Source organism: Carcharodon carcharias, chromosome 2, assembly GCF_017639515.1.
Source record: "Carcharodon carcharias isolate sCarCar2 chromosome 2, sCarCar2.pri, whole genome shotgun sequence".
In the NCBI taxonomy this organism is placed as follows: Eukaryota; Metazoa; Chordata; class Chondrichthyes; order Lamniformes; family Lamnidae; genus Carcharodon; species Carcharodon carcharias.
Genome location: NC_054468.1, coordinates 27,008,981 through 27,585,696, shown reverse-complemented (window position 1 = coordinate 27,585,696; position 576,716 = coordinate 27,008,981). Strand labels below are relative to the sequence as shown.

The 576,716-nt window shown below is 42.5% G+C and overlaps 5 protein-coding genes across 19 annotated transcripts; 2 read left to right on the top strand and 3 right to left on the bottom strand.

Annotated features, from left to right (window-relative positions):
• Positions 1-59,856: 59,856 nt before the first annotated feature.
• On the bottom strand, positions 59,857-64,053 carry zbtb38 (zinc finger and BTB domain containing 38). Its single transcript, XM_041204665.1, has 2 exons — positions 63,667-64,053; positions 59,857-63,618 (listed from the first exon to the last, which is right to left on the bottom strand). The coding sequence occupies exons 1-2, from the start codon at positions 64,051-64,053 to the stop codon at positions 59,857-59,859; spliced, it is 4,149 nt and encodes a 1,382-aa protein (XP_041060599.1).
• Positions 64,054-197,707: 133,654 nt separating this feature from the next.
• Positions 197,708-209,552, bottom strand: LOC121275287 (odorant receptor 131-2-like). Its single transcript, XM_041182731.1, has 2 exons — positions 209,440-209,552; positions 197,708-198,868 (listed from the first exon to the last, which is right to left on the bottom strand). The coding sequence occupies exon 2, from the start codon at positions 198,725-198,727 to the stop codon at positions 197,768-197,770; it is 960 nt and encodes a 319-aa protein (XP_041038665.1). The 5' UTR covers positions 198,728-198,868; positions 209,440-209,552; the 3' UTR covers positions 197,708-197,767.
• Positions 209,553-274,778: 65,226 nt separating this feature from the next.
• LOC121287103 (monocarboxylate transporter 14-like) lies at positions 274,779-324,164 on the top strand. The gene is made up of 5 exons (XM_041204651.1): positions 274,779-275,040; positions 299,100-299,243; positions 299,910-300,923; positions 323,670-323,837; positions 324,106-324,164. Exons 1-5 carry the CDS (start codon positions 274,779-274,781, stop codon positions 324,162-324,164), a joined length of 1,647 nt encoding a protein of 548 aa, XP_041060585.1.
• Positions 324,165-336,651: 12,487 nt separating this feature from the next.
• On the bottom strand, positions 336,652-407,861 carry LOC121292218 (F-box only protein 36-like). Of its 6 annotated transcripts, XM_041213935.1 has the most exons (5): positions 407,758-407,861; positions 374,041-374,086; positions 356,100-356,208; positions 347,442-347,614; positions 336,652-339,581 (listed from the first exon to the last, which is right to left on the bottom strand). In XM_041213935.1, the coding sequence occupies exons 1-5, from the start codon at positions 407,793-407,795 to the stop codon at positions 339,390-339,392; spliced, it is 558 nt and encodes a 185-aa protein (XP_041069869.1). In that variant the 5' UTR covers positions 407,796-407,861; the 3' UTR covers positions 336,652-339,389. The 6 variants fall into 6 exon arrangements, with proteins under 6 accessions (XP_041069869.1, XP_041069877.1, XP_041069862.1 ...); XM_041213943.1 differs by lacking the exon at positions 374,041-374,086 and having other exon boundaries at positions 356,096-356,208; XM_041213928.1 differs by lacking the exons at positions 374,041-374,086; positions 407,758-407,861 and adding an exon at positions 405,206-405,550.
• Positions 405,598-555,997, top strand: trip12 (thyroid hormone receptor interactor 12). Of its 10 annotated transcripts, none has more exons than XM_041213852.1 (43): positions 405,598-405,616; positions 409,063-409,139; positions 447,736-447,882; positions 449,717-449,830; positions 451,417-452,240; positions 453,587-453,692; positions 465,309-465,442; positions 469,265-469,348; positions 470,144-470,239; positions 474,207-474,358; positions 475,825-475,860; positions 475,948-476,043; positions 479,267-479,359; positions 481,837-481,998; positions 488,326-488,394; positions 495,952-496,117; positions 498,212-498,329; positions 498,774-498,930; positions 499,781-499,934; positions 502,621-502,849; positions 503,954-504,072; positions 504,267-504,465; positions 508,688-508,788; positions 509,826-510,000; positions 514,390-514,531; positions 516,439-516,630; positions 519,767-519,918; positions 520,662-520,849; positions 524,259-524,332; positions 527,416-527,615; positions 528,266-528,393; positions 531,291-531,442; positions 534,570-534,712; positions 535,933-536,089; positions 537,367-537,465; positions 537,596-537,710; positions 539,010-539,164; positions 542,944-543,108; positions 544,541-544,705; positions 546,474-546,587; positions 550,134-550,228; positions 552,228-552,331; positions 553,427-555,997. In XM_041213852.1, exons 3-43 carry the CDS (start codon positions 447,785-447,787, stop codon positions 553,621-553,623), a joined length of 6,219 nt encoding a protein of 2,072 aa, XP_041069786.1. In that variant the 5' UTR covers positions 405,598-405,616; positions 409,063-409,139; positions 447,736-447,784; the 3' UTR covers positions 553,624-555,997. The 10 variants fall into 10 exon arrangements, with proteins under 10 accessions (XP_041069786.1, XP_041069778.1, XP_041069804.1 ...); XM_041213844.1 differs by lacking the exon at positions 405,598-405,616 and adding an exon at positions 405,899-406,013; XM_041213905.1 differs by lacking the exon at positions 405,598-405,616 and adding an exon at positions 406,715-406,960 and having other exon boundaries at positions 499,865-499,934.
• The last annotated feature ends 20,719 nt before the right edge of the window (positions 555,998-576,716 follow it).

Below are 576,716 nucleotides of genomic sequence, written 5' to 3'. Positions count from 1 at the left end.
GGAGAAGCAAATGCTGGAGCCCGACAGCTACTGGACCCTGGAGGAACATGTACATCACATGCTGGGTGGATTCTCATGGATATGGCTCTGCCACAAAGCAGCCCTTGGAAGGTCTCCATTGATGCCTAGGAACATCATGGTCCCGGCCATGGGCTGCTATGGATGATCGGTGAAGTGGAGGAAGAGTAAGATCTAGCTGTGAGTGGGGGAGGAAGGTGGACCAATGCGAGGGGGTGGGGGGGTTGGTGGTGAGGATGGGAGGGGGTAGGGGGAACAAAGGTGTCAGGGGGATGATGTTGGGAGGGGAGGACCAAGATGTCAGGGGGTGAGGCTGGGAGGGGGGCAACTAAGGTTGTGAGGTTAGGAGGGGGAATACGGGGGGGAGGAAGGTGTAATGGGGGAGAATATAGCAAGTAGGGAGGTGTCTAAGGGGGAGGAAGGTGTAAGGGAGGGAGTTTGAAGGAGGGAAGGTGTCTGGAAGAGGATGGAGTAAGGGTGAAGGAGGGAGTAAGAGTGGAGGAAGGAGCAAGGTGGGGGGGAATGTCCAAGTGAACATGCAAGGGAGGGGTCTGTGGAATCAATGACTGCCTTTGGGGAGCGAACTGAGGGTAGGCATGGTAGGAGGGAATGGTGAGTGTTTGAGAGGGGGCAGAGGGAGTTGGTAGGGTGGGAAGGTGAGAATGTATCGGTAGCAGTGGAAGGGACGGTGAGTGGTGGGAACTCGGATGCAGACACGGACTTTGGAGGTGGGAAGTTGGGAGGTCTTTCTGGGTGGGGGTTGAATTCCCAGGAAAGTAGGGAATGTGCACGTTCACCTGGACATCCTAGAACAACAAGGGTTCAAGGTGACAGTGGGGAGGTGGAAGGTGAAGCCAGGGTGGCGGTGGTGGGGGTGGTCAACAGTGATAGGAGAAAGGATAAGGGTGCCTGGGGGAGAGGAAAGGACGGGGGAGCTGATCAAAATCCTCACTATAACCATAGTTGTCGAAATCAAAAGTGAGCGGAGCCTCATGTCGGATGGGCACATGTGTTGCATGGGAGAACAGTCAGTGGGTGGGTGGAGATGCAGGTCAGCTCAGATCAACAGCTGAAAGAGAAACCCAGCAGGCAGCATTGAAAATGCTTGAGACAGTAAGATGAGCCTGATGGATGAAGGCTCCGCATGTGTGGAAGAGTGCTTGCATGAGGCTCTGAAAGGCTCTGCCACATACATACCTCTTCCTCCAGAATCACTCATGGTTCAGCTGCGTGAAGCCGAACTGCTAATGGGGGGATGCAGTAGGAGGACTCAGGAAGTCTGTCAATGATGCTGAAAGATAACATCACACATTATTCAGTGAAAATGAATATATTCTCAGGTAGTAACGTGACAAAATGTGTTCACCTATGCAACTACTTGCGATAAGAATTTCTTAACTTTTCTAGGGCTACCACTTCATTTGGGTGCTGTCCTGACATCCAGCTCAGTTGTGGAGACAGCCTGTGCAATGGTTTGCCCTGTTGCCTTGAGTAACCACCTTGCATTGTCCTGTGGGCCAGCTGCTCCCTCTGAAATGTTAAGGGGACTCGGAGGGAGCAAATAGCCTGAGTGGATGACCCAGGGGTGTCCAGCTGCTGGTCCTCCTCACTTCGGGTGCCTGAGGGCCATGGCCTGACTCCTTGAGGGGAAGAAGCACCTCGAGGGACAGCAAGGTGCCCCATTTCACCCTCGCATTGCAATTGCAGTAACTCACCCATGACAACCTTGATGGAGCGCATCTCCACATTCTGCTGGACCAGAGTCTCCATAGCACCAGCCATCCTTCGCATGGAGACCTCCATGTATGCATATGTAGGCGCCACTTCATCAGAAAGCAGGCAGATGCATTCCTCTGACTCGTGTGCCACTCTGTTGAGGGCTTCCAACAGCTCTGGGTGATGCTCCCCCACCTTCTGCTGATTCTCGATGATGAGTTGGAAGGCCGAATCCAGAGATTCATCATCTAACTCCTACCACATAGATGCCACTTCCCGAGCAGTCCTCTGAGTGCTGGGGGTGCTTGGCTGAATGCCTACCTCCTGCTGCAGTGACCACCAGATTCTGAACCCAAGCCTGATCTGCATAGAGTTCCCACCGAGTTGTGTGTTTCTGCTCTGGTGGGGGGTGTGGGTAAGCGCTGTGACAGCTCTTCCAGGCTGCTTATTTCCAGCTCTTCAATGGACGAGGAGTCCTCTTGGCTGGAGGTGAGGACATGGATGGAGCTGATGGACTGGTTGGCTGAGGGTGTCGGTCGCTTGGCAGAACTCCCTGTGAACCAAAGTAGAGATAATTTGTGCACGGCAGCAAAGCCAAAAACAGGAGAAAGAGCACTCACAGTTGCGTTGGGAGAGGGATGATGTGGTGCAGGATCCTCACGAGGGTGTTCACTGCCAAACTCACCACTGCCACAGGCATGGTCCATGTCCTCACCAGTCAGCCCAGCGGCACACTCCTCAAAGTAAGTGAAGGGCCCAATGTGGGCCATTCACCAACCCCACTCACATCCCCCGCTCCTCAGTCTGGGACTGTTCCCTGCAGTTGTGAGCCAGCTTCTCCTGCTTGAAAATAGATGGAGGGAGTGTGAGCAGGATGCATGGCACTGCATGGAGTGTTTGTGTGGTGAGTGGAGCCATGGACGGGATGGGGATGCGAGATCCAGAGGGTAAGACCCTGATGGAGATGTGAGGGTGTGTGTTGTTATCCCTTGAGGTGTGAGATCCCTGTGAACGTGTGATGGGTTTGTGAGTGTGTGAGTTGAAAAGGTGGTTGACTTATCCTGGCGGAACAGATGAAATCATCCATCTTCTTCCTGCACTGGATGGCTGAATGCCTCTGTGCTCCGGTGGTGCTGACCGCCGCTGCTACCGCCTCCCAGTTTGATCTCCTGTGGCCAAAATGGGGGCAGGAGACATTGCAACAGCCTTCCACTGCATCCAGCATGCGCCCCAGAGGGGCATCACTAAATTGGGGGCTGCCGTCTTCTTTGCTTTTGAGGCCATTGTCACCTGGAACTGTCCTGGTCTGTAGACATGAAGTAGGCTGCGTTTTAAATATGGCACCAGGAGCGAGGAGGCGCTGAGGTCACGGCATGGCGGGTAAATCCAAGCCTGCCCACAGGCGATCCGGCGTGTTTCCCATGAATGCATTATTAATGAGGCGGGACTTGTCGGGAAGCTGATGATACAGCGCAAAAACCCACCATTGCGGCCGGCAGGTAAAGCGACTTTTTTTTAACGTCTGCTACCACGCTTAGTGCAAATCTGGAACGATCCTGCCAATAGTATATCCGTACTTTCAGAAAATCTTTAATAGGGTCCCATGCGAGGTACAACTAATAAAATTAAGAACAATGAGAATCTAAGGTGGAGCATAGGACTGAATCAGAAATTGGATAAAAGACAAATAAATCACAGAAAGTAATCGTGAGAGGTGTCATACCAGACTGAGGGGTAGAGAGCTGCAAGACTTAATCCTTGCATCCCTCTTGACCTTGTGCCAAAATAGAAGGTATGGTAGAGTACTAGTTATGTTACTGGATTAGTAATTCAGTTGCCTGGACCACTAATCAAGGTGAGTTCACATCCCACTAATTTGACAATCTGAGTTCAGTTTTCTTAAAAAGCTGGCTATGGGTGCATGCATGGGCCCCAGTTATGCCTGTCTTTTTGTGGATATGTGGAACATTCCTTGTTCCAGTCCAACTCAGGCTCCCTCCCACAACTCTTTATTTGGTACATTGATGACTATTGGTGCTGCCTCATGCTCTTGTCTGGACCTGGAAAAATTTATCAATTTTGCCCCCAATTTCTACCCCTTTCTCACCTTTGCATGGTCCACCTCTAACACATCCTTTCCTTGACCTCTCTGTCTCCATTTCTGGTGTTAGACTGTCTACCAATATTCTACAAGGCACCAATGCCCACAGCTACCTTAACTAGTTCTTCACATACTGCTTCTTGTCAGGACTCCATCCCATTGTCCCAGTCCCTCCACCTCCGTTGCATCTGTTCTGATTATGCTTCCTTCCAAAACAGCATTTCTGACATATCTTTCCTTCTCCTTAAGCAAGGGAATCCCCCCACTGTTGTTGACAGGGCCCTCAACCGTATCTGACCCATCTTCCATATCTCTGCCCTCACCCTTTCCCCTCCCTCCCAGAACCATGATAGCGTCTCCTTTGTCCTTACTTTTCACCCCACTATTCTCCACGTTCAAAGAATCATCCTGTGCCATTTCTCCCAACTCCAGCATGATACCACCACCAAACACATCTTTCTTTCACCCACCCCTGTCAGTAATCTGTAGGGACTGTTCCCTCTGTGACACTCTGGTCACCTCCTCCATCACATCCAAATCTTCATCCCCTTCCCAAGGTACCTTCCAATGCAATTGCAGAAGGTGAGATTTTACCTCCTCCCCGTCCAAGCCCCAAACACCCCTTTCAGGTGAAGCAGCACTTCTCTTGCACCTCCTTCAATTTGGCCTACTGTATTCGCTGCTCCCAATGCGGTCTCCTCTACATTGGGGAGATTAAACGCAGATTGGATAACCGCTTTGCAGAACTCCTTCACTCAGTCTACATGCATGACCCAGACCTTCCTATCATTTGCCATTTCAACACACCATCTTTCTTTCATGCCCACATGTCCATCCTTGGCCTGTTGCAATGTTCCAGTAAAGCCCAACACAACATGGAGGAACAGCACCTCATCTTCTGATTAGGCACTTTACAGCCTTCTGGTCTTAAGATTGGGTTCAACAACCTCAGACCATGAACCCTCTCTTCCATCTTTACCCCTTTTTTAATCCAATTATTTATTTACGTATTCATTAATTTATTTTTTAAATACTTTTTCCCCAATACCGCCCCACCCCTACCTCAATCTGTCACTTGTTTTATGTTTTGCTTTCACAAAACGCTGATTCTTGTTCTGCTATAAACACATTCTGCTTTATTACATTTATGCCACTATCAACACCTTATTCAGTCTTTAACACTACTATTAACACTCCCTTTGTTCAGTGTCCGTGACATCTTTGTCAAATTTCTCCTTACCTCCCACTTATCTCTGACCTTCTCTTTTGCTTCATCTGCTCCACCCTCTTTTGAAAATTCATCACATTTCTACTTTGCTTTAGTTCTGAAGAAGAGTCAAAGAGACTCAAAACGTTAACTCTGTTTCTCTCTCCACAGATGCTGCCAGACCTGCTGAGTCTTTTTCCAGCAGTTACTGTTTTTAGTACAAAAAAAAATAACAAGATGGTTGTTCAAGAAGATGGTTCTCCAGTCGCTTCCCTGGGCAGCATTAAATGCTGGTCTTACCAGCAGCTTTCACGTGCCAAAATCAAAATCCAACACGGACAAATATAATATTCAATAGTGTGCAAAATGGTATACAATGCAAATAGAATTTTCATAAGGAGAAACCTGGATGTAATAGTGGAGTTGTCACATCGAATGTCGGGGCAAGACAGGAAATAGTTGAAAAAGCATATAGAGTGTGAATACGGTTATGACCCATGGCCAGACCCTGGGACATGGTGGGAGGTCTAGTTCGGGACCAGTAACGTTTTGTTTAAAGTAGTTAAAGGTTGAGATTCAAGACAACTGCTTTTGGAATAAAATTCCACAGGTTTGAACAAACAAAACTGAAATTTACTGTGCAAGTTTGGAAAGATAAAACACTTTACAGGATCTATTTTATACTCTAACATTCAGGATAAGTATGAGGTACATGTGAATTAACAGGCAAACTGTGGTCAAACACATGACACTACAGAGTAAATGACAGATGCAAACAAGGACACAGTCTATGGAATTCTCAAGAAATCACCCAAATGTTATTCCCACTGTGAGCCAACCAATTTTACTGAAACTCCGTCTTTCTCATGAGGTTTCTCCACCTTTGAAGATCCTGCCTTGGAATTCTCTCCAAATCTCTCTCCCACTCGGACTGCTTTTAACAATGGCCACCTCACAGGGTTTCAATCTCGCCTTCTCCCTGGATTCCCGAGTGACTCAACACTAGCTCACAAGCACATTTCAGACCTTTGGTCGTGTCAAGCAGAACACCACTGCTGCAAAGGGATACCTTTGCCGCAGTGGCCCACAGTATGGAGTCAGTCCGCTAACTGCAACTCGTTCTTTAATTTGGAGCCTATTTCTTTGCTCCCATCTTTTAACTTATCTAACAGGGCCTATTCCTGTCCCTGCGTCTGTGACTCTTCTTGGCTAGCAGACTCCCTCAAACTGACTCCCTGAGATTAGTTGTTCACTGACCCTTGAACTGATCTGGGCGACCTATCAAAATATTCTCAGAGGGTCCCACCCTTGTTTCTAAGCCAGAACCACTGTAACAGCGTTGGAACATCCTGTACCCTTAAATGTTACCATGTCCATAGACTGTGAATTTAACACACACAGACATAATTATTTGAACTTATAACAGTAAGCAGAGCCAGAACATGGGGCAGAATTTTGCCCTAGTTGGGCGGGCATGGCGGAGGAGGTCGGGTAGCCGACCACTGCCCGTGATCGGGGCTCGACGGCAATTTCATGCTGGCGGGCCAATTAAGGCCCACCCAGCGTGAAATACGATCGGCAGTACTCAGCACTGCCTGTGCGTGTGGATGAGGAGGGCGAGCACGAACTTTGCCCCTGTGCGCAGGTGTGCACTTGAAAATCTCCCTTGGGGCACAGAGCTGCCTCAGGGAAATGAACAGTTTTCAAATAAAAACAGATTTAAAAAATGTTATAAAACATGCCCCCGAGCAGGAACATGTTATAAATCAAATGTAAAATGTTTTATTTTAATTTTATTTGTTGTTGGAAACCTCATCTTGCCCTTGGGTGAGGTTTCCTAAAAAGTCCAATGACAGCTTGTCCTTTTTGCCTGCCCGCCAACCGTAATGTTGGACGGCAGTAAAAAATTTAAGTTAATTATCTTTTTAATGGCCTTACTAGGTCTTTTAATTGTCGGGGGGGCGCGTGCTGCCAATTCCCGCACACGCCCGCTGACTGAAATATCATGCAACTGTGCGTTGACATCAGGAAGCTCGCCTGACGTCAACACGCATCATTTTATGCTCGAGCAGGTTGGGCATGCACCCACCCACCGCGGTAAAAATTCTGCCCATGGAGTATAAATCTACAGAAGTAATGTTTTCGCGCAGGTAATTGCCAAAACTGAACCAAGGCTATTGTGAAAACAAGTTCTTTTCTGAACCAAGGACAAAGGACTGAACTGAAAGGAAGCATCTTTGTTTATTTTCTAGATCATTGATGACTAATATTTAAATAACTACCATTTGGAACTGGTGTATCTTGACACAGCACTGATCAATGTTAGCCAGACTTTTCTTAATGCCAGCTGGTTTTCTCACAGTAGCAGCTGGTGTTGAAAATTGTTTCTTGATACTAAGTGAATTTATGGTTCCAGTGCGGAAAATGGAAGGGGATGGTCAGGGCCAACCATTCCCAGTCAAGACAAATAACAGACCAAAGGCAGTGCCAATGTGTGCAACTTTTTAGAGGGGCTGTTGACATGGCAGGGGAATGATTCTGAGAGAGTGGGGTAATCAAATATTTGGATGTTGGAGAATTCCCTTATACATCTGGGGGTCCCAGCATGTTTCAGTTTGAGTCACTTGGTAGTGCTATTACCTTTAGGCCAGAAAGATGTGGGTACAAGCGCCGTATCAGTGTTTGAGACTGTATATGAGAATGACAATCCATTCCAGGACTGAAGAATGTTGCATTATCAGAGATACTGTCCATTGACTAAGATGCTGACCTGAGATTCTGCCCACCTGCTGGACATCAAATATATCATTTGAAGAAGAACCCAACATTTTTTTTTCATTCAATTACACCAAAAACAGAGCAACTGGTCATTCATCTCAGTCATTGTGCAAGATATTATTGATGCTGAATGGTTGCCATGTTTATGTCATGGACAAAAGTAACTACTTTGCAAAAGTGATTGTTTGCTTTGACAGGTGTAGGCATAATGGTGCACTCTATAGTCGAAAGCATTGTTTACTTATGCAACATGAAAACCAAAAACAACGGTGACGTGGTTCCGCATCATATTTGGCTAACTAGGAACAGTAGCACTAATAATAATCATTAACAGGGAAGTCCTGCACAGGTTTTGTGCAGCATATGGTTCCTGTTGACAACTCTTTTCATGTAAAAGGAAATATTAAAGGCAAAAGAAGAAAGAGACTTAAACAAAAATAAACATGACTTAACCAGACTAATAACCAGAAATTAGGCTTGGTATTCAATTTGGGGCAGGGAACCTGACGCCCAGCTAATTTCTGTATCCTGAAACTGTGCCACCTCTGCGTCACTCAGATTTAAAAAATGTATTCATTGATGGGATGTGGGCTTCACTGGCTAGGCCAACATTTATTGCCCATCCCTAATTGCCCTTGAGAAGGTGGTGGCGAGCTGCCTTGTTGAACTACTGTTGTCCCTGTGGTGTAGGGACACCCACAGTGCTGTTCGGGAGAATGTTATGATGTGGTAGATGATGTGTGCCAGGCAGATCAGATCCATGAGGGAAACTTGATCACGTGGTCACAACTGTTTAACAATTTGTATTTTATTTCGAGATGTGTGCTCTGAATTCAGAAGTAATAAGACTACAACGACTTTAGAGGTTTTCTTTAGAAAACTAAATTAAACATTTATGAACAAAAGAAAAGATTTTAAGCACATACACAGGTCTACAGATTACTACTCTAATAACTCCTAGAAGCCCTAATTAATCTGGCTCCCAGTTACACCTCCATTAAGGCAACAGTAAAAACAAATAGATTTAAACAGATCCAGGTAAAGCAATACAATACCTGGATAGGAGAATTCAACATGAGTTTTCTCAGCTTCTGTTCCTATAGACAGCAGCTTGATGAACAGAGGCTGGAGACTTTTCACACTAGTTTAGGTATTAGAATTCCTTCTCCCTTCTGACACATAGCCTCATCTCCTTTAAACATGTTTCTCCCATATTGATGTAAATTCCATAGTTTATGTTTACGCAACTTTACTTTTCTCATAATATAAATCTCTATAGTACTAATTTTATCAGTAACCTTTGGGAAAAATAAACACACTGTTTGGCTTAGCTTCTTCTGGCTAGGTGTAATATCTTATCATCTCTTTGAAATTCAAACGAACTGAATATATCTAAAAATACAAGTGTCCCTTACACCACACATTCTAAAACTTCAGCCATGTTTGTGCATTTAGCATTTCAAACCTAGCTTCTTTTTTGATGACTCAAAGCCTCCAGCCCAGTTGTCTCCAATTCAATAACATCCCATGCACACACACATATGCAAAGAGAATCTACCCAAACCCCACTATTAACCTTCCTTTATAATAAATCACAGTAATATTATGAGAATTATTATGTTTTCATGACAAAGGATGGAGGCAATTGTCCAACGCAGATGCTCTAATAGGGCTGGCAGCAAGCTCAGCACCCAATTATAGGTGCTAAACATTACCAGGAGGCAGGAGCTGCCTGCAGAGCACAAGTGGTAAAGGCAGATGGCACCCATGATGAGGCCTGCTGCTGCCTTGCAGAAGAGAGGAGGCAGAACCTTGGAGGGCCAGCAGCCTCACTGCTTAGAGAATTGGTCAACTGGCCAACTGCAAGGTATTGCACTTGATCTCACACAAAAACCCATAGTGATCAAAAAAGTTACTTAAATTCTCTCCACATTGAACTGGCAGCTGCGCACTAACATGCATTAGACTGGTCAGGTTCGGTGATTTACAATTTGAAAATCACCTTTGCGCCCTCCCCAGCATGTTAACAAGCTCCCCAGTGAGTTTAACCAGCTGTTAATTGGTGGTGAGTGTGTTTCCGATTTGCTCCCCCACCATCCCCACTCTGACTGCGAAAACTCCAATGCATCCCAGAGGAGTCGGGACACTGACATGCCATCTGGTAATGCTATATTTAAAGCATCACTTGGCAGTACAGAACTCGAGTATTGCTGAAAAAAGAGACATGCTATTGAAGCTTTTCATCTTGCACTCATCAGGACAGATGCAAGAATACTAAATCTCAAAGGGAACAACAATTTATATTGCATGAAAGGAGAGTGCTACTTGGTTGACAAATGTACTTTGGTAGAGGCAGTGCCATGGAGAATGCACCAGGGAATAGTTAACCGCCAAGCTTTTGTTTAAATTTAAAACAGGCAAGTTGACTCTGATTGGTCAGGGCATTGCAATGGAGAATGAACCAGGGAATGGCTGTCCCCCAAGCTTTTGTTTAATTGGAAAAGTCATAATGTGTAGACATATTCTTTTTGTTTGCAAAGGACAGGGCCCTTTGTGTGACAATATGTAGCTTCTAGCATGCGTAAGTGAGTCATACCGTGAGCCCAACTGATAATCTAAAATTGGTTGTTTGTGTAATACTTAGCACAGTCAGGTTTCTTTATTAAGTGTTGTCCAATCACAGAATCACATCTAATGTTGGATTCTATGTTTTGACTTTTGCAAGTATGGGCTGGTTAAGTATGGTCAGTACGTAGCTCGTTGTCTGAAGGGATGTGCTATTTGATACGACCGACCAGTCTTTGGGATGTATGGCCTACATACCTGACATCAAACTGGCACTGAAAGCCATATAAAACATTACTCATTTGTGTGGTAGGCAGAACATCTTTTTGACTTGGAGGTACCATCCTGTTAGTGGAGAATATTACTCGTGTTGCTACTACTTTATAGCAGCATGAAACAGCTAGCTTCACCAGTTGCTCATGTTTTTGAGATACCAACGTAATCTGAGGTAGACTGGGCACATTTCAAGACCAAAAGTGGTGGCTTTAGGCCCATTTATGAATTTTCATGACATACAGCAAGCAATGATCTGATCAGAATAACCATTATCCTGCAGGACAGCTTTGATGTGCCCTATTTTGGCATTTGACAATCTGCCTACCACACAATTGAACAATATGGTTGATGAATTTCAGTGCCAGTGTGATACCGGATATGTCGACCGTACCCTTGCAAAACTCAAAATGTAGTGTCCATCATTAGGCATTATTCCTGCTCCTGTTCCAGCCCCCAAGAGCAACTGAAAATCCTGGCCAAGAATTCAAAAACCACTGGATTAACAGAAAGCAAATGCCTTGTTGCAACAAAACATAAGAATAATTATATAGTGGCCCGGAACCAAACCGCAGACATAGTCCAGGAAAAAAGAGTCACATTTAGTGCCAATCTGGTATTGTAAAATCACTAATTGTAGGAATTCTTAAAGAAGCCCACACTGCAAAATTAAGCTCCTTAGCTCTGTTGGTGCAGGCGCTATGAAAACCCCCGCGGTCAGAAAATAGTGCACACTGTTCTTTTGGCCACTTCTGGGAAGGACTCTAGCATGGGTGTGCTGCATGGAAGGGAAGCTTTTGACATGGGGAGATTGTGAAGTCAAATAGCTGTTCCTGCTGAATTACTGCTTTTGAAACTTGGACATGTTGGTCACTGAATGCCTTTGTTAATCCCTCTCAGCTGAACAAGCAATCAACTATATGAGGGATACCCCTGCGAGTGCTGTTTAAAAGGTCAGTCAACCAATTTGCAGGTGAGGTGCTTTTGATTTACTTCAGCTATGTAAAGTTTGTGAAAATACTGTAGGTGTTGTGGTGAGTTGTTGGATTTGGCAGGGAGCATTGCTACATCCTCACAGGAGGCAGAGTATTTGGTGATCTGTCTACATGAAGGCTGCAACAGTTACGGGGGCTGTGGTTGCAGTGCCTCTGGGTCTGCAACGCTGCAGAGAAATGGAACAGAGGCTGTAGAGTGTGAAGCTCTGTGCAGAGGGAGGAGGAGGAGGATTCTCCACAGAAGGCTCTACCCCACGGTTTTTCAGAGAGCATTTCTCCTACCTCTACCTTAGCAAGGAGCAACATCTGAGGCACCTATGATTCACCAAGGAGGTGGGTACAGAACTGTGTCAACTCCTTTACCTGGACCTGCAGCCTCACATCTTGGAGAAGATGGTGTTGCCAGTGACCATCAAGGGCACCTTTATTCTATACTTATACGTGACTGGATCATTCCAGATGGGAGCACGCAACATTCTGAAGAGAGGCGTGTTTATCATTTTCTCTGTATGAAAACAGTGGCTTTATCAGGGTAGCAGGACTCCCAATGTTTCAGGAGACATCATCTGCATTCATGTGGCTCCGTGGGTCCCATATCTCAATTAGAGAGCTACAGGAACTATAAGGGGTATATAACCATGCCCAAACCATCATGTTGATGAATACCCATTATCCTGGCAGCAACAATGATGCTTTGCCCTTGAGGCAGTCTCCCATTTCAGCTGCCTTCATATACCACAAAGAACCGGAGGCTGGCTGTTTGAAGACAAGGGATGCCCCCTTTAAGCAAAGTTGTTGACACCCCCATCCACCACCTGCCCACACATCAACGTGTAGAATGAAAGCCAAGCTAGGAATATTGTGCAACACATATTGACATTCTTAAGCATTGGTTCCTGGAATACTCAAGGAGGTGGGTGGAGTGGGGGGGGCATTGGGGGGGTGAGCTGTATAATATTCTCCAGAGCATGTTTCCAAGTTTGTTGCAGTCTGCTGTGTCCACCACAACCTTGCCATTATGAGGTTGCAGCCATTGCCTCCAAACATCTGAAGGACACCTTGGGAGAAACAGAAAGAGGAGAAGGCAGGGATGGGGAATCCAGGACCCCTATGCTCTGGATGGGTGGTCTGAGAAAGTCTATTCAAACATTGCTTGCCTTAGGATGTCATCTCTTCACCACCATTCCTCCACTAAAGAGCCCGGATGCACCAATTCCCCATGGGCAACAGCAGTCTAGTCTGGCTCGCTAAGAAGCGCCAAGAAAGGGCACAGGTGGAGTTGCAGTGGTAGGAGCATAAACACTGTAATTCTGAGGGAGGACAGCAGTTTCATGCACCACAGAGCCAATGCCACACCCCTGGAGCAGCATCTCAGCCTTCCTTGTAATCTATTGGATGACAGATTGTTGGACTGCAGTGTGAGCCTGCAAGCCTCTCTGAGCACTAAGATCCACAGCCATGAGGGCAGCAATCTGAGCCTGCATGGTACCAAGCTGGCCTGCATGGCAGCAAGCAGGGTCTCATGATCAAAGTCTGAGCTTCCACTGCAGGACTGAGAGGTTGTGTGGCTTCCACCTGTGCTGCAGTGGAAGTTGAGACAGCTGGATCACGGCTGGATTTACAAGTGGTATCATGGAATTGGCCATCACTTACATGGTGGAAAGGATGGACTCCACGCTCTGCATGATGCCCTCTGTCACGTGGAAGCCAGACTCCTCCATGCTCCCTGGCAATGACAAGCAGCTGTCTTGCAGGCCTGCCAATGTACCAAGCATCTCAGTGTGCTTATTAATCAGTGTTCTCCTATAGGCATCTCCTTTGAAGTCTTCATCTGAGTCCCCTGTAGCAGAACTCATGAGTGACTTTGTTCTCTGATTCATCATGTGCTGACCCCAATTCTATACTATCCTCTAAAGTACAAGCAGTGCCAGTGAATGTCAGATCAAGTGACAGTATTTCTTCAAATCTTGCCCTTCTTCCTGAAGTTGCTGTGGCTGGGCAGCTCTTGGGTGTCTGAAAGTAGAAAATCAGAAGAGGAGGGTTGGGGTGAGGCAAGGGAGTTGGGGTGGAAGAACAAGAGGTTCATAGTCATATCATCTTCATCTTGCACTTTATACCAGATAGCAGAATGAGGGTGAGGTGGATTGAGAAGGTCAAGGCAGGAACATGCTGTCATCATCAATGGTCTCGGGTGTCACTGGATCCAATGGGCTCTATCACGTTCAGCTGCATGATACAGAACATCACGTCCTATGTGGTCCTCGGGAGTTACAGGTGCACTTGTTCCCAGCTTGGCTTGCTTTACTCCCTCCAGTTGTGTGCAATCTTGTCCTACAAGACATAGGGGAGAATGTTAGTGATTCTATGGCACTATGTTTGGGTGATGTGCCTGTCGTACTTGAATTGATGGATTTAAGTGTAGGCTGAGAAAGGTAGTTGTGAGGTCCATACTATTTGGAAGGTGTGTGAGGTTAATGTGGAGCATCTGAATGTTATGCCTGAGTCCTGACTGCTGATGGGTGAGTGATGGAGGAATGGTGCATTGAGCAGCATGAGAGGGCACACTTTGTGGGTTATTTTATAGGAAACCACCTGGCCCACTCAGATATCAGAATCATTACTTGAGAATGACAAAGAAATGCTCAATGGGGGCTCTATTTAACCCATGCATCTTACTGCAGTGCAATTCTGCAACCAAGCATGGGTTCTTGCGAGAAGTCACCAGCCAAGTTTGCAGAGGATAGCCCTTTCCCCAAGCAGCCCTCATTTGCTATCCAGGGACAAAGGATGGGGAGATAGATGAATCACTGCAATAAATGCATCATAGAAACAATGAAACACTTTTGTTTATTTGGCATCTTGCACAACCATAAAACATTGCAAAGCACTTTACAAAGAAATGACTTACTTTGAAGTGTAGTCACTATTGTAATGTAGGGAATGGGGTAAACCAATCTGCACACAGCAAGCTCCCACAAACACCAATGTGATAATGACCAGATAGTTTGTTTTTGTGAGGTTGATTGAAGGATAAATATTAGCCCAGACACCAGAGATAACTCTCCTGCTCTTCTTTGTAATACTACTGTGGAACCTTCCACATCCATCTGAGAGAGTAGGGGGGCCTCGCTTTTATTTTTATTCGTTCAAGGGATGTGGGCTTTGCTGGCTGGGCCAGCATTTATTGCCATCCCTAATTGCCCTTGAGAAGGTGATGGTGAGCTGCCTTCTTGAACCTCTGCTGTCCATGTGGTGTAGGTATGCCCACAGTGCTGCAGAAAGGGATTTCCAGGATTTTGACCCAGTGACAGTGAAGGAATGGCAATATATTTCCAAATCAGGACAGTGAGAGACTTGGAGGTGGTGGTGGTTTTCCCATGTATCTGCTGCCCTTGTCCTTCTAGATGGTAGAGTCATGGGTTTGGAAGGTGCTATCTAAGGAGCCTTGGTGAATTCCTGCAGTGCATCTTGTAGATGGTACACACTGCTGCTACTGTGCTTCGGTGATGGAGGGAATGGATATTTGATGATATGGTGCCAATCAAGTGGGCTGCTTTGCCCTGAATGGTGTCAAGCTTCTTGAGTATTGTTGGAGCTGCACTCATCTAGGCAAGTGGGGAGTATTCTATTGTACTCCTGCCTTGTGCCTTTTAGATGATTGACAGGCTTTGGGGAGTCAGAAGGTGAGTTAGTTATCACAGGATTCCTAGCCTCTGACCTTCTCTTGTAGCCATACTATTTATATGGCTAGTCTTGTTCAGTTTCTGGTCAATGGTAACCCCCAGGATGTTGGTGTTGGGGATTCAGTGATGGTAATGCCATTGAACGTCAAGGGGCCATGGTTGGATTCTCTCTTGTTGGAGATGGTTATTGCCTGGCACTTGTGTGGTACGAAAGTTACTTGTCACTTGTCAATCCAAGCCTGTTGTCCAGGTCTTGCTGCATTTGGACATGGGCTGCTTCAGTATCTGAGGAGTCGTGAATGGTGCTGAACATTGTGCAATCATCAGCGAACATCCCCACTTCAGACCTTGTGATGGAAGGAAGGTCATTGATAAAGCAGCTGAAGAAGGTTGGGCTGAGAACACTACCTTGAGGAACTCCTTCAGTGATGTCATGGAGCTGAGATGACTGACCTCCAAAAACCACAATCAGTGTTAGGCATGACTCCAGTGAAGAGATTCCCCCCTGATTCCCATGTGTCCAGTTTTGTTAGGGCTCCTTGATGCCACACTCAGTCAAATGCGACCTTGATGTCAAGGGCAGTCACTCTCACCTCACCTCAGGAGTTCTGTCTTTTTTTCATTTTTGATCCAAGGCTGCAATGAGGTAAGGAGTTGAGTGGCCCTGGCGAAACCCAAACTGGGTATCAGTTATTGCTAAGCAAGTGCTGCTTGGTAGCACCTTCTGTTACTTTACTGATGACCGAGACTAGACTGATGGGGTGGTAATTGGTCAGGTTAGATTTGTCCTGGATTTTGTGTACAGGTCATACCTGGGTAATTTTCCACATAGCCAGGTAGATGCCAGTGTTGTAGTTGTACTGGAACAGCTTGGCTAGGGGCATGGCAAGTTCTGGAGCACAAGTCTTCAGGACTAGTGCTGGAATATTGTCAGGGCCCATAGCCTTTGCACTATCCAGTGTCTTCAAACAATTCTTGATATCACATGGAGCAAATCGAATTGGCTGAAGACTGGCATCTGTGATGCTGGGGACCCCCGGAGGAGGCCGAGATGGATTATCCACTCAGCACTTCTAGCTGAAGATTGTAGCAAATGTTTCAGCCTTATATTTTGTACTGATGTGCTGAGCTTCCCCATCATTGAGGATGGGAATATTTGTGGAGCCTCCTCCTCCAGTGAGTTGTTTAATTGTCCACCACCATTCACAACTGGATGTGGCAGGGCTGCAGAGCTTAGATCTGATCCATTGGTTGTGGGATTAGCCCTGTCTATCACTTGCTGCTTATGTTGTTTGGCATGCAAGTACTCCTGTGTTGTAGCTTCACCAGGTTGACACCTCATTGTTAAGTATGCCTGGTGCTGCTCCTGGCATGTCCTCCTGTACTCTTCATTGAACCAGGGTTGATCCACTGGCTTGATGGTAATGTTAGAGTGGGGGGTATGCTGGACCATGAGGTTACAGATTGTGTTTGAGTATAATTGTGTTGCTGCTGATGGCCCACAGCACCTCATGGATGCCCCAGTGTTGTGTTGCTAGATCTGTTCGAAACCTATCCCATTTAGCACAGTAGTGCCACACAGCACGATGGAGGGTATCCTCTTTGTGAAGGTGGATCGTCGTCTCCACCACGACTGTGCGGTGGTCACTCCTACCGATACTGACATGGACAGATGCACCTGCGGCAGGCAGGTTGGTGAGGATGAGGTCAAGTATGTTTTTTTCCTCTTGTTGGTTCCCTCACCACCTGCCACAGACCCAGTCTAGCCACTATGTCCTTTAGGGCTCAGCCAGTTCTGTCATTTGTGGTGCTACCGAGTTACTCTTGGTGATGGACATTGAAGTCCCCCACCCAGAGTACATTCTGATCTAGCCTTGCCACCATCAGTGCTTCCTCCAACTGGTGTTCAACATGGAGGAACACTGATTCATCAGGTGATGGGGTGAGGTGGGGGGTTGGTGGCGGTATGTGGTAATCAGCAAGAGGTTTCCATGCCCATGTTTAACCTGATGCTATGAGGCTTCATGAGGTCTGGAGTTGATGTTCAGGATTCCCAGGGCAACTCCCTGCCGATCGTATACCACTGTGCTGCCACATCTGCTGAGCCTGTCCTGCCGGTGGGACAGTGATTATTATGAGGATGACTGTGTCAGGCTGTTTCTCGACTAGACAAGTATGAGGAGACAAGAGTCAAGATAAAGCTCTCCCAAGATACAGCTTCCCAGATGTTAGTAAGGGGGACTTTACGGGGTCAACAGGATTGAGTTTGCTGTTGTCTTTTCTGGTACCTAGGTCGGTTTCATTCCTTTTTTGTGACTAATAGTTTGATACAACTGAATGGCTTGCTAGGCCATTTCAGAGGGTATTGAAAAGCGAACCGCATTGCTGTGGGTCTGGGGTCACATGTAGGCCAGATTTCTTTCCCTAAAGGGCATTTGTGAACCAGATGGTCATCATTAGACTTTTAATTCCATATTCTTTTATTGAATTCAAATTCCACCACCTTCGGGATTTGAACCTGGGTCCCTAGAGCATTACCCTGGGCCTCTGGATCATTAGTCCAGTGACAATACCAATATGCTATCGCCTCCCCACATGTCACCTGAAAGATGGCAGCACCTCCAACAGTGCAGCACTTGCTTATTACTGCACTGGACTATCTGACTGGAGTTGAACCCACATCCTTCTGACTCAGAGTCGAGTGTGCTTTCAAATGAGCTACGGCTGACAGATAGCAGCTGTGAGGAAAACAAGCACAGACTTGCAAGATGTGTTGCTGATAATCACATATTATTTGCACATTAATGGAATGAAGCCCTTGGGCCTCATGAGTGTAAGGAAATAACGTAAAGGAGCCTGCAGGGTATCCTGGATGTAGACATTTACGCGCAGACTTGGTGAATCCAACAATCTGCGTGAACACCAAATCCTTATCCTGTTGCTTCCAGTTGTTCTAACAAACAAAGCATATAACCATTTAACCATTCTTGTTTACAAGAATGGTTCCAGGGATGAGGAACTTCAGATACAAAGATAGATAGGAGAGGTTGGAAGTGTTCTCTTGGAGAGAAGACAGCTAAGAGGAAATTTGAAAGAGATGTTCAAAATCATGAGGGTGCAGGACAAAGTAGATAGGAAGAAGATGTTCCTGCTTGTAAAAGGGTCGAGAACAAAAGGGCACAGATTTAAAGTGATTTGCAAACGAAGCAAATGTGATGTGAGATAAAACTTCGTTTTGGTTCTGGAATGCACTGACTGAAAGTGTGGTGGAGGCAGGTTCAATCGAGGCATTCAAGAGGGCATTAGATGATTATTTGAATAGAAACAATGTGCAGGTGCATGGGGAAAAGGCAGGGCAATGGCTCTAGGTCATAATGCTCATTTGGAGAGCCAGTGTAGACACGATGGGCTGAATGGTCTCCTTCTGTGCCATTAAATTTCTGTGATTCTCAATGCAAATATAGATTGCAGACTGACTGATCGTACTGATATCACTAGTGGAAGCTTGGAAGGAGCTAGCAGCAAATATGTTCAGGGCTGCAGTAATTCTGACTGCAACAGTGCTGTGCCAGAGGTGGTTATTGGTCATAGGAGGCAGCACACTGTATCATAGCCTCCCTGGAGAAGTGCAGCATCATTACACACTTTTCCTTTGAGAACTACAGATGTGCTGTCCTGTGCCTATAAATTCTGTGGTGAGTGTAAGGACTCGTGTGAACATATCTCTTTTTTATTTGTCTTCCCTCCAATTGTAGCTCTGTTCCCTCCATTCTTCTGCAGCTGCTGCTCCTCATCCTCCCATTCTTAGCACAGTGAAATTTATCTCCACGGAGAAATAATTTCAATACCTGGAGCTGCTTAAAAGTTCAGAACATTCTACAGCAATTAAAGGACTTTGTGCTTTTCTTTTATAAATGAGACAATTTCAATGTAATGCAAGAAAAATGTTTTCCATAGCTTTCTACATGAATATTGGGAAGACTGATGCCACTTTCTTTGTTCCCCATCTCAATTCCATGCCCTGACCACCATTTCCATCTGAGACAACTGTCTTAAACTGTGTAAGACTGTTTGCAACCTTGATGTTCTGTTTGACCCTTAGATGGGTTTCCAGCTTCATATCTGCACCATTACAAAGCCTGCCTATGTTCACCTATCTAACATCACTCAATGCTGACCCTGTCTCAGCTCATTGCTGCTGAAATCCTCAACATGCCTTTGTTACCTGCAGATGTGACTATTCCAGTACACTCCTGGCCTCCCATGATAAATACATTTATGCTTATCCAAAACTCAGATGTCTGTACCTTATCTCACTGCAAATTGCATTCACCCACCACCCCGTGCTTGATGATCATCACTGGCTCCCAGTCTGGCAGCTCCTCAATTTAAAAATCCTTATCCAAATCCCTTCATGACTTTGCATCTCGCTATCTTTCTATCAAACCTACTCCAGCCCTAGAAGCCTTTGAGATCGCTTTACACTTCTAATTCTAGCCTCGTCCACATTTTTGATTTTAATTGCTCCATTTTTGGTGATGTGCTTTCAGCTGCCTTGGATCTACGCTCTGGAACATTTTCCTTAAATGTCTCTGCCTCTCTGCCAATCTCTGCTTTTTTAAGATGCTCCTTTGATCAAGTTTTTGGTCATCTCTCCTGATATCTCCTTATTATGTGGCTCAATTGTTTTTATTCACTATTATTATTATTAGTCATAATAATAGTAAGTGCCTTGGAATGTTTTACAGCATTAAATACACTATATAAATTTTAAGTGTTTTCTTATCTGAGAGCAGCTAAGGTTCCTTTAGATGTACCACACATGGTTTGCAGTTGGGGGAAGGAACTGGCAGTCACGTCATGGCAGAGATGAAAATGGCATTGGGGTCAGACTACAGTATTTGATCCCAATTGCTGTATAACAATGGGCAGAATTTTCGGGTCGGCAAGCAGGGGCGGGGCCTGCTCGCCGACGTGTAAAATGACGTGCGGTGACGTTGGGCGTGTGTCCTGATGTCATCGCGCATCATTTAGATTTCCAGTTTGGCGCAGCCGACTCAGTTCACGCCCACCAAACCGTCAAAGGCCTATTAAGGCCTGTTAAAAACAAATTACATTAATTAAGTGAGCTGCCCGTCCAACCTTAAGGTTGGTGAAGGGGCAGGCGAAGATTCCAGGCGGCCTTCGCATTTTTCATGGAACCTCATCCATGGGTGGGATGAGATTTCATGAAGTTCATATAAATTAAATAAAGTTTTTCATTAATGTTCCTTGACAGGTCCCAGCTCATGTGACACTGTCACAAGTCTTAAAATACTTCCTTTCCTTTATTTAGCCTCTAGAAAACTTTAACTGATCTGCCTCTGTGCCTCAGGAAGATTTCTGTGCTTTTTTGCGTGCATGTATGCGAAAGACGATAGGCCCCGACCCAGGGAATCCCCCCCCCCCGCCCCCCCCGCAACCCCCCACCCCCCTACCCCCCACCCCCCTACCCCCCGGCCCACACAGGGAACACACAGTGTTTCTGGGTGTGCGTCATGCTCGGCGGGCCTTGATTAGCCCGCCCACGTAAAATGGCAGCGTGGACCTGATCGGTGGCGCCTGCTCCCGCCTGCCCCTACACAACCCCCTCCCCAACGGGGGGGTGGAAATTCTGCCCAATAAGCTTCCCATCTGTTTTCAGTGGGGGCTCTGCCCATGTCGATCAATATCCATTTAATAACTGGAAGAGGAACATTGGCTATTCTCTTCCACATGTTATTTAGGTCACATTACTGTCCCATTTTTAAGCAGAATGAGGTAGGAGAGAAACAAAAATGCCCCCAGTATCACTATAATCAATTTATCACAATTTTTAGCACAAGAGTACTTGAATGAATGGACCCAGGGGAAAGATGGCTGTTAAAAACAATATTTATACAATTAGTCAGGTCCAATGCCATAATGTGTGTGCAATTAGTCTTGTCCTTCTGATACATAAGTATCGCATCCAAAGGATGTTCATTATAGCTCCTTCACACTTGTTCTAAGCTGTAAAACTCAGACCAGTAAAAAGCTAGCTGAAACTTGTGAAAAAGCAATGCCTAAGCCTACAAAACTGAGTCAGCACAATTATATGAGAAATAGAAAAGCAAAGATCATTTAACAAACCACCAGCCCATCTGCCTAATTTACTGATTCCAAATATGAGTTGCACATTTAGCATGAGTATCTCTGATATTGCACATCAAAGTACCAAAAATAGAGCAGAAGGAGAAGAAAGTTAGTCATTTTATGCTGGTTTCTTCTGATCTTGAGCCAGGAATTTATGAGCTACTGTCAATCTACAGACTTTCCTCACTAATTCTAATTAACTTATAATTGACTTCGGGATATGTCCATTTACAGCAATTACATTTTGGAACATTAATAGGATAAGCCAAGGTTAAATACAACCCTTCTTAAGCAACAGAATGAAATGGAGTGTCACATGATCCTATATAATGCCTCTGTCATTAAAGGAACAGCATACTAATCAAGCCAAAACTGCCATTCATCATCTCTATTTTCAATAGGCGGAATTGTACAATTCCGTTTCGGTGGAAGCGGGGCCGGAAAATGAGGTGAGCCATTCAAAAATTCATTGACTTCAGCGGGACCATAAAATCTTGCCGGCGTAAAATTCCTTTATGGAATCATAAAATTTAACTGTATAGAAGGAGACCATTCAGGTCATTGTACCTCTTTGAGAGAGCTACCCAATTAGTTTCACTCCCTTGCACTTGGCCAATTGCCATATAATTTTCTTCCCTTCAATTATTTATCCAATTCCTTTTTGAGAGTTGCTACCAAATCAGCTTTCACTACCCTTTCAGGCAGTACATTTTAGACCATAATAATTTGCTGCGTCAAAAAAATTCTCATCTCAGTCTCTGTTTTTTTTAGTTACCTTAATTATGTATCCTTCAGTTATTAACTCTTCTGCCATTAGAAATAATTTTTCCTTATATACCTTATCAAAACCCTTCCGGATTTTCACCCCATGCCCCATTTTATTTCCCTTCCCAACTCTCTTTAGTCATGAATGGGACCGTGAAAACCCGGCCCAAGATTGACAAGTTCAGAATGTTATATCTATAACAAATGGAGGAACAGAGGAACAATATCTAAGGAGATTGACTCTCTGGAGAGCATCAACCATTGAAGTCTGTCAAATGATAACAGATGTCTGAGATGTGTGTCCTCTGTGAACAGACCTGCTCTGCCAGTAGCTGAGAGGGGCACAGGATCCTTAACTACAGCGCCACTGGAGCTCTACCACCAGGGGAATAAATATTTCTCAAATGTTCAATGCGTTCAAGAAGTATACTTAAAAGATGGCTATTTGGTGGGGTTGGTGGCGGGGGGGTGGTGGGGGTGGTGGAGAGGGCACAGACTTAGCCATTCTACAAATATAACAGATCGGCAGGTGGGCCGGCTAACAGTTTAATTTCATTGTTAATTTCCAGAATTCATCCATGTGATTGGTCACACTCAGATAAAGATAAGGTCAATCCGCAGAGGTTTCAATTTTCTTAATTTGCAATGCACAATCACTAAAAGTGGGCAGAAGTTAATGGAGCCAGAGCAGAAATGATGGCGGGGGCAGGGGGGAGGGGCGTGCTGGGGCAGGAGAATCGGGTGGGAGTACCTGCATCCAACTCCAGGCAGTGGGAAAACTGTCCCAAATTTAGTGGGGGTCGGGGGTGGAGGCATGGGGGGCAGGCCCTGATGCTCGAATCCTGCCCACTAGCAACAGGATGTCAATTAGGATCATGAATTAGTCACTTAAACCCAAATATCCCTCAGGCCACTGGGATTTAATGGTGGGGCAGGGATTCAACAGGACTCACGTCTCCCTTACCTCCTGAAGGCGGTCCAGCAACACTCCCAGAGGTGTCCTTATTGAGGGACCTGGCATCAGGAAGGGGGAACAAAAACAGAATTACCTGGAAAAATCTGTGGAAGGGTCATGAGGACTCGAAACGTCAACTCTTTTCTTCTCCGCCGATGCTGCCAGACCTGCTGAGTTTTTCCAGGTAATTCTGTTTTTGTTTTGGATTTCCAGCATCCGCAGTTTTTTGTTTTTATCAGGAAGGGGGAGGCTGCTGAAAGCCAATACCCTGACCTTTCATTCAGCACCACCACCCCCCCCACCACCCCCATTCCCCCCTCGCCAGCGGCCCCTTCCCTGCGACTCCCATCCCATCCCACTCACCAGCAATGATCCCTGGTGGAGATCTCAGAGCATGATCGGCAATTGAGAAAGGCAGCAACTCTCAGGGGCGTGCTTTCCACCTTACTAGGGTCTTGATTGCATGGGAGGCCTGACTCTGCCTGGGTAAGTTTGTCTGATCACAGAAATAATGTTGGGTCTCCCGAACTAGTTCTCCATCTGGCCAGGGTAGTGAGGGGGATCCCGGCCGCATGAACTAAATTCTGCCCATTGTATACAAATCCATAGCACGTGAGATAAATGTATAATTCCATTTTCCTCTGGTAGCTGTCTTTGATTGTTCCAAATCGGCTTTTGCATTCCTCTACCAAAATCCTTCACTATTTCAGAATCATCATGCAAAGTAAAAATAACCTGGTTTCTTTTCTCCTTGATGAACAGTCTCCATTGACAGCCTCTCCTCTGGCTCTTTACTCTCACCTCCAACAGCAAGTGTTAGGAGCTTATGTTACTAAGATTGTGATCATCCATTCAGCTGTATCTCCCCCATTTCCTTTTTCTTCAAACCAAATCCCCTTCAAAGATTGTCCATGCCATAACAGTGATCTCACATCTTTCTCTCTTTTCTCTTCCATCTCCTCTCATGCCATCTCTGAGCTCATGTGGTCTATGAGACCCATTTCCTGTTGTCTTGACCTGATGACTCAACTTTCCTTCTGGTCACCATGCTAACTCATTGTAGCTGGCTCCTTCTTCTCACATACAGGCACGCTCCTTCAAAGTTGGTATAATCATCCCACTCTTTAAAAATCCACCCATAACCCCTTTGTCCTTGCAAACTACCATCCCATCGCCAAACTCCTTTTCCTTTCCAAGATCCTTGAGTGTGTTGTTATCTCCCAAATCCATACATATCTTTCCCTAAACTCTGTGTTTATACCTCTCTAATCAGGTTTCCATGGCTGCTGCAGTACTGGTGTCACTTATCAAAGTTGCAAATAAGATACTATGTGATAGGTGGTGCACTATCTCTGCTCATCCATCTCAGCCTGGCTGCAGCCTTTGACATCGTTAACCATATCATCTTTCTCCAATGCCTCTACTCCTGTTGCCATTGCCTGGTTCCAAACTCATAGCGAAAGAATCTCTTGCTATGTCTTCTCCCCTCTCTCCCACAGATTTTTTGTTGGAGGGACTGTAAAGTTATCTTCTCAGTTGAATGATTGTGACTTCTCCCCTCTCTCCCACAGATTTTTTGTTGGAGGGACTGTAAAGTTATCTCCTCAGTTGAATGATTGTGACTTTAAATATTATGATTTGTGGATTTACTATTAAAACTGTCATCTTAAAAAGTATCTTTGCTAAGCTTATTTAAATTTTTCTACAAGTAACTGGAGTTAACATTTAATGCTTTGTAACAGGGTACTCAGAAGTCAATAGGCCTCACAGTTAGTGACTGGAATGGCAAAAATAATGTTCTCATGCATTATTCTGTGAAAATTTCCAGTAGCACTTACTTCATGTTGACATTGACCTCAATGGTGCTAGAGTGCTCCAAAAATACAAAAAATAGAGTTTACCTATTTGCAGAACTAGTTCTAAAAGAAACATTGATCACTTTTAATATAGTGGTAAAAGCTGCCAATGAATAATGAGAATCCAAGAGAATGAGAATGTGTCCTCTCAAAAGAGGTTAGCAGCCAAGATTATGCTGAAAATCATAGTGAGAGATTATCAGTCGACAAATTCTGGTATTTTTGTAGCCTTAAAGGTGATAACTATTACATTACAATTGCCAAGCTAGAAGTACAGTCAAGGAATCAATCAACTACGTTGACACGCAAGCAGCAGGCTACAGCTGCCTTGCTGAAGACAGAGGATTCTTTGGACTAAGCAACAAGTACTAAAAGCTCATCGACAGTTTGATGCCGTTGTTGAGCTTCAGAGTATTATGCCATCAGCTACACATCTTTCGAAGAAAACCTACTGCATACCTCGGAACTTGCACTTTGTAAACCTAAGTAATGAGTAATGAAAAGAAAATCATCATTCATGTATCTAAGTTACCGAAAGTCTAGGTATGACTTCATTCTGTCTTATTTTTCTCTTCTCAGATTATTGAGATGAATAAAGGCTTAGGGATTCATTTGTAGAAGAGAAAGAAGCCACATATGTATAGTGTCTTATTATATCCTCAGAGTAGCCCAAACTACTTTGCAGCCAACAGATCAATTTTGATATGCAGTCATTGCTGTTATGTGGGCTACTGCAACAGCCAATTTAGTGAGTGAATATCTGATAATCTGTTTTTTGATGGTGTTGGTTGAGGGAACGATATTAGTCAAGGAACTAGAAGAACTCCTATTCTTCTTCAAATGGTACCATTGGATCTTTTACATTCACTTTAGATGGCAGACACACTTTAGTAAAATGTCCTCAAAGTCCATCAATGCATAGATTACAAGAACGCACAGATTTTTTGTACAGCTGATGAACAACAGCTTTTTATATATGCATTTTTATAGCATCTTTCACGTGATAAAATGATCCATGGCACTTCATAAGAGCATTATAAAACAAAATATGACACCGAGCCACATAAAGTGACAATACAAAAAGCTTGGTCAAAGAGGTAGGTTTTAAGGAATGTCTTAGAGGATGAAAGTGAGGTAGAGAAGCAGAGAGATTTATGGAGTGTATGCTAGAGTTTAGGGTCTAGGTAGTTCAAGGCATGGCCACCAAAGGAGGAGAGAATAAAATCATAGATGCTCAAGAGGCCAGAATTAGAGGAACACAGGCATCATGGAGGAGATGCAGGAGACTACAGAAATAGGGAGCAGCCAGGCCATAGAGGGATTTGAAAACAAGGATGAGAATTTTAAAATTGAGGCATTGTTTAACTGGGGGCCAGTGTAGGTCAGCGAGCACAGACGTGATAGGTGAACTGTGTTTGATGTGAATTAGGACATGTAGAGTTTTGCATGATCTCAAGCTGACAGAGGGTAGAACGTTGGAAGCTAGCCAGAAGTGCATTAAAATAATCAAGTCTGGAGCTAACAGAGGATGAATGAGGTTTTCAGCAGGAGAAGAGCTGAAGTGTGGAAGAGACAGATGATGTTATGGAGGTGAAAATAGATGGACTTAGTCAAGGACAGGTATGTGGCTCATCGCAGGGTCAATTATGACATGGATATGAAGTTGCAAGCAATCTAGCTCAGCCTCAGGCAATTGCCATGGTGAGGAATGGAATTTGTGGCGAGGGAGCTGAGTTTGTAGTGGGATCAAAGACAATGGCTTCAGTCTTCCCAATAGTTAGTTGGAAGAAATTTCAGGCCATCTAGTAATGAATGTTGGACAAGCAGTCTGGCAACTTAGAGACAATGGAAATCGAGAGAAATGGTTGTGAGGTAGAGCTGGGTATCGTTAACATACGTGTGAAAACTGATGTTGTGTTTTTGGATGATGTTGCCAAAGGGCAGAATGTGGATAAGAAATAGAAGGGGACCCGGGGGACACCAGAGGTGACGGTGCAGGAATGGGAAGAGAAGCCATTGATGCCTATTCTCTAGTTACGATTAGATAGATAAGAATGGAACCAGGCAAGTGCAGTCCCATGCAGCTGGATGGCGGTGGAGAGGTGTTTTAGGAGGATGGTGCAATTGACTGCATCAAATGCTGTAGCCAGCTTGAGAAGAAAGAGGAGGGATAGTTTAGCTTTCTCACAGCATGTCACTTGTGACTTTGATAAGAGCTGCTTTGGCAGGGGTAAAACCTGATTGCAGGGATTCAAATGTGGAGTTCCATGTAGGATGGGAATAGATTTGGGAGGTGACAAGATGTTCCAGGACTTTGGAGAGGAAATGGAGGTTGGAGATGGGGTGTGAGGCTGGAGTTGGGGGGCTCAAGAGTTGATTTTTTTGAGAAGAGCGATGACAGTAGATTTGAAGGAGAGAGGATTGCTAACAATGTCAGCTTACATGGGAGCCAGGAAGGGAAACTGAATGGTCAGTGGTTTAGTGAGAGTAGGATTGAGAGAACAGGAGGTCGGTCTCATGGACAAGATGAGCTCAAGTGGGCATGGCAGGAGAGGAAACTAGAGAAGGAAAGAAGTTCTGACTTAGGCAGGAAGGAACCTTAAAGGAAGGATGGCCTGGTGGGATGGGAGAAGGGAGGGAAGTGACAGAGGCCACTGATCAGATGGCATTAGTCTTGGTGACAAAGAAAGCCATGAGCTCCTCGCACTTGTCATTGGAGGTGAGCGGGGAGAAGACATGGGGGAGAATTTAAGAAGATTGCTTGCAGTGGAGAGAAGAAGCTGGGGGTTATCTTTGCATTCCAGATTGATCCTGGAATAGTGAGCAGTATTAGCAGACAAGAGCATTACCCAATAATGCTTTATGTGGTCCAGTCAGATCCAACAGTGAATGGCTAAACCAGTTGTTTGTCATATCCGCTTACGTCTACATCGCTTGGATGTAAGAAAGCATGATGAGAGCCATACCAGGGGAATCGGCCAGAGTGAGAGAGAGAGAGAGAGAGAGTGATGATTTTAACGGGCATCAAGGGACACATCTTTGATATGTCCTTGAGCAAGTCTCTAAATTGTTTTGTGCAATATGTTGCATGGAAAATATATCGTACATTTTGTCAAGTGAGGTCAATGAGCAATGGGAACCTAGCACTTTAAATTGGGAATGAGTTGTATGCTGAAATGGTAAGAAATAGTTGAATCCTGTCATGAGACTGGTGGATCTGTCTTGATGCTCACTTGACAGGAAACCTCTTTTTAAAAACATCACAAATCAGTATCGGGATGAATTGTGAGTGTAGTGCACATAAATATCTTTCTAATGCAACTGAGAATTCAGTTGAATATTGATAAGGATCAGAAGAGCAAAGCTTCTCAAAAATATGAAAATGTTTGCGTACATGGCACTTACTTTATAGCATGTGACCCCTCTGAAGACTGGAAATCATTAAAATTATTAACAGGAATCTTGAGTTGAGTTCTGAAGGAAACAAAGGAAAAATGTTACAAAAAATAATTTGAATCAAAGAGTAATGATCAAAAAAAATTATTGCTTTGGGCACTAAAATGTCAATGTTTGGTTTACAACTGACTGGATGGCACAAACCATGAAACAGTGCATAGACAGCTCAAGATATGTGAGCCAGTTAGTGCCTCATAAAGTAACTTAAAAATTCTTTCAGAGTGGGAGCTGGGCAGAGAGGAATGTCTAATCTAAAATAATTTTTGTTAAGGCTGACTGTCACATTTTTGATTTTTTTCTCAAAATAAAAAGTTTGTCTTCAAATTGGGGGAAATGGTTTTAGGTGTTTGGTAGTTAGCCCTCTTTATAGAACCCAGATAACATTATTCTAATTTGGAATTAAAAATAAGGTGTGTTCTATAAAGAGTGGGGAATCTGTTCCAACACATTACCAAATAGGAGGTAAAGGCAAAAATTTACTCTGTTGTGTTTTAAAGCGTAGTATATGATAGGTGATTAAAAAATATATGGGTTAGCTTTGATATCATGTTTCCCTTGGATTGTAAATGATAAGCATTTCATTACCCTAGTTCAGCAATTGATAACCACATCTCACCCATTGTTTCAGGAAATCACTCAACCCATTTGCTGGGGACAGAAGGAGATTAATAAAACCAGAGATGAAGAAGTAGTTGGTTTAAAAAAGATGAAATGCTGCTAAAACTGTTAGATGCAGAAAAGGCGGTGACAAGGCTACAATGCAGGATATTAATTGGAAGTTGTTTTGTTCAAGTTAAGGAAGAATACATACCAATGTGGGAAAATGTGGCGTGTTCATTATATCTATTGTTTTTTTAAAAAATGTTGGACTGATTAAACCAAGTGAATTTGATCATGTCTGCTTTTTTATTTCTTCACTTCCTACGATTCATATCATTCCTTATCTCACTAAGAGTTTTCTCAGTTTGTCTCAGAGATTGAAACAACTATGCAAACACAATATCAAGTTCAGATCAGATACAGCCCTCTGTTATGCCAGCATTCAGATATTGGGTTGCACAGGCACAGTTCTAAACATAAGGCATTCAGACTATTTACAGTGACAAGCACCACTATATTCACAAAGCTAGTTAAGGCAAGATCCAAAACTTACAACAAAGGCTGGTCAATGAACCAAAATTCTATCATTTGTTCCAGGTTATTTTGCACATTTCTGTACAACTACTGCCATTTACTCTCCATCTGAGTTAGATGAATCTGTATAGCATCCTGCATTTATTCTTGCCAGCCTGCATTGTACTGTGCATATCTGCAGATCAGAATGTACCTCATTAATTACTTTGTTCCCTACCTTTTTCAGTTTCCACAATTCCTTTGGGAACCCACATCAACTAACAGCACAGATTGCTGATATGGAATTGTTGTTACTTACAGAATCCTGCAACTGATAGTTTTAGTAATAGAGTGTTTAGGGCTTAAAGAGTTAATATGTGGGACTGGGAAACAGTACCGCCATAAGATGACCTAAGAGAGAATCACATGACCAGGAGCTGAGAAGGAGAAAGCTCATGGCTTCGACTGAGAATACATGGTCTATTTGTAATATAAGTTATATTCATCCAATAAACAGTTATTGTTCAGACATATCTATAGGCAGAATATTACGCTCGTTGGGCAGGCACGTACCCGGCTGAACGAGTGCAAAATGACACGCGATGATGTTGGGCGAGTGTACCGATGTCATCGAGCACTCACGCGGTATTTTGCTTTGGGCGCATGCGGGAGTCAGCAGTGAGCCTGCCAACAATTAACAGGTCTATTAAGGCCGTCAAAGATCTAATTAAATGAAATTTTTCACTGCCTGTCCAACCCTACAGTTGGCGGGCAGGCGAAAAGGACAAGTGGCTTTTGGATTTTTTTGTGAAACCTCATCTACAGGCGGGATCAGATGAGATTTCGATCAGTCATTAAAAAAAAATTGAAATTTTTCAAACTAATTTCTAAAATATCCCTGCCCATGTGACATGTTGTTAACATTTTTTAAACCTTTCTTTTTTATTTTCAAAAATCTTTATCTTCCTGTGCTGTGCACACCCGCAAACATCTGTGCTGGCTCTTCTCCACCACCCCTCCCCCCCACCCCCCAAACACAGGAGTGCTGAGCACCGCAGCGCGTGTTTCATGCTGGGCTGGCCTTGATTGACCCGCCAGCTTGAAACTGCAGTCGGGCTCCGATCACGGGCGGCGATCGCTTTCATGACCGCTCCTGGGCCCACCTGCTGCGCCCGCCCAATGAGGGCAAAATTCTGGAACCCGTTCCTTAGCCAGTCAAAACCAACATGATGACAGCAGTGAAGAACCCCGACATCTCTGAAAATCAACCTTAAAAAAGTTTTGCAAGTCCGACCTGATAAAAGGTGCCAAAACTGAAGGCTTCGGTAAGACAGTGAAAAAATCTCCAAAAGAGCTCCATAGAAGATGTGGAGGCTGAGAGGCAGAGAATAAATCAACTGTCCAACTTACTAAGGACTAGACCATAGCATATGGAAAATCCCGATCCAGCTGCAGAGTCAAAGAACCTGGCGATGATCGAGGAAGGGTGAGCAAACCTTGAAAAAAGGCTTTAAAGCTTCAAAGTTATGGTGCAGTAAGCAGGCAGCATGGGGAGAAATTCAATTTTAACAAGTGTGGGTCAACACACTCTGCAGCCGGTTCCAAGGTCAGTGCCATTGCCCATGGCGACCGTGTGGCAGCAATTGAAAAAAAAAATTGGCTGCTCAAAATGATTCCCCAAAGGGAGGAAAGCAGTAAACTGGCCTTAACTGCTTCCCGCGATTATTTGGAAATACCACGAAGATTTGGAACGACTCCTAAAAAAAGGTCAGCAACTGCAGTGGGTATCAGTAAAAGCTTGAACAGTGCAGGAACACTCCATTACTGCAACAGAAGTTTAAAAATTCCAGGCAAACCTCCCAAGAGCTTAAAACAGCTATGGATTCTAAATTCACCTTGCCATGTCAATTTGAACATATGGAAGGTCCAAATCTGATACAGAATTAGGCGTTATGGAGGAAGAGGTTTTTAACATTTTAAATTGCATGCATATTAAAAGATAAGTTAGAGGCTGAACGAGTCAATACATTGATGTAAAAAATAAAAACAAAAAAACTGCGGATGCTGGAAATCCAAAACAAAAACAGAATTACCTGGAAAAACTCAGCAGGTCTGGCAGCATCGGCAGAGAAGAAAAGAGTTGACGTTTCGAGTCCTCATGACCCTTCGACAGAACTAGTTCTGTCGAAGGGTCATGAGGACTCGAAACGTCAACTCTTTTCTTCTCCGCCGATGCTGCCAGACCTGCTGAGTTTTTCCAGGTAATTCTGTTTTTGTTTTCAATACATTGATGTACTCTATTGGAGCAATTGCTGATGATGCGATAGCAAGACAAAGCATAACTGAAACATCAGATAAATTCAAAGAGGTCTTAAAAGCTTTTGATAATTATTTTAACCTATGGAGTGACAAGATATTAGAAAGGACCAAGTTTACCAAAAGGGGAAACCTCATGAACCTGTCAATATCTTTACTAATGACCTGTATTGACTGGCTGAAGTTTGTGAATATGGTGAGCTTAAATCTGGGCTGACATGAGACTGCATCATCATCAGGGTAACTGATGGCACTCTTTCTGACCTATTGGAATACAAAGAAGACTTAACTTTGGAGAAGTTAGTCAGACAATCAGAGGTCTGTCAGCAAAATAGAGCCATTCTAAGATGGGGAGATAAACCATGGTTCAGAAAGCCCCCAGTGACGTTACGGCTTATTAACCAAAAAAATGCCAAAGGCACTCCTGGGAAAAAAAGACCTTATGGAACAAAAGCTCCAGATGCTAGTAATCCATGTCAGCACTGTGAAACCAAAAAGCCTCACAGGCACAAACAGAGTTCTGCAAGTACTGTGGAATGCTTTCATTGTAAAAGCTTGGGACATTTTAGAAAGATGTGCAGAACTACAACCTCTACACACACAGAAGATCACAAGAGAATCTTCGCACACAAAGCCTTCAATTAATTAGAGGATCCTCACCAAAAAGAGGAACAACAATGCTTCCTAGGCAAGATCAAAGATTCAAGAAATACCTTTTGATATTTGTGTCAATGTACACATCACTAATTTCAAGTTGGATACAGGAGCAAACGTAACAGTCCTGTGCGATTAAAAAACCCATTGTAAGAAATTGGGGTCTTGAATAAATTAAAAAATAACTCTCATCTAAGTGGGTATCTTCTGCATTTTATAGTATTTTCTAAGCAGCATTGATTGCCTCTTTTTCAAAACACTTAGACCGCTGAATAGCCTTGGTTCAGGCTGCTGTTGACATTCCTGTGCTGTTAGATGGCATCCTGTGCATCCTGTTATTTCCCAAGTGTTTAGAAAAGACCAAGCTATGACCCTCAGCAGCTTGTAAACAGAAAAGCGTACCTCGGCATAACAAGTGAAGGGTGGCAACCAGCCTGTCAGTCTGAGTACCTGCCCCATATCCTTTGGTCTGAAGGTTGAGATAGAGGATTGACACTGGGTAAGCTATCAGCCCCCAGAGAAAGGGTATATCAATGGGTGCACGGGAGGAAAGGGAAATTATCTCATGTATGGGAGAAGACCAAGAGCCTCCTGACGTCTCAGCCAAACCAAGGGAAAGGCAAACAAGGAAAGAAAGGAAGACTGCCGTCTGCATTCAGTGAAGAACTATGACCCCCACCACCTGGTGCTGCAGAGATTGCTGCAGCCACTTCTCCATCCTCCGGCACCAGTAAACTGTCACGGGTCATCTAATCTGTCTAATTAATTAATTCATCATATCTGAACTGTTGATCCTTAGTCAACTTAATAAACCATCTTAAAATTACTTATGATTATTCGACTGCCTCCTTAGGTATCTGTGACCCCCGGACCCCCCAGAATCTTACAATTGGTGTCAGAAGTGAGATACACAGAAGTCGAGGTTGGCTTGGAATTTAATAGGCAACAGTTTTAGATTGAATGGTGTCAGGAAGATATAACACTGTTATTGGAATTAATTGTAGTGTGTGTGTGTGTGTGTGTGTGTGTTGGCCTGAAGGCATCGATGTAAACATGGTAATAATGGGGGAAGTTTAGAATGTAAGGAGTAAAAGGACATTTGCATTTTTAAATAAGCCAGACTTGATTCCTAGCCACCTTGAGTCCAGAAACAGTGGGCAGAAGTTTCCCCCCATTGGGGGGGAGGTTTAGGAGCGGGCTCGAGGTGGTGTGCTCATTTACACAAATTTTCCACTTTGAATGCAAATTCCCATGTTTCACTATGTCTTTGGACCTTACCTTTCTGATAAGAAAAAATTCTCATAGTACAATCGGGGGCGCGCCGTCATTTTATGTAGGCGGGCCAATTAAGGCCCGCTTAGTGAGATGTCCACAAGGAAGTGCTATGCGTCCCTGTGTGGACGGGGGATGGGGGGTGGGGAAATTCCCTGAGCCGAGAGTGCGCTCTTTCGCGCATATGCTAAGTGCTGCCTCAGAGTGGTTGGCTCCTGTCTGAAAAATGTTTAAAAATAGAAGAGATAAATTTCCCTGACATGTCCCCTCATTTGACACTATCACGTGAGTTGGGACTTGTCCATCACTTTCATTGACACTTTTATTAAAAATTTTAAAGCCTACATGAAACCTCATCCCACCCATGGATGAAGTTTCATGCTTTATCTAATGCCCACCAGGCTCCCGGCCTGCCCGCCAACCTTAAGGTTGGACGGGCAGGTCCATTAATTACTTTAACTACTTTGTCAATGGCCTCAATTGGCCACTGACAGGTTGGCGGGCGCACAGCTGATTCTGCTGAGCCCCCGCCGACCTGAAAATTGAAATGAGGCGGGGTGACATCGGGAGTTCCGCCCGACATCATCCCGCGTCATTTTATGCATCAGCGAGCGAGCCCTACCCCCTGCTGGCCGACCAGGAAATCCAGGCCAGTTTATTCTTCCCAAAGATTTCTGGTAAAAGATAGCACTATGAGAATGTTTTCTTATCAGAAAGGTAAGGTCCAAAGACTTAGTGAAACACGGGAATTTGCATTCAAAGTGGAAAATTTGTGTAAATGAGCAAAGGCTGTGTGTAAGGGTAGGCACTTTAGGATCTAACAAGTGTGAAAAGCCTTCACCATCTATACCTCAATCTGCTGCCTCCAAAGAGCTTAAGTTAAGAAAACTTACTTTGAATTTGACTGGCTCAGGGTTTTGTGTCTCGTCTTGTCCGGGTCTTTTTAAATCCGTGTTGCCTTAATGAAAGTGTAACTGGGAGTCAGATTAATTAGGGGATTTAGAAGTTATCATAGAAGTAATTTGTAGATCGATATATGTGCTTTAAAATAATTTCTCTTATTAATAAATGCTTAATCTAGTTTTGTAAAAACCTATAAAACTTGGTGGTCTTACTACTACTACTGAATTCACATACACATTGCAAAACAAGTTATGGCAGTTGTTTCAAGTTTCCCTTTGGGATTTGGCATTTACCATCAGCTGTGCCATTACGTAGTTGGGGGCTAGTCCAGGATATATTTGAAATTTCTTGATTGGGTTGGAGTTGGTGAACCTTAAGGTTATGAGTATGAGAAGCACTTTGAAATCAGGAGTTGGTGTGAGGTTTTTTTGGATTGGTGAGACTGCAATATGGCATTGGCAGTTGCTCAGACTTGTTTGGGAGTTGAAGTTATAACTTGGGCTGGTTTATAAAAGATAACTAAAGTTAAGTAAATGGAATTGGTGGATGCATTACAATTGGAGTTACCTGTAGGCACAAAGAAAGCAGATATAATTGAAGGTATAGAACAGCATTTAAAGTTGGAAGTGATACATGCAAATAGTGAGTCACATCTGGGGGTAGTGAGACTTCAGTTAGAAATGAAGAAGCTTGAACTTGAACAAGCAAAGTACATGAAAAAACTTAAGCAGCAGAAAAGGAAAGGGCAGAAAAAGAAAAAGAAAGAACATTTCAAAGGGAGCAAGCGGTAAGGCAGGAGAAAGAAAGGAAGCTGGAACTGGAATTCCAGGCAAGAGAGAAGGATAAAGAAAGAGAGGCAAGGGAAAGAGAGAAAGAAAGAGAAAGGGAATACCAGCTTAAAAGGCTGGTGGTTAAGAAAGAGATCTCAAATTCTGAGGCAAGTTCTGATGAGGAAAAAACCTTTAACCTGAAAGCCAGTGGGGAGATGTTTAGATTTGTACAAGCTCTTCTAAAGTTTGAGGAAAGAGATGCTGAAGCATTCTTTATTCCATCTGAGAAGATAGCTAAACAGATGAAATGACTGATGGGTAGAGCACATAAGGTTTATGCTTTACCGTCAGAAGAAATGTCGGTGAACTATGATGTGGTAAAGAAAAGTCTATTTTGAGTGCATATGATCTGGTTCCTGAGGCATACAGGCAGAAATTTAGGAATATGAGAAAACAGCCTGGGCAAACTTATATTGAGTTTGAAAGAGTAAAACAAAATAATTTGACCGGAGGATACAGGAATTAAAGATAGAAACAACATATGCAGCTCTTAGAGAAGTAATTCTTTTGGAAGAATTTAAAGATTCAATCCCTTCAGTAGTGAGAACTCATGTGGAGGAACAGAGGGTTCAAATAGTAAGAAAAGTAGCAGAGATAGCTGATGATTACGAATTAGTTCAAAAGTGTTTTTTGTCACCTTTTAAATCACAAAAGGATAGGAAGTGTGAAATTGAAAGGAAGGTGGGTAGTCAGGGAAGAGGAGCAATAGATGGAAATTTGCAGTAAGTTTTTTTCTCAGAATAAAAAAGAAGGTGCTAAGAGTAGAAGTGACGTTCAAAAATTGTGGTGTTTTCTTTGTAATAAAGTTGGACATAAGAAATTTGTGTGCTGCAAATTGCAGAGAAAATATATTGGAATTATAGGGGTGCAGAAAAGTTCTGGAAGTAAAAGCACTGTGGATTCTGATGTTCAGGTACAGGAAAAACCAATGGTTTGTGTATAGGTAAAACAGGGAGAATCAGTGATAGGTAAAGAGGTGGGAATTTGTTCACAATTTACGCAAGAGAATTCGGAGGAGCAGGTGGCAGAAATGTTTAAAGATTTTGTGTGTGAAGGGAAAGTCTTTCTATGTGTACAGGGTAGAGTAGGTAACAATGTTAAAATTTTAAGAGATAGTGGGGCTAGTCAACCCTCAGTGGCATTTGTTGTTCAGAGGGAGTATTGCAGGAACAGGTGGTAATAAGTGGGTTTCATGGAGATTCTAAACCTATTCCATTGTGGAAGATAAATTTAAAGAGTAAGTGGAAAACAGGTGAGGTTATTGTTGGAGTAGTGGGAAAATTGTCCATTGCAGGGGCTCAATTTATTCAAGTAATTATATAGCTGAATCACAAATGTGGGTGATGCCTAGGGTAGTTGAGCAGCTTGTAGAAGTGTTTTCAACAGAAGTGTTGCCGAGAGAGCATCCCGGATTGTTTCCAGATTGTGTGATAACAAGATCACAGGCTCATAGATTGAAACAAGAAGAACAGGAAGTTCAAAGGTAGGGAGATGGTGTGGAAATCCAATTAGCTGACACTTTTTGATAAGGTTATTCAGGAAGGAAGACTGGAAGACAATTCAACTGATGTGTTTAACTCAAGAAGGTTAGTGGAGTTACAGAAAAGATTCACAAATAAAACATTTATATCAGACAGCTTACTCAGAAACAGGCAAAATGTATTGCAGAATGTTATTACATTAAGGGTAATGTTTTAATGGGAAAATGGAGGGCTTATCATGCTTCAGCAAATAGAAGCTGGAGGGAAGCGCATCAGATTGTGCTATTAGTTAGATATAGAAATGAGATTCTGAGGACAGCTCATGAAATTCCAATGTGGGGCAATGTAGGAATTAAAAAGACACAGGGGCAGATACAAAAACATTTTTATTGGCCTGGATTGCATATGGATGTAGTTAAATTCTACATGTAGAACATGTCACACATATCAGGTGATAGGGAAACCACAAGCAGTGATTGAGCCACTACGTTTAATTCCAATTCCAGCATTTGAAGAACCTTTAACTAGGGTCATGATATTTTGTATAGCACACCTCCCTAAGACTAAAAGTACTTACTGTCAATAATGGATGTCTTTGAAAAATATTACAACAAAGAAAATTGTGGAAGATTAACTAAATCTTTTACAAGATATGGTTTATCGAAAGAAATACAATCAGATCAGGCTTCAAATTTCATGTCACAGCTGTTTAAGGAAATAATGAACACTGTGGGAATAGAACAGTTGAAATCAACAGCTTATCATCCTGAGTCACAAGGGGCTTTGGAAAGATAGCATCAAACTCTAAAAACTATGATGAGAGCGTATCATCAGAATTATCCACAGGATTGGGATAGGGAAATTCCATTCTTGTTATTTGCTATTAGGGGTGCTTCTAATGCAGCGACTGATTTCAGTCCTTCTGAACTAGTTTATGATCATGAGGTGAGGGGGCCACTGAAATTGATTCATGAGAAATTGGTGGGTCAAAATTCAGAAACTATTCCCCTTGGTTATGTATCAAATTTCAGAGATAAAGGGAACATTTAAAGATATCACAGCAAGCGATGGACCAGAATTTTTCCCTTGTTGGGGAAGAGCGGTCGGGAAGCCGACTGCTGCCCATGATCACATCCGCACCGCGATTTTACAGTGTAAGATGTGACAGTGCCAACAGCGAGAAGGGGTGGGTGGGGGCGGGAGCTCAATGTCCACTGGGTCCAATGGCGACCCAGTGGCTGATTCAAAAGTGGCCGCGGAAGCCGTTCGAAGGCTGCCAGTGAAGCACTTGTACCTCGTGATGGAGATTGTAGTGGGTGGACACGGCAGGCGGGAGGGCAGGTTAGTGGGGCAGTTGGCCCTGCATTTTTCTGATGGGTGTCTTGCTGCCCTCCTGGAGGAGGTGGCAGCACAGAGAGAGAGATCCTTGTCCCCAGGGACGGGAGGAGGAGGCCCACCCACCTCACCAAAAATGCCTGGGAGGAGGTGGCATCCAGGGTCAGCTCCCATGATGTGGTGAGGCGCACATGGGTGCAGTGCCATAAGCGCATCAATAACCTCCTGCGATCGGGCAGGCTGAGTATCGTGTTGGCATGGGTCACTTAGCACAGCAGTTAGGAGCTGCCCACCCCCCAACTTGGACCCCAGAGGTCTTAGAATGTGAGTGGCAAATGTCAATGAGGCAGCATCTGGACAAGGGGGATGAGCCCTGTCTGCCTGGAATGAGTGTCTTGCGTCTCCAGGGTCATGAACTGGCTGAGCCCTGTGAGGTATTCCTCAGGTGGGGTTGGCCAGGCTGTAATGGCAATGCAGGTACAGGGTGGGCTAATCAATGCTCCTCTGTCCTTTCAGGAGAAGACAGCCCTTAATAATGCCGAGAGGTTGCAGACTGGTGGTGGAGCACCCCACCTATTCATCCCAACTTGATATGAGCAGAAGGCCCTGGAGCTGGAGCCTGGCGCATGGTGCCTAGATCAACTGGCCACTGTGAGGTTGGAGTGCTACAGGGAGGTAAGAGTGCAGTGCAGACTGAGGTCAGAATGTTTGTAATTGCATCCACCTTTGTAATTCCGCTGTAGTCTCTACATTGATGTGAGTCTCGAACATGGAATCCCCATTGATAATGGAAAGACGAGGGTATGCTGATCTGGGTGCCAGGCATGCACAGTAACAGTGTAACGACTTCAACTAATGACATGCCCATGTTATTCCTTTCAAGCTCACCAGCAGCCCATTGAGATGAGGAACCTGAAGACCCACAACTGACCCCAGAGGGCAACAACCAACACAGCGCCCCTGCATCACACCCTCTCAGCCAAGCAGGCACCAGCGCAGATACCAGCACCTCGATGGGCATTTCATCGCCAGTTGTATCTTGGTGCACAGCGGTGAGGGCACTTCACACTCGCTTGAGGTGCAGGTGGAGGCAGAGAATGTGCAGGGCGCTGGCAGTCAGAGGACTGCTGGGCACCAGGGACATGTTCAGTCGGTGGCTGATGATGTGCCTCTGGAGTTGTCCCTGAGGAAGCAGATGCTAGAAGCCTAGCAGGGTGTGCAGGAGGATCTGGCGGAGATAATTCAGGGAATGAGTGCCATGGTCTCCGTTGTGGAGGAGTCCATGCAGCGTGTGAGCAATGTAATGACCCTCATGGCTGAGCGCACTGCCTCCTCCATGGAGAGAGTGGCGACTCTCATGGAGAGGCTCCTCCAGGAGCTGAATCAGGGGTTCCTGGGAATGTGTTCAGACATGCAAGCCCTCACACCAGCAATGACCTCAGGTGGTCACTGTCAGTGTGGGAGGTGGATTGGGCACTCAGTATCCCAGCTAGGTGCCCGTCAATCAATGGTCAGCAGGGAGGTCCAAGGCGACCTCATGTTGGCGCTTGAGCTGCCTGTCGTCTCTGCAGCCTCCTCTCAGGCTGCCCCTCTGCCAGTGACCATGGGATCCGATAAGTCTGCGGCAACTGGGGAGATGCCAGCTGTGGCACTGGCTGTTCCCTCCCATGCGGGGCCAGCACAGGCTCCATGAGCCAAAGGACACTCGTCAAGGTCATCAAGGCCAACAGGACAGCAGAGTGAGCAGGCTGTCTCCGATGCCAGTGCCAGCGAGAGGGGAGCACCTAGGTGTAGCACATGCAAGCGAAAACTTAAAGCAGCTTATGTACAACATGGACTTATCACTGGTGATATTTTTCCCCCACTTTACATTAATTATTATTTGGTGTGATGGATAACGCCTTTCAATTTCATTTGTATTATGTATGCCACACACCACATCATTATATGTGTTTCTGTTCAACAAGCCCCTGGGTGCGTCATTTGTTCTGCAGGTGCAGGGTAACAACGCAGGATGTTATGAGTGACTTGTTTGTCATTGAACTTTATTGAAATGGTTCATAGTGCATGCTGTTCACCAAGCAAATGTTCCTGTCAGCTATCAAGTATGGAGCCTGCAGCCCTGGCATGTGGTGGTTGTTCTTATTTGATAATCTGGCTGAAGGAGCATTGGATCAAAGCATCCCAGGTGTCCCTGCCTCCCTGGAGGTTTCCCTGGTCAGCGTCTATCCCCTCAGCTTTCTCCTGACGGTGCTTGTCCTCGGACTCACTTCTGGACTCATCATCTGTTGCCAGAGCATCTGCATCAACATCTTCCTCCACTGCGTCCCCCCTTTCTAGAGCCAGATTATGCAGCATGCAACCACTATCAGTTACACATGATCGGGGGGGGGGGGTATTGGAGTGCGCTTCCTGAATGATCCAGGCATCGGAAGCGCATCTTGAGAAGCCCTATAGCTTTCTCTACCACCACTGTTGTGGAGGTGTGGCTCCTATTATACTGCTGCTCGGCCTCTGTTCTTGGATGGTGGAGAGGCGTCATGAGCCACCTTTTGAGGGGTTAGCCCTTGTCACCCAGCAGCCATCCATCCTGTCGGGCTGGAGCACTGAAGAGTCTTGGCACCTGGGAGTGTCTGAGGAAGTAAGTGTCATGGGAGCTGCCTGCAGAATCTGCATCCTGTGGTCACACACGATCTACATGTTCAAGGAGTGGAAGCCCTTCCTGTTGACGAAGGTACCCAGCTCAGCCGTTGGCGCCTTGATGGCCACGTGTGTGCAATTGATTGCACCCTGGATGCGGGGGAACCCAGCAATCGCAGCAAAGCCTCTGACTCACTCTGCCTGGCTGTCTTCGTCTGTGTGGTAGTGGATGAAAGTCAATGCACATCTGAACAGAGCATCTGTCACCAGCTTGACACAACTGTGGACAGCTGACTGGGAGACTCCACAAAGATCACCCACCAACCCCTGGAAAGAGCCAGAGGCACAGAAGTTGAGGGCCACAATGACCTTCAGCACCACTGGCATGGGGTGCCTACCCACACAGTCAGAGCTGACCTCAGGGCCGATCATCTGACAGATGGAGGTCAATGTCTCCCTTGAGAGACGGACCTTCCTTTGGCATTGCACCTCGGACATATTGAGGTAGCTGCATCACCGCCTGTATACCCTGGCAGTAGGATAGTGGTGTCTTTTGCGGCCCCTTCCACCTTGGACTTCCTGTTGGCCATGCGCCCCTTGTGCCTGTGCCTCTCCTCCCACAGGTCGCTCCCCTGGAGGCTGAATAGGGACACCTGGCCCCCTTCCCCTTCTGGCCCTCTCTTCCTCTGAAGAGGAGGTGCCTCCAGTGGAGACCACAATCCCCATTCCCAGGGAAAGGGAAGGCTGTCTGATACCTGGAGGGAGCCAAGTGGTATGACTCCTCCAGAGTCCTGAACCGATGCCTCTTATTTCTTTCAAAGCAGCTCTGAAGCGAAATGAAGATGTCCTGTTCACACAAGCAAGCAGCAGCAACTTATAAGCTATTAGCAAGCCCACTCAGCCCACCTGTGGATGAGGTTTTTGAAAATGAGGCCTATCCACCTGCCTGTTGCGCCCACGCGACGCCCTGAAAATCGCATGGGCTACGTAAACTCCGTGACAACTGGTGTCTCAAGGGCCTTAACTGGCCCGTTAATTAATGACAGGCGCGCCTCTGTCTTCATCGCGTGCTGGCCTAGCGAAATACCACGAGGCTGCGCGGTGACGTTGGGACGCATACCCGACATCATTGTGCATCACTTTACGCTCGGGCCTGTAGGGCACTCGCCCGCATGCCAAATATAAAATTCTGGCCATGAAAATGAAAGCAGACAGGAAACCTACAGCTCGAAGTTTTGTTGCTGGGGAGAAAGTATTAGTTCTGTTACCAATACTGGGTGACTCATTAAAGGCAAGATTTAGTGGGCCTTACAGGATTAAAAATAAATTGAGTGAAGTAAGTTATTTAATAAATATTCCAGATAGAAGAAAGAAGCAGAAAGTGTGTCATGTAAGTATCCTGAAAAAGCACTTTGACAGGGAAGAGGACCAAAAGGAGGTGTTAGTGGTAGTAGATAATGAGAAAGAAGAAGAAATGCATGATTCTGAACTTGATTTTCCTCTATTCAAACTGGATAATGAGGGGGCACTTGAAAATTTAAATATAAAATCGAATTACCTTCTACACAAGTGTCAAAGTAATCTGGAAAAGCTGTTGCGGTCACCCTGATATTTGTGGAAATAAATTGGGAAGGACAAATTTAGCTATACATGATGTACGTGTAGAAGTCCACAAATATCCCCATCCTGAATGATGGAGGAGTCCAGCACGACAGTGCAAAATATAAGTCTGAAGCATTTGCTCCATTCTTCAGCTAGAAGTACCGAGTGGATGATCCGTCTCGGCCTCCTCCGGAGGTCTCCAGCATCACAGATGTCAGTCTTCAACCAATTCGATTCACTCCATGTGATATCATGAAACGGCTGAAGGCATTGGATACTGCAAAGTCTATGGGCCCTGACAATATTCCGGCTATAGTACTGAAGACTTGTGCTCCAGAACTTGCCGCACACCTAGCCAAGCTGTTCCAGCACAGCTACAACACTGGCATCTACCCAGCTATGTGGAAAATTGCCCAGGTATGTCCTGTACACAAAAAGCAGGACAAATCCAATCTGGCCAATTACAGTCTACTCTCGATCATCAGTTAAGTAATGGAAGGGATCATCAATAGTGCTATCAAGCAGCACTTGCTTAGCAATAACCTGCTCACAGGTGTCCAGTTTGGATTCCATCAGGGCTACTCAGCTCCTGACCTCATTACAGCCTTGGTTCAAACATGGGCAAAAAAGCTGAACTCCCAAGGTGAGGTGAGAGTGACTGCCCTTGACATCAAGGCCGCATTTGACCCAGTGTGGCATCAAGGAGCCCGAGCAAAACTGGAGTCAATGGGAATCAGGGGGAAAACACTCCGCTGGTTGGAGTCATACCTTGCACATAGGAAGGCGGTTCTGTTTGTTGGGGGTCAATCATCTCAGTTCCAGGACATCACTGCAGGAGTTCCTCAGGGTAGTGTCCTCAGCCCAACCATCTACTGCTGCTTCATCAATAACCTTCCACCCATTATAAGGTCGGAAGTGGGGATGTTCGCTGATGGTTACACAATGTTCAGCACCATTCGCGATTCCTCAGATACTGAAGCAGTCTGTGTCCAAATGCAGTAAGATCTGGGCAATATCCATGTTTGGGCTGACAAGTGGCAAGTGACATTTGCACTACACAAAAAGTGCCTGGCAATGACCATCTCCAACAAGAGAGGATCCAACCATCGCCCTTTGATGTTCAATGGCATTACCATCACTGAATCCCCCATTATCAACATTCTGAGGGTTCCAATTGACCAGAAACTGAACTGGACTAGCCATATAAATACCGTGGCTACAAGAGCAGGTCAGAGGCTGGGAATAGTGCGAGAAGTAACCCACCTCCTGACACCCCAAAGCCTGCCCACCATCTACAAGGCACAAGTCAGGAGTGTGATGGAATACTCCACACTTGTCCAGATGAGTGCAGTTCCCACAACACTCATGAAGCTTGACACCATCCAGGACAAAGCATCCCACTTGATTGGCACCACATCCACAAGCATTCATTCCCTCCACCACCGACGCACAGTAGCAGCAATGTGCACCATCTACAAGATGCACTGCAGGAATTCACCAAGGCTCCTTTGACAGCGCCTTCCAAACCCACGACCACTACCATCTAGAAGGACAAGGGCAGCAGATAGATGGGAACACCACAACCTAGAAGTTCCGCTCCAAGTCAGTCACCATCCTGACTTGGAAATATATTGCCATTCTTTCATTGTTGCTGGATCAAAATCCTGGAACTCCCTTCCTAACAACATTGCGGGTGTACCCACACCACATGGGCTGCAGCAGTTCAAGAAGGCAGCTCACTACCACCTTCTCAAGGGCAACTAGGGATGGGCAATAAATGCTGGCCAGCCAGCAATGTCCACATCCCATGAATGAATTTTAAAAAAGGTTTCATCTTTGCTAAGGCAACATCTTTATAGATTAAATCTGAATTTATCACAAGTACAGAAAGAAATCTAATTCAGGATTAAATTGATATAATTGAGTCTAGTTGCAGTAACTGGAGCTCACCTACTGTGCTGATACCGAAACCAGATGGAACACAGAGACTGTGTGTGGACTATCGAAAAATGAATGTGGTGACAAAAGCGGATTCATATCCTATACCATGGTTGGAAGATTGTATTGAGAAAGTCGGAAAATCAAAATTTATCACAAAGATTGACTTTCTAAAAGGATATTGGCAAGTAGTGTTATCGGAGAGAGCAAAGGAGATGTCGGCTTTTGTGATGCCAAATGGACTATGTCAGGTTAAAGTCATGCCTTTTGGTACAAAAATGAACCTGCAATGTTTCAAAGACTGACAAGAAAATTAATTGCAGGTCTGAGCAATTGTGCTGTTTATATTGATGACTTTGTAGTTTTCAATCAGAGGAGAGCATTTACAGCATCTGGAAGAATTGTTTAAGGATGTTGCCTTAGCAAAGATGAAGCTGATTTTAAAATTCGTTCATGGGATATAGGCTTTGCTGGCGGGCCAGCATTTATTGCCCATTCCTATTTATTTGGTGATGAACTTGGCTAAGTGAATTTGCAAAAGCACAAGTTGAGTATCTAGGCCATACCAATGGACATGGTAAAGTGGCTCCAAGAGATGTGAAAGTCCAGTCTATCATGGATTTCCCTTGCCTACAACAAAACAAGGAGTTTTGAGATTTCTGGGCAGAAGTGGTTTTATTGGAAATTTGTACCAAATTTTAGTAGTTTGGTTCCTCCACTGACTGAACTATTAATAAAGAACAAGAAGCTTCACTGGACACAGGAGTGTTAGAAGACATTTGACAGTTTGAAAACTGTACTAACTATGACACCAGTTTTGGCAGTACCCAATAATGGCAAAACAAAAACAGAATTACCTGGAAAAACTCAGCAGGTCTGGCAGCATCGGCGGAGAAGAAAAGAGTTGACGTTTCGAGTCCTCATGACCCTTCAACAGAACATGCTGGCAGACTCCAGTTGACCGATCAGAACTGGGTATTCACCTTGTGGGGGTGGGTGATGGTTGTCGGGTATATTTTTTGGAGGGAGGAATAGCAATTTGAGAATTTTTTTTCTTGTGGAGTAAGATATGGGATGTAAATAAAGTTAATGCAGCTGCTGAGTTTTTCCAGGTAATTCTGTTTTTGTTTTGGATTTCCAGCATTTGCAGTTTTTTGTTTTTATCCCAATAATGGCAAGCAAATTAAGTTGGCCGTTGACGCAAGTGATATCGGCATTGGGGCTGTACTGTTACAAGAAGATGACCAAGGAATTGAAAAACCAATAGGATAATTTTCATGGAAGATGAATGTACAACAGAGAAGATATTCAATGATTGAAAAAGAGACTTTGGGTTTGGTGTAAACAATCTTGAGATTTATGTTGTAAACAATTAACCAGAAACAATTGCTAATACAGACCATAATCCTTTAAAGTTTCTGGACAAATTTTGAGACAGAAGTGCAAGGTTATTCAGATGGAGTTTATTAGTACAATCATTTAATCTACAGTAAATACATGTAGCGGGACAAGAAAATCTGATTGCAGATGCATCATCAAGAGTTGAAGCTTAAAGGGAAAATTGGACATTTAAAACCTAGACACTGAACTGACATTATTTCTTTTGATACAAAGAATTTTTGTATATATTATGTTAATACATGCATCTGGTAATGTAATAGTGTAAGTAAATAGATAAGTATAGGAGATAGTATAAGAATAAAAATGAAGCTGTGTTTTTAAATTATGATGTTCATTTTTTAATAAGCAGGGGATGTCAGGAAGATATAATAATGTTATTTGAATTTATTGTAAAAAAGTGGTGTCTGTGCATGCGTGTGTGTGTCTGTGTGTGTGTGAGTGCGTGCATGTGAGGTTTAATTGGATTAAAAGCAGTTGGTCTGAAAGCTTTGATGTAAATATGGTAAACATAGGGGAAGTTTAGAATGTAAGGTGTAAAAAGACATTTGCATTTTTAAATAAATCAGACTAGATTGTTTTCAAAGGAAGGGTGAAATGTGTCACCTAGCCAGGTTGAGCTCGGAAACAGTGGCCAGAATTTTTCCAGATTTGCACAAAGTGCGGTAATGGGCGGATAAAATGGAGTCCTACCCACCGACGAAATTGGCAGGTTTTTGCACTGTATTGTCCTGAGCCTGCCTAATTATTTATTCGCTCCTGCGAAATATGCCATTTCCATGGTCGGCGGGCTCTCATTTGCCCACCCGCCATCACTCCACTGTTGCATCATGCCAGCCGCCATCTTTAAAAGGCAGCTGGCAGCAAAGTGCTTATTGCCACCAGCTCACCACTACTGCCCAGGAGACAGCAAAGGAACAAAGACTGCAGCCCCCAGCTTCAACAACGCCTCCCTCGAGCGACTGCTGCATGCTGTGGAGGCCCGCAGGAATGTGCTCTACCCCTCGCTCTGGCCACAGCAGGGGCAGCAAAGCCACCAACCTGGCTTGGGAGGCAGTGGCAGCGACGGTCAGCACAAACACCCTGTGGAGGAGGGCAGCCACCCTGTACCACAAAAAGATGAATGATCTCCTCCATTCTGCCCGGGTAAGTCACTCTTTTCATCACTCCCAACTCACACACTCACAAACCCATCACACATCCAGAAGGCCCTCACTCACTACCAGTGCAAGGGATATCACCATTCACTCTCTCACACACACCGTCATTGTCTTCATCCCATCCATGGGATTACTCATCACCCACACAGGCCAGGCATACTTATCATCTGGCCCGGCAGGCATCCTGATAAACTCCCCCCATCTCTATCCATGCAGGACAAACTGGCAAACAACAGGAGGGAAAGGCCACAGACAGGTGGAGGGATGTTGGAGATTAAATTTCCGGCAGAATTCGAAAACAGAGCCATCCAGCTGGCTGGCGATGACCAGGACCGGTCCTCTGCTGACGATGAGGTCAGCACTGCTATACCAAGTGAGGATCCATCTCAACGATGCCGTGAGTGAGGTGTCCTCTGTCACAAGCCACTGCCATGCACTAATTATCTTCCCTTGTTTTCACAGGCACATCTGCCAAACAGCCGACAGAGCCCATGACCCAAGACCTCCAATCAAGCCCGAAGAAACCTCTGAAGAGGAATCTGGAGGCAACCTCCCTGAAACCCACACCCTTCACCAGCGCACAGACACACACCTCAGTGGGACCTAGCTTTAGAGTAGCCTTGGGATCACAATCTGGTGAACACATTCTCTGATCCACAGCAGGCGGAGGCAAGGGCTTCCCAGGTTCCCGGCACTTAGAGGATTGCTGGAGGCCAGAACGTTGCTGAGTCTGAGTCAAATGATAAGCCTCTAGACTTGGTCATGTCACAGTTGCTGGAGTTGCAAAGACAAGCTCGGGAACATCAGGAAGGCATGCCCGCAGCACTCCTCAGATTGCAAGGAACGATGGTGGAATCAATCCTTCTTCAGGTTGAGGTGATAGCATCGGCATTGCAGTGCACTGAGGTCAACACTGGCAGACTGCTGGCCGCCATGGAGATTTTGGTCTAGGAGGTCACTCCTCCGTGGGCTTAACTCCATCGCTGTCATCATCCTCCACAAATCTGGCAGCTATGAGGGCTTCCTGAGCGCGCCTGCCACATCTAGCCAGTGTGAGAGCCTCATCCACATCATCATCAACACTGAGGATGCCCTCACCCTCACCACTGAGGACCCCCTCACCCTCACCCTCCTTGGCATCCTCTTCATCTGAGGAGACGTCCAGCTCCCCCATTTCCTCCCCAGCCAGTTTCTTTCCCCGTTGGATCGCCAGGTTGTAAAGGGCACAGCAGATGATGAGGATGTATGACACCCTCTGCGGACTGTATTGCAGGGCTCCACCAGACCGGTCCAGGCACCGGAACCGCATCCTCAGCATCCTGATGATCTGCTCCACCGAGTTATGAGCTGCTGCATGAGCCTCATTGTAGCGCTGCTCTTCTGCAATCTGAGGCCACCACACGGGTGTCATCAGCCATGGCCTCTGTGGGCAGTCCTTGTCCCCAAGGAGCCAACCCTGCGGCCTCTGTGGACCCTGGAAGACTGCAGGGATCTCAGAATGTAGGCGCGTGAACGGTCCCTGGAAACTGTGCGCATACCTGTAGGATGCATTTCTGGTGGTCGCATACCAGCTGCACATTCAGCGAGTGGAAGCACTAGCGGTTCTTGAAGTCCACCGACTGAGACCTGAGCACCACATGAGTGCAGTCAATGGGAATCCCGAGATCAGGGCAAATCCAATGGCCCTTGCATCCTGGCTGTCCTGGTCCTGGGTGAAATGCACAAAGTTGTGTGTCGTGCCTTCATGGGTGCATTTGTGGGTGGTGGATTGTGAAATCCCACAGAGGTCACCTGTGGAGGCCTGAAAGGAGCAGCTGGCATAGAAATTGAGTGCTGCAGTCACTTTCACAGCCACTGGCAGTGGATGCTCTCCATGTCCCCTTGGCGCCAACTACTGTAGTAAGTGGCAGATGTGAGCCACCAGGTCCATAGACATGCACAGTTGTTGGTGACATTGGTTCTCAGTCACCTGCAGGAATGGCAGGCAGCGTCTCTCGACCCTGGGTGTTGCTAGGTGCCGAACAGCCACCGTTTGCTCCTGGGTAGCATGTGCGGGAGCTCCTGCTGCCCCTTCTACATGAGGTTGCTGCTCCTGCCTTTGCACAGCCAGGAGCTTCAGTCGCTCTCTCCTCCATTTTCCATGGTCTCTGTAGGCCATGGCCATGAGGCATACAGCTAGGTCACCAGAATCCATTATCCTGACATGGCCCTCCTGCAGCATGAAAGAGAGAGACATGTTTAATTCGGCTGTACTTAGCACCTTTGACCGCCACTTAATGCTTCCCGGAGAGTGCTGGTCACCCCTCGGATGGCCAAAGATGAGTGTGCTGCATGGCTGCCCTGTCAACCTGTGACATGGGGGACACTGGCCAAACTGGGATGCTGAGATTGCAAGGGGCTGTGAGCACCTCCAGCAGTGACTGCTACATGGCCAGCTTTGGCAAGGAGATTGTACAACCTGTGCAGTCCAACTGCTCCGTGGTCCAATAAAGTGGTGGAGTACTCGAAGTCTGAGCCGAGGGGTGGGGTGGGGGGGGGGTGGTGCGGGAGGTTAAGATATGGAGCGCTCATTGGCCCTTTGGTGCTTCCACGTTGCTTGCATGGGCTGGCAAGCTAGGAGCCCGACCCCAATCATCTCATTGTGGCTGCGCCTGATCTGTCTCAGTTGCAGAGGCGTGGTCAGTTTATACAGGTGTCCTGAATGCGTGGCCACTTCCATCACTTTCCCTGCCCCCCACCTCGATTACCTGTGTGTGTGGTGCAGTGTCAAGGCAGCACTTGATCCCCCCTCCCTCCCCACCGATAACGCTCGCCAAAAGGGGCTAGCCAACACTTGCTTCCGGACACCCGAAGGCACTGGCCAGTGTCCCTGAGGCCTGTAAACAATGGGTGAGTTGTGGAGAACGCTGCTGCTCACTCACTTCAGTTCCCCCAAAGTGAAGGCTGCCAAGCGCACGTCACCTGCGTGCTGTTGTGAAACATGTCGACATGCTTTCCCACTGACGTGGATGGATGATATCGGATGGCTCCAAGAGCCTGACCGGATGGCCTTTCAGTTATATGCTAATGTATTACAATTAGCTCCCTGCCGACTGATGGCAGGAAATGCAGCCTGAGCGGACGATCGCAACCAACATTCACATTGTCATGAAGGTCGTGCCATATTTTCCACACACGCCACCTATCACGCCCGTTGCCTGTGGGCTCAGAAAATTCTGCCCAGTGTGTTTATTCTTCCCAAAGATTACTGGTAAAACTTAGTACTATGAAAAATTTTTATTATCAGAAAGGTAAGGTCCAAAGACATAGTGAAACATGGGAATTTGCATTCAAGGGGGAAAATATATGTAAAGGAGTGAAGGTTGAGTGTAAGGGTAGGCATTTTAGGATCTAACAAGTGTGAAAAGCTTTCAACATCTATGCCTCAAGCTGCTGCCTCCAAAGAGCTGAAGTTGAATTTGACTGGTTCAGGGTTTTGTGTCTCATCTTGTCTGGGTCCTTTTAAATGTGTGTATCTTACTGTTACCTTAACAAAAGTGTAACTGGAAATCAAATTAATTAAAGGATTTAGAAGCTATCATAGCAGTAATTTATAGGTCTATGTACGTGCTTTAAAATCATCTCTCTTATTAATAAATGTTTAATCTAGTTTTTCCAAAACTTATTACTACTGCATTCAAGGCATGCATCTCGAAATTTATACAAATTGCAAAACAAGTAGTTACCATGGTGTTAACATTTGGTTCAACAGTGCGTAAGCTATCAACCCCCTAATTTCTTTACCTCTATGTGCGAAATACTTTTTGTACAATCGATGGTAAACCCTTACTACATACCAGTTTGTTCTGGATCCTCTATGCAGCCTTAAGGGGCTGTATGGAGCCTGTTTATGTGGGCAAAGTGAGGACCCATTCCCACGTCATAGAATCCCCAGTCAAAGGCAACTCCACGGCATCCGCCATAAAAGCTCCCATGTGGATAAAACCGCCAGAGCCTGTCCCACTACCTATATCGGCGATCGGTCCAGTTATGTGGCCTGTAAGAAAGCGAGGTCACTATGAACCAAGAGGGGCAGCCCCTGCTGGCCCTGACACTTTGGGCTCAGCTCACACCCATCTATCAGGCGGAATCCGGCATGTCAACCCCCACCCTCATGTATGATGGTTTCCCTGGGTCCTCGATTACTTCTGTCTCCCCAATCGTGAGAGATGAATTGTTCAAATTGTTACATACCCACCCCACTGGAGGGCACTATTCAGCAAAGGTCACTCTGGAGAAGCTCTCTACCATGTCCTGGTACCCAGGCTGTGAAACAGACTTTGGGGCCAAGACTTGGAGGTGTGTTCCCTACCTTCAGAATAACCCAAACAACAATGCCAACTGGGCATTGTTACAGAGGCCGCCCCCGCCAGATGGACCTTGGAAACACATTTATTGGGCTCCTTGACACAGCACACTCAGGCTATAAACATTGCCTAGTCTTACTAGACAAATGCACCATATGGATAGAGGCCTTTTCTTGTAAAAAGTGCACAGCCTTCACCGCAGCCAACTTATTAGTGTGAGGTGATCTGCAGGTGGGGATTCCCACTTCAGGTTGACAGCCACCACTGGAAAGGTTTTTTCAGAACTCCAGCGCCTCATGAAAATTGACCATAAGCAACATGTGGCGTATCACCCACAGTCATCAGGGACACTGGAGAGGGGTAACTGAACCCTCAAAACAATGCTAAAAAAAGGTTTGAGAGTATTACCATACATAATGCGTTGACATGTTACCCATGTGCCTGATTGTCATATGAGCAACACCACAGAGCACCATGGGTATTTCCCCCTGTCAAACTGTGACAGGCTGGTTAATGAGGACACACACCCACCTACTCAGTCCCCCACTCAGCCCCCTTCCATAGGGGATAAGTTAACCAGAAATAGCTAGAGTCCATGGTACAGCATATTAAAAAAAATGAATTTGATGGGAAAAAGTCAGCAACAAATAAAAAAATATTTCGACAAAGGGGTTAGGACTTTTGAGTACAAAGTGGGTGAACTGGCTATGGTCCAAAACTACTTAAGGAAAGAACATGTTTTTGAACCCAGATGGGTGGGACCCTATCCAATAATTGACACGTCAAGTCCTGCAGTGTACCTAGTCCAGATTTCAAATAAAGCCAGGAAAAAGAGACCCAAGAGGCTCCATATCAATCAGTTAAAAACTGCAAAAGAGTAAATACTACACAATTTCTGTTCCCGGGTCAAATGGAAGATGTCTCCATCCAGATTCATACCAGAACTGTTGATACATCCAGATACTTACCAATGCCATTCAGACAATGAGCATTGTTGTCACTGTGACACTGCACAGAAACAGTGGTACACAGGACCCTCAGATTGAGGATAAACAACGAGGCTTTCACGCAGAACATGGGTATGATATGACAATTTGTGATCAGTGTAGGTGGGATTGATGAACCATTCACGGTATGAGCACAAGAGTTAAAAAGTGGTGTGTCAGTGTGCAAACAGGGGCATAAAGGTAACACCAACGTTCCAATTTATTGGAGAGATCCGGGGTTTGGCTTCATGAACAAAAACGGAATTACCTGGAAAAACTCAGCAGGTCTGGCAGCATCGGCGGAGAAGAAAAGAGTTGACGTTTCGAGTCCTCATGACCCTTCCACAGAACACAGGGTCATGAGGACTCGAAACGTCAACTCTTTTCTTCTCCGCCGATGCTGCCAGACCTGCTGAGTTTTTCCAGGTAATTCTGTTTTTGTTTTGGATTTCCAGCATCAGCAGTTTTTTGTTTTTATCTTTGGCTTCATGAACTTCACCATGATCACCCTGAAAAGTGTAAGGGCCCCATACCTTGGACAAGACCAGGAAACACTGAATTGGCCAAAAATGAGCCAAAGACACCAGGGTGTGATAGGATGTTTCAATGCAGAACTGGGGTAATGCAGGGAAAAATCCAACAAGTTGATGTAAGGAAAAAGGAAAGCAAAAACCAGGGAGACCAGTGGGGAATAAAGACAACATAGGAAGGTGTTCACCATCCGAGATAGGCCCAGCAAACAGGTGAATAGTCATCCACACCCACAAACGATTATATACCAATGTGAGGTATGAGATTGTACCGGTTATACTACACTTTGGGAATATTCCACTCTCTCAAGGGCTATGCCCACCAGAATACCAAACATACTGTGATCAGTGACTAGGAAAAGTGGTAAGGGATTTCTTGGCAGGGAACCGGGAACAGGATAACTGGGGAGCCTGGAACAAAAAGGACAGGCCAAGTGAGGTAGGCGTGATGAAAGACGGAAGGAACCAAAGGGAAAAAAAGGGAGTTGGGAGAATGGATTGGGATAGGACCATCTGCAGGGCCTGCTACCTGGAATTGGGCAGATGCAGGAAACATGTGGGAGCACAATGAGGTGATGAAGAAACAACTGAAAGGTATTTTATTCGGAACAAATCAAGAGGCAAGGGATGTCATCCTGGAATTGTCTCGAGGACTATTAATGGTTACAGATGAGGTGAGAATATTCCCAGAGATTCAAGAAACAATGAGATCGTTAAAGAAAAGGGTGAGGCAGAAAAAAAATATATCAAAGGCCATCGCTTGCTCCATCTATGGGAGTTAAGTGCTTGATCAAGTCATGGCCGGACTCAATGCCATAAAGAACAATTGGATTCCATCCTTTGTAAATGATAGCATGATCAGTGAATGGCTCACAGATTATAGTGACACAAAAAGAGTCAGACAGAATGGGTTATCCTACTTGGTAAGAGGGAATCATGATGAGGGACATATAATACCAGTAGTCTTATGTCTATCATGTCTCCAAGTGGAGGATGAATGGGAAATATTTAAAGTGGAGTCCATAGGGACCATAGACCATCATACACAGCTCCACTCCCAATCCTGATAAACCAGAATCAGACTTGGGACAGTCTGAGCACTGAGCATTCGTCAGAGGGAGGAGGAGATTACCAGTGCTGTTGTGATGTCAGAAATCCAGGGAAGCTGGTCTGTGACTTCACCCTGGATTCAGAATCACCTGCCTGTGACGTAAATGTCCAGAAGCTGGGGGGGAGAATGATGTGGAGTATGTGTATCTCCAGATGGGGCCTTAATGTGCCATGACTAATGCCAGAATGATGAAACATGGGGATAAAGGGTGTCCCATTTTGAAGCCCACCTTCTGCTTCAAATCCACCGAAGTAACTATGATAGAAAGTCACTTCCTGGTCCCCGTATCCATACATAATGTACGGAAGTAAGAATAAGCATATCTATGCAAAACGAGGCCCTTAAGGCTGTTTCCCAGTTTGGACACCCAATTCCCCCATTGTTGCTAAACTCAAATCAATCTTAAAATAGGGCCAGCACATTGGAAAAGCATCTGGTTAAAATGGTCCAGAGGAATAAAGAAATACAACAAGAAATCCAGAAGTTAGGAGAATGTGCCTGGTATGAATTGGTGTAAAATGTCAGTCAATCTCCCTGGTTGAGGATGCTAGCTCCATGTTTGGTAATTGTCCAGAACTTGATAGTAACAGTTCTAAAAGCTTTAGTTTGTTATCTATGGTGCATAATGAGATTAGGGAGCCACACCTGCACTTAAGAAATAACTAGATTAGCTGGGAATTAGCTGTGAGAAGTCAATAAGGATATTTCCTTCTCAAAGTGGGGAGCTGTAACAAATTGGGGTCTTGAATGAATAAAAAATAACTCATCTAAGTGGGTATCTTATGCATTTTATAGGATTTTCTAAGCAGCATTGATTGCCTCTCTTTCTAAACACTTTGATCTCTGAACAGTTCAGGCTGCCATGTTGATGTTCCTGAGTTGTTAGATGGTGTATCCCCTTATTTTCCAAGTGTTTAGAAGAGACCAAAATATGACACTCAGCAGGATGTAAAGAGAAAAGTGGACCTCGGCAGAAAGATGAACAGGGGAAGGGTGGCAACCAACCTGCCCCATATCCATTGGTCTGTAGGGTTGACATAGGGGATTGACACTGGGAAGGCTACCAGCCCCCAGAGATAGGATATATCAATAGGTGCATAGGAGAGTGTGCCTGGTAGGAATTGGTATAGAATATCAGTCAAACTCCCTGGTTGAGGATGCTAGCTCCATATTTGGTAATTGCCCAGAACTTGATATTAACAGTTCTAAAAGCTTTAGTTTGTTATCTATGATGCAAAATTAAGAGATTAGGGAGCCACACCTGCACTTAAAATGGAAAACACAGGAGGAAAGGGAACTGAACTACTGCCTGGGAGAAGACCAAAAGCCTCCTGAAGTCTCAGCCAAACTGAGGCAAAGCGCTTCCCATTGGGCAGGCCGCTGGGTGGGCCTTAATTGGCCCACCCACTCAAAATGGCAGCAGGCCCCATTTCGGTGGCAGGGGTCGGCTGTCCACCTGCTGCCGAGCTGGTGGGGCCCGCACACCATCCGAGGGCAAAATTCTGCCCTATGTCTCTACAACTGTTCCTTAGCCAGTGAAAACCAATGTACAACCTTTGTGAAAGTATGAAATAATTTTGAAAAATTAATTCTCTGGGTTTTAAGTGTCAGTTGACCTGGAGAACCAATAGGGCTTCCTTTGCTTGAATTAGATTTATTGGAATACTACTGTCTATATTCAATGTACGTAAACAGGTACAAAAACCCTATTTCAAAGAGGCCAGTGACATTGCGTATTTTCTTTACAACATCCAGCTGTTAAACCTGCTTAGCTGGGAGGATACGTAAGCACCGACTGTTTTGCAGACCAAAATGTCTTCTCTGCTATAAACTTGCATAAAATGCATATTTCATGCATATGAATTGCATCATTACACTGCACGGATGGATTTTAATCTCATTAAATTTGGCTAAAAAAAAACTTTAAATAAAAAAAATTAGCCACAATTTCAAAGTCAAGCAGGAAACACTAACATGAAGACCAGCATTACATGCATCATTCTTCAATTACAAACCAAGAGGCACAAGCTAGAAATAAAGAAAAGAATCACCATCATGGGCTATCTAAAAGTACAATTAATACATTACAGGGCATCATTCAAAAACTCATTTGAGTACTTATACTCATTAACCATTAAATCCCTTGCCACTAATTCCATCCCTCTCCATGGTACCTGTCTGACTCTGCTGCCTTGGTGTCCAATTTGACACTGAGATGAACTTTCAACACGTATCTACATCTTCACGAAGACTGCCCATTTTTACCTCTGCAACACCAGCTGATCCGACCCATCTTGGCTCTTCTGCTGCTGAAAATCTCATCAGTGTCTTTGTTTCCTCTAAACATGGCTATACCAATGCACTCCTGGCCGGCCTTCCATGTTCTAACCTTGTGTAAACTTCATATCATCCAAAATATTGCTGCTCAGGGCCTAACATAAATTCTAGTTCACCTTCACTCCTGTGTTCTGTGACCAATACTGGTTCCCGTTAAGCAACACCTCAATTTTAAAATTCTCAATTCTTTTTTTCAATTTCCTCCATGGCCTCATCCCTCCCTATTTCTGCAATCTCCTTCAGTGCTACAACCCTCCAATATATCTGCACTCTTCCAATTCCAGCCTCTTGAGCATTTCTAGTTTTAGTCACTTCACCATTGGTGGCCATGCCTTCAGCTGCATGGGCACTAAGCTCTGGTCTTCCCTTCTAAACCTCTCCACTTCTCTTTCCTCCTATAGGAAGCTCCTTAAATTCTCTCTTTTTAAAGATTGGTCAAGAGATGCTTTGGCCATCTGCCTGAATATCTCCTTGTGGTGCAGTGTCATATTTTGTTTTATAATGTCCCTGGGAAACATCTTGTAATGTTTTATTACATTAAAAATGCAATATAAGTACAAGTTATTGCTGTTTGTTCAGATTTCCACTAGAACTAAATAGGTTAAGTTACTAAAGTCAACACCAGTCAAATCCAAGGTTCCACTAAATTGAAGGTGATGAAACTGTAGCTTAAAAGCAATCTTTTACAATAAATGGCTACAAATAAAATCAATGTTAATCCTATGAGCTAGGCACTTTTTGCAAGGGTGGATTATTATCAAGATAGTGTGTTTCTGGACATAGGATACCAGTTCCACTTAGTGGGCTGTTCTGGAAATTAGAAAATTCCAGGTATTAAAATTATTTTCCACCAATAATTACTGTCTATTTATACTGGAAGTTGACTATATAAACTGTTTATGCTGTAATGGCACACTAATTCCAAGTGCCACTGACAGAAAAGTCCAATTACGGTGTGGCATGTTTGTAAAAGCAGATTCTATTGTATATGTAGAATTCCTTCCCTAACCCGCTCTGCCTCTTTACCTCTCTCCTTTAAGATACTCCCCAAAACCTAACTGTGATTAAGCTTTTGGTCACTTGTCCTAATATCTATCTGGCTCGACATCAAATTTTGTTTAATAATGCTCCTGTGAAGCACTTTGGTATATGTTAAAAGCGCTTTATAGATTTGCATTTATATAGTACTTTTCACAGTTTTGCAACCAATGAAATACTGCTTTAAAGTGTGGCCATTGTTGTAATGCAGGAAACACGGCAGGCACAGCATTACGTGCACAGCAAACTCCCACAGACAGCAAGGTGATAATGACCAGATACACTATTTTTTGAGATGTTGATTGAGGGATAAACATTTGCTAGATTAACAGGGATACCCCAGTTCTTCTTTGAAATAGTGCCATGGGATCTTTGACATCCATCCGGGTTGGCCGACGGACCTCGGTTTAGCATCTCATCTGACAGTGCAGTGCTCCCTCAGTACTGCACTGGAGTGTCAGCCAAGATTTTTGTACTCAATCAAATGCAAGTTATTGTTATTGTGGACATAGAAACATATAATGAAAATATAAAACTAAGAGTAGAATACATTATTTGAACATAGGCATTCTCATCCTGGCCTCTAACCTCACATAAAACTTGCAAACAAGATTTGGTCTTGGCTCCTCATGCGGAGTTCTATGGGTAATCTACTAGTTATATTTTGATAGCCAACTTCCAGAGCAATCTGCTATACCACTTCAGGCTGTTGGAATTATGTCTGGTTTGTGATATTACTCGCAAGCGATATGGAGTTCTACGCCTCTTTCCTCACTTTTAATCTCAAGATAGAACCAGACTTCCTTCGTCTTACCATTGGTGGCCATGCCTTAGCTGGTCAAGGCTCCAAGCTCTGAGAGCCCCAAACTTCCCCCTTTGATCAAGTTTTTGGTCATCCGTCTGAATTCTCCCTTTTCTTTTTGGCTCAAGTATTAGTTTTCTGATTACGTTCCTGTGAAGCACCTTGAAATTTTTACTACATTAAATACACTGAATAAATGCAAACTATTGTTGAAAGGGTAAATAAAAGATAAATTTTAAAAATGGATGAAACAAAAATACTTCCAACATAAATTATACACTCCCCTACCTTGCATAGAAATCCTGGAAGATTATCAAAATAATTCAAGGACATCAATATTAAAATGGACTAGATTTTCTGTGAACAGCTGTCATGAAAGTTGAGACAGCACTATATGTCATGAAGATTTACCAGCTGTCATCCAAATCGTGCTTAAAAATATATTAAAGATAAAATAGATTATGGAAAATGAATCAGAATGTCACACATTTTTCAACAAGGCAAAACTAAAAATTTATATTGTTTAATTTGCTTTATTACATAAAATTAATTCCATCATCAATGTCATCTATTCTGTTCACATCCTTTTAACAGAAGGTACCTTTCCCCTTCCACACCACCCTCCGCTCCAAAAAAAAACCCTTGGATTGACAAATTGCTTTACACTTCGTTACATGGAACATCAATCCAACAACAGTCACAAGTTTATAGGATGGAATTTCAAGTTATTGCCAATATGTACAACAGGAAAACTCCTTAAATGTTTCCAACACACTTTTCTGGGCAAAAAGAATACAAAAAAAATACAAAAAATACAATGTATTTTTGTAACAGAGCATGTTACACTCTGGGAAAGAGCAAACTGACAACAGTTTTTTTTACTCAACGATCAAGATACAAATAAGTGTCACTTTGTAGGAGAGAGAGAAAAAATGGTTTAGCTAAATTAATTCTTAAAAAGAACACAAATTTTCAACAGGCCTTTACTTGTGGGCACGGTGTACATCACATATCTATAGTTGTATCTTACTGTAATAAAAGGGACAGATATATATACACAAATATACATGTATGTATCTGTACACACAAGATTGCTATGAGAGTTGTCATGATGTTTTTGCAATACAGTCTGGTATTTTAGAAGTCAAATCTCTCAGACAATTGTTGCTTTACATTATTCCTTTGAAAATAAGTTTAATTTGCTACTTCTTAAACCAAAACAGTAAAAAACTTAATTGCCTTTTTTTGTTTCAAAATAATTGCATTTAAAGGAAGGGACCAAATTTTAGGAACTGAGAGATCAGGGATTTAGGAGAAAATGTGATATCTATTTCCTTCAAGGAAAAAAAGCTAGAAAACAAGAGAATTTGTCTTCTTTCCCAGTTTCCCTTGAAAATTTGACCTTTAACACCTTCATGATCTCTTGCTACACAATTCCTTAAACACAATACTGTGCTTTTAATTTAAACATTTTGGGTCTCAAGTAATATTCTACCCCACTCTGTAGCCCAAGAAATCACTAAGTCCTCAGGACTGAGCCTTTTCACATTGCTTTGTAGACCATCCCGTCTCCCTGATAAAACATTTTAGAAGAATGCTGATAGAAAGCAAGACTGCCATCATCTCTGTTGCTACTCTCACACTGATAAGAAACATTTGTGCAAAGAGGCAGATTAATGTCTAGATTTTGCTGGTGAACCTGCCAAATGTTCTCACCATTCTGTGGTAGTGCTCTCTGTAAAAGGTCTGGATCCTCATCATGAGCATTCGACCATGGGTATTTTGCACTGTTAGCCGTCTGTAGTACGGTTGGCAAATCACGTTGATTGCAATCAGGGCTGAACTCTGTGTCGAGTGAACAGTGAATCTGTTCAACATTACCTGAAGTAGTTGGCAATTTTGATTTGCTCTCTGCCTCAGCTCTATTATTGAGCTTGGATTCAGTTACAGTTGGACAAGTCATCACATTTGCATGGATATCATTTTGGTAGTTCAACGATACTTCCTCATCTTCACAAACAGAACGCTTTATTAAGTGTTTTCTTTGGTGCATACCAAGTGCAGCTGCTGTTTTGCATACCTTAAAACATTGGAAACAAGTATGTTCCTTTCCTTCCTGCAGAGCACGCTTTCTTTCCAAGTGTCTCTGTTCATGATTCTTCTTAGTTGTCAAGTAAAGGAAACGCTGAGAGCAGAAGTGACAACGGTACCGCTTCTCCCCAGTGTGGATCCTTTCATGTTTCTTGAGAGTTTCACTCAAAGTGAAGGCCTTGTTGCAGTAGAGGCACACAAACTCTTTAACACCCAAATGAATGCGTTCATGTTTGTGGAGATTTCCTAGGACTGAAAACCGTCGTCCGCAAGTTTTGCAGGAGAAAGGTTGCTCACCGGTATGACACCTTATGTGCATCTTCAAGGTAGAAGAGTTTCGAAATAACTTTGTGCAGATAGTACATGAATAAGGCTTTGTAGTTGAGTGGCATTTTAGTTGTCTTTCCATTTCTTCTTCGGTATATTTTATTTTATCACCAAGTGTACAGCTTAACTCTTGAGATACATCACTAACCTCTTTATTTATAGAAATTCCTTCTAGGATGTCAAAATCCTGTCCTTCTCTGGTAGTAGAAATTGGAACTGAGTGGCTCACAACCTTGCGTCCACTTTTCTTCGTCCATCTAGATTTCCTCAATTTATGAAATCCTTTGGCTCTCTTTTTTGGTTTATATGTATAGTAAGGCCGCCAAAGTTTGTCATTTGAATCATGGTCACTCATTTCATCACACGTTTCAATGCCTCCAGCAGGATCTGCAATACTTCCAACTGGATCTGTGAGACTAGGTGACTTGGTAATGTGTTCTTCATTTTCTTCCATTTTAATATCCTGGACCATCTTTTCTTCATTTAGAATCATCCATTTAGGCTTTCTACCTTTTTTACGGAACTGTTTGGACCCAGTCATCTGTCTTTGCACAACTGCTTTATCCCCAATCTTCACTGTGATTTGGCAAAGAGGAGCTACCTGACTGTCTGTGGAGGTTCCAGGGAAGGCAGGTTTTGCAATATAGGTTTCTGTTCGGCTTCCTCCAGAAAAGGTACTTGAATGATTCTTTTGTGTAGTCCCTTGTCCAGTGACTTGTCCACTTCCCTTTGTCATTTCTGCTGCCTTCTTATATGCACCTTTATTCTGCAATTTAACACAATCTTTAGAAATATTTTTCCTTGGATTTGTGTCTGAGGAATCATTGCTCAGATTGGTCTGTAGAAGTGGCTGATAAGCATCATTACCAGACTGTACTCCAGTGCTGTATGTAATGACAGAAGAAAATGCATTCCCATGCTTTATAACAGATGAAACCCTATTGCTGTGCATTATTACAGAGGGAACTTTGTGCCCATAGTTAATAACAGAAAGACTTGCACTTTGCACATTAGTGGCCAAGCCTTGTTGCCCGTTATCAGCAATACCTTTATCATTATTGTAGGTTTCATTTCTTGTTGAAGTGCAAGAAAGCAAGGGGTCATTAAGATGGCAGCTAGTGGAAAGACTGCCGTCTTCACATTCGACTGAGAGGCATGTTTCTCTTGCACCTCCTTCAGCCAATTCATCCTGAGCTGTAATGAGGGACACCGATGTACAAAGGGAAGACTGCTGTGAAGGAATAGTTTCTGAAGAAAGCAACTTGTCCTGCAAATGCTCTGATGTAGATGATAGGTTACTGATGGAAAAGTGACCGACATCAAGAGAACTCATATTTTCATCAGCTGAAGAAACTCCAATTACTTGATTATCGTTGCGATTATCTGGACAAGATCGAGTGTAAGTTTTGTAAGGTCTTTTTTGTAGCTTCATAGGTAGAAGCCTATAGAGTTTAAATGGATACATCTTGGCCCTGTATCCACCACTTACTGCTTTCTTGTTTGTGGGAAGACCTGGGTCAATGCCATGAAAAGATTTCTGATGGGTTTTCAAAGTATAGTAGGTCATAAAGGTCTCCAAGCAAAAGATGCATTGATATCGTCTTTCTCCAGTGTGCCATATTTCATGTTTAGTACGATATTCGGCTAATGCAAATACCTTATTGCAATAATGGCAGGGATAAGTTCTCCGCCAAGAATGAACATTGGCGTGTCTCTTTAAGCTGGACAGAGTTACATAGGAACGCTTGCAAACACTACAAAAATACAAAATGTGTCCCTCAACAACTTTTACAAAGTGTTCTGGTTCTGGTGAGCTGCTGCCTCTCCTTGACCGCACCAAATTCACTGAGTGCTTGTTGGGATTTTCTACTTCTAAAGGATGGGAAATTGAATTTGGATCTTCTTCACTACTGGCAACTTCATTGTCGCTGGAAAAATTCTCTATTTGCTCATCAGTTGATTCATGATCAGACACAGCTGTTCCTGGTCCTCTGCAAAGATGCTCATGAGTCTGCAGTCTCTTCAGATGAACAAATGGTCTACCACAGTGCCTGCAAGATAAGGGCTTTTCTAAAAGCGTTGTGTGGATCTGAGAATGAACATTCAATGATACTCGAGTGCTAAAAGACCGTGGGCAATATTTACAGTTGTAAGCAGTTTGGGGTGAGACTGCTGGCACAGTTTCAGACCAAACAGCATTAGGTACTGATTTGCTCACGTTTGCCATAGGAGGAGAATCTTTCTCTGCATCATTGCCTCCACTTATAGTTTCCTCAGTATTCACATTAGGTCCATTTAATGGGCAAGTAACTGGCACAAAATTTACTGGGCTACTATCACTTGCAGTTTGTAATGCGTTCAAGTTAAATCGTAGAACCTTAAAGCCAGTTGTGCTGGCAATGTTCAATGGCTGGGGGGCTTTGCAGATTTGGTCTTTCAACTGCATCTCCTGTACAGCGCCAGAATTAAAAGTATTGCTATTAAGGTTACATAAAGGCTTTTCGTTTTCTTCCATAGGTTCCTGTACTTGAAGATCATAAGAAGGATCAATATTTTGCTGATCTTTTCTATTAGAAGAAACAGCATAGGAATGTTCAGCAAAAGTATGAGCAGGTGTCTGCTGTACGCCATTTGCATCCTGGCCACCACATACCATGGACAGCTTTTCAGTTTCTATTGCTTTTTTGTTGACATTAGTTGTTAAGTCAACTGGAAAATACATGTCAGAGCCAGCCTGCATGTCGAAAATTGAAAATGCATTTGTGATTCGGGGTCCATTTACAAAATGGAAATCTTCACTGCCTTTGTCACTCACAGAATTGCAGACCTCTGCTTTGAGATTTTGAAGGCTTGTTGGCATGGAGAGGGAAGAAGCAGGAGAAACTGACTGAGAAGAATTAGGTGAACAGCTGTAGAGGGCATCTACAGATCCAACATGTTGCTGAGGGATGGGCGTCAGATTTTCCAAAAATGATATCCCTAATCTTTTCCCAGCATCAACAAGGTCTTTAACTCTCTCAGACCCTTTGACAATCACTTTTGCACTGTAGATGAAATGCAGTATTTCTGCAAACACATCTGCCTTGAAGTCAGGCAGTTCCAGGATATGGCCAACCAACCACAGCTCCTGGCTTGAAAAGAGGTTCTTAAAGTAAACACTGGATGCTGCCAAGACATTTTTGTGGGCTTTAAACTTGGCATCTTCCACAACAATGGTAACATCACAGAAGACACCTTTGGTGCGCTGTTCGTTTAAGCAACAAAGAACAGTCTGGCTGTGGGAATTGTCCATCATATCTGTACTTGAAGGCATGACAATCATCTGGAAAGAAAATAAATGAATTCAAGTCAGCGCTAGAAATTGAATCAATTCTGACTAAACGTACATCAAGGATTTATCTGGATCTTATATCTATAGCTATACATTAAAAAATACGTATAAACACATTTGAAGCTTTATTCTAAGTTTTTTGACGTTAATGTGAAGAAGCTGCTGTTATGCTGTCATTACATGGTACAAAAAAGTTTTCCTAAAATGACTTAAGTAAAGTTGCTTCCTTCACATTGCACACAAGCTTATAGAGTCTAAAAATTCACATGCAAAGGCCCCTGGCAAAAGAAAATCTGCTAATATTTTGTGTGGAATCATCCTGGCGTTTGGTGGTGGTGGTGGTGGTGGTGGGGTAGTATCGCAAAAGCCCGTTGGGATGTTTTCCCGACACAGTCCCGCCCCGGGGGTGGGCTGCCAGCCACGCGGCTGAATGGCCAAGCGGCTCCAAGTCCAGGGAACCGTTATTCCCACCGAGCTGAAAGGGACTTTCTTGGTGTCAGACGGAGGCGCCATCGGGGCCTCCCCCGCCCCAAACAAACTCCTCCCGCTGATTGAGCCCGCAATTAAGTCACACTCGTTCCTGTTCCCCGCGCCGCACTGGTGACCCCCCAACAAACACCTGTGAGCTTTCGGCTCTCAAACATCTCCCCGCGGCCTCCCCGAGCGGCTCTCTATTTGAGGTCCCTGTGCTTAGTGTTCATCTCCCTCTGCAGCAGGGCCTAGGTAGGGCCTGCTGGCCGGTGTCCAGGCTGCAGAGTGACCGACTCTCTCTCGTTGGGCCTCCCACATCAACAGCAAGAAAAGGTAAAGGTAGAGTAGGCCGCATCCTCTCTCCATTATTTCCCATGTCGGCAAGTGAATCCACCCTTTGTTCCTCTCTGCTATATTTCTATATCTATCAAAAAAAAAATATATATATATATATATATACACACACACAGAAATATATATAAATATATATATAAAAAAACATTTAAACAGTGTTGAGGTGCACTTGGTCTATGTAAATATTTAAACAGTGTTGAGGTGCACTTGGTCTATGTAAACATTTGAACAGTGTTGAGGTGAACTTGGTCTATGTAAACATTTAAACAGTGTAGAGGTGAACTTGGGCATGGTGGGATGTAAAATTTTCTTTTACAAGGTGCGTTGGTGGCCAGGCTAGCATCTGTTGCCCATCCCTGAAGGAGGGTTAACCCTGGTCGATATCTGTCCCTCAATCAACATCACAAAACAAAAAGATCATCTTGTCATTATCACATTGTCAATCACAAGTGTTGGTGGAATATAGATGTCAGTGATGCCAACACAACCAAAGCAGAAGGTGGTAGTGAATTGGCAGAATTGCCTTTGCTACCCTTTTGCCCAAGTTACCTCTACTAAAATTGATGGAACTGAATATAGGATGAGGCATATGATAAATGGTCAATGTGATAAAGCCAACTTTGCATCACCACCCATGTTCAATTTCACCCCCAAGAGCTGTTAATATAAATAATTTGAGGTTACAGTTTGAACACGGTTTTCCATTAATATTTGATTCAATACAAGTGTTGTTGAGAGTAATTTAGGTAATCAGCAGTACTGGTAGAGGGTTGGCAGCCATTATGTGAACCACAGCAATAGTTCTAAAAATCAGTTGTTACAATCCCCTTGGAGATCAATAACTTTAGAAAAGGAAGTTCAAACTTCCAGTTGATAGCTGAAAGGATAACATGACAAGATTTCATGTTTTCTTAAATTCATGCATGGGATGTGGGTGTCACTAGCTAGGCCAGCATTATTGAACCGTTGCAGTCCATGTGGTATAGGTACACCCACAGTGTTTTAGGGAGGGAGTTCGAGGATTTTGACCCATTGACAGTGAAGGAACAGCGATATTGATCCAAGTCACATGGTGTGTGGCTTGGAGGAGCACTTACAGGTGGTGGTGTTCCCGTGCATCTGCTGCTCTTCTCCTAGGTGACAGAGGTGGTGTGTTTGGAAAGTGCTGTTGAAAGAGCCTTAGTGAGTTGCTGTGGTGCATCTTGTTCATAGTACACACTGCTGCCACTATATGCCAGTGGTGGAGGCAGTGAATATTTGGATGGGGTGCCAATCGAGTGGGCTGCTTATCATGGATGGTGTCAAACTCCTTGAGTGTTCTTGGAGCTGCACTCATCCAGGCAAGTGGAGATGATTCCATCACATTCCTGACTTATGCCTTCTGGATGGTGGACAGGTTTTGGGGAGTCAGGAGGTGAGTTAGTCGCCACCAAATTCCCAGCCTCTGACCTACTCTTGTAGCCACAGTATTTATATGGCTAGTCCAGTTCAATTTCTGGTTGATGATAAGCCCCAGGATGTTGATAGAAGGGGTTTCAGCGATGATAATGCCATTGAATGTCAAGGGGTGATGGTTAGATTCTCTCTTGTTGGAGATGATCATTGTCTGACTTGTGTGGTGCAAATGTTACTTGCCACTTGTCAGCCTAAGCCTGAATATTGTCCAGGTCTTGCTGCATTTGGACATGAACTGCTTCTGTATCTGAGGAGTTGCGAATGGTGTTGAACATTGTGTAATCATCAGCGAATATCCCCACTTCTGATCTTATGATGGAAGGAAAGTCATTGATGAAGCAGCTGAAGTTGTTTGGGCCTAGGATACTACAGCAGTGATATCCTGGAACTGAGATGATTGACTTCCAACAACCACAACCATCTTGTTTTGTGCTAGGTATGATCCCAACCAACAGAAAGTTTTTCCCGATTCCCATTGACTCCAGTTTTCTCGGGCTCCTTGATGTCATATTCGGTCAAATTCTGCTTTGATGTCAAGGGCAGTCACTCTCAGCTCACCTTGGGAGTTCAGCTCTTTTGCCCAGGTTTGAACCAAGGCTGAAATGAGGTCAGGAGCTGAGTGATCCTGACAGAACCCAAACTGAGTGCCAGTGAGCAGGTTGTTGCTAAGCAAGTGCCGCTTGATAGAACTATTGATGACCCCCTTCCATCACTTGACTGATGGAACACTTGAGAGTTGACTGATGATCGAGAACTGACTGATGGGGCGGGAATTGGCCAGGTTGGATTTGTTCTGCCGTTTGTGTACTGGACATACCTGAGCAATTTTCCACATTGCTGGCTAGATGCCAGTGTTGTAGCTGTACTGGAACAGCTTGGCTAGGGGCGCAGCAAGTTCTGGAGCACAAGTCTTCAGTACCATTGCTGGAATATTGTCAGGGCCCTTTGCCTTTGCAGTATCCAGTGCCTTCAGCTGTTTCTTGATAACATGTGGAGTGAATTGAATTCGCTGAAGACTGACATCTGTGATGCTGGAGACCTCCTGAGGAGGCCGAGATGGATCATCCACTCGGCACTTCTGGCTGGAGATTGTTGGAAATGCTTCAGCCTTATCTTTTGCACTGATGTACTGGGCTCCCCCATCATTCAGGTTGGGGATATTTGCAGAGCCTCATCCTCCAGAGAGTTGTTTAATTGTCCACAACCATGGATGTGGCAGGACTGCCAAGCTTAGATCTGATCCATTGGTTGTGGAATTGCTTAGCTCTGTGTAACTCATGCTGCTTACACTGTTTGGCATGCAATTAGTCCTGTGCTGTAGCTTCACCAGGTTGACACCTCATTTTTAGGTATGCCTAGTGCTGGTCCTGGCATGCCCTCCTGCACTCTTCATTGAACAAGGGTTGATCCCCTGGCTTGGTGGTAATGTAAGAGTGGGGGATATGCTGGGCCATGAGGTTACAGATTGTGTTTGAGTATAATTCTGCTGTTGCTAATGGCTCAGAGCACCTCATGGTTACCCAGTCTTGAGTTGCTAGATCTGTTTAAAATCTATCCCATTTAGCAGAGTGGTAGTGCCACACAACAGGATGGAAGGTATCCTCAATGTGAAGACAGGACTTTGCCTCTGCAAGGACTAAGTGGTGGTTACGTCCTACCGATACTGTCACAGACTGATGCCTCTGCGGCAGGTAGATCGGTGAGGATGAGGTCAACTATGTTTTTCCCTCACCACCTCCCTCAGGCCAAATCTAGCAGCTATGTCCTTTAAGACTTGGCCAACTCGGTCAGTAGTGGTGCTATCCAGCCATTCTTAGTAATGGAGATTGAAGTCCCCCTCACCAGAATATATTCTGCACCCTTGGCACTTTCAGTGCATCCTCCAAGTGGTATTGAACATGGAGGAGTACAGATTCATCAGCTGAGATGGGGGGGAGGGGGGGGTGGTGGGTAGGGAGAGGAAAGGAGGGGTGTTGTTGCGGTACGTGTCCCTTGTCCACATTTGACCTGATGCTATGAGACTTCATGGGGTCCAGAGTCGATGTTGAGGACTCCCAGGGCAACTCCCTCCTGACTGTATACCACTGTGCTGCCACCTCTGCAGTGGGAAAGGACTTACCGAGGAATGGTGATGGTGGTGTCTGGGACATGATCTCTTAGGTATAATTCTGAGTGTATGACTAGTCTGAGATACAGCTCTGGCACAATCCACCAGATGTTAGTAAGGAGGACTTTGCAGGGTCGACAGGGCTGTGTTTGCCTGTCATTTCTGGTACCTAATATTCAATGACTCCACCTCTACTGCCTTCTGAGGCAGAGAGTTCCAAAGTTGCACAACTCTCAGAAGAAATTCTCAATTCTATCCTAAAAGGGCAACCCCTAGTTCTGGACTCGTCCACTAGAGGAAACATCCTTTCCATGTCCACCCAGTTAAGACTGTTCAGGATCTTATACTTCAATCAAGTCACCCCTCACTCTTCTAAACTGCAATGGAAACAAGCCCAGTATGTCCAAACCTTCCTCATAAGACAACCCAGTCATTCCAGGTATCAATCTAGTAAACCTCCTCTGAAGCGCCTCCAACGCACTTACATCCTTCCTTAAATAAGGAGGCCAAAACTGCACACAGTATTCAAGATGTGATCTCACCAATGCCCTGTATAACTGAAACAAAATCCTTACTTTTCTGTTCAATTTCTCTCATAATAAACGATGGCATTCCATTGCTTAATTACTTGCTATGGATTTCTTTCCGTTCCTTTCCCAGCCTGGTAATTTTTAAACCCAGAACTATCTTTCACGATGAGGTGCTTTTCTGGCAATTCTCCTTCTAGCACAAGCTAGGCAAATCTTCCAGCCTTATTTATTATCCTCATGAATTTGGTCTTTTCAATCTGAGCGTGAGTTCCCACCTGCATGCCTGCCTGGTAAACCATAGACACTTTCGGCATCCAGCTGTTTACTCTCTCTCGGATCCTGTCAGACTCCTGTGTAAGTGTGTTTCAGGGATATCTTAGAAATCATCCCTTCCCCTCTCAAAACCCATCTCCACGGCAGTATGAATCACAGGGGCCTTGTTTCCATGTAGAAATGCTGATTGGCCATCCTCAAGACCCAACTCTTCTTCATCTTGGAAGTTAATGGACAGTTTAAAAGCACAACTGTTTACAACTTGACATTCTCAATACCTTAACAAAAACAGAATTACCTGGAAAAACTCAGCAGGTCTGGCAGCATCAGTGGAGAAGATAAGAGTTGACGTTGAGTCCTCATGACCCTTCAGCAGAACATCAGTTCTCCCACAGCTACCTTGACTACAGCTCCTCACATCCCGCTTCCTGTAAGGACTCCATCCCATTCTCTCAGTTCCTTCGCCTCCGTCGCATCTGTTTTGATGCCACTTTCAAAAACAGTTCCTCTGACATGTCTTCCTTCTTCCTTAACTGAGGTTTTCCATCCACGGTGGTTGACAGGGCCCTCAACCGTATCCGGCCCATCTCCCACGCATCCGCCCTCACACCTTCCTCTCCCTCCCAGAACCACGATAGGGTCCTTCTTGTCCTCACTTATCACCCCACCAGCCTCCGCATTCAAAGGATCATCCTCCGCAATTTCTGCCATCTCCATCATCATACCACCATCAAACACATCTTCCTTCACCCCCCCAGAGGCATTCCACAGGGATCGTTACCTCTGGGACACCCTGGTCCACTCCTCCATCACCCCCTACACCTCAACCCCCTCCCACGGCACCTCCCTATGCAACTGCAGAATGTGCAACACCTCCCCCTTTACTTCCCCTCTCCTCACCGTCCAAGGGCCCAAACACTCCTTTCAAGTGAGGCAGCATTTCACTTGCACTTCCCTCAATTTAGTCTAATGCATTTGATGCTCCCAATGAGGTTTCCTTTATATTGGAGACACCAAATGCAGAGTGGGTGACTGCTTTGCGGAACATCTTCGGTCTGTCTGCAAGTATGACCCAGACCTCCCTGTCGCTTGCCATTTCAACACTCCACCCTGCTCTCGTGCCCAGATGTCCGTCCTTGGCCTGCTGCAATGTTCCAGTGAAGCTCAACGCAAACTGGAGGAACAGAATTTCATCTTCTGACTAGGCACTTTACAGCCTTCTGGATTGAATATTGAGTTCAACAATTTTAGATCATGAACTCTCTCCTCCATCCCCATCCTCTTTCTGATCCCCCTTTTTTCCAATAATTTATATAGATTTTTCTTTTCCCACCTATTTCCATTATTTTTAAATGTATTTCCATCCATTGTTTTATCTCTACCTTTTAGACTATTTTGATCCCCCCACCCCACCCCCACTAGGGCTATCTGTATCTTGCTTGTCCTGCTTTCTACCCTTAATGTCACCTATTAGCACATTTCTTAGCTAATATCACCACTGTCAACACCTCTTTGTCCTTTTGTCTATGACATCTTTTGGCAATCTCCACCTATCACTGGCCCTCTATCCAGCTCTACTTGTCCCACCCCCACCTTAAACCAGCTTATATTTCACCTCTCTATTTTTCCTTAGTTCTGTTGAAGAGTCATACGGACTCAAAAAGTTAACTGTGTTCCTCTCTGCAGATGCTGTCAGACCTGCTGAGTTTTTCCAGGTATTTTGTTTTTGTTTTGCAATTATAAACTTGGTGCACATTTTTGAGAGTGATGCCCCTACTGGAAATGCCCCACTTTAGGAACTCAGTGCTGAGGTCCAGTTCTCAGGGTGCATACCAGGCATCATTTTGAATGCCAATTGTTTGACTTAATTTTAAAATCCAGCTAGTTTGATTAACATCACCCTTAAAAATAAATATTTATCAAAGTTTCCAACTGGCCAGTATCCAATCATAAGTGTCACTCCTAACATTTTACTGATGATGGCAGCACTGGGCCAAATGCTGCTCCAACCTTGCATCATATAAGAAATAGGGACAGGACTAGGCCATTTGGCCTTTCAAGCCTGCTCCGTCATTCAATAAAATCATGGCTGAGATCAGCCTCCACTACTCTCAGTGGAAGAGAAGAAATTTCACATCTCCACCTTAAGTGGGAGACTCCTTATTTTTAAAACTGAGCCTCCTAGTCCTGGGTTCTCCCACAAGGAGAAACATTCTCTCAGCAATCACCTTGTCATGCCCTCTCAGAATCTTAAGATTGCCTCTCATTCTTCTGAACTGTAATGAGCATAGGCTCAACCTTTCCTCAGAAGAAAGCACCTTCATCCCAGGAATCAGCCTAGTGAACTTTCTCAGAACTGCTTCCAATGAAAGATATCCCTCCTTTAAATGAGGAAACCAAAACTATACACATTACTCCAGGTGCAGTCTCACCAGTGCACTGCATAGTTGTATGAAAGTAAGGAAGTCTTCCTTCTCCATTCCCCTTGCAACAAAGGCCAACATTCCATTTGCCTTCCTAATTACATTCTGTAACTACAGGCTAACTTTTTGTGATTCATGTACACGAACACTCAGATCCCTCTGTACTGCAGCATTCTGCAGCCTCTCTCCATCTAAATAATATTCTGTGACATCCTTGACCCTGGCACCAGGGAGGTAACATACCATCCTTGAATCACGTCCACGGCCACAGAAATGCCTGTCTGTTCCCCTAACGAATGAATCCCCTATCACTATTGCTCTTCCTTTCTTCTTCTTCCCCTCCTGTACAGCTGGGCCGCTCGTGGTACCACAAGCTTGGCTCTGACTGCATTCCCCTGAAGAACTCGCACTCTCAGCAGCTTCCAAAACGGAAAACCGATTGGTGAGCGGGACTCCTGCACTCCCTGCCTACTTCTCTTGGACTGCCCGGTGTTCACCCATTCCCTCTCTGTCTCCAGGCTCTTAAGCTGCCTGGAAAATCCAGGCAAATGGAGAGGATTTCATCACACTATTGACTTGTGTCTTGTAGATGGTAGGCAGGCTTTGGGAAGTCAGGAGGTGAGTTGCCAGGGGAGTTACTGGGAATTACATAATTCCTAGCCTCTGACCAGCCCAGTCACATAGATAAGGTACCAGGACTGGATGAGATGCATCCAAGGGTACTGAGGAAAGTGAGAGTCAAAATTGCAGAGGCACTAGTGATAATCTTCCAGTCTTCCAATAGACAAAGGCGTGGTGCCATAGGACTGCAGAACTGAGAATGTTACACCCTTGTTCAAAAAGGGGTGCAAGGATAAAACTGGCAACTGCAGGCCAGTCAGTTTGACCTCAGTGGTAGGGAAAATTCTGGAAACTAGTACAGGATAAAATCAACAATCATTTAGACCAACTGTAGGACAATTAAGGAAAACCAGCATGGAATCATCAAGGGAAAATCATATTTAACCAACTTGCTGAAGTTTTTCGAGGAGGTGACAGAGAAGGATGATAAAGGAAACACTGTTGATGTGGTGCATATGGATTTTCAAAAGGCATTTGACACAGTGCCGCACAACAGACATGAGAGCAAAATTCTAGGTCACGGGATAAAAGGGAAAGTAGGCACTTGGATAAGAAATTTACTGAGTGACAAGAAACAGAGTAATGATAAATGGTTAAAGTAAAAGCAAAATACTGCCAATGCTGGAAATCTGGAACAAAAACAGAAAATGCTGGAAGAACTCAGCAGGTCTGACAGCATCTGTGGAAAGAGAAACAAGGTTGATGTTTCAAGTCCATATGACTCTTCTTCAGATAATGATAAATGGTTGTTTTTCAGATTGGAGGAAGGTTTGTAGTGGGGAGTTCCTCAGAAGTCAGTGTTAGGACCTTTGCTCTTCCTGATATATATTAAATGACCTAGACTGTGGTGTGTACATCATGATTTCAAAATTTACAAATATGAAATGAAGATTGGAAATGTCAGCTGTGATGGAGAAGTCTTGAACTTCAAAAGGACAATGGTGGATTGGGCAGACAAGTGGCAGGTGAAGTTCAATGCGGAGAAGAGTGAGGTGATTCATTTTGGCAGGAAAGATATGGTGAGAGGGTGTAAAATAAAGGGGGAACCTCTAAAAGAGGTGCAGGAACAGGGGGACCTCAACGTATATGTAAAATGTAATTGAAGATGGCAGGGCATGTTGAGAGAGCAGTTAAGCAAGCATATAGTGTGTTATGTTTTATTAATAGGGGTATTGAGAATAAGGAAGTCATGTTGAACTTGTATAAGACATTAGTTAGACCTCATCTGGAGTACTGCATCAAGTACTGGGTGCCATACTTGAGGAAGGATGTGAAGGCATTGGAGGTGATACGGAGGAGATTCACCAGAATGATTCCCAGGATGAAGAACTGTAGCTATGAGGTTAGATTGGAGAGGTTGGGATTGTTTTCCTTGGAGAAAAGAAAGCTGAGAGGAGACTTGATAGGGATGTTCAAGATCCTGAGGGGTATGGACAGGGTAATTGCGAAAAATTATTTCCACTTAAGAGAGCATCAAGAACTAGAGGGCACAGATTCAAAATAATTGGCAAAAGGAGTAAATGTAATCTGAGGAAAATATTTTTCACCCGGAGGGTGGTTGGAGACTGGAACAAGCTTCTTGAAAGGGTGGAGGAGGCAGGTTCGATTGAGGTATTCAAAAGGGAATTGGATTGCCACCTGAAAAAAAGAGAATGTGCAAGATTACGGGGATAAGGCAGAACAGTGGGTCTAGGTGGCATGCTCTTTCAGAGAGCCAGTGTAGACTCGATGGGCCAAATGGCCTCCTCCTGCACTCTAAGAATACTGTGATACTGTACTTATATGGCTGGTCCAGTTCACATTCTGATCAATGGTAACTCCCATACTGATAGTGGGGGATTCAGCAATGGGAATGCCATTGAATGTCAAGGGGAGATGGTTAGATTCTCTCTTGTTGAAGATGGTCTTTGCCTGGCATGTTACTTGCCACTTATCAGCCCAAGCCTGAATATTGTCCAGATCTTGTTGCAAATGGAGACTGATTGCTTCAGTAATTGAGGAGTTACAAACGGTACCAAATATTGTGCAATCAGCAACAAACATCCCCACTTCTGAACATATGATGGAGGGAAGGCCATTGATGAAGCAGCTGACTGGTTGAGCTGAGGGCAATAACCTAAGGAACTTCTGCAGCGATGTCCTGGGACTGAGATGAATGACCTCCAGCAACCACAAAACGGTCTTCCTTTGTGATAGGTATGACTCCAACCTGTGGAGCATTGTCCCCCCTGATTCCCATAGACTTCAGTTTTGCTCAGGCTCCTTAATGCCACAGTTGGTCAAATGTTGCTTTGATATCAAGGGGTGTGACTCTCACCTCAGCTCAAGTTCAACTCTTTTGTCCATGTTGGGACTAAGGCTGTAATGAGGTCAGGAGCCTGGTGGAACTCAAACTGAGCATCAGTGAGCAGGTTATTGTTGTGTAAGTACCGCTTGATAGCACAGTCGATGATGACACCTTCCTGATGATCAAGAGTAGATTGATGAGGTGTTAATTGGTCAGGTTAGATTTGTCCTGCTTTTTGTGGACAGGACATACCTGGGCAATTTTCCACACTGTCAGGTAGATGCCAGTGTTGCAGCTGCACCGGAATAGCTTGGCTAGATGCGCAGTTAGTTCTGGAGCACAAATCTTCAGCACTGCTGCCAGAATATTGTCAGGGCCCATGCCTTGTTGCAATATCCAGTGCCTTTCGCTGTTTCTTGATATCACATGGAGCGAATCGAATTGACTGGCATCTGTGAAGCTGGGGACCTCTGGAGGAGGCTGAGATGGATCATCCACTCGGCACTTCTGGTTGAAGATTGTTGCAAATGCTTCAGCCTTGTCTTTTGCACTGATGTGCTGGGCTCCCCTATCTTTGAGGATGGGGATATTTATGAAGCCTGCTCCTCTGTCACTTGTTTAATTGTCCACTACCATTCATGACTGGATGTGGCAGAACTGTGGAGCTTAGATCTGATCCGTTGGTTATGGGATCACTTAGCTCTGTCTATCGCATGCTACCTCTACTGTTTGGCATGCAAGTAGACCTGTGCTGTAGCTTCAGTCGGCTAACACTTCATTTTTGGGTATGCCTGGTACTGCTCCTGGAGTGTGACTGCATTAATATTGAAATCTGACCTATTGTGAAATCAAAATAGAGCCTCAAGATGAATGGACCTAAATTAATTGATAAAATTATGTTTATAAAAATTGATTAAAGCATGTGCATCTATCATTGAATCTCCATTTTGTATAGTCTGATTGACAATCTGTGGTAAACATGTAACTAGTCACTTTGCTTTTGTTTTTATTTCAGATTTCCAGCATCCACAGAATTTTGCTTTTACTTGTTCCTTCCCCTTTGTTTCATGATCTTCCAAAGTCACTTGTTAGCTTTTGACTCCATCACCTCTTCACCCCCTGCAAAAATCTATTCTTCTTTAGCCTCTTATTAGTTTTCTGAATAACAGTTTTGACCTATGCTGACTTTTCCAGCACATATTTTAGAGTGGTGCGTAGAGTCCTCCACAAAGCTCTCTTTTTAACTTCACCATTTGAAAAAAGAAACCTGAATATATGAGAGATGAAGTGAAAGAAACATTACAGAAACCGTGAAGCCAAGGCTGCTTGAGACCATGAATTTGATGGCTACAGGCAGGAGATAAGGGTTACTTGAGCCTGGGAGCTTCAAATTGGGGGTTGAAAAAGCAAGACTGTTGGCCTACAGTTGAGAAGAGAAACTGTAGTGCTGAGATTGGTTGTCAGCGGATTTAGTGATGGGCCTATGAGTGCGACAATGCAGTGTTCCCCAAAACAGCACATTAGTCAGAACTATCCTGGATTGAAATTCTCTAACAGAAACACCAATATTTATGGTTTAGTAGCATGGCTAGAGTGATCTGGGTAAGGAGAGAAGGGTTTTCAAAAAAGATGTCCAAGAGAAGGTTCTCCAGCCTCAAAGTGCTAAACAATTAATTTAAGAATAATTGATGAACAACAGCATCACATAGCATGGCCTTCACATAAAATTATTAGAGGGGAGAATTTCGATGTTATTTTGAGATGACTTTATACCAGTCCTCAAAGCCTGCGTAGTGAATTCTCAATCCCATTCCTTCATATAAAATGAACACACCAACCAGAATCAGACAAGTACTTAAATTTTAAAGTAATTATTAGAGAGGCTTAAGACACATGTGATTATTAAATATATGATGTTTCTCAGAAAGAAATGAGAGGGTGGGGTGCGAGTGAGAAGAATTACTTTGCTCATCATCTGTGGTGACAATGAAAATTAGGGACCAAAGTAATTCTTGCCACAAAGGCAAAGTATTGGTACAAAAACATGTCTTTAACACAGCAAACTGTGTTTGACTGTGGTGTTTTACAATCCTAACTCCGTACTGGGAGCTATTGAGATCAGGCATATACCTCAATTAATTTTCCTCAACTTCAGTCAGAGGGAACTAGACTCAAGGACACCTAATTGGGCCCCCTAAATCCAACTTGCTCCCCACACAAAGGAAGAAGAGTTTCTAAGATAAAGTCAAGAGTTTTACCCTCTTTCCAATAGTCCAAATTTCAATTTTCCTGGATACAAGGGTCTGGGTAAACAACTCCTTAGTAGATATTCCCCCACCAACAAAGGAATAGGAGTTGGGTTCACTCAGTGTTTTATATGGAAGACTAGGTGAGACAATTTAAGTTTCTACAATACACATATTTATTATAACATGAAAGCAGCAATCTGGTGGTTATATAAAGAGCATAGTTTGCAAAGCTAAATAAATCCTGAAAAGAAAGGATAACTAGTTCTTATTTCTATAAGAGAATCCAAAATTCAAAGATAAGATTTCCGGGAGAAAGTAAGGATATCCATCAAATATTAAAAAAAGTGATATTATCTTATTTCCCGACTATGAGAGATTCGCTATGTTCAAAACTGGTCTTGAAGTCAATCTACGAGAATCTAATGAACCTGAAGAGTTGAGTTCAGGTTGATGAATTTTAGGGTTATATCATTAATGGTTACATGGAAGATGTTCATTTGATCAATAATAGACCACCTCCTATTAGTATCCTATATTTAGTGAAGGGACCACCTATTACAACAATTCCTAGATGATGTTATTTTGAATTTATTCCTGAAAACTGGATTTTGTGAGACAGTCATGTTGGTCAAGGTTGCTTAGTCAAGGTACTGCATCCAGTAAGATACTTGAACTTGAGGCCTAGCATTTCGTTTTACCTGTTTTGTGGTTTTACTTACCAGAGCCCGTACTGTAGCTTACATGCTGCTGTCATAGCAAGAATCCCCAAGGTAGTGCTTTTTAGAAACGTAGAAAATAGGAGCAGGAGTAAGTCATTCGGCCCTTCGAGCCTGCCCTGATATTCAATATGATCATGGCTGATCCTCAGTGTCAAATTCCCGTGCTCTCCCCATACCCCTTGATGACTTTAGAACCTAGAAATTACGGCTTGCCCAGCGTGAAACGCGACTCCTGAGAACAGCAGGAGGGGGCGGGCAGCAGCGGGACTGCAATGTCTGCCGGGTCCAATGGTGACCCGGCGGCCTGTTTAAAGAGCGCTCAGGCAGCCTTACGAAGGCTGTCAACCATGGCCAGCAGAAGGGCTTCCAAAGCGCTGCTGGTGAGCAGGCCAGGCAGGTTAGCGTGGCACTGTGCCCCTTGCTTCTCGGACGAGTGCCTTGCTGCGCTCCTCGAGGAGGTGGCAGCATGGTGTGAAATCCTCGTTCCATGGGATGGAAGGAGGAGGCCCCCACATATGACCAAATATGTCTGGGAGGAGGCGGCAGAGATTTTGAGTTCGCACAATGTGGTGTGACGCACCTGGGTTCAGTGCCACAAGCATTTCAACAACCTTTTGCACTCGGGAAGGACAAGTACCGTCACTTAACACAGCAGTTAGGTTCCCCCCGGGCCCAAACTCTGAATCTAGTAGCTGCATTGAATCATTCATGGCACATGATCTTCATTGGGTGGGCCAGCATTTATTGCCCATGCCTAGTTCACCCTAAGGGGTTTGTGCTGAGCTGGATGTGGTAGACTGACACCTACAATACTGTTTTGGGGGCTACCTCAAGGATCTGCACCTAGGCACAGTGCTGAAACTCCGAAACATGTCAAAGTCAGGCTGCTGACATACGGTGGAGAACTTCCAGGTGGTGGGACACCTATCCATCTGCTGCCCTTGGCGTTCCATGTGCTTGTGTGTCCTTGCTTTGGAAGGTTATACTGTGTGGGTGGCAAATGTGATGGAGGCAGAAAGTTGGCAGGGGGGCGGGGGTCAGCCCTGGCTGCTTGGTGTGAGCGTGGGGCTGCTCCAGGGTCACGATTCACTGGAGCCCTGCAATGTTTCACTCAGGTGGAAGTGGCAGAGTTGCAATGGTAATCCAGGTACAGGTTGGACTAATCAAGGTTCCTCTCTCCTTTTCAGGAGAAGTCTGCACACAATAACACAGAGCGGATGCGGACTGGCGGAGGCCAGGTACAGTTGGCCATTATAACCAGATACAAGCAGGAGGCGATGGAGCTGGAGAGGTGCCATGTGCCCAGGTCCACCAGTGGCGATGAGGCTGGGCGCCTGGGGTAGGTAAGAGTGCCATGCACTGAGGTTGCCATGTGTGTCCCAGCAGCCATTCCACTGTTGACTGTTTAGTGATTTAAGCTTCCAGCATGGGTTTCCTATTGATTATGGAAGGAGGAATGCATACTGATCCAGGGTCCAGGCATGCACATTGACATTGTCTTGAACTAACCAAATGTCCTTGTTCTTCCTTTCAGCATCACCGGAGCAGGGCCAGGACAAGGAGCTGCCACTAACACTTGAGGGCCCAGAAAAATTACAAGCACTAGCGTCACACCATCTCTGCCCGGCAGGCACCAGCGCAGATACAGTCAACTCGGTGGGAACTGGATCATCGGCTAGTGTCCCGGGGCACAACGGTGAGGGTACTTCACACTCGCTTGAGGTGCAGGAGGAGACAGAGAGTGCCCATGGCGCCAGCAGACAGAGGACTGCAGGGGACCAGGAACATGCTTAGTTGGTGGCTGATAATGTGCCGATGGAGTCATCCCTGAGGCAGCAGATACTGGAAGTTCAGCAGGGTGTGCGGGAGGATCTGGCGAAGATACATGAGGCTTTGCATGGCATGGTCTCCATGATGAAGGAGTCCATGCAGAAAATTAGCAATGCATTGCCCCTCATGGCTGAGCACAATGCTTCCTCCATGGAGAGAATGGCAACTTTTGTGAAGAGGCTCCTCCAGGAGAACAATCAGAGCTTCCTGGTGTTGCACTCGGACCCGCACAGCGGCACTGACCTCAGCTGGTCAGTGTCAGTGTGGGAAATGGATTGGGCACCAAGTATCCCAGCTAGGTGTCCATCGATCAATGGTGAGCAGGGTGGTCCGAAGCAACCTCACGTCGGCACAGCAGCTGCCTGTTGTCTCTGCGGGCTCCTCTCAGGATGCTCCGGATGAGGGCAGCAGCTCCTCCGCCCCTCTGCCAGTGACCGTGGGATCCGGTGAGGCTGCAGCAATCGGGGAGATGCCAGCCGTGGAACTGGCTGCTCCCTCCCGGACAGGACTGTCAAAAGGTTCCAAGGCCATAGGACGCCTGCCAAGGTCATCAAGGCCAACAGGATAGCAGAGTGAGCAGGCTGTCTGCAATGCCAGAGCTAGCGAGGGGGGAGCATCTAGATGTAGCACCCAAAAACGTAAACTTAAGGCATCTTAGGCACACCACGGGCTTCTCACTGGTAGTTTTATGTTGCCCCGCTATTAGCTGATTATTATTTGATATGCAGCTCAACACCTTTGAATTAAGTCTCTTTTCTGTTTTATTTATTACATTCATTAAATACTTCATTAGTGAACATGGCTCAGGGTGACTCCTTACTTCTGCAGGTGGATGGGAACCCATGATGTTATCAGTGACTTGTCCGTCATTGAGCTTTATTGAGAAGGCACATAGTTAATGTTCCTAACCAGGCAGACGTTGCTCTCAGGTATCGGCTATGGAGCTTGTAGCCCTGGCGTGTGTTGGAGGTCCAACTGTGGTGGGCTAGCTGAAGGCTCATTGGATTAAGCCTCCCAGGTGCCCCTGCCTCCCCGGAGGTTGCCCGGGTCAGCGTCTATCCCCTCAGTGTTCTCCGATGCGTGCTTATCCTCGGACTCACTACTGGACTCATCTTGTGCAGTCAGAGCATCTGTGTCTAAATCTTCTTCCTCCACTGTGTCCCCCCTTTCTGGTGCCAGATTGTGGAGAGTGCATCATGCAACCATTATCAGTGACACATGATCTTGTCGGGGGAGGGGGGGGGTGGTATTGCAGTCCGCCCCCTGAAAGGTCCAGGCATTGGAAGTGCATCTTGAGAAGACTGATGGAGGCCACACCTTGTGGAGGTGTGGCTCCTTTTGTACCACTGCTCAGCCTCTATTCTTGAATGGCGGAGGGGCATCATGAGCCACCTTTTGAGGAGATAGCCCTGATCACCCAGCAGCCAATCATCCAGGCGGGCTGGAGCACTGAAGAGCCTCAGCACCTGGAAGTGTCTCAGGATGTAAGTGTCATGGGAGCTGCCTAGGTACCTTGCACAGACCTGCAGAATCTGCATCCTATGGTCACACACTATCTGCACATTCAAGGTGTTGACATAGGCACCCAGACTCACTCGCTGGTGCCTTGGTGGCCACATGCGTGCAGTCGATTGCACCCTGGACATAGGGGAACCCAGCAATCGCTCTGGCTCGCTTGGTCTAGCTGGCCTTGTCCCAGGGGTAGTGAATGAAAGTCAATGCACACCTGAACAGAGCGTCGGTCACGTGCTTGACACAAGTGTGGACAGTTGACTGGGACTCTGCAAAGATCACACACTGATCCCTGGAAAGAGCTGGAGGCATAGAAGTTGAGGGCAGCAGTGACTTTCAATGCCACTGGCATGCAGTGCCCACCCACACAATTGGCGCAGATCTCAGGTCCTATCATCTGACAGACGGAGGTCACTGTCTCCCTTGAGAAATGGAACATCCTTCGCCATTGCACCTCAGACATATTGAGGTAGCTGCTTTGCCGCCTGTAAACCCTGGCAGCAGGATAGTGGCGCATTCTGCGGCCCCTTCCACCTTGCACTTCATGTTGGTCCTGCGCCTGTCTTCTCAAAGGTCGCTCCCCTGGAGGCGGAGTATGCACTCCTGGCCTCCTCCCCCTTCTGGCCCTCCCTTTCCCCTCAGAGGAGATGCCTTCACTGGAGAGTACTACTTCCTTTCCCAGGGTAAGGGAAGGCTTCCTGAAGCCAGCAAGGCCCCAAGAATGATGTTTACTGTAGAGTTCTGACCTGAAGCCTGTCCAAGCAGCTGTGAAGAGATTTGAAGTTGTCCTGCTCACACAGGCAAGTTTCAGTAAGCTCAAACATTAAATGTCTACCAAAGACCACTTGCGACCCCACTCGCTCCTCTTATCCCACCTGTGGATGAGCTTTTTAAAAACGTGGCCTACTCGCCTACCCGTTGTGCAGATCTGAAAAGTGCACGGGCCCTGAAAAATCGCCATCCATTAGTGGCTCAAGGGCCTTAACTGGCCCGTTAATTAATGGTGGGCGCACATCGGAGATTATTGCACGCCCGCCCACCGAAATATCACGCTGGCATGTGGTGATGTCGGGATGCTCGCCCGATGTCACCACACATCATGTTACGCATGGGGCCATCCCCGCACGGTGACGAGAAAATTCTGCCCCATAGGTTCACCATCCTTTGTGTGAATAAATTACTCCTCATCTCAGTCCTAAATGGCCTACCCCCTATTCGAAGACTGTGACCCCTTGTTCTAAACCCCCCCCAGCCAGAGGAAACATCATCCCTGCATCCAGTTTGTCCAGCCCAGTCAGAATTTTATATGTTTCAATGAGATCCCCTCGCATTCTTCTAAGCTCCAGTGAATACTAGTTGACCCATTTTCTCCTCATTGGACAATCTTGCCATCCCAGGAATCAGTCAGGTGAACCTTCGTTGCGCTCCCTCTATGGCACCTGTATCCCTTCTTAGCTAAGGAGGCCAAAACTGCACACAATATTCCAGGTGTGGTCTCACCAAGGCCCTGTACAGCTACAGTAAGACCATCCTTGCTCCTGTACTTGAGCCCTCTCACAATGAAGGCCAACATACCATTTGCCTTCTTAACTGCATGCTTGCTTTCAGTGATTGGTGTACAAGGGCACCCAGGTCCCTTTGTACATCAACATTTCCCAATCTATCACCATTTAAATAATACTCTGCCTTTCTGTTTTTCCTACCAAAGTGGATAACTTCACACATCCACGTTTAGGTGTGTTTAATTCTTATCAGCAACTTCACCTCATTGTGAAGAGTATTAACCTAGCTCTTTTTGCAAACTAGATTTGACCACTGTTAAAATATGTTTTACTGTGAATTTACCCAAAGTAACTTTTAAACCTAAATTCCTGTATTACTTCCATATTTTTTGAACCTTGTTCCTTCAAATGACCTGTTGGCATCTGAATCGTAGCTATGTCATCAGGAAGATGTTTAGAGCACCTGTCCACACAAGAATAGAAACAGGCTGTCATCATATTTATTGAACTGTTACAAAACACAAATGGAGATGGCCTTGCAGAAGATAAAGTGACTTACTTCTCCCTGGTAAGACATGGTCTGTATGTAGTGGGTTGCACGGTAGGAGGGAAGGGCAAAAGATGGACAACAGAAAAGATAAATATCTGGGAGACAACTGTTGCTGTTGTTCATCTTTCTTGCATATTTCAATTTCAATTCAAATTCAGTCTCATTCACTTTTCTGAAACAACTATTCAGCTTCAAAAAAAAAAGGGACTGTTCAATCTGTTCTCCCAATGCCACATTACTATGAATGAGGGTATGATTAAGGGTTTAGATAATAGTGGGAAGGATGTGTCAAACTATTTGTCTGATATTTAAAAATATGAATAGACATTCCATCCCACGTCACTGTCTGAATAGTTCACTGCTTGCACAATGGAGTCCTGTTCTTTTCCAAATCTCTTGTTTTGATGGCCATACATGTTCTGTCTAGTTATAAGTTCAATTCCAGCTAAACCAATAGCATCACTCTGTTGTTTCTCAACTTCCTGATCCAGTCAAGGTTATGACCAGAGCCACTGCTTTATTGTTACTTATAATTCAATATCGGCTTCTATTACAGAAGTTTCCAGGATTATTAAACAGCATTTTGTGGATCACATTCTATGACTTTCCCCTTCTTTTCTATAAAAATCACAAATTAATAGCCTTGGGTAAAGCACTGTAGGGTTTTCTGCAAATACTCTTCAGTTCTAATTGCTCCAATTCAAACCTATCTTTCTGCTCAAACACACTTTTCATATCATCACTTCCTGGAACAAATGGTGCATCCAAACTGAGCTGCTCTCTTTTCAATTACTTGCAATCAATTATACTGAAAGTGTCCAACATAAATAGCAAAGATCATATAACTAAACATTGTACAGCTACTTCATTAAGGACACTTCCCACTAACGAAAGGTGAACAGCTTCCTCACGCATTGACCTTCATTTCACATTCACTTTGATGGCCTCTGAGATTCAGTTTTTTTGCCATCCCAGATCCTAGTGGCAACACCATCCAGGATGTCATGGCACACACAGCTTAATATATTTCAGTCTTCCTTCATATCATTTGTGTTTAGATCAGGCATTTCCTATTCCCAAGTCCCACAGCAGTACTGCCCTCTGCTGCCAGATACACAAACTGTTCAAAGGCCTCAACTAAATACTGTTCAACACCTGGCCTCTCGAAAGTAGCAAGTTGACTTGGGATGAACAATTTTGCTTCCCGTTTGTTGGGAATGCTTCGGCTTCTAGCTACTATTCATTATACCCTGAGGATGGTCCAAAAGGGAAAGTCAATGAGGAAATTCCAGGCACAGTTATGTTGTGTCAGCTCTGAAGAAGAGTCATACAGACTTGAAACTCACTCCACAGATGCTGTCAAACCTGAGCTTTCCCAGGATTTTTTGTTTCTGTTTCAGATTTGCAGCATCCACGGTATTTTGCCTTTATCTATGTTGTGTCATTCTTTTGGCAAGTGTCAGCATTAAGCTCATGTGCCAATGCATCAGGCGACCTCAAAACTAAACTGAAAAGGTCACAACTCACTAACATTTTGTTTTGAATGGCTATCTAAAAATATAAACTGCGAATCTCCTTCAGACTGAAGCTTAACAGGCCATTCAAATATTAGATATTATAATCAAGCACTACCATAATTGAAAAGAAAATGAACTTTTATTAAAATCCAGTGTTTGTGACACTTCATAACTTGCCAGTAACAATTATATTGAGCTTCATCAGTTCTGGACTGCAGCATTTAGTGGTCCATTCAGCAGTCCATTGAGTTATTTTAAAAAACAACAACATTCAGCTGAGATACATTACTCAGCACAACGAACAGAGTTCATATCAGTGGTTTGACCTATAATCCATATAGAGGATCATGTAATTGGACTGAAAAAATGCACATAACATGAAAAATTTAAAAAAAAATTCAAGCTTAAGTAGTTTTTCTTAAACTCTTAACATTTTTGCACCATAATCACCTGACTGGAAGGAAATGAAAATATTTTCAGCATAATATTTAGTACTGAATATTGACAATTGTAAAATATTGGTTTCACTGGTTTATTTGCTTAGGGTGTTAATATTAACTATTATATACATTTTTTGGCATTATCATTGAGCGTAGAGTTGACACTAATCTTAATCTACTTATGTTGCTCGGGAAGCTATTTAAAATTGCAATTTGTAGGCCAAAGTGTAGCCTGTCATTAATTAATAGTATTTACAGAGAGAGCACTTGTGAAAAGCAGCAGGGCGGGCCATTTACAGAGAGAGCGCTTGAGAAAAGCAGTGGGCCCATTTACAGAAAGAGCGCACTTGTGAAAAGCAGCGGGGCCATTTACAGCGAGTGTGTGAGAGAGATGCAGGGGGGCCGTTAACAGTGAGAGAGAGAGAGAAGTGTGACCTTTAACAGTGAGAGAATGAGTAGTGTGACCTTTAACAGAGAGAGAATGAGGAGTGTGACCTTTAACAGAGAGAGAATGAGGAGTGTGACCTTTACCCCCTTTGGGGCCTCAGCCCCTGCAACTGTCCAACAGTTACGAGGTTCTGGCAAGCCGTGTGGACGAGAGTGGGGACTGCAAGGAAGATGAGTGAACTGAGCATGGCATCGCGGTACAGGGAGCCACTCATGTGGGGGGAGAAAATAGGAACATAGTAGTGGTAGGGACAGTATAACTAGGGGGATAGATGCTGTCCTCTGCAGCCATTAACGTGAGTCCCAAAGGCTGTGTTGCCTGCCCAGTGCCAAGTTAAGGACATCACCTCAGGGCTGGAGATGAACTTGGACTGGGGAGGGATTCAGTTGTCGTCATCCACGCTAATTCCAACGACATTTATAGGACAAGAAAGGAGGTTCTGCTCAAAGAATTTGAACAGTTAGGAGCTAAACTAAAAGGCAGAACCTCCAAGGTAATGATCTCGGGATTACTACCTGCGCTACGGGCAAAACTGGCATAGGGTGAATAAAGTCAAGGAGTTAAATGCATGGCTCAAAGATTGCTGTGGAAGGAATGGGGCACTGGCATCAGTACTGAGGTAGAAGGGAGCTGTTCCGGTGAGACGGGCTTCACTTGAACGGTGCTGGGACCAATATCCAGGCGAACTGAATAACCAGGGCTGTAGAGAGGGCTTTAAACTAAATGGTGGGGGGGGGGGGGGGGTTCCGGAAAGGGGGTATGTCGGCTTACAATGCAAAAGGATATGGCAGCCTTGCAGGGCAGCTATTTAGATAATGATACCCAGAGTGTGACAGGAAGGGGCAGAATGTACAAACATAAAAAAAAAGCAACAAATAGGGTCAAAGGGGGAAAAATGGTAAAAAGGCAAAATTAATGACTCTTCCCTTAAATGCACATAGTATTTGGGACAAAATAAATGAATTAACAGCACAAATAAAGGTTATAAGACCAAAAAGATGTAGGAGCAGAAGTAGGCTATTTGGCCCATCGAGTCTGCTCCTCCATTCAATGAGATCATGGCTGATCTGATAATGGGTTAACGGTTGTGATCTTATAGCCATTATGGAGATGTGGTTACAAGGAAATCAAAGCTGGGAACTAAATATTCAGGGGTATGTGCCTTTTTGAAAGGACAGGCAGGAAGGAAAGTGTGGTGGGGTAGCTTTGTTAATAAGTGATTAAGTATGATAGCAAAAAAGGATCTTGGATCTGAAGATGTAGAATCGATATGGGTGGAGGTAAGAAATAACAAGGGGAAGATGACTGGTGGATGTAGTCTATAGGCCCCTGAACAGTAGCTATACTGTAGGACAGAGAATAAATCAGGAGATAATGTAAAAAAGGCAGTACGTTAATCATGGGTGACTTCAATCTTCACTTCGATCTACATATGGATTGGGAAAATCAAATTGGCAGAGGTAGCCACGAGCAAGAATTCATAGAGTGTACTTGGGACATTTTCCTAGAACAATATGTTGTAGATTCAACAAGGGATCAGGCTATTTTGGATCTGGTAATGTGTAATCAGGCAGGATTAATATATGATCTCAGAGTAAAAGATCCCCTAGGAAACAGTGACCATAATATGGTAAAATTTAGCATTCAGTTTGAGACTGAGAAACCTGGGTCAGAAACAACTGTGCTAAACTTAAACAAAGGAATGAGGGCAGTGTTGGCAGGAGTGGACTGGGATAGGATTTTAGCAGAAAATACAGTTGATGGCCAACGGCAGATCTTTAACAAAATAGTTCATGACTCACAACAAAGATATATCCCAGTAAGGCAGAAGGATTTAAAAGGAAGGGGATAAACCAACCATGGTTAACCAAGAAGTTAAGGATAGTATCAAATTAAAAGAAAAAAAAACATACAATGTGGAAAAGATTAGTGGTAAGCCAGAGGATTGGGCAAGTTTTAAAAACCCCAACAAAAGATGACCAAAAAATAAGAGGGAGAAAATAAACTTTGAGGGTAAATTAGAAAGTAGTATAAAAATGGACAGTACGAGCTTCTTTAAATATATAAAAAAGAAAGAGAGACCAAAGTGAACATGGGCCCCATACAGAATGAGGCTATGGAAATAATAATGGGAAACCGGGAAGTGGCAGAGCAGTTGAATAAATACTTTGCTTCAGTCTTAACGGTAGAAGACACTAATAGCATTCCAATGCTAAATAATCAAGGAGCAAAAGAGGGGGAGGAAATAAATACAATAACTCTCACTTGAGCAAAAGTACTAGGAAAACTAATGGGCCTAAAGGCTGATAAGTCACTTGGACCTGATGGGTTGCATCCTAGGATATTAAAGGAAATAGCTGCAGAGATAGTGGATGCACTGGTAATAATCTTCGAAGAGACCTTAGATCCTGGAAAAGTCCCAGAGGATTGGAAAACTGTCAATGTAACACCCTTATTCAAAAAGTGAGGGAGACAAAAAACAGGTAACTATAGGCCAGTTAGCTTAACATCCGTCATTGGGAAAATGTTGGAGTCTATTATAAAGGATGTAATAGCAGAGCATTTAGAATGACATAATTGAATCAAGCAGCGTCAACATGGCTTCATGAAGGGGAAATCATGCCTAATAAATGTATTAGAATTCTTTGAGGTGGTAACAAGCAGGATAGATAAAGGGGAACCAGTAGATGTAACATATTTGGATTTCCAAAAGGCTTTCGATAAGGTACCGCACTTTAGGCTACTTAAGATAGGAGCCCATGGTGTTGGGGATAGTATATTAGCACAGATAGAGGATTGGCTAACTGTGATAGAAGACAGAGTTGGGATAAGGGGGGCATTTTCAGAATGGCAACCTGTAACTAGTGGAGTGCCACAGAGATCAGTGCTGGGGCATCAATGACTTAGATGAGGGAAGTGAATGTACAATTGCCAAATCTGCAGATGATACAAAAGTAGGTGGGAAGGCAAGTGGTGAGGATGATACAAGGAGTCTACAGAGGGATATGGACAGGTTAAGTGTTTCAGTGGACAAAAAAATGGCAGATGGAATATAATGTGGGAAAATGTGAGGTTATGCACTTTGACAGGAAGAATAGAGGAGCTGAATATTATTTAAATGGAGAAAGACTGCAGAAGGCTGACCGAGTGTTGCAGACTGGCATATTCCAAAGTTCAGGACTACTTACTGAGGGGCGCTCTAAAGCTTGGGGCAGCTGCTGCAAAGGCGCAATGGGGAAGGGTCGCTGCCTAAGATCTTTCTGCCACAGTGCACCGAGGGACTGGGAACTGTGTAGAGCCCCTTGGGCTGTACAGCTCAAAATGAATGTCTGCCAATGATTGTAATATTCATTGTTTGTACTGATGCACCTTGTGATTCATGTTGTAAAAGTTGAACCTGATTGTACTTTTGTAATGGTGATTTTGAAATGGTTTGGAATGTTGTTGAAGGTGTTTTATGAATAAAGTATATTTTTGCAAAAAAAAGTAACTGCAGCCCAGAGGGCTTTGGGAGTGCTTGTGCGTGAATCCCAAAAAGCTAATATAAGTTCAACAGGTAATAGAGAGAACAAATGGAATGTTGGCCTTTATTTCAAAGGGAATGGAGTATAAAAATAGGGAAGTCTTGCTAAAACTATACAATGCTTTATTTAGATCACACCTAGAATACTGTGAACAGTTTTGGTCCCCTTATCTAAGGAAAGATATACTGGCATTTGAGGCAGTCCAGAGAAGGTTCACTAGGTTGATTCAGGGTGTTGAGGAATTTTCTTATGAGGAGAGTTTGAGTAGGTTGGGTGCGTACTCATTGGAGTTTAGAAGAATGAGAGGTGACCTTATTGAAACATCAAAAATTATTGGGGGCTTGACAGGGTGGATGCCGGCAGGTTGTTTCCTCTTGTGGGAGAGTGAGGACCAGAGGGTATAATTTCAGAGTAAGGTTTCGCCCATTTAAAACAGAAATGAGGAGGTATTTCTTCCCGCAGAGGGTAGTTAATCTGTGGAATTCTTTACCGCAGAGGGCTGTAGAAGCTGGGTCATTAAGTATATTCAAGGCTGAGGTAGACAGGTTTTTAAATCAGTAAGGAAATCAAGGTTTATGGGATGAAGGCAGAATAGTGGCGTTGAGGATTATCAGATCAGCCATGATCTCATTGAATGGTGGAGCAGACTCGATGGGCTGAATGGCTTACTTCTACTCCTATTTCTTATGGTCTTATTAGGGGAGGTGGTGGCATAGTGCTGTTGTCACTGGACTGGTAATTCAGAGACCCAGGGTAATGCTCTGGGGATCCAGGCTTGAATAGGAATTTTTTAAAAATTACTGTTTGTTGGAAAAACCCATCTAGTTCACTAATGTCACTTAGGGTAGGAAACCTGCCATCCTTACCTGGTCTGGCCTATATCTGACTCCAGACTCACAGCAGTGTTGTTCACTCTTAAATGCTCTCTGAAATTAGGGATGGGCAATAAATGCTGGCTTAGCCACATCCCATGAAGGAGTAAAACAAAAATTTGTAAATTAATCAGGTTTAATACGGTTACAATAAACATCGCGATTAAAGGATATTGCCATAAAAGGGAAACAAGTAAATGAGTGAGTAAGTCCCATGTAGGTGTATACGGAACCAGGCAATGACAATCTGTTGCCATGATGATTTTGATAACAGTCTAAGTGTTCCACTATCCTAGTAAACTGATGTTTGAATTACAGCATAAGAGATGGACATCAGGTTATCTGAGAAGTGAAGGAACGGGAAGTAAAATTGTAATCTTGACTGGATCATAGAAGTCATTAAAAGAAAGTTATACAGAAAATGGCAATATGGCCCATGAGTGTGCCAGTGCTGGCCCACTAACCAGAGACATTTTGCTGTACTGGCATCTTCCTGAATTTTCCCTGTATCCCAATATTTTTCTTCAAGCTTTTATCTAGTTCTCCTTTAAATAACATGGGTGACATGGTTTCAATAATCAAGTGGAGCAAAATATTCCACATCCTAGATGCTCTGTTCTGGGAATATACTTACAGGAGAATTTGGGTATAGTGGTAATGAATAATAACCCATGCAGCAATCTGGAAAGTACTGCGCAGGCCACTCGCAAATCATTTCAAGATACCAAATGTGTACTGCTACTCAAAACAGAAGATACCACGCATTGTAATGGTCAGACCATGCACAGCAAAGACAATTTAGAGGAACATTGCTAGCCAACATATTTAATTTTCCATCCATTAATGGATGTTACCACTTAATATGCATTCCCATCAAGAAAAGGTCTATAGGGTGCACCAGCTTGTAAAACTTCACTACATTTTGTCACGTCACAATAATTTGGAATTCTACTGCTCAGGTACAAAATAGAAGATAATTTTAAATCATGAAGTATACAACTGAAGTGGTCTTGCCAGAAATAGCTCTACCTCATTTCCAGAGAAAAAAAAATTCTATCAGTGATTCCCAACCTGAAGTATTAGTTAAACTGGCTTCAAGTCAAATGCATGATTTAATTCTAGCATCAGGTCAAACCAATTTATACAAATTCATATGATGACCAATTTATTCAGCACACCTTGACATCAGTTTTCTTGAAGAAATCTAAAAGCAAATCTGAAATATTGTAAAACAGTGGCATTTACACACAAGTACATTAAAAAAATTGGGAGTAAACCCAGAAGATTCAAATATATTTCACCATTAAACACTTTTAAACAGCTCTTTCCCCACAAGGTGGTGCTGGGACTCTGCATTATGAGAGTTACTATATTTCGTACTTTCCACAATAAAAGCAAATAAAATCAATAAAAGCACGATGCTCTCCGTATACATTTTGAGCAACAAATGGTGCACTTGATAGTGCTGTAAGATCACCTTCCCTCCCCGGCTCCCCTTGAAGGCAAGGTACATTTATTTTCTCTTAAAACCATTAGGAAAATTTGCTGAAATATAAACAAACAATGTCTTTTGTAGTAAATACCCTGTCCCTGTTGGCAACACAACAGGGCTTCAGTGCAGGCAGTTCACAGCTCAAACCTACAAATCCCTCAATTACAACATAGTCCTTGAAAGTAACAGGTTGCTAAGGTCACTTGCTGCATCGCAACATTGACCAGTCAGATTAAAACAATAAAAAATGGGAGCGGCTGGTTTAAAGAAACATAGAAAATCTCAGTGGTGGAAGAGTCCACACATCCATTTAATCTCCTGTCTTTTTGACCTAGCAGTTGTAACCAATTTTTGTCTCTGTTTTTCTTAAAGTTACTTGTCAATTTGACTTTGAAGAGATCCATACAGCTAGTCTCCACAACCTTCCTTGCTGAACTATTTCAAAAACTAACCATCCTTTCAGTGAACTCATACATTGTTGCACCTTCCTGGAATCTATTCTTTTTCATCTTAAAATCATGGTCCCATTTTCAATCGTCCCATATCAAAGGGGATATCTCCAATCGATCCTCTGTTGCTCAGTCTTGTTGATTCATATATCTCCACCACATCACTCCCTGTTTTTGTCTGGCCATTGAATTTTAAGTTCTGAGAGTCTTTGTTTCATTTTGTGGGCGGGGTCCAGACAGATGTGGCGGATTGTCTATTCCCAAAGTTTGCTGCTCGAGTCTCTAGTTTCTCAAAACAATTACTCTTTATTTACAGCAAGTATTTACAAATTTGGACCTCCAGATAAGGTTGCAGCTTCTCTTCCTTCCAGATCTCTCTTGCTTCTCAGTGATGTGATCTGACATCATTACATCATCATGATGTATTCTGGTGTTAACCCTTTACTACTCTACATCTCCATTCTCCCCACCCCCCACCACCCAAGCCTTTATCTCTATCATATTTACATCCTCCTACATTTGCCCCAAAGTCTCAGACTTCATAGGGTTAGTCTCTGAGGTGCCTTGACCAATCTCCCTGATCATTCTGATCTCCTTTTGAGGTAGAGGACATTCCGTATTCTCCCTTTTGTTGGTGTGAGTGATCTTCTCCTGGGTGGCTCTAGCACTTGTAGCAAGTCTTTCTTCTTCATCAGGATCAGAGTGGTAAGCCCAAGATATTGGCTTTTGCTCCAGGGGTATTAAAGGGCTGGGGTTTCTCCTTATGATACCCTGGCCTGTCTCAATCCTGTACGATCTTGTTTGTGGAGTTTTTTTTCAATGATTGTGCCTTCCTTCTGTTGGTCTCAGACCCATATTCTCTCCCTGGGCTTCAGCACTGGTTAGTCATGTTCTATATGCCTGTGATTAAAGTTCTGAGTCTGACTGCTGCCCTGTTCCTTCCTCATGCTGTTTTACTCTCTTGTTTGTGGTGATATTGGGTTTGAGTTTTTGTTGTGGAAGTGGAAGCTGTGTTCTCAATCTTTTACCCATTTGTAACTGTGATGGTGAGAAGCCTTTGTGTAGTGGTGAGATTTGATAACTCAGAAGAACTAGATTAGGATCTTTGTTTCTCTTTTAAATCTTTTGACAGTTCATACCCCTCTCTTAGCTTCTCCATTCACTTGAGGATGGTGAGGCGGACTGGTTACATGAATGAAGCTATATTCGTTTGCAAAATTGTGGAATAGCTCATTCACAAATTGCGGCCCATTGTTGGACACTACAGTGTCTGGGATGCTGTTTGTTGTGTAAATTCTCTTGAGGGATTGGATGACTGCTTCTGCTGTGATACTTTGCAATCTGTTTACTTCAATCCACCGAGTAGTTATCAATGACAATAAGGAAGATTTTCCCCCTAAATTCAAATGAGTCCATTTCCAGGTGTTCCCACAGCCTTGATGGAAAAGTAGGAGGTAATCGTCATTCTTCTTGTTCTTGGCTGTTTACAGCACAAGAAAGACAGAAATCATTTCTTCTATATAGAGAGTAATGCCTGGCCACCAGACTGACTGCTGTGCTCTCGCATGAGATTTTGCTATTTCTGGATGATATTCCTCAAAGAATTTCCCAGGGTCAAGCCAATGTGCTCTCAGTATGATTATTCTCTTGTTGAAGACTAGTAAGTTGTTGAGGTGCTTGCATTGTTCAAATTACTGCCATAGTACTAGATTAGTGGAGATATAGTCTGGCCATCCTTCCTGACAATATTTTCGGATTTGGAGACATTCTTCATCCCTTTGCTGGGCTTGTTTTATTTCCTGCGACCTTTTTGCAATAGCTGATAAGTGCTGAATGATTAAGGATGAATATTCTTCAATCTCCTCAAAGTGCAAATCCTCCTGTTTGGTTCCTTCTGATGATATTTGTGACACTATGTATGCCATTGTTTGGTACTTTCCTTCCCTGTGATTGAGTCATATCTCAATCTTAGTCTGATCCGCTGGATTTTGGTCTGCATCTTCACAAGTTCTTTCGTGTTGAGAAGGGTGACTAGTAACATGATCTTTTTCAATTTTGAAACACAATTCAGTAACAATCTGAAATTTTTTCACACACCCATGTTGCTGCCGATGCTTCTTTTTTTATTGTGGCGTATTGTTATTCTGTTTCTGTTGGTGACCTAGAAGTGTTGAAGACCGGTCTACCTTTGCATTTGAAATAAAACTGACTCAAATGTGTAGGCGATACATCTGCTGCCACTGTGATCAGTAATTCTGGGTCATAATGTGCCAAGATTTCAGGAGTGATTAAAAGTTGTCTAATCCTTTTGAAAGCATTTTGCTGGTCCACATTCCAGCACTACTATTGACCCCGTCTCAACAGCTGTCTCAAGGGCTTGTTGACCTCTGCTAAATTTGGCAGGAACTTGCCCACTTGGTTGATCAGCCCAAGGAATCTTTGAAGCTCAGTTATGTCCCTGGTTTGTGGAAATTTTCAGATTACTTTCCTTTTTAAGAGGATCAATTGTGAGTCCATTCAGTGGTAGGCCTGCATCTTGTAAGACACTCAGAACCGCTCTGACTCTGTTACCATGCTCTTCTTTCAAGGAGCTAAGTATGTCATCCAAATGGTATATTACTCCTTCCATGTCTTCTAGAAGGTGGAATATTGTTCTCTTGAAAATTTCTGGGAGGACACTATTTCAAAGGGCAATCTATTGAAACAGTAACGACCGAATGGTGTTATAAATGAGGTCAGAAACCTGGATTCATTGTCCAGAGGCAACTGCCAAAATCTACTGTTTCTATTCAGTTTGGTAAATAAAGTACTCTTGTTTAGTTTGGCAAGGCTTTCATCCACTAAGTCCATAGGGTCACTCTTATGTTCCACTGATTTGTTTAGTTGAGTTAAATCCACATTGATTTTTAAGACTTGTTTGACTTTGGCACTATAACCATTCCTGAAAGCCATTTTGTTGGCATGGTGACCGGTGAGATAACCCTTTGCTGCTGTATCTTTTCAATTTCACCCTTGACTTTATCCAAGAGTGGGTGAGGGACTTTCCTCGGTGTAAAGAGGACAATTGGTTTAGCATCAACTCGTAGGGTGACATGGCACTCTGTCTTTAACTTCCCTAGCCCTGTAAACAATTTTGGAAATTCATTTCTAAATATACTACTGTAGTTCTCATCAGCAACTTCATCCACTTTATAATTTCTGTTTTACGCAATCCTTTCTGATTAGTAGAGAGCACTCTATTTTGAATGACAGCTCTTTATATTTCAGCTTTGCCACAAGTTGAACTTTGACTTTTAAACCTGTCCCACCAGGACCTTGCAATTTGATAGATGAGGGTTGCAATGTAATCTGTCTAAGCCATATGACTTCATCTGATAAAACAGAAACCCCAGCTCCTGTATCTCGTCTAAGCACTGTGGGGTGTCGATCCACTTCAAGTTTAATACTCCAATACTTGTCTTCAATATCATTTAACCCTCCCCCAGGAATCTTAGTTCCTTTGCTCTTGCTTCTTCCGCTTCTTGTATGTAGCTCTGTTTTAAAGTTTCCTCCATCTTTTTCTAGGTTGTGAGCGTTTGAGCAACAATTTTGAAATGACCTCTTTCTCCCCCACAGTTGTGGCACTCTGTCCCCTGCTTTTGGACATTCTTCTCACTTGTGCCATTTATTCCCCCCAGACTGAAGTTGTTTCAAAATGGCAGTTTTTCTCTGTTTTGGTGGGCTTTAGGCTTTGGCGCTTTTAGGACCTACAAACTGAATGGTCTCACTCAATCTTCTCCACGGGACACCTCATCCCCCACGAGCAAACACCCGATTCCATTTCCTGAGTTCCATTTGCCCCGCAATCTGCTGTGTGTTAAATCGTCTCTTGTCTGCAAGAAATCTGATGACACTTTGTCTAGGACCCTGACTGCGATCCTGTCGCTAATCAGCTCATCCTTTAAGATTCCATAATCACAGCCTACAGAGATTGTTGATGAATGAACCCATGCTTTCGCCTGGTCTTTCTTTCTTTTATTAAATTTAACGCCCTCTATCATTAAATTCCGATGGATGTTGAAACAAGAGTCGAAAGTTTGCACGAGTTCTCCATAGGAATGTGAAGTCTCATCTACCCCCTAGCGTTTATTTTATTATTCATTCATGGGATGTGGGTGTCACTGGTTGGACCAGCACTTATTGCCCATCCCCAATTGCCCAGTGCTGCCTTCTTGAACTGCTGCAGTCCATGTCTTGTAGGAACACTAACGGTGCTGTTAGGAAGAAGTTCCAAGCTTTTGACCCAGCGACAGCGAAGGAACTGACCTAGTCTTTTGATTTTTTTTGTGTGTAACCCTGAAGCTGGTCTCTACCTTGTGAACTTTTTTCTCCAGTTGTCCCAGTTCTCACTTGTTGCAAGCCTTCTGCACTCTGACATGGTTCTGGGAGTGGAAGTGTGGATTCCATGCTTCTGAGCCTGTTTCTGCACTGCTGTTTGCAGCTTCAGCCTATGCTCGCTGCTGTCGGTCTCCAGGTCCATGCCGCAGCTTGCATCTCTTTTCCCCACGATGTTCCGTCATCTTGGTGAGCCTTAATTTTTTTTCTTTTGTACTTGCTTCGAGGATCTCTTTTCTCTCCAGCCCTGTATCTTCTTTTTAAGGTTGGTTGGGTCTTCCAGTTGCTGCCACCATGTTCAATTGTATGGTTGGGGTCTGAATGGGATTTTGGGAATTATCTATTCTTCCAAAGTAAGCTGCTCGAGTCTGTAGTTTCTCAAAGCCATTACTCCTTATTTATACCAAGTATTTAGACATTTGGACCTCTACACGAGGTTGGAACTTCTCCTCCTTCCAGATCTCTCTTACTTCTCAGTCATGTGTTCTGCCACTGTATCAGCATCATGTATTTTTCTGATATTAACCCTTGACTCTGCAATTTTAATTCCTGCTGTCTGGTTGAAATGGGATGTTAGGAGAGTTCAAGTAGAGGTGGCAGCCTTATCCATTCCAATGTCACTCTACTGCCATTGTTTCGAGTGGCTGAATTAGGCTGGAGCCTCAAATTCATAAAATTGGGGTCCTGTAATGGACAAAAGCCATTTTGGTGCCTATTGGGTAGCCAATCCTGAGTGGACACTTATCTTAATAAAATCTGGTGGTATCGCAGAAGAGGCTCAAAAAGGTGTACGCTAATATTTATTTTTGTGGGACTAGTCTTCCAGGCTCTGCATGAGTAGTATGGGCCACTGTCACTCTGGTCTCCCACACAATATTACTCTGGCTTAGAGCCTGCAAGATGCATTGCTGGTTTGGTACCTGCAGCATATATGTTAATGAGGCTGGGCCTTTAAACTACCCTGGCCTCCATTTTGCACAGCTGCTGCCTGATGAGTTCTGTTGATCAGCTGCCCAAAAATTAAAAACCATCCCAATGTTTTTTTTGTATCCACTCTGCAGAATTAAGATTTCAACATTTTTTTCTCCAAGTTATACTTTCAAGAGGCATATTCAGCTTTTCCCAACTCTTAACAGTTCAGACTCTATTATCTCTGGTGCATCAGTAACAGTAAAAATGTATTTTCTTTTTAAACATTTCATTGTTCTGATGAAAGGTCACAGACCTGAACTGTTAACTCGGTTTTTCTCTCCACAGATGCTGCCAGACCTGCTGAGTATGTCCAGCATTTTCTGCTTTTATTTTAGATTATATTGGTGCTTCAATTACCTTCATTGTTGGATGTCCCACGATTCAAGGATGACATATATTCAGGGTCGCGGGTTTCTGCCATGAATCTTCACGTGACTGAGCTGGCCGATTCTCAATCCACAGATCTTTGGGCACATGGGGCAGGGCATCCCATAGGGTAGGGATGCCCTGCCCGGAGGGAGGAGCACCGGAGTGGTGAGTATAAATCTACCTTACCTCGGGGATTCGCGGCCTTGTCTCCAGGGAGCAGACTCGGAGGGAGGAGCACCGGAGCGGTGACCTCAGGGCACAGAGTAACTGAAGCCAAAACTGAAAATGTGATGTCACAGGAAAGCTGTGACCTGATTGGTTGGTAGGAAATCTGCACCAAATTTGAAAAAAGATCACTGCAAAGCTAATTAATAAATTAATTAAGTCGAGATAGCTGGGCAGGTGATGAACTGTAGCTGTATGATGTGGGAGCTGCAGATCCAGTTACGAGCCGCAGTGACCACATCCGCAGCAAGTGTTGGTAGTTGGAGGAACTCTGGCTCAGAATTGATGAGCTGGAGTCCGAGCTCCAGACTGCAGCACATCCAGGAGAGGGAGAGTTACCTGGACGCTTTGTTTCAGGAAGCGGTCACACCCGGTAGATTAAGTACCTCAAATTTAGTCAGTGGTTAGGGTCAGCAGGGTATGACTGCAAGTGAGGCAGGTAGAGGGATTCTGTGTTCAGGGACAGAGGAGCTTCAGCTCTTGACCTTGTCCAACAAGTACGAGGTACTTGCTCCCTGTGTGGATGAGGAACAGGGCTGTAGGGAGGATGAGCCAGCTGACCACAGCACCGTGGCACAGGAGGCCATTCAAGAGGGGGGAGCAAAAAGACAAGTGGTAGTTGTAGGGGATTCTATAATTAGGGGAATTGATAGCTTCCTTTGTAAGCAGGATCGAGAGTCCCGCATGGTATGTTGCCTGGCCGGTGCCAGGGTGAGGGACATCTCTGACCAGCTTGAAAGGATATTGGAGAGGGAGGGGGAGGGTCCAGTTGTTGTGGTCCATGTCGGGACAAATAACATAGGTAAGACTAGGAAAGAGAACCTGTTTGGGGATTATCAGGAACTAGGAACTAAATTAAAGAACAGGTCCTCAAGGGTTATAATCTCTGGATTACTACCCAAACCATGTGCAAATTGGCATAGGGACGCGAGAATAAGGGAAGTAAACACATGGCTAAAGGAGTGGTGCGGGAAAGAGGGGTTCCATTTCATGGGGCACTGGCATCAGTATTGGAACAGGAGGGATCTGTACCATTTGGACGGTCTCCACCTGAACCGATCTGGGAATAATGTTCTAGCGAAACGGGTAAATAGGGTGGTCAACAGGACTTTAAACTAGAAAGTGGGGGGGAAGGGAAGGGTAAAACTCCAAGAAGTACGACTAATGGGAAACAAAGCAGCAGGTTAGCATTTGGGGGGTTGGGGGGTGGGTGGTGGATTCAACTTCATGGAAAATTATGAATAAACTGAAAAGGAGGGGCTATTAAAGTCTCCAGAACGCAAGATAGGACAGAGCGTTTGGAAAGGACTCGGAACCTAACTTCAAGCACATCAGATAAAGAGACGACAATGAGAAGGGGACGGGAAATATAGGACTGAAGGTGTTGTATCTGAATGCACGCAATATATGAAATAAGGTAAATGAGCTTGTGGAGCAGATTGAAATTGGCAGGTATGATGTGGTGGGCATCACGGAGACATGGCTGCAAGGGGATCAGGACTGGGAGCTAAATATCCAAGGATATATATCCTATCAAAAAGATAGGGTGGCAGAGGGGGTGGGGTTGCTTTGATAGCAAGAAACAACGTAGGGTCAGATGATGTAGAATCTGTGTGGGTAGAGTTGAGGAACTGCAAAGGTGAAAAAACCATAATGGGAGTTATGTACAGGCCTCCGAACAGTAGTCAGGATGTGGGGCACAAGATACAGCAGGAGACAGAAAAGGCGTGTAAGAAAGGCAAGGTTACAGTGATCATGGGGGATTTCAATATGCAGGTAGACTGGGAAAATCAGGTTGGTAGTGGATCCCAAGAAAAAGAATTTGTGGAATGTCTACGAAATGGCTTTTGGAGCAGCTTGTGGTGGAGCCCACCAGGGAACAGGCAATTCTAGATTTATTAATGTGTAATGAGGCAGATTTGATAAGGGAGCTTAAGGTGAAGGAACCCTTAGGAGGAAGTGACGATAATATGATAGAATTTGCACTGCAATTTGAGAAGAAAAAGCTGGAATCAGATGTAACGGTATTAGAGTTGAATAAAGGCAACTACAGAGGCATGAGGGAGGAGCTGACCAGAATTGACTGGGAGATGAGCCTAGCAGGAAAGACAGTGGAACAGCAATGGCAGGAGTTTCTGGGAGTAATTTAGGAGACACAGCAAAAATTCATCCCTAGGAAGAAGAAGCATACTAAAGGGAGGATGAAGCAACCATGGCTGACAAGGGAAGTCAGGGACAGCATAAAAGCTAAAGAGAAAGCATACAATGTGGCGAAGAGCAGGGTGAAGCCAGGGGATTGGGAAGCCTACAAAGACCAACAGAGGACAAATAAAAAAATAAGGAGGGAGAAGATTAAATATGAGGGTAAACTAGCCAGTAATATAAAAGAAGATTGCAAGAGTTTTTTTAGATATATAAAGGGTAAGAGAGAGGCAAAGGTGGACATTTGGGCCACTGGAAAATGATGCTGGAGAAGTAGTAGTGGGGAACAAAGAAATGTTGGAGGAACTGAATAGGTACTTTGCATCAGTCTTCACGGTGGAAGACACGAGTAACATCCACAAAGTTCAAGAGTCGGGGCGGCAGAGGTGATTATGGTGGCCATTACCAAGGAGAAGGTGCTAGGAAAACTGAAAGGTCTGAAGGTGGATAAATCACCTGGACCAGATGGATTACACCCCAGAGTTCTGAAGGAAATAGCTGAAGAGATAGTGGAGGTGTTAGTGGTGATCTTTCAGGAATCACTGGAGTCAGGAAGGGTCCCAGAGGACTGGAAAATCGCTAATGTAACCCCCCTGTTTAAGAAGGGAGTGAGGCAAAAGACGGGAAATTACAGGCCAATTAGCCTGACCTTGGTTGTTGGTAAGATTTTAGAGTCCATTATTAAGGATGAGATTTCAGAATACTTGGAAGTGCATGGTAAAATAAGGCAAAGTCAGCATGGTTTCATCAAGGGGAGGTCATGCCTGACAAATCTGTTAGAATTCTTTGAGAATGTAACAAGTAGGTTAGATAAAGGAGAGCCAATGGATGTTATCTACTTGGACTTCCAGAAAGCCTTTGACAAGGTGCCGCACAGGAGGCTGCTCAGTAAGATAAGAGCCCATGGTGTTAGAGGCAAGGTACTAGCATGGATAGACGATTGGCTGTCTGGCAGGAGGCAGAGAGTGGGGATAAGGGGTCCTTCTCAGGATGGCGGCCAGTGGCTAGTGGAGTTCTGCAGGGGTCAGTATTGGGACCTCAACTTTTCACTTTATACATTAATGATCTAGATGAAGGAACTGAGGGCATCCTGGCTAAGTTTGCAGATGATACAAAGATAGGTGCAAGGACAGGTGGTATTGAGAAGGCAGGGAGGCTGCAGAAGGATTTGGACAGGTTAGGAGAATGGGCAAAGAAGTGTCAGATGGAATACAACTTGGGGAAGTGTAAGGTCATGCACTTTGGTAGGAAGAAGAGGCATAGACTATTTTCTAAATGGGGAGAGAATTCAGAAATCTGGAGTGCAAAGGGACTTGGGAGTCCTAGTCCAGGATTCTCTTAAGGTTAACTTGCAGGTTGAGTCAGTAGTTAGGAAGGCAAATGCAATGTTGGCATTTATTTCGAGAGGACTAGAATATAAAAGCAGCGATGTGCTGCTGAGGCTTTATAAGGCTCTGGTCAGACCACATTTAGAATATTGTGAGCAATTTTGGGCCCTGTATCTCAGGAAGGATGTTCTGGCCCCGGAGAGGGTCCAAAGGAGGTTCACAAGAACAATCCCAGGAATGAAAGGCTTAACATATGAGGAACGTTTGAGGACTCTGGATCTATACTCGATGGAGTTTAGAAGGATGAGGGGGGATCTGATTGAAACTTACAGAATACTGAAAGGCCTGGATAGAGTGGACATGGAGGAAGATGTTTCCATTTGTTGGAGAGACTAGGACCTGAGGGCACAGCCTCAGAGTAAAGGGAAGACCTTTTAGAGCATAGATGAGGAGAAACTTCTTTAGTCGGAGCGTGGTGAATCTATGGAATTCATTGCCACAGAAGGCTGTGGAGGCCAGGTCATTGAGTGTATTTAAGACCGAGATAGATAGGTTCTTGATTGGTAAGGGGATCCAAGGTTACGGGGAGAATGGGGTTGAGAAACTTATCAGCCATGGCGGAACAGACTCGATGGGCCAAATGGCCTAATTTCTGCTCCTATGTCTTATGGTAGTGGGATCAGGGGTGCAGGATTTGCTTCCTTATCTTTCCTTCTCTGCCACCGCTCTGCCTCACTATTAAGGCATTTGGACTCAAAGCATGATGCAGCTTGGTGGACAAGTTGTCACCATTTAGAATGATTGGAAGCTCCTCCCCGTCATTAATGTCAATATTGCTGCACTTCAAGGAGAGCTTCAGAGTGTCTTTGAAGTGTTTTCTTTATCCTCCCCTGCAGCACTGGCCTTGAGAGTTGAGAAAACAGAACTTGGCAGGGGAGACATTTTTCAGCCATCCTGACAGTGTCCAGTCCATCGTGGTTGATTTGGCAGGAGTTTTGCCTGAATGCTGTGGAGCTGGCTTCAAGAAGGACACTGGCATTTGTTCGACGGTCCTCCCCTTGAATCCAGAGGATGCGCAGAGGCATTGCTGATAGAATTTCTCTGGTATTCTTATGTGTCACTGATACACAGTCCAGGTCCCACTGCAGTACAGAGGAAGTGTGGTTACAAAAAATGCTCCATAGACGAGGACTTTTATTCACTTGCGGAGGTCTTTGTTGTCAAACACTCGCTGCTGTAATTTTTAGTAGGCTGAGCTGACATAGCTGATTTGGTGTTGGATCTCCTGGTCAATGGTGGCCTTTTGAGAGAGGTAGCTGCCATGGAATGGAAAGTGCTCAACAGATTCTAGCGTCTACCAACCCCCTATTAGTTACATATAATCTGAATGAAGGAGTTATACCTTCTTGTCAATGATGAAAGAGGAAATCAAACTATGGGTTAAGAACTAATATTTCTTTATTACCACCCATAGGATAACATGATTGGAATTATTAAATTGTTAAATACTGAGGTTCACAAACTGTTTAGGTGCATATTGTTACCTGGCAGATATGGAGATACAGTAGGCTATTCCCTTCCCTGGATCAGCTACTTAACTTTTCTGGTTCGGAGGTCTACTCTGGATATCAATAACTTAATGTACACTTTACTTGTGTTACAAGCAACACTTATCAACCTAAATTCCTTAGCACATAAATAGATATCAATGTAAAAATACTGACAATATCTGATGACGTATACACTCAATTGGTTGCTTGGTTTCTTGAGAGACAGGCAAGATCAGGTGTTTGAACCATCATGTTCTGTAACTCACATTGATAGCTGACCAGGCAATCCTTTGTGGCTATAACGACAAGTTTCCTGCACATGTGGCTCTTAAACCCTTCTGTCGGACCTGCAAACTACATTTGTAGTGATGTTGCTTTCTCACTGGCACAGTGCTTTTAGCTTCAAGTTGCCCCCCCAGTGAGATGATGGGTCCCTGGGGTCATCACAACTGCCCATAGCATGATTGCAGCACTCAAACCATGCTGGGCCTCTGTTCCAGGGTTATGTGTGTGTAGGTGCAGTTTGACTCGTTTCTGCTTACATGTGCGGGCATGTTCTCTCTTCTGGTCATTGTCCGTCCATAACCTAACCTTCCTCCCATCAGCTCTTGGTCCACCTAACATCAATTTCGTGTTATACTGAAAAGTACATTGTTTAATCTCTAATACTGCGTTTCATATGACTTCTACAAAGAAAACCAGTACATAAATCATTTCAAAAATGTTGGTCAAAGAAATAAACTACAAAAATATCAATATCTAAAATATCAACATCTGTAATAGCAAATGTTGGGCAAGTTCCATCCTGACAATTTCATTGAGATCTTGTTCTCTCTATATATGTATTGCAAAAGTCAGTGGTTAAGTTACAGATGTTATTTTCTTCATTTACTGACAACTAAACCACACTATCTGTTGTTTAACAACAATGCATAGGCTGCTGTTGCCAGGCTTATAAACTCATCATGCCCACAATACAAACAAAGGCAGTTTAAATATCATCCAGGCACCAAATATCAGCTGGGCTTTACCGATTACAAGTTGAATACAACAAGCTCAATGTCCAAGATTGAAGTAAAATTAGCACGATTAGTTTATGAATAGATTCCTTATATAGTTGCAAAGTAACAGCTATAGATAGCGAGTCCATTTGGTACTTTAAAATTCTAATTAGTTCAGCTTATAACTGAAGTGTTAAAAGAACCTCATCTTTGAGTCAGCAGAGTAGATTTGATTGCCTCACCTTCTCTGGGCTGCTAATAGGATGTCAGATGTGGTACCCATTCCCATTTGAATCATCCGTTTCCTGGGTAGATCCACCTTTCATATCAGTAGATATATTTGGACTAATGCTATGTCAAATCTTGCTTCCCTTATTCTCAGGGAAATGTATCATTTATCCAAGCGATACACTTAAAATATCTGCATGTCTTCTTGTTTGTCTAGCCTCTCAATTTCAATTTGTAATTTTTATTTCTCTCAGTACCTTATATCCATCTTTCCTTGGGCTTCTTGGCTGACCTATTCAATGAGTCTTTGCTCTGCCCGCACTTTCCCACACTTTGCCCACTTTTGTGTCAAAAAACACTGTACCATTGATCTCAAACAACCTTCAATGTCCTTCTAGAATTCACTTAAGTTGTTGATCATTTTAAACAAACACCCCCCCAAGAAATTGTAATCTTCATGCTTAGTGAAGAATCTTAAATTTAGAATCAAAAAACCACACATTAAGTAGTGAGTTTACTTCCTTAACTTCTCAGTCTTCAAAAATAAATGAACTGAACAACTCCTGACAAAGTGATAGCTGTTTTTTTTTAAAAGATTCCCAGCTTGCTATTTCAGTTATGACCTTGACAGCTTGGTTGGGGTCTGCTGCTTCTGTGCTCACCCGCTTGTGGATTTTCAACTATTAAAAATGTGACTGTGTGGAAGTCATGGGCCCTCACATCCAGCAATATTGTGAAAATTCCTCATTTCATGCAGGCATCCATGATTGCAGTATTAACTATTTTTGTTTCCCTAGGGAGTCAGGTTCTTAAAAACACCATTTTGAGGACACATTTAAGGCAGCTTGTTAGGGTGTTTCCCCATTAGCTATAATGGCAGTTATCAAAGGGTGACTGAAATTACTCAATGAGTAATTAGTATTGTTCTCGTCATTCAGCTAAGTCAGGGCTAAAACCTTCATCCCGAAACCTAGGCACTTTATTTTTTTTAAAATTGAGAAACCAAGATGCAGGACACCAAGGGTTCAGAATTGCAAAAGGGGGTTCATCAGCAAGTGGTGATTAAGAGCCTGAAAGTGGAGGCAGGAAACAGGTTTCCTGCCAAGGAATGAGCTAAGTGGCGTGACACATTTGTGAAAAGTAATGAGGAATAATATTGCCAGCTCTGAGCTAGCTGGTCTGCTCTCAAGCACACATGTTTAAATCCTGTACAAAGCTCTGTTAATTCAATTTTGAACACTGGTGAAAAGCCGACTGTCGCATATGCTAATGACAAACATTAGAAACCGGGCACACAATCACCTGGGGTATTTAAAAACAGCATCACACTGACAGTAGTTCTACTGCAGTTGGTGTGAAGCCCAGGTAGTGAGACACTATGACCGCCAGACCCCCAATCCTGCTCCTTGGTCTGGTGTCCTCACAAGACTTCCCAGAATTTGAAATACAATCAGACCAACAAATTTGCTCCCAATTAGTTATAGTTGGTACATTAACAAACTGGTAGAAGACTGCAGTATAGCTGGCCCATTATCATCACAAGATACTTAGAGTAGCATTCCAAATCATTTACTACCTTAGACCCCAAAATCTGCAGTTTCCTTCCCAAACTTCTCCGCCTCCTCTCTCTGTTCCTCTTTTAAGACTCGTTAAAAACTATTGCTTTGCTGAAGCTTTTACTCTCCCCTTATATTATAGCAAAAAACTGGTTGAATGTATAAGAATTTTGTCAGGACGTTTTGTTTGCTTAACTATCCTTCTATCGGTTTAACTGTTGTTTCAAATTTGAGAAGAAGCTAACAATGGAATGTTATGATCCTTATAGAGACTGGTAACTTTTAAAAAGAAATTCAAACTTCCAGTTAATAGCTGAAAGACGATGTGTCAATATTTCATGTTTTAAAACTTTTACTGTAACAAATGACTAATAATTTTTTACTAAATACTATTTTCTTTTTGTAGCCAATTTACACTTTAAGCTACAGAACATGACATCCACTTTTATACTCATCACACTCTATGCAGAATTACAGTCCTTTTAGGAAACAGCTCAGAGTCGATCCCAGCTTCCAATAACTTGAAGTGACCATCTTCAAGCACTTTCCTCAGTCTTCAGAGTTTCTGAAATCCACCACCAGCAGAAAAACCTGTTCCAATGATCCTCTTTCCTCCCAGGACAAATCTTTCAAATTCCTTAGATGGCTACAGGATGCATCTCTTCGACTAGAAACCATCTCCCTTCCGCATCTGACTGTGGTAGTTTGCAAAGCCAAGCAGCCTCTTCTTTCTGCTGACCACTCAATCTCTCCTGTCTGTCTGTGATATTCACTGATTTGTAGGAAAGCCTGTAACCTGATCTCAAAAATGGCTTCCTCTGCCCTCTTCCTCTTGGTGACATGAAAGATATTGGCATTTCTATCTTGATGCAAAGTTAATTAGCTATCCTTGATTCCCAGTCCCTTTCATGTTTGAAGTAAATGGACAGTTTATGGCACAACTGTTTGCAACCAGATACAAACAATACCGCTCAGACTTTGGGAGACTCAGTCTATTCATTGTAAACTCAGAGATTTCTACCATTGTCTCTAAGTGAAAATACCTTGCACCTTCTTTTCAGTAAAACGATCTAAGCCTTCTTTGATCTCCATCAAACCACCCACACTTACTGTCAGCCAGACTGCACAACAGGTCACACAAGCTCTTCATTTACCTTAAATTTAAAAGCTACAGTTCCAAAATATAATAACCTTATAAACCTCAATTGTAACATGAATGCAAATTGTATTGTAATTACAGCATCATTTACACAGTTTTTAAGGGATCAGTCTATTTATGTAATTTGCTTCGTTATAGTATACACATTACATCACAGGAAATTTTAAAAAGCAGGTTCATTAGATTTAAAAAAAAACCTTGTGATACTGCACAGTACTGACTGGTTAATTTATCTTTTAAAAAACACAGCTTTAATGCTTGTTTTTTTTAATTGAAGACATCAGATGAACTGGGTAAGTTCTAGGCATTGCAACTTGAGCATTAGCGCCTTATGAAATGGTTTCGCAGTGAAACAAGCATTGTCACTGATTGTCAAAAGTACTCGACACCCAAGCTCCTGAAAAAATATTCTGAAACAGTACTGAAATGGTTATTAGGTAATTCTCCCATCTTAACAAAAATGCTTTTGAAATGAGTTCAACATATGGATTTAAGCGAGACAGTACAGCACTTAAATGAACAAATTCAAATTTCTGCAATTCATTCAAATGTATTATTCATCTATCAGGGGAAGCTGTCCTTGGAAAAAATAGAAAAAGTATTTGTGCATGGAAATTTTATTCTCAATTTAATCTTTGATCAGTTATTCATGTAAGTAGGGTTGAATGTAACTCCTTTGACTCAGTGTTGGTTTTTGTCTGATAATGCAGCTGTGGATTGTCCAGGGATTGTGTTGAAAGCACTATATGAATGCAAGTTGTTCTGGTTGTTTTTGTGCATCTCTATAGAGATCTCTGCTGCAAAATTCAGATTGGCAGTGCCTGTGGTTTGGGTGCTACCCGAGGTCTAAAATGACATCCAAAAGACGTGTGCAGACTTGTGGGGCGATTTGCGCTGGATGCACTGTTGTGTTAGTATTTACACATTGTAATTCACACACTTCCAGCAGGTGTTCAAAGTCAAATTGGCTTGCAATGCTGATTTGACGCCAGTGATGCCAGTTTGGAACCTTAAATGCTCCAGCTAATGCCGTCTCTTAAAACGCACTTGGCTGATGCTTTCAGCAGCAGGATGGACCCCCCCTACCAGCACTATCTAAACTAAAATCATCAACTACCTACAGATCTGTTTCTTTCTTTCTGGTGTCCCGATTCTGTGTGTTTGGTGTTTTCTATAGTTGTTTTAAGTTGAAAAAGACTATAGGGAGTGGTGCGACAAGAAGATCTTTTTACTGATTTCAGACTTCTGTACAAACCAGTTGTTTCCAGACATGCGTGCACTGATACCATCTCCCTTCAAAAACAACATGTCTTGGAGAATGAGGAGAGGACAGGTAGAGGTGGATAAATTGCTGGAAGAGAGGGGAGGAGTCGGAGAAGGGCTCCAAGTAGGCTGCCATATCTGCACAGTGTTTAGGAGGCAATTTTCCCTAAATCTCAACAAGGTGAGATGTTATTTATCTATTATTTGAGTGTTTAATTGCATTCATACAGTGGGCATTAACTGGGGATTCATTAATGCTCCTATATACAGGAACAGATTGAAACTATGGTTGCTGAGCTTGGAGGTGTATGTTTGTAATGTGTCTCTCCATAAATAAGTGTAAAGATCAGGCTCCAGTTCTATTCTTCACTAGCTGGCTATCTGAATTGTGACATATGAGATACCTACTCTTACATAAAAGGACATTGTCACTGAAATCTGCCACCTGCTGCAACCACAACTGGAACCTCAGAGCAGGGCAAGGACAGCATTGCTAGTGGCTGTCAACTTGACTGTGGTGGTGAACATTTATGAATCTGGCTTCTTCGAGGCTGGAGCATCTTGCAATTTGCTGTCCACTGTTGCATAAGGGAAATTACGGAGGCTCTTTATTCATTGAAAACTAACTACATTTCATTCGTTCTTGCGAGAGAAAAGCAGGTGGAGTGAGCTGGTGGCTTTGCTAGTATTACAGACTTTCCCATGGCACAGGGCACCATTAACTACATGCATATCACTTTGAAGTCACAGCATGTCAACTTGGCCATATATTGAAACCAAAAGGAATTCCACTCCTTTACTGTCCAGCTGGTGTGCAACCATGCACAGTGAACCATGCAAGTCAATGTCCAGTATCCTAGCAGCAGTCATGATATCTTCGCTCTGAAGCATTCTGCTATGCCAGCAGCATTTGAGCCACAATGGCAAACCAAAAGGTGGTTTCTGGGTGGCAAGTTCTATCTGTTGATGACATAACTGATCCGGTGCACAACCCACACAATGAAAGACAAGCTGCCATATGAATTGTGACAGAGCTGAGTATTGGCGTGCTTCCACTGTCTGATGTGCTCTGGAGGCATCCTGCAGTATTCGGCAGATGTGTCAAGATTTGTCGTGATCTGCTGTGTACTGCGGGACCTCAGGCATGCCTGTCTCCCTCTCATTAGATTCTGTTGCCTCCAGTTATGCACCACCTTGTCCCATAATCTGTTTGGATGATATGACTGTGAAAGAGAAAGGTTGGAAGTGTGGATGTCCAAAGGAACATGTTCATGAGTCACTAAAAGCAAGCATGCAGGTGCAGCAAGCAATTAGGAAGGCAAATGGTATGTTGTCCTTCATTGCAAGGGGATTTGAATGCAGGAGTAAAGATGTCTTGCGGCAACTGTATAGAGCCTTGGGGAGACCCCACCTCAAGTACTGTGTGCAGTTTTGGTCTCCTTATCCAAAAAGAGATGTACTTGCCATAGAGGGTGAACTTTCACCAGACTAATCCCAAGGATTGTGGTCCAATGCGGTCTCCTCTACATTGGAGAGACCAAATGTAAACTGGGCGACCGCTTTGCAGAATACCTGCGGTCTGTCCACAAGAATGACTCAAACCTCCCTGTCGCTTGCCATTTTAACACTCCACCCTGTTCCCTTGCCCACGTCTGTCCTTGGCTTGCTGCATTGTTCCAGTGAAGCCCAACGCAAACTGGAGGAGCAGCACCTCATCTTCCGACTAGGCACTTTACAGCCTTCTGGACTGAATATTGAATTCATCAACTTTAGATCTTGAACTCCCTCCTCCATCCCCACCCCCTTTCTGTTTCTTCTCCCTTCCTTTTGTTTTTTTCCAATAATTTATATAGATTTTTCTTTTCCCACCTATTTCCATTATTTTTAAATCTTTTATGCCCCCCACCCCCACTAGAGCTATACCTTGAGTGCCCTACCATCCATTCTTAATTAGCACATTCATTTAGATAATATCACCAACTTCAACACCTCTATGTTCTTTTGTCTGTGACATCTTTTGATTATCTGCTCCTATCACTGCTTGCTTGTCCATACAACCACACCACCCCCCTCCACTTCTCTCCCCCCACCCAACCCACCCTCCCCCCCCACCTTAAACCAGATTATATTTCACCCCTCTCCTTGGATTCACCCAATTCTGCTGAAGGGTCATGAGGACTCGAAACGTCAACTGTTTTCTTCTCCGCCGATGCTGCCAGACCTGAGTTTTTCCAGGTAATTCTGTTTTTGTTTTGGATTTCCAGTATCCACAGTTTTTTGTTTTTATCCCAAGGATGGTGGGATTGTCCTTAAGTGAAAGATTGGCCCATATTCTCTAGAGTTTCAAGGAACAAAGATCTCATTGAAACTTACAAAATTCTCACAGGGTGTGACAAGGTAAATGTGGATAGGATAATTCCCCTGGCTGGTGAGTCTAGAACCTGGGGACACAATCTCAGAATAAAGGGGCATGCCATTTAAGACTGAAGTGAAGAGAAATTTCTTCACTCAGAGGGTAGTGAATCTTTAGCATTCTCTACCTCAAAGGGCTGTGGAAGCTCAATCATTAATTATGTTCAAGACAGAAATCGATAGATTTCTGGATACTAATGACATCAAGTGATATGGCAATAGTGGGGAAAAATGGCAGAGGTAGATGATCAGCCATGATCTGTTTCAATGGCAGAGCAAGCTTGATGGGCTGAATGGCCTGCTTCTACTTCCTATGTTCCTATGATGTTGAATAGTTGTCAGCATGGACAAGCTGTGAGATCCAAGAGTGAGGTTTACAGCAGTGTGAGGGTGCAGTGGAGCATATGAATGTCAGGTATGAGTCCTGATAGAGATGGTTGGCATGTGAGTGATGGTGGTGGGGTGAAATGAGTAGTGCTTGAGGCTGGTGCTGCACTTTATAGACATGTCATTTGGAGATGGATTCATTGACCTTGACCACTTGTTTGAAGTCACTGAACTTTTTGCAGCACTGCATTCAGGTCCTTGGATGGATGGGTGAGCAAAGATTGACTTCCATGGCTACCTGCTCCCATTGCCTTTTGAGTATGTGGTTGAAAGGCCTCCAGGACCATACAGGACATCTCTCCTCCCTTGCATCTCCTCCCTTGCATCTCCTCCACCAAGGCCTTTAATAGGACATCCAAAAGCCTTGCAACCTGCTTTCTCGAAACGTCAACTCTTTTCTTGTCCGCCAATGCTACCAGACCTGCTGAGTTTTTCCAGGTAATTCTGTTTTTTGTTTTGCTTTCTCCCATGTTGGGCCATTTCTCCATCTTTCCCAGATCAGAATGAATTGTAAAATGCCTTACGACACCTGTTCCAGTCACAGTGCACCACCCCTTGAAGAGCTGCAGACTCGTTTTAAGTAGTGTGGGCTATGTAACTGGTGCTAGCCTCTAATGATTTTGGGTCCCCTGCTGAAGTGAGCAGGCACTCAGTGTGGCTAGTGCTGGCTGTGTGTTACAATCCTGATAATAAGGAGTCAACGTAACATTGGTATGTTGCCTGCATCACGTTGAACGGGCACAAATAATTAGCACAACGTGATACCTGCGCCTTTTTTGGCATTATTGAATTTAGCCACCCCTCCTCACCTCTCAGGTATCCTCCTTTCCAGACCATAAAGCACAATTTTAGCCCAAGTTGCAGGTGAACCAGGAAACCAGGTGAGCTGGTAGTTAAAATTGCCTTTGGGACTCACCTGCTGGTATCTCACACCGATTCCAGATTGTAACCTGCTTTCCTGAACAGGCGTGAGTCAATTCCTGTAAACCAGCAGGGTTGTTCATTAAGTATGCATTTCAAGCTATGTTAATGTCATCATGACTGCTGTTTTAACACTAGATCTGACACTAGGTGCTGTGGAAAAGGGGTGTGAGTCAGAAGGAGCCAAAGAGCAAAGTTTCTTTTCTTTTTGTCTTTCCTTGTGGGACTAGGGGTAGAAGTGCTTCTCTGGACCTCACAAAAAAGGCTTAGACTTCCCCTGTCCCAGGGAATTCCTGCCCCACTCGACTTGACCAGAGAGTCTTTAAATTTTCTTTGGATCCTGACAGTAACCTCCTGATATTCTGTTCTTGTCCACCATCCAGCTGAGCTGCCACTTTCTAGAAAAATGAATGGGTGGTTTGGGGATACAAGGGGCCAGATGAGGCCCAGGTGTGCAAGCTACTCATGTTTCAAGCTGCCAAGGTTTGGACTCTTGGCTGCCCACCTCAATGCAATTCCAGTTTAAAAATAAATTGGGACTCAAGTCTCTAATCTTTGCTCACAACCTAGACACCTGACTTTAGGGTTCCACTTTGTGGCTCTCCTCTATGTTGTCTCCAATATTTCTGTCTCACTGTGCAGAACTGGATGCGGTATTCAAGGTGCATTCTGACTACAGCACTGCACAGTTTGATCACAACTTCCTCTTATATTCTACTGTTTTCACTCTAGCTTCATTGACTATTAATTGCTGCTCTCCAGCAGATATTGAGTTGTTAATGATTCTAATCATCTAATATGCTAATTACATACTGTGTACATCACAGGAAGTAATGCAACATCACATGATTAGGTCTCTCATACATCCTCGTGGAAGATTAAACCAGCAGCAAAATGTATTCCAACAAAATACCAAGAGTATTATATGGTGGCAGCGCATGAATGTCTATAGCATAGAAGGAGACCATTCAGCCCATCATGTCCACGCCAGTCAACAAAGATCTGACTACACTAATCCCATTTTCCAGTGCTTGGCCCAAAGCCCTGGAGGCTATGGCAATGCAAGTGAATATCTAAATACTTCTTAAATGTTATGAGAGCTTCTGACTCAACCACCCTTTCAGGCAGGGCTTCCAGACTCTCGCCATCTTATGGGTGAAAAAAATTCTCTTCAACTCCCCTCTTGACCTTCTACCTCTTACCCTGGTTTTTGACCCCTCTACTAATGGAAAAAGTGCCTTCCTATCCACCCTATCTATGTCCCTCATAATCTTATGCACCTCTATCAGGTCCCATCTCAACCTTCGTTGCTCCAAGGAAAACAATCCCAGCCTATCCAACCCTTCCTCATAGCTCAGACTCTTCAGGGATCTATGGATATGTACACCAAGGTCTCTCTGATCTTCAATACTTTCCAGGGTCCTACCATAAATAGTGTAATCCCTTGCCTTGTTAGCCCTCTCCATGTGCATTACCTCTTACTTTTCTAGGTTGTATTCCATTTGCCACTGCTTTGCCCACCTGACCAGTCCATTGATATCCTCCTGTAGTTTACGGCTATCCTCCTCACTATTTACCACCCTACCAGTTTTCATGTCAACGATCTTCTTGATCATACCCCCTACACCATTTACATTTATGTACACCACAAACAGCAAGGACACCAGCATCAAGCCCTGCGGAACCCTACTAGAAACAAACTTCTAGTCACAGAAACATCGCTCTACCATCATCACGCTCTGCTTCCTGCCTCTCAGACAATTTTGGATCTAATGTGCCACTTTGCCTTGGATCCATGACCAGTCTGCCATGAGGGACCTTATCAAAAACCTTACTAAAGTCCACGTAGACCACATCAAATGCATTACCCTGGTTACCTCCTCAAAAAATTCGATCAAATTTGTCAAACATGACCTTTCCTTAACAAATCCATGCTGACTATTCTTAATTAGTCCGTTTCTCTCCAGATGCAGATTTATTCTGTCTCTTAGAATTCTATCTAGTAATTTTCCCACCACTGAGGTTAGACTGACTGGCCTGTAATTTCCTGGTCTATCACTTCCTCCCTTTTTTAATAAGAGAACAATGTTAATAATCCTCCAGTACCTCACCTACGGCTAGAGAGGATTTGAAAATTACTGCCAGGGCCCTTAATGTCTCTTCCCTCGCCTCCCTCAACAGCCTGGGATACATCGCATCTGGACCTGCGGATTTATCCACTTTTAAGGCCGGTAAACCCGCTAGTACCTCCTCTCTATGTTCATTGCCTCTAATATTTCACAATCCTCCACCCTGATGGAGTGTGATAGTGAAGTCTCTACTATTGCCAGAAAACCTTGAAAAGGTTGCAGGTCCCAAGCATAAAACATGGCCAAAATGGCATCAGAGACATGCCAGATATTGCACTGCACCAGGCCTCACTGCAAAGATGAATAGAGAGATCAGTACGCTGTTATATGTGATGGATGACTGTGCAGATGATATCCTCATCGCACAGGGTTTGATTGAGGAGATAAAGTAATCAAAGCATGTGATACATACTTCAATCTGAGAAAGAATATCATTGTTAAGCAGACTAAATTTAATATATGTAAAGGGGAAAGTGTCGATGCATTCAGAAGTGACCTGTGTAGCCTTGCAGAGGACTGAGTATTGCAGCTTTAAAGATGAACTGCTCAGAGACAAAATTGTCATGGGAGTGTTGGATGACACATTGTCTGACCACTTGCAGTCAAGAGATGATCTAACCTTAGCAATAGCAATCTAACTGAGCAGACTAGCTGAGATCAGGAAACAGAATCGAAGTGACAGGGACAACCCTATCTCAAAGGTAGTTGAGTCAGTAGAGTATGTCAAATATAAAGAAAGGAAAAGCTGTAATAAAAATGCAGGGGATACAGGGAGACCATCTATCAACAGCCCAAGCTGATTATAATTGGTGACAGGGAAAAACACAGGCATGAGAACTGCCCTGCCAAAGTGTCTGAATGCCATTTATGAAAAAAGATGGGCCACTTCCAGGCTGTGCGCTGTAGTAAGAAACCTGTACAGAATACACACACACACATACACACAAACACACACACACACACAAAGGGAATCCTTCGAAAGGTGGCAAGATCCATGAAGTAGGTGCTATCCATGATATTGAGATGCCTTTCCTTGGTTTCCAGGAACCAAGCAAATGCCACTAGTGTGCTGATATCCTAGATGAGAGAAACAAGACACACTTTCAGTTAGACACAGCTGCAGCACTTTCAGTTCTTTCTGATGCTAAACCTTGGTTGGAGAGAAGCTCTCTTCAGCCATCATGCAAAAACCATACGGATCAGGAGGGATAGAACTTCAGGTCCTATAACTGAAGGCAGCCCTCAAACACCGAGAGAAAGAAATCGCAGAAACATTGTATGTAATTCAGAACCAGAGTAGCTCATTTATGAGCATCAAGGCCTGCACTGACTTGCATCTGATTTACAGAATAGAGAAACTGGAAAGCAGCAAAGATCAACCCAAAAACATCAGAGTTGAATTCCCACAGCTGTTCGCAGGACGAGGAAAGCCAAAGACAGCATAACACATTACTTCACATCCAGCAACAAAGCCAGTGTGTCTGCTTACACTCAGAAAAGCTCCTCATCCACTCCTGCCAAAAGTAAAGAAGGAAATCGACTATGTTGAAACAGAATGTTATTTCCCCTGTAACAGAACCATCAAGCAAGTGCTTCGGGAATGGATATATCAAAATTTGCATAGATCTTACACAGGTGAACAAGCAGATGAATGTGAAGTTCATCCTATGTCATCTGTGGACAAAAGCATTGCTAAAATTGGGAGATAGTTCAATCTATGCATATAGTGGTTTTTGGCAACTACTCCTTGAACCTTCATTACACCGTTTGGGAGGTTTTGCTTCAATAGGTTATCCTTCAGCATCTCATCAGTGCCAGAAACCTTTCAGAGGACAATGTCAAGCATTCTAGGAGGACTGGATGGAGTCGTCTATCACATGGATGATGTCCCGATCTATGGATCCACTCAGACAGAACATGACAATAGAATGCTACAATGCCTACAAAAAGCAGGACTTACACTCAACAAGTATGAATTCTCATCGTCGACTATCAAGTTCCTTGGACATATTGTGAGTGTATCTGGTATCGGCATTGATCCATTGAAGTCGAGGGCAATCAAGGAATTTCCAGCTCTTTGGAACGTGACTGAGCTCCAGAGATTAATGAATATGGTAAACCAAGTCAGAAAGTTCCTGCCCAACCTAGCTGTCGATAATGAGTCACCACATCAGCTGTTGCAACAGGACAGTATGGTGCTGGGAGAAGCACAATAGGTCCTTTGAGAAAATCAAAGATGCCACCTGTAAATAGGGGAATATTGATAGGTTAGACACTGCATCAAAAGGATCTGGCCCCATCGTGGTGAGAAAGCATTAATTTTATCCTTATCTCCTATCTTATTCACTTTCAGCCAAATGTGAAACTTTTGTTTGTAATTACATCAGTCCTCAATGTTCAGGTTGAATTCCCCCATTGTCCCCAAATATGTCTTCAGTTCTATTTTTTTTCCATTCAATCACGTACTGTGTTGACTCATTGCATACTTGAATACAATGTGCACACGGAACAATTTTTCAAACTCCTCAAACTTCATCAAAATCAACTTTAGGAGTTCCAAAAGGTGTCACAATCAATCCTTAATTTCTCAAATGGAACATAAAAAGGAATTCCATCCCCTCCTCGTCATCTTTCTGTTGTGCATTGCACTGAGAAAAGGCTCACCCCGTGGATTCACTGTAAGCAGCCATTATTTTTAAATTTTATTTCCACCTCCTCAACAGAAAGAGGGCTGCAGAGAGATAGCTGTTCTGCACTACTAACCATCGTGCTCTGCAGGCTGTGATGCCTGTTTGGTGAATTTCAAATGGCTAACTTTTGACCATGACTAACCCTTGTTACACTCAGAGACAAAGCAGCTGTTTGAACAAAAAGTGGAATGATAATTCAACGATAGCGATAAAACTAGGACAATGATGAGATAGCCAGACACGTGTTGTCAGACAAAGTGACCACCTCAAAACGCAATCTTGCAAAATGTCTTGTGGATCGGTGAGTAATGTTAAAACAAATTGACCATCCTGAATTCATTGCAAAGCAAGTCATTAATCTATAAGGGTTTTGTGAATAACAGCTCCATGAGGTTCCTTGATCAGTGGGGACATAAAAACTCAGTAGCACAGCACGGACACAATTTTAACTCACAAAAATAGGTGGGTTGGAGTCATGCCAGGGTGCAAGAAATCTGAAATAGGATCCTAACCTGCCTTGAATCTGCTCACTTCCAGTTTTGATGAAGGCAGGATGAGGGGTGGGTGACCAATTCACTTGAGAAGTGTATTGGTTATTTAAATATTATGATGAGGCCCTACCTTCATTTAACAGATATTCTATTTTTAACCACAAGCTGTTGGGTTTCCTAGGCCTCAGGAAGGCAAGAAAGCTGAATCCATGAGGTATGTGCCTCAACAACACCCCCAACCCTGCCCCCCCACCACCCCCCACCCCATCCAACCTCTTCTACTCTGTGTTCAGGATCCCATTCGATCAGCATCCAATCACCTCCACTTCTCCATGTCCAGGGTCCCTCCAATTACCCCTTCCAATTTGGTCTTTTGCTGGAGTTCTTGACCTTACAATAACATACCTCCAACACCATCCCCCGCCATACAGAACTCTCCTCCACGTTAATCTAGGCCAGTGGTACAAATGATCTTATTCTGCACTTCCAAATTTATCTGTTTCTATGCAGCAACACATCCCAGAGCATCCCTGTGAAAGCTACATAGGAATTCCCTGGATCAGATAAAATGTACCTCTACAAAACAGAGGTATCACATTAATAATCAAAAACTGCAAGTTATTACTCACTAACTGGACTGCAAGACATAAACCAACATACTGAACCACAGAATTAATGTGGTGTAACAAAATAGTAAGTTGTGAATTTTAGAGTATGTGCGCAACTGCCAATATAAGAAAGCCCGCTGAAGCCGGTGTGATATGTTAAAATGGTTTCTACCCTGATATACATGTCTAATATGCAATGTGGCAGTTGAACTGGATTGGGCTGCAGTAAATTTACACTTTTTCAAATTACACTGTGTGCACACCATTCATCATATTTACCATTTTTCAAATCTAGTGAATTTACACATGGTGTTCTTTACATGTAGACATTATGCAGTGGAGGGCAGGATATAAAAAAATAAAGTACTATCCTTAAAATGCAGTACTGAAAGGTCACATTTTCTATAACTGAATACTTCAGAAGTACTTCATTGGTTGTAAAACACTTTGGATTGTCCTGAAGACTTGAAAGGTGCTATAGAACTGCAAGCCTTTCCTTCTTTGATGCTGCTACTGCAACATGCAAACTATCTAAATGTCCTTACCAATAAAGTCAGTGCATTTATGTGCTGAAACAATCTAAAACAGCTAATGCAATACTGCTGGATTCAACATTGTAGATTATACCAAAAACTGAATCACAAATCACCCTACATCCACAACCAGGAATACTGAGAAAGGTTTGCAGGGGTATTCACAAGATTGAATATATCTGAACGTAAGGAATGCGGCTACAAGTTTTTTTTTTACACTTCACAATAGTTATGATCTTTACTCATCCTTTGGAGCATTAATGAACAATCATTAGAGGCCCAGAAATTCTGGGGCTTTGCTGCTAAAACAATGCAGTTTTGAAGGTATGCTTGCTAAATTTACTGATGACACAAAGGTAGGTAAGATAGTAAGATGTGAAGAGGGCACAAGGAGGCTACAAAGGGATATAGATAGGTTAAGTGAGTGAGCAAAGACCTGTGAAATGGAGTAATGTGGGAAAATGTGAAATGGTCCATTTTGGCAGGAAAAATAAAAAAGCATATTATCTAAATGGTGAGAGATTGCAGAGCTGATATGCAGAAGAATCCGAATGTCCCTAGTGCATGAATCACAGAAGGCTAGTATGCAGGTACAACAAGTAATTAGGAAAGCTAATAGAATGTTAGCATTTATTGCAAGGGGAATTGATTACAAAAGTAGGGAGGTTAACCTTCAGTTACACAGGGCATTGGTGATCACATCTGGAGTACTGTGTGCTGTATTGGTCTCCTTATTTAAGGAAATATGTAAATATGTGTTGGAAGCAGTTCAGAGAAGGCTTACTAAACTAATACCTGGATTGGGCAGGTTGTCATAAGAGGAAAGCTTGGACAGGCTAAGCTTGTATCTGCTGGAGTTTAGAAGAATAAGAGGCAACTTGATTGAAACTTATAAGATCCTGAGGGGTCTTGACAGGGTTGATGTGGAGAGGATGTTTCCTCTTGTGGGAGAGTCCACTGCCACTGTTTAAAAATAAGGGGTCACCAATCTAAGACAGATGAGGAGAATTTTTTTTTCACTCAGAGGGTTGAGTGTCTTTGGAACTCTCCTCCTCAAAAGGTATTTTTAAGGTAGAAGTAGATGGATTCTTGATAAGAAAGGGGTTGAAAGGTTGTCAGGGGTAAGTGGAAATGTGGAGTTGAGTTACAATCAGATCAGCCATGATTCTCATTGAGTGGCAGAGCAAGCTTGAAGGGCCAAGTGGCCTACTCCTGCTCCTAATTTGTATGTTCGTAATGCAACAGATTCAACAACCACGCAGCAACCTTGGCTGTACTCTTTCCCAGCTGAAAGGGTAATGTCCTGGTTCACCAATTTTAGTAACGTTTGTTTAATATTGTAACAGTACAAGGGTGGGACAATTCAGTTGTAGAACTACTAAAAAATGACTACACTGTCTCGATTATTCATCCTCCTCATCTCCTTTCTTCTGAATCTCAAAAAACTGAAGACTTGCCACTGATCTGTAGTTCTATGTATCAGTGCACTAGTTTATATTTTATACATGTTCAAGAACTGGTTCAATCCAATATTTCAGCTACTATACAAATCATCTATAATAAGGGCACATACAAAGGAAAGGATTATGAAAGTGGGAGTTATTACAAGTATTAGATTTTTCTTTCTGGTTCACACCTGAAATAAAGATGAAAACATATCCCATGGAATTTTGGGCTTTATAAGTAGAGACGCACAGAGTGCAAAAATAAAGAGTTAGTGCTAAAACAAAAACAAATGGTTAGGCCAGGGTTAGAATGCTGTATTCAGTTTTGGATACTCAACCTTAAAGAGGATGTTAAGTCTGTGGAGAGAGTACAGAAGAAGAGATTCATTAGTAAGATGATACCAGAGGCTTTAGCCATGAAAAACGACGAGATTTTGGGGCTCTTTTCACTAGAATAGAAAAAGGTTGAAAATGCTAAACATGTTTAAAATTATGAGTCTTTTTGATAAGGCAAATAGCAAAAAATTAGCTCCATGCACTGGCTGCCAAATCGGTAACTAGTGTAATTGGAGTTCACCACAAAAAGAATGAAGAAAAAGGTATGACTTTTGGTTTTTTTTAAGCACATGCAGGACATGCATTCTAGAAACAGCGGTGGAAGCAGAATCCATAATAGTTTATAAAAAAGTAGATAATTTAAAAAAACAATTAAGGGGAATGGGGAAAGATCAGGACAATGTGATTGAGTGGATAGCTCCTTCTTGACAGTCGACATAGATAAGACAGCGAGATGGCCTCCTCCTACATGGTACAATATATCGTATCTTGAATTTTTTCCTATGAATGCAGAAATTGAAACAGTCAATCATCTGCAGCATCAGCATTGCTGGAACATGTATTATTCTTGAGGAAGGTTCTAGACTTACACTAGCTGGGTACAAATTTGCTCAGCATTTTATACTCTCAGTGACCACTGGAGTTAATTTTGAGATATCTTTCTTCATTTTAGTTGCTCCAGTATGGGCCATTTAATATATTTTACACCAACACATCTTTCCAATTAAGTTCACTCCATAACAGTAATGTTCTTTAACTTAAAGGATGGTGTACAGCAGCTACTTAATGAAGCAGCTGCTATAATTAAGTATGCAAATTAGGATCTGACAAAATTTCATAATATTCGCATCATTGACACTCATGGATTATGTTCACTCAGTAGCTCATTATTTTGTCAAACAACAATCCTATCTCTACAAATAAATGCAATAATATAATTTTCTAATTCTATAAATTGGTAATTTGCACCCCACACACTGCAGCATGCAATTTATAATTTCCCAATACTTCTAAACTTGTTATGAACAAGAGGCCAGTAAAAAAAAATCCCACCTCCTTAAGTAGGGGCCCTCGATCACTTCCCTACTACAGCTTCTAGGTAAATCACACTTTCACAGTATCAGCTGTGAATTAACCATGTCTCACCCACAGAAGTTTGCTTATCTGTTTGTACATATTTATCGTTGTGATGTTACATTTAAAAATTGGTGAATTTTATCCAGATAATCAAAAGAATTATAAATTGATTCAATCGCCACATCTCTATCACGTGGGGTCCAAAGCAAAAAATATTTTGTGGAAATGTCATTGTAGTGCAGCTTCTGGTGGTTGTGTTTTCACTTTACATCCAAGTTAACTTATATATGCTTTGGTGGTAATTTTTAACTTTGAGCAGGATCAAATTATCCACTCATCATATACACCAGACCTAATTCTAGCTTCTATTAAATGGAATACAAGATTTGGTAGAATATATAATGGATGGCCAATTACACATTACCACCCTAAGTTAAAATTACCCCAGCCAATTTTTACCCACCACATCTTGTCAAAAGGAGCCTTAATTGTCACAGACCATGGATCAGTAGCGAAACCAAAATAGGTCAAAACCTTTAATCAAACTTTGACAACCAATTTAACAACTTATTCTTGAGTGGCAAATCATTTTTAAAAATGGAAAATGCCAAAGATCATATTCCAACTATAGGAACAATGTTATGGTGAAGCATTCTAACTGAAAAAAGAAATTTGTTCCTTCCTCAGCTCAAAGATAATTGGACGTACATCTTCTGTAAGTTTTGTAGTAATTCAAGGGAGTGATGTTGGGTGGAACTTCAGAATTTTTGCTGAAAAAGAGACATTTTTTGTCGAAGCTTTTCATCTTGCACTCATCAGGACAATTTGCAAAAAAAAAGTCAGGGGAAACATCATATTTATACTGTATGAGAAGAGAGTACTGATTGCCAATGGCTGTCACATTGTTTGTTTTGCTTAGAGCATTGGGACTCTTACAGTTTCACACACTACAAGATTGGCCGTATTGGCAATCTCATAAAAAGGGCCCAAACCATTTGCTCATCATGCAAGCTCAATGCTGAAATAGGATGCATCAAAGACATCCTGCAGGATAACGGCTACCGTGATCAGATCATTCCATGCTGTATCTCTTTCGAGTACAAACCCGTTTCCATCTGTTTCAGATGAAGTTACATAGTTTCGCACTAACGCATGAAAGGGCCCATGGCCATCACTTTTGGCCTGGAAAAGTGCCGCGTCTACCTCAGATTACCCTGGAAGAGAAAGGTATCTCAAAAATTTGAGCTAGCTCTTTTATGCTGCTATTATGCAGTAGCAACATGAGCGGTATTTACCACTAACAGCTGCCGTCAAGCCAAAAAGGCTATCTACCTTTCACACAAATGAGTAACTTGGTGTATGAATTTCAGTGCCAGTGTGATACTAGATACGTAAACTGTGACTGGCGAATCGTAACAAACAGCATATCCCTTGTGCTGTTCTCAACAGGCAATGTACGGACCATACCCAACCAGTCCATGCTTGCAAAACTCAAAACAGTGTCCAACATTAGATGTGATTCCGCAATTGGACATTTACTAAATAATCCTCAATGTGCTAAGAATTACACTGACAATCAATTTAAGATCATCAGTCAGGCTTGCAGTGTGGCAAGTACTGAAGCTACATATATTAACTCACAGAGCCCTGTTCTTTGCAGACAAAGAACCTGTACACACATCTCGCCTGTTTCAGCTAAACAAAATAAGAGACAGTCATTCACTGGTTCATTCCCCAGGGCAGTATCTTGACCCAGAGTCAAGCTGCCTGGTTTAAATTTCAAACAATGGTTGGCAGTTAACTGTCAGTCACAATCAACTGTGCGTTGTCCATTGCAATACCTCTACCAATCAGAGTCCACTTACTAACCAATCAGTACATTCTTCTCATACAGTATAAATAAGTTGTTTGACTGACATTGATATTTTCTTGTGAATTGTCCTGATGAGTGCAAGACAAAAAGCTTCAACAAGAAAAATGTCTTTTATCAGCAATATTCAAGGTCTGTACTACCAAACGACTATTTGAACTTCAGAATGTTAAATTCTAGCGTGTTGAGTTAATTAGATTTTAGCTATTTTTCTTTAAGTATTGCAGAATGAATGCCCCTTATTTCTCTTAATTATAACCAATATTATCTAAAATAATAATTACAAGACAAGAAATATTAGGTTTTATACATGAGCTGAGATCCACATACACCTTTCTTGTTGCTCTGTGGGAATGTGATATTAAAAAGACTGCTGCAATAATCAACGAATTATCAAAAATCCCTACTTATTATGTTTTATGCCATTTTTCCTACATTAAAGTTGTACTTCTATTTAGAAGTAGCACACAGATGTGCAGCCCCGGAAAATAGATGGATGTTGGACCCCCTGAACCCCTTCCTTTCCAACCTCAACTTCAGCCACTTGGTGTTGAGAACTACTTTTGTTCAACATTTCTGCAACAAAACACTTCCATATGGAAGACTTGGGATCCAAGATGCTCCTGTGGACCTCCCATTGGTGGGTCCAAAGTAACACAGATAAAAAGATCACCCCATCTTCCACCTCAGACAAAATCTGCGTGTGGTATGGGTGATTACTAGAGTAAAAGAGATTGCTTGAATTTACCTTTGTTATTAAAAAAAAGTGTTCCATTTATGTACATACATCTTTGAAATCAACACCAACTTTTCCCACTAGTGCTGAGTCATATAGTGTCAACCAAGATTCATATCTGACTGCTGTGGAACAATAGATAATTAACCCATACAAAAGAAACATTTCAGTCTTTTATACAAAAGACTATGTGCACAGGTCAAACCATGTGAGGTTGACATATGACTTTGTATTAGTTCCCATTGTGGTCTAAATGTGAAATGCTATTGAAAGTGCTGAATGGTGTAACTGCAAGTGTTTCTGCTCAGCACAACATTGCAACAAACAGTCATGCACGCGTGACCTAGTTCCACAGTACAAGCTGCAGAGCTATTAATTCAGTATTTGTATCAGTGTCCAAACACTGCTTATACATTGTTTGCGTTTGTAAGCTAAGGCTACTATGAAGTCTGCTCATCATGGTCACTTACTTGTCCCCACCAGCTCGCCTTCGAGCAAATTTACTTTCAAATATTGAAGTCAACTGTATTGTACCAGCATATTTTTTAATGCTGAAGTGACTGCAAAGCACCAGCAAGGACACTTTAAAAAGGTAGTGTCCAAAAATTGAATAGGTCACTCAGCTATATGGTCATAAGGACAGATGCAATCTAATCAGCTTTTCCTTTGCATTTCATTTGAGGTACAGTTCAACTCTATTACAATTATCAGTACTGTCCCATACCTGTATGAAGTAAACAGTTAAATAATTTAGCATGTCTGACAACACCATTATCGTGCCACCATTCTGTTAAAGGTCTGCAGTCATTTCCTAATCTTTGAAGCAAGTCATTTCAATTATTCAATTATAATAACCATGCAAATTAAATGCAACATACAGTGCTGCCTGATATACATCTAGGAATTAGAATATAATCACTGGTGCCATGGTTTACCACTTTAAAAAAATGCCATTTTTACAGTTGTGTTACTTTCTGTGAACGGCAGCAAAGCCTACTTCTTGCAGCATATCACAATGCTATTCTGCAAGGCTGTGAACACTTAACCACAGCAGAAAACAGCCATTTTGAAACCAACAGCAGAAAACCAGAATTGTATAATTATAAAATGGCTGCTGCTGAAAGCCTAGCAATTCAGAGCACTGATACCAATGAACTGCACCACTCTAAATTTGTGGATATCTTCAAAAGTGAAATGGAGCAATTTTTATTTCAGTAAATTGCACACTGATCAACATTAGAGGAGACTTTTTTTTTACATTAAACTGTACTTGCAAATATTTAGCACTATAATTGGATTGCACCCAGAAGGCTGGTAGTTTGACAGATCAACGGTATTGCATTGGATACTAACAAACATTAACATTGTACATTTAAAAAAGAAAAATCAATTTAAAACAGAATTGAAGGTGTTCTCTTCTTGTTTACTTCACATTATATAATGCATTTAATACCATGCAAAGCGTAAATCCCTGAAGTTCAATTTCATTCTAAATGGGGGAAGCCTTTTATTCTCTCCCATTGCGTCAAACTCTAATACCAATTTACAGTAATGCACCATTTCTTCTGTTGCAATGCCAAGTCCATGATGAACATAAACACAAATGTTGCTAATTGAATAAAGTCAAACCATTAAAGAAATGTAGGTAGTGAAACACATGTGGATGAAGGTGAAATCCCAGGCTTGGGATGCCAATGCTGGTTTTAGCTGCTCGTGCTGACAGGATGTGGTTGTCAAAGAAACATGTTGTTACGCAGTAGTTATTGGGAAGCAAATAGTATTTTCAGCACTTGCAGTGGCTAATCGCCAAGCAATTGATTTAAAACAAACTATATGTGCTGCATTGTAGGTTAGAAGCCATCAAATTAGAAAATGGGGCGGCTTTAATTGACAATCATTTGGTGCCTCTATTTTTAGTATAACTTCCACTTCTTTATCCTTGTATTTAGTAGTTGAAGAACAGCAGGCCGGTTAGAATACGCAGAATGGGAAGATGTACAATAACACAACTAGTAAAATATGCACTCAATTCTGATTATGAATTTACTATTAAATACAGCGCCATGATCTTTTCCAGAGCTATTGAGAACTAAAAAGAAAGAGAGTAAATGGCAGTGCTTCACAGATGCGCTTGTATCTTGGAAATGCAACATTCCTATAAAGCAATTTTTCTGATGAAAATCAGCCAGTTATGTTTTACACAAAAGTGGAAAACTGCCTTTCCAGTGCTTTCCTCTTTTAGCATGATCCACTGCAGCATTTTTTTTTTTAAGTGGGCACTTCAAAAGATTTGTGATAAAGATGCTGTGCCAAAATCCTCCAGATCAGCAAACACAACGAAATACTCAGTATTATATATTACCTTACCTGCTGCTTGTTGTTACTGTTAAGTGTAATAACCCTCCCTGCCCCCAATCTCCCCAAGCCCTACATACATCCGTCTAGAATGAATAACTGTGCATTCTGACAAACAATCAAACTCTTTCAATAAACATCCTTAACCAAGGACACAAAAGACTTTTTTTTTTAAATCCAGCTGTACATAAATATCAAACAGGAAAATATTATGCGCCATGCATGCTAAAACCTATCTGCGGTGAGGAAAAAAAACTAACGCATTCATAAATATTTTTACGATTTTCATGCTAAAAATCAAAAGGAGACTAATAAAGCTCTGGACATCTGTCATAATTACCTTTTGGGAAAAAAAAATCAAAATTCTCCAGTTCTCAGGAAACTGTTGTCGCACTTGTGCTACTTCTCGAAGAAACGGTGTTCCTGAAGATTCTGCTCGTCAACAAGATTGCTCTGTAAAAATTCCCCGTCTGCAAACCTGTGAAAGCTGTTGCGCGAAGACCATTTCTCCTAGGGCTCAGAGCCCGAAGCTGACTACTGCAAAGGCCACTTGTCACACTAGGTGAGAATCAACCCATGATATCACTGTCGAAAATACCAGTCAGAAACATACAAGCGGTGGTACACAATGTGCACTACTGCTAAAAATAGATTTGTTGCATCTGCTATCTGCATCATAAACATGGATCTAGAAATTAAAATCTGAACTCTGGTGAAAACCCAAAGAAACGATATTTGGACAGTCGTCCAGCAATACCAATTGGCATGATAATGCAAGAAATTATTTTTAAAAACAATCTTAGTGCAAACAGCCTCAATAAGGTACTTGTATGGTATTTAAGTAATCTATTACTTTGAGCTATATGAAGCAATTTTTTTTAAAATAAAAGGATTATCTACTTTATGTTGCAATGCAGTCCTAACTATACTCACCGGTGCTGTCAAGGCAACGTACGCACAATATTTACATACTCACATTTGAAACACAAGGCATCGGACACAGTTATCAATACATGGCACGTTCGGAAAAGAAGCAGTATTAAACCTGCCTGCCATTTTTGGTTTGCAGTAGTAAGCTTAGTCCTGCTGTATACTGCACCATAGGGAGGGGGAGGGGCAGCTCACCTTAAATTCAGTAGCTGTCAACTACATGGTGCTGATTCAAATGAATAGGAGGCAACAGTAAAACGTTGTCGTGCACTGATGATGCAAGATGAGCCCCGATCACTAAATTAAAAATAAAAGGCAGCGCAACCAAATTCTGCTGTGATGGGAAAACAGGCACATCACACACTTGAAGCTGACTGCTTCCTGTCCAGTCAGTCTGCTTTACAGCTCAGTTTGAAAAACCCAGTACTTCATCGCAAATGCAGTGCAAAAATAAAAGGATGGCAGGAGCATCACCATTAGGTGGAAGTATTTGACAGAAACAGGCAATACTGGGTTGTGTTCGCCAAAATGCAATTTAATACAGATTTTGTATCTCTCACTGAATCCTGAGGCAAATGTTTGAACATTTAAATTCTCCTTGAAAAGCAAAAATTTTTAAAACCTTCAGTTCCTCTCGTTCTCTGCTCCAATGCTGTAATTAATCGGTCTATTTCTGCACCAACAATCAGAGACAGAATCTCATGTCACATGAGCAGTCATTGGTGTTTACAGAACATATTTAATGTGGAAACAGAAGCATTGCAAATTTCTGTAGGGTTGCACTGCCACATAACACCAGGGTGCATTGTGCAATTCTACTTCCTTTAGATTCTTCTGAAAGGATTAGATTTTTTTTAAGAAAACCTAAATATAAATTGAAGATTTCACTGACATCACAGTTGCTTTACTCCTTGTCTCTTGAGCATGAAGGTAATTACCGTGTAGTTGCGAAAACTATTTAAAATATTGTGACCTAAATAGCCACTGGGAGTTTAAGCAACATACAGCGAGTAAGGAAGCTTGTAAAAATGGAAGAATATGTTGCTAAGCTAGTTCTCAAGTGCCACATTATTACTGCTGTAATCTCCTTTGGGTTACCTTCATTAATGCCCTCATGGAAGGAGGGAGAGTCTCACACCGACATCATCAAAGCCTGCGGTGCTGCAACTGAGCATTTAATTAACTAAATGTTGTCAGGAAGGGAGAATATGCATATCAACATCATCTACTGATAACACATTGAAAAAGCTGACATTTCCACAGACCTGATCTAAATCTGCATATCAGAAGGTCCAAGCCTTTTCATGAGGGAAACAGAGTTGCCCACAAGGGAGTACATTGGCTACATATCAAGAGCTGCCTACTACTGCGACCTCCGTCACTTTTCGTCACCTCTTGCCTCTCTAGTTTTGCACAGGCACATTGCTGTTCTTAACATGAATCTCAGCTCTACTTCTCCCAGTACTGTGTACTGTTGTTTATTGTCCCTTAAATAAATGCTGCTGCATACTAGACGTGCAAAATTATTGATATTGCAAGAATTCCTGCTAACAGCCCTGCAGTGTAGCAACAGTGGGTGATGAGGATAGGGAGCTTGGATACAGCCTAGATAACCTGATGTTAATGCTAACCAGATTGAAAACATGGACCTAAATTTAGGCACCACTGTCCTGTTTGAGCCAGCTTATTGGCTAATAGAAATTATACAATCCTTCAAGGACAATCTTATTGGCCAATAGTACTCATGTGATAACTGATTGACATGTCTCTGGGCCAATAGCAGTAAAGGCAGGTTAGGTGACAGTTTCAACATAGTTCCATTCATTTAACAGTGACAGCAACTAACATAAACACTCAAATGCAAAGCCTTCTTTCTACTCATTAGGCTTAGATCCAGACTGAGCTGGAGAATTAATACAAAACCTTTTTCCCAACGAGAAGTCCCTATCATTTGAAGGCAGTTTGCCTTGAGTATTTATAGCAAAATAGCAACTGCAGCATCATTACTGCTTACACCTTCCTTTCGATTATGTTGTTGTAGAACACATGCTGGTGGCTTTCACAAGTTACATGATCAAAAGGGACAAAGACAAAGCAGTAGGGTACATTAGGAGAGTTGGATACAGTGCAGGCCCAGACATGGAGACTATATTATTGTAATATCAGCTTCTGGCATCCTGTTCCTGGAGGCACCTCATGCACCCCTCTTCTGCTTTTAGGCTGTGTGCCCCACAGGAATCTGTTTTTTAGACATAATGCTGGATGCTATGCAGAGACCCAGAATGCAAACATGTGGGATAGGCCTCCTTCATTCACTTCACCGAAACCAGAGCTTCAACATTTGGAGACCTACATTTTTGGGAGTTACAGAGTTCCCGAAACCATAGCTTGCTTGCAATTACGAGTGCAGCTAATGGAGTGAGAACTGTCTGTCTATCTCTAACGTAAAAGCACCTTGAAAGGAAAGTAGAAGGGTAAGGGTTCCTGACCTCAGCTTCAAACCTATAATCAGCAACACCAGAGATGCAGTGATTGTATTCAATGAAGTGTAGATAATACCAATCTACCACAGTATATCTGATCAATTTCAGAGTAAGTGGTTCGGTGTAAGTGTTATGTTGTTATTCATAAAGAAAAGGAACTAATTGTTATGAGCATGTACATCTGGGGTGCGCACATTTTACTGCTGCACTGGAGTTAAGAGCAGCAAGGAATATACACAATGAGTAATTTTGAATCTAAAGTATGATTATTTCTAACTTATGGGAATTGGAAGACATCATATGGTGACAGTGGGTGTCAGTATAACATGGTGGCAATGGGTGTAAAAAAAAACATTTTAAACAAACTTAATGCTGAATTAGTTTGAAAAATCAATCCAAATTAGTGCCAGAGAGAAAAACTGAGCGAATTGTGCAAAATGGCCACCTCAGCAATAAACACCAAAGCTCCAGCCCATGATGAATTGGGAGGCTGATGATAGGCATTTGACAAGTTTAAACAAAAGTGCGGACTGACATTCAGTAACTTTCCAAAAGGCCACAGGAAAAGGATCATGCAGTTAAATCGCTCAGTGGGCAGGAGAGAGAAAAAGAGTCAAATTTGTTCAATAGCTGGGAGCTGAGTGAAGAGGACAGCAGAAACCCAGACAAAAGAAACAAACAACTGCATGACGTGGATGGATGTGACTGTTCCCAGAGAAAAAAATTCACACAACCATTTGGATCAGGTACAGGGGGAGAAATAAGCCCACAACCATAAATCTGAAGGTTGATACCAGAGCACAGAGTAATACTAACCTGCTCAGACTGTACCAGAAGATCTTTCCTGGTTATTTTAAAGAAAATGGTCATCTAAGGGAAGGTACTCAAAACCAAGCAATGTCATGATAATGGCACATGGGGCCAGGAACAACCCAAATCAAAGAGACACGTTTATGACCATGCAGTTGGTAAAGTGGAGTTATTTAAAAATCCCAGAGGGAAACTTTAAACAACTGTCATAACCAATAATTTTAAGTGTTATGCTTGAGATATGACTCTAAACTTAGAAATCAGGCCACTAGTTCTTGAGGCTTTGCATTAACTAACTGAAACATTTTATTAATTTACACAGCATATGACTACAAATTACTACTTTCATAACTTTTAACAAATTCCCAAACTAATCTCCATTAAAGTAACAACAACCCATAGACTTAACCAAAACACCAGGCAAAGCATTTCCACCTTACGAATTCAAAATTAGGTTCTTTCCACTATGGAGCCAGTTGGAGCTTACGTTGCCTCTGTCTGCACACCTGAAAATTACCGAAGTTATACCTACCACCACTGATTGTCTCACCAGCCTCTTTAAACTTTATCTTTTAACAATGAAACCCCTTTCATTGTACCAATTTTATTAGTAATATTAACATATTGCTTGGTAGCTGCTGGAAAAGTGTCAAGTTTTCATCCCACTTCTTGAATGCTCTATTCAAAAAAATGCAAATGCACGCTATTTCTCTTACATATCAAAGCACCCAGACTATCTGGCTTTAATCCAGTTAAGACATACCCACAGACTAACCCCTATTTTAAAAGAAAAATATTTTCCAAAATGTTATGTACATTAATAACTTCATGACAGACACAACTGAAAAGATGCTAACTGTATGTTACATGCCATTGAAATAGTTGGTCCTGCTATCCTGGGGTTGAGCAGTTGTGAAGAGCTGCAGCTACTCTCCGTAAACCAGGAGGTGGAGAAGGCAGCACTGAGGATTAAAGATAGTACATCCATTCAAAAGTGCCCTCTAATCAGAAGCAGTCTGGCCTGGTACAAAAGTATCCAGACTGTTTCAGTGAGATGGTTGGATGTTTTAAAGATTTTGAGCATCACATTATTATTGATCTATTGATGAAACCAGTGATTCATCCCCCACATAAGGTATCAAAGGAAAGCTTGAAAGTGAGCTTTAAGCGATAGAAGAACTTGGACTCGAACTCAAGTTCTGTCAAAGGGTCATGAGGACTCGAAACGTCAACTCTTTTCTTCTCCGCTGATGCTGCCAGACCTGCTGAGTTTTTCCAGGTAATTCTGTTTTTGTGTTGAAGAAAATAAAGTGATTGCCAGCATTTCAGAGCCTACAGATTGGATAAATGCCAGTTTTGAGAGAGAGAGAAGCCAAATGGACTACTAAGAATTTGCCTGGATTCCAAAGATGTTAGTCAAGCAATAAAGAGAAATCACTACACTATTCCAACACTGGAAGAGATCACACCAGCACTGACAAGGGCAAAAGTTTTCAGCAAGCATGATGCTAGAAATGGGTATTGGAATGTGAAGTTTGGCAAAGAATCTACACTGTTGACAACATTCAACACGCCCTTTGGCCAGTACAAATTCTACCTTTTGGCCTTAAAGTGAGTAAGAATGTGTTCTAACAGAAATTAGTCGAGACATACTGTGTTGTAAAGGAGCAGTCGGCATAGCTGATGGTACCAGATATAAGGTGTAGATGAAAGAGATCATGACCACCATTTACATGAAGCCATGGAGGGAACTGGAAAGCTGGGACCAAGCTAAATGCAAACAAATGTATTGTGAAGTTAACAGAATGCCAGTTCTTCAGAATGGAATCACACCAAGTCCTGAAAAGTCACAGCTATCTGAGATGGAAGCTCCAAAGGGCAAGAGTTAAGAAGTTTTGTTGATTTGATCCAGTGCATGAGTTCTTTCATACCTCATGTCAGAACACACAGCAAACTTACAGGAGCCGAGAAAAAAGATGTTGAGTGTCAGTGGTCAGAGTCACAAGAGAGGAGTTTCAATAAACTCCAAGAAGTAGTATGCAAGGAGACAGGTCTATCATGCTACAACAGAAAGAAACCTGTCACTCTACGTAGATGCTTCTACAGAAGGATTGGGAGCAGCCCTGGTACAAGAGGGAGAACCAATAGCATTCACCTCCAAAGCTCTAATATTAGTCGAGGCTAAATGTGCCAACATTGAAAGAGAGATTTTGACAGTCATGTATGGATGTGAGAAATTCCAATGCCTATCTCTATTGGAAAAGGTTCATAGTGTCATGAAGATGTGATTAATGCCAAACAATAATTTTTAATCTACCAGCTGTAGACCTGAATTATACTTTTAAAAACAGAGTTTTTAGAAAGAGACTAAAGTGACTTGAACTCAGCCCAAAATGGATAACCTACTTTGCGTTCCTATATATTCCAATTCATTGAATTTTTAAAAATTTGTTCATGGGATCTTGGCATCACTGAATAGACCAGCATTTGTTACCCATCCCTAATTTCCTTTGAGAAGGTGGTGGTGAGCTGCATTCTTGAACTGTTGCAGTCAAAGGAGCCTTGGTGAGTTGCTGCAGTGCCACTGGGCCTCAGCGATGGAGGGATTGAACGTTGAAGGTGGCAGATGGGGTGCCAATCAAGCAGGCTGCTTTGTCTTGGATGGTGTCAAGCTTCTTAATTGTTGTCGGAGTTACACTCATCCAGGCAAGAGAAGAGTATTCCATCACACTCCTGACTTGTGCCTTGTAGATGGTGTACAGGTTTTGCAGAGTCTGGAGGTGAGTTACCCTCTGCAGAATTGCCAGTCTCTGATCTGCTCTTGTAGCCACAGTATTTATATGGCTGGTCCAGTTCAGATTCTGGTCAATGGTAAGCCACAGGATTTTGATAGTCAGGGATCCAGCGATGGTAACGCCGCTGAATATAAAGGGGAGATGGTCATTGTCTGGCACTTATGTGGCATGAATATTACTTGCCACTTAGCATCTCAAGCCTGAATATTGTCCAAATCTTGCTGCATATGGATACTGATTGTTTTAGTGGAGTGGTCAGCCTGTCTGCAAAACCCATCAAAGGCAATGACTTCAGGGGAATATGAAGAATTTGTCTCGTGTCTCATTAGCAAGGCATCTCTGGCAATCACCTGAGGTATTCAACTATTGGAGATGGCCCATTAAGACTAATCACTTGGACAATGGGACACTTTCTAAGTTAGCTTCCAAACATGAGCTAATCATGTCACCTTTGGGATACATGGACAATGTATTTTTTGAATCCCCCTGGCTGAGAAGGAAGGTCACAAGACAAACCGAACCATTGTATGTTTTAAGCTCATGTTTTCTCAGCAGAACTGAAGACAAGTGCCTGAGGGAGAAGACCTAATGGAGGTCCCTCCTGCCACCTTTTTTCTCCCACCCAATTGGTAAGTTTCAAACCCTATTTTCTGAATGTGATCATCCAGGGATGCCCTGTTGCAGAGAGAGATTTCTTAAAAGAATCCAAACCAGCACCCGAAGAACAACCAATTCAGTTGTCTACATCTTTCATTTGGAAGATTCAGGACCATTGAATTCAGTCTGAAGCTGTCTGAGCCACCAAACTACAGACTACATACTCTCAGTTTTTTTTAAAAAATGAATTCTAATTTGGCCAACCTCACGCTGTAATCCATATTTGTATGCGTGTGTGAACTTCGAGTCTGTGTACGTTTGCAAAAATCAGTGTGTATTTTATTATTTTACTTTGATTAGTTTAAGTATAATAAAGCTAACCTCTCTTTGTTAAACTCAAGAAAGCCTGCCCTATTGATTCTTTTATGATTACAGCATGTAAACATTAATTACTCACTGAATTGGCAAGTATATCCTTTTCAAACAAAAAAAACACCCATTGCAGTCAAATGAGGAGAGGGCAAAGAGGGGAGCCATTCAACCCCTGCTCATCTGGTCGTAACAATAGTGGAGAGTGATCATCGTCTACTGGAGCAGATGTGTGAAAAAAATCTTTGTAAAGCACCAGCAACACTGCAGAGGTTACTTTTGAGGTTTCAGAGTTACGATTTCGCACTGAAATATAAGCCAGGAAGTGAGATGATACTAACACATGCCCTATCTCAATTAGCGCTATAGGAGAAACATCTAGGATCTAGGTATACAGATTCATCATCTAGTAAACGTAACACAACTGAAACAGAGTCAAATTAAAGATTATGTCAGCAAAGATGGAGAATAGATGCTACTTCAGCAAGTGATTCTGAGATGGCCTGTCAAGATATAACAAGCATAGCCAGCAACGTGGCAGTATTGGTCTGTCAGAGATGACATCTCACTAGAAGATGATGTTCTTCTAGCAAGATCCAGAATAATCATATCCAAAACAACATAGGAAAAGCTTCCCCAGAAGTTACATGAAGGCCACATAGGAATGGAGAAATGCAAGTTCATACAGATCACGTGTGGATAGACATCTACAAAGACACAAAGAATGACATTTACATGCAACGTACACCAGAAGTACAGGAATACACAGCAGAAAGAAGAGATGCTAGCTACTGAAGTACCAGCCAGACATTGGCATACTGTGGGAGCTGATTTATTCATCCACAATCAAGAACAGTGTCTCATCATTGCAGACTACTAGGCCCACAAACCAGGTTCAGCAGAAACTTCCCCAGATGGCCGGATTTTCACTCCGGGGTGGGGAGGGAGTGTTGGGGAGCGGAGTGGATGCTAACTGGAGGCAGGGCCGCCACATCCAAAAACAGTCCGAGTGTGCTGAGGCAGCCACACGGCTGCCAAGTGTCGAGGCAAGCTGGTTAAAAGGCCCGCCTCAGCACTCTGGGACTACATTCACGCTTTAATAAAAACTGTAAGGCCTTTAGCCCTCATACCTCAACCCCCATGCACTCCCCACGACAACTCATGTCCCCTCCCATCCCCAATGGCCCCTCATAACATCTATGCCAATCTATGTCCCTCTACTGACCCACATGGCTGCTCATACTCTCCATGCCAACCTATGCCCCTCTACCCATCCCCATGGCCCCTTATAGCCCCTTGTGCAAACTTAGTGCCAACACATGCCAATCCATGGCCCCCAACCACCACCCTTTGCCTTTACACTCTCCACAGAAATTCACCCAGTATCCACCATAGGCAGACCTCAGGAGCAATGTTGAGATGAAATAAAAACCATTCTAAATATCTATTATTGACTTCTCTATGTTAAAAAAATACACGTCAATGAAAGCCCATGCAATACATTTAAATCCCTTAAAGTGCCAAATCCTGTAAACAACCATTTGTAGTCATAGCCAAAGCAAAGACAGCTAATCCCTTTATAACCACATGGAGTTGTCAATGAAACTGTGATCTTACAAACCCAACCCTCCCACCCCCAACTGTGATCATGATAGGTTTGGAAGCAGTCAAGCAGTAATAATACTATAATGATAGTAGCTCTCAGGCTTATGTCAACAAGCCTGACAGCATGTCAGCTTTAGAAATTAAAGCACTGATTTTTTTCAACTGAGACACACAGCAGGCTGTTTTATCCAAAATTTAAAGAGCAGTATATTTAAATAACTTGACAGCTCCACAGATCTTATCCACCTTTTGCGCACATTAACATCTACTGTTAACAATCTCAAAGGGGTACCTGACCTCTCCAAAGAACTCTGGTAGGTTTAGACCTTTTCGTCAAATTCATGTTTCAGAAACCTTGGTGATGAAAATTGTTTGAGTAAAGGCAGCTGCACTTTAAATGTGCTACTGGCTCTGTGAACCCCACATGTGAAATATGCTCCGCCCCTATTCCCCTGCCCCCTCCCCTACTGGTGAAAATGGTGGGTGCCAAATACGTGGACAGGATTTCCAGATTCAGGGCTCTGGTGCCATTTTGGCTAAGGCATGGAACCTTTTCATCTATGTGAAAACTCAGGCCCGAGTCAAAGTTCCCTTTTATCCAAAAGATGAAAGATTTGAGAGCTACAATAATCATCTCAGCTGTACGAGTTCTGTTTACTGAGCAAGGAATTCCTGGAAGACTATGTAAGAACAGAATCCAATTCATCTCCAGAGAATTTAAGAAATTCGCTGAACAATAAGGGTTCAGCATCATCACCTTGTCACCACATTAACCAAGGGAGCACAGATTTGCAGAAAGACCCATCCAGAAAATCAAGAGATCTCTCACAAAATGCAAGATACAAGGGAAGACCCAAACCTTGCCTTATCGTCACTCCAATCTATGCCTCAAGGCTGATGTGAAATTGCCTTCAGTGCTAATGAACAGAAGAAAATATAAGACAACTCTGCCAAGCAAGACACTCCTTCCAAGTGACCAGGACGAAGTAAGACAACTCACTGATGACAGGTAAAAGGAGGTCAACACTTCAAAAAGCATGCCAAATCACTACCGGAGTTGTTGAAAGGACAGACTGTACATTTATAGGATCCAATAATGAAAACCTGAAACTCAGCAAAAGTTGGTGAAGCTGAAACTCCAAGGTCATAGACCACAGACCAAAACTGGTCAGCAAATGGGAAGGAACAGGGTCCCTATTCAGCGTACACCTGAGCTGAAAAACAGAAAAGATCATCAACAACACCAGCAACATCATTAACCAGTGAGGCAACACCAGCAGTGCGACATCAACAACATCACCAGTAAGTGACATAACATAGCAACATCAAGTATGACTCCAATAAACACCAGGAACAACATGCACAACATCGCCTGTGCAGCATGCCAAGTCACCCATTGAGAGCGATTGATGCCAAATCTACAGAATGGAGGCACTATATCTTATCACCTAAGCAATACTGTGAATTAGACTTATAGAAAAGAAAACAATCTATAAAAGACCCTTTAAGTGTTCAGTTTATTTATAAAAGTTAATTGTTCATTTTCTTTAATTTAGAAAAAAGTTAATGGTTGGAACAGTTATGGAGGCATTACATTTTTTGTTTAAAAAGAGGGATGCTGTATTATATTATTTGTAAAGAGCTAGGAGCTAATCGTTCTGAGAATGTACATCCAGGGGGTCACATTTTACTGCTGCACGGGAGTCAAACACCAAGCAACAACGTCAGTCTTATCAATCCACCAGCCACATGGAGAACAGCAAGAAGTACACTCTATGAAGCTCCATTTTGAATCTAAAGTGTGATTATTTCTAAACTTAAGGGAACCAAAAGACATAACAGTAAGCATTCATTTCACTCAGCTTAAAAATATTAATTACGCGCAACATCTAGTAGAACGAGAAATTGAGCCAGAGGAACAATCGATGGACCACATCACACCTTAATCCTCTTCATACATCTAACAGGAAACACGAGGACCTGACTTTCTTCTGCCCTGCTCCCAAAATATGCTTAAAAAAAGCTGCAATATGAAGGCAAATATCAGCACAAATCCTTTGTTCATAATCTGCACCTAAAAACAAATATCATTGGTGAATCTTTTGCAGCTGAAGAGCAAACAGGAGCTGTGAGCTTTGTGCAAATGAATGTCAGAAACTCCGGCACTCAAATTTCCTCCAAAAGATGCAGAGGGCAGATTGCTCACGGACCCAGTGCTACGGATTACTCTGCTATTGTCTTCAGTCTAGTGTCAAACTGGTATTGCCTAGAAAGGCCTTTCTTTTAAAAAAAAGGCCTAATTAAAAATAAAAGTGTCTGTAGCTTCAGGACTTGTTGCAGAATATGGATAACCTTTTACACTTAGGAGGTGGTGTTCAGTACTGTCCTACCCCTTACCACTCTTGCATTTGGAGGCAAATACAAGGACAAACATCCACAAATCCCCTTAGCAGCAGATGTTATTAACTTGGCCTCTCCCGAGTTACCAAATTGCTGATTCCCTACAACAAAGTAGAAATTCCCTCCTCTACCTGACCACGCAACAGTTCCACATCACAGGAAATATAAAAGAAAAACCTTTTAAAAAGTATCTACTTTTATCCCCATGCTGTCACTTTTCAGGCTGGGGTTTCAACTATGACTGCTCCTTTAATGGTGTTGGTTTCTTTAAGGCTGAGGAACTACCCAAATTTCCTCTTGCAGCCAGTAATGTACCCTGATGCGTGTCCTCTTGGTGCTTCTTTTATTTTACTTTGACCCATGAGCAAGCTTGGGGTCTGGGCTCCTAGGCTGTGCCAGAATACACTGTTCATGTGCTTTGCACTAATTTCTCTCAGACAGCATCAGAAGGGGAAGAGTGACCTTCAGAGCACAACAGCAGACATCAAAATAATATCAACACTATTTTAATTAAAATAATTGAGTGCTTAAAAAATGACTGAAAATTAAAAACACCAAGAAATGAAGAGCAGCAGAAAAATTAATCTTACTTAACTCTTTCACACTTACTGTATCCCTCTGGGAGTCTATCTATTTAGCTTTTTGTAACGGTATTTCCACAATGGTGTACGACTTGTCACTGAGAAAGAGGACAGGCGCGTCTTCCTCAGTTTGAATATGCAACTCCATTTGAGCTGAGCTAACTGAATTCAAAGCACAAGCCAGTCAGAATCGATCTTCTGACAATCATAGTTTCTTAACAGTAACAAGTGAGAATAGGAATAAAATGTCACCCCATAGCAATGCTTTAACAACAGGGCAAGGCTTTGTAAATGCAAGCTTTTGTGTCTACTGCTGTCATTAGAGAAAACGAGATTTATCAGGGTTACTGGTCAGCATTGAAGTCAGTAACAGGCTCCACATCTTTAGAAATTTATGATTCACAGCACCACCATGATGGCCTGGTTAGTCTCGATTCTAGAACTTCATGCAAACTATTCACAAAAGTAACCGGGTGGCACAATACATTAAAGCATTGTAAGCTGCAGGTTTCCTATAAAATAATGTTTCCCAACAAGGTGAGTTGGGGCAAAAACGATCAGAGGGAGAATCAGTCTGGGTGCTCCTCACACGTCAGTCACAAGTGACTGATCACTAAGCAGAATCGAAATTAGCTTTGGATGCCTAGGATCTGGGGTGGAGCTAGTTACACTGAGATTCTTCACATTTGCACTGACCTTTGAAATTCCAGGGGGAGGGGAAAGAGCAGATAGTCCATCAGGCTTTGCCATCCCCCATCACGAGGCTATGTCTAGGTACTTCTTGGGCCTTCTGGAAATGCAGTTGACAGACTTCAGCAGCACTCACTGCTGATGCAAACCCCAACTCAGGGGAATGGCAATCAATCACAGCGAGGATCCATTACCTTCCCCAAGAATTTCCAACATGCAACTAGTAACGTTACCAGCAACGTAGCAGATGTGAAGAGCAGAAGTTTCATTCGGTCCTGCCAGACATCCTCTTCACTGGAGAACTATGGACTGCTCCAACATTCCAGTGGCATTTCAAGGTAGGTGACACAAGCAGTCTTGCGTGCACAATGTTCCCACTACCACAATACAAACTACCCTGCATTTAAGATTTGAGCCCCCACTAAGGAATATTGGGGTGGACTGCAGATTTACCAGTTTTTGGCATAATTTTCCCCAGAGTTTGACCATTTTGGAACTGTTCTCAGACTGATTGAATTTCAGTCCTTCACTATCTGTACTATCAACCTAGACTCCAACTCCATGCCCTGGCTGCACTTTAGATTTGATTTGATTTATTTTCTATATCAGTGCTGCTCGAGGTGCTTGTTGCAACGTTCCTTGCTTGGTGACTTTGGGGCCGCATCGTGTCATCTTTATTGGTCCATCACAAAAGGTCCAAAGTGGAAGCTCACTTCATCCCCTCATGGATGACAGTTTGCTCCCTCCAAACCACAACTTCGTCATGCTGTAGTTCATTATTCTGGAATTTCTATCTTCCCTCACTTTAAATAACTGATACAAATTTAAACAAATATGCAGTGTGTGGCTTTTGAAATTTTTGGGATGAAATTTATTTCCCTGTTTAATGAAGCTCAGACACTGTTGGTGAGACTTTGTACTTTTAGCTTTGTTCTTAAGTTCCTTCAAATTCTTTGCGCTTTCAAGTTAATGGGGTTTTCACTAGATTTTCCTCAGCTTGTCAGCAAAAGGTAATGCTAGACTCAAATCATGTGGTCCTTTTCTAGTTTCGCCAAATAATCTGCCTGATTTCAGTTTACCACTGATCAGATCACTGAAATTTATAGTTCCTTAATCTAAAAAGCAGGGAACAAACCATTAAGAGTTTGATCCCATTTACTTTTCCCACACTGCAAAATCTAGCCCTTAACAAAAAAAAAAGTTTTAACTGAGCCAAACCCCCTAAATTCTTTAAAAAAAAAGCCAGAATTTTCCATTCTGGGACTATGCCCCGTGATGGGGGCGGGAACCGGGAGTGTTTTCTGCCATGGAGGCTGGTGGGAATTTGCACCGAACCCCGCAATGCTGGCCTAATTAGTTATGCAGTGAGGGGTTTCCTGATATTTTGCGTGGCGGGACAGGCTGGATGGTGCTTGCCCTGCCATCATATCCGTGCACCATATTTAAAAGGCACCCGGACATCAACTTACCCACCATTGAAGGAGGAGATGGTCCGCTGATCCCCCCCATGCTCTGGCCCCCAAATTCAGTGATTATCCCTCGAAGTGCTGCTCAATGCAGTGGAAGCCAGGAGGGGCGTCCTCTACCATTAGACCAACACTGCATGGGAGGAAGTCTCCAGGGTGGTCAGTGCCCAGGTCCTTCACCAGAGGACTGCCCTGTGATACCAGAAATGGATGAATGACCTCATCCATGCTGCCAGGACAAGTGGACCCTCAACTGCTTACACTCACCTCACTGAATGGCACAGGCCTCAGTGGCAAGGGCGCCATCCATGTGGCTCATGCATAAAAGAGCTACTCAATGTGATAAGATGCCTCATAGCCCCACTGCAGTCTAGTCTGCAGGCAGAGAGACCATTCAGAGAGATCAGATGCAGACTGGGAGTGGTGGGGGGGGGTGGTGGGGGTTTAGGCATTGAGGGCACCAGCATGCACTGCTAATGACATGCAGCTGTGAGCCTTATCCTTCTATCTGCATGGGTTCACCGCACTGGAGGGTTCTGCCCCAGATCCCTTGGGAATAACCTTAAGTACATCAATCACATGGCACACAATCCAATGGGTTATATGTAAGAGTGAAAGCATGAGAAAGATGAGGCACAACAGGAGGAGAGAGAGAGAGAGAAAAAGAGAGAGACAGAAGTCGGGGGAGGGCCAGCCTGAGCTCAAGAGCCTCACTGAGTTTGAGGAATGGGCAGCCCAGCAGGCAGGAGTGGAACCAGACCGAATCACCGCAGTTGGAGAGGTCAGCGCATGGCCTCCATCCAGTAAGGATCCATGCATTATGTTGGAGGCAGCTCATGCAGTGACTCGCTCTCTCCTCTCTCTCACAGGTGCCAGCAGGAAGAGGGCAAGGGAACAAGAGAAAGCCCTGTCCAGACTACAGAGGACTGGGGAGGGGGGAGGAAGAAAGTGCACCTGTGGAGGCGTCACAGCAGCCACCTTCCATCGATGCAAAGACACACACCTCAGTGGGTACTAGATGTTGTTCAGGCAGAGTCTCACATTCTGACTGTCACCGTACAGACATGTGTCCTCAGCAGGAGGAGGCAGGTTCAGCCAAGCTCACTGGCACTCGGAGGACTGCTGGGGAAGAGACATCTGTGACATCCAGCCTCTGGGATGGGCCCTGCATGAGATGCTGGGGAAGCTGCAAGAGGTGGGGGAGCATCAGGCAGAGGTGTCAGAGACCCTCAATGGAGTGGCATGTTAAGCAGAGGAGTCCATCCACCTGGTCTCTGATGAAGTGGTGTCAACATGTGTCTGCACTGAGGTCTCCACAGGGAGGGTGGCAGACACCATGGAGAACCCAGTCCAGTAGAACGCCCAGTTTCTGCCAGAGATGCGCACAGACCTGCACTCCATTGCTGTAGCCATGGATGAGCCTTTGCAGTGGCTACGCGAGAGGGAGTCGGCTACCCATCCCCTGCTGTGGATGTCAGGGGAGCATCGAGGCGAAGTGGTAGGGCAAGCAAGATTAAGAAGTTTTGTTTTCATATGCGATTGCATGGATGCACTGCGATTGTTAATGTTATGGCACTTTTTAACGTGCAAGTGTACTCTAGTTACATGATGTCTGATGTGGTTTATTTGCGATCCGTAGTTCTTAAGCCTGTGTGCCCTCACTGCCCCCCTGCCCCCACAAACCATCTTCAGAGGGACTCCCCAGGCTGGGTCCATGTTCCCCGGAATCTTGCATGTGCAGGGAGGGAAAGATCTTTGCCAGGGCTCTTGTAAGCAACGTACAAGAAGTCTCCCGCGCATGCTGAGCCTTTGCTCATCTGTTCCAATGCCCTAGCATTGTAAATACACATGCTGGGGTTCCCCTTCAGTTGTCCAGTTGAGATGACCTGCATCTCTGCCCACCCCCGATGTCCCAAACCCCCATGCGGTCCCTTGAGATCTCCACCACGAGGCTTTGCATAGTTGCAAGCAGCCATTCGACGTGCAGCCCAATACCTTTACCCCTGCCCCCATGACCCACACCCTCCTTCCCCCATAACCATTTATCTCCCAGGTGTAACATTTGACCTTCCCACAACTACCCTTCAACCTGCCCCCACATTACCCTCCGTCCCATGGAGGCTGGATCACTGAATATTTTTAAGACAGAAGTAGACAGATTCTTGTTAGGCAGGGGAATCAAAGGTTATCAGGGGTAGATGAGAATGTGAAGCTTGAGACACAAACAGGTCAGCCATAATCTTATTGAATGGTGGAGCAGGCTCGAGTAGCTGAATGGCCCACTTCTGCTCCTATTTCGTATGTTCTTATGAATTTCCAAGTCCCCTACCTTACCAAGGGGTCCACCCCAATTACAATAGATATGCCCCCCCCACCCCATCCTGCCTAACCCCAGAATCCACATGTACTTCCATATCCCCTCCAACAACCCTCAGTGTCCTTCACCCATCATCACCAAATGCTCACCCTACCAGCTCCCACTTCCCCCTTTAACCCTCAACATCTTTCTATCACCAATTAACTCAGTATGCCCCCCAAGACTCATCAGTTGACACCGTGGACTCCTCCCTCTGAACCCCTTTCCCCTCTTTTCCCCTATGCCCATTCACACCTGCACAGCCCCCCATGCCCATTTACACCTGCACAACCTCCCCCCCACCCATCTGCCTGCACTCTACCACAGCCCTTCCCACCCTCCTGCTCCATACCAACTCACCCATTCCACGACCCCCGCAACACCCCTCTCTTTCCCCTACCACCCCCAACCTCCCCGCCCTCCTAAGGCCTCCATACCCACTCCATCTCTTCATTCCTTTCCCCCCCCACCATCTAATTCCCCCTAGCACAGACCACCACCGTCCAACAATACCTCATGCAACTGTCTATATGCAGCTAGAAGATCCACCTCCTGGAAGCTCCTGTGGCTAGAAGATCCACGTGGTTGATGCTCCACCCACTCACTGCTGCACGTGACGTTCCAGGGTCCATGGTCGCTGAAGGCCTCCATCTTCTGATCTCTGCGGGCCGCCCCAGACCTACTTATCCATGCCACGTTGGTCCAGATGTTGTTCTGGACCGGTGTGCTATCTCACTGGTGGCGCAGATGATTGGACGGGGTGAAGGGGAACAATTCTGCTTGGGCCTTCATCTGCAGCTCATTAACAGGATGCAAAATGGCCTCACGCTGAACACTGGAATGGCGACCTGCCATGATGGGCTGGAGCGCATCATTTCACGTTCCCGCCACATTGTCCCACCCATCGGCCTGCCATTAAGCCCACCGTGGGGGGCACTGGAAAATTCCGCTCAAAGTTTTTTGTTCAATTAGTATTGGAGGGAGGGTGGTATTTAAGGGGACATAATCCCAATTGCAAACTCAAAACATTTAAAAACCTTAAATGCAGGCCACAGCAGTGATTCTGTCGGATGTCGCAATTCCTGAAGAAACTCAAGTGGTCAGTTGGTTGCATTAACAAAAACACAATTAATATCTCCTAATCAGTGACTGGCAAATAATATTAGGTGCATTTCATTTATTTTGCAACCTTGGCCACCTGTAAAGATATCAGATAACAGAATTTTCTTCTTAATTAAGAATTGGTTGATTTCAGCACCAGCTTCAAATAGAAACAATGATCCAAAGTATTTCTTCACAATTAAATGGGTTTTGGAATGGAAATCAACAGGGCAAAGCTTTATTAAATCAAGCATTCAACATAATGCTCTGAGCATTGGTGAAACAAGGTTGAAGCCTGCGTTATATTCTTTCATGAGATACAGAACACACAAGTTAATAGTGCTTTAGTATAAACAGCGGTAAACAATTCCCAACAAAAAGTCACACAGATGAATAGAATTGAAGCACATCTCACCAGTGGGAACGCCATCTCTGGCATTATTGGAGAACTACACCTAACCAGGATCAAGAAGCACTTGACCCATTTACAACACAGCCGATTAGGTCACAGCATGTCTAGGGTAAGTTTAGCTATGCCAACATTTACTGCCAGCCAGATTCAAGTGGAGCTCAACAGTTGCTGTTCCTCCAAATTGATTCATGTGGGTATTTCCTGTCTTTGTAATAACTGAATTCTCCAAACAAAAAGCTTTTTAAGTCATTCGCTATTAGTTTGCCACGATGCAGTATGCACAACTGCAAAATAATTGCTTTCATTTTTGTTATTTGCTGCCTTCATTGCAAAATAGTTTTTGCATTTTTTGGCCTTTTTCAAGTCCTTTTACTTGAAGTAAAGCCAATCAAAAGGACCCAATATGGATATGAGATGATTTACATCATGCCAGTACTGCAACAACTATTGCCAAATGCTGAAAAGAGAATTCCAAATATTTCATAACAGTAAACCAAGCTGAAATTGTTTTTAAACTCTAATTAAACTGAAAGCCAACACAGTGAAGACTAGGCAGGTCAATCACCCCATCCAGCTAATCCTTCCATTGAAACCCATGCTTCTATAGCACACAACTACCACTTGAATGATGCCAGTGTTTTTGCAACCATTAATTTACTTGGGAGGCCATTCCAACTCAATCCCTATATGCACCGAAATGCTTCCTGACCTCAAGCTTGAACTTGCCCATTGCTAATATTATGATCCCAGCTGATGTTATGACTGGACAAATCAGATCCCAGGGTGGAACCCAGCTTGATAAATCCTGACTTTTATTTTCTGTTTGGAAACGTGGAGGGCGGCTACTGAACAGAGCCATAGGAGGTGATGAACTTTTAAAGAAAGAATAAAAAGTTTATTAAACAAGAAAAGACTAACACTATTACAATACTCCTTCACATAACAATACCTTTACAGCTGTATACAGATTCGTAAGGATAACACAAGTTACAAAAGCTATCATATTCTAATGTTCACAATAATTACACAGTCCATGTAAACCATTAGGAGACTTGTGGTCAGACAACCACACTCTGAAACCAAGTGTCAGGTGCCACCTCAAACAGAAGCTATGGATTTCTCCTCAACTCCCGCAAACGCTTGTTACACCGTGAGCCAACTTATCTCACTGAACTCTGTCTTTCACATGGGAGTTTCCAATCTCCACACTCTAAGAACTTGCTTTGGATTCTTCTCCCAAATGATGCTGTGTCTCGGATGCCTTCCACAAGGGCCCATCTCCAAGGTTCCAATCTCTCCTTCCAATGCTCCTCTCCTCTGGATTGCCACGTGCATTCAAGCTTTGCCTTCCACGCATACTCCTTCAGATACTCAGCCATGAACGCCAGAGAGCACCATGGCTTCACATGCCCATAGTAAGGAGTCACCAACCTTTGGCTGTCTCCTTCGATCTTCTGGCTTTTCACAAGCCCACAGTGCCTTGATTCTGCTCCCCTCAGCTTCCTCTTTTTAATTCGGAGGCTTTTCTCTGCTCCTTAATTTAACTTCACCGAACAGGATCTGTTCTAGATTCCCTGTCCCTGTGCCTTGACTTAGCTATCATTTTGGGACCTTTTCCTGTCCCTACTCCCTGAGTTTGGGACTTTTCTTCTGTTCTTCTGGGAAATCTGCTCTCTGCAGTTCACATCTGGAGAAAGGCGCTTCTCTTCTGGGTCACCCGATCTTTTTACTCCTTTTCACTTTTGCTTTTGTTCCTTCTTCTGCACAGGTGCAGGGCTCCCTTTAAATAAAAAAAATAACAAAAAGGAACAAACTGCGCATGTGCGCAGGGCTGCCTACTGGCCTGAAAACATGAACGCGACCAACTGCACTTATGCGGTCATTCCCTGGCCGACACGTGCTAACCCAAAGATCATTTAAAAAAATGGTCTGCGCCTGTGCAGCCATTCCAGGGCCGGTGCATGTGCAGAAGCCACTGAGGCCCGTTGGGAGCTTTAATTCCCAACCCCCAGGGACCGACCTTCACTTTTTAAAAGATAAGTTTTTCACTTCTTTTCTCGGGCTTGCAACAATAGTTTGTACCTATATTCCCTTGTCCTACAGGCATGGTTTAATTTGAAATAATGTTCAGGATTAATCTTTTCTATTCCGCTTAGTATCTTGTGTTTATTTAGTTCCTTGCATTTGGCTCATTTCTTAGATTTTTTAATCTTTTCTCATAATTCAGTTCTTTGTTTCTAGAACTGCCTCTGCACCACTTAGATGTTTCCATTGTACCTTGGTGACCAGAATGGAACACATTACTCAAAGTACAGCCTGAACAAAGTAGCTTGGCAGCCTCAGAATTATGTTAACATAAGAAATAGGAGTAGACCATACAGCCTCTCAAGCTTGCTCCACCATTCAATAAAATTATGACAAATCTTCTATCTCAAATTCACTTGCCCAACCTATCCCTATATCCCTTGATTTCTTTGGTACCTAAAAACTCTATTAATCTCAATCTTGAATATACTCAATGACTGATCATCCACAGCTCTCTGTAGTAGAGAGTTCCAAAGATTCACAACCACTGAGCAAAGAAATAGCTCCTTATTTCAGTCCTAAACTGCTAACCATTTAGACTATGGGCCAGATTTTAACAGCATCATAAAGACTCTGTAGACCTTTAAAAATGGCGGACAGAACATGGATGTGTTAGACCTGTCCCCATTGAATCACACAGATCCAATTTTTGTCTGTAGGGGAAAGGAAAGGGCACCCGCCATGATTCACATAGGAGGAAAACTCAAACTCAGGAGGGCAATTTGAATTCTGTGCTAAATTCAAACAGACCCCATTTTGGCTGTTGCAATGGCCTTAACCCATGGTGTGGGAGTCATGAATTGATGGAGAAGACATAAGTGCCCTTGAAGAGTGGATAAGGTCTGTGAAACAGTCACGGTCCAAAGTTTTTTTTTTAAGTCCCATGATCTTTCAACTTAGAAAGAGGCTGCAGCTATCACAGAGTTTAAAAAAATCTTTTGATGGACTGCTTTGATTGACAGGCCACCTGCTGTATGTTAAAAAAAAATCTGGTTATGCAGTTTCACTAGAGTTTTTGTTGACATTTCCCCACAGGTTATTATTGTTGTCATTGTGACTGCTTGGCTGAGTTTCAAAAGCCACACTGAGACACATACCCAGCCCTTGTTGATGACTCACCTTCCCCCCACAATACCCATTGTGAGACCCTCCTTCCTGCCAGTATGCACCTGTGGTCTGGGTCCCTCAGTGATCCTGGGTGTCTGATGGATGCGTTACTGTCAGCAGCTATTCCCTCCCCGCCACCCCCCCCCACCCCCACCCCCAGTGGTGCTGCTGAGTAAGCACAACTGTCGGTCTCTGATTGGCCAGCAGCTCTTGGGAGGTTAGATTTTCACCCAATGGTATCATTGATCCCAGGGGAGGCCTGCCACTGCCCCATTAAGTATCTGAATCCAAATTGAATTTCATGCGGCAGAGCTCTGGCAATTTTGCAAGTTTCACCTAGATCTTTCCAGACTTCCATTGTTGACCTTCATCAACCTTGAATACCCTTCCTAATTTGATATCATCCATCAATTTCCATAATGCTTTTGGATTCAGGTTACTGATATAGATTAGAAATAGTGGATGCCTTAGCATTAGTTGATCTTCCTAGTCTGACATCTCTATATCCTAGATTATTTCTCCATAACTTCTTTAAGCTCGTTCCCGTTGGTAAATTCCAGCTTGTTCCTGCTGGTAAATTCCATTATTTGCCTAATTATTGATTAAAGACTAATAAAGTCTTCCAAATGATAATTACCCACATTCGTTTTATGCCTTTTTTTTTTAAAAACTGGTTTCATCCAACTGCAGTGGATTATAGCCTTAACCCTTTATGGAGCTATTCCAGATCAGGAGCACTCCCTTGATAATCTCCTTCACTTGAGTTCAAAGTAACCACCTCCTGCAGACTCTTGTTTGGGTCTGAGTAAATAAACTACTTCTTCCTCATGGAAGATAATCATCAAGAAATATTACCTTCTTCCAGTTGGCCTTTTTTAAATAATTATCAGCTAGGTTATAATTACTTGGATATTATAAGGGTCCAGGAGTCTTTCTTTAAAACTGTACCTCCCCACTTAGGAGTATACAGAGAGTGGTTCTATCAAGTTGTATGCAGAATAGTACGTGAGATGTTACATTTTACTAACTCATTTACAAATTTATTGAAGAACTGAAACATGCAAGACACTTTAAGCAGCTTAGTGCATCACAATGTTAAATATTATAAAAAGAACATAATCTTAGTTCTAATATAGAATCCAAAAGTTAAAAAACCTCTTACAATGCTAGTGTCAAAAATATCTTAGAATATCCATAAAACATCTAAAGTGTTACCTTAAATCCCCAAGCAGTAAGCTGTCTGACTAGTAGGACACCAATTTTCTCAATTAAGATTAAAGGTGTCCAGCTACTCAGCCAGCCTTAGTGAGAAGCATTGGTTTGAGGTTTTTCAATACTTCTGAGTTCCAATGGTAAATCTCCTATCTTTATACTATATTGAATTGCATTGCATCATCTTTAGCAATTGTGGCTGTTACTCCTTTGTTTAAGCTCATTCCTCTTTGATCATCCTTTTAAAGGTTTCTATCATTCACTATTATTGATAATTTTTCAATTGTGGAGGATTGCCTTATTATGTGAACTTTGTGAGCTTTTATCCGGTCAATGAATGTTTGTAATATGTTCTAATAGCAACCCTGATTAATTTCACTTGTTTCTGTACTTTCGTGAAAATAATTTTTAAACTTTAACACAGAATAGTCATTTTAGAATTGTTTTTACTTTAGGTCATTCAAAGGCCACATTCAGTCTCTGTCCTTTGTAAATATCTCTGATAATGTTCAATTCTTACTGTTGAAGTGGGGCTTTCGAGCCGTACAGAAATTATGGAGTTAAAATGTTCTCGAATGCGAAGCTTATTAGGTGCAAAAGCGACAAAGCAACTTGATTGCAGATGTGAGAGTGTCACAGCTTGTTTCGATAACCAATATCACAAACACATCCCAAGGACATCCTGCTGGATGATTGGTCTTTAGCTCCCACTTCGATCCTGCAAGTCTGTCCTGAACAGACACTAGTGCTGATGTTATTTCTGCAACTGAAAACAATGGAACCTACCCAAGGTGAGCTGTCCTGGCTCTAAGGCTGATCTTTGTGTGGAGGATTTTGCTCCTTCCACGACAGGGGTTAATGAGCGTTGTCCGGGGCTATTTGGTTGTGACAGTTGCCTCCTCCGTTTCTTAATTAGATTACATGATGATGGTTACCCTGTGTCATTGTTGTGATGTCCTAAATTCCAGTCCTTTTAACAGTATCAATTCTGTTGTAGGCAGCACTGAGATTGTAACGCAATTAGAATAGTATACTAAACTGCTTGAAACTCTGCATTGTTAGAGAAGTCTCCTGGTTTACCAGTAGAGATGGTCTCCTCGCCAGTGTAAAAAATAAAGGTTGCTTGACGTTTGAACGAAAGACCCTGTGTCGAGTGTTGGTTTAAAATACTCCACAACACTGTTATGAGTCCACTAGTCTTGAATTATAACCTGGACCAGATTTTAAGAACTCTTTATTAAAAGGTAATGACCTGGTGTCATTACCTACTGTTAATGGATGTTATTACCCTTTTAGCAATCATTTGCCAAGGAATAAAACATCTAAAATTGTGAAATTTTTCTGTTTTTCTTGAGATAATCTAAATCTGATATCTGCGTCAGAAAAAAGGCTTTTTTAAAATTCCAGTGGGTTATAAGTAATGTTCATCAGCCTTAAATTAAATTCAGAGCTGTCCCTGTGTGTGCAAAGGGCTCTGGGTAAAAGCTTTTAGTCCTTTACTGCCTATTAACAAAGAGGAACCATTTATTCAATTCTAAAGTGTAATGTCATAATTATGAATGAATTCTACCCGATAACTATATTCTACCTAACTACCTCTATACTCCATGACACACCAGTTTTCATCACCAAACACAGATACTGGTTTTGGCGCTAAGTGAGGCTAGAAGCGAAGCCAACAAATTGTTTAAAAACCTATTTTTTCATCTCATATTGTCTTTTTAATTCAGTTAGGGAAGAAATGCCCAAGCTTTTATACCTTGTGGATTACTTATGTACAAATGATGGAGCCTCACAGGCCACATGTAAATCAATGGTCACTTTCATTTGAAAATGCCCCAAGCTGTTGCTACCAACCAATCTTGGTGTGTGGCTTTATTCGCCAGCTTTATTTGCCAATGAGGCAACCATGCTAAGATCAGTTCTTCACAAATTTCCAAGCTCGTATATGGTACAAAATTAGCTCCATCTCAGTTATTAAATAGGGCAGACGGTGGCATAGTAGTATTGTCACTGGACTAGTGTTCCAGAGACGCAGGGTAATGCTCCGGGTTTGAATCCCACCACGGCAGATGGTGAAATTTGAACTCAATAAAAAAAAGATCTGGAATTAAAAGTCTGATGATGACCACAAAATCATTGCTGATTTTCGTAAAAACACATCTGGTTCACTGATGTCCCTTAGGGAAGGAAATCTGTTGTCCATACCTGGTCTGGCCTACATGTGACTCCAGACCCACAGCAATGTGCTTGACTCTTAAATGCTCTCTGAACAAGGACAATTAGGGATGGGCAATAAATGCTGGACTAGCCAGTGACACCCACATCCCATGAATGAATAAAAAGTTAAGACAGACACTCTTCCAGGAAGTAGATTAGGTCAATAGTCTTACCTTAAGGCGAGTACAGAACTGAGCCCGGCCAATGGTTTTGGGTCAGTTCTGTGCAGCGACAGTACTAGATGAGTCTCTTTCTGGTTGTTAGCTTGGTTTGACAATCCAATTATAAAGGCCTATTCTTGGTGTCTGGAGGCTGTACATTTAATACAGCCATTGTGGTCTTAAGAATAATCTGGCAACATTTCATTCTTGTGTGCCTGTCTGGAAAGGATTGGCAGACTTCTTTACAGTCCTTGAAGTTACTCCTGATAAGAAGAAGAAGAATGACTGTCAGCAAAGAAAGACTCCACAGTAGAACATTTAAAACTTTAAACCATGGTGTTATAAAGCTTGAAGGGTCTTTAATTCAACCAAAATACAGTTGTAACTAAAAATACACAATATTATGTCGACAGAAACGGAACAAGGCCGAATTTATGACCCAACAGAAACTGACACGAGCATCAATGAGTAGCTCAGAAATATTACTGCTGATGATGATAGGAGTAAAAGAGGACACCTGTGCCTGCAGTATTGCACTATGTGGGGCTGGGGAGATTTGCAGTTTTGAAAGTAATGTTGGCCCTAATCCTTGGTAATAGGATAATAATTATTTGGGATAATCCTCAGGCAAATGGAAAACAAGGAAATGAGGAGGAACATTTGATGTAAAGAATAGATATACTTGCTGGAAAAGTTAGAATAGTGTTGCTTAATTAATGTGACTCCCAGAGCATTGGACAGAATTGTTTTTGCTTAAAAATTGTTTGACAACTTGCAGAGAAAGCTGATTTCCTTTACAACATGAACATTAGGCCAGACCATTAATCCTCTAAACCAGTACAACAAAGGTAGCCAAGATTAAAGTTACAGCTCCACGGAACATCAGTATTAATGCAAACATTTCACACCAAATACTTGCACCATTTGAAACAAACAAAAAAATGCTCTAAAATCTCAGCAGGTCTGACAGCATCTGTAGAAAGAAAGACATAGTTAACGTTACAAGCCCGTATGACTCTTCTTCAGAGCCATGACTTTTCAAGTCATACGGACTCGAAACGTTAACTCTCTCTTTCTCTCCACAGATGCTGTCAGGCCTGCTGAGTTTTTCCAGCATTTTTTTGTTTTTGTTTCAGATTTCCAGCATCCGCAGTATTTTGCCTTTAACTTGCACCTTTTGTCCTTGCTGTGTAGCTCTCTCCTGGAAATTTGTCCTGTGTTGTAGAATGTTAAGTCATGGTTAATCAGTAACTTGTCCCCAGCAGTCACCGAGCTGAACTCCGGGAGCTTGACCTGTCATAGGCCACCACACCCTGTTCTTGAGCTACTTAATGCATGAATTTGAGCCCCACTAAAAATGATTCCAAACTTGCCACTCCACCAAGTGGCCAGTCGTAGGAATAGCTTCTCATTGTCCTAAGTGTTGCGTTTTAAGGATGCAGACAATTTTAAATTAAGCAATTTTTAAAAATTGTTACAGAATTGGTACAGAATCCAAGTTTAAAAAAAGTGTATAACAATAAGTCAAAGAGCTGGGCAATATAGAAGGCAATAGATTGTAGACATACTAACCTAACTTTACCTGCAATGTAGAAAAACACCCGAAAGGTGCTTCAAAGGGGCAAGAGGAAAGATAGAGGAGTGACCAAAAGCTTGGTCAAAGGTATGGCTTAAAGGAAGAGCGGGAGCTGAAGGAACAGGGGAGTTTAGGGAGAGAATTCTAGATTTCTTGAAAGCTTGAATGAGAACAGAAAGCAAGGGGAGGGAAAATATGCAAAAGACACCAGCGTCAAAGTAACCAAGAGCTTGGAAGGGTTATAGTGTTAGAGGTCAATGTCAACTTAATGTTTTTCTAATCGAACTTTAAATAATTATCAAAGCAATCAACTTTGCACAACTCACTGAGGGGGTGGGAAGGTACTGACGGTGAATGTATAATATGTATAATCATCTATAGAATATAATGTAACTTTAAGGCATAAAAAAAAGCATCACTGAAAGGAACTGATCAACAAAGTTAAATTTCTGCTCCCACTGTCATCAATGACAGGATCACATGACCACAATCTAGATTATGTGTAAATTTTTAAACACTGGAACAATATTTGACTCTCCCTCTTTGACAAAACCAAAAACACTGGGCCATTGTTACATCCTTTGCAACTGTTGGAGTGCAAGTGTATGCATAATTGCTGCACACAGAATTCAGTTGAGCTGGTGTTCAGGTTATGTAGTTTGTGAATCAGAAATAAAGTAGTAGCTGGGTGGTCTAGAAAGAGGAATATTAAAGGGTATGAGGACTGAACAGAGAATGGGTTTAGAATAGATGACTCATATGGAAAAAAAAATACAATGACAGTGTTGATGGGTCAAATGGTCTGTTTCTGTGCTGCAGTATTTTGAAAGTGCACATCATTCATGAGGGATCTGGTCAATTGTTTCACTGATAGCCTTTCAACTACATACTTTAATTCAGGTGTGGAAATGAAGTCTAATTTCTGATTCAACTCAGCATTGAGTCCCTCAATCATGTTTATTCATTTATTTTGTTGGGTTATATTTCCATTTTCATTTAGTTTTTTAGTGAAAGTATGAAACCCACCATTAGGGTGAGCCTGTGCCCTGCTCTCAGCCCTCTACCTTCATTAGTAGATAGAAGGTAACAGCAGTCCATGACTAATCTTCCTCAGAATCATTGGCCTCCACTTACCATTTCCCTATGAGCAGGGGGGAAGCAATGCAGTGCATCTTAAAATCAAGAATTCAAAGACCCTTCATTGCATTAAGTCTCTGGCCCTGTATCAACAGCTGGATAGATTTCCCAAACTACTGGCCCGTTGGTGTAAGTACCAATCTGTTTCTTTGTTTTATGGGCCCTGATAAAGGATACCTTTTGCCACTTAACTGCCTTATAACTAACAATCTTTCAAAATAACACGATACAGCACCTTCAGCTCAATATCAGGTCCCAAGTTATCGTGACTGAATAACACAACATTTTACTCCATACTCTACCATGTGAAATCTGAGGCTGGAACAAAGTCATTTTTGTCCAGTCACTTAAAGCAAGTTGAGTTATTGATATTTATAAATGGAACCAGTTGGCAATGCCATTTTTGACACGTGTTGTTAACATTCCCTCCTCCCCTATTTTGATCTAATTCCTGGCTTGCATTCAGTACAAGTTACAGAGCCCTTTTCTGTTTCCAATGCCCCTGATTGCAGGCTGACATGTCCATTCTCTGGAACCATTCGAATTCATTGTGAGAATCTTCTGAAGGGATTAAAACAAGAGTGAAAAGTTTGTATTGTTTGATGGAAGAAATCAGATCCAATGATTAAAACGTGGATTTGTTTTTTTCCCCCACACACACCTTTCATTAAAAAGTTAGTCTTTCTCATCACAGAGGTTAAAAAAAGTAATAAACAAAGGTTGACTAAGAACACAGATTACCTACATTCAATAAAGGTTTCTAAAATTTGACAATACTCATCACCTCCAAATGCTAAGCTGCCACCCTCCCTTATTTTACACAACTCTTTATTGACCTAGAGGTGTGGGACTCGACCTTTTAGTCACTTAAATAGTAGTGCCCCTTCAAGGAAAAACAGCTCTTGTGGGATGACATTTAAAAAAGCTATAGTTATACAAAAACCAGCACCTCCTCAATGCTTGGTATTGTAAAAGGCAGACCTTCTGCTTCTAAAACGAATCGCATTCCCAGGAAACATAAAAATATAAAGAGGAAAAGACCATTCACCTAAACAAGCTTGTCCCTTTCATAGGCCATATATCCTCCACTTCAACAGAATTCTGCTCAACCCACTTAATCTCCTGAGAAAAATGAATGAAAAAAAGCAAACCTTGCTGCATTTACCATAATAGAACAGTTTCCATTAAAGACAACATCCATTGCCAGGCTGATTTTATAGCCTTTGTTAGTAACAACCAATTGCACGCCCATTCTGGTTAGGCTGATTGTTGAGTTCATTAGTGCTCCCAATTTAAATCCGTTTCCTTGTTCACATTGTTGATTTTTTAAAAAATTAACATACCCTGAACCTGGCTGTGATCCTGTTATTATTTAGTTGCTCTAATCCCCTTAATTATGTAATTTATGCTTTTCAGAATGCATGTCACACGCGCATTAAGATTACTGGTAATTTCTCTAACTCATGATCTACTATTCCAAACAAGGAGGAACACACACTCCTTGTCAATACGATGATTAATCTGGATAGCTGCTAAATGGTTGAAGACATTGATCAGTGATGCCAAGGTTAGCTTCTCATATTATCAACGATTTCATTTTAAAAACACAATCCTCAATGACAAACTCTAATTCGTTACTGCTGGGGTTACCCAATAATCAGTAGAAATAGTAAATGGTAAAATATAAGTATAACACAGAGATTGTTTCACAATTCCTTGATGGAACAATGTAGGAATTAATCTGAAAGAAGAAAGTAGCTTGATTTTTGAACAGTTAGTGAAAATAGACAATGCTGTTTGGTGCAGTTTGATTAGGAAAGATGTGTATCATGACAATTGAATCCAGTTCTGTGCAGCCATCTTCATGGTAATATGTTTGATGTTTAAAGCTAACTTGTGAGATATAAAGCAATATGAAGCTGCAGTTTGCACTGTTACAATTATGAGGTTTGTAAGATTACTATATTTTGGGACTGCAGCATCATATTTCGGGTGGGGGGGGTCATGTGACCTGCTGCAGTCTGCCTGATCGTAAACTTGGATGGTTTGGTTGTTAGGGATTAGAGGAGAGATCACATTGTTTTACTGTGAAGAAGGTACATTGGGCCGAATTTTGCCGTCGGCGAGCAGGGGGCCGGTGCCCACACGCCGATGCGCAGAATGACGCGGGATGGAGTCAGGGGGACCACCCCCCCCCCCACATTGTCATCCTGCCCCATTTAAATTTTCAGGAAGGTGGGGGCACAGCAAAATCAGCTGCGGGCCTGCCGACCTGTCAATGGCCAAATGAGGCCATTGACAGGATCATTAAAACAATTAAAAGACCTGCCCGGCCAACCTTAAGGTTGGTGGGCAGGCCAGGAGCCCCAGTGACAAATAGAGAAAACATCAAACCTCATCCACCGGCGGGATGAGGTTTCATGTAGGGTTTAAAAAAGTTGAATAAATTTTTAGTGAAATTTATTAACATGTCCCATCTTGTGTGACATTGTCACATGAAGGGGACATGTTAAGGATTTTTCTTTTCTATTTTTGATGTTTGTACAACTTTCAGCGATCTCCCTGAGGCAGCACTCTCGCATTTGGGGAATTTCGCCCCCACCCTCACAGGAAGGGCATAGCGCTTCCCGCCGGGCGTCACGTTGGGCAGGCCTTAATTGGCCCGCCCACTTAAAATGGCGGCATGGCCTGCTTCTCTGGTGGGAATCGGCTCCCCGCCCGCCAGAGATTGGGTCGGGCCCGCCCACCCAGTAGGCAGAAAATTCTGCCCATAGTATCTAAGCTTGGAGACAATGGTGGCAGTCTTTGGATTTGCAACAAGTGGAGTCTGAGTCTGCCAAAGTCCCAGAAAGGGCACTGAAGGTACTGGGTTATAAGCAGTTGTGTTGTAAACTGCCCATTTACTTCTAAGATGTAAGGGAGTTGGGATCGAGGATAGCTAATTAGTATTTCTATCTTTATATAAGGCTAATGTGTTTCACGTTGCCATGGGGGAGAATGCAGCTGAAGCCATTTTTGAGATCAGCATACAGGCTTCCCGACAAATCAATGAATATAGCAGACAGTTGTGTTCTATGTGGTTAGCAGAGAGAAAAGGCTGCTTGACTTTGTGAGCTACAATAGCCAGATATGGGAGAGAAATGGCCTCTAATCGAAGAGACGCATTCTGCAGCCATCTAAGGATTCTGGGTGATTCACCTTGGCATAGCCAGGGGGAAGAAGAATCATCAGAACAGGCTTTGATGCTGGTGGTGAAAAAACAGAGGAAAATGCCGAGAGATGGTCACTTGAACTTATTACTCAGTTAAATGGGGATAAAGGAACTCATTGGAAACCTGGAGCAACTGTGGACTGTTTGTAATAGGACTCTAATTTTGTGGAGAGTGTAATGGGTGGTAAATATAAAAGGAGAATGTCCCTCTCTATAGTTTGAAGCATAAGTTGCCTACAAAAAGAAAATTGTGTTCAGTCAATAGTGCTTTCAGACAATTGTTACACTAAAAGTTTTAAAATGTGAAATCTTGTCATTCTTTCAGCCATTAACTGGAAGTTCGAATTTCTTTTTAAACACTATCAGTGTCTAAGGGGATTGTAACTAAATTTTGACTTTTGTAGTACTTTCAAACTTAGCTAGTTATTAAAACAGCCATTGATTTCCTTTGTTAATTCTTGCTAGCAGAATTGTGAAGGTATTGTAAAAGCCATTTTGTTGTGGTGAGGTCAGCTTTGAGAATGTAACACCTTCCCACATGCAGCATCTAGTAACATTGCTAAGCAGGTCAAAAATAAAATGGATTAGCTGCTGGAAAAATCTGTCTCTGCTTTGCCAAAATTCACCCGTGTCATTTCCATCTCTCTCACTTGCAATTCTTGTGTACTTTCTAGAATGAAAAAAAAAAGACTTGCACTTACACAGTGCCTTTTACAACCTCAAAATATCTCAAAGCACTTTACAACCAATGAAGTACTTTCGAAGGGTAGTCATTGTTGTAAACTAGAAAAAGGCGGGAGCCAATTTGTGCACAGCAAGATCCCACAAACAGCAACATGTTAATAATCAGATTTTTTTTTAGTGATCTTGATTGAGGGATAAATATTGACCAGGAGATTGGGAACAACCCCCATGGTCTTCTCCAAAACGGTGCCATGGATCTTTTATGTCCACCTGAGGGAGCAGATAGGGCCTTTGTTTAATGTCTCATCAAAAGACAGCGTCTCTGAGACTACAGCACTTCCTCAGTACTGCACTGGACAATCTAATGTTTATTAGTGCAATATCATGGACAGTTTGAGCTGAGAACTCATCCATTAAAAACTGTGTTGAGATGACAACTGTACAGCCCTCCAGGGACTCTGTGATCCTTCACTTCTCACCTCTTCGCCCCACTGTTGGTAGCCAGGTCTTCAATCGCTTAGACCATGAGCTCTGGAATTCCCTCCCTAAATCTCTCTGCCACTCCACCTCTCTATCCTCTTTTAAGAATACTCTTAAAACCTACCCCTGTAACGAAGGTTTTAGTCACTAGTCATGATGTCTCCTTCTTTGGGTCAGTATCATTTATTTTTGTCCAATTACACTCTTGGGGAACATTTTGGGATGTTTTAATTTTGTTGAAGGCATTACATAAATGAAAGATTTTATTGCTGAGACTAGCCAGTGATGCATTTGATAAAAAGAAATATTACTGCATTTCTAATCCATACCTGATTTGGGAGAGTTTGATGATAACAGTGGATGCCAAAAATGTTCCATTACGTACCACTAACATTACTGGAACCGAAGTGCTTCCCTGGCATATTTAGGTAAAACAATCTATTTTACATGCAGCTTTTGCTTATATCACATCCATGATTATGCACAATAATAACATGTCTTGTTTCAAACACAGAGGGCAGAATTAATTGCCCTCCCTGAAGTGGTTTGGAGCTGGGGCGCATTTAATCGGGCTAGAGGGTGTGGGCTGGGGAAGTCTTGGGGTGCAGTGATAGCATCTCTACCTCTGAGCCAGGAGCTCCAGGTTTGAGTCCCACTCCAGAACCAAATGGCCCTGCAAATCCTTCCAATATGCCAATGGCTGTCGGTAAGAGCGGGGATGTCTCCTGGTCAGCCAGAAAACAATTGCAAATCACTGCAGGATCTTGCCAAGCATAACCATGGAACAACACATGGAAGTCCATGGTCACCAATGCCCTCTTACTGAAGGGAGAATGAAAGAGAGAATGTGGGCTGGGACCCTGCCGACTCCTTGCCCCTGTCCCAGTTAGGTCTGGGGCAGGATGGTCTTCCTGCTCTGACACTAATTGAAGTCCTTAAGTGAACAATTAATGTCCACTTATGGGCCTCATCTTGCCTCCACTTGTACTCAACCAGCGACTAGAAGGGCAGTCACCACAACAGGGGCCCAAAGAGCAAAACCCTGCAGTTGGGTGGGCAGGGGGGGTTGGTCCCTCTTAATCAGACTCAGTGCCTGATTGAGGGTCCTGGCATTAGGAAAGGGTGGGGACACCACTGAGAGGCAGCCCCTGCCCTTTCTACTGAACCATCCCGCAACCCCCAACCAGCAATCCAGTCCCCATGACCCCCATCCTGCCCTTCCTCATCTGTGGCCTGGGTCCTATGCTGATCCTGAATTTCTGCCCCTGGGGTCTTAGACTCTGGGGAAGGCCAGCCGCTCACCATTTAAGTGCTGACTAGCACTTACTATGGTGGGCCTTCCCCAAAGGAGACAATGGGAGCTCTCGCCAGCTCCCTAGTCTGTGGGCAAGACCCCTGTTGTCTGAATTAAATTCTGCCTATTATTTGACATGTCCATAGTGACTACATATAAGTATGTTTGCAATAGTCGTTGAAGCAAGATTCAGTTCAGAAATGATTCAACAATGACTTCGCCCTTTTTCAATTTCAAATAGTCAGTGGAAAATTGAGAATTTCCGTTTACCCTGGTCACCTTTTAGGAAGTTGTATCGGACCGACTGAGTGAAGATAAACATTGCAGGTACTTTCCACTGCCAATAGAGGGCAAACAGGCACCACACCACCAGTCACTCTGACTGCAGCAAATGTTCTTGCAACATTGCAACACGTGACTGCTTTGCATGAAATAATTGCACAAATTAATCATTGTTAGCCAAAATATGAAACAAGATTGCAATAAACAATGTAGCATCTGCTTGTTATGCAACATAAAATCTGTTGACTTCCGTGACTAAAGACATTACTTCCCTGATGCGTTTTGTGATGAGCTAGTATTATATGGGTTCAAATCTACAATTGGTGGCCAATTAATAGGCCACCTTGAGGAAGATTGGCCACGTGGGTGGGACTCAGACTATCAGGGTGGGATCTTCAGTTGAAGTTTACCCTCAAAGGTGGTAAGATTCTGCCCTCTGTCTCTGACATCCAAACCAATTTTCTACCCATGTCCTAAGGTTACCTCAAATTCCATCTTTGAGAGGAATATTGTGTTGAACTTTATCAAATGCATTCTGTAAGTCCATATAGATGACATCCATAGACAATTCCCTGTCCACCTTGTTTGTGACCTCATAAAAAAACTTAAATTGACCTGTCAAACATAAGAACATAGGAAATAGGAGCAGGAGTAGGCCATTTGGCCCCTTGAGCCTGCTCTGCCATTAAACTAGATCATGGCTGATTTTCTACCTCAATTCCATTTTCCCGCACCATTCCTATATCCCTTAATAACTTTAGTATCTCGAAATCTATCAATCTCTTGTCTTGAACATACTCAATGATTAAGCCTCCACAGCCGTCTGGGGGAGAGAATTCCAATGATCTACCACCCTCTGAGTGAAGAAATTCCTCCTTATCTCAGTTCTAAGTGGCCTACCCCTTATTCTGAGACCGTGGGTGGAATTTTCCCAGAATTGCACTAAGTGCGATGGGCGGGGTAAAATGGATTCCTACCCGCCAATTTTTCACGCCATATCTTCCCAAGCCCTCCTCATGATATATTCACTCCTGCTATCATTCGCCCACTCGCCATCACCCCGCTGTTGCATCATGCCGGCCGCCATCTTTGAAAGGTAGCTGTCAGCAAACCGCTCATCACCGCCAGTTCACCACCGCTGCCCGGGAGACATGGCCAGGAACAGCAAAAGGACTGCAGCCCCCCGTTACGAGCAAATGCTGGATGCCCTGAAGGCCCACTGGGATGTGCTCTACCCCTGCTCTGGCCGCAGGATGGGTAGTAATGTCACCAACCCGGCTTGGGAGGTGGTGGCAGCGATGGTCAGCACGAATGCCCTGCAGAGGAGGACAGCCACCCAGTGCTGCAAAAGGATGAATGATCTCCTCTGTTCCATCGGGGTAAGTCACTCTTTTCATCACTCACAACTCACACATTCGCAAACCCATCACACATCCAGAGGGCCCTCACTCACTGCCAGCGCAAGGGACATCACCATTCACTCTTTCACGCACACTGTCAAGGTCCTCATCCCGCCCATGGGACTACTCACCACCCACACAGGCCAGGCATACTTATCATCTGGCCTGGCAGGCATCCTGATACACTCCCCATCTCTATCCATGCAGGACAAACAAGCTCACAACAGGAGGGAAAGGTCACAGACAGGTTGAAGGAGCCGGAAATCAAAGTTCTGACAGAATTCGAAAACAGAGCCATCCAGCTGGCCAGTGATGACTGGGACGGGTCCTGTGCCGATGGTGAGGTTGGCGGTGCTCAGCCAAGTGAGGATCCAGGAGTGCAACATCCATCAGACAACCATGCTGTGACTGATGTGTCCTCTTTCACAGGCCACTGCCATCCACTAATTATCTCCCATTGCTTTCACAGGCACAACTGCCAAAGAGCGGATAGAGTCCATTACCCAGGGCCTCTAATCAAGCCCCGAAGAAACCTCTGAAGAGGAATCTGAAGGCACCGTCCCTGAAGTCCTGTCACAGTGCTCTACCAGCGCAGAGACATACATCTCGGAGGACCTAGCTTTAGAGTAGCCTCGGGATCATAATCTGGTGAGCACATTGCACTTTCTGATCCACAGCAGGCAGAGGCAGGGACTTCCCAGGTCCCTGGCATTTGGAGGACTGCGGATGACGAGCCTCTGGACTCGGTCGTGTCATTGTTGCTGGAGCTGCAAAGGAAAACATAGAAACATAGAAAATAGGAGCAAGAGTAGGCCATTCGGCCCTTCAAGCCTGCTCTGCTATTCATTATGATCATGACTCATCATCCAACTCAATAGCCTGCTCCCGCTTTCTCCCCATATCCTTTGATCCCTTTCGCCCCAAGAGCAATATCTAACTCCTTCTTGAAAACATACAATGTTTTGGCCTCAACTACTTTCTGTGGTAGTGAATTCCACAGGCTCACCACTCTCTGGGTAAGAAATTTCTCCTCATCTCAGTCTTAAATGGCCTACCCCATATCCTCAGACTGTGACCCCTGGTTCTGGACTCCCTCACCATTGGGAACATCCTTCCTGCATCTACGCTGTCTAGTCCTGTTAAAATTTTATAGGTTTCTATGAAATCCCCCCTCATTCTTCTGAACTCCAGTGAATATAATCCTAACTGACTCAATCTCTCCTCATATGTCAGACCCGCCATCCCAGGAATCAGTCTGGTAAACCTTCCCTGCACTCTCTCTATAGCAAGAACACCCTTCCTCAGATAAGGGGACCAAAATTGCGCACAATATTCCAGGTGTGGTCTCATCAAGGCCTTGTACAATTGCATCAAGACATACCTGCTCTTGTACTCGAATCCTCTCACTATGAAGGCCAACATACCATTTGCCTTCTTTACCACCTGCATGCTTACCTTCAGCGACTGGTGTACGAGGACACCCAGGTCTTGTTGCACATTCCCCTCTCTCAATTTATAGCCATTCAGATAATAATCTGCCTTCCTGTTTTTGCTAACAAAGTGGAGAACCTCACATTTATCCACATTATACTGCATCTGCCATGCATTTGCCCACTCACTCAGCTTGTCCAAATCACAATGAAGTATCTCTGCATCCTCCTCACAGCTCACCCTCCCACCCAGCTTTGTGTCATCTGCAAATTTGGAGATATTATATTTAGGTCCCTCATCTAAATAATTAATATATATTGTGAATAGCTGGTGTCCCAGCACCAATCCCTGCGGTACCCCACTAGTCACTGCCTGCCAATCGGAAAATGATCTGTTTATTCCTACTCTTTGTTTCCTGTCTGCCATCCAGTTTTCTATCCATCTCAGTACACTATCCCCAATCCCATGCGCTTTAATTTTACATGCTAATCTCTTATGTGGGACTTTGTCGAAAGCATCCACTGGCTCCCCCTCATCAACTCTACTAGCTACACCCTGAAAAAATTCCAGTAGATTTGTCAAGCATGATTTCCCTTTTGTAAATCCATGCTGACTCTGTCCGATTCTGCCACTGTCTTCCAAGTGCTCAGCTATTAAATCTTTTATAATGGACTCTAGAATTTTGCCCACCACTGACATCAGGCTGACTGGTTTATGATTCCCTAGTTTCTCTCTATCTCCCTTTTTAAATAGTGGGGTTACATTAGCTACCCTCCAATCTGTAGGAACTGTTCCAGAGTCTATAGAATCTCGGAAGATGACCACCAATGCATCCACTATTTCTAGGGCCACTTCCTTAAGTACTCTGGGATGTAGATTATCAGGCCCTGGGGATTTATCGGCCTTCAATCCCATCAATTTCTCCAACACAATTTCCCTACTAATACTGATTTCTTTCAGTTCCTCCCTCTTACTAAACCCTTTATTCCCCAACATTTCTGGTATGTTATTAGTGTCCTCCTTTGTGAAGACAGAACCAAAGTATGTATTTAGTTGGTCAGCCATTTCTTTGTTCTGCATTATAAATGCTCCTGTTTCTGACTGTAAGGGACCTACATTTGTCTTCACCAATCTTCTTCTCTTCACATACCTAAAGAAATTTCTACAGTCAATTTTTATGTTCCCTTCAAGCTTACTCTCGTACTCTATTTTCCTCTTCTTAATTAATCCCTTGGTCCTCCTTTGCTGAATTCTAAAGTGCTCCCAATCCTAAGGTCTGTTGTTTTTTCTGGCCAATATGTATGTCTCATCCTTGGATCTAATACTATCTCTAATTTCCCTTGGAAGCCATAGTTTGGCCACCTTTCCTATTTTACTTCTGTACTAGACAGAAATAAACAATTATTGCAGTTCACCCATGTGCTCTTTGAATGTTTGCCATTGCCTGTCCACCGTCATCCCTTTAAGTAAAGTTTCCCAATCCATCATAACCAACTCGCGCCTCATACCATCTTAGTTTCCTTTATTAAGATTCAGGACCCTAGTCTCAGAATCAACTACGTCACTCTCCATCTTGATGAAGAATTCTATCATATTATGGTCACAAGCTAGAGAATAACAGGAAGGGATGTCTACTGCACTTCTCAGATTGCAAGGCACGATGGAGGAGTCTGTCTGTCTTCTGGCTGAGGTGATAGTGCCGGCATTGCAATGCACCAAGGCCAACATCAGCAGGATGGCGGCTGCCATGGAGACCTTGGTCCAGGACGTCACTCCTGCACTGCTGCGCACTTAACTCCATCACTGCTGCCATAGCTGGCCTCCAACAGTGTGTACACGAGAAGGATGCTGGGCAGCTCGATCTCACTCCAGCTACCTCTTCCGTTCACGGAGTCAGCCAGCGGCCCTTGGGCACCCACAGGGAGAAGGATCAGGAGATGCACACTCCGGGGCCATCCACCCAGGTGACTCTGGGAGTGACCGGCCCATCTGATTCCTCTCTTCCTGTGACCTCCGCAGATCCAGCTTCACAGGCCAAGAGGGTGACACTGCCACACAGCAGGACCCCGAAAGCAGGCCGGGGCCCTCCAAGTCTTGGCCTCCAGTGGGTGCCTGCCAAAGTCATCACAGACAGGGCGTCACAGTCAGCAGGCTGCCTCCACCTCTGCAGTAGATGTCCGGGGAGCACCAAGACGTAGCGGCAGGGTTAGGAAAAAGTAGTTGCACAGCCTGGCCACAGGTGTTGGTCACTTGTACATATTGTTCACTGTTGTCAATAAACTCCTAAGAATGTCACCTTGCCTGTGTCTCCTTGTTCTGATGAGCAGTGTTCTTGTCACTCAAATATGAAACCTTTCTGCACAAGATAAAAGGCAGGTATCTCAGTCCAGGGCCTCTTCCCTGTGCTCTGTGCAGCCTTCAGACCACAGTGATGGTCCAGCCTCACACTCACAGGAAACATTACTGATGCCTCCAACTCAGCAGCGTTGGTCATTGCTGCCAGAATGTAGTGGGCAGGCACCACAGAGTTCTCTTATACTCTCTGTGTGCTCTCAGGTGGGGCTAGTCCCCATCACACCAGCATCTGCGACCAGTGATGCTGGGCCCCAGCTACTCAAGGGCTGAGGTGCTGAAGGCGGACACAGCATCAGATGTGTCTAAAGTTTCATGCCTGTGTCTCTGAGATGGCCCTGATCATGGAGCGCAAGTGAGCTGCCCTCGGCCAGACAGGAGTCAGACATTCTGAGAAGCCATGTGAAGATCTATGGAGTGTCCTCACTGCATGTTGTCATTATCTTCCTGTGATTCAGCAACTATTAGGGCCTCCACCTCATCTCCATGACAGGAGCATTCTCATAGAGGGTATTGGCTCTGCGATAAGCCAGACTGGAGTCAAACATTCACAGCTGCGATGTGAGGATCTACGGGGACACCTCACTGCATGTCGCCATCATCCTCCATAAATCTGGCAGCTATGAGGTCACCTGCCTTGTCTAGCCAGTGCGAGAGCCTCATCCACGTCGTCATCACCACCAAGAACCCTCTCACCCACATCCCCGTCGGCGTCCTCCTCATCAGAGGAGACGTGCAGCTCGTCCATCTCCTCCTCAGCCAGCTCCTCACCCTGTTGCAGAAAAGGGAGCAGCAAACGACGATGATGTGTGACACCCTCTGTGGACTGTATTGCAGGGCTCCACCAGACCGGTACAGGCACTGGAACCTCATCTTCAGCATCCCAATGGTCTGCTCCACCAAGCTGCGAGCTGCTGAAAGAGGCTCATTACAGTGTCGCTCAGCTGCAGTCTGAGGCTACCACATGAGTGTCATCAGCCATGGCCTCTGTGGGTAGTCCTTGCCCTCAGCAGCCTCTGTGGACCCTGGAAGACTGCAGGGATCTGCGAGTGACTCAGGATGTAGGCATCGTGCACACTGACTGGAAACCGTGCGCACACCTGCAGGATGCGTTTCTGGTGGTTGCATAACAGCTGCACGTTCAGTGAGTGGAAGCCCTTGCAGTTGATGAATTCCATCGACTGTAGTGACGGAGACCTGAGCGCTACATGAGTGCAGTCAATCGTACCCTGCACCTGTGGGAATCCCGAGATCTGGGCGAATCCAATGGCCCTTGCATTCTGGCTGTCCTGGTCCCGAGTGAAATGCACAAAGTTGTGTGCCATGGAGAAGATGGCATCTGCGGTCACATGAATGCATTTGTGAGTGACGGATTGTGAAATCCCACAGAGGTCACCTGTGGAGCCCTGAAAGGAGCCATTGGCATAGAAATTGAGCGCCGCAATCACTTTCACAGCCACTGGCAGTGGATGCCCTCCATGTCCCTTTGGTGCCAAGCCCTACAGTAAGTGGCAGATGTGAGCGACCAGGTCCCTAGACATGCACAGCTGTCAGCGACGCTGGTTCTCAGTCATCTGCAGGAATGGCAGGCGGCGTCTATGGACCCTGGGTGTCGCTGGGCACCGACCAGCCACAGCTCACTGTCGCTCCTGGGCAGCGTGTGCAGGAGCCACTGCTGCCCCTTCTTCATGAGGTTGCTGCTCCTGCCTTTGTGCAGCCACGTGCCTCAGTCCCTGTGTCCTCTATCTTCTACAAGGTACGGAGCGCTTGGTGGCCCTTTGGTGCCTCTGTGTTGCTTGTATGGGTGGGCAGGCTAGGAGCCTGACCCCAATCATATCACTGCAGCTGCGCCTGATGTGTCTTAGTTGCAGAGGCCTGGTCAGTTTATACAGGTGTCCCTAAAGCATGGCCACTTCCCTCGCTTACCCTGCCCCCCACCTTGATTGCCTGTGCACAGGATGCAGCACCAGGGCAGCACTTGACCAACCCTCCCCCCGACCCACCCTTCCTCAGCAGTCACCCCTGAGGCTGGCCAGCATGCCCCCAGATCCACCCCTCCTCAGCAATTGCCTCCGAGGCTTGCCACACTTGCCCCAAGACACCCCCCCCACCCCTCAGCAGTCGTCTGCAGGGCCAGGCATCAGTTTCCCCCCGCCCCTGGCACCCCTGAGGCCTGTAAACAATGGGTGAGCTGTGGAGAACGCTGCTGCTCACTCACCTCAGTTCCCCCAAAGTGAAGGCCGCCAAGTGCATGTTGCCTGCGTGCCATTCCCTGGTTGATTCCTTAACTTGACCATTCAAAGCTGACCTGCCTGGTTTGAATTTAAAGCAGTATTAGCAAAAAATGTAGTACTGGAGAAGTTAATGGGACTGAAAATTGATAAATCCCTTGGACCTGATGATCTGCATCCCAGAGCATTGAAAGAGGTGGCTGTTGAGATAGTGGATGCGTTGGTTCCTGAAGATTGGAAGGTAGCAAATGTCAACCCAGAATTTAAGAAAGGAAGAAGAGAAAAAACAGGGAACTACAGAACTGTTAGTCTTAGATCAGTCACGGGCAAAATGCAATAATCTATTATAAAGGATGTGATAACTGGACACTTAGAAAATAATGGTGGGATTGAGAAAAGTCAAGATGGATTGAGTCTGACTGATAATCAGTCAAGACGCTGCGAGTCTGACTGATAATCTTAAATTGGTTTTCAGTATAATTCTTGACACAAACAGGATTGTTTAGCAAGTGTTGTCCAAATGCAGCATCACATCTAATGTTGGACACTATGTATTGCATTTTGCAAAGCAGGCTGGTTGGGTATGGTCTGTACTTTGCTTGTTATGAAAAAACTAAACAATCCTGATTGTGCTAAGAAATGAAAACCAATTTAATATTATCAATTGGGCTGCTTGGTTTGAATTTGAACAAAAGCTTGGCAGTTAACTGTTTCCTGGTCCATTCTCCATGGCAACACCTCTACCAGTCAGAGTCCACTTGCCAACCAATCAGCACTCTCTTCTCATGCAGTATGAATTGTTGTTCCTGGTGGAACCATGGGCAGGATTTTCCCTTTGTTGGACGGGTGCAGCAGGCGGGCGCAGGTGTGGCCGTGAAACGGACTGCCGCCTGCGATTTCACAGTGGGCAGGCCTTAAGGGATCTGCTCTGGCTGGGAAGGGCCGAGCAGGGACGTGGCCTGTCAGCCGCTTGGTCCAACGGTGACCCTGTGGCCACTTTAAAAGCAGCCCAGGCAGCCTCTGGAAGGTTGCCATGGAGGGCGTTCCCTGAGCCAACACTATGGACCTAAGTGCAGCTGGACACAGCAGGTGCGAGGGCAGGTCAGGTGGGCACTACCCCCCCCCCCCCCAACACACACACACTTCTCTGATGAGTGTCTCACCATCCTCACTGGGTGCCTCATCCATCTCCCACACTGAGTATCCTCTGTGTTCAAATGAAAGGGTCCTTTCAGACATCTGGGATGGAGGCAGCAGCCCTGGCTTGCATTTGAAGCTGATCTTTGGGAGCCTAGCTGAAGGAGCATGGGATCAAGGTATCCCTGATGTCCTCGCCTACCTGGAAGTTATTGAGGTCTGGCTCCATGCCCTCAGCGTTCTCCTCATTGTGCTCATCTTCCGACTCACTACTGGACTCATCATCTGTGGCCTATGGAGCTGCCTCAAGATCCCCCTCCTCCAGTGGTTACCTTCTTGCCAGTGCTAGATTGTGGAGAGTGCAGCACGCAACCACGATCAATGAGACCCGGTCTTGGGGGGTATTGTAGTGCACTCCCTGAATGGTCTGGGCAACGGAAGTACATCTTCAGAAGACCTATTGTCTTCTCTACCACTGCCTGTGTGGAGCCATGCCTCGTACTGTAATGTTTCTCTGCCTCTGTTCTGGGATGGTGGAGAAACATCATGAGACATCTTTTCAACGGATAGCCCTTGTCACCCAGCAGCCATCCATCCAGCCAGGCTGGAACACCAAAGAGCCTGGGCACCTGGGATTGCCTCAGGATGTATGCATCATGGGAGCTGCCAGGGTACCTTGCACAGACTTGCAGAATCAGCATCCTATGGTCACACACTATCTGCACCCTTTGTGCCTGTGCCTCTCCTTCCAGAGGTCCTTCCCCTGGAAGCTGCATAGGGACACATGGCCTCCTCTCCCTTCTGCTCCTCTCTTGCACCTCAGAGGAGGTGCCTCAAGCTGAGATCACAATCCCCATTACCAGGTAAGGGAAGGCTGTCTGATCCTGGAAGGGTCCACATGGTCTGAATCCTCCGGGGACCTGGCAGACAGCAATGAGTCCTGAAACAATGCCTGGAAGTGCTAAGAGTGAAGCCCTGAATAGAGATGAATGCGCCAAATACCAATAAGCAACCAGCAGCAAACTATACCCAAAACTGCTCACTACTCAGACTGGTAATGCTACTGACCCTTTTTATCACCCCCTTGGATGGGATTTGAGGAAATGTCAGCTGGCTGCCTGCCCATTTTGCCCATGCGACGAGCTGAAATCGCCTGGGCAACGAACAATCTCAGACAAATGCATTGTTAAGGGCGTTAAGTGGCCTGTTAATTAATGGCGGGTACCACTCGGCACCCGCGTGCACCCGCCAAGTGAAAGATTGTGAGAGTGCGTGATGACGTCGGGATGCTCACCTGACATCAATCACACAATATTTTACTCTTGTTCGGGTTGGGCATGTGCCTGCCCGACAAGGGAAAAATTCGGTCCACTGTCTCTTAACTTCTCCTGGCTAGGTGTCATATTTCACTCCCTCTTTTGATTTCTATCTCGTCTGGTTTATTTAAAAATGCAATTGTTCCCTTTACACCTTACATCCCAAAACTTCCCCCATTTTTACCTACTTACCATTTCAAATCTCGCTTCTCTGCTGTTACATAATAGTCCTCAGCTACCCTTAATTCAATTAAGTCACACACACGCACACACACACACACACACACACACACACACACATATACACACCCTACGATTCCTCTACTTTATAATAAATAGCAATAATATTATGAAAATTATTATACCTTTCTGACTCCCCCCTCCTTATTAAAAAATGAACCATCAAAATTTAAAAAGTTGGCTTCATTTTCTGAACACATCTTACATTACCTCCTATACTTATTACACTATTACATTACTAGACACATGCATTAACATAACAATATATATACAAATCCGTGGTATCAACAGAAATCATTCCAGTCCAGTGTTCAGGTTTTAAAAGTCCAATTTTTCCTTTAAGCTTCAAACCTTTGAAAATGCATCTGCCATCAGATTTTCTCATCCTGCCTTATGTATAATCTGTAAATTAAATGGTTGCAGTAATAAATTCCATCTGAATAGCCTTGCACTTCTGTCTCAAAATTTGTCCATAAACTTGAAAGGATTGTGGTCAGTATAAACAATTGTTTCTGATGAATTGTTGGCATCGTAAATTTCAATATACTGCAATGCTAAAACCAACCCCAAAGTCTCCTTTTCGATCATTGAATACCTTCTCTGTTGTACAGACTTGTGAGAAAAGTTATTGCTCATGGAATAAAAGGGACAGTAGCAACGTGGATACAAAATTGGCTGAAAAATAGGAAGCAGAGAATAATGGTCAATGGATATTTTTCAGGCTGGAGGAATGTTTGTAGTGGAGTTCCCCAGGGGTTGGGAATGGGACCCTTGCTTTTCCTGATATATATTAATGATCTAGATCTTGGTGTACAGGGTACAATTTCAAAGTTTGACGATGATACAAAGCTTGCGAGTGTTGTGAACTGCAAGGAGGAGACTATGGAACTTCAAGAGGACATAGACAAGTTGGTGGATTGGGCAGATAGGTGGCAGATGACGTTCAATGTGGAGATGTGTGAGGTGATGCATTTTGGTAGGAAGAACATGGACAGACAATATAAAATAAGGGGTGAAATTTTGAAGGGGATGCAGGAGCAGAAAAACTTGTGTGTATATGCGCATAGATCATTGAAAGTGGCAGGACAGGTGGTGAGAGCAGTTAATAAAGCATATAATATCCTGGGCTTTATTAATAGGGGCTTAGAGTAAAAGAGCAGGGAGGTTATGCTAAATTTATAAAAGACACTCATTAGACCTCAGCTGGAAAATTGTGTACAGTTCTGGGTGCCATATTATAGGAAGGATGTGAACACATTGGAGACAGTGCAGAAGAGGTTTACAAGAATGGTTCCAGGGATGAGAAACTTCAGTGATGAAGATAGATTGTAGAGGTTCGGACTGTTCTCCTTGGAGAGAAGAGGGCTGAGAGGAGATTTGTTAGAGATGTTCAAAACCATGGGATGGCTGGACAGGGCAGATAGGGAGAAGCTGTTCCTGCTTGTAAAAGGATCAAGAGCTAGATGACACAGATTTAAAGTGATTTGCAAAAGAAGCAAATGTGATGTGAGAAAAAACTTTTTCACACAACAAGTGGTTCAAGTCTGGAATGCACAGCCTGGAAGTGTAGTGGAGGCAGGTTCAAGCAAGGCATTCAAGAGGGCATTAGATGATTATTTGAATAGAAACAATGTGCAAAAGTATTGGGAAAAGGCAGGGCAATGCCAATAGTCCATAATGCTCATTTGGAGAGCTGGTGCAGAAATGATGGGCTGAAGGGCCTCCATCCGTGCCGTTAAAATTCTGTGACTCTGTACTTTCAAATTCCATGAAAAATACCGTATTGGTTTTTTAATTCCAGTATCATCTTCTTGTAACAGTACGGCCTCAATGTCTAAATCGCTTGCGTCAGCGGCCAACTTAAATTGCTTGGCATAATTGGGTACTGACAAAACTGGTGTTGTAGTCAATACAGTTTTCAAACTGTCAAATGCCTTCTGACACTCCAATGTCCATTGAAACTTCTTGTTCTTTTTTAATAGTTCGGTCAATGGAGCAACCACACTGCTAAAATTTGGTACAAATTTCTAATAAAACCCACTCATGCCCAAAAATCTTAGAACGTCTCGTTTTGTTGTAGGCATGGGGAAATCCATGATAGCTTTAACTTTCACATCTCTTGGAGCCGCTTTACCATGTCCAATGGTATGGCCTAGGTATGGAACTTGCACTTTTGCAAATTCACTTTTAGCCAAGTTCACCACTAAATTAGCTTCTTGTAATCGAGTAAATAATTCTTCCTGATGTTGTAAATGCTCCTCCCATGTCTGACTGAAAACTATCAAGTCGTCAATGTAAACAGCACAATTGCTCAGACCTGCAATTACTTTGTTTGTCAGTCTTTGAAATGTTGCAGGTGCATTTTTCATACCAAATGGCATGACTGTAAACTGATATAGTCCATCTGGCATCACAAAAGCCAATATCTCCTTTGCTCTCTATGATAATGGTACTTGCCAATATCTTCATAGCAAGTAAAACTTTGTGACAAATTTTGATTGTCCCACTTTCTCAATACAATCTTCCAACTATGGTAAAGGATATGAATCTGCTTTTGTCTGCTTTCAATAGTCCACGCACACTCTTTGTGTTCCATCTGGTTTTGCTACCAGCACAATAGGGTAACTCCAGATACTGCAACTAGACTTGATGATATCATTTTGAGCATGAATTCACATTTATTTCTGTACTTGTGATAAATTTGCTAGATTTAATCTATAAGGATGTGGCCTTATCTAAGATGAAACTTGTAAACATTTATAGCTAAATTTGTCCTTCCTGGCTTATTCCCACAAATATCTTTGTGTGACTGCAATAGCTTCTCCAAATCACTTTAACACTTGTCTGGAAGGTAACTCAATATTACATTTAAATTTTCAGATACCCCCTCATTATCTAATTTGATTAGAAGAAAATCAATTTCAGAATCCTGCATTTCTACCTCTTTCTCATTATCTACCACCACTAATACCTCCTTTTGGTCTTCTTCCTTGTCAAAATACTTTTTAAGCATATTTACATGACACGCCCTCTGCTTCTTTCTTCTATCTGGAGTATTTGTTAAATAATTTACTTCACTCAATTCCTTTTCAATCCTGTTGCATTTAATAAGTCAACCAGTACTGTTAACAGAACTAGCACTTTCTCCCCAGCAACAAAACTACAAGCTGTAACTTTTCTGTCTGCCTTCCCTTTCATCACTTGCTGTGATATCTTTAAATGTTCTCCAGCCAACTCACATGCGCTGTTCAACTCTCTCTGAAATTTGATGCATAATCTAGGAGAGTAGTTTCTGAATTTTGACCCACCAATTTCTCATGAATCAATTTCAGTGGTCCTCTTACTTCATTACCATAAACTAGTTCAAAAGGACTAAAACCAGTTGATGCATTGGGAGCATCCCTAATAGCAAATAATAAGAATGGAATTCCTCATCCCAATCCTGTGGATAATCCTGACTATACGCCTTCATCATAGTTTTTAAAGTTTGATGCCATCTTTCCAAAGCCCCTTGTGATTCAGAATAGTGAACTGTTGACTTAAATTATTTTATTCCCAAGCCGTTCATTACTTCCTTGAGTAACTGTGAAATGAAATTTGAACCCTGCTCTGATTATATTTCCTTAGGTAAACCACATCTTGTAAAAAACGGAGTTAATTCTTCCACGATTTTCTTTGTCGTAATATCTTTTAAAGGTATTGTCAGTAAGTACTGATTTCCACTTTCAGTCTTAGGAAGAGGTCCTACACAATCAATCATGACCCTAGTAAGCGGTTCTTCAAATGCTGGAATAGGAATAAAAGGTGTCGGCTTAATCATTGCCTGTAGTTTTCCTATCACCTGACCTGTATGACATGTTCTACAGAATTTGACTACATCCCTATGCAATCCAGACCAATAAAAATATTTTTGCATTTTCACCTGTGCTTTCTGATTCCTAAATGTACCCCCATTGGAATTTCATAAGCTATGCTCAGAATCTCATTTCTATATCCAAATGGTAATACAATCTGAGCACCTCCCTCCAGCTTTCATTTGCTGAGGCATGATAAAGCCTCCATTTTCCAATTAAAACATTACCCTTAAGGTAATAACATTCTGGAATACATTTTGCCTCTGTTTCTGAATAATCTGTCTGATATAACTGTCTTAGTTGTGAATCCTTTTCCTGTAGTTCCACTAACTGCCTTGAGTTAAGCATTTCAACTGAATTGTCTTCCAGTTTTCCTTCCTGAACAGCTTTATCAAACACAGTGTCAGCTAATTGGATTTCCACGCCTTCTCTCTGCCTTTGAACTCCCTATTCTTCTTGTTTCAATTTATGAGCCTGTACTCTTGTTATCACATAATCTGGAAACAATCCAGGATGCTATCTCTGCAACACTTTTGTTGAAAACACTTCTACGGGCTGCTCAACTGCCACAGGCATCACCTACATCTGTGATCCAGCTATATCATTATGCAAAATAAATTGAACATCTGCAATGGGCATTTTTTTCACTACTCCAGCAATCACCTCACCTGTTTTCCAGTTACTCTTTAAATTTACCTTCCACAATGGAATAGGTTTAGCATCTCCATGAACCCCACCTATTATCACCTGTTTCTGCAATACTCCCTCTGAACAACAAATATCACTATCCCATAACATGAAGGATTGACTTATCCCTGTGTATCTTAAAATTTACCTACTCCACCCTGTACACATGGAAAGACTTTTCCTTCACTCACAATAACTTTAAACATTTCCGCAACCTGCTCCTCAGAATTCTCTTGTAAATTGAGAACACATTCCCACTTTTTTACCTATCACTGATCCTTCCTGTTTTACCTGCACACAAACCACTGTTTCTTCCTGTACCTGAACCTCAGAACCCAAAGTAGTTTTAGTTCCAGAACTTTTCTGTACCCCAATAATTCTAACAGATTTTCCTTGCAATTTCCAACATACTGACTTTGTGTGTCCAACATCATTACAATGAAAACACCTCAATTTTTGAGTATTACTTCTATCTTCAGTATCTTCGTTTTTATTTTGAGAAAAAAATTCCTGGGAATTTCCACCTACTCCTACCCTTCCCTGACTACCCACCTTCCTTTCACCTTTCCACTTTCAGTCTTTCTCTGATTTAAAAGGGTGTTTAAAAAAATGTTTAGCTCTATGAGCTAATTCATAATCATCAGCTATCTCTGCTGCTTGTCTTACCATTTTGAACCCTCTGTTCCTCCACATATGTTCTCACTACTGAAGGGATTGAATCTTTAAATTTTTCCAAAAGAATTACCTCTCTAAGAGCTGCATATCTCATCTCTATCTTTAATGCCCATATCCACCAGTCAAAATAATTTTGTTTTACTCTTTCAAACTCAATATAAGTTTGCCCAGGCTATTTTCTCATATTCTTAAATTTCTGCCTGTATACCTCAGGAACCAACTCATATGCACTCAAAATACACATTTTTTTAACCACATCATAGTTCACTGACATTCTTCTGACAGTGAAGCATAAACCTCACATGTTCTACCCACCAACCTGGATTGCAACAACAATGTACAGTTTTCCTGTGGCCAGTTCACCTGTTTAGCTATCTTCTCAAATGAAATAAAGAAAGCTTCAACATCTCTTCCTCAAACTTTGGAAGAGCTTGTACAAATTTAAACATCTCGCTACTGGCTTTCAGGTTAAAGATTTTTTTCATAATCAGAACCTTCCTCAGAATCTGTGATCCCTTTTTAAACTACCAGCCTTTTAAGCTGGTATTCTTTCTCTTTCCTTCTCTCCTTCCTTTGCCTCTCTTTCTCTATTCTTCCCTTTTGCCTCGCATTCCAGTTCTAACTTCCTTTCTTTCTCCTGCCTTTCTGCTTGCTCCCTTTGAAATGTCCTTTCATTTTCTTTTTCTGTGGCCTCTAGTTCCAATTTTTTCATTTCCTTCGCTTGTTCGAGTTCAAGCTTCTTCATTTCAAACTGAAGTCTCACTATTTCCAGCTGTGACTCACTAGTATCAGGTATCACTTCCAAATTTAAATGCTGTGCTGTACCTTCAATTATGTGTGCTTTTTTTGCCCCTGCAGGTAATCCCAATTGTAACTTATCCGCCAATTCCATTTACTTAACTTTATTTACCTTTTGTAAACCAGCCAAAGTCATAACTTCAACTCCCAGACAATTCTTGGCAACTGCCAAAACCATATTGCAGTCTCACCACTTAAAATCCCTCACACCAACTCCAGATTTCAAAGTGCTTCTCGTATTCATAGTCTTATGATTCACCAACTCCAAACCATTCAAGGAATTTCAAATATATCCCACAAAAAGCCCCCAATTTCTGTTACGGCAGACAGATGGTAAATACCAAATTGGTCAAATCCCAGAGGGAAACTTGAAGCAGCTGCCGCAACTATTTTTGCAATTTGTGCTTATTTCAAGATGCAGGCTGTGAATTCAGTAAAAGAAGGCCACCAAGTCTTATAGGTTTCTTACAGAACTAAATTCAACCTTTATTAATAGAAAAAAATGATTTCAATCACATACATAGATCTACAAATTATCACTATGATAACTTCTACATCCCCTAATTAGTCTAAACCCCAGTTACACCTCCGTTAAGGCAACAGTGAGACACCATAGCTTTAAAAAGTCCCAGGCAAAGTAACACACAATACCCTGGACAGTCAAATTCAAAGTGAGTTTTCTTAACTTCAATTCTCTGTGGACAGCAGCGTGAGGCTTAGATGTTGAAGGCTTTTCACACTTGTGTTATGTCTTAGCATGCCTGCCCTTACATACAACCTTCGCTCCTTTATACATATTTTCCCCTTTGAATGCAAATTCCTATTGTTTCACTATGACTTTGGACTTTTACCTCTCTAATGATAAAATCTATCATAGTACCAATTTTTACCAGTAATCTTTGGAGAAAATAAACACACTGGGCTGAATTTTCTGGCTGGTGGGTGGGTGGGGGGTGGGGAGGGGGGGTGGTTGGTGGGGGGGTGGTGGTGGGGGCGCGTGTGGACGCAGCAGGGAGTGGGAGCGGGCGGGCCAATTAAGACTCACCCAGCGTACTTCATGACTCCCGTGCACAGCGGGAGTGGGTGGGCACGCTCAGCCCGCCAGGTCCAATGGCGACCCGGTGGCCTGGATAAAGGAAGACACAGCAGCCTTGGAAAGGCTGAGTGCAATGGCTTGGTGAAGGGCTCTGCAGAGGGGCAAAGGAGGTTATGCAAGTCCAGAGGGTAGGCCATTGGGGCAGGCCAGGCCGGAGGGTAGGGCGGGGGGCCAGTGTGCTCCTCGTTTCTCAGAGACTGCCTTGCTGCCCTCCTTGAGGAGGTGGCAGCACGGCGGGAGGTGCTGGTTCCCCAGGAGGGGAGGAGGAGGCCCCCCCCCACATGACGAAACGTACCTGGGAGGAGGTGGTGAGCTCCCTCAATGTGGTGCGGCACATCTGGTTCCATTGTTGCAAGTGCTTCAATAACTTGTTGCACTCTAGAAGGATGAGGACAATATTGCCATTGGTCACTTAACCCAGCAGGTTGGCTTTCCCTCCTGCTGCAACACCTTCCCCCCTCCCCCCAATGTCTGAGTGTAGTGACTGTTTTGATGGCATGTGTCCTTTGCTGGGTGGGCCAGCAGACATTGCCCATGCCGAGGTCAGCCTGAGAGGGTGGTGAAGAGTTGGGTTCTGCACCCACAGCATGCGGTACACTGAGGCCCACGTGATTGTTTTGGGCAACCTGGAGAAGCTGCATCTAGGCACCTCAGCGCTGTGTTTGAACTGCAGGACATGTCCAATGGCGACCCAGCGGCCTGGATAAAGGAAGACCCAGCAGCCTTGGAAACGCTGCGTGCAATGGCTTGGCGAAGGGCTCTGCAGAGGGGCAAAGGAGGTTATGCAAGTCCAGAGGGTAGGCCATCGGGGCAGGTCAGGCCGGAAGGTAGGGCGGGGGGCCAGTGTGCTCCCACTATTACTCTACGATAAATTCCAATAACGTTATGAAAATTATTTTATCTTCCTGACAGTGTATGCTGGGAAATTTTAAGAGGGTTACAATTCCAGATTACAAATTATGTGTTAACCAGTTTTTGCAATTTGTTTTGAAAAAAAAAAACTTTTGTTTTGTAATAAATCAAGCATTCTGAGTTTATTGAAAGAAATCTGGTTAAAGTCTCTTATATCCTGGGCCTAACAGTAGTGAAGGTAAATAATTGGCCATTTTGGTGAGTGAAGTAAACTTTTAAACTTCTATGGAGCAGTGGGGCTAGATAAACTGTACACTCCTCCCATTCCGGTCATAACATTTCTTTTACTTTTGGTATTCTTGCAAACTGTCCTTTTGAATTAAAGTGAACCACTAACATATTTGGGGTGGTGGGGGGGCAGCTGTAATAGGTGAGTAATGATTCAGCCTACAGTTTAAATGACATGTAAGTAGCTTCTAATTAGTAACCCTATTGAGCACCCTTCCACCCATTGTAATCCTGGCCCCTTTTTGGGACCATCCATCAGGCTTAGTTCTCAGATGAGCACTCTCAATTTAAGATTAAGAAAGTCGAATCCTAAAGACACCGAATGGGTCTGAAGGTCGGATCTTACTCTCCCCAAAGGAAAGAAACCAGCTGAGAATATTACCATCGTCCAGATGGCATTTTTAATAAATTTCAGCCAGATTATAATATCCCAGATATTGTAAGGGTCTGGGGATCTCTCCTGAGTAATATACCTCGCCATCAAAAAGTGTATGGGGTTCATGAGTTAGTGATACAAAAGTCTATGTGAGACAATATAAATTCTAAGCTACGTAGAAGTTAATTAAAAAATCGAACACGCAGTTCACAATTTGGTTAGGCAGTAAATCGCAACATTATTAGTTCTAGGAAGAGATAGAAAACACAATCCTATTTCCAGCAGAGAATCCAATTTTTAAATCCAAATATTGGGCTAGATTTTACAGTTTTCAGCAGGGTGAGGGAGGTGGAATGGAAAGTGAGTGATCTGCTCGCTCCCGCCCCTGCTCTCTCAGCTCAGCAGATCAAGCATCGGACAGCCAATTAGCAGCTGCCTGGCAGGAAGGTGGCCAGTTAGCATTGCGAAGGGGGACTCCTGCCCCAATTGGGAGTCTAGGCTGAGATGTCACGCAGCAGGGAGGTGATGCCGGGAACAGTAAGTCAGTCACAGCTACAGATTTAAAGGCCCTCTGCTCTCTCTGTCTTCCTTTTTTTCTTATGTTAGGCTCTAAACAGTTAATAAATGAATTCAAACACATGCAGAAGCTGTCACCTGCTCTGACAGACTCTGCTGTTGCATGCAGCCATGGTCCCGACGGCAGGCCATACTTCCAACCTTGCAACCTCCTCAGACCTGCCGTAAAGAACTCACAAACCTTTTCCTGTCCAACGCCTGAAGAACGCAGCAGGCAACGAGAAATTGCACGCAAGCGGCTTTTTAACAAGTGAAATAGTTTGTTAATTAGTTATTTTAAAATGTTTGGCAGACTTCCAATTTCCGTGCCTACTCGCCTTTTGTAATACCTGAGGCTGCGTGATGACATTGTTTTGCTGTCCTCCTTTAGTTCCCAAATAAGGTTGTATTTCCAGGTAAGATCTGGCCTTCTTTGATTTCTAGGAAAGCCAGCATTGAAGCAGGCTGGAAGGCTCATGATGGTCAAATTTTCATGTTTCATCTAACGATATTTGAAGATGAGGGAGCTAGTTATAATTCAGTTTAGGTTTGTTTAGCTTTGTTAAAAATTCAGTTGACCACGGTTTAGTGCTAGGTGCAGAAAGTCAGCTTATTAAATGTTACATTGTGAAACCTTTGGTGGCAGTTTGCAAAACTATTTTAGCAATGTTTTACCCTAAGGTAAGCTTTGTGACTCCAGGAGTAAAGCCATCTTACCAAGGGTTACCTTTATGGTTTTAAGATGAGGTAAGCTTTTTCACACAGGTGCTCTTGACCATTCAGTATTGGCGAGATGAAATTTTGTTACCTTTTAGAAAAATTAACTATTTTAAAATTTTAACCCCTCTTATGGTTAGATTCTTTCAAACCCTAAATGTGATATTTGATTGTGATAGATTATTTATTCATGATTTTCTCTTTTCATTGTAAATTATCTAAAAGCTTTTGTATGTCGAAACTTCGGAACAGGAGCAACTTGGAATCCATGAAATCTCACAAGGAATGATTAGGAAATGAACAGTTGAAAGCCAGAAAGATCTTACTTCTCTCCCTTGTTGGGAGGAGCGGGGGGTGGGGTGGGGGTTAGAATCATGATGAGGTGTTGGGGGTCTCGCCTACTGGCTCGAGAGCCACTGAGGGACTCATGATGTCTCTTTTCGGGAAGGCCCACCGAACCACACATCAATCAGGCAGTGGTGAGGCCAGCGGCAGGCCTTCCCCTGGAATCAAAACCCTGGGGGTGGAAGTCATGCCTCCCAAGAGCTGCAGCGAATCAGATGCTGGCAGCGCTTGAGCTCAGCAGTGCCACTGGGGAGGCCATAGCAGCTGCCAGAAGAACAGGCACTGAATCGCAGGATCACGGAGCAATCTAAGCCACAGGTGAGTAATGTGTGGCGGAGGTAGTTTTGCGGGGGTGTCGGTCGCGGGGCACAGGGGGCTGGCAGCAAAGGCAGGTGTTGGCACTCAGTGGGCCACCCAACTCCCGATGTCCAGTCCCTCAATAATCAAGGGGGTCCCCCCCTTCCCTGGAGGTGACAAGCCGGCTTCACAGTTTCACCTGTTGTGTGTGCCGCAACCCCGCCTTCAGCTAGGTTAATACCAGCAACAGCGGGATGAGGCCCTTAAGTAGTCATTAATTGGTTACCTAAAGGCTTCACCTGGGGGCAGGCAAGTAGGTCGGCCATGGGCCTTCACGTCCAGAACTTAATTCTGGCAATGACGGGACGACAGCAGGGTTCCAGTACAGCACCACCCTTCCTAAGTAAATGCCCCTGCCATCTCCAAGCTCAACACCAGCAAGAGAAGGTGATTCTGGCCTTGGAGTAGGAATCTGTAGCTGCAGCAGTGTGATAAGAACTGTAAAATTGTTTTTCTAATGCCTTGTTGGGAGAGATTTTCTGCTATCTTAATTTCTGCACCAAGGAACACACAACTCTGTCTAGTAGAGAGGCAACTGTTACAAAGGGAGACAAATCTGTTGACTGCTTAATAAGGGGTAGGAGGTACAAAACACCCAGGTATAGAATTAATTAATATTAGTCGAGCTGTCATTTACCTATACATTCAGTTATAATTGAATCACCATTGGTTTCAGACTACATACAAGAATTAGCACCTGGTGTTTCTTTGGAAATGACCAATTTATTATCTGTCGTACATCACCCGTTTTAGAGGAAGATTGTATGACCTGGCAGGAGTCACTACTGATGGTAAAGAAAGCACTTAAACCCACTTACTGCCAAACATAGAATCCAGGCAAAAGTTCTGCACCTCACAGTGACCAATCGTTGTTTGGACCACAAGTGGCAGATATTGAAACTTTTCAAAAATGAAACCTAAATAATCTTATCGAGATCATTGAGGTGGTTACCTTCTGGTTCTCCCTGTCATCAGAGAGACTTACTGTAAGGTCACTCCAACTTGGCTGCGACTTAATTTTCATCGTTGCCAGAGCAACATGTGGTCAGTGTCATCGTCAATGAGAACATTAAGCATTATTCATGATGATAGGCATAAAATTCATCAACATAAAAATGAAAAATGGAGGCAGGCATAAAATATACTCCGTATTGCATCACCCCTCCCCTTCCTGAGAATAATTGGAACAGTCTCCAGCCAAGTGTTCAAACAGTTGGTGCAGAGAAATAATTGTCTCCATTTGTTTTTCTCAAGCTAACCAACATTTAGCCATAAACCCAGAATTCCGATCCCCATATTTCAAATAATCTAACAAAGGGCTGCCTCCTATTAACACTGGGCAAATATATATTTTTTCCCATCAACTGTAAGGAAAGAACTTGCATTTATATAGTGCCTTTCATATCCCCAGACACTCCCTTCTGCTTCACAGCTTTTGCAATAACATTGTTATGTTGGTAAATGTAGAAGCCAATTTGTCTACAGCAAGAGCCCACAAACAACAAAATGAAATAAATTTCCCGTTGTTGATTTTGATGATGTTGGTTGTCGGTGGGTGGAGGGTGGGTGTTGGTGGGTGGGTGGGGGGGGGGGGGGGGGGGGTGAGGTTGGCCAGAACGCGAGGAGAGTTGCTCTTCATTGAATGGCAACACAGATCTTTTGCATTCACCTGAAAAGGCAGAGAGAGCTTTGGCTTAACGTCTCACCTGAATGACGGAATGTCTGACGGTGCAGCACTCACTCACTCACCACTACACTCAAGTGTCATGTAGGGGGTGATGGTGTGTGTCAGCTTCACCTCTGACTTCTGAGCAGTCCGAATCGTTCCCACTCCCTGGGTTCTAGACCTTGGACTTATTTGGGGGTTGTGACAAATTGCAACAGACAACTGGTTTTGGTGCAAAGAAAAAAAAACTGGCTTCATTGAATTCACAAATGAACTTATAACATTAGAATTAAACTGAGATTATACAGACCTAGAAGGTACACTTGGTTAAGAATGGGGAACACACGGCATAACGAGGGAAAATCACGCTAATAATTCCCTTACCGTTGTCCCACCCCCAAAACCTAACTATATTGAACTAGGAGAGGTCAGGGATCATGCTCACCAACCAGGGTTCCTTGACAGTTCGAAATCCAGCCAGGTAAGTTGGTTGCAGTTTTGGGGTACACTCTTTGTGTCCTCTGGGGCCTGCCGTCCCCACGTGGTCCTGGTCTGTGGAATCTGCGAAGGCTCTTCAGTTGGGTGGAGGGCGTGGTTGTGAGTGGTCGATCTTTGTGGAAGGCTGCGGTTGCGGCCTTGTCTTCGGTTGAGCCTGCCACCCCGTGCCCCTCGCCGTGATGTTGCCTGTGGGCCTGCAAACCTCTAGATCTCCTCCCTGCTTAAACTCTGCTTCAACCGCTCCAAAAACTGCTCACCCTCCTGTCTCCACTTTACCTTTGTAACTGGTGGCCCAGTTATACTGTTTTTTTGAATTTCTTATCTTAATCCAAATCAAGGTTAGTTCTTTGTCTGATTTTGGTGGGCTTCCCCAGGTGATTGTTGTTTTGTTGTTTTTCATGGGCTCGCATGATGTTTATCGTTGTCTTCCTGTCCCCATAACTAGTCTTGATCTGAAAGCCATTGTATATGTGGAGTATTGATAGGTTCGCATAATTGCATTGATTGCTGCCTTCCTGCCTTAGTAGTTAGAAGCGATTATTTATGCCAGATTTTGATGGGCTTTAGTTTCATGCAAGATGAAGTCTTTCTCTGGGTCGATTGTTTTAAAGGGAAGAATGCGTATTCTGTCTCCTCTCGTTGTCTGGTTACAGGCAACAATCCACACTGCACTCACCAAGCCCGGGCATGTCCAATCCCAGGCCTTCATGGGCTGCCTCCTGTCTGCAGGGTTCTACACTTAACTCAGCAGTTGGGTCCTCTGCCATAAAAATCCAAAAGTCATATCCTTGTTGATAATATGAAAAATGTGGGAATTTTGAGAACCCTTCATTCAGCCTAGATTAAGTGCTCAAGCCCTGGGAGTCAAACCTGATGCCGGAACCTTCTCACTCTGATTTCTATAATTAAGCCAAGCTGACATGTGAAGGCATTAATGCAGCTTATTTCTCTGCTGTGACTTCTGTTGGGATTTGGACTCTAAACCCCAAAGTAAGAAAATTCTTATTGAGGAATTACCATATTGATAAAAAGGGCAATCACTAACTTAGGATGCAAATTAACAAGGTTTGTTGGACAATAAAGATTGATGCTTAACATTTCATTAATCCGGGCATGGCACGATATACAAGTGCAACGTGTGTTGGTCTGTCTTTCCCATGGATCCTGGGACTTATGGGGTCTTCTGTTCTTGGTTCCTTGAACCTGGTTTCTTGACTCATTACATCCTTGAAATTTTAGTGTAGCCAACTTAAGTCTAACATGTATACAAATCCCTCATACAGCCTTAAGACTTCAGCTCTAGAGGATCCTTTTCCAACCCACAGCTTTCAGTCCATCTTAACTGCTGAAGGTAGACACTTCAAAGCTGCCTGCCGAGTGTTCTCTCCCTGTGTCTCTCTCTGTCTCTCTCTCTCTCCCTCTGGTGGAAACAGATTTTTAACAAAGACTGTGGCTTTCCCAAAATGATTAAGACTGTACTTTACTGCTGATTCTGCCAAGCTAGACTTTAACTGACTGAACAATTCCTTGGCAGCTATGTAGTTATATGGTTTCTATTCACCGTCTCTTAAGGCAATTATTTTAGCCCTGGCAACCCTGTCTGTACTGGATCCACTGATCTCTAATACTGGCTTCTTATGACAATCCTCAGCCCTTTACTTTAGTTACTTTAGTCACTAATTAAGCCTAATTCTGGGTTGCTAGGACAACCCCTCAGGCCGTGACAAATACCCATTGACTGGCAATGTCCTACACAAGTGCTAACTTCCTGGCAAGCGCCCTACTCCTGGCAAGTGCTCTCCCAGCAAGTGCTCTACTCCTAACTCTCTCTCCTGACAAATGCCCCCACCCTCCCCACCTTAGCAAATGTCCTGTGACAAATGCTAACCCTTGACAAGTGCTAAGAAGACCTCAGTGAAGCACTTCTATTTTTATATTCTTTTTACAAGCAGCTTTGCAACATTTAGCTGAAGCATGTGCACCTGGATCAACACAACTAACAACTTCTAACCCAATATTTTCAACTCATGACCATTGGGAAGAGTGTTGATGGCATTCCCCACAGCAATCTAACCTTAATTTGTATCTCTAACTGGAAGTCCTTGGAACATTCTAGGCCAGAACCATTCTTCTGGCCAATCAGATTTGCAGCCATGGAGTCCTTCCTTACTGCTAAATTATGACTTGTATCTTTGACTGGAAACCCTGGAACATCTAGTCCTCAAGTTACATTCCTGCCAATCAGCATTGTAGCTTTGGCTTCTCTCTTTACTTCTAAGCTAGACATGAAAGAGCCCCGATGTGCAAATGTGTCCTAATTATAACTTCAGTTCACTCCCAAAGAACTCATGTGCTCTTTCTTAAAGCTACATCATAATATTTGGCACTTAAAGAGATGCCAACTTTAACACTTTCTTAACAGCATACCCTAAAATTCATGAATCATCCCAATAATACATCTAAATTAAAACTTTTCATCATTAAACATACTGTATAATATGGTCATTTAAGCTTTATTAATTACACAAATATGCCAATGAAGTGGGAACAGAGGTTGAGGAGGAGGGGAGGGGCTGGGAGGGGCTAAGGGTTAGAAGGAGGGGAAGGGGTTCAGTAAGGAGGAGGGGTGGAGGGTGAGAAGGAGGAGGGTCAGGGTGGGGTTGAGGAGGAAGGGAGGGGTCAGAGTGAGGAGGAGGTGAGGGGGTGGGTAATGAGGAGGAGGAGGGGAAGGGATAGTGGGGTGAGGAGGAAGGAAAGGGTGAGGTAAGCAGGCAATCTCAAGGAAACATGTTTTCCTGGGACCATAAAAATAAAACCCAAAGATTTCCAGTGTAGTTTGTTGCACTGTCTCCAATGGTAATATCGGAGCTAAAAGAGTTAAATTAAGAAGACAGGTTGCACAGACCAGGCTTGTTTTCTCTTGAGTAAAGAAGATTAAGGGGATATTTAATTGAGGTGTTTCAGATTGATTAACTGATTCCTGGGTTGAAGGGGTTTTCTTATGAGGAACGGTTGGACATTAGAGTATAGAAGAATGAGAGGTGATCTTATCGAAACATACAAGATCCTGAGGGGACTCAATGGAGGAGATGCTGAGAGGATGTTTCCCTTTATGAGAGAGACTAGGACTAGCGGAACAGTTTAAAAATAAGGGGTGTCCCATTTAAGACGGAGATGAGGAGAATTTTTTTCTTTCAGATGGTCATTGGTCTGTGGAATTCTCTTCCCCAGAGAGCAGTGGAGGCAGGGTCATTTAATATTTTTATGGCTGGGTTAGATAAATCCTTGATTGACAAGAGAGTCAAAGGTTATATGAGGTAGACAGGAAAGTAGAGTTGAGGCCACAGTCAGATCAGCTATGATCTCCTTAAATGATGGAACAGACTTCAGGGCCAACTTGATCTATTCCTGCTCCTAGTTCATATCCTCGTATGTATGATTAAAGTATTTGATAGGGAAGAAAGGGAGAAACAATTTAGATACAGGGGGCATAATCTTAAAATTAAATAGGCTGTTCCAAGGTGATGTCAGGAAGATTGTCTCCACTAAAAGGATAATGGAAATTTGGAACTCTTTCTCCCGAAGTGATATTGAGGTTGGGTCAATTGAAAGTTTCAAAATTGAGATTATTAAATTTTTGTTGGGCAAGGATATTAAGGTTGTGGAGTGCAGGCAGGTTGATGGAGTCAAGATACAGATCAGCCATGATCCAACTGCTTGGCAGAACTGTCTCAAGGGTTTAAATGGCCCACTCCTGTTCCTCTGTTCCCTTGTTCCCTTGTATTGTTGATTAGGCTCTTACAGGCAAGCTCCACTCATTTGTACCAGTTTTTTGCATCTGGGGTCCTGCAATCGAAGCTGCTGTTCAGTTTGATGGCCTGGATAACAAAAAGCCAATATAGGGGTTGGCACAATTCCAGCTTGTTTCATTTTGTGTCCAGCAAATCACAGTGCACAATTTGAGGTCTTCCATCTATTTTATACAGAATATGAGTTGAATTTCTACCTCAATTCTTCCTTCTCTAACAACCTTTTCAATACTTCCCAACAGAGGAAAGAAAATAATTATTTGAAACTAAGTGAAGTTGAGGTGAGTGAAGCATAGCCATCTGACAGCACCTGATTATAGAGAGAGAAGTTGATCTGTAAAGATCTTTGAGGCTCTTGTGTGTCCAATTTACTGTATCAACCTCACACAAGTCTTCTTTTGTCTTCACCTTTGAGACTTTTAATTAAATTCACAACTTGCTTAATTGTTACCAGATAATAATAGCACACTTGTTTCACAGGACAAGCCAAACACAAAGCTTTAATAATGCAATGATGTATTTTTTTCAGACATATTATTCCTTCATTTGCCTGATTGCACAGTACAGCATACAAAACATTCAGCTGATACAACTTAGAGTAACCTGTCTGGATATGATTCATTTTCTTTAATTAAGCATTGACAAACATCAAATGAAAGTTACAAAGAAATTCATAGGGTGCAGTGTTTGGTGCTAATTCTAACTCTTAGTAACAAATGCTGTACTCCGTAGCAATGTGTGCTCTGCAAGCATTTTTAAAACGCATATATTTTTTCCTCCTCTGTTGCATGTGTCATATCCAATCTGCAAAAATGAACAGGTGGCTTAGGTTAATGTTCATCCACAATGTCTGCTTGTATATAAGGATGCACCTGGTGGCTCTCCTTCATCCATTCACTCTTTCAGGGGGTGCCTTATTTATGCTCAGATGGGCCAGCTGAGATCAGAAACCAGCTAATGCGAGAAACTCTGATAATAAGCCATGCCATATCTACCAGAATAAAACAATGAAAGCAAGATATTGCTGTTTTCAAATAATTTGTTCTAGCCTTTGGGCTAAAATTAACAATAGCTTCCAACTCCTTGGTTTCCATAACATGGGTCAAGCTCAATACCAATAAAGTTTGCACATCTGGTCACTTATGCTACCACTCTCCAGCTTTGGTGAGGGTAAGAAAAAGACTTAGCACCATGTGCATAATGCCTATGCATTGATTCCCCAACCTCCTCCTCATATCTTCATTTTTCAACTTCATCTGATGCCTTGGGCTTAGTTTTCCAGCAGATGTCTGGACCCTCATGTTGGACACCTAAGGGGGCCCTGAGCCCATCCATGTTGTCAGCACACCTGCCAGCACAAACATCCAGGAGGCAACCCCCTAATTAGTTGCCTCCACATTTGCTGTCCTATCAAGGATGGCAGGCAGATTACTAAGGCTGGAGGCCCAAACAGCGGGCCCAGAGCAATATCAGGCTGGCAGCTCCACCGAGGAATGCTCAGCATTCAATCCCATATTCTCTCCATCAATAAGACGGCCTACAGACCAAGATGGGAAGAGTGTGCAATTAATTCTAGCCCCGTTTCTCCACAGGTCATAACAATAGTTTAAATGTTTAATTCACCAGCAAAACTGGCCAACTGTTTACCTTTAAATTCCCAGCATTAAAAGACTCTAACCAGGCTTCTTTCAGTAAACACAAACATTTAATTTATTATAAAACAAACTACTTTAAAAAAACAAGTTAATAAACTGGTTAACATACAAGTTGAAGTTTAGAAGTGTAATGATTTTCCTCTTGTTTTAAAAAAAAACAGATATTCGAATCCCCACACAGACACACACAATCACACAAACAGGACAAAACAAACACAGTCCCCTGCAGGGGCTGGAATATGGGAATGTTTCTTTTAAAAGGATAAAATGCGAAGAGATCTCAAAGCTGTTGATCTAACAGAATTCTGGTCACAATAGGTCTGGAAGTTGTTTCAGACAGATTTGTTGGTGAAACTGTCCTTGATAACTCTTACTTATCATAACTTTGCAAAGTCTCAAAAAAACAGATGAGTTATCCTGATGAGACATTTCTGAGGAAAGTTTAACACAAAAGTGGGCTAGAAGAGGAGGGAAATAGAGAGTATTTTCCTTGCAGCTTGCTTCTAAGGCACCTCCAGACTCTCTGCCTGAGAGTTTTAAAGACTAAGATGTTCAAAGAATACCTCTGTTAGGCCAGGTGTTTTAACCAATCAGCAAGAGTCTTTAGTCTGGCAACAACAGTTCCTTGTTAACTTAGATATACAAAGTATCTGTTCCCTCAGTAGGTGTTCCTCCCTGGACATCTTTGTTGACCCGTGGTTTCTTAAAGAATGGCATATTCACAGCCCAAATTAATATTGCAAACTTTTAAAAAATAACTCAGGAAGGAGAATGTCTAAAATTCAATGTCCTTCAATTTACCGAAAACAGATTCCTCAGTAATATAACTCATTTCCACACCTGCCTCAGCCCATCTGCTGCTGAAAACATCATTCATGCTTTTGTTACCTCCAAACTTGACTATTCCAACTGACCGCTCATCTTCCACCATCTATAAACTTCAGTTCATCCAAAACTCTGCTGCCCATATCCTAACTCACACCAAGTCCTGTTCACCCATCATCCCTGTGGTCCCTGATCTACATTGACTCTGAGTCCAGTAAAACCACCAAGTTAAATCCTTTTTTTCGAATCCCTACATGGTGTAGGGAATTCCTCCCTATTCCTGCAATATTTTCCTGCCTGCAACCTTCCAAGATCTCTGTGTTGCTCTGTGCCTCTTTTGCATTCCCAATTTCCATCATCCTGCCATCTGAATAGACTAACCTTTGGAATTCCCTCCCCAAACCTCTCCATCTCTCTCTCTTCTCCTTTAAGATGCTTCTTAAATCCTATATCTTTGACCAAGCTTTTGATCACCTGTCCTAATATCCCATCATGCAGCTCGGTGTCAAAATTTGTCTCATAACGCTCCTGTGAAGTACATTGGAATACTTTACTTTACGAATGATGCTACATAAATGCCAGTTTTTTGTTATTGTTTAGAGGTTGCAAGTGTATGCTGAAGATGTGGAAACCAGCAGGTCCAAATTTATTAGCTGCCACAGCATTTAATACTACAAAACATTTGGTAAGGTTACCTGCTTTGTTGTGTTGGTAGCTAAACAATCAGCAGGAAATATTTTATTTGACTGATCCTAACCATTTAAAACAGATTGTGACTGGCAAAAATGTAGATTCCTGAACATCGTACCTGTGATCTGGTTCTCAAAGTTTGGAAATTTTGTTGTGCATTGATAAAATTCCAATTGGGAACATGATGAAAGACTAGATGTCATTAGCTGGAAAAGGCCATTGGTATATATTTTCAATTTGCTACACTTGCCTAAAACTGACACAGCAGATCAACTCTCTACAATAGAACAGAAAATGCTGGAAAAACTCAGCAGGTCTAAAAGCATCTGTGGAGAGAAAAACAGAGTTAATGTTTCGAGTCCGTATGACTTTTCTTCAGAGCCCTGAAGAGTCACATGGACTCAAAACATTGACTCTTTTTCTCTCCACAGATGCTGTTAGACCTGCTGAGTTTTTCCAGTATTTTCTGTTTTTGTTTCAGATTTCCAGCATCCGCAGCATTTTGCTTTTACCCTACAATAGAAACTTCAATGGAAATTAAACCAGGGCAGTTACTTTAATGGGCAGTCAATTCACAAGCTACTTTTATGCATGGGTGATGAGTTGAAAAGCTACTTCATTGATCAATCTGAAAGTACTTGTAGATCTCTAACCTCTAACTGGTCTAATGATATGCGGAAATGGGCAGATAAACGAGGGTGAGAGGAGCTAAATCAAGCATAAACACTGACATAGACCAATCGGGTCACATAATTATTTCTGTGCTGTAAATTCTGTGTGATAAAGGCAATCGTCTTAAGGCATAATTCTGGTATTGTTAATATTGACAATTCAATGCACTATGATACATGAATATGCTTACATGTGTTTGCAGTATTTTTCACATTAGTACAATTTTTGCCATTCTCATTTACCATCACTGCCGTCAGGCACTGTCTGAAATACTGGGAGAAGGGTTAATGATCGATATTTCCAAGAAAACAATACCTATTCGAACATCATGGTTCTTTCTAAGTCTATGGGCAGAAACTTTCGCAGCAGGTGGGCGTGCGTCTGACCCACTCGAGCGTGAAATGATGCGTGTTGATGTCAGCAGGGGCACGCCGGAATCAGCAGCATTGTCCAACCTAATGGTTGGTGGGCAGGCAAAAAGGCCAAGTGGCCTTTGCATTGTTTTGTCAACCTCATCCAAGGGTGAGATGAGGTTTCCAAAAGCAAATAAAAGTGAAATAAATGTTTTGCAATTGAATTAATAACATGTTCGTGCTCATGTGATAGAGTCACATGAGGGGACGTGTTTTTATTTTATTTATTTTCTTTTTTCGACAATGCTTCATCTCCCTGAGGCAGCTCTGTGCCTCAGGGAGATTATGAAGTGCTCACTTGTGCACATGCGTGAAGTTTGCACTCGCCCCACTCACATTCCTCTCCCCCTCCACAAAGGCAGCGCTGAGCACTGCCACTTGTACTTTACGCTGGGCAGGCCTTAATTGGCCTGTCAGTGTGAAATTGCAGTCCGATGCCAATCGCGGAAGGCGGTCAACTTCCTGACCGCCCTCGCTGAGCCCGCATGCCAAGGGCAAAATTCTGTCCTATACTATACCGAAAATTAAGTATAATTTCACTTGTCCAAATTATGTGAAACTACCATATTCAGTTAATAATAAGAGGACTTAGGGGGAAAGGGAGATTCATTTTTGTTCTGTAAAATTTGTAGCATCCTGTCTCTTGTCCCCTTGTAACTTGGTGAGATTATTCAGGATAGAGTCGAGTTTAGACCGTGGTTTGTATGAAGCAACTTATGTCAGTTGGTGTGACAGTGGAAGGGGAACTACCTGAGGGTACTCAGTGCCCAGGAAGGGATCAAAGTTTTCTGGGATAGAAGAAAATTAGCAAATGGAGGGAAAAAAGAACCACATGGACTCTGTAAGACTGCCGCCAAGTTATTTTATGACATCAATTAGCATCAAATTACATGAGTAATTTTGCAATGTGGACTCTCATTCATTAGAACTTGGATTCAGGGTGGCCTCCAGCCATCAGAAATAAACTGGGCTGGACTTGAATCCCAGGTTTCTTTTGGTAACATAATGACAGCTTCCAAGGTGGTATCATGTAGATGCTTAACCTCAACCCATCTGGAGTAATATTCAACAACTATGAGGAATATCTTCCCTTTGAGCTCAAAAAGATCCATTACCAGACCCTCCCACAGTCTGGAAGGAAATGATGGTACCAAGAGTGGTTCTCTTTGCTCCTGGCAATGCATCACACAGGTGATGCAGTTTGAAGTAATTTCTTCTAATGACTTTGAGGTCATTGGCCGCCAAACAGAATTTCACATTCAAACACAACACTTTGCCAAGCCCAGGTGTATTCTCTTAAAGATCTCGAGTCTCAGGACAAAAGATATGACCAATCTTTCATCTTAAATCGGTAAGTCATCCACGACACTGAGATGTCTTTGTTGCTTGAAGTATTGCTTCAGGATGAGATTATTTGGAACGTATTCTGCCCACCCTTTTATGCAGTATTCCCAAGGTTTACCACCTTCTTCATCTGCTTTTTGTGCCTTTCACATTTCACTTAGCCTCTGTGCTGTTGCTGATAGAAATTTTGTGGCCAATGAGTTATAGGACTCCACATCTTCAACAAAATTTTTGTCCTCTTGTTCAGGCTTTTCTCTCTTGTTCTTGTGCTCAGGTTTGTCCATTCATTTCTTGCTTGATGCAAACTGCCCTTCCCAGTAATGAACTCGTGATTCTGCCTGGTTTTCTCAAGGTTTTCACTTGATTCTACTAGGTCCTGGTGCTCCTGATTCAGAACCATTTGTTTCAGTTTTCTCAAGACCTATAAATATATTTGGAAATTCTGACCTGAATTCTTTCAGGTTACCTTGGCTTCCCAATTTGCCTGCTTTATAGATGAGTTGTAGGTCTGTGCAAGCTTTTTGGCTTAATAGTGAACACTTGGTTTTTGATCATGTACAAGGTTTCTGTAATTTCTCTTTCTTTGTACTGAAGTGTAGCAGTCAACTATCCCTTGACAATGGAGTTGTATGGTTGCTGGCTGGAGGGAGTCTTGGTCTGTGTCTGAAATGATGGAAACTCATGCTCCAGCATCTAATTTAAAGTTTGTTTATGCCCATTGACCATAATGTCTGCGTTTCAATGGTTCCCATTAGATCTTTTAATTTCTCCCAAGAATGACACTTATTGTCTTTTACATCTTCAATTTCTTGAATGTTACACGCTTTAATTGGTTCCTCCTTAAATCTCTGTTACGAGTTTTTTGTTGTGGCATACAGCTTTAAAATATTCCTTACAGGAATGGCACTTTGCATTTTTGGAGCGACATTCTTTGTGCCAATGCAGCCTTTTCCCGTGACAGCGAAAACACTGAGTGGCTATCAAACACTCTTCGCTCTTCCCCTGTTTTCCCTTAACAGTGCACTGCTACTACTATGTCCTACAAACTGCACTGTGTCAGCCGTTTCTCTTCACAAAATCTCCCTGTCACCTCAAATAAATACGCAATTTTGCTGTCTCACTTCTTGCTTCTGCCTTCCTTGTTAACAACATAGCCTTAGATAGATTAAATCCCTCAACTGTAGAAAATCTGATAACATCTCCTCTAAGACATCTACAACAATGCAATCCCAAATTAATTCATCTTTCAGCGCTCCATTTTTGCAATCCTCATCTAGTCAATATAAATCATTAATGAAGGAATCTACGCTCTCTCCCAGTCTTTGGGTATGTCTAATGAACTTCATCCTTTCTATGATTGTGTTCCTTTAAAGTCTGAAATATGTATTGAAAGATTTTATATCATCTTTGGATGAAACTGTTTCTTCATTTATGCCCTGTCTGACCATCATGCCATCTGCACTACTTCCTATGGTATTGACTTGTTCCTTGATAGGCTTCTCTGCCAGTCCCGTAGTGGTTCTGTACCTGGTAAACCCTCAACGTCAGTTCTGCCACTTCTCTGCTTGATCAGGCCTTCCACATGTTTGAAGCACTCTGGTAAGGGTAAGATTTTCTCCATGGCTTTTCCTCACTTGAGCCTTCTTCACATTCTGTTGGCATTTGTTCCCACACAGTCCTTTCCATGCAGTCATTTTGCTTGCTGCATTTTTCAGTTGCCGGGCCATTCACTCAGTGTTTTTTCCATTCTCTTTACTCCTGCCAGCATCTGTTATCACCATTGTGAGTCTTAGCTTAAGCTGGCCTTGGTTAGGATCAGTAGAGATGACTGGAGGCAAAACTGTTGGTGAACTTTAACTGTTATTAAACTTTCTCCTAACTATGTACTGAATAAAGCTTAGCATGAGGCTTCACATAGAACTATGAATCAGTACCATGTGATCTTACATCACTAATGATATAGCCTGTTTACCTACATTTTTTACATAACAATTTGCAGAGGCAAAAATGACTGCACTCCATAAGCTAGTGCTATAATTCTAACCATGGTCAAATATTCAGTGCTATAATTCTAACCATGGTCAAATATTCAGATGGTATCAGTTTTGTCTCGTTGGTGAATGATGTCTATCAGGAATTATTATAAGCAAAGGCTTTTATGACAAAAGCTTGGTTTCACTAATCACTAGTCACTACTTCATGAGTTACCTCATCTTCTGACCTACCCTTTTCAACTTTGAGGGGATCCTGCATTGGGCATTTCAACCCTTCATCGAAATGCTCAAATGGCACTGTGTAATGATATTTTGTCAAAATATTAGATGTGCTTTTGGCAATCATGGCTACAATATTTCTCAAGTCCAATGCTGACTTTGTTATCAAACCTGCCGACAAGGGTGGTGCTGTTGTTGTCTGGCGCACTGACCTCTACCTTGCAGAGGCTGAGCGTCAACTCTCAGACATTCCTTCCTACCTCCCCCTGGACCATGAACTGACCACTGAATATCAAGCCGTTGTTTCCAGGACTATCACTGACCTTGTCTCCTCTGGAGACCTTCCCTCCACAGCTTCCAATCTCATATTCTCCCAACCCTGCATAGCCTGCTTCTAACTCCTTCCCAAAATCCTCAAACAGGACTGTCATATCAGGCAGTTCCTGCCCCACGAAACTCGTTTCTTCCTACCTTGGCTCCATTCTTTCTCCCCTTTTCCAGTCTCTTCCCACCTACATTTGTGAATCCTCTGATGCCCTATGTCGTCAACCATTTCCAGTTTCCTGGCCCTCACTGCCTCCTCTTCATTATGGATGTCCAATCCCTTTACACCTCCATTCCCCCACCAGGAGGGTCTGAGGGCTCTCTGCTTCTTCCTTGAACAGAGGCCCAAACAATCTCCATCCACCACCACTCTTCTCCGTCTGGCTGAGCTTGTTCTCCCGCTTAACAATTTCTCCTTTAACTAGTCTCACTTCTCCAAATAAAAGATGTGGCTATGGTACCCGTATGGTCCCCATTTATGCCTGTCTATTTGTGGGGTATGTGGAACATTCTTTGTTCCAGTCCTACTCAGGCCCCCTCCCACAACTCTTTTTCCGCTATTCGATGACTGTATTGGTGCCGCTTCATGCTCTCATCTGGACCTGGAAAAATGTATCAGCGCTTCCAATTTCAACCCGTCTCTCACCTGCACATGGTCCACCTCCGACACTTTCCTGCCCTTCCTTGACCTCTCTGTCCCCATTTCTGGTGATAGACTCTCTATCAATATTCATTGCAAGCCACTGATTTCCGCAGCTACTTGACTACAACTCCTCACTCCCTGCCTCCTGTGTCTCCATCCCATTCTCCCAGTTCCACCGCCTCCAATCTGTTCCAACGACATTACCTTCCAAAATGCACAAACGACGCTTCTGACATGACTTCCTTTTTCCTTAACCGAGGGTTCCCCCCGCTCTGTGGTTGACAGGGCCCTCAACCCTGTCCAACCCATCTCCTGCACCTCCGCCCTCATCCCTTCCCCTCCCTCCCAAAATGATGATAGGGTCCCCCTTGTCCTCACTTTTCACCCTACCAACTGCTGCATTCAAAGAATCATCCTCTGCCATTTCCGCCAACTCCAGCATGATGTCACCGTCAAACACACCTTCCCCTCACCCCCCCCAACTTCTGTCAGCATTCTGTAGGGACTATTCCCTCTGTGACACCCTGGCTCACTCCTCCATCACCCCCAACTCCTCACCTGCTTCCCAAGGTACCTTCCCATGTAATCACAGAAGGCACAAAACCTGCCCCTTTACCTCCTCCCTCCTCACCATCCAAGGCCCCAAACACTCCTTTCAGGTGAAGCAGCACTTCACTTGCACCTCCTTCAATTTGGTCTACTGTATTCACTGCACCAAATGCAGTCTCCTCCACATTAGGGAGACTAAATATAGACTGGATGACCACATTGCGCAACACCTTTGCTCAGTCTGCAAGCATGACCCAGATATTCCTGTCACTTGACATTTCAACTCACCATTTTGGTCTCATGCCCACATCTACCCTTGGCCTGCTGCAATGTTCCAGTGAAGCCCAAACTGGCACTTTATAGCCCTCCTGACTTTACACTGAGTTCAACAACTTCAAGCCATGAACTCTCTACTCCATCTTTAGCCTCTTTTTAATAATTCTTTAAAATTTTATATTTATTTTTACATTTTTTCCCCAAATCGCACCCCCCCACCCCACATGGCCACCTGTCACTTGTTCTTACGTTTTGTTTTTACAGAGCGCTGACTCCTGTTCTGCTATTAACACACTCTGCCATCTTACCTTTATGTCACTATCAGCACCTTCTTTAGTCTTTAACATTACCATTAGCACTCCCTTTATCCTGTGTCCATGAAATCTTTGTGAAATTTCTCCCAAATTCCCTCCTATCCCTGACCTTCTATTTTGCTCCACCTGCTCTGCCTCCTCTTAAACACCATAAAATCCATCATATTTCTACCTCTCTTTAGCTCTGAAGAATCATATGGACTCGAAATGTTAACTCTGTATCTCTCTCCACAGATGCTGCCAGACTACCATTTTCTGTTTTTATTACAATATTTTTAACTCTGTTTTGAAGTCAACCCAATCTAAGTTAAGCAGATACAACTGCAATTGGTGTGAAGTTTGTAAAAATTCCAAAGGATCATTTGTTAATACTTTTAAATGTTTGTATTTTAATTAAGCTGAAAGCCAGCATTCAGATTCCAATGAACACAGTTTCCGTTTTTCCAAACCGAAGGTTACTGCAAAGCTTGCAATACATGAAATTCAGTTCTGTCAACTCCCACGGCGCTAAAAGCAGGTAGTAGTTTTGACCTGGTAACCACTGTATAACAGCAGTTGAAGTTTAATTAGTATTTCCAAATTTTAGATGCATTTCTGTAAAATTGTTTAAATACATATATCTAGATTATTAATATAGCTATAACTTGTACATATATATAACAATAGCATATTTTCAACAGCCTGAAACATTAATCTATTCCCTAACTCTATTTTACCAATATTGGAGGGAGATTTTGCAGGGCTATAGGGAAGGGCAAGATTCTAATTGGATCGCTCTTTCAAAGAGTTAGTGGGCAGAATTTTATGTCCCATGGCCTAACTCGTTTGGGCATAAAATTGCATGAGAAGACGTTGGGCGAGTGTCCCAACGTCATTGTGCACTTGCACGATATTTCGCTCAGCGAGCGGGTGCAAAAGTCGGAAGAGCGCCCGCTGATAACTAAGAGGGCAATTAAGCCCATTAATGGCGCAAGTGCCTCCGATTTTTAGCGCCCCATCCAACATTACGGTTGGCGAACGGGTAACTCGGCCAGGTGGCCTTTGTATTTTTCATCAAACTTCATCTAAGGCAAGGCTATGGAAAAAGAACACGGCTGTGGAACTAATTGACCAGCTCTTTCAAAGAGTCAGCACAGTCAGAATGGGTTGAATAGTCTCTTTTTATTCATCATTTTGTTAAACACTATTATTGCAAGACTGGTAAAAATAGTGATGCAATTGTCAGGGATTGCAGACTTGATTGCCCTGGGTATCAGTCACAGTATCAGCAGCAAGGCTTACATTCAGCTGAAAAATACCATAATTTCTCTTCCCATTTTTCAAAGTACAGCAGCAGAATTTGGTTTTAGTTAACTTATTTCGAAGCTCTTTACATCTGAGACCATAGACCACAGGACTAAGACACTGAGCCACAGAGAAAATGATAGTATTGATCAGATACAACAATGTCAGTTTAGGCTTTTTACCGAGTCCTATTGTGATCAAAACGGGAACAATGAAAAAGCTTAATTGCACACCATGAATAAAAATAGTCTTCCTTGCATGAACATTTGAGGTGACAAAATGTCCAGCCCTTTTTCCTTCTCTGTATATGAAACCGTAGCACAACACAATCAAGATGAAACACAGGAGGATAAATGCAATCCCAATGTGTCTTGAAGCAAAGCCGTTCATTGGATTAGGACAGCTATTGTCTTTTTCAGTAATGTATTCCAAAGAGACGTTCAGACTTTGATATATCATTGACCACAATGGATTCTGCACTGCCAACATCCACATTATTACAGTTATTTTCTTTTTTGCTGAATCAATAAGTGAATTATATCGCAAAGGCCAACAGATAGCTATATAAGCGTTCAAGGACATTAAGGTTAAAGTTAGCATAATGCATTGTGCGAATGTTACTTGCAATGTGAACAGGATCCAGCAAAGAATCCTGGGCAAGTTGATACTGAAGAGTTGAAAACCATTTGTCAGAGTGCCCAAGGCAAAGTATATAGAAGCATAGATGAGATGTTGGCACAGGAGGATGTATCTGGTCTCATGCTTTAATTCCAACTCTTGCTGCACTGTACTTATTATTACATGACTGCATGTACCAGTGACAATAAAATCAATTAGATAAATTGAAGTCTTCACTGCACTAAAAATGTAATCAGAAGTTTCGTTAGAGCTGTTCATGACTCCATTTAATGTTCTTCTTTGTAAACGAATTGAACAAATTGTGCAAAGCTATTCCTCCATCGGCTGTAAAGGGCATCTTGTCATTTTGGTTTATGTGCTTCACCGTGTATTGATCAGTATCTGTCTGTAACTGCAATTCTATAAAAGTCAAAAAGATAGAAAATAATCAACTCAACTTAAGAGAATCAACTTTATCAATACAAACACTGAAACAGGTAACAACCAAAGTTCCCCCTGAGCTGTATGACCTTGCAGAAATAGCCAATGTGTCATGCAGGAACAAATAGGCCACACACAAGCAATGTTCCCTTTAAGATGCACATATGTGCACCCACATATCAATTTTAAGGGCACCGTGCAGCACACAAAATGTTTCATGTACAGCAAATAGAAGTTAGAGGGAAGATTAATGGCAACATGTTTTAAGGTCACTGTAAGAGCTGGTGTTTGAACTCATTTTACTGAAGAGGATACATGGACTAATATCACACCCTCCCAACGATGCTTATAAAGGAGGTTATAACAGATTTTTTTTCATGTTACTGTAAGAAATTCTAGAACCTCAGGAAGGAATGGCAGTGATCGATTTATGTTTAGTCAGCTTCCTCACCATTGATTTTATTGAACAGAAGTGGCTATCCATTGGCCATAAGCAACCTTTGTCTCAAGAACCTCACATACTTCAGCACTTATGAGGGAATAAGCTGGAACTTTTGCATTTGGTCAGCAACAGTGACTAAAATAAGGTGCTGCAAATGTTGGTATAAAGCTTCTTCAGAGGGGACAATTAACATATTAGTTGTCTCGGTAGGGAGGGGGAGGTAATGGTTCAAAAATTCAACATCCAAAGTCATTAGAAATGAATGATAATGAGTAAACTGATAATTTGTACAGCCAGATGAAATAGGGCTTCCTGTTCCCTCATGTGCACAATTCAGTGTGTACACACATACACAAAGGTAGTGATATGCCTTTGACTGTGTAAGCATAAACTTTGCTTATATTAGTATAGCACGAAAAAACATCATTGTTTAATGCATCTCATTTGCCAAGAAGCAGATGAGGGGTAAATGAGTCCACTTTTTTATGCTTAAAGATAGTGTTGCACTTGGCTGTAAACTTGAGGATTAACATTAAGCTAAGTGAACAGCTCTCATCATGTCTTAATACAAAGAAAGCCTTGCCTGATCAGTTTCCTTGATTTCATTTTACAAATGAGACCTCAAATTGACTGTGGAGACTGATAATGTTCAGTGTTCCCTCTGAGCTGCTTGGCAATTTGGCCCAGCATATCAGTAGACGACTGAAAAAGGGCTATCCAGCCTAAACCCATGATCCAGTTCTTAGTCCGCTTGCTTGTAGATGACAGCACTTGAAGTGCATATCCAAGTTAGTTTTCAATGTGTTGAGGGTTTTTGCCTCTACTAACCTTTCAGGCAATGAGTTCCAGATTCTCACCACCCTCTGGGTGATAGAAAGTTTTCTTCAACTCGCATCTAATCCTTCTGCCAATTACTTTAAACCTATGCTCCTGGTTATTGTCCTCTCTGTAAGGGTAATAGGGTCTTTTCAGTGACTCTGTCTAGGTGTCACATAATGTTATACGCCTCAATTAAATCTCTCCTCGGCCCCATCTGTTCCAAATAAAACTACTCCATTCTATCCAGTCTTTCCACATAGATAAAATTCTCCATTTCTGGCAATATCCTTGTAAATTGCCTCCATAGCCTTTCTTATGCAATCACATCCTTCCTGCCTTGTAGTGACCAGAATTTTCCTCCATCATAGTGTCAGAACTGGGGATGTTTGCTGATGATTGCACAACATTCAGCGCTATTTGTGACTCTTCAGATGCTGAAGCAGACCATGTCCATATGCATCAAGACCTGGACTATATACAGGCTTGGGCTGATAAGTGGTAAGTGACCATTTGCATCATACAAGTGCCAGGCAATGACCAGCTGTAACAAGAGAGAATCCAACCATCTCCCGTTGACATTCAATGGCATCACTATCGCTGAATCCCAACTTTCTACATCCTGGAGGTTACCATTGACCATAAACTGAACTGGACCAGCTGTATAAATACTGTGGCTACAAGAGTAGGTCAGAGGCTAGGAATCCTGCAGCAAGTAACTCACCTCCTGACTCCCCAAAGCACGCCCACTATCTACAAAGCACAAGTCAGGAGTGTGATGGAATACTCTCCACTTGCTTGGATGAGTGCAGCTCCAACAGCACTCAAGAAGCTCGACAAAGCAGCTCGCTTGACTGGTACATCATCCATCATCTTCAAAATTCACTCCCTCCACCACTGATGCACAATGGAGCAGTGTGTACCATTTACAAGATGCACTGCAGCAACTCACCAAGGCTCCTTCAACAGCGCCTTCCAAACCTGTGACCTCTACCATCTTGAAGGACAAGGGCAGCAGATGCATGGGGACACTACCACCTGAAAGTTCCCCCCCAAGCCACACACCACCCTCACTTGGAACTATACCGCTGTCTCTTCACTGTTGTTGGGTCAAAATCGTGGAACTCCCTTCCTAACAGCACTGTGAGTGTACCTGCACCACATGGACTGCAGTGGTTCAAGAAGGTGGTTCACCACTACCTTTTCAAGGGCAATTAGGGATGGGCAATAACTCCTGGCCTATCCAGTGACTCCCACATCCTGTGAAAAAATGAAAAAAAGAGCTGTATGCAGTACACTAGCTATGGCCTAACTAGTATTTCATACCGTTCTAGCATAACCTCCTTGCCCTTTTTCTATGATTCTATACCTCAGCTAATAAAGAAAAGTATCCCATATGTCTTCTTAACCACCTGCCTGTCCTCCAACCTTTAGGAATCTGAGGACATGCACTCCAAGGTCTCTGTATTCCTCTGCACTTCTCAATATCCTACCATTTATCATGCATTACCTTACCTTGTTTGCCCTCCCTAAATGGTTTATTTCACAGTTCTCTGGACTGAATTCCATTTGTCATTTCTCTATCCATCTGACCAATCCATTGATATATTCCTGCAGTCTACAGTTTTCTTCAGTGTCAACCAGATGACCAAATTTTGCATCATTTGCAAACATCTTAATCATGACCCTTAAAACGAAGTCTAAATGATTGAGATATACCACGATAGGCAAGAGATCTTGAACTGAGCCTTGTGGAACCCCACTGGAAACAGTCTTCCAGCCACTAAAACACCTGATGACCATTACGATTTGCTTTCTGCCACTGAGACAATGTTGGATTCAACTTGTCATTTGGTCTTGGATCCAATGGGCACTTAATTTTCTGACCAGTCTGCCATGTCGGACCTTGTCAAGTCTACGTAGACCACATTAAACATGCTATCCTCACCATCTTACCTCCTCAAAAATTTCGATCAAGTTGGTCAGGCACAGCCTTCTAAATGATGATTAATCCTGTCCCTCAGAATTTTTTCCAATAATCTGCCCACCTGCACAGTTAGGCTGACTGGTCTGTAATTATTTGGTCTATCCTTTCCTCCTTTTTTAAACAATGATACAATGTTAGCAGTTCTCCAGTCCTCTGGCACCCTATAGTCAGAGAGGCTTGGAAAATGACGGGGTGGAATTTTACGGTCTTGTTGTGGCAGGGGCAGGGCCAGAAAATGCGGCGAGCCGTTCAAAACTCCATTGTCTTCAGTGGGACCTGAAGATCCCCCGATCGGGAGGGGCCATAAAATTCTACCCATGGTCAGATCCTTCACCATTTCCTCCCCTACTTCTCTTAACATCATTTATATCATCCAATATTTCACACATCTCCTCCATAACTACAACATCTCCATTATCCTGATCTTATGTGAAGGCAGACGCAAAGCATTCAATAAGAACCATGCCCATATCTTCCACTTCTGTGCACAAGCTAACCTTCTGCTCTCTTGCTTATTATGTAATTATAAAACATCTGTAGGGTTTCCTTGATCTTACCTGTCAAAATTTTTTCAGGTCCTCTCTTTGTTTTCCCACTTTCCTTGTTAATTTCACCCTGCAGTTTCTATACTTCTCTAGGCTTTTTGCAGTGTTGAGCTCCCAGTATCTGACACAAGCTTCCCTTTTTTGCTTTGTTCTACTTTGGGTGCTCTTTGACATCCAGGAGAGTCTAGATTTAGGAGCTCCACACTTTTTCCTTGTGGAAACATATTTGTTCAGAACCCTTTCTTTCTCTCCTCCTTGAATGCCTTCCACTGCTGTTAAGAAACTGTTTCCAGTCCACTCTTGCTAAATTACATCTCAGCTGAGTGAAATTGGCATTCCCAATTTAAAATTTTTAAAAAATATTCTCTTGTTCTATCTTTGTCCTTGTTCCCTGAAACTAGACCCATAACTGCCGCTTCTTTTGTTGGACATGCTACATGCTGGCTAAAAAAGGTTTTCTTGAATGCTTTTTAAGAATTCTGCACTCTCTATGCTTTTTAAACTGATTTTATCCCAGGGAAATTCCCTACTAACAAAAACAGAATTACCTGGACAAACTCAGCAGGTCTGGCAGCATCGGCGGAGAAGAAAAGAGTTGACGTTTCGAGTCCTCATGACCCTTCAACAGAACTGTTTGTCCAGGTAATTCTGTTTTTGTTTTGGATTTCCAGCATCTGCAGTTTTTTGTTTTTAATTCCCTACTATCATTGCTCTGGTGTTTCTATACTTCTCAGTAAATTACATATTTGCTGTTCTATTTCCCTCTGATTGCTTGGAAGTCCAAATTACACTCCCTGCAATGTGATTGCCCCTTGTTTGATTCCCAGTTCTACTCATATGCTTGATGATTCTTTTAGCATGTCATCCCTCCTCACAGCTGTGGTTGTGTCTTTAACCAATGTATTGTGACCCTCCCTCCTTTTTTATCCCCTCCTTAAACCCATCTGCAAATCCTGTAACGGGGAATATTGAGTGCTATTCCTGGTCTTCTTTAAGCCGTGTTTCAGTACTAGCTACGATATCATATTCCCAAGACCAGGAATTTTTCCTATGGCAGGCGGACTGGGCGGAAGCAGACGAGAGCGGGTGCAGAGCCAATCGCCGCTCGCTATCAATTAAGCCTTATTAAAGCCCGCCCAGCATAAATCGCAGCTTCCGAGATCAGCGGGGAGGGGCAGGCAATGGCAGGAGGCCAGTGACTGCCGGTTCCAATGGCGACCCGGCGGCCTATTCAAAAATGGCACAGGCAGCCCTCCTAAGGCTGCCGCTGATGTTGGTCAGGGGCACGATGGATAAGGTCGTCGGAGAGCAGGCCAGGAGGGAAGGCAGGTCGGCGGGGCAGTCAGCCCCGAGGTTCTCGGATGAATGCCTCACCGCTCTCCTCGAGGAGGTAGCAACACGCCGCGAGATCCTGGTGCCAAGGGACAGGAGAAGGAGCCACCCCACCACCCCCCCCCTCCCCCCACCCCCAATGACCAATGAGCAATGCAATGACCCTCATGGCCAAGCACAATGCCACAATGGAGAGAGTGGCGACTCTCATGGAGAGGCTCCTCCAGGAGAACAATCAGGGCTTCCTGGGGATGCACTAGGATCTGCAAGCCCTCACAGTGGCACTGATCTCAGGTGGTCAGTGTCAGTGTGGGAGATGGATTGGGCACTCAGTATCCCAGCTAGGTGCCCATTCATCAATGGTGAGCAGGGAGGTCCAAAGTGACCTCAAGTTGGCGCACAAGTGCCTGTCATCTCTGCAGGCTCCTCTCAGGGTGCTCCTCCGCCCCTCTGCCAGTGACTGTGGCATCTGATGAGGCTGCGGTGACTGGGGAGATGCCAGCCATGGCACTGGCTGCTCCCTCTCAGTCAGGGTCAGCACAGGCTCCACAGCCGGCCAAGGTCATCAAGGCCAACAGGACAGCAGAGTGAGCAGGCTGTCTCCAATGCCGGTGCCAGCGAGGGGGGAGGACCAAGACGTTCCACCTGCAAGCGTAAGCTTAAATCATCTTAGGCACAACACAGGCTTCTCACTGGTGGTTTTCTTTTGCCCCACTTTTAAGTATCTCTTAAGTTGGTGTGCCCTTCAACACCTTTTAATGTACTTTGATTTCTGTATGCCAAATTGCCAATAATTAAATGTTTTAGTTCTGAACAAGCCTCTGGGTGCTTCATTAGTTCTGCAGGTGAATGGGAACCCATGATGTTATGAGTGACTTGTTTGTCATTGAGCTTTATTGACAAGGCACATAGTTAATGTTCCTGAGCAGGCAGATGTTGCTCTCAGGTATCGAGTATGGAGCCTGAAGCCCTGGCATGTGTTGGTGGTTCATCTTTGGTAGGTTAGCTGAAGGAGCATCGGATCAAAGCCTCCGGGGTGTCCCTGCCTTCCTGGAGGTTGCCCAGGTTGGCGTCTATCCCCTCAGCATTCTCCTAAGCATTCTCATCCTTGGACTTGCTGCTAGACTCATCGTCTGCAGCCAAAGTATCTGTGTCTACATCTTTTTCGTCCACTGGGTCCCCCCTTTCCAGCACCAGATTGTGGAGAGCACAGCATGCAACCACTATCAGTGACACATGATCTGGGGGGTATTGGAGTGCGCCCCCTGGACAGTCCAGGCATTGGAAGTACATCTTGAGAAGGCTGATGGTGCTCTCTACCACAGCCCTTGTGGAGGCGTGGCTCCTATTATACCGCTGCTCGGCCTCTGTTCTTGGATTGTGGAGAGGCGTCATGAGCCACCATAGCCCTTGTCACCCGGCAGCCATCCATCAAGCCGGGCTGGAGCATTGAAGAACCTCGGCACCTGGGAGTGTCTCAGGATGTATGTGCCATGGGAGCTGCCTGGGTATCTTGCACAGATGTACAGAATCTACATCCTATGGTCACATACAATCTGCACGTTCATGGAGTGGAAGCCCTTCCTGTTGACAAAGGCTCCTGGCTCACCCACTGGCTCTTTGATGGCCACATGTGTGAAATTGATTGCACCCTGGACACGGGGGAACCCAGCAATCAAGGCAAAGCCTCTGGCTCATTCTGCCTGGCTGGCTTCATCCAAGCAGTAGTGAATGAAAGTCAATGCATGCCTGAACAGATCGTCTGTCACCAGCTTGACACAACTGTGGACAGCTGATTGGGAGACTCCACAACGATCACCCACCGACCCCTGGAAAGAGCCAGAGGCATTGAATTTGAGAGGAACCGTGACCTTCAGCGCCACTGGCATGGGATGCGCACCAACATATTTGCAGCTGATCTCAGGGCCGATCATCTGACAGATGGAGGTCACTCTCCCCCTTGAGAGACGGAGCCTCCTTCGGACTGCACCTCAGATATATTGAGGTAGCTGCATTGCCGCCTGTAAACCCTGGCAACAGGATAGTGGCCCTTTCCGCCTTGGACTTTCTGTTGGCCCTGCGCCCCTTGTGCCTGCGCCTGTCCTTCCACAGGTGGCTCCCCTGGAGGCTGAATATGGACTCCTGGGCTCCTCCCCCTTCTGGCCCTCTCTTCCCCCTCAGAGGAGGTGCCTCCAGCGGAGACCACAATCCCAATTCCCAGGGTAAGAGAAGGCTGTCTGGTACCTGGAAGGCCCCAAGTGTTATGATTCCTCCAGCATCCTGAACTGAAGCCTATTCTTTTTGTCAAAGCAGCTCTGAAGTGAAATAAAGTTATCCTGTTTGCTCAAGCAAGTAGCAGTAAGTAATAAAGTTCTAACAACTTCATTAGCGAGCCCACTCATCCCTCTTATCCCGCCTGTGGATGAGGTTTTTAAAAATGTGGCCTACCTGCCTGCCCATTGCGCTCATGCGACACACTGAAAATCGCATAGGCTGTGAAAAATCATCTTCAGCTGGTGCCTCAAGGGCCTTAGCTGACCCGTTAATTAATGGCGGGCGTGCCTTGGAACTCATAGCGCACCTGCCTTCCGAAATATCGCGATGGCATACGGTGACATTGGGGTGCATGCCCAACATCATCATGGGTCATTTTAGGCGTCAGCGTGTTGGGCCCGCCCCTGCAAGCTGAACGGAAAATTCTGCCCCAAGTGTCTACCTGTGTCCTCAGCTAATTTGCCTTATTCACGACACTCCTTGCAATGAAGTATGTAGCATTAATCACTGAACAACTCATTAGTTGTCTATTTTCTAGCCTTTGTTCCTGCACCTCCCATACTATCTTACTGATTTTATGCTTTCCATTTCCAGCTTTGCTTCTCTCTCTTCTGAACGTTTGCCCAAGCTAGCTTAAACCCTCTCCAACAGCAAATCCCCCTGCCACACTTTTGGTCCCAGCCTTGGTGGCAGTGCAGGTCCATTCTTCCCGAGGACCGACACCAATGCAACAGGAATCTAAAGCTCTCCCTCCTGTACCATCACTCTTGGTACACATTCAGAATTGCTGAAAGGTCAACCTGAAACATTAACTCTGTTTCCCTCCACAGATGCAGGCTGACTTGCTGATTATTTCCAGCATTTTGTTTTTACTTCAGATCTCCAGCATCTGCTGTAGTTTGCTTTTGTAATTAAATCTTAACATAATTTCTGGTAAGTTTATCTGCTTGTATAATAAATAGAGGCATGGCAGAGCACTTCAGTTTCATTGAATGCACATCCTGTGCCATCAGTGAACGCCAGGATGCTGCTTGTGTTCCAGACAACCGCATGTACAGAAAGTGTCAGCAGATGGACAAGCTCAAGCTCCAGAATTTGCATCACTGTGGTATATCCATTTGGATGAGAGTGACATGGATAGTATGTTCCAGGAGGTGGTCACTCTACAGTTAAGAGTGTGCAGGCAGAGATGGAATGGAGGGCCACCCATTGGCAGATGTGGAGGATCAGGCAGGTAGTGTAGGATCCCCGGAGTGTATCTCGCTCTGTAACTGGTAGTCAGTTCTGAATGCTGGTGAGGGTGATAGTACAGCCATAGCCAAGTCCACCTCACCATTGGTGGCTCAGCTGTGCAGGCGGAGGGGAGGAAGGAGAAAGGTAAGAAAAGCCATGGGGGAATTCAATAGTTAGGGGAACAGACAGGTGTTTCTGTTGCCGCAGATGTGATTCCAGGATGGAATGTTGCCCCCCTAGTGACAGGGTCAAGAAAGACACTGAGCAGGTGCAAAACATTCTGAGCTGGGAGAGTGAACAGATTGACATCCATCTGGTATCATTGGCCTAGGCAGAAGGAGGGATGAAGTCTGGCAGGCAATTTTTAGGGAGCTAGGAAAGAAAATAAAAAGTAGACTCTCAAAGATAGTACTCTCTGGGTTACTCCTGGTGCCATATACTAGTAAAATTTTAATTGCTTAATCTAGTTCAAGTTATAGGTACATAACATTCAGCAGTGTTAAAGCTAGGTTATGTTCCACAGGTTTAATGTTAGCACTCAATAACAGAGACAGGTGAAGGTTTATCTTCCGTAACAAATTAATATAAAGTTAAGATAATTAGCCATAACTTTAGAATAGGGTTAAAATTAATAAAAGCAAGGTCAAAGTTATATCTGACATCAGAGGAAGATTAAAGCTATCTGTAAAAATAAAAGGATTAAATCCAGTCCTAATACCACAATATTTTATGTCTAGTGCATGAGCTGAATTGTTTTAATTAAATTGGCTGCTCATAAAACTGCTAGTTAATGGCCTTAAAGTACTTTTCTGGATGAGTGCAGCTTCAACAACAGACAAGAAGCTCGAAACCACCGAGGGCAAAGCAGCCTGCTTGTTTGCCATCCCATTCACAAACATTCACCCCCTCCACTGCTGACGCACAATGGCAGCAGTGTGTACCATCTACAAGATACACTGCAGGAACTCACCAAGCCTCCTTCGACAGCACCTTCCAAACCCAGGACTGCTACCATCCAAAAGGACAAGTGCAGCAGACACATGGGAACACCACCACTTGGAAGTTCCCCTCTAAGCCACACACCATCCTGACTTGGAAATATATCACTGTTCCTGCACTGCTGCTGGGTCAAAATCCTGGAACTCCCTCCCTAACAGCACTGTAGGTGTACCTTCACCATATGGACTGCAGCAGTCCAAGAAGGCAGCTCACCACCACCTTCTCTAGGGAAATTAGGATGGGCAATAAATGCTGACCTAGCCAGCGATGCCCACATCCCATGAATGATTTTTTTTAAAAATTGACTAGGAAATGACCACTAGAACCCAAGTAATTACCATTTCATGGTTGCTAATCAAATGTAATATAGCATCTGCTTTTTTACTGTTTTAAGAATCTTTAACTGATTACCTCAAGGAATTCTTTGACTTGTCAATAATTATATGTTGACAACTTGCAACCTTTATTAATTGCCCACATAATATTAGCTGGTTATTTGTGTCTTTTATCCATTAATTTATCCAAAACAACCCTTTCTCTTGTTGGATACCTTAGGAGGGTAGGTGTGCAAGTTCCCTTCCTTGCAACCAGCACCTTAAGCTGCAATGAACTACCACTCTAACCAGAAACAACATTGCTGTAACCATTGTTAAGAGACAAAGATTATTTGGAAACAATAATTACTTTCCAGGTGGCTAACAGTTTACAGAACATTTGAAACATAATAAAAGTGTTCTTTTTATAGATAGTGTCTCAATTCTCCATCAGTACTTTCCAAATATCAAGACAGATGCTTCCCTTTTAATAGTTCCTATTATTAACCATTTTAACATATAACCATCAATAACCAAATTAAACAATTTCATAAGTCATCTCACTAAGTATTATTTCTTCTCTTTTTTAACCCAACCATATAATTTACCTTATTTTTCCAGTATCTTCCATGCGACCTTTTACACATATTGCTTATTCTAATGTTCTTCCTTGAAGCATGTTTTTATGATAACTATTTTCAAAAATGCATTTTACTGGATTGTAAAATGCTTGTAGCCCAAAGGGAGTCTGTGAAAATTGCCGAACCACAAGCTGCTGAATGCTGTTTCAGGCTGGTTTCACTGCTAAACTAATGAGGAACCAATCAGAAGATTTAAAGGAAGATTTATGCTCTGACTCAGGAAGTAATATCCGCCTACTCTGCTGCCCTATGATACGCTGACCTCTAAAACCACTCATTTAAATTCTTGCAAATAAACAATAGCTAAATGGTGAACATGCTGTCTGAAGTTTAGTTATTTATTTATATATACGTTTAATTATATAAAACGCCTACAATATCAATCTAAAATTATATCAATGTGCAGTGTCCAAAAGTGGATTTTCACAATTTTGTACTACAAATACTCACCCAACTACAGCAACAGTTACCTGGTACTACCACCTTCCTACACATTCTTTAGTCATGCCAGATAGATGAAAGATAAACTCAGAGTCTTCTCCAATATAGTCACTTCTTTTCTTAATTAAAGTTAGCATAGTCACACAGAGTGGAACTCAGTTTACCTCGAATTTTCTGGTGCAATTTGTGTTCAGGCAGATTTAATAGCAGTGGGAAAATTTGAGTACTCCTGGCCATCAGGAAACCAAATAAAAATTCACTTTGCTGGCATCTTCTGGCACTGTTCTGTCTGACAGTGTAACCCGCACTGCTCCATTGCTTAGGCCCAAGGTTAAAATGCCAAATTGGCTACTGAGGTCCTCATCAGAGTCTGACCTGCGTATTGAAAGAGGACCCCATCAGATTGGGACAGTTGTCCTGTGGCCTGTGGTTTAAAATTGGAGTCAGGCACATCGGGGCAAGAAAGAATTGTGGAAGTTTCCCCTGCATCACTTTAATTTCCCAACACCCTACATTCTGCCTACCAACTACCATGTGGGGGAATGAAAATCAGGGCCACTGTTTTAAAAAAAACAAGTTGACCAGTGCAGTGACCCCACAAGTCAGCTTATTGAGTAATATAAGAATGTTGAGATTTGGGTCATTCATGGCGTGTCTGGATCTGATTACCTCACTCTGACACTATCTTCATTACAGTTGTAGCTAAAATTTTCTTTTGCTTTCCTACGTTACATTGGAATAATGACATAAAAGATAACATTGAAGAAATTTGGGATTTTCCACTGCTTTTACAATAAAGTTTCCAGAAAGTTTCTACCACAAAAATAGGTCAATGTGAAATCATGATTCTTTTCCAAAGTACAATGTGTGCTGATTCACTCTGGCAGATTCAAATCTTCAGCCACTGCTCCAGCTGACAGTCTGTGGAGTGACTCAGACTGTGTGTAAATCAGACTGGCCTGAATTTTACTCTTGGTGAGTGCACACGGTCAGCGGGCCCGCAACCATTCGGGAAACGGGCTACCACCTGCGATCAGCCCCCGACCACGATTTCATGCCGGCTGGTCAATTAAGGCCGGCCCAGCGTGAAATGTATCTTGATAATGGTTGGGAAGCGTGGGCGGGGGCTTGTTGACCACTGGGTCCAATGGCGATCTAGTGGGCGGTTTAAAAGCGGCACAGGCAGTTCCTTGAAGACTGCCAGGGTAGAACATATCTTCTGCGTTCTGAAGGCCAAAGTCATGGCTTCAAATGCAGCTGGAGACGCCAGCAGGTCAGTTGGGCACTTGCCAACCCCACCACCCTCCTTCCCCGCACTGGTTTTTGGACGAGTGCCTTGCGGTCTTCCTGGAGGAGGTGACTGCCAGGAGGGACACCCTCATCCCCAGAGATGGAAGGAGGAGGCCATCGCACCTGACAAAAAGAACTTTGGAGGAGGTGGCAGCGCAGGTCAGCAGGCACGACATTCTGCGGCGCACTTGGGTGCAGTGCCATAAATGACTTGCTGCGCTCAGCAAGGGTGATTACTGTGTTGGCTTGGATCAGTGTGTTGAAGTGTTAAGGTCTGGCTGTCTTCCAGTGCAGCTCATGGTTGTTAGACTCTGAGTGCCAAACGTCAATGACACTGGAGCTGGCCAAGGGGGTGAGCTGTAATTTCTTTATTGGTGGGGCCTCAAAACTGGAGTTCCCATTGATCATTGAAAGATGATAGCACCATGATGCAGAACTCCATTGTGTCACCAGGGTGCCTGGCATGTATAGTGACAGTGTGATGACTTTAATTAATGACGTGTCGTTGTCCTCGATTAGATTGACCAGCACGGACTCAATCGCAGGACCCTGAAGAGCCACCCCCGATGCCAGAAGACCATCAGCTTTTACATGCACCTCCGACATATCCGATCTCTGAACCAGGCACCAGTGCTGATACCAGCACCTCGGTGGGCATTAGATCTTTGTCTAGAATGTTGGAGTGCAGCAGTGAGGGCACTTCACACTCACTTGAGGAGCAGGCAGAGGCAGGGAGTGCCCAGGACGCCACCATGTCGGAGGACTGCTGGAAACCAGGTTCGATGCTGAGTCAAAGGCAGATGATGTGCTTCTGGAGTCATCCATTAGGCAGCAGATGCTGGACATCCAGTGTGAAGTCCGGGAGGATCTGGCGGAGATCCATGAGGGTATGCGTGCCACGGTCTCTGTTGTGGAGGAGTCCATGCGGAGCATAAGCACTGTGTTGACCCTCGTGGCTGAGCGCACTGCCCCCTCCATTGACAGTGGCGATACTCATGGAGAGGCAGTTGCAGGGACAGAATCAGGGGTTCCTGGGGTTGTGCTTAGACCTGCAAACCCTCACACAGGCAATGACCTCAGGCGGTCAATGTCAATGTGGGAGATGGATGAGACACCCAGTATCCCAGCTAGGTACTCATCCATCAATGGTGAGCAGAGATGTCCAGCGTGACCTCACATTGGCACACGAGCTGTCTGTCGTCTCTGCGGACTCCTCTTAGAATGCTCTGGATGAAGGCAGCAGCTCTTCTGCCCCTCTGCCAGTGACAGTGGCATCAGAAGAGGCTGCGATGACTGGAGAGATGCCAGCCATGCCACTGGCTGCTCCCTCCCAGGCGGGGCCAGCACAGGCTCCACTGGCCAGAGGACGACCGCCAAGGTCATCAAAGCCAACAGGACAGCAGGCTGCCTTCAATTCACTGCCAGCGAGTGGAGGGGGGCAACAAGACGTAGCACTTGCAAATGTAAGTTTAAGGCACCATGAGCACAAGAGGGATTGGTCACAGGTGATCTTCTGTTCTGTAATGTTTTGTTTATGTTTACCGGTCTGGGATTGAAGACCGGAGAAGGTTATGTTAATTTGTTTGGATTGTCAAAATGCAATAAATTTTGTTTTTGCCGTAATGGCCTGAGTATGCTTCACCTTTGTATTTTTTTGGTGCAGGGTACACCGGTATGTAATGCTGGACGTGAAAGGCTGTAAACTTTATTGCACAGACACTGAGTGGACTTTGGGTTCAAATGAAAGGGTCATTTCAGACAACCTGGATGGAGGTGGCAGAGCTGGCATGAGGTGGAAGCAGATCTTTGGCAGCTGAAGGGGCGTTGGATCAAGGCGTCCCTGGTGTCCCTGCCTCCCTGGAGGTTATGGGGTCTGCCTCTTTGCCCTCAACGTTCTCCTCACCATGCTCCGCTTCTGGCTCCCTACTGGCACTCTCCAGATGCCACAGTCACTGGCAGAGGGGCAGAGGAGCTGCTGCCTTCATCCAGAGCACCCTAAGAGGAGCCCGCAGAGATCAAAGGAAATAAACGGCCAAATAAAGCATTTTTATAATAGGGTGTAAAAAGTAACAACAATTTACAACCTCAATGTTAAAATTAAATTCTAGTTATATTTTTCTAGCAATCTGATGCAATGTTTAAGCCAATAAGAAAATAGTTGTGTGTTAACAAAGCAGTTCATGTCATGCAATAGTCACTAGCTGAAGGGGCGTTGGATCAAGGCGTCCTTCGGGTCCCTGCCTCCCTGGAGGTTACCAGATCTGCCTGCACACCCTCAGCTTTCTCACCGTGCTCCTCTTCTGACTCACTACTGGATTCATCATCTGTGGACTATGGGGCTGTGAAAACATCCTCTTCCTCCAGTGGGTGCCCCCTTGCCAGTGCCAGATTGTGGAGAGCGCAGCATGTAACCACTATCAGTGACACCCATTTTGGGGAGTATTGTAGTGCACCCCCTGAACAATCCAGGCATCTGAAGCACATCTTCAGAAGACCTATTTTCCTCTCTATCACCACCCTTGTGGAGGCATGACTCCTATTATAACACTGCCCTACCTCTGTTCTTGGGTCATGGAGAGGCATCATAAGCCATCTTTTCAATGGATAGCCCTTGTAATCCAGCAGCCATTTATCCAGTCGAGCTGGGGTAATGAACAGCTTTGGCACCTGTGATTGTCTGAGGTTGTAAGCATCATGAGAGCTGCCAGGGTGCTGTGCACAGTCTTGCAAAATCTGCATCCTGTGGTCACAAACTGTCTGGATGTTCGAGTGGAACCCCTTCCTGTTGATGAAGGCTCCCTGACCTGCTGGTGCCTTGATGGCAGTCAATTGCATCCTGGATGCGGGAGAACCCAGCGTTCGCTGCAAAGCCTCTGGCTCACTTAGTCTGGCTGGCCTTGTTGGTATGGAAATGAATAAATGTCATTAACCGCCAGAACAGTGCTTCTGTCACCAGCTTGACACAACTGTGGACAGCTGATTGGGACACTCCACACAGATTCCTCACTGATTCCCTGGAAGGAGCTGGAGACATAGATGTTAAGGGCCACTGTGACCTTCAGAATGACTGGCATGGTGTTTCCACCCACACAGTTGGAGCTGATCTCAAGCCCAATCATCTGACAAATGGAGGTCACGGTCTCCCTGGAGAGGCGGAGCCTCCTTCGGTATTGTACCTCGGACACAACGAGGTAGCTGCATCGCCATCTGTAAACCCTGGCAGCAGGATAGTGGCGTCTTCTCTGGCCCCTTCGCCTTGGACTTCCTTCTGGCGCCCCTTGTGCCTGTGCCTGTCCTCCCACAGATGGCTCCCTTGGAGGCTGAATATGGACTTCCGGCATCCTCCCCTTTCTGGCCCTCTCTTCCTCCTCAGAGGAGGTGCCTCTAGTGGAGAACACAATCCCCATTGCCAGGGTAACAAAAGTGTCTGGGAGTGTCCACACTGTCAAAATCCTCACACCAATGAGTCATGGAAAGAAGCCTAGAAATGCTAAGAGTGAAGCTGAAAACAGAGATGAAGCTGTCAAGTTCAAATAAGCGACCAGCAGCAAATTTCCTCCTCTACTCATACTAGCAATTCTGCTGACCCTTTATATCCCGCCCTTGGATGAAGTTTTGCAAAATGTGGGCTGGCTGCCTGTCTGTTTTGACCATGCGACGAGTGCGAATTCACTTGGGCAACACAAAATCTGGTTCACTTGGGCTTTTAATGGCCTTAAGTGGCCTTTTAATTGATAGTGGGTGCGGCTCCAACACCCATGTATGCTTACCGACATGAAGATTGCGCACATGCAGGATGACATTGGGGCGCCCGCCTGACATCTTCTCACGTTATTTTACACCAGATCTGGTCGGGCAGGCGCCCACCTGTGAGGCATAAAATTCTGCCCACTGTGTATAAATCGGACTGGGGGGGGGGGTAAATCGGACTGGGGGTAAATCGGACTGTGTGGCCTGAATTTTTGGGATGGCGGGGCTTCTTTTCCCGCATCCGAATGCCCCAAATGCTCAAATCAGCATCAATTGGCTGCAGGTGGGACAATGCCCCTCACTCGGGGGAAGTCCTGCCTTAGAGAGTGGGCTGACAGCTCTCCAGTCCCTGCAGTGACAAAAGCTGAACTGGACTGAAGAGGAACTCCAGGAAGAAGTCTTATCCTAAGTCCTGGGACTGGAGGACAAGGTAAGTTTAAGGGATCCCAGGGTGGGATGGGGTAGGGAAGGCCTGGGGGAACTCAAAGGGGGCGATTGGGGTATCAGGAAAGAGGTTGGGGGAGGGATGTCCAGTTGTCACTGGGCCTTAAGGGGTCAGTGCCCACAGTCAGAAGGCCCGCCCCCCAACTTTCCACCCAAGATTGAAGCCAGGTAAGTCCTCATGCCAGCCTAAAAACTGAGGCTGGGTGGAGAACAGCCCTTAAGTAATCAATAATTGGCCACTTGAGGACCTCAACTAGGGCAAGGGTGGGCATCGCATTTAAGGCCTTGCCGCCCCAGCGTAAAATTGTTGCGAGGTCAGGGCGGGCAGGAACCCAGTGTGGATCCCATTCCTTCAATTTCACACTCACTGCGCCCACCCCCACCTGTGGAGAGCGCAGCATACAACTGCTATCAGTGACACCTGCTCTGGGGGGTATTGTAGTGCTCCCTGAACGATCCAGGCATCAGAAGCTCATCTTCAGAAGACCTATGGTCCTCTCTATCACCACCATTGTGGAGGCATGAATCCTATTATAACACTGCCAAGGACAGACATGTGGGAAAGAAAGCAGGGTGGAGTGTTAAAATGGCAAGCAACAGGGAGGTCTGGGTGATGCTTGTGGACAGACCGAAGGTGTTCTGCAAAGCGGTCACCCAGTTTACGTTTGGTCTCTCCAATGTAGAGGAAACCGCATTGGGAGCAACGAATGCAGTAGACTATGTTGGGGGAAATGCAAGTGAAATGCTGCTTCACTTGAAAAGAATGTTTGGGCCCTTGGACAGTGAGGAGAGAGGAAGTGAAGGGGCAGGTGTTGCATATTCTGCGTTTGCATGGGGAGGTGCCGCAGGAGAGGGTTGAGGAGTAGGGGGTGATGGAGGAGTGGACCAGGGTGTCACGGAGGGAACGATCCCTACGGAATGCCGCCGGGGGTGTGAAGGGAAGATGTGTTTGGTGGTGGCATCATGCTGGAGTTGGCGGAAATGGCGGAGGATGATCCCTTGAATGCGGAGGCTGGTGGGGTGATAAGTGAGGACAAGGAGGACCCTATCATGTTTCTGGGAGGGAGGAGAAGGCGTGAGGGCAGATGCACGGGAGATGGGCCGGACACGGTTGAGGGCCCTGTCACCCACCGTGGGTGGAAAATCTCGGTTAAGGAAGAAGGAGGACATGTCAGAGGAACTGTTTTTGAAGGTAGCATCATCAGAACAGATGTGACAGAGGTGAAGGAACTGAGAGAATGGGATGGAGTCCTTACAGGAAGCGGGGTGTGAGGAGCTGTAGTCAAGGTAGCTGTGGGAGTTGGTAGGCTTGTAATGAATATTGGTGCACAGTCTATCACCAGAAATTGAGACAGAGAGGTCAAGGAAGGGAAGGGAAGTGTCAGAGATGGACCATGTGAAAATGATGGAGGGGTGGTGATTGGAAGCAAAATTAATCAATTTTTCCAAGTCCCGACGAGAGCAAGAAGCAGCACCGAAGTAATCATTGATGTACTGGAGAAAGAGTTGTGGGAGGGGGCCGGAGTAAGACTGGAACAAGGAATGTTCCACATACCCCATAAAGAGACAGGCATAGCTGGGGCCCATGTGGGTACCCATAGCCACACCTTTTATTTGGAGGAAGTGAGAGGAGTTAAAGGAGGAATTGTTCAGTGTGAGAACAAGTTCAGCCAGACGGAGGAGAATAGTGGTGGATGGGGATAATTCGGGTCTCTGTTCGATGAAGAAGCGGAGAGCCCTCAGAGCCCTCAGGGGATGGAGGTGTAGAGGGATTGGATATCCATGATGAAGAGGAGGTGGTTGGGGTCAGGGAACTGGAAATTGTTGATGTGATGTAAGGTGCTGCCAGACCTGCTGAGTTTTTCCAGGTATTTCTGTTTTTGTTTTGGATTTCCCACATCCGCAGTTTTTTGTTTTTAATCTCACTTAGAATTTGTAAGGTGAAATTGCTTTGCCTGGTGTTTGGTTAAGTCTATGGGTGGCTGTTGCCTTGATGGAGATTAGTTTGGGAATTAAAAGTTATGATAGTAGTACTTTGTAAGCCACATATATATTTTTTAACCTACGTAACTTAATGAAATGTTTCAATTAGTTTAATGTAAAACCTCAAGAACTGATGGTCTATTCCTGAATTTAGAGGCACATTTCAAACATAACACTTAAAATTATAGGTTATGACAGTTGTTTGAAGTTTCCCTCTGGGATTTTTAAATAATTCTGCTTTACCAACTGCATCGGTCATAACACCCGAGGAATAATATGGGCCAAGGTTGGGGCTGTGGGAGAGACAGCAGAGCTGGGCCCTGGACGACACACAAAATAAGGTATTTAGATATAGCCCTTCTCATAGTGAATACACTCTCTGGTGCACACCAATGCCTTAACCATGCTCGTACTGCCTGCATGATGAGGTGCAAAGAAGAGTGATCATCTATCCACTGGCCATTGCAAAACCAAACAACCCCATTATTGCACTCCCTCTCATGCTAATGTCCATTGTGCCCAGTGAAGTGACAGCATGACCTCTACCAATACCACCATGTGCCAAGGCAATATCAACTCTTCCTTTATCACCATCATCGTCACCAACAGCCAGCAGCTCCTGCAACCTGGCAAACTCCATAGCTACCTACTCCACTGGGTGCATGGACCACAGGTAGGCTCTCCCAACCCCACTCCAGACCATCTGTTTTGCGTCCTTTGCCTTTTTGTTTTACACTCACACCTGAATTTATGTCACCCTCACATATAGCACATGCAGAGATATTGTTCTTCAGTGCATCTGTGCATCATACTGCCTATTCACATCTGTTTGTGCACAGCTAAATGAGCTGCTTACATGTATTTCTCTGCTTCAGCATTGGAGTCTTGTATGTGCCAGGACTCTCATTTTATCTGCAGCATGCAGGTGTGACCCTTCCTTGGACCTCTGTCTCTATGAGCCATGCTACTCACCTTGCAAGAATGCAACAGGTCACTGAACCTTTGCAGCACTAGATCCATGAACTCTGATAGCCTCTGGTGGTGCTCATCACTGTCATAATCTGAACCCAGGCTTCTTGGTTGTAGCAGGCATTTTGCATTGGCCAGCTGGGTAGATGATGAATCTTCTCATTTGTACTTCATCTACCAGGGCCTCCAGGTCCCAGTGGGAAAAGCATGGGGCAGCTGCCTTCATTCCTTCCGATGTGGCTGCTCTGTGCGACATTCTATTATAAAATGTAAGGAGAAAAGTAGCAACTCAGGATACGTTGCTATAATCACTTTTGTGTGCTTACATGCAGTAACAATTCGCATCATGTCATCTATGAATAACTCTTAACAGTGCGGTTGAGAGAAAGGCTCTGTTCATACGCTTGGCACCATGTATATTGTGGCTGTCAAGGTCACATGCTGTGCTAAATCAATGCATATTAGTTGTAGCAAGCAGTGGTGGCAAAACAATATCATCTCCATGGCCATGTCTTGAGAATCCACTCAGTGATTTAGTTCAGCACACTTTGATTAGAAAGAACGAATGACAATTTTCACCCATAGGGAAAGCCCATGATAGACCATCCATTCTTGGATAATCTAACAGCTGGATAACATTCACAGCTTTAACAGTCATCTGACAACTCAATAACATCTCCTCCAAAGCTCTGGATGTGCGGCATTTAGGAAGTAACAGTCAGGCCGACAACTTCAAAGGGGTGCTTTATATATGCGGCCAAATCGCACGACTTGCGCCAGGCCCGCCTCTGACCCTTCACCACTTCCAGGCTCACCCGCCCTGACTTCGATTTGAGTAACCCCCACCACCCTGCAACACCAACCAAAAATCAGGCCTGTGAGTGGCCCTTTTTAAAAGTCGGTTTCACAGAGCCAGGAATTCTCCCAACTCTGAGCATCAGACTCAGGGGCGAAAACCTGGGCCTGAACATATAAGGTACCGATGGGGTGCCAATCAAGCAAGCTGCTTTGGCCTGGATGGTAGTGAGTTTCTTGAGTGTTATTGGAGCATCACTCATCCAGGCAAGTGGAGAGAATTGCATTACACTCCTGGCTTGTGTCTTGTAGGTGGTTGACAGACTTTAGGGAGACATGGGATGAGTTACTCGCCACAGAATTCCCTGCTCCTGTAGCCACAGTATTTATATGGCTGGTCCAGTTCAGTTTCTGGTCCATGGTACCCTCCAAGATGTTGATAGTGGGGCATTCAGTGATGGTAATGTCATTGCATGTCCAGATGAGCTGTTTAAATTCTGGTCAATGGTAACCCCCGGGATGTTGATACTGGGGGATTCAGCAATGGTAATGTCATTAATGTCATTGAATGTCAAGATCAGATGGTTAGACTCTCTCTTGTTGGAGATGGTCATTGCCTGGCACTTCTCTGGCATGAATGTTACTTGATACTTATCAGCCCAAGCCTGTTTGTTATACAGGTCTTGTTGCATATGGACACAATGCTTCAGTACCTGAGGAGTTGTGAATGATATTGAACACTGTGCAATCATCAGTGAACATCCCCACTTCTGACCTTATGATGGAGGGAAGGTCATTGATGAAACAGGTTGGACCTAGGATACTACCCTGAAGAATTCCTGCAGCAATCTCCTGGGATTGAGATGATTGACCTTCAACAGCTACAACCTTCCTCCTCCTCTAATTAATTATTAAATTGTCGATGACCATTCCCGGCTGGATGTGGCAGGACTGCAGAGCTTTGATCTGATCAGCTGGCTTTGGTTTTGTCTAAAGCATGCTGCTTCCATTCTTTGGCATGCAAGTAGATTTGTGTTGTAGCTTCACCAGGTTGACATCTCATTTTTAGCTATGTCTGGCGCAGCTCATGGTATGCTCTCCTGCGCTCTTCATTGAAACAGGGTTGATCCAAGATAAAGGCATAACTGTAGGATGCATTTGTCGTGGTCACACATCAGCTGAATGTTCAGTGAGTGGAAGACCTTGCAGTTGGTGTAGTTGACTGTCTGTTGCCACAGATATCTAAGTGCCACATGAGTGCAGTCGATGGCACCCTGCACCTGTGGAAAACCAGAGATCTGTGCAAATCCCAGCAGTCTTGCTTCCTGTCTTTCCTGATCACAGCTGAAATGCACAAAGTTCTGTGCCTTTGTGAAGATGATATCAGTGACCTCCTGGATGCACTTGTGCATGAAGACTTGTGAGATCCCACACAGTTCAACCAGAAGAGCCCTGGGAGTAGCCACTGGTGTAAAAATTGAGCATTGTGGTCACTTATATGGTCACTGGCAGTGGATGCCCTCCATGTCCCCATGGCATCAAATCCTGCAGCAGGTGGCATATGTGACCAGTTCCCTAGCTACACGCAGTCTTCGGCAGCACTGCTTCTAAGTAATCCGCAGGAATGGCAGGTGCTGTCTATAGACTCTGAGTCTAGTGAAGCGCCTATGAGCGACAGCTCTCTGTGGATCTTCAGCTGCATGAGCAGCAGGCCCTGTCGCACTTTCATCTTGAGGGAGGTGCTCCTCCATTTGCCGAGCTAGATCTCTCCACCGCTCTCTTCTTCTCTGCTCCCTGTAAGCCATGAGGCATACCGTTAAGTCATCGGGCTCCATGATCCTGATGTTCTGCTCCTGCATGATCAAAGAGAGAGAGACACGTGGGTTAGTATGGATATATTAAGAACCTCTCTTGGTTAAGTCTGAGGGCCCATTCACGCGTGCAGGAGAGCACTGGCCACCACATGAATGGCCAGTGTGTGATGCACCTCATGACTGTTTGAAACCCCAGCCACCTCTGCCCCACTCCACTTGACCGATTGGTGGCAGCTTCAGCCACTGGACTGCATGCTGTGCTCTCAGCTCAGGTGCAGCCATTCTCCTAACCCGCACTGCATTGCTGCACTGTTAGCTTGAACCATGATGGATGCTGGTCCAAGCCTTAATAAAAACATTGCAAGGAGCTGTGTGCGCCTCCATCAGTGACTGTGCCATGGCTACCTTTTGCAAGGGGATTCTACAGCTTGCTCAGTCAGTTGTTCCGCTACCCCCTAAAACACACATTAATTTACAGTCTGCGCCCGAGGGATGAAAGGTTCTGGAGCATTTGGTGGCATTTTCATGTTTTTCCTTTGCTTGAGTGGGCAGAAAAGCTTCAGAGGCCCAACTCCAAGCCTGTCAATGGAACTGCAGCTGAACGGTCTCAACTGTAGAAGAATGCTAACTTTTGACCAGCTTTTCCAAGTGTGTGGCTGCTTCCCTCACCACCCCAGCCCTAACTGGCATGTGCTTGTGTACCTCCATCAGTCTGAGCTGCCTTGTGCACCCACCTCTCCACCCCCCCCCAACCCCACCCCAACCACCACCCTCCCCAACTCCCCATTCCTCACCCCAGCCTGACCTGCACTGGAGCCGAGGCCCTGACACTGCACTGAAAGCCAAGCAGGAAAAAGCAACTTTACTATGCCCCCCACCCAGAATGCATGGTACCTCTTCCTTGATGTCCTACAGGTGATGCTTGCAAGCGCTGCTCTAGGTTGTGCGACCCACCTCCGAGCTCCCCTCAAAGGTCAGGTTGCCAAGTGCATGCCTCCTAAAGGCAGTCGTGAAGAACATCATTCTGAAGTCACGCCAACGTGGGCGGTAAATTTGATGTGGAGTGATGATTCCAGCAAGCTAAAGTATCAAAATTAGGTTTCCGAAGTGCGGCAGCAGGAAACACCACTGGTGGAGCAGCTGATCGCAAACTGGTTTCACATTGACGTGAAACCGAATTGTGGCCATCTCGCCGTATTGCCTGCTCACACCTGTCATGATGCCCGCCGCCATGGGACCAGATGATTCTGCCCTTTGTTTATCTCTCCCTCACTATGGAGAAACATTTGGACTCTGCTTAGGACCTTGACACTCAACAGAGCTGAGAATTGGCATAGTGGATGATAGGTACAACCTTGCATCTATATCGTGCATAATTATGACCTCGATGATGATGGTAATATTTGGTTAATTGAAAAGCCACCATGGTGGCAGGTGCTGAAAAGTGATGACGATACCAATAAAATAAGTAAACATAACTTACCCTTCCCACCTCCCCCCCACCTCCACTGTGGTTGACAGGGTCCTCAACCGTGTCTGACCCATTTTCTGCACTTCTGCTCCTTACCCCTTCTCCACCCTCCCAGAATCATGATAGGGTTCCCCTTGTCCTCACTTTCCAGCCTCTGTATTCAAAGGATTATCCCCCACCATTTCTGCCAACTCCAGCACAATGCCACAACCAAACACATCTTCTCCTAACTTCCCCTGTCAGCATTCCAAAGAGACTATTCCCTCCGTGACACCCTGGTACACTCCTTTATCACCCCCAACACTTCATCCTCTTCCCACAGAATCTTCCCATGTAATCGCAGGGGGTATAACACTTGCCCCTTTAACTCCTCCCTCCTCACTGTCCAAGGCCTCAAACGTTCCTTCAAGGTGAAGCAGCAATTCACTTGCACCCCTTTCAATTTAGTCTGCTGCATTCGCTGCTCACAATGTGGTGTCCTCTATATTGGGGAGTCTAACCGCAGACTGGGTGACTGCTTTGCGGAACACATTCGCTCAGTCAGCAAGCATGATCCCAACCTTCCTGTCGCTTGCCATTTCAATTCAGCATCTTGCTCTCATGCTCACATTTCTGTTCTCAGCCTGTCACAGTGTTCCAGTGAAGCCCAACACAAATGAGAGGAACAGCAGCTCATCTTCCAATTAGGCACGTTATGCTCAACTGGACTTAACATTGAGTTCAACAAATTGAGTTCAACATGAACTCTGTCCTCCATTTTGACTTTATTCCCCAACACCCCCCTTCCCCTTCCCCCCAAGATCCAGTCTCAAAATTGTTCTCCTGTTTTACTTTCAGAAGTGCTAATCTTTGTTCTGCTATTAACACATTCTGCTATCTGACCTTTATGCCACTATTAACACCGGCCTTGGACTTTAACACTATTATTACCACTCCCATTGTTTTGTGTCCATGACGCTTTTGTTAATTCACCTGGGCCGGAAAATCCTGTTGGGGGGAGGGGCCATAAAATTCAGCCTCTCTCTCCACAGATGCTGCCAGACCTGCTGAATTTTTCCAGAATTTCCTGTTTTTACATCATAATTCATAACATATTTATAATCATAAAAATAAGTATAAAATAATAAAAGGATTGCACAATTATGAACATTTCAGTATACAAACAATTACAATATTTTGGAAAATGCAGGTCTCCTTAATTTACATACATAATAAAAATGAAAGGTCTACTGCAAACTGCGTTTTGGTCTAAAGTAGAGTCCATAGTTCAGATGTTGTCAGGTTGAGTTTGTTAAATTCTCAATCATTTACATCCTATTTATGAGTTTTATAAAGTAGGGGATTGGGTTGTCTTGTAGTCTATTCATTCTGTATCTTAATTGGCAATGGTGTCTTTTCTCCTTAATTCCATCTGAATCATTAAAAGGGTGCTAAGACTTGAAGTGACATGGCTCCATTTCCTGTATTAAATCTACTTCATATCTATTATGCCAATACAGGATTTTCACACCGAATGAATGGGGAACCAAATAGACTTTTGTCATTTTTGGCTAACTAAAAGAGGAAGGGCAAATCTATTAATGCAGCTTTTTGATTGTCCTTCCTTGAAGTTGCTTTGCATTTGCAGTTGGTAGTTAGCACCATTAGTCTCACCATTATTTTAACAATAAATGTGATTCTGTCAATAGTGGCAATAAGAGGTGGGATTCAAGAGTTTTCTACTGAAGCGCAGACAGAGCGGAAAGCCTTTCAGCAAGGGAATGCATATTCTGTTGTTTAATTTTGTCAAAGTAGTTCTTGTTCACATGCTCTTTGGTAAGTTCAGTATTCCAAACAGGGGCTGCATATTCAACCATAAACTATTAAACACAGTTAATAGGTGTGTTGTGATGATTGAGAAGACAGCATGTGATATCTTCCATTTGCTCTCTTAAGCATTTCCTGCATTTGGTAATCCTATTTGAGATCACTTTGAATGTAGATTCCTCAGCTTAATGCACAATCTCAGCATTGTGTAAATTGATGAGAGGGGGATCAGTAGGAAAGCGCATGAAACACAATTCCATAGCATTGCACTTCTGGGAGCTTCAGTCTCATGTGATTTGCTGTTGCCCATTCACTGAACAAAATGATTACTCCATGCATGTGAGATGTGTCGTCTTGATTACAACACTCCAAGAGGGTCAGCTCATTCACATATTTATAGCAATGAATAGGCATGGTGATATCAAAAACAGGCATTGTGTTTGATAGCTAAAAGTGTAATAGCACCTAACTTGGTTAGGGATCCCAGCATATAGCATTATCCAACTGGAAGTACTCCACATTAAATACATTGTTGTCTATTGTTGAGAAAGTCTGAGATCCAGTGCAGGCATGATTGGCTCATTCCTAAATGAAGGAGATTGTTAATTGTGATATAATGATCTACATGGTTAAAGACTTGGCTAAAATCAATTAGCACCACTATTGATGATGTTTTCTGTTTGTCAGCGTTCAGGTACAGCTGACTAAAGAGGCCCACGACACGATCTTTTGTCCCGTATAACAATAGTCAATGTATTTCAAAGTAATTTATGGTGTTAAACACTTTGAAATGTTTTTAACATTGCAGGACATTTTTTTATTATTGTGACAATGGCCCAAAATTTACTGTTGAAATAATGGTGAGACTAATGGTGCTAACTACTATCTGCAAATGCAAAGCAACTTCAAGCAAGAACAATTAAAGGTGGAAATCAAAAAGTTGCATTAATAGATTCACCCTTCCTCTTTTAGGTAGCCAAAAATGACAAATGTCTATCTGGTTCCCCATTCATTCGGTGTGAAACTCCTGTATTTGCACAACAGATATGAAGTAAATTTAATACAGAAAATGAAGCCATGTCACTTCATTGCACTTCTGAGGGCTTCAGTCTCATGTGATTCGCTGTTGCCCATTCACTCAACAAGGTGATTGCTCCATGCATGTATGATGTGTCACCTTGATTACAACACTCCAAGAGGGTCAGCTCATCCACATATTTTTAGCAATGAATAGGCATGGTGATATCAAAAACAGGCATTGTTTATGATAGCTAAAAGTATAATAGCGCCTAACGTTGTTCCTTTCAATGATTCAGTAAAGTGTCAGTTACTGTCAGTCAACTTCTCTGGCACTGAAAATTAACCTTTACATGTGTAGATTCTTATTTCTTCAAGTTTTTATTGTTGCTGGAATGAACAAGAATTAAAATTAATGTTTTTACTTCTTTCTATTTCACATCTCCTCTTAATCCAATCTTTGTTTCCTTTTTTTTTATTCCTCTTTCTTACTTCCTTCAGCTGCTGAGGCCCCAAGGACTACAATTCCCTCCCTATACCTCTCCGCTTCCCTATATTTCTTTCTTCCTTTAAGATATTCTTTAAAACCCACATCTGACCAAGTTTTGGTCATCTGGCCTAATATCTCCTGTGTTAAATATTGTTTTGTGATGCTTGTAAAGCAGCTTGCTACATTTTATTACATTAAAGATGCTATATAAGTATGAGTTGTTGTTGTTCTAAACTTGATTTATTGAGTTCAATCTCTCTAATTTACATTACTTTCTCAGTCCTTGCTATTAATTTCACAGTCATCCCATTTGCTTGGTTAAGGAGATATCCAGTTGCTTGTCCTGCTCAAGCAGTTCAGGCATTTATGGAGATATTTCATAACTCTGAGCAAAGATATGTTCCACTGAGAAAGAAACATTCTATGGACAAAATTTTATCGGGGTCAGTGGAGGGGGGTGGGGGGAGGGGGGGAGTTGCGGTGGGTGGAGGCAGGGCCATACCACTGGCCCCTTCAGAAGAAATGTTGGTTCCAAATTGACTGACATTAAACAAGGCAGCGCCGCAGCCATAATGTGCTCCAGGCAGCCTTAAGGTGAGGTGCAACCTTTGTTCCTCAATGGGAGGAAGTCCTGCTCTCGAGAGCTGATAGCCAATCTGATTGCCAGAAGCTCCAGCCATGCCAAAACTCGGTAGTGAGCGCTGCTGGGACTGCAAGTAGGTCCCAGGATGATTAGGGAGTCTAGGTAGGTGGGGCAAGGTAGGTGGGGCATGGGTTTTGGTTGCCAGATGGAAAGTGACAAAGAGGGGTAACATCTTGCGGGGGTGCCTCTGATGTGCACAGGGCACCACCCCAAAGAATGTACCCCGCCTTCCTTCCTGCCTTTTAACTAGTTAGGTTAAAAAACAGCTTTCCCACTCCCACCCACCTGCCTACGCCAACAAGGAAATGGTAGAGGCGTTTATCAAGTACTGTGTGTCTGTCTTCACTGTAGAAGACACAAAAAACATCCCAAGGATATGTGAAAATTAAGAATCAAGAGATAAAAGGGAGGAACATAAAACAATCACTGGGGAAAAGGTACTGGGAAAACTAGCAGAATTAAAGGCTGACAAATCCCCTGGACCTGATGGCCAGCAATCTAGGGTTTTAAAAGAAATTGTTGCAGAGATAGTAGATGCTTTGGTTGTGATCTTCCATAATCGTCTAGATCCCAAAGGTCCCAGTGGATTAGAAAATCACAAATGTAACACCTCTATTCAAGGAAGGAGGGAGACTAAAAGCAGGAAATTATAGGCCAGTTAGCCTAACAATTGTCATATGGGAAAATGGTAGAATCCATTATTAAGGAGGTAATAGCAGGACATTTAGGAAATCATAATACAATCAAGCAGGCTCAACATGGCTTTGTCGAAGTGAAATTGTGTTTGACTAATTTATTAGAGTTCTTTGAGAAAATAACAAGCAAGGTGGATAAAGGGGAGTCTGTGGATGGGGTGTACTTGGATTTCCAAAAGGCATTTGATAATATGCCATTTCAACACAAGATAAGAGCTAATGGTATAAGGGGTAACTTATTAGCATGGATAGAGGATAGGTTAGCTAACAGGAAGCAGAGAGTTGGAATAAATGGGAAACTTTTGGGTTGGCAAGCTATAACTGGTAGAGTGTCACAAGATCAGTGCTGGGTGTCAACTACTTACAATCTTTATCAGTGAGTTGACTAAAGGGACTGAATGTATGGCAACTAAATTTGTTTCTGACACAAAGATAGGTAAGGAAATAAGCTGTCAAGAGGACATAAATAGTCTACAAAAGGATTTGGATAGGTTAAGTGAATGGGAAAATATCTGGCAGATAGGAAAATGTGACATTGTCCACTTTGGCAGGAAGAGTAAAAAAGTAATATATTATTTAAACAGTGAGACACTGAACTCAATGGTACAGAGGGATCTGGTTGTCCTGGTACATGAATCACAAAAAGTTAGTATGCAGGTACAACAAGTGATTAGGAAGGCAAATGGAATTTTGGCATCGAGTATAAAATTAGGGAAGTGTTGCTACAGATGTGCTGGACCTTAGTGAGACTGCATCTGAAGTACTGTTTCCGATTTTGGTCTCCTTACTTAAGATAGGATATAATTGAATTTGAAGCAATTCAAAGAAGGTTCACTCGACTGATTCCTGGGGTAAGGGGGTTATCTTATGAGGGAAGGTTGAGAAAGTTGGGCCTATACTCATTAGAATTTAGAAGAATGGGAGCTAATCTTACTGAAACATATAAGATTCTGAGGGGACTTGATAGGGTGGATTCTGAGAGGACGTTTCCTTTAATGGGGGAGTCTAGAACAAGGCAACACGGTTTAAAAGATGAGGTGAATTATTTTCTCTCAAAGGGTCATTGGTCTGTGGAATTCACTTCCCCAGAAAGCAGTGGAGGCTGGGTCATTGAATATGTCCAAGGCTGAGTTAGATAGATTTTTGATCAACAAGGTAGTCAAGGGTTGTGTGTGGGGTGGGGGGGGGGGGGGGGGGGGGGGGGGGGGGGGGTGTTGTAGGGGGGGGGGGGGGGTGGTTGTTGGGGGAGCAGGGGTAAACAGGAAAGTGGAGTTGAGGCCACAATCAGCCATGGTCAGTTCAAATCAACCATTACCTTGTTGAATGGCGAAGCAGGCTTGAGGGGCCAAATGGCAAACCCCTGCTCCTAATTCTTGTATTCAGGTCCATATGCCCTGCAGAAGATATCGCTCCATTTCCATCTCACGCTTCCAGTAACTTGCTGTACAAAATATCATGCATATCAAATTGGGAAAGCCTAACTAATGGCAGCCACTGTTCATTGACTAATCACAGCAAATTCTAGGAGAATCTTACAAGTATGATGCACAACTGATACCAATGCTAAGAGCAAATTATTTCAATTACTCTTGGCTATCATCTTATCAGTAATTTGTAAAGTTACATAGACTATGTAACTTAGAATATACAGCACAGTAGGAAGGCATTCAGCCCTACTGGTCCATGCTGATAAATAAAATAGAAGAGCCCTTTAAAAGTCCATATTTTAGTTTTGTCTTACTTTTAGATTTTTTGGACCAGTTTTCCACTGAAAGAAATTGGAAAGAGTTACCTTTAATGTGAGGTCTTTAAAAACTTTGTCCTGAATTTTTCAGATGGTGGGTTTTCCTTCCCTGAATCCAAAGAGTCCCTGCTAACTCAGTGCCCTGCAGCCATTCCATGCTCAAATGAGCTTAAATTGGCTGCAGGTGGGGCTTGCGCCCCTTACTTGGGGAGAAGCCCCATCCTACAGAGCTGCTAGCCAATCTGATTGGCCAGCAGCTCTCCACGTCCCTGCAGCAACAAGAACTTCAGTGGACTGAAGGTGAACTGAAGATGCCTGAGTCAGGACGGCAAGGTTAAGTTTGAAAGTGGGGAGAGTAGAGATGGCCTGGGGGGGCACAAAGGGGGAAATCGGGGTGTCGGGGGAGAGGCCAGCAGTGGGATGTCCAGTGGCTACCAGACCTTAAGTGGGGGGTTGCCCGAACTCCAAAAGGGGCACCTGATGGAGGTGCCCCCCCCTCCCCCCCCCCTCCCTCCCTCCCTCCCTCCTCCCAACTCTTTGCGCCCATGATCTAAGCCCATTCATTTTTGGGCTCCCCTCAGCCAGGTAAATCCTCCCGTCAGCCTAAAAATTGAGGCTGTGTGGAAAACAGCCCTTAAGTGGCCAATAATTGGCCACTTCAGGGTCTCAATTGGGCCAATGGCGGGCATCCCACCCTTGCCTGCCCCAGCGTAAATTTGCTGCGAGGTCAGGGTGGGCGGGAACCCAGAGAGAATCCCGTTCCTTCAATTTCACACTCTCTCGCCCCCCACACACCCGCCTAATAACCTATCGGTGGGGGAGCGTGACATACAGGCCAGTGTATATTCTCACAATTTTCTTTAAAAGACTGCAGCCTGATAAAAAATGGCCAATATGCTAATCTCTTCTTCCAGACATTAAACAATAGGGGATTTGTTCTAAACACGGAAAATGCTGGAAATACTCAGCATGTCTGGCAGCATATGCAGAGAGAGTAACAGAGTTATCACTTCGGGCTGTTGAACTTCTGATTTATTCATTTACCTGTGTATTTTGAAAGACTGACCTCCATTTGCAGGATATGATGAGCACAGGTTTTTTTTTGACACCATGAGAGGCTTTTATGATCAGAATGCGGATCCCAAACAGGGCATTTTGTTCTGTTGAAGGGTCATGAGGACTCGAAACGTCAACTGTACTCTTCTCCAATGATGCTGCCAGACTTGCTGAGTTTTTCCAGGTATTTCTGTTAGGGCATTTTGGATTTTGGAAACAAGAACCATTGAAAGGCTGCAAAAGACGAGACTGCAGGGAGAGTCATTCGACCCTGGATTGAAGGACAGAATGTTGAAATTTTATTCTGCTTAAGTTGACTGTGATAGCCCACTGAATTCAGATTGAGTCCTTTATTTTTTCATCATTATGCAAATATAAACTGTACTGAATGAAGTAAGAGACTCATAATACCTATCATATCTACTTGTTTCACCTCATTGTCGAACATAGCTGCTTACAATTAAAACTGAACTTCTTGTGTTAGCTCAGTCCACCTTGAAGAGAACAAAGAGATGTATGTTCAAAACCTACCACTTTCCAGTAGAGACACAAGGGATGCTATTGTTACATTTCCGAGTTATGCTATCATACAAGTAGGTGTAGGGAAGTGAGAGTGAACTTCCATTAAGGTCAGATGTTCAGATAGCATGAGGTTGACTGCACCACTGAGCCCTAAAGAAGGTATTCGTGCCAAATCTGAATCCAAGTTGCAGCTTATGAATCACTTTTATTTTTTCAGCTCCACCCCTCCCCTATCACTCCCGATCTTCATGGGCTGGATGGTCAATCAGAATTAGCCAACATAAATTACAGAAAATGCTGGAAGGTACAACAAGACTGTCAGCACCTGAAAAAGGAAAATTGGCTAATGTTCCTCATTGTTTCAGGATACAAACTGGCATTGTTCTGAAATCAGACACAAAATGAAAATTATATTTGAGTGACCTTGTATGATGCACTGTTAACTTTGTGAGAGCTGTACAGCATAATTAAAATTGCTTAACTTTGATAGACATGCTCGTCCTGAATAATGTCTCTTTTCACTGATAGCCAGTTTGAAAGCAAATGCTGATCTTTTTGTCTCACTCATTTTCCAATTTTGTCTATTCCTCACTTTGGAACCTAGCATCCAAATTAGCAATTTATATAGGTTCATTCAGGAGAAAAAGATGGTCTTTAAGTTTGGTGAAAAAATAGACTGAGAAAGGTAAATTTTCTCATGATTCCTTCAATTATTAAAGGCCTAAGCTGAGCTGTATTTACACTTTGTGGTTACTTTAACAGATGTGGAATTTATTTGTCTCCCTATTGCAAGTTTTGAACCAGATAGGCAACACAATCCCAATTCCCAATGTTGAAAGTTTTGAACGGCAATAATTTAGAATTTGACCAAAATGTACCTCAAAGAACTGGAAACTGGTAAACAAAAAGAAAGAAATAGAAGCAGGAGGAGGCCATTCGGCCCCTCAAGCCTGCCCTGCCATTCAATAAGATCATGGCTGGCTGTCCCAGGCCTCAACTCCTCATTCACGCCAACCCCTCATAGCCCTCAATGCCCCGATATTTCAAACATCTATCCATCTCCTCTTTAAATACTTTCAGTGATCTAGCCTCCACAGCTCTCTGGGGTAGAGAATTCCAGACATTCACTACCCTCTGAGAGAAGAAGTTCCTTCGCATCTCAGTTTCAAATGACTATCTCCTCATTTTTTAACTATGGGCAGAATTTTCCATTTTGGGGGGGAGGGGGGAGAGTGGGTGCGGGTGCAGGTGGGCGTGGACCCAATCGGCACTCGCGATCAGGTTTGCGCCGCCATTTTATGCGGGCTGGCCAATTAAGGCCCCCCCCCCCCAGCATATTTGCCGACTCCTGTGGATAGGGTGGGTGGCGGGTGTGCACAGGCCGCCAGGTCCAATGGCGACCCGGCAGTCTGTTTAAAGGAAGGCCTGGCAGCCTCCTGTAGGCTGGTGACAATGGCCAATTCGAGGGTGCACCACAGGGAGTTGGCTGAGCAGGCCAGGCTGGAGGGAAAGGTAGTGGAGCAGACCAGGCTGCAGGGTCTGCCATAGGAGCAGGGCAGGCTGCAGGGTAGGCCAACTGGGGGCCAATGCACCCTTCGCTTTTCAGATGATTGCCTTGCTGCCCTCCTGGAGGAGGTGGCAGCACAGCGGGAGTTGTTGGTCCCCCTGGATGGGAGGAGGAGGCCCCCTCATATGACCAAATGTGCCTGGGAGGAGGTGTGGAGCACAGAACAAGGTCCTTTAACCCTTCAAGGATGCACGGGTCAAACACGTTCCTAATTACACTAGTCCCATTTTCCAGCACTAGGCCCATAGCCTTGTATGCTATGGCATTGCAAGTGCACATCCAAATACTTATTTCATGTTAGGAGGGTTTCTGTGTCTATAACCCTCTCAGGCAGTGCATTCCAGATTCCCACCACCCTCTGCGTGCAAAATTTACTCATCACACCTCCTCTAAACCTCCTGCCCCTTATCTTAAATCTATGCCACCTGGTTACTGTTCCCTCCGCCAAGGGGAAAAATTCCTTTCTGTTGACCCTATCTATGCCTCTCATAAGTTTATACACCTCAAACATGTCCCCCCTCAACCTCCTCTGCTCCAGGGGAAATAACCCCAGACTATGCAATCCCTCCTCATGAGTGAAACTCTCCAACATCTTGGTAAACGTCCTCTACACTCTCTCCATTGCAATCACATCCCTCCCAGAATGCGCATTTCAGTACTGCACGCAGAACTATAGCTGTGGCCTAAGCAGCGTTTTCTGCAGTTGGAACATTACCTCCCTGCTCCTATATTCTATGCCTTGGCTAATAAAAGGAGGTATGGCATATGCCTTCTTAAACACCTTAAGGGACCAGTCGACATGCACACCAAGGTCTCTCTGATCCTTGTTACTTCACACGGTCCTACCATTCATTGTGTATTCCCGTGCCTTGTTTGTCCTGCCCAAGTGCATCACCTCACATTTATCCACATTACATTCTATTTGGCATTCATCAGCCCATCTGACCAGCACATCTATATCCACCTGTAACGTAAGGCTATCCTCCTCACTATTTACCACCCCACCAATGTTCGTGTCCATTGGTTCTAGAAGTCTGAGTGCATAATGAGCCGGGGGAAAGGGATTAAGTGTGTCACTGTGGGAACACTAACTGATCCAATGTCCTTGTTGTTCATTTCAGCATCATTAGAGAATGGCCGGCAGGAGGAGCTGCAGATGCCCCTCTCATATCTGAGGGCCCTCAAGTATCACCCACATCACACCATTTCTGCGAGGCAGGCATCAGCACAGATACTAGCACCTCAGTGGGCATTGGAACATAGGCTAGTGTCCTGGGGCACAGTGAAGAGGGCACTTCACATTCACTGAAGGAGCTGGCAGAGACAGAGTGCCGATGTCACCAGCACTCGGAGGACTGCAGGGGACCAGGCACATGATCAATCGGTGCCTGATGATGCGCCTCTGGAGCTGTCCGCGACGCAGCAGCTGCAGAAAATGTGGCTGGGTGTGTGGGAGCATCTGGGGGAGATACGTGAGGCCGTGCTTCACTTGGTGTCCATGGTGGAGGAGTCCACGTGGAGCAATGAGCCTAATGGCAGAGCGTCATGCTTCCTCCATGGAGAGAGTCATGACTCTTGTGGAGAGGCACCTCCATGAGAACAATCAGGTCCTCTTGGGGTTACATTCGGACCTGCAAGCCCTCACAGCGGCAGTGGCCACAGCTGGTCAGTGCCAATGTGGGAGATGGTGTGAGCTTCAAGCTTCCCAGTTCATTGCCCATCCATTTACGGTGAGCAGGGAGGTCCGAGGTGACCTCACGTCGGCGCAGCAGCTGCCTGTATCTGAGGGCTCCTCTCGGGGGCGCTCCGGATGAGGGCACCAGCTGCTCTGCCCCTCTCCCAGTGACTATTTCATCTGGCGAGGCTGAGACAGCTGGGGAGATGCCAGCTGTGGAACTGGCAGCTCCCTCCCAGGCGGGGCCAGCACAGGCTCCACGGGCCAGAGGACAGCAGAGTCAGCAGGATGTCTCAGATGCCACTCCGAGCGTTGGGGCAGCACCAAGACGTAGCACCCACAAACAAAAACGTAAGGCACATTAGGCACACCATGGGTTTCTCACTGGTGCTTTTGTGTTGGCCCAAGATTATAATTTATTTCTGCTTGTTTACAGTATTGTTTTGGAATTGTGAGAACAGGTGATGTTTAAAATAAAAATCAGATGTGTGACCATGGTTGAGGGTGGCTCGTTTGTTCTGCAAGCGTATGTTTAAGAGAAATATCATGAGTGTTTGTTTGGACATTCAAATTTATGTCCAAAGCCCGTAGTTCCTGCTGATAACCTGGCAGATTTAGCACTTAGGTACTGAGAATGGATGCACCAGGCAAGGCTGGTCCTGCTGATCCATTTGTTTTGTGATAGCTGAAGATTCATTGGATTAAAGCCTCCCGGGTGTCCCTGCTTCCTTGGTGTAGTCCCAGGTCAGTGTCTAGACCCTCAGCCTTCCCCTGTGCTTGCTCATCCTCAGAATCTGTGCTGGACTCATCGTGTGCAGCCGCAGACACTGCGTCAACGTCTTTATCGTCCACTGGGTCCCCCCTTTCCAGTGCAAGATTGTGTAGAGCGCAGCATGCAACAACCATCACCGACACATGATCTAGGGGGTACCGGAGTGTGCCCCCTGAGTGGTCCAGGCATCGGAAGCGCAGCTTGAGAAGATGGATGGCTCTCTCCACCACAGCCCTAGTGGAGGCGTGGCTCCTATTGTACCGCTGCTCAGCTTCTGTTCTTGGATGGCGGAGAGTTGTCATGAGCCACATTCTGAGGGGATAGCCCTTCTCACCCAGCAGCCATCCATCCAGCCAGGCCAGAGCACTGAAGACCCCTGGCACCTGTGAGTGTCTAAGGATGTAAGCATCATGGGAGCTGCCTGGGTACCTTGCACAGACTTGTAGAATCAGCATCCTGTGATCACACACTATCTGCACGTTCATGGAGTGGAAGCCCTTCCTGTTGACGAAGGCACCGGGCTCACCTGCTGGCACCTTGATGGCCACATGTGTACAGCGTATTGCACCCTGGACACGGGGGAAGTCAGCAATGGCCGCAAAGCCTCTGGCTCGCTGTGTCCGGCTTGCCTGGTCCCAGCCGAAGTGGATGAAGGTCAATGCCCGTCTGAACAGAGCGTCTGTAACCTGCTTGACACAAGTGTGGACAGCTGATTGGGAGACACTGCAAAGATCACCCACCGAGCCCTGGATGGAGCCAGAGGCATAGAAGTTGAGGGCAACTGTGACCTTCAGAGCCACTGGCATGGGGTGTCCACCCACACAGTTAGGAGAGATCTCAGGGCCAATCATCTGACAGATATAGTTGACTGTCTCCCTTGAGAGACGTAGCCTCCTTCAGCACTGCATCTCAGACATATTGAGGTAGCTGCTTTGACGCCTGTACATCCTGGCAGCAGGATAGTAGCATCTTATGCTGCCCCTTCCACCTTGGACTACCTCTTGGCCCTGTCCCCCTTGTGCCTGCGCCTGTCGTCCCAAAGGTGGCTCCCCTAGAGGCTGAATGTGCACTCTTGGCCTCCTCCTCCTTCTAGCCTTCCGTTCCTCCTCAGAGGAGCCGCCTCCAGTGGACATATCAGATCCCATACCCAGGCTAAGGGGAGTCCTCCGGAAAGCTGCAGGCCCGAGAAAGATTCCTGACTGCAGAGCGCTGAGCTGGAGGTTCAAAGTACACAGAAAGCTGCTGGAATGTGAACTACTGCAGATCACACAGGCAAGTTTAAAAAGCTTTCTCCAATAAATACTCCACAAAGCAGGTTGCCGACCCCACCGAGCGCTCATATCCTGCCCGATGAGGTTCATAGAAAAGTCTCTTACCCGCCTACCTGTTACCCTCATGCGCCGACCTGAAGATCGCACGGGCACCTAAAAATCGCCGTCGATTGACGAATTAAGGGCCTTAACCAGCCCGTTAATTAATGGCGGGTGTGCGTCGGACTTCATCATGCATCCGCCCAGCGAAATATCACGATGGCGCGCGGTGGCGTTGGGACGCTTGCCTGATGTACCATGTGTCATTTTACGCGCGGACGTGTGGGGTCTGCTCCCCTCGCTCGTCAAACCGAAAATTCTGTCCCACGTCCCCTAGTTCGAGTTTCCCCCACTCGTGGAAACATCTTCTCAACATCTACCCTGTCAAGCCCCCTCAGAATTTTGGTCACCCCTCATTCTTCTAAACTCCAATGAATAAAGGCCTAACCTGTTTAGCCATTTTTGATAAGTCAACCCCTTCATCCCAGGAATCAGCTTACTGAATCTCTTTTGAACTGCCCCCAATGCCAGAATATCCTTTCTTAAATACAGGGACCAAAACTATACACCGTACTCCAGATGCGACCTCATCAGTTGTAACAAGATTTCCCTATGTTTAAACTCCAACCCCCTAGCAATACAGACTAAAAGGCAACATTAGAAGCTGGTCAGTTAAAAACTCAAATTGAATCTGCAGACGGAATGGTTAATTAATGCTGCCACCTGATTGGTGGACTCCATAGAAGTAAGTGCCAGGCCCTGGTACCATATAGAAAAGGCATGTTAGGTACTGCATTATGGAATGGTGAGACCATTCTCAAACATGAGCTCCCAAACTCAATTGTGCTATCAACAGGTGATGTACTGCAGAGACTCAGCATTTTCTCACAGGAAGAAGCTGGCAGTGAGTTATTTTGGGCAAGGTTGTCTGATAAGGAAGTGAGTGAAGCAGAGAACTGAGAGTTGAAACCCAGCAAACCCTTTATTCTGGAAATGGTGTCAGTGCTGAGTAGAAATGGAGACTGATATTGTTCGATACTTGGAACTTAATGCTTGTTTTAAGGCATGAGACTTGACCGTTATGAATGGCATACAGAAAGTATGACAGAATGACAAGACTTATATAAAGGAATAGAATTTATGTTCCTAAATGACAGAAAAGGGTCACCGAGTTCCTGAGATGAGTTTTTTGTAAAGGGTTGCTTTCTGTTCAGATACCACTGCATGGAATTGAAAGAAAAATTGCATTTGAGTATTGCTTTTAAACAAAGTTTTGGACAGTGTAATTCAGAGCACACCAAACCCATTGTAGGAGCCCCATAATGTGTTTGTTCAGTTGCAGAAGATTTATGATTGTAGCAGTAAGAAATGCTGGTGTGTTTACTGAGTTACTAGACTATAAGCTAATCACAAGGTTCACATTAAGAATGAGAATGTCAATTATGGTTAACATTTCATACAGGAATCAACCTGGATGATACAAAATTTGAAAGTATTGTGAACTGTGAGGAGGATGGTGTAGGACTTCAAAAGGACATAGACAATTTGGTGGAATGGACGGACAGGTGGCAGATGAAGTTCAGTGCAGAGAAATGCGAAGTGATTCGTTTTGGTAGGAAGAACACGGAGAAATAATTGAAATAAAGGATACAACTCTGAATGAGTGCAGGAGCAGAGAGACCTGCGTCTAACCGGGGTGCAGGAGCATACGCCATTAAAGGTGGCAGGACAGGTTGAGGGGGCAGTTTAAAAAAGTATACAGTCTCCTGGACTTTATTGATAAGGCCATATAGTACAAGAGCAAGGAGGCGATCTTGAACTTGTTTAAGTCACTAGGTTGACCTCAGCTGGAGTATTGCGTTCAGTTCTGGGCACCGCACTTTAGGAAGGATATGAAGGTATTAGAGAGAGTGCAGAAAAGGTTCACGAGAATGATTCCAGGGATGAGAAACTGCAGTTAAGAAGATAGATGGAGAAGTTAGGACTGTTTTCCTTCGAGAAAAGAAGGCTGAGTGGAGATTTGATAGAGGTATTCAAAATCATGAGGTGTCTGGACAGAGTAGATAGGGAGAAACTATCCCCACTCGTGAAAGGATTGAGAACAACAGGGCACAGATTTAAAGTAATTGGCAAAAGAAGCAATAGTGATATGAGAAAAAAACTTATTCATGCAGCGTGTGCTTAAGGCCTGAAATGCACTGTCTCAAAGTGTGGTGGAGGCAGATTCAATTAAAGCACTCAAAAAGCAATTAGACTGTTACCTGAAAAAGAAAAATGTGTTGGGTTATGGGGACAAGATGGGAGAATGGCACTTAGTGAATTAGGCTCATTAGGAGAACCAGTGAAGACATGATGGGCTGAAAGGCCTCCTTCTGCGCTGTAAAACTTCTGTGATTCTGTGAAGATACAAAACCAAGATTCATACCATTTATAAACATAATTTGAGATTGATGAGTCTTTGTTTTTCACCAAGCTTGCCTTAAGGTTTCTTTTCTCCCCTTCCTGTGTGGGTTGATTCCTTACTCTGGTCAATTTTCTCTACCATAACTCAAGGGACTGTCAGCAACTTTACAGTCTTGGCACGGTTCCACATGCAATATTTGCCCTTTGATATCTCGCACAGTTGACCGTTAATCATGTATGGGCCTTGACAGTGAATATTAACTTCTTGCCTTGGGAGGAGCAGGGAGTGATTACAACTGAGCTCAGTCCCTCGTCATCTGATGTCTCTTCATGCACGCAACTAGCAATGATATCTGAGTTACAATCAGGAGCAGAAACTCTGGGCGATTTCTCTTCCATAACTCAAGGGAACTGACAGCAGCCTCTCCAACTCAATACAGGTGGGATTGAGACTGGGACCTTCAGGTCTGTGTGGCTGATCATACTCACAGAACCACCAAGCTGGCTGACTGGGGATTGAGGATCTATTCTTTAACTAAATCTAGTGGCTGTTATTATTTGGTAGATTCCCATTGTAAATTCAGCAGAGGTCCATTGGAATCACTCCAAACTCCACTGGTAACCAAATATAACTGGTCTTAACCAGGAGTCTTTCAGGATGGTCTTATGGAGTAGAATCCAATCTTACAAAGCCATTGATGGTTTGGGCTCTGGAACTCCCTCAGTTAGAAGTTCTTGCTCCCTGGTCTCACACAGTCTCAGGGTAACTTTGCAGGCTGGTATACTGAGTAAGAAGAGGTGAGCAGTATCAGAGGTCCCAACCAATAGTTTCAGACCAGGGAAGTGACTGAAGGTGACGCATTTAAAATAAAAGATGAATGCATATTTATCACTAATAACATCCCTTCCACATCATCTTCCGAAGGGAATGCTGAGCCTGGTCAATGTTGCGGGAATATGAAGTCCCCTTTCCTTCTTTACAGTGCCTTGGTGACTTCCCATATGCACGGTGAACTGCGACACATTACTGATGTTTCTTGCTGATGCCTGGAAGAATCCAATTGCAAGGAATGTGCGGGCAGCACTGATCTTAGGGTCCTCCGCAACCTGGTGTGAGGCTCCAGATTTTTAAAAAATTCATTCACAGGGTGTGGGCATTGCTGGCTGGGCCAGCATTTATTGCCCATCCCTAATTGCCATTAAGAAGGTAGTGTCGAGCTGCCTTCTTGAACTGCTGTGGTCCCAGTGGTGTAGGTACATCCATGGTGCTGTTAGAGAGGGAGTTCCAGGATTTTGACCCAGCAACATTGAAGGAACAGCGATATATTTCCAAGTCAGGATGGTTAGTGGCTTGGAGGGGAACTTCCAGGTGGTGGTGTTCCCATGTATCTGCTGCCCTTGTCCTTCTAGATGGTAGTGGTCGTGGGTTTGGAAGGTGCTATTTAAGGAGCCTTGGTGAGTTTCTGCAGTACATCATGTAGTTGACATACACTGCTGCCATTGTTCGTTGGTGGTGGAGGGTGTGAAAGTTTGTGGAAAGGGTGCCAATCAAGTGGACTGCTTTGTCCTGGATGGGGTGAAGTTTCTTGAGTGTTGTTGGAGCTGCACTTAACCAGGCAAGCAGAGATTATTCTATCACACTCCTGACTTGTACCTTGTAGATGGTGGACAGGCTTTGGGAAGTCAGGAGGTGAGTTATTCGCTGCAGGATTCCTAGCCTCTGACCTGCCCTTGTAGCCACAGTATTGATATGGCTAGTTCAGCTCAGTTTCTGGTCATTGGCAACTCCCATAGTTGATGGTGGGGGATTCAGTGATGGTAATGCCATTAAATGTCAAGGGGCAGTGGTTAGATTCTCTCTTGTTGGAGATGGTCACTACCTGGAACTCATGTGGTGCAAATATTACTTGCCATTTGTCAGCCCAAGCCTGGTTATTGTCCAGGTCTTACTGCATTTGGACATGGACTGCTTCAGTATCTGAGGAGTTACGAATGGTGCTGAACATTTTTCAATCATCAGCGAACATCCGCACTTCTGACCTTATGATGGAAGGATGGTCACTGATGAAGCAGCTGAAGATGGTTGAGTCGGGGATACTACCCTGAGGAACTCCTGCAGTGATGCCCTGGAACTGAGATGTTTGACCTCCAACAACCAGAACCATCTTCCTTTATGCTCAGTATGGCTCCAACCAGTGGAGAGTTTTCCCCCTGATTTCCATTGACTCCAGCTTTGCTAGGGCTCCTTGATGCCACACTCAGTCAAACTGATATCAAGGGCAGTCTGTCTCACTTTACCTCTGGAGTTCAGCGCTTTGGTCCATGTTTGAAACAAGGCTGTAATGAGGTCATAAACTGAGTGACCCTGGTGGATATCAAACTGAGCATTAATAAGTAGGTTATTGATAAGAAAGTGCTACTTGATAGCACTTTTGATCACCCCCTTCCATTACCTTACTGATGATTGAGAGTAGACTGATGGGGCAGTAATTGACTGGGTTGGATATGTCCTGCTTTTTGGGTACAGGACATACCTGAGCAATTTTCCACATTGCCGGGTGGATGCCAGTGTTGTAGCTGTACTGGACCAGCTTGGCTAGGGTTGCAGCAAGTTCTGGAGCACAAGTCTTCAGTACTATTGCCAGAGCCCATAACTTGGCAGTATTCAGTACCTTCAGCCATTTCTTGATATCATGTGGAGTGAATTGAATTGGCTGAAGACTGGCATTTGTGATTCTGGATACCTTTGGAGGAGGCCGAGATGGATCATCCACTCGGCACTTCTGGCTAAAGATTGTAGCAAATGCTTCATCCTTATCTTTTGCACTGATTTGCTGGGCTCCTCCATCATTGAGGATGGGGATATTTTGGAGCCTCCTCTTCCAGTGAATAGTTTAATTGTCCACCACCATTCATGACTGGATGTGGCAGGACTGCAGAGTTTAGATCTGATCCGTTGGTTGTGGAATCACTTAGCCCTGTCTAAGACTTGCTGTTTATGCTACTTGGCATGCAAGTAATCCTGTGATGTAGCTTCACCAGGTTGACACCTCATTTTTTAGTACGCCCTCCTGCACTCCCTGTTGAACCAAGGTTGTTCCACTGGCTTGGTGGTAATGGTAGAGTGGGGGATATGCCAGGTCATGAGGTTACAAATTGTGGTTGAGTACAATTGAGTCCCACAGTGCTTCATGGTTGCCCAGTCTTGAGTTGCTATATCTGTTCAAGATCTGTCCTATTTGGCATGGTGAGAGACAGGACTTAATCTCCACAATGACTGTGCAGTGATCACCCCTACCGACACTGCCATGGAAAGATGCATTTGCAGCAAGCAGTTTGGTGAGGATGAGGTCAAGTACGTTTTTCTGTCTTGTTGGTTCCCTCACCATCTGCCACAGACCCAGTCTAGCAGTTATGTCTTTTAGGACTTAGCTAGCTCGGTCTGTGGTTGTGCTACCAAGCTGTCCTTGGTGATGGAGATTGAAGTCCCCCACCCAGAGTACATCATGCACTCTTGCCACCCTCAGTGCTTCCTCCAAGTGGTGTTCACCGCAGAGGAACACTGATTCATCAGCTGAGGGTGGCATGTGGTAACTAGCAGAGGATTTTCCTTGCTCATTTTTAGAGTTGACATTGAGGATTCCCAAGGCAACTCCCTCCGGGATCTGCCATGGTGGGATTTGAACCTAGGTCCCCAGCATTACCCTGAGTCTCTGGATTATCAGTCCTGCATTGACAATGCCACTACACCACCACCTCCCCCATATTGGAGGAGGTGACAGAACTCTATCATTACCTCCTTAGATAATGAGACACCGGATCATTGCAACATAGAAGTTCTACTCCCAGAAAGCTCTTTCAGGGTAGGGCCTTGCCCAGAGACCCCTCCACTTCCGTCCTTGTGTGCTTCTCCTCTGCCTCTCTGCCTGCCCTGCTCATACTGCAGAGCAAGTGACACTATGGCTACCGACCCAATAACTTTGCTAGGTCACATAATTCTCTGCATTCATATCTTCAGAAAGAACTTCCAAATTGTTCTGGCAAGTCACCACAGTGCTTCCATCAACTTTGCCTGAGAAGAAAGTCAGAAGCACCTCAGTGGTGAGTGAGTGGCCTTTTAAGTAGCCCCGGAGCATGGTCCAGTTTGTTTCAAAACACTTGTTTCAGGAGTGAATAAGTCAGGCTTTACCTGCACATTGGTTGACCAGTTTTGGTATCCTGGTGTTGCATTAACTCGTTGACTTTAGTAACATCATGATTGTGTACACTCATGATCGTGATTTCGGGTTCACACCAGTGATACACTTGCATGCACCAGTCCAATGCAGGTACGACACATGGACCACACAGGAAGTGGCATTATGTGTATGAATCTTGTGCCCACTTTCTGTTCTAATCTCTCCATTCACCTAACCGTTAATACATCCCTTTTACTCCCATGCAGAATGTATTCTACCTTTACCTTCTGCATCCCATGTTTAAGTATCTCCCATTGCTGATCTATTGTTTTGATCTGCTTTTATTTCAGTCTAAGCTTGTTTTGCTTTCATCCCAATGGGATTAATTCATTTCCAGTTTAATACATTTATCTTTGATTCCTCTTTTCCCTTATCTCTTTTTAACTATTTCCCACATTTTCCCTGCCTTCAGATTATTCACATGTACAGTTTCTTTAGCAAGAACAGATCTAGCTCAGCACCTTTCATTGTTAGCTATGCAATATGCTGTTGAAGGAAATAGTTGTGAATGTAGCTTAAGAATCCATTCCCATTTGAAACAAATTTTTATGTCCAATTTGTCTTCAGACAAATAGAGTTTCAGTATTATAGCTTTATTATTGTTGCAAATCCAATCTTTAATTTCTTTCCCACTACTCAGTAGTCAAAATGTATTCCCAATGTAACACCTCATTATTTCTTAATTCAGCTCAAGCAAACTATATCTGAATACCAACATCAATGAAGCTTTCCTTTCTGTGGAACATTTCCTTTATTAATGAGACCATCTTTCCTCCTTTTCCTATCTATCTCTCCTGAAAATTTTATTGCTGGGAATATTTCATTCCTGTTGTCCTCACCCTAGCTGAAGCCAAAGTTTCATCAAAGACACCATGCCCCTGATTCTATTTAGTTCCCCATGTTCAATGATTTTATTTCTCACGAACCCTAGCCCATTAAAATACCCCAATATCCTTTTCACTTCTATTTTTTCCTGAACCTGTCATTCCCTATTCCTCCCTAAACCTCTCTCCTAGCTGCTTGAGGTTTATCTTTTTATACATCCCAGGCTCTGCTACGCTAACAGTTTTAGACTTCCTCTTCATTGTACAGATTCTGAGCTCTCCTCTTGTGTCGTGTATCACTGTTTAGTTAATGGCCAGGCTTAAGTTGCTTTATTAAAAGTTTCTAGGAAGCACACACCTGACACAAGGTGTGAATTGTATTCTGATTTCTCATTCTCCCCGTCAGGAAGAACTGGCCAATTTTGACCCTATGATGGCATTCGAAATGGGATCTTGTGAAGAGAGAAATCATGGATACCATCCAACATCTGACCTCCCTGCAATGAGAATGTATGAAATATCAAAACCAAGCTAGCTACCTCTGATGGAGAATTCAAAGTAGAATATTCACAAACCTTCATAGGCATTAGGTTTAGCCAGGTTCATCTGTATTGTTACATAGATTGTCCATTGCTTTTTGAAGCAATTAAAAAGTTAATGTTGTGTAAGAGCTGAGTAGTGCTGAGTACTGACAGTGAGCATACTGGAATTGATAAAAGTATTGCTTTACACACAGACTAGGAAGTGATCACATTCGTAGATTAGAATAATTTCATCCTCCCATCTACTCACATTCCTTTACAAAGCTGGGAGAGCCGACAAAAAAAAAAAATCACTGCCTAAGTTCATCAAAAACCAACAGCATTAGTCATGCCTACAGGCCTGAATTACTGTCTCTTATTACATGTACACTCCTATATGGCAATCTTCTTTCAACACACATCTGACCTTTAGAGGAAAATAAAGACCAGCCCATATTGCTTCCTCCCTCTGCTGACTCATGTTGGCAGCAGCAACCCTGTACTCACTGTAATGATCAATATCCCATGTGAGAGCTCGGACAATGAGTACTGACAAACATTTCATCCATAAAGTTCATCAAAGTCAGCTCAATCCTTTCTATCAAGGTCCACTAGACAGCAGTCAAAAGCAGGAACCGACTTTATATTTCCTCTCTGTTGCCCGTGGGTGCTCAACTAGTTGTAATGGCGTTTCTGGCTTTAACAGAAAGCCAAAGTGGCCTTAGTAAGATATGAAGGTCATTCTCTCTTTTGTATTCATGCAAGGCCATCATTTATTTTCTATCTTTAATTACCCTTCAGAAGATGATGGTGAGCCCTCTTCTTAATCCACTGCAGTTTCTGTGGTGAGGGTACTTCCAGAGTGTTGCTGGGGATCAGTATCAGGGTTTTGACAATGAAGGAATGGCAAAATATTTCCAAGTCAGGATGGTGTGTGACCTGGAGGGGAACTTGCAGGTGGTGGTGTTCACATGTGCCTCTTGCCCTTGTCCTTCAGGAAGGTAGAGGTCATGAGTCTGGGAGGCATTGTTGAAGAAGCCTGGCAATTTACTGTAGTGCATATGTAGATGGTACACATTGCTGCCACAATGTGCTGACAGTGAAGGGAGTGAATGTGTAAGTGGATGAGGTGCCACTTAAGTGGGCTGCTTTTCCTAGATAGTGTTAATCTTCTTGAGTGTTGTTGGAACTACAACTCATCCAGGAAAGTGGGGAGTGTTCCATCACACTTCTGACTTGTGCTTTGTAGATGGTGAGGGAAGTCAGGAGGTGAGTTACTTGCTGTAGAATTCCTAACCTTTGACCTGGTCTTGTTAAGTTTCTGGCCAATGGTGACTCCCAGGATGTTAATGGTGCAGGATTTGATGATGATAATGCCATTGAATGCCAAGGGGAGATGGTCATTTTCTGGCATTTGTGTGGCACAATTGTTATTTGCCACTTATTAACCCAAGTCCGAATGTTGCCTACATTTTGCTACATATATGGGCACAGACTGCTTCAGTATCGAGGAACTGTAAATGACACTAAACATTGCAATCATCAGCAAACAGCCCCACTTCTGACCAGTTCTTGCTAGAGTCTCTGCAGCAGAACCCATGTTACCCTCTGAGCTGGCATCTGTATGATCCTTTCCCCCTTGTCTGCTACAGCTCAGTCATGCCTGGTGACTCACCACGTGCAGATCCCAACTCTATGCTTTTCTCTAAAGTACGTGCAGTGTCTGTATCTAAACTGGTGGCTGCAAGTGTCAGACTGAGTGACGATATCTTTTCTTCATCGGTCTATTTGTCTAGGACTCCAGCCTTCCATACGATGCTTAGCCAGGTGGCAGTTACAATCAGAGAAACATAGAATGGTTACAGCATAAAAGGAGGTCATTTGACCTTTCATGATCCTGTCTGCGCTCTGCAAGAGCAACTCAGCTAACCCCATTTCTTTGCTTTTTCTCATAGCTCTGCAAGTTTGTTTTCCTCTTCAGGTCTTTATCCAATTCCCACTTGAAAGTTGTATTTGCCTCCAGCACATACTCAGACATTACATTTCAGATCCTAACAACTCAGTGTAAAAATCTTTTTCCTTGTGTCACCATTGATTCTTTTACCATTCACCTTAAATCTGTGTCCTCTGGTTTGTGACTCTTCCACCAAGGCGATCAGTTCCTAAATGTACTCTTTCTTGACCGCTCACAATTTGTGCACCTCTATCAAACCTCTTATCTAAGGAGAACAACACTAACTTTTCCAATCTGTCCTTCATTTTTTCCACACCCTCGCTTGTTAAGTTCCAATAGTTGTTTAGAAATGAAGACTGAAACCAAGACAGACTTCTTCAGACAGTTTTATTGCTCATCATAAAACTCCACAGACCACACCAGTCTTAGCTGTTATCCCTTTTATACAACCAAATGGGTACTTAGTTAAGCAACCTAAAAATTAGCAATTGAACTATTTCAACTGTTTCCTTCCCTAACAGATTTCCTTCAAAAAGTAACGCTGAGTTTATATAATCACACAATAAAAGGAACAAACATCAATATATATTTTTCATTCAATTAATTGACTTTATTCACCTCCTTGAAAAAAAAAACACATGGAAGTGGATGATATGTCCACCTAAAGGAAGTACCTTTTATCTTAAAGAAAGAGACATCACTTGAGGATCTGTAGTAACTTCTTGGAGGAGATCGCTCCTCTTTTGGTGAAGCAGTCAGATAATTGGTAGCTGCTATCAATCCATTTGATTTTGGTAATCTCCTTATTCTCAAGCATCTGTTTTAAGCTTGCAATGTCAATTTGCAATCTCTTCTCGTAACACACTTTGTAGAGTGAACATTTTCCCCCCCAAAGTGACTTGTTATCAATAAGACATTCGATAGGTACCATTCTCAAAAACCCTTTTCCGTTTAAAGCATCTGCCAGTATCTTTGATATAAAGAGTGCCATATCTACTACCTCAACAAGGGCGAGAGTCTCCACTGCCAACATACTTTTTACAACTCTTGGTATCTTTTTAGAATCCCATGCCAATGGGCAGCATTTGCCTTTTTCCCCCCTTAAGAAATATTATAAATCCTCCCACACGCGAAAATCCATCACAGATTTGCATAAGACATGTCACTGAACACAGTTTCATTTTTCTAACATCACCCAAAGATGGGAATTTCAAAACACACTGCTCCATGTTTAATTTTGTCAATGTTTTGTTTGCCCAAATGATTTCTTCAACTTTGGCATCATTAATTTTAGTGCTCAATTCCAAAAAATCAAAACAGACGTCTGGCCTTGTTGTTTGCCTAGCTAATTGAGTTACCCAATGAGATATCAGAGTTCCTCTTTTTCTGTTTCAGAAGCCACCGTGTCTTTCTGGGAGGCCATAATTGCAATGGGATTGACATTCTCGAAATAGGATTGCTGATGTAATAGGGCGTGTGATCCGCTCTGTCTAATTTCCAATCCAATGCACTTAAATGCACCAGAAGCCTGACCTCCAATTTTGAACTTGATTCTGAGCCCATTAACAACAACTGTTTCATATTTGCTGCTACCACCCCCAAAAAAATCATCTACATGCATCATAAAGATGCCTGCAAGTTACCTTCCATGGTGCCAATAGAACATTGCCGGGTCTGCTTCCAACTGAAGACAGCCCAACTTTAACAAAACTGACCTCAAGAGAAATACCAAACTCTGGAGGCATCATTTAAACTGTATATGCATTTATTTAGCTTCCAGAGCATCCCTTCTGCATTTGGCACCTCTTTTGATGGACAGAGAATAACTTCCCTTTGAACTTGGTGTCCTTGCAAAAGAAAGCAGCTTTAATATCAATGGACTTGTATTCCCAAGCATTTGTAGCTAATAGAGCTAAAAAGATCTTCAGCATACCTCTCCCTGCCATAGGTGAATCTACACTTATATCCCAGGCACCCAATTTTTCTTCAAACCCTCACACTACTATCCTGGCTTTAGCATTACAAGTCCCACCAGGAAGCACTTTTTCCATGCATATCCATCTATGAGACAGAGCTAGTTGTCCGCTATCTGGCACCTCAGTGTATACCCCACATTCTTTCCAACTATGTAGCTCTCGTTCTTTGGCATCCTTTATTAATTTGACTAATTTGTTTGAAGCTACTAAGACTTCTTGATCACATGGGCTTCTGCTCCTTGTAGCATTACCAACTTGTACCATATTCCTTGACCTTATTAAGCTACACCCACTATCCTGCCTTCTGTCACACTCCAGACTGTTACTGTTTGATCTCCTTCTCCCACTTATAGGTGCTCGTTCAATAGTTCGCGATCTCTTCCTCAAGGAATGTTCACTCCCAGACCCACTGTCTGAATTGATACTGCGTTTCCATGCCTTCCATTTTTGTACTTCATGTTCCTAATCCATCGGCCTAACCTCCTGCCATTTATCTAGTACATTTAACTAGTTTTTATATTTTCCAGTAGCCTTCACTGCTCTACCTCCAATCGTCACATCCTGCCATTGACTGGCCCCTTCTGGCAAATATGTAACTTTAGTTTGGCAGCTGTCCTCTGAGACAAATTGCCTCATTTTCATCATCCAAATTACTGTCTCCACCTTCAGATACCCCGTCAATTTCAGCTACTTGGTCCTTACAATCAGGCAACATATGGGTATGAGAAGTACATGGTCCCTCATCACTTCCTACATTTTCCTAACCCACAAATCTGTAGTCTGCGCCAACTAACCTTGATGAATGTACCCGAATAGTCTGGTTCCCATGTTGTAAAATGACTGTTTAAAGATCTTTACCTATAATCTTTCCCGGGCCTTTCCACTCATTAAGTCCTTCTCTTTTATGGTATACCATGTCTCCCTGATTGATCGTTGTACTTTGTGTCTTAGAGCTCGCTGAATTCTGAAACATTGGCTTTAAGGAATGCTCTTCTACCCAAGTGTAATGCATTTAAATGCTCAGAAAAGGTTGGTGTCCAGATTGCGGAAATTGTAAATCCACAGGCTTTCCAAATACAATGGCCTTGTTATTTTCCATGTCCAGCTTCATTTGTGCTTTCTTCATCCCTGGCCTGCTCAACAGATTTGGAATTTCACTAGACACTACATCGGTGCTGATGAAATGATTGACTTCAGCTACCTTACAGGGAATCAATACCCATTTTAAAGATTTTAGGGTATCATCATCTCCAAATCTAAAACTGGTGTAACTCTCAAATTCTTTAATCTTATTCTGGTCCTTTCGTTTAAGGAATCCAGGTAGCATTTCAACCAGTCTATTCCACAGACTGTAGACGTGCATCCGCTACCTAGCGCTGCACAGCTGAAGGACTCTATAACCAAGACATTCATCACCGGGCTGAAACTTCTTGTAACTAATGCAATGCCCTCTCTTTGGTCTATATCTCCATCTTCTGAATCTTCTGTCACATGTTTAATTTTGAACAACTTTTTACATCATTTAGGACAGTTCATTGCATAATGGTAATTTGAATCACATCTAAAACACCGATTGACCACACACAGGGCATTTCTGGGGTTCATTCATTTGTTGTAAATCACTAATTCTTTTCTCCTGCTATAATTGTCCAAGGTGTTTCTGTCCCTTTTGTTTCTAGTTACAAATCTCCTTTCGTACTAATACCTGTGTCCTGTTTCTAAACAATCTCACTATCCTGAAAACATTGTATCCTCCATTTTCTGTCTTACTGCCAAATGGCTCATTTGCACCATGAACGCTGCTGGAAAGGAATGTTTTCTGAGGAGTTTTTTAGAGCTTCTGACATCTGTTCTAGCAGTGTGTGTGTCTTTCTGCAAACTTAACTCCCGTTACAACTAGAAACCTGTCCAAATGTGATACTTTGGCACAGTCTAGTAACTTGAACGCCAGCATCGATTGGGCAATTTCTGTAAGGAACTTTTGCAACCTTGCATATAGTCTACTTAATTCCATTATGTAACCTTCTATGGAATTTTCTTCCAACTTTCTAAATATGTCAAAACTGGACCATGCTTCATAAGCACATAATAAATCATCTTTTTGATGGATCTTATCCATAAAATCTAGTAACGTTTCCAAACCTTCATCTGTGTTTAAATGCTCAGGTTCCAAATCCAAAAATACTTTGCATCTTATTTTGCTTTCATATGGTAGTGAAAGTACTAAAGCCATCCCCAGTTTTTCCTTTGGCAAGGACGTAACCCATGTCCACATGGTTACTTCATTTTTCCATTGGTCATTTGGTTGATACTCAGAAAACGTCAGTGGATAATTATACCCTGACAGTCTACATTTTGCTTCAGCCATTTTTTTCTGTTTTTTTGTGACTCAAAACCACTCTGATCTTAAAGTTAACTCCAAATATGTTCTTTTGTCCAAAGAAAGCTTAGTTTCCAATCTTCTTACTTACAAGCAGGGACCATCCTCTGCCAGCACTGTTAAGTTCCAATAGTTGTTTAGAATGAAGACTGAAACCAAGGCAGACTCCTTCAGACAGAGTTTTAATGTTTGTTATAAAACTCTTTACAAACTGAACAAGTCTCAGCTGTTATCCTTTTTATAAATACAAATGGTATTTAGTTAAACAACCTAATAATTAGCAATTGAACTTCCTTAACTGTCTCCTTTCCTAACATGGCTGTAGCTTTCACATTCTTACTCCAGAATTAGATGCAATAGACCAGTTGAAGCTGAAGTGATAGTCACTCCAATGATTCCCAGTACCATCTCCTCCATGAGATAATGGCACATCGTGATCCCTGCATCTAATTTTGGTTGTTATCCAATTTAGCCCCTCAAAAACCTGTCCCCAAAAATCTGTGGATGAGAGAACAACTGAAGTTTTCAAAGTTGAATTGATATTTTTTGAGACCTGGGTATCAAGGGATTGGAGCTAAGGCAGGTACAGATCAAACATGAATGGCTGAGCAAGCTCAAAGGGCTGAATGGTTTCCTCCTGTTCCTAAGTTCCAAATAATGAGATCCTCAGTTTCAACTGGCAGCTTTCAATTCCCCATTCAGCTTGTGCAAATGAATAGAGCACATATTGCAACCTCATAACATACGGAACCTGAAACCTTCAGGCCTATATGACTCAAACACTCCTTGAGAGTGAAGCCAGTGAAAATCATGCGTATTTGTTACTGTCCATTTTGCTCTATCGCCTGAGATCGAGGTCACCCCCCATTGTCTTATTCAGCTGAATGATCAGGAAGCTTAAGACTTGTAAGTGTAAAAAGAACAACTTGTTTCAGGAATGTACACTGTAACTTCTGCAATCAGATGCATTTCCAGAATTCTGTTAGTACAGAAGCAGTACACTCTCAGTTCATTGATACTGACAAGACTTAAAATGCCTGAAAGGCTTTAGGAGTCAATCATTTAATCGTCTGTCCAGAGGGTCTCCAATTGGGTCTCTCTCCTTATTGATTGTATTTGGCTAATTCTGCATCACAATGCCAATTCACGTGCTTTACATTATTGCAATGTAAACGGGCATCGAGTGCAGCTATGCTGACGTATGCAGCCTGGGCTCCTTTCCTTCCTGTCTGAAGGAGGGAGAGGAAAACTGAGCTAAACATCAGCCAGTTATCTCTGCAGCTTTCTGCACCAGCCTACCATTAATCCTGGAGCAAAAATGGCTGAAGCAACTCACCTAATAAACAGTTAAATCACTTCATTTATGAAGAAGTACTGCCTCTGGAGAATCTGGTAAAATGTACTCTGTTAAAGAAAGACTTGAATTCATATGAAGCCTTTTACAACCTCAGACTATCAAAAGGAGTTTATTACCAATGAAGTCTAGTCCAAAGGATGAACAGGTGCAACTGTAGATTTTAAGGAAGGTAATCTCAAAGTAAATATTGTGAATGGTGAATGCTCTATTTTGAAAATAATTATAAATAGAGGCCTCTTGCATAGAGTCACAGGAGCAGCTCATTTACTGAATTAAGCAGTGAATTGAATGTCCAGAGTCAACCACTCTGTGTCCATTTTGTACGCCATTGGCCTCCATGTATTGCCTATTTTTATGCTGATCAAGTTTCTACATCTTCTCAGTTCTAAATTTTTCAACCAAGGAGTCAATAACAGCTGAAAAAACAAGGCGCAAAAAGGTCATGAGGCTTGACTTATGGACAACGCTGGCAGTCTCAAAAATTGCTGACTCATGGGGCTGGAATTTTGTGTCAGCTATTATTTCACACAGTAAATGCAGATCAACGGCGGTGAGGTGGGGGGCAACCTGATTTTAAAAATCCTTTCAAAATGCAAGGCCAGTATTTATTGTCTATTCCCCTTGAGAACATGGTGTGAGTCATCCTCATGAATACAGCTGCTTGTTAGGTCGTTTCACTGGTCAGTTAAGTCAACCACATTGTTATTGGTCTGGAGTCACACATAGGTCAGACTGGGTAAAGGTGACAGATTTCCTTCTCAAATGGGTTATACAAAAATCTAATAGTTTCATGATCAACTTTACTGAGACGAGGGCCGGAATTTTCTGGTCCCGTTGGCTGTGGGCGTCATGATGGGTGTGAGCGGACAATATGGCGAGAAGGCCAAAAATCGGATTTACACCGTCGTGAAACCAGTTTGCAATTGTCCACTCTGCCTGTCAATGGCGGGCCATGTTTCTCACCATCCAACATCGAGAACTTAATTTTAGTACATTCGCATCTCATTATTGTGCCCTCAAGCCAGAATCAGCCCTGCCCCCGCACATCAAATTTATTGCTCTTGCGGCGTGACTTCAAAAGACATGCACCTGAACTTTGAGGGGAACTTGGAGGTGAGTGCATTCACAGCACTTGTGAGAATCACCTGTAGGACATCAAGGAAGAGGAGCCGTGCATTTTCGGGGTGGGGTTGGGGCAGGGGTGGTGGGGGGGTGGTGGTGCAGGTGGTGCACAGGCAAGTCACTTCTTATCAGCTGCTTTCAGTGCAGTGCCAGGGCAAGGGTGGGGGCTGGGGGTGGGGCATAAGGTGCAAGGCAGCACAGACAGAAGGAAGTACACAAACAGATGCTGAGGGAAGGTGGTTGGGGAGGGAGGGTGGAGGATAAGGGAAGCGGCCACGCACTTGGAAAAGCCGGTCAAAAGTGAGCATTCTTCCGCAGCTGAGGCTGTTCAGCAGCAGCTCCATTGACAGGCTTGGAGTCGGAGCTCTGAAGCTTTTCTGCTCACTCAAGCAACACAAAAGCATGAAAGTGCTATCAAATGTTCCAGAACTTTTCACCCCTTGGGCATAGACTGTGAATTAATGTGTGTTTTAGGGGGCAGCAGAACAATTGGATGGGATTGGACAGAACAGGGGACAACTTGCAAGTTGTAAGAATGCCCTTGTGAAAAATGGGCATTGAACAGTCACAGGTGGAGGCGCTCACAGCTCCTTGCAATGTTTTTATTAAGGTTTAGACCAGTATCCATCATGGTTCAAGCTAACAGCGCAGCCTTGCAGTGCAGGTTAGGAGAATGGCTGCACCTGAGCTGAGAGCACAGCATGCAGTCCAGTGGCTGAAGCTGCTGCCAGTCGGTGGAGTGGGGCGGAGGTGGGTTGGGTTTCGGATAGCCATGAAGTGCATTACACACTGGCCATCCAAGTGGGGGCCAGCACCCTTCTGCATGTGTGAAAGGGCCTTCAGACTTAACCAAGAGAGGTCCTTAGGACACATATGCTAACCCAAGTGACTCTTTGATCCTGCAGGAGGAGAGCATCATGATCATGGAGCCTGGTGATTTAGCTGCGTGCCTCATGGTTTATAGGGACAGAGAAGAAGAAGAGTGTGTCAGAGGCACCTGGCTCAGCAAAAGGTGGAGTACCACCCTCAAGATGAAGGCGCGGCAGGGCCTGCTGCCCCTGCAGCTGAAGATCCATAGAGCGCCGTCGCTATAGGCACCTCGTGAAACCCAGAGTCTATAGACAGTGCTCACCATTCCTGCAGATGACTGAACCAGTGGCACTGAAGACTGCTCATATCTAGGGAACTGGTCAATCACATATGCCACCTGCTGCAAGATTTGGTGCCATGGGGACATGGAAGGTGTCCACTGCCAGTGGCCATGAAAGTGACCACAGTGTCCAGTTTTTATGCCAGTGGCTCCTTCCAAGGCTTCACAGGTGACCTCTGCTGGATCTCACAAGCCTCCAGGCACACGTGTATCCAGGAGGTCATGGGTGTCACCTTCGCAAAGGCACAGAACTTTGTGCATTTTTCCCTGATCTGACAAGCCAAGGAAGCAAGAGAGCTGGGATTCGCTCACGTGGCGCTTAGATCCCCGTGGCCACAAGCAGTCAACTACGTCAACCGCAAGGGCTTCCACTCACTGAATATTCAGCTGGTCTGCCACCACCACAAATGCATCCTTCAGGTCTGTGCATGATTCCCAGGGAGCACCCACAACTCCTATATCATTAGCAAGTCTCAGATCCCTGACATCTTCCAGGGCCCACAGAAGCTGCAGGATTGGCTCCCTGAGGACAAGGGCTACCCACAGAGGATGTAGCAGATGACACTCATGCAGTGGCCTCAGATTGCCGCAGAGCAATGGTATAACGAGGCTTATGCCGTGACCCGGACTTTGGTGGAGCAAATGATAGGCAAATTGAAATTGAGGTCCTGGCGCCTCGAGAGGTCTGGTGGAGCACTGCAATACAGTCCCCAGAGGATCTCACGCATCATCATAGCTTGCTGAATGCTACACAACTTGGCGCTGCAATGGGGGGAGGACCTGACTGAGGAGAAGATGGGACAGCTGCACGTCTCCTCCAATAAGGAGAACGTTGAAGGGGATGATGGTGATGCAATCCTTGAAGGTGAGGCTGCTGGCGATGAGGCCATTGCCCTGGCCAGACAAGGTAGGCGTGCTCGTGAGGCCCTCATAGCCTCAACATTTGTGGAGGATGATGACGAGATATTGTTTGCCACTTATCTGTCAAAGCCTAAATGTTGTTCAGGTCTTGCTGCATGCAGGCATGAATTCTTCAGTATCTGAGGAATTGTGAATGATATTGTGCAGCAATACTGAACATCCCCACAATGAGGGAAGTTCATGATGAAGCAGTAGAAGATGGTTGGGCCGAGGACACTACCCTGAAGAACTCCTGCAGCAATGTCGTGGGACCGTGATGATTGATCTCGAACAACTACAACCATCTTCCATTGTACTGGGTATGACTTCAGCCAGTGGAGAGTTTTCCCCCAATTCCCACTAACTTCAATTTTGTCAGGGCTCCTTGATGCCACACGTAGTCAAATGCTGCCTTGCTGTCAAAGTGAGTCAGTCTCCCCTCACCTCCACAATTTTGCTCTTTTGTTCACATTTGGATGAAGGCTGTAATGAGGTCTACAGTGGAATGGCTCTGTTGGAACAAAAACTGAGCATTGGTGAGCACATTGTCGCTAAGTAGGTATCGTTTGATAACACTTTCCATCTCTTTGCTGATGGTTGAGAGTAGACTGATGGGGTGGTACTTGGCTGGATTGGATTTGCCCTGCTTTTTGTGGGCAGGACATAGTGGTGCTGATTTGCTGAAGGATAGGTTCTCTTTTCTCCACACCTGAGGGTCCTGCACTTTTCTCTTTGGTTGCTCCAAAGAGCCTCCATTTTAAACTTCAGTGCGCAATGAGAAAAATGACTTGTGAAAAGAATACATGAGGTGGCATCCTGTTGCCTTCCTCACGTGTTCTTAAAGTCCTCAGCCTATAGGATCCTTCTCTGCCTGTGAGCTGTCATTGTCCCTGAAGGTTCTAGCTCTTCTCCATCACCACTGAAAATTCAGCCATTGGCCATGGCTCATAAGCCTGAGAATGGGACCCTTACCAAGGCCTGGGGAAACTCGCAAAAGGGCAGGGACCAACACCTCCTGAAATGACCCTCTAATCACGGACAGGACAAAGCTGGGCAGATTTTCCATTTAGTCAAGTGGATGTCAATGTTGTAGCTGTATTGGAATAGCTTGGCTAGGGGTCCATCTTATTCTGGAGCACAAGTCTTTCAGGTAGGCAGTTGCCTGGTCCCATGGTCTTTGCCGTATCCAAAGCATTCAGCTGTTTCTTGACATCATATGGAGTGAATCAAATTCTCAGAATCTCAGTAAACACTGGTATCTGTGACGCTCAGGAACTCAGGAGAAGACTGAGATGAATCATCCACTTGGTACCTCCAGCTGAAGATGGTTGTAAATGCTCCAGCCTTGTCTTTTGCTACTGTAGCCTGGATAGGAGATAGTCAAGAGGTAGTTTAGGGAGCAGTTGAGTAGGATCTTGGGAGAGTGCAAAATTTTCAAGGTCTTTGGAGAGAAGTTTCATTTGCCATGAATGTTTTGTGTAAGTGACATAGTTCCTTGGTTATTTCATTAGATTTTGTTGCCTCTAGTTTAGTTTAGTAGCAATGGCAAATCTGAACAACTTGCATTGGATTTCTGAATCCACATTTAGGTAGAGTACAAAGAGTAAAGGTTTGAGTGCTGGTCATTAGATCACCTCATTCAGTATGTCTCTGTAGCTCCACATTACTCCCCTAACTAGCATCCATTGCATCCTTCACATCAGACAATTACTTAGTCACCATCAAGTCTTAGCTAGGATTATCACTGTGGCCATCACAAGATCAAAGATCTTGGGACTCAGGTTGTGACATGGGATGCAGTTACAGAGGTATGGAGGAGCAAAACCAAGAAGGAACTTCAACATGAGCATATGGATTTTATGAATAGGTCAATAAGAATAGGGATGATCATGAGCAGAACTTGGTGCAGAATAAAATGTGCACAGGTAAATTTTTGATGATTTGAAGTTTACAGACGGCGGAGGATTGAAGGCTGGTTGAAAAGCATCAAAATGGTTAAGTCCATGGTAACAAATACAATGAGTTAGAAAGCACAGGATCACCCTGATATATTCCAAAGCAAGTCATAAATGCTGAGTTGCTTTGCAAGGAAAAAGTGCGAGAATAAACCTGACCACAGGTCAGTCAGTCTAATTTCAGTGGTGGGGAAAAGTTTAGAGAAAATGATCTGGGAAACTGAGAAAAATATGAATTAATAAATGAAATACAACGAAAATTTGTTAAAGGAAAATCATGTTTGACTAATTTGATTGAGATCTTTGATGAAGTAATGTTGAGGATTGATAATGGTACTTGAGTTTATGTTGCAGAAAGGACAAAGACTGTGTGCATATGTAATTGGCTGAAGGACAAAAAGCAGGGGGCCGTGATGAGTGGTTGCTTTTCAGACTGGAAGGAAAGGTGCAATTGTGTTCCCCACAAGTCAGTGTTGGGACAACTGCTCTTTAAACATACAATGACTTGGCCTCAGTGTTAGTTACAATGCACCTGTTAAAGGTACTGGATCTTTTTTTAATATATAATTCAAATAGATAGCACATAATAATTTTAAAAACACATTTTAAAACAAGTGGCTAGCTTTACCAGCACTTAACAGGGAGAGGGGAAATATTTTTATTTACCTAATGTAGTTCAGAATGATACATTGGCACATGTTACTTATTAGTGATAGGGCTTGGGTTTTGCCTTCACTTCTTGATTGAAACCATCCAACCACTAGGGTGTGTGTGGGTGATGCGATTGCAGGTTTTGAAAACCGGAGCCAGCTGGTAATAGAATGAAGCAGCAAGCATCTCCACGCTGGAGGCAGCTTCAGAATCAGACAACAAAACATAGGGTCCAGCAACAAACAGAGGGTTCAGCGGCAGGGACTGGAAAGCAATTGCCCATCAGCAAAAAGGTTGACTCAAGTCAAGGAATCCAAAGGGAGCATCTTCAGAACCAGTCGGCAGAAACTAAGCAGCGCTGAGAACTAAACAGTAACCATCACAACGAGGCAACCCTGAGATACTCAGACCGTGTCACATCATAGCTGTAAGTGAAGCAAAATCACATCAATTCATTTGAAAGTGCATTCAAGCACAAACATGTAATTTTAGTCAAGCTTAAGCACAAATGCGCAATATTATCAGCAGAAAAGGCAGACGGGCAGCAATCAGAGATAAGATGATGAGTTTTTCCAGGTATTTTTGTTTTTGATTTCGATTTCCAGCATCCACAGTTTTTTGCTTTTATCAGAGATAAGATATTTGTTTGAATTTGAAAAGCTGGGTAGCATTCCAATGACAAATTCCTTAATAAAAAAGATTAAAAGCCTTTAGATTATTTCTAATTGTTTAGGACACATTGAGAAATGTCAAACAATTACACACTTCTTTTAATTTTATTTCACAATAAGCACTTTTAGAAACTGACAGAAAATCAACTTGAAACATGCTCTAGGGAAAAAAAGATCCATTTGATTTAAAAGCTGACCAGATCCTGTTGCGTCAGAGGGGTTAATTGGAATGCAAGACTGGGGGTAAAATAGAGCTATGACTTATAATCACAGTTAGAGATTCTTCGTAAAATGTTACTCATGAAGAACAAGCAATGTATTCCTTTGTAAATAGGAAACTGCAATTATGGAGTACAAATAGACACATGTTTTTGCCCAAGCATATCTATTAGTTGAAGAATCATTGGTTAAAGAGGCATCACCATTCTGGAAAAAAAATGTTTGGCAATGCTTTTGTCTGCTAAAATTGTAATGTACAATATAATTTATATTGAAATATGACATACTGTCAAAATATCACCGTGTTCTTTCACATGATAAAAATTGCAGGCAGTACATCCGGGATTTTTTTCCCTGTTTGGCAATCATGACAATTCTCTTTTTAGTATTTTGGAGTGGTTAAGATGAAAACAGTTGTTAGTTAACAATTGCTGAACAACGTAACTACAGTTACATTAACAATAGGAATCACAAAAAAGGATGCCAACCCTCCAGGATTGGCCTGGAGTCCCCAGAAATTGAAAATAAATCTCCAGGACACTGCTGTGTGCAACTCTGGAACAAGTCATCAGGATATTAAAAAAGATTTAAAAAAAAATTTTATTTGAACTTTTCTCTTTATCAGGTATAAAAATATTGAAAATTGGGTTAAAAAATTGCTGTTTGGCTGAAGTTGAGCATCATGCAATTGGGTTTTAATGACTTGACGTAGCAGACAAGTTTCAACAGGAAATAGATAAACTTTATTACAGAGGGCTTTTCAGATGCTACATGCTTGAACCAGGTCCTTGACAAGAAGCCTGTGCTTAGGGCTCATTGGTCGGAGCCTCCAAGAACAATCACATGACCCCTGATAGACATTAGGAGAGTTGCTATATTGGTAATGAGTCTTTTTGCTTTCCAATTGGCATAAGAAGGCAGAACGCCACAAGGATGGATGTGTTGGCCGATGAATGGCTGGAACATGGGGGCAAGTCATGTGATGAAACCTCCAGGAATACATTTAATCACAGTTGGCAGCCCTAAAAGTGTGGAACACAAAACCAGCGTCTTATTAAAGCATGTGTGATCTCATTCATTCATTCATTCACAGCACCTTTTCTTTTGGTAATAGATACTTTGGGCTGAATCTTCAAGACTTTGAAAAATCTTTGGCAGTCACGACCATTTCTGGGTCTCAACCATGTTTGCAGCAGAAGCGTGGCTCCCAGAATAATTTTGTTGGAGGCACCCAATAAAGAGGCCCCCTCTGGCATTGCCATCCAATTAGGGACATCAAGCAGGTTATGAAGGTGGGAAGGCGTGTCAGTGTGTGGGACTGCAGAGCCGGCTGGCAGCCTTCACTTAGGTGTGCAGTGGGGGTGCTGCTGGTGTGCAGGGGACGCAACAAGGCTAGACTGAATAGGAGGAGTGAAATGACTGAAGGCAACAGCTGCCACTTCCTTGCCACCGATACCCCGGGAGACTGGAGGGAAATTGTAAGTATCTTCTTGTGGAAGACCTCAGGTTTGGGAATTTGCATCTTAGGGGGGTAGATTTAACTTATTTGTCATGGTGCTGTGACCTCCCGCTCTGCATGTGGCTCCCATTAACAAAGGAGCTGCAAACACAGTGGGGATTCAGTGCGATGCCAGTAAAATTTCATTTACAACAAATAATTACTGCTAATTGGTTTCTTAGGAGCCTTCAGAGGTTTCTTACCACTGCCATCACCACACTGAAGCTGCCTCTGCGAAATGCAGGAGGAGACATTAAGGAACCAGTGCAACCTCTTTCTCCCCAATTTTCCTGGGCCTCTTGCCTCCAAACTCACCTCCGAGTCCCTGAGAAAATTCCTTCCCTTGCTTGCTTCAGTGAAAACTTTGCCTTGGAGTAGTTTTTAAATGGCATTTGATTTACCAAAGCTGTTTGAAAATAATTGAGGCATTCCCACAAAAAGTAAAACTCTCTCTTCAAAGTTACACTGTTATTTTGTGAATATATATTGCCCCTTCGCTCTTACTGAATAATGAAAGGCAATGTTTATTTTTGTACCAGTCTGAATTGTGGGGTTGGCAGCCTCCTGTTGCATAAGGTGATGGTTTGTGTCTTAGTGGCCGACTCTGTGTTAAATATATCCTGGTGAGGCTCAGGAGCCCCGCTCTGACATGGCAGTCTCTGCAGCATTTGTTGCAGCTGAAAACAGTGGACTGAAAAGATACATGATTCACTGGTCTCTGTTTCCTCTGGGGTCTCTTCTCAGACAGCTGAGCTTTTCATTTCTGCCCACTGTTGTAAAGGTTATTTGGTGTTTCACAAAGAGGTCTGGAGGCTTGTCATAAACCATTTATAAGCCCTTACTCTGCCACACACCCTTATTGTACACTCACCTCTTCCAATGCCCCTCCAGTCAGCCTTCAGAGGTCACAGCTGTCAGCAACTGTCTCCCAATTCTCAGTGTCAATATCCACCGTCTTCATATCCTAGAAGTGGAGATATGGATGCCCAGAAGGTCATGACCCAGTGGGCAGTTCACCATGCAGAAGGACTCTAGCCACTCGGCTATCATCCATCCAATGAACATGGCTGAGCCAGCGCAGACATTGTTGGTTTAGCAATGAGTGTATGGAATTAGCATGCTGCAGGACCTCTGAGTTGAGGACCTGGTCCTGTCAAGAGATGCTGAGTATACGTCCGAGATAGTGAAGGTGAAAAATGTTCAGGCTTTTCTCCTGCCTAGCATATGTTGTCCAGGTCTCACAGTAGAGGAGTGCACTGAGGATGGAGGCTTGGTAGACTTACAGTTTGGTGTTCTCAGTTGGGTTGCTGTTATTCCATTCTCTTACTCAGCTTGTACATAAGCACTGAAGCTTTTGCAATGCGTGATTTGATTTCAGCATCAAATGACAGAGTGCTGGTGATTGTCAAACCTGGGTATGTGAAGCTATCAACAATGTCCAGCATCACACTGTCTATCTCCAGATATGGCAATATCCTGGACCATGACATTAGTCTTCCTGATGCTGATGCATATGATAGCAGCAAAGAGAAGAATATGCCAAAGAGTTTCAGTGCTAGAACACAAACCTGTTTGACCCACTATGGATCTGTAAGAGTTCCAATGTTGCACCATTATAACTGACCTTACTCATTATGTTGTCATGGAAAGAGGAGACCACATTGTGGAGCTTTGGTGGGCAGCCAATTTTCTCCAGCAGCTCAAATCGACTGCCTCTATTTTTTGTTTTCATTTCAGATTTCCAGAATTTGCAATACGCTGTAAAGCCTCCAATCTGGAATGCTTGGGACCAAGTCATTTCTGGATTTCAGGATTTTTCTGGATTATAGAATGACATTAGAAGGCCTAATCAAAAGTGTGTGAGCCAGAAAACACCATAGATAAAGTTTAAATATTTACCTTAAATATAAAACATTGATAAAACATTAAAAAAACAGTAATAGAAATGGTTTCACTTATCCAAATACTGTATGTTCCATGATTCTGCTCCCAAAATGATGCCAGTGATGTCGAGGGAACTGCTTGAGCCTTCTCAAAATATTTCCAGACAACTGGTGTTTCCAAACAATAGATTGTCTTGGTTATGTTACAGGGCTAGTACCCCTGGTATTAATGTTCAGAGATTGCGAGATCAAATTCCATTTTGGTAGTTTGAAAATTTGAACTCCTCCGTTTAAGCAAAACAAAAAAATCTATGGGCAGAATTTTACAGCCCAGTTTCGGTGGGGGCGGGGCCATAAAATGCAGAGAGACATTCTAAACTTCATTGGCTACGGCAGGAACCTAAAATCCTGCTGCCGTAAAATTTCGCCCTATCAGTTTGTTGTAAAAGCCTGGTAAAAGAACTGGTTCACTTATGTCCTTTAGGAGCCTAGATAGAGTGGATGGAAAGGACCTATTTACTTTAGCAGAGAGGTTAGTGACTAGGGGGAATAGACTTAAAGCGATTGGTAGAAAGATTAAGGGGGAGATGAGGAAAGATTCTTTCACCCAGTGGGTTGTGGGGTCTGGAACTCACTGCCTGAAAGGGTGATAGAGGCAGAAACCTTCAACTCATTTAAAAGGTGTCTGGATATGCACCTCAAGTGCCGTAATCTGCAGGGCTGGAAAGTGGGAGCTGGGTGGCTCGCTTTTCACCTGGCTCAGACACAGTGGGCCAGGTGGCCTCTTTCTGTGCTCTAAACTTTCTATGGTTCTATGATTTTCAGACTGTATTTTACTTTCCTTTAAACCCTGCTTGTGTAGTGATGTTTATTCATTTATTTGGGCTTGCAATTCACAATAAATTGGCATGCCTCATTGAGCACATTGATTTATTTGCATGATGGTTTGTGTCGGTGATCGTCCAAGTTGTTAGGCTGTTGAATTAGATGTAAGCAGTGAGTTTTTACACAAGTTTAGTTACCTTGCTCTCTCACTGTCACACAATTTTAATGCTCTTCTTGCCAATGGCCTCATCTCATCAGCATCAGCCAAAACGTTTAAAAACAGGGTAAGCCTGGCAGGGAAACTCACTGGAACATCACGAGGGAAGCACAGACAGAAAACTTTGCATCACAGCAGTGGCTCTAGTCCACACTGCTGCAGAATATTGCTGTGCCTTATGGTCCTTACAGCTATCACACAAAAAATTTTGGATGCCATCATGAAAACAGTGTGAGGGATTCTTAAGTCCACTCCAGCCTAGTGGCTCCCATTGGCATCCCAGATTGCACCCTCTCCCCGCCCACCTGCCATTCCCCACGATGCCATCATGCCCTGTGTGATGGAAAAAAGTCACGAGAACATCAACTTCCCATTGACAAAGACTTGAAAAATCCACCAAGAAAACACGTAAGATCATTTGGCCAATCTGGGAAATAGCATTTAATATTCATAGAGATAAAAACAAAAAAACTGCGGATGCTGGAAATCCAAAACAAAAACAGAATTACCTGGAAAAACTCAGCAGGTCTGGCAGCATCGGCGGAGAAGAAAAGAGTTGACGTTTCGAGTCCTCATGACCCTTCGACGGTCGAAGGGTCATGAGGACTCAAAACGTCAACTCTTTTCTTCTCCGCCGATGCTGCCAGACCTGCTGAGTTTTTCCAGGTAATTCTGTTTTTGTTTTTAATATTCATATGCTGGTATCAACCGACTATCCAGGTGGATGGAACCTTGGGACACATGCTGCATAAAAAACCAACACCTCATTACTGACCCAACAGCAGAGGTCCCTGTAAAGGGATAACATCAGTACCAATGTAACTACGATGCAATGTCACATGATTAAGTAACTCAGATCTGGAGGGAAGCATGAGTACAACATCATGTAGACTTACTGAGATGTATATAGATCTGTAAATAAACAAAAATGATTTTCCTGAGTTACAGACTAAAGTGGCCTTCTTAAAGAAACCCCACCTAGTCCCCAAACCCAAGACAAAACATGGTGGCAGTGGACAGAGCATAAAAGACCCAGAAAAACTCCAGTTGAAGACTCCAGAGCTGTAAGGCCTACAAATCCTTTTAAAAAAAAGACAAGAAGAAGAAAGATTGAAGCCTCAGCTGAAAATGGAGCATCGTGGGTGTAGCAGATGCAAGCTGACACACTCACCTGGAGTGCAGACAGCAAAGAGCAAAGATCACAATTTACAAGTCAAACTACCAAAGCAGCAACAGATCCAGAGTTTAGGACAAGCATGGAGTCTACATTGCCACTCCCAGAACCTCTCCGAAGTGCGGAAGGCTCACAACAGGCTCAACACTGGGACAATTGGAGGACAAGATTCTCCAGATACAGAACAGCTTCAGGTTCTCATAAGAAGGAACAAAAGGATCAGATCAGTACTTTACTCTATGCAGTAAGGGGCTGTTGCAAATAACACAAAGGAAAGATAGGGTGTCAATGAGGCTTCAAGCTCCTATGATGAAGTCCTCCAGGCATTCGATGCATACATCAGTGTTCAAACAAATTTGATCATTCAGTCAGCAAAATTTAATAAGAGGAAATAAAAACTGGGTGAATGCATAGATTAATTCATAAATGACTTGTACTGGTTCATGGAGAATTGTGACTACGGGATCCTCAGAAATGAATTAATACACAATTGTAATATCACTGGGGTCTTAGATGAAACATTATCAGATCCCTTACAAGTGAGAGAAGATTTAACTCTCACAAAGGCAGTAAAATAGTGTGACAGACTGAGCTTAGGAAGCTAAACAGAGTGGTTTCTCATGGGGAACGTAATTACCCTTGGGAAAAAAATGAGTGAAGCCATTAAGTTTGTTGGATAAAAAAAGAGAAAGCGCATTGAAGCAAAAGCCCACAAAATCAGAAAAAGGCGCACCAACCACCACCTTGAGAAGCCCTCGGTATGGCAAGAAAACCCTGCACAAGCAGGAAAAATGCCCAACAGGTGGAGCACAGTGCCACAACTGTGGAAAGTTAGAACATTTTAAAATTGTCTGCCAATGTAAAATACAAGTATCTCCCAGGAAGAAAGAGAAAGGAATAAGGCCAAGTCGAATTCAGGAAGTGGAAGAGCCACAGAAAAAACAAATAACATTCCTAGGAGAAGTTAACGAAACAGAAAATAATTACTGGAGCATTAAATTAGAAGTTGATGGTCACCCCACCGAATTCAAGCTTGATGCTGGCACAGGTGTTTCAGTATTACCTGGAGAAGTAAAGTGGCTTAAAATATCACATTCCAGCCATTCTCCATCCAGTTGCAAGGTCCAGGAGGGACTACATTGAAAGTAATAGATCACTTGACAAGATAAAGTTACAAGGAAAAAGAAATTATTGAATCCCTGTATGTTATACTGAACCAGGAGTCATCATTATTGAGCTGAAAAGCATGCTTGCAGTTGAGGCTAATTTACAAGGTTGATGGAATTGCTGATGAGCTGTCCAGTAATGTATTCAGAAAGGAATTTCCATCCCAATTTTCAGGCTTAGGGAAGCTGAAAACAGAATCTCATGTAACCCTAAGGGCAGATGCTAAGCCTTAATGTCTCTTCAAAGCAAGGAAGGTCCCTCACCCACTTTTAGACAAAGTCAAGAGCAAGATTTAACACGTGTTACAACAAGGAGTTATCTCTCCAGTAACCATACCGACGAAGCGGTGTTCTGGAATGGTCACAGTAACAAAGCTCAATCGTTCAATTAGAGTCTATGTGGACTTGACTCAGTAGAGCGTGAGATCCGCCCACTGGTATCAGCGAATGAAAGTCTTGCTAAATTAGCAAAAAGCACTCTCTTCACAAAATTTGATGCTAACAATGGCTTTTGGCAGCTGCCTCTGAACAAAGAATCCAGATTGCTCACAACGTTTATCACCCCATTTGATCCTTGTTGTTTTAACAGGTTACCATTTGGAATTGTTTCTGCACCCGAGTTATTCCAAAGAATGATGTCACAGATTCTGGAAGGCATAGAAGGAGTAATATGCCATATGGCTGACATTCTCACGGTTCATTGAGGGAGGAACATGACATTGAGGGTGAACACTCCTCAAAGTTTCACAAGACACAGGTTTGACATTAAATGACAAATGTGAATTTGCAACGCTGATGAGAAAATTCTTAGGCCACATTGTACAAGCTTTGGGAATTACTGACGACCTGCAGAAAGCCAAGGTGATTAGAGGATTCTCACAATCTAAAAACATCACAGAATTACAAAGATTCCTTGGGATGGTCAATTGAGTAGGCAAGTTCCTACCAAACTTGACAAAAATCAAGGAGCCGTTACGACAGCTATTGAAACAAGGTCAACAATGATGCTAAAATGTGGACCAACAGAAAGCATTTGACAAGATCAAAAATCTCCTAATTTCACCAGAAATTCTAACTCACTACGATCCAGAGTTGCCAACAATTGTAGTTGCAGATGCCTGATCTTCAGGCTTGGGTGTAGTGTTGTTTCAAGTTCAAAAAGATGGACAAAGAAGACCAATTTATTGCACTTCAAAATCTCTCTCGAATTCAGAGAAAGGCATGCAACCATTGAAAAAGAAGCATTAGCAGCTACATGGCCTGCAAGAAGCTCTCTGATTATGTCATGGGATTAAGTTTAAAATTGAAACTGATCATAGACCTTTGGTTACTCTTCTTAACCTAAAGGAAATTGCAAAATGCCACATAGAATTCAACATTTTAGACTGAGATTCATGAGGCATGATTCAGTTACTGAGTATGTTCACGGGAAGTACCAGGCAATAGCAGATGCATTATCAAGAATACCAGTGGAAGGTGTCAAACTGGAAGATTTAAATTTTATTGATGAAGTGGAAGCATATACTTTGCTCTTTACTAAACACTTAGCAACCAAAGAAAAGATATTACAAGAGGTTAAGCAAGAACAACAGCAGGATGACAAATGCATCCAAATAAAAGAGCATTGCCAGAATGGATGGTCAGATTATAGTCCTAGCAACCCAGTACATTGCCAATACTTCAAGCATAGAAAACATCTTAGAACCATTGGTGATTTCTTAGTTTTAAACAACAGATTAATCATCCCTAGAACACTTCAACTCAAAGTTCTTCACAAAATCCATCAAGGTCAAATGAGGAAAGCGAAATGCTGAGCAAGAGCCAGCAGTCAACCTGGTGGCCTGGCATCCGTCATTCCACTGAAGAGTTAGTCACGAATTGCCTTACAAAGCAGTGAATAGCCAACAGCAGAGTGAACCTCTGGCACTCTCCACTTTTCCTTTGAGATCATGGCAGTGTCTGGGAATGGATTTAATGGATTTGTTTAAGTTTAAAGGCAAAGTTTTCATCATTGTCATTGACAATTCTAGATGGTTTGAAGTGAATAGACGGCATAGCATTACAGCCAAAGCAGTCATTACATCACTAAAAAGAATCTTTGAACACATGTCATCCCGGACATTATGTTAACAAACAAGTTTTCTAATGAACTGTTCCACAACTTTGCACAGGAATTATGGTTTCATGCAGGCGACTAGTTCGCCTAGATAGGCACAGAGCACTTGAGACTTGAAAGTGCTACAGCCCGGGGGAGAACGTGGATATGAGACCAACAGAAAGAATGCATAGTAATAGAAAGAGCTCCACAGCCGAGATCTTATCGAATTGAAAGAAAATATAAGGAGGAACCGAAAGCTTTGTTATCATTGGGAAGGAAACCAATGGAATCTTGGATTTAGTATCCAGATCCAGTTGGAGACAAGGAAATAGAAACAAGTCGAAACTCTACAGTCACTCAGGTGGACTCACTCCAGTCAAACGACGAGAGAGTGTAGTTCATCCTCAACCTTGAAGTGAAATTAGCACCAGATCAGGGAGACTCGCCAAGGCACTAAAAGACTACTAACCCTTTGAAGTCTGAGACTTTGGGAGGAGAAGTAGGAGGATGTATATAGTTTGGATAAAGACTTGGGGGAGATGTAGAGTAAAAGGTTAACATCAGGAGCACCTCAACATGAAACAGTCCCTGTCTTCAACCTCCCTTGAAGTCAATGACAGCACTCAACCAAATCTGCACTTGGCATGGAGGATGTAGCCACCTACTCCACAAGTGGAGGATGAGGGATGACCCAAAATGTGATTTTGGCCATGAGTCTCAGATCATGGAACACATTACATCAACCAATCCCCAAGACCTGTTTTAGGAGGCACATTTCTCCACTCAACGCCTCAGTACAACATTGATTGGACTGCCAAACTTAACAACCCAATACCAACTTTCCCATCATACAACAGTAGTAATTGTAATGCTATGTAAATTTATTGCTATATTTTAAATTGGTTAGCATCTTATTTAAAATAGCATAGACAGAAATCTATTTAGGTTGTTAACAGACACACTAAGAAGAAAACCCAGTGGTTTATAAACAGCAAATCTATGATCCCAGGACCACCTGGGTTCATATCTTAATCTCACTATTGGCCATAGCCAGGGATTAAGTCTGGATTATTCAAATGGTCAGAGGCAAGAAGAAGCAATAAACTACTGTGATGAGAAGTGTATATTTTTATATCTTTGTGGTTATGTCACCTCTATAGAAAGCTATGGGTGTGTGTGTGTTACCAAAGACAGGTTGTCTGTGATGAAAAGTTAGAGGTGTTAGGTTTGTATATTTGTAATGAGAGGTTATGGTAGGTTAGAGTTACAAGTAAATAGGTTGGATCTGAAATTTACATTTTGAGATAAGTAGGGGAATTGGTTTCCAGCTGTTGAATTTCAAAAGGGAGTCCAGAGGTGACAGGGGACATTTCCAACTTGCAGGGGTTCCATGAGTAAAAAGGGGAAGGTATGTTAAATTTTATGACCCAACAGTAGAAGCAAAATAGAAAACATGAAATATTTTTTACATTTGGAGAAGTTGAGTTTCAAAGAGATGTTTGAGGACAAAGGAACCTAAGATGAAAGGGGGGAAAGATATTTAAGGAAAAAGTTGTTTAAATGTAGAGAGTTGCTGTGGAGGAATGCCCACTGAAGACAGTTCCTGTGTGCTGGAGTGCTGAAAAGCTGTGAAAGATTTAAATTTTTTTTTTTGCAAAAATATACTTTATTCATAAATCTTCAAAAACATTTCGAACCATTTCAAAATCACCATCACAAAAATACAATCAGGTTCAACTTTTACAACATGAATCAAAAGGTGTATCAGTACAAACAATGAACATTAGAATCATTGGCAGACATTCATTTTAAGCTGTACAGCCTGAGGGGCTTTTTACAGTTCCCAGCCCCTCAGTGCATTGTGGCAGAAAGGTCTTAGACAGCGACCCTTCCCCATTGCGCCTTTGTGGCGGCTGCCCCAAGCTTAACTGTGTCCCTCAGCACGTAGTCCTGGACCTTGGAATGTGTCAGTCTGCAACACTCGGTCAGGGACAACTCTTTGCACTGGAAAACCAACAAGTTTTGGGCACACCAAAGAGCGTCTTTCACCGAGTTGATGATCCTCCAGCTGCAGTTGATATTTATCTCGGTGTGTGTCCCTGGGAACAGCCCGTAGAGCACAGTGTCCTGTGTCACAGAACTGCTCGGGATGAACCTCGACAGAAACCACTGCATCTCTCTCCAGACCTTCTTCGCAAAGACACAATCTACAAGAAGGTGAACAACAGTCTCTTCCCTACCACAGCCACCTCGAGGGCAATGTGCAGAGTGGATGAGACTCCTGGCATGTAGGAAGGATCTTACAGGGAGGGCCTTTCTCACCACCAGCCAAGCTACGTCTTGGTGCTTGTTGGTAAGTTCTGGCGATGAGGCATTCTGCCAAATGACTTTGTCAGTCTGCTCAGGGAACCATCCCACAGGATCCACCCTCTCCTTTTCCCTCAGGGCCTTTAAGACGTTACGTGCCGACCACTGCCTGATGGACTTGTGGTCAAAGGTGTTTCTCTGCATAAGTTTTCCCACAAGGGACAGGTGGTACGGCAAGGTCCAACTACTTGGAGCGTTCCGCGGCAGCGTGGCCAGACATATCCTTCGTAACACTGGGGACAGGTGGAACCTCAGCATGTAGTGACACTTGGTGTTTGCATACTGAGGGTCAATGCACTGCTTGATGCAGCCGCACATAAAGGTGGCCATCAGTATGAGGGCGATGTTGGGCACATTTTTTCCCCCTTTATCTAGAGGCTTGTACATCGCGCCCCTGTGGACACGATCCATTTTCGACCTCCAGATAAAGCGGAAGATGGCTCGGGTGATCGCCACCACACAGGAGTGTGGAATGGGCCAGACCTGCGCCACGTACAGCAACAGCGAGAGTGCCTCACACCTGATGACCAGGTTCTTACCCGCAATGGAGAGGGAGCGTCGCTCCCACATGCCCAGTTTCCTTTTCACCATAGACACTCGCTCCTTCCAGTTTCTAACGCATGCCCTGGTCCCTCCAAACCATATCACTGCACCTTCAGTCCGTCAGCCCTGACAGTGAAGGGGACAAATGATCGGTCAGCCCAGTTCCCAAAGAACATGGCCTCGCTCTTCCCACGATTTACCTTGGCTCCCGAGGCCAGTTCGAACTGGTCGCAGATGTGGATAATTCTGTGCACCGACAGCGGATCAGAGCAGAAGATGGCGACATCGTCTATGTACAGGGAGACTTTGATCTGAGTGCCTCCACTACCTGGGATCGTCACTCCTCTTATGCCCGGATCCTTCCTGATGGACTCAGCAAAGGGTTCTATGCAACACACGAAAAGAACAGGCGAGAGAGGGCAGCCCTGCCTGACTCCAGATTTAATCGGAAAGCTATCTGATTCCCACCCATTGATTGAGACTGCACTACTGATGTTAGTGTAGAGCAGTTGGATCCAATTGCGAATTCCCTCCCCAAACCCCATTTTGGAGAGCACATCCACCATGTAGGTGTGCGATATTCTGTCAAAGGCCTTCTCCTGATCCAGGCTGATGAGGCAGGTATCCACACCCCCTGTCCTGTACATAGGCAATCGTATCCCTGAGCAGCACGAGGCTGTCAGAGACCTTCCTGCCCGGCACAGTGCAGGTCTGGTCAGGGTGAATCACCAATTCCAGAGCGGATTTGACCCCATTGGCGATGACCTTGGACAGAATTTTATAGTCCACATTCAACAGTGAAATGGGTCGCCAATTTCTAATTTCCTCCCTTTCCCCCTTGTGCTTGTAGATGAGGGTGATAATGCCTTTCCTCATGGATTCTGACATACTGCCGGCCAGGAGCATACTGTCGTACACTTCTAGCAGGTCTGGGCCGATCCAGTCCCACAGAGCCGAATACAACTCCGCTGGCAAGCCGTCGCTTCCAGGAGTTTTACTCTTCTCGAAGGACTCAAGGGCCTCAGTCAGTTCGTCAGGAGTTAGCGCTTTGTCCAGACTCTCCCGTGTACTGTCATCTAAGACCTCCGTGATAGAGGACAGGAAGGACTGGGAGGCCATGCTGTCTGTGGGCTTCACGTCATACAATCCGGCATAGAAGGATTTGCTAATCCTCAAAATGTCAGATTGCAATGACTTAACGGAGCCGTCTTCTTCCTTCAGGCTGCTGATCACAGAGCTCTCTCTGTGTACCTTTTGGAAGAAGAAACGTGAGCACGTCTCATCCTGCTCTACAGAGCGGACTCTGGAACGGAAGATGATCTTGGAGGCCTCCGAGGCAAAGAGCGAGGCTTGCTGTCTCTTGGAGTTCCTCCTTGATATCGACCCCCATCGACTGCAGCCGGAGCAGATTCTGCATGTTTTCCTGGAGTCGGGACATTTCCCTCTGTTCCTTTCTAGCTTTCTGGGTGCCTTTGAGGACGAAAAACCTCTTGATGTTTCCCTTGATCGCTTCCCACCAGTGTGTCAGGGACTCAAAGAGGGGTTTCATGGTTCTCCAACCTTTGTAATCCTTCTTGAGCTCCTCAATGTTCTCTGGGGTCAGCAGTTGCACGTTTAGCTTCCATGCCCCCCTGCCAACCCTCTGGTCCTTCTCTAAGTGACAGTCAGCCAGTAGGAGGCAGTGGTCAGAGAAGAACACCGGCTTGATGTCGGTGGATCTGACTGCGAATGCACGGGACACAAACAGGAAATCTATCCTGGAACAGATGGACCCGTCAGACTGCGACCAGGTGTATCTACGCTGCGCTCCATCTGCAGGGTTGCTGAAGACGTCGTGCAGCTTGGCATCCTTTACTGTTTCCATCAGGGATCTGGATGTAGCGTCCAATCTGCTGTCGGCCCTGCTGGATCGTCCAGCCGCATCGATGATGCAGTTGAAGTCACCGCCCAGAATGACCGGCCTGGAGGTTGCCAGCAGCAGTGGGAGCTGCTGAAAAACCTCCAGCCGCTCAGCCCCTTGTGACGGGGCGTAGACGTTAATTAAACGGAGTGGAGCATTCTTATACATTACGTCTGCTACTAGGAGGCGCCCGCCCACCACCCCCTTAACCTGGGAGACGGTGAAGCTGCCTCCCCGCAGCAGAATCCCCAGGCTGGAGGAACGAGAGTCGTTTCCTCCCGACCAGATCGATGGCCCATGGGACCACCATCGTGACCATTGCCTGTAGGAGCTGAGGTGCGGTATCGCACACTCCTGCAGAAACAACAGGTCAGCTTTGACCTTGGCAAGGTAGTCCAAGGTCGCAACACATCGTGTAGTAGATTTAATGCTACGCACATTTATGGATACAATCTTTACACCCATTTTAAAGCAGTTAGTCGCTTACCAAACCTGTTGTCTCTGAGAGTTCCTTCATGCCCGTGGTGTGCTCAAATTGCTTCACTTGGGATGGGCTGAGGAAAGCGTCCTGAACCTCCCCATTGGAGATGTTCTGCTCGGGTGGCATCTGGGGGTCCGTGCAGAGAGCGGGGTTTGAAATGTCCTCTGTTGGAGAAGCTTCTCCAATCCTTTCCCTCTCTGGGGCATTGCTGCTCCCAGCTTCCCAGAGCTGGGGTGCACTGAGCGCCTCACTGCTCCCAGATTGCTGGGGTTGTGGTGCATTGGCCTCTTTGGGTTGTGAGCCAAGTTGGGGTGCGCTGGTCTCTTCATTGTCTCCAATGTTCTGGAGCTTGGGTGACTCGTCCTCCGACTCCCTAGCGTTTTGCCGCTTCTTCTGTTGGCGCCGCCCTGGCACTTCTTCGTCCGAAGAGCTGCTGCTCTTGTTATCCGTGTCGGATAGGAGACGCCTCTTGAGTCTTGTCTGGGAAGTGGCTTGGTTTCTTTTTAGCCCCTTCTTCCTTTTGGCTCTCTTCACCAGCTGCCACTCCCCCTGCTGCCTCCTCCTCCTCCGTTGATTCGCTCTCCTGAGGAGTGGGTGGTTCCGGGGGCAGTGCTGTTGATTGGCTGTCTCCTGCCTCAGTTTTTTCCTCCACCTTGTCTCTCTCTGTGTCCTCCTTTGTCCCGATGTTTTCCCTGGGGGCCTTGGTGGTTGGTGTGACACGAGCCATTTCTTCTGCTTCCCCCTTGTTGGCTTTAGCTGCCTGTGCATAAGTACGGCAACGTTTGGGGCAGGTCTTGTAGTGGTGACTTGCCTCGCCACGCAGGTTGCAGCACTTAGCCTGTTTATAATCTTTTGACTGGTGCCCTTCCTTTTTGCAGTTCTTGCAGAGGACAGCACTGCAATTGGCCGCCACATGACCAGACTTGCCGCATGAGCGACAAAGTTTGGGTTGCCCAGCGTAGACAAGGTAACCACGGCTTCCCCCGATAGCGAATCTGGAAGGGGGGTGGAAAACGGCTCCCTTACCGTCGGTCTTGAGCGTTACCTTAACCTGGCGTTTACATGTCCAGATCCCCAAATTATCTTTAACTTCAGTTCAGCTCCCAACCTTATCGAAGTACCTGGTAAGGAAGGTGAGCACGTCAGCAACAGGGACGTAGGGGTTGTACAGATGCACCGTCGCAACCCGTTCACGATGCAATGGTAGAACAAAGAGCGGCTCCGCCGTCAGGATCTTCATTTCTGGCAGGTCTTTCTTTTCCTCAAACATCTTCAGGAGTTTGACACAAGCTGCCACATGCTTGAAGGTCACATCAAAGAAACCAGCGCTGGGGAAATCCTGAAGACAGTAGATATCCGCAGTCTCAAAACCACACAGCTTGAATAGGATCCTCTTTGTGAAGAAGGTCCTATCCATTCCTGTTCCTTGCTCGCTACCCTTCACCATGACTCGGATGGTGTTAGGTACCCCATGGTAAGGGGTTTGACTGGTTATAGCCATTGCTCTTTCCCTGGCAGAAACGCGATGAAGGTCTCTCCCCTGCCAGGTAAGTAAAAAATGAAAGATTTAAATTGATGAAAGCAACTTAGTACTAAGCCAGGAAAGTCTTGTTTTAGGAAACAATTTTTTTCTGACCTTCCTTTTGGAATTCCACATCAGAGTGGAAGTGTCTGAAAAGTTGTGAGATGTACCTTTATTAAAATGACAATTCCTTGATTTGGGTAATATGTACTGGATTTTATGGTTAAAAATCTCAAAGGGATTGCTGCCAAAAAGGTAGTTCAATTGTGTACTTTTAACCAAGCATGTGTTTTGGGGGATTGCTCAGTAAGTCTATTTTAACTGTGTAACTTTGTATCTTGTGTGCTTAAGATTTTTTTCTTTTTAATGAATCCTTTAATTTTTAGAATTCTCTAGGTGTTACTGGAGTTCTATGCTTTTGCGGTCAGTAGCTCTTCCATCTTGTTTTCATAATTTTAAAAAAGTTTATGATCAGCAAGGTAGACTTCACTCTGGTATATCTGGCTTGCTTAGCAGTAACATCAGCTGTGGTCATAATACAACAAAACAAAAAAAAAATGTGAATTACCAAATTCATTCAATTCCTGTGAATGCCAGTTCATTCAAAAAGACTGAAGTCAGGACTTTTATGCACTTGAGAAGATAGAAAATGACAAATATTGTTGGTTATAGGTAAATAACCTGCACCTAATGATTGTTTCTTAAACTGCATGAGTGCAGAGGAGCCCTGAGGCAAGTTTCTGAAATAAGTTGAATAGACAGAGATGCCAATTTCAAATTATAGATAGATTTGAGTACATCAATTTGCTAATTTGAATATCATAGTTAATTATTTCACTCAATGAATCGAGGGAAACATAAAGCAGGAAAATTGAAATAACAATTAATTAAGTGACAGTGGAGCGATGCTCATTTCAAAGATGAAATCTAATTTTGGTAAATGAAAAGTGAAGGGATGGGATTACCTGAAATGGAAAATTCTTGTTAACAGTAAAAAGTATTATGACCAACTATTTCCTATTATTCTTCCAGATTCTCTTCAGCTTCGAATGCCGAGATGGCAACTGGAGGTGGAAACATTGAATACCAGTCAGAAGATAGTGCTAGACCCAGAAGTGAAAAGCAAATAACAAATCCAAACACAGACAGGGGTTGGGCCTGGATGGTGGTTCTGGCATCTTTCATCATGCACGTACTTGTTATGGGATCACAGATGGCCCTGGGGATACTTTATGTTGAATGGCTTGAGGAGTTTAATCAAAGTCGTGGATTGACATCATGGATTGGATCCTTGGCAATGGGCATATCACTTATTGTTGGTAGGTTTGTCATTTATTACTGTAATGTTTTGTTGAAAAGAGAAGGATGTTCTTTATTATATTGCTTTGCATTAGCTTTACTTCTGAAAATATCTCTCTATATATCTTGATACTATAATGTGCCACCTAACAATGATCCATTTGGGAGGAATTACAATGGAAAAGTTATTTTCTATTGGACAGGGCCCAAGAACGGGCTCTCAGTGGGTGATTAACCAGCACCTGTGCAATGTGATGTGGGCAGCTCACCAACCTTCGTGCTGTCTGCTAATTACTAGGATTGTAGCATGCATCCAGCAATAAATGTGCTATTGACTGGCTACATGCTTCAACAGGGTGTCCAAAAGCATGAGGATCTAGCATGAATTAAAGCAAGCCTGCACTACTTAAGGTCAGCCTGTATCTATTAAACGGGAGATTCATCGTTGTGAAAGTCATTGTACAAGTAAATTTCATGGAAAAACACTAAGGATGGAATCATCCCAGATTTGCACTAAGTGCGGTAGCGGGCGGGAAAAACAATACTTTACCCACCGGCCACAAGGACGGCTTTTCACGGCATATTGTCCCAAAACCGCAGCATTAATTGCGCATTCCCAGGATAGATGCCATTTCGATGGTGGGTGGGCTCCAATTCGCCTGCCATGACATCACCTCGCTGCTTCATCACTCTAAGCACCATATTTAAAGCACAGCTGCGTTCAATGCATCCAGCCCAGGAGGGCAGCAAAGAAGACATGACCCCAAAAGGCAAGAAAATTGCAGTCCCCGAGTGTTTTTTGGATGCCATGGAGGCCTGCTGTGATGTCCTCTGCCCCCACTCTGGCTGCAGGAGGGGCAGCAACATTACCACCCCAGCTTGGCAGGTGATGGCAGTGATGATTAGTGCCAATGCTGCACAGAAGAGGTTGGTCATCCAATTCAGAAAGGGGACGAATGATCTCATCCGTGCAGCCAGGGTAAAGCAACCATCTCATCACTCTAAACTCACACACTCAAGTCCATTGCACATTCACTGGCATCTCACTCACTGCCAGCTGAAGATGCATCACCACCCATTCTCTCACATGTCCATCTGACCTCATCTCCTCTGGAGGCTGCCTCCTCAGCCATCACCACCTTGAGGCTACTTGCACAGATCAACATGTGCCCCGACGCACACCCTGGGATACCCTCCTTTCTCTTCCCTTGCCTGAGGCCACTTCTCCCCCTTCCCCAAGCAAGCCCCAGCCCTGCAGCCATTGAAAGTCACCCACATATGGCTAATCTGGTAGGTAGAGACCTGCCCGTGAACCTCCCAAAAAATGATGTGGTGCTGTCTGTGAAGCCTGGCGCTGATGACTGTGAGTTTTGACTGAAGCAAGGTATTTATTGCCCATCCCCAATTACCCTTGAGAACTGAATGGCTTGCTAGGTCATTTCAAAGGGTACTTAAAAGTCAATACATTGCTGTGGGTCTGAAATCACGTGGAGGCCAGAGCAGGTAAGGACAGCAGATTTCCTTCCCTAAAGGACATTAGTGAACTAGATGGGTTTTTACAACAATCGACAATGGTTTCGGAGTTATCATTAGACTTTTAATTCCAGGTTTTTTATTGAATTCAAATTTCACAATCTGCCAAGGTGGAATTTAAACCCAGGTCCCCAGATCAATACCCAGAGTATCTGGAGTACTAGTCCAGTGACAATACCACTATGCCACCGAACACGCCTGACGCCAGAAAATCCCGGCCTATATATTCACACGAAATAAGAGCGAACCGACTCCACGGTCCTCTGATGCTGCACTCGAAGTCTTGGAGGAGGAGATACAATGAAGGAGAGAAGCATTGTATCAACAGGGGGACAGAAGGCCCTCCAGACAGTAGGCAGTGGAACTAGGTAGCCATGGAAGTCAATGTCAGGGGTCAAGAGGAACTTGCTTGCAGTGCCACAAGAAGTTCAATGATCTCACAAGAGTGGTCAAGGTCAGTGAACCCATCTTCAAATGCTTTATGAACATATGAATATACAAACATATGATATTGGAGCAGAAGTAGGCCATTCGGCCCCTTGAACCTGCTCCACCATTCAATAAAATCATGGATGATCTGTTTGAGTTTCGAATCCCACATTCCCATCTACCCTCATTAAGTTTTAATTCCCTTGCCTAACTAGAATCTATCTACTTCTACATAAAAGTATTCAATAATCCTGCCTCCACCATCTTCTGATGCAGAGAGTTCCAAAGTTGTACATCTCTCTGAGAGAAAAAATTTCTCCTCATCTATGTCCTAAAAAAGGCAGTCCTTAATTTTCAAACAGTGCCACCTAGTTGTGGACTCTCCCACAAGAGGAAACATCCTTTCCACGTCCACCTTGTCAATGCCATTCAGGATATCTTGTACTTCAATCAAGTCACCCCTCACTCTTCTAAACTCCAGTGGAACAAGGCCAGTCTGTCCGACCTATCCTTAAAAGACAAGCCGCTCATTCCAGATATCAATCTAGTAAACCTCCTCTGAACCTTCTCCAATGCATTTACATCCTTCCTTAACTAAGGAAACCAAAACTGCACACGGTATTCGGGATGTATTCTCATCAATGCCTTATATAACTGAAGCATGACATCCTTACAGTTATGTTCAATTCCTCTCATAATAAAGGATAGCATTCCATTAGCCTTCTTAATTACTTGCTGTACCTGCATACTAATTTTTTGCGACTAATGCACTAGAACACCTAGGGCTGAAATGTTCGCTGAGTGGGCGAGCGCGCACTCACCCCGCTCGAGGCAAAATGATGTGCGATGATGTCGGAAGAGTGTCCCGACGTCATCGCGCACTCACGCGATATTTCATTCGGCCGGCGCGTGCAGGAGTTGGCAGCATGCCTGCCGTCAATTAACAGGCCTATTAAGGCCTTTGGCGGGCAGGTGAAAAGGCCAAGCAGCCTTTGGATTTTTTAGGAAACCTCATCCACGGGCGGGAAGAGGTTTCCAACAGCGATTAAAAATTAGATTAAAAATTTTGAAATTTCATTTATATCAAGTCCCTGCTCATGTGACAGTCACATGAGGGGACATGTTTTTAACATTGGTAAGCTTTTTTAGTTTTGAGTTTATAAATCTTCAGAGTGTCTCAGGGAGCTTTCAGTGCGCACCCAGGTGCATGCGCAAATTTCTGCGCTCGTCGTCCTCCTGCCCCCACCCTGGCAGTGCTCAGCGTTGCAGCTCATGCTTCACACTCGCTGGCCGTTAATTGGCCAGCCAACGGGAAATTGATGTCAGGGCCCGATCGCGGGCTGTGGTCATCTTCATGACCGCTCCCAGGCCTACCCACCCTGCCCACCCGACAAGGTAGAAATCCTGGCCTTAGATCCCTCTGTACCTCAGAATTCTGCTGCCATTCTCCATTTAAGTAATACTCCACTTTGTTACTCTTCCTGCCAAAGTGAACTTTACATTTCCCACATTAAACTCCATCCACCAGATTTTTGCCCACTCACTCAACCTATCTCTATCCGTCTGCAACCTCCTTATGTCATCTTCACAACATACCTATCTTTGTGACACCTGCAAATTTAGCTACCATGCCTCTTCTCCCTTCATTTAAGTCCTTGATATAAATTGTAAAAAGCTGAGGCCCCAGTACAGACCCCTGCGGGACTCCACTCATCACATCCTGCCAATCAGAAATAGACCCATTTATGCCTACTCTTGTTTTCTGCCAACCAGCCAATCTTCTACCCATGCTAATATGTTACCCCCTACACCATAAGCTTTTATTTCCTGCAATAACCTTTGATGTGGGACGTTATGAAATGTCTTCTGGAAATCAAGAACAATATGTCTACAGGGTCCCCTTTATCCACAGTGCATGTTACTCCTTCAAAGAACTCCAATAAATTGGTTAAGCATGATTTCTCTTTCATAAAACCATGCTGACTCATCCTGATTATCTTGAGTTGCTCTAAGTGCCCAGCTATAACCTCCTTAATGATCGATTCTAACACCTTCCCCATGACAGACGTCAGGCTAACTGGCCTATAGTTTCCTCCCTTCTGCCTCCCTCCCTTCTTGAACAGAGAGGTTATATTTGCTATTTTCCAATCTGATGGAACCTTTCCAGAATCTACCAAATTTTGGGAAATTAACACCAATGTATCTATTTTATTTGCCACCTCTTTTAAAATTCTAGGATGAAGTCCACCTGGACTCAGAAATTGTCAGCCCAAGGCTCCATCAATTTGTTCAGTACCACCTCCCTAATGATTGTAATTTCACCAAGTTCCCTCTCCTTTCCACCTCTTGATTTACAGCTATTGTTGGAATGTTTTTGCATCCTCTATAGTGAAGACAGGATCAAAATATTTGTTCCTTTCAACAGTCATTTCCATATTATCTCTGCGATTAACTCCCTACTGTGGCTCTCTAGAGGACCTTCACTCATTTTACTTACACTTTTCCTTTTTAAATACCTGTAGAAAATCTGCATGTAATGAGACATCACGAGAGTGGCCTGCAGCTAGGGCAGGGGGCAGGATTGCACAGTTGCAGATGAGTTCCGTTGCAGTGGACTTGGATGAGTACTTCAGTGGTGCAGACTATGCAGGGGTTCCCCTTTTCCCTCAGAGACCCTCCCCACACTCAAGTTTGTGACACCAGATCCACAAGTGTAGGTCTTGAACAGAATGACCAGCGAGACAAGTTTCTTCTGATAATTCACAATTGCTTTATTGAATCACCCATAACCCCACAGTACAAAATCCAAAATTTAAAACAACCTATTCCCAGTTTCCACCACAAAGTCGCCACGACCACGGTTAAAACTTACCAGAACACAGGCAAAACACCCATGGCTGGGGTTTTCCAGCCCCATCGCGGGTGGGACCCACTGCGGGCGAGGCAATGCCCCAGTCAGAAGCCCATTGACTTGCGGTGGGACCGGAAGATTGCAGCGGCGGGGGGGGTGTGGAAAATCCGGCTGCATGTCTTGTCCTGAAACCTTAAGGAAAAACCCTCAGACCAATGTCACCAAGTTATGGCTGAAACAAGTTACAAGGTACCAGCAAAAAAACATCAAGTTTTCACCCCAAACGTTCACAAAACCCTCTGACTAATATCACTACGATTTGGCTGAAACTTACAATCCTCCATACGGCTGGTCTTTCCAGTGAGGACTGTATGTCCGCGAGCCAGGTTGACCCTTCCTGACCCTCCTTCTTGATTGCAGTGCCAAACCATTTGCTCTTGTCCTTTTTATGATGATCCCTATCGAAATATCATGAACACATTTCCTGAGGCCGTCCTGCTGGATGGTTAGAGCTTAGCACCTTCTTTGATCCTTCAAGTCTGTTCAAGACAGACCTACTCAGTGCTAATGTTGAAAACAATAAATCCCACCAAGGTGAGGTATCCCTGGCTCCAAAGCTGATCTTTATATGAAAGGTTTCTCTCCTTTCGTGACAGGAGTGAACGGATGTTGTCTGAGGCCATTTGGCTGTGACAATGGCCTCTTTAGATTACATGATAGTGGTTATCCTGTGTTCGCTGCTGTAACAATGTCTTAAATTCCAGTCCTTTTAATAGTATCAGTTCTGTTATGATGTTGGAATGTCTGAGGTTAACCCCCGCCCCACAGTGTAGCCCTGCCTTGGTGTGTTCTGTTTTGAGGCTGGGCTTTCATTCACAGTACCCTGTAGGGTTTTTGGGGTTCTTCCATCACATTTTATCCAGTCCAGTTGCAGGGGATTCTGATCCCACATATCCCCCCCTCTAATATCTCTTTTATACCTTAATTGAGATATTACTGCTGATGAATCTTCTGTCATGATGAGATATTGCAGGTCCCAGCCAAACCTTACATTTTTTACAGAATCTATACATTTAAATCCATCAACTGAAATCCCCCTTTAAATAACCATTCCAATTTCACCTGTTTCGCCTTATGTTTTAATATACATGATGGTATAAGTAACACCATAGCTAACTGTACAATTACTAAATTACAATTCAAATCCAAGTGGGGTGCTTCGATATTGAGACCAATATCCCACCAAAGTGGGGTAGCTATCTCCCTTATCTCTTCTCTCATTTTACTATTCTCCTGTTAGAGAGTATAATAATGTTTTGGGAAAGCACCACATCTTATACCAGTTTTGTTAAACGCTTGGATAATGGCGGACTATCATACCCAAAATGAGATATTACTGCTCAGTCACATGTCTTTTGCCAACCATGGGTGACTGTAAGTGTTTCCTCCCCCATAACTAACTAAGTTACGTACATATTTATCAAAGCAGTTACCCATTTTACAACATCCCTTCTCTTTCTTTGCAACTTCATATAATCATACAGACATTTGGCTTTCTTACATCTATGTCTTCTCAAGTCACACAGTAAATACAATGCAATAATGAATTACACAATAACAAAAAATGAGGAGCAATACAGATCCAGGGATGGATCTGAACATCAGTGCCAAAATCCATCCCTAGTATCACTGATCTCTCAGGTGAAACAGCTTATCCATTGTAACTTGAATGTGATCTCTGGATAATATCAACTTAGATTGATACTCCTTTCGGTATGACACTCCCAACCTGCAGATCACCTCACTCAATATCATTAAAATTTCATCATGCATGGGCTTAAAAGATCCTCCAGCTCTCCCTTCATCTGTATCCATCTTGTGGTTTCCCACTCAGTGGTTGCTCACCCATCTTGTGGTTCTTCACTCAGTGTTCTTGCAATTTCTATGCCTTTGCTCACCCGTCTTGTGGTTTCCCACTCAAAGGTCTTGTAATTCCTGTGCTTTTGCTCATCTCAATTTTATTTTTTTTGGAAAACTACTTTATTCACAAAATATCTGGAAGAACATTACAAAACATTTCTAAATTGCCATCTCAAAAAGTACAATCAGATTCACCTTTTACACATGGATCATGAGGTGCTTCAATTCAATCAATGAATATTACAATCATTTCGATATGGTCATTACAGTCAGACAGTGCAATGATATTGGAGTTATCAACATACATCATGTTGCACTCTGAGGTGCTTCAATACAATTAGTGTTCAATGCATATATTCATTGTGAGCTGTACAGCCCGAGGGGTTCTAGACAATTCCCAGCCCCTCGGTGCACTATGGAAGAAGGCTCTTAGACAGCGACCTTTCCCCATTGCGCCTTTGCGGCAGCTGCCCCAAGCTTTAGTGCGTCCCTCAGCACGTAGTCCTGGACCTTGGAATGTGCCAGTCTGCTGCACCCGGTCGAGGATAACTCTTTGCGCTGGAAGACCAACAGGTTTCGGGCAGACCAAAGAGCGTCTTTCACCGAGTTCATGATCCTCCAGCTACAATTGATGTTTGTCTCAGTGTGTGTCCCTGGGAATAGCCTGTAGGGCACAGAGTCCTGTGTCACAGAGCTGCTCGGGATGAACCTCGACAGAAACCACTGCATCCCTTTCCAGACTTTCTTTGGAAAGGCACAATCCACAAGGAGGTGAACAATGGTCTCGTCCCCACCACAGCCACCTTAAGGGCAATGTGCAGAGGGGGTGAGACTCCTGGCGTATAGGAAGGATCTGACAGGGAGGGCCTTTCTCACCACCAGCCAAGCTACGTCTTGGTGCTTGTTGGAAAGTTCTGGCGATGAGGCATTCTGCCAAATGACTTTGACAGTCTGCTCGGGGAACCATCCCACAGGATCCACCCTCTCCTTTTCCCTCAGGGCCTCTAAGACGTTACGCACCGACCACTGCCTAATGGACTTGTGGTCAAAAGTATTTCTCTGCATAAATTTTTCCACGAGGGACAGGTGGTATGGCATGGTCCAACTACTTGGAGCATTCCACGGCAGCGTGGCCAGACCCATCTTTCACAACACCAGGGACAGGTAGAACCTCAGCATGTAGTGACACTTGGTGTTTGCGTACTGAGGGTCTACGCACAGCCTGATGCAGCTCCACACACAAAGGTGGCCATCAGTATGAGGGCGATGTTGGGCACATTTTTTCCCCCTTATCTAGAGGCTTGTACATCGCGTCCCTGCTGACACAATACATTTTTGACCCCAGATAAAGCGAAAGATGGCTCGGGTGATCACCATCGCGCAGAAGTGTGGAATGGACCAGACCTGCGCCACATGCCGCAACAACGAGAGTGCCTCACACCTGATGACCAGGTTCTTACCCGCAATGGAGAGGGAGCATCGCTCCCACATGCCCAGTTTTCTTTCCACCATAGACACTCGCTCCTTCCAGTTTCTAACACATGACCCTGTCCATCCGAACCATATCCCCAGCACCTTCAGGCCGTCAGCCCTGATGGTGAAGGGGACAAAAGATTGGTCAGCCCAGTTCCCAAAGAATATGGTCTTGTTCTTCCCATGATTTACCTTGGCTTCCGAGGCCAGTTCAAACTGGTCACAGATGTTGATCAGTCTGCGCACCAACAACAGATCTGAGCAGAAGACGGCGACATCGTCCATGTACAGGGAGGCTTTGACCTGAGTGCCTCCACTGCCTGGGATCGTCACGTCTCTTATGCCCGGATCCTTCCTGATGGACTCAGCAAAAGGTTCTATGCAACACACAAACAGGACAGGGGAGAGAGGGCAGCCCTGCCTGACTCCAGATATAATAGGAAAGCTATCTGATTCCCACCCATTGATTGAGACTGGGCTACTGATTTTAGTGTAGAGCAGTTGGATCCAGTTGTGGATTCCCTCTCCAAATGCCATTTTGGAGAGCACATCCACCATGTAGGTGTGCGATATTCTGTCAAAGGCCTTCTCCTGATCCAGGCTGATGAGGCAGGTATCCACACCCCCTGTCCTGTACATAGGCAATCGTATCCCTGAGCAGCGCAAGGCTGTCAGAGATCTTCCTGCCCGGCACAATGCAGGTCTGGTCAGGGTGAATCACCAATTCCAGAGCAGACTTGACCCGATTGGCTATAACTTTGGACAGAATCTTATAGTCCACATTCAACAGTGAATTTCTAATTTCCTTGCTTTCCCCCTTGTGCTTGTAAATGAGGGTGATGATGCCTTTCCTCATGGATTCTGACATGCTGCCGGCCAGAAGCATACTCTCATATACTTCAAGCAGGTCTGGGCCGATCTAGTCCCACAGAGCTGTATAGAACTCAGTCGGCAAGCTGTCGCTTCTGGGACTCTTACTCTTCTCGAAGGACTCAAGGGCCTTGGTCAGTTCGTCACCTCTTGGAGTTCATCCTTGACATCAAACCCCATCGACTGCAGCCGGAGCAGATTCTGCATGTTTTTCTGGAGTTGGGACATTTCCCTCTGTTCCCTTCCAGCTTTCTGGGCGCCTTTGAGGATGAAAAACCTTTTGATGTTTCCCTTGGTCACTTCCCACCAGTGTGTCAGGGACTCAAAGAGGGGTTTCACCGTTCTCCAACCTTTGTAATCCCTCTTGAGCTCCTCAATGTTCTCTGGGGTCAGCAGTTGCACGTTTAGCTTCCATGCCCCCCTACCCACCCTCTGGTCTTCCTCTAAGTGACGGTCAGCCAGTAGGAGGCAGTGGTCAGAGAAGAACACCGGCTTGACGTCAGTGGATCTGACTGTGAAAGCACAGGAAGTCTATCCTGGAACTGATGGACCAATCTGGCCGTGACCAGTACCTATGCTGTGCTCCGTCTGCAGGGTTGCTGAAGACGTCGTGCAGCTTGGCATCCTTAACTGTTTCCACTAGGGATCTGGACGTAGCGTCCAATCTGCTGTCGGCCCTGCCGGATCGTCCAGTCGCATCGATGATGCAGTTGAAGTCACCGCCCAGAATGACCGGCCTGGAGGTCACCAGCAGCAGTGGGAGCTGCTGAAAAACCGCCAGCCACTCGCCCTTTTGTGTCAGGGCGTACAGGTTAATTAACCGGAGTGGAGCATTCTTGTACATTACGTCTGCTACGGGGAGGCAACCGCTCACCACCTCCTTAACCTGGGAGACGGTGAAGCTGCCTCCCCGCAGCAGAATCCCCAGGCCGGAGGAAACGAGAGTCGTTTCCTCCCGACCAGATCGATGGCTCATGGGTCCACCATCGTGACCATTGCCTGTAGGAGCTGAGGTGTGGTATCGCACACTCCTGCAGAAACAACAGGTCAGCTTTGACCTTGGCAAGGTAGTCCAAGGCCGCAACACACCTCGTAGTAGATTAAGTGCTGCGCACATTTATGGAAACAATTTTTACACCCATTTTACCAAGCCTGTTGTCTTTGAGAGTTCCAGACCTCTGCTCCTGCATACCCATAGTGTTCACAAATTGCCTCACTTTGGATGGGCTGAGGAAACTGTCCTGAGCCACCCCATTGCAGATGTTCCGCTCAGGTGGCATCTGGGGATATGTGCAAATTGTCCTAAATCCAAACAACAGTGTTGCTGGGCAGACATATTTCCTGTAATACTTAATTCACTTCTTCCTCAAAAGAAACCCCCTTTTTATATCTGTAGAAACCACTTAGATGATCTGTGCGTGTCTTTTCATTTTCCTAGAATCCCTTTGAATTTCAGATAATTTTCCTCAAAATGTTTAGAGACATGAATTAAAATTAATTAATAAATTCCGATTTCTTGTGCCCAGACTTAGTGGTTTTGAAAAGTCTGACACTCATTGGTCAATGTGTTTACATTAGATTTCCCATATTTAAGCACTTTGTTTGGAAAATAACCAATGGCCTGAATGGGTTAAGGTCAAGTTTTCCTTTTTTAAAAAAAAAGTCTTTAGACCATGACTATTTTGTCGAAACTACAGTAGATCTTGTTACTTGCAATTTACCTGTAAGAAAAACACAAAAAAATCCATTTTGCTGGGGGTGGGGGGAAATGCGTTAATTTGCCCAAACATATCTGACAATTGAGAAACTTAAAAAATTTTGTAATGCCCAATACAAATAAATTTTAAAAAACAGAAACTGTTTCTACATTTTGAATTCTCATGGGGCAGCGTTTTTCAGTCGGCAAGCGGGGGCAGGCCCGACATGCAAGATGACGCACGATGATGTCGGGCGTGCGTCCTGACTTCATCGCGCTGAGTTACGATGTTTTGTTCGTTCGGCGGGCTTGGGCCGGAGTCATCCGCGTGCACACCGAATTGTAAATGGCCTATTAAGGTCATTAGGGAACTAAATAAGGTTATTGTAATTGCTGCTTTTATTAAATAAATAAAGAAATGTTCATATAAATAAAAACATGTCCCATCTCATGTGACACAGTCACATGAGGGGACATGTTTAAGTAAATTTATAAACCTTTTATTTCATAATTTCTGAAGCCCTTCAATCTCCCTGAAGCAGCTCCGTGCCTCAGGGAGATTGAAGCGCTCTTTTATGCACATGTGCCCCAACTCTCCCTCCTCCCCCTGCTTGCACAGGTAGCGCGCTACCAGCCACGTCTTACACTGTGCAGCCCTTAATTGGCTGGCCCATGTTAAATGGCGGCTCAGAGCCAATCGCAGGCAGTGACCAGCTCTGCGACCACCCCTGCCCATTCCCACCGAGCCTGCCCGCTGCCTGATAAACTCAGGCCATGGTATCTTTGCACACTTGCTCAGGTTTCTCAACATTCTCCTCAGACAGTATTTTAAATTACCCTTCCAATTGTTTAAAATTCCAAGCTCCCTTTTTTATTTCCCCTACTTTTGGCAGTCTGAACTCAAGTTCCAATTAGCAGTATCCAATCTCAAAGTTTTCCCTTTCCTTGGGACAAAATTCCCCAAATTCTTAACTTTGTAACAAGCTTCTAACCTGATCAATTAGGATTAGCCGTGATCACTTCAAATCACCCAGATTCCAATCAACCCTACCAAACATTAAAACTACCTCACTCTCACATGTGTGAATTCGTATCCAGATTAAAATTCCCAAGTTTATCAAAATACCCTGGAATCATGATTCTGGCCCGTAAAGATTGAAGATTTTACTTCACTAATTACACCTGCCTTTTAAGATAGATATCAGTTTCAGGAGAAATTTTAAACTATGCTTATCCACGGCAAAATCTTTATCACACACACATTCTCTCACAATATTACAACTTTTGAAACACGTTAAACAACCAACTGTTTGAAAACCACATACGAAAACAGACTGCAAGGGGTTAAGCAACTTTTAAGTGACAGACACTGGCTTGCAGACACACAGGCCCTTGATGGGCGGGCGGGCAGCCGATTGCCGCCACCGCCCGCCATTTTGCGCGGGCGGGCCAATTAAGGCCCACCCAGTGGGTTAGCGACTCCCGTGTAGAATGGGAAAATCGTCGCGGAGATGGACGTGCTCAGACCGCCTGTTCCAATGGGGAACCGGCAGTCTGTATAAAGAGTGTCCAGGCAGCCTCATTGAGGCAGTGCACCATGGCCACTCGGGGACAGAGAGAGAGGCTTCTCTCAGGGCACAGGAGCAGGAGCAGGAGCAGGAGGAGGGGGGGTGGGGGGGGGGGGGGGGCAGGCTGCAGGAGAGGCCAGCGGGAGGCCACTGTGCCCCTCGCTTCTCAGATGCCTGCCTTGCTGTCTTCCTCCAAAAGGTGTTCAGCCGTCAGGACACTTTGTATCCGGAGGATGGGAGGAGGAGGGCCCCCCCATGTCACCAGGCAGGCGTGGCAGGAGGTGGCGGTGGTGTAAGCGCCCATGATGATGTGCGGCACACAGGAATACAGTGCCGCAAGAGATTCATTGATTTGCTGCCCTCTGTAAGGGTGAGTACCATGTCGGCCTTGGCCATTTGACCCAGCAGGTAGGCTTAGCCTTTGACCCTCCCCCCCCCACAAACCCCAAACCCACGTCTTACTGTTGTTACTGCATTGGGCATTTGGCGCACGCTGGGTGGGCAAACAGATAGTGACCATGCTTACATCAGCCTTAGTGGTTGAGGAGAAGATGGGTTCTCCCTGCACCATATGTTGGTGTTTGTCACTTTTGAGTAGTCTGGGGGCAACCTGCAGGGGAGGCAGCTAGACACATACTCAGAACTCCAACACATGTCTTACTGATGGTGATGAGATGGTGGAAGGGGAGCCTCAAGGTGTCGTGGCCAAGTGCCATCAGCTGGCCTCGGTGCCACACCTAGTTGCGCCTCCTTGCCATGGGCGCTAAGACCCATATGCTATTCAAAGTGATGGACGCCGAATGTGTCCAAGGTGTCCATTGGGGGAGGGGGTTGGGACCAGCCGTACTATCTCCTGGGGACTGATCACGAGTCGTGTGGAAAGGGGCCGCTGGAGGCCTCAGATGGCCCACTGTGGTTGGGGTGTAGTGTGTGCGTGCAGAGTACATGAGCGACCAGCCCCAATGAATCCGCTTCTCTGTTCTGCAGGCAAAAACAGAGCACAATCTCAGGGAACACCAGAGGACTGGTGGTGGGCATGCCCTGCTCCAGCACCTCACCACCTTTGAGGAGCAGGCCATGGAGCTGGGGAGGAGACAGGTAGCCAGGGCAACAGGTGGCGGCGAGGCTGGGGTCCAGCGGCCAGGTATTTGAGGTCCACAGTCCGATTCACTCTGCCTGCCTATCATCCAAACCACTGATGGTTGCTGCAATTGTTAATGCTGCAACACTGCTCGTTCACAGACTGAGACACGCTGATGTGTGGGTCATACACAAAGGTCCCTCGTCCCCTTGAGGATGTGTCTCTCCAGCACCTTCCAAAGTCACCTTATCCCATTTGTGACCACTATCCCCATGGTCTAACATGCCATGGCATTGCTGCTGCACAGTCAAAGACGTTTTGCATCTGAGGGGGTTTGGGACCTCCTGCACCCTTTCAGCCAGTGCGTCCCACATTACTCTGTCCAAAAGCTCCTCAGCATCTCAGCTGTCAACCTCATGACACTCAGCTTGAATAAATGCCACCACGTTACTCATCCCTGTACCTAGGGGAAATGTTGCCTTCTTCCCACCCGGTCTATGCCCCTCCTAACAGTATGAAGGTCAATAATGTGACCTGTCAATCTCCTGTGATCCACGGCAAATGTCGCAAGTGTTTGTGATGTTTCCTCAGCCCCGCAACTACCCAGAGCAGCATGCATCCAGGTCAGGTACCTCTGCACTCTCCCCACTCCAAAGGTACATAACATGGCATGTGGCATTCCTGAGGCCATCTGACCAGCCTGTCTGTATGCGCGTCTAATGTTTGGGCCTCCTCTTGACTCTTTTCCACCCCACCAATGTTCGTCTCCTTAGGGTCTTGAAGGGTGAGCAACTTATGAGGCTGGGGGGGAAAGGGATGAAAGGTTTAACTGACTAAACGTTAACTGATGCACTGTCCTTGTTGTTAATTTCAGCATCACCATCACATGGCGCACCCATAGGCACCACGGCCCACCCTCCACACCTGAGGGCCAAGATGTGCAACTTGTGGCACATCATTTCAGCCAGCCAGGCACCAGCGCAGACACAAACACTTCGGTGGGGAGTTTAACATCGGCTAGTGTCCCAGGTCACAGTGGAGAGGGCACTTCACAAGCGCTGGAGGAGATGGCAAGGACAGAGAGTGCTGATGGTGCCAGCAGCCGGAGGGTTGCAGGGGACCAAGCACATGCTGAGTCTGGCACTGATGACTGTTCCTCTGAAGTTGTCACCAATGCAGCAGCTGCAGGACAAGCGGCAGGAATCGCATTTGCATCTGGCAGGGTTGCATGAGGGTGTGCTTCAGTTGGTCTCTGTGGTGGAGGAGTCCAGGCAGAGTGTCAGTGAAGGCATGAACCTCAGGATAGAGCTTCATGCTTCCTCCACTGAGAGATTGGTGACTCTCTTGGAGAGAGGGTTCAATCGGATGGAGAATCTTCTGATTGGGTTACGTTCTGATCTGTAAGCCCTCACAGTGGTACTGGCCACGGGTGGTCATTCCCAATGTGGGAGATGTTCTGGGCACCAAGCATCGGCCCTCGGTGCCCAACCATCTGCGGTGAGCAGGGAGGTCCAATGTGACCTCACATTGGCGCAGCAGCTGCCTGTCGTCACTGCGAGCTCCTCTCAGGGCGCTCTGGATGAGGGCAGCAGCTCCTCTGCCCCTCTGCCAGTCAACGTTGCATCCAATGAGGCTGCAACAATTAGGCAAGTGCCAGTTCTGGAACTGGCCACTCCCTCCCAGGCGGGGCCATCACAGGCTCCACAGGCCAGAGGATGCCCACCAAGGTCATCGAGACCAACAGGACAGCAGAGTCAGCAGGCTGGCTCACAAGCCACCCTGAGCGATGGGGCGGCACCTAGACTTAGCACCCGCAAACGAAAGCTAAGGCACCTTAGGCACTTTACGGGTATGTCATTGGTGATTTTAAGTTGGCCTTAGATTAAGGAACAAATACTTGTGTTTGTCGTAGAGACATTTCTGTTTTATGTTGGACAGAATAAAGTCCACTTTTCTGACCACGGCTGAGGGTGTCGCCTTTGTGCTGCATTTTTCATTTTCACAGACATATCATGAGTGTTTGAGTGGACATTGATGTTTCTGTTCTAAGCCCTTAGTTGCAGCTGATAAGGTGGAAGATGTAGCACCTAAGTGCCATGTGTGGAAGCGCCAGGCAATGCTGGTCCTGCTGATCCATATGTGTGTGGAGCTAGCTGAAGGTTCGTTGGATTAAATTGTCCCGGGTGTCCCTGCCTCCTTGGTGTAATAGCGGGTCGGTGTGCTGCCCCTCATCATTGCCCTGAGCTTCCTCATCCTCTGAGGCACTGCTGGATTCATCATGTGCAGCTTCATCCAGGGCATCAAGGTCTTCATCTGCATCCCCCCTTTCCAGCGCAAGATTGTGCAGAGAGCAGCAGACTACCACTATCAGAGAGACGTGATCTGGGGGGGTACTGGAATCTGCCCCTGAGCGATCCAAGCAACGGAAGTGCATCTTGAGAAGACCTATGGCTCTCTCCAGCACAGCCCTTGTGGTGCCGTGGCTCCTATTGTACCACTGCTCAGCTTCTGTTCTTGGATGAGTCACCTTCTGAGGAGATAGCCCTTGTCACCCAGCAGCCAACCATCCAGCCAAGCCGGAATACTGAAGAGCCCTGGCACCTGGGAGTGTCTGAGGATGTAGGCATCGTGGGAGCTGCCTGGGAACCTTGCACAGACTTGTAGAATCAGCATCCTGTGATCACACACTATCTGCACGTTCATGGAGTGGAAGCCCTTCCTGTTGACGAAGGCACCAGGCTCACCTGCTGGTGCCTTGATGGCCACATGTGTACAGTCTATTGCACCCTGGACACGGGGGAAGCCAGCAATCGCCGCGAAGCCTCTGGTTCGCTGTGTCCGGCTTGCCTGGTCCCAGCCGAAGCAGATGAAGGTCAATGCCTGTCTGAACAGAGTGTCTGTTAACTGCTTGACACAAGTGTGGACAGCTGATTGGGAGACACCACACAGATCACCCATCGAGCCCTGGAAGGATCCAGAGGCATAGAAGTGGAGGGCAACTGTGACCTTCAGAGCCGCTGGCATGGGATGTCCATCCACACAGTTAGGGGAGATCTCAGGGCCAGTCTGACAGATATAGTTGACTGTCTCCCTTGGGAGATGGAGCATCCTTTGGAACTGCACCTCAGTCATATTGAGGTAGCTGCTTTGCCGCCTGTTTACCCTGGCAGCGGGATAGTGGCGTCTTCTGCGGCCCCTTCCACCTTGGACAACCTCTTGGCCCTGTGCCCCTTGTGCCTGCGCCTGGCCTCCCAAAGGTGGCTCCCCTGGAGGCTGATTGTCCAGTCCTGGCCTCCTCCTTTTTCTATCCCTCCCTTCCTCCTCAGAAGAGCTGCCTCCAGTGGAGAGGTCAGAACCCATACCCAGGCTAAATGGAGGCCTCCGGAAAGCTGCAGGCCCGATAAATATTACTGTCTGCAGACTGGTTTCAAGGTTCACAAAAAGCTCTTGGAAATTGATGTGAACTGCTAACAATCACACAGGCAAGTTTAAAACACTTTCTGCAATTAAAACTTCATGTAAAACATGAACAACCCCTCTGAGCCCACATATCCCGCCAGAGCATGAGTTTTAATAAAAAATCTCCTACCCGCCTGCCCGTTGGGCCTGTGCGCTGACCTGAAGTTTGCACAGACCCCTCAAGATCATTGACAATTGGCAAGTTAAGGGCCTCAGTGAGGCCTTTAATTAATGGCAGGCACGCGTCTCACTGCATAGCGCACCCGCCGACCTAAACATTGCGATGCCGCACACTGAATACGGGACGCTCGCACGATGTCAGCGCGCGACAGTTTAAGCGCTGATGTGTGCTCTCCACCACCCACACGTCAGCCAGAAAATTCTGCCCATAGAGAAATCAAAGAGACCCACTCACTCTCTCAATCAGCACAAGCGTACAACACAGTTGGATTTAACGCTTCCAACATCCACTTATTGAAAGGCACTGGAGCACAGACGCACACATTCAAATAAGACACTCTATTAAAACACACAGACAGAAACTGAATCCACTCATTTACACACAGGTCAGGATTTTCCCGCTGGTGAGCAGGGGGCGGGGCCCACTCACCGACATGTAAAATGACATGTGGTGATGTCACCGCACCCTATTTAAATTTTCAGGTAGGCGGGAGCTCAGCAAAACCAGCTGCGCGCCTGCCAACCTGTCAATGGTCAATTAATGACAGAGTCATTAAAGTAATTCATGGACCTGCCCGTCCAACCTTAAGGTTGGTGGACAGGCCGGGGGCCCTTGCGGGAATTAGAGAAAGCATCAGACCTCATCCAGTGGCGGGGTGAGGTTTCACTTTAAAAAAATTTAATTGAAGTTTAATTAAAAGTTATGGACATGTCCCAACTCATGTGACAGTATCATATGAGGGGACATATCAGGGATTTTTTTTTCTCTATTTTAAATATTTTTTATTGTGGAGCTGATCTCCCTGAGGCAGCACTTAACCTCAGGGAGATGAATGGGCTCTTGCGTGTGCATGCGTGAAGGAGCGCACTCTCGGGTTAGGGATACCCCCCCATCCCCGCACAGGGTGTGCAGAGCGCTTCCATGCGGATGTCACACTGGGCAGGCCTCATTTGGCCCGCCCACGTAAAATGGTGGCGCGTCCCTGATTGGGGGCGCCGATTGGCGGCGTGTTTCCAGGCGCCCACTCTTCAACATCCCCTCCGACGGGGGGAAAATTCTGCCCACAAGATTTCTTTTACCATTCACACAGCATTTTAACTAGATTGTGGGCATATCAATTTAATTTCTTATGTTCCCCTAACCATTTTCCATGATCCCAAAGTTTCTCTTTTATCTCAACCATACACAAACAGCTGGACCATGGGTCTTGCTGACAGAGGAGCAAATGTCTTCTCATCTCAGCAGGGGCCAGTGCCTGTTGCCTGCCCATTTCCCCTTTTAAGTTCCCAATTCTCTCGCTTGCCCTGCATCTTACATTCTCTGACTCCCGAAAAACCTTGCCACATTTCTCAGCACAACAACCTGCGCTAACCAAAAGATCTGTTACCTTTTCAGCTCTTAGCTTTTTCTCCTCCATCCATTCTTGAATGAACACAACTTCTGAAAAAGGGACTTTCTGAAAAAGGCAACTTCTCTACTTCAAAAGGCACCTTGTCCCTGTTCCCTTCCTTTACCAAATGATAAGCCTCCTTCATACCCTCGCTCTTCGTCTTCAAGTCCTGAGCCTGTGCCTTGACCTCATAATATAACCTCTGATACTCATTTCCCTCTTCCTCTACCTTACTGACCTGGCCCTGATAATAGCTCATGGTCTGTTCATGCCCTGACTGTTCGGTGACTCTTTTTGTCTTTAGCTCCTCAGGTTCCTTCAAATGGTTAACTATTGCTTGTCGGTCTGAGGCTTGTTTCCTCAGGATCAGGTCTGAGTTTAATATTTTCACACTGATCTTTCACACTGGTGTTGATGGCCATATCCATACAACCACACTGCCTTTTCTATCTTCTTTCGCCTTTGGGATGATTCAGTCCACCCGTCGACCCATCCTAATGGATCCTCTGAATTAGCTATTCCCCTTAACCAAGCCTCATGTGGCTTTAGCTTCTCACACTTGTACTTCAGTACCCTCATTTCCATTGTCGTGGGAGGATCACTTTTCCTCCACCACTTTGTCCCCGGTGCCATCTGTTCAGCCGTATAACCGACTGGTGTCCTGCCCCAGTTGCCAATTCTGTAGGGGTTCCCCTTTTCCCTCAGAGACCCTCCCCACACTCAAGTTCGTGACACCAGATTCACAAGTGAACAGAATGACCAGCGAGACAAGTTCCTTCTGATAATTCACATTTGCTTTATTGAATCACCCATAACCCCACAGTACAAAACAATAAATTTACAGCAACCTATTCCCAGTGCCCACCACAAAGTCACCACGACGCGGTTAAAACTTACAAAAAGACAGGCAAAACACCATGAGCAACACTTTCCCCCCGTTGTGGGAGGTGTGCGGGAGCGGGCATGGGTGGGCGGGTTCTCGATCAGCGCTCCGGTCGGGAGTGTGTCGCTATTTTAGGTGGGCGGGCCAATAATGAATGCGCACGAAAAAGCACACAGATCTTCTTAAGGTAAAGTGCTGCCTTGGGGAGATCAGCTCAGGTTTGAAAATTTCAGTAAAGGAGGGGAAAAAAATTACTGACATGTCCACTCATGTGCCACTGTCGCATGAGCTGGGACATGTCATTTTCTTTTTATTTAAACATTTTATAAAAATTTTAATACCCCCATGAAACGTCGTCCTGCCCCTGGATGAGGTTTTGTTTTTTCAGAAGCCAGCCTGGGCTCCCGGCCTTCTTGCCAACCTTAAGGTTGGACAGGCAGATCCATTAATCATTTTAATTACTTTTTTAATGGCCTTAATAGGCCTTTGACAGATCGGCGGACATGCTGAACTGAAAATCTAAATGACCGGGAGTGACGTTGGGATGCATGCCCGACGTCACCCAGTGTCATTTTGCGCGTTGGCGAGCGGGCCCCGACCCCACCCCGAACAGAAGATTCTGCCCCATGTCTCATCCTGAAACCTTAAGAAAAAACTCTCAGACCAATGTCACCAAGATATGGCTGAAACGATTTACAAGGTACTGCCAAAAAACACCAAGTTTTTGCCCCAAACCTTCACAAAACCCTCAGACCAATATCACTACGATTTGGCTGAAACTTGCAATCCTCCGTAGTGTTGTTCCTTCCAGTACGGACTGTAGGTCGTGAGCCAGGTTGACCCTTCCTGACCCTCCTTCTTGACTGCAGCCCAAAACTTTCAGGCCAGTATCACCATGATATGACTGAAAGGACTTACAATCCCCAACACACGGCTGGTCCTTCCAGTGAGGACTGTATGTCCGTGAGCCAGGTTGACCCTTCCTGACCCTCCTTCTTGATTGCAGTGCCAAATCATTTGCTTGTGTCCTTTTTATGATGATCCCTATCGAAATATCACGAACACATTTCCTGAGGCCGTCCTGCTGGATGGTTAGAGCTTAGCACCTTCTTTTATCCTTCAAGTCTGTTCCAGACAGACCTACTCAGTGCTAATGTTGAAAACAATAAATCCCACCAAGATGAGGTCTCTCTGGCTCCAAAGCTGATCTTTATGTGAAAGGTTTCTCTCCTTTCGTGACAGGAGTGAACAGATGTTGTCTGGGGCCATTTGGTTGTGACAATGGCCTCTTTCATTTCTTAATTAGGTTACATGATGGTGGTTATCCTGTGTTCATTGCTGTGATGTTGTCTTAAATTCCAGTCCTTTTAATAGTATCAGTTCTGTTGTGATGTTGGAATGCCTGAGATTAACCCCTGCCCCACAATGTAGCCCTGTCTCCGTGTGTTCTGTTTTGAGGCTGGGCTTTCATTCACAGTACCCTGTAGGGTTTTTGGGGTTCTTCCTTCACATTTTATACAGTCCAATTGCAGGGGATTCCAATCCCACAGCTACAAAAAAAAGTCAATGGAAATGTGCAATGAAATGTTTAGTGCATTGGCAGGTCTGCCAGGAAGGTTGTGTGCATGTGAAGGAGCATGCAGGATTGGGCACCAACTTTGAACAAGGCTTGGAGTCCAGCCTTTTTTGCATGGAAGTGGTGGCCAACTCTATTAGCACACTTGTGGATCTAACCACGATGCAGCGTCTGACGGCCGATGTCTCAGCTTCTGCTGCAGCACAAGAAGCAGCCACCCAACGTCTGAGTGCTGCAGGGGAAGCTCAGGCTGAAGCTGTGCAAACTCAGACAGCTGCCCTGTGGCTGGGGCTACCAGTGCTTAAAGAAACTTTGCAGGGTGTCACAGCAATCCAGCAATCTGTCCTCCAACAAATAACTAGTTTTTTGCTTTTATCTTAGGGTTACTGAGGTACTGTCTCAGATGAGTAACATAGAAACATAGAAAATAGGAGCAGGAGTAGGTCATTTGGCCCTTCTAGCCTGCTCTGCCATTCAATATGATCATGGCTAATCCTCTATCTTGACGCCATATTCCCATGCTCTCCCCATACTCCTTGATGCGTTTAGAGTCCAGAAATCTATCTATTTCCTTCTTAAATATATTCAGTGACTTGGCCTCCACAGCCTCCTGTGGTAGAGAATTCCACAGGCTCGCCACCCTCTGAGTGAAGAAGTTTTTCCTCATCTCAATCGTAAATGGCCTCCCCCGTATCCTAAGACTGTGACCCCTTGTTCTAGACCCCCAGCCAGAGGAAACGTCGTCCCTGCATTCAGTCTATCCAGCCCTGTCAGAATTTTATACTTTTCAATGAGATCCCCTCTCATTCTTCTAAACTCAGGTGAATACAGGCCGAGTCGGCCCAATCTCTCATCATACAACAATCTTGCTATTTTAGGCAGTAACGACCTTATGGTGCATTAACTTGCCATCCTCTCTCAAGATGACAACATTTGTCTGCCACTCTGCCAGTGTCCTTGTTGATGTTTCTCATCCCAACACACAAAGGTTCATTGCCATGGTCACCATGGCATCCACCAGCTATGCTATCCTTGCCTTACTCTGAGACTGCAGCTGAAGCTTTAGCAATTGGTGGATTCCAGTGAGGTCATCCTTACTGACACACTGTTCCTTGCTGAGATTCAGACAGGAGAATTGCTCTCTGTGCATCCGAGGTGAATATGGTTCCTGCTGAGAATTCTTCTCCCCCTCCTCCTCCCGCTTTCGGCAGCCTGTCCTGCTCTGCATTATCTCTGTTTATTCTTTCAGCTATGCTGTATTCCAAGAGGAATGCCTTTTTGTGCACCCATTTCTGAGAGCAACTGGTATATGCAGAAACGTTAGAATCAGAACAAAGTCTCTCAGCACTTGTCACACCACTCCCTCTAGACATTAGCAATGTTAAAGAACTTTAGAAAGTACCAAAGACTTGCACAATTGTAGCAACAGACAGTAAAAATCAATCAGATGATGTCTTTAAATAGTACTGATGATGGTGGAGTGATCCTTCCTGCAGCTAAGAGCATATATAACTGTGCATGATTAAGAGACAGCATTGGCTGACGTCTGAGCTCCAAAATGTCAGCGCCGGTGTCAAATCAACTTTACATGCTGATTGACGTCACAATCCGCCCACTCTGCATACTTCTGGTAGATATTCATCACGCACTGTAGCGCCTTCACCAATATTGTGTCCAGCATGACTTTGGACCTTTAAGGACACTCACAGCACCCAAAAAAGGGCATTACAGATCCAAACTTTGCGCGCCTCTCTTCAAACCCTTGCTTCCGAAAGAGCTGAAAGTAAACTATCAACATTTACCTGTGATTTTCCCAATGATTTTGCTCCTATGTATTTTGTATCACTTTATTTTCTGTCTTTATTAAGGCAGGGTGTGGGTATTTAGGACTGGAACATTTTTTTTCCACTTCTTGGACACAGTTTGCAGCATTCCAAGCTCACTATTGCACTTGCAGACATACAATAAAATGCCAGCAATGTATCACAATCCCAGCTTTGGAACAACACACCCTAGTCCAATTCATCTATATACACTGTGTACAATAGCAAAACTATTACATGAGCATCCTGAGAACAGTTATCCATATTGATTCTCTGAATGAGTGCCAAATTTATGCTAACTTTTGGTTAGGAACATTTACGATTTAGGTAAACTCCCATTAAGACTCACTCCCACTGGAACTTGTGTTGAAACAGCCTCAGATTTATCTTAGGATCCTTTCAGCCGACCAAGTGTGGAGATGTTCATTCTGTCAATGGACTACATTCAACCTCAGATGTCGGTGGTGAGAGAGAATGCATTTCACTTGCTCCAGTGTCACTTAGAAAATTCCATTATGGAATTGTAATATAGTCAGCTACTACTGAGAATCAATTATACTGATATTCGTTATATCCTATAGCTGCAGAAATGCAGACAGCTATCTAGGTCATTTTCTGGATTATCTTTCTCTTCCTTATTGAACAAAGGTGTTATATCGGTTCCTCTCCGCTTCCAGAGCACACTTTGCATATTTAAAGTTGATTGAAAAATTGTGCCTAAAGCCTTCATTATCCCCTCTTTTTTGACTTCTTGCATCGGCCTCAGTGAGTACCAGTCAAGTCCTAATGCCTTTTCCACTGGAGTTCTGCTCATTTCTTTTTGAAACCAACTTCTTTTCTACAGTTGCAGTAACAGCTTTGCCTATTTTCCTCCGGCACACTTACATTTCCACTTCCATTGTAATTTGTAAAAATCAATGGACAATATTTATTACCTCCACCATATCTTCATCCTCATCAATTAGGCTCCATCCTTAAGTGGTCTTACATTCTCTTCGACCACTGAGAGTGCTTACAAAACCCTTTATCATTCAATATTAGATTAGCTGCTCGGATTTTGTCTTTCCATAATCCTTTTTAACCCTACCCGATCTTTCTATGCACCTCCTTATTATACTTTCTATAATTCCTCATGATTATCTTTAGTGGTGTTATCTCAAATTTTATCACATGCCCCCTTTTCAGTTTCAGTTTAATTTTAATCTATCTATCCATGAAACTCTATTATTTACCCTCTCTTTGCCTTAAGGAACTTATCTATACATCTCAATACATAATATTGATCCACCAATCTGTTTGCTATCTTTTCTGCCTAGTTAATTTAGGTATTTCCCTTTGCTGCACAGGTCCATTTGTGAGTTTTTTTGTGGATGCATGTGGATGTCGCACAACAGCAGTAATTGGAGGGATAATAACCACACTGGGCTGGGCACTGAGTGCATATGCAACAAGTGTTTACTATCTCTTTATTTCATTCGGAGTAGTGACTGGTGAGTGCATTTTAAGCATTTGTCTATACGGTCTTTCATAATCATTGGTATAATAATTCATGCTAAGCTAGTTTAACCATCTCCAATTATGAGTTATCTGGGGGTTGAGTGAAAATTCTTTATTCTGTCATGTTTGATCTTTCTTGCTATACTTGTACTAGATTTACTTTTTATCCTGTTTGAACGTGGTCCCTCCATTACCATGATACAGAAATATTTATTTCAAATACTTGAAAGAGAAGTAAAATAAATAACTTTGGACATACTCTTGTTTCCTAAACCATTCGAATACAGAATTTAGCTCTTTCAAACGATCTGTCCAGATAAACTGTCTAAGAACAATGCTCACATTGCAATAATGTTCATTTCCTACTAGATCGTCCAAGGGGTACAACTTGTACAATCTGAGGGGGTTATTGACCATCCTGACTGAGCAATGGACTGGACCACGAGGATATGGTGGCAGAAGGGTAGGGGGAGGGATGTAGAAAAAAGGGAAGATGGACGGATCAGAATGGTTTTTGCATAATAATAAATATTTTATGCATTTTCATTGTTTTTTAGTTTATGCTAACAATATCGATCATGTTCAGAAGATTCCATTTGAAAGAATCCAGATAGATTTTTCTGTTGAACTAACATTTCTTTTCTTCACTGTATGATCAGGGATTGGCAACGGTTTGGCATACCTGCCGAACATAGTCATGGTGGGACAATATTTTCAAAAGCGACGAGCACTGGCACAGGGAATAAGCACAACTGGCACTGGGTTCGGAGCTTTCCTTGTAACCATTTTACTTAAAACCCTCTCTGCTGAGTTTGGATGGAGAGGTACAATGTTGATTCATGGAGCAGTAAATTTAAACCTGTGTGTCTGTGGTGCTCTATTAAGACCACTTTCATCCAACAAAGGAATTGTACCAGAGATACGTGATATGCAGAACTGGAACAGGAAGCCTCCTGAGAGTGATCACACAGCGCTTGCAAGTGACAACCAAAATGCTGAAACAAGGAAGACTGATAACAATGCAGAGGGCTGTAAAGAAAATACAAACAGAGACTGTGTGACAACCGCATCAGAAACTAAATGGAAATATAAAGACACTAAAGACATAATCTTTAAGGACATGAATACGTTAAGCCTCTTTAAAACACTTAGCCAGTGTGCAAACTCTGTGAGGCTAGGATTTCACTTTTGGTATTCAAGCTACTTCGGAGGTGAATCCCTGTTCCAAAATAAGGTTTTTGTAGCGTTCATTTTCTGGGCTTTATTTGCTTACTGTAGTTTTGTTATACCCTTTATTTATCTGCCAGAGATTGTAAAACAGTATGGTTTATCCTCAGAAAATGACAAGCTTCCTCTAACCTCAATCATTGCTATATTCCATATTTTTGGAAAAGTGATCCTGGGTATAATCTGCGACTTCCCATTTGTCAGTGCCTGGAATGTATTACTCTTGTCTAACTTTTGTCTTGGCATCTGCATTTTGATAATTCCACTCATGCACACATTTATTGATCTGGCCATTGTATGTGCATTGATTGGATTTTCCAGTGGGTATTTTTCAGTCATGCCCTGTGTAACTGAAGATTTGGTGGGACTAAGCAATCTTGCCAATGCTTATGGTATCATCATCTGCGCTAATGGAGTATCTGCATTGCTGGGACCCCCGTTTGCAGGTAAACATTGGACAGTTTCATTTCATTATTCATAGCCTGGTAATGCAATGGACTCTAATAGCAATAGATTCTATTGCATGGTGTTCTACCAATGGGAATATTTGCTCAAGACTTTTCATCTTTATATTGCACTCCAGCCATTGATGAAAGCTAAAGGAACCATTTTTGCTTACCAAAGTATGGTTGTATGTGATTTGTTTTCTATCTTTCATCAGACTAATGCATCAGGCTCCCAACTGGCAGGGACTCAATTTTAAAATTTTCATGCTTATGTTCAAATCCCTAAATGACCTCACCACCACTCCCCCAACCTGACCACCTCTCTACTCTGCAACCTCCTCCAACCCTACAACCCTCCAAGATCTTGGCTCTCTTCCATTGTGCCTCTTGCACGTCTCCAATTTCCATCACTCCACTTTTGGCAGCTGTGCCTTCAGCTACCAAAGCCTTAAGCTTTGGAATTCCCTCATAAAATCTCACTGCTTCTCAACCTCTCTTTCCTCCTTTAAGTGGCTCCTTAAAACCTACCACTTTAACCAAGCCTTTTGGTGACCTGTGACCTGATAATACTCCTCTGAAGCATATTGGGATGTTTGACTATATTAAAGGTGCTATATTAATGTAAGTCATTATTATAGTAGTGGGATGGTCAATTTGTGGCAAAAGGATAGCACTGGTGGAATAGAAAACCGGACCACCCGCTTTTTCATTCAAATAATAGTGCTCAGTTCAGTGGGACTGAAGGATGAAAAATTAATTTTAAACAAGATGGCTGTGTGTATTAATAATTATTGATATCCAAGTATAATAAGGATCATCGTGGCCTCTTGATGGTTGGTTAGCTTGCTAATGATTAAATTCGGATAAAACTCCAGTTAGGTAACACAAAAAGCAGCTTAATTGAGGTGTTAATAAGACAGCCAGGTCATAAACCATGTTGAAAATATTCAACTCCATGTTGCAAACAACTTCTTGGTATATAAAATTAGTCTTGTTTCAATATTTTCTATTCTGAATATAATAGAAAGACACATCAGCAAAGAAAAGCTTTTGGTTTAATCACAGTATTCAGTAAGTTAATGGTGCTGCTTGTTACAGAAACAAAACATTAAATGCAAAACTTCTTCTCTGGCATTTCTCATTGGTAAGTAAAGTAATTGGCAGTTCCTCCATCAGTTGCTTTTTCCCCAGAACAATGCATTCCCATTTAGAAATACCCCACTCTAGCACCTGCCCTCTCTTTTTGCTGATACTGCCATGGGGGAAGTTCTGCAAGGAGAACAGTTTGTATCTGAGCAACAATGGTACAATAACCATTTATGTTTTACAGTGAGTCAGAGGTTACATTGTTGACTCTTTAAGACATGGAAATTCCACCAGCTGTGTAATTTGCAGAATTTGCAGGGACAATGCTATTTAGCTTAGAGAAAATGAGCTTAATTCTTTTCAGTAAAAGAGATGCTGGCTAGAAGGTTTATATCTTTTTGATAAACAATCCCAAGCATGAAGACAACAATAGAGCCATGGGAAACAAAAACAGAAACAGAAATACGTGGAAAAACTCAGCAGGTCTGGCAGCATCAGCGGAGAAGAGTACAGTTGACGTTTCGAGTCCTCATGACCCTTCAACAGAACTAAGTAAAATTAGAACTAAGTAAAATTCCCTAATTTTACTTAGTTCTGTTGAAGGATCATGAGGACTTGAAACGTCAACTGTACTCTTCTCCGCCGATGCTGCCAGACCTGCTGAGTTTTTCAAGGCATTTCTGTTTCTGTTTTTGTTTTGGATTTCCAGCATCCGCAGTTTTTTGTTTTTATAATAGAGCCATGGGAATTGACAGCCTAGTCGTCAAATACAACTTGACTACAAGCAAAAGGCAGCAGAATATTTGAAAATATTAATGATATTAATAAAGGAAACCAATGAGAAAATTGCACAAGTTGTGGACAGGAACAAGATGATAAACCCAGAGGTTTTGCTCAGCACAGGAGAAAATCCTTCTCCAGATCCTGCAAGGTGTATGCAAGATAAAAACTGGGAGCAGCTTTGTGGACTGGTAAGCTTTTATTTTAATTTTTCAGATGTAATGAGTAAACTCAAAGCAAACATATTACTTAGTGTGAATGGTTACTTAATATTTGTCAAGGTACAACTGTGTTCATCTGCGAGTATGCAATGACCATTAAAATTAAGTAATGCACTCCTAACTTTATTTTCTTCTCTCACAAAAAAGTGTGGAAATTCTAGTCTAGCCACAAGGAATTAAACAAATCATAAGGTTAAAATTGCAGGCACCACTGTTTTTCGGTGTTTCAGACAAACATTAGTTATATTTTCTGCATATTTGTGGTGAAGTTCTCACAGAAGACCTAGCACTAGAAGTGTGGGCTTAATGTGGCATGCTTGCCTCTAACTGCAAAGGTGGTGGGTTCAAGTCCTACTCCAGGGAACTGAGCACAAAATCTAGGTTGATACTTTTGTGCAGTATGGAGGGAGTGTTCTATGGTTAGAAGTGCTGTCTTTTGAATGAGGCATTAAATCGAGGACCTGTCTGCCCTCCCATGTGGACGTAAAAGATTTCATGGCACTACTTTGAAGACGATCGATGGAGTTCTGCCTGATGTCCTAGCCGATATTTATCCCTCAGGCAAAGTCACTAAAAACAGATCATCTGGTTATTATCACCTTGCTGTGCCCAAATTGGCTGCCACATTTCTGACATTACAACAATGAATACGCTTCAAAAGTATTTCATTGTAAAGCATTTTGGAATGTCCTGAGATCATAAAAGGTGCTATATAAATGAAAATCTTTCTTTTCTTTTTATTAATCATTTTAAGAGAGCTTCTTCAAAATGAACAGATAATGCCTGGAGTTTTAGGAGGGGACAGAATGCCTGCGAGGGAGACTGGGCTTGAACTTATACTTCACCCATTTCTTGGGTGTAAAACGAGCACAACAGTTACTGATGTCTGGGTGTGAGGTCCTGTGCTGGCAGCATGACCGCCACTAACTCGGTCCTCTCTGTTTTTTAGGCACCCCAGGCTGCCAAATGAAATCAGTGTTTACCCAATTTAAAAATGCAAAGTAAGGTCTTGCGCCTGTTTCATCCTTCTTCAAAATTTGGGAAAAACTAGGAGAAACACATGCCATGCAAGTTCCAACCAGTTTTTCTGGTTTCACAGTGATCTAACCAGTGATCCTTACTGGGGCCAAAAGAAACTAAATCCTCCAGTGTAATTGAAAAGAGCTGCCTGGCTCCATAGGACACTACAGCAGGTCACTGCTCAGTGAACTTACATCCCGCTCTCCTCGACCCCATTGCATGAACTTGCAAGCTGCTGCTGACATTGGGCAAGCTGGACATTGGAGGAGTGGAGGGCACTAGCAGTTCATCTCTATTACCATGAGATCTAAGGCTCTGAAAACAGCCCAAACAAATTTCTCCCTAATTAGGTAAAAGCAAAATACTGCGGATGCTGGAAATCTGAAACAAAAATAGAAAATGCTGGAAAGACTCATCAGGTCTAACAGCATCTGCGGAGAGAAAAACAGAGTTAATGTTTCAAGACTGACATTTTCTGTTTTTGTTCTGCCTAATTAATATTGTGCAGAGGAGGCAAAGGTAGAGAGAATGTTTTAATCTCTTACATGCCCACTATTCTCTTCTTCCCAAAACTATATTCAAAAAATTATTCAATACAATCTCGCTGGAAATCGCAATCAATGTTGGTATATGTTCTTCATGCAATTTATTTCCTTTTATCCATTATTTACGTAATTGCTCAGGGGCTAATTGCTCCTTTTGACACAATCATGATCCCTCACTTGGGAGAATATTGTCAATTCCTTTAACACAAGTAAACAAAATTGTTGTCCCAAGGTTTTGGTATAAGAAAGGTAACTGACAGGTGTCCCATTTAACCCCCATTGGAGCCTTGGTTCATTGATTTGACTAATGATGCATGGAAGCTAAATAGACATGGAATAAAATAATGAAGCTCCAGGCTGAGGGGACCCAGCTCATCAGTATCCTGCGAGCATGTTATACACATTGAAATTGTTGCTGCCTAACCTTGTGGAGAAAAGATGATTGTAAGAATAAAAAAAAGATTGTATTCTCCTTTGACTCAGCATCTCTGCTGTTTAGTTATTAATTTCTGTCCAATTTTAGTTTTGTCTTATATTATGTGGTCTCCTGCAACATTCATCAGTCCAGGTGATAGGCAACTATCTTGCCGCCTGGTCACTGCTGCTCTGTAACTCTTTGTCTGAGAATCCAGAGAGCAGCTGAATGTAAATTTTCCACAACCTTCTTCTCTCAGGGAATGTGAGAAATATAATCATACCAGTTCCATTTCCCCTATCCCCAAAGAATGTTAAATCAGCAGAAACTCTCAATTGTGGGAAAAATTGAAGGGAAAGTGTCGAGGACCAATAATGGACATTTGGAAATGAGTTATGTGAAGATATGACACTAATACAAACAAAGACGGAATATGGATATCAGTGTGGTGCTGACAGAGCTAAAGTGGAAGCATAAGAAGCTGAAAGACTGCTGATTTATGTCATTTGCAGAAACTTTCTACTTGCAGGGGGATAATTACATTCTACTCAATCCTATCAATCTAATTTTTAAATAGGATTGTTAAACATATATTGCAACAGTGACAATAGTACTCACCGTAATTGGCCATGAAGTGTTTCAGTACATCCTCAGGTTGTGAAAGATGCTATAAAAATGTAAGTTTTTCTTTATATGACTATGAAGGAGTGGTTGTGTCCATTTAAAAGCAAATGTTTGAAAGTGATCATAACACAATTTAATTCCATATTAACTTTGAAAGCAACATGCTAAAGTGCCAAACAGGAATCTTAAACTTAAACAAAGCCAATTACTTTAGTGTGAGGGGAGATGTTGTTAAGATTGATTTGGTAAATAGACTGAAAGGTATGGTGGTAAATAAACAGTGGCATATATTTAAAGGAACAATTCAAACTGTTCAATAAAAATACATTCCATTAAAATAACAAAAACTCAGCAAGAAACATCCGTAGCATACTAAGGAAGTTAAGGATACTTTAGATTAAAAGAAGAGATTTATAATGTTGCAGAGAATAGCAGTAAGTCAGAGGATTGGGGGTGTTTTAGAATGAATAATAAAAGGTGGGGGGGAAATGTGAGTGTTAACTGGCCAGGGCTAGACATTCTGATTAAAAACGTTGGGCAGAATTTTGAGTTTGGCGAGCGGGTGTAGTTGGCAGGCCTGGGGTCAGCTGGGAGATGGGCAACCACCCGCGATTGGCCCCCGGCCAATTAAGGCCCGCCCAGCGTGCAACGCGGCTCCCCACTGGTCAGAAGGGCTGAGTGGGGGGCGGAGGCCTGTCAGCTACTGGGCCCAATGGCGACCCCAGTGGCCGGTTTGAAAACGGCCCAGGCAGTCCCTGGAAGGCTGCCACGGAAGAACGTCTGTTCTGCGTTGACAAAGTGAGTGCGAGTGTGGCTGGAGACGCCACGAAGGAGGGCAAGTCGGGCGGGCACTCGGCCCACCAGTTTTTGGATGAGTGTCTTGTGGTCCTCCTGAAGGAGGTGGTTGCCAGGAGGGACACCCTTGGCCCCAGAATTGGCAGGAGGAGGCCACCGCACCTCACAAAGAGGGCATGGGAGGAGGTGGCAGAGCTGGTTAGCAGCCATGATGTGGTGCGGCGCACATGGGTGCAGTGCCACAAGAGGTTCAATGACCCGCTGCGCTCAGGAAAGGTGAGTATCGTGTTGGCGTGGGTCAGTGTGCAGACATGTTAAGGTGTGGCAGTTCCCGCGAGGACCTCAAGGGTGCCAATGATCAGTGCCAATGTGGGAGGTGGGTGGATGGGCCACCCAGTATCCCAGCTAGGTGCGGGCTTCTCTCAGGACGCTCTGGATGACGGCAGCAGCTCCTGCGCCCCTCCACCAGTGACCATGGCATCTGATGACTGGGGAAATGCCAGCCGTGGTACTGGTCGCTCTGTCCCAGGTGGGGTCAGCACAGGCTCCACCAGCCAGACGACGCCCACCAAGGTCATCAAGGCCAAGAAGAGAGCAGAGTCAGCAGGCCGCCTCCAATGCTGGTGCCAGCGAGGGGGTGGGGTGCGGTGGGGGGCACTCAAGATGTAGCATTCGGAAACGTAAGTTAAAAGCACCATGAGCACAAGTTCACGGGTGATTTTCTGTTCATTTATGTTTGGTTTATATGTCTGCTGGTGTGGACATCAACACCAGTAATGGTGACAATAACATTAAATTTGCTTTGATTCTGATGACCTGATTATGCTTCATCTTTCTTCTTTCTGGTGCAGGGATGCCAGTATGTAAAGCTGGGCATGAGTGGCTAGATATTTATTGCACAGGCATTGAGCAGACTTTGGGTGCAAATCAAAGGGTCATTTCAGACATCCAGGATGGAGGCAGGGGCCCTGGCATGAGGTGGAAGCAGATCTTTAGTAGCCTAGCTGAAGGAGCATTGGATCAAGTCATCCCTGGTGTCTCTGCCTCCCCGAAGGTTCAGAGGTCTGACAACACACCCTTAGTGTTCTCCTCTTCTGACTCACTACTGGATTCATCATCAGTGGCCTGCACAGCTCCGTCAATATCCTCTTCCTTCAGTGGGTCCCCCCTTGCCAGTGCCAGATATTGGAAAGCGCAGCATGCAACCACTATCAGTGACACCATCAGTGACACCCAATCTCGGGGGTATTGTAGTGCACCCCCTGATCGGTCCAGGCATCAGACGCACATCTTAAGAAGACCTATGGTCCTCTCTATCACCGCCCTTGTGGTGGCATGACTCCTATTATAACGTTTCTCTACCTCTGTTCTTGGGTGGTGACGAGGCATCATCAGCCACCTTTTCAATGGATAGCTCTTGTCACCCAGCAGCCATCCATCCAGTCAGGCTGGAGCACTGAAGAGCCTTGGCACCTAGGAGTCTCTCAGGATGTAAGCGTCATGGGAGCTGCCTGGGTACCTTGCACAGACTTGTAGAATCAGCATCCTGTGATCACACACTATCTGCACGTTCATGGAGTGGAAGTCCTTCCTGTTGACAAAGGTATTCGGCTGACCCACTGGCGTCTTGATGGCCACATGTGTGCAGCCAATGGCACCCTGGACGCAGGGGAACCCAGCAATCGACGCAAAGTCTCTGACTCGCTCAGCCTGGCTGGCTTCACCCATATGTTAAAGAATAAAGGTCAGTGCCTGCTTGAACAGAGCTTTTGTCACCAGCTTGATGCAACTGTGGACAGCTGATTGGGACACTCCACATAGATCCCCAACTGACCCCTGGAAAGAGCCGAAGGCATAGAAGTGAGGGCACTGTGACTTTCAGAGCCACTGGCATGGATTGTCCACCCACACAGTCAGAGCTGATCTCAGGCCCAATCATCTGAAAAATGGAGGTCACGGTCTCCCTTAAGAGGCAGAGCCTCCTTCGGCATTGCACTTCGGATATATTGAGGCAGCTGCATTGCCGCCTGTAAACTCTGGCAGCAGGATAGTGGCATCTTCTGTGGCCCCTTCCACCTTGGGCTTCCTGCTGGCCCTGCACCCCTTGTGTCTGTGCCTTTCCTCCCATAGTTCCCTCCCGTGGAGGCTTCCTCCTCTCCCTTCTGCCCCTCTCTTCCTCCTCAGAGGAGGTTGCACCAGCGGACAGCACAATCCCCATAATGTCTTGATGCCTGGAAGGGTCCAAACGGAGGCCTTGGAGACATCAATGAGCCCTGAAATGAAGCCTGGAAATGCCAAGAATGAAGCCCTGAATAGAGATGAAGCTGTCAGGTACCAATAAGCAACCAGCAGCAAACTATCTCCAAAATTCCTCACTACTCACACTGCCAAAGCTGCTGACCCTTTTTATCCCACCCTTGGATGAGGCTTAGCAAATTGTTGGCTACCTGCCTGCCCATTTTGCCTGTGCAATGAGCGTGAAATCGCACGGGCAATGTAAAATACAGCTTAATTGCTTTCTTAATGGCCTTAACTGGCCTCATAATTGATGGCAGGTATGGCTTGGACTCCTGCTAGCGCCCGCTGATCGAAATATCGCGTGAGTGTGCAATGATGCTAGGACACTCAGCTGACATCATCACTCTATTTTACAGTCGAGCAGGTCAGGTTTGTGCCCGCCCACTCAGCAAAGAATTCTGCACGTTGACTTTTTGTGAGAAACCCATAAACAGCTGTATTGATTAAACTGCACTCCGTTACCACTTTTAAATATATCAGAAACTTATTAAAACTACAGTAATTGAGTGCAATTTATACTTAACTTTTACTTGACCATGATACTTTGGCTCTAATCTAATGTCTCCAGGAGATAAGGGGCATTTGGTTGCTATTTCTGAACCACGTTATCCTCAGAATCAGGGTCGCCAATATTGAAATATTGATCTTGCCAGCAGCAAAGGTGCTGTGAATGAAACTGAAGGGCTAGTGTGGGGCTGCTGCAAAGAGGATACTCTGTGGTTTTCGTCAGCTATTTCAACCTTTCTGAAGCCTTATGACATGGTTGACCACCCTTCTCTAATGCCTCTCCTTCATTGTCCAGCTGAGTGGGCTGTCTTCACCTGGCTTCCCTCCTATAATCCAATCTATGCTAGGCCTTCTCTTCTCCCACATTGTTAGCTCTGGAGTCCCACAAGGATCAATACTTGACTCCCTCCTATTTCTCATCTACATTGTTGCCCCTCAGTGAAATCCTCCAATGACGTGCTGTCATCTTTCACATCTACACTGAAGACATATTGCTCTAGCTCACCAGCACATTTCTCAACTCCTCCATTTTGTTGTCAGCCTTCTTAATTGCCTTCTTAATGGCCTTAACTGGCCTCATAATTGATGGCAGGTGTGGCTTGTAGTGTGGGATGCTGACCTGGAAGTGCATGATCTACTGATTGCCCTTTATACACACTGAATAAAATGTGTTGTGGCCAATTGGCAGCCGCCCGATGCATAGGAAGCTTGCTCAGCAACCACAAACCCTTCCTCTTGCTCCCTTCCAAGCTTGTACTTAGTGTAAGGCCAGTTTCTCATTCCTGGTTTTAAATCCCTTGCCATATTGCCTGTGATTTCAACACGGCAAAATTCTTAACCAGTAGAATGAGCTTCGAATTTTGTCCTTCACATGTGCAGTAATTTATGTAACATTAATGTAACTTACTGGGTGAAATTCCTCATGATCATTGCCAGTTATGCATTGCAATGATGAAAGGATTGAGAAAATTTGCACTTCAGCATTTCACGTTGGTTATGTGCTATTATTCTATTAAACATAAACTTCTTAGATCTTTTGGCCGCATTGATAATCTGCTTGCTCAAGTTCCATGGGCTCATTTGCATGGGAGCATCAATCAATTTGTGACACTGTGCATGTGAATTTTCTGTTTTAACAGAACGACTGCAATAGTTAATTAGACCCATGTAAATTACATGACTCCCAATATGCTGCACTCTATACAGTTTTGCACTTGAGGAAGGCCATGAATTCAGCTTCAACCTCAAGGAATTTGTGTTGTCTGAGGAAAGAATCCTACAACCTCAGGTTTGGGACAATGAACTTCAGAATGAACACCCTCGGCTGCTGCAAGGACCATCCAAATGAGATTGTCATACTGCACTGTTAGCTCTTTCTGTGTTAGTTGTCAAAAAAGCCATCTTCAGTATTGCTGAAAAAAGACATTTTGTCGAAGCTTTTCATCTTGTACTCATCAGGCCAATTGCAAAAATACCAATGTCAGGGGAAGCAACAACTTCATACTGTATAAGAAAAGAGTGTTCATTGGTTGGCAAGTAGACTCTGATTAGTAGAGGCGTTGCCATGGAGAATGCACCAGTTAATGGTGACTGACAGTAAACTGCCAAGCAGTGTTTGAAATTTAAACCAGGCAGCTTGACTCTGATTGGTCAAGGCATTGTCCTGAGGAATGAACCAGTGAATGGCTATCACTTATTTTGTGTAGCTGAAAATCTGTAGCAACATATAGTAATTTCCTTGCATGTCTTAATGAGCTCCAGCCTGCACTCAAATTCAGTTTTGAAATGGAGCAGTTAAATGAACGCTCTTTCCTTGTCTTATGAGTTGAGAAATCTACCAAGAGGTTCTCTACTATGGTCTACCACAAGCCTACCTTCATTGGCCAATACACACGTTAGGATTCTTGTAGTTCCATGCGCTATAAGATTGGCCTTTTTGGCAACCTCGCAAATAGGGCCCAAGCCATTTTCTCACTATGCAAGCTTGATGCTGAAATAGGGCATATTAAAGAAATCCTGCAGGATAGTGGCTACTTGATCAGATCATTTCACGCTGTATATCGCGCAAACACATTAATGGACCTAAGGCTGTCAATTTTGGCCCTGAAAAGTGCCCAGTCTACCTCAGATTACCCTGGAAGGGCAAGGTATCTCAAAAAATTTGAGCAACAGGTGAAGCTAGCTGTTTCATGCTACTACCAGGCAGTAGCAACCTGAGTGGTATTGTTATGATATGGCAGGTGATAATTGCCAGGTTGACCAAATCCCAAAGGAAAACTTGGCCAAGCTATCACAACGATTTGCAATTTATATTTTTATTACGGGAAGGTATGTGTACTAAGTCAGAAGTAAAGAGCCCACTACCACTTTGGAGATTTTAAATATTAAATTAAAACATCTATTAATAAAAGAAAACTTAAAAACACAAGATCACAGTTACACAGTTAAATTTAGTCTTACATTTCCCAAATGATTCCTACTTAGCTAGACTCACAAATAAACATGTTTTTCCCAGCAACAGTCCAAGTAGATTCTTAATTTATAAAACATCCGGCAATATTACCACAAGGTACCCATTGTTGCTATCAGGGAGGTATTTCACAGGGCTTCCCGTTCCCTCTCACTAAAGAATGGAAATACAAGGCTTGTAACAAAACCTTGTTTTCTGGAACAAGCAAACACTTCTCTGGGTTGGATAGAGGCTGCTTTTCACAAGTCTGTCTTTACACAGCCCACTTTTCAAGATCTCATATGCCCACTCTCATACAGCTTTCAATCTTTCCTTAAATATATTTTATCCCCCTTTGACCTTTATACCCATTGTTCCAAACTTTCTTTGGAAGTCACCTTTCCCAGAATATAAAAATCTTTCATATTGTCATTATGGTCAGCACTTGTGAGAAAAATACACTTAATAACTTTGCCTTATTTATTTATGATTTTGCATTAGCCCCCTAAACTTGAACCAGGGGACGTAGTTACAGAATGAGGGGATACTCATTTAAAACTGAGATGCGAAGGAATTTCTTCTCTCAGAGGGTAGTGAATGTCTGGAATTCTCTACCCCAGGGAGTTGTGGAGGGCAGATCACTGAAAGTATTTAAAGAGGAGGTAGATAGATTTTTGAAATATCGGGGAGCTGAGGGCTATGGGGAGCTGGCACAAAAGTGGAATTCAGGCCTGGGGAAATCAACCTTGATCTTATTGAATGGCCCTGCAGGCTTGAGGGGCCAAATGGCCTACTCCTGCTCTTATTTCTTCTGTTCTTATGTTCTTAAGTTGTAAAGCTTCCTGTTATGCCTCTTTTGAAATTCAAACAGCTAACAATTCACTTCTCACTTATCTCCTAATGTAAATTTCCATTCAAACTGTATCGACTGGGATCTCATCTTAGCTCCCATCCCAAAATAACTGCTTTTGCACCTCAAGCCTTTGATGATTCAAGCCTTGCAGTCCGACTGTCTTGAGTTTAATTAAATTAGTCACACACACACATAACACACACACATCCCCCATAGTAATATTAGGAAAAATGATATTCTTTTTTACAGCATTTGCCACTAACAGGATGCTGCCACCTAGCCAAAAAGATATTCTGCCTATCACACAAATGACTAATGTGGACTATGAATTTCCGTGCCAGTCTGATGCTAGGTATGTAGGCCGAATGTCCCAATGACTGGAGGATGTCACCCCCTTCCTCTGTTCACAACGGGCAAGATACAGACCATACGCAATCAGCCTGTGCTTGCAAAACTCAAAACACAGTGTCCAATGTTAGGTGTGATTCTGTGATTGGACATAATTTGCTAAATAATCCTCAGTGTGCTAAAAATTACATTGACAACCAATTTAAGATAGTCAGTCAGGCTTGCAGTTTGGTGCATTTGCATGGATGGAACTACATATATTAATGCACAGGGCCCTGTTCCTTGTAGACAGAAAGAACATGTATGCACATTGCACATGTCTCAGCTAAACAAAATAAGTGACAGCCATTCACTGGTTCATTCCTCAGGGCAATGTCTTGACCAATCAGAGTCAAGCTGCCTGATTTAAATTTCAAACAATGCTTGGCAGTTAACTGTGAGTCACCATTAACTGGTGCATTCTCCATGGCAACACCTCTACCAATTAGAGTACACCTGCCAACTAATCAGCGCTCTCTTCTCACAAGTATAAAGTTGTTGCTTCCCCTGACACTCATTAGGACAATTGCAAGAATACCAGAGTGTCTTTTTTCAGCAATACTCAATTATGTACTACAAAACGACGAAAAGAAATCTCCCTTAAAAATACTAGCACCCTTAACATAGGATTTCTGAGCAGCCCTCAATGCTCCAACGGAACTATGGCAAAATCCATCACCTAAACATAAATGTCCACGTTGGTCGACATGCCCATTGGAATGCTCCATTTGAAAAATTACTTTAGTGACCTTGAACAACAAAGTACAAGATTAGTTCGAATTTACAGTAATCAAAAAACTTGTTTTCCACTTGGAATGAACATACTTCTCAATATTTATGCCCTGATTGTCCTTACTGACAAGGAACATGTACAATTATACCATCATAGAGCACAGGAGGAGCACCTGGCCCATTGTGCCTTTGTTGACTATAAAAGAACCATCCACTACCTCGCTCTTTCCCCATATTCCTGAAATTTTTTCTCCTTCAAGCATTTATCCAATTCACTTTTAAAAGCTACTCTTGAATTTGTCTCCACCAGACCGTGCATTCCAGCTGATAACAATGTGCTTATTACCTCGTTATCTGTTGTTACTTCTGAATACAACCTTTGTGTATAGCTGGCAGGAGATGATAACTCCACATATTAGAAAACAACATTTGAAGAGCGATGCTTTCTCTCCAAGTATATTCCCTGGAGAAATGGTCAAAGAATTCCAAAATGTGACACAACCCTGATGCCTCCAATTACCATCCATCTATTAACTTTTGCATAGTGGGGCTAAATTGGATAGCCCCCAAAAACAGGGATCATGATGTGTGATTAACCCATGCCTGTCATTCAGGCACCATGTCAACTTTGAGCTGCCTGCTATTTTAAATGATTTCAGCATTAACTGCACTGTCGATTGGCTGGGCGCTTCAGCAGAGGGCTTATAAACATGAGTGGCAGGAACCAGTTAAAACAAGCCTACACCTGCAGCTATGTTTTGGCAGGAGTAGGTGCTGGCAATTGTTCAGGAAGTGAATCATTGGGGAACACTGGGAAACATTGAATAAAGGCATAACATGGTAGAGCGTGGGCTCCAAGGATTATGGATGCTGCACTGGTGCAATGGTGAATGAAGTAGAGAATAGGAGAAATGTCCTGTATCCACAGGGGGTCAGAAGGCCCTCCAGTCCTGCACTGGGAAGGCAGTGGGAGCAGATAGCTGTGGTGATCAATGCCAGGAGTTAAGTCCCAAGGATTTAGATACAGTGCTGCAAGAAGTTCAATGAACTTAACAGAGTGGTCAAGATCAGTGAATGCATCTTCAAATGCCATTTCTGACAACTACATCGATAACCTGAGACTTTGTTCAATTCACTACACTCCTATCACTCACCTATCAATAATCTCTATCAATCAGTATTCCTCCATAACATTCACATGCTCCACCACACACACACACTTAGCACTGCTGCAAGCCTCACACTCACATCTTACAAGTTGTACGCACTGTCAGCGAGTCAACCATGAGAACCATATCGCCTGAGATTGCACCACACTCACTGGCACATTTCCCTCTCACTTGCAGGACAAGGTGGTGAACAATGGAGGCAGCAGGAGCTAATCAGAAGGGGACAGACGTGCCCCCATGTCCTGACTCCCATGGAGGAGATGGTGCCTGCCATTATTGGGATGCCATTACTGAATCTGTGGTCAGCAGTAGGGCTGAAACCACTGCAAATGACAGTATCCTCATATCCAATTGTCCTCTCATCTACCCCTCCTCCCAAAATCTCTTCTGATTTACAACCTCTTACTTTTCCTCCCTCCTTGCACCACAAACTTATCCTTGAGCCTTTCTCCTTTCAGATATCCAAGAAGTCCAACCAGTCCAGTCTGTGGTGGAACAGCAAGAAGACAATGATGATCATGAAGATACATTGTCACTTGATTTCACATTTACAGCGTCCAGCTCAATTCCGGACACTGTGCATAATTAAGAGGTTAGCATAGAGGTGGGATCTGCATTGGTAAGACAGCTGACATAAGTGGCCTGCAGCCAGGGCAGGCAACAGGGATAGTGCAGGGACTGGCCCGTCAGAGGGTTGAGGTTGTACATGAGTTCTGCTGCAAGGACTCAGATGAGCGCTTCGATTTGGGAGCTTACAGAGGAACACTGATGAGTACACTCAACAAAACACTTGGTGCATTGGGGAGCCTGTCAGAAAGCCCGTGGTCAATGTTAAAGAGCATGGATGAGTCCAGCATCAACTTGGCACAGGGTTTTGCTCAAAACTTAAGAGCTAATCCTTTCCAACATGGAAGTGGTGGCCAGCTCCAGCAGCACACTTGTGGACCCACCATCACGCAGCACTTGGTGCCCAATGTCTCCGATTCCAATGCAACAGCAGCAAGATTTCACCAGCAGTCAAAGTGCTGCAGTAGAAGCTCAGGCTGAAGTCATGTGAGGTCAGTCTGCTGTCAGACAAGATCAGCTTGCTGACATAATTGCTGTTGATTACACAGTGCAAAAGAACTTGCAAGGTGTCACAGCAAAGCAACAATTTGTCCTTGAACAGATTACTAGGATTGTTAACGCTCTATTGAACACAGACCTACTCTCCTCTTTCTGGAAGTCTGCATTCATCCTTTGACCAGGCCCAAGCTCCTGCCCCTGCTGAAATGCTGCAGTTAGAAGCCAAGCCTTCTAGAGCAGGTCAAAGTCATCCTGCAAGGCCATCTGAGGTCTCCTCCACTGAAAGTCAGCAGCCTTCCATCAGCAGTGCTGTAGATGTTGGGGTAGCACTAGGTGAGGCAAAGGCATGTGGAAGAAAGGCACTAAGGGAATGCACAAGGTAAAATAGTTCACATTTGCATGCGATATGGAATGATTTCATTGATAAATTTGCCTTGTTATATATTTTTGCGGTGATTTTATTTTTGCATTCTAATTGTCATTTGCATAGGGGCAAGGTGGGATTGTTGATGAATGGAGAATTGCAATGACTAAATTGCACCCAGATACAGTAAAATCCTGCCGTTCATGGAGGTTACATTCCCATGAAAAATTGCAAATGGCGAGATCGCGAATGATGAAAATGTTTTTCAATGGGACACAATTAGATCGATTCCAGCAATGTGAGGGCAGCATTGGTTTGGGCAGTTACTCTACAGCAAATTGTGGTGCAGTACCTGTATGAGACAGACGGGAGAGTGTCTGAGCAATACATGAGTGAAGATTTCAAAATTGAACAGAGCTGTTATTGCAGCTTTGAACCAAGAGATTCAGACATTTCCTGTTAAACTCTTCATTCGGGCTGCACTTCAGCTGCAACTATTCCAGTCTCTGCCCTGTTATTGCTGCCATCTTTCTGGGGAAAGAGGAGAGAGGGAGAAGAAAACGTGGATAAGTGAACATTTGCCACGTGATGGGCAATGGAATGTACTAAGTACAAATTGCGGGTAAGTAAAAACGTGAACAAGGAAGTTGCAAAAGGTGGTACTTTTCAGTAAGATCTTCAGGCTGGTCAGAAAGGAACTTTCCAGGATCCCTCCTCTCTGCGCGAATCACTTCATCAAGATGGTAACTGATGCACTTTTTAGGAGAGCAAGTGAGTTCACCAACTACACAATGGATGAGGTCAGTCAGGCTAAGAGAGCCAGAGGGTTTGGTGCAATAACTACATTCTCCAAAATGCAGAGAGTCATAGACTGCACACACGTGACCATCAAGGCTCTCATAGCCCAGCTAAAGGCATTCGTGAATCCTAAGGGGTTTCACTCCCTGAATATACAAATTGTATGTGACCACCGAATGAGGATCAGGCAGTTCTGTGAATAGGAGGAATGATCATGACACCTACATTCTTGGGCACTTCCAGGTGCTACAGCTTTTTTCCCCAGCACTGTTATTGGAGGGATGGATACTTGGTGATAAGGGGTATCCACTAAAGAGGTGGCTTATGACCCTGTTAAAGAATCAGCAAGCAGAAGCTGAGCACAGATAAAATGAAAGCCATGCATCCACCGGAACCACCATTGGCCTGCTCAAAATGAGATTCCTCTGCCTGCACCGAGCTGGTGTCTCATTGCAGTATACACCGGCGCAAGTCTCCCTGGTTGTGATGGCATGCTGCACTATTGCAATCCAGAGTGGGGAGGGCCTGGCACCTGGCAAAAGAGGATCTAGTTGACTGGCCTGCATTCTCAGAAGACAAATTTGAAGGGGATTTGGAAGACGATCAGGAGGATCCAGACTGGCCTGACACTGCACCTGATGGCTAACAGGGAATGGTTACTAGGGAGTCTTGTGAGTCTCTCATAATGAGACACTTCTCCTGAGGATGTGGAAGACTTTCAACCAAACAATCTGTGCTCCGCAGTCTTCTGATCTGCAACCTCATATGATCATTCCAAGCCAACAGAACCAAGGCCAGCATCACATATTTCAGTTGATATAGAGGTTCCTGCATTTTGGACACAGCTGTACCACTTAACCCATGACACAGAGTGATGCCCTCCCAGCCTTTAGAAGAGACAAACTCATTCTTTTCCCTGCCACTGCAACACAATCACTCCGCCACTCCTGGCAGAGTGATGGTCTCTCAGATTCTCATTCCAACACCCAACCCCCCCACCCCACCCCACCCCTCGCCATAAACCCCGGCCTCTGCAAGGCCAATGGATCTGCATCTCAGGTGACTGGCCAGCTGCAGGATCTCCTCTTCCATCACCATCACAAATGCCAAGTTGAGCACTCCACCACTGGTCCTCGACCTCTCGTGGGCATTATGGACCCCCTTCTCCTGCAAAGACAATGGAAGAGCGATGAGTCTCATCTTTGAAGAGATCACGTCCTTAGGGTTGAGCCCAAACTTCACCGCTTGGCAATGGTCCTCACAAGCAACCCTTCCTTTCCATCCACCGCTCCACATTCTCTCGAAGCCAAGCTGGATGCCGAGGCTCCTTGAGAATGCATTCAGGCCACCGGCCATTCATTGATCCATTTTCCACTTCACATGCACATCACTGCATACCCTCCCATTGGGGTGTGCCCACATCAGGATGTAGGTTTGCCAGTCACCCTTGCAGAACAGAGAAGGTCGGTTAGCTCTTGCAGCACTGCAGCCACAGCCTCTGGATGGCCCCATGGTTGATGACCTCCTTTACCACCTCCACTGAGGCTTGCCTGCTCTGGTGGGGATTCCCATCCTGTGGTATGAGATCGTCCAGCCAACCAGTCACAGCCTGGAGGAGGACACACAGGAGTCATCGTCAAACTGTGGTCCCACCTGCCTTTCACCTTCTCTATTGCTGCTGGCAGTCTATGCTGTGGGAATGGGTCACCTTGATTCGCTGGGAGGTGCCCCAGAGGAGCTGGTGTCACTTCCTCCTTTCTTACCCAGGGTGACAGGGATTGCAGCTGCCACAGGCGTCATCAAGATTATGCCAGATATTTTGCCTTATGGCTTCACTCTTCTTCTCAGCTCTTTGTAAACAGTGCTGTCTTTTCTTGGTGATGATGGGCAGCCAGATTCTGCCCCTGAGGGTGTCTTCCCCACAATTGCGGCCCTTCCAATCTTGCACTGTTACCTCCTTCTGGATCATGGCCTGACCCCACTACTGCAGGACGTTCTAACCTAGGCTGGATGCTAATTGGCCAGCCAGTGTTTAATCATGGCGGGAGCAGGTGTACCTCGTGCATTCACTTCTGTCAATGACCCTGTTGCGCATGGTAAAATCCAGTCCATTGTTCCTTGTTGAAGTTCAGGTTGGAAAATTGCTCCCTGAATACCCTGAGTGGATGTGACCTCCTGCTGAGAGCCATTTGCTCCTTTGTCCTCCCTCTTCCAGTAGTTTGTCCAGCTCTGTGCTCTGTTACTTTTCCAAGTCATGTTGTATTCCAAGGGGAATACCTACTAGTACATCATTGTCTTGGAGCAGTTAGTTTGTGCAAATGCCACAGAGTGAATTAGGCGCAGGAGTAGGCCATTCGGCCCCTCGAGGCTGCTCGGACATTCAATAAGATTATAGCTGATCTGATTGTAACCTCCACTCCACTCCATTCTACTCTACTCCAGAATTCGCTATTGAATTTATTAGAGATGACCTGGTACTTGTGGCTCCCAGTTCTGGTCTCTCCTGCAAATGGAAGGCTTCATTTTTAACTCTATCTAAGTGAATAGATTTCAAGTGAGTTAAAATCTTGCACATAATCTTCTCTCCATCCGTGCTATCAATCCCCTTTATAAGTTTGAAGAATTGTATCAGGTCTTCCTAGTTATCTCTTTTCTAGAAAAAAGAGCCTCAGCCTGTTCAATCTTTCCTGATGGGTATAATTTCTCAGTCTAGTATCATTCTAGAAATTTTTTGTGCACCTTCTCCAGTGTCTCTGTGTATTATAGAACAAAGAAAAGTAAAGTACAGTACAGGAACAGGCCCTCCAAGCCTGCGCCGATCATATTGCCCGTCAACTAAAACATTTTGCACTTCCAGGGTCCGTATCCCTCTTTTCCCATCCTATTCATGTATTTGTCAAGCTGCCTCTTAAACACCATTATCGTACCTGCTTCCACCACCACCTCTGGCAGCGAATTCCAGACACTCACTACCCTCTGCGTAAAAAAACTTGCCCCGCACATCACCTTTATAGTTTTCTCCTCTCACCTTAAATCTATGAATCTATGCCCCTAGTAATTGACTCTTCCACCCTGGGAAAAAGCTTCTATCTACTCTGTCCATGCCACTCATAATTTTGTAAACTTCTATCAAGTCGCCCCTCAATCTCTGTCACTCTAGTGAGAACAATCTGAGTTCCTCCAACCTCTCCTCATAGCTAATAACCTCCAGTCCAGGCAGCATCTTGGTAAACCTCCTCTGCACCCTCTCCAACGCCTCCATATCCTTCTGGTAATGTGGTGAACAGAATTGCACGCAATATTCCAAGTGTGGCCTAACCAAGGTTCTATACAACTGCAGCATGACTTCCCAGCTTTTATACTCAATACCCCTGCCAATGAAGGCAAGCATGCCATATGCCTTCCTACTTTCAGTGACCTGTGGATCTGTACACCCAGATCCTTCTGCCCTTTGATGCACTTAAGGGTTCTGTCATTTACTATATAATTCCTGCCTGTATTAGACCTTCCAAAATGCATTACCTCGCATTTGTCTGGATTAAACTCCATCTGCCATTTCTCCGTCCAAGTCTCCAACCGATCTATATCCCGTTGTATCCTTTGACAATCCTCTTCGCCATCTGCAACTCCTCCAACCTTGGTGTTGTCTGCAAACTTACTAATTAGCCCAGTTACATTTTCCTCCAAATCATTTATGTATACTACAAAGAGCAAAGGTCCCAGCACTGATCCCTGCGGAACTCTACTCAGAAAAGCACCCTTCCACTGCTACCCTCTGTCTTCTATGACCAAGCCAATTTTGTATCCATCCTGCCAGATCACCTCTGATCCTGTGCGACTTTACCTTCTGTACCAGTCTGCCATGAGGGACCTTGTCAAAGGCCTTACTGAAATCCATGTATATAACATCCACTGCCCTTCCATCGTTGATCATCTTTGTCACTTCCTCAAAAAACTCAATCAAGTTAGTGAGACACGACCTCCCCTTCACAAAACCATGCTGCCTCTCACTAATATGCCCATTTGCTTCCAAATGGTAGTGAATCCTGTCACGAAGAATCTTCTCCAATAATTTCCCTACCACTGACGTAAGGCTCACCGGCCTGTAATTTCCTGGATTATCCCTGCTACCCTTCTTAAACAATGGAACAACATTGACCATTCTCCAGTCCTCTGGGACCTTACCCATAGACAGTGATGATACAAAGATATCTGTCAAGGCCCCTGCAATCTCCTCCCTTGCCTCCCTCAGTACTCTGGGGTAGATGCCATCTGGCCCTGGGGACTTATCCACCTTAATATTCTTCAAGATGCCTAACACCTCCTCTTTTTTGATCTCAACATGATCCAGGCTATCTAAACACTCTTCCCTGGACAAATCGACTGCTAAGTCCTTCTCTTTGGTGAATATTGATGAGAAGTATTCATTCAGTATCTCTCCCATTTCTTCTGGCTCCACAACAGATTCCCACCTCTTTCCCTGAGTGGGCCCACCCTTTCCCTGGCTACCCTCTTGCCCTTTACATATGTATAAAAGGCCTTGGGATTTTCCTTAACCCTGTGGCCAGTCACTTTTCATGACCCCTTTTAGCCCTACTGACTCCTTGCTTAAGTTTCTTCCTACTTTCTTTATATTCTCCACGGGCTTCATCTGTTCCCAGCCTTCTAGCCCTTACAAATGCTTCCCTTTTCTTTTTGACTAACCTTATGTTTAACCTTCTTTGAAGGATTCATATGTGCTGTGGATAAAGGGGAACCGGTGGATGTACAGTACTTAAATTTCCAGAAGGCATTTGATAAGTTGCCACATCAAAGGTTATTGGGGAAAATAGAAGCTCATGATATAGGTGGTAACATATTGGCATAGATAGAAGCTTGGCTTGCTAACAGGAAATAGAGAGTAGGCATAAATGGGTCATTTTTTGGTTGGTGAGATATAACGAGTGCTGTGCTACAGGGATCGGTGCTGGGGGCTCAACTTTTAATAATTTAAAAGGCTTGGATGAACGGATCAAAGGTATGGTTGCAAAATTTGCTGATGACACAAAGATAGGTAAGAAAGTAAGTTGTGAAGAGGACGTAAAGAGGCTGCAAAGATAGGTTAAGTCAGTGGGCAAAGATCTGGCAAATGAAGCATAATGTGGGAAAATGTGAAATTGTCCATTTTGGCAGGAAGAATAAAAAAGAAGCATATTATCTAAATGGTAAGAGATTGAGGAGTTCTGAGATTCAGAGGGATCTGTGTCCTAGTGCATGAATCACAAAAGGCTAGTATGCAGGTACAGCAAGTAACTAGGAAAGCTAATAGAATGTTATTGTTTATTTTGAGGGGAATTGATTACAAAAGTAGGGAGGTTATGCTTCAGTTATACAGGGCACTGGTAAGACCATATCTGGAGCATTGTGTACATTATTGGTCTCCTTTTTTAAGGAAAGATGTAAATGCATTAGAAGCAGTTCAGAGAAGGTTTACTAGACTAATATCAGGAATGATGTGTTGTCTTTTGAGGAAAGGTTGGACAGGTTAGGCTTGTATCCACTGGAGTTTAGAAGACTAAGAGGCAACTCTTGCCTCTTTTGAAACCTTGATTGAAACCTGAGGGGTCTTGATAGAGTCAATGTGGAGAGAATGTTTCCTCTTGTGGGAGGATCTAGAACCAGGGGTCACAGCTTAAAAATAAGAGGTCGCCCATTTAAGGGCAGAGATGAGGAAAAATTTTTTCTCTCAGAGGGTTATGAGTATTTGGAACTCTCTTCCTCAAAAGGCATTGGAAGCAGAGTCTTTGAATACTTTTAAAGAAGAGTTAGATTCTTGATTAACAAGGGGGTGAAAGGTTATCGGGGGAGGCAGGAATGTGGAATGGAGGTTACAATCAGATCAACTATAATCTTCTTGAATGTCAGAGCAGCCTCGAGAGGCCGAGTGGCCTACTCCTGTTCCTAATTCATATGTTCATTTTTATAATCAGGAGATCAGAACAATTCACAGTATTCCAAGTGTGGTCTAACTAATGTACAACATATGTTTAGCATAATCTCCGTTTTTCAATTCAATACCTCTTGAAATTAACTCCAGTGCTTCCTTTTTACTTATGGTCTTATTAACTTGCATTGCTACTTTTCATAATTTATACATCTGTACCCCATGTGGACACCTATTTTCCAAGGAGTATGTGGATTTCTCATTCTTCCTATCAAAATGTGCCACCTCAGGTTCACCTACACTGAAGTTCATTTGCTAATGACACACCCATTCTTCAAGTTTATTAATGTCTTCCTGTATTTTGCCACAGTCCTCCCTGGTGATGCCAAAAATGTTGAAATTGTACTTCTTGAACTTGATACAATAAGGTCAATTTTATGTGGGGGTTGCCGTGTGAGCAATGCCCTTGTTGCATGTTCTGATTCATGATCATGTTCACAATAAAACTCAGACATTATTTGAGGTTTAACAAAAAAATAACCTAGCTTTATGTCAGGGAAGAATCTGTGGCCAGTATATGTGCTATAAAGAGATCATTACAACTGCACTCATTGTAAAGTCTAAACGCACTAAATTAAAATGAAGAGTAACTGAAATGTCTAAAGTCTAAGGATATCTATTGCTGGAATACTTAATGAGTCTTCTCTTTGACTAGGCTGGATTTTTGATTTGACAAACAAATATGACTTCTCGTTTTATGTATGTGGTCTCCTCTACATGTTTGGAGTATCCTGCCTGTTGATGAAACATTTTGTCCAGATAAAGGAAAGCACTGAAAAGAAAAATTATGCAAATTCAGAAGCTGACACACCTGTGACAAAAGGTATCACTTTTTATACTATTTCATTTAGCAGAACAACTTTTGAGATTTTAAAAATGATTTAATACCTTTAATGCATTTGTGCTCGAATTGGCATTGTTTGTTGCCCATTTATACGTATCCTAAAATCCAAGATTTAACATTCTGTTTCAGACACTTAAGTGAGTAACTTAATTGTTAATTTCTGCTGAGGAACTATTTGAAATTTGATAACTGATAGCTTTACCATTGATTTATATTTATAACTATTGTTTTATTTGTGTTTACACAGGTTCTAATAAAATACTCCCATTGTACAAAAAATCTCATATGTCAAGTCTTGGACAGTAGATTCTGCAGAGCTGGTTTAGCACAACCATACCACAAAATACTATACTAGCCAACAACTCTTGTCAGCATGTGAAAGCATGGTATGGTTATATGACAGTTAATCTGTACATTTTTTATGCTCAGTCATGAGTTACAATTAAAGGTATTGGGCAGACTGGGCTAAGTATCATTTAAAGTACAATTTTTCATCTTGACCGGAAAGAAACAGGATATCTCCCTGCATGTACAGTCAGAAGACAACTATTTTAAGAAGGAAATTAACAATTTCCTAATTAATTGGGGGAGTGGAAAGATATAAGTTTAGCACAGGGTAGAACAGAATAATCTCTAATAAGAAAGAGTGAAGGAAACAAGCTCGCACTGAGATAAAATTAATGCAGAATAATTTGGAAGAATGAAGGGGGTTGAAAGGACATTAGGACTTTAAACTTTATTTTGAGTGTGGGGAATTGAGCAAATAGGCAATAGCTGTACCTTCTCTCCGCCCCGTATAATTCTTCCCGCTACTGGTAAGTGTGCCTTCAACCCACATTTTTATCTTTATTTTAAGATGGTTTGTAGATCTAGTATCTCAAGACTTGGAGCCATAACACTGATTGGCATGTTGAACAAAACTACAAGGCATTACAGAAAGAAACCAACCTAACTCCAGCGCAAAGTCTAGTGCTGGATTATTTAAAAAAAAACACAACCTCATGCTCCACACACCAACCACAACCACACCCCGCCCCCACAACCCCTCCTTCTGTCCAGTGGCCAGAAGACTTTTTTTAAGTATGCAACAACCAATGCCTTTAGAAGCAGGATTTCCATATTATTTCTAACTAATTAGTATTCAGCTATGATTCAAAATGGATCATTGTGCAACATAGACACCCAACCCAACCCAATCATCCTCAACATTTGGTAATATATCAAGCAGAATTTATAGCAAAGGTAATCCCACATAAAATTAATGTAATATGACTACACGGATAGGAGAGGTGGTTGAATAGTGGAATTTTCTGATGACACCAAATTGGGGTATTTTGTAAATAAAATGTAGAATTGTGGAATAATCACATTAGAACATTCATAGGCTGGCTGTATAGGCAACAAATGGCAACTACAGTCAAGGCTGAAAACATTAAATAATAGATTTTGGAAGTGAGAATACAGATAGGAAATACACCTTTAATGGTAAAATTTTAAATAGGTAGATGAGCTTGCTGTGCAGACACACAGGTCATTAAAGAAATAAAGCAAGTATGTTTCTCAAAAAAGGCAGACAGAATCCTAGATTTTGTAACTAAAGGCAATAAGTACAAAAGCAACAAGGTAATATTGAGCTTAGTTAGGTTGCTGTTGGAATATTGCATATCTTTTTGATGCTCCATTATAGGAAGGATCAGTATAGATTCAATATGTTACCATGGATGAGGGGTTACAGTTATGAAGAGAGCTTGGGGAGTTAGGATATTTTCACCAGAGCTAAGGAATTTAAGGAGTGACCTAAAGCAGCTTTAAGATTTGAAGGGTTAATAATAGAGCAAAGAATGCTAATTTTATTCCCCCAATTTGTCTGACAACTGGTACCAAGAGTGAACAAACTTAAGATGATCACAGAAAAAATTAAATGGAAAAAAAATAGGACCAAAATAACTTTGGGTGAAAGCTCAATGGTTATACTTCTCCAGCCTGGGCCCAATCGGTGAGATCTATGTCAGGCATTTGAAGGTCAGTATGCCTCACTGGATGTAGCTGTGCCAATTCACCAGATCCTGACTGAGCCATTAGATCATTAACTCCAGCACAGGGAGTCTTTGCCCCAGTTTTGTTTCCTTGATGTGATTTGCTTGTAATCACTAAATCATAAAATCGCAAAAAGAAATTGATTACCAGGCACAGCGAGGTCTCTACCATTTTCTCGGGGATCACTAGTTTCCAACTGTTCAAAAACCAGGGGAACCCTCAAGGAATTTTGGTCCAGTGATTTCTGCAGAGACTAGTTAGAATGCAGAATTCACTATCACAAATCATTGTTGAAACTGTATGAATATTGGTGTAACTTTTTATCTATAGTTAAATACTAGAAGTTTCCTGGCTATTTTGTCTGACCTGTAACCGTTTGACAATTGCCTGTGATTGTGTTGAAATGGTTAATCAGTAAAAAGCACAGGTTTGAAAGATCTGATGCCTTGTATAGTTTGTTACCGAATGAATTCATTAACACATCCTACAGGTGTAAAAATTGAAATTAATTCTGAGTTTAATTTAAAAGATACAAAGGAAAAAAAATGAAGTGAGAAAAGTCATTTTCCAATGATAAGATGGGCTTTTCAGCCAAGAACACTAAACTTATTCAAAACTTCTCAAATATTTTAAGTATACTAACCTTAAGTAGCTACTAACTACCTGAAACACTGAAATATCTCTGATAAGCAAATGAAAATATTTTACCATGATGATACAGAGCTGAGACTGAGTTTATTCCTGCTGATCTTTGCCTTCTCCACAAGAAGCCACTATCCACCATATGAAACATAAGTTGGGATTTTCTGGCACCATTGACGTCACGCTCATGGCGGGTGGGGGAGGGGACATTATGGCGAGAAGGCCAAAAATTGGTTTCTCACCACCAGAAACCAGTTTGTGATCGCCTGTTCCACCCATCAATGATGGACTGCGTTTCCAGCCACTGCACGTCGGGAGCCTAATTTCAATATTTTAGCATCTCACTATAAGTCCTGTTCGCCGGAATCATCCCCTCACGCTGGAACATCTGGGCACATGTTTCACAACTGTACATAAGTGATATGCACCTGGTGGACTGCACTTTGCTCAGGATTTCAAGGTCTGTTTGCCTACCTTGCTTTGGGCAGCACTCGTGGTCATCAGCGCCAAACTTTGCAGGCAGCACCACATCACTTTTAGGGGTCTTTATCGGATCAGCCAAACATGGGTGGCTTTTCATTAGAACAAAAGAACATAAGAACTAGGAGCAGGAGTAGGCAATTCAGCCCTTCGAATCTGTCCTGCCATTCAATACTACCAGGGCTGATCTCATTTCGGCCTCAACTCCAATTTCCCGCCCTCTCCCCATAACCTTTCAACCCATTACTAATTAAAAATCTGTCTATCTCCTCCTTAAATTTATTCAGTTTCCTGGCATTCACGACCCTTTGAGAAAAGTAATTCCTTCTCATCTCTGTTTTAAATCTACCACCCCTCAGCCTAAAACTATGGCCTCTCGTTCTAGAATGCCCCACAAGGGGAAACATCTGCTCCACGTCTACTTTGTCTATCCCCTTTAGCATCTTATATACCTCAATTAGATCTCCTCTCATCCTTCTAAACTCTAGTGGGTATAGGCCTAAACTGCTCAATCTCTCCTCATAAGACAAGCCCCGCATCTCAGGAATCAATCTAGTGAATCTCCTCTGAACCGTCTCCAATGCAACTACATCCTTCCTCAAGTAATGGGACCAAAACTGTGCACAGTACTCCAGGTGCGGTCTCATCAATGCCTTGTACAGTTGCAACAACACTTCCCTACTTTTATACTCTATTCCTTTAGAAATAAATGCCAAAATTCCATTTGCCTTCCTTATTACCTTATTTTCAACGGCTGTAGGGCTAGGGCTTGCTTGGGCCTCAGGCAAGGGAAGAGGCTGCAGGGCGAGGGCTGTACTGGGGAAGGGGGGTATCCCAGGGTGTGTGCAGGGACACATGTTGATCTGTGCAAGTGGCCTCAAGATGGTGATAGCTGAGGAAGCAGCCTCCAGAGGAGATGAGGCCAGATGGAGATGTGAGAGTGTGTGTGAGAGAGTGAGTGGTGATGTCCCTTGAACTGGCAGTGAGCGAGGTGCCACTGAATGTGTGATGACCTTGAGAATGTGTGAGCTTAGAGTGATAAGATAGTTGCCTTATACTGGCAACATAGATGAGATCATTCATCCATTTTCTGCACTGCATGGCTGACTTCTTGTGTGCAGCATTGGTATTGACCACCTCTGCCACTGCCTACCAAGCCAGAGTGGTGAGACTGATGGGCTCCTGTGGCCAGAGCGGGGGGGAAGAAGACATCATGGCAGGCCTCCATGACATCCAGAAGACATCCCAGGGATGCATCACTGGATTTGGCAGGGGTGGGGGGGCTGCACTCTTCTTGTCTTTAGGGACCATGTATTCACAGGAGGAGACCTGGACTGCAAGCACTGGGAAGTGTGCTGCAGTTTAAATGTGGCAGCCTCCATGAGGAAGTGGCAAGTTAACAGAGAAGCGGGCAAATTGGATGCCGCCTGCCAGTGAGACAGCATGTCTCCTGTGGCTGCATAATCAATGAGACAGGAATAGGACAATACAGCGCGAAAAGCTGCCATTGTGATTGGCAAGCAAAATGTCCTTTTTCCTGCCCACTACCACACTTAGTGCAAATCTAGGACGATCCCGCCCATTGGGGTTTTCCCAAAGACAAAGCAGGAAATATGGGGCCAGAATTGTTGTTTAAGTTCAGGGAAACCAATAAAACACCCTTTATGATGTTCTGAACATAGGGAATCCTTGAACTACACTACTGCTATTAATGTATAGGAAGGCAAGTCTAGCTTACTAATGAAACATGTAATCATTTTATATGAGCTGGATGCTTTGCCATTGCCTGGAAAGTGTTAAAATAGTTAAATAAAGGTATAAAGATAAAAAAAAACGCCAGGGGGAGAATTTTCTCCCCATCGGGGGGGGTGGGGTTGGGTGGGAGCAGGCGGGCGTGAAGCCAATCACCGCCCGCGATCGGCTGTGCGCTGCCAATTAAGGCCCACCCAGCGTGACGCGCACCCGGAAGCACTGAGTGCTCCCTGTGCAGGCGGGGGGGGGGGGGGGGGGGGGGCTGAGTCGGGGCCTGCGCTCTTTTGCGCATGTGCGTGAAAGAGCGCAGAAATCTCCCTGAGGCACCCTTGAATCTCAATAATTTTAATAAAGAAAAAAAAAATTTAGGACCTGTCCCCTCATGTGAAAGTGTCACCTGAGCTCGGACATATCTATGAATTTTAATGAAAATCTTTATTTCACTTATAAATCGCTCATGAAACCTCACCGTGGATGAGGTTTCATGAAAAATGTGAAGGCCGATTGGGCTCTTTGCCTGCCCGCCAACCTTAAGGTTGGATGGGCAGCTATGTTAAGGGGTTTAATTAATTTTTAACAGGCCTTAATAGGCCTTTGACAGTTCGGTGGGCATGCAGCCGACTCCGGTGCGCGCCCGCCGAACTGAAACTCGGAATGACATGTGGTGACATCGGGATGCACGCCCAACATCACTGCACGTCATTTTATGCATCAGCGAGCGGGCCCTGCCCCCGCTCGCCGAGGCGAAGATTCTGGCCCAGGAAAAGCGAAAAGAATACCTTATTTCTGTGGATGATATGGTCCAACACTTAAAATCTATTCTCCTCAAAGTCTCCTAACTTAGCTCTCAAGGATGAAAGCAATTTTAGGAGCGAATGGCATGAATGTGTTCTGCAAACTGTATCTGTGTTACTAACATGTCCACTAATTTTTAAAACATTGATATTTATGCAAGCTCTCCATGGGTCCTTGTGCACCAAACATTTGATCAATCTTGTTGATGTTTTGGTGTGAAGAAATTCAAGAAGATTGCGCCATCCAAGGGATCTTTGTACAGTACCCTGTCATTGGCATAGAGCCATACAGACATGAACATAATGAATTAGGAGCAGGAGTAGACCACTCGGCCCCTTGAGCCTGCTCCTCAATTCAATAAGATCACGGCTGATCTGATTGTAACCTCAACCCCACATTCCTGTCTACCCATGATAACCACTGGATGAGTTAATCAAGAATTCAATCTTAAAAATATTCAAAGACTCTGCTTCCACTGCCTTTGGAGGAAGAGTTCCAAAGACTCACAACCCTCTGAGTGAAAAAATCCCCCTCATCTCTGTCTTAAATGAGCGACCCCTTACTGTTTAACAGTGACTCTTAGATCTAGATTCTCCCACAAGAGAAAACATCCTCTCCACATTCACCTTGTCCAGATCCCTCAGGATCTTAAACGTTTCAATCAAGTCACCTCTTACTTTTCTAAACTCCAGTAGATACAAGCCTAACCTGTCTGACCTTTCCTCATAAGACAACCCACCCATTCCTGGCATTAGTCTAGTAAACCTTCTCTGAACTGCTTCTAATGCATTTACATCTTTCCTTGAATAAGGAGACCAATACTGTACACAATACTCCAGATATGGTCTCACCAGTGCCCTGTACAACTGAAGCATAACCTCCCTACTTTTGTAATCAATTCCCCTCACAATAAAGAATAATATTCTATTAGCTTCCTAATTACTTGCTGTACCTGCATACTATGCCTTTTGTAGTTCATGCACCAGGACACAGATCCCTCTGAATCTCAGAGCTCTGCAATCTCTCACCATTTAGATAGGAAGCTTTTTTATTTTTCCTGGCAAAATGAACAATTTCACATTTGCCCACATTATAGTCCATTTGCCAGATCTTTGCCCACTCACTTATCCTATCTATGTCCCTTTGTAGCCTCCTTATGTCCTCTTCACAATTTACTTTCCTACCTATCTTTGTGTCGTCAGCAAATTTAGCAACCATTCCTTCACTCCCTTCATTCGTCATTTATATAAAATTGTAAAACGTTGAGGACCCAGCATTTATCCCTTTGGCACACCACTCGTCACATCCTGCCAACCAGAAAAAGAACCATTTATGCCAACTCTGCTAGTCAATCTTCTATCCATGCCAACATGTTGCCCCCTATACCATAAGCTTTTATTTTCTGCAATAACCTTTGATGTGGCACCTTATCAAATGCCCTCTGGAAATCTAAGTACAGTACATCCACTGGTTCCCCTTTATCCACAGCACATGTGACTCCTTCAAAAAACCCCAATAGATTGGTTAAACAGATTTCCCTTTCACAAAACAATGTTGACTCTGCCTGATTGTCTTGAATTTTTTGAAGTACCGTCCTATAACATCTTTAATAATAGCTTCCAACATTTTCCCTATGACAGCTGTTAGGCTAACTGGCCTGTAGTTTCCTGCATTCTGTCTCCCTCCCTTTTTGAATAAAAGAGCTACATTGCTACTTTACAATCTAATGGAATCTTCCCTGAATCTGGGGAATTTTGGCAAATTAAAATCAATGCATCATCTATCTCAGTAGCCACTTCTTTCGAGACTTTAGGGTGAAGTCCATCTGGATTTGGGGATTTGTCATTCCACAGCCCCAACAATTTGCTCAATACCACTTCCCTGGTGATTATAATTTTCCTGTGTTCCTCCCTCCCTTCTATTTCCTGATTTACAGCTATTTCTGGGATGTTATTTGTATCCTCTGTAGTGAAGACCCAAGCAAATACATGTTTAATTCATCTGCCACCTCTCTACTTTCCATTATCAATTCCCCAGACACACTTTCTTTAGGACCAACACTCACTTTGTTAACCTTTTTCTTATTTAAATATCTCCAGAAATTTTTCCTATCCATCTTTATATTACTCGCTAGCTTTCTCTCATACTCCAATTTCCCCCTTATTAATCTTTTTGCCCTTCTTTATATTCTTTCCAATCTTCTGACCTGCCATCCATCTTTGGCATAATTATATGCTTTTTCCTTATGTTTGATACAGATTTTAACCTTTTTAGCTAACTACAGATGGTGGGCCCTCCCCTTGGATTTTTTCCTTTCTCATTGGAATGCATCTATCCTGTGCATTCTGAAATATCCCTTTAAATGTCTGTCACTGAAACTCCATTGACCTGCCCCTTAACCTCATTCGCCAGTTCACTTTAGCTAGCTCTGCTTTCATGCCACCATAATTGCCCTTATTTAATTTTAAAATACTAGCTTTGAACGCACTCGTTTCTCCTCAAAATGAACGCAAAATTCAACATTACGATCGCTGCTATGGAGGGCTTCACTGTGATGTTACCAATTAATCCTGTCTTGTTGCTCAACATCAGGTCTAGTACAGCCTGCTTTCTGGTTGGCTCCAGAACATGCTGTTCTAAGTAACTATCCTGAAAACATTCTATGAGCTCCTCTTCTACACTACCTTTGCCCATCTGATTTTTCCAGTCCAGATATAGACTAAAATCCCCCATGATTATTGCGGTCCCTCTCTGACAAGCACCCATTATCTCTTCTTATATAGTCTGTCCTACTGTGCAGTTACAATTAGGGGATCTGTACATCATTCCCATAAATGACTTCTTGCCTTTATAATTTCAACCCAAACTGCTTCTACATCCTCGTTTCCTGAATTTAGGTCATCCCTCTCTAATGTGCTAATATCATAATTAATTAAGAGTCACCCCTCCACCTATTCCTAACTTCCTGTCCTTTTTAAATGTCACGCACCCTTCAGTATTCAGGTCCCAATCTATGTCATCCTGTAGCCATGTCTCTGTAATGGCTATCAGATTGTGCTTATTCATTTCTATTTGCACTATCAGTTTATCTTTTGTTTTGAATGTTACATGCATTTAGATACAGAGCCTTTAGTTTTGTCCTTTTATTATTTTTATAGCATCTAGCCTTATCTGCTGATTTACTCTTAGGTTTGTGCTCTCTGTCCCTTCCTGTCATGGTCTGTTTATCCTTTCCAATTTTAACACCTTTCTCTCTTGCCTTGTCTCTACTTTTTGGTTTACCACATCTTCCCAATTTGATCTATTGCCCCCACTATTCAGTTTAAAACCCTCTCTACTTCCCTAGTTATGTGGTTCGCGAGGACACCATCCCCAGCACAATCTCACTTTCCACAGTACTGGTGCTATTGCCCCACAAACCAGAGCCCACTTCTCCTACACCAGTCTTTGAGCCATGCATTCATTTCTCTATTCTTATGTGTCCTATGACAATTTGCATGTGGCTCAGGTAATAATCCAGAAATTATTACTCTTGAGGTTCTGCTTCTTAAATTTGGTGCCTAGCTCCTCATACTGATTATGCAGAGCCTCCTTCTTCATCCTGCCTATATCGTTTTTTACCTACACGGAACATGACCAGTGGATCCTCCCCCTGCCACTACAAGTTCCTCTCTAACCCTGAGCAAATGTCCTGAACCGTAGCACCAGGCAGGCAACATAGCCGTCTGGACTCTTGCTCCTTGCTACAGAGGACAGTGTCAATCCCCCTAACTATACTGTCCCCTACTACCACTACATTCCTTTGTGCTCCCCCCACTTGAGTGGCTTCCTGTACCATAGTGCCATGGTCAGTCAACTCATCCGTCCTGCAGCTCTACTCTCATCCAAACAAGCTGAAAGAACCTCAAACCTGTTGGACAATTGCAGAGGCTGACAGTCTTGCCCTCTGGGTCCCCCTACCTGACACAGCTGCAGTCACATCTGCCTGTCCCTGACCACCTTCCTAACGGGAATGACTGCCTCCTGTTACAAAGCATCCAGGTAACCTTCCCCCTCCCTGATGTGCCACAGTGTCCACAGCTCAGCCTCCAGCTCAATGGCTCTGAGCTGAAGCTCCTCAAGCTGTGCACACTTACTGCAGACTTGCTTGCTCTGGGTAACACTGGTATCCAGGAGCTCCCAAAAGCTGCAGCCATGACACATCACCTGTCCTGCCATACTTATGTGCTTTAATTAATTACTAAATTCAATTATTTATTTTCTTTTATATATTTCTTAATCTTATCACAAATTCCTGTACTATTTTAAACCTTAGGAATAGAATAGACTTGACCACTTACCAGATACTCACCAAACAGCTAGTTTCTTCCCCTGTAATAGAGTATGAACCAGTTACTACAGGGTGAAAGAATTAGAAAAAGCAAAGGAGCACCTCCTTCCCCTCCTCACCAAACTCCCTCAGCTCACCAAATTCTCACACTCTGTTCAGGTCGCACCCCCTGTGCTGGTTGCACTGAATATCTGACTTTACATGTTCTAAACTAGGCTTGTCCAACATACAGCCCGCAAAGACCCTCAACGAGGCCCCTGGAGCCAATTTTCAAAATCCCGATCAAAAAGGTAATTTTGAGTGGAAAATTCTGCATGGAGCTACTTCTCCAATCACAGGCTGTTTCTTTCCCATACTTGTTGCTGATAGGGTCATAAGTGAGCCCTATCAGCAGCAAAAATGTGAGAGAAACAATTTGTGATTAGAGAAGTGAACACAAGCCGCAGTGCGTTTGGGGCCTGGAGAGCTGACGAGCGGGAAGCTGAGGGCAGGGAACCGACGAGCTGAGAGTCAGGTAGTAGGGAGCTGTGGGCTGGGAGCCAATGAGCAGGGAGACAACAAGCAAAGATGCTGGGAAGCGGGGAAAAGGTGTCCAGCACAAGGCAGCAGGAATGGGGCCCACTGGCGTCTGAGTGAGTGAGTGACTGGAGACTGTGTGACAGAGTGTCTGAGGGGGTGACAGACTGTGACTGGAGTTGGGGGGGGTGGAGAAAGTGCAAGTGAGGTTGGGGGGAAAGAGTGAGAGTGGATTGGGGGGGGGAAAGAGTGCAAGTGGATGGGGAGAAAGTGCGAGTGGAGTCGGGGGAAGAGTGTAGGGGGGTGTTAGGAAAAGGTTTTGGGGGGGAGAAAGGGAGTGAGTGGAGACAGAGTGTAAGGAGGAGAGGGTGTGATGGGAAGAGGGGGGTGTGAGGAGGGAAAGGGTGTAAGGTGGGGGGGACAGAGAGTGTGACTGAGTGAGTAGGTTTGGAGGGGAGTGAGTGTGGCTGTGTGAAAGTGTGGAGGGGAGTGAGTGTGGCTGTGAGTGAGTGTGGAGGGGAGCGAGAGGATGTGAGTGAGTGAGTGGGTTGGGGTGAGAGAGTACGACTGAGTGAATGTAGGGGGAGGGAGAGATTGTGACTGAGTGTGTGATGGGGGGTGACAGAGGAGTGTGTGTCTGCCTTGCAACTATGTTTCATGTTTCTCACTTACTCTCACCGGCACATACCAACACACACACGTGAACCCACTCACTGTGGGTGAGGGCGAGTGATCACCCTGAGACTGCGAGTGAGCCAGACACACATACTCTGACCCTCTCACACTCACGTCATTTTTATTAATTACAGTTTTTTAAATTAACAATTTATTGCTATGACATTGCTGTACTTTTGCTTAGCAATTGTTACTTTACTTAAAACCTGAACTATTTTTTTTGAAGTTCAGTTTATTGTTGTGCAAATCTTATCTTCCCGAAATTTGCCATTCGATCCCTTGAGTGAGAAAAATATGCAAATTGGACAAGCCTGTTCTAAACAAAGGGACTAAATGAGCCCAGGTACAGCAAGACCAGTTCAAGCTAGTTCCTTTAATTAAATATTTCAGCTACTGCCAATGGACAGCTATCTTCGGTCTGTCCGCAAGCATGACCCAGACTTTCCTGTCACTTTCCATTTCAACACACCATCCTGCTCTCATGCCTACATATCTGTCCTTGGCCTGCTGCAATGTTCCAGTGAAGCTCAACACAAAGTGGAGGAACAGCACCTCATCTTCCGATTAGGCACTTTACAGCCTTCTAGACTTACTATTGAGTTCAACAACTTCAGACCATGAACACTCTCCTCCATCCCCATTCATTTTTATTTTCAAATTTTTATTTATTTTTTTTCACTTATTTTCATTATTGTTATTTTTAAAATTTATTTCCATTTTTATTCATTGTTTTATTCTGAGCTTTTAGCCTATTTAGATGTTTTTTCCCACCACCAGCCCCTTCCCCCACCCCCACTAGGGCCACTGTCACTTTCCAGAGTGCTTACCCTGGTCCGGCCAATATCACATTCTGCTTTCTACTCTTAATGTCACCATTAGCACTTCCTTTGGCTAGTACCACTGCTATTAATAACCCTTTGATCTTTTGTTTATGACATCTTTTGCAATCTCTCCTTTGCCTCCACCTATCTCTGGCCTTTATATAGCTTCATCTGTTCCACCCCACTTAAACATTTTATATTTCACCACATTTCTACTTCCCTTTAGCTCTGAGGAAGAGTCATACAGACTCGAAACATTAACTCTGTCTTTCTCTCCATAGATGCTGAGAGACCTGCTGAGGTTTTCCAGCATTTTCCAGCATCTGTAGTATTTTGCCTTTATGACACCTTCTATCTCCCTGCTTAGGCCCCTGGATGAGGTTTAGAATTTAAACAGTACTTGTAGTTAAATGTTAAATACAAACAATATTAGAGTTTTGGAAAGACATTTAAGTTTTGCTCAGTTCACCAAACACCTAAACTCTGTTGAGGTCGTACACTCAGTCATGATAGGCCAACTGGTCCCCTCTGTGCTGTAATCATTCTATAATTCTATTTGCTGATCCCAAACCCACATTCCCAACTCTTCTGGAATTATATTTAGTTGCCTCACAAACCTATCCATTTTGCTTAGAATGTGCATTACTGTGTGTGAATTAATTCTGACTGCATTCCATCTTAATTCCTTATTTTGTCAGTATTAAACGGAGTTTGATACTCACTAATGCAACATGCTGAGATGAAATAAAAGTACAAACGATTTAATTTTAGTATGCAATATAATAAAAACTTGTAATAAACAATTATAAATTTCACATTTTTACAAACTTTTTACAAGGCCAGAGCTGAACCTTTATTCTAATCATCCAAATGAGATGTATCCCTTCCAGCTAAAGAATTATTTTATCAGTCCTTGCAAGTTTGTATTCATGAGGTTTGAACACAGCTGTTAGTTTTACTGCTCCAGAGGAATGACAAGCTGCTGCGAAAATTTAAATGGATCATTCACTTGACTGGATTATCGCAGGGTCTACCATAAAACAAAGCCTAAAACTAGTGTTAAAATCTAGTTTGAAAACGCCTTTGCAAAACATTAAATGAATTAAAACCCAGGAAAAACCTCTATGTTAAAAAAGGTTAGAGCCATAGCTCTAGCTAAGAATTTTATTTCCAAGAAAAGGTTGTGAGTTCCCAGCCTGGTCAGTTAGAATTGCTTGCTTTAACTCGATTAAATTCATAAATGGAGGTTAAAAAAGAACATTATGCAAGTATCAGATATTTCAGCTCAGATTGTGACAAAAAAATCTAAAAATGTTTCATTTTCATCATTTCAATCTGTTTTCCATTGAAAAACAGCAGATACAGCAGCTGTGGATCCACATTGCACCCAACTAATTGCTATTTGTAGAAAAATCGTAAATGCATTTCTAGAGAATATTTTACAATTTGTTACAAATGGTGTATAAAGGAAATCTTTTACACTGGTGATAAGCAGCATTCAAGCATTCAAGAGGTAGGGAGGGGGAATTAAAGTGCAGAAAATAGAGTTACAAAATACTACGATTAAATAAAAAAAGATATGTAAGCTCAACAGTGAACCCCCATTGAGCCAAAACAGTTTGTATTGTTTATTAACTGAAGAATGGTATTCACATATCCCTGAAAACTGAAGTCGCGTAAAGCCATTTATTCACAAATCACAGAAGGAAGCTTGGGATGTGCAATTAGGACTTCAAAAATCTAAATGTTTCGAACCCCCCATTGTGTACTTGTAATGACATGATTGTCACTCTGAGCAAGTGCACAATAGAAAGAAAACAAAATTTGGTTTGGAGTAAATTCACAAAAATGCTTCATAACTGTAAAAACCAAAGAGATCTAAAATTGTGACATGCACTGGAGATATGGATTTTGGTGGGTATTAAACCAAAACAAATAAATCTTGGTGGCTCCACAGTAAAAATCAAAATATGATTTTCCTAACATGCTACTTACTTTCATTTTGAAGCTATTTTGTGACATTAGTAACAATTCAGGGGCCAGAAATTAGTGGGAGAAATAGATGACTCCTCTTTAATGGGGTATGTTCCCTGTGCTTGAATGGATGTCCAAGGACGCCCCTGGATATTGAGTATCAGACATCAGGAGAAGGAAGATGGCATTGCAGCAGAAGCCCAAGAAGGAGGAGCGAATGAAAACCAATTGCTGATATCACCACAGTGGGTCGCAGGTAAGCGGCCTCAAGGAGGATTGATGGGCTTGGTTGGGATACAGGGGGTGGAGTTTAATGTTTCACCTGAGAGCAGGCTGGCAGGCGGAGCAGGATGTATAAAGAGGCAGGAAGGCTTGGGTTGGAGAATCCATCACCTTCCTAACTCCCCCTCAAGTAAGTATGGGGCACAAACAGCCTTCCTGCACAGAGGTCCACTGAGGTTCTTATGTGGCTTCTTGACAGATACTGGTTGGGGGCAGGGTTCCTTCCTTCTTGGGCACCCTGCGCTTAATGAAGGGATTTGTTGGTGGCAAGGGAGAGACCTGTGGGAAGACAACCCTGCCCTTTACACCAATCCCCCTCTCCCACCTCTTTAGGGCCCCCCTGACTAGCCCCAGCAATCCCATCCCACCTACTAGGGCTCCGGCGATGATCCTCATCCTTGGGCCTAATGCAGTACCGGCAGTGGCCACTTCTCTTGATGGCTTTGCCGATATTGGGGAGCTGCCAGCCTCAGATTGGCTGTTAGCTCTCGGATGGCGGGGCATCTGCCCTGCAGAAGAAACTCTGTGGGAAAATCCCCCTGCAAGAGCCAGGAATTCCAACAGCAGCCAGTAGAGTGGCTAATTGGGATTTAATCCTGACAGGGCTCATAGAAATGGCCAAGGGATGGTTGCATTCAACTCTCCAGCAGTGGACGGACCCACTGCCATGACCATTACCCAGGGTATCGGCAGCCTTGAGAGCAGCTGGAGTAGCAGTAGCTGGTGGCAAACCATAGGAACAAGAGGCCTGGAATCATGGGTGGGTTGGACATTTCGTGGTTGACAGATCAATGGTCAAAGGTCCTGGGTGGGGTTGTCAAATCAATTTGGGGAGACCTCAAGCATGCATGAAGCCCCTTATTTGTCTATGCAAAGGGCCCATGCCTGCTTCAGCCAAGGGTAATGAACCTGTTTTCTTTGTCCTTACCCAATATGATGAGTCGGATACTTCCTGCTGATTATTTTGGGGACTTGAGGCTGTTTTTCCCCTGACATATGAGCGCTACACTGCCCAAATTCTTTGCCAGTGAATCTGAAGAAAACAGCATCAATACGTCACACATTTATAATCGCTTACTAAACAATTATGTCTATCATGAATTGATGTATTAAAACACTAGGTGCTATTTGAGAAAGCTAAATGAAAATACAAATGACAATGAAGCAAACAACTTTCTGGCATAACCAACAGCTTTGTTTGCAGCATTAAGTCTATGACTCATGGTATTAAATCGTCATGTAATCGGCAAACTCCTCAACTTTTTGTCGTCTTCGTCGGATCTTTTTCTGCAGCTGGAGTTTGTTGGTGAAGAAGATCTCCTTCCAACCAACCTCCAAAGCCAATGCTTTCATTTCTGGGGTTATGGTGTCACAGTACCTTGAAACAATATGTTCCCAGAGTTTATCAGAGTTGCAAGCCTACAGAGAAAGAAAAGCAGAATCAGCACCTCAGCGGTTTACTACTTAAACATGTCTTAGTTAAAATGCTGCCAGTTACAGAACTATTTTGCATTTCCAAATATTTAAGTGTAAACAAGTTACTTGAAAGTGGAAAAGAAAAAGTCCCTCACCGTAATATTCTTTTTGACACCCTCCCTCCCCTTCCATCAAATATCTCTTCCACATACTGCCCTTAAGAACATGAGCAAATGTGGTTTGGGAGACGGGTGAGCAAGTTGAATTTGTCGGCTTCCTTCTTATGGGAAAAATTACATGTGAACTAAAGCTTAGGGCAGCTGCTGCAAAGGCTCAATGGGGAAAGGCCACTGGGTCTAAGGCTCTCCCACCATAGTATACCAAGGGGTTGGAACCAGTGTAAGATGCCTCAGGTTATATGCACCACAGAATGTTTGACATGAAATATAAATGTACATTATAAATGTCACTTGGAATGCAAGTTTATTGAGGCACCTCACATACACTATTGAAAGAAGCTGATCTGTATTACACTTTGTGTAATGTCAAATTTTGAACTGTTATGTAATGTTAATTTATGAATTTTATGAAGAAAGTATACTTGAAGAAAAACATGAATCTCAATCATCTAATTTGTCATAAGAAAAAACTCTTTTTGCACGAGTGGTTTGGGTCTGGAACGCACTGCCTGGCAGTGTGGTGGAGGCAGGTTCAATCGAAGATTGAATCAAGAGGGCATTAGATGATTATTTGAATGGAAACAATGTGCAGGGGTATGGGGAAAAGGCAGGGCAATGGCACTAGGTCATAATGCTCATTTGGAGAGCAGGTGCAGACAAGATGGGCCTCTTTCTGTGTCTTTAAAATCCTGTGATTCTGTGAAGAGAGCCAATTTTATACATTCAGATTGGCCATGATCTTACTGAATGGTGGAACGGACTCGAGGGGCCGAATGGCTTATTCCTGCTTCTAACTTGTATGTTCATATATATGTATTCAGAAAAGCCTAAATACATGTTGTACACTCTTTTGTTAAATATAATATTAACAGCAAACCAAAGTTAATGAAAATAGTGAATTGTGTGACGTGCTTAATGCAAACTTGACTGTAATCTGAAGTATGTAGTCCCTGATTTCGCCAGTAAAGCCACTGTAGCAGTCTGATTATACTGCAATCCAAATCATTTTTGTTTCAATATTCTGAGACACATTTCAACAGCACCCTCTATTGGTTACAGCAATGCTCCACACAATTTTTTCAAAATGAGAACTGCGCTCAATACAGGCTTGATATTTGAAATTAATTCAAATACATTTTTGCCAAACTTTGTTGTGCTCACCAATGAAGATGTTCTTACTGGGGACAGGAACACTTTTTACAAGTCTAGACAGCTAAGACTGAAGTTTTTCCTCGAGTCTGCCTGATTTTGTGGCATTAATTAGGCAGGCAGGTTGTCGGATTCTATGGTATTTGATAGATCTTTGCCCATTTTTGTGTTCAGAGCGTTTTCAACTGTCATTTCTGATGACGAATCCAGGAGTTCTTAAGTGAATTATAATGCCGTTATATGAATTAACGGTACAAATAGGGGTTTATGGGTATAATCTTATAGCCATTACGGAGACGTGGTTACAAGGAGATCAATGCTGGGAGCTAAGTATTCAGAGGTATGTGGCTTTTTGAAAGGACAGGTAAGAAGGAAAAGGCGGTGGGTTAGCTTGTTAGTACGAGATGGAATAAGTACAATAGGAAGAAAGGATCTTGGATCGGAAGATGCAGAATCCATTATGGGTGAAGGTAAGAAATAACAAGGGGAAGAAGACACTGGTGGGAGTAGCAATATTGCAGAACAGAGAATAAATCAGGAGATAATGAGGGCATGTAAAAAAGGCAGTACATTAATCATGGGTGACTTTAATCTTCATGTAGATTGGGAAAATCAAATTGGCAGAAAATTGGCAGAGGTAGACATGAGCAAGAATTCGGTGTATTCGGGACAGTTTCTAAGAATAAAATGTTGTGAATCCAACCAGAGATCAGACTATTTTGAATCTGGTAATGTGTAATGAGGCAGGTTTAATAAATGATCTCAGAATAAGGGATCCCCTAAGAAACAGTGACCATAATATGGTAGAATTTAGCATTCAGTTTGAGAGTGAGAAACTCGGGTCGGAAGCAACTGTGCTAAACTTAAGTAAGTGCAATTACAATGGAATGACTGCAGAGTTGGCTGGAGTGGACCAGGAAAGCAGTTGAGCAGAATGATGAACAATGGCAGATGTTTAAGAAAATGGTTCATGACTTTCAACAAAGATATATCCCAGTGAGGAAGAAGGTTTCATGGAAGGGGGTTAATCAACCATGGTTAACCAATGAAGTTAATGACAGTATCAAATTAAAAGAAAAAACATACAATGTGGCAAAGATTAGTGGTAAGCCAGAAGATTGGGAAAGTTTTAAAAACCAACAAAAGATGACCAAAAGAAAATAAATTGGGAGAAAATAAACTTTGAGGGTAACCTAGCAAGTAATATAAAAACAGACAGTAAGAGCGTCTTTAAATATATAAAAAGGAAGAGAGAGGCTAAAGTCAACATAGGCCCCTTAGAGAATGAGGCTGAGGAAATATTAATAGGGAACCAGGAAATGGCAGAGGAGTTGAATAAATACTTTGCTTCAGTCTTCACAGTAGAAGATACTAATAGCATTCCAAAAAATACGAAATAATCAAGGGGCAAAAAAGTTGGGGGGTGGTGGGGGGAAATAAATACAATAACTATCACTAGAGAAAAACTACTTGGGGAACTAATGGGGCTAAAGGCTGATAAGTCCCCTGGACCTGATGGTTGCATCCTGGGATATTAAAGGAAGTAAAGGTATAGTTGTGGGTGAAGGAGTATTGTAATGTAGTTCATCTTTTCTTGATAAATAAATGTTTTATTCTCTTGTTAAAAGTTTATCAGCTGACCTCTGTGATTCTGTTCAGTAGCCACCATCCACGTAGCCACCATCCACATAACTAAACAAACAAATAAAAGTTAGGATCTATCAAGTTGGGTTCCTCTCTGGGATCAGGCTTGTCCAGGGGAACCTCAGCTGGGGTCATAACAACATGAACATCCAGAAGGCATTCAATTATGTCCCTCATAAGAGACCACTAGCTAAAGTTGAAGACCATAGAATTTAAGGCAAATTACGGATCTGGTTAGGAAATTGACGAAGTAGCCTGAGACAGAGAGTAGGGATAATGAGCAGATACTCTAATTGACAAGTGATTAGTGCCATATCACAAGGATCTGTGCTGGGGCCTCAAGTTTTAAATATATTTATTAATAACTTAGATGTGGTGATAGAAAGCCATAAAACAAATTTGGTTATGACACAAAGTTAGTGAGTGTTGTAAACAGTGTAAATGGAGGCACAAAATTTAAAAAAAAGATATTTATAGATTAAATCAATGGGCAAAATTTTGGCTAATGGATTTCTATGTAAGCAAATGTGAGACTATCCACTTTGGACCTAAAAAGAATAGAACAGGACACTTTTTAAATGGTGAAAAGCTAGAAACAGTGGAGTCCCAAGTACAGAGATCATTAAAATGTCAAGAACAGGTACAGAAAATAATCAAAAAGCTGATGGAATGCTGGCCTGGAGTACAAAGTGTAGAGGAGAATACAAAGGGAGATAAGTCATTCTTCAGCTATATAAAGCCCTGGTTACACCACATCCAGAGTGCTGTGAGTAGCTCTAAGCACCATACCTTTTGGAAGGGTGCATTAGTCTTGGAGGAAGTGTAGCATAGATTTACTAGATTGATACCCAGACTCCAAGAGTTAAGTTATAAGGAGGGATGACACAAACTAGGATTTTATTCCTTGAATTTTAGAAGGTAAAGGTATGATTTGATCTAAGTTTTCAAGATATTAAGGGAACAGATACAGCAGATAGAGAAATTATTTCAGCTGGTTTGGCAGTCTAGGACTAGGGAGAAGAGTCTAAAAATTAGAGCCAGACTGTCCAGGAGTGAAATTAGGAAACATTCTACATACAAAGGATGGTAGAAGTTTGGAACTCTCTTCCACAGATGGCAATTGATGCAAGATCAACGGTCAATTTTAAATTTAAGATTGATAGGTATTTGTGATTCAAAGAGGGTATGGGGCAAAGGCAGGGATATAGAGTTACGATACAGATCACTGAATGAAGGAACAGGTTTGAGAAGTTAAATGGCCTATACCTGTTCCTATGTTCCTATAATTCACTAGTGTCCAGGATTGCTAGACACTATTTTGAATGGAAAAGCAGGGGATGAGTGGGGATCAGTTTTTTACTATTGCAACCTACTTTGCCTTTGCCCTTCTACTATTTCCTCCGGATCTACCACTTGCCCTCTTCCCATTTCAGAAAGTGCACAATGGAATGCCTAATGGAAATTCCTTGTTATCTTTGCTTGTTGGAAGAAAAGGAAGAGCAGCTGAGGATGACCAGGCTGAGAAAACTGTACTTGAACCTCAAGAGGGATTTATCTGCTGATGCATCAACAGCCCCTAACCCCACCACCCCCCTCCCATCAGATTAAACAAGCAGGGGTGCTCCAATCTGCTCCAAAAAAGTGAGAGTTGAATCAGATGCTATTAGTTGCCCTGCAGCCACAATCATGCACAGCTCTGCCAAAGACCATTCACATTATAGTGACTGTTAATTTTGAATCTATGATGCTATTCTAGGCTGCTACAAGGGACAACTGTAACATAAATCTAACAGGGTGTATAGATGCACCAAGTAAATTCCAGATGTTGTGTTCTCTTAAATTAGCAATTTCATATTCCGTCCCTTGGAGAATCAGCAGTAATGTGACATGATATGCCATTTAACTGAGTGACATGATTTTCCCAAGGTCCAAAGAGTTGTAGATTGCATCTACATTGCCATTCTTTCCCCCTTTATCAATATGTATATCCCAATTTGTAACCAGCAGCACTCAATCATAAAATTGAATGCTCATTTTCAGTGGGCTACCTTGATGCCTTTATTTTAAGAAACTCAGCAATACCAGAGGTCTCTACCAAATGCCATGGTAGAACGAGACTCTACGTAGCAGTGCTATAACAAGGTGTGTTTTCCCTTAAAGTTGTCATAGAACACAAAGTACACATTTTGAAGACACATTTCAGGAGTTTGGTTCAAGCTGAAAGCATTCTGAAGTGCCTCTGTGATTCATGATGATATGCTATATGTTGCAAGATTTCACTTTGCAAAGAGGTCAAAGGCTCTAACTGCAAGCAGTGGTATCAGCATTAAGAATAGTGTCTCTCTCTCTCTTCATATACCATTTTTGTTGTTGCTATAAAGGAGGCATTTCACAAGCTTCTCTCTCCCTCTCACTGGACAATGGAAATACAAGATTTGTAACAAAACCTTGCTTTCTGGAACAAGCAAGCACTTCTCTGGGGTGGCTAGAGGCTGCTTGTTCACAGCACACTCTAAGATCTCACATGGCCACACACCTCATACAGCTTTCAATCTTTTCTTCAATATATTTTCTCCCATTTTATCTTTTTAAACCCATTATTCTTAACCTTCTTTTGACCCTGATACAAATCTCCTCTGCGCTCTTTTGTGTGTCACAATGGGCGGGCCTTAATTGGCTCGCCCACGTAAAATGGCAGCGCCAATCGGTAAGGTACGAGCATGGATAGAAGATTGGCTATCTGGCAGGAGGAGAGAGCGGGGATAAGGGGGTCCTTCTCAAGATGGCGGTCGGTGACTAGTGGAGTTCCGCAGGGGTCAGTGTTTGGACCAGAACTTTTCACTTTATACATTAATGATCTAGATGAAGGAACTGAGGGCATCCTGGCTAAGTTTGCAGATGATACAAAGACAGGTGGAGGGACAGGTAGTATTGAGGAGGCGGGGAGGCTGCAGAAGGATTTGGACAGGTTAGGAGAATGGGCAAAGATGTGGCAGATGGAATACAATGTGGGCAAGTGTGAGGTCATGCACTTTGGTAGGAAGAATAGAGGCATAGACTATTTTCTAAATGGGGAGAGAATTCAGAAATCTGGAGTGCAAAGGGACTTGGGAGTCCTAGTGCAAGATTCTCTTAAGGTTAACTTGCAGGTTGAATCGGTAGTTAGGAAGGCAAATGCAATGTTGGCATTTATTTCGAAAGGACTAGAATATAAAGACTGGGATGTGCTGCTGAGGCTTTATAAGGCTCTGGTCAGACCACATTTAGGATATTGTGAGCAATTTTGGGACCCGAATCTCAGGAAGGATGTGCTGGCCCTGGAGAGGTTCCAGAGGAGGTTCATGAGAACAATCCCAGGAATGAAAGGCTTAACATATGAGGAACGTTTGAGGACTCTGGGTCTGTACTCGATGGAGTTTAGAAGGATGAGGGGGGATCTGATTGAAACTTACAGAATACTGAAAGGCCTGGATAGAGTAGACGTGGGGAAGATGTTCCCATTAGTAGGAGAGACTAGGACCTGAGGGCACAGCCTCAGAGTAAAGGGAAGACCTTTTAGAACAGAGATGACGAGAAACTTCTTTAGCCAGAGAGTGGTGAATCTATGGAATTCATTGCCACAGAAGGCTGTGGAGGCCAGGTCATTGAGTGTATTTAAGACCGAGATAAATAGGTTCTTGATTGGTAAGGAGATCAAAGGTTATGGGGAGAAGGCGGGAGAATAGGGTTGAGAAACTTATCAGCCATGACTGAATGATGGAGCAGACTCGATGGGCTGAATGGCCTAATTTCTGCTCCTATGTCTTATGGTCTTATGGGTTCGCGCCCACACCCGCACAACCCCCCTGAGGTGGGAAAATTTCTGACCCATGTTGTCATTATGGCTAGCACTTGTAGGGAAAATAAACTTAATAACTTTGCTTTATTTGTTTATGATCTTTGCCAGCTGTAAAACTTCCTGTTATTTCTCTTTGAAATTCAACAGCTAAAAATTTAACTCTTATCCATCTCCTAATGCAATTCCTATTCAGACTGATCTACTGTGATTCCATCTTAACTCGTCCATCTCCACTTCAAAATGCCTGCTTTTACACCTTTCCCTTTGATGATTTGAACCTTGTAGTCTGACTGTCTTCAGTTTAATTAAATTAGTCACACACACACACAACATACACACAGCCCCCACAAGCTAGCTTCACGGTATCCCACAGTAATATTGGAAAAAATGATAGTTCTATGTAGGTGTAAAGAAAGTAACTTCACAGAAACTGGCCATTCTGCCCAATTAGACCATGCTAGTCTATACTCCATACAAGTCTCGTCCCATGCTACTTTATTTAACTCTGTCAACATATGCTTCAATTATTTCCTTCCTCATATATTTCTCTAGTTTCTCCTTAAATACACTTATGGTACTTGCCACAACTACTCCTTAATTCCATACTCTAAAGAATTTGCTCCCGAATTCCTTACTGAATTTATTGGCACCTACATGTACAAAGTCATGCTTTGTACGTATACATATACGCACTGTAAACTTAATGGAGACCACACTACATTCCCTTTTAGTATGGACCCACCTAATGCCTTACTATTTTTTACTCAAGTACTACCTGCCTCTCTCAATCCTTCATGCACCTTGTTTTTCTCCTGTCTATTGCGATATCTTGGTGTCCATCACCCTTTTAAATGGGAAACTCTGATTTCAGAAAATTAGCCATTAACTATATTTAGGTCAATGGCAAGACATAAACAAAATTGAGTGATTACTTTCATTGACCTCCCTTCCATTGACGATTAGAAATGAAGCATGACATGATTCAAAACCAAATTATTCCAACTTTTCAGGTTTCTGAAATACTAATAAAAATTAGTAACAAAAATATTTTACCGTTTCGAATTTTCTGGATGTTTGGGAAAATCTGGCAATATCCTCAAGCTCCAAAAATGAAATTATGTACATGAGCAGGCCTTCAGGAATGCGATTGAGATAATCAAACTGATGTTGACATAGGTTGCAAACATACTTGAGGACTTCATTGCCAAAAATCACACCAACATGAACTAAAATTCAAAACAAAGAAATAGGTGTTTAGAAAAAATCATTGCAATAATTATCTTTAACCTTTATTCCTTTTATAAATATAATTTTATTAAAGGTTGCAATATCAGCAGTGGGGAGTGTGTAATGCCCCAGATGCAGGTTATAGGCTGCGTCTGTGGTAATTTTCCCTGGTGCCAATCGGAGCTTATTTTTACGATATGAAATGAATTCAGTTCTAAAGAGCACATCTGAATATAGATGCACTGTTTTTGGGAAGCTTTCAAACACAAGTTTCAGTAAATCTACAGAAACTTAAAAGATACAGAGACCTGTACCTGCTGATTTTCACTTACCCTGGTTATCTGTATGTTATTGCAACCTCCTCAGTAAACATTGTGCAAATTTGGATCCGTTTTGTAAGTCTGATTCCATGGTATTAGTGAATTGAAAAGATTAATAATGGTTAATGTTTAACTGCAACCTGTTCAAAGTTTGTAACATTGTTTGCTTTTTCTCTGATGATTGTTTGCTAAATCTAAACTCCAGAGTGCAAGGTATGTGCTTCAAAGCTGAATGAAACCACATCACTTCAAACCTGAATTTTTATAAAAGCTGATAAGCAACCTCCTTCCTTTCCACAATTGCAGCCAATGTCTAATTTTAGTTCATAAAAACTTGGGGATAAAAATTCAGTTTGATCCTTTAACAGGTGCAGGATTTGCAATGTGCAATTATACTGTGCTTTGTCGAGTTGAGGCAAGCAGCATACACACTTTGTTCTGCCTGCTCATTTCATGTTGGCTGCATGCTCAACGTAGATCCAAGGGGTTGTGTGGCAGAGCTAGCCAGTATTTTTTAAAGGGAGCCTTCCCCTCTTAAAGGGGAGGTGCACTCATGCTTAACTAGTTATTGCAACCGTGTTACCAAGTCTTTGAGGGAAGGAAGCAGACTGCAAATGGAGCAACAGGCCAGAGAGAGGATTCCCAGGTTCTCTGATGTGGTACAGGAGGCCAAAAGCCCAAAGGAGAAAGGGGGCTAGGAAGCTCTCAAGACGTACTCTCCAAGAGGTGGCCATGGAAATCAATCCACAAAGTTTGGATCTGGGGACCTGGCTGCAGTGCCAGGAAAATTTCAGTCACCTCATATGAATAGTCAAGGTCGTGAGTGCATCAAATGACATCTTCTACCCACTGCATCATCAACGTCTCAAAATGCTCAGTGCACTACAGCCTCATCACTCACCCATCAGCAATCAGGACTCATGCTTTACAATCACCTCAAGCTCACACACTTACCAATACTACCGGTCTCACATTCCTGTCCCTGGAAACTGTCTGAGGCTGAACCAGACTGTTTGCAGCCTTGGTGTTGTATATGACCACAAGATGAGTTTTGAACCACATAGCTGCACCATCACTAAGAACACTTATTTCCACCTCCATGACATCGCTCAACTCCTCCCCTGCTTCAGCTCATTTATTGCTGAAACTCTGATCCATGCCTTGGTTACCTCTAGACTTGACTATTCTAACATACTCATAGCTGGTCTCCCACATTCTACTCTTTATAAAGGTGACATCATACAAACCTGCAACCCGTGTACTTAATCTCACTAAATCCTGTTCACCCATCACCCCTGTACTCACTTGCCTATATTGATCTCCAGTTAAGCAAGCCTCACTTTTAAAATTTTCATCTTTGTTCTCAAATCACTCAATGGGCTCGCCCTCTCAATCTCTGTAATCTCCTTCGGTGCCCCTCTGAGATATCTGCATATTTCTTGAGCATCCCTGGTCTTAATCAATCCACCATTGGTGGCCATGCCTTCAGCTGCCAAGGCTCTAAACTCTGAAATTCCCTCCCTAAACATCTAGCCATTTAACTCTCTATTGAGAGCCCAGCCCCTCCACCCTCTGCTGCCTGTGCTCCATGCCCCTGCCACGCTGCAGCCCAAGAGGGACTGCAAGTATAGCCCCCATTAGTGAACGCAGGCTTTTTTTCTGACAGGCCTGACTCCCCTGTCTTTCCTGTCAAAATCCAGCACCACTCCTTTCTGAATCCAAAATCTTTTCTAAACTCCTCCAACAACACTGCAGACAATACTTTCACTCACTCAGCAACAGCAAAAGAAAGTCAAATGTGCCTCACCTGAAGTCCCATGGAGACTAATGGGGAAGTTCTTTGTATAGCTGAATAAATATTCAGCCTGGTGTGTTTAAGATCAGACAACAGTAACAACTTATAATTATTTGGCCTTTAACATCTCAAGATACTTCGCCGGAGCCTTAGAAAGCAAAGTTTGACACCAAGTCACACAAGGAGATATTTGCGCAGCTGACCAAAAGACCAAAGAGGTTGGTTTTAAGAAGTGCCTTAAGGAGGAAAGAGAGGTAGAGAAGTGGAGAGGTTTATGGGGGAAAATCAGAGCTTAGAGCCTTGGCAGCTGAAGGAATGGTCGCCGATCGTGGATTGATTAAGATCAGGATTGTTCAAGAGGAACACAAATATCTCAGAAGATGACTGGAGAAGATTACAGAGATTGAGAGGGCGAGCTCACTGAGTGATTTGAATAGAAGGATAAAAATTTTAAAAGTGGGGCTTGCTTAACTGCAGATCAATATAGTCAGTGAGCACAGGGGTGATGGGCGAACAGGATTTAGTGAGAGTAAGGACATGGGTTGCAGTTTTTAATGATGCCAACTTTATGAAGAGTAGAATGTGGGAGACCAGCCATGAGTGTGTCAGAATAGTCAAGTCTAACCACGGCATGGATCAGAGTTTCAGCAACATATGTGCTGAAGCGGGGTGGGGGGGAGAGTTGAGCGATGTCACAGAGGTGGAAATAAGTGTTTTTAGTGATGGTGTGGATACATGGTTAGAAACTCATCTTCTGGTCATATACAACACCAAGGCTGCAAACAGTCTGGTTCAGCCCCAGGTAGTTGCCAGGTCAAGGGGTGGAGTTGGTGCCTCATGAATGGAGTTTGTGCATCATCTTTGGTCTTTTCAGTACTTAGTTGGAAGAAATATTTTCTCATCCAGTACTTGATGCCAGACAAACAATAGGATCGTCTAGCAACAATCTAGGAGTAGAGAGAGATATAGTGGTGAGGTAGAGCTGGGTGTTGTCAGTGGACATGTGGAAATTGACCCTGTATGTCAGGTGATGTTGCTGAGGAGCAGCATATAGATGAGAAATGGAAAGGGCCAAGGATAGATCCTTGGGAGACACCAGAGGTAATGGCATGAGAGCGGGGAGAGAAACCATTGCAAGTGATACTCTGGTTATGATTGGACAGATTATAATGAAACCAGGCGAGCACAGTCCCACCCAGCTGGATGGTGCCGGTGCTCAGCAGTTAGAGGAGGGTGATGTGGCCAGCTATGTCAAAGACTACAGACAGATCAAAAAGGTCGAGGTGAACTTATAAAAAGGTCCAAATTGGCAGCTTCTGGCACATGCACAGCATGTCCACACCCTTACAATCATGGCACACCACACAGGCCACACTGGAAGTAGCTGGAAGCATTATGACCATGATTTTATGAGTTCCTGGTTACCGTAGCACTGGCAGAAGTGCCTCTGGAGAGCCATGTTTTGCAGCCTGAACATTCATTAGATTAATCCCTAATCAACATGTTTTTTCAAGGTTGCCATAACAAAATTTGATTGTGCCTGTACTCTGAAGAGTGCATTGATCAGGACAGGCAAATATTTCAGGGTCATTTTGAAAATCTATGAGAATGGCAATTATCAGATTAAAAGAAGAAAATCTTTCTAAAAGCCAGTGTAAAAGGTTCCACGCCATAGCATTGATTCAACATAGATTGATCTGTTGTGAGGTGCAAAGAAATTATGCATTGGTCTGGTTTAAACAAGACAGTTCAATAACTGAAGATTGTTGGATGAACAACGTACACATCCTCTGAAAATGCTTCAGTAACATTCAAGATAGGAGAGCACTATCAAAAAGACAACTATCATAGACAAGGACTTACTATACTTGTCTGAAGAACATACTCAATAGCATCAATGACAATTCCTGTTGAATAGTATGAAATAATGAAGTCATGTCCTTGAACCCTTTTGGATGCATTTTTAATAATAATAATAATAATATACATGATGATAAATTTTGAAAGGTCCACCTGCCTCATGCCCTATACCCACCCACATATCTCCCCATACCTCCAAGCCAACCTATGTTCTTGCACCCACTCTTTGCCCTTTATAGCCCCTACAGCAACTTAGTGCAAATTCATGCCAACCTATGCCTCCCACCTTCACCCTTACACCTTCCATGCCAACTCACCCAGTATCCACCATAGGCAGACCTCAGGACCCATGCAGGGATGAGATAAGATAAAGTTCAATAAAATAAAGTTCCAAGTGTCAATTGCAGGCTTCACTATATTAGAAAAAAATACTTATTCATAAAAATCCATTTACATTCCTTCAACTAAATAACAGCAAACATTTCATTCAAATACACAATCTCTTATAACAACAAGCATTGGAATTCTGAAGTGAAAACAGAAAATGCTGGAAAACCTCAGCAGGAGTCATCAGAACTCTGGTGAAGAGTCATATTAGACTCGAAACGTTAACAGTATTTCTCTCTCCACAGCTTCTGCCAGACCTGCTGAGTTTTCCCAGCATTTTCTGTTTTATTTCAGATTTCCAGCATCTACAGTATTTTGCTTTTATTTAAGCATTGGAATTCACTGTCCCACTTCAAAGGGCCTATAACCACTTGTAGCTGTTAATGTAAATCCATTCAATCCTTTAAGACTTTTTAGTGGATTGATACAACTGAATGGCTTGCTAGGCCATTTCTTATGGCAGGTAAGAGTCAACAACACTGCTGTGGGTCTGGAGTCGCATGTAGGCCAGACTAGGTAAGTATGGCAGATTTCCTTCCCTGAAGGACATCAGTGAACCAGATGGGATTTTACGGCAATCGACAATGGTTTCAATGTCATCACTAGACTTTTAATTCCAGCTTTTTGTTGAATCCAAATTTCACTACCTGCCATGGTGGGATTCGAACCCAGGTCCCCAGAGCATTACCCTGGGTCTCTGGATTACTAGTCCAGTGAAAATACCACTATCACACTAAAGTGGTTCAAGAAGGCAGCTCTCCACCAGCTTCTCAAGTGCAATTAGGGATGGGTGATAAATGCCTAGACAGTGACACCCACATCCCAGGAATGAAAAAAAAAATTCTTTGAAATGGCAGGCATCTGTGATAATGGATGGATGTGAAATCAGTCATGCAGCACTAATCCACTAATGGAAACCCTCAGGTTTATGTCAATAGAGTGAAATAGCAAGCAATCATTTTTTTTAAACACTCCAGGCATTTTCTTCCCAAAGATTTAAAGGACAAGACTTTAAAATAACTTGACAGCTCGCTTTGAATGATCCTCTTGACAGGTTCTTCTGACAGTTTTGAGAGTTGATTTTGACAGGTCTGTTGACTTTGTGCACTTTTTATGCACATTTATGCTTACGTTTAACAATTCCAAAGGGCACCTGACTTCCCCGAAAGGCCATGGGTCCTCCCCCAAGATGTCCTGGGACCAAATCCAAAAGGGGTACCTTAACTCTTCTGCTATCCAAATTAATCCACGATGTTCAGATCGGCTCTCACCTGCTCTAATCTGCACTCCCGGGGCTGAATTTTACATCCCACAAGTGGGCGCGTGCCCAACCCAATCGGGCGTAAAATTGTGTGAGAAGACCATGGATGAATGTCCCAACGTCATCGCACACTTGCGCAATATTTCGCTCGGCAGGCGCGTGTAAAAGCCGGAAGCCTGCGCACCGACAATTAAGAGGGCAATTAAGCTAATTAACAGCATAATTGTCTCCGATATTTTGTGGCCTGTCCAACTTACAGTGAATCAGCCTGTCCATTTTTACATTTTACATTTTTCATCAAACCTCATCCAAGGGTGGGATGGAATTTCCGTTATGAAATAAAATTAAAATAAATATCGGTAGACAGCATTTTTATCAGCTATATTTTCAGGTGCTTGATTATGATGCATGGACATCTTTTTTGCAGCTTTTTAAACCTTTATTTGATCATTTTCAGGTCTGCAGCTTGATGAGGCAGATGTCTACCTTTGGGGAGCTTTCTCGCAGCACTCACCTGCACTCACTGAAACGTCATCGCCCACCCTCTTCCCACCCCCAACCCAGCAGCGGAGTTTTTCAGCATGCATTTGACGCTGGTTGGGCGTTAATTGGCCAGACGGTGTGAAATCGCAGTCAGGGGCTGATCACCGTTTCCCCTCCTGGACACGCTGATCGCGTGCGCACACCTGCCAAAGGTAAAATTCAGGCCTGGGTTTCACAACCAAGGCTACCAAAATCCCATTTGAGTGGAGGCAGCTGATGATTTGAATGGCCAGCTGCTTTCGTAAACCACACATGAGCGAAATATGCTCACCCTCATTCCCGCCCCCATGAAAATGGATATTGCTGTGTTCGGGGTTGGGAGTCTCAATTTTCAGCCACTTTTGCCATTTTCGCCATGACGAAGAGGCTCTCCGTTGTGGTAAAAATCTGGGCCTCAGTCTCACCTGTGGCCTAAACCTGGGAGCATATGAGAAAAGAAGTTGCTGGGTTGCACTAAGTTTCCCTCGTTAAGTGTGGAAACATATGGCAACATCCTAGCCTTGCAAAACATCTTTATGGCTCTTCCGAGAAAACAATGCAGTTTGCCCAATGTTTCTAATCCGAAAGTTTACCAGCAAACTTATGTTCTTCCATGCTAGTGTATGTTGCCAAATCAATTCTAGCATTGTACATTTTAAATGTAGCAAGCAACAAATAAGAAATACCAAGTATCATTTCACCATCAGGCTTGTTACTATTATACATAAATAGACTCATAACATGCAGTGTCATGGATATGTTCCTTTTCTCAACATGTCTGATTGTTTTATAAAATTGCACTTAAACAAGTAGCACATGTGACCATGAGGTGGCCATCAAAGCTGGAACCATTAACTCATTATGACAAAAGGGTCATGCATATTGAGTGTTAAGGAAATACAAAGAATAAAGAAAGGTGAGGCCTCCTTGAAACTCATTGTTAGTATCTTTTTGTTCCTTATTTACTCAGTCATTTACACATGGGGAAACAGAGCAGCAAACCACATTACAATATTTTAACATGTGAAGCAATGTTTCAGTTACAGTCTTATTGCAAGCATTACAAAGTATGCCCTTCTTCTGCTCTTCGGATTTAAAAACCCAGCAATAGATGCTACAAATTTCAAGTCTCAGAACAGGTTGTCTGCCCACTTCTTAGTGGAATTTCAAGTGGACCTCAACAGGCCTAATTCAAGGTCAAATGTCCATTTTAAAAAAAAAGTCTGTGATGCTGCTGCAAAGTGAAGATTCTCACCCTTGCTCTCTGATGTCTCCCTGGAGATATTATTGGAAGTGGTGAGGGCAAGAAGGTACATCAAGTTAAATTTCATTGGTCTTCCCATAAGCAGATCGCATATCATTTATAATTGGGAGTTTACTTTCATTGCACAAAGACATAAGTTACGTGATCCAGAGAGGGGAAGTATTACATGGAGATCGTCTTGCCATTCAAAACCCTGTTACTCTTGTCAGGCCACTGAAGTGATTCCTACATCAAATCTACATTGTGGTGATGTTCCTTGAACTGACCATCTCTGCCACTATTCTCTGGGCCTGGTTTATGAATATTTCAGAAATCTTCCTTGTACTGCTGAGAAACAATATGTTCCTTCTTGCACTCAACTCTTTCAATAATATCTCCAGGGAGGCATCAGAGAACTTGGGCAAGAATGTTCACTTTCCAGCAGTATCACAGATCAATCTGGCAGCAGTGGATGCAAATTCTCTTTAAGAGGTGCATTTGCTCTTTAAATAGGCCTCTTGAGATCCACAGGAAATTCTGACAGGTGGGCAGGCTGTCTGTTCCCACCCAGTGTGTTCACACTGGCAGCTCACCAATGAAATGTAAATGTAAACTCCCAGACATGGGGGTTAAAATGGTCTGTCCTCAAATTAATGGCTTCAGGCCAGTTTGCTGCTTAGCCCACACCTCCAGTTCACTCAAAATGCACTCTGAGTTAAAATCCACATTCGACTGAGTCCTCCCAGGTTCACCGCTAGGCCTTCATTTTGAAAATGGGTATTGGAAAATAAGATTCCATCTAACTCTATCCACTTCAAAACTTTCTTTAAAAAAAAAAGAAATCCAATTTTTTCAGCTAAATTAAGCTGCTTATGAATGGATTATGAAATATTGATTAATCAAGTAAATGGCACATTTAAGGAACGTAAGTCTGCAGCAGGAACAGGATGGTGGTAATGACAATAATAAAAGCGAATGAAAAAATGTTACAAAGTGTGTCTGTGCGTGTGCGTGCACATTGTAATCTTAATTATATCCTTCCCCACATCAAAATGTGCAACGAATGAAACTTATCTGGCACCATAAACTCACTTGCCTTGTTGGGGGTTATCATCCAAGAAGTCCTGGTAGGAGTTCTTTTGTTCTCCAGGATACACATTTCGAAATTCACTTCGAAGAGAAATCTTCCACCATCTCCAGATGACCTGTGGTTGGATAGAATTACAGGCTGTCAGAACATAAATGCTTACAAAAAGTTCACTTGTACTGTACACCTGAATCTTGGTATAGGGGAAGGCAAAAGCTTTTGCCTTATGCTCCCTTACAAATTTGTGCACCAAATTTGGGCACTAATTTTGATGAGGCTTAAATTGAAAAAGATTAATGAATTAACTAAATCCCAATAGATTTAAAATAAAAAATACTTTGACAGGAATGTTTCATCTTACATCTCGAATAGTCCCATTCCTTTCATTACTGATACGGATAAATACCCAAAAAATTATGAATAGACAGTGCGGGGATGAAATTCAACTCTGACGAGGATGCAAAATAAGTCATAATGAAACAGTTGTTCATTACATACCCTGCCTGACTTTCCTAATCATTAAAGAAATAAGGGGAAACTTTTGAGGAGATCAATTTTCCTGATCACGGAACCACTCAAGCTTAACAGCCCAAAATGAGGCCTTTTGACACAGTAGATGAAAGTTAAACTCCTCCCAACAGACAGAAGGATGGAGTTAAAACTTAAAATTTGGGAAACTTGACACATGGCATGTACACACTTAGAGCCATTTTTATGGCAGTAGTTTGCATGGTTTGTCTGTGTCCAACCATAGAGAAATGGGACACTTTATTATGATACTTAAATCAGGTTCCCACAGCACAGTTTAGCAGCTTGGTTTACATTTAATGCTGGTCAGCTGGGTTTCCCAAGGCATGGGGAACCTGGCAGCAAAATGGAGATGGGAGCTGCCAGATCAAGCAGGTAAGTGCTCTTTCTAGCACTGCTTGAGAGCTGGGAGCAGCAGTAACATTCAACTGATCCTTGGCCTCTCCTTGCTGCTGTGAGCAGCCTTTTCCCCGCCTCATCAAACCCTAATCTTTGCCTCCCACTGTCCTGAGTGCCAGGCTCTGAGTCCTTGCGCCCCTCAGCTAGCCCTGATCTTTCCCAATTATCAGCGAGCGCCCCAGTGGTCTCCAGATTCAGCCTTCTACTACTGGCTTTCCTGCCCAGCAGCCCACCAGCCTGTCAAGTGGGTTGGCTGCTGGGCAGGTCATTAAATTCACAGGACCTTAATTTTCTATCTTCACTGCAACAACCGCTACCCCTCCCTGCCTCTCCATAAAAATTGGGGCCAGCATATATGGATTCTAGATTCTCCTACAAGGGGAAAGATCCTTTCCACATCCACCTTGTTAAGACCCCATCAGGGTATTATATGTTACAATTAAGAGACTTACTGCATGTGATGAAACATCTAGCACGAGTGGAAAGTCTGTCAAAGAGTTTCACCATAATGCCTGACAGAATGGAGGAGTCTGCTTCAAGCCCATGTGCTGTCCCTCAAGGCATTATTACTCTGAAGCTTGTCTTGGAAAATGCAGAACAAAAACAAAAATACCTGAAAAAAGTCAGCAGGTCTGACAGCATCTGTGGGGAGGAATACAGTCAACATTTCAAGTCCTTATGACTCTTCAACAGAGTATAGGAGTATAGCTAGAAACACAAAGGCTTGCATGCAGACACTGAGCTCGAACTTGTGCTCTGCCTTGGAGAAGCAGATTGAAAGAATAAATGGATAGAGGTTTTGAGGACATCTCTCATCTTCTACACTCAGCTCTTCTCTATATCAGTGCAAGTGCTGAGCCCCAGCCCCATGTAGTGGCTTTGTGGGAACAGTGCAGTTGCCCTCTCTCAGGATGTCAACATATCTACTTTCTTGCCACTCAACCAATACCAGTCAACATGTCAAAAGGTTAAAAGCAAAAAGCTGCGGATGCTGGAAATCCAAAACAAAAATAAAAACACCTGGAAAAACTCAGCAGGTCTGGCAGCAGCTGCGGAGAGGAACACAGTTAACATTTCGAGTCCGAATGACCCTTCAACAGAACTAAGAAGAGAGGTGAAATAGCTGGTTTAAGGGGGGTGGTGGTGGTGGGACAGGTAGAGCTGGATAGAGGGCCAGAGATAGGTGGAGATAGCCAAAAGATGTCATAGGCAAAAGGACAAAGAGGTGCTGAAGGTATTATCTAAGGAATGTGCTAATAAGTGACATTAAGGGTAAAAAGCAGGACAAGCAAGGTACAAGATAGCCCTTGTGGGGGTGGGGTGGGGGGGGAGGGATTGAAATAGGCTAAAAGGTAGAGTTAAAACAATGGATGGAAATACATTTAAAAATAATGGAAATAGGTGGGAAAAGAAAAATCTATATAAATTATTGGGGAAAAAAGGGGGGAATCAGAAAAGGGGTGGGGATGGAGGAGAGAGTTCATGATCTAAAATTGTTGAACTCAATATTCAGTCCGGAAGGCTGTAAAGTGCCTAGTTGGAAGATGAGATGCAGTTCCTCCAGTTTGCGCTGAGCTTCGCTGGAACAATGCAGCAGGCCAAGGATGGACATGTGGGCATGAGAGCAGAGCGGAGTGTTGAAATGGCAAGCGACAGGAAGGTCTGGGTCATGCTTGCGGACAGACTGAAGGTGTTCCGCAAAGCGGTCACCTAGTCTGCGTTTGGTCTCTCCAATGTAGAGGAAACCGCATTGGGAGCAGCGAATGCAGTAGACTAAATAGAGGGAAGTGCAAGTGAAATGCTGTTTCACTTGAAAGGAGTGTTTGGGCCCTTGGACGGTGAGGAGAGGGGAAGTAAAGGGGCAGGTGTTGCACCTTCTACAGTTGAATGGAAAGGTGCCATGGGAGGGGGTTGAGGTGTAGGGGGTGATGGAGGAGTGGACCAGGGTGTCCCAGAGGGAATGATCCCTGCGGAATGCCGCCAGGTGGGGTGAAGGGAAGATGCGTTTGGTGGTGGCATCATGCTGGAGTTGACGGAAATGGCGGAGGATGATCCTTTGAATGCGGAGGCTGGTGGGGTGATAAGAGAGGACAAGGGAGACCCTATCATGGTTCTGGGAGGGAGAGAAAGGTGTGAGCGCGGATGCACGGGAGATGAGCTGCACACGGTTGAGGGCCCTGTCAACCTCCGTGGGTGGAAAACCTCGGTTAAGAAAGAAGGAAGACGTTTCAGAGGAACTGTTTTTGAAAGGGCATCATCAGAACAGATGCGATGGAGGCAAAGGAACTGAGAGAATGGGATGGAGTCCTTACAGCAAGTGGGGTGAGAGGAGCTGTAGTTGAGGTAGCTGTGGGAGTCGGTAGGCTTGTAATGAATATTGGTGGATGGTCTATCACCAGAAATTGAGACAGAGAGGTCAAGGAAGGGAAGAGAAGTGTCAGAGATGGATGCCAAAAGGTTAGCTGGGCCACACTGCCCAGCAGCTGAAGTTCTACAATGCGTACTACTGGTCCGGTTTCTTCTGTTTCTCCCCTACCTTCATTTAATTCTTTGTTGTTTAATAATGCCTTTTCTTTTTGCTGTGCTTCCTCCAATTCCAGTCCATTTTGCATAGACAGGTTGTGCAAACTGCATCTATGTGGCCCAATTTGTATGGACCATATTGTAGGGAGTCCCCAGAGCAATTAGTGCACTAGAATCTTTGCTTTGAAATGCTAATGGTACGCTCAGTGATATTCCTGGTGGTGTCACTGTTCACATTGCAGCTGTGTTGCACAGGCATGGTGCGATTGGAAAAGGGTGTCATCAGCTTGATGCAAGGATTATTCCTTGTTCCCTAGTTGCTGTCTTCTAAGGTTCCTAGGTGGTGAAAATATGGGGAGATGGATGAGTGTTGCAGAATGAGAGAGTTTTGGTAGCTGCCATGAAACTGATGCAGACTTGTATTATCCTTCATTTATGATTACACACTGGGACACAAGATTCTGGCTTCTGCAGGAGTGTAATCCATTACACCTGGAAATGAGGGAAACCAGCCAATGCTGCAAATCCCAGAGCTCTCTCATTCTGATTGCTGGCATCCACTACAAAGGTATTGTACTGATTTGCTTGGGAAGGAGTGGACTGTGACCCTTTTATATCTACTGCAGAACTGGAATTGGGAACATGGCCCCACACAACAACCTGTGGCGAGAAAGCTAAGAATGGTGGTGATTTTGACAGCCACTGAAAAATCACGGGCCCCTGGTCTTGCTGGAACAGGTTACCTGATAAGTGCAAGATCCTCCTGTATGGCCCTCAGAAAAATTTCTCCTTTAAGCCATAGGGGCTGGGTAAGGGCTTCTAAGAACAGAAGCGCTCATCTGCTGTCTTCTAACAGGGCCACCTGCTGCTTGTTCTAGTTTCTTAGGCTACTTCTGCTTCTCTTCCTCCAACTGTTCGTTCATTTAAAAGAGTGAAGCAAAAACAGCATCCAATCTAAGCAGTGCATACTTAATGAGGGTAGATAAGGTAGGAGTGTGTGGGCTGAGGAGGGTATCTGAAAGAAGCAAAATAGAAGCTCAGAATGGCCTTGGAAATGCACTACTCACAATGGTGCAAAGGTCCTTAAAACTTAAGTGCTTGCAGGTTATCATCCCTTTAAATTCCACAGTACTCATACTATTCAATTTGTGAAGCCAATTCCACTAGCTATTTAAAATCACGTCATCAGCTAAATTAAATCATCAGACCCCTATTTAAATTTAGTAATGCCTATTTCTGCTGGGTATGTTTCTGCTTCAAGTAAACCCTGCAATTAAATTGGCAGGAATGTAAGTCAATTTCTGGCATTTTAACCACTCACCTGCCACCCTGCTCAAATCATCCCCCCCCGCCCCCCCAGCTGGGTGCAGTTAAAATGGGGGTCCAAATCTCAACCCACTATTCTTCCTTTCATGAAGGACGGAATCATTTGCCATTTTCTTCATGAACATTGCAGAGTTACGCAATTCCACGGTTGTTTCTGAAGTCTTCTAACACCCTAATGTAGCAACCCAATCCAGCCAAGTCAGAATCAGGCACAAAGTTCTCTTTCTATGTATAAGACAATTCCTACAAAATCTTAGTCCCAGTGGCTTAATGGCTCAAATCCCAATCAGAAACCCCTCTCTTTAATTGCCCATTTAACTGAGTATTTTCCCATCAGAGTGTTGCAGAGGATAGATTTGGTTTCCAGGAAATCATCTGCCAAATCTGCCATCTCCTTTAAATAAGTGAGACATAAAAGATTACTTTAAAATAAAAGAATTGTTACTGTTGCCTGAAAATTGTGTAATAACCTGCATGATCCTGTATTGTTGGTCTCCCTGCTGCAGTGCAACAACTTGTGGTTTATGATTGGCATGGAGTCTGGATGTCCTTAATTCCCTCCTGGGCTTTAGTGAATTCTGGATTATAGATTCGCAGTGCCCTCTCATGTTGCTTTTTTTTTGTTGGATAACTGATATTTCATTGCTTTGGTGAACAAAGTATCAGTGGCTTGTATTATGAAGACTGTGCTGTACACTTAGGACTAACTCATATCACACATGTCCCTTCTGCTAAGTTGAATGCATCAAAGTTCAGGATAGTGGCTTCCTTCACAGCCACTGGCAGTGCCATTCCTGTGATTAAGATAGTTTGCATATCAAGTTCCAGCAGATGGCAAAATTGCTTCACTGTTTCACTGGTGAACTGGTGTATATGAAGCCACTTTTCTACCCAGCAATTCCAGATTGGTATGCTTCAATCTGTAAACATGGCTCCGAAGTTAAGGCAATTAAGGCGAATTGCCTTTGGTGCAGGCAAATCTTCCTGGCATACTTTAACATCATTTTGTTCCTCCAAAAAAAACGGCAATAACTATAACAACAATTTTTGGCGTAGCAACCAAAATTACCTCATTTTCTGGCAGGCCATGAAACTACTTGCCTTCATTGCCCACTAATAAGCGCGACTATGCAAACTGCAAAATTTGCATAGAAAGAATAGGAAATCATGCAGACCTTTTTTATGTTATGTATTCAGATATGGGCATCACTGGCAATGCCAGCATTTATTGCCCATCCCTAACTGACCTTGGTGGTGAGCTGCCTTTTTGAACCGATGGAGTCCATGTGCCATTACTGATGGATTCTCCTGTCTCTTCAGTATCAGGAAGATGATCAATTGTTCATCATTTAAGTTGCTGTTGTCTCATGTGTGATGTTAAACCAAATCTTGATTTGCAGATCCGATTGCAAATATTAAAAGTTATTATTGGAGGGTGGATGAAGACACTTCCTTTATGGCGTGTTCACTTATCCTCTAGGGACCTGACTTGGTTCTCCTCAAATGTTAATATTGCTTGATAACAAAGATTTATCTATTTGGATCTGTTCAGGGTTGTTTTTTCACATGAAGCAAGGTCCAACCTATAGGTTCCGAGACTGACTTTCAGAATATCTTTGTATCTAAGTTTTGAATGTCTTATGGTGTGGATTCCTTTTCTCAGCTTGCTGTAGAATAATGCCTTTAGTAAGTGGGAATCCTCCATGTGAACCACATGGGCAACCCAGTGAAGCTGAACTCTGATGAGCATTCTATCGATAGCAAGTATGAGGCACCTCGCAAGGACTTCAAATGTTAGGGATTTTGTCTTGACACTTGATGTTGCAAATAAATTTTAAGCAGTGAAGGTGGGATGCATTAAGTTGCTTTGTGAGACACTGGCAAGTTGGCCTTGCCTCACCACTGCCTGGTAAACTTGGATCTTTGTTTTGAGACAAACTCCATACTCTCTCCAAAGGCTGCGGCTTAGCCTGCTTTTGCCAGGCAATGGGCGATTTCATACGAACATGCGAACAAATGAAAGAGCAGCAGAAATAGGTCATTTGGCCCCTCGAGCCTGCACCAACATTCAAAAAGATCATGGCTGATCTGTTTGTGTTTTGAATCATCCATCCTGGCATTATTGGAAAGGATACCCCCAAGATAGCAAAGCTTCTGAACTGAGTCGAGGTGCCATATCGTTGATTGTGACCAAGGGATCTTGGTGTTTGTGGCCGGGGGCAGGTGAGTACAAGATCTGTCTTTTTCAGATTTATTGTATTTTGCTTGAGCTAAGTGGTCAACAAACAGCTGGATGTCCTCCAGAGTGTGTGCTATATGAGAGCACAAACATCAGCAGACAAGTCTTCACTTAGTAACTGTGATTTTTGTGTGAGCCTTGAACCTTTGCACATTGAAGAGGTTGCAATCTGTCCTGAACTGAATCTGTACTCCTATGTCAAGATCTTTGAGTGCATATGAGAGTATGCTGAAAAGTAGATGGCAAATAGAACTGGAACCATTATGCAGCCTTTTTGGTGCCATTGGTGACAGGAAAGGCATCTGATGAGGCACCATTCTACTTCACACTGATTATCATGCCATTGTGAATAACCTTGATTACCTTTCCAGGGCAGCCATATTTGTATAGCATCTTCAATGAGCTTTCATGGTTTACTTCATTGAAAGCAACAAACACCTTGTGGAGATCCTTGTTTTGGTTGCAGGACTTTTCTTGAACTTGATGCATTACAAAGATCATGTTGAATGTTCACCTGGCAGAGGTATAGAATATAAAAGTAAGGATTCTGGTCACCATATTACAGGAAGGACTCTGGAGAGAGTGCAGAGGAGGTTTACAAGAATGTTGCCAGGGTTAGAAAAGTGTAACTACGGGGAGAGATTGGATAGGTTGGGGTTATTTTCTCTGGAACAAAGGAAGCTGAGAGGTGACTTGATTGAGGTGTACAAAATTACGAGGGGAATAGATAGAGTGTACAGGATAAAATTGTTTCCCTTGATGGAGAATTCTAGAACCAGGGGACATAGATTCAAGATAAGTGGCAGAAGGTGTAAGGGGGGACATGAGGAAGAACTTTTTTACGCAGAGGGTAGTGGGTGTCTGGAATTTGTTACCCAAGTTGGTGGTAGAGGTAGAAACTTTAAACTCTTTTAAAAAGTACCTGGATCTGCACTGAAAGTGCTGTAAGCTGCGGGGCTATGGGCCTGGTGCAGGAAGGTGGGATTAGAAAGGGCACCTGGGTGTCTTCGGACTGAATGGCCTCCTCCTGTGCTGTAACTTTTCTATGATTCCAGCACGAAAGCTACACTGTGATTCTGGGTATACACAGTCTGTAAAGTGAGTGAGAATCCTATTAAGAGTAACACTTGCAAAAATATTTCCTGCTGTGGAGAGAAATTAAGTATCATGATGATTGTCACAAATGGTCTTGTTTCTTTCCAGTTGTACAGGTGAGTTATGGAAGTGTCCTTGTAATCATGGGGCACAATACCCGATTTCCAGATTAAGCAAAAGAGGCTAGTGAGTTACCTAACCACAGGAGTTCCTCTGTACTTGAATAGGTGGTATGCCATGAGCTCCACGCAGACAGTAGCTTTATGGCCTTGCTGACTTTGACTTGAATCAAGGGCAAGCTTGTCCAGAGCGCTGTGAAAGTGATTCAAAGGTGTCATCAGACACTGTGGACTCTTGGTTCAGGGGAGTGTTAAAGTGTCTGCTGAGAGGATGGGTTTTGTTTGAGAGCACATTACAAACTAACCCTTACATCTGTCGTGGAAATTAAAAGCAGTGTGATTTTGGTGTATAGGTGATTAAAAAAATAAATAATAAAAAAATATTCCAAGGCACTTCACAAAAGGATTATTGAGTCACATAAGAAGACACTAAAGGAAAAGACTAAAAGCTTGATCAAAGAGGTAGCTTTTAAGGGGTGCCTTAAAGGAGGAAAGCGAGGTAGAGAGGCAGAGAGGTTTAGGAAAGGAATTCCAAGAGCTGAGGGCCGAGGCAGTTGAAGCCACGGCTACCAATGTGGAGCAAATAAGATTGAAGATACTCAAGTGGTCAGAATTAAAGGAGCACAGATATCTCACAAGATTGTAGGGCTGGAAGACATTATAAAGATAAAGTGCAACCAGGCCATAGAGGGATTTGAAAACATGGGTGAACAGGATTTGGTGCGAATTAGGACACAGGCAGCAGAGCTTTGGGTGACCTCAAGTTTACTGAGGGTAGAATATGGAGGCCAGCCAGGAGTGTGCTCGAGGTAACAAGAGTGTTTCAGCAGCAGATGAGCGAGGGCAGGGTGGAGTTAGGCAATTTTACAGAGGTTGAAATAGGTGGTCTTCATAACAACGCGAATAAGTGGTTTAAAGCTCATCACAGGGTCAAATATGATATGAGGATGTGAACAGTCTCAGTTGCCAGGGGGAGGGATGGAGTCAGAGGCTAGGGAGCAGGGTTTGTGGTGGAGGCCAAAGACATTAAATTGAAGGAAATGTCTGCCCATCTAGTACTCAAAGTCAGACAAGCAGTACAAGACCATAAGATGTAGAAGTCGAAGTAGGCCATTCGGCCCACCGAGGCTGCTCCGCCATTTAATGAGAGCATGATTGATCTGATAATCCTCAACTCCACTTTCCTGACTTTTCCCCATAACCCTTGATTCCCTTACTGATTAAAATTCTATCTATCTCAGCCTTGAATATATTTAACGACACAGCCTCTACAGCCCTCTGTTGTAAAGTATTCCGCAGATTAACTACACTGAGAAGAAATTCCTCCTCATCTGTCTTAAATGGGCGACTCCTTACTCTGAGATTATGTCCTCTGGTCCTAGACTCTCCCATAAGGGGAAACAAGCTCTCAGCATCTATCCTGTCAAGCCCCCTAAGAATCTTATATGTTTCAATAAGGTCGTCTCTCATTCTTCTATAATCCAATGAGTACAGGCCCGACGTAGTCAACCTCTCCTCATAAGAAAGTCCTTCCATACCCAGGATCAACCTAGTGGAACCGTCACTGGACTGCCTCCACTACCAGTATATCTTTCCTTAGATAAGGGGTCCAAAACTGTTCATAGTGTGATAGTTAAGAGACAGCGGAAGGGTTAAGAGGTGGTGTTGAGGTAAAGCCAGGTGTTGTCAGCGTACATGTGGAAACTGACAATGCATTTTTAGATGCTGTCGCCGAGGGGTGGCATACAGACAAGAAATAGGAGGGGGCCAAGGGAAGCCCTTGGAGGACACCAGAGATAATGGTGGGGGAGTTGGAAGAGGAACTATTGGTGATTCTCTGATTACAATTAGATAGGTAAAAATGAAACCAGGTAAGCGCAGTCCCACTCTGCAGGACCTTGGAACAGGATGCTTGGCAAAACTCTTTCTGGTAGCACCTTGAAAACGGTGGTGAATGACTTAGAATCCTATTCCTACTAATGGTGTTGCTATTCATACCTTCTCTTGGGCCTAAGGATGTCTGCACTTCTTTTGAGTGTTTTTCAATCCTATTAATGAGGTGAGAAGAGAAACTTCATCTATCATCAGCCATACTGATGGCCATTTTATAGCATAAAGTTATATTCTTCCATATCAATTGGACTTCTACATAAAAATCTACCTGCATACTGACAAGTTCAGGAAAACAAGCAAGTTGGCAATATACATGTAAGTCTGATCAACTGTATTGTGGAACTTTCTCCCTAAACCACTGCCTCTTCATCTCCCTCTCTTCCTTCAAGCCCTTTTTTCAACTATCTCTTTGACCAAGTTTCTAATCACCCCTTAATATCTCCTTCTTTGATCCAGTGTCCTTTTTTTTTTTAATTACACATATGTGAAATGCTTGGGTTGTTCTCCTCTGTTAAATACTAAATAAATGCAATTTGTAGAATAGTGCAGGCCTTTAGTTCTTCAAATAAAAGCCCCCTCTATATTTTTGAAGTATGTAGTGAATGCTGTAATAAAGACAATAATAAGACATTTGTTTTAGATAAATCAATTAACAGACTATTGTGATTGTGAAGTTTGTGAGAAAGAACAAGTAGGATTTGTGTCCGCTTAAAGGGCCTGCAAGCAGGCATCATCAAATCTGTAATTCTGAAGTGTATTGTGGAAGTACATACAAACGCACAAAATAGGGGCAAAAGTAGGCCATTTGGCCCTTCGAGTCTGTTTCGCTGGCAGAGTTCCAAAGTCGCACAACCCTCTGAGAGAAAAAAATTCTCCCCCTCTCTGTCCTAGAAGGGCAACCCCTAATTTTAAAACAGTGTCCCTAGTTCTGGACTCACCTACAAGAGGAAACATCCTTTCCATGTCCACCTTGTCAAGACCATTCAGGATCTTACATACTTCAATCAAGTCACCCTCAATCTTCTAAGCTCTATCGGAAACAAGCTCAGCCTGTCATAAGACAAGCAAACTGCTCATTCCAAATATCAATCTCCGAAGCGCCTCCAATGCATTTACATCCTTCCTTAAATAAGGAGACCAAAACTGCAAACAGTACTTTAGATTCAGCCTCACCAATGTCCTGCATAACTGAAGCATAACATCCTTACTTTTATGTTCAATTCCTCTCGTAATAAAGGATAGCATTCCATTAGCCTTCTTGATTACATGCTGTACATGCAAAATACTGTTTATTGTGACTCATGCACAAGAATACCTAGATCCCTCTGCACCTCGGAAATTCTGTAGTTGTTCTTTGTTTAAGTAATACTCTGCCTTTTTATTCTTCCTGCCAAAGTGAACAACTTTACATTTTCCCACATTGTACTCCATCTGCCAGATTTTTGCCCACTCACTCAACTTATCTACGTCCATCTGCAAACTTCTTATGTCTTCTTCACAACATACTTTCCTACCTACCTTTGAGTTATCAGCAAATTTAGCTACCATGCTGTCCCTCCCCTCATCTTAGTCATTGATGCCCTTATTTTCCACAATAACCTTTTATGTGGCATCTTATCAAATGCTTTCTGGAAATCCAAGTAGAGTATATCTACAGGCTCCCCTCTATCCACCGCATAAGTTACTCATTCAAAAAACTCTAATAAATTGGTGAAACATGATTTCCCATTCAGAAAACTAGCTGACTCTTCCTGGTTACCTTGAGCTTTTCTAAGTGCCCAACTATAACCTCTTTAATGATCGACTCTAAAACCTTCCCCACGACAGACATCAAGCTAACTGGCCTATAGTTTAAAAACAAAAAACAGCGGATGCTGGAAATCCAAAACAAAAACAGAATTACCTGGAAAAACTCAGTAGGTCTGGCAGCATCAGCGGAGAAGAAAAGAGTTGACGTTTCGAGTCCTCATGACCCTTCAGTGGTCCTTTTACCCACCTCCAATATTCTCCCTCCACCTGGACCCCTCCCTCTGGATTCTTACCTTCTCTTGATCTTTTCATTGAGAACTGTCGGCGCGACATTAGTCGTCTCAATTTCTCTGCTCCTCTCACCCATTCTAATCTCTCTCTCTCTGAACTTACTGCTTTCTGTTCTCTCAGGTCCAACCCTGACATTGTCATCAAACCTGCTGACAAGGGTGGTGCTGTTGTTGTCTGGCGCACTGACCTCTACCTCGCGGAGGCTGAGTGTCAACTCACAGACACTTCCTCCTACCTCTCCCTGGACCATGACCCCACCACTGAACATCAAGCCATTGTTTCCAGGACTGTCACTGACCTCATCTCCTCTGGGGATCCTCCTCCCACAGCTTCCAACCTGACAGTCGCCCAACCTCGGACGGCCCGCTTCTACCTCCTACCCAAAATCCACAAACAGAACTGTCCCGGTAGACCGATCGTGTCAGCTTGCTCCTGCCCCACAGAACTCATTTCTCTTTATCTTGACCCCCTTCTCTTTCTCCTTGACCAGTCCCTTCCCACCTACATCCGTGATTCCTCTGACACCTTACGTCACATCAACAATTTCCAGTTCCCTGGCCCCAACCACTTCCTCTTCATCATGGACGTCCAATCCCTCTACACCTCCATCCCCCACCAGGATGGTCTGAGGGCCCTTAGCTTCTTCCTTGAACAGAGGCCCGAACAATCCCCATCCACCACTACTCTCCTCCGTCTAGCTGAACTTGTTCTCACACTGAACAATTTCTCCTTCAACTCCTCTCACTTCCTCCAAATAAAAGGTGTGGCTATGGGTACCCGCATGGGCCCCAACTATGCCTGTCTCTTTATGGGGTATCTGGAACATTCCTTGTTCCAGTCCTACTCCGGCCCCCTTCCACAACTCTTTCTCCGGTACATCGATGATTACTTCGGTGCTGCTTCATGCTCTCATCGGGACTTGGAAAAATTTATTAATTTTGCTTCCAATCTCCACCCCTCCATTATTTTCACGTGGTCCATCTCTGACACTTCCCTTCCCTTCCTTGACCTCTCTGTCTCAATCTCTGGTGATAGACTGTCCACCAATATCCATTACAAGCCTACCGACTCCCACAGCTACCTCGACTACAGCTCCTCATACCATGCTTCCTGTAAGGACTCCATCCCATTCTCTCAGTTCCTTCGCCTCCATTGCATCTGTTCCGATGATGCTACCTTCAAAAACAGTTCCTCTGATATGTCCTCCTTCTTCCTTAACCAAGGTTTTCCACCCACGGTCCTTGACAGGGCCCTCAACCGTGTCCGGCCCATCTCCCGCGCATCTGCCCTCACGCCTTCTCCTCCCTCTCAGAAACATGATAGGGTCCCCCTTGTCCTCACTTATCACCCCACCAGCCTCCGCATTCAAAGGATCATCCTCTGCCATTTCTGCCAACTCCAGCATGATGCCACCACCAAACACATCTTCCCTTCACCCCCCCGTCGGCATTCCGTAGGGATCGTTCCCTCCCGGACACCCTGGTCCACTCCTCCATCACCGCTTACTCCTCAACCCCCACCTATGGTACCACCCCATGCCCACGCAAAAGATGTAACACCTGCCCCTTCACTTCCTCTCTCCTCACCGTCCAAGGGCCCAAACACTCCTTTCAAGTGAAGCAGCATTTCACTTACATTTCCCCCAACTTAGCCTGCTGTATTCAATGCTCCCAATGCGGTCTCCTCTACACTGGCGAGACCAAACGTAAACTGGGCGACCGCTTTGCAGAACACCTGCGGTCTGTCCAAAAGAATGACCCAAACCTCCCTGTTGCTTGCCATTTTAACACACCACCCTGCTGTCTTGCCCACATGTCTGTCCTTGGCTTGCTGCATTGTTCCAGTGAAGCCCAATGCAAACTGGAGGAACAACACCTCATCTTCCGACTAGGCACTTTACAGCCTTCCAGACTGAATATTGATTTCAACAACTTTAGGTCTTGAACTCCCTCCTCCATCCCCACCCCCTTTCTGTTTCTTCTCCCTTCCTTTTTTTTTTCCAATAAATTATATAGATTTTTCTTTTCCCACCTATTTCCATTATTTTTCAATATTTTTAAATCTTTTATGCTCCCCCCACCCCCACTAGAGCTATACCTTGAGTGCCCTACCATCCATTCTTAATTAGCACATTTGTTTAGATAATATCACCAACTTCAACACCTATGTGTTCTTTTGTCTGTGACATCTTTTGATGATCTGCTTCTATCACTGCTTGCTTGTCCCTACAACCACACCACCCCCCTCCACTTCCTCCTCCCCCCCCCCCCCCCCCCCCCTACACACACACACCTTAAACCAGCTTATATTTCACCCCTTCCTTGGATTCACCTAGTTCTGTTGAACGGTCATGAGGACTCGAAACGTCAACTCTTTTCTTCTCCGCTGATGCTGCCAGACCTGCTGAGTTTTTCCAGGTAATTCTGTTTTTGTTTTGGCCTATAGTTTCCTGTTTTCTGCCTCCTTCCTTTCTTTCTTAAATATTGGGGTTATATTTGCTACTTTCCAGTCTGATGGAACTTTTCCAGAATGTAGGGAATTTTCAAGAATTAACACCACTGCATCTACTACCTCATTAGTCACCTCTTTTAAGATGCTAGGATGAAGTCCATCTGGATCCAGAGACTTGTCAGCCCACAGCTCCATCAATTTGCTCAGTACTGCTTGCCTAGTGATTGTAATATCACCAAGTTCCCCACTCCCTTCCACTTCCCGCTTTCCAGATATTACTGGATTGTTTTTTGTATCCTCCATAGTGAAGAATGAAACAAAATATTTGTTCCTTTCATGTGCCAATTCGTTATCTACTGTTAACTCCCCATTCTCACACTCTAGATGACCAACACACAAATTTACCTACTCTTTTCCTGTTTAGAGATACCTGTAGAAACTCTTGCTATCCGTTTTTACATTTCCAGCTAGCTTCCTCTCACACTCTAATTTCTTTCTCTTGATTAACCTTTTAGTCATTCTCTGTCATTCTTTATATTCTGACCAATCATCTGTCCTGCCAGTCATCTTTGCGAGTTATATGCTTTTTCTTTAAGTTTGATGCTTTCCCTAACTTCTTTAGTTGGCCATGGATGGTGGGTCCACTGGTTAGATTTTTTCTTTACAGTAGGAATATACTTATTCTGAGTAGTCTGAAATATCCCCTTAAATGTCTGCCATTGCTTCTCTATTGATCTATCCCTTAGCCTAGTATCCCAGTTCACTTCAGCCCACTCAACTGCATTCCCACATAGTTGCCCTTATTTAAGTTTAAAACACTAGTCTTAGACCCACTCTTTTCCCTTTTGAACTGGATGTAAAATTCAATCATATTGTGGCTGTTGCTACCTAGGGGTGCCTTTACTCTGAGGTTCATTAATTAATCCTGTCACATTACACAATAGCAAATCTAATATAACCTGCTCTCTGGCTGATTCCAGAATGTGCTGCTCTAAGAAACTATGTCGAAAGCATTCTATGAACTCCTCATCCAGGCTATTACTGCCAATCTGATTTTTCCAGTTTATATGTAGATTAAAGTCACCCATGACTATTTCCATCCCTTTTTCACAAGCATCCAAAATTTCTTCTTGTATACTTTGTCCTACATTGTGGTTACTGTTACGGAGCCTGTAGACCACTACCACTAGTGACTTCTTTCCCCTACTATTCCTTATCTCCACCCAAACCGATTCTGTATCCTGATCTCCTGAAGCAAGGTCATCTCTAACTATTGTTTCCCTTGATGGAGAATTCTAGAATCAGGGGACATAGATTCAAGATAAGTGGCAGAAGGTGTAGGGGGGACATGAAGAAGAACTGTTTTACGCAGAGGGTAGTGGGTGTCTGGAATTCGCTGCCAAAGTTGGTGATAGAGGCAGAAACTTTAAACTCTGGATCTGCACCTGAAGTGCTGTAAGCTGCAGGACTATGGGCCAGGTGCAGGAAGCTGGGATTAGAAAGGGCACCTGGGTATCCTCGGGCTGGCATGGACAAGATGGGCCGAATGTGCTGTAACTTTTCTATGGTTCTATTGCACAAATGCCATCCTTGATCAACAGTACTATCCTTCCACCTTTACCTAGCTTCCTATTCTTCTTAAAGGTCAAAGACCCCTCAATATTCAGGACCTAATCCTTGTCATCTTGCAGCCAGTTCTCTGTAATGGCTGTTGGATCATATTTATTTATTTCAATGCGTGCTATCAATTCATTTACTTCGTTATAAATGCCAAGCACAGATACAGAGTCTTTAGTTTAGTATTTTTGTCATCTTTTGTGGCATCTAGTCTTGATTTTTTGTGCATTCTGAGGTTTTTTCTCTTTGTCCCTTTCTGCCACTCTCTGACCCTCATTTCCCATATTATTATTTTCCTCTCTTACCTTGTCTCTACTCTTTGATATACCACATCTTTCTGCATTTGATCCCTTGCCCCCACTATTTATGCAAAAACCCTCTCTACTTCCCTAGTTATGCGGTTCACAGGAACACTGGTCCCAGCTCGATTAAGGTGTAGACTGTCCCAACAGTACAGCCCCGACTTTCCCGAGTACTGGTGCTAGTGCCCCACAAAGCAGAACCCACTTCTCCCATATCAGTCTTGGAGACACGCATTCATCCCTCTGGTTTTATGTACCCTACGCCAATTTGCACACAGCTCAGGTAATAATCCAGAGGTTATAACCTTTGAGGTTTTGCTTTTCAATTTAGTGCCTAGCTTCTCATACTCTCTATGCAAAACCTCCTTCCTGATTCTACCTATGTCATTGGTACCTACATGGACCATGCCAACCAGATCCTCCCCCTCCCATTGCAAGTTCCTCTCCAGGCCTGAGCAAATGTCCTGAACCCTGGCACCGGACAGGCAACACAGCCACCTGGACTCTCGCTCTTGTTACAGAGAACAATATCAATCCCCCTCACTATACTGTCCCCTACTACCACCATGTTCCTTTTTGCTCCTGGCTTCCTGTACCACGGTGCCAATGGTCAGTTTGCTCATCTGCCCTGCAGCCTCTGCTCTCATCCAACCAAGCTGAGAAATGGTATTTGTGAAATAATGAGACATGTCAGTCTCACTCAAGTATATACAGGGGGACATTCACATTGTGGTCCCTATTAGGCTTTGCATAGCCTGCGAATCCTTCTACAATGCAACTTCCAGCCACCCAAATTTCCAGAATATGCGTGGAACAGAGTTGAGGGAAAGTGTAGCAACATGACAAGAAGAAGAGAGATACAAAGCTATCTACCAAATAGCAAAAACTACCTCCAAAAAGCTCATCTCAAAAAATAGTCCAGGATATTAGGTCTTACGACATCCATGCCTCTCTCTCCACTGTTGATCCACCCCTATGACAACACTCCACAGTGCATTTTATTAGCAGCATCCATAACACCCATTCTTCCCAATATTCTCATATTCAACAACCTTCCCATGCTCCTACACCTGTACCATCAAAGTGCTGTCACACAATATTGTCCTCACATCTTGCACCCTCTCCCAATGATATCACACTTTGGTATCTGTTTTCTACTCCTGCCAGACGTCGACTCTCAGTGCTCCTAAATATGAGAACCACCCCTCCCAGTGCTCCAGCATCTCACAACCTCCTCCTGATTCTCAAGGATCCTGCTGCCACCTCCTTCCTGCCACCGCTGCTCCAAGACTCCAGGTTCCCTTCCTCCAATATTAAAATCCATACAGCATGCCTTAACTCCGCAATTGCTACATACATATATATATATATATATATATATATATACACATAGTGCCTATAACTTGTGTCCTACCTACCTGCAACTTGGAACATCTTCCCTCCCATCTTCCTCTGCAACGAGCGCTTCAAAAAAAGTAAGAGATAACATTAACTATATTGTTAAACTATTTCTGAACAGTCAAGAATATGGAGTTAGTTACAATGCAATTGTGCACATAATTTGACTTATATCATCAGCTCACTGATGAAATGCTATATAATATGATAGGATATATTTTCCTAACTCTGAGCAATGTTACAGATCATATGTATAAAAAATACAGAAGATTTCTGTGTCACAATTAGATATCATTGTCTGAAGTTATGAACAAGATACCACAACTGAAGAGGTAGAAGGATGTACAAATCAAAACCAACAACATGGCTTGAAAAACTACCAACCAACAATGCAGCCTTGGCAGCATTCAATCATAGAGAGGGTTATGTCATAGGGTCAGAGCTGTGTTGAAATTCGCATATCAACAGAATTGACTTGTCACATGTGATATAAAGGAACATAAAGGAATAGGATAAATAAGCTCTGAACCATCCTTACTATTGTAGGGTAACATGAACAGATGAAAACCACAAATGGAACAAGCAGCAAAATCTACCAATAATAATGAAATTGCTCTGAGTATTTTTTTGTAATCCTTTCAGTCACTCCCTTGCTTTCTTCATTATGCTGAGGACTTACTAATGGAAATTTGCTTCAAAACACAACAAAAGCATATTGGTGGTTAAACTGGCTAAGCCCCGTAAACGGGCATGGACCTTCACCCATTCATTGTACTACTGACAGGATGTGAAATTCATGCTGCTTGCTGATTATGTATTGCCTGTTTGATTTGTGCACGCAGACAGCAGCACCTACACTGTTCACTAGCTTCATGCATCTGCAAGGGACCTGATATTGCAAACAGCTATTCAAATGTAGCCAGCATCTCATAAATGGAATGCATGCTAAGGCTGCTGTAAGTTTTATCAGGAACTGAATTGATTTAAGTATTTTTACTTTCTTCTCTCAACGTAACCCAAATCACGTCCCTTTTTTAATTCAAGTACAGAGGCTTCCCAATCAAATGCAGAAAAGGAAGATGTTAATGATCATGAAACATCATCACTCGATTTTACACTAACAGCTACTAGTTCAAAGATTCCCACTCCTTCACTCTAAAGACTAGGATAGAGGAGGGACCTGCAAATGGTGAGTCACCAGCACAAATGCACAGCAGCCAGGATAGGGCAAAAGGATACCGCAGGTGTCAGCTTGTCAGAAGGCGAGGTCATACACAAGTTCTTGCAGAGAATTCAGCTGAGGACTTTAATGGCCCAGACTAGGGAGTAAATCTAATAGTTGTATAACAATGTCCCACTATTTTTTTTTGTTGTGCACAGCCTGCTCATTTCAATTTGCAGAAGCTTTTGTTATGATATGGATGGTGGTATTTGCCAGACTGGCCAAATCACAAAGGGAGACTCGGCCACGATATCACAACAATTTTGCAATTTGTATTTATCATGAGAAGGTTTGTGCACTGAAGTCAGAAATGATGAGTCCACTACCACCTTTAGGTTTTAAAGATTAAATTAAAACATTTATTTATCGACAAAAGAAAACTTAAATACACAAATTACAGTACATTTAGTTTTATAACAGTTCCCACAAGATTTTTATTTAACTCCTTCCAATTATACACCCCTTTCAGGCAACAGTCCAAATAGATTCCTAATCTATAAAACATCCAGCAATATTACAAGCACCCATTCTTGCTATAAAGGAGGTATTTCACAGCTTTTTTCTCCCTGTTGTAGGGTGGCCGAGCTATTCTATTAATGATAGAGTTGACCTGCAGACAATTCTTGGGTGGAAATTTTAAATTTATTTACAATATACCCAACTACATGAGTGCTTTCAACTCCAACTCTATACTGATTGCTAAGATAGCCCAGGCTACTCTCTTATTAGTTACTATAGATCATGTAATTTTGCTTACAAAGTATTATTTTTAAGGGTACATTGCACACTAAATAAAACCATAATTACTACATTCCTCCCCTTTAACATAACTATACATATTATATTTACAGGTACATATTTTTCAAGACAATATAATATTTACACTGGGTAAAGAATTTACAAGTTCAGTTTTTCAGGTAGTTTCCTGGGACGTGTGGAACGTCCCAGCTCCAGAACTTCAGATTCTTTGTTAGAAACCTCCTTTTCCGAAGTTGCCTGAACATCAGGTGCTTTGGTGGACAGTTGCAGTTCTGTATCCTCACCTCTTACAGGAACATCAGACATATCAGCCCTAGGTTGAGTACCCTCAACAGGGAACACAGACCAGGTCATGGTCCCTGTTGGAGCCAAATCTTGGTGATTTGTCTCTCTCTTCCTTAAATGGTCCACATGTTTATGGATGATCCGACCTTCCACCTCCACCTGATAAGATTGAGGTCCAGTCACCACACTTATTTCACACAGCAACCATTTTCACGTATACCAGCTCTCCCACAGTAAATTTCCTCTCGCGATTATGCCAGTCGTGTCTGGTTTACTGGCTTCCCTGACTCCTTTCCACCTTCCCCTCTAAATTTGGCATTATTAAGCTTAATCCCATCTTGAGGCAGCTTTTCAACAATAACTCCGCAGGTATGGCACCTGTTGTTGTGTGAGGGGTAGTCCTGCAATAAAAAGAAAGCATGTTGTCTTGGTTGCCAAGGAATCACCTGTTAGCAAGTCTGCCTTGAACGTCTGAACTGCTCTTTCAGCCAGTCCATTTGGGGAAGGATGGTACGGTGCGGTTTTCACATGAGTGATAATGTTGAAGCTGAAAAACCATTGAAACTCAGCACTCATAAATGCTGTGCCGTTATCGGAAATGACTGCTGGTAGTCCATGAATAGCAAAACTCTGATGTAGTTTCTCAATTGTAGCTGCCAACATTGGTGACTTCATCTCATTTACATCCAACCATTTTGAATGGGCATTGACAATGTGCAGAAACATTGTTCCCAGAAAAGGTCAAACAGGCAATGTGTATCCGCACCCAGGGTTTACCTGGCCACTCCCATGGGTGAAACGGAGCTGTCACTGGCAACTTTTGCAGTTGCTGACATTGCATGCATTGCTTTACTAAACTCTCTATTTTGCCATCCATCCCAGGCCACCATAGATAGCTGCGTGCTATGGCCTTCATTCGGGAAATTCCTGAATGGGCACTGTATAGTTCAATTAAAAGTAGCTCCTTTCCCTTTGAAGGAACTTTCACTCATGCTTCCCACAATAAGATGCTATCCTGGCTGCTTATTTCATATCTTCTGTTGAAGTATGGTTTCATTTCGTCAGATATGGGCTCCTGTGACCAACCATGTAGTACTTGTTCTCGTACTTGAGATAGCACTGGATCCTGACTTGTCTCTGATCCGTCGAGCACATACCAGTGCGGAATCTAAGAAATTTAACAGTAAAATAACTTGCTGTGGAACTAGGGCATGCACATCATTTTCTTGTAAAAGCAAATGACTCATTTGTGATTTGATTGCCAGCTTATGTACAAAAGTTGGTGACTTTTGTATGCTGCCAAAAGTAAGGCCCATTGTTGTATTCTTGCTAAAGCTATGGGTTGTATAGCCTTGTCCTCAACAATCCTAGCAATGGCTTGTGATCTGGAACGATTGTAAAATGGCAGCTGTGTATGTACTGGTGAAATTTCTTGACACCAAAGATGATGGACAGGCCTTCTTTATCTAACTGAGAGTATTCCTTTTCTGCTGTGGTGAGCGTTCTTGATACATAACCTATTGGCCGTTCCATGCCATCCTCCATCTGATGAGAGAGCACCGCTCTCACTTTGTAGGGAGATGTGTCACGTCAGCACCAATTCTTTCATCTAATCCAACTATTGGTTGGATGAGTGCAACAATTGTCTCACCTTTATGAAACCTTCTTTCTGGGGCGCCTCCCAAGACCAATGTTCGTTCTTTTTGAGTAGAGAATACAGCCAATGGTAAAGGCTGAGTTGTTCAAATCCCAGAGGGAAACTTAAAACAACTGTCATAACCTATTTTTGAAATTTGCAGGTTTCAAGATGCAGGCTTGGGATTCAGTAGTAATAAGACCACCGAGTCTCAAGAGCATTTTTCCTAAAACTAAATTAAACATTTATTAATACAAGAAAGATTGTAAACACATACATGTCTACAAAATTACTATTATAATAATACAAAAATCCCATAATTAATCTCTTAGTTACACCCCGGTTAAGGCAACAGTAAAACTCATATATTTAACGAACCCTTGGCAAAGCACACCCTGGACAGTTGCATTCAAAAGGAGTTTCTTTCAGCTCTGGGTCCTTGCAGGCACACTTGGGGCTTACAGGCTGGAAGCTTCTCACACTTGTTGGGTCTTAAAATGCCTCTACCTTACACACAATCTCCTTTCTCCTTTATACATATCTTTCTCTTTCGATGTAAAGTTTCCATTGTATCACCAGGCTTTTAACTTTACATCTTCTAACAATAACATCGCTTCATCCCACCAATTTTATTAATAAGCTGAAGAAAAATAAACTTGGTGAATCCCAGCAAGGCATAAGATTTCACCCGCAGCCTTGAATCGTTTCTTTTAACAAATGCAAATTTAAACTTTACCTTCTACCTCCTTTTGCTTATCTAATTACCATCTCAAAACTACAAATCAATGGACCCAGTCTAGCTGGCTTTAATCCAATTAAGACACATACAGCACCCCCCCACTAGAGCTTTATTTTAAAATATTAATTTCCAATAACATTATAGACATTAACATCTCTTCATGACAGGTCAGTGCTGTAGACAAATTGCGTAAGAACCACCCATAATAGTTGATCATTCAAAAACAAAACAAAAAAAGTACAGCACAAGAACAGGCCATTCAGCCCTCCAAGCCTGCGCCAATCATATTGCCTGTCAAACTAAAACATTTTGCACTTCCGGGGTCCATATCACTCTATTCCCATCCTATTCATGTATTTGTCAAGCTGCCTCTTAAACACCACTATCGTACCTGCTTCCACCACCTCCTCTGGCAGTGAATTCCAGACACTCACTACCCTCTTCGTAAAAATCTTGCCCCGCACATCTCCTCTAAAGTTTTCTCCTCTCACCATAAATCTATGTCCCCTAGTAATTGACTCTTCCACCATGGGAAAAAGCTTCTGACTATCTACTCTCTCCATGCCACTCATAATTTTGTAAATTTCTATCAAGTCGCCCCTCAATCTCCATCACTGTAGTGAGAACAATCTGAGATCTTCCAACCTCTCCTCATAGCTAATAACCTCCAGACCAGGCAGCCTCCTGGTAAACCTCTTCTGCACCCTCTCCAATGCCTCCATATCGTTCTGGTAATGTGGCAAACAGAATTGCACGCAATATTCCAAGTGTGGCCTAACCAAGGTTCTATACAGCTGCAGTGTGACTTCCCAGCTTTTATACTCAATACCCCTGCCGATGAAGGCAAGCATGCCATATGCCTTCCTGACTACCTTATCCACCTGTGTTGCCACTTTCAGTGACCTATGGACCTGTACACCCAGATCCCTCTGCCCATCGATGCACTTAAGGGTTCTGCCATTTCCTGTATAATTCCTAACTCTATTAGACCTTCCAAAATGCATTACCTCGCATTTGTCCGGATCAAACTCCATCTGCCATTTCTCCGCCCAAGTCTCCAACCAATCTATATCCCATTGTATCCTTTGACAATCCTCTTCACTATCTGCAACTCCTCCAACCTTGGTGTCGTCTGCAAACTTACTAATTAGCCCAGTTACATTTTCCTCCAAATTATTTAAGTATACTACAAACAGCAAAGGACCCAGCACTGATCCCTGCAGAACACCACTAGTCACAGCTCTCCATTCAGAAAAGCACCCTTCCACTGCTACCCTCTGTCTTCTATGACCAAGCCAATTCTGTATCCATCTTGCCAGGTCACCTCTGATCCCATGCGACTTTACCTTCTGTACCAGTCTGCCATGAGGTATCTTGTCAAAGGCCTTACTGAAATCCATGTATATAACATCCACTGCCCTTCCATTGTCAATCATCTTTGTCACTTTCTTGTTAGTGAGACACGATCTCCCTTCACAAAACCATGCTGCCTCTCACTAATACGCCCATTTGCTTCCAAATGGAAATAATTCCTGTCACGAAGAATCTTCTCCAATAATTTCCCTACCACCGATGTAAGGCTCACCGGCCTGTAATTTCCTGGATTATGCCTGCTACCCTTCTTAAACGATGGAACAATATTGGCCAGTCTCCAGTCCTCTGGGGCCTCACCCATGGCTAGTGAGGATACAAAGATTTCTGTCAAGGCCCCAGCAATCTCCTCCCTTGCCTCCCTCAGTAGATTTCATTGGGCTTCTTCTTGAATCTTGTCTTGCATTGCCTCATCGTATGTCCATTTCCATGACAATAGTAGCATTCCATTTTTTAAAACTGCCAATCACTAAAAGACTGCTTGTTTCCACCTCCGTACACACAGTCCCCATAAGCCTGCTTCAGTGTCCCACAGTAATATTAGGAAAAAAAAGGATATTTCCCTTACACTTTAAATTTATTCTGTGCAGCCACAGATGCATGCTATCTTAAAAGAGACAACCTGTGAATGGTCTGTGTGGTACCTTCTGGGTTGCTGTGTGGCTGCGCACAACTGCAGCTAAAAGAAAACATTGGCATTTACAGCTAAATGCTTGGCAAAAAGCCTGTGCACAGTGTCAAGGAGCATTTTTTTCATTCATTTGCAGGATGTGGGCTTTGCTGGCTGGGCCAGAATTTATTGCCCGTCCCTATTTGCCCATGAGAAGGTGGTGGTGAGCTGCCTTCCTGAACCGTTGCAATCCATGTGGTGTAGGTGCACCCACAGTGCTGTTAGGTAGGGAGTTCCAGGATTTTGACCCAGCGACAGTGAAGGAACGGCGATATATTTCCAATCAGGATGGTGAGGAACTTCCAGGTGGTGGTGTTCTCATCTATCTTCTAGCTGGTAGTGGTTGTGGGTTTGGAAGGTGCTGTCTAAGCAGCCTTGGTGAATTCCTGTGGTGCATCTTGTAGATGGTACACATTGCTGTTACTGTGTGTCGGTGGTGGAGGGAGTGAATGTTTGTGGATGTGATGCCAATCAAGTGGGCTGCTTTGTCCTGGACGGTGTAAAAAAATTATCAGTGGGAAAAATCTGGATCTCAAATTTCCCAGGTAAGTTATAAGCAAATCAGTGAAAAAAAAACATTTTTTGTTTTGAACATTGCTAAACCTTAAGAAATCCAGCAAAGCCCCCTAAAAAACAAATCACACAGCAAGCCAAAAGGACAGCCCACATTAACACAGACATTACACTTATGAAGCTCACCATCAGACAAATAACACCTAAGTAGATAGTTATTAAATTTTTAAATTAAAAACTATAATTATTGGTGCAACTCCCGGCAAGCCATCAAAAATTGCTGGTGGTTTTGCATTGGGAAACAGTTGTAATGCTGCTTTTAGTGAACAATTCTTATGACCTGGGTCAGTCTTCTGCTGATGACATAAGTGTCCAGGGGAGTATAACTGTGGTGTCTGACCACTAATATTCTTGCTCCATATCCAACTAGGATTGAAGGACAATTCTTTGCAACAGTATAAAAATATAGCCTTCACAACAGTTTCTAATGATAAATTAGAACAAATGGCACCAGCTATTCATTATACTTACACTTGCTTATGGACTTCTGGTGGACTTTTGCACTGGGTTTTGTGGTTATTAGAGAGACAAAATAGTGCCATCCTTTACAGGTAATCTGGGGCTTGTATGAACTGGACAAGCAATGGTATGTCTCCTTAGTCAACGAGAAAGGAAGATGGTTGTAATTATTGGAGATCAATCATCTCAGAGCCAGGACATCGCTGCAGGAATTCCTCAGGGTAGTGTTCTAGGCCCAACCATCTTAGCTGTTTCATCAGTGACCTACCCTCCGTCATATGGACAGAAGTGGGGATGGTCACTGATGATTGCAGAGTGTTCAGTGATTCGTGATTCCTCAGAAACTGAAGCAATCTGTGCCTGCATGCAGCATGACCTGGACAATGTTCAGGCTTGGGTTGGTAAGTGGTAAGTAAGATTCGTGCCTCACAAGTGCCAGGCAATGACCATCTCCAACAAGAGAGTCTAACCATCTTCCCTTGATATTCAATGGCATTACAATCACTGAATGTCTCGCCATCACCATTCTGGGGTTTACCATTGGTCAAAAACTTAACTGGACCAGCCATACAGATACTGTGGAGTTCAGTGGCAGGGAATTCTGTAGTGAGTTACACACTCCCTGTTTGCCATCCAGGACAAATCAGCCTGCTTGATTGGCATCCCATTCATCACCTTAAACATTTACTCCCTCCATCACCAGAGCACAGTGACAGCATTGGGTATCATATAAGGCACACTGCAGTAACTCACCAAGACCCCTTTGACAGCACCGTCCGAACCTGCCACCTCTACCAGCTAGAAGGACAAGAGCAGCAGCTGAACGGGAACACCACAACCTGCAAGTCCCCCTCCATAGCCTCATACCATCTTCTCTTGGAACCAAATCACTGTTCCTTCACTGTCAATTGGTCAAATTCCTGGAACAGCCTCCCTAACAGCACTGTGGGTGTACCTACACCAGATGGACTGCAGGGGTTCAAGAAGACAGCTCAGCGCTACCTTTCTAGGGTAATTAGGAATGGGCAATAAATGCTGGCCTTATCAGCGACGTTCACATCCAAGAACAAACAAACAAAAAGTTTTTGAGTTCTTACTGAGACACAAAGGGCCTGATTTTAACTCTGTGCAAGTTAAGATCTCACCCACAGAGTCTAAACCAGGGATTTTTAGTTGGAAAAGTTAACTCAATGTCAAATCATGCACAAAAAGCAAAATAAAGTGGAAAAAATGGGATTAAGAGATCTAGAGATAAAGGAGGTGGAAATAGAAAGTAAAAATATTTTTAAAATATTTCCCAAATAATTAAAATCTGAAAAAATGAGATTTCACACTTGAGATTTCATAAAAGTAAACTTTCAGTCAGAGGGGTTGCTTGGCAGTAATTGAGGCTTATTACATTGTTAAAAATGTACTTAGACTTGAATAGACAAGCCCCAGCTTTTTCTTAGTAGGTATCTAAGCAAGTACCTCAAATTCACACCCTTCCATGCGTTTGAGGTTTGTATCTCTCTGTGAGGTACTGTTGTAACTCTTTCGAGTACAAACCCGTTTCCATCTGTTTCAGATGAAGTTATATTGTTTCATAGTTTGCCATTGTGAGATTTGAACTCTTGATCTTGGGGTTACAAACCCAGTACCATAACCACTTGGCTTGTAGTGCAGCTTTTGGATCTCACTGAAATGTATAAAATTCTTAGAGAACTTGACAGGGTAGATGCTGATAGGTGGTTTCCCTGGTTGGAGAGTATAAAACGAGGGGTCATAGTCTCAGGATAAGGGATCAGCCATTTAGGACTGAGATAAGGAGAAATATCTTCGTTCAGAGGGTTGTGAATCTTGAACTCTACCCTTGAGGACTGTGGATGCTCGGTCAATGAGTAAATTCAAGTCTGAGATCAATTATTTTGGGCACTATGGGAATCAGGGGATAATGGGTATAGGACAAAAAAGTGGAATTGATGTAGAAGTTCAGCCATGATCTTGGTGAATGGGGGAAGCTTGATGGGCCTTTTGGTGGACTCTTGCTCCTATTCAAAAGTTTTTATGGGCAGGTGGGTGCTTAAAATAGTTAGTGGCTGAAGGCTGATTGTGCAAAAGCTATGTGCCCCGACAATATTCTGGCAATGGTACTGAAGACTTGTGCTCCAGAACTTGCCAAGCTGTTCCAGTACAGCTACAACACTGGCATCCACTTGGCTATTTGGAAAATTGCCCAGATATTCGCACCACACAAGTGCCAGGCAATGACCATGTCCAACAAGAGAGAATCCAATCATCGCCCCTTGATGTTCAATGGCATTACCATCACCAAATCCTCCACTATCAACATCCTGGGGGTTACCACTGATCAGAAATTGAACTGGACTAGCCATATAAAATACTATGGCTACAAGAGCAGGTTAGAGGCTGGGAATCCTGTGATGAGCAACACATCTCCTGATTCCTCAAAGTCTGTCCACCACCTACAAGGCACAAGTCAGGGGTGTGCTGGAATACTCCCCATTTGCCTGGATGAGTGCAGCTCCTACAACACTCAAGAAGCTGGATACCGTCCAGGACAAAGCAGCTTGCTTGACATCCCATCCACAAACATTTATACCCTCCACCACTGACGCACAGTGACAACAGTGTGTACTGTCTATCAAGATGCACTGCAGGAATTCAGCAAGGCTCCTTAGACAGCACATTCCAAATCCATGACCATTACTATCTAGAAGGGCAAGGGCAGCAGATAGATGGGAATACCATCGTCTGGAAGTTCCCCTCCAAGTCACTCACCATCCTGACTTGGAAATATATTGCTGTCCCTTCACTGTCGCTGGGTCAAAGCCCCCCTGTCCTAACTGCACTGTGGGTGTACCTACACCACATGGACTGCAGCGGTTCAAGAAGGAGGCTCATGACCACCTTCCCAAGGGGAACTAGGGATGGGCAATAAATACTGGCCCAGCCAGGGAAGCCCACGTCCCATGAATGAATAAGAAAAAGAAAAAAGGGTTTCACATTTACTGGTCGTACTCCCACCCTCCGGCATTTTAACTGCATAGATTTTTGATTCGAGACGTGCCTACCAAATGTGGGCATGGACCACATGAATATGATAAATTTAGGATGTAAAGGCACAATTAGAATGCCATTTTAGCTAAAAATTGCAGAAGTTCCACCCAGTAAAACTTGGCAAAATTGGAGTCGTAGAGCCATGAAAACTGCATGTAAAGTGTCATGTAGTTGGGTGTCAGTGGATTATAGAATCTTCTTGCTGTCTGATTGCTCATTAGAGATTTCAACTTTCCCTCTCCCCTTCTTCAAAACCTCACTCTTTGACCCTTAACCCTTCCCTCAATATTCTTTGGTGACCAATTATTTTTGCTTCATAGGGTCAGTAGCCCACAAATTTATGTTAAGCGGCTAGATGAACCTAAATTCGATGCCTAAATCTGGCTCTTGAAATTGTATTGCATCTCCCAAATGTGAGTTAATTTGAGTTTATCAAACCAACTCTCAAATCGTAAGCTATGTGAATGAATTATCCTTTCTTGCCAAATCGTTAAAGTAAGCAGACACCAAGAACTATTTATGAACTACAGATAATAATTATTTAAAAATAAACATGGAGTTTACAAACAGTTAATAGATAGAACATTAGATAGGGAATACCCAGCAATTGATCAACAAATAATTAATAGGCAGGTCAAGTGCAATCTGTGGAGAGAGAAATAGAGTTAGCGCATCAGGTCTGCTTTTTTTTCTTCATTTACAGGATTTGGTGTCACAGGCTAAGCCAGCATTTATCCCTATTTGCCCATCCCTAATTGCCCTTGAGAAGGTGAGCTGCCTTCTTGAACCGCTGCAGTCCATGTGGTGTGGGTACACCACAGTGCTGTTAGGAAGGGAGTTTCAGGATTTTTATCCAGTGATAGTGAAAGAATGGTGATAAATTTCCAAGTCACTCACTATCCTTTAGGGAAGAAAATCTGCTGTCCTTACCTGGTCTGGCCTACGTGTGACTCCAGATCCACAGCAATGTGATTGCTTCTTAAGTGCCCTCTGAAATGGCCTAACAAGCCACTTAGTTGTATCAAACCACTACAAAATCTTTAAGGAATGAAACCTAACGGACCACTGGGCATTGACTTAGGCACCGGAAACTACAATTGCAAACAGCCCTGTCGGTCCTGCAAAGTCCCTGGAGGCTCGTGCCAAAATTGGGAGAGCAGTTCCACAGACTAGACAAGCAACAATCTGACATAGTCATACTCACGGAATCATACCTCACAGATAATGTCCCAAATGCCACCATTACCATCCCTGGGTATGTCCTATCTCACTGGCAGGACAAAGGTGGCAGCACAGTTGTATAATGTCAGGAGGGAGCTGCTGTGGGAGTCCACAACATAGACTCCGGACCTCATGAAGTCTTATGGCATCAGGTCGAACACGGGCAAAGAAAACTCCTACTGATTACCATGTACTGCCACCACCCAATTGCGCTCCCCCCATCCCCTCTCAGCTGATAAATCAGTAATCCTCCATGTTGAATGCCACTTGGAGGAAGCACTGAGGGTGGCAAGGGTGCAGTGTGCACTCTGGGTGGGCGACTTCAATGTTGATCAATATGAGTGGCTTGGTAGCACCACTACATACTGAGCTGGCCGAGTCTTAAAGGACATAGCTGCTAGGCTGGGCCTGCAGCAGGTGCTAAGGGAACCAGCAAGAGGGAAAAGCATACTTGACCTCATCCTCACCAACCTGCCTGCAACTGTCCATGATAGTATTGGTAGGAGTGACCACTGCACAGTCCTTGTGTAGACAAAGTTTGGTCTTCACATTGAGGATATCCTCCATCATGTTCTGTGGCACGACCACCGCACTAAAGGGGATAGATTTCAAACAGATCTAGCAACTTAAGACTGGGCATCCATGGGACACTGTGGGCCATCAGCAGCAGCAGAATTGTACTCAACCACAATCTGTTGCCTTATGGGCCAGCATATACGCCACTCTACCATTCCCACCAAGCCAGGGGATCAACATTAGTTCAATGAAGAGTGCAGGAGGGCATGCCAGGAGCAACATCAGGCATGCCCAAATATGAGGCATCAACCTCGTGAAACTACAACTCAGGACTATTTGCGTGCCAAACAACGTAAGTAGCTTGCGATAGACAGTTAAGCGATCCCACAACTAAATGATCAGTTCTAAGCTCTGCAGTCCTGCCAAATCCAGTCGTGGACAATTAAACAACTCACTGGAGGAGGCGGCTCCACAAATAATCCCATCCTCAATGATGGGGGCCCAGCATATCAGTGCAAAAGATAGGCTGAAGCATTTGCAACAATCTTCAGCCAGAAGTGCCGAGTGGATGATCCATCTTGGCCTCCTCCAGAGATCCCCAGCATCACAGATGCCAGTCTTCAGCCAATTTCATTTACTCCACATGATATCAAGAAACAGCTGAAGGCACTGGATACTGCAAAGGCGATCGGCTCTGTTAATACTCTGGCAATAGTACTGAAGACTTGTGCGCAAGAGCTAGGTGCACCCTAACCAAGCTTTTCCAATACAGCTACAACACTGGCATCTATGTGACTACATGGAAAATTGCCCAGGTATGTCCTGTACATATAGGGCAGGACAAATCCAATCTGGCCAATTGACACCCCATCAGTCTACTCCTGATCATTAGTAAAGTGATGGAAGGGGTCACCAATGGTGCTACAAGCAGCAGTTGGTTAGCAATAATCTGCTCACTGATGCTCACTTTGGGTTCCGCCAGGATCATTCAGCTCCTGCCCTCATTACAGCCTTGGTTCAAACATGGACAAAAAGAGCTGAACTCCAGAGGTGAGGTGAGAGTGACTGCCCTTGACATCAAGGTTGCCTTTGACCGAGTATCGCACCAAGGAGCCCCAGCAAAACTAGAGTCAATGGGAATCGGGGGAAAACTCTCCACTGGCTGCAGTCATACCTAGCACAAAGGAAGATGGCTGTGGCTGCTGGAGGTCAATCATCTCAGTTCCAGGACAATTATCTCAGTTCCAGGACTGCAGGAGTCCGAGGCCCAATCATCTTCAGCCGCTTCATCAATGATTTTCCCTCCATCATAAGGTCAGAAATGAGGATGTTCGCTGATGGCTATATAAAATTCAGCACCATTCGCAAACTCCTCAGATACCGAAGCATTCCATGCCAACATGCAGCAAGACCTGGACAACATTCAGGCTTGGGATGATAAGTGACAAGTAATATTCATTCCACACAAGTGCCAGGCAATGACAATTTCCAAAAAGAGAGAATCTAACCATCTCCCTTTAACAATCAATGACATTACCATCACTGATTGCCCCCACTATAAATATCCTGCACTGGCAGCGGGGAGTGGTTACCATTGGCCAGAAACTGAACTGAAGCAGCCATATAAATATTGTGGCTACAAGAGCAGGTCAGAGACTGAATTCTGAGGTGAGTAACTCACCTCCTGACACCCCAAAGCCTACATCACAAAATTCAGGAGTGTAGTGGAATACTCTCCACTTGCCTGGATTGCTGCGACTCTGACAACACTCAAGAGGCTCAGCACATCCCAGGACAAAGCATTGATCAGCATCCCATCCACCAACATAAACATTCACTTTATCCACCACCAGCGCACAATGGCAGTAATGTCTACCATTTAGAAGCGGCACTCACCAAGGCCCCTTTGACAGTACCTTCCAAACCCGCAACCTCTACCACTGCCCTAAAAGAACAAAGGACAGCAGGTGCATTGGACAAGATGCATGTCAGGAATGTGATAGAATACTCTCCACTTGCCTGGATGAGTGCAGCTCCAATAACGCTCAAGAATCATGACACCATCCAGGACAAAGCAGCCCATTTGACTGGCACCTCATCCACAATCACTTACTCCCTCCATCACCAATGCAGTGGCAGCAGTGTGTACTATCTGCAAGATTCATTGCAACAACTCACCAAGGCTCCTTAGACAGTACCTTCCAAACCCATGACTGCTACCATCTAGAAGGACAAGGGCAGCAGACAAATGGGAACACCACCACCTCTAAGCACTCACCATCCTGACTTAGAAATATATCACTGTTCTTTCACTGTTGTTGGGTCAAAATCCTAGAACTCCCTCCCTAAAAGCATTGTGGGTGTACCTACAACACATGGACTGCAGCAGCTCAAGAAGGCAGCATACCACCACTTTCTCAAGGGCAATTAGGGATGGGCAATAAATACTGGCCTGGCCAGTGGCACCTACACCATGAATGAATAAAAAAAAATCCTTCAATGCCTGGCTATCTGGAATAGAACATTGTTTTTCTCTCTCCACAGATGCTCTTTTACCTATTTCCAGCATTTTCTGTTTTTATTTCAGATTTCCAGAATCCACATTATTTTGCTTTTGAATTAATAGCAAAGCTACCTAAAAAAAATGTATAACCTGCACATTAAAGGCAATTCAGTAGCAGAATCACATTGCAGTTTTAATTGGATCACCACCAAATTAAAGTTGGGATGGAGGTTCGCAATGTTTTTTTTAGAGCCTTTATGACCTTGTCATGATGAGGGACATGATAGTGTTGATCTTCTTTCCCCTTCGGACAGTGGCATAAGCTTCTGGGGCCCAGGGTTGATGAGCTTCTTGGCTGCAGAATTACCTGATTCACTCAGATCGTCTAATGACTGAATTTATAGGGCCTTATTTGCACCCTACCCCCGCCACCCCAAGAAGTAATGTCAGGTGTCAGCCGAACAACATTAAGCAAGGCCATCCACAGCAATGGGGATTCTTCCAATATTTAGCCTTGCTTGAGGCTTGGTAATGTTTACTCAACCTGTGATCAAATTTGCCAATAATATACCTACATGCACTCAAATTATCCAATCTTCCAGCCCTTTTAAGGCATGGATCACAGTCCAAATCGATTTTCATGTTCTCTTCATGTGGAACAGCTATGTAATAAATAATAACTTTTGGCACTGGCATCAGTTCAGAACAGGTGGGAGATATTTTGCAAAGATGAGCTACATCCAAGCAGGGACAAAACAGTTACAAGATAGGATATTTAAAGTCAAGCATAATCAGTTGTTAGTGAATAGGGAAACATTTGAAGTTAATATTCATATGGGAGATAAATAACAGAAACTACTGGTAGATGGTGAAGAGAACAAAAACAAAGACCAAATGTACTTATTATATATGTGGAAAGACCAAAGTAAAGGAAGGGAGCTTTACTTCACAAAGGGAAAAGAGTGATGCCAAAAAATATAAAAATGTTAAAATGCATGCATTGTGCAGAGTGTAGGAAATAAACAGTGAGATATGGAAGCAATTAGTTTACAGGAAGATTTACATTTAATAGCATTAACAGAAACCTGGGCCAGAAACTCCACCACCCCCGGGGGCAGAGTGACAATATTGGCAAAAAGTGGTTACACCCTCTATAGAGAGGGTTGATGTCACCAAGGATAGAGGACAGTGTCAATATGGTTAGAGCTCAAAGATTACAAAACACTTTGTATATTAATGGGTATGTACTACATACGTTCAAATTGCAAAAAGGAATTTGAAGAGGAGCTCTGCAGTCAGATTAGAGGAATTTTTAGGGATAACAAAATTATCATTCTGGAATAAAAATAAAATACTGCGTATGCTGGAAATCTGAAATAAAACCAGAACAGTTCTGAAGGAGAGTCATATTGGACTTGAAGTGTTAACTTTTGTTTCTCTCTCCACAGATGCTGCCAGATCTGCTGAGTTTTTCTACCATTTTCTGTTTTTATAATTGTTCTGGGATATTTATTTTAATTGGTCACTTAACAATTGGGAAAGAGAGGGAGAAAATTGGGAAAACTGAATAAAATTCTGTAAAAGACTCCTTCCTTAAGCAATATGTGTGTGAAGTGATATATTGGTACTGTGTGTGAAGTGATATATTTTGGTTAACTAGCATTAGTAATTATACTCTGAATGGAAGCAGGCTCAGTGCTGTAGAAAAACTATGGGATTAGAGGTACAAATTTACCAGACATTGAAGGCTAAGGTTGATAAGGCCATAAAAAAGATGGTGAAATCATTGAAATTTACAGCACAGAAAGAGGCCATTTGACCCATGGTGTTTGTGCAGTCCAGTCTGATCCCAGCTCTGAGTCCTTAGCCCTGGAGATCATAATACTTCAAGTGCTTTTTAAAATGTGCTGAGTGCTTCTGCCTCTACTACCCCTTCAAGTAGTGAGTTCCAGACCCTCGCCACCCTCTGGGTGAAAATAATTTTCCCTTAACTCCCCTCTAATCCTCCTACCAATTACTTTAAACCTATGCTTCCACTCTGCTGGTTCCTTCCTATCCACTCCAACCAGGAACCTTGTAATTTTATACAGCTCAGTTGAATCTATCCTCACCCTCCTTATTCCAAAGCAAACAACACCAATCTATCCAATCTGTTTTCTTTTCTAAAATTCTTCATTCCTACCAGTAAATCTCCTCTTGAGCAATCAGATTCTCCTTGTAATGTGGTGACCAGAACAATAAGCAGTATTCTAGCTGTGACCTAAACTATTGTTTTATATTGTTCTAGCCTAATTTCTCTGCTCTTATATTCTATGACTTGACCAATAAAGGAAAGTATCCTGTATGCTTTCTTAACCACCTCATCTCCCCTTCCTACTACCTTCAGGGGTTATGCACTTCAAGGTCCCACTTTTCCATTACACTTTTCAGAATCCTACAACATATTGTATATTTCCTGCCTTGTTTGCCTTCCCCAAATATAATACCTCACATTTTTCTGAATTGAATTCCATTTGCCACTTTACTGCCTGTTCAACCAGTCCATTGATATCTTCCTGCAGTCTACAGCTTTCTTCCACACTATCAGCCACAAAACTGATTATTGTATCATCTGCGAACTTCATTTAAGTCTAAATCATTATTATATACTGTGGAAAACTGCCACCTGGCACTGGACACTGCGGACCTCCATTGGAAGCAGCCTTCAGGTCAGAAAAACACCTGTCGACTATTATTTGTTGCTTCTTGCCAGAGACAAGTTTGGATCCAACGTGCCATTTCCCTTGGATCCAATGGGCTTATACCTATCTGACCAGTCACTCATGTACGACCTTGTCATATCCTTACTAAAATCCATGTAGATTACATCAACTGCACTATCCTCATCAACGCACCTTGTTATCTCAAAAAACGGAATTAAGTTTGTCAGACACAACCTTCCCTTAATAAATCCATGCTGGCTGTCCCTGATAAACTTGTGCCTCTCGAAATGATGATTAATGCTGTCCCTCAGAATTTTTTTGCAATAATTTATGCACCAATAAGGTTAGGCTGACAGGCCTGTAATTACTCAAATATACCATTTTCCCCCTTTATAAATAACAGTATAATATTAGTAGTGCTTGAGCCCTCCCGCATCACGCCTGTAACCAGAGAGGATTGGAGAATGATGCTCAGAGCCAATGCTATTTCCTCTTTTGCTTCTCTTTATAGCCTGAAATACATTTTCATCCAGGCCTGGCAATTTATCTACTTTCAAAAATGTGAAATCCTTTGATATTTCCTCTTCCACTATGTTTATACCTTTCAATATTTCACACCCCTTACATAACTGCAACATCTGCATAAACTCCCTCTTCTGTGAAGGCAACCACAAAGTACTCATTGGGAACCATGGCCACGTCTTCTACCTCCATACACAAGTTCCTTCTGACCCCATACTTTCCTTAAGTTATTTGCATTCTTTTTATGTATTTATAAAACATCTTTTGGGCTTTGATTTGACTTGCCAATAATTTTTCATACTCTCTCTTTGCTTTTCTTTAATTTCCTTTTTAATCTTATCCCTGCCCTGTCTATACTCCTCTAAGCTTTCTGCAATGCTAAGCTCTTGGTATCTCAAATAAGCTTCCCTTTTCTGTTCTATGTTACTCTGTATGCTCCTCGATATCCGGGGCTTCTAAACATGAGTAATGGGAAATGATAAATGTGCTGCCATTAGAAAGCCTTGAAAGACTTGCATTTATATAGTGTCTCTCATGATCTTTGACATTTCAAAATGTTTTAACGCAAATGAAGGGACATTTCTTCTGAAGGAGTCATATTCGCTTTAAACGTTAACTCTATTTTTCTGCCAGGGCTAAGTATTTCCAGCATCCTCAGTATTTTACTGTCATAAAAAACATTATTGGCTCATATCCAAAATGAGTTTTAAAAAATTCTTTCATGGGACGTGGGTGTTGTTGGCTAGGCCAACGTTTTTATTGCCTATCCCAAATTAGGCTTGAGAAGGTGGTGGTGAGCTGCCTTCTTGAACGCTGCAGTGCATGTGGTGTGGTACACCCAGAGTGCTGCTTGGGAGGGAGTTCCAGGATTTTGACCCAACAAAAAGAACGGCGATATAGTTCCAAGTCAGGATGGTGTGTGGCTTGGAGGGGAACTTGAAGGTGGTGCTGTTCTCATGCATCTGTTGTCGTTGTCCTTCGAGTTGGTAGAAGTCGCAGGTTTGGAAGGTGCTGTCTAAGGAGATGCTGTCTTGTAGATGATACACACTGCTGACACTGCCCACCAGTGGTGGATGGAGTGGATGTTGGAGGTGGTGGATGGGGTGCCAATCAAGCAGGCTGCTTTAGCCTGGATGGTGTCGAGTTTCTTGAGTGTTGATGGAGGCAAGTGGAGAGTATTCATCCAGGCAAGTGGAGAGTATTCCATCACACTCTTGATTGTGCCTTGTAGATGGCAGACAGGTTTTGGGGAGTCAGGACGTGAGCTACTTGCCACAGAATTCCCAGCCTCTGACCTGCTCTTGTTGCCACAGTATTTATACGTCTGGTCCAGTTCTGTTTGTAGTCAATGATAACCCCCAGGATGTTGATAGTAGGGAATTCATTGATGGTAATGCCAATGAATGTCATGGGGAGATGGTTAAATTCTCTCTTGTTGGAGGTGGTCATTACCTGGTGTTTGTGTGGCATGAATGTTACTAGCCACTTATCAAAGTGCTAATGTTGTCCTGAATGTTCACATTAACATTATGGTGACATTACTCTTGGAAAGGTGTGGAAGTTGTTCTCATTTACAGATATAAATTGGAATTTTGTGCATTGCTATACATAAAGTTGTGCAAATACTGACCAACTCATAGAGGGAAGGGTAAGAGGTACAAAGGACTGTTATGGAATGAGCCAAATATGACACATTTGTCCAACTTGGTAGTCACAAAAAAGCTTGCTGTGAGAGGGTGGCCCAAGTGTCTTGCAGCAAGGAAAGAGCTGCCCTCCTCATTGTCTTCAGGACAACGGCCCTCACTGTCCATGGAGGTCTTCCAACTCAAGGGTTCCGTGTGTCCTGCTGTAGGTCAGTTGGTAGCACTCCCACCTCTGAGTCACTTGTTTTGGATTAAAGTCCCACACCAGGACTTGAAAAAATAAATAAGGTTGACATTCCAGTGTAGTATTCAGGCAGTGTTGCACTGTTAGAGATGCTGTCTTTTGGATAAGATATTAAACCGAGGTCCTCTAAGATCAAATGTCATTATTTTGAAGAAGAACCAGTGTCCTGGCCAATATTTATCCCCCAGTCAACAACACAAAAAAGATTATCTGGTCATTATCATACTGCTGTTTGTGGGAGCTTGCTTTGCGCAAAATGGATGCTGCATTTCCTACATTCCAACAGTGAAATCATTTCAAATGTCCTTCATTCACTCCCTAAAACGTTTTGAGAAATCCAGTGGTCAACTATATAAATGGAATTCTTCCTTTCTTTATCATGAGGTCCCTTTGTAAGGCATAGCGCTGCAGCGTGCAGCCATGACGCGGCTGACCAACTTAATTCTTGTCAGCCTAACAGAATAACATTCACCAGCTCAAAAAGGCACCTGATGCGTGCTTTCAACATTCCAGTGTTTCATTCAATTATTGCTCTGGTACTCCAATAGGCCTCATTATACTAGTGCTTAGCTTGTGTCCTGGAAAACTACATAGGGGAAAGTTTTTAGCTCGGTGGGCGGGCATGCGCCCGGCCTGACCGAATGTAAAATGACGCGCAATATTTCAGTCGGTGGGTGCGTGCCGTGGTCGGCAGCGCACAGGCCGACAATTAAAAGGCCTATTAAGACCATTAAAAAGTTAATCGAAAGAAATTTTCCACAGCCCATCTAACCTTGCGGCCTTTACATTATTAGAAAACCTCATCCACAGGCAGGACGAGCTTTCCAACAGCAAATATAAATAAAATAAAAATTTCAAAAGTTAATTAATGACATGTCCCTGCTCATGTGACAGAGTCACATGAGGGGACATGTTTCATAACATTATTGAAATCTTTAATTTTTATTTTGAAAAATGTTCATCTCCCTGAGGCAGGTCTGTGCCTCAGGGAGATTTTCAAATGTGCACCGGCGTGGATGCGCGAAGTTTGCGTTCACCCTCCTCCACCCACCCCCCCACACAGGCAGTACTGAGCGCTGCCACTTGCGTTTCATGCTGGGCAGGCCTTAATTGGTCCTCCACCGACCACCTCCCTCTGCTGGACGAGGAAGAAATCCTTCCCATAGGTCTCATGAACCATGATTACAAAAGGATAGCCATGTTCTCCTGGAAGCCTTTCTATAATTAAAGAGTGCACACAAGGCAGATTGCCTGAAAATGGAAATATTGGAGATGGAATTGAAGGGAGAAAACATTCATTCACATAATGCCATTCTGCTGGTTGCAAACTTCTTTATAGAGTTTTTTCTTGTTCAGTAGTTACTAACTACAGGCATTTTGACAACTGCATTTGTGCCATTTGCTGTGGGGCTGTCATTTTCTCCTCACTATTTCAGACATAGTACAATAAATGCACTTCCAGCTAAGAAGAAATAGAAGAAGAGGAGCAAATAGAGGGATGCCAAGCAGATCAGGAAACACTGGAAAAATTCAGCACCAGAATCTGAGACAGTGGAGCATGTACCTGCTTTTGCCATGCTTTTGATCCTGTGGAGGTTTCATCTTATGAAGGAGGCCATGACCAAGGATTGACTCATGCTGTGAAAAGATCGACTGCTCACCACCACCACCACCTGATCAAGCTGCAAGATCACAATTGCCCTTATCTTTTGTACTAAAGGATTATTTCAGGCTGCCATTGGGGGCATCAATGGCAGCAAATGTGCACATGAAGAAAATTGAATTTTTTCTGATTGACATAGATTGTGGATTATGCAAGGGGGCATGCAAGACCATATCAATGCAAATAATGACTGGTTAGACCTTCAATGATCTTGCTATTCTATAAAATTACTTTGCCCTGTCCTGCAGTCACTAGGGGCCGAATTTTGCTGTCGTCGAGCATGGGGTGGGGCCTGCTCGCCGGCGCGTAAAATGACATGGGATGACATCGGGGGCAACCCCCGACGTCATCCCCCCCATTTAAATTTTCAGGAAGGTAGGGGCACAGCAAAATCAGCTGCAGGCCCGCCGGCCTGTCAATGGCCAATTGAGGCCATTGTCAGGATCATTTAAACAATTAAAGGACCTGCCCATCCAACCTTAAGGTTGGCGGGTAGGCCAGGAGTCCCGGTAGGCAATAGAAAAAACATGAAACCTCATCCACCGGCAGGATGAGGTTTCATGCAGGTTTTTGAACAGTTTAATAAAGTTTTACTGTAATTTATGAATATGTCCCATCTGATGTGACATTGTCACATGAGGGGGCCATGTTAAGGATTTTTTGTTTTTCTATTTTTAATCTTTTTAAAAAAGTGTCTGCAATCACCCTGAGGCAGCACTTAGCCTCAGGGAGATGTGCGCTCTTTCATGCGCATGCATGAAAGAGCACACTCTTGCTTTTGAAGACCCCGCCCCCACCCTCCCCCACCACCCACACAGGAAGCACATAGCATTTCCTGCCAAACATCATGCTGGGCTGGTCTTAATTGGCCCGCCCACGTAAAATGGTGGTGGGGCCTGTTTCTCCGGTGGGGTTCGGCTTCCCGCCCGCCCGACAGGCAGAAAATTCTGCCCTAGTTGTTTGTGGCAAAAGAAATTATTGCTTGCTTTAACAAGTAATACATTAATGGCTGATTAAGGTATCTGTGCAAGGTTAACCTGTCTGGCATCCCTACCTCTGCCACAGATTCATTCAAAATGCAAAGACTGAGGTGAATTTACAATAGGAATCCCACTGTATCATGTTTTAAATTCTGATGGTGATGACGAATGGCAACACAGCAAATGTTAAAGTCCGATGCTCACTGTAGTCTGTAACAGCAAATAAAAACTCCAAAGACGTTTGGAACTCATGCTTTTTAAAATTTTCATGGGGTGTGAGCAGTGCTGGCAAAGCCAGCATTCATTGCTCATTCCTAATTGCCCTTGAGAAGATAATGGTAAGCCACCTTCTTAAAATACTGCAGTCTATCTGATATAGGTACACCCACAGTGTTATTAGAGAGGGAATTCTAGGATTTTGACCCAGTGACAATGAAGGTTGACCCAGTGAACATGAAGGAATTGCAACAAAGTTCGAAATCAGGATGGTATGTGGCTTGGAGGGGAACTTGCAGTTTGTGGCTTTCCCATGTGTCTGTAGCCCTAGGCCTTCTAAGTGGTAGAGGACACGAAGCTGGAAAGTACGGTCGAAGAAGGCTTGGCGAGCTGCTGCAGTATGTTATGTATATGGTACAGACTGCTGCCACTGTGCATGGGTGGTGGAGGGAGTGAATGTTTAAGGTGATGGATGGGGTGCTGATCAAATGGGCTGCTTTGCCTTGCATGGTGTCAAGCTTCTTGAGTGTTGTTGGAGCCACACTCATCCAGGCAAGTGGAGAGTATTCTTGTAGGTGATGAACAGGCTTTGAGGAGTCAGGAGATGAGTTACTCACATCAGAATTCCCTGTCTCTGACCTGCTTTTGTAGTCACAGAAAGGTTAGTCCAGTTCAGTTTATGATGAATGGTAACCTCCAGGATGTTGACAGTGGGGGATTCAGTGATGGTACTGCTATTGAATGTCAAGGGGTGATGGTTAGATTCTCTTTTGTTGTAGATGGTCATTGCCTGGCACTTGTGTGGCACAAATGTTACTTGTCACTTATCATCCCAACAATGAATGTCGTCCAGGTTTTGTTGCATATGGACACGGACTGCTTTAGGACCCGAGAAGTTGGAAATGGAACAGAACACTTTGTAATTATCAGCGAACATCCCCACTTGACCTTATGATGGCGGGAAGGTCATTGATGAAGCAACTGAAGATGCCCTAGGACATTGCTACAGGAGTTCCTAAGAGTAATGTCCAGGGACTGAGATGATTGGTCTCCAAAAACCATAACCAGCGTCCTTTGTGCTAGGCATTGCTCCAACGAAGAGATTTCCCCCCGTTCCCATTGATTTCAATTTTAACGGAGATCCTTAATGCCACATTTGGACAATTGTTGTCAAGGACAGTCACTCTCGTGTCAGCTCATGAGTTCAGGTCTAATGTTCATGTTTGGACAAAGGCTATAATGAGGTCAAGCAGCCCTGTCATAACCAAAACTGAGCATCTGTGAACAGGTTATTGTAGCGTAAGCGCTGCTTGATAGCACTGTCGATGACACCTTCCATCACTTTGCTGATGATTGAGAGTAGGCTGATGGGGTGGTAATTGGCCAGATTGGGTTTGCTTTGCATTTTATGGACAGGACATACCTGGTCAATTTTCCAAATTATTCTGAAGTACAAGTCTTTGGTGTGTTGCCACGATGTTATCATGGCTCATAGCCTTTGCTGTATCCACTGACTCCAGCTGTTTTTTGTTCTCACGTGGAGTGAATTGAATCGGCTGAAGATTAACATCCGTGAAGCTGGGGACCTCAGGAGGAAGCCAGGATGGATTAATCACTTGGCACTTCTGACTGAAGGTGGTTGCCCTAATGTGCTGGACTCTCCCATTATTGAGGATTGGGATACTTGTGTAGCCTCCCCCTCTGCTTAGTTGTTTAATTATCCACCACCATTTCACTGCTGGATATGGCAGGACCGCAGAGTTTTGATTTGATCTGTTGCCTGTTAGATTATTGAGCTCTGTCTATCGCATACTGCTTCCACTGTTTGACATGCATGTAGCTCTGTGTTGTAGCTTCACCAGGTTGGCACCTCATTTTTAGATATTGCTTCTTGCATTCCTCATTGAACCAGGGCTGACCCCCTGGCTTGATTATAATGGTAGAGTGAGGGATATGCCAGGTCAATGTTGCAGATTTTGGTTGAATACTTTTGCTAATGGCCCACAGTGCCTCATGGATGCACAGTTTTGAGTGCTGGATCTGTTCAAAATATATCCCATTTAGCACAGTGGTAGTGCCACACAACATGATGGAAGATATCCTCAAGTGAAGACAGGACTTCGTCTCCACAAGGACTGTGCAGTGGTCACTCCTATCAATACTGTCAAGGACAGATGCATCTGGGACAGGTGAAAGTAAGGGAAAGTAGGTTTTCCGTCTTGTTGGTCCACCTGCCACAGGGCCAGTGTGGCAGATATGTCTTTCAGGGCTCAGTCAGTGGTGATGCTACCAAGCCAATCTTGTTGATAGACACTGACGTCCCCCATCCAGGCACATTGTGTGACCTTGCTACTCTCATTGCCTCCTCCAAGTGTTAAACATGGAGGAGTACTGGTACATCAGCTAAGGGGAAAGGGTAGGTGGGAATCAGCAAGCGGTTTCCTTGCCCAGGTTCGACCTGATGCCATGAGACTTTGTGGGGTGTGGAGTCGATGTTCAGGACAGCCAGGGCAACTCCCTCCCAGCAATGTAGCACTGTGCTGCCATCTCTGGGTAGTGATGGAGGAGTCTGACTATGACTATAATTATGTTGGGCTGTTGCTTGACTAGATGCAAATTAGCTCTCCCAATTTTAGGACAAACCCCCAGATGTTAGTTAGGAGGACTGTGCAGGGTCAACTGGGCAGAATGTGCCATTGTTGTTTTCAGTGCCCAACTCAGAATCACTGAATTTTAACGGTAAAGTAGGAGGCCATTCGGCCCATCCTGTCTGCACCAGCTCTCCAAATGTGCATTATGGCCTAGTGCCATTGCCCTGCTATTGCCCCATGCCCCTGCACATTGATTATTTAATAGAAACAATGAATGCCCTCTTGATGTTGGGTTTTCCATCCAGTTTTATTCCTTTTCAACTTTTCTGTAGTGTTTTGGTACAATACAACTAAGTGGCTTGCTGGGCACTCAAGAGTCAACCACAATGTGAGCGTGTGGAGTCATAAGTAGGACAGACCAATGGATTCTATCACAGGCAACTGGGGTTAGCTTGGAGATTATCAGCTGCCACTGGGGGTTCATGATTATGGAGTTGTTTAAAATGTTCTTTCCAATGTTGACGGATAGCATTGTTATCCTTTAGAAGGAGGACCCCATCCTGTGAGCAAAGGGAATTTTGTCCATTTGACCTTGGTCTATAGATGGTCCTGGTGGCTTCAATATTAGTGATCCAGATGGATTTTTACAACAATCTGTTAATTTTGAGGTCACCATTACTAAGACTAGCTTTAATTCCAGATTTATTAATGAATTAAATTTCAAGTGCAGCTCAAAATCTTCACAAATCCAACTCAATTCCAGAACAGCAGGATCAATTAAAGTCACCGGTACTAGACACCTGTGTTCAGACTATTGGGTTTGAGCATCACCAGAACTGGGTTGATGAAAACTATGCTGAAGTACGTGATCTCCTAGGACATAATCGAGAAGCCTTAACTGCCTGGCAGAACAATCCAAGGTCCAAATCAAGAAGGCAGCATAAGGAGGATAAAGAAAATGCTTCAAAATAGCTCTGAAACTCTCTTTGAAGCAAGGTAGCAATGAGATTATTGACTGAGAGGAGTTTGCTATTGATTGTTCAGAACGGCGACAACTTGTCCATCACAGAGCATCTTGGTTTCAATCATAATATCTTAATGATGAGGCAGAGCAGCAGCAGAGAAGGAAAGAAAAAGAAACAAACACTACATTCCAGTTCCCACTGCCTCATGGGATGTCCTGCTCCATGTGCCCAAAGATCTGTGGGTTGAGGATTGGCCTGCTCAGTACATGAAGACCCATGGCAGGAACTACCCTAAGTAGATGTCATCATCGAATTGAGGGACAGCTGTGATGATGAATCCCTTTAGAATTATTCCTTTATTTTATGTACCCTTTCCTCATTCTTCCTACCAAACTGTATCACTTTGCACTTCTCTGCTTTAAATTTCATCTGCCACTTGTCTGCACAATCCACCAGCTCTTGACAAGGAAGTCAATGGAGTTTTTAAGATTTATTCTTTCATGGGATGTGGGCCACCATTTGTTGCCCATGCCTATTTTCTCTTGAAATCTATTACTACCCTCCCTCACAGTCACAACACTTATAAGTTTTGTGTAATCTGCATTGTGCCCTGTACACTGACGTCTGGGTCATTACTATAGCTCAAGAAAAACAGTAGTACGTGAAACAATTAAATATTAATAAGGCATTATAAGAGAGTAAGTTCTACACACCAATTTCATGTGCACATTACATCTTTCTTTTCAGATACACAAATCTTATTATTTCAGCAAAGGCAAATACTACGGATGCTGGAAGCTTGAACTATAAACAGAAAACAGTAGAAATACTCAGGTCAGGAGAGAGGAAAACAGTATTAGCATTTCTGTTTGATGATCTGAAACTTTAATTCTGTTTCTCTCTTATACTTTACTGTTTGCTCAATGCATCTGTAAAGCAAGATGGTCACTATATACTTACTCTAATGAGGTCCAGTGGAATTGCAAAGAGATCTGGGGTCCAGATATATAGATCATTAGAATGTCATAAACAAGTACAAAAAAAAATCAAAAAGGCTAATGGAATGCTGGCCTTTATCTCTAGAGGGATAGAATACTGTGCAAGGGGGCAGAAGGCATGCTTCAGCAAAGCCTTGTTTAGACCATGTCCGAAGTACTATGAGCAGTTCAGAGAATTACACCATAGGAAGGATATATAGACTTCGGAGGGAATGCAGTGTGGATTTACCAGAATGAAACCTGGACTACAAGGGTTAAATTACAAGGAGATATTAAGCAAACTATGGTTGTAGTTTCTAGAATTTAGAAAGTGATTTGATCAAAGTTTTCAAGATATGAAGGAGAACAGATAGGGTAAATTGGCAGAAATTATTTTCACTAGCTGGGGAGTCTAGGACCTGGGAAATAGTCAAAAAGTTGGAACCAGGCCCTTCAGGGGTGAAATTAGGAAACATTACTTCGTGCAAAGAGTGTCTGGAGTTTGGAACTTCCTTTCACAAACAGCAATTGATGCTACATCAATTGTTAATTTTAAAACTGAATTTGTTGTATTTTTGTTAGCCAAAGATATTAAGCTATATGTGACAAAAGCACGCAAATGGAGTTAGGTCACAAATCATCTGATTTTATTGAATGGCAAAACAGGATTGAGGGGCTAAATGTCATATGACTCATATGAACACATGTACAAACATATGAATTAGGAATAGGAGTAGGCTGTTCGGCCCCTCAAGCCTGCTCCACCACTTAATAAGATCATGTCTGATCTGCCTTTGGCCTCAATTCTACTTTCCTGCCTACGTCCTATACCCAATGGGGGAGATCATGGCATAGTGGTAATGGACAGGTAATCCAGAGACCCAGGCTAATGCACCAGGGACATGGATTCAAATCCTACCACAACAGCTGGCAGACTTAAATTAATTTCATAAAAACAAAAATCTGGAATTGAAAGCTATCATCGATTGACATAAAAACTAATCTGCTGCCCTAATGTCCTTTAGGGAAGGAAATCTACCATCCTTACCTGGTCTGGCATGGATGTTACTTCAGGTCTACAGTAGTATAGTTGACTCTCAAGTGTCCTTTGTAATGGCCAAGCAAGCCACTCAGTTCAAGGGCAATTAGGGATGGGCAACAAATGCTGGCCTTGCCAACGTTGCCCACATCTCATGAAAGAATAAATCTTAAAAACTCCTTTGGCTCCCTTGTCAATCAAGAATCTATCTAACTCAGCCTTAAAAACATTCCATGGCCCTGCCTCCACTGTTCTCTGGGGAAGAGAACTCCACAGACTAACAACCCTCTGAAGAGAAAAAAAATCTTCTCATCTCTATCCAAAATGGTGAGACTCCTTATTCCCTAATTCTACTTTTTCCCATGAAAGGAAACATCCTCTCAGTAACCACCCTATCAAGTCACCTCAGGATTTTATGTGTTGCAATAAGATCACCTCTCATTCTTCTAAACTCCAGCCTGCCCAACCTTTCCTCATAAGGTAACCCCTTCACCTCAAGATTCAGTCGAGTAAACCTTCTCTGAACTGCTTCTAAAGCAATTATATCCTTTCTTAAGTAAAGAGTCCAAAACTGTACACAATACTCCAGATGTGATCTTGCCTGTTCCTATGATGCATCTCTGCACAACAGACACAAATTTGCAAAAACAAAAATGCTGAAAGTGAGTCAGCGCTTATAGAGAAATAAATACATCCATAATAGAAACATAGGAAGAATTATGGCACAAATGAAGGCCATTTGGCTCACCATGTCAGTGTCAGCCGAAAAACCTATCTGGTCTAATTCCACCTTCCAGCTTAGTTCATAGCTATGTTGTTACGGTACCTCAAATGCACATACAAGTATTTTTTAAATAGAATGAGGATTTTTGCCTTTACTACCCTTTCAGGCAGTGAGTTTCAGACCCCCACCACCCTCTGGGTAAAAAAAACTTTCTCCTCGGCCCATAATTTTATACATATCGATTAAATCTCCCCTCAGCCTCCAGTGTTCCAAAGAAAACAATAACATCCTATCCAGAATAAAAACAGAAAATGCTGGAAAAACTCAGTAGGCCTGGCAGTATATGTGGAGAGAGAAACAAAATTAATGTTTTGAGTCCGCATGACTCTTCTTCAGAGCTAAAGAGGTAGAAATGTGATGGATTTTATACTGTTTAAGAGGGGCGGGTGGAGCAAAATAGGTCAGGGATAGGAGGGAGCTAGGGAGAAATTTCACAGAAATGTCATGGACACTGGACAAAGGGAGTGTTGGTGGTAGTGTTAAAGATTAAAGAAGGTGCTGATAGTGGCATAAAGGTAAGATAGTAGAATGTATTAATAGCAGAACAAGGGTCATCACCATCTACCTATCAAATGTGCTACCGTCACTGACCCTCCTTTTTAGTTCCTCAAAAAATCTATCAAGTTAATCAAACATTACCTTCCTTTAACAAATCCCTGTGGACTATCCTTGATTAAGCCTCTTTGAATGATGATTTATACTGTCTGTCAGAATTTTTTCCAATAATTTGTCCTGCACTGAGGTTAGACTGAGTGGCCTGTAATGACTCAGTCTATCCCTTCCTCCCTGTTGCAATGTTACAATCTAGGAGTCCTCCAGTTCTGTGGAAACTTGCCTATAGCCAGAGTGGATTGGAAAATAATGGTCAGAGCTTCTGCTATCTCTTCCTTTGCTTCCCTTAGCAGCCTAAGATACATTGTATCCAGGTCTGGCAATTTACCAATATCAGGGACGCTAAACACCTTATTATTTCTTCCCGCATGGTTTGTCTCATTCCTCCTCAACTACAATATCTGGTTATCCCTCTGTTACATGAAAACAGACAATTCATTAAAAACCATGCCCATGCATTCCACCTCCACATACAAGTTATCTTTTTGATTTTTAATTGGTTGTATTCTTGCCTTATTCTCTTACTGTTTATGTATTCATGAAACATGTTTCCTTCTGAAACATTAACCTGTTTTCCCTCTAGCTTTTTGTTTTCTTTTCAAATTTAGTAGACTTTTCTTTCTATTGTGTAGAGGTCAGTTAGCTCAGTTGGCTAGAGTGTGGTGGAGAATAACACCAAGCCTCCACATGGTTCACTCCCCATACCAACTGTGGTAGTTCATGGAGGCCTGTCTCCTTACTTTGCCCCACGCTTGATGCGGAGTGGTGTCCCTCAAGCTATATAGCCAATTTTCTCTCTCTAATGGATCTTCGTGGGCTTTGGCAAATTACCCTCCTATTGTGATGACTTTAAAACTTGTGTCTCGCAAAGTACCAAAGAGTCAAACCTCACCACAAACTGCCGTGACTGAGAGGCCACATTTGAAATGCTTCTATCTCTTGAGAATACTTAATGCTGCACAACATTTTCCAGACATTTCTTAACCCCTAATGACTGTTATCGCACGAAGCACAAACCCGTCGGCCAACACGAGGCCAAAAACAATCGCCGAAAGCGTGTACAAGCTTCGGGTAGGTGACACAGAGGGTTCTGTTTCTTGTTTGCGTTGTTCAGGTGGAAGAGAGGCCAGGGTCGGGTTTCCACCTGAAAACTAAAGGGCCAGGGCAACGCGGCAAGTTACAGTCCGGCAAGCAGCTCGCTCACACACACCGTATCCCCATTGATATACTGACCTCGGAGTCTGTCACAAGCAGCTGATGATAATCCTTACTTGGTGCTGGAGCTTGTGCTCTGATTTCAAAGAGTGTGCCATGGCATAAAGACGCCATTTTGGACGCTTCTCATTGCCAAAGCAACGGCGTCGAATGTAAACAAGAGCAGCCGCGACTAGTTTTACTCTACACTCAGTTCACGCAACACAAACTCCACACCGACAACGCTTAAATTATTATTATTTTTTTTATAATTAAAAAAAAATGACGCTGTTTGGCATGAGGCGATTTGAAATAATTTGCGCCGAAATAAATAATCGTCAAGGGCTCAGCTTGACCGACGGTGCCCGGGACTCGAAAGGTCGTGAACCCGCGGAGTGATATATAATCGAAGGTGAAGAGGAGGAAGGAAGGAAGGAGAGTTGATTAATTGTAAATATAGCGGATTACATGGTTTTTTTTATTTTTTTTAAAAAGGGAGAGACTTCCATATTGGGGGATTTGAAAGAAGGGGGAGGGGGTGGAGAAAGGTATGGATGAGAGGGGATTAATACGAAGAAAAAAAAGCTGTACTTTAAAAGTATACATATTTTTGTCTGTCAGCCGCCACATATTGTGGGGCCAGGAAGGGAGTGAGAGGGATTCCCCTCCCCCAATCCGCTCCTGTGTTGACTCTGAAGCGATGGAGCTGGGAAATAGTTCCGAGGAAGGATACACGGCGACGCGCAGGGTGAGAGGGTGAAGCTGTGGAGGCCGAGAGTTAGTAAAGGGAGAGAGAGAGAGAGGGAGAGGTGGTGGCAGGACAGGCTGTAGAATTGGAACAAACTAGGTAATAACATTTATTTAAAACAGCAACAAAGAAAGTACAGTGGTGGGGGGGAAAGAGGGGGAAACACTTGTTTATTGTTGATCTCTTTTAAAAAAAAGCCAAACATTTTCTTTCGAGGTTCCTTTAATTTTCATCCATTTCTGGCACCCAGAATGAATTCTTCAGCCTTGTAAATCTCGTTTTGTGCTGGTTTTACGCTCCCCACCTCTTGTTTTTTTTTTCAACCTTTTTTAATATTTAAGAACAAATTGGGGAAAAATGCAAGGGATGGCAGAAAGAGAGGAATTTGTGTGTGGATGTTAATTGGGTCAATTTGTGGTTTCCCTTCTTTTATTTATCATTTTTTAAAAAATGAGTGATCAGCTCTCAGGCTTCTTTTTGGATTCCACCCCTTCCCGAGTTCTTTTCCTGTTTGTGATGGGAGGGAAATGGAGAGAAAGGAGGGGAGGCCCTTTCAGCCCGAGTTCAGGGCTCAGCCTTGCATTCGATTTGCTGAATAAGGGCTAGGGAACAAAATGTCTTGGACATCTTTTACTCAAGTTATTTCTGGCAGGTTTTCTATGGTTTATAAACGAGTTTAGGCTCTTCTTCCTTGTTTTGCTTTGGGGAGGAGGGAAGGGGAAGGGGGTGGGGGGGGGGGGAATGTTGGAGGAAGGTTTTTTTTAATAATTCCCCTCCTCCCCCTCCCCTTTCTTTCCCAGCAGCACTTGGTGTTTGACGTTCACACATCCGGCGACAGCTGTAACTCCGACAGCGGGGATTGATGCTGGAACACAGGCCTGGACGCTCATTCCCCACAGCCTTTTCCCTTTTGCCTAACCTTTTAAAGAGTGCTTGCTTGATGTGATCAAAAAAAAGAGATAGCTAAGCTTGAACTTTTACAGTAAATGTAGTTGTTCCACCCCCCCTCCCCCTTTGGTGATTGTTGGGTTTAAACCCACTACGAGGTAGGCCGCTTGTAACCATAATGAAAGCTCTAAAATAAAGACCTGTTGTCTGGGCCTGATCAGTAATATTTTCCATGATCCAGACGGGCGTGCAATATTACCCCATTTTGCGGGTAGTAATTTGTTTGCGTTTTTATTTAAAAAGTACTTCATTTCTTTTTTAAAAAAAAACGACTGGTACACTTTACAGCAAGGAATAGGGATGTTGTTTTGGTGGCATATATATTTATGTCGTTCAGAAAAATTAGTTCACACCCGTTTTAGCTTTGGCACCGACCATGGCGGTGCAATTCTGCGGCAGCACTGTTGTGTAGGCCGCAAAAATAAACAGGAATGGCCAACGCACCACGTATCTCCGTAAACCCATTGTCTGTCTTAATTTCGACAAAGACGACAACATATCCAGCTGATATATCTAAACTTTTGTGTGTAGAGAGAGAGCCGAAAGTTCGGTGAACCATTATTTTTTAACGTCTAACGCGAAGTGAAACGCTTTAATTTCCCTTAATTTTATGAAGCAAGTTGAGTTTAATTTAGCTTCAGGAAAAGTCTGAGTGTTCTGCCAAGAATAGTCGTCATCAAATAACTATTGGTTATGGGTGCCTACACAATCGGATATGCATAAAGTGGACAACTTCTTGCATTTCTGTTGTACCCAAACTGTACAAATTTTCAATTTATTACAAGCGGACGGGTGCCGTTCAATGGACATGGATACATTCATTTTTCTCCATATAACTGCTAGATTCGAAATGAATTATATTTGTCTACTTAAGTAACTGTGCTTTGAAACATACCTGCAAATTATTTCCCTCTTGTGCTGCCTACTTTTCATCTTTTTTTAAGAATCCGAGGGCAAGAACCATGTTGGGAACCGTTGACAGCATTAAGATTGAATGTAAAGGGCTCTGCAAGATTCAGATACTTTCCGACTTTTTCAATGGGTGGCAATGTTGCAGATGTTGAGACAAATATATTAGATTTTTTTCAAATTCAGGGATATTTAAAAAAAAAGAATTCTTCTTCCTTTCCTGAAAAGATATGGCGTTTCCATGGGCCTTAGTAGTTTTCCAGTACCTCATGCTTCTTAGGTTTGGATGAATGTTAGCAGAATATTTCCAGGGAATGTATAATGGCCAAATTTACTCTGTTCTCCCTTGCAGTCTACATACGAGTGTTCTAGTACCAGAAAAGAATGGGGGAAGGTGGGGGTTGTAAGACATTGTATGGTGGCATACTTTAAATTTCAATAACTTGAATTTGGCTCTTAAAAACTGAAGGAAAATAAATCATGGATCCATTTTGAGGAGTTTCTCACTTGTCTATAACAGCACAAATTACTTTGAAAGTCAAAAAATTGACGGATATCCTTTCTTAAAAGTCAACAAGCTTTAGAATGAGTGAGAAAAAGTATAATGCTTTATTGGAATTTTCAGTAATCTGAAAGTGTTCAAAATTGCTGATGAAGGTAAACAAGTTTTGTCCCATGTTATTAGGTTCTAGAATGGACATACTAATTCCCTTGGACATACCAATGAGTAAGAACCCCACTGCATCCAAGGCTAGGTTTGCTTTAACATGTTTATAAATTATGCAATGAAACCTCAGATGGTACTCATAGGTAGATCTCAACCTCTTGGATCAGCAAGAGAGTATCCTGGTTTATTATTCAGCTTGGACTACTGGTCCTTTAGAGGTTCAAAGAAGATTTTGTGTGAAGTTAAATTAAAATTGCACAAGTACATAATTCCAAATTGGAATGGTACCACAAAGATAACCTAAAACTAAATGATGTGGCTTGATTTTGATTTGGGCTAGGATAAAGTTGCTCAACATGTTTTTCTTGGGTTTGGGAGCAGTTCAGTAATACTTTGACTTGAGACATTTTTTTGTCTCTGCTTTTGATAGAGGAGGAGGCGATCAATTGTTATACATGTCACTGCAGAGATATTCAGAAAAGTCAGAATGTGTATTTCATTATTTAATGTTTAATTCTCAGTGCACTGCGAATATTTCTGTTATCATCTTTCTCTCACACTGAGACCAGCTCCTGACCCGTTAAGAGAGGTTAAAATGGCTGCAACTATTTTCTATGCTTACAGGTCAGTTTTCACGTGATGTTCCTGCTCAGGGTGCAATGAGGGTTAAATAACCTGGCGCTGATGTCCTTGCTCAATTTGTAAGTAAACAGGTCTAAGATTTGTATTGACAGCCTGGGAGCAGATGCATTAAACTTGATGCTGAATTGTTGTGGGGATATCACCAAAATTGCACTTGAGAATGAAACTGTGCAATGAACTCTCAAATGTAGGTTATGTTTTATTGGTCCCCAATATTTAATAATGGGTAACGTAGCTTGGGGGTGGGGGGTAGAACTTATTGAACCCAACAGTGTCTTGGTAGAGCATAAAGCCAAGGTTAGCAGTGATTATTTCTGTTTTGATTATGTTCAGCTTCGTTGTGGTATTGGGCTTTAGATTGGTTTCTCAAGAATTGTATTCTTCCACCCCCCCCCGCCCCAAACAATTAAATGGGAATGAAAATGTTAATCTTGTGACTATTGGAGTGGTACTGTAATATTTTAAATCTTGTGCAGAATAGAATTATGTAGAGACTGATTTTAGAAACACTTGCTTCTAACTTTGTTTCAAAATAATCGATGACAGCTTTCATTAGAGTGAATAATAATCAAGGAAATACCTGCGTTCACCAGGTGGGTTAACCTACACTGGGCCAATGAAGGCAGTTTTAGATGCTTTTGGTCCAAAGTATAACAATGTGGAATCTGAAATATATAGTTAAAGGAAGTTCCGAGGTCTAGACATCTTATGCAAAAATGATAGCATAACTAAGCTTCTCATTGCTTTGGGGCCGTTCTGCCATTGCCAAGTAAAACCTGGAAATGTTTCCAATGGGAAAAAGATTGGAGAAGTGAATATAATTGAGAAGCTGGAATTGTCATTGGACTAATATGGAAATAGACTAGAACAGATCTTTGGAGTCTTGCTGAGTGAAATTAGGTCCTTTGTATTTTGACCCTATGCATAATCTGAACTGCAAACTATTTTATGAATATTTCTCTAAAGTGAATTGATTTGCTTTTCAGATGTATGAAATATAGATGATAACTGAATATCTTGTTGAATGTGACACAACTTGTCTTCTGGATTACCTGTCAATAGCTTCTTTTGCCATTTAGGCATGCCAGAATACATCATAGCCAATTCGTACTTTATCTTGAAATACTGTCACTCTTGTAGGCCAATATGAAATCTAGTTTATGTACAGCAAGATTTCACATAGTTTGTAGTTAAAAGATAACTTGTTTTATATGTGGGCAGACTTTGCCCAAGACATAGGGAGAATGCTTGTCACCTTTGAGAGTGCAGTAGGAACTTTTGTGTCCATCCATAGATGCAAATAGGACCTGGGTTTAACATCAAAAGACAATGCAGCATTGCATTTCAACATCAGCATAAATTTACCTGCGAAATTTCTGAAGTGTGACTTGAGCTCAACATTTCCCCCATCTTTCTGAGGTGTGATTGTGACTGTTAAGGCGAACATTAAGTCTTGAATAGATAAATCGTAGCTATGTGAATCTGAGGGGAGGCAATGGTGTAGTGGTATTGTCACTAGACTAGTAATCCAGATACACTGGTTTGAATTCCACCAAGGCAGATGGTGAAATTTGAATTCAGTAAAAGTCTAATGATGACCATGAAACCATTGTCGGTTATCGTAAAAAGCCATCTGGTTCATTAATGTCCTTTAGAGAAGGAAATCTGCCCTCCTTACCAGGTCTGGCCTACATGTGACTCCAGACCCACAGCAATGTGGTTGGCTCTTAAATGCCTTCTGAAATGGCCTAGCATGCCACTCAGTTCTCAAGGGCTATTAGGGATGGGCAATAAATGCTGGCCCAGCCAGCGATGTCCACATCCCACGAATGAATTAAAAAAAGGTCCAGGAATAAAATTCTTACTTATGCTTTTGATAAAGCTTGCTGAAACTTTGTTCCAGTTCATTGAAAACTGGCTGCTAGTCATCAAGTGAGAGTTGTGTACTTGTGTTGCTACAACCCCATTTTCAGGTGTTGGGTGATAGATGTTGCTATCAGGATGCTTCCAGGTTTAATTATTGGCTCCTAAAATACCTTCTAAAATAATTCTATTCACTGTAATTTCTGTTGCATTTAAAATTCAAAATTTTGACATAACCAGTTTGATCAAAAATATCTTGTTGCAGCACTTCGTCGGTATTTATAATGGCAGATTCTGGTGCAAATGGTTGAAATTGTTTACATTTTATAACAGCTAAAATGGTATGTAAGTGTTTTGCTGCACTGTTTGCTGATGAGCCAATTAAATCACTTAAAACTAGTTGAACAAAGTGTTTTGCTGTTATTCTCAGTAATTAAAGTTTCTCATATCCAAATTAAGTTGTAAACACTTTCAAAAAGTATTTCTACACATGGTAAATTTATCGATTGAATTGTCTTCAGTCTATTTCAAAAACCTTCATTAAAATTTTACTTGAAGACCTTAGCTTCCACAAATTTGAGTTTGCATATTTTTGCGCAGAATTGAATTCAGATTCTACTTTGAGCATGTGCTGTGTACCCATTTTCCCAGAATCCATCAGTAACATTAAAGCTAGCCAAATAGATTCTCTTTAGCAAACACATTTCATGGTTTCAAATGACTTTTGAAAACAGTTTCCAATGTTTCCAGAATCACAGGACCATCTACTCTCTTGTCATCTATCGCTTGTCTTGCTGCTTAGTGCAGCATTTCTATTTTAATACAAAAAATCACTATCATCATAGCATCAGAATTTATGGTATTAACCCAGCTGCATCTGCTGGAAAACAAAACTGCTGTGGTCTTTGCCCATTTTATACATTTTTCTGTGAGATGAGCACCTTACCAGTAGTTGTTAATTTGATTGCACTATAAGGTGGAAGTTGCCATGAGGTTAAAGCAAGTCTGTTCAGTCATTCTATTGGTTTGTCTTACAGCGCTGTTCATTCATAAGTTATTTTACGCTATACCTAGTATCTTTGCTTGAATGGAGATTTGTGTACTATATAACCGTGTAGAAGTTATGCTAAAGGCATAGTAATGCAAAAGCATGGACTAATAATTCAGGGATTATGCTCAAATCCTACAATCACAGTTTGAGAATTGGAATTTGAGTTGGGGGAATAAAATCTAGAAATACAAAACTAGTGTCCATAAAAGTGACCATGAGACTGTTGTACTGTCAAAAACCTGCCAGTGTCCTTGAGGAAAAGATACCTGTCATATTTATCTAGTCTGGCTGATGTGTGACTCTAATCCCAGACTAGTTAGGCCTAATGGCCTGTTTCTGTGCATAGACTTGATTTGTTCGTTCATTCATGTGTGCTCTGCCCGAAGGCAGGTCCTTGCCATATTGTCTGCTGCTGATGCTTCATCCTGAGCTGTTTTTCTTCGCAGTTTTTTTTTCAGTGGTGGTTTGCCATTGTGTTCCACTCTTGGGGGCAGGGCAAAGAGGCAGGTGCTAAGTCTACCTTAGCTGGACTGGGAATTGAATCTGCACTGTTTGCATTATTCTGAACCACATGCTAGCATCTGGCCCCCTATAGACTTGATGTAACACTTAAAATGGCCTTACAAGCCCCTCCGTTGTCGGGACAGATTGCTACCAGCCATTCAACATGAAAACCCACTCCTGCCTTCTCATGGCGACAGTTAAGCAGATTTTTGATCTGCAGAGAGTCTAGTGTTATGTGGGGCAGGCAGGGAACTGGATTTAAGGCCACTATTGAATCAACCATGACCTTATTGAATGGTGGAGCAGGCTTGAGGGCCTATTCCTGTTCCTATTTCTTATTTACTTATGTTCAACTGGAGGTGGTTACTAAATGCTGAGAGCGAAAAGAATGTAACTGGGATTCAGGATGTTTAACTCCTGGTACTAATTGGAGAGAGATTTTTCCGGCTTGTTTCTCCTTTACTAACTGCTTTCACCTGCTTGCCTCATCCATGGACTAAGATGTCCGATTATTAAGTTTTCTTTTGTGCTGTACTAAGGTAATTGTTCAGCAGAAGGATGTGGAAAGATATAACCTCCATTTATTGTGCAAGGCCAAGATGGTAGTCCACCATAGGGATATGACTTGCATTGAATGATTTTATAAAGCTATTTTATTAGCAATTGAATACTGCTGCAGAAACTACTGATGATTTAATCTTGGCAGGGTAATTCTTTGGGGAAGGCAGTGGTGTAGTGGTAATGACACTGGAATGGAATTTAAATTCAATTAATAAAACTGGAATATAAAGCTAGTCTCAGTAATGTTGGCCATGAAATTGTAATTGTTGTAAAAACCCATCTGGTTCACTAATGTCTTTTAGGGAAGGAAATCTGCCATCCTTACCTGGTCTGGCCTACATGTGACCCCAGACCCACAGCAATGCAGTTGACTCTTAACTGCCCTTTGAAATTGCCTAGCAAGCCCCTCAGTTTAGGGCTGGGTAACAAATGTTGCCCTTGCTAATCCCATCCCATACCATCACGTCCCATGATAAAATTTTAAAAAGATACTATATGTAGTTCCTTAAAAAGCCAGCCTTTTAGCTGTATTGAACACTGTATAATTTGAAATTCCAAGTTGGGCTCCCTGATTGTTAAATTGATAAATGCGCAACATGATGCAATACCATAACTATTTTCTTGTCAGCTGGTTGCAACTGGAGCAGCAATGGACTAGCTATTTACCTGAGTGCCTTGTTTCATGCTTTTGGTATCCAGTGACCTCTGCCTGAAAGTGCAAGTGTCTGGACATTGAATGAGATCAGAATTCAACACTACTTCCTTTTGTGATGAAATTTAGCTAGCACATGGTGAAATACTTAGATCTCAACTAGAGACTAAGTCTTTAGGGCAGGAGAAAAACACAACTATAAAACATAGTGTAAATCTAACAAAGCATACTATTTCCCACTTGAAACTATTTATGATTATGGTGTATTAAGAATTAAATGTAAAATTGGAAAAGGATTTTTATAGACAATTGGCCATCATACCAAAGCTGTAGATGTGATCAAATTTACTGTGATTTGCTTCTTGGCATGCCAGCGTTATACGAGATTGAGTAGAATGTGGATTCAACCATGACTTAGTGCTGGTCATATTAAACACTGTAAAATTGAGCTTTCTATGGAAGTAATTTTCATACAAAAATGAAAATGTGCTGTATGGCCCTGTACTTTGAGTCTGATCAAAACGTTTTGACGATACCAATGTATAAAATTGAGTGATTATGGGAAGCAGAATTTATTAACTTCTGCTATATGTGTACATGGTGAGTGTCTAGCAAATGTTAGTACTAGAGAATAGTAGTAGTAGCGTGACATTTTTTTCCCCTTGAATTCTCGTCTGGCTAGCTTTGAAGGTTTCAAGTGAACTAACACTTCCATACAATCAATGAAAAGGGGGTTTTTGAAGTCGAACATTGGGGCTTAGAGGAACTTTGCTTCCTATCGCTTTTGGAAAGGGAAGGGTTTGAACAGCAAAGAGAAAATGCTGGAAGTAGTGAGCAGGCCTGACCTGGATAATTTCCAGCATTTTCTGTTTTTATTTCAGACTTCCAGCATCTGCAGTATTTTGCTTATGAATAAATAGAAGATGTATCAAAAGTGGGTTTTTTATTGCAAGGATTTTTGTACCTTGTGATCATTTCTAAGGGTAAGAAGCATCTTTTTAAAATCAGTTCCTCTTGTAAGTAGGCAACTTGTTTTGCAAAAGCTGCCTGGTTACATTACTAAAGATACTTTGTTTGCTTCAAGCGCTGTTAGGGATGGGCAATAAATGCTGGTTGTGCCAGCAACACTCATATCCCAGGAATGAATATTAAAAATAACTTAAAGGTAACTTGACTTCAGTGCAGTTTCATTTCGCAGTTAATTAGACACAAGATCATTGCAAAAATTTAAGTATCTTTTGAAAAGATGTTCAGTGGAACACCATCTTGGCACGGAGTAGAAAAATGTTGTGAAGCTGCTGTATGAAAATTCTGAAGCCAAGAACCCTTATGATGTGACTGTAAACAAAAAATACATGCTTTCAGATTACTAACAGCAGGTAGGGGGTGTCAGTTTTTGTAAAGTCGTGATAAAAGATCTTAAACAGTTAAAACTAGATGTGAGGAAGCAGATTCATCAGTTCAGAATTTAGCAAAAACCCAGGTTTTACATCAGATTTTGTATCTGATGCTATTTTCAGTATACATGCTTTTTTCCCATTTGGGATGAGAGTGTTGCTGCCAAGATGAGCATGACTAATTGCCCTCGAAGATGGTGGTGTTAAACCTACCCCAATGGACAAAGTCTCTGTAAATATTACTCCAAGCATAAATACTAACACACAATACTGTGGATGCTGGAAGTTGGAAATAAATGCAGAAACTGCTGGAAATTTGCAGCAGGTCAGGCAGCATCTTTAGACAGAGAGAGAGAAATGAGGCTTAATGTTTCTGGCGAATAACTTTTCACTCAAACAGAGCATGTGCTAATGAGGTAACGGCTTTATTGCCTGAATTTTGGTTACATTGTAAATGGGTTGGGAACAATGTTCAAGACAATGGAAATGCTAAATGACAAATTGAGCATTGGGTTTTTATTGTCATGGCCACACTAGGTATAATGAGGTGCTTTTCTCAGTAAAAAGAAATACAGCTGAGAAGCAGATGGTATGTTTTCAGCCTTTTATTGATGCCCTTCATCTAAATGCATTGGATGGCACATAACATAAGAACTAGGAGCTGGGTAGGCAGTTCAGCCCCTCGTGCCTGCCCTGCCATTCAATGCTATTATGGCTGATCTCATTTCGGCCTCAACTCCAATTTCCCACCTTCTCCCCATAAGCTTTCAACCTGTTACTAATTAAAAATCTGTCTATCTCTTCCGTTAATTTATTCAGCAACCCGGCATCCACTGCACTCTGAGGTAGTGAATTCCACAGATTCACGCCCTTTGAGAAAAGTAATTCCTCCTCATCTCTGATTTAAATCTACCACCCCTTAGCTTAAAACTATGGCCTCTCGTTTCAGAATGCCCCACAAGGGGAAACATCCACTCCATGTCTAATTTGTCTATCCCCTTTAGCAACTTATATACCTCAATTAGATCTCCTCTCATCCTTCTAAACTCAAGCAAGTTTAGGTCTAAACTGCTCAATCTCTCCTCATAAGACAAACTCTGCATCTCTGGAATCAATCTAGTGAACCTCCTCTGAACCGCCTTCAATGCGACTACATCCTTCCTCAAGTAAGGGGACCAAAACACTGCACCGGGTGCAGTCTCACCAATGCCTTGTACAGTTGCAACAACACTTCCCTATTTTTATACTCTATTCCTTTAGCAATAAGTGCCAAAATTCCATTTGCCTTCCTTATTACCTGCTGTACCTGCATACTAGCTTCAGCGATTCATGCACGAGGACACCCAGATCCCTTTGCACTAAAGCATTCTGAAGTTTCTCTCCATTTAAATAATAAGTTGCCTTTTTATTTTTCCGACCAAAATGGATAACCTCACGCTTATCCACGTTAAACTCCATCTGCCAAACTTTGGCCCATTCACCTAATCAGTCCATATCCATTTGTAAATTTCTTATTTTTTCATTGCAACTTACTTTCCCACATCTTTTGGCATTATCTGCAAATTTAGCTATAGTATCTTCTATGCCTGAATCCAAGTCATTAATATAGATTGTAAATAGTTGGGGCCCAAGGAATGAACCCTGTGGCACCCTGCTAGTTATTGCTTGCCATCCAGAAAATGACCCATTTATCCCGACTCTCTGGTTTCTGTTGGTTCGCCAATCCTCTTATCCAAGCTAATATATTATCCCTAACTTCGTGTGATCTTATCTTGTGTATTAATCTTTTGTGTGGCACCTTATCAAAGGCCTTCTGGAAGTCCCAACATAGTACTTCTACAGGGCCCCCATTATCCACATTGTTTGTCACATCTTCAAAGAACTCTAGCAAATTAGTCAAACACGATTTACTCTTCATAAAACCATGCTGACTCTGATGGATTGTATTTTGACTTTCCAAATGCTCCATTACTGCTTCCTCGATAATGGATTCCAACAATTTCCCAATGAAAGACATTGAACTAACTGTTCTATAGTTTCCTAATTTCTGCCTCCCCCCATTTTTTGAATACGGGTGTTATATTTGCATTTTTCCCAATCCACTGGAACCTTTCCAGAATCCAGGGAATTTTGGAATATTATAGCCAATGCATCCACTATCTCTGCTACCACTTCCTTTAAGACCCTGGCATGTAGGCCATCAGGTCCAGGGGACTTGTCACCCTTTAATCCCAATAGGTTGCTCAGAACTTTTTCTCTCGTGATGGTGATTGTTCTAAGTTTCTCCCCCTCTATACTCTTTGCATCAGCTGTTACTGTTGGGTTGGTACTAAGGTCCTCCACTGTGACAACTGAGGCAAAATATTGATTAAGCGTCTCTGCCATTTTTGCATTCCTCACTATTAACTCCTCAGTCTCATCCTCCAAGGGACCAACATTCACTTTAGCTACCCTCTTTCCTTTTATATACTTGTAGAAGCTTCTGATATCAGTTTTTATATTTTGCGCTAGCTTTCTTTCATAATTTACCTTTGCTCTTATTTTTTTCAGTAACCCTTTGTTGATCTTTAAAAGTTTCCCAATCTTCCAGCCTGCCACCAACTTTTGCAATTTGGTTTGACTCAGTTTTTGCCTTTGTTATCTTTAACTTTCTTGCTTAGCCATGGATGCTTTTTCCCCCTCTTACCACCTTTCTTCCTCTTTGGAATATATTTTACTTGGGAGGAATTGAATGTCTCCTTAAATATTTGCCTCTGTTCATCAGCTGTCCTACCTAGTGATCTTCCTGCCCAGCCTACTAGGGCCAAATCTGCCTATGTGGTTTTTGTTTACCTTTGTTCAACTTTAGAACACTAGTGTGGGAGTCAAGCTTCTCGCTCGCAAACTCAACTTGAAATTCTTGCATGCTATGATCACTCTTCCCTAGAGGATCCTTTACTATGAGATCATTAATTAATCCCATCTGATTACACAAAACCAAATCCAGAATAGCCTGTTCCCTGGTTGGTTCCACAACGTATTGCTCCAAAAAAACAATTTCTAATACACTGTATGGACTCTCCCTCGAGGCTACCCTTGCCAGTTTGATTAGTCCAGTCTATATGCATATTAAAATCACCCATGATTATTGCTGTGCCTTTCTTACATGCTCCCAGTATTTCCTGGTTTATACTGTGCCCTACTGCTGAACTATTGTTTGGGGACCTATAGATTACTCCCACCAGAGACTTCTTTCCCTTGCTAATTCTTATTTCTACCCAGACTGACTGTGTCTTGCTCTCCAGTGCCTATATCATTCCTCACTATAGCACTGATCTCTTCCTTTACTAACAAAGCTATACCACCTCCTTTCCTTTCCTGCCTATCCTTCCAAATCACTGAGTACCCTTGGATATTCAACTCCCAAAGCTGTTCTCCCTGTAACCACCTCTCAGTAATCGCCACCAAATCACACCTATTTATCTCTATTTGCGCTGTTAACTCATTAGTTTTATTCCAAATGCTATGCGCATTCAGATACAAAGTCTTTAAGTTTGCCCTATTGTCAATTTTCCCTACTCTTATATGATCAGTTTGCTCATCCTCCCTACAGTCCCTGCTCTCGTCCACACAGGGAACAAGAATCTTGAACCTGTTGGATAAGGGCAAGGGTTGAGGCTCCTGCAGTGCTACTTCCTGGATCCCTCTAACTGCCTCACTCATTCCCTGACCACTGACTGAATTTAAGGTAGTTAAGCTAAGGGTTGTGACTGTCTCCTGAAACACAGCGCCCAGGCCTCCCTGATGTGTTGTAGTGTCCGAAACTCAGAGCCCAGTTCATCAACTCTGAGCCGGAGTTCCTCGAGCAACCAACGTTTGCTACAGATGTGGTCACTAGGAACCACAATGGGGTCCTCCAGCTCCCACATCGTCATTGTCATCGTCATAACAATGATGAGCCTGTGGACTTTTCCCTGTTTTGTATCAATTTAATCTTTGAATTCTAAAATGATCTTATTCAGGAAGAATTTAGTTTCCCCTTTTAATTGGGTAATTAGAATATAAAAGTACTGACATTTTACATGGTAGCCCGATGTTTCAGGGCACAGTACAATTCTAAGTATTCTGTCAGATCATCTTAGTTTTCTAACTTGGTGGGGAGCTCAAGTGTTTCAAGAGCACAAGTTAAAACTGGATTTACATTATTTGGGAGGAAGTGTGCAGCTTTTCTATGAAGCAAGTTCTTTTGCACCTTGTTCTAAAACCTTGGCATCAGCAGGTGATCCTGGATTGAGTTCTGGTGACTAGTTCCTTATGTCCACCACCCTGTCTTTGGGTTGCCCTAACTGCCACTCATGGAAACATGAGTGATGGCATGTTTTAGCCTTGTGCGTTGGAACCTACATGGAGACTATAAAGGTTGTATGATATCTTAAATTCTTCTGTTTTTTGAAGTTTTGAAAGTTTTCACATTCAGCAGAACTCTTGACATGGTGCAGGTTATCATCATATGTTTACTGTATCCTAAGCTTTGCATTTAAAGAACAAAGAAAATCAGAGTGAAAGGAGTTGATCATTACTGAAATCTGAATTTAAGTGGACATTGTGCCTTCCTTCCAGAAAGTTAGTTGGACTTGCTGTGAATGGGTTTTACCTGTTCTTAGCTGGACCACTGGATGGAGCTGCATCTTATGACAACACTACTTGCAAGAGAGTTAATACAGCGTCATTTGCTTATCATGCTGTAAGCATACCTTCAGCCATTGTGGAGCAGTTTGGTTATGTAGTATGATAACCAGTTGAAGTCCTTCAATGTGATACTGCTTCTCAAATCAGTACCCTTTTTATTTTCAAGCAACCCCTTCTGTTTAAGTCTCTTGAATCGGGCTTCGTCCCTGCCACAGCAACGAAACAACCCTAATCAAGTCACAAATGAGCCTGACCCCTCAACTTCCTCTTAGTCTTTGCAGCCCTTTTTATGGTCGATGACTTCAGCCTGCTCCAACTATCATATCTTTCTTTGTCTCGCTCAGTAGGAATGCCTTTCCTTGGGTCTAATCATAGCTAGAGCATCTTCAGCAAGGGCTGATCTTCCTACCCCTTCCCCAAGGATCTGTCCTTAACTTGTTCCTCATCTACTTGCTGTCATTCTGAGACATAAGCTGTTGACAAGGTTATTTATGTATGCTGACAACACCTAGCTATCTCTCCATCTGCTAGCTTAACCCTTTTTTATTGCTTGTGTTGTCTGACTCCTTGTTTGACATCCGGTCTTGGCTGAACCATGAGTTCTTCCAGTTAAACTTTGGGAAGACTTAAGTCATTGTCTTCAACCTTGCTGCAAACTCTGCAGCTTTGTTATTGATGGCATTCCCAATCCTGGCCAGCCAGGTTGACCCTGAATGGTGGTTTCAACCCTACATCCCCTTCCTTTGCCTGTTTTCACCTCTAACATCTATGGCCTCATCCTATTTGCTGCTGAGGCCCTCACCCGTTCCCAATTCACCTCCATGCTTGATTATTCCAGTGTTCACCTGGCCAGCCTCCTATCCTCTTAGATTCTAACCGTAAGCTCATCCAGAATTCTGTCTGTGTTCTGCTCATCTGAACTCCTCCTCCTGTCCTTGATGAGTTGTCTCTGCTCCCCCAGCCCCTCAGATTTAAAAGTTTACTGCATGCTGGAGCACCAGAATTAAAATTTTATGGCTCCCTGCATTTCAGTAGCATCGGTGAAAGGTTCAATTCCTCAATCAAAATTCATTGAAAGGATGCACAGAGTATTAAACTGCAGCCCTGTCCACCTTCTTAAATGCAAATAAAAGATCTCATGACACTATTCAGAGAGCAGCCGAGCTTACCCCTGTCTTCGCTAATATCTGTCCCTCAGCCAAGATCAATAGTACAGGCTCTCTGATTATTATCTCATTGCTGTGTGCAAATTAATTGCTACATTACAACTGTAACTACACTACAAAAGTATTTTATTGGCTGTGAAGTACTTTGGGATGCCCTGAGGTCATGAAAGGCACTGTATAAATGCAAGTTTTTTTTGTTTGGCTTTCACATATGGTTAAAGCTTGAAGTCTTTTTTAAAAAAGGTCAATCTTTTTAGGGTGTAAGAACCTTGCATCAAATGTAATATTTCCAAATTTGCTGATGAGACAAAACTAGGTGGGAGTGATAGTTGTAAGGAGGATGCAAGGAGGCTTCAAGGGGACTTGGATGGGCAAGGACATGGCAGATGGAATATAATGTGAATAAGTGTGAAGCTATCCACTTTGGTAGAAAAAGCAGAAAGGCAGAGTATTTCTTAAATGGTTAGAGGCTGGTAAGTGTTGATGTTCAAAGGGACCTGGGTGTCCTCGTTAGTGAGTCACTAAGCTAGCATGCAGGTGCGGCAAGCAATTAGGAATGCAAATGGCATGTTGGCTTTCATTGTAAGTGATTTTGAGTACAGGAGTAAAGAAGTCTTGCTGCAATTGTACAAAGCCTTGGTGAAACTGCACCTGCAGTATTATGTACAGTTTTGGCCTCCAAATAAGGAAGAATACACTTGCCGTAAAGGGAGTGCAAAAGGGGTCCACCACACTAATCCCGGAATGTGGGGGTTGTCCTATGAAGAGAGATTGAGGAGACTTAGCCTGTATTCTCTAGAATTTAGAAGAATGAGAGGTGATCAATTTGAAACTTATAAAATTCTTACAGGATGTGATTGGGTAGATGGGATGTTTCCCCTGGCTGGTGAGTCTAGAACAAGGGGACGTGGCCTCAGAATAAGGGGAAGGCCCTTTAAGACAGGGATGAAGAGGAATTTCTTCACTCAGAGGGTGGTGAATCTTTGGGACTCTCTACCCCAGAGGGCTATGGATGCTCAATCATTGAGCATGTTCAAGACTGAAATAGATTTCTGGATACTAATATCAAAGGATATGGGGATAGTGGGGAAAAATAGTGTAGAGGTAAATGATCAGCCATGATCTGTTTGAATGGCAGAACAGGCTTGATGGGCCACATGGTCTACTGTTCCTATGTTCTTAAGTTAGTAATACTATTATTTTGTAAGGAAAGCTGTCAGCTAAAAAATTGGGAGTAAATATATGTGGGAATTCTGCAGATTGGAATAGTGATTGTGGGGCAGGGAATTACTTCCATTGTTTTAGTTTCAGAATCTTTGTAATTCACTTGGAAAGGAACCATTTAATTTTGCACACATGAGATTCCTAATGAAATTGCAGTGAGCTCAAACTCGTTCCAACTACTGTACGGTCTGAATAGTAGCAAAGTTTAAAGGTAATTAATTACTGCCAACAGAAAAGGGAACATTTAGAGCAGTCTTTATATTGCACTGTTATATCCAGTGCCTGAAATGTTTGTGTAATTTATGTCCATAATTCCTATAAATTGTATATATTATCATGGATTGAAAATTGGTTAATGGAGAGAAAACAGGAATAAACTGGCCATTTTCATGTTGGCAGGTCAGAACTAGAAGCACACTGCAAGATTCACTAGAAAAATAATAATAATGGAAAAGCAGCTGTACAATGGATAGGAATGGGCTACCAATATGTGTCTTTCATTAAAATTACAAATTAAAAGCAACTTACAATAGCTGTTCAAGCATAGCTATTCAAGTTTTAAAAACTGGAATTTAAATTCATTAATATTAAAAATATTCGATGAATATTTTGAGCACAAGTGATCCATGCTTCAGTGGTAGCTTAGAATTTCTATACAAACACTAAAGAAATGACAAAATTTGTTCCAGCCACTCTTTAAGGAAACTGATCAGGGGATCAATGACTCCAACTTTAACAGTACATTTATGTATGGTCAAATGTCTAAGCTCCCCCACAGGCAGTGTTTGCAATAAAGAATTTAAATTTACACAGCACCTTTCACATCACAATACACAAACACCTCATGGCACTTGAAGTACCTTCTGCAGTATGGTCACTTATATTTTAGGTAAATGTGGTAGTCAATTTAAACAAATTAGGGTTCCTTCAACCAACAAAATTAGAATCTATTATGGGTGTGTTAATGGAGAGAGAAATTTTGGCCAAGATCCCAGTACCTGAGAATCTTGAACATTAACTGTACAGAGGCTTGGTGTAGTTTTAAAGCATTTAATAGGACAACATTTTGTATTGCAATGACTCAAAACAAAATCAGATTCTCGTGGCTCAGGATTTGCCTTCAACATCGACTGCTACAGGCAATATAGCCCCACGTTCTAGTCCAATGGTTAGTCAAAACAATATACCCTTAGGGCATTTTCAAGAAGATATCAGATGCCTAGTAGTACTTGCTTAATCTCAATTTCAGAATTGGAGCTGCACCTTTGCTCTTATCAGCACCAAGAACAGGAATCATATGCTTAATAGGAAACTCTGTTACTGCTCAAAGTAGATGGACATAACAGACTCCATTGTAGCCATCTTATATTTCACCTCTCTTCTATTCTTCCTTAGTTCTGTTGAAGAGTCATACAGACTCGAAATGTTAACTGTATTCCTGTCCACAGATGCTGTCAGACCTGCTGAGTTTTCCCAGGTATTTTTATTTTTGTTTTTCATTGTAGCCTTGTTTAAACTGCTTTCAATTCTTCTGGAATTTAGCCAGGTATGTGGACCTGTGGGGTCAGTTCTGGTTTGGGCTACAAATTCTGGGTTACATTTTGGGATGATTCGTAATAATGTAGTTACGGCAAATCATCCATCCCCAAGGTCACAGGTTTTGCAACTCATCCCGAAGGGGTGAAGACTGGCCAAATTAGCCAGAAATATGGCTTTAAGCCCAGACCTGAAAAACTGCATACCATCTAATCTCATTCTTAAAAAAGTTCTGTCGAAGGGTCATGAGGACTCGAAACGTCAACTCTTTTCTTCTCCGCCGATGCTGCCAGACCTGCTGAGTTTTTCCAGGTAATTCTGTTTTTGTTCTGCAAGATTCACTGCTGGGTCTGCAGCTATTTACAATCTATAACTTCGATGAGAGGAACCAAGTGTTAAGTGTCCAATTTTGCTGAAAGTTAGGTGGGAAAGGAAGATGTGAGGGAAAAGCAACAGCTGTAAAAATAAATAAATAAATAAATTTGGACAGGTGAACTGATAACATGATCGATGTAATTAATATAATGTGAAGAAATGAGAAGTTGTCCACTTTGGGGAAAAGTAAAGATGAATTATTTTTTTAAATGATAAGATTGGAAATGTTGATATTCAGAGGGATATGTGTCCTTGTACATGAATCACAGGAAGTTAATATGCAGGTAAAGCAAGCAGTTAGGAAATCAAATGGTATGTTAGCCCTTATGAAGAGATTAGAGTATGAGTAAAGATGCATTACTACAATGCTATATGGTCTTAGTGCAGTCACACCTGGAGAACAGTGTACAGTTTTTGTCTCCTTACCTGAGGATAGACTGGCTTTAGCGGGAGTGCAATGAAGGTTTCATAGACTGTTCTGGGATGAGGGGATTGTCCTATGAGAGGAGATTTGAGTAGGCTGGGAGATATTTCCTGGAGTTTAGCAGCATGAGGGGTGATCTCATTGTTGTTAAGGGGCTTTTATGGGATAGATGCTGGGAGGATGTTGGGGAGTCTTGAACTCTGGATCAATTCTCAGAATAAAGGGTCAGCCATTTAGGACTGAAATGAGAAGTTTATTCGCTCAAAATGTTGTGATTCTTTAGAATTCCCTATCCCAGAGAGCTGTGCATGCCCAGTTGTTGAGTATATTCAAGGTAGGTCGATAAATTTTTTGAATACTAAGGGAATCCTTCCAATTGGATTTCTTCTTCTGCCGCAGTATCAGAATAGCTCTGATCTAAATAACATCCTATGTGACTATGACAAAGGTAACTTTCACATCTCATCTTCTCAACCTGTCTGTGGCTTTTTACATGGTTGATCACATTATCCTCCTCCAATGCCTCTCCACTGTCATCCAGCTGGGAAGGACTGCTATCACCTGCTTCTCTTCCTGCTCCCGCACGGTTACCTCTAGTGTCCCCCTTGGATTGATCCTTGGCTCCCTCCTATTTCTCACCTATATGCTGTCCCTCAGTGACAACATCCAAAGGCACAACGTTAGTTTTCACATGTTCACCGATGACATCCATGTTCTTTCTTCTATAAATTCAAGGTCATCCAAAACTCAGTCTTAACTTGCAGGAAGCCCATTTCCCCTGTGCTCATTGACCTATATTGCCTCCTGTCAAGCAACATCTTGGTTTTAAAATACTCATCCTTGTTTTCAAGTCTATCCATGACCTCACCCCTCCCTGTCATTGTATTTTCCTCCAGCTCTACAATCTTCCAAGATACCTGTATTAATTCTGACCTTTTGTGCATCCCCAATTTTAATTGTTCCACCATCTGTGGCCATGCTTTCATTTGGGAAGGTCCCAAACTCTGGACTATCCTCTCTACACCTCTTTGCTGCTCTATTTCACTTACCTCCTTTAAGAGACTCCTTAAAACCTACCTTTTTGACTGAATTTTTGGTCAGCTGACATATCTCCTTATGTGGCTCAGTGTCATACCTTTTGTTTTATAATGCTCCTGAGAAGTGCCTTGAGATGTTTCATTACGTTAAAGGTGTTTTATAAATATGTTACTGAGTAATATGGGGATAATGGAGGAAGATGTAGCTGCAATCTTAATTGAATGGCAGAGCAGGCTCAAGAGCCCAAGTGGCCGACTCCAATTTCTTGTGTTCTTAGCAATGTAATTATATAGGTTCAAGATGCCAAGTGATATCTGTGTGTCCTTTTTAGGTGATGGATTCTAATGAAAATAAATGCCACATTACCAAGCTGTAGAATTATCGCAGATCAAATGTGGTTGTCTAGAAAATTCCTTCTCCAGCACAGATCTCTCAAAAACTTGAGTATTGCAGATGAATGTAAATTAGAACAAAAGATCTATTTAGGCCATACTGTCCATTCCACAGGCTATGTATCTTTGGATCACGTTCATCTCTCGAGTGAAATTCTGCTCCTTGAATTTCAGAGATAATCGAGCAAAGTTCAGAATATTTACTCATCCTTGCACCTCTACTTTGTAATACTCGGCTGCTCCCTGCAGATGTCTCCCATTTCCTTGCCCAGCACCACAGTGTTTAATATTTCTTATTCTTAGATGAGGTAACTTTTATTCTTGTACTGGTGTTTTTTTAAGTTGAGACGACTTTAGTTGTTGGGAGTCTGTTGTAAACTTGTATCAAGATATGAAGTGGAAATTATATACTTCCACAGTATGATGCCATAATAATGGAATGACATCATAAAGCATCTTTAATTTTCTTTCTTGGGTTGCAAAAACTAGACTAATGGATGATGGGACTTTGGTAGGTTTAGCTTTGGTAAATAAGAGTATTGTCCTAATGGCTATCTAGTGGTCATGGAGCAGGAATGGTGAACAGAATTCCATTCCACGTTCTAACTTGGCAAAAATACAAAAAATGTGTGCTTTAAAAGCCTGCACAGGTTTGTATACAGAAATCTTAAATTACTAGTTAGTTCTGTAGTTATTTTAAAATCACTTCCTTCCTCATATGCTATTGGTTTGGAATACCCATTGATCTTGTGCTTGTTTGCGAACATTAATTACATTCTGCTTTCATCCTTTAAAACTGATGAGAACTGTGTCCCCTTTCTATCTCATGCTCTTTCTCTGTCACCTGCCTTTTTTTCTTTAGTGGCTGAATCAAAGCAAGGTAAAACCCATCCTAGGCAGATTATCAGGAACAATACAACAAACATGTGGAGTAGTTAGAGATTCTTGGGCATATTTAGCCAAGATTCTATCCCATCTGTACTTCACTCCCTGTTTGCTACCATTGTGAATGTTTCTTGGGACCCTGTGATACACTACATAAGTGTGATTGCCTTAAAGCTGCATATTGGTCGGCATCATTTTGAAGATATTGAAGGAAAATTATGGACGGTCAAGTTTCATTGAGTACTTATTATGGAATTTCAGTTTAGTTATCTCAACCAATGATCATTTGCTGGGTAGTCATTTGCAATCATCTAATTTCATGGTTGCACATGTGATATTATTGGTGACTGGTGCAGTTTGGTTATAAAAATATGTTGGGTAAGTTTCTTATTAAAAACAATCCAGAAAGAAATAAGGATTATCAAAGAAATGACCAGAAATGTTCAGGGGGATTAATTGTGAAGCAAAAGGAGTTTTTGACTGTGACTTTTTTGGAAACAGTACTTGTATTTAAAAAGTGCTTATTTAAGCACTCTATACCCCCTTTTATTAGATTTCATTTTTCCTGTAGCCTAAAAGAAGCATCAGGTAATTTCACAAATGGCTCCTCCACCAAATCAAACATGTAATGCAAACATAGTGCAATGGGTAGGTCACAGAATCACAGTGCAGGAGAGGCCCTTCGGCCCATCAAGCCTGCACGACATGTGAGAAACACCTGACCTACCTACCCAATCCCATTTACCAGCACTTGGCCCATAGCCAAGTTATGACTCGCCAAGTGCTCATCCAGGTACTTTTTAAAGGATGTGAGGCAACCTGCCTCCACCACCCTCCCAGGTAGTGCATTCCAGACCATCACCACCACTGGGTAAAAAAGTTTTTCCTCACACCACCCCCCCCCCAAACGTCCTGCCCGTCATCTTGAACTTATGCCCCCTTGTGACTGACCCTTCAACTAAGGGGACCAGCTGCTCTCTATCCACCGGTCCGTGCCCCTCATAATCTTGTACACCTCGATCAGGTCGCCCCTCAGTCTTTTCTGCTCCAACGAAAACAACCCAAGTCTATCCAACCTCTCTTCGTAACTTAAATGTTTCATCCCAGGCAACATCCTGGTGAATCTCCTCTGCACCCCTTCCAGCATCAAATATCTTATACTGAAGCAAAATGTAGCATCTCAGCTGAAAATGTGCTCAGCATTTTCTAAAAACTCTTGAACTGAATAGACGGCTTACACATGTTGGTAGTCTGTCAATTCACCATCAGATTTTGTCACTTGAGGCGTATACTTGAATTTGAACTTAAATTTTCCATGTTTGTTTTAAAATTTCAAGAAACTCATACTGTTGATGCGTGTCTTGGTTGGATCGATTATTGATTCTGTTCCTCAGCCAGTCTGCCTTCATTACACACCCACAATATCTTTGTTGGTATTCCCCTGGTTGAAATCTCTGCTCAGTTAAGGTTGTCATTTGGAAGAAACATTGCCACTGGAACAGAAATTCAGATTGGAAAGTGACATCCATGACTAATCATGGTATATTAATGTATCAGATGTAATCTAGCCTTGCTGACCACAGCCATTTCTTTGCAAAAGTTCAGTTCCCTACTTGCTGGGTGAAGGTCTTTGAGCATTTGGAAACTCTGTTAATTAAGTACCTTATCTGCATGTTCTTTTTCTCCGCCGAGGTTGATGATCATTGTTTGAAGATAAAATATCATTTTGCTACCAATTATTGAAGGAATTGAGACTATTTTCTTTAGGTTCTTAATTACAGCACGGAAAATTTTAACACATCACGTGCGAATTGACATTGCTTCTTGATTCAAATGGTCTTTTGGTAGTACAGAACTTGAGTATTGCTGAAAAAAGATGTCAAAGCTTTTCATCCTGCACTCATCAGGATGCTTCAAGAAAACCAATATAAGCGGAAAACAAAAATTTATACTATGTGAAGGGTGTGCTAATTGGTTGGCAAATGGACTATGGTTGGTAGAGGTGTTGCCTTGGAGAATGCACCAGTGATGATGACTGACAGTTAACTGACAAGCATTGTTTGAAATTTAAACCAGGCAGCTTGACCCTGATTGGTCAAGGCATTGCCCTGAGGATTAAGTCAGCAAATGGCTGTCACTTATTTTTGTTTCGCTGAAACAGTGTGTACATGTTCTGCAAAGAACAGGGACCTCTGTATTAATATATGTAGCTTCCAGTACACACAAATGTGCCACACTGCGAGCCCAACTGATGATAAATTGGTTGTCAGTGTAATTCTTAGCACACTGAGGATTATTGAGCAAGTGTTGTCCAATTGTGGAATCTCATGTGGCGGTTGGGCAAGTGTTGTTCATGATCAAAGTAATATTGCAATATAAGATTATGCTAAAGGTAAAGAATATATGAACATTTTCACTTTATTACGGAAAGCACATCCGATTCAAATATGACTGGGGTAATCAAGTGCCCCTCTTTCTTTGGCCCTTGCGTTCCTTTGTAAGCCTATTGCATCAGTGTGGTGTTTCCCAAACTATCCTTTGCTACAGTCTCGGATTCATTCTGAATAATTTGTAGTTTTGTTTTCAATTAAATTGATATAACCAGTTGGCACAGTGACCTAGGCTTCAAATAGTCGTTTGGTAGTACAGAATTTGAGTATTGCTGAAAAAAGATGTCAAAGCTTTTCGTCCTGCACTCATCAGGACGCTTCAAGAATACCAATATAAGCGGAAAACAATGGTTTCCAAAGCTAAATACTGAAAAGCAATGTTATTTTAATTAGTTCTGCAAGAACCACAGGGACACTGCAAAATAGTGTTCTATCTTTCAGGGTCACTGACCGATTCTTACACTTTATTAAAAACATCATATGGTTGAGGCATTTAATTAGCTCAAGGTAAGTTCCCCTGAACCTTTCTTTTTCTGGTGTTTAAAAATACATGCTCACTTCTTGAAATTGATATGAAGGAACCTATTTCTAATTGCAGCGCAACCATAGAAATATTTGCGGTATGATACTGCCGGAGTGGTTAAAAACCCAAATGTGGCTCTTCTAGGTTGCAAGTGCTTTACTTCGCTGCCTTGAATCAGAACAGCTGATAGCAACCTGATAGACCAGCTGCTAATGGTCAGATTGTCCAATATGAAAAGTTATACAGGGTGCTAATGGGTTGCTTGCACTGAGTCAGCGATTGATTTAAGAGTGCAGACCAGGTTATGTCTGTGAATAGAGCAATGACAATGTTAACTTTAACGTCCCACTTAGTGATAGCCAGAAGCCCTTGAAATTTTATATTTAATATTTTATTTTACATCGGCTGCCCTATCCCGGTTTATGATCTGCCAGATTCTCTTTGGTTGCAGTAAGATATTAAGCCTTAATTGTTACAACTTCAGGGTTTGCAAGATGCTTGCAGCATAACCATTGCTACCACCTGGTTAGAGTACTGAGCTGAATACAAATGGTATAATTGTGCAGTTGTAAGGTCATTTGAGGGGATGCAAAGGTTCCTGGGAGTGAACTGCAGATAGTTATAAATTAGTTTCCATTCTACAAAATGAAGGACAGCAGAAAGCAAAATAAGCACATGCCGGAAATCTGAAATTAACGGAAAATGTTGTCAATGTTTCAGGTTGATGCTATGGCAGGAGGACAGCACCTCTGTTTTCCAGTGTTGAGCTTGGGTCCTGTGGCTTGGATACATGTGCAAATTCTCTTTCTGCGTGCTCTGAACTGCAATTGGACTGTATGATTCACATGCTATTACACCTCCCAATAGTTAGCTGAGTGAGCAGTCGTCTGCTTAAAATGTTGTTAAACCATTCTAAATGGAGGTATGATGCCAAAAGAGCTGTGCAGTCTTCACAGTAAGAATACAGTCAGACAAGGCATTTGAGAATGTTTGGCCAGTTGGAAATGTCAAAGAAAGCTGGAAGGTTAATGTTTCAGGGAGCTATTTCAGATGCATCATTAAAGTAGCTATTCTTCATATGACCCAGAAGGTGTTCAGTGGGCTATTTGACTCTGAAGGTAATCACAGCTGAGGTCGATTTGATAATTTTGCCTTACCACATTCCATATTCATAAAGTTCAGTCACCATGATTGCAGGCAAGAGCAGGAACTAAGGATTTTGCTTTTCCCAGCTGAGACCAATTTGATTAGCTGCAACCTTGTTTGCATGAACTCAATCAAACCTAGCACTTCTGGTTCTGTGTACCTTGGTGCTGGATTTTGCTGTTAAGTTTTATAGTTCATACTTTTTATGGGTGTTGCTTACTGTAGTACAATTGCACCAGTATTAGAAAAGCAAACATATTGAAAGCTATTAGAAACTTGCACTCCCACAACTTATTTGTGTTATTCAAAGCAACTATTTGCTATTTTAAAACATACTTTTTGAATAACTGCCAGTGACCATGGTATTCAGATCAGGTAAATTTTTAAATTAGATTTGGTTCCATGTGAGAGGTTATGGTTTGAAATTATTAATTTCATCGAAGTTGAGTTTGAGATGGTGTGATTTGCTTGCTGCTTAGCATATTTTAGTAATATTGGAGATGACAGATATTGTAGAGCAAGAATTGATTTGTGGTGTAAAATCCAATGTGAAATGCAGAGTAAAGTTCATCTAGTGGATTAGAGTGGACGAGCATTGGGTTTAATTGGTTCTTGACTGAAGAATGCCTTGAGAAAAGCAAGCATTTTCATGTGAAGGGTGTACTTCTCCCAAGTCAATGTTGTGCATAATTTGTAAAATTATCTAGTGTTCATTGTAATTCTCTAAATTACAAATGTGCAAAACATCCATAGTAGAAAACACAAGGTGACTTTGGAGAAAATGAATGTCATTGATATTGTAATTAAGTCACTTCTTATGAGAACACTTCACTTAATATCTGAAATTAAAACAAAATGCTGGAAAAACTCAGGTCTGGCATCATCTGTGGACAGAAAAATAGAGTTAATGTTTGGCGTCCATATGACTCCTTCAGAGCTGAAGAGAAGTGGAAATGTGATGGATTTTAAACTGTTCAAGAGGGAATGGAGCAGGTGGAGCAAAACAGAATATCTCAGGGATAGGCGGAAGCTTGGGAGAGATTTGACAAAGATTTCACGGACACAAGACAAAGGGAATGGTAATGGTCATGTCAGAGACTAAGGCAGTGTCAATAGTAGCATAAAAGTCAATGTGTTTATAGCAGAACAAGGGTCAGCACTCTCTGAAAGCAAACATGAGAACAACTTAGACAGGCCCCGTGGTGGGAGGCGGTTGAGGGAAAATAAAAATTCCAAAATGGAGGACAGGGCTCATTGTTCAAATTTGTTGAACTCAGTGTTAAGTCCAGAAGGCTGTAGAGTGCCTAATTGGAAGATGAGGTGCTATTCTCCCTGTTTGCATTGGGCTTCACTGGAACATTGTAGCTGGCTGAGACAGAAATTTGAGCATTAGAGCAAGATGGTGAATTGAAATGGTAAGTGACAGGAAGGTCAGGGCCATACTTGCAGACTGAGCGAAGGTGTTTGGCAACGTGGTCACCCAGCCTGTGTTTAGTCTCCCCAAAGTAGAGGAGACTGCTTAGGCGAAAGGAAGACATGTCAGAAGCGCTGTTTTGGAAGGCAGCCTCATTGGAGCAGATGCAACGGAGCGGAAAAACTGGAAGATTGGGATGGAGTCCTTAAAGGAAGCAGGGTGTGAGGTGTTGTCGAGGTAGCTGTGGGAGCCGGTGGGCTTAGAATGTCTACCAATTTTCATCACATCACCAGAAATGGAGACGGAGGTCAAGGAAGGGAAGTGTCGGAGATGGACCATGTGAAGGTGAGAGGGAGGTGGAAATTAGAAGCAAAATTAATACTTTTTTTGGACCAGGCAAGAGCATGAAGTGACACTGACACAGTCATCAATGTACCAGGAAAAGAGTTGTGGAAGAGGGCCTGAGTAGGACTGAAACAAAGAATATTCCACACACCCCACAAAAAGATGGGCATAACTGGGGCCCATGCGCATACCTGTAGCCACAACCTTTATTTGGCGTCAGATGGAATTTGTTTCCTCTTACTGTCCATGAGCAGTGTGTTTGTATGTATGAGATGTTTTTCCTTACCCTTGTTGTTCCAATTAAACAATTCCAGCAGCAAGCTTTTTGAGAGTTTAAATACTAAGGTTTTTTATTATCTCACACTTGGCCCAAATTTAATGCAATGTTTTACTCATCTCCACGTTTTCTTACACACGCTGCAGATGAAGGTAATTATATTGTGACAGCTTATAATTATCTGTCTCTTTTGTGGTAGGCTTGTAGTTTCTTAGTTGAAGTTGATGCTTAGTTGGAGTGAAAGCAAAGGATTCCCAGCAGGCTAAGAGATTTCTTACTGTCGAATTTCCAGGAGGTTGGTTCTCAGGTGAACTCGAAGTTGGAATTGGTTAGGGGAGCCCTTCTCTTGATTACCCGCTTACCAGAAATTGCTATTGATTGCCTTGGCTGCTTGATAGCTTGCAGCTGATACAATGGCCTTTGGTGGAACTCTGTCTGCAAGCAACTTCTTGCTGATTTTAAAAGCAGACAACAAAATGGTTCCCTCTTGAAGGGAGATGGTGGCATAGTGGTAATGTCACTGGACTACTAATCCAGGGGCTCAAGCTAATGCGCTAGGGACATGGGTTTCAATCCCACCACTGGCGGAATTTAAATTCCGTTAATAAATCTTAATGTGAAGCTAGTCACAGTGATGGTGACCATGACGGCCATTATCGATTGTTGTAAAGACCCATCTGGTTCACTAATGCACTTTAATGAAGGAAATCTGCTGTCCTTTCCTGGGCTGGCCTACATGTGACTCCAAACCCACAGCAATGTGGTTGACTTTTACCTGCCTTCTGAAATGGCTTAGCAAGCCACTCAGTTCAAAGGCAATAAAGGATGGACAGCAAATGCTGGCCTTGGCAGCGATGCCATATCCCATGAAAGAATAAATGATGTGATTTGCACAAGTTGAGTCGTCTTTTTCCAAACAAAAGGGTATGCATGCATGTTGATTCCGATTATCCTGTGTTGCTGTTGATACCTTGAGATTCACCCAGTCTAGTTTGGATGAGGGAAACTATTCTAATACAATAGAAGGTTTATGGGATTTCATATCCTGTCTTGCACTAATAGAGTTTTGATGCTTGCTTTTGTCCACTATGAAACAGAGCCAGGTCAGCTGGAATTGCATAGTTTTTTCTGTTGATCCATCCTTAAAGGGATGTGTGAATTCCCTGGATGGTCGTGAATGTCCATATTTAATTAGGTATTCGCCTGAGACTTAAGCCCGTCTGAAGCTCAAATTGTTAAAGGTCACATCATTTGCAGCAGCCATTTAATATTGTCTCCAGTTTTAAAAAAATATTGACAAAAGTTCATAAGATACTGGGACATTACATTGGGCACTTAGAAGTGAAAGAACTCCATGAAGAGTGTGTATTTCTTTCTGTCTGGCCTAAATAGTAAGGGTGGCATTTTTTTCTTGATCAAAATTTGTTTTGGTCTGCAATGATTAATTCATTGTGCTTGGCTTTTGTCTTTGAAAATTCTTCAATTTTTGCAGCTCTTTCTTAGCCACTTTTGGTGTTGTCATGACCACAGATCATAGCTCTGCGTTAATTACAGACATATTGAACTTTTAAGTAAGACGTGTTTTTTAAAAAAGGACATATAAGCAAAAGCTGGCTAAGACTGTAAAGTAACCACTTGCTGGTTATGTTTATTACACTTGACCAACTAGTCCAGAGAGAACAGAATGTTGCACCTAAAAGCGTGTCAAGGCCTACTTCAGACAGAGACACTTCAAAGGAAAAGATGCAATGCAAAAATTGTAATCTCCTGTGCTTGCGGAGATAATGAAGACTGATTTACCATCTCAGCAGAAATCATCTCCTGTTGAGTTATACCCCAGACTGTGGACTCGATCTGAGTTGAAAGAAAGTTTCTGGGCAAAAGACATGTTTGTTTTTCTTTTCCAGGAATACACAAAAAATGGGGTCAAAAGCCAGTTGCAACACTGGTCTCTGCTAGTTTTGGTGTTCTGTTCTGATGTTAGTCTGTGCTGTAAAGGTCACAGCTGAAGAACATCAACGAGGCATCCCTGTACTTGCAGGTAAAAAGTCTCTTCGATTGCTGGAAGCAAGTCACAAGTCAGCAAAGCCACAGTCGGTAAAGAAATAGGACAACTCCTTTCAGCTAACCTGCAGAACTAAGAGTCTCCAAACCAACTGCTCAACTGCCAAAGTCAGCCTTACAGGAATCATCCAACTAATGGCTGCAATGTTTCACCATCTACTTCTCATGGACAAGCCAAAGACTGATTCGTATATATTTTTTAAACATTCATTTCTGGACTCGCACACAGATTAGAAATGAGAAGTATGTATGTTGTGTTTTTTTTTCTTGTGTTTTAGTAACGAAATCTCTCACATTCTTTGACTCAAGAAAGCCTGGTTAAATTAGCTCCTTTTAAAACATAAATACATTTGGACTGGGAAAAGGTATCCACAAGGGAAGGGACCCTTTTTAAATTAACCTTGTTGCAACCAACTGAGGGGATTTGAATAAAGAAGAGGAGCCAGTTCATCTCTCATCCGGGAGCATAACAATTTGGGGTACCTTGTCCGGGATCATAACAAATTGGGGGAACTTCGTCTGAGGAATGGTCATAACAGTGATGCTTCTGTTGGACGATGTTGATTTAGTTCCTTTTGCAAAGGTATGATCTGAAGCAGTTTGTTTTTTTTTTGTCCCTTCAGTAACCAACTCAACATTAACATTAGTGCTTACCAGGTTTAAAAGTTGCACATCTGTCATTCAGCCATTCCATTGATCAATACTCATGGTTTCTGCTTATATTCTCCTCCAACATTAACACTGGTGCTTGGCCACTCCCAAAGCATGAAACAAACTTGCAGTAGCCACTGTGATGGGGAAGAGCTCTATTTTACGTCTAATTATAAAATGTTAACTTTCCATGTGATATTTAGTTAAACCAGTGTTTGGATTTCAGAATGCTGGTAGCATTCTCTTTCACCACAATTCCAAAAGCAAGGAGCAAGTAGACTGGCTTGGGGATGGGGGTGGGGGGTGTGGTGGTGGTGAATAGGACCCTTAAAAGGGGCTGTCTTGCCGAAAGAATATTTCAATAATTTAGTAAAGTTCAGAAAGCAAGGAAGTAGTTCTGTAGATTGCCATTTACTGGGGCAAAAATCATACTTTTGGTCACTGGTTTGGGATTGCTTTGGGCACTTTCCTATTGTAAAAAGGCATTCTTCTTAAAGAAGGTGCTTGGTGGAAGATTTTTGGCTGATCTCTCTCTTGATCTTACTCCTCATGATGTAAATAGCAAAACTGCAGCACTTGTATTCATGTAAGATTCTGGAAAAGGATTGTGAGTTTTAATACCTTCCAGTTAAATGGTTTTGGAGAAACCAAAATGTTAATCTAATTTTCTGCTATAAGCATTTTTGTAATTTTTTTCTGATTTAGCTTCAACAGCATAGTCAGTCAGCATGATGTTCTTCCAATTATTAAAATGGTTAATAGCATACAATGAGCAGCTCTTAAATCTTCAGATAGGTATAAGGATAATAGTTAAACCCTATAATCACACGAACTTTTAAAGTTTCAATTCATAGTCAGTCTTGTTTCTGTGGCCAAGAATAGTATTCAAGGAAGCTCTAACATGGGCCTGTTTTAAAATGCTGGGACGTAAGCCACTTATTTTTATTTCACTGTCTTCTGAGGCATCTAAACCTAATTTGCATTCCAAGCAAGTTAGGCAGCCTGGTTCTGGCTGGTCCTTTTGCTTATCGTTCAAAGCCAACTTGGGCTACATCAGGTTCTCCGTCCTTTTGAAGGTTGAGAGAAATTAACTTGAACATCTTTGACTTCTATAACCATTTTCAGTTCTATCAATAGTTGAAATTGTTGGCAGATTATGATGTTGCTCCAGTAAGTTTTTTGGCTGGTGATTCAATGATTGAGGTTATCCAGTGTACCGTGCCAACTTGACTGTCCTTTCCTAAGCATTATCAATTTTAAAGTTATCTTGCTTATCAATTGAGATCTGATATAATACTATCAGTTGGAGTCCTTCATTAGAATCTTGGGGTGACTTCACCCTATTGGTTGGTTGTACTTCATCCTTCTATTGTAAACCAGTTTTCAGCTCAGGGAAGTGATTATCAGAAAGCCCTGTTGGAAGGTAAGAAGATTTTGCTTCTGACTGGCCTATTTATCATCTCTGACCTTGTTCCAAGATTATTTGGAAATTTTTTCATTACAGTCAGCCTTGGTATTCTCTACAATTTTCCCTGAAGCTGGGACTCTGTCCTGGACTTTGTGGGCTTTCTCTTGTCTATATTTTGCTTCCCATTCTCTTTGGAATGCTCCCACAATGACATAAAAGTTTTCTCAATTTCCCTGTATTTGCTTGAGTTGCTGAGTTCCTTAGTGACTATAGTATTTATTGAAAACCTGTTAGCTTTCCACATACAAGTAGTTATAATCTGCAGGGTCAGCAGTGGGAGATTAGACTCTGGTACATGGAACGCTTGTTGTTGGAACGTACTCCGGGGAGCATGCTTCTGAGTGATGTCGTGCAATTGTTGAGCAAGAAACTAGAAAACTGGTTGTGAGCCAGAGAAACTTGAGATGAGTTGTTGTAGTGGGTAGTCTGGTATTGGGATGTCCTGATAACCTTTTTTTTTGCAATAGTGACTGTAAATCCTGATTATATATTACTTCCCTGATATCAGACAAAAGGACGCAGCTGAACATGTGGGAAAAGCTTGGAATTAGAAGAAGAGGAGCCAGATGTTATGGTCTGTGTTGGAAGCAATAACAGAAGCATGTTTAAGGACTACAGATGGAATTGAAGAAGCTGGACAGTAGATTGAAAAACAAGACCAAAGGATGCAATTTTTAAATTGCTTCCTGTACCGCACACTGGGAAGGTTAAGATTATGATTAGTGCAAGAGGGAAAAACAATTAGTCATGCTGTGAGATTAAAAATACAAGTAGGAGGAGTGAGGGCTATATATTTTGTAAAAACTGGAATGGGAAACCAAAGAAAAGATGAAATTCAGTGCTACAAAAAATTGTGGGGATTTATATGAATACACAGTGTTTTAAGAAAATTTGGAGAGCTGGAAGCTTAAATCACTGGAGGGAAATCAGGATAGCTATATCAGAGGTGGCTTAATTTTAGGCAGAACTGGGAAGCATTTCAAAATGATTTGGGAATGGGGCATGTTAAGATAACAACATTGTTACTGAAGATATCCTGTGCTTGAACATGAGGAAATTCTGGTGGTTCAATGCAAGTAGAAAGTGAGGAAAAGGTTGAAGTGAGACTGGATAGATCGTGTAAATGCAATTAGTTTAGTGTATATTATGATTCCAGCAGATGTTACTACTGGACAAGTCAGATCCCAGGGTGGAACCTAGCTTGATAGCTCCTAACTTTTATTTTTTTGTTTAGAAACATGGAGGGTGGCTACTGAACATTGTTGCAGGAGTCTGCCGATGAGCTTTTAACAGAAGAATAAAACATATTAAACAAGAAAAGATGAACCATATTGCACTATTCCTTCACTCCATCTATAGCTTTATAGATGTATATACAAATTTGTAAAGATAACACAAGCTACAAAATCTATCTTTACTTATTGTGAACATTAGAGAATGCAGTTCATGTAAACCAATAGGCAAATTGCAGTCGGGCACACCACACTCCAAAACCAAGCTTCTATGGATTTCTCATCAACCCTCCAGATGCATGTCACACAGTGAGCCAACCAGTCTCACTGAAACTCTTATCTTTTCTGATGAGAGCTTCTAATCTCTGTTTGAAGAACTCGCCTTGGAATTCTCTCCCAAATGATGCTTCCCCTTGGATGTCTTCCACAAGGATCCACCCCCAAGGTTTTGAACACTCTTTCCAATGCTCTGGATCTCCATGTGCATTTGGGCTTCACCCTTTGCACAATCTCAGGTGTTTGGCTCTGCCTTGCGGGACACCACTGCTCCAAAAGCCTGTGGTAAGGAGTCGCAGACATTTGGTTATATCCTCAGATCTTCTGGCTTCTTGCAAGCCCACTTTGTTCCAAGTTTGCTCCCTGCAGCTCTGTCTCTAACTTGGAGCATTTTCTCTCTGCTCCTTACTCTTAACTTCACTTAACAGGACCTGTTTCAGATTCCTGTTGTCCCTTGACTTAACTGTCTTCCTAGGACCTGTTTTTGTCCCACTCCCTGGTTTTGGGAATTCTCTTCCTTTCTTTGGGAAGTTCATTTGCATTCATATAAATATAAATTGCCACAATTTTTTGTAGCACTGAATTTATCTTCTCTACTCCCTGCAGCTTCTGTCCTGCCTCTTCTGGCACTTCCTGCGGAATAGAGTTTTTCTTTTGTGTCACTTGACCCTCTTTTTACACTGTCACTTTTATTTGCTCTCCTCTTCTATGCTGGCTTCCAAACCTAAAATTTTTGTAAAAATAACAAGCTCTGCATGTGTACGGGGCTGTTAACGGCTTGGAGACATCGAAATGGATCAACCGTGCATGTGCGCCTTTTTCAGAGCCAGCGTGTGCACAGGGCTCACTGGGAACTATAGTTCTCAGCCTCTGAGGGCCCAATATCCGTTCTCAAAAGGTAAGGATTTTGTTTCCCTTTCTTCTTGGGTTCATTGCAATATGGAATTTTAGAAGATATTTGACTATGTTTGAAGCTTTTTAGAAATATTCAAGTGTGTGTTATTAGGGGAAATGTAGTATAGATCGTTTCATGTCCATCAGCTAACTTTCTAAGTGGCACAGTTCTGACTGCAGAAAGGTTAGAAATGTGCCTCGGTTAGTAATGGGTCTAGTTTTGTTGTGTGTGCACTTTGGACTTGGCTATAGGGGGGGAAAAAAAAATCTCAATTTGATGACAACATGAGGAAGCTCTGCAGCCAGTGAGGAAGATAAAAAGAATCAGGAAGACATGAGTTACTGGAATGAACAGACAAATGCAATTTAATGTGCACAAATGAGGCTTTTGGCATTTTGAGTATTTTGGCAGTATACGTTTAATGCAAAGACACAGAATGGGGGCAGACGGAGACTTTCTAGATACAATTGATATTGGGTTTGCTGAATACAGTTCATTTGTAATGCCATTCACTCAAGATAAGCCAGACTGGATATTCCACTTAATCCATGATGACAAGTTTACTTTATTTGGAACAGAATTTAGCAGAATAGGTCTGCAGTTACGCATTTGGACAAGTGGCCCTGTCTTGTTATATGGGAGGATTTCTGTGCTTCTGCCCAATGGATAACTACAGACGTTCTTAATTCTGCCCTGTGTAAACTTGAAAAATAACTTCAGTAAACAGCCGTCATCACGGGTTCAGAAGGGTAATGACCTATACGGCCAGCTTTCTTTACCCGAAGGAGTGAAATCCAAGTGAACTGTAACAAGCCCAATATATGTATCCAGAAGGCATTTTGATTAAGTTGCACACGCACAAGACTGGAGATTCAGTGTAAATCTTGGGTGTGTTTGAGAAGTTAGCTGAACGGTAGAGAGAAATGGGTATTTAGAGAAGTTCATATTTAGGTGACAGGGGTGCCCAAGGAACTGCTATGTAGACCAGTGCTGTTTCTTTCTTGTACGAGTGTCTTATACTTGAAATCTCAACAGTTTGTATTTAGTTTTCGCGAATGATTAAAAATAAGGACTGTGGAGTGGGACGGGGTAGCTCAAACTGTGGAATGAGCTAGATAGATGAAATTTTATGCTAGCACATTAATGGTTATTACACAAAAAAGAAAATGACCAGTACACGCACTCCTAATGGTTTTTAACTGGATAAGAAATTGTTGAAAAAACCTAGAAATTCTGGTAGATGACTTAACGGGTCCAGAATGGCAATCAGCAAACCAGTAGAATATTCAACTAATCACCACAATAAAAGAATATAATTAAATTTCCTCATGCTCCTTCAACCAGGATTGCCTTTTTCTGATCACTGAGGCACAAGTATTGGTGCAAAAGAAAGACAGACTGATCCCTACAGCAGCAACTTTCATTCTTATAGCATCTTTAGAGCAATAAAACATCCCAAGGGGCTTTACATGAGTTATCAAACAAATTTGACAACCACATGAGATACTAGGCCAAATGCGCACACAAATTCATTGCGAGGCATGCTTTCTAAGTAGAATTAAGCCTCACTCATGATCTCTCAATCGACTTGCTGAAACCTCAATATTTTTCACAGGCATTCTTGTAAATGTACCTATATCTCTGCCCTGCATGAATTATCTTGTTAACCACATACAAAAGATCAGCAGTGGCTAGAAGTCTTTATTGCCCTAACAGAGCTTGAAGGGATGAAACTGAATGACCAACACAGATCTGTAGTAAACTCTGAGCCAGAGGAGAGCAGCTTTATCCTGGGTATGGAATGGGTGACCCAGCACTCTGTATTGGGTGGTGCTGAGCCCAGACTTTTAACTCGTGGCACCAAGACCGGTGCATTCTCAAAGTTTTGAAGAAATTGAGAGCGCCCCCCCCCCACCCGGGCAAACGCCACAACCAATGATCTTTGTGGAGGATCAAGGACTCTTTGCTAACAGGAAGACAATAAGAAACTGACCACTGAGGAGGACCTGCCATTAGAGTGCCTCAGAAGATCCAGCAGAACAGGTTCTAACATTGGTGCAGTGTACATCTCAAGTGTGTTAACAAAGAGATTAGAGACCTGCTGAAGGAACTGAGTGATAGGCTGCAGCTGATTCAGATGATGTATAGAAAGTGACACTTGTGGCCCAACTTCCTCCAGATGAAGCTGGAGTGCTTGTTGGTGGCCCTGGAGTTTCTGGACAGGGAGGATTAAATTGGTTTTTGTTGGTGGAAACAAATCTCTTGTCTGACCTCCCCTGAGTGCAATGCTGCTCTCTGCTGCTGGTCTTGAAGATTCTGAAATCCTGGTTGGGGGTGGTTCATCACCAGATCTCAAAAACAAAGTTCACAATTTCCAAAACTGCCCATATGTCAGTCATGCCTGTGGAATGTAGGGGATGAGTTCAAACTCACTTTGGATTAGTTTGGTTGTAATTGTAACTAAAGGTGTGTTTAAAATCATGAATGGTTTTGATTGTGTAGTTAAGGAGAAACAGTTACCAGTGGCTGAAGGGTCAGTAAACAGAGGGCACAGATTTAAGGTGATGGGCAATAAGAAAAAAGAATTTAGTTTTCCGGAATGCACTGCTTGAAAGATTCGTGGAAGCAGATTCGGCCGTAGCTTTCAAAAGGGAATTGATAAATACTTGAAGGGGGTGAGTGAGGAACATTAGAAGAACAATGGAGAAAGAGCAGGAAAGTACAACCAATTGAATAGCTCTAGCAAAGAACCAGCACAGACATAAATGGGCTGAATGCCCATCTCCATTTCAGTATCATTTTATTCTTTAAAACATGTGAACATACAAGTAAGGCCCAGGATTAGGCATAACAGTGTGAACCTTCCTCCCATGCCAAGGCACTACCACTTCTGGCCCTGTAACCAGGCAACAGCTGCTCCTGTCCCTGCTCCCAGCAGCCACTTGACTGCCTCAGTGAAGCACACCTGTTACCCAATTCAGGAAGCCTTGGAGAGCCTTCTCTTTACATGCACAGAAGCTTGGCCTAAATAGCCAAGTGGTTATGGTACTGGGTTTGTAACCCCAAGATCAAGAGTTCAAATCTCACAATGGCAAAACTATGAAACAATCTAACTTCATCTGAAACAGATGGAAACAGGTTTGTACTCGAAAGAGTTACATGCACAGAGGTGATTTCACAGCTTGTAACTTGGGCCACCTTAAAATGATTACAGCATCTACATTACTGAATATTTTTATTTAGTGATGAGCACTTTACAAGGAGGAGGAAAAGGATGGGGAGTGCACAGTCTGGGGAAGATGGGAGAGAACATTTTTGGATAGCTTTTGAGCAGGTTTCTAACGACAGAACTGGTTGTAGCAAGGGGAAGGAGCTGGACAGAGGTTTCTAGAGGGTTGAACAAGTGAGTAGTGGCAAAATGGATGAAGCAAGGGATAAGGAGTTTAAAAGGAGCAGAAGATGTGTTCAGAGTAATGAAGGGTAGGGTTAGACAAATAGGTCATGAGTTGATGTGAAACTAAGAGTGGGAATATGAATATTGGAACATTGAGAGAATAGAATAGGCCCTGAACACTGCAACTGAAAATGGCATCCTGTGATGTAAATATTACATAATACCCTTGGTATTTTTGGATGTATGTGAAAATCCTCCCTTGAGTTTCTGAAATGTACATAAGTACTTTGTTCTTGGTGATGTCAGCTGTTTACTGTACTCGGGCAAACTCACCAAGAATACTTAAGTAACAGTAACATAAGCATTTCCATTCTGGGCCTAAACACAAGACTAGTGGGGGAATCTTGAAAAACTGCCTTTTACTGAATGTATTGGTCATCCTTGCTTTTACTTTGCTATAAATTTCAGGCAAAATTAGTGTTAAATTATTTTGCTAGTATTCCTCATACTTAGTTGCCTTGAGGGCATTACATCTATGACTTTTAATGTGGGACTGGAGTTGCATGCAGGGTAAGACTGGCTTGGTTCCTTTTTCTGGAGTACTTCAGCAGTACTGACGAATGATTTGGTGAATGAGCATAAGCATATCACACCCAGTTTTAAGGTTTTTGACGGTAGAATTGTCATTCAAAATGGAATATACCTCAGAAGCCTGCCTAATTTACTAAGTCCACAAATCAGAGACACTAGACTGGTATACATGGCCTTCTGAGGTAATGCACAATTACACTCTTGCCAACTCTGGGAATTTACCTAGATAGAATTTGTAATGAAAATTTAACCTCATTCATCACATGATAAAACTCAACTTTGTTCTTTTACTATATTGATTAATCCGCTGAAACGCCAATCTTAGTCACGCCTCTATGTGGTTGCTGCAACGAAATGTGAGTTAGGTGTCATCCTTTAAGGAGACAGCTGTTTCAGCCAATAGTGACTGGTGGGAGGGTGCAACTTCCTTTAAGACATGCAGGGCTAGCAGGTAAGATTGTTTTAAAAACTCTTGACCTATTTAAAGATTAAGCCCCTAATCAGTACTAATAAACCAACTATCAATCTTAGTTTTTTTTTAAGAGGGGAGGAGGGGAAGACTTATTACATTAAGTCTCTAGATTTTGAGCTTTTCTCTTGATTTGAGATGGTGGGGTTGGCATGCCTGCAGATGACCAGAAGCTTGGCCAGAGGTTGATTTTAAGGAGCCTCTTGGAGGAAAGCGGTGAAGGGAATTCCAGAGTTTAGGGCCTTAGCAGCTGAAGGCATGGCTGCCGATTGTGGAGGGTTTTAAAAATCAGTCTTAACTCAGACCTTTTAAGTCGAGGGCTCTATCAAGGAAAAATGCAAGAAAATTGGTCTAAGACATCTGAAGGATTGTAGGTGCATACGAGGTTTGTAAGGTAAAGGTAAGTCTGGAGAATTACTTTGAAGTTAGATGGCAAGAGTAGGACAAGAGAGAAGTTCAAACTAGTAAATGACAAATGTCATTTATATTAGGAGACTCCTCAGTGGTAAATACATGACCAGAAGTTCTTGCAAGTAAAAGAGGCAAAAGCCATTATTTTATTAAAAAATCATTATTTTAAGATAATTCTGGATGAACTCAGATGACCAAAATGACTGGTATTCATGGCTATTGTGAACTTTTAATGTAATTTCTGAGGACAACATTCACAAAACTATTGTGCCGTAACCAAACGTGATGTGTACAAGTCTGTTGTTTGACATTTCTTCCTCCTCTCTTCTCATGACAGGACCTTTTTTAAATAGCAACATGAACATTCAGGTCCTTGAGCTCAACCTCTGGGACTCCTCTTAAGGCTGTATATGTATCAATTTAATTAATGCAAGATGTATATCGACTCCATTGATTCACCTTTGCTCCATGTCGATTGATGGTCTTACCCAGCAAAAATTGGTCTTGAAAGTTTCAATTGGCCCAGTATTTATTTATTTATTACCTTGGCTCTCATCCAAGCTGTGTAGTGTCACAGTGAATCATGGAACTTTACTGCACAGAAGATATTCACCCTACATGCCTATCCTGGCTCTAAACTATCCAATTAGTCCCATTCCCTGCACTTTCTCATACACTCTTGAGTTCATAGTACATTCTCCCGTACTTCAAACTTCTATAAAGGAATTGGATTATTGCTTCAAATGTGTTTGAGTCTCAGTGTGTTCTCTGATTTCCTTGGTAGCCATTTGGAATATCAGAAAGTAGTTGTTTAATGGTTGCTATCCTCTCAGATGGGTGATACTTTTGAAGAAAAATATATAGGGATATACCCAGCTGCCTAACAAAGGGTATGAAGGTACTGTAAAATTGAAGCAGGTTAAAAGAATTATCAAGAATCTCATTTCCTCCTCTGGTGGCCAGAATCCAACTCAAACCAGTATAGGATATATGCTCTGTAGGGTGAAGATTCCACGTTTTCATACTAGAGAACCAGAAAACTTGACTTCATTATCATCTCTATAGCACCTAGGTTGGATAGCAGTGCTCTCTTACAGGTCATGGAGCAATTGTGCGCTGCTTGTCCGGTTTGCATGACTCGACAGCAAAGGAAAACCAGTGGCTTAAATGATAATTTCCAACATTTGCAAGACAGTGGGAACATCTTACTACTTTGCATCCCATCCCCAATAATGAGGCAATCATGTGACTTTAAACAAACTTGAGCTTAACAGTATGGTTAGCCCTCTGGGAAAAATCTGTATCTGATTGCCTGGTTCATCAGCACTTGTTATATAAAGCATAGGAAAGAGGAGCTGATGCTCACTTCTATCCTTGAAAGTATACTTAATAGAATTGTAGATGTGTAGGATATCATGGTTGATTGCCTTAGCAGCGATTTAAAATAAATTTCAGGAGTATCTTTTCTGATCTATGGGTTAATGTGTTTAATCTGGAGATTGCATATTTTGCAACGAGACAGTCAGTTATCCTTGTGGCATGCAAAGCAACTCCTTGCATTGACTATTTGTGTACAAGTGTGTTCTATTTTCCCCTCATTGTAAAGATAACTAACTGGATTCAAGCTATTCTTTGCCTACTGTAGCTGCGCAACGAATCAGGCAGTTTCCTCTGTTTTCTTATTTGCAGTTTCTATTACTGCAGGTAGTTTTGTTCATTTGATATTTGAGCAGTTTTACACTCATGTAGCAGATACCGTTAACATGCTAATATGCATTTGCTCTGAAATTATATAATGCCAAAGGACAGATTTTCTTTGCTAACACTTCAGGGTGAGAGATTCTACCACTTGACATGTAGCAACAATTGAAGAGATGGCTATAGCTTGCCATCATCCCTTATGGGAAAACTTGAGTTAACACATGGTGAATTCCTCACTCAACATGTGTTGAGTTCTTCAAGTTGAAAACAAATAGTTGCTCAGTTACTATGACCAGATCTAAGTGCTGCTAACTCGCATCAAACCCAATCAAATGTGTGGTTTATTGAATTGTCTGAAAACACTTTTTTGCTCTATGCACAGCAAGCAATTTTCATACCTAGTGGTTGACCATGATGAGTTATGTTTGACATTCAGGGTTGTTCTTGCCTAAAATAGTAACTCATTTGTCACTCTGCTTGAGCAGGAAAAATATATTTGCTGATGTATAACTGCTTTTCTTTTGGGTTAATTTCAAATGGAAGTTTTTCACAGTCAAGTATACTTTTAGACTGTAAAGGAGCAAAGTCAAATGCTTATAATGAAGGACTAGTCAAGATGATGGATACTTTTGCACTCAAAATTGAAATCAAATTTAAGTTTCTTGAAGAGCTGTTTTGATGTTGATTTCAAGGATTAGTATTAAACTGGACACTGGGAAAATTCCTGTGCTCTCATGGTGGTACGTATGTTATCTGCCTGAGCAGCTAAATGGGGTCTCAATAATGTTTCTCCAAAGACTTTGCCTCCGAGTATAAACCTAGACTGTGCTCAAGTCTTGGACTGAGGCTTGAATCGGCAACCTTCTGACTTGGACAAGAAACCTGCCAGTTGTACCAAACTGACATTAGAAATAAAAACAAAAAAAAACTGCGGATGCTAGAAATCCAAAACAAAAACAGAATTACCTGGAAAAACTCAGCAGGTCTAGCAGCATCGGCGGAGAAGAAAAGAGTTGATGTTTCGAGTCCTCATGACCCTTCGACAGAATCTGTCGAACAGTTCTGTCGAAGGGTCATGAGGACTCGAAACGTCAACTCTGTTCTTCTCCGCCGATGCTGCCAGACCTGCTGAGTTTTTCCAGGTAATTCTGTTTTTGTTTTTGACACTAGAAATGCCCACTGCTGTTGTAAATTGTACTACTTGAATTAAGCATGTTAAATAATTACCTTTGGTATAGCCTTATTCAGTAACAACTTTTAAGATACATAATTCCTTCCTTCAAATGTGTGAACCGGAGCAATTGAAGCTTTTGAGAGTTTGGCTCTTTATTATGTCCTGGGTTTATGAAAAACTGAAGTGTTAAATCCAAATACTTGGCTAAAAGATACAAAATTTAAAGCAGTGCAGATTAAATTAGATTTCATCCATACCAATGGTAAACTAACATTGTTAATTACTGTACCAAGTGAGAGAGGTGATGGCTCAAAATGATTCCAATTAGCTGAAAAGCTAGCTATTTGTCTAACCATAAACTATTATACCAAATTTATTGTTGCTAATAAATGACAACTTCCATGAAATGATTGCATTATTATTGTACCCACTGGTAAATATTTACCTACTTCAAATTATTTTATCTGTGTTCTGATTTTAGAACCTGTTTTGTTTCAGTGAATGATAGTGTCTAAAAAGGGTATGTCCCTTAAGGAGAGAGGTGCCAATGTCCAACCGGCCTAATTACAATACAGGGGGGTCACTGCGACGTTCACAGAGGAACACTGCCGGGGCCCAGCCACAAGACGAAGCAACAGGAGGAAGGCAAGTAAAATAAATATATTTTTAAAACATGGCTTTTCTTTTAAACAAGAAAAGGCATCTTATGCTTTTTGTATTCTGACAGGCCAGTGGTGGCATGGAAGTTGTCTGTCAGCACAATCAAGTTCTTAGTGGACATAGCCCGACAGAACTGCCCTCATTCAGCCCTAAATGGGCATCTTGACTGAGGGCAGAACATGGTCCATCAGTGAAATGTAAAGGGTTATGATCCCAGCTGATATTACTACTGGACAAATCAGATCCCAGGGCGGAACCTGGCTTTTGATAGATCTGAACTTTTATTTTTGTCTAGATATTTATTTTTGTTTTGTTTAGAGGGTGGCTATTGAACAGAATCAAAGGAGTCAGCTGATGAACTTTAACCATTTAACCAGAAGATTAAAACATTTATTAAACAGGAAAAGATTAACTATCTTACAAGACTCCTTCACCCACAACTATATCTTTACAGATATATACAGATTTGTAAGGATAATACAAGTTGCAAAAGCTATCTTATATTCTTTATAAAAAAAAAAATTATTTCAGAGATGTGGGCTTCGCTGGCTAGGCCAGCATTTATTGCCCATCCCTAGTTGCCCTGATGTTCACGTTAAGTAAACAATCCATATAAACCAATAGGTGACCTGTGGTCAGGCACGTCACACTCTGAAACCAACTAACAGATGCCACCCCAGATTCTATGGATCTCCTCGCCGACAGACACACACACACACCCCCCCCCATCCCCAGACGCTTGTCACAGCATGAGCCAACCACTCCCGCTGAACTCTGTCTTTCACATGAGGGTTTCCAATCTCCACTCTCAAAGAACCCGCTTTGAAATCTTCTCCCAAACAACACTTTTTTTTTCTCAGATGCCTTCCACGAGAACACCACTGCCTCTCATGTCCAGAGGAAAGAGTTACAGACCTTCGGCTGTCCCCTTGGATCTCCTGGCTTCTCACAAGCCTATATTGCTTTAAAATATGTGCCCTGCAGCTTTCTCCCTTTAGGCTTGAAGCCTTTCTCTGCTGCTCACTCTTAACCACTTAACAGGACCATTTCCAGGTCCCTGTCCTTGTCCTTTGATTGAACTATCCTCTTGGGTCCTTTCCTGTTCCACTCCCTGGTTTTGTGGACTTTCTTCTTTGGTTTATGGAGTCTGCCTTTTGCAGTTCCCTCTCCTGGTCCAGCTTCTCTGGAATCCTGGCTTCAGCTGAACTAAAATTGTTTTTCTGGTTTTCTGTCTCTGTGGGCCCCTTTGCTGGACCCCTGTTGCTAAACAACAGCACAGTTTTTTCTCTACCTTGTTTGTTTTAACTTCCCTTCAAGAGTTGTAAAATCTCATTAGAATGCAGGCACACAAACAAAACCTTAGACCTGCTGTCTCCACTCTAAAATGAAACTAGATCCAGGTTTCAACTTTTTAACCCACAAAAAAAAAATGCATTAAAGCTATAGCCACCCACAAATAGAAATACGACATAAACTATCTCTGTTTCCTGACAAAAGTGACAAATTAGGGAAGTAACAAGTGCTCTTGAGGTTAGGAAAGAATGATATTCCATCTTCTATTCAATCTGAGGATTAGTGCTGCATTCATAAACTTTTTAAAAACTAACCTTTACTGGTACCAAATGTAATGAACTCCAAGTGCAAGCGTTTTTAATTTAATTTGGACTGCAGTTGGTGAAGTAAGCAAAAATCTATCCTTCGGAAATTCTTCTTGCTCGAGGCAATGAAATCTGCAATATACCATGTCTTCATGGCATCTCAATTCCTTGCATATACTGCATTTGTTTTTAGATTTCATTTTTGTTTTCCTTTGCAATAGGTCACAGTCGGAAGAGAGGAAACAGAAGCCAATTCCAAGTAGGCCAACTACTAAAGCAACAAAACTGCAGTCAGACACGACCTCTGGACAGTCCAGAGGGCGTGTGTCACGAAGGTATTAGATATTTTGCTTAACAGAAAATTTCATTACTATGTTGGACAGAAGATGGTTAAACTAGATGCCTTACGACACATCAATCTTCCAAAACCAAATTTATTGAAAAATTGCTTTTTAGTACACAGAAATAAAAATGATGTGACCTCCATAATGCCTTACTAATTAGAATCTCTGTCTACAGGGTACTTGTTCAACTGGAGAATTATTACCACTTATTTTATACAGATGTAAATTCCAGATTTTGCAAGTTATATTAAATTTATGCCCTTGATTGCCTTTTCCTGCTGCTGCTTTACTTGGAGATTGACTCCTGTTCCATGTTTTAGTTTTAAGGATGCACTACTTCCTGCCCAACTATGTAGCAGATTCATGAACATTGAAGCAGGAGAAAGGAGATGGAAGTGCTGATGAAGGGTAAATTAAGGAAGCAAAGTGTCTCCGAAGGGAGGAGTAGGAATAAAATGCTCCTAAATGAGAGTTATTTGCAAGCAGGGGTATTGAGTAAAATTTGTGACCTTTTACAAGCACTCTACCAAAGCCAGCAACCACTGAAACATTGTTAGCTGTGATGCAATTTGACAATTAGATTTACCAACTAAATGTGATTACATCTATTGTAGCCTGCAATTTCTTAGCAAGAAGAGTAAACTCAACAACTTCTGGAATTTTTCAGTCTCTACTCAATTAGGGGTGATTTTCATTATTGACCTCCCAATAGGGAATTGCCTTGTTTTGGAGTTGGTTGGTTCCAGTTTGTGACTTTCTCCTTATCAAAAGTTCAAAATTTTGAATTTTAGCAGAATTTTCAATGCCCTCTTTTAAAAAAAAAGATAAGAGGTATTGGAGTTTATTTTTCCAGGCCAAAGCTGCAGTAAATGTCAGCATCTGCATTGTTTTAAGTCTGTCATTTGTATAGCGACACCTGGATAATCTTGATTGCAAAATTAAATCAAGATTGGGTTTATCCTTGCCTGTTGGGAAAATTCAAGGTTGTAATTGAACCCATGGATTTCTGGATTTGATTTCTCCAATCATCTGCTAATATAGCTGACATAGACAAAGCATTCCAAAGAAAATTTATATAGCTCAACTCCAGGGACAGTAAGTTTCAAAAGGGAAACCCATTTTACAGTCCTCGTTGGTTCTTCAATGATATTCCATTTAGTTCAACTGGATTAAGAAAGGAAGGTTGCTTACCTACCAAGAAGAGATCTAAAGAAATTGAATGCTTGGAATAAAATTTCACACTCCGCACAACATTTTGCAATTAAAGATGACTGCATATCGCAGTCATTGTGAAATGTACACAGTGCAAGTGGTTTAGATGGAGTCTTTTTTTTGCCTAAAGCTCAAAGTGCACATGTACATTTATTACTTGTATGGAAGCAAGAAGTTTGAGAAGTTAACAGCTTCATGTTTGTCAAGATCTTGGCATTTGGAATTAAAGTAGTTATTGCAAAATGCTTGCTTTGAAAATCCAGTCTTTGTCAAATCTCTGCTCAGTGACGTACAGACTGTATTTAGAGTTACAAGTATAACCATTACCATAGATGTACAGTAATCTTTCAATATTGCTGTTTCAGGAACTCCAGGAGCTGTAGCTCTTCATCTGTTGCTTCTGTGACACAGCAAGAAGATAGAATTAGGTCAGAACGACCCAAAACTGGACAAACTAAAAGGGACGGCTCCAAAAGCAGTTTGAGAGGTGTGAAACGTGGTCCAAGCCCTGATTACAGCAGTTCAAACTCTGCCTGCTCGGCAAAAAGGGCCAAAGCACTTCAACCCTCGGAGAATCCTACTGAAACACAAAAACACAAGGTGCAAGCGAAGTCCCCAAAGAAAAGGAAGTCTGTGCAAGATCAGCAGATAAGAACTTCCCACGCAGCCTCCACGAGTAAGACCCAGAGTAGAAAACAGACTGGGCCTACTGGTGCCTCCCCTTTTCAAAAAAGGAAAAAGATTGAAACTACAACTTCTGTAAACAGTGGTTCTGTGGCTGACTCGATCAGTGTTGAAGAGAGGTCTGCTAAACCAACCAAGCTGGCTTCAAAATCGGTGACCTCAGCCAAAGCTGGGTGTAGCACTGTCACTGATTCTTCCTCCTCTTCTGCCTCTACATCATCCTCCTCCTCTGCTACTGTCTCTGCTGCTGTGCCTCAAGGAGCCAGGCTAAAACAAGGAAAAGATCAGAATAAGGCTCGTCGTTCCCGTTCAGCCTCTAGCCCCAGCCCTCGCAGAAGCAGCCGAGAAAAAGAGCAAAGCAAAACTGGTGGTTCTTCTAAATTTGAGTGGGCTGCCCGTTTTAGCCCTAAAGTCACCCTACCGAAAGCAAAACTGTCACTCCCAGGGTCTTCCAAATCGGAGACATCAAAACCAGGCCCTTCAGGCCTACAAGCAAAGTTAGCTAGTGAGTTGATGAAATTAATTGATTGTATTTTGGATTCAACAATGTCAAAAATTAACTTTTGTATTCAAGCCCAGTTTTGGAACTATTGACCCCATTTATGTAAACAATTTGCTATGTGGATGAAATACTGAACTAACCAAAATCATAAATGGTGAGAGTTAGCTAAACTTGACCATTGTACAAGTTCTGATCCATAATTGTTGCAAGAACAAAATATAAACCTTATTGATGTGTTCTGCTGTTTTTATTTAAAAGCAAAGTGCGCATTCTTCCATATCATGCCTCGGGTAATTTCCTGTACCAAAGGTGGCCAATAAATTGCAGTTGTTTGACTTAATCTTAGGAAAACCATTCATTTAAGCACCATAAGGCATTTGACCCTTAAAGATACAATTGTGGCGCTGAGACTTATTGCTGACTGCCAACTTTCCTAGGTAGAGAAAGGGTTTGAAGTCTGTCCCTTGTTCAGAGTATCTCGTTTTACTGTGTACAACTAGTGTTGAGTCTGTGACCTCTGTTCTACATTTTTGCATTTCTTTAGCCTAGGTAACTAATCTGGATTTTGTGCTGCTAATGTGCCCTACTGAAATTAAATGCTGCGTCAAACCTGAGCTTCAGCTTTTGTAATGTGTTTACATGAATTTAATTTAAAAAATAAATTGAAAATGGAAGCTTGTGTGTTTCACTCCCTGAAATTCTGAACTTGGCCTTAAGTATCAGAATTTTCCCTATGAAATTGCAGCGTATTTCAAACACTAACTTGCACAGGGAAAGGTAATATGGCCCTTGAGGCTGCAGTAAGAAAAGCTCCTTAAAACAATACTTTAAAGTTGTGATGACCTTACTGGTACATTCAACTTAAGACTGAATTGAGGTGGTCCGTTTCTAGAGGAAAAAGAGGGCTCTAAAACACCACACTGACTAGTTACAGAACATTGACGGTTTAGGAAGTTGTCTCCCTCTTTAGGTAGAGAATTAAGTGTTATTTTGGAGGGAAACTGGAAAAAAAAAGCAAAGGAAATTTGGGACATTTTTCAGCCATGCTAATTCATGCACCCACATTCTTTTGAGGTGTTCATTTGAACTGTCAAATCACCATCTTGTTTAATCTTGTTACAAACTTATGAAATGTAGCAAATTAGTTTGAGCTTTAAGAACACCACTGGATAAGTTAAAATGCAAATTCGTAGTGACATAACTTTGCTGGAAGTCTACTTTAGCATGCAGTGGTAAATATTAACTGCTGATATTCCATTGATTCTGAGGGTATTTAAGTTATTGGAACTACACAAATATTTTTCCATGATGTATGATTTCACTGATGTCTACTGTTGAACTTTTTAAAGGCTTGAGAAGGTCTACTAAGAAACGCAGTGAATCACCACCAGCAGAGCTCCCCAGTTTGAGGCGGAGCACACGTCAAAAGACCACGGGATCCTGTGCTAGTACCAGGTAATACTTTTAGGATTCAAGATATGTTCAGAACTAGAGTAAGCTTTTTTTATTAGTCGTAAGTTAAAATTATATTGTGATCACCTTGAGGCAGCTGAATTGACCTAAAATAACCATTTTTGTTTTTACTTGTCGGAATACTGCGATGGTACCAAATTACATTGAATTTGTGTTTTTTGTGACAAAGCAGCAGAGACTCGTAAAAAATTTGCAGTCAAATTAGTATCTTTATTGCAACAATAATTATGTAAATGCAGGACTTCCAGTTCTTTCAAAAATGAATCAAACCTCATTCTGGATAAAGATACATAAAGCTCTCCATGTGCAAGAACAGATTTGGGGATGTAAATGCAGATTTCGTCAAAAGTTTGTCAGGAAACCATCATATTGTTCATAATCTAGGCTCATGGGTGTGACTGTGGATGGTTCTGTCTGTGTGAATGATTTTAATTGAATTAGAGTTGGATAGACTGCAAGATTGAAATTATCAAAAGAATTGGGTTTAAAGCGAATTTTTGAAATGGAGATAGATAAGCGAGGATGAGGGCTCCACAGATAAGATGTGAATGAAAATTGAGGGGATTGTATGATTTTCAAAGGCATGGTAGGATGTTTACAACTAACAAGGTAATCAAGGCCAAGCAGTATGTTCATTTTTCCCAAAGGTACTGACCATATTGGCAATATGAAAAATTTTTATATATGGAAAAGCAAATTTCCAAAGACACAGAAATATATAGCCTTCCATCCTTCTTTATATGTGGGGATGATCATGTAACATCTTGAAAGGTACACCGTGTAAAACAGCTTTGGGGAATAGCCTCTAGACATTTTCGTAGAAGCCTGCTGTGTCCAGTAACTAAAGTTGTGTTAAAAGCCTTTGGAATTCCTCAGTTGAGTGGGTGCTGTGGTAACCTTGCTGGGTTGCTTATTTAAATTTAAAATTTATTTTGGACTGTTGCCTTTCAAGAGGGTGTGTAGTTGGGAGCCAGGTTAATTAGGAATTTTGGGATTTGTTATAATTTCAAGTAACTTTAATCTTATGTGTTTGACTTTTCTTTTGTTCAAGTCTTAATTTTAAAATCTCAAGGTGTTGGTGGACTCCATTCTTCTGAATTCAGTGCATAAGCTTTCTCGTAACAAATACAAATTGCAAAATCATTGTGATAGTGTGGCTGAGCTTTGCCTGGTGCACATCACCTGCCATGTCATAACAAAATTGGGGGCTCTTTGCAGGCTTTTAAAAATTCCTTGATTGGTTTGGAGTTGGTGCAACTTAAGGCTACGCATACGAGAAACATATTGAACTCAGGAGTTGGTGTGAGGGATTTTAAATTGGTGAAACTGCAAAAATGGCTTTATCCGTAGCTAAGACTTTTCTGGGAGTAGAAGATGTAGCTCTGATTGGTTCACAAAATGTAACTACAGTTAAGTTGACAGAATTGGCAGATAAGTTAAGGTTAACCGTAGGGGCAAAGCAAGCAGACACAATTGAAGTTAATAGCACAGCATTTGAAATTGTAAGGGATATATGAAGCTAGTGGGTCAGTTGAATTAGCTAAGATTCATATGCAAATGAAAAATAACTTTAGTTGGAGGCGAAAGAAAAAGAATGGGAAAAGTTGAGAGCATTTCAAAGGGAAATGGAAATGAAACAACTTGATCTTCAGAGGGAGAAATTAGCAATGGAGGAAAGGGAGATGGGAAGAGAAAGAACGGGAATACCAGCTTAAAAAGCTGGAAGTCAAGAAAGAGATCTGAGGCTGAGGGAGGTTCTGAGGATGAAATGATCACTTCCAATCTAAAACGTAGTGGGGAGATGTTTAATTTTGTGCAGGCTCTTCTGAAGTTTGAGAAAAGGGATGGAGAAGAGTTCCTTATTTTGTTTGAGAAGATAGCTAAGCAGATGAAATGGCCTCAAGAAATCTGGACATTGCTTTTACAGTCTAGGTTGCTAGGTAGAGTTCATAAGGTGTATGCATCGCTGTCAGAAGAGATGTCGGTGGATTATGAGGCAGTGCATATGAGTTGGTGCCTGAGGAGTACAGACAGAAATTTAGGAATATAAGAAAACAACCTGGTCAGACTTACATTGAGTTTGAGAGAGTAAAACAAGCTAATTTTGACCAGTGATATGAGCATTAAAGGTAAAAACAACATATGCAGCTCTTGGAGAAGTAATTCTTTTGGAAGAATTTAAAGATTTAGCTCCTTCGGTAGTGAGAACTTGTGGAGGAACAGAGGGTTAAAACAGCAAGGCAAGCAGCAGAGATAGCTGATTGAGTTAATTCATAGACCTAAACCTTGTGTCATCACCCTTTTTAAATCAGAGAAGGATCAGAAGTGGAAAGGTGAAAGGAAGGTAGTTAGTCAAGGAAAGGAAGGAGCAGTTGGAAATTCTCAGGAAGTTTCTCAGATCAGAAAGGAAAATGCTGAGGGTAGAAGTAACACTTGAAAAATGGGGTGTTTTCATTGTAATAAGGCTGGGCAAACAAAGTCAATGTGTTGGAAGCTACAGGAAGACCCATTGCAGTAGTTAGGATCAGGTAGTGCTAGTGATTTGTTGTACGGTGAAGCAAGGAAAATCAGTGATAGGTAAAGAAATGGGAATGTGTTCACGATTTACCCAAGGGAGTTCTGAAGAGCAGGTTGCAGAAATGTTTAAAGATTTTGTATGTGAAGGGAAAGTCTTTCCATGTGTACAGAATGGAGCAGGCAAAGCTACTAAATTTTTAAGAGGTACAGGGGCTGGTCAATCCTTAATGTAATGGGATTGTGATATTTGTTGCTCAGAAGGTGTATTGCAGGCAAAAGTGGCAGTAAGTGAGATTCATGGAGATGCTAAACTTATTTAATTGTGGAAGGTAAATTTAAAAAGTAAGTGGGAAAACAGGTGAGGTGGTTGTTGGAGTAGTGGAAAAATTGCCCATTGCAGGGGTTCAGTTTATTTTAGGTAATGATATAGCTGGGTCACAGATGTTAGTGATGCCAACTGTAGTCGAGCATCCTGTGGAGGTGCATTCAACACAGGTGTTGCAGGAAGAGCATCCTGGTTTGTTTCCAGATTGTGTAGTAACGAGAACACAAACTCTAAGGTTGAAACAAGAAGAGGGGGAGTTTAAAAGGTAGGGGAAAAAGCTGATATTCAATTGGCTGGATCTGCCTTTGAAAAGATTGTGCAGGAAGAAAAGGTTGAAGCGAATGAAGTGGAAGTGTTTAGTTTGGTTATGGTACAGTTACAGCAGAAGGATCCAGGAGTAAAGACAGCTTATTCAGAAACAGAGGCAGAATGTATTACAGAATGCTATTACCTTAGAGGGAATGTGTTAAAGAGGAAGTGGGGATTCTCATGTTCCAGCAGATGAGAGACGGATGGTAGTACATCAAATCGTTAAACCATCTGGATACAGAAATTAGATATTGAGAGTAGCTCATGAAATTCGAAAAGGGGGACGTTTAGGAATTAGGAAAACACGGGCAAAAATACAAGAACATTTCTATTGGCCTGGACTGTAGTCAAATTCTGTAGAACATGTCACGTGACAGGAGACCCTCGAGCAATAATTAAACTGGCACTTTTAATTCTGAAGCATTGAGGAACCTTTTACCAACGTCCTGATTGTGTAGGGCCCCTCCCTAAGATGAAAAGTGAAAATAAGTACTTGCTGACAATTATGGATGCCTACAAGGTTTCTGGAAACAATGCATTTACAAAATATTACAACAAAGAGAATTGTGGATGAGTTAACCAAATTCTTTACAAGATATAGGTTACCAAAATAAATAGTTGGATCAGGGCTCAAATTTCAGGTCACATCTGTTTAAGGAAATAATGAGCAGCCTGGGGATGAAGCAGTTTAAATCATCAGCTTATGATCCTGAATCTCAAGGTGTTTTAGAGAAATGGCATCAAACTTTAAAAACTATGATAAAGGCTTGTAGTCAAGACAATCCAGAGGATTGGGATCAGGGAATTCCATTCTTATTTGCTTAATATTAGAGATGCTCTTAATGAATCGACAGGATTTTGAACTTTTTAATTAGCCTATCGTCATGAGGTATGGGGACCACAGAAGTTGATTCAAGAGAAGCTAGTGGATCAGACTTTGGAAACTACTCTCGTGGATTGTGGCAAACTTCAGGAAAGGATTGATCAGAACATGAGAGTTAGCTAAGGAACATCTAAAGATATCACAGCAGGTTATGAAGGCCAAGGCAAGATAAGAGGGCCAAAGCTCGTAGTTTTGTTGCTGGGGAAAAAAATTTAGGTTTATTATCAGTATTGGTTGAATCATTAAAGGCAAGGTTTAGTGGACCTTACAGAATTGAAAAGAAACTGAGTGAAGTAAATTATTTAGTTAAAAACTCCAGATAGAAGAAAGAGTCAGAGCGTGTGTCATGTAAATATGCTTAAGTGCTTTGACAGGGAAAATAACCAAAAGGAGGTCCTAGTGGTAGTAGGTAAGGAAGAAGAGGTAGAAATGAAGGATTCTGAAATTGATTTTCCTCTAATCAAATTGGATAATGAGGGGGTACTTAAATATTTAAATATAATATTGAGTTACCTTCCAGACAAATGTCAGTGATTTGGAGAAGCTATTGTAGTCACACAAAGCTATTTGTGGGAATAAACTGGAGAAAAGAAATTTAGCTACACATGATGTAGATGTGGGTGAGATAAGGCAACATCATTATAGATTGAATCCCGTAAAGTTTTCGCAAGCACAGAAAGAAATCGAATTTATGCTTCAGAATGACATCACTGAGTCTAGTTACAGTAACTGGAGTTCACCTATTGTGATGGCACTGAGACCAGATGGGCCATAGACTGTGGATTATCGAAAACTAAACGCAGTGAGGAGTGGATTCATATCCTATTTTGTGGTTGGAAGATTGCATTGAGAAAATGGGACAACCAAAGTTTATCACAAAGATTGACTTGCTGAAAAGATATTGGCAAGTACTGTTATCGGAGAGAGCAAAAGAGTTGTCTTTTGTGATGCCAGGTGGACTATGTCAGTTTAAAGTTATGCCATTTGGTATGAAGAATGCACCAGCGACATTTCAAAGACTGATGAACAAAGTAATTGCAGGGCTGAGCAATTGTGCTGTTTATATTGACAACTTGATAGTTTTCAATCAAACATGGGAAGAACGTTTAAAACCCCTGAAAGAACTTGTTTGGTTGACTGCAAGAGCTAATTTAATGGTGAACATGGCTAAGACTGAATTTGCAAAAGCACAAGTTACATATCTAGGCCATACCATTGGACATGATAAAGTGGCTTCAAGTGATTTGAAAATAAAAGTCAACATGAATTTCCCAGTGCCTGCAACAAAACAAGAAGTTTTGAGATTTCTGGGCATGAATGGGTTTTACTGGAAGTTTGTTCCAAATTTTAGCAATGTGGTTGTTCCATTGACTGAACTACTAAAGAAGAACAAGAAGTTTCAATGGACATGGGAGTGCCAGAATGATTTGACAGTTTTTAAAACTGTATTGACTACAACACTAGTTTTTGCAGTGCCTAATTTGCAGTTTAATTTGGCGATTGATGCAAGATGTATTGTTACAAGAAGATGAAACTGGGATTGAGAAAATGGTGGGATATTCTTCACGAAAACCGGATGTACATCAGAGAAGGTATTAAACCATCGAAAAGGAGACTAGGCCTGGTGTTAGCATTGCAGCATTTCTATGTTTATGTTACAAACAATTCATCAGAAACAATTGTTTATAAAGACCAAAATCCTATAAAATTTCTGGACAAATTTCAAGACTGAAGTGCAAGGCTGCTCAGATGGAGCTATTACTGCAACTGTTTGATTTACAGACTGCATGTGTGGGTGGACAAGAGAATCTAATTGCAAATGCATTAAGTGTTAAAGCTCAAAGTACATTGGGCATTTAAAACCTGGACACTGGACTGAAATGACCTTGGTTGATACAGAGGACTTGTATATATTGCTTTGTTAATGCATGCATCTGGTATGCAATAGTTTGTGTAGATAGATAAGTGTAGTAAGTAATGTAAGATGGGTTGAGAAACTGAAGCTGTCTTTTAAAATTATGACTGTTCATTTTTCCATAAAGACCCCAAAACCACTATTTTTATTAATATTATTGTGAGCTTATGGGTGGGAGCGTAGATGGTTCTGTCTGTGTGACTGATTTAGTTGATGTAGAGTCAGATTTCAATCTTGCAGTCTATCAAAAGAATTGGGTGTAAAGGAGACTTTTGAAACGGAGACGGATAAGCTAGGATGAGGGCTCCACAGATAAGGTATGAATGAAATTTGCATTTTTAGAAAAGTGAAGGGGCGGTTTGATTTTCAAAGAGATGATAGGATGTTACGACTAACAAGGTAATCAAGGTCAAGCAGTATGTTCATTTTTCCCAAAGGTACTGACCATATTGGCAACATGAAAGATTTTTATATTAGGGGAAAGTAAATTTCTAAAGACATGAGAGAGAAACATATATAAAGAAGGATGGAAGGCTATGTGGGGGTGGCTGTGTAACATCTTGAAAAGTACACCATGTAAAGTAGCCTTGTGGAAAGCCTTTGGAATTCCACTGTTGAGTGGGTATTGTGATAACTTGCTGGGTTGCTTATTTAAATTTAAAATCTATTTTGGTCTGTTGCCTTAAAGGGAGTGTGTAGTTGGGAGTCAGGTTAATTAGGAATTTTGGGATTTGTTATATCAAGTAACTGTAATCTTATGTATGTGTTTGACTTTTCTTTTGTTAATAGATGTTTTAATTTAATTTTAAAATCTTAATGTGTTAGTGGACTTAATTCTTCTGAACTTATTGCATAAGCCTTCTCGTAACAAATACAAATTACAAAACCATTGTGATAGCGTGGCCAAGCTTCCCTTATGGAGTTAGTCCGCCTGGCACATATCACCTGCCATGCCGTAACATGTTTGGCTTTGTGGCTTGTTTATAGTCATTGAATATGAAAACCTAATAGGAAATTTTGTTTTGCCTGAATTGAAAAGGCAGGCTTGTATCTCAGGGGCTCAATATTATTTGAGGAATAAACACATTTCCTTGAAATCTGCCTGTTGTAATTTCAGTAACTATTATCAAAGAAAACGACTTCCTAACTACCATTCTTGCTCTTCTGGTAAAGTGCTTGTTTAGGATTCAGGTTTTGTAGCAACTTTATAAATGCTCCTCGATTCTAAGTTTGTGTGGTGGTATATGCATTGGAATTGGACTGTAGAATCTCTGGAGGGTACAGACCTTTGTCATTCTCTTCATCTATACACTCAACGCTGATTTATTTTAACTCACCTGACAGCTTTCAAATCTATTGGATTGTCATTTTTAGCATAACTTTCAACAATTTCTATTGAATAATTGCCCCTGCCATGTTGCCACACTTAGTCCATCATATCATCACCACCTCCAATGCCATTCTATCCTTCTCATGCAATCTCTGTCCCATTCCTCCCATGCCATCACCTACCTGCTCTTGGGATCCTCATCCCTTGGAAGCAATTTCTCTAGCCGGGGTAATTTTGTTGTTGAGCTCACCTTACCTTCTGCTGTTTTTGTTCTGCACCATTGCCGCTAACTGACAGCAGCAGATACGTCATGTGATCCAAACCTCAGCATGCCCCACCTGTCTGAGTACATCAGGAACTGTCCACCAAATAAACCCACGAACGGACATGCTCTGTAAACTGGTGAATTAAAACAGTCCAATCAGACAAAAACTGAGTATTAGAGATGGCAATAAAGCTGGTTTGGTTTCTCCCAAATGGCTGCTTTGCATATTGAGCTCCTTTGTGTGATCCAGTGGTCTAGCTACTGCTGTTCTTTTTGTAAGTTGATTTACACTGCTGTGGTAAGCTGACCTTACACTATTTCCTGGTTTACTAACCATACGTGCATATCTCGGAACTTTAGAATTTAGGTGCTTCAGTCTATATTTGCCTCGTTCCATATGCAGTTGAACTTGAAGTAGGGTGGCTTAGTAATTACATTGATAGAGCACAGAGTTCCAATCTTGATTGGTATTTGTGCTTAGATGTCCCGTGTACAAAAAAAGACTTGCGTGATTTAAACATAACTTCTGGCAAACACTGTGGAAGAGATAGTAATAGCATCTGTCACTGTCTAATTTGGCTACATGAGGAGTGAAAGAGAAAGGGAGGATTGTGTCCTATGTTGTAGTTTTAACTAAATCTCCAACTTTGCAGATTTTAAAAGAATAAAATTGATCTATTGTTTGTAACTCTGATATGTTTGGAAAACATAGAACACCTAAGCCAATTTCTTTCTTAAATATTGAAATGGATAGCTTAATCTTGTATTACTCCCATGTACAATTTCTTGGATATAGATGTAGGCTTAGTTTCGATATCTTGTGCAGCAGTCAAGTCTCAAATTGAAAGTTTCTGTAGGGCCTAATCTCATGATAGGATGGGTAAAAAAAAAAAATTATTGATTAAATGTATAGATAAAAATTGGCAGTTTTTTAATAGTATCAGAACCATCACAGTGGTTGTGAAATGTACTGTGGCTGGTTAATTACTTTTGAAGTGCAGTCACTTGTGTTGGTAAATGCCAGCCAATTTTTTTAGTAGGGAGGCTCTACAACTAATGGGACACCCATTAGGCCAATGAAAGAATGTTAAATCACCAAGTATCACTTTTCATTGATGAACAATTGTCACAAAACTATTCAATTCATGCCGCACAACTTTGTTTTTTATTTCCCCCAAGTACAGCTGCCTGCAGCCAGCAACTATTGCAAAACATATTAATTTTTCCAGCTACCTTTTTCTTTTGAACTCTTATTCAAAGAATCCTTTTATCCCAGCAAACATCTGTTGAAGGTTGGAAAAAATTACACGCCAATTAATAGATCTGCAAGCAAATATACTTAGAGAAATGTAGTTTAAAGCTTAGATCTTGAATTCTGCTTTAGCCCCAGAGTTATACATTTTATTGTGCAATCAAATTTTTTATTCTTCTTGAGGGATGTGCATGTCACTGGCTAGGCCAGCATTTTTATTGCCCATCACTAACTGCCCTTGACAAGGTGATAGTGAGCTGTTTCTTTGAAGGGCTGCAGTGCATGTGGGGTAGATATATCCACAGTGCTGTTAGTGGATATTGAATTCTGTGTATGAATTTTCTTTTGATCCTGGTAAAACTGTATTGCCTACAGAGCATTGTGACTAGCCTGGAAAATGTTATCATTAAGGTGTTAACAAGGCACTTCGATCATAATATGATTAGGCAAGTTCAACATTTTTGTATAAGAGAAATTCTCTGACAAGTTTTAGAGGTTCTTGAGGATGTAACTAAGTAGATAAAGAGACACCATTGGATATAGTATATTTGGATTTCCAAAAGGTGCCACGTAAAAGGTTATTTCATAAGACATCAGATTGAGGATAATATATTAGCTTTGATGAAGGATTGGTTAGTGGACAGAGAAGAGAGAACTGAGGCATTTTCAAGTTGGGAGGTATAACAGTGGAGTGTTACAAGGATCATATCTGGGGCTTCAACTATTTGCAATCTATATTAATGATTTGGAAGCATTACTCAGTACATTCATTGAAGTTTGCTGGTGATAGCTAGATGGGGCACTAAACTGATGGGAACACAGAGGCTGCAAAAGGACATTAGACTGTGGACAATAAAGTGACAGATGGAGTATAATGTGGAAAAATGTAAGGTTATTCGCTTTGCTTGGAAGAATGGCAGGGAGTTAGTGGCATAGTGATAATGTCACTGGACTGGTAATCCAGAGAATCTAATACTCTGGAGATATGAGTTCAAATTCCACCACAGCAGCTGGAGGAATTTAAATTCAATTAAAGCTGGGATATAAAGCTAATTTCAGTGATGGTGACCATGGCAACTATTATCGATTGTTGTAAGACCCATCAGGTTCACTAATGCCTTTCCTTTAGGGAAGGAAATCTGCCTGTGTGACTCCAGATCCACAGTTGTATGGTTGAATTTTCATTGCCTTGTGCAATGGCATGGTGAGCCACTCCATTCAAGGGCAGTCGGATGGGAAACCTTGCTAATGATGCCCACATCCCATTAAAGAATTAAAAAGCCGTTATTTTTAAAATAAACAATTAAATGTTGAACAGGGAGATTTGGCTGCTTGTGCAAGAATCACAAAGTTAGTATACAAGTACAGCAAGTGATTAGGAAGGCAAATGGCATGTTGGCCTTTATTGCAAGAGGGCTGGAGTACAAGAGTCAGAAGTCTTTATACAATTACGCAGATCTTTTTTATGACCACACCTAAAGTACTGTACACAATTTTGTTTCCTTTTCCAAGGAAGAACGTACTTGCCTTAGGGGTGCAACGAAGGTTCACTTGATTCTTCAGATGAGAGGGCTCTCCTCTGATATGTTGAGTGTATTGGACCTATACTCTCTGGAGTTTAGGAGAGTGGGAGGGGATCTTATTGAAACATAAGATTCTGAAGGGGCTTGAAAGGTTGCCTAGATCTAGGGGCCATAGTTTCAGGATAAGGGGCAGCCATTTTGAAATCAGATGAGAAGGAATTTCTTAACTGAGTGAGGGTTGTAAATCTTTGGAATTCTCACCCCAGAGCTCAGGGAATGCTCGTTGAGTAGAGTTGAACTCTAGAGTTGATGAATTGGATGGGAAAGTGGAATTGAGTTAACCATCAACCATGATCTTATTGGACAGAGGGGTCGGCTCAAGGGACTGTATGGCCTATGACCTCTATTTCTTAATCTCTGTGCCATAGTAAACCATGTTGCGTGATGACTGAACAGAAAACTTGCAACTAATAGAGACTTGAGCAGAAAAAACCCATTATGAAGTTTTTAATTTTAAAAGTGCATAAAATGGTGTTGGGGCGAGAAACATTAATAGATGATGCATTTAGTTGGTTTAGATGACTGCAACACCTGAACTCAGCATCAAAGTCTGTTTCCCAACATAGTGTATTTGGTAGATTCTAAATGGAAATTTAATATAATTAGCAGGCTCTAGAAAAGGAAGAGTCCTTGAGCGAGTAAAGTGATAGCAAAACAGTATTACAATTATATTAAACAAGCTAGAAATATCAGCAAGGTATGTAATATTTTCCTTAGTTGTGTGGTTCCTTTGATATGTATTGCAGTAATGGAACTAGAGGTTTAAACTATTCCTGGGGGGTGGTATTCTTCCAGCTCGTCTGCAAATAACGTGCAGGTAAAAGTCCTAGCTTTCTCTGAATATAAACATTTAGAATTTTCATGCCTTTTTAAATATTCCACTTTTCTATTTTTACTACAGAAGAGAAATAACCTCATGCTTCCCAACGTTCTACTCCATCTGCCACCTTACCCAACCCCTTAACCTATTCATAGCTCCTTGCAATCACTGTGTCATCATAGCTTGCATTCACACCTACCATTGTATCATTAGCAAACTTCCATATATTACTCTGTAAATGGGTATTTGTTACCCCTTCTGGACACTATGTGAATCATATTTTGTAGAATGGTGGCTTCGCCAGTTTAAATTGCATGACTTATCACAGTAGTTGCTTTGCATTGCTTAGAAGGTGGAAAGAATTTCACGTGCAATTTTTATTCCCATTCCTGATAATAGTCGGCGAGGCTCTGGCCTGGGCAAAAGAGGAGCATCTGAGGCTCGCCGACAGGAGAAGATGGCAGATCCTGACAACAACCAGGATGGAGCAAATTCTTCTACACGGACAGATGATGTACCTCAAGGAGCATCAGGTAAAAAGAGCAAACCTTTTTTTAAACTAAATCTGATTACTTCAAAAATGAAGTGATGTGTAATATTTTTCAGAATGCATTGCATGGCAAAAGCACAACAAGATTATGAAGCATGATCCAGAACCAATCTTTTTTGAACTAAAAACAAACCCGCAGGGTATAATGTGTATTGTGGTGCATTCAAGATGATGGACAACTGACTCAATATGGTCTTCAAAAATGCATCACAATTTCAACACTTTTTTTAGTATTTGACATCCATATTCAGATGTTGTGGACATTTCCTCAGCTTTCAACTGGAAGCATGGCTTTAGATTGGGTTGCAAATTGAGGTGTGGTATTTTGGCATCTGAAAATATTGCACACTTATATGTTGAATGGATCTGGCTTTACCTCCCATTCGTCCAGTGAATGTCTCAAGTCTTGTTCCAACAAAGGTTGCATGCTTATTCTTTGGAAATCTGAGACTATATTTTGGTTTTGAGTTAGTTACTGGGAAAATAACGCCAAATGGCGCTAGCAGGAATCTTAATTTTGTTTTCCACTAATTTATAATCACTTTGATTATCCAATTGTGATTTTTATCAGGACACTTTTTGACCCTGGTTTTTACATGTCTGTTCCATAAGATTCAATAATTCCTTTTGATGTGTTGGATTATTTTATTCTTGGGCTCCATCTGTGTTTTTATAGTGTAATTTATTACCACCTCAAATGGTTTGGTTTACTTGTCAAATGCAGGTTATCCTCAATTTATATAGGTTCTTCCACTGAATGTTTCTCTTTGAATTGGAGTGATCGGATCACCTTGATTTTGCTAAGTTTGTCAGTATAGATTACCCTACAGATTCCTCATGTCAAGGAACATAGTCTGTCCTGAGGTCATGACTCCTGCAATGGAGGAATAGCAAGATTCCTGTGAATTTCCTCTTGAGCATTGGATTAATTCACTCTGTGAATCGGCTACATTCTATGGAGATTATACCTATTCTAAATTGTCAATGAACCCTTACTGGTGAAGGGAATATTTTCTTTTTGTGAATGGTCAGGCTGATGCCAGCACTTTGTGACAAGCATGATGTAAAAGAGCTCTATTTGGGGTCAGAAGAATGGTTTTTAAAAGTACTCTATCCAATGGGTAGTGATTTGCCACTTTGGCACTTGGTATTTAAAATTTTTCCACTTGTGATTTTCAATCTGAGTAAATGATATTTTATCCATATTTGGGGAAACCAACTGAAAATAAGGATCTGAAAAAAGAGTTTGCTGTGAATTAAGCTTAAACCTGCCCTCTGAATTATTTTAAAAGAACTTCCAGTAAACTCAGCATAGTGTTCAGTTGATATCATCGATCGTGGTGTATGTTTGTTAGTACACATTCGTAATGTTTACTAATCGTCTAACTGAGGAATTTGGTGTTGGTCAAAAACTGGTCCGAGAATGGAAGGAGGCATCCATCTTCAAGAGGATGCTCAAGACCAAATGTGCCATCAAAAGAGGGACCAGCGACTGGCCTCATCTTGAGAAGTTCAGAATGGTGACATCGCCAGAAATGCAATGTGTGTATATCTGCAATTAAATGAGCCAAATCAAACGCTAAGTCCAGAAAAGTTTTCAGCTCAACAACTAGCTGGAGTAGTCACTTTATGTAATGAAGCAGTCTAGTGTTGAGGCAGAAGACCAAGGTTACTCAATGTCAAAATTACCTGTTTCCAGTGATGGTTCATCGAACAGCAAAAACACAAGTAACCATGAAGTCACATTGGCAAAATGGATAAAATGCCCATGAGTTTTGATATGCTCAGCAGCCAAACTGGGCAGTGAAAAGGTTCAAAAACCGTTATGGTGAAAATGGCAGGACATGAAAAAACAAGATTCATGGTGGTATAAGCCTGCATGGCTGACAATGAAATTAAAGCCTATGGTAATTTTAAAATGTAAAACCATGCTGAACATCGAGTTCCCGGCAGGAGCTTTTGTGCATGCCCATGAAAGCAGTTGGGTGAATGAGGCTGGACTGAAGTTATGGATGAATAATGTGTGGAATAGGTTCCAGTGGCCTACATGAAGAATACAGCTTATTTCTGTGAGGCATGTTCAGGGTCGATATAACTGATAAGATTAAGAGGTGCCAGCGAAGAAATAACACCCATACTGTAGTTATACCAGGGTGCTCTAACATCCAGAGTTCAACCTTTGGATTGACAGGGGGAAAAAAAACCTTCATCAGGGCAGAAATATGCATGCTACCCACTTAATATCTTGTGTGGTTTCATTGTCAAATCATGGGCTGCTATTAGTGGACCAAATGTTTTCAGATTGAATTGGATATTCTGCTTTTCTTTTTGAACAATTGGTGAAGAGGAAGATTTTGCTATGGAGGGGTGATTCTAAAAGCAAAGCATCACATCTGATCCAGGGTGGAACCCTTACAATGATACATTTTGAGCTCTTGGCTGTGGCATTTGATGAACTCTGCATCAGATGTCAAAGACAATGAATTTGACAGTTTTAAAATACTTTGATTGGAGTTAAAGTTATCTTTGTACAATTAATTATGTTACAAAAATTTAATATGAATTAGCAGTGCCATTTTTTTTAACAATGATGACCACCCACACTGCAGTTCACTAGCAAAACTGGAGTCAATGGGAACCGGGAAAACACTCTGCTGGTTGGAGTCATACCTAGCACAAAGGAAGATGGTTATGGTTGTTGGAAGTTAATCATATCTGTTCCAGGACATTACCCTGAGGAACTCCTGCAGTGGTATCCTAGGCCCAAATATCATCATCTTCATTAATGACCTCCCATCATAAGGTCAGAAATGGGTATGTTCGCTGATGTTTGCACAATGTTCACCATTCGCAACTCCTCAGATACTGAAGCACTTCATGTCCAAATGCAGCAAGACCTGGACAATATCCGGGCTTGGGCTGACAGGTGGCAAGTAACATTTGTGCCACACAAGTGCCAGGCGATGACCATCCCCAACAAGAGAGAATCTAGCCATTGCCCCATGGCATTACAATCACTGTATCCCTCACTATTAACGTCCTGGGGGTTACCATTGACCAAAAACTGAACTGGACTAGTCATATAAATACTGTGGCTACAAGAGCAGGTCAGAGGCTAGGAATCCTGCAGTGCATAACTCACCACCTGACTCCCCAAAGTCTGTCCACCATCTACAAGGCACAGGTCAGGAGTGTGATGGAATAGTCTCCACTTGTCTGAATGAGTGCAGCTCCAACAACATTCAAGAAGCTTGACACCCAGGACAAAGCCCGTTTTGATTGGCACTCCATCCACAAACGTTTACTGCCTCCACCACCGAGCAGTGGCAGTAGTGTGTACCATTTACAAGATGCACTACAGAAACTCACCAAGGCTCCTTGGGCACCACCTTACAAACCACTACCACCTAGAAGGACAAGGGCAGAAGATGCATGGGAATGCTACCACCTGCAAGTTCCCCTTCAAGCCAAACAGCATCCTGACTTGGAAATATATCGCCAATCCTTCACACTCATTGGATCAAAATCCTGGAACTAACAGCACTATATGGGTGTACCTACACCACAGGGACTGCTGCCGTTCAAGAAGGCAGCTCACTACCACCTTCTGAAGGGCACTTAGGGATGGGCAGTAAACACTGGCGTAGCCAGCATCACCCACATCCCGTAAATGAATAAAATTTTACTGTGCTATTTTCAGAAGGATGTTTGGAGGTTTCAAAGGCTAACTTTTAAATGTCACAATCTTGGGTAACCTTTTGGTTATACTAAAGGCATTTTTTAACAAAAGTCTTGTTTACTTCAGCTTCTAGTTCTGTTGCTGGAGCTGTTGGAATGCCAACTTCTGGAGAGAGCGAGTCAGACGATTCTGAAATGGGCCGACTACAAGGTGAGGAATCACTAGACCCAAGTGTACAGTGGCATTAGCCTTATAAACCAGTTGTATTGATCGCAGTATGTCCAAGTGCAGTTGCTTGATTTCAATTATTAAGCAGAAGTGCTTGAAATGTGAAGCCAGATGATGCCAAATTTATGGAAAAAAAACATTTCTTCCCTGTCCTCAGATTGTTGCAAAGTGCCTCACAAGTCAGTGAATTAGCCTTTGAAATGCAGTTATTGTTCAAGTAAACTAAGGGCTCACAATTGGGTAATAGGGTCTGGAAGAAAACTATCATTACATAATAGAAGTTAGCATATTTGGATTCAAATAATTTTATATTCAAAGCCATCCGCCTGCACTGATCTAGCAAGTTCCTGAATTTGATCTGAACAGTTGCAAAAGCTGGCACCTTTTGATTTAAAGTACAGTTTCAACTTGCCACCTGGGCATGAAACTGTTGCAGATCCAATTTCGTATTAATTGGTTTTTGGCAGAAATGAATAGTGTAGTCGAACCACAGTACCAATTTTACACGCGGGTGGATATTTTAAAAATCTATTCCTTGCCCTCTCATTTGCAGCCTATGACACCAAAGTTGTGAGCAGTCTGGTTTAGCCTCGTTTGCATTCTTAAGTTTTTGGCTTACTCATGGAAATGTGAATTTAACTCTGCACATTTTAGAAATTAAAATCACTCTAAATGCAGAAATTAATTCAGTGCCGCCTGCTAATGTTCTCATTGAATTGAATCCTATTGCTCTGTAATGTGCTTCATTGGCAACTAATCGTGCTTATCTTGTTTCAGCTTTATTAGAGGCACGTGGCCTTCCACCTCACCTTTTTGGCCCCCTTGGTCCACGAATGTCCCAGCTTTTTCATAGAACAATTGGAAGTGGAGCAAGTGAGTAATTAATTGAAGTATTATAGAGGCATAGAATGCTTACAGCACAGAAGGAAGTCATTTGGCTCGTCATGTCCATGCCAGCTCCCTGCAGGAGCAACTCGGCTAGTCCCACTCCCCTGCTATTTTCTGGCAGCCCTGCAATTTGTTTCTCTTCAGGTGCTTATCCAATTTCCTTCTGAAAGCTATGATTGAATCTACCTTCACCACACACGCAGTCAGTACATTCCAGATCACAACCAGTCACTGTTTTAAAAAAAGCAAAGGTTTTTCTTCAAGTCACCTATTTTTTTGCTGCTCACTTATATTGTTGTCCTCTGGTTCTCAATCCGCCTACTGTTGAAAACAGTTTCTCTTTAGCTGCTCTGTCTAGACCCTTCATGATTTTGGACACCTCTATCAAATCTCCTTCAAACCTTGTGTAAGGAGATCAACCCCAACTTCTCCAATTTATCCATGTAACTGAAGACCTCATCCATGGAATTATTCTCTTAAATCTTTTCTGCATCCTCCACCAATGCCTTCACATCCTAAAGTGTGGTGTCTAGAATTGGGCAAATATTCCACTTGAGCCAGAGTGTTTTATAAAGGTTTAACATAACTTGGATTTTGTTCCCTATGCCTCTTTATAAAACCTTTAGCCTTTTTATCCATTTTGTCAACCTACCATGCCACCTTCAATGATTGCCACCTGCACAATACCCCCGTTTCTGTTCTTGCACCTACTTTAGAATTGTATTCTTTGTTTTATATTACCTTTCCTCGTTCTTCCTACCAAAATGTATCATTTCATATTTCACTGCATTCAATTTCATTGCTTTTCCACCAGCCTGTCTTGCCTCAGAGTTTACAATACTACTAAGCTTTTTGTCATCCACAAAGTTTGAAATTATCATATACACCCAAGTCTAAGGTCATTAATATAGATCAAGAAAAATAGTGATACCTTACTCAAATCCAAAAAAAAAACTGTTGACACTATTCTGTTTAATGTCACTCAACAAATTTCGTGCTGCTACTGCCTTGTTTTGTTCCTTGAGCTTCAACTTTACTGGCAAACCTATTATGTGGCACTTTATGTCATGATCTCACTAAAGACCAGTTACGATTTTAAAATTTTTGGGAAACCGAAAATCCAGGTTTTTACTAAAAGGATGAAGCCACAAGGTTCGCAGTTTAAACCAAAAGAATTTTGCTAAACAAAAGTCAAAGATCATGAATGCTAATAACTATAATCATAAAAATTCAGTTATGTTAAAAATTAAAAGTACACCATTTCCTGTTCTCTAAACCACACTTTTTGGGTTTGGGGTAAAAAAAATTCCTTCTACACACATTTGACTTGCCCCCCCCACCAACAAAAAAAAGCCAAGTCAGATGCTTATCAAAAATTGAAAGATGAACCATTTGGCCTGAGCACTGCTCAAAGATTCATACAAGGGTTGAGATCTCTTGGGCCTTCTGCTTACTTTCGGTAAGGTTATCCCTTTAAACCTAACTCCAGCTGACCCATGGCTGTAGGCTCCCATTTCAACACAGACGTATTAAGTGTTGCCACCTCTCATCAGAACACTCCTGATTCTAATATTCTTTAATGCTGCAATTTTGCATCCGAAATTTTCTACTGCTCTCCTCAGCTTGGCTATTCCAGAAGTCTAACTTGCTGTCATTGGAATCCTTCAGTTAACAAGAGTTTTGAACTTTTAGCCAGCACTCAAAATTTAAATTGAATTCTGCTGGAAAGAGATATTCCCTCTTCTGCAGCCAGTTTGTCCTAAACTCAAAAACCTGCTTGAAACAGGAAACACACACAATCTACTTTCTCCTATAATTAACTTCAGATTGATCCTTTCTCTATTGTTTATCTCCCATGCAACCTGGTCACACGATCAGTTAGCAGAAGCAAGATTCTTTACCAGAAATCCTATCCCAGAGAATCCAAGTTCTAAAAAGATCATCATCCCAAAATAAAAGTGTCCTTTTTCCCCAAAAACATATGGGTCATTACCTTTTTATCAAAAGTCTTTTGGGAACCCATGTACACCACATTTGCATTAACCTTCTCAATCATCTGTTTATTGTCAAAAAAAAGTCAAATTAAGCAGGGTTTGCCAATAACAAATCTGTTGGCTTTCCTTTAATTAATCCACACTAATCCAAATGACTCTGTATAAACTTTGCCCCAGATTATCGTTTCTAAAAGCTTTTCCCATCACAGAGGCTAAATTGACTGAGTCTTTAATTTTTAGCCCATCAAGTGTCTCAACTGCCTCCTCTCACTATGACTTTGTAAGCATCATCTTCCCTGGTAAAGACAAATGTGAAGTATTCATTTAGTACGTCAGCCATACCCTCTGTCTTCATGCGTAGGTTCCCTTCTTGGTCCTTAATCAGTCTCGTGACTCCTCTTACCACTTTTTTTTTTTACACTTTATACATTCTTGTGGAAGATTTTCTTCTCATTCTCCTTTGGTGCTCTTCTTTCCTTATTCGTTCCTCTCTGAACTTTGTTTATTTGGCCTGGTTCTTATTTGTATTATGAACCTGACATTTTCACCCTTTTTCTGTGTCGTCTTGCTCTCTCTCATCATCCAGGGTGTTCTGGCTTTTTGTCCTACGTTTTCCCCTTTCTGGCAATGTACCTTGACTGTACCTGAATCATTTCCTTTTTAAAGACAACCCATTCACTTAATTTTGCCTGTTAGTCTTTAATTCCAATTTACCTGAACTGTTCTCATCCCATTGAAATTAGCTGACCTCCAAATTATTGGCCCAGAGCTTGGTGATCTCTCTGTTGGGGGTCATACCCCAGAAGGTGTACTTGGGTGGGTAGGGGTTCCCCCCTGGAAGCCCCCATGCAAGGGCTGCATAGGAATTTAAACTTCCAATGGACAATTACTCTACGTGGGGAACCATCCGAAACTCTGATTTTAAATCAGAAACATCAATGGTTCTGACTCCCTTAACAGAATAGTTACCCAACGAAAAATTAGAATCATCCCGGGCTACCATCTCACCCCCATCCTACCCATTTAGATTATATACTTATCTTCTCCCTGACTTCTCGATGCATTTAAACACAGGGACCTTTGATCTTACCTGGTTTATGGCAGCTAGTGCCATAAAAAGGAGGCATGGCTTCACTTCCCCAGACGTTGCTACCCTGCAATGGAAGGCCTCGTGTAATAGGTACACTACACATTTCTCAAGACGTGGGTCAGATGAGAGGGTGAGAAATGTTCAGCTCCCGACCTGAGTAAGTGAAAAGGAGTTGTGGCAATCTGACTGATTGCCACTCCTCGGAAGTCCTGGCTCATTACTTTTTTACTCTAGTTTGCTCCACGTCCTTTTCCATAGCTAATTAAACTTTATAACACTGATTATGTTTCCCTACTGTCATATATCCACCTCATTCCCCAGACCCAGATTGGGCCAAAAACATACTGATCAAGAAAATTGTCCTGAACATACTTCATAAATTGTTCCCCCTCTCTGCCTTTTAAACTTCTTCTACCCCAGTTTCTGTTAGGATAAAGTCCCCTTCCCTGTCCCCTTATCACTATTCTACAGTTTTTGCAGCTCTCTGTAATTTCCCTGCAAATTTTCTCCTGTATCTTTCCCACTAGTTGGTTGACCGTAGAATACGCCCAGTGGTGTAATGAAGTCCCTCTGTTGTTTCTTAACTCTAACTAAATAGATTCTGTTTTTGATCTCTTTCAGGCATCCTTACTTTCTACAGTATTGTAATATTCTCCTTAATCAATACTGCCACTCCTCATTTCTTTCCATCCCTATCATTCCTGAACACTGTACCCATTCCTGCCTTTTTTGAGCCAGGTCTCCATTATTGCAATTTTTCTTTGAAGTTATCATTCCTACAAATGTGTCAATTTTATCTTACATAAAGATAATATAATATCTTTTATATTACAAAAGAGCAGTTGAAATTCTAAGAAAGTTTTCTCAGGTTCAAAGGCGCAGCAGCTCCTACAGGGTCTGCAGGCTACTGGAGATGAAAGTCAGCAACTTCAAGCAGTCATCGAGATGTGCCAGTTATTGGTAATGGGAAATGAAGAAACCTTGGGAGGATTTCCAGTGAAGAGTGTTGTTCCTGCATTGGTAGGAGCCATGGAATTCTCAATCAATTGTTTTGCATTCTGAAGCTATCGTGCATAACATGTTACAGTTTCATTTCTGTGGCACTCGAAGGTTAAATAGGTCTTGGTTTTAAGTTCAAGGGTGATGTCTTGTAATGGTTTTTTGAGTTCAGAACACCAAGTATGAATATCACTTTCAGAACCTAAATGATCAATTCCAATGGCATTGATACATGTGCTGTCAGTTTAAGAATAGCCACAAAGGCCAAAATTACATGCTGAACGTATTGAAAAAAAAATACAGTCTGATTCAAACTAGTTGCTTTTCTGGTGTATAACCTGCATGCAGTTGGTACCATGGTTTGCATGCGAGCAGCAGTGTAAGATTTGATTTTTTCCTGTTTTAAGTCTATTAATACTTGAATACTTCAAGTTGGCTTTCTTGTGTTTATTTTAAGCACAGCACATTGTGTTTACTGCTAATTTACTCATTAGCTTTGTAACTAGCAAAGCAACATTTTGATAGGTTGCTGCAAAATAAGGATAGCTTGAGGATTTTAACATTGGTTGCATAACATAGAAAATGAATATAGATGAAAAGTGATATGCAAAGCCAGAATCTGCAGCAATGAAGGGTTAACTTCAGTTTCAAAGTTAATGCATTGTGCATATGGTAAAATTGTATCAATTCAATCATCATGATAAATTCACTGGAAAATATTTTGGTGTTCAGCGTGTGTATATTAAGTATTCAGTTATTTGAAGCTTTGCATAAGCATGAACAGCAGTTCTAATGTGAAGTGGTAAATGAGGTTAGTATTTTGAAATTTCAGTCTTTAATTATGCAGAGAAACAAGTTTCACATCTTTCACATAAGGGTTTATTTAACCTGTATGCACACCAGTTTAAATGGTGACCCCAGCTGAAACTTCATTTGGAAATTTTTTGGCAGATCAAAGTCTTGATGCAGAGAACTTGAGTTTGGGGAGCAAATAATTATAACCATGTAATAAAATTATTTCTTAATTACTAATTGTCAACAAGCCAGCACATTGTGAATAGTATTCAAGCTGAAGAGTACAAGAAGTACTGGCTTCACCTGTTCATATGTTGAAATTTTCAAATCAGTGTGACCATTAACTGCACTCATTGTGCACCTCCAGTGAAAATTTGTTGGGAAACCTTACCAAGTACCATGTTAGGTGGAATCCTGTGATATGATTTGTGCTGAACATGATTGAGATATGGAGTGTGAAGATACTGGAGTTATGTTGTAATATGTAATTGGCAACGATTTGTTCACTTCACTGATTTCTGTTGATATAAATATCAAGCTTGAGCAGAAATGCTACAGTTAACCTTGTTTAAATTACCATCTCAGCTTGTTTTTAAATGTGCACAAAATAGCCTGGCTAATTTTAATGTTCTTGACTCTTGAAATCTGCACATCAACTCTTGTCATTAATAACGTTCCTTATTACTTTACAGATAACTTTGTTACAGATGGAGCACAACTTTGACATTGTAAGTATTACATACTAGGCTGGTTATTAAAATGTTTCTTGAGGTGGTTCATTTACTGAAGTATTCTACTTATTTCTAATATGATAGATGAACCATGCTTGCAGAGCTTTGACGTATATGATGGAAGCTTTACCTAGGTCATCGGCTGTGGTTGTTGATGCCATTCCAGTCTTCCTGGAAAAGGTGAGAATGTGTTGATCAATTGTAAAAATGTAAAATCTTTTCAGAATCCCATAGCGGCTACCTCCTTTCTCCTTGCTCTGAAAATGCAGCATTAGATTCCACATGCATGTTGACAACACTCAGCTCTACCTTGCCACCATCTCTCTTGACTCTTCCACTGTCTAAATAGCAGACTGTTTGTTCAACGTCCAGTGCTGGAGTAAGCATCTCCTTCAGTTCTCACCACAAACTCTGTTCCCTCACCACTATCTACATCCCTCTCCCTGGCAATTGTCTGAGGCTGAACCAGAGTGTTTGTTTGCAATCTTAGAGCCGAGATGAGCTTCCAAACACTTGCCATTGTTAAGGCCACCTATTTCCAGATCGATAACATTACCCAGCTCTGCCACTGTCTCAACTCGACTGCTGCTGAAACCCTCATCCATGGCTTTGTTACCTCAAGACTTGACTATTCCAATGTACTGGAGGGTGCCCACCCTGTATAAACTTGAGGTCATCAAAAACTCTGCCCACGTTCGGACTTGCACCGTCCCATTCATCCATCATCCCTATGTTTGCTGATCTACATTGGCTCCTCATTAAGCAGTGCTTTGATTTTTGAACTCATATCCTTTTTCAGTTCCTTCCAAGGCCTCTCCCCTCCTATCTCTGTGTATACTCCCAACCCATAACCTTCAGATATCCATGAAAGCAAAATACTGTGGATGCTGTAAATCTGAAATAAAAACAGAACAGCTGCCAGACCTGCTGAGTTTTTCCAGCATTTTCTGTTTTTACTTCAGATATCCTTGCTCCTCTAATTCTAAGCTCTTGAGAATCCCAAATTTTAATCACTCCACCGTTTGTGGCATGCCTTCAGATGCCAGGCCCTAAGCTCTGAAACTCCTTCCCTAAACCTCACTTTCTCTTTGCTCCTTTAAGACATAACTCTTTGACCGCGTTTGACTGGTCATCTACCTGCAAATCTCCTTATGTTGCTCAGTGTAAAATTTTGTTACACAATGCTCCTGTGGCACACCTTTGGTGATTTTATGACAAAAGCGCAATATAAATGCAAGTCACATTTTGCCCTCGTCAAATACTGTCACGCATATTAAATGTGATTAACAGTGGTAGGAATAAATTGAGATATGTGTCAACAGCATATTCTTAAACTACAACATTTGTGATTCTTTATTCCCTTAGCATGGTTTTTAAGACAGCTGCGGCACTTATGTTGGAATACTTTGTCTTTTTGACTCTGGGAGAAGTGACTACATTGTGTTTCCACTCGGGCAGAGAATTGGACATTTGATTCTCGTTTTGTGCAAATGGTGCTTCCTGGCCCTCCTTCCCCTGCCGTCCCCCACCTCTGAAAAGACTACTCATTGAAGTATATAAGGGAATAATCTTTGGCTGGCATTTGTTTCCACACAGCATTGTATTTCTGGATGTCTAAAATGCTTCAGCCTTTCCAAAGGAAATCACAGCCCCACGTTTAAACAACAAGTGCCAGAAAGGCGAATGTAGGGCTGTGTTTCCTATCAGCAATTTGGCTGTTTTGTGTAGGTTTCTGGAAATAATAGGAATGCAACTGACAAGTTAAACCTTTAAATCCTTGTACTTTTACACTATTTACAACTAATTCCTACAGCAAGGTAAAGACCACTAGACCCAAAAATCATCCTTTTCTAATACATATTGCATCATTATCGGCTTTCAAATGATCTTAATCCCTTCTCTTTCCTCTAAAGCATTCAATTGCTGCTTGAATCTATTATCTCTGCTTCAGCAGGCTCTTTGATCATTTTTTGTCTACAAATCTCTTGTTATGTAATAAGGTTCTCTCTGCATCTTTTCTTTTGTTATTTTTTAACTTGTGACCCTAACATTTGAACCCTCATAACCATCAACAGCTTCCCTGCACTAGACTTGCCAGTGCCTTGTCTAGTCTTGAACATGTTGGTTAGGTCACCCCAATTCTCTCTCTTCCAAAGAAAAACTAAGCTTATTGTTTTAATAATTCTAAATAATACCCCATCAAATATATCTACAGTAAATTACCAGGATTACACGTTCTATGCTGGATAGCACTCTGCTGAAAAAGACATCAACAAAACCTTTTGACTAGCATTTTACCTCCTTGAACCTTGTGTTCTTTACAATTCTTGCTGCCTCCTACATCCCCTGATTTCCTTTGGCTGCCCATTGGCTATTTTGCCTCCAGTGGCCTCGACCTGAAGCTCTGGATTTTTCTCCCAAAATCACCCTGCCCCTTCTTCAAAACACTCTTTAAAGCCTACCTCCTTGACAATCTGCCCTTAAGTAGCTTGGTGTTAGTGTGTTCTGTACTTCAGTGAAGCATGTTTGTATGCTTTATTACATTAAAGATGCTATATAAATGACATGTGGTATCTAATCTTTTGTTGTAGCTAAATATTTGAGCAGGTTTGTAAATTGATCCGGTGATCTGTCGTCAGTTTGTGGTACAATTGTTCTATTTATCATTTCATTCTATTGACTGACTGCTTTTAGTTCCTGGCTAACTTTATCCATTTGCACCTACTGGTCCAATTACTGAAAGGATATGAACACTTATGAATGTGTTCATGTTTGGCTTTGGCAAATTTGAAAATTTAAACTTTCAGTACTGTGATCAAAATTAAGATATATTTGAAGATAAGACCTTGGTGTCCTGTCCCCCTTGAGTATTCTGTTACTAACCTCTTCCATACGGAAAGCATGCCATTTATGGTTCCTTTGGTTTTCTGTTTTAAGTGCAGCACCTTAAATTTGCCATTTCATGACCTTTGGCCATTAATCTCCAATATGGAAAGGTGACTGTATCCATATTTCCAATTATAAATCAAGTGTTACGACTCTGCTTTATCATAAACTCTCATAGGCTGAAGGTCCAATATTTCAAGCTAAGGGCAACCTACTTGTACTGCAGTGAATTGCAAAGTATTAATTTAAATTTGTAGGTTGCACAAAAAGCTCGGGGGGAAAATACAAGAATGGCATCAATACAAGAGTATTTCACTCATATTTTTGGTAGCATGATTTTCTTTTGGTTCTCATGATTGTAATGATTGTGGACAGTGACCTTTAAAGATCAATACATAAAATGTTGTAGAGTTTATACCTTTCTAAGTTAATATATTCTATTGTGGAACTGTTATCTGTCTAGCAAGGGTGCATTATAAACCTTTTTCACGTGCATAAATTCCATCCTTGTTTCTAGCTACAAGTTATTCAGTGCATTGATGTGGCTGAACAGGCTTTGACTGCTCTAGAAATGTTATCACGCAGACATAGCAAAGCCATTTTACAAGCTGTAAGTACTATAAATTTCTATTAGTGTGTGGAAGAAGAAACATATCTCCATTCCTTTAAAGTGCATACATAAATTACTCCTCCCTTTATTCTGTGATGGTCGTGATGCAGGTCAGGATACAAATTTAAGCCACCAGCTCTATAATCCCTGTCCAAATAGTCAGAATGCTTACAGCATAGGAGGCCATTTGGCCTGTCATATCTGTGCTGGTTCTCCCAAGGAGCAACTCACCTAGTGCCATTCCTCCACCTTTTCCCCTTAAGCCCTGCAGATTCTTCCCTTTTCAGATAAGAATCCACTTCCCTCTTGAATGCCTCGATTGGACCTGCCTCTTCCACACTTTCAGGCAGTATATTCCAGATCCTAACCACTCTGTGTGGAAAAAGTTTTTCTTGTCGCCATTGCTCCTTTTGTCAGTTAGCTTAAATCTATGCAGTTTGGGCTTTGATCCTTCACCAATGGGAACATATTTTTATTCCCCATGTACTCTGTCCAGATCCCTCATGATTTTGAATACCTCCATCAAATCTCCTCTCAAACCACCTCCTCCATGGAGAACAGCCCCAACTTCTCCAAACTATCCACATAACTGAAACCATTCTCGTGAATCTTTCCTGCACTGTCTGTAATGCCTTTATCCTTCCTAAAGTGTGGTACCCAAAACTGGACGCAATATCCATTTGAGGCTGAACTAGTGTTTTATACGGGTTTAGTATAACTACTTTGTTTTTGTACACTCTGCCCTTATTGATAAAGCCCAGGATACTGTATTCTATATTAACTGCGCTCTCAATTTCTCCTGCCACTTTCAATGACTTATGCACACATACATTCAGGTCACCTCTGCACCCCCTATAGAATTATACCCTTTTTTATATTGTGTCTCTATATTCTGCCTGCCAAAATGAATCACTTCACATTTTTCCACATTGAACTTCATCTGCCACATGTCCATCCTTTCCACCAACCTGTCTAGTCCTTTTTTGAAGTTCTACACTATCCCCCTCAGTTCATAATGCTCCCAAGTTTTGTATTTTCTGCAAACTTTGAAATTGTGCTGTCTGGGAAAACAACCATTCACCTCTGCTCTTTGTTTCCTGTCACTCAGCCAATTTGATATGCAATTTCTTACTGAGCCCTTTATTCCACAGGCTCCAACTTTGTTCAAGTCTGTTGTCTGGCACTGTATCAAGTGACTTTTGGTTGTCCATGTATACCACGTCAACAGCATTACCCATATCAATCCCCTCTGTTACCTCATCAAAAAAACTAATTCAAATTAGTTAAACACTATTAGTCCATTTGTATGAGCCAGGGTAGAAATTGTGAGCACGGGATACCAAGCTTCATGCTAGTTCTACCTGATACTCTGTGCACCTCTTGCAAGCACAGATAACTTGTGCAGATCAGGAATAGTATTTCTAGTGTTAATTGTACCTTAATTGGATGTTTAATTGTACTCAGTTGGTGGCCATTAACTGGGGGACTCACCTATGCTCATGTGTAATCGTGAAATAGCTGAAATAGTGGTTTTTATGTTAGAGGTGCATCGTATTTAAAGTGTGTCTGTACAAATAAAAGCTAGTAAGTTTCTCGAGGCTAGACTCCAGTCTATCCTTCACGACCTGGGTATGAGTTGTGAAATCTAGCCAGATTTTTTTCTTTCCTATCCTCTCTCCTCCTTTTGTACAGATATGGATGAGTTACTGCGCACCCTTTTGAGATGTGTTGTATGGCTGAAGGAAGTTTCAGTCACTAGATCAGAAAAGCAGAGCCTTTTCTGGATCTCTGTAGTGCCATGGGACTAGGAAGATAGTGCAGATGAATGTGTGACGAGAGAGAGACTGAAGGAGGGAAGGCTTTAGAATTCTGGGGCATTGGGACCAGTTCCAATGCAGATGGAATCTGTACAATCTAGGCAGGTTGCACCTCAGAAGGACTGGAATCACTATCACGACAGGGAGATTTGCTAGTGCTGTGGGGGTGAAGTTTAAATGAGCTTGGCAGGAAAATGGGAACCTGAGTGTAGATTTGAAAGTGAGAGAAGCAAAGCTGGACATGAAAGTAGAAAATTAATGAGTATGGAAGAGAAAACGAAGGCTGGAAACTAGACAACAAAGGAGTTTTGCAGTGATTAGTGCTTATGTACTTCAATGCAGTGAAGTACAATAAGACATGAGCTGAGAGCACAGATTTTGAAATGTGTACAACTAGACTGAATCCAGTGTTTTCTTCATTTCAAGAACTTCCATCATGCCCCCTTAAGCTTGTTGTTCACAATCTCCTAGTAATATCCAAGAAACCAACATTTGTATTTTTATTTTGAATATTTTTGTTGTAGAAAAAGAATTTGTGTAATAGTGATTATATGTAGTTTAAGTTTTGTGAAACATATTCTTTTTTATCTTTGCTTATTTGGTCACTTTCCTCAATCTGCCAAAATTATGCTAATTACTTTTCTTTTCATAACTTTTAAGGGAGGATTGGCTGACTGCTTGTTGTACCTGGAGTTCTTCAGCATCAATGCCCAACGAAATGCCCTGGCAATAGCAGCAAATTGCTGCCAAAGTATTACACCTGATGAATTTCACTTTGTTGCTGATTCATTACCCTTGTTAACCCAGAGGCTGACCCATCAGGTACTGAAGGCAAATTTTCCATTGGTGGCTAAACATATACATGTTAATTCTGTAGATTTATTTTCATAATTTTATATTTATACTGCAGCGCGGAAATATAAATTTCCAAAACCAAAGTTATTATATAGTTCATAACTGCATTTTCTTTTGGCAGTGGCTCATATGGTGAGTCTGCTTCAGCCAGTGCCACTTTTTAAAAAAAAAAATATTAATTATTTGTTCATGGGATGTGGGCATTGCTGGCTAGGCCGACATTTATTGCCCATCCTAATTGGCCTTGCAAAGGTGGTGGTGAGCTGCTTTCTTGAACTGCTGTAGTTCACATGATGTAGGTACGCCCACAGTGCTGTTAGGAAGGGAGTTCCAGGACTTTAACCCAGTAACAGTGAAGGAACAGTGATATAGTTCCAAGTCAGGATGGCGCATGGCTTGGAGGGGAACTTGTAGGTGGTGGTGTTCCCATGTATCTGCTGCCCTTGTCCTTCTAGGTGGTAGAGGTCACAGGTTTGGAAGGTGCTGTTGAAGGAGGTTATACATCAGTATAACTGCTGGATTTCTTTCGTGGCATTATTGACTGGCTTTTATGCTGCCATCAGAAAATTAAAGCCGGAGTTTGCATTCATTAGCATTTTGGATCCTGTGGTGTACTCTTTTTCCAAGAAGACCAGCCAAATGTGACAAGTTTAATATGGGAAAGCAGCTTAGTTAATTCATTCCAGAAATTTAGGCTACAAAGCAGTAATTTTTTTTGAGACTCTTGCTAATTTGAAACAGAATTCTCATCGTAATCTAAAATACTCTCAACTAGTTCCTGAATAGTTAACTTGAGCATGAAGCTTCCTGTTGCTGGTTTTGAGTACTTCATGCACTTTAAATGTCAGCTAGAACAAAACAAGTATTCAGGTGTTCAAGTACTTTCCTATAACTTTTACTGAATCAGTGTTTAAACTGTGCTTTAGTATAATCTTCAATTCAGCAATTTTAATCTGCAATTCATTGTGCTAAGATGTCAAACAAGGTCTTTGCAAAAAAACTAATTTGATGTGTTGGATCTTTCTTGTGGCCAGTCTCAGCAAATCTTGCATGTTTGCATTGTGGTTACCACCAAGTATACAACCCATTTTGAGGCCACCAAAAACTAACTTTTGACACCTATGTTTGTGTAGATTTGGCGAACGCAGTTTTTATTCACCTGATCTACTGATTCCCGAAGAATTCATTTCGGGATTACGGTTGTGTGGCTGTTAATTATTCAACTTTCTTTTTATGGTGGCAAAACAAATTGGATATGGAAGGGATGTTGATGGAGTTTGGAGAGATTTTAGGCAGAATGTATGCTTTGACATACAGGGCTATTTGACTTCTAGTTAGCCTATACTGGCTAATTTGAACTTTGATTCATACTCAAAAGCCTGAGTATTTTATATATTTGAATGTCCACCTACCACAAGCACATTCATATGAATTAACCATTCCTAAAATTATTAAACGGCACTCATGGTAGGTAAAGATTTTTTCGGGACTTGAGTGTCCATTCAAGGAATCTACCAAGAGGAGGCAGTTAGCCTTTGCTAGCTCCTCTGCTGGAGCGCTCTCTGCCTATTTTCATACTTTAACCAGTTTTCATGCGTTACCCCATATCTTTTTAAATGCTTGCAAAATTCCCTGGTTGCATACTTGCTCTTTTTTTTCACTCCTCTGGTCCTAAGGTTGTATCCCTTTTTTAGTGTTCAGCTAACCATTGGAAAGTATTTTTCACTTCCATGCCATTAATTTTAAATCTCTCACCCACGCCTGATACAACCCTTCACTGTTCCATTGGTCAAAGCTAAAGGTTTTTTGAGTTAATTTATGTAACTATAATTCCACTGCTTGTCTGTACCTTCTCTGCCCCTCATCACTTTGGAGCATAGAAGAAATAACAGCGTAGACGAGAGATATTTTGTGTAAGCATTACTCCCCTAGTTTTGGATTTTTCCTTTGTAGCATTGGTAATGCAATTGTATGAAAGCTTTCCCTTAAATGCCTTTGCAATTTGTATCTCAAACTTTTCAAATTCTTTTTTGCTATCTTCACTTAAATAAACTAATTGAGTGTTAAATGAATTTTTCCCAAAGGCTATAACATTGCAGGAAGCTAAAGTGCCCTGAAAGAGCTGAGATATAAATTCTAAATAGAAATCAATAATATTTGAACGTGAAACACTAAAATATGATTAATCCTATTCAAAGACTGCCAAAATGTGCTCACGTACAAACCCTCTCCCATTTGAAAACTGTACACTGTCATTGAACTAGTCCCAGGAAAGACACACCCTTCAGTAAAACTTCAGTAAATTATTGTTAGAAAATTCAGATTTAAAAAAGCTGTAAGCAGTGAATTCAAGGCAGCATTAAATACAATAGTGTGATAGAAGGAAATTTCATTTTCATTTTAGATACTGCTATACGTTGAAAGCAGTTCTGTGTTTACTTGAGTAAAATTGGTGACCATACCATTTAATAGTCCATTTCCAATCTTGGTACACTGTTGCTGAAAGCATGTTTAAGCACAATTTTGCATTGTTTGTAATGCTATTTTCCCAAGCTAATCTAGATGGGAGAGCATAAATTTTAATGGACTTTTAAGAATTTATATTTGGAGGGGGTGGTAACAGCTGGGTGTAAGAAATTGAGCTTCTTTCTGGGGAAAGAGGAAGGAATAAGTTCAGATGCAAATTCATTGGGAAGACCAACCAGATTCCTGCACAACCAGCTAAAACATCTGAGACTGGACAGAATTCTAATGTATTAACTTTAAACATCAAATCAATTTCTAATAAAGGAACACTTCAAATTGTTATGATCTCTGTAGGGATCTCTCTTACAAAAAATTTCCAACTCCTAGTTGATAGCTGAAAGAATGACACAACCAGATTTTGTATTTTAAAACTTTGATTGTAACAAATGACAAAAGCACTTGATTGAACACTATTCTCTTTTTGTAGATAACTTGTACTTTAAGCTACAGAAAGGAAAGCTCCCCTTTTATACTTATCACCCGTTGGACTCTCCATGGAATTAGTCCTTGTAGCAAACAGTCCACAGTTGCTCCCAGCTTGCAGTGGGTTCCTGTATCCCCACTTCACCAAGTAGTGAACTTTTGCGTGACCGTTACTAGGTGCTTTCCTCAATTTTCAGTGTTTCCTAAATCCACCACCAGCAGTAAAACCTGTTTTGATGATTCTTTCCCCTGGCCACACCAGGACAAATCTCCTGGAATTCTTAAATGGCTGTGGGTTGTATCTCTGACTAGAGACTATTTCCCTCCCAAATCTGGCTGTGGTAGCTCACAAAGCCAAAGCAACCTCTTTTTTCTCTGCGGGCCATGCAAAAAAAAACTGATCTGTCTGATTCATTTAATTGTAGGGAAGCCTGTAATCTGATCTCAAAAATGGCTTCCTCTGCCCCCTTCCTTATGGCAATGTGAAACCTATTCACCTTGCACCGAAAGAGAAAAGCTGATTAGCTATCTTTGAGGACCAACTCTCTTTTTTTCCTCTTGGAACTAAGTGGACAGCTTAAAGCACAGCTGTTTACAACCTGACATTCTCGACACTTTTGTTTCTGGGACTTAAAACACAGATTGCTGCCATTGTATCCAAGCATAAATACTTTGCAACTTCTTCCCAGTAAAACAGTCTAAGCCTTCCTTTGATGTCCCATCAGTCAAACCATCTGAACTTACAAAGGCAGACTTCAGAACAGGTCGTGCGACCCCCTTCATTTTACCCTAAATTAAAGACCACCTCAAAACATAAATCTTACAAACCTCCATAATTATAACAAAATACAACAAGGAAACAAATCTATTGGATAACTGAAATGGCTTCTTGTACTCACAATATTAAGGCATTGAAAGGTGAGATTCTATGGGCACAGTGTAGTCATGTCCCCACAAAGAAAAAGGGTGGCACTGCCAAAACTAGAGGCTCCTGGTTATCCAGAAGCATATAGGCCAAGATAAGGTAGAAAAAGAAAGCTTATGATAGTTGCAAAAGACATAATATTGTAGAAATCCTAGTGGAGTATAGAAAGTACTGGGGTGAAGTAAAATTGAAATTAGGAAAGTGAAGAGAGAATACGAAAAAATATTGGCTGGTAAAATCAAAGAAAATCCCAAGGTGTTTTACCAGTGCGTTAAGAGCAAGAGAATAACTAAGGAAATGGTACGGCCTATCATAGATGTGTACATGGTAACTTGTGGGTTGATGCAGAAGATGTGGGCAGGGTCCTTGAGTACTTTGTTTCTGTCTTCACTAAGGAGAGGGATGATGCAGAGCTTCTAGTTAAAGAGGAGCAGTGTGAAATATTAGATACAATAAGCATAGAAGGGAAGTGCTGGAGGGACTAGCATCCATGAAGGTTGATAAATCACCAGGGTCAGATGGATTATATCCCTGGCTGTTGAAGGAAGCCGGGGAGAAATTGCAGGTGCTCTGAGGATCATTTTCCAATCCTCACTAGATACAGGTGAGGTCCCAGACGATTGGAGGCCTGTGAGCGTTATACTATTATTTAAAAAGGGTGCAAGGGATGGGCCAGAAAATTATAGACCAGTCAGTCTGACTTCGGTGGTGGGCAAATTATTGGAAAGGTTTCTGAGATGTAGGATAAACTGTCACTTAGGTACAAGTTGATCAGGGATAGTCAGTATGGTTTTGTTAGGGAAAGATCGTGTCTTTCTAACTTAATTGAATTTTTTGAGGAAGCGATAAGGAGGATTGATGAGGATAGTGCAGTGGATGTTGTCTACATGGATTTCATTAAGATACTGACAAGGTCTCAATAGCAGACTGGTCAGGAAAGTATGATCTCGTGGGATACAAGGAAAGGTGGCAAGTTGGATCCAAAATTGGCTCAGTGACAGGAAACAAAGGGTAATGGTCGATGGATGTTTTTGCGAATGGAAAATGTTTTCCAGTGGTGTACCACAGGACTCTGTGTTGGGCCCTTGCTGTTGTATATTGTATGTTGTATATGTTGTATATATTAATGATTTAGATTTAAATGTGGGAGGCATGATTGGGAAATTTGCAAATGACGCAAACATTGGCAGCATAGTTGATAGTGAAGAGAATAGCTTTTGACTCCAGAATGATATCGATGGTTTGGTTGAGTGGGCGGGGAAGAGGCAAATGGAATTCAATCATTTGGGGAGTGCAAACAAAGCCAGGGAATACTCAATAAACAGGAAGATATTGAGCGGGGTTGAGGAAATGAGGCACCTTTGGAGTGCATGTCTACGGGCCCTTGAAGGTGGCAGGACAGGTAGACAAGGTGGTCAAGAAAGCATATGGAATTCTTTCCTTTATTGGGTGAAGTATTGAATCCAAAAGCAAGGGTGTAATGATGGAACTGTATTAAATGCTGGAATTTTGAATTTTGTGTACAGTTCTGATCGCCACATTACAGGAATGACATAATTGTTCTGGAGAGAGAGTACAGAGGAGATTTACAAGAATGTTACCAGCGCTTGAAAATTGCCGTTATGAGGAGAGATTGGATAGGCTAGGGTTGTTTCCCTTAGAACAGAGGAGGCTAAGGGGTGACTTAATTGAGGTGTAGAAAATTGAGGGGCCTAAATAGGATAGACAGGAAGGTCTTGTTTTCCCTAGCTGAGGGATCAAATACCGGGGGCATAGATTTTAGAAGGATTAGAGGGGACATGAAGAAAAACTTTTTCACCCGGATGGTGGGAAGGCATCTGGAATTCACTGCCTAAGTTGGTGGTTGAGATCGAAACGCTCAACCCATTTAAAGGGTGCCTGGATCTGCATCTGAAGTGTTGTAACTTCAAGGCTACGGACTACGTGATGGTAAGTGGATTAAAATGAGCAGTTAGTTTCTTTTTTTGGCTGGTGTAGACAGAGCTGAATGGCCTTTTTCTGCACCATAACTTTTCTATGGTTCTGTTAACTGCTATAGTGTTAATATGTATAAGTACAAATGAAGTTCAATAAATTTGGCCAGAGAAAATAATAAACTCCATTCTTTGAGAAGAATCATAGAATGGTTACAACATAGGAGAGGCCCATTTGGAAGGAAAAAGGCAGTAGAATATGGATGGAATAAGTAAAAAAAGTCAAATGTCTGTCAGATAACCTTAAGCTGAATTAGTTATTTCACCAAGTTTGATTCTGTTTTCTGCTAAATGCTATACATGAAGAAAAGTTTTGATATGCTAATGATACTAAATCCTCTGCAATAGCTTTGTGATTGTAGTTGAAAATTGCTAATTTGTGGCCTGGTGTAATGTTTAAAAAGGCAACTTTTTGTTTCTGATCAGGACAAGAAATCTGTCGAAAGTACTTGCCTGTGTTTTGCTCGACTGGTGGACAACTTTCAACATGAAGAAGTAAGATATTTAAATATGACATTTTACCGAGGACACTTCCAGTTTATATGTAGGAGGATTGGAAAGTTGTCAAGTCAAACTTCCTTCAGTGTTATTTTATAAAAATTGTGTTGAAGGAAAACTTGTTGAACATATTTGATTTACAAAGCAGCTCATATCAGCTGCCTGCAGTTGGTATATTTGTGGTGGTGTTTATTTCTAAACTTGGTCCAGTACTAGAAGTTGGCACCTGAAATGCAAATTGCTTTTAGCCTGCTAGATGGAATTGGGAAATGCAAACCTCACTTCATCATTTGAAAGAGTCTGTGGTGGATCTTTTTATGGAGGGGATTTATGTGACCAAGAGCACCTTAACGAGACAGATATTTTGTTTCTGAAAGTGTTTATCTAAAAGTTAATTGAATTTTACTTTTTTAATCAATACACTTTTCATAAGTAGCACATCTCTGGGTGTTGGGTCAAGGGTGTTTTTTGAGGGGAGGGTTGATAACAGCAGATTTGAGAGAGAAATTGGAAGAAGATATGAGTTGAGTGCAAGGAGCTCATGGACTAATTTTGGATTGTTTCAATTTTAATGACAATTGGCTGCCGCTGTCACGTCCCTCCCTTCTGCAATCCCACCTAACAAAACTTCCTCTAATGCTTCCTCCTGCCTTAGCCCTCATCTTTCTCTACAATCCCTCCTCATGTTCTCCTGAGCTCATGTGGTCCATGCAATCAAACTCCTGTTCCCTCGATCTTACTCCCACTAATCTGATCACCCAACTTCCTCTTCTGGCCTCCACATTAGCCAATATTGTAAACTGTTCTCTCTTTCTCTAGGTGTGTCCCTAAATCTGTCATCACCCTTCTCAAAAAGCTAGCTCTTGACCCCACAGTCCTTACAAACTATCATACCATCTCCAATCTCTATTCCGTCTCCAATGCCCCTGAATATATTGCTATTCCCAATTCTGTTCCCATCTTTCCCAGAACTCCAAACAGGTTTCTGCCCTGCCACAGTACTGAAACGGTTCTTAACAAGGCAGTAAGTGAATATGACAAATGTAAACTTTCACCCGTTGTCCTCCTTGACCAGTCTGCAACCTTTGGCAAGGTTGACCACATCATCATCATCTTCCAACATCTCTCCACTGCTGTCCAGCTCTCGAATGGTTCTATCCTTATATATCTAATTGTAACCAGGGAAGCATTTGCAATGTTTTTTCTTCCTGCTCCCGCACTGTTACCTCTGGTGTCCCCTAAGGATCCATCCTTGGCCCTTTCCTCCTCATCTACATGCTGTCCCTCGGTGACAGCATCCGAAGGCACAGCATTAGTTTGCAGGCATGCTGATGACGTTTAGCTCTACCTCACCACCACCATCTCTTGACTGTTGCTGAATTATCGGTCTGCTTATCCAACATCCAATACTGATCAACAGAAATTTCCTTGAATTAAATAATGAGAAGATTGAAAGCATAATTTTTTGGTCCCTACTCCACATTCAGTTTCCTAGCTACTGTGTCCATCTTCTCTCTGGCAACAGCCTGACATTAAGTCGGTCTGTTTGCAACCTTGGTATCACGTTTGATCCCCGGATGAATTTCTGACCCCTTATTTGTGCCATCACTGAGACTCCACTTTCCGTCTCCATAACATTACCCAATTTTGCCCCCACCTCAGTTCATCTGCTGAAACCCTCATTCATGGCTTCATTGTCTCTCAATTGCTCCAAGCACTCCTGGCTGGTCTCCCATATCCTACCCTTCATAAACTTGAGGTCATCCAAAACTCTGCCCATGTCTTAACTCACAGCAAGCCCTGTTCATCTATCACCTCTGTGTCGAGCAGCATCTTGACTTTAAAATTCTCATCCCTGTTTTCAAATCCCTCCATGGCCTTGCCCCCCCTATTACTGTAACTTCTGCCCCTAAACCCTCCAAGATGCCTGCATTCTGCTACTTGTGGCCTCTTGTGCATTGCTAATTATAATTGCTTCACAATTGTTGGCTCTGTCATTAGTTGCCTGCGCCCTGAGCTCTGAAATTGCCTCCCTATGCTTTTCTGACTTTCTACATTATTTCCATCTTGTAAGGCATTTCCTCTTTGACCATGCTTTGGTCATCTGACCTAATATCTCCTTATCTGGCTCTGTGTCGCACTTTGTTTTGTAATGCTCCTATGAACTGCTTTGGGATGTTACATCACGTTAAAGGAGCTACAAAAATATAAGTTACTGTTGTTGTTGTAAATTCAGCTAAAGGAATTTTTTGGTGCTACGTTCTTTTTTGGATGTTTTGTACATGCTCAATTACTTTATCAGTTTTCTTTTTTAGTTCCTGGTGTAGAATTTTGCTGTGTCTTGTTCGCCTGCTTTATTTCTATCAATAGGAAGATTCCACATGAATTTTTGGCTGCAACACCTGTAGAGTTCTGTCTCCCCTGGTTAGACCATATCATGCATGCCAGCTGGGTGTGTTGATGGGCTTTAGAATCTAAGCTACTAACCATATTTGAAAAGCACAGCAAACTAATTGGCTTAACCACTGATTTTGTGGCCAAACGATAGAAGCCAAAGAAGACAAATTAGCTATAATGAATTTAACTCATCACTTTTTTTTAAGCATTTAATTTGTACATTTGTTGGATAATTTTATTCAGTAAGTGTTGGCTTCATCAATTTTTTAAGCCTTGGGGGAAAAAATAAGCCTTAGAGTTAAGATCCAGGAACTGTTAGACCTGCCAATTTGACTGGTTGAATTGAAGCTCGAAATTCAATGCTTGTGTATTTTTCTGAGACCGTATTGCTGGGATATTTTTCCACTGTATATTCCCTTTTGATTTCAAAGCAGCATAGCTGCCTCCTCTACCATAATGGCTATTTAACCCATCAAGCAATCTAGTCATTCTCATTCCCCACTCTATCCCCGTAGTCCTGTAAGTTTATTTTCCTCAGTACCCATCCAATTTCCTCTCGGAATCATTGATGGTCTCCGCTTCCACTGCACCCGTACGCAGTGTTCCGAGTCATTGCTACTAGCTGTGTAAAGGAAGTTCTTGTCGCATCCTCTCGCATCTCTTGCCCAAAACCTCAAATCTGAGTCCCTTAATCGGTGGAAAGGAATTTGAACCCATAGGCTTTTGACTTTAGGCATGAGTGCTTCGATTGAGCCAAAGCTACCTTTCAGCTTGGCTGCATGTAACTTTTGATGTGGCCTGCACCTATTCCTTTCCGGAAAATGACATTTTTGAAACATTAAAATTGACCAGAAATCCCTAACAAGACGTATCTGTAGAGCTGAGATCCTTGGAATCTGAAGAAGGATCATACGGACTCAAAGCGCTAACTCTGACAGATGCTGTCAGACCTGCTGAGTTTTTGCAGCATTTTCTGTTTTTATTATCCTTGGAATCTGCATTGAGTCTAGGGTGCTGACAATTTCACTTTTTCAGTAGCTGTAAATTCTTTACATTGGTAAAGAATGTTCCCTGTTGTCGTTGTGGAGCACTGAGTTGTATACGCTAATTTCAAAAGTTGTGCCTAAGCAAAGCCAATAAATATGTTTCCCTCAAACTTTTTTGTGGGGAGGGGTTGTTTCTTTATCTCCTCTGCTCCATTTTGGTTTTCTGACATGTTTTGTTTTATGTGGATAACTGCATAGAAGTTTGGAACCAAATACCATCTTTGCTTACACTCTGCAATTTGCCTGGCCCAATTTTTAAAGAAAACTGTACCAACTCATTCTGCCAGTTGTTTTGAATGACTGCACATATTGGTGAAATTAGTGGAAATTAGGCAAGATGGATTCAGGGAGCTGATACAATGATCCCCACTGCTGGTCCTAACAATGGTGGACCTGATTAGCTGCTAATCAAGCACAATGGAAGTGCTAAGTGGCAGTAGGTATGGGTGGCATCCATCGGCAGTGACAACTTGATTTTAATGGTTTTTGTTTTAGTATCATTATATTGGAAAATTAACCAGGAGATTGAGTGCATTTGAGCAATGGCTTCCTCCTTGGTTACCTGAGTTAATGCCAAAAGTGACCAAGCATCAGTTGTGATTAAAACCATTGTGTCCAAGATAAACTGATCGTTTGACAAACTGATATGTGCCAGGATTCCTGCGGATCATCGAAAACCTGGAAAAGTCATGAAAACTTCCAAAAAAGGATGTCGCTGAAAAGTCATGCAAATTTATAAAGACAAGGATGAGACTTTTTCTTACTTTAGGTGGAATTCCAGCTTTTTCCAATATTTTTCCATGTCCAGCTTTTTGTAATTGCTTTGCTTTGCATGACCGGAATCCAGTGCAGCTTTTATCTCCTCCTGCCTGATCCTGTTCATTCCACTGCTGATTTTCTGCTTTGGAGACTGCCAGAAGAAGAGCAGTGATTTGATAAGTAGCCTGTCAACTGGGATGGTCCAGTCATTGGATTGGCTACTTTGGACATCGCCAGAACAGCACAGTAACTGGCCGAGTCGTATGTGCCACATTTCTCAGTACCCAACCCCCCCCCCCACTTTTGCCTCACGTGAGAAGAGATTTATGTTAGTGTCGGTTTCAGATTTCTGTTGTGGAGAGGGAGGACTTGGTGGGCGTTTTCTTCAGAGCTGGAGCAGGGAACCAAAGTAAGGAACAAGCACCTGGTGCTCTAAAATGCTGCATGTTGCCAGTCAAGACCTCCTTGCTTGATCTTTTGCATGAAAGTCACTGAAAATGTTGCCTTCAACATGGGTTAGTCATGGAAAAGTCATGGAATTTTATTTTAATGGTTCAGGAGCCTGAGTTTGATGCCACTCATGTAGTTCTGGAAAGCTGTTGGATAACAGCAGTTGTGGATGTTGGGAAAAATTTTTGAGCAGCCAACAGGAACTCTTGTTGATGTTGACTGACAGTGAAGATGAGTGGATTGCAGTAGACCCACAATTAAATTACTTTGTGTTTTTAAAAGAAACTAATTACATTGAGGCCAGAAGTAACACACCCGCTGTAGAGTGATGAGAGGACAGATGTCTGTGCTACCAAATTCATAGAAGGGACACAGTTCTTGTAGATCTCCATTTAGATGGCTGCTTATATATACTTTAGAAAAATGAAAGGAATAACGATGAGGTGCATTAGGTGAAAATTAGGCAATGGCTTACCAGTCACAATTCAAACTACTGATGGGATGGTTGGGGAAATTGCAGATAAATATCAAAAACTGAAATGGCCATCTCTAAATGAGAATTTTTTTTATTCATTTGCAGGATGTTGGTGTCACTGGCAAGGCCAGCATTTGTTGCCCATTCTTAATTGTCCTTGAAAAGGTGGTGGTGAGCCACCTTCAGTACAGCTGAGTGACTTGCTAGGCCATTTCAGAGAGTAGTTAAGAGTCAACCACATAGCTGTGGGTCTGGAATCACAGGCCAGAGTGGTAAGGATGGCAGATTTCCTTCCCTAAAGGACATTAGTGAATTAGATAGGTTTTTACAACAAACTAGTAGTTTCATGGTCATCATTACTGATACTAGTTTTTTTTATTCCACCCTTTACTAATTAACGGAATTTAATTTCCCTAGCTGCTGTGGGATTTGAGCCCATGTTGCTGAATCACTAGCCAAGACCTCTGGATTACTAGTCCAGTAACAATCATTGCTTTACTGCACCTGTTAAGACTTAAGGTTTTATATATTATCTCCTGGCTTTTATATTCGTACCTCTTATTATAAAACCTGGATTTAATTTGTTTTTGTTTTACAGACTCATCACCTTATGAGCCTGTATCCCAAATTTCTCTGCTTCTCCACAGCATCAAGCCTATTTCTGTTCAAAGGATAACTACTACCTTTTTTGATCAAAATGTGTCACCTTAGATTTACTGAAATTGAATTTCCTTGTCTCAGTTTTTAAACCATTTTCCAATCTTATTAATATGTCTCTACAGTTTCCTTTTTGGCCTTAACAATTACTTCTATTTTTTAGCATGTCTGCAAATTTTGACACTACTCCCTCTAGGCTGAGATTTAATCGATTATATAGTGAACTGAAGTCAGCTCAGAAATGAGCTCTTTGGCACTTATCTTTTCTTGCAACCATTCTGAAAAATTGCCCTCAACTCCTACTCTTGTTTTACCCTTTCTCTTAATTTTTCATTCATTCGTTAATCATATGGAAGTCAATCAAATGAGGCAGCTTATGCATTTTCTGATAGTTAATGGAGGATGGTATAAGAATATTTTAATTTGTTACACATTTATCTGTGTATCATGGGCAAGTGAAAATTACAATCAAGTTCATTGGGCCATTTACTTCAACCTAATTGTTTAAAAAAACACATTTGAAGTGATAAAATAGCTTTTCATTTAAGATCATTTTAGTTCTTTAGTAATGTCATGCTAGATTTTTCTCGGGGTGAAGTATGTACTATGCATATTGCAACCATATGATTTAGTCAAAACTGAGCCAAATAGATCTATTGTAGTAATGTCATCTGATAAACATCATATATTGAAAATGAGACAAGTATTGAAGGTTCAAATCAAAGAACATTGTGCCTGTGAGAGCCAATTTGTTTTAAAAGCTTATGGCACAAAAGGGAAAATAACTCGCTGAACCCTATTGCCCTTCCAAGTTGTTTCCTCTTCCACTATTACATTTAAGCTGGGAATTACACTGTTACACAAGCATATTCATGATTTGTGGGCATCGCTGGTAAGATCAGCATGTATTGTCCTTCAGAAGGTAGTGGTGAACCACTTTCTTGAATACAACTGAGTGATTTGCTAGGCCATTTCAGAAGGCAGTTAAGAGCCAACCATCTTGCTGTGGATTTGGAGTTGTGCGTCAGCCAGACGGATGCGGACAGCAGATTTGCTTTCCTAAAGGACATCAGGGGACTAGATGAGTTCTTAGGATAGTCCAGTAGTTTGTGGTCACCTGATTACTAGCTTTTTATTCCAGATCTTATTTAATTGAGTTTATTCCTTGAACTAATTGAACTTAAGTTCTCCAGCTCCTATGGTAGGATTTGAACTTGCCTTGGATCATTGGTCCAGGCTGTGGATTACTTGTCCAGTTATACACACACACACACAATGCTACTATACCCCTAATTCCTCTGATCTTTCATCAGAAGTTGATTCTTAAGAAATATGAGGTACACTTGAAGCCATTGTTGGGATGTTTTCAGGTTGTCATTTTTTAAAAATGTTTTACAGCTTTTCATGAGATTGTATCTCCATTAGGTAGACAAATCTCAAACTGCAAAGACCCAAAGGAAAGAAACATGCACTCAAATCAATTTGTAAAGTTCGTTCAAGTTAGCATTTTACGGAATGCTTTAGTTTTTATTTGTTGTGTTAAACATTGAAAGATGGAAATGTTGAAAATGTAATTTGTTTATAAGTAGTTGTGCTTGTACATAAGTGGAGATTACATTAGTCAGCATATTAAAACTTTGCTTATACAGTGTTTGGGGGTGGGGGGTGGGTTTAGTATTTTAGGCTAATAAAAGTCTTTGATCTTCATATATCTTTTTGTGCTGTGGATCAGGTTTATGAGGAATATAAACTTTCTATTTCTATTAATAGAACTTGTTGCAGCAGGTGGCATCTCGTGATTTGTTGACGAACATACAGCAGCTCCTGGTGGTGACCCCCCCAGTTCTCAGCTCTGGCATGTTTATCATGGTGGTCCGCATGTTCTCATTGATGTGTTCGAACTGTCCTACTCTGGCTGTGCAGCTTATGAAGCAAAGTAAGTATTTTGCGGATCTAGTTGGAGAAGTGATCATTTAGGAGTTAGAGACCACATCACAGAAATGAAGTGCTTACTTTAGAATATTGAACACTGATATGGTGCAACATGACACATTGTGCTGAATTAAAATTTTTCATTTCCAAAACACAACATAATTATGGGCAGTGTCTTAAGTTTAGCTGGTTCGATAACCATTTACTGAATGACCATATTGACAATGTTGGTGAAGCTCTCATGTTTTTTCCTTCCAACATTGAGCAGTTTAGCAAGAAGTCAATCTCATTATTTTTGAAACTATTTATCTTCAACTGGTAATGACAACTTTTCAAAATACTTTATAAATCATTCATATAGACTCCTTTTATATCTAATATTGTTTCACAACAGGTATCCTGCTATCCTATGGAGGGTAATTAATGTAACCCCACTATTTAAAAAAGGAGGTAGAGAGAAATTGGAATTGTAGACCAGTCAGCCTGACGCCAGTAGTGCGGAAAATTCTAGAGTCCATTAGAAAAGATTTAATAGCTGAACACTTGGAAAACAGTGACAGAATTTGACAGTCAGCATGAATTTACGAAAGGGAAATCATGCTTGACAAAACTACTGGAATTTTTCAAGAATGTAGCTAGTAGAGTTGATGAGGGGGAGCCAGTGGATGTGGTTTATCTGGACTTTCAGAAGGCTTTCGACAAAGTCCCACATAAGAGATTAGCTTGTAAAATTAAAATGCATGGGATTGGGGGTAGTGTATTGAGATGGATAGAAAACTGGCAGACAGGAAATAGAGTAGGACTAAACAGGTTTTTTTTCCAAATGGCAGGCAGTGACTTGTGGGGTACCGCAGGGATCGGTGCTGGACCCCAGCTATTCACAATATATATTAATGATTTTAGATGAGGGAACTAAATGTAATATCTCCAAATTTGCAGATAACACAAAGCTGGGTGGGAGGATGAGCTGTGAGGAGGATGCAAAGATGCTTCAGTGTGATTTGGACAAGCTGAGTGAGTGGGCAAATGCATGGCCGATGCAGTATAATGTGGATAAATGAGAGGTTATCCACTTTGGTAGCAAAAACAGGAAGGCAGATTATTATCTGGCTATAAATTGAGAGAGTGGAATGTGCATCAAGACCTGGGTGTCCTCGTACACCAGTCGCTGAAGGTAAGCACGCAGGTGCAGCAGGCGGTAAAGAAAGTAAATGGTATGTTGGTCTTCATAGCGAGAGGATTCGAGTACAGGAGCAGGGGTGTCTTGCTGCAATTATACAGGGCCTTGGAGAGACTACACCTAGAATATTGTGTGCAGTTTTGGTCTCCTTATCTGAGGAAGGATGCTCTTGCTATGGAGGGGGTGCAGCGAAGGTTTACCTGACTGATTTCTGGGATGGTGGGACTGACAGATGAGGAGAGATTGAGTCGGTTAGGATTATATTTGCTGGAGTTCAGAAGAATGGGGGGGATCTCCTAGAAACCTATAAAATTCTAACAGGACTAGACATGGTAGATGCAGGAAGGATGTTCCCAATGGTTCCCAATGAGCACTTGGAAAACTTGGGGGAGTCCAGAACTAGGGGTCACAGTCTGAGGATATGGGATAGACCATTTAGGACTGATATGAGGAGAAATTTCTTCACCCAGAGAATGGTGAGCCTGTGGAATTCGCTACCACAAAAAGTAGTTGCAGCGAAAACATTGTATGTTTTCAAGAAGGAGTTAGATATAGTTTTGAGGCAAAAGGAATCAAAGGATTTGGGGAGAAAGTGGGAGCAGGCTGTTGAGTTGGATGATCAGCCATGATCATAGTGAATGGCGGAGCAGGCTCGAAGGGCCGAATGGCCTACTCCTATTTTCTGTGTTTCTATGTTTTTATTTGTCATTATATCTGTAAGAAGTTCTTATCAGTTTGATTCATTAAGCGACTTCAGCTTGCAGCTTGGGCTTCAGACGTGCACAGTCAACTAGTTGGATAGTTCAACCCTAAGCGAAAAAAAACATGTGTGGGATGGTGTTCTATCAGGTGTATATTGAGGTAATTCTTTTGGTGAACTAAAAGGTAACATCTGGTTTTATTTTCTTTCCTCGGTAGACATTGCAGAAACTCTTCGTTTTTTACTTTGCGGAGCTTCAAGTGGCAGCTGCCAAGAACAAATTGATCTTGTGCCAAGAAGTCCACAAGAACTTTATGAGCTTACTTCTCTTATCTGGTAAGATGTTTTGTAAAATGTGGTGAAACATTTTGATTTTTGATCTGTACATCTGGCAACCCAATTTGCATGTGTTCTGTTAGAAATGGCTTGAAGATTCTACTCTAGCCTAACCTGCATTCCACTGTCTAGTCTTAGCCAAAAAGATTATTTGTTTCTGGGAAGGAGCAGGGGCATGGGACAAATTGGGTACCTCTTTCAAAGAAACCTGCATGGCACAACAGGTAAATAACCTGTGCTAAGAGATTCCATGAACAGAATTCTTTGAGCTTTGTACATCCTTGAAGGGTTGCAAAATTAGGATTTAATAATAATGCATTTTTTTGTACATAGGTTGTGCAGGTTTTATCTATTGCAGTAGGCAATTGAGTGACTTTGTGTATTTTTCTATTATTAAGTAAAATTTTCAAAGTGGCAAATTCTGATCTACATTTTCTTTTGCAGTGAATTAATGCCATGTCTACCCAAAGAAGGAATTTTTGCTGTTGATACCATGCTAAAGAAGGGAAGTGCTCAAAATACAGATGGTGCAATATGGCAGTGGCGTGATGATCGAGGTCTCTGGCATCCATACAACCGAATCGATAGTCGCATAATTGAGGTATAATATCTTCCAAGATGAAATCAGTATGGAGAGGGAGAAGGGGTTGGGGATGGGAGAGAGATTCAGTGGGAAATTAGTTCTTCCTTTAGTTTAATTCTGCAGTGATATGAGAGTTTTTAGCCTGGTGGTTACTGACTAGCAAGCCAAAGATCTTACTTCACATTTTGCAGTAAAAAAAAATCAGAGAAGCTGTCGGCACTCGCCATTATTCAGTGTGTAAATTGGACAAGTTCCAGCGGACCCCCCACCCTCCCCAATCCCCCAATGCACCCTCATCTGGCACTGAAAATTATCTTTTATAAGTGTGCAATCTCATTCCTTTTAATTTTAATATTTATTGCCAATTTTTTTTTAAACTAACATTTTTTGTGAACATGCTTCACTGTCGTGATCTGGAACAAGAATTCCCATGCTGAATTTGGATCCATATCTATAAAAGCAATATGAAGATCCTAATGGAGTCACTGAATCTTGTGGCTTCAACTGAGATCTAAAGTAATATTGTTCTCTAGTATAACACTTAGAGGTATAACGCTTAGAACTGTTATAAGTTTCATAATTCAGTTTGCAATGGTGCACATCCACTCTTGCTGCCTGTTACTATGTACAATCAAGTCAGACTTCTGAAACTCAGCATACCTTTATATGTGCAGGCATGTATGTGATATGCAGTGAGTAGACATACTGTATGTGCTTATGAACCAGCGTTCCAAGCTTGGAGCTGAAGTGCCCTGCATACACTGGTAAATGTTGACCAAAATGCCTCGGACACACTGGCAAGCAGTCTAATCTTAGGTCTGCAATAATCTTTTTGTATGCTTTGACGGTCTGTTCACATTGTTCACAGGCAGCCCATCAAGTGGGTGAGGATGAAATAAGCTTGTCAACATTGGGTCGAGTTTATACTATTGACTTTAACTCTATGCAGCAGATCAATGAGGACACTGGGACAGCCCGTGCTATTCAGAGAAAACCCAATCCGTTGGCCAACACGAACACTGGTGAGTACTGCCCAATGAATTAATCTTTAATTTTGAATGTTAGTTTTTTTGAAAAACTGCATTAAGGAAGCCTTTCTCATTATATAAAAAAAAAGCAAAAAAAAATTGGAAGTACATTCAATAACTTGAACCTGCTCGGCAGCCAAATTTGCTTTTGGAACCTATAGGATTTAATCTCTTATAAGAAAGAAGAAACTTGCATTTCTTTCCTGCCTTTCCCAGCATCCCAAAGTTCTTTGCAACCAGTGAAGTATTTTTGAATTGTAGCTGCTGCTGTAATACAGGGGAAAAATTGGCAGCAAATTTTGTACACAGCAAGATCCCAGAAACAGTGGCGTTGGTAATAACCAATCTGTAATGTTGGATGAGGAGTAAATATTAGCTTGAATAACAGGAAGAGTTATACCACTATTCAAGTTAGTGCTGTGGGATTTTTTTTATGTCCATTTGAGTGCAGATTGGTTTCATGTCCCCTCCAAACGTGCTTAGTAGTGTACTGCATTGGAGTGTTGGCCTAGAATTTGTGTTCAATTCTCTTGAGTAAGACTTAAATCCACAACCTCCTGACTTGGTGAGAGTGTTACCACTCAAAATAAAACAAAAAAAATACTGGAGATGAATATTCTGGCATGCTGCCATGGTTGACAGCGTGCCAGAGCATTTGTCTCCAGTATTTTGTTCACTTGGTTTACTTCTGCTAACATCTTTATGGGCTTGATATAGGCTATAGGTTTCAGGCTAATTGAGGAAACTTTACTATGATCCAAGATTTCCAAACAGGAATGGAAAGATGTGTGCAGAGCATGTTCTATATATTGAAGGCTTGTTTGGATGCTTTTCGATTTCATGTAGCAATGACATGCCAGGTAGAAGAGTTAACACATTGCTGTTATTGCACTACTTCAATGTGTTCTTAATCGTTTACAGTTGATTTCTCCATGTGGCCTATTTCAGTGGCTTAAATTTTGGTGATAAAAAACTGAAACATCATTGAATCCAACTGTTGTTTATCTATGCATGGTAATTACAAAGAACAAAGAAAAGTACAGCACAGCAACAGGCCCTTCGGCCCTCCAAGCCTGCGCCGATCATATTACCCATCAACTAAAACATTTTGCACTTCCGGTGTCCGTATCCCTCTATTCCCATCCTATTCATGTATTTGTCAAGCTGCCTCTTAAACACCACTATCGTACCTGCTTTCAGCACCTCCTTTGGCAGCAAATTCCAGACACTCACTACCCTCTGCGTAAAAAAACTTGCCCTGCACATCTCCTCTATAGTTTTCTCCTCTCATCTTAAATCTATGTCCCCTAGTAATTGACTCTTCCACCCTGGGAAAAAGTTTCTGACTATCTACTCTGTCCATGCCACTCATAATTTTGTAAACTTCTATCAAGTTGCCCCTCAATCTCCATCGCTCTAGTGAGAACAATCTGAGTTTCTCCAACCTCTCCTCATAGCTAATAACCTCCAGACCAGGCAGCTTCCTGGTAAACCTCCTCTGCACCCTCTCCAACGCCTTTATATCCTTCTGGTAATGTGGTGACCAGAATTGCATGCAATATTCCAAATGTGGCCTAACTAAGGTTCTATACAGCTGCAGCATGACTTCCCAGCTTTTATACTCAATACCCCTGCCGATGAAGGCAAGCATGCCATATGCCTTCCTGACTACCTTATCCACCTGGATTGCCACTTTCAGTATACCCAGATCCCTCTGCCCGTCGATGCACTTAAGGGTTCTGCCATTTACTGTATAATTCCTGCCTGTAATAGACCTTCCAAAATGCATTACCTCGCATTTGTCCGGATTAAACTCCATCTGCCATTTCTCCGCCCAAGTCTCCAGCCGAAGTATATCCCGTTGTATTAGGTGAGGTCTATCAGTGTCCACCTATGTTGTGATCCAGAGTTTATTTAAGAACAAAGCCTGGATATAGATGAGATTTTATGGCTGCCATCAGCCTTAGTAAAAGCAAGGGGATTTTACACTGGGGCTTGCAACAAATTATTTTTATACCATTCTATCTGTTTGAACAATTTGAGGACCGAGCTCATGACCAAAACTGTCCAAAACAATATTATTTCTTCAGGAAAATACAGTGAGTATAGTGACAGAATAGAAATTACATCGGTAAAACCAATCCCAGTCATTTGCAGTAGCAAGATTTCTAGACATGATTGGGGAATTTCTCCATCTGCATTCTGCCTGGAGTTTCAGCTATCGTTATATGTAGCAAGAGATCGCAACTCTATAGTTTCTGTTCCTTTATAAAACCGAATGGTTAATTCATATGTATTAAAGTTTCTGTAACAGAGGTCTGAATATTTCTTGAACATTGTGTTCTCCAGCACTCCATGATGTCTTGTGTCATCAACTCCCCTCCTTCTGAAGATAAATGCTTACAGTAAAAGATTAATTGCTAAGAGGATCATTAGCATAAGTTGATCAAAGCAACCAAGCACAGCCTTAATGATGTATTTAAATCCGCTAAAGATGATATTGGTTTAGGAAGAGGCTAACATTTTGTCTTCATTCAACCACAATTTGGACAGAGCTTTGCCACAGTTCTAACAGAGCAGTAACAATTTAATTCTGATTCGGTTAAATGAATGTTGTCATTGACAGTATGGAGGTTTTCAGAAAAATGCACTCTGAAGTCTGTGCTTTTTACATATACAGGTGGTCACTCTGAAACGAGGAAGGATGATGCACGTGCTCAACTAATGAGGGAGGACCCAGACCTGGCTAAATGCTTTATAAAGACATTGTTTGGTGTGTTATATGAAGTGTATAGTTCATCAGCTGGACCTGCTGTCAGACACAAGTGCCTTAGAGCAATTCTTAGAATAATTTATTTTGCTGATGCTGAACTTCTAAAGGATGTGCTTAAAAATCATGCTGTTTCCAGGTTGGTATTGATTGTAATGTGCTTAAAAGAGCTTTATGAAGTGTAGAAACATCTGCTGAAAATTTAGAGCTTGAATATTGAACAATTGTAAGTAGAATTCCATCAGGGATGAGCAATTATTCCAGTACTGGATTATGACTCGGATAAGAGCAAGAAGGCTTGGTAATCAGAGACCTATTTAAGATAATTGGTAAAGAACCAGAGGTGACATGAGTCCAAAATATGCAGCAAGTTATTATTCGAAAAGGTGTTGGAAACAGATTCAATAATTTTAAAAGGGAATTGGATTCAATTGAATGGGGAGGAAAAAAGCAGAGCAATAGAACTAATTGGATTCAAATTCAATTCAAATAATTGTCATCAGCTATATGATCCGAATGGCTATTTTTCACGATTCTAGTATGCTTCCCTATTGGCACTAAAGCCAGTCAAAATTGATCACCTGAATGCTTAATGGAGTTTAACCTTTATGATGGCATTACAAATGGTGAAAGACAAAGGTGCCTTTCGTTAAATTGAAATATTACCATGTTACTATGTACATCTTTATATCTTTTTCTAGCTTTGCATTGATGAGCAATTTATTACAAGAGCTGTCCTCTTCTTCTCTGTCCTCATTCATGCTGTTTCATTACCATGTTTAGTATAAAAGCTTCAGTTCAACTTATTTGGAGATATTGCAATTATTAAAGTATAAACACTAACTAGATAATTTTGAGTAATGTTTGAATTTGTGCATGCAAAACAGGCTTTGGAACTGTATCTTGAGCTGTAATTAGTGACTTGAAAATACCGATATTTTTAAAAAAACAACTTAAAATTTGTAAAAGTTCATTACATAACAGTTCAAATCTGACGTTACATGAAGTGCAATACAGATCAGTTTCTTCTAATACAGTATGAGATACCTCACTAACTTGCAATTATGGGTCACATTACAGTAAATGCTTTTAATGTAATGCAGAACTATTTCACAAGGCTTAATCTGAAGTGATGCCTACATATTTTTTTGTAAGTTACGTAAAAATATATATTTTAACGTGTACTTTAAGAGCTAATCTTTGATTTACATCTACATGAACTGATTTTCTGATTCCTCAACAGCCATATTGCTTCCATGCTATCAAGTCAAGATTTCAAGATCGTTGTAGGAGCACTACAGATGGCAGAAATTTTAATGCAGAAGTTACCAGATATATTTAGTGTTTACTTTAGAAGAGAAGGTAAGGAATCTTTTTACATTCTAAGTTTGCAAAATTTGAGTGTTTTTATATCTTGTTGTGGACATCTCTTGGTGGGATGTATTTTAATATTACTTTTTTTTAGGGTAAAGTTTTGAATTTTCTCTATGGTAACTAATGGTAAGAATTTTGAATGTTATGCAAAATGTTAATAACATTTTTTGTTTTTGTGGAAGGTGTGATGCATCAGGTGAAAAATTTAGCAGAGTCTGAGACTCTACTTACCAGCCCTCCAAAGGCATGTAGTAGTGGAATAGGAAGTCTGGGCACCGCTGCCACAATTAGCACAGCCAACGTTGCAAGCAATACAGTTGCAGATCTCGGATCCCCCAGTTTCCAAAGTATGGATGATTCTTTGGATTTAAGTCCACAAGGGTAAGTTTTGATGTTTCCAAATTCTGGCATTGTTCACATTGGTGAACATAAACTTTTAGAATTTTCACACGGTTCTTTTAAAAATAAATAAATAAATCTGCTTTTCTATTCTTACTACCAATGTAAATAATTACACTTCCACACATTATATTCCCTTGGCCAGTTACCTAACCTGTCTATAATGTATCACTCTTTTCGTATCCTCATAACATATCCATGGGGAGGTGATTGCATTGTGGTATTGTCACTGGACTGGTATTCCAGAGACCCAGGCTAATGTACTGGGCACCCTGATTCGAATCTCACCACGGCAGATGGTGAAATTTGAATTCAGTTGTTGCCGATTGTTGTAACAACCCATCTGGTTCACTAATGTCCTTTTTAGGGAAGGAAATCTGTAATCCTTTGTTACATTGCTGTGGGTCTGGAGTCACATGTGATTGACTCTTCAATGCCCTCTGAACAAGGACAATTAGGGACGAGCAATAAACACTGGCCTAGCTAGTCCACATCCCAGGGACGAATTTAAAAAAAAACATTCCCGTCAGAAAACTTGAATGCACTACTTCTGGTCTCTTCCTCAGTTATTCATGTAGATTATAAATAGCTGAGGCACTAGCACTGATCCTTGTGGCATTCCACTAGTTACAGCCTGCCAACTGAAATGCCCAGTTTATACTTACTCTTTGCTTCCTGTCTGACAACCAATTCTCCATTGATGCTAATATATTATTCCCTTTATTCCATGAGCCAATACCTTGCGTACCTTATCAAATGCCTTTTGGAAATCCAAGTATACTACTTTTACTGGTTTCCCTTCGTCTACGCTACTATTTATATACTCCAGAAATAAATTTGTCAAATACATTTTCCCTTTCCTAAAACCATATTGACTGATCATACTATGATTTTATAAGTGCATTAAGACTTCCTTAATAATAGATTCTTCATTTTCCTGATGACTGATGTCAGGCCAACCAACCTGTGGTCCCCTGAAACTGTTGTGAAACATTCTGCAAATTCAGCTTCCAAACTACCTTTGCTCATATGATTTGTTCAGTCTATATGAAGATTAAAAGGCCCCACATTTATTAAATTGCCACTTGGTGCAAGCTCCAATTATTCCTTTCTTAATACTCCATCCAAAGGGATAGCTACCATTGGAGTACACGTATACTACTCTAACCAACATTATCTGACCCTTGTTCCTAATCTCTAACCTTGCTGATTCTACTTCCTGATCTCCTGAGAAAAGATTCTTTTTCACTGCTGTCCTTAACATCCTTTACTGTCTGTCTTTTGAAAACGTGTACCACCCTGCAATATTTATTTCTCAACCTTGGTCATCTTGTAGTCATGTCTGTAATGGCAATTTGATCTAAACTATTTATATCTTGTGCCACTTCATCTGACTGAATGCTTTGCACACTCAGATAAAGAGCCTTTTAATTTTACTTTTTTGCTGCTATTCTTTGCATGGACCTATTCTTTGCATTGACCTTTTATTTGCTAATGCAATATTATTGTTAAATTCTCTGTACCTTCCTATTCCACTCCACCTGTCTTTACCCAAATTGCTTACAGCTTCTATTGACATTTCTCTTCCAGATTTTTAAATCTCCCTCCATCAACATGGCTGCACTAGCCCCCTCCACTTCACTATCCCTTTTTAGTTTAAAGTGCTGTTCACAGTCCTAGCTATACAATTCGTCACGACACTGGCCCCAGCCCGGTTTTAATGGAGCCCACCCCAACGGAACAGCTCCCTCTTTCCTGAGTACCGGTGCCAGTATCTCATGAATCAAAAACCCTTCTTATCATACCACTCGAACCACATATTGAATTCTCTACCCTGCAAAGGATAGCATGTTCCTCCAACCATACGGGCCCCTGTCATACCATATTCCTTGTGACTCATCTCCCCACTTTAATGGGTTTCTGCACCATAGTGCTCTGGTCAGTTTGTTCATCTATATAGGCATCAAATACCTCATACCTGTTGATCCAAGACAAGGGCTGAGGCCGCTCCACATTATATCCTGGATCCTCATACTTGCCTGACACATCCTCCTATACCTGACCAACTCTAAAATTCTGCTTAACCTAACAGGTGTGACTGTTCCAGGTGAATAGAAGTGCCCAAGTAGCTCCCCCCTCCCTGATGTCCCACCGTGCCTGCAGCCCAGAATGCAGCTCAACAATTCTTAGTGCAGCTGTGATTGCCTGGAATTGCACAACTTTCCGCAAACTCCCACATGTTGCAGTCATGGTGTACAGTACCTGTCCTGCCATGTCGGCCTAACCTGAGAGCAAAATACAGGTTCCCAGCTTAGAAACAAAACAAACACTCACCAGCTATTGGAGGTACAATAAAAAGAATAAAAAGTTGCACCTCCTTTCCCCCCACCCCCCTGGTGACAAATTCCCCCTTGCACCAAATTTCTGACAGCATTTGGTTTGTGAAGCACTCTGCCCCTGATCACCCTGTGTGTGTCCACTGATTATACCAGACTGGAGGATTAAAACTAATGGAGCATTTTTGCATAGAAGCATGGATATTAATTATGTTTCAGATTGCATCTAAATGCCTTTGTACCTTAAAATCAGATGCATGTGCTTCTGTGGAAGCTGAGATTTTATTTCCAGAAACCACCCCCGCACCCCCCCCTGCAACATTTGAATGCATGTGCTTGAAGTAATAATCTGGACATATACAATTACAAACATATAATACTGCAAATGCTAGGAATCTGAAATGAAAATAATGCTGGAAATTCTCAGCAGGTGTGGCAGCATCTGTAGGGGGAGAATCAGAGTTAACCTTTGAGATTGATGACCCAAGGTCATTCATCTATGCTTGTTGGTCTCAGACAACACCATTTAATGAGCCCTCAAAGTAAAGAAAGAACTTGCACTTACATAGTATTTTTCAGGATGTCATGAAGTTGTGCAGTGCTTCACAGACAGTGAAGTACTTTTGAAGTGTAATGTAGGAAAATGTGGCAGTCATTTTGCACATAGTTCCCTCAAAACGGAAGTGAGAATTGATCAGATAGTTGGCGTAATTGATGATGGTTGAGGGAGAGTGCTGCCAATCGTGAAGCCTGCAGTAGCTCAAGGCTGCACATCTATTTAAGGCTGCACAACTTTTGTTTCTAGTAAATTTGGGGAAATTCTGTATTGAACAAGCTATCAAAGGTTGCATACCTGTGGCGCCTCAAGGCATTTAGTTTTAGCTTGCTGCTTGGCAATAGACCAAAACAGACAATGGAGTTATCTACATATCAAAAAGTAAACTCTGCCAGAAAGAACATTCTAAATCCTTATATATCTATCCCTCATACCAGAACAGTTACTGGAAAATCAAACACACACTCTCTAAAATGCTGGTCATTTGGTGACAAAATGATCAATGTAGAAATGGATTCTTATCAATAAAATATTATATTTCTTATACTGAATACAGACTATCCTGTACTTTTTTAATTCATTCATGGGATGTGGGTTTCGCTGGCTAGACCAGCATTTATTACCCATCCCTAATTGCCCTTGAGAAGGTGGTGGTGAACTGCTGCAGTCCATGTGGCATAAGTACACCTACAGTGCTGTTAAGGAGGGAGTTCCAGGATTTTGAATTACAATTGTGTTTCACAATTGTATTAAACATTTGGGCATAGAGCTTTAAGATTGACTCTTGGTAAGTTTTATTCATCTGCCTTTCCTGACTAGATTACATGGTTCATTTCTGTCTGCGATCATTACTCCAAAAATAGAAAGTTGACACCATGTCACAAAGTTTAAAAGTGAACTTTTGTGTTGGCTGCAGTGTTGCTGTGTAAAATTAATCCCAGAGCACCTCTTGGAAGTAGTCCAGTTTGCATCAACACACTCAGACTGATGAAGGCATAATGAAAACCTGAGCATGTCACTTTTGCCAAAAGCACAATATTATGTAGAAGTAGCTATGAGATATAGGTGCCTTCTGTCATTTTTTTCCCGCCATGTCTTGGCAAGCATTGCTATCTTAACCAACACCAAAAAGACGGATTAGTTGATAATTGTCTCGTTACTATTTGTGGTGGGACCTTATGTGTAAAATTGCTGCCCAGGGAGCAGTAATAACCACAACTCATTCTGTGACATGCCCTTGGACCTTTCAGAGGTGTCACAAGCTGTTATGTAAATACGGGTTGTTCATGACTCTATGAAACTTTTTTTTCAGACGATTAAGTGATGTCTTAAAGAGAAAAAGATTGCCAAAACGTGTAACGAGGAGGACAAAATATTCACCTCCGAGAGATGATGACAAAGTCGACAATCAAGGTATGACTCCTATATTGTCATGGTGCTCTATAGCTACTGAAAATAAAATTTGGATTTGCCTACAATGACTTGTTATGGACTGTCCCCCTTGTGGCAACATGAATCACAAGGCCTTGTATCCAGGTAGAATGTTAATTAGCTATCCTCCAGACACCCAACTCCATTCTCTCTTGGAATTAAGTGGACAGTTTAAAGTAGAATTGTTTACAAAACCTAGCATTCCTAACACCTCCCTGTGAGATTTGGAGACTTAACAGTCTATATACTGTCAGCAAAACTGCTGTGGCCGTTGTTTACAGGCATAAACATCTTACACCACCTTCCTAGTAAATCAATCTGGGCATCCCATAGCAATCAGATCACCCCAGGCTTGTTGTCAGGCAGGATTCGGAGCAGGTCACATGACCCCTTTATGGACTCCATTTTACTTAAATTAGGCAGACAGTCCCTAAACATAACACTTATAAACTTCACCTTCATATTTGACTTATTTGCAAGTGTAAGTGCCAGGTATACTGAATACCACTTCTAAAACAAACTTGTCTGGAGAACTAACATTTGTTATCACCATGAAAATGAAGGCTAAGTTCATTTTGCATGGGTCCTCAAGCGGTTTAGGCATGAGGACTCTTTCACTTCCTTATCGAAGGCAGCTAGACCATGTGGTTGTGCTCAAGAACTTGCCTGGGTACTTTAGGGCACACTGCACTATGGGGTTTCCACCTTTTTATTTTGATTTGTCTAATTACGTGTAGTATTTTCATGGGAATTTTTCTTTTAAACTGTCATATTTAATGTCTGTCACAATTGATCAATGTTAGTTATGTTAGCAGCTGGTTTGCTTACACTAGAAGTGACCAGAGTAAGAGATTGTGCATGGTGACATGTTGGCAACATTATCTACTTTGTTTCAGGTTTCCTGCACCTGTGGCACTTTGCCTTTATTTGAGAGAAATTCAAACTTGATAAAATATTCTCTTGGAAAATTGGAATTGTAATACTGCCTCATTGCTAACATTTAATTTTTTATTGTGTAGCAAAGAGTCCTACAGCCACCCAGTCTCCCAAATCTTCCTTTCTTGCAAGCTTGAATCCTAAAACATGGGGAAGGCTAAGCACACAGTCCAATAGCAACAATGCAGAACCAGCACGTACTGCCGGAGTTAGTGGCATTGCACGGGTCACCCCAAAGGACACCATGTCCAACAACAGGTATCAAATTATTCTCCTTTACTTCCTCTATGGGAGTTGTGTGGCAGACATGAAGTTGAATTGATGCCTCAGGTTAAATTATGTTACGCTAAAAATGAAATTTAGCCATTTTTGCTTAAAATGGCTTAAATGACCAATGTTGTATTTATTTCAGCTGATTCTTTACTTGGAAGGTCGCTAACTCAACAGTACTATTGTGCACCAATTTAATAAAACTTGTCAGTGGCAATTCGCGTCGATTATAGCATGCAACAGTCAAAATACTGCTTACAACTGTTAATTTCTTCCATCTGTTGGTAATTGTTAAGAAATAGAGTTTGAGTTATTGGCGTATTTGGAGGTGTTAGGAATAAGGTTCATCTTTAATTTGTATTGCATTATTTTTGGGTTAAAAGGATGAAACCTGAATTTTAGTTTCGCTTTAAAAGTTGCCTGCATTTTAATGAGATTTTGACTCTTGAAAGGGAGGTAAAACAAACAAGGTAGAAAAAAAACTGTTGCCTAGCAACAGAGGTCCAGAGAAGAGGCCCCGCACACATACAAAGAAACCAAAAGCAGTTTGAGTTCAGTCGGTCACTGTACTCTAAAGTTGAAAGGAGTTGCGAGCAGAAGCACCATAGGAAAGGAACAGGTAGTAAGTCCCAAACTAAAGTTGAAGCCGCTGCCAGGAGAAGCAGGACACAGGAGAGGGAACTGCAGGGAGCAGGTTCCAAAAACTAAAGAAAATCCTCAAATCCAGGGGAATGAGCAAGAAAGGCCCCAAGAGGACTGTTAAGTCAAAGGACAAGAACAGGAAACTGGCAAAGGTCCTGCTTAAGCAAGGTTAAGAGTGAGGAGCAGAGAATGGCCCCCAAGCTAAAGGGAGAAAGCTGCAAGACACAGATTTAAAGCAAAAATAGGCTTGTGAGAAGCCAGAAGATCCAAGGAGACAGCTCAAGGTCTGTAACTAATTGCTATGGGCATGTGAAACAGTGGTGGTCTGTTGGCACGGCTCTCACTGTCAGTGAGAGTGGGTGCCTGGAAGGAAGCTTGAATATACGTGGTGATCCAGAAGAACTCGAAACCCTAGACGTGGATCCTTGTGGAAGGCATCTAAGAGAAAGCGTAGTTTGGGCGAAGGTTCCAAAACGAGTACTTCAAAAGTGGAGATTGGAGACCCTGTGTGGAAGGTGGAGTTCAGTGAGACTAGTTGGCTCATGGTGTGACAAACGTCTAGGGGGAGCTGAGGAGCAATCCATAGCACCTGTTTGGGGTGGCATCTGTCACTTGCTTTCACAGTGTGGTGTGCCTGACCACAGGGCGCCTGTTGGTTTACATGGACTGCGTACTTAACTGTGAACATTAGAATATAAGATAGCTTTTGTAACTTGTGTTATCCTTACAAATCTGTATATATCTGTAAAGGTATAGTTGTGGGTGAAGGATTATTGTAATATAGTTAACCTTTCCCTGTTTAATTATTGTTTTATTCTTTTGTTAAAAGTTCATCAGCTGACATCTGTGACTGTTCAGAAGCCACTGTCCATGTCTCTAAATAAAAAATAAGTTAGGATCTATCAAGCTCTGTTCCATCCTGGGATCTGGCTTGTCCGTAGTAACATCAGCTGGGTTCATAACATATCCATTAATTTGCCTTTTGTGCTAGATTGGCATATGAAGCATTAAAACCTATTCCATTTAAAAATTGTGTGAGGGCCAACCTCAATGGGTGAGAACAGGTAAAATAGAATCAGTGTGGCAGACAAAACTCTAATGGAACAACGGGTTGCCTTTAAAGCAGAGATAGTTCTGGGAACATTGAAGGTGAGTTCCCACAAGGGCTAAAGGTAGGACAAATCTAGAGCTTGCTGGATGACTAAAGAGGTGGAGAGTAAGATGAAGCATTAAAAGGGTGTATGTAAGAACTAGGAGCAGGAGTAGGCAATTCAGCCCCTCGAGCCTACCCCACCATTCAATACGATCGTGGCTGATCTCATTTTGGCCACAACTCCAATTTCCCGCACTCTCCCCAGAACCTTTCAACCTGTTACTAATTTAAAAACCTGTCCATGTCCCCAGATTTATTCAGCGTACCGGCATTCACTGCACTCTGAGGTAGTAAATTCCACAGATTCACGGTCCTTTGAGAAAAGTAATTCCCCCATATCTCTTGACAGCTGTCAGTTTGTTAATATAAGTGAAAACTCTGCTGAATATAGAAGGGAAGTAAAAATAGAAATAAGAGACTGGCAGCTAATATAAAAGGGAATCTGGAAGTCTTTTATAGGCATAAAATAGTAAAAAGATAATCGGCCCCACTCCTATGGGTGTAAAAGGGGATTTACACATGGAGGCAAGGAGCATGGCTGAGGTACTGAATGAGCACTTAGCATTTTCTTTTATTCATTCATGCAATGTGGGCATTGTTGGCTAGGCCAGTATTTATTGTCCACCCCTAACTACCCTTGAGAAGGTAGTGATGAGCTGCCTTAAACTGCTGCGGTCCATGTGCTGTATTTACACCCACAGTGCTGTTAGGCAGGAAGTTCCAGGATTATGACCCAGCAACAGTGAAGGAATGGCGATATATTTCCAAGTCAGGATGGTGAGTGGCTTGGTGGGAAACTTCCAGATGGTGGTGTTCCCATGCATCTACTGCCCTTGTCCTTCTAGATGGTAGCGATTGTGTTTGGCAGGTGCTGCCTAAGGAGCTTTGGTGAATTCCTGCAGTGCTTCTTATAGATGGTACCCACTGTTGCTACAGTGCATCGGTGGTGGAGGGAGTGAATGTTTGAATGGGGTACGAATCAAGTGGGCTGCTTTGTCCTGGATGGTATTGAGATTCTTGTGTTGTTGGAGCCACACTCATCCAGGGAAGTGGAGAAAGTATTCCATCACACTCCTGATTTGTGCCTTGTAGATGATGACAGGGTTTGGGGAGTCAGGAGGTGATTTTTACTCTCATAGGATTCCCAGCCCCTGACCTGCTTTTGTAGCCACAGTATTTATTTATATGTCTAATCCAGTTCAGTTTCTGCTCAATGGTAACTCCCAGGATGTTGATAGGGGGAGATTCAGTGATGGTATTGCCTTTGAATATCAAGGGACGATGGTTAGATTCTCTCTTGTTGGACTTGGTCATTGCCTGGCACTCGTGTGGCGTGAACGCTACTTGCCACTTGTCAGCCCAAGCCTGGATATTGCTTGGGTCTTGCTGCATTTGGGCATGGACTGCTTCAGTCTCTGATGAGTCGCGAATGGTGCTGAACCATTGGTTCTTTGGCAAAGACAGATGCAGCCCTAATGTTGGTGAAAAAAGGAGATAGTTGAGCTTGGATAGGCTAAGATTGGTAGAGGTGGTATTAGGCTGGCTGAAACGAAAATCAAAAGTTATCAAGGCTGGATGAGGAATTGTAATTGTCTCACCCTTGTGCAAAAAAGGATGTAAGGATAAGCCCAGCAAGTAGTAACTACCAAGTTTAACTTTGGAAGTTTAACTTCCAGCAGCAATGTCCGCTCCAGCAACAACTCCCAGTTACACCAGAGCAAGTCTTCCTGTATCCTTAATTTTCCATAGTTCCTGCCTCCTTGACCAGCAGCTGAACTCCCACCAGCATCCTGCCTCGTGGCTAACAGAGAGCCTGCCGTTGACAGCAGCTGGCTCCCAGTCTGAGAATCTGCCGCTGTCCAGGCTCTCTGAATTTTACTGTCTGAGAGTCTGTAAGTTTGCCCACAGAAAGGGCAACTGCTCTTTCCTTTGTCCTGGTGTGCAAGCTGGCCCTTGAGTTTTAATAGGACTCGCCCTGGACCTCCTGACCCCATAGCAACTCGTGCTCTCACTCATCGCTGGGCAGAACAAGCAGGAGGTCACATGGCTCTCTTCACTGTAGCATTTTTACCTTGAATTAAGAGTTTAAAACACAACCGCCTTATAGAACCTTGGACTTGTAACACCATGGTGAAACTAGCTGGTTATTTAGAACCACTAAGTTTTCGTAATCATAATACCTTATTTGATACCCACAGACCCAGTTTTTAATTTTTCTGACCTAACTGGGCATGAGCCCACCATACTGTTTCAAGCTTCTTCAGTGCGCTTTACTGCAGTTGTATCTCTACTCCTATTTTCTGGGAAATAAAAGTAAGGGCATGGATCAGAATTCAATAGCTGAAAATCATTTGCCTTTAGTGGTATGAAAATTTAATGTCCATTTTTTTGTTTTTCTCTAGGAAGGAGGCAGGATTTGTATATGAAGGTGGCATTTTATTTGAATGCTGAAAAATATTAAATGTTATATTTCATGTAGTCTTAACTTGGAGTATTACTAGCATTGGGGAAAAACTCGAATTGAATGACGTTTTGGTCTGTTTTCATATTGGCATTAGATTGTGAAAGAACTTTTCTTTCAGAGAGAAGATTAAAGTGTGGATAAAGGAGCAAGCCCATAAATTTGTTGATCGTTACTTCACCTCAGAGAATGTGGATGCAAGCAATCCAGCACTGAATGTACTTCAGAGACTTTGCTCTGCCACTGAACAACTCAATTTGCAGGTCTGAATCAGAAGTTTTTGAAAAGCAATATGAATGGTTAATTTGGATAATTGGCTGCAACTTGAAATGGTTTGAGTGGCTGTCCGAACAGTACAATTGTTGGATTCCTGCATTGAGTACCACAGGTTATAATCTTTCACTTCAAAATGTCCCAAACTCTTCGCAGGCAATGATTACTTTTTGATAGCTGTTGTAACCAACTTGAGTACAGCAGCAATGAGATAAATCACCGGGTAATCTATTTTATTGATATTGGTTGAGTGTTACAATCTGCTGAGGGTATTGGAAGAATTCTCCTGTTTAAATGGTGCCATGACATCTTTTGTATTACCTGAGGAAACCAGTAGAGCTTCAGTTTAGTGTCGCATCCAAAAGACAGCACTCCTGACTACACTGGTCCCTCAGTACCACATTAGCAAATCAATATTTATGAGCAAAGTTGCAGTTTACTTGCGTAGAATTAACATTGAATTCACCAAATGAATAAGCACCTGAGACGCCAAATTAATAAGCACCTGAGACCAACCAGGTCTTTATCTTCCAAGTGAACAGTAGTCTTAATTGCATGTGTCCTTTCTGTTCCATGCCAATTGACTTGCCTTTCCTCAAATGTTGGCATCTTCACTGCTTCAATCATGAACTTCATTGATCCCTCTCTGGGCAGTATTTCCCATCTTCCCATCTCCTTTTAGGGAAGACAAACCTCAGACCATTACTGAACAAATTGGACTGAAGTGCATCTTTTCTAAATGGGCACTGCCCTGCTAGAAACAGTGTGGGGAAGCAGAGTCCATAATAAAATCTAAATGGGTTGTGCATGGATAGGTCTTGTGTCACAATGGGTAGCGTCCTTGTCGCTCAGTCAGAAGCACTAGGTTCAAGTCTCATCCCAGGACTTGATAGTCAGGAAGGTGCACTTAAAACAGCCAAACTGGTTGATTATCAACCTTCAAATCCTTCCATCACACACCAATGGCAGACAGTAAAAGCAGGAGAGATTCCAGATCAGCCATGTCATGGAAAAAAATGTTGGAACCTGTACTATCACTATCCATAGCTCCAGACTACAACATGCATGTAAAAATGCATATAGTCACAGCAACCCTGACTCCAAGTGATCCGTAACACCACCAACAATGCATTACTATCTGGAGTATGGAAAATATAAAGAATCATGGGATTGGGACTAAATGCTGAGACCTTTCAGCAAACTGATGCAGGCACAAGGTGTGGAATAGATACTTTTTGTGCTGTAAGAATGCTGATCTTTCCAGGACTTTGCCATTTTGGTTCAAGTGACTGTGGTAATTTCTTTATTGCAATCCACCTAGTACCCAAAATTTTGAACATCTTCCTTTAGTATTTTTAAGCTATGCACTGATGTCTTTACATTTCCCCTCTCCCAAGTACTATAGCATTACTGGGAGCAATCCTGAGATTGCTACCCTACATGTCTTGCTCTTGAACTGTAATGTGGTCTAACTCATAACCTACATCTCCCTAACAATTACTTGATTTTTAATGTCCAGTGATGCACAGCGCATATTCTGCAGTTAGTGCCTTTCAAGCCTATTTGAAGCACTGATTGTCTTTAAAATGGAAGAATTGCATCAGGCTCAACTTAGACTCGTTTTATGTGTCACTGAAGATTCCTGGGGTGCAAGCAGAGGCTCAGAATAGCAGACCTCTAAGCATGTAAAATGGAAATCAAATGAGTGGGTACTCGTTTAATATTAAGAGATTGTATGGAAAGTACTCCCAGCCATTTCAAGTTACACACCATTTATATGAAAGTAATTCTTCTATGTGTACAGTAATGACTCTCATAATTGCATGCCATTATTTAAGCAGCATTGTTTTAACTGTTACAACATTGTATGCAAATTTACGGTATTTTTTTCCCAAAGGTGGATGGTGGGATTGAGTGCCTTTTAGATATCCGCTCAATAGTCTCTGAGTCTGATGTGTCGTCCTTCGAAATCCAGCACAGTGGTTTTGTAAAACAGTTGCTGCTGTATTTGACTTCAAGAAGTGATAAAGACCTTGTGAACCGACATGTCAGGTTGAGGAGGTTCCTTCACGTTTTCTATGGTTGTCCGGTGAGTAGTAACTTCTGATTTCAAAAAGCAAAATACTGCGGATGCTGGAAATCTGAAATAAAAACAAAAAATGCTGGAAAAACTCCACAGGGTCTGGCAGCATCTGTGGAGAGAGACAGAGTTGACGTTTTGAGTCCACATTTTGTTTTTATCTCATGTTTAATTTCTTTGTTAATCTTTTATTAATTTCTTATCCAGGTGGCATCGCATCTGGTTTGCCTAACTCCCATCTTAAACTGATGGTGTGTGAGACAACATTCCCCTCATTCATTAGTTTACTTTAATGTGTTCCTTTTTTGAATTAAGAGAAATGTATTTAAGCAGCCAGCAAGTCAATTAAAAAATTCTTGGGAATATCTATTAGTGAAAATATGCATCAACTGGTACGCCAATGTTGATCGTTACAAGCAAGCATTTTATCACATCAAAATCGTGTCAACTTCCGAAGTGACTGGAGACACATTATAATAAAAGGTTGCAACACTTCAAAGTGTTCCATCACCATTTCAGGGCAACTGGGAATGGACAGTAAAAATAGCCTTACCAGCATCAGCTATGGGATTAGTGAAGGAAAGTATCAGAAGGATCTAGTTGATGTATACAGTGAATTGATTCTTAATTCAGTGTGTTGCATTTTGGACATTACAAGATTGATCTGTCTACTATTTTAAAGGTAAGCTAAAATTAATTTCAGCATCAGTTACTGACACATGGATCCATGTAAATAACTGTAGGATTGAAAATCTCAAGCACTTCAATGAGCAAGTCATATCTGTACATACGTATTAAAAGAGGGAACTGCAGGTTTAGGATGATTGATCAGAGTTGAATGTTTCCCCTCCATATAGCAGTACACGTTTGTCATCTAGTATTTTTTTTGTGTTATTTGATCAGGTGGAGACTGTTCCCATTTATACTGACTTCTGCAATGCTATCCACTATTTATTACAGATAGTTTCTTAAAAGTAGTACTTATATTTAAGAAAAATGCCTCCTGTGCCTTTTCCCTGTGTATAGTGCCCAACACCGCCGCTCCCCCCCTCAACACCCGTGGGGTTGTTGCTAGCCAGTAGTTCAACTGGACCAGACAAATCAACAATTGGCCCGCTGGAGTACAGTAGACCAGAGGTTGGGTACTCTGGCTCACACCCTAACTATTAGTTATAAGGCTGAAGTCTGAAATATGATGGAATATTTGCCATTCACTTAGTTGGGTGGAATTGCAATAACAAAAAAAATTAGCACCATCCAGAACAGGGCAGTTTGTTTGATTAGTGTCCTTGCTGCTGGGTTCTATTAAAGCCTTTATCAATGATGCAGTTTGCTTTCATTATGCATCATTTAGAGGATGTACTACAGCAATTCTTCAATGTTATGTTTACAGCACTTCCTTCTTTAGTAACCTTTGTCAATCTCATTGAAACAGTGTTGTTGGAAAGCTGCTTGCCAGTTTACCTCCAAGTCACATCACCCTGACTTGGATATAAGTCTCTTTCTTCATTGTTGGTAGATCAAAATCCTGGATTTCCTGCTTGACACAATCATGGGAGTGCCATGAGGGCAAGGATTACAGCAGTTCAAGGAAGAGACCCACTATCTTACTGGGACAACTAGGGATGAACAGTAAATTGTGCATTGGCAGTGAGATGCACTTCCAAGGGCGAAAGAAAAGTTGTGCATTGCTGAACAATGACAGTTGATGTGTGGATAGCCTTAGGGTACTTGTTAAGAGGAGAGACGGATTGAGGACCTTGAGTGGAGTATCCTAATTAGGCCTTTGTTTCTCAATTTGATTAACTGACCTGGGTTCAATGCAGACTGGTAAAATTCATAATACTGAACTTAGAAGCAGGAAGGTGTTACACTCTGAGGAGGAAGCCATACGCTTACAAACTGAGTTGGGCGAAACATTTAAATAGAAGGTATAGTGGCATTTATAATTTAAAATGTTGGGATATTCCAAATCTCTCAGCTATTCTGATATAAATGGAGGATTGATGGTTTGCCAGCATAGGATGAGAGAGGTATACATATAGGTCTGTTAACTGTCTATTAAGACTAAGCCATAGCTTGTTTCCTCCTATCCCTTCCTCTAACCAATAAGATTATTTTAAAACATTTGACCAAGTTAAGACTTGCCATTTGCTGCTGTGGGAAATTTGCTGAGTGTCAGCTTTCAAAACCTAGAATCCTACCTCTTCAAACTTCTTCCATCTGAGGGACGCACATAAGCAGTGTGCAGCCAGAGGTGAGGAAGGCATCAAAAACAAATCCCATCAAAGCCCTGATGTACAGTCCCAGCTCCAGGACCAAATCACAGTGCAAGTGCTCAGAGGGAAAGTAAATTTCTTATTAATATCATGACTCTTGGTAAAACTTCATTGTGCTGATGCAACTGTTTACATCTTATTTTTAACTGTACATTTTAGTTTCTTGGTGTAATCAAGATCACTAATTATTGAAAGTTTGATTTTTGGCTAGCTTTGGCTGCTGATTTTTTTTAACACATCCAGTGTATTTGATTCATCTTAAATGATCAGTTTGCATTGACTAGAGGCAGAATTCTTTGGCTAACAGGCTTGTGACAATTTTGAAAAATCTGCTGTAATTGCACACTCTTATCTTTTTAGTTATGTAGGTGCATTGCTATAGTATTTGAATGCTTTTGTCTGCACACCGAGGTATTCTGAACTCTCTCTTCTCCCCCACCACCACCACCACCACCAAACCACTGGTTACTCACAGGATAATTAGGCTAAGATAGCAACTGGATCTAATAGTTATGTATTCCTTCTATTTATAAATTAGCACACTTGTAGATTGTGATATAAATTAAGTATTACGTGTACTATTAAATCTCCCTGTCCTCAAATGGGTAACTATTCCTTGTAATGTTTAACTGTCTCATTCAAGCTGTTCTGCCTTAAGAATTTTGTATATGTTGGTCATGTCATTGGTGTGCCATATGCTTATTTTAGTTCTTCCCAAATAACTTCTTAGACATTTGGTCAATCAAGAAATATAACCAGTAATTGAAGGAGGAATATTAGCCATACCATTAGATATGAAAGTTGGAGAGAAATATAAAAATGAGAATTGTCATTGATTTTTATGTACTTAAGATCTAACCTTGCAGCCTCCAGGAGAGGAACCTCTTGGTCGACTAGAACCTCTAGGCAATGGGCCTTTGCTTGCACTGGTGCACAAAATGAACAACTGTCTGAGCCAGATGGAGCAATTTCCAGTGAAGGTGCATGATTTTCCAAGTGGGAATGGAACAGGAAGCAGGTATTAATTGTGTATTAATTTGACTTTAAATTGCAATATTTCCATATAGTAAAGAAGGTAGGGGTATGTGGGTAGTTGCTCTGCACAATATAGGGCATAATTCTGGAGAAGGGGAAGCCTATAGTTTCCCTGGGGAGCCCGGAGAACCCAGTACTCTTGGTCCACAAAAAAATAAAAAAAACTAGCTTCTAGCCCAACTCTGCTTGTGCCAGATTAACCTAGTGAGGAAGCCACAGGCTCTGCATGCGAGCCCTGGAATGAAATTGCAGAGTAAGTTCTTGATTAATGGCGGGAGTCCCTTTCCATCTGCTCAAATTAGCAAATTAAAATCGCAACCTGTGGCAAGGCAGTAGGATTGGAGGAGCTACATTGCTGTGACCATTTTAACTGCTTGCCCAGCCAATTTTTTGTCTCTGTTAGAATTAGCCCTTTATTATTGGGAAGGTTCCAGCTGGTATTTAGAATTTCTCATACCATTCTATGGTATAATCTGATGGGAGTCTAATGTTGCTGACATGGAATAACTTTGAAAAATGGGGATTGAATAAAATATTACTTTTGAAAAGTGTTCTGTTAGGTTTATGTACAGAGGCTAACTGTTATTCATAATTGAAAGATGGTTTTAGTTGCTTGTCTGTTTTGTGTAATGTTGATTTGATTGGAAAAGCCCTGTAATCAATACCTATGAAAAAGCATGTCTCACTTTATAATTTATAAAAACAAATCTTTTCTTTGCTCAACAGAGGATCACAGGCCCTAAAATTCTTCAATACACACCAGTTAAAATGCCAGTTACAGAGGCATCCAGACAGTACCAATGTCAAGCAATGGAAGGGTGGCCCTGTGAAGATCGATCCATTGGCTTTAGTACAGGCTATTGAGCGCTATCTTGTCGTCAGAGGTGGTGGCTGCTTTATTTCTGTGTTAAGCAGTAAAACTTTATTTTCTTATCTTTGTCTTGTGCTGCAGGCAAATAGTGTTTAATGTTGATAAGTAATGTGCGGTAAAAATGCTTTTGAGGGTAGATGACATTTGTCCAAAAAAAGCATCATTGAATGTCTTCATTTCATTAATTTTAGCAACAGAAATTAACTATTTCACATATAGCCTGGCTTAACTCTGAATGTATGAGTTTTTGATGTATTTATATTACATGGTGGTTTCAAATGCTGACTATCGATAAAGAGCTAGACCACAATTGAAAGAGTTAAACTGGTTACTTTTTTAAGCCGTAATGCCTTAGTCATAAAAGTTGAAGGCCATGGATCCACAATTTAGAAGTATTTTGTATTCTTAGTGGTTTGGTTCTTGTTGCTTCTTTTGATTTGTTATAAATCTGAATACAGAGCATAAATCTCTATCACAGATGAAGGGTGAAGGATAAGCCAGCAACATGCTCTTGGGTCACTATTGATGCTTCTTTGTAACTAGACAGTAGCAAATAATTAAATTAAGCTGGCTTAACCCTGTACTTCCAGTAGCAAGCATATCGGCTAGGTTATTCCTTCAATGTCACACTAGCTGAGATTGAGATTTGTGTATGGAATTTCAAATACACTGCTACCGAGTTGTAGACCGTGCCCTGGCAGATCACTGTTGTTTAGTTGCACTCCAAATTTGGATTTATTAGGCACCACAAGTCTTTAATAAAAAGAAGAGTATTAGAGAAGAATGAATCCTGAAGTGGTTGCAAGCCAAATGATCAATTTTATGATGGGTAAGAGGAAAATTTGGAGAAGCTAGTTTTTCTAAATGAGAGCAAAGCCTGACTGGACACATCCAAGATTTTGTGGGAGATGAAGGAGGAAATTGCTAGTGCCTTGGAAATGATGCATTAGCACTTGTGTGTTGATGTGTGCTAGTGGACTGAGGAGACACCAAAGTAGTACCTGTTTTATTTAAAGGGAGATGAAGAAAGCCTGACGAATTGCATATCAATTATAATAGCTGTACTAGGGATTTTTTAAGTCCCCTCAATTTAAGGATTAAATTGCAATCTATGTTGATGGAGATAACACTTAGAAGTAGCCAGTAAGGATTTCAAATGGAACAATTCTGCTTGACAAACTTCGAGAGATAAGTGTGGTGGATGCAATTGCATGGACTTCAGTAAAATATTTGGGCAAATGTTGGACTGCTTGCATATTAATGGTATGGAATTGGGGGGAAAGGACACTGAACTCACTTATAAAAGGATTCGAAGAGAGAAAACATAGCAATAAACGGCAGCTTTTTAGTGTGGGTTGTGGTGTTGCACAGTGTTCAATTCTGGGGCCATTTCACTATAAATTTAGATACAAGTCTCAAGCAGTTGGTGTCAAATATTTGGTATTGAAATAAAATCTAAATCCTTTAGAAAACCAAAGGAAGCTGCAAAAGGATTTGCTAAGATATGGAAAATGGACTAAAATGCCAGATGGAATTCAGTGTTACTATTTGAGGTGATGCATTTTGGTTAAAAGAACATTGGTAATCATAATCTGAATGGAAGAGGGCTTGGTGCTGTGAAAAAGGAGAATTTTGAGGGTACAGGTTCCCAAGGCATGAAAGGCAGCACCTTAGGGTCATAACAAGAAAAGTTGATGGTGTTTTAGATTTTATCTCTTAAGTATAGAAGCTAAAAGCCAAACTGAAAAACCTGCATAAAACCCTAATAACTGAGTGTATAGGGTTGCAAGTTATAGGAAGGCTGTTGAGGCATTATAGATGCTAAAATATGAATTAATTAGGATGTAACCCAGTCTGAGGAAATATAACTGTTTCAGATTTATATGGTGATTGTATTTGAAACACCTACACCTGTGGAGAGGAGCACATGGTTTGCAGTAATTGAAGGGCCTGGAATGAATGGCTATCGATACAAGATTAAATGAGAAATTTAGAACAGAGAGCAAGTGAAGCCTGTTTCCCCTGTTCTTGGGCTGTGAAATTCAGTTAGAGATTGAGACCAAAACTGAGCATCCAAGAATAAATTGGATGGGTAGATAAACCAAGGAATGAAAAGATATGCGAATAGAGTAGGTTGATTTGATTGAGGCCATTTGCTCATTTAGAGGGTGAATAGCAATGTAACTTGTTACAGATCAAACTGTAAGGGGAGTTGAGAGATTTCCTGGAATAGTTCTAAAGCACTAAATTCTTAGTGTGACCATTTTGCTGGTAGAATCCCAAACATTCCCAAACAGAGTAAATGCGAGTAGGCTCTTTCCACTTAGATTCCCAAACAGAGTAAATGCGAGTAGGCTCTTTCCACTTAGATTCCCAAACAGAGTAAATGCGAGTAGGCTCTTTCCACTTGCATTTACTCTGTTTGGGAATCTGAGTAGGCTCTTTCCACTTAGATTAGGATTTAGGATGAAAGGGGAAAGGTTTAGGGGGAACATTAGGGGGAACTTCTTCACTCAGAGTGGTGAGAGTGTGGAACGAGCTACCATCTGACGTGGTAGATGCGGGCTCGCTTTTAAGTTTTGAGAATAAATTAGATAGTTACATGGATGGGAGAAGTCTGGAGGGTTATGGACTAGGTGCAGATCACTGGGACTAGCGGAATAATATTTCAGCACAGACTAGAAGGGCCTGTTTTCTGTGCTGTAGTGTTCTATGGTTCATTATATTTTTGGAGTGAGTCAAGCCTCTGCCTGGTTTGGTCATGTGTCAGTGTGTTGTAACTTCTAGGTATATTATTTTATATACATATATTAAGGATCACTTGGTTCTGAACTAAGCAGTTCTGAGGTTTGAGCTCCTGTTCTATCCATTTTGTAATCTCTGGTCCTTCTGCAGCAGTGTTTGTCAAGGAATTTTTCTAAGCCACTGCAGATGATTCAGTGCCATTTGCTTATACTTGCACGACTGAAGTCAAATGTCAGAAATAATTTATAGTGACTCTTGTGTTGAGCCCGTTCCCAAAAATTCGCCAATGTGGTGAGCAGAGTTCACTTTTTATAAGTGAAACACTTCTTTGCTCTTGAAATATTTTTCCCCTTTAGATATTTTGTTTCCATGCATCGTCCCTGTCCAAAAGGTTTGTGTATAGCTGCTCATATATTCATTCTGTGGTCAGCTGCTTTGAGGTTGATGAGCAGGGTTGCTCTTGTTTCACTGTCTGTGGGCTGTTTGATACTTCTGTGGTTGAATAGCCAAGCTTAGGGACTTTAAATTGAAAACTTGGATATAAGCCTATATCCTATCAGTTTAGTTGGGCCTTTGCACTGCAATTCATGGTCAATCTTCATATTTATTGATTTGGTATAATTAGTTTTGTAATCTCTCGCCATCTGTGGTTGTCTAAGGTTCAAAAATCTGGGGCTCATGTTGACATAAAGTTTCTGTAATTCAAGGGTATGGAAGAATCCGTGAGGAAGATGAAGATAGCGATGATGATGGCTCAGATGATGAAATTGATGAGTCATTGGTAAGTTTGTTATGTTCATAGTCTGAAAGTAAAAGTGATGTTTGCTGTTGTCAATGTTGTCATCAGGGTTGAGAACCATAAAGGCAAAACTTAAAGATGATTCTGCTGTTAACTGCTTGTGACTTAATCAAATGTTGACTTGTTTTGTAGATAACAAGACTGGTGCCTCAGAGAATTTAATTATTTATACAGTCGTTCATGTTTCAATATGATGTATACATTCTTATTCACAGTGTAAGATAGAACTGTATCACTGAGGCTTTCCTTTTAATGTGGAAGGAGGAAGAGTATGAGCAAAGGTTAAGAAGAAAAATACTCGTGTTTATGCAATCCCTGTTCAGTGTATCCATTGTTTTTGTCCTGAAATGTTGCATTTGTGTCTGATTTGTGAAAGCAATATAGCAAGTCCTCACTTAGCTGTAGCTGCATTCCTGAAAAGTGCAACTTCAAGCGAAACAACTTTAAGTGAATCAGATTTTCCCAATAAAATTAATGTAAAAAGCTATAGTTGAGTTCTGTAGGACCTGTGTCATCACAAAATATAAGTTAAAATACTTTACTTTGCTTAAATTCTTACTGGTAAATGAAATAACAAAATGAATTTAAAAATAAAAAATATGCTGACTTTCTACTTGCCTCCTGCTTGCCGTTGATCCTGCTCATGAAACCTCCAACTCCCTGTCTCCCCCTCTTGCCGATCCTCCAGCTGGCAGCCTCTCCTGTTCCCTGACCCCCTCAGTTGCTGCAGACCCTTCCTCTCGCCAAACCCCCCACTCCCCGTCTTTCCCACTTACTGCTTTCCTCTCCCAAACCCTTGCTGTGAGCAAGGGCTCTGGAGATGAGTGACAAGAGGCAGGAAGAGCAGCTTCGACTTGCAGAAAGTAAGTCGCAAGTTGGAGGGTCAGAACAGTAGAAGCTGCTCCAAAATGGCGTCAATCAGGCCATGTGGCACCATGTCAGATTCGGCACAAAACAACTTTAAAGCACAGCTCCGATGCTGAACGTGAATACAGCTCACATTAACTGACAAGGCAAAGCAACTTAAAATGGAGAAACTTAAAACTGATTTACTATAATTTGGAGAATTTTGCACCATTATCTTGCTGTTGGGCTCATGACTCTTTCCTGCAATTGGATCCACTTTTGAGTCTATCCGTTGTTTAGTCACTAGTTGTATTAATCCAAGTAAAATTCAGGTGTTATTTCAGAAGTAATGACCAATCTAGGTTCTCATAATGGGTGAATAGATGGGAGCATCAGTGGCAGCAGTTCTCTTCCCACTCTGTTCCTGGTTAAGTTTGATTTTATTTGGTTCAGCTGTTTTGCCTGGTGCCAGAATATGGTGACAGTGTATTTAAACAATTGTTAAAACATGCTGCAGTATGCTTCTTTGTCACAAGATGGTGCAATTTTGATAGAGCAGGCTAGATGTTGTGAAACCATGAAATTTTATGCAGTATGCTTCAACATGCTTACAATTTTGTACAACTTAATGAATTCTGCAAGTTCATTTCATTCTTGTTCATTTAATTCTTTCAAGTTCATTTTCCTTTAAATGGTTTCCCTGTCAACATTTCACCTTTCCTACAAATTGGTCTTTTCAAAGTGTTTCTTATCCTTGCACCTCTTACTGTATTAAATATCAATTGCTTTATAAATTGCAGGAGTGACCATTCAGCCCCTCGAGCCTGGTCTGTCATTTTCAGATCATGAGTGATCTGTACCCTAACATCCTCCATCCATCTGCCTGGGCCTCATATCCTTAACACCTTTGGCTAGCAAAAGTCTGTAGATCCCAGGTTTGAAATTACTCATTGAGCTAATGTCTGCTTTTTTGGGAGAGGATTCCACACTTGTACTGTCCTGTGAAGTATTTCCGAGCTTCCCTCCTAAAGGCCTGGCTCTGATTTTATAATTATGTCCTTTTGTCCTAGATTCCACCAGAAGTTTCTTTCCACCTCCCCAACACAAGCCTACTTTATCCAACCTGTCCTCATAATCCAACCCTTGGGGCCCTGGTAAACTTTCTTCTGATTCTGCATTGCACTCCTTCAAGGCCATTAAGTCCATTGTACATTGTGCCCAGAACTGTGCGCCGTATTCCAGATGTGCATTAACCAGGGCTTTACATAGCTGTACCAAACTTCCTCATCATTATATTCTAGCCCTTTAGACAGCATTCCATTAGTCTTTTTGATTTCTTTTTGTACCTGACTACAATGTTTTAATGGCCTACATACATGGACCCTTAAACTTCTTTTGACCACCCTCCCCTCACTGTTCCTAGATTTTCACCATTTAAAAACAAATGCCCTGAACTATCCTTAGCCTAAAATGAATTACCTTATGATCCCTGAATTGGAATCCATGTGCCACTGTTTTGCCCAGTAATTGAATCTATCGCTGTGTCTCATTTTGTGCCCTCGCCTACACTTATTATGCCACCAAACTTTTGTCATTGACAAATTTGATATATAGCCTGTAAGGATAGGCTGACCAGAACAACATTCCTTCATCCATTTAGCCTTATGAGAGCATAAAGTACAGAAACCAAAGGAGGCACTCTTGTAACTCTCTGTAGCTGGACTGCAAGTGGAAGTTAAGTACTTGAATTACTTTGGTAATGAGTCTACTTATAAGTGCCCAATACTTGTGTTCCAGGCAATCTGGCAAGTGCAGCCTTGACCCCATACATCATTCTTCAGTCAGACATAGTTACTACCCATGCCTAGTTAATCTGACCTCCATTATTTGTCCCTAGCAGTTAGACCTCAAGTGGACTGTCTACACTCTACCCAAAGCCAAGGTATAGATTCTGACTTTCTAAGTTTACTTTGTTTTTGAAAATCTTACCTGAGGCCCTTGGCTGAGCCGAAGACTGAACGGTAATTTTACCCCAGCTTAATCTTCAATAGAAGTAAATTCAGCGCACGTGATCCTTAATTTTTACTGTTATAATTCATAGCCAACTCATTTTATCAATTAAGTGTTGCAATGGAGATTTTCTTGTAGGCTAACATTCTTGAAATAATTGCTTTATAAAAATTGATTTACTACCATTTTGACCCATTTTGTTCTCTTAGGCTGCCCAATTCTTGAATTCAGGGAGTGTAAGGCACAGACTACAGTTTTACATAGGAGATCACTTGCTGCCTTACAACATGACTGTTTACCAAGCTGTCAGGCAGTTCAGTGTGCAAGCTGATGAAGAAAGAGAGTCCACAGATGATGAAAGTAACCCGTTAGGAAGGGCAGGAATATGGACTAAGACACATACAATATGGTATGTATTAGATGCAACCAGCAGCTACTTCACTGAAAACTTGTTCTAATAATTTTGCCTCCTAATCCTTGTTGCCCTGTAATGTCTAAGAAAACTAAGATAAGCACCAGTCCACAAATTTCTAAAGGTTGTGTAGCTGTTGCAGAAAGTAACTGTGGAATAAATGTTTTGTAACCACCTTTAGACCCACCATCACTACTCTTAGAGCTTATTACTTGACAAACTTGATCAAAGGTTTCACTGATTCAAAGTCAATAGCAATGGTTTGTGGCATTTGAGATACTAATCATGTATTTGTTTGTCTTGTACTGGCCTGTGTATTCCCTCTAGTGTGGGATTTGTGTCTGTGATATTTACCAGTACAAGACTAAAATATTGCAAGTGCTGGAAATACTCATTAATGGAGAGAGAAAGAGTTAATGTTTCAGGTCGATGAGCTTCCGTCAGAACTGTCAAAAGTTCTGGCGAGAGGTCTACAGCCTAAAATGTTAACACTTTCTCTCCACAGGTATTGCCAGACCTACTGAATAATTACAGCATTTTCTCAGTAAGTTGATACTTGCCAATGATGCTTTAACTGCCTCAAATCCTGGTCAGATTTCATAATGTAAAGACTAACTTGAGAGCATTATTGAATTTGTGTACAATAGGTACAAGCCTGTTAAAGAAGAGGAGGAAGGGAGTAAGGATACAGTTGGTGGAAAGAGAGGACGAGCTCAGACCGCACCCACAAAAACCTCCCCAAGAAATGCAAGGAAACATGATGAACTGTGGCATGGTGAGTGCTTTGGGGTAGAAGAACATAATGGGAACTGGAGTCGTCGTCTTAACCTGTTCCATCATTCAGTATGATAATGGCATGTCTCCAATCTCATTCCTCCTTCCTGCACTATCTCCACATTTCCTTAGAGATCAATGGATTTTTGGATGTTGACGTATATATTTGTTGCCTTGAACATCCATAGCACTCTGTGGTAGAGAATTCCAAAGGTCCACAATGCTGTTAAGTAATTTCTTCTTGTTTCAGTCTTAAGTGACTGATCCCTTGTTCTGAGACTGTGACCCCTGGCTCTAGCCAAGGGAAGCATCCCTCCAGCATCTGCCCTAACAAGTCTTTTTAAGAATTTTATGTTTCAATTAAATCACTTCTCATACTTCTGACTTCCAGTGAATACCTCCTAGCCTCGATCTTTCCTCAAAGGTCAATCCTCTCATCCCAGGAATCTACCTAGTAGACCTTTGTCACTCTCCCTCCAAGGCTAGTATATCCTTCCTTGGATGGAAGACAAAAACTGTACACACTACTCCACGTGTGAGCTCATTTAAGGCCCATACAATTGCAGGAAGATGTCATCATTCTTTTACTCCAATCCCTTTGAAATAAAAGCTAACAAAAAGAATCACAGAATTGTTAGTGTGGAAGGAGGCTAGTCGGCCCATTGTGTCTGCACCTGCGCTCTGGAGATTTTAACTTAGTGCCAATCTCCTGCTTTTTCCCCGTGACCCTGCACATTGTTTCTATTTAAATAATCATCCAATGCCCTCTTGAATGCCTCAATTGAACCTGCCTCCACCACACTTCCAGGCAGTGCCTTCCAAACCCTAACTACTCGCTGTGTGAATAAATTTTTTCTCACCTCAGATTTGCTTCTTTTCCAAAGCACATTAAAACTGTGCCCTCTGGTTCTCGATCCGTTTACAAGTGGGAACTCCTGTTTCTCCCTATATAAATCTCCTCTTAGCCTTCTCCTTTCCAAGGAAAACAGTCCCAACTTTTGCAATCTTTCCTCATAACTGGTGTCTCACCCCTAGAACCATTCTCATAAACCTCTTTTGTACTCTTTCCAATGTGTTTACACCCTTCTTACAGTGTCTCACCCAGAACTCCATAAAATACTTCAGCTGAGGTCTAACCAGTGGCTTTTATAAGTTATTTATAATATATTATTTTATATATGGAAATATACTTTTCTGATTGCCTGCTGTACCTGCATGTTAATTTCATATGATTCATGTAGGGCATTCCGATCCTTCTGCATGTAAACATTTCTCAGTGTCTCACCATTTTAGAAGTTTTCTATTTTTGCTATTTTTCCTTTCCTGAAGAGGATAACTTCACACTTCCTGATGTTATGTTCCATCTGCTATGATCCTGCTGCTAACTCAACCTGCCAATATTCTTTTGTAATCTTTGTGCCTCCCCACCCCTTACTTTCCTACCTAACATTGTATTCGTCAAAAAATTTGGATACGTTACGCTAAGTCCCCTTGCCTAACTCATTGATATAGATCACAAGATCCAAGTACTGATCCTTGTAATATTCCACTAGTTACAGCATACAAAACCGAAAATGATCCAATTCACTCTAGTGTTCTGTTTATTAAGCAGTCCTCAATGCATGTTAATATTAGTGCCCACAATCCCAGGAATCTTCATTTTATTTATAACCTCATGTTTGATACCTTATCAACGTTTTTGAAAATTCAAATACATTAAATCCATTGATTCCCCATTATTTACAACCTCAAAAAAAAAATCCCAGATTTGTCAAACATGGTTTTCCTTTCATAAATCCATGTCGGCACAGCCTAATCATGAGTTCTTTAAGTGCTTTGTTACCATATTTTGCTTACCCCTCAAATACTGGTGTTTATATTCACTGCCTTCCAATCCATGAAGCCCTAGCAGAATTATTGGTTGAAATAATGATGTGACAATGTTACTTATGAAGGTTATAAGCTAATAGAAAAATATAATTGGTCTGAATTTGCACATCGTTATAAAGATTTCAAAAATGAGTAAATCTGAAGCAACTAAATAGGAACAACTTTTTGAACTAACCTTTATTTTGCTTTTGTAAAGAATCCATTTATTCTGTCTTGTAAATTAAGTAGCCATATTCTGGCAACATCGCAGTAGGTAGTTTAGTTTAATTTCAGAAGTAATTTTTTAATAGTTCTCTGGCTAAGATGAATAGGAATCTTTAAACTCAATTTTTGTTGCGAATTTAAGAAGGCTTTTCTTTTCCAACTTAAAACTACAACAAAGTTTTATTTTTTAAAAACAAAGTAATTTGGAGAAAATTACTGAAAATTGGTTGGACCATTAAACTTTAAGAAAATAAGCAATGGTCTAACAAGGCAGTGATTTGCAGTTCAGACAATACTTTTGTGGCCCTCAGTGCCAAAAATAATGTTCTGCAAAGGATCATATTACCTTTCCTAGTCTTCAGTTTAAGATCCAATTCTCTGCTATCTCCTCCCTGACTTTGCTAGATAACTGTTGGAAAATAGTAATGTTCCATATCCTGCTCCACCATCTGATCATTTACAAAATATTTAATACCTATACCATCTTTGTACTCTAAAGTTAGATTTCCCATTAATCCCTATGATTTTACCCTCTCAAATAGTTCCTGTAGTAAGTTTGGAAGGACCCTCGTTACTTTGTTGTTTGCTAGCCTTTTTCATTCTTAAGCTTTTTTCTGCATTGCCATAGAACTATAAATTATTTCGTCAGGCACATATAGTGCAATCCTATTGTATGTCTTTCCAGTGTTTTTGTAGGGACTGAACCACTAAAGCAAGGTGGCACTCTCTCTAATATGAAGTTTTGTCAGAATTAAATGGTGTCCTTCTAGACAGTTAAACTGTTAACCTTTTCTTACATCCTAGATGGTGTGTGCCCTCCAGTGGGAAATCCTTTGGAAACATATCTTCTTTCAATTCCTCCAGATGGTATAACATTTGAGGACCCATCACTAGATGTGATTCTGCTTTTGAGAGTGCTTCATGCCATCAGTAGATACTGGTATTATCTATATAATGTGAGTACTGCAAGATGACATTTACAAAAACTGAAGCCTGGAAGCGCTTACAGCAGAAATCTGATTTGTATCTGACAGCTCAGCCATTAACTCTGAAATTGGCTTGCAGCCTTTAATTTGCTCTTGGATATTAGTTTTCTTTTGATAATGTGTATGAGTTGCAATTTAGATGTTTTTGTTTAAATGGTGGTTTGTTCAACTTCTGACTCCCTTCCCCCCCGCCACTCCATTTTTCTACACTGTTTTGAATAGCGTAAGACTATTTCCTGATTGTGGAGTAAGTGACAAGGGTCATCAATTTAAGAACAGCTGTCTTTATACAGAGCTGCTTGACTGCAAGAGGATTTGAGGCATAGGGCATTGCATATTTCAGTAAAGAATTGTTAAAATATTTAATGATGAGGAAGATAGAGCAATGGGTTGAGAAAGGAGTAGTGAGATTAGTTTTAGATTGTTCTAGTAAAGGACTTTTTGAACCGAATGGAGACTGCCTGTGCTGTATATTTCAACAGAATTGTGCTATGATTCGCAGCTGCTTTCCTTGATGGTTTGCATACATAAGTCACTGTACTTCACAGTAGAAGAATTGCATTTATATGGTGCCTTTCACTACATCAGGACGTCTGAAGCGCTTAACAGACAATTGATCCATTATATGTGAAACAAGTCAAGCTGAAATGTCTTAAGGCACTATGTAAATACAAGAGATCCCTTTGTTCGAACTACTCTACACTTGGTGTGCAAAACTCAGGATTTCCTAATGCTTTTCATTTTCAGAAGTAAATCTATTTTGCTGTGATTGAGAGTCTCATAGCTTGCCAGTTATCTGAGCAGATTTCGATTTAACAGAAGTCATAACTTAGACCCATAACAATCTGGTTGGTCCTGTCACTGGGTACAGGATGTGATTTGCCAATATTTTGATTTTTCACATTGCAATGATTAGCAGAAAATTTGAAGGAAAGCAATTTTTATATTGAAATTTCGATCAAATTTTTCAATTCTCCATCACATCTTTATAATTAATTTGGAGTTGAGAGCAAAATACAATTCCATGTAAAAAAAAAAAGTCTTTTCTAATGGTATTGCATATCTGGTATTAAATGACTAAAACTTTAATGAGATGTTAAACTATTAGATGAACTAGCAAAAGTTTAATTTCTGCATTAGCCTGAATCAGATCTATTCCAACAGCCTTGCCGCAGGGGGAGAAGATTGCGGTGTAGTGGCAGTGTCACTGGACTGGTAATCCAGATGCCCAGGCCAATGCCCATGATGGAATTTAAATTCAATTATGAGTTAATCGAAAGTGAGTCTCGGCAATCGTGTAAAAAGCGAGCCTCAACAATACTTTTTTTGTTGTTTTAAAAAAAAATACACCTTATTCACTCATTTCCTTTACGGAAGGAAATCTCTTGTTTTAGGCTGATCTGGTCTACCTGTGACTCCAGACCCATAGCAATGTAGTTGACTCTTAAATGTCCTCTGAAGTGCTCTAGCAAGCCGCTGACCTTGCCAGTGATGCCCACATCGCGTGAAAAGAATTTTAAAAAGTAAAATCCTATTGTATCCAAATCACTAGCAGTTACATTTCTAATTTCTTTCCCTTTATTTTTAACCCGGGTGATGTCTTGCACAATTTCCTGAAATCCCCTCCTTGGTTTCTCAACTGGGTAAATTTATCATGTACAGCGGATGACACAAAGATTGACCGGGTGGTTAACAGTGAGGTTGAGCATCTTGGGCTACAGGAAGATATAGACAGGATGGTCAAATGGGCAGATTAAGTGGCAGATGGAATTTAACCCTGAAAAGTGAGAGGTGATACACTTTGGAAGGAGTAATTTGACAAGGAAGTATTCAATGAACAGCATGGCACTAGGAAGTCCTGAGGAACAAAGGGACCTTGGCGTGTGTGTCCATAGATCTCTGAAGGTGGAGGGTCATGTTAGTGGGGTGGTGAAAAAGGCATATGGGACACTTGCCTTTATCAATCGAGGCATAGATTACAAAAGTAGGGAGGTCATGTTGGAGTTGTGTAGAACCTTGGTGAGGCCACAGCTGGAGTACTTTGTGCAGTTCTGGTGCCACATTATAGGAAGGATGTGATTGCACTGGAAGGGCTGTTGCCTGGGATGAAACATTTAAGTTATGAAGGGAGGTTGGATAGACGTGGGTTGCTTTCGTTGGAGCAGAGAAGACTGAGGGGTGACCTGATTGAGGGGCATGGACAGGGTGGATAGGGAGCAGCTCTTCCCCTTAGTTGAAGGGTCAGTCATGAGGGGGCATAAGTTCAAGGTGAGGAGCAGGAGGTTTGGGGGAATGTGAGGAAAAACTTTTTTACCCAGAAGGTGGTGACGGCCTGGAATGCGCTGCCTGGGAGGGCGATGGAAGCGGGTTGCCTCATATCCTTTAAAAAGTACCTGGATGAGCACTTGGCACGTCATAACATTCAAGGCTATGGGTCAAGTGATGGTAAATGGGATTAGGTCGGTAGGTCAGGTGTTTCACACGTGTCGGTGCAGACTCAATGGGCCAAAGGGCCTCTTCTGCACTGTGCGATTCTGTGAATTGGAGCACAATTAATTGAGTTTTCCACATCATGCCAATGAATTTCTCATTTTGTCTGAGTAAATGAAAACTCTAGGATAATAGTTTTTTAACTTGATTAGACTTCTTTGTCAAATTACTCCTTCCAAAGTGTATCACCTCACACTTTACTAACTGATTAGACTTGCAACTAAATCCTCCTGGTTTAGTTCTGATGAAATTGTTCTATACTGCTCACTTTCGATGTTATATTGATGTTAGATATTGGTATGTAATTTCATACCTTTGCATGACACGATTAAGAAAGTTGAGACTTTCTGGCTAATTTCTGCCCAAAATATTACCCAATTTTCCTGTTTCAAACGTTGACTAAACTACTATGTATTTTCAACATTGGTAAATTTGTAAAAGCTTTAAGGGCCAATATATTAGAAAAGTGAGGGAGCATGCAATTGCTTCTGCCCTGTCCATAGCATTTCATATATAACATGTAAGCTGGTAACTTATGACAATCATTATTCAGAACTTGTAAGTAGATTGCTATTCATTTTTATACTTATCTCTTCCTTATTTACAGAATGCAGTGTGTAAAGAGATTATTCCAACAAATGAATTAATCAACAGCAAACTGACTGCAAAGGCTAACCGCCAACTTCAAGACCCCCTGGTTATTATGACAGGAAATATACCAATTTGGTTGACTGAGTTGGGAAGGACCTGGTATGAAACAAACAAAATTACTTATTCTTCTTCTGTCACTAGGTTAATGATACAATTTTTTGAACTGACACATGTATTTCATGCAAAAATTTTCAAATTCTGGTTTTCAGTTGAAGCTCTATATAATAACCTTCACCCATGCGTCTTGTTAGTGTAATCGGAACACAATGTATGAAAATTGAATAATGTGCTACTTAACTGCAGGAGGAAAGCATTGTGAAAAAGAGAAAATTGTACCACAGATAACTTGGGAAGTGGCCTCAGGGTGGGGAGCAGAGTCTGGCTGATCGTATTTATACAGCTTTGTTCATTCTTCCCTCCTTGATTCATTTTATGGCTCAGAAGTTCAGAGCTGGTTAAAACTGGGCAATTTCAAAAATAGTAAGTTATTTAATTTGTCGTGCAGCATTATATACTGAGACAATGTCTTCCAATTCTAGTTTAAATATAGAATTTGCTGTTTAATACTGTAGTGAAATCAAGTGAACTTAAAGCCAACTAGCCTGCAGGCCAGTGAGTAAGGTAACAATTCAGAGACATCATCTCCATGCCCAGCTCTTTAATGTTGTATTAAAAATAAACAGCCAAGCATGATCTATTGATTTCCCTAGTTACTTAGTTTTTTTTAAGTAGCCTGAGTTCAGATGACCTTGCTGACTGAACTGGCTGGAGAATTGCTAAGTCCAGTGATTTTTGAGCTGCATGCTTTGTGTGGAATCCCTGACGATCTACAAAACTTGGAGAATCCTGTGAAGTTTCTCAAAATTTTTTTGCTGAGTTTTAAGGGGATTTACCGTAACTACTTTCCTGCAGGTTGCGCAAAAAACAAACTGTTGTGCACTGGATTTCATGGCAATATTAAACAGCAGATGCTATATTCAAAAGTTTCACAGGATACCCTTGATTTCATATAACACGAGGGACTTCAGGTAACTAATGCAGTCCATGAATAATTGCAGTTCTCATGATTTGTTAAAGCTGCCAATGTTGTCTGTTCAACTGCATGGTCAATGTATATCTTGACTCCAAATTTCAGTGCATTGGTATCACCTATTTCTGGAAAGGAGGGAAAAGAAGCTAGTAAAATAAGACTTATGTTAAAGGTAATCTGCCTTAAATTTGAGTTAACAAGAATGGTGAATAATTAAATGACTTGTGATTTTTTTTTTTCTGTAGAAATTTAAAAGCAGGTTACCAATCTTGTTGTTTTTGTTTTTAAGCCCATTTTTTTTCCCATTTGACACACGGCAAATGCTGTTCTACGTGACTGCATTTGATCGAGATCGAGCCATGCAAAGGTTATTAGATACGAACCCAGAAATCAACCAGTCTGATTCGCAAGATAGCAGAGTTGCTCCCCGTTTGGATAGGAAAAAGGTAAATACATGTACTTGCAGCTTAGCATGGCAGTTTTTCATTATTATTTGAACGGTGAGTGATATCTGTCATTTCTTGTATATAATTCTACACAGTTACATTGTGCTTTTCAAGCCAGACATTTTAAAATAGGGCTGTGAAGAACTGAAGGGCTAAATACATTATTTCAATCTACACTAGTTAAGGGACTGGCATTGGAGACTGAAAGTGTTCCACTATCATCCTTTACTAGTGTTGAAAAGGAATTGGAAGTAAATGTGTTTGGGAGGAAACAATTTGGTTAAATAAAAAAATAGGAGCTTCTGGCTGTTATGTATTTCTATTCAATGTGTCACATGGGGAGGGAGAATAACAGACACCAGTCACCTTCCTGCAATATGAGAAATTATTCAAGGATGACCCACATAACATACCTGGCTGCTGATTGGTTAGTGTGCATGCTGCAGAAGTTAAGAAAACACATTCTGAAAGAGTTGTAATGGATATTTTTCAGGATGATGTGCAACAAACTTAATTCTTTTGAAATTGCAGTTTTTCCTTAATCATTAAGTTTTGAAAATTAGTAGTCCTCATAGGTGACTCTAGCAGGGAATTTTCTTTTAGGAATTTGGCATTTCAGTGAGATGAGAGCGCAGACCTCTTCAGGAATTTCTACTTTGCCTTCATTCTAATACTGTGGTTAGCAACAGTTCACTCTTGTCACACTGGGGGGAGAAAAAACCCTCAACTGATTTTATTTTGTGGACCTCGTTGTATTTTCATGGTGCCTTGATCGCCTTCATCAACTAATTTGGTCACCTTTAGAGCCTTGTTCACTCCATAGAAGAGCAATCATCTTTCCGTCATTGCATAACCAGGGCTATGCATTGTACCTCAGGGATTTGACCAGTATCTTATACATCAACTAGATGAGCTTGCCAGGGCCATGGTAGTCAAGTACAATGAATTACAACGAAAACTACTAGATATCCCCTTGATTATTGCAGTGGAAATTGATGGGGGTTCTTGCCCCAGTTGCTATCTATTGAATTCTGGAAATGTGTTTTTTGGACATTGGCTTAGAATGGGGTTGACTTTGTCTACCACGTGCTGCAATGTCAAATAGCCTCTCAAAATATTCAGCTACTTGATTGAGACACTAATCCTTGTGAGAGTATACTCCAGTGCACAATCCAGATCTTTTAAAACTCCCCGTCAATCTTGTAACAAATACATTTTCAAAGTTTTATGCAGGTAATTCTATTCCAACTGTTAATTTTTTTTCACCTTTTATACAGCGTACTGTGAACAGGGAAGAGCTGTTGAAGCAAGCAGAATCTGTGATGCAGGATTTGGGAAGCTCGAGAGCAATGCTGGAGATTCAGTATGAAAACGAAGTATGCCTAATGTTTCGTTGGAATTTGTAATTTTCTTAACATATGTTGTGTCCAGTATTTTAATCCTGTCGACAGTAAGCTAGTTTTCATTTCAACCTTTCCAAAGCTGACCAGCTAATTCTTTCTTTAGGTTGGGACAGGCCTGGGTCCAACATTGGAATTCTATGCACTTGTATCTCAGGAACTGCAGAGAGCTGACCTGGGTCTATGGCGGGGAGATGAAGTCACGCTCTCCCATCCTAAAGGTATAATTTATCAAATAAAATGTGAAAATAAAAGCTCAACTTTTTTTTAACTTTGAACTAAATTTTATAAGAAAGTAGTCATACTCAGTTTAAAGCTTGGAATTAATATTGCGTCGCATAAAATTTCCAGTTTGCTAATAAAGCAAATAAACTTGAGATAAAAACAGAAAGTGCTGGAAATTCAGCAGGTCTGACAGCTGCTAGATCTGCTGAACGTTTCCAACATTTTTGGTTTTTATTTTAGATTTGCAGTATTTTATTGATGTAAACATGAGGCTTTTGAAATATGGTGAATGATTTTAGTTTTTGCCCAGCAAATGCACTTGCATTCTGAAAACAATCAAATGTGAGAACTTAACTGATGGCAGTAGCTGTTGAGTTTTTCTCGAGTGAGTGATCCATGAAGCATTAGTGGTTTGTTTTAGTAATTGATCGATAGCCTGAACTGTAATTGACTTCCTCTATTTGATCGTTACTGCAGTAAACCATCTATCAGAATTGGCGCAGCACAGAGTACACAGCTTAGTGAACTGCCTTGCATGATATATTCCAAAGTTTAAAAGATCAGGTGTACAATTTGAGTTTTGCTGAAAAAAGAGACATGCTGTTAAAGCACCTTGCACTTGTTTGGACAAATGCAAGAATACCAAATTTCAAAGGGAGCAGCAGTTTATGCTGCATGAGAAAAGGGTGCTGGTTGGTTGGCAAGTTGACTCCTCTGGTCGAGGCATTGCCATGAAGAATTCACGCAGGAACAGCTGTCCCCCATGCTTTTTAATTCACGTTCCTTCCCCTTAGTGTGCATAAGCTCCCATAACGCATGTACAATTTGATAACAGATTTATGGTTTGTGAAGTTGATGTATTTGAATTAACTTTGCACGAGCATCAAGGTGTAATCTAAGCATATGTCTGGCAGCTAAGCAATACATTTTGTGAAATTCATGTTCTTAATGACTTGTAGGGTAGCCATGTGGCCAGATTCACTTAAACAATCCTGAACTAAAGGCTCATCAGTGCTATGGAAATTTAATTATCTTTCAGGAGAAGAAATCCAAGTGAAATACAGTATTGGCTATGTGCAGCGTCTTCCTGATTCTGCAAATTTTTATCCAGAAAATTCTTAGACAGTTATGCTTCCCATATCTTTTCTGAATTCCTGTGGTTTTCCTGGATTTTTCGCATGTTTCACAGACAATATCAGAACTGTGTTATAGGCTGGAAACAATCACCCAAAACAGTTTTGAAGCAGGGGTAAAACTACTGGTCAACTAAACTAGCTAAATTGTGCTATTATTAGGCAGCCAAGAAGGGACCCGATACATCCATAATCCACGTGGCCTCTTCCCTGTTCCATTTGGAAGAAATACAAAACCAGCACATGTGGCTAAAGTGAAAATGAAGTTGCGATTTCTGGGCAAGTTCTTGGCCAAAGCGATCATGGACTTCCGATTGGTATGTTTTTTTGGTAACTGCTGTATGAATCTGCTGTCAAATAATACGTTTGCCAGACACACTTAATTTTAAACTTGCATATGGTCTGTAATAAGTTGGTCATGTTGAAATTTGGGCTGGAGAGAGATTTCAGTTTGTGAAGCTATTTTTGAAGGTATCTTAAGCTGTCAGATGTAACTGTTGTAGTTAGATAATATGGATTCCTTTCACAGACTCCAGTTTGAACTCAATCTGGAGTTAACACTCAGAGATGGAAAGTATGGGAAAACAAAGCACACTGAGTGCATTACAGCAAGCCCTATTTAAGATTATGGCTAAAGTACAATTGTTGAATTGACCCTCACTTTTTACTATAAAAAGCCATGCTTCCCCTTGGCATCAGCTCTTCCCTTGCAAGCTCCAGAAACCGTCCAATCGATTATCTCTGTCAAACGTAATCGCTGTCTATTATCAAATTGTTTCCTGCTTTGCCTCTGGTTTTTCAAAAGGGAAGAAGAAAATATCTGCTAAGGTTTCACATTAAGCATGAACAAGCACTTCTGCCTTTCTCAATCCCTCCATTTTTGTAACAACCACCAAAATGAGAGAGAGATAAGTTTGTCTCAAAAACTGATTTATCAGTGCAAGATAGTAATTTTCCAATCAGTGGTTGAAATTTCTAGGTTATCTCTTCAGAGCTACTCTGAGATATTTGTGTTTTTTTTTTAAGTGCCAAAAAAGCCTCTTTGAGTGAAATGGATTTTCAGTGGTGTAGCCACTTATTTTTAATTTTGAGGTCTGCGTAGCCACAAATTGTGATGCATCTACTTGTCAACATGTTTTGCAACCAACACTCCTAATGGTATATTGACCATCTGATATTTTGCAAACCACTTTGAGCCCTTTACCTTGCCTCCCAGGGTTGGTCACTTTTTTATTGCATCAGACACTTGATAGAGGATGCTTCTAATTTATTGTGTAGATGTATTTGTGTGCTGGAATTTCCCTTGTGCTAGTTCTTGTCAGCTTGACACAGGGTTCCAGAACCTAGAAACGTGGGTTCAAACCTAGCTCCGGGATAGAAGCATGACAGTAATATTCGCATCATGCAAGTGCCAGATAGTGCCATCTCTAATGAGAGAATGTAGGCACCTCCCCTTGACATTCAATGGCATCACCATCATCGAATCAACCACTGTCAACATTCTGGGGTGTTATCATTGACCAGGAACTGAACTGGACTATTTATATAAATGCTGTGACCACAAGAGCAGGTTAGAGGCTGCGAATCGAGAGAGTAACTTGCCTCCTGACTCCGCAAAGCCTGTCCACCATCTTCTCAAGGACAAATGGGGATGGAAACAAGTGCTGGCATTACCAGCAACACTGCAATCCCACAAATGATTTTAGAAAAGCTAGGCTGACAAATTGGTGCTGAACTAAACAAGAATTGTATTGTTGAAGATGTTGTCCTTTAGATGAGGCAATGTACAAAAGTCTTGTCCACTTCTATTAATTCAGGTAGATTTAAAAATCCTGCAGCACTTTTCAAAAAAGTGTTCAGAGCCTCTTTGTATCCCAGCTAACATTCCTCCATTACCCTCACCACCAAAATAGATTAGCTTTACACTGCTGCTGTTGAACTTGAAAAACTGACTGTGTATCCTAAAAAAAGGCAATTGGATGAGAAGGTGTAAAATAAATGCAAATTCATTTTTAATCAAATATTAGACCAAATAGTAGATCAAATATTTTAGACGATATGATTGGCTAACTCCAGAACCTTGTTATTAGGTTGGGCAGCTGAATCTGAATTGTCTCCATGATGTTGGTGTTTTCAGCATTGTCAGCATGACCTTTGCTTGGATGGCTTCTTTAGCTAACACCTGTGGATGAACATCTTCAGCCTGCTGTCCAAATTGCAAGTTAAATTGTTGAAACGGCATGGTGCAAATTCTTATTCAGAGACCAGTACTTGAAAGTTGGAAAGATCTTAACCATCACTGGGGTGAGGCATGAGATCTTCACCATCAATAGGATGAAGCACGTGACAAAGACTAACAATACCATCTCTCCCCAGCTCCAAATAATGTAAAACTCTTTTTCTAAAACCAGCTAGCTTGCTCTGATCTCATGAGCAATAATGCAGGAGCTTGGCTTGTGAAAACCATTCCTACAACCAAAAGAGCCTTGGCAACAGCAGGGAATGTCAGGTCCTTTGCTGTTTATGCAGTAGCAGTTAGTGAAATAACATAAGTGGTTCTCTCAACCTTTTGCGAAGCACCTGTTTTGTGTAATCATATTGTGAAATTATGTTGAACTATATTTTCACTGTAGGTAATGTAATACCTCTATCAGTTTGAGAGCAGATGTTGAGGGAGGACCTTATTGAGATATCTATTATATACAAAAGCTTAAAAAGCCTGAAAAATGACTCCCAAGTCAGTGAAGTTAGTAGGAGCAAAGGACACAAATTTCAAGTAAATATTTGGAAGAACTTTACACAAACATTGTATGATTTTTCCAGCATCCTGGCAACAACTGACATTTAAACAGATTTCGACTAGATATCCATTTAGGGGAAATTACCAAGGGGCAGGAGGATTTTTTTTAATGCTTGATCAAGTAAAATTGTTCTTGCAAAAATAAAACCTGTTTCAACAAATCGTTAATTGAAAAGTGACTTGGAGCCTTTATGTAATGGTTTCCAAACTGCGATTGTCAAGTTAGCCTGTTGTAGATTTTGGTTGGTTGATAGCTCCAGACTTCTTTTAGTATGGTCTATTGATTGATTCCTCCAAATGAGTTTTAAAAAATCTTCAGTAGGCCAAATCAAGTGTAATTTTAACCATCTGATATTTCTACTGAGGGCATGTAGCTTTAATTATGTAAAGCTCAAAATCCATAACTCAAATAAAGGTGCATCTGTTAGCAAACAGCAATGCCTAGTAAACTGCATATTTATGTTTCTCTAAATAGTGGACCTTAGATTGAAAGCTACAGAATGGTGAAGTGGGGTTTGAGGACTGGTGATAACTGGGCCATGTTGCACAGATGTAAATAAATCCACATTGTTGTTTTGCATTCTGTCCCTATTCTTGTATTTATGTTATAAAATTCAATTCAAATAAAATATTCTGCCCGCAATTGTGTGAACTTATTGTACTGTGATTGCTGTTTCTGCCAGTGGTAGTGTTGCAATATGCCACACTAGAGACAGTGTATAATTATAGAATGACCAGATTATGTTACCAGTCTCTATTCGAAATGGGGACATAGGAATTTGTAACTGAAAAAGTTGACAGCAAGTGCAAGACCATAGATTTTGAATGTAATAGATTCTCAGAGGTGACTTTGCAGTCACTGTCCTTTCATGTAAAAACAAAAATCTTCTCCTTCGTACTGAACCACAAGTTGCCTTTACACCAGCTGCTTTGCAATGAGCAGAAAATTTGATCTCGAACTAAATAAATGCAATTAAATCTGTATATAATGAATTACATATACATGATAAACTGGAAATTCAAGATAGCTGTACATACCCACATTCTTATTGAATCACTTTAGTTAATGCATATCTATTTTCTATTCTGCCCTGTCTTGAGACTTAGAACAGTATTTGATTTTGTGGTGTACATTACGGTAATGTGTATCACTGATGAGTGATGTCCTATTTTACTGAAATTGTAATGCAAACTGACAAGAATGAGGAAATAGTCATTTGCATATTAACATTGAATTTGTGAACGGTCTAATTATTGTGTAGAAGTAACTTTTTTTGCCCCACTTGTTTTGAATAGTTGGATTTGCCTCTTAGCCTATCGTTTTACAAATGGATGCTACGGCAAGAAATTTCCCTCTGCTCCCATGACCTTTTCAACATTGATCCAGTAGTAGCAAAATCAATTTGTCATCTTGAGGACATCATAAAACAAAAGAAGAAATTGGAGCAAGACAGATCGCAGGTAAGAATGGAAGTTACTGATTTGGCCTCCTGCATCCTTGACCCTCAAATTTCTGCCACTATTTTGAACAAGTGTGTTTGTGGCAATCTGAGCAAAAGAATACTGTTATGAAAACAAAGAGCAGTTTCAATGCTTGATTTATTTGGTACACATAGAAATTTAAACTAAATATTATGGGTTAGCACAGCTAGATGGAAGTACCTAGAAGAGAATTAAAAATTGGGTTTGGGGAAGGGGTTTGTCTGGTGGGAGACGATAAAAGGCTGAGCACACACTGATTTGCGAATGTTTTTTAAATCCCTGTAACATGCACCCGTAATACGTGGTCCACTATTACAATAACAAATTTTACTTTTTCCACCATCTTGTAATTTATTTGCATAATCTCTTAACCCATTACCAGTTCTAGGGCTGCTTTACTTTTTGGTCAGAGGCTTTTCGCACTCGTCAATGATTGAGTCATTGGCAATAGGAATTTAAGTTTTCCTTGTTAGCAATTGCTTGAGAATGGGTATTTTCTTGGGGATACGTCCTTATTTTGTAAAGAAAAAAAATCTTGATATAGCATTACCATTTTACAGATGATCTAGCCTTGATATATTTGACTCCTTTTTATAAACCATCTCTTCAGTTTTCCTGTCAGCAATAGTCCTGTTGTATCTGTTCGTTCAAAGTAGCGGACACTTCCGCGTTTGAGAGGTTCACGGATCAAGTCAAACAAAACCTCCCCATACGTTCTGTGACCATCTACTGGGCCAATTGTACAGTACATTTTTCAGTTTTACAATTTTTTGGTCATTGCTGTTTCAAGTTAAAATTCTTGTATACATTTTAGGGCTCCTGATGAGGAATTTTTATTTATCAAAGTTTTCTCATTTATTTATGGTCTGTCTGCAAATTTCCTGTGTAATTTTCTGTTGCGTGGAAATTTGAGAAGCAGCCTGTGTTTCTTGGCATGTCCCAATTCAACAAACTCCAATCAACCTCCATCTTGGAGATAAGTCAGTCCAGTTTTGGATTTCCAGATTTGTGTTACAACAAATTACCCTCAACTCCATTGCACTTGGAGACTTGCTTAACTTTTAACATGGTCTCACTTTCTGAATACTGATAAGTGCGCATCAACAAAGGTCATGAACCTGCTTTTTAATTCTTTAACTTGGGTTGCTGGAGTAACAAAACATGTCCAAAGGAGATACTACCAAACCAATGCATTCCATTGGCTGTGAAGGGAGGTGGGTCGGGAGTTTGGAGGGTGGCCATCTCGTTTGACATCAGTCTCGTATAAGAAATTTTGTACCCAGTGCCTTTTTCTTTGAACATTCCATGTACGTGTCATGGAAAGTTAAAACTACCAAGTTACCAAGGGCAGGTATTTAGGATACCTGACAAAAGATTAGATTTAATGTTGTTGATGTGAATCTCTTGATAGAGCAAAGAATGTCTTCAACAGGCTCTGGAAAGCCTCAATATGAATGGCTGCTCTGTGGAAGATCTTGGACTGGACTTCACATTACCCGGGTATGCCAGTGTTGAACTGAAAAAAGGAGGCAAGGACACGGTTGTCACCATACACAATTTGGAAGAGTATCTCAGGGTATGTATTACAATTTTCATCTGCATAAGGTAAACAGCAAAAGAACTTGGCCCCAGTGCCTGCATAATTCAAGTATAAGAATGCAGTGGAGTGAATCATTTCCAGTTAAGTTGCAAATCATCCCAACAGTTTTTAAATTGGAACTCTGAATTATAGAATACTGTATACCTCAAATTATGCAACTATTTTTCAGATCATTATGTATATAAAATCCCACGTTTATTTTACTCAGGGGGCCTTGTGGATCTCATTTTAATACCCAACCACTTTCAATGGCTTAGTTCCTGTGGTCCAAAAAAAAAATTGACTGCATTTATACTGCAAGGCAGATTCAGCAGCAATATTTAATTTGCCCAGTAGTTTCCCCAGTGAGTTGCTTATGTATGGGATAGTCACAATTAAATGCATATGTCAATTCTTACATATCCATTGGCTTAAAAGCTTATTTGGCAATTCTTATCATAGATTTTCATGAGAGCAATGTCTGCAGCCACAGTTGGTGATTGTACCCAACTGCACCCAATAGGAACTGCTTAGCTTGGCTGCCAGTGTTACTTTTGCTTTCAGTCCATTTACATTAATGGGTTGTCATCTGCCTGCTTGCCATTATTTGCACATATGCAGTATGCTGAAGTATTAATCATTTTGAGCATTTTCCTTTATAATTGGTAAATTGGTCTGTGGTATCCAGATACACAAAAAAGATGGTTTATCACTTTCCAATCCTTGAGGATCATTTCTGTTTAAAATAAACTTTTAACACTTTTGTGTTGTGTCCAATAATTTAATATAATTTTCATTACCTGCAGGTTACTTAGTCCTTCCATTCCAGAAAATCTGATCCCCAACTTGGACTCCTTGCCCTCTTCGAGTCAAAGGAAAAATAACTTTTTCATAATAGTATCTTGCCAATGTTAGTCCCCTCTATTTCTTAAATGACCAATCCTTGTTCCAATTGTAGATAGTATTTCCAGCATCGTTACCACTCCCCATCCTCATCTATGTGCTGCTCCTCAGCAGACAAGGGTTCAACCTCTACATGTGTGTTAATTACACCCAGCTCTACTTTTTTCTCAAAGGCTCTCCATCTTCCAGTGCCTGTGTTGGAGTGTTTGTTTCATTGTGGCTAGTGAAGTCATCATCTTTAGCCCCTCATCACAAACTCTAACCTCAAAATTGATTCCGTCAACTTCCCTTACCACTGTCTCACACTGAACTGTCTCTGCATCCTATTTAACCCATGTGGCCTCCATTGGAAAGACTACCAGTTTCTACCCCTCACATCCTCAGCTCCTCTTTTTGAAACTCTCAACTATGCCTTTGCAGCCTCCAGACTTGATTCACTGCACTAGTGAGTGGCCTCCTACCCTCAGTGAACTCAACTCATCCAAAACTCTCTTCCCCATATTTTATCCCACAGCAAATTCTGCTTATCCATCAGTCCTTGCTGACTTGCAGTGTCTCCTGGCAATCACTGTTCCTCCAATTCTGACTATTTGTCCCTCCCAATCTGCACTCCACCATTGACTGCCATCCATTCTTACATCTGGAATTGCCTTCTAAACTTCTATGCCTTTCCATGTCCCTCTCCTCCCTTAAGACATTTTATAACCTACTTTTCTGACCAAGGTTTTGATTCCCTTCTTGATGTCTCCTTTGGATCAACTTTCACCTGATTACATCTCTCGAGCATTTTAGGATATTCCTGTTAAAAGCACTTAATAACTGTTATAATTTGGTATAATTGGCGATATGTTTCTTTCTGCAGCTGGTAGTATACTGGACCTTGAATGAAGGTGTTTCCAAGCAGTTTGAATCCTTTCGAGATGGCTTTGAGTCAGTTTTTCCACTCCATCACTTGCAGTATTTTTACCCTGAGGAGGTTAGTTTTTCATGGAGATATATTGACCTAGTCAAAGGCCACCTCACTGGGAACGATTTTAAAAATGGATGCAATTTTCCATCATGAATAGTTAGCAGTTCCCTTTGAGGTTGGTTTCCTTAAATGGTAAATTTCATTTTGACGTGATGCCGTTCTGAAATAGCAGTAATTGTTAATGGGTATTTGTTTTACAGTGTACCATCAAAATCTATTGTGCTTCAAAAATATTTCCTCCCCAATTGCTCAAATTAAAGCCAAGCTAAGTTGGTAGCCACAGTTTTTAAATATAAAATATTTCAGTTGGTGTCTGTAATGCTATCCAGCAAATCCCTTCGATAAATAGTGGAATTTTAAATCATTTGCTTGGAAATAGAGGTTAGTATTTTTCAAGTTACTGTGATGTAATTTCCTGACCCAGGAAGGCACATAAATGAAATTGTTCCTAAACGCACCCTATTGCATACATAAGAGCACAACTGTGTACTGAATGAAATTGAGAAAGTAAACTTCACTTGTCAAAATTAAGCATTGGAGATAAGTGATTATTATTGTGGGTGTCATCCACAACGACAATTCTCTAATTTGATTTTGATACCATGCAAGATGGGTCTGTTCATTGCCCAAATAATCTTGGAAGATTAGGCATTTTACTGTTCCATGAAAGTATGCCTTGGACATTCTGATTACAGAATTAAAATCATAATCAAAGCTGTCTTGGGAGCACTCCTAAAATCATCTTCTACAGCAACTCTAGTATTTTGGTCCTCCTTTCTAACTCTCCAGTAGAGTGCAAGTCATTACTGTAATAACAACTTTCAGCTAATGTTCCTCATCAAAGTTTGTCAATTTCACAAATTGGTGTCACAGCATATGCAAGGTACCTGCTGACAGGAACAGAGGACGGAAATGGGTAGTGTCCTAGGCCCAACCATCTTCAGCTGCTTCAACAGTGACCTTCCTTCCATCATAAGGTCAGAAGTGAGGATGTTCGCAGATAATTGCACATGATTGCACAATGTTCAGCACCATTCGCAACTCCTCAGGTACTGAAGCAGTCCATGTCCAAATGCAGCAAGACTTGGATAATATTCAGGCTTGGGCTGACAAGTGGCAAGTAACATTCGCACCACACAAGTGCCAGGCAATGACCATCTCCAACAAGTGAGAATCTCACCATTGCCCCTTAACGTTCAATGACACTACCATCACTGAATCCCCCACCATCAAACATCCTGGGGGTTACTATTGACTGGAAACTGAACTGGACTAGCCATATAAATACCATGGCCACAAGAGCAGGTCAGAGGCTAGGAATACTACGGTGAATAACTCACCTCCTGACTCCCCAAAGTCTGTCTGCCGTATTACAAGGCACAAGTCAGGAGTGTGATGGAATACTTCCCACTTGCCTGGATGAGTGCAGCTCCTGCAGCACTCAAGAAGCTTGCCACCATCCAGGACAAGGCAGCCTGCTTGATTGGCACCGCAGGCACAAACCTTCACTCCCTCCACCACCAATGCACAGTAGAAGCAGCATGTACCATTTACAAGATGCATTACAAAAATTCATCAAGGCTTCTTAGACAGCACCTTCCAAACCCATGACCACTACCACCTAGAAAGACAAGGGCAGCAGGTAGAAGGGAGCACCACCACCTGGAAGTTCCTCTCCAAGCCACTCACCATCCTGACTTGGAAATATTGCCGTTCCACTGTCGTTGGGTCAAAATCCTGGAACTCCCTAACAGCACTGTGGGTGTACCTACACTACAAGGACCGCAGCTCACCACCACCTTCTCAGGAGCAACGACGGATGGGTAATAAATGCTGACCTAGCCAGCAAAGCCCACATCCTCTGAATGAATAAAAAAAAAATTATTGCCCTCTTTGAGCATTGATCTAGATGCTCTTGCCGATTCTGAAAACTTCTGGATAAGTTGACTGGATATAATCCCAAAAATGAGGCTTGTATCTTATCTGTCAAAAGGCTTGATATATGATTCAGTCTCCAATTATCTCATCAAGCAAGGTTGTACTGGCTAAAATATCATTGATGCAAATTTTTGCTGAAACTTGCCTCCACAAGGTAGTAAAGTCTTTCCAAGATTGTATTTGTAACTCCCTGTAGCTGCACTTTGCATTAGTTGATGCAAGGCTGTCTCACAAGGTGGTAAGTCCACCTGAAAGGGACTGGAGCAGAGGTCATGCAATTCTATGTGGTGCATTAGTTGGGCGTGCTCCCAGCTATTAGTTATATAAAAAAAAAAATCATTCGTCCAATGTTTGTCAAATAGCTTGAGAATATAAACAAGACTGACAATCCAATGCAGAACCTTTTGCAGCCTGGCTTGTTTATGGCATCACCTTTCCTTTAAAACAACTGTCAGAAACTGACCTGCATTTTATCATCTAACTTTAGGCTCCTGGCCTATCCCTTACTCATTTAAAACTTGACTGCCCCAAATGTTTTTTTTCTTCTTGTGTCTATTCTGACTAAGGAAGCAGATGGACATTGTTCACATAAATAGGTTCATCCTTGTCATAATGTATAAACATTTATTGGGCACCTAACTGCTTCATATTGTATCAACTTGAAATTCATGGAGTCGTGACCTGTTTTTAAAAAAAAAACACTTGTAGGGATTAACATGTTTTAACACAGCAGCACAAACTCAACTCAAAAGCATTTATGTAGGGGGAAAAAAATTGAGCTCTGAAACATGACTTTATTGCTTACCAATAAGTAAGCCATGATCATGAGTAAAATTTACTTGCTGCCTTTGTGCCATTCTGACTTGCAAGATCAGAACTGTTGATAAGTCACTAAACTCAAGCTGTGTTTGTGATTGTTGCCATAAAACAGTGGAGATTTACAGCATAGCAGGAGGCTACTGAACTCGTGTTGGCTGTATGCTAAAGCAACCCAGACCTAATCCTGCCACCCTGCTCACTCTCCATGTTCCCCTGTTATCCATTTCAGATATTTATACAATTTTCCTTTGAACACATTGTGACTTGTGCCTCTACCGCCACCCCCCCCCCCCCACCCAGTGACAAAACATTACACATTAACACTTCTGAAATAAATTTGAGTGAATCTTTTTTTTTCACTGACACAAATTGACCCCTTGTTACTGATTCAGCTCTAGAAGTTCTGTACATTCGCTCTTACCAAAAAATGTTCATAATTTTGAAAACCTATATTAAATCTTTTAGTCCCCTGTTGAAATATTCACAGTATCTTGTACTGCATCTCTGTAATTATGATTTCCTGCCCTGGCACATCCTGGCAAATCTGGTGTACTGTTTGATTTTAATGCCTTTCCTGTAGTTGACACCCCCTGCGCCCGCCCACCCACCCCCCAAACAAAGGTGTACACAGTACTTGCTTAACCAGTGTTAGGCGCCTGGTGATGTATAAATGCTTTGTGTGACCTTCCTAAGCAGAAATCAAAATCTCCAGTTTAATAAAGCACTTAAAATTGACCTTAACGTGAAGTTCATACTTAGTTGCACTATGTGACATTCTCCTTATTTGACCTGTAGTTGGATCAGCTACTCTGTGGCTCCAAGTCGGAGGCATGGGATGTGAAGACTTTAATGGAATGTTGCAGGCCAGATCACGGATATAATCATGACAGGTACAAGTGTTTCACCTGGGATTACATCCCTTGGGATATTTTATTGCATTCAAAGTGCTACATAAATAAACGTTGTTTGAATTTCTGGAGATCTTATCCCCATTATCTGCCACAGTTTGTAAGAACAAAAGAAAGCTCAGAGAAACAGCAGAAAGCCATTTAGGGCATTTCTCTGTGGGATTCTGTCAAAGTTACAGTAGCTGATCAGGGATCACCTCCTAAACTTCTACCCTTATGTTTAATGAAAACCATGAACATGTAAAGTAGTGTTGGGACTGAAATGAAAGCCTGTTCTGTTGTGAGCAAGTTATAGCACAGGAACAAGCCAGTCAGCCCAACCCATCTGTGCTGGTGTTTATGCTCCACATGAGCCTCATCCCTCTCCACTTTATATAACTGCATTAACATATTCTTCTATTCCTTTCTATCTTTAGCTTTCCTTTGAATTCATCAATACGATTTGTTTCAACTACTTCCTGTGATAGTAAATTCCATTGGGTGATGAAGTTTCTCCTGAATTCCCTAACAAAAAACAGAATTACCTGGAAAAACTCAGCAGGTCTGGCAGCATCGGCGGAGAAGAAAAGAGTTGCCAGACCTGCTGAGTTTTTCCAGGTAATTTTGTTTTTGTTTTGGATTTTCAGCATCCGCAGTTCTTTTTATCTCCTGAATTCCCTGTTGGATTTATTAGCAACTATCTTTATGGCCCATAATTCTGTTCTCACCACCTCTATGTTTACTTTACCAAACCCCTTGATAATCTCAGATTCCTATCAAATTATCCTCATCTATTTTTTTTAGAAAAAAGAGCTCCAGCCTATGCAATTTTTTCTGATGGGTATGAACGCTCAGGCCTGGTATCATTCCAGTGATTTTTTTTTTTACAGCTTCTGCAGTGCGCTTCTGTCCTCTTTAATGTTCCTCTACCCCATTTAGACAGTTATTTTCCAATGCGTTTGTGACCCCCTTATTCTTACTACCAAAATATATTGCCTTGCAATTATCTATATTGAAGTTCATCTGCCAGTTACATGCCCATTGTGCAACTAGTCTTCCTGCATTTTTTCATGGCCTTCCTTTATATTAATTCAGTCGCCAATTTGATGTCGTAAATTTTGAAATTGGACTTTTGAATCCCGAGTTTAAGTAAGTTATGTAAATAATGAACAGCAGTAGTCCTAGCACCAATCCTTTTAGAATACCACTTCCCACCATTTGTAAGTACAAGTAATTTTAACCTTTAATCCCTGCTCTTTGTTTTCTGCTTTTGTAGCCAGCTAGATATCGATTCTGCAACCTGTCCCCTGATTCCACATACTTAACTTTAGTTTTGAATCTACTACGCAGTAAGCTTTTTGGAAATCCAAATATATTATGCCTACTGTATTATCCTTATCACCCTTTCTGTGATTACTTCACAAAGAATTCATAAGGTTGGTAAAATATAACCTTCCCTTTTGAAATTTCTGCTAATTATATTTTCAGTTCCTTTGTTTTTCTATTACATCTTTAATTAAGGATTCCATTATCTTTCTGACAACAGTATTAAGCTAATTGGTCTATAGTGCCTATCTTTTTGTATGCTACTTAAAGCAGTCAGTGAAGCTCGTGCCATCACAGAGCAATAAAACATTGAAATTTCAAGACATCTCGGCAATTGAAAGCTTTTAGAATGTTTATATGATCTTGCAGCATAAAAACAGATTGCCATCTACCTTGGTGAGAAAAGTAGTAATAGAATTTAATATTCGAATTGGCATAACTGGCTTATTCTTCCTAGATGTGGATAGTAAAGTATGGTGTATCCTGTACGACAGCTGAAGCACTAAGTAACTCTTCAACTCTTGGGAACAAAAAGCTTGATGAACCTGGATGCTGAAATAATATAAATGCTTTTATGGTTGCACTTAAAAACATTCTGATTTGTGGAGATTATTGTCTCTGGAGGGACAGAGCTCTACAGTGAATACTTCAATTTAAGTGTCTCTTTTTTCCACAGTCGTGCGGTGAAATTTCTATTTGAAATACTCAGTAGTTTTGATGGTGAGCAACAAAGACTATTTCTTCAGTTTGTTACTGGAAGTCCCCGACTACCTGTTGGAGGTAAGCCTAATGTTGCCACCTCTGTCCCGTTGGGGCTTTTGTTTTGAAGAAACATTCTGAACTATAAAGTAACATGTTCAGCTATGATGATTGCAAACTATGAAATTAAGATCTTTGCACATCAGTATACTAGATTCTTCCTACTTAGATGAATAGAGCCTTAATGTATAGATCACAGCCTTGCATCTTCTATCTCTTGAAGAGGATTTGAACTCGGGCCAACAGGCTGGAATGGTGCTCCCAAACCGCAGAGCAGCTACTTGAATTAAATGTAATAGTTAACTAGGTACTGTTTTGTTCTGGCAGTTGATAGGAGAAGGCATTTTGGCGTTGCGCAACAAGTTCTTTACCTACAGATCACAGGTGTCGTCTTTCCAGCTTTGTTATATAATCTAATCATATGTGGATTGTCTACAAATGTTGAAAAGAAGGAAATAAAGCACTTGGGCTTTCACAACCTCAGGGCACTCTAAAGCATTTTGTAGTTAATGAAGTACTTTTGAGGTTTAGTCATTGTAGGGAAACATATTAGCCAATTTTTTCTCAGCAAGTCCAAGTGCAGCACTCCTTGGTAAGGTATTAAAGTGTCAGCGTGGATTATGTTTTGATCTCCAGATTTGGGCTTGAACCCTCAATCATCTGACTCTGCAATAGGGCTACTGAGCCAAGGCTGATGCCTCTATCATTAGTTGTCCAATGTAGGCATGGTCTTGACCATTCTCTCTCTTGTCTCCATGTATAAAAGTCACCCTCTTTCTTCCCACCTCTGCTCTCTTTATGACTTGGCGTGTCTTCAAACTTTGTCTGCCTTGTCTTCTAACTTGATCTTTCTGCTGGCATTCACCCAAGTGCTAGAAGATGAGGAAGAGAAGCCGACCAAGATATATACATCGTGCAAAACACTTGAAAGTAATGGCCTGAAGGTGTAATCCCTGTTGGATAATGCATGTATAAATAATCAGGGAGCCCATATCCATTTTTAAGCACAGCTTTAAAGTATAAGGCTTAAGTATAGATTTGTACTGTTGAAAAGATTGGCAAAGTTTGGTTTATACATACTGTAATGAAACTTATGCAAGCCCTTTATTTTTACAGGGTTTCGGAGTTTAAACCCTCCACTTACCATTGTCCGCAAGACTTTTGAGTCCACGGAAAACCCTGATGATTTCTTACCCTCCGTAATGACCTGTGTTAATTATCTCAAGTTGCCAGATTACTCCAGTATCGACATAATGCGTGAAAAACTTTTAATAGCTGCTAGAGAAGGGCAGCAGTCGTTCCATCTCTCCTGATCACAGCATCTGAATCCTCAAGCTGCCTGTTACAACAAATGACAGAATCATGATTTATTTTCTAAGTGTATCACTGCATCAAGGCAATGTGTACAGCGTACTTGTTGTAGAAATGGCTTGGTATGCTGCAAATCTTCAACAAAAAGACTTGGATGGTATATTTATTAAAATAGCCCCTACGGACTGAGAAATTGAAAAAAGACCCCAAAGTTAATGCAAGATTTAAACAAAAATAAATTCTTAAAGAAGTTCTTGTTAATTTAACAATTATTTGGGTGCAGTTTTTAAATTGCTTTTTGCTGTGTGGTATTCAAAATCGAAAGAAAGGGATGCTTTTCTTCCAGGATGACGGAACAATAAAATGTCACTGTGCAGTTTGATATTGGTGTGTATATCCATCTGAAGCCTATATTTCTGGTGTTTTTTTTGTTTCCAAAGATTAATATGTACAAACATACAGAAATGACAGACTTAAACCTTGCATAAAATAATTTAAGCTCTGGTTAGTGTCATTTGCATTTTTCTCTTGTTTATCTTCACCCTCTCCTCCATCTAGTTTGTCCATTTATGTTTAACCCATCTGCACTTGTGTGATGTAACATAGGGTTCTGCTTTTTTGTGATGTTTCTTAATCCCATGATTCAACGAAGGGTTAAGCCAAGGGCTTGAAGATTTTAAGCATTTCTTAACCTCCATTGGCCCAACAATTGTATCATAGTCTAAAATTTATTCCTGTTTCCAATATTCAAATTCTAGTATTTGCCAGTAGTTTTGCAAAATAATAGGACTGTTGGCAGAAGCCTTTAATCTCTCACTAGATTTGTTTACGGAATGATTTCAGACAACAATTAATAATACTGAGAAATCCCTTTTCCTTTTTTCCTTTTTTAAATTCTGTAGTTTAAACCAATATCGGGCTGGTTAGTCTGTTATTCAAGGGACAGGTAGCATTTCCAGTTGGTGTAAAACTTTGAGAAAAGTTCCACTTGCTGTTACAGTGGGACAGTTGCTTTATCTTGTTTAATTTACCTTGTTGTAGTTCACTTAATTGTTTTTGCACTGCTAGCTTTGAACAAAGTAATAGTTGAGCTCTCTTGGTTTGATAAGGATAGTGCACCTGTAAACACTGCTCTGTCCAACTGTTCATGTGCTGATTTCTGAAATCTGCAATAACTACTTCATCAGGTTAATGTTTTTACCTGAACATAAATAAATAAAATGTTTGACTCACTTTTTGTATAATTATTTTGTATTCAGCAACCAAACTTTTCTGATTCAGGGATAGTGCCAAAGTGTCTTTTTAACTGAAGTTGTGTTGGAGTTTGAGTAAATAAAGGTGGAAATATTCAATATGGTTGTAATGCTTGGAGCACTGTTGCATTCAGTGGCCCTCTTGATATTAAAAGACATCAAATGTTTTTAAAAAAGGTATATCCTTCTATGGTGTGAACAGTGGATATTTTAGGGGTCTAGCTGTGAGGACTTTATCTAACATGGAAAAGGAGTTAAATTGGGTAAATGGCTAAACATTAAAGTACTATAGTTTAATTATCACTTACTGGCCTTCATACTCGTGTTGGCTGTAATGCTTAGTCAGTTTAGCTTGATTCTTAGAAATTATGGTTCAACTTGTTCCAAAAGTTTATGGATGTTTTAAGGGAATCATACATGGGAAAAGTGAATAAAATTAGACTAATTTTAAGATATTCAATCCCTACCCTAGAAACAAAAAGTGGATTTAAGTGCTCCTATTCTCTGAGCAAACATTTCACTTGTGCAGATATATTCATAGGCTCAGTGAGACCTGCTATATCTGGTGTCTCATGCAGGGAATCTATGATGTAATGGCTGTCAGTCTGCAGCCTGTTCTTAACTACTAGTGGAATAAAAGACTCTGGATTAAAAGTTCCTGATCCCCATCCAGTTCAATGCCAGTGGTCTTATTTGAATACCTGAGGGAATGGCTCTCCTGGATACTACTTGTAGATTTGCACAAATTGTTCTCGGGCAGTGGGAGGAAGAGCAATAATTTTTTTTTAAATCAAAACTTTTAGTACTTTGAAATGATAGCCCATCACACTTTATCTCATTAACCTTCAGCATTTAGACTTAATTAGATATAGTTGTAATAAACTCTAAGTTCAAATGGGCTTAAACTTGTACTATTTAACCAAGGAACCCTTTTAATACACTTGTTGCAGTTGTCATCCATTTTGTAAAAATCACTGTTTTGTGCTTGCAAAAGTATTGAAACATGCTGCTGACTTCAGCCACTTATATAATTTGTTGCTTCATCCCTATAATTTGCCTGTTTTGCCTGCCTATTTTGGTTCATTGCGTGTTACTTTATGAAACATTAAAAAAATTGAACTAGTATGTTGTAAACCTGAGCACATTATTAATTCACATATGAAAAGGAGAGAAGTTTTGCAGTTGAAAGCAAGACTGAGTGTGTGCCGATTCCACCATGTGGACTATGAAAATACTCCCTCCATTCTTTTAGTGTCGAGTTTACTGAATGGCCTGCCAAATGTCAATTGAAAGTAGGGCTTCCTAGCCATCCAGATACACTTTTTTGTGTACAAAGTTCACATTTAACTATTATATTGCAAAAAGAGCTGCTGGGAAATGCAAGTTACTTATCAGCTATCTTCCACCTGCAGTTAAAGATACTGGTCTGGGCATAACGTTTTTTCCAAATTAATTAAAATTTAGCTATATTAGATCATAGATGTGCCCAAGATGAGAATATAGGAATGGGGAAAGGCCATTCAGTCACTGCAGTGCTTTCATCCTGTTTCTTTTCACACCACCATTATCCGATTCTTTGTTTTTTCTACCTCAGACTTGTTTCTGTCAATCATGAATTAGGAATTGATACAATTTCCCTTTGAGTGCTTTGCAAGGTTAATTGAAAATGAGGGGAGAATCTACAAACTGCTCATTCTCAAAAAGTGGATAGCTGGAGGGAAAATCTTAGTGTTCTTCGTTCAGTTAATACAATCCATGACAATGAATGGAAGAAAGAGGGAGAATCTATCATAGTAACCTAGTTGTGTGTGTGTATATATATATATATATATATATATATGTATACACATACACATAAGGTTAAGACTTTGTCTAACCTCATTAAAGTTTTGTTTGCTTTTTTTCTTGATGAAATAGTTAAATGTTATTCATTCCTAGGATGTTGGTGTTTAATACGTCAGGATACAACTTGGCTGACAGTTCAATTATTTGCTGAAAAGACAGGATATGTAAGATTCACATCTTTGTTTTCATGGCCATATTCTGAAGTAAGTTAGCCAATTCAGATTTTGAGAAGTAGAATAATGAAGACAGAATGGCATTTCTTGATTTGAAGGAAATACTTCCGCCCTGGGGGTCTTGTTCATAATAACATTGGTTGTGCCATAATTAATTAGGACTGACAGTATTTGGGAGAGACTGTAAATATCCTAAGCTTTTCCTCAATAATTATGAGGGTGTTAGATTTGAAAAGGAGCAGTGAAGGTTACCTGGAGAAATCAAACAGAGTATGATGTTTATCTCTGTCTATTGCTCAGAGATATTGGGCAACATTTTCCCCAGTTGGAGGGGGGGGCGGGGGGAAAGAAGGGAGGGAAAGAGTGTGGGTGTGGGCGGCCCTCCGATTGTTGCTGCAATTTTTTGTGGGTGGGCCAATTAAGGCCCGCTCAGCATGACATCCGCACAGATGCGCTGTACGCTCCCTGTGCAGGCAGGCGGGGGAATGGCAAATGCGGAAGTGCATTCCTTCGTGCATGCGCATGAAGGGGTGCTCTGATCTCCCTGAGATTAAGTGCTGCTTCAGGAGGATCAGTTTCCAAAGTGAAAAAGTTATTCTTTAGAAAATTTAATTTACCATCCATGTCCCCTCATGTGACAATGTCACATGATTTGGGACATGGACATAACTTTAAGTAAAAGTGAATCTTAATTTTTAATTCAGTTATGAAACCTCATCCCACCCGTGGATAAGGTTTCATGCTTTTTCAGGTAACTACCAGCGCCCCTGACTAGCCCGTCAACCTTAAGGTTGGGAGGGAAGGCCCACTAATTGGGTTAATTGCTTTTTGAATAGCCTCAATAGGCTGTTGACAGGTTGGCAGGTGCACAGCTGACTTGGCTGCGCCCCCGGCAGACCTGGAAATGCAACTGATGTAGGATGACGTCAGGAGTTCCGCCCAACGTTATTCCGACCCCGCTCGCCAACAGGAAAATTCTTGCCATTGTATATTTGGAATTAGTTGACTACAATAAGTTTTTAGAAAATTGCAAAATTATATTTAGGTGTCGGAAATCGAACTGCTTATAGTAATCAATGGAGGGGTAAACCTGGATAGCAGTATGAATTGGGGTGCTGTTGCTTTTAGAACACCTGTACCTGAATTGATTGGATATGCTGCCTGATAAAAGCAGTATTGGTTTTGCTCATCCACCCTATGCAAAAACAAAATACAGATCTTAAGTTTAAGTGAATTTTTGGGTTTTTGGATGAACCTAGAATTATACAGCTTTTGAATTTTAGGGGTGTAGCTTGTGCATGTTGGGAATAAGCTTGGATATAAGGTGATTCTCTCCCTGTGCTTGCTCTTAACCCCTGACTGTTGACTGATCTCACCACAGTTATACTGGTTGTCAACCAATTAGTCTGATGATTTACATTAATTGGAAGTCTTCAACTGTCCTACAGGAATTTTTCGTTGATGCAGATACAGCAGCCAATATTTGTCTTTGCTACCTGCTAAACTAAAATCAGAATTGGAAACTATTGGTGTCACAAATGACTTTATCAACTGGCCTCTGAGACGGGATAATTTTAACTTTCAATGGTATAAAACGGGCTACAACTGATCAGACTGACTTCACCAGAAGGAAAATTGGGAGAGGTGTATAGTGGGTGACCAATCTGAAATTATTAGTTTTACTGCCAAAAATTAAAAATACTCCCAATATCTTCTAAGGCAAATCAATCTAGCCTGTGGATGTAATACAGAAGAGCTTTTTTGCACAGCTGAAATTCTGCAGTGAAGCCTCTTTTGCAGGCAGGGGATGGAAGGAAGGGGGGTGGGTGTTGGGGGTAGAGGGAAGGACTAACAATCTAACTAATTTGTTGAGATGCATATCATTGGGCAGAAGCTTCTGCTTTTCAAGATTGCTAGCTGCAGAATTCCAGATCCAAACTGAACAGTTATCCATCAAGTATTGGCTGAGAGACTCATGTTAGCCAATGAATGGTTCATTCGTGTATGAAAGATAAATTTGTGATTATAAATGAGTGATTTATTGTTGCTTAAATAGCTATTTAGATAGCTTAAATAGTTAAAGCAAGTTATTTTTAATCGGGTGTGATTTAAAACTTTCACTTCCCATAAACATTAATCAAATTGTAAAAAGGCTGACCTATCACTTAAATACTAGTTGATTTGAGTTGTGCAAAGAGGCAAATTACTTCAAGTAACTTGTCTACTTTCTCTTGTTCCATTCTTTTACCCTATTGTTCACGCACTTCATAGGTTCTTGATTGGTATGGGGATCAAAAGTTACAGAGAGAAGGCGGGAGAATGGGGTTGAGAACTTATCAGCCATGATTGAATAGTGGAGCAGACTCGATGAGCCAAATGGCCTAATTTCTGCTCCTATGTCATATGGTCTGTCTTCATTTGAGCTCTGATTCTTTCCACTGTTTAGGCCTTTCCCCATCATCTGAGAGTTATTATTGACCAGAAACTGAATTGGACTAGCCATATAAATACTGTGATTCCCAATGCCTGCCTATCACCTACAAGGCATAAGTCAGGAGTGTGATGGGATACTCTCCATTTGCCTGGATGAGTGCAGCTCCAACAACACTGAAGAAGCTTGACAACATCCAGGACAAAGCCTGCTTGATTGGCACCTTTTTCCACAAACATTCACTCCCCCCACCACTGACACACACTGGCAGCAGTGTGTACAATCTACAAGATACACTGCAGGGACTCACCAAGGCTCCTTCGACAGCATCTTCCAAAAGCACAACCATCTGGAAGGACTAGGGCAGCAAACACCACCTTCTGAAAGTTCCCCATTCAACATGCTGACTTGGAAATATATCGCCATTGCTTCACTATCACTAGGTCAAAATCCTGCAACTCCCTCCCTTAACATCACTGAGGGTGCACCTACATCACATGGACTACAGTTCAAGAAGGCAGCTCACCACCACCACCACCATCTCAAGGGTGATGGGTAATAAATGCTGGCCTAGCTAGCAATGTCCACATTCCATGATTTTAAAAAAAAAAATTCCTTTTACCAACACAATACCAGTATGGGATGTGTAGTGTGGGGCCTGATACAATGTGTGCATGAGAGAAACAGGTTCTAGGCCTGGCAACACTGAAATGGTGCTAAGAGTTCAACATTTGGGCACAGTGATCTATGTTTGCAAGGAATTGGGAATCATGAGTGAAAAGAAGCAGCAGTCTCTGAGTATAGATGGAATAGAATTCATATGACTTAGTTCCAGGAGTGCTGCTGCATATGTCAGACCGAGGACTGTGGTTGATAGCGGGCAGGAAATGGTGGCAGCTCAATAGTTTTGGTGTTTGCTGCCTGAAATATGGCACTGAAATGTTAAGTATGTGATCTTGGATACCCTTTGGATAGGCTGGCACTGAGATCGAAGCAAAAAACTGCAGATACTGGAAATCTGAAACAAAAAAAATTGCTCGAAAGACTCAGGTCTGATAACATCTGTGGAAAGGAAGACAGAGTTAACGTTTTGAATCTGTTTGACTCTTCATCAGAACTAAAGAAGAATGGCACTGAGATTACTTGCAGCTGTTAAAACTAGCATCCACAATGTTAAACCCAATTAATAAAGCTAGCTCAAAGCCCTGGCCAGAAAACTAGTGTGCAGAGGACATTTGTAAGTTAGCATAGGTAAGTATGGCTGAAAATTCCTCCAAAACTAGTTAATTTTGTGTATTTCACTTGGATGGTTAGCACAAAGCATTTTCTTGTAAAGATTTAATAGGTTTTGTGATGGTTGCAGACTTTGTAGTTGTGATTTTATTTTCTGGAGATTTAATGAAATTTAAACAAGATGGTGTTTTTTTGGTTCAAACATTATCAATGGCCAAAAGATACTGTGGGGGTGAGGGAAATTGTCTATTGCGTGATTAATTTAAAAGTGTGCTTTACACCCTGTGCATTGCTTTCCTTAATCTCCTTTGCTTTTGAGACAAATTTTGAGGGAATGTAGCCTGTTTGTTAAACAGAACTTAATTACAAAGGAAATAGAATCTAAATGGTCTAAATGTGGGTAAGATGGAAACCCTTTGAATATTAATTGGAGAAATGAGTAGAAAAAACCTAACTATGGACATGGTTTACAGACCAGGTTGGGAAGAAGGATTTAAGAACAGACTTTATCGCCAAATAAGAATAATGTATATAGGAACTGCGTTGCTATAGATACTTTCAATTTACATGGGGGAGGGTTGGAGTGTGATAGGAGACAGATGAATAGTGTAATGGAATATTTTTTAAATGGTGAGTAACTTAAATATTCAGAGATTTGGGTGTCCTTGTACAGGAAACACAATTTGCATCTAAAACTAGCAATTTGGAAGGCAAATGGTCTTTTTTTTGCAAGGATGTTAGAGCGCAAGAGTAAGGAAGTCCTTCTACAATTGTACAGGGCTTTGGTGAGATCACACCTGGAGTACTAGGCACAATTTTGGTCTCCATACCTAAGGAAGGTTATACTTGCCATAGATTGGGGTCAATCAATGTTTGTTCAATTTCATCCTGGGATGAGAGTTGTGCAATGTGGCAAAATTAAGTAGAATGGGCCTATACTCTCTGGAGTTCAGAAGAACGAGAGATGATCTAATTGAAATGAAAAGATTCGGTGAGGACTTGATAGGGTTGTTGCTGAGACATTGCCCTTGGCTGAAAATTCTAGGTCTAAGAGGCATATTCTCAGGATAAGAGGTTGGCCATTTAGGCCTTAGGTAAGAAATTTCACAGGGCTATGAATCTTTGGAACGCTCTATCCCAGAGGTCTGTGGATGTTCAGTTACTGGGTTTATTCAAAGCTGAGAGAGATTTTTGAACTCAAGGGAACTGAGGTATATGAGGATCAGGCAGAAAAGTGGAACTGAAGTCAAGAATCAATCATCTTAGAATGGTGGAGCAGGTTCGAGAGGCCGTATGCTCTACTTGTGCTCCTATTTCTTATGTTATCAACAATGCTATCATAACCTGTTAACTGATGCTTAGTTTGGGTTCTATCTGAACCAGTCAGCCCCAGAGCTCATAATAGACTTGATCCAGCTGAATGCCAAAGGAAAGGTGAGAGTAGCTGAAATAAAGAAAATGCTGGAAAAACTCAGCATTGTCCAGCATTTCCTGTTTTTATTTCAGATTTCCAGCATCCACAGTATTTTTGCTTTTATCTTTTGTGAGAGTAGCTGCCCTGCCATCAAGGTGGTACCTGAGGACACCAAAGGATACAAGGAAAGGCCAAGAGAAGTATAAATGGATAACTTTGAGAACAATCATGGGTTCAATGGGTGAATGGCCTCTCTCTCCACTGTAAAGTATCAATGATTCTAATAGACATCCTGAAAGAGGCAAAAATAAAATGCCTAAATAAGAATGCTAAGATAGTCGGTATCAATTCAGTTGGAGGAGTTTTTGTCTAACAAATTTACTGAATTATTTAATGCAGTGATGGCCTTGTTGATGATAGAAATTCTGTGGCTGTGGTAAACTTAGATTTAGTCAGGCTTTTAGTATAGTGGGACACAAGTGATTAATCTAAAACATAAGAAGGCATAGGATAAGAGCCAAACTTCTGAATCCAATTAAACATTGATTATCAGGAAAAGAAAATGATGTTTGTGAATGAAGCTGTGTCAAGGAGGCACTATTGCATTGCCAAATGGAACACTGCTGGGGCCCTGCTGTTTACAGTGTATATGGATGATGTGAAGCTGAAAACAGAAAGCTGTCTAAATATATCCTAAGCCTGTACTTCTGTTATATACTTTTCTTGCCATTAATTGTACATAATCGTTTATTGCTATAGGAATTACATCAGCTCAAGCCATACGGTTTCTATATATCAAAGGCCCTGGACTTTTTGGTTCAATATTGAAGTAGAATTTTTATGTTTAAGGCATAAATCGTAATTTTAAATCTCCCCTCAGCCTCCTCTGCTCCAAAGAAAACAGTAGCAGCCTATCCAATGTTTCTTCATAGCTAAAATTCTCCTGTCCTGGAAACATCCTGATAAATATCCTCTGTGCCCTCTCCAGAGCAATCATATCCTTTCTGTAATGCGATCAGAATTGTGTGCAGTGCTTAAGCTGTTATCGTTTCTCAGTCCTAAGGCACGAGAACAGACACAGTCCCTTGAAGCAGGTTCGACACATGCAAAAAAAAATGGCCAAACTATTGTTACAATGAATGATTCTTCATTTTCACATCCCTGAAATCTAAGGTGGATTGCACAGGTACAAGAAACTTTAGGTTACAGACTGATCCTGTGTAGCCATATCCCAAGTATTTGAATATTTGTAAGGCTGAGATAGATAGATTAATAAGTGGGTGAAAGGTAGTAGGTGGGAGGTTTAATCAAATCAGTCATGATCTTATTGAATGGCAAACCAGGTTCAAGGGTCTGAGTTGCCTACTCCTAATTCATATGTTCATATGTTCTGGAAAACATTAAAATGACAGATTTATCAAATAGACAATGTATTACAGGAGCTCCATGTAAACCAGCTATTATGCAGCGTTATCTTAAAATTTTAAACTAAGCCAGTTCAAAGAAAAACTCAGGAAAAATGTCTTCAAACAAATGACACCGAGGATTTAGAATACACTGCACTGGATGGCCATAAACGCAGAATCAAGAGTTTAAAGGGAGATAAATATAACTTGGAAAGAAAAGGCAGGAAATTGGAATTAAAGGTAAAGCAGCCTGGCTAACAAAAGAGCAGATTGGTTTCCTCTTAATTTTATGCGCTATGACAAAACCCTGCAGCTAGCTTATCTCTAGATCCAAGTTTCCCAACTTTGTGGTGTATGGATTCCCCTCCCACTAATTGCTCCAACTGATTGATTTCCTTCATGAAGTGAGCCTTCCTTCCCAGGAGCATTTTTTAAAATTAATTTCTACTGCAGAGGACAGTGATGCCAAGCAAGCTTTTCTTTCTGCTAACCAAGGGTTTTGCTGTAATACTGAGCATAATTATGGTTTGTGTAATGGGTTTCTCCACTTCAAAAAAAAATGTGCTGGGAAAACTTAAGAGAAAAAATCACTATCAGTATTAATCTCTAAGTGAAGTACCTTCATCTAGTTCTCACTCATAACCCTCTTGGAAAAGCAAAATACATACTTTCCCATGGCTGCAGTAATGAAAGCTACTTGAATCTTGGGAGAGCAAGTTAAGTACCCTGCTGTCCTGATTTACTTCGGTATACTGGAGCTAACCTTTCTGTGAAGTGCTTGCATACGGAGCTAACAATTTGACAATTTGGCTTGTGTGTATGTTAAATACTATACCTTGCCATTAAGTAATGTCTGTACAGAAGGAACTGCATGTTGAATCTGAATATGAATCTGTGCGTGTGATAACATTTTGCTGTTCTGTTAGGATGTCACTATCCAAAGACTGCTGTTGATGGAACAGGATTCTTTCTGGCTCCAAAGAGATAAGCCACAATTACAAAAGGCTGTTTTAAAAAAAAAACGGCTTGCCAACCCAAATAGCCTTTCAAGAAAATAATCAGGCACATCAGCTAGACGAAAACCATGCTGTGTGAGCTAATAACTGAAAACGAACATGGCTGTAGCAGAAAATCTCCTGCATAGGTCCTAAATAAAGTTAATTTAAGATGGGCTAGCCATTTGTTTTCTTATGTTTTCCTTCATTCCTGCTCTTCACCACTAGAGGTCACTGGCCTCTTACAATTAGACACAACACTGACCATTGCAGTCTACAGGGAAGCATTCTCTTCAGCCAAGTGCAGTTAACTGTCTAAACGTACTTCTAATTTGAGTTGATTAAATTTTCAAACCTCTTCCTGTACATACCCCATAAACACCATTTTTTTTCATGAATTAAGGTATGTTGCATCAAAATATCTAGATCAGACCAAGGTTAAATTTTAAAACTTAGGAATAGAATAGTCCGTTCGGTGACTCAAGCCTGTTTATCATTAAAACTGGCTTTATCTTGACTCCATTTATCTGCCTTGATTCCATATCCCTTTAATAATCTTTGTGAGCAAAAATTGATCGATCTCCTGTTTAAAATTGTTAATTTGCTCAAGATCAATTAGAGATGGGCAATAAATGCTGGCCCAGCCAGCAACACACACATCCCATCAATTAATTTTTTTAAACATGTTCCGCCTGTCTGCAAAGGACAGGGCTCTGTGTGTGAGTATATGTAGCTTCTAGCGCACATAAGTGAGCCTCACTGCAAGCCTGACCGATAATCTTAAATTGGTTGTCAGTGGAATTCTTAGCAAAATCAGGATTGTTGAGCAAGTGTTGTCCAGTCGTGGAATCATATCCAATGTTGGGCACTATGTTTTGAGTTTTACAAGCACGGACTGGTTACCTATGATCAGTGCTTTGATCAGTGAACAGCTGAAGGGACGTGCTTTGACATGATCTGCCAGTTGTTGGGGCGTGCGACCTAGATCCCTGGCATCACACCACTGAGATTCATATACCACATTGCTGATTTGTGTGATAGGGCGAATGTCTTTTTGGCTTCATGGCAGCATCCTCCCAGTGTAGGACACCACTTGTGTTGCTGCTGCATAGTAGCAGCATGAAGCTGCTAACTTCACCTGTTGCTCAAATATTTGAGACACCTTGCCCTTCCAGAGTAATCTGAGGTAGACTGGGCACTTTTTGGGACTGGAAGTGGTGGCCTTAGACCCATTCATGAGTTTTTTACGATATGCAGCAAGGAATGATCCAATCAGGGTAGCCATTATCCCACAGGATGGCTTTGATGCACCCTAATTCCACGTCAAACTTGCCTGTGAGCAAATGGCTCGGGCCCCCTTTTACAAGGTCGCTGATAAGACCAATCTTATAGAATTGGAACTGGAGCAATTCCAGTGTGTGTATTGACCAGTCATGGTGGGCTTGCGGTAGACACGAGCCCATTGGCAGATTTCTCAACAAGCATGCTGAGGAAAGGGAGTCCCTTTCACAGATGAATTTGAGTGCAGGATGGAGCCCATTTAGCCATTTAAGGAAATTCTTATATACAGCTGCAGATTCAAATATAGCAAACTAATCATCCAAGTAATGGAAATATGCAAGGGGTAGGTTAGGTGTCATTCCGTCGAAGATGTGTTTCTCGTGGAAACCAACAAAGGTGTTTGCGAGAGCTGGGCCTAGAGAGGATCTATTTGGGCATGCATGGTGTTGTTAAAACTGAACTGCATCGGTAACTGATTTCGTAAGTTCGATGAATACAGATTCAGACAACAGCAATGAATCTAGATTGCCATGATATAGTGCCGCAGTGCAAATGCCTATGGCTTCCTTGAGCAGTACATTGGTGAATAGACTAGCAATGTCGAACAAGCACAAGGACATGGCATCGCAATCAACATGCAAGTCCTGTATCGTCTTTGCAAATGTGAGGGAGTTCTTCACCGTGTATGTGGGAAAGCTGCTCAGAACTGGTTGTAGCAACTCACCCAACCATTTGGCCAATTCATGGACAGAACCAGTCATAGTTAAGATAGGGCGTAAAGGGACATCACTTCTGTATGTCTTGGGCAGCCCATACATACGTGGATACAGTGAGCCATGAGGAGTAATCCTATCACGTATATTACCCAGCGGCTCATTACACATACTAGATTCCAACAAGGGTCTTTTGTAACTCTCTAAGCATGACTGGACAACCCTACTTGAAAGCAACCGCACCGCACATACTTAATAATAAAGTGCAACCTGGTGAAGCTACAGCACGACTATGTGCAAGCTAAACAGCAGAAGCAATATGTTATATTGTGGCTACAAGAGCAGGTCAGAGGCTGGGAATTTTGTGGTGAGTAACTCACCATCTGATTCCCCAAAGCCTGTCCAATGTCTACAAGGCACAAGGCAGGAGTGTGGATAGAATACTCTCCACTTGCCCAGATGAGTGCAGTCCCAATAACACACAAAAAGTTCAACACCATACAGCTCAAAGCAGTCTGCTTGATCAGCACCCCATTACTGCCGTGAACATTCAGTTCTTCCACCACCAGCACACTGTGGCAGCAGCGTGTACTATATATAAGAATCTCTGTAGTAAATCGCCAAGATTCCTTCAACAACATCTTCCAAACCAATGAACTCTACCACCTACAAGGACAAGGACAGCAAATGCATAGAAACATAGCCACCTGCATGTTCCCCTCCAAGTCATGTGCCACCCAGACTTGAAATTATATCACCGTTTCTTCACTGTGGCTGGGTCAAAATTCTGAAACTCACTTCCTAAGAGTACTCTGGGTGTACCTGCACCAGACAGACTGCAGCAGTTCAAGAAGCAGTTCATGCCCGCTAACAGGACTCTATATGCCTTCACACCCCCCACACCCATCCAGTGTTCGCTATGTACAGAATTCTGGAATCTTTGGGAAATCTTTGAGATGCTCATTAAACAGTCAAAATAAACAAAGTCATGAAGAAAGCACTTTAAAAAATCCATTATCCTATTAAGTGGTCATAAAACTGTCAATATAAATAAACACTCATTCAAAACCCACTTCAAAAAACATAATCCTATTAAGTGGTAATAAAACTATTGAGGTAAGTAAATTGACAATTCTCTTGTGAATTGTGTCAACAACCCCTGCTGAGCTGAATCTATTAGTGGGCTTGGAGCTCAGCCAAGTATTTATAATGGGATTCCATTGCACAGCTGTATAACCAAAGCCTCCAGAGCTGAATGCATTAAAACCTTTGAAGTCAATGAAAGACCTCAGCCAATACAAAAGCAAAATATTGTGGATGTTATAAATCCGAAATAAAAGCAAAAAGCACTGGAAATACTCAACAGATCAGATGGCATCTGTGGAGAGAAACAGAATTGCATCTGTGGAGAGAAACAGAAGGTGTATGACCTATCTTCAAAGACGTTGGCCCTCAAACTTAAAAGCAGAAGAACAAGTGTCTGAGATGTCAATTAAATTCATGGACAGAGTAGATAGTCAGAAGCTTTTTCGCAGGGTGGAAGAGTCAATCACTAGGGGACATAGATTTAAGGTGACAGGAGAAAACTATAGAGGAGATGTGCGGGGCAAGTTTTTTACACAGAGGGTAGTGAGTGTCTGGAATTCGCTGACAGAGGAGGTGGTGAAAGCAGGTACGATAGTGGTGTTTAAGAGGTTGACAAATACATGAATTGGATGGGAATAGATACGGACCCTGGAAGTGCAAAATGTTTTAGTTGATGGGCAATATGATCGGCGCAGGCTTGGAGGGCCGAAGGGCCTGTTCCTGTGCTGTACTTTTCTTCGTTCTTTGTAAAGAGGTTAGCAGTATATTCAGACTTAAAACCAAGGCAACAGATGTCTGAGCTGTCAGTAAAAAACCTCAGCCATCTGTTTAGATTTGAAATCAGGGGAGTAGATGTCTGAATTGTCAATCAATTAAAAGAATAAATTACAGGGGACAAATGATACAGTCAAATCTAAATATCACTCCTGTTCAATGCAGATGGGCACTTTATCCTATGGATAATGTACTCTAATGCATCTGAACACTTTTCCACTTTCACAATGCTGGTCAATTTAATGGTCACTTTTTAAGAACAAAGCCCTATCATTAATCACTGTATTGCAACATATTTAACTTACCATACAGCATTATATTCTGATATGTAAAGTTGTCAACAGCTTTTGAACTTGCCTTATTTAGATTATTATCCTTTATAAAAACTCAAGAGTACCATCCAATCATTCCTCTGAATGGGTCATCTAGCTACTTTAGATTAATCCATCACAATGAGCTGGTCCTATTTCCTAGTGACAAATTGTTAGTGAGCCTGACACATTTGTCACTTTTCCAGATTCTGCCTAGCAAATGAGGTCAGGATGAAGGTGGGTGTGAACAAGCAGCTACAAACTGCTCATTCCACAGGCCAATTGGCCAGGTTGCCAGGAACACAACTTTTCCTGTGCTACTAATATGGAATAATAGTTATGCCGGCATGATTGGAAAACTGACTGACAATTGATGGGTTCCGGTGGTTTATATTGAGGGGTCATTTTATTGGGCTCTGTTCCTGACACAGAGACCAGCCTAAGTCAAGTGTAAATTGGAAAATCAGGGCAAACACGTTGTAACCTGTCTTCAATACTTTCGTACCATGAGGCTCTGTGCTTGTAAATGAGCCTTGCAATATTACTCTAAGAAAATAATGGTTAGCGAGGAGAGAAGCAAGGAGGAACTTTAATAGAAAGGTTGTGATAATTCATACAGGGCATAATGGACAGCTTGGAATATTGACAAAGTTGCAATTTAATTAAAGAATTCATTTTAAAATTAAGACAAATAATGAATACCTGAGAGTGAATACTGTGTAGTAATTTCATCATGTATACCATGTAAACAATGTTCACTGGTCTAGTGGTCATAAACATGGAAGAGAAAGCCAGAATTCATAATTTCAAAAACGACTTTAACAGGACATGAAGTTGAAGTGAGAATATCTGATAATTTGTGGTGTATGAAATTGCTGGAGTCTTGAAAAGCCAAATATATCATTAATGGCCTTAAGAGAGGGACTTACCACTTCTACCTGGTCTACCCTACAACTGACTCCAGTCCTACACAATATGGTTGACTTTTAATTCCCACAGGGCAACTAGGATTGAGATTCTTCAACAGTACCTTCCAAACCCACAACATCTACCACCTGGAAGGACAAGAGCAGCAGGCGCATGGGAACACCACCACCTACAAGTTCCTTTTCAAGTGACTCACCATCCTGACTTGCAACTATCACCATTCCTTCACTGGCGCTGGGTCAAAATCCTTGAACTTGCTCCCTAACAGTACTGTGTGTCTAACCACATGGGCTCCATGTTTCAAGAAAACAGCTCACCACCACCTTCTCATTGGTAATAAGGGATGGACATTAAATACTAGCCTTGCCAATGACACCTACATCCATGATGGAATAGAAGTAAATGAATGCTGCCTTGTCAGTGTCACCCATGCCCCCAGGCCAAAAAAAATCTGAACTATGAGAGAAACCTCGAAATTATCTCTTCACATTAATCTCTTAAATTTTCCCATAAATAAATCTACTTATGGATATGCTGCAGAGCTCAAGGGAGTGGCTTTGCCCTCATGTTCTGGAGCTAAGAAAACAAGTTATACTGGATTGCGAGAGCCAGTACGCTTCATGTAGTTGATGTGCAATGACTTCCAAACCGAAGGTGTAAGGATCAAGGGTGGACAGTTTACTTTGTTGTTAATGTAGCGTCTAAATATTCCACAAGCCTTTTATTATAAGTTTGTGTTTTCATAGATTGGCTGGCCACTGTGGTGGGTTGTACAAAGGGTGTGAAGAGGCCCTGAAAGTTTTTGATGTCTTTGGCTCTGGTACTGAATTTTGATGTAATTGTTCAAATTTATTAATAAATTGTTATTGATCAGCAAGATCAACAAGATAGAACACCCTGAATGATGTTCTGGTGGAAAATTATAAAGTACTAAGAATTGGGTGAGCATTGTTACCCTATTCCAAAGTTAGCTATCTTCAGCTTTTGCAGGTTGAGAAGGCAACTATGTGTTTAGTTCTGGCTGCGATGCTCCAGTCAGTTAATGTCACTTTCAGCCAAAATTTAGTGTGATATAAATAGTTTAAGATTATGGAATCTTAAGTAAGTTACCAGGAAATAAAACTACCCGTCATCCATTACCATCAAGTCAGAACCACACTATCGCTCAAGATGGGGTCTGGCTTCTTCATTCAGCAAGAAAAGGAGAAGCAGTAGAGGAAGCAAATGTACAAATGGGTTAGGGGCCACTCGTGATCATTTGAGTCCTCAGTAGTGCCGCCAGTTATGCAACCTCTTGCTCAAGTCCTGAGGGTTTGGGCTCAGGCAGTGTATAGCTTGAAGGTGGATCATACACCAATGGTCCCCAGGCCTTACAATCTCACAGAGGGTAATTACAATACTTACAGTCATGGGGCAAGTGACCTGGGCACCCAAAATTATAGCAAACTTGGGATGGATCAGTGGACTGGGGTCCCAGGTTGGGAATGCATTTATGGCCCTCTACCACTGTGACCGATTTCTTAGCTAAAATTCCTTTTGATTGGAACTGCAAGGCCCCCTTTACAAGGCCCCGGGCTCAGGTAGCACAAGAGGCTTTTCCAACCAACATTTACGCCTCTTGTCTGTTTATCAAGTGGCTCTAGATTATTAAGGAAAATAATTTCATACTATCCTCAAGATCATCTGCAGGTTTAATGTCAGTGCTGCTGTGCTTTAGGGAGAGCTTCAGTGTGCCTTTGAAGCATTTTCTCTCCCCCCCCCACCCCAGGAAAAGCAGCCATTTGAGAGTTGAACAGAACCTAGCAGGTGATGTGGTTTTTGGCCAGTTTTTGGCCATCCGGACACAGTATCCAGTCTAGCACAGTTGATTTTGCTGGAGTTTTGCCTGAATGCTTGTGGAACTGGCTTCAAGAAGGACACTGCTGTTTTCTCAATGGCCCTCGCATTGATCCAGAGAATGTGGCGGACAAATTGCTGATGGAATTTCTCTGACATTCTTACGTGTCGCTGATACACAGCCCAGGTTTCATTGCAGTGCAGGACTGTGCTGCACACCACAGTCCTGTACACCAAAACTTTTGTTGACTTGCAGGGGCCTTCATTGTCAAACACTCACTGCTGTAATTTATAGAAGGCTGAGCTGGTGCAGCTGGGGTGGGGGGGGGGTAGAGAAAATGCTTCAAAGGCACACTGAAGCTCTCCCTAAAGCACAGCAGCACTGACATTAAACCTGCAGATGATCTTGAGGATAGTATGAAATTATTTTCCTTAATAATCTAGAGCCACTTGATAAACAGACAAGAGGCGTAAATGTTGGTTGGAAAAGCCTCTTGTGCTACCTGAGCCCGGGGCCTTGTAAAGGGGGCCCTGCAGTTCCAATCAAAAGGAATTTTAGCTAAGAAATCGGTCACAGTGATAGAGGGCCATAAATGCATTCCCAACCTGGGACCCCAGTCCACTGATCCATCCCAAGTTTGCTATAATTTTGGGTGCCCAGGTCACTTGCCCCAGTGTTTGGTCTCCTCATCAACAGGGGGTCTTTTGAGAGAGGTGGCTGCCAAGGTATGGGAAGTGCTCAACATATTCCAGAGTCTCTCCTTCAACATATAGTGGAGGTGGAATAGTTGGTTGACCAGTTGTGGGTTGATATATGAGTTTTCTTTTGGCAACATTCAAGGACAGGCTGACTCTCTTGTATGCAGAATTGAAGAGATCGAGGTTGACTTGCAAATATGGTGCAGAATGGGCAACAACATTACAGTCGTCCGCAAGCTATAGATCATATATGTCTACGGTGGTCAGTTTAGTTTTGGCACAGAGATCCATCTGGTATTTAATACTGAAACCAGAAGGCAATTGTTCTTTGATGATGTGAATAGCCACTGGTAGAAGGGCTTGTGCGCTCCAACGATCCCTTGAACAATGTCATTGGGAATTCCTTGTTCCTGGTAGGGCCATCCATGGTAAGGTGAGGAAGACGTGCCAGACAAAGTACAGTTCAAAAAGTCCTCAAATGTAGAACAGGAGAAGGAAGACCATGTGTCTCACAACCTATGAAGACAGAAGAAGGCTGCAGCAGGTGGACCCAGTCATCACAGCTCCACACGGCACCAAAATCTGACCACTAACCTCAAGATCATGTGGACAATGTCCCAAGATTCCAACGGTAAACCAAGTCATGCACAGGCTTCTCTCAAGGTCCATTTGCCAAGTCTTATGGCGATGGAGAATTGGTGATGGGGACAGGGCTGCGAACCTGGGAGTCCCTAATATGAACCTGCACAAAAGTGACAAATGCATGAAGGTCATTGGATACCTGTCTTGGGACAGATATGTCTTTGGGCAGCAGCATCTGTGACTGAGCAGTTCTCTTAGGATACCCTCTGCTCACTCCAAATGGGGAAGGGGCTAGAAAAAGTGTCCTAAAAATAGGCTGTCCTATTTTCTCTTGGCTGGGGAACCACAATGTGCAGGGTCACTATTTTCGTGTTCAAAGAAAGAAAATCTTAAATTTTGCCACTTGGAATGTTAGAACATTCATGGATAATCACAAGAGTGACCACCCAGAAAGAAGTACTGCAATCATATCATCTGAATTATCAAGACTCCAAATTTACATCACTGCCCTCAGTGAGACCCACCTTCCTGGGAAGGAAAGGCTGACAGCAACTTTCATGTCCACGGAGTTGGTTTTGCCATCTGGAGAAGGGTCTTGGATGCACTGCCAGAACTCCCCAATGTACAAATGAAAGGCTCTTGACACTTAACCTACAGTTCAGCCATAATCAATACTCCACCATTATCAGTGCTTATGTCCCAACCCTCAGCTCCAATGAAGATGTTAAAGAAAAATTCTATCTGGGCCTTGATGAAGTCCACACTGCCATCCCTAAAGAAGAAAAGACCATCTTTCCGAGGGACTTTAATACCAAGGTTGGCCATGCGCCGATGTCTTAAGAGGAACCATTGGGAAAAATGGGTGAGAAAAGCCAATGTGAATGATGCCCTCCTGCTGACAACGTGTGCTCAGCATGGTTTCATTATAACAAACACCCTCTTTCCCCAGAAGGACAAATACAAAACCTCAAATCAAAGGCTCACAGTGACTCATCAACATTTTATTGACCCAATGCAGGCACTTCGGTCATATTAAGTTTGTTCAATCCAGAGATGTTATAAATTTGAACCATTATGGGACTGAACATGCTGAGCGTGTTAAATATCTCAGAGGGTAGATTTAAGTTTTGAGTCAGACACAGCTAGCAAAATAAGCCTTCGGTCCTCCATTTTTAATTCTGTGTGACCCCGTAAAAAAAATATCCCTAGGATCGTTGGAGCTTAAGATGGTTGTAGCCCATCCTAAATGTTCCCTAACTCATGTATGCAGGCATGGAGCTCAGTATGGGTTAACAGGGTAGGGTGTCTATCTCTCTCCATTACTTCACCACAGTGGTTGGCCATGTGGTTTGGGTTGTTACAGCCACTGCTGGAAGACCAGAATGACCCTGGGATCCCAAAGGTTTCTTGGGACCTGGCCAATTATCACGCTGGTTGTATCAAGCTGTCTCCTCAACTAGATTATTGCAATCGACATCACCTCCCATTTTGCCTGTCATTGTCACTGCAGAGACAAAAGCCTAATTGTTCCTCCTGTTCCCCAATTTTACGTTGTCATTAGGAGTGATCAGCTTTCCCGTGCGGCTGTCTGGCAGATTACCTGAGGGCCCCCCAAACATCTGTTAATTCCTGTCCAAGTTTTACATTTACTTTAGTACAGGTTTTCAGTCCCTCCTCTTGTTGCTGACATATAGTTGTCAATGAATTGACCTGTAAACAAGTAAAACTTTGGTACTGTAACATTAGTACATGCTGTTGTTTTACTATTTCCAATTTCTGAACTTGCTACTTTCAATTATCTGACTTCTTGATCTTTCTGCATTTGTAACTTCTGTAATTGCTGTTTCAAACTCTACTTCATCTTGTTTTTGTCCCGCCCAGTCATCAGCTTTATTAGTGCAGTGATATCCGCCATAAGTAAGTAAATCTCTTGCTTTTTCTACCTCCAACTTCTTACCATCCACCCTCCCTTGAATAAATACAACTACCTCCTCAAGGGGGACTCGCTCTCCCTTTGTCAAACATTCTGTCAACAGAATCTGGATCTTGCTGTTCGGTACTTTATCTAACTTCTCTTTATGTTGACAGAACATTATTCTTACCTTTCCCTGGGCCAGAATTTTCCCATTGGCGTGCGGAGCCAGGCCCCGCATGCTGACATGTAGAATGACACATAGAACTAGGGCTGAGCATCCCAATGTCACCGCGCGCTATCGCAATATTTAGGTGGGCGGGTGCGGTGATGTTCTCGGATGCGCATCCGCCATTAATTAATCATGTACTTAAGGCCCTTGAGGCAGCAATTGACTGCAATTTGGACATCACATGGGCGCAATGGGCAGGCAGGTAGGAGACAATTGTATAAACCTCATCCACAGGCGGAATAAGAGGGGTGAGTGGGGTGAAATGGTATCTGTTAGATATTTAATTGTGAGAGTTACTGCGACTTGCCTGTGTGAGCAGGAATACTTCAAAACACATACCAGCTGCTTGGACAGGAGTAACAGCCTTCAGGTCAGGACTCTACAGTAAAGATCAATTCTGGGGCCTGCAGGTTTCAGGAAGCCTTCCCTTAGCCTGGGAAAGGGAGTTGTGCTAACCACTGGAGGCACCTCCTCTGAGGAGGAAGGGAGGGCCAGAAGGGGGAGAAGGCGAGGAGTCCACATTCAACCTCCAGGGGAGCCACCTTTGGGAGGAGAGGCACAGGCACAAGGGATGCAGAGCCAAGAGGAAGCCCAAGACGGAAGGGACTGCAGAAGAGGCCACTATCTTGCTGCCAGGGTTTACAGGCGGCAATATGTCTGAGGTGCAATGCCAAAGGAGGCTCCATCTCTCAAGGGTGACCTCCATCTGTCAGATGATAGGCCCTGAGATCTGTGTGGGTGGGCACCCCATGCCAGTCTCGCTAAAGGTCACAGCTGCCCTCAACTTCTATGCCTCCGGCTCTTTCCAAGGGTCGGTGAGTGATCTTTACGGAGTCTCCCAGTCAGCTGTCCACACTTGAGTCAAGCAGGTGACAGACACTCTGTGCAGGTGCCCATTGACTTTCTCCAGTACTGCTGGGGCGAGGCCAGCCAGACTGAGCGAGCCAGAGGCTTTGCAGCGATTGCTGGCTTCCCCCATGTCCAGGATGCTATAGACTGTACACATGTGGCCATCAAGGTGCCAGCAGGTGAGCCCGATGCCTTTGCCAACAGGAAGGGCTTCCACTCCATGAACGTGCAGATAGTGTGTGACCACAGGATGCTGATTCTACAAGTCTGTGCAAGGTACCCAGGCAATTGCCACGACGTCTACATCCTCAGACACTCCCAGGTGCCGGGGCTCTTCAGTGCTCCGGTTCGGCTGGATGGATGGCTGCTGGGTGACAAAGGCTATCCCCTCAGAAGGTGGCTCATGACGCCTCTCGGCCATCCAAGAACAGAAGCTGAGCTGCGGTACAATAGGAGCCACACCTCCACAAGGGCTGTGGTGGAGAGAACCATCGGTCTTCTCAAGATGGGCTTCTGATGCCTGGACCATTCATGGGGCGCATTCCAATACCTCCCAGATCATGTGTCGCTGATAGTGATTGCATGCTGCACTCTCCATAATTTGGCTCTGGAAAGGGGCAAAGAAGATGTAGACGTGGTTGCTCCGGCTGCACACGATGAGTTCAGCGGTGAGTCTGAGGATGGGCACGCACAGGGAAATGCTGAGGGGGCAGACACTGACCCGGGCATACTCCAGGGAGGCAGGGACACCTGGGAGGCTTTAATCCAAAGAACCTTCAGCTAGCTCACCACAGATGGATCTCCAACACATGCCAGGGCTGTAGGCTCCATACTCAATACCTGAGTAATAAATCTGCCAGGTTAGGAACATTAATTAAACCCTTGTCAATAAAGCTCAATGTCAAACAACTCACTCATAACATCATGGCTTCCAGTCCACCTGCAGAAGTAAGGAATCACCCTGAGCCATGGTTACATATCAAAATTTAATGAGATTACAAAATTAACTTCAGAGGCCAAAGCAAAAAGTGTTGCACATCACACCAAGTCTGAATGAACTAATATGGGGCAATATAAAAGCACCAGTGAGAAAACCATGGTTTGCCTAATGTGCCTTAAATTTATGCTTACGGGTGCTACGTC

Bases quoted from the DNA above. Each gene is read 5' to 3' on its own strand.
- zbtb38 (XM_041204665.1), bottom strand. From the start codon at position 64,053: ATGATTGTCATGCCTTCAAGTACAGATATGATGGACAATTCCCACAGC. The intron at 63,619-63,666 runs GTTGGATCTGTA...AATTCTTCTCAG, and splicing joins CGCCCATCCCTCAGCAACAT to TCAGTTTCTCCTGCTTCTTC.
- LOC121275287 (XM_041182731.1), bottom strand. From the start codon at position 198,727: ATGAACAGCTCTAACGAAACTTCTGATTACATTTTTAGTGCAGTGAAG.
- LOC121287103 (XM_041204651.1), top strand. From the start codon at position 274,779: ATGGCAACTGGAGGTGGAAACATTGAATACCAGTCAGAAGATAGTGCT. The intron at 275,041-299,099 runs GTAGGTTTGTCA...TTTGCTGCACAG, and splicing joins GGGCATATCACTTATTGTTG to GTCCATTTGTGAGTTTTTTT. The intron at 323,838-324,105 runs GTATCACTTTTT...GTGTTTACACAG, and splicing joins TGACACACCTGTGACAAAAG to GTTCTAATAAAATACTCCCA.
- LOC121292218 (XM_041213928.1), bottom strand. From the start codon at position 405,301: ATGGCGTCTTTATGCCATGGCACACTCTTTGAAATCAGAGCACAAGCT. The intron at 356,209-405,205 runs GTCAGTATATCA...ATCCAACCACAG, and splicing joins TGCTTGTGACAGACTCCGAG to GTCATCTGGAGATGGTGGAA. The intron at 339,582-347,441 runs GTAAAATATTTT...CTTTCTCTGTAG, and splicing joins CATCCAGAAAATTCGAAACG to GCTTGCAACTCTGATAAACT.
- trip12 (XM_041213852.1), top strand. From the start codon at position 447,785: ATGTCCAACCGGCCTAATTACAATACAGGGGGGTCACTGCGACGTTCA. The intron at 469,349-470,143 runs GTGAGGAATCAC...ATCTTGTTTCAG, and splicing joins TGAAATGGGCCGACTACAAG to CTTTATTAGAGGCACGTGGC. The intron at 498,330-498,773 runs GTAAGATGTTTT...TTTCTTTTGCAG, and splicing joins GAGCTTACTTCTCTTATCTG to TGAATTAATGCCATGTCTAC.